Here is a 576,716-nt window from a genome sequence, read left to right on the forward strand (position 1 = left end):
TACAAGCGGCAGAAATGAGCTTCCTCCGAAGGGTGGCTGGCCTCTACCTTAGGGTGAGAAGTTCAGCCATCCAGGAGGGGCTCAGAGTAGAGCAGCTGCTGCTCCACATCGAAAGGAGCCAAATTCAAATTCAAATTCAAATTTTATTTGTCACGTACACAGTCATACACAGTACGATATGTAGTGAAATGCTTGGACAACTGCTCGTGACCTAAAGAGAACAAAAAAGGAAAAGGCTATGAATAAGATAGGAAATAAATATGAAAAATTAAAAAGGGTAAATTTAACTAGGAAGGAATAAAATATAAATTAAAGTTAAAAATGAAATAACTGTACAACACAAATTAGAATGAAGGGTAAATTTAACTGGGAAGAATAAGATAAAGATAAATATATAAATTAAAGTTGAAAATAAAATAACTGTACAACAAAATACACAATACACAATATAGAACTATATAAGAATGTATGAAGAAATCTAAATATAAATAAACAGCAGCTGTACAAGTATTAACCGGAAATGAAGAATATAGTGACCAGTGTTGTGCAAAACCAAAGTCCAGAAAGTCCAGTGTGTGTGTAAGAACCATATGTGTGGGTCAGTACTGTGTGGTGGTGTGATTGAGAGACCGTATCGCCTGCGGGAAGAAGCTCCTCCTCAGTCTCTCTGTGTTGGTCTTCAGGGAGCGGAATCGCTTTCCTGACCTCAACAGAGAGAACAGTCTGTTGTTGGGATGGCTGAGGTCCTTCACGATCTTCCTGGCCTTGGTCCTGTCATGGTCCTGGGCCATGTGGGCCCAGTATTCTTAGTTCCTTGTATTTTTGTATTTCGTTCCTTATTTAGACCATGTTTTCTGAGTTGCCCTGTTGTGTTGTTCCCTAAGTGTTTTCCCTTCATGGCTTTTACCCCCTGTGTGCCCCTCTGCGTATCTGTGAGCCCTCGTCTCTCCTTATGTTTTATTCCATGTTTCCCCTGCCCTTTATGTCTAAGTTCTCCCCGTGCTCTCTCTCCCCCCTGTGTGCCCTCTATGTATTTATGAGCCCTCGTCTCCCTTTGTGGTTGTTTCATGTTTCCCCAGCCTGTTATGTCTGTGTTTTCCCCGTGCTCTCTCTCCTCCTGTCTGAACCTCTGTGCCTGTACCCGTCAGTGTTATGTTCACCCCGCCCTGTCTCGTTATGGTTATCTGTGTCACCTGTGTTCCCCGTGTGTTCCCACTTTCCTCGTTAACCCTCTGTGTATTTCTGTCTGCGTCTTCCTCTGTTCGGCGTCGCGTTCTCCCTCATGCCGTGTGTGGTTCTCCCCGTGTCTTCCGGTATATGTTACTTTAGCTTTTCCCAGTTTAGTGTAGTTTTGTATTGCTTTTGTATCATCGTTATTGTTTATCACTTATCAGCAATAAAGCTGCATTTTGAGTTTATCCCCTGTGTCTGTGAGTTTGCAATTTGGGTCCTCATCCTGCCTGCCACACGGCCGAAACATGACAGAAGAACGCGACCACGATATGGACCCAGCAGTTCACAAACCCTCCGCGGACCTCCAGTACGATCTGACCATGTCAGACCCAGCGGACAGTCCGGACGAGATTGGGGAGGAGCTGCAACGGCTCTGCCGGCTCATGACGCGCATCTGTGGGTGCACGGACCCCAGAGTGGTGTCCACCGGGTTGGCGGCCATTGACGCAATCCTTCAGCAAGCGCCACAGCTCCGGCGGTTTCCCCAGCTTTTTGAGGCGTTCGACTCTCTGGCCCCCCTGAAGGAGGAGCTTCGCGCCCGCACGCTGGCCCAGAGGGTGTTAAACGCCGCCTCCGCACCTACGACTCCGACCCGCAAACGGTTGTCGTTGCCGCTGCCTCGCGAGCCGGAGGCAGTCAGAGTAGGGACTCTGAGGCTCACCGCTGCACCGCCATCAACTCACAGTTCGTCTCCGCCACTGTCAAGCTACATAGCCCAGCGCACCGAGATGGTGGAGGCCACAGATTTCGACGACGATGAGCGACAGCAGGTATTGCTAGCTTTACGGGAGGACGAGCTTCGTTGGAAGCCCTGGCTCATTTCAGAGGAGGAACTCACACCTGTTACACCGCCTCGGACCAGCCGCTCGCCCTCCCCACACTGCTCAGACTTTACTTCGCCTGCCTCTTTTCTGGCAAGGATGTGGGCGGACGACGAGGAGATCGCCGCCACATCACCCTCTGCTTCGGTGGCTCCAGCATCCATCGTACACACTTCCAGAAAGAACCGGCATCAGCGCCGCCGTCGCGCACTGCTACGTCCTGTCTCGCCCTCCACGAAGCGTCCCGCGGACGCTGTGGGGGTCCTGGACGTCGATCACGAGGGGCAGCAGCACGCCGCAGGCGCACAGCTAGTGGAAGAGTTCGGGAGGGAGCCGTGGCTCGCTCCTGATCATGACGAGCGCTCTTTTCGGGGGACTCGACTGGCTCTTGGGGGTCCCCGGAGTTGCCAGGGACTTCCACCGCTCACCCCGCCCGCTTCCACGGATAGAAAGAAGCGGCACTCTCGCCGCCGGCACCCTGAGCCTGCCATTTCTCGGACAGTTTTTTCTGAGCCTGCTCCTTTTCCTGCCCGTGTTTCTCCTCCCAGGCCAGTTCAGTTAGCTCCCTCGCAGCCACCCTCAGTTCAGTTAGCTCCCTCGCAGCCACCCTCAGTTCAGTCTCCAGGAGCTCCAGTGTCACCCCCAGTTCAGTCTCCAGGAGCTCCAGTGCCGCCTGTAGCGCAGGCCCCAGTAGCTCCAGTGCCGCCTGTAGCGCAGGCCCCAGTAGCTCCAGTGCCGCCTGTAGCGCAGGCCCCAGTAGCTCCAGTGCCGCCTGTAGCGCAGGCTCCAGTAGCTCCTGTAGCCCAGTCCCCGATAGCAGTACGGTCCGCTGGTCAGCTTAACATTCTGCCAGGGGTCTCAAATCTCTCTGGCTCTGCATCAGCTCCTGCTGGGAGCTCGGAGGAGCTCATCCAGGACTCCGCGGCTCCCACGCCGCCATCTACCTCGTCAGCTGGAGGGTCCGAGGGGCCCGTTCAGCCTCCTGTCTCCGCTGGAGGGTCCGAGGGGCCCGTTCAGCCTCCTGTCTCCGCTGGAGGGTCCGAGGGGCCCGTTCAGCCTCCTGTCTCCGCTGGAGGGCCCGAGGGGCCCGTTCAGCCTCCTGTCTCCGCTGGAGGGCCCGAGGGGCCCGTTCAGCCTCCTGTCTCCGCTGGAGGGCCCGAGGAGCCCGTCCAGCACCATGCCACATCAGCTGGAGGGCCCGAGGAGCCCATCCAGCCACCTTCTGCTACGCCTGGTCCAGCCTGTGCTTCGTCTGCTGCAGCCTCAGAGCCTTCGTCTGCTGCAGCCTCAGAGCCTTCGTCTGGCCCAGCCTCAGAGCCTTCGTCTGGCCCAGCCTCCGAGTCTTCAGCCTCGCCTGGCCCAGCCTCCGAGTCTTCAGCCTCGCCTGGTCCAGCCTCCGAGTCTTCAGCCTCGCCTGGTCCAGCCTCGGCCTGTGCCTTGTCTGCCGCAGCTCCGGCCTGTGCTTCGTCTGGTCCTGTGCCCACCGGGCCATGGCCAGCACGCCTGACACTGGAGAGCCGCCGCTGCCTTCCGCGCGGCCGGCCCCCCGAACTGCTCCGTCGTCTCCTCCGCCGCCGCCGCTGCCTTCCGCGCGGCCGGCCCCCTGAACTGCTCCGTCGTCTCCTTCGCCGCCGCCGCTGCCTTCCGCGCGGCCGGCCTCCGGACCAGCTCTGCCACCTGTGCCACCCGCCTGGTCGGCCCCCCGACCGTGTGACCCGTGAACTCTTGTGCCTGTGGGCTCTGGGTCGGCCCCCTGAACTTTATTTTGACTATGGTCATGTGCTCCTGTGTTTTCTGTTGTTTGTTTTGTTTCCCGTTCTGGTCCCTCCATCCTGGTCCCCCGCCTCCCGCCCTGGGTGGGTTGTTTTCTGTTTTTGTTTTTGTTTCTCGGGTTTGGGCTGTCGGGAGCCAGCCCTTTAGGGGGGGGTGGTGTCATGGTCCTGGGCCATGTGGGCCCAGTATTCTTAGTTCCTTGTATTTTTGTATTTCGTTCCTTATTTAGACCATGTTTTCTGAGTTGCCCTGTTGTGTTGTTCCCTAAGTGTTTTCCCTTCATGGCTTTTACCCCCTGTGTGCCCCTCTGCGTATCTGTGAGCCCTCGTCTCTCCTTATGTTTTATTCCATGTTTCCCCTGCCCTTTATGTCTAAGTTCTCCCCGTGCTCTCTCTCCCCCCTGTGTGCCCTCTATGTATTTATGAGCCCTCGTCTCCCTTTGTGGTTGTTTCATGTTTCCCCAGCCTGTTATGTCTGTGTTTTCCCCGTGCTCTCTCTCCTCCTGTCTGAACCTCTGTGTCTGTACCCGTCAGTGTTATGTTCACCCCGCCCTGTCTCGTTATGGTTATCTGTGTCACCTGTGTTCCCCGTGTGTTCCCACTTTCCTCGTTAACCCTCTGTGTATTTCTGTCTGCGTCTTCCTCTGTTCGGCGTCGCGTTCTCCCTCATGCCGTGTGTGGTTCTCCCCGTGTCTTCCGGTATATGTTACTTTAGCTTTTCCCAGTTTAGTGTAGTTTTGTATTGCTTTTGTATCATCGTTATTGTTTATCACTTATCAGCAATAAAGCTGCATTTTGAGTTTATCCCCCGTGTCTGTGAGTTTGCAATTTGGGTCCTCATCCTGCCTGCCACACGGCCGAAACATGACAGGTCCAGCACTGCCTGCTGTAGATTGAGTGCAGGTCAGGGAGCTCGGAGCGGATGGTGCGCTCAGCTGACCGCACAACCCTCTGTAGAGCTCGTCTGTCCTGCATGGTGCTGTTCCCGAACCAGGTTAAGATGTTTCCCGCCAGGATGCTCTCTATGGTGCACGAGTAAAAGTTCCTGAGCACCTTGGAGGGCAGTTGGAAGTCTCTCAAGCGTCTGAGGTGGTAGAGACGCTGTCGGGCCTTTTTCACCACGGTGTTGATGTGACAGGACCATGACAGGTCCTGCGTGATGTGAACTCCGAGGTATTTGAAGCTGTCCACTCTCTCCACTGGGCACTCGTTGATGACGGGGGTCTGGTAGTTCCTCTCCTGCTTAGTGCTGAAGTCCACTATCAGCTCCTTTGTCTTACTGACGTTTAGAAGGAGGTTGTTCCTCTGGCACCAGTTCTCCAGATTCCTAATCTCCTTCAGGTAGGCCGTCTCGTTGTTATCAGAGATCAGGCCCACCACGACGGTGTCGTCAGCAAACTTGATGATGGTGGTGGAGCTGGTAGTGGCCACACAGTCATATGTGTACAAAGAGTACAGCAGGGGGCTCAGAACACACCCCTGGGGGGCTCCAGTGCTGAGAGTGGTGGAGGCTGAGACATGTCCGCCCATCCTTACTGCCTGTGGTCTGCCAGTTAGGAAGTTGGAGATCCACTGACACATAGATGAGCTGAGTCCCAGATGCTCCAGCTTGGTGGTGAGTGTGGAGGGAATTATGGTGTTAAATGCAGAGCTGTAGTCTATGAAGAGCATTTTAACATAATTCCCCCTTCTAGTGTCCAAGTGAGTGAGTGATGTGTGGAGGAGATGAGAGATGGCATCGTCTGTGGAACAATTTGGATGGTAAGCGAACTGTAGTGGGTCCAGTGTGTCTGGTAGTGAAGAAATGATGAAGTCTCTGACCAGGCGTTCAAAGCACTTCATCACTACTGAGGTGAGGGCTACAGGGCGATAGTCATTGAGAGAAGCAGGGTGGGGTTTCTTCGGGACAGGAACAATGATGGACTCTTTGAAGCATGTGGGGATCACCGACTGAGATAAAGAGATGTTGAATATCTCAGTGAACACAGGAGCTAGCTGGTATGCGCAGTCTCTTAGGATACGACCTGGGATGCCGTCTGGTCCTGCTGCTTTCCTGGTGTTCACTCTCTTGAAGGCTCTCCTTACTTCATGCTCGGAGATGACGAGCACGTTTCCGGTGCTGGCAGTATCTTCCTGTCTGCAGCCGTTAGCGCCGCTAACACTAGCATTGTTGGAGACCTTAGCTGCAGCCTCGAAGCGAGCATAGAAAGTGTTCAGCTCGTCTGCCAGAGTCACGGCCGCGTTCGTCATACCGGTTGTTGGTGCTTTATAGTCCGTTATTGTCCTTAGTCCCCGCCACAGGCTCCTAGAGTCACTCTGTTGGAGTTGTGACTCTAGTTTCCTCCCGTAGCGCTGCTTCGCCTCTTTCACCGCCCTCCGCACGTTATATGACGCGGCTTTGTACGGGTCCATGTCCCCCGTCATGAGTCCTGTGTTGTAGGCAGCGGTGCGGGATCTCAGAGCGTCGCGGATGGTTTTATCCACCCACGGCTTCTGGTTGGGAAACGTTGTGATAGTCTTTGTCTCCACGGTATCATCCGCTAGTTTCCCGATGAATCCCACAACCGCTTCCATAAACACGTTGACGTCATCGTCGGAGCTGTTTCTGAACATGCCCCAGTCTGCGTCATCGAGTGCGTCCTGTAACGCGGCCACCGATTGATCTGTCCAGCGCGCGACCTTCCTCTGAACCGGAACTTCCTGTTTCAGCCTTTGTTTGTATTTTGGCATGAGGAAGATGGCGGCGTGATCAGATTTGCCAAACGGGGGGCAGGATTGTGCCTTGTAGCCGTCCTTGACCGTAGTGTAGCAGTGGTCCAGTGTCCTTTCACCCCTGGTGGGGCAGGTGATGTGTTGATAAAAGTTCGGCGCTGCGCGTTTGAGGTTGGCGCTATTAAAGTCCCCCGTCACAATAAGCGCAGCGTCCCGGTGTTGTGTCTGGTGCTGTGTGAGTGCCTCATGCAGCTCGCATAAGGCGGTGACCGTGTCCGCTTGTGGTGGAATATAAACGGCACTTACAATGACCGATGTAAATTCCCGAGGTAGATAAAAAGGACGACACATGATGGACAGTAGTTCCAGATTTGGTGTGCAGGAGCGTGTGAGAGGAACAACGTTCGCACTGTTGCACCAGTTGTTGTTCACCATTAAACACACGCCGCGCCAGCTGAGGTGGTTCGGGCATCTGACAAGGATGCCTCCTGGGCGCTTCCTGGGTGAGGTGTTCCAGGCATGTCCCACCGGGAGGAGGCCCCGGGGCAGACCCAGGACACGCTGGAGAGATTATATCGCTCGGCTGGCCTGGGAACGCCTTGGTATTCCCCCGGATAAGCTGGAGGAGGTGGCTCGGGAGAGGGAGGTCTGGGCCTCTTTGCTTAGGCTGCTGCCCCCGCGACCCGGCATCGGATCAAGCGGATGAAGATGGATGGATGGATGGATGGTTTAAATAGTAAACTATATATAATGTAAAATGTTGTCATGGTCCTGGGTCGGTCAGCCTCCGTGTCAGCATCCTCATCAGTTGCTTCGCCTGGTCCAGCCTCTGCTTCTGCTTCCGCCTCGTCTGGTCCAGCGTCCTCATCAGCTTCCGCCTCGTCTGGTCCAGCCTCCGCTTCGCCTGGGGCTGCAGGGGCCACGCAGCCTTCAGGTCCCCTACTACCACCTCCACATCGTCGGTCGTCTGCCAGGCCACTTGTTGGGCATCTCCGCCACCGTGGACGCCCTCCTGAACGCCGCCACTGCCTTCCGCGTGGCCGGCCTCCGGACTTGTTTCCACGCCGCTGTTGCCGTCCGCACGGTCGGCCCCCAGAACTGTTTCCACGCCGATGTTGCCGTCCGCACGGTCGGCCCCCAGAACTGTTTCCACTCCGCTGTTGCCGTCCGCACGGTCGGCCCACAGAACTGTTTCCACGCCGCTGTTGCCGTCCGCACGCTTCGGCCCCCAGAACTGTTTCCACGCCGCTGTTGCCGTCCGCACGGTCGGCCCCCAGAACTGTTTCCACGCCACTGCCTGCTGCGTGGCCGGCATCCGGACCTGCCCCGCTGCCATTCGCATGGTCGGCCTCCTGAACTTGACCATATGGGCCTTTTTGGACTCTGTCCCTCCGTCCTGGGCCCCCTCCGCCCGCCCTGGTCGGGTCCTTTTCTGTTTTGTTTTGGTCGGTTTTTTTGTTTCTGCTGGGCTGTCTGGAGCCAGCCCTTGAGGGGGGGTACTGTCATGGTCCTGGGTCGGTGACCCAGCGCTTTTAGTTCGTTATCATTTTCTAGATGATGATTGTTTAGGTTCTGTGTTATATTCGGTCTGCCTCTGAGTCTGCGTCTGTATCTGTCTGTCTATGGTGTCACCCCATCTGTTTGTGAATCTGTCTGTTTAGTTCAATGTCTTGTCTGGTTCCATGTGTCTGAGTTTCCTGTTTTATTGTGAAGGTCCGTGTCATATGTGAGTGTGATCAGTTTACGTTTCCCCTGTCCCGTCAGCCCAGATTCCTCCCAGCTGTGTTGCCCTCCTGTCTCTCATCCCCTGATTACTGGTGTGTGTATTTAAGCCCTGTGTGTTCTCCTGCCTGTTGCCGGTTCGTCTGTGTTCCTCCGTGTCAGTCTGTGTTACTCGGTGTCCTGCTCGTCTCTCTGCCTCTCATCCCTTTTTGTATCTTCTCAGGTTTGTCATTTAGCTTTCCCAGTTCAGGTCTTTAGTTTTGTCTTCCCTCTTGTCGGTTTTGCCTTCTCACCACTGTGTAAATAAATCATCACCAAGCGTTATCATCTACTGCCTGTGTTTTGGGTCCTTTTTCCCTTCAATACCACACGGCTCGTCTCAGCACCCGTGACAAATGTATTATATTTGTACTGTTACAATGAAATGAAACTAGTCTCATGAACTACTAGCTTACTAGCTAAAGGTAGGCTCATTTTTTGTTAAAGGCACTCAGTGTTCTCTCAGATATTCTCTTGATGTTCTCTTAGATACATCACATGTAGATGAAACAAAACAATTTTCCCAGAGAAAGTCAAAGAAATGACATAAAATTAAGATTTTCTGTATTTCTTTTGAACATGCACTACAGCTGTAGCTGCTGCCATCATGGTTGCTAGGCAACAGGGAATGTGCAATGTAGGCTAGCCCATCCAGTTTAACAAGCCTTGCACTTCCGGTCTTCCTGGACTTTGAAGGACCTGACATACGTAGACTGGGTAGGCTGGGTCCTTCGAAGGATGCAGCCCCTGAATGTGGACACAGCCTTGGAGAAGGGAAGACAGACGGACCCTGACAGTTCTTTACCCACGAGGAATTTCAACAGTGTTTGACATGACAACCACGTGTGACTTTCCTTGGCCTTCATGTCTCAATACTTCAATCAGGTCATATTAACTTACTCTGTGAGGTCTAAGTCGTCATTAAGATGGCCCAGACTCTATGTTAAGAAGAAAAGCAAAAAAGACACTTTGGAAAAACCTATTTTTAAAAATATATTTTCATAAAATTAAACATGGGACTATCATGGATGATGACTTAGAGCTCAGAGGGTTAATGAACACTGAAAACAGCCATTTTTTCAGTGTTCAAGAAATTTATTAAAGTGATCACAGCATCATCAACGCCCCTACAAGGCCTGTATGCAAATTGTAGTGGATCAGTCGTTGAGATTTGTTATAGCTGCACATGGCAGGTATAATTCCTTCCTAGGTAACATTTGATAACATCAGTGTCACTGCCCAAAAGTTGATTCTATTCATCTGGATGATTTCAGTGGGAGAAATGTTTCGTCATCATCCAAGTAACTTCTTCAGTCTCAGCTGACTGCAGGTTTACCCAATCACTGGCCTGTAGGTGTAAATAGACTGCAGAGTCCTGGCCTGACGAGGTGGCTCTTCTGTGCTGTGCCATCCGCTTCACCAGAGGTTGTTTGGTTTCCCCGATGTATAAATCCTGGCAATCCTCCTGCACTTAACAGCGTACACTATGTTACTCTGTTTGTGTCGGGGGACACGATCCTTTGTGGTGGACCAGTTTTTGGCGCAGCGTGTTTTGGGGTTTAAAAGCCACAGAGACCCGGTGTTTAGAAAAAATGTGTCTCAGCTGCTCCGATACTCCTGACACATATGGGATCACTGCAGGTTTTTGCTTAGGCAGCGGTTGTCCTTCTCTCCTGGATCGGCTGGAGCTTTCTTTAGGAGCCTTCCCAGCTTTGACAAAAGTCCAGCTGGGATAACCACATTTACTCAGAACCTTCTTGATGTTCTTCTACTTCTCTGGCTGCTGTGTCTGTGGGGATGATGTTCGCTCTGTGTTGCAGCGTCCTGATGACGCCCAGTTTGTGCTCCAGTGGATGATGAGAGTCAAACCTTAGATACTGATCCGTATGTGTAGGTTTACCGTACACGTCAGCTTTTAAATGTCCCCAATTACTGATGGAAATCTCACAGTCTAAGAAGGCTAACTATGGGCAGAACTTTGTGCCATCAGAAACTGAATTTGAATAACTTACATTTGAATTTGAATTGCTCAACTTGAATGACAGCTTCTAAAACTCAATTAGAATTAGCATAATTTGAAATCCAATGTATTGATTTGGAAATGATCATCTCTAAATTGAAACTGAATTTTATATTTTGAAAATTAATTAATTTGAAACTGTCCTTCTTTAATTTTAGCTATTGAATGCTTTCAGTTTCACTTCGCACCATTCAATTTCAGTGGTACAATTCAGTTTTTGGGGTCATACATCCGGGTCATTCGTGAAAGTAATCGAGTGCTGATTAACAGAACTATGTTGTGTGGAGGCAGAAGAGGACCCAAACGCAAAACTCATGGAGGCAGGAACTGAACTCAAAATCACTGCTTTTTTGCAGGTTTCACAAAGAAACAGAACTAAATTGGGAATGCTAACAGAAGACCGAGGGAACACAGAAAGACACACAGGTTCGGGGAGGAGACATTGACGACGCGACACTGACCTGAGGGAGACATGCACATAAATACACAGAGGGTTAACGAGGGAAGTGGGAGCACACGGGGAACACAGCTGACACAGATAATCATAACGAGACAGGGCAGGAGTGAACACAACATGACGCATACTGACGAGAGACTGTCAAAGTAAAACAGGAAGTACACGGAGGTTCAGACAGGAGGAGAGAGCACGGGGAGGACACAGGCATAACAGGCTGGGAAAACATGGAATAAAACACAAGGAGAGACGAGGGCTCACAGATACACAGGGGCACACAGGAGGTAACCAAATAAGGAACATCTTAACTAAATAACCTAGGAACCAAGGCATAAATAGGGGACAAAATACAAAAACACACAAAAACTAAGAATACTGGGCCAACATGGCCCAGGACCATGACATGTTGTACCTGCGGAGTGTCACTGAGTGGACCTACGGCATCTTGAGCTGAGGCGGGGTACAGATTAAGCATTCAGCAGTCATTCATCTTGTTATTATCTGTTATGCTTATTGTAGCTGTTACCTAAAAACACTAATTTAGCGTAGTTTGCCCTGGGTTCAGCTTTGACAAATGAATATGATCGACTGTTTCCAGCAGAATTCCACAGTTGTCATCGTGTACCCTCTCACAGCTCCGTATGCTTGCAGAGACCCCCACAGTAGGCAAATGTGAAAATGAATGCCCAAACCATTGTATTTTAGGGGTTTTTATGTCTTCCCAACTCTTTAGCTAACCTAATAACTTTAGCTAAAGTGAACAGTTAGTCTAATTCCTGAGTGCAGCATTACTGGATCACCTCTGTTAACAGACACTCAACCACACTTGTCATATTCCGTATGGTGTTCATGTAGTTTTCTACCCAACAGTTCAGCAAAAAACACATGATGATTTCAAGCATGTGATGACAAAGGCCTTCCATTATGGTCTTTGTCATCACAAGTCTGGCTGATCATGTTTAGATGACTGGCCTTTTGATGGCATTACACCCCTGACCCATCAAGACAAGTCTCCACTAGCTCCCTGAAGGTGTGCTGTGTCATCTGGCAATAAGATGTTAGTATGATGTGGTGTGAAATAGATTTGTTTGTCCTGAACATCCCACAGATGGTCAACTGGACAATTCTTCAAACTCTTTTTGAACATGTTTGGTTCATGGCAGGGTGCATTATCCTGATGAAGGAGGCCACAGCCATCAGGGAATGCCATTTCCAATAAAGGGTATTCATGGGTGTGTTTTCTTTTAAGGGGTGTACTGCAACAGTGCTAAGGTAAGTGGGATGTTTCAAAGTAGCACGCACAGGACCCAAGGTAGCAGAACATTGCCCAAAACTGCACACTACCTCAGCTGGTTTGCCTTCTTCCCATAGTTCCCTGTCACTGGTGCACCACTGCTCCTTCATTGAATCACTTTTGATTGATAGTAACCACTTCAGACCAGAAACACCCCACAAGAACTGCATTTTCCAGTTTTTCTTGATGATCAGTGTCATTCCTTTCACCTTTCAGTAGTCATAGTGTTAGCTAAGTGTATGTTGGCCCGGTGCAAGCAATCATTGAAATATGTTTGGAAACTCATGACAGTAAGAACTGAGGCTGATAAAAGGTGCTTGGCTTAGTGTTTATATAGTATTTATAATAAAGTGCTTGCTAAGATCTAAATGGCTTAGGATTTTAGAGTGATGAGTTAAAGTCTTTTCAGTCTTTTTCCAAAGCTGCACATAAAGCACCAGTAAAGTTGTAACTCCAAATAACGTAAACAGACAGCAAGAAATGCAAAATATTTCCTGTAGTCCCGGAAACAGTGTGATGTGAACTCTTCTGGCAGTGAACAAAAAGGAAAAAATGAATGTCTGTTATCTGACGACTACAGGAAAGAGCACAGCCCACAGAAACCAAAAGGTTCAAATGACAGTTTCTAATGCAGTCTCTGTACAAAAGGAGAATCTGGTGAGAATCAGCTTAGTGTTTTTTTACAACGGGGAGAAGACGATGATACTTTCCAGCTTCAAAAGCTTCTTTATTTATTATTATTTGAGCTCCTTATTCTACCCAAGCAATGGTAAGACTTTCAGTTTCACCTTCTAAACTGTAGCAGTTTAATTTTAGTAATTAATTTTTCAACTTTAGTGATTAATGAGAACTGCTGGTCCAGTGAGTTAAAAAATGGCCACAGTAGAACACAAATATGGACTTGCATTTCTCATGGTCAGTGTGTTATGTTATTGAAAGGTACAGTAAATAAAACATTTACCCTTAGATGTCTCTCCACATGGACTCTAATGACAGAAAGAAAAAACAGAAAGTTTTAACCTTGTTTCTGAATTTCTTTTTACCAGGTTTTGAGGTGATCCAGCCACAGAATAAGACTAATAACCCAGATACAGTTTTCATCAGCTGTAACTTTACAGCAAACACTGGGACAATTGTAGATGTTCGACTCAACAAGGTTTTACCAGAGAAGTATGTCGAAGCATGTCTCTTGGTTTTAGTGAATTTGTGTTGTTTTTGAGATGACAAAACCAAGCTTTTCTCTTTCACTGCAGGATGTTGAGAAATTCTCGTACTACTTGTATGAACTCATGTTTGCTGACTGAAGTTCTCTTTATGTTTTTGATCAAATGTTTGTATGACAAAAAGGTGTCTGTATAAAGTCTGTAGCAGTTCTATGTTCAAAAATCTGCAGGTTTTCTTTTCCCATTTTCAAGAATTCTGTCTGCTGCAATTTTAACATTATTTCAATTAAAATAATTAGACTGGGTCATGCTAGCTGCATATCTAATATTTCTTTGTTTCCTTTCAGAAAGATGCTCTGCCAGACTGAATCTGAAGCCTGTCATAACATTATCGTACTTAAAGACGCTCCATTCAAGTACATTTTCATCTTACTCAATGCTGGGCCAGAGGCATGGACCTCAAAGTATGAATGTGAGTGGTCAGCAACAAATAAGGATGGGACGGACAAAACCGTGACAAGTGCAGCAAACAAATTAATTAAACTGCAACTACAAGGTATGTATATACAAAAAGTGATAAAACCAGAAATTGCATTTTATTTATTTATTATTTTTTGTCTGCAGAAGTGAAAGACTGAAATGACAAATGATGCAACAGAACGTCCACATTTTAGAGCATCAAATACTGTGATTCTGTCAGATGCTGTTAGAATAGTTGAGATTACAGTCTCCCTCCAAAGAGCAGTTTTCAGTTTGGAACAAGTCACAGTTTAGCTCTGCAGACAGCTTGTTCTGTTTATCAGAGCTGTGTTTTGCACTTCATTGCATACTCATCTGCTGGCTAGTTTTTGTTATGGGGGAGGGAAAAGTTCGGTTTCAGCCTAATTGCTCACTGGTTGTGGTCTCTCTGTGCGTATTGGCCATCATTAAAAAAAACACAAAACACATTCTTTCACAAATTTTCACAAATATTAAAACAGTAAGATGAAGGAAACATGTTCGAACACGAAATCATTTTAACAAATAACCTTTTGGCAGGCTGCTGGGAACCACACGGGAAGAGTGACTTGAGCAGGTCCTAGACAACATATGCACAAGGGTGATGAGGGGAGACAGCTGTGAACGCAGCAGGGACACATAAACATAATGCACATAGACTATTAAAATAAGACAGGAAACGCGGCAAAAAGTATAAGCACAGTAAGTCCTGCTGTGCAATTCAAAGGTACAGACTAAAAGTTTTGATTTGGAGGTGGTAAAATTAGGAACTATGTGTTGTTAAAGTTGCAAATACAAACCCACGATCCTACTAAATCAAAGTTAAGACTTGAGACTTTTTTAGCAACAGAATCATAATGACTCAACCTCCCTTGTGTCCAAGTTGCAAAGTCCATGTGGTCTTTTAGCCCAAACCACACAAATTTTGCGATAAAAAGCCCAGGATATCCTCTTTACTGTGCAGTAGGACTCATAGATTGCATAGGTGGTGCTTGATGTAGACGTCTCACATTTACGTCCCCCACACAGGACAAAAATGCATTGCTGTGTCTTAGAAGGATATGCAGGTAAACTCTGTTAAGACTGTTAGCACTGTATCAACACAGACACCCAGAATCTTCAATCAGAATGATGAAAATGGTAAATCGACGGGTTCTTTTTCTGCTCTGAACACTCCGAGTGATTATACAGCATGCCTCATTCACTATTTCACACAAGCATTTTTTTCTAACATTTGCACATTTTGATGCATCTTGGGGTAAATGTCTTACCTGAGGATATTTGGCATACAGACTGCAGTAGCCAGGGTTGAACCATCAACATTCTCATTAGTAGATGGTCTGCAGTGCCTGTGTGGGTTAGGGGTGTGTGCCTCGCAATCACTGTAACACTTAAAAAAAACAACAACTTGTTAAACGTTTTTTTGTTCAACCATGTCCTGGCAATCAGGGCAAAATGTAACTCTGTTTGATATGCATTAAAAACCATTTCAGTTTAGCACATGGTTAAGGCTGTGATGAGTGTCATCGCTGAGGACAAATTAGACCTCAGAGGGTTAAATGTCCAAGAGATTGGAGATCTGATCAAACTACACCCACGCTACTGACGAAGCTGGTTGGATACTCTGTGCTGCTAAATGTGTAAAACAGTCTTTACAACAAAACCTAATAATGCATGTTTCTGAACGTGAAACTGGCTGCTGTTCATGTCGTTGTGTTTAGTGACGTCAGTCAAACCACTGAAGTACAAACAGGAAGTAACCACTGTTTTTATTAGGTCAACTGGGAACCACACCACAGTGTACTCCTCCCCCTTCACCTCCTCCCCCTCAGTCCCATCAGCTCATGTGGATTTTGATTGGTCTGCTGGCCCTGATGTTTGTGTACAGCTGTATCATCACCTCCTTCTACATGAGGCTTATGGTGACTATCTGTCAGAATTACTATTTTTCTGAGGCTGTAATTTACGATATATGTCTTTATATGTCTTAGTGTGTTTTTTATCAGATGTTTGTTATCATCTTGCCCGGACGCAACGTTAAAAGGTCCACAAAGCAGCTGAAAGCAGCTTTTATGATGGTCAGCCAGGTAATAGATGAAGGGAGATGTTTTGGTAGAGATTTTTACACAGCCGTAGTTCATTTTCTAAATGAGAAAGAATTCAGGTTTAAACTTTTATATAAGGTCTATGATATGACCACAGCTTTCACTGTTGTTGAGGGCTTCGGGAGCTTCTTTTGATCGTTGTTATTTTGAGACTTTCTTAGTCTGAAATCATATTTGTTTGTTTTTCCAATTACAATTTAAAAAGATTTTTGTTTCCAACTCAGTATAAGCTGTTTATAAGCTGCTTTGAAATTCTGCTTTTTTTACATTCACAACAGACGATACAAAGCCATAAAATAATTGTTCAGCTCATAACAACACACAGTGGATGTTCCGTGTCAACCTCAAGAGTTCTTTGAAATGAAACATCAAAGTAAAAGCTGTACTTACTGCTTTTCTTTGTTACATAAATTCCATCAATTTTGACAAGCGTCCCGACACCACTGTTGAAATGTGGCCCCAAACCATCACGCTGTGTTTTACAGTTGGCTGTATACACTCACTATTCCACCTCTTTCCTGACCTCCTCTCTATATCTTGATGCCAATGTGCCGCTGATTTTCACTCTACTTCTTGAAAAATTTGGCACACATCAGCCGTTTTCTCCCTGTTTTCTCTGATCCCAAAGAATCACTGTCCATGTTTGCAAATTTTGCTTCATCTGACCACAGAAGAGTTTTCCACTCGACGATGCCGACCGGAGGATTGTGACTTTGATCCTTTGTCCCTCGAGCATAAAGATTTCTCCTGATTCTTGGAAACTTTTACTGTTATGTACTGTAGAAAGTTATTCTATTTTACATTGAAGACCATTGTTCTGGAATTGTTTCACAATTTGTAGACAGTTTTTTCAAAGTGAGTTAGCAGACAGTTAATAAGATACTGAAAGACATCCATAAAAACTGTCCTGCCTTTGTGCCGTGCCTGAACACCCAGTTTTAACAGCAGTATTATTATTAAATACATTTAACAGAATAAAGCTATCAAAAGAATGAGGCAAATTGAAAACCGAAATGTCTGCATCTCCTCTGCACTTAATGTTACTAAACTAATTACTTGAAAAGAAATCCTGCTGTAGGTGATGTGTCACTTTTGTGTTTTTTTTTGTTTCAGAACAGCAGCAAAGATTGCGAAAACTCCACCTATGTTGAAATGAGGAACGTTCCAGTTCAGCTGCATCCTCACCACATTTACAATACTATGCAAAAGGCTTGAGCTGCCCCTCATTTCTTTATATCTTATTAGGAAAATGGGTAATAGGTTCAACAATGTCTTAAAACATGTAAAAATACATGGAAATACAGTATCTGCAGTAAATACAACTGTGTACACAAATGCATAAACAGAGTCTGCACAATTCTAAGGAACTTTAAATATTTCATATGACCAAACTTATTCTTCTACATAGCCTGAACTCTCATAGGCAAGATTGCTTATAATGTCTGTTAGTAGTTTTCAGGGCGGGGGGGTGGGGGGTGGGGGGGCTGGCTGCCTTTATTCCATTAAGCTGGTGTTGAGGCCCAGACCATGACTAACAGTTTTCTACCCAGATATGCTTTTTTTCTCAATCCATACGACCTGTTGACACTGACTGAATAGACTGTAAAGTAGGCATTGATTAAAGTATAACTTTGAAAGAGCTTTAGAAACCTTAGAGAACTGCTGATCATGACCAGTTTAAAATGTTACAAGAAAGTTTAGCTCCTTAGAAGCAAAATATAAAGAAATGAGGGTCGCTCAAGACTTTTGCACAGTACTGTAGCTCACTCATCTGTCTTCAGTATCTTCAAAAAGAAGACGTGAACAGCTCATATTGTGCTCTCAACATTTTGTTCTTCAGTATTTGACAGTTCATTAAGTTGTATTGTGCAATAGTAGAAAACCTGTGTAGTACTGAAGTAAAGAGGGGGGGTGAACTGACCTCTTAAAGGCACATGGTTTTATTGACCTATAATATTATCCATTAGTTTAATCTTTTTAAAGTCTTACTTTATTAAAAGAATGTCAGCTATTGACTTGATGTAATTCCTCAAAATAGTAAGTGTGGATTGTACATGTAGCATCGTGGTTGGATTTTGTCTCTGACATGTTGAAACCTCATGATTCTTCCCTGCTCTTAGGTCTTCAGGTCAGAGGTCACGGTTGGTCCTACGTACCAAACTCGTGGGGATCCAGCTTTTCACGCACCAAAGCTGTGGTATTCTCTTCCATTGTCTTTACGCCGTGCAGACCCCACTGACTCTTTCAAAAAGCAGCTGAAGACATTTCTATACAAACAAGTTTTTAATTAATTTTCTCATTGTTTTGTTTTATTTATATTTCTGGTTTTATTGTGAAGCACTTTGTGATTTTTATCAGTAAAAAGTGCTATAAATACATCTTACTTACTTACTTTTCTAAATCTTCAAGGAAACTTTGCCTTAATCTTGTATTCAAATTACAATATTTTATACTATGTTTTGTGTAGTTTCCACGTGCTTCAGTGTTTCTGCACACGCACACAACAATGGTACAATTTCTAATTATTGCGGTACTACATGCCTTATTGCTAATAATATTATATTTTTATAAATATACCTCAAGCTCCCCATTAGTGGCCAGTTTGGTTTCTGTCTCATCGCTTGTATCATTTTATGATACACATTGTTGAGGGTGGGGGATACCTACTTATCGTAGTTTACACATTTCAAGCTGGAGAAAACGGTGTGCCCATCAGCAGCCACAGAATCGGTTCAATATCCTTTATTAAGGATAAATGTAATTGTAACCTCTTAGTTAATCTGAACGATAAGCTGTTGTTTTGCTGGAGGGGAACAAAAAATCATTGTATTTGTCATCACATGTAGCAAATATCATACCTTGACTTTTGAATGGCCTGTTGTCTTTATGTGTCTTTTATTTCAAAATAGATTTGTATGGTTTCTTTTAACCAATAAAAATTAAATCCAAAAACCTCTGCAGAGTGATCCTTCCTAACCATCACTCCATCTATTTTCTTAGATATTTTTCCAGCTAAAGTTGAATGGGACATGCACCCATTTCAGCTGACCTTCTTTCCATTTTTCACTGAAAGCTCAAATGTCTCCCATAGATGTTCAGCTCAGTTTCATCTGAGGGCTGTAAAGGCCTTACTCATACACATTATTTTCACCTTCAGTAAAAATAGGATACATAAAATGTCATCCTAAAATAGGCCACTGGTATCAGGAGAGAAATGAGTGGTCCTTCCCTCTATAGAGTGAGGTGGATTCCCAGAATTTCGGGTACAAAGCATAATTTTTCAAAAGTAGTCATTTGATCCCCTATCTGCAAATCCATACTGAGAGAAAGAATGACACAAGAGGGACACTATTGCAGTCTCAAGTTCATTCATACTGATTCAAGGTCGCCACTGCCTGATCCTTTCTCACAATATGTTGGACTATTGGCAGACTTTGGCAAACTAACTATTTTATCCTACACCAGTGGTTCTCAAATTGTGGCTCCCTCTAGTCATTAAAGATGAAATAATTTGTGCTGTATTAACAGAATGCTAGCACTTTCTTTGCAAAGCATTACTACCCTTCCTGTCGTGTTTGTGCCAAAACTGAATTATGATATCCTCCACACTATGCACTCTAACATATAAAAGTGATGAGCACCTCTTGTTACATATGTGGTTTTCTTAGTCAAAATTGACCACCATAGGAAATGAATGGGAATCCCCCCCCCACACACACACACACACTGACTGAACAACCCCATGAATGACCCACTGAACTACAACAGAAAACTAAACAGCAGTGACGTTTGTATGGTAATGATGATGTGATGATAATGATGTGCTACGCGACACAGCTACGTTAGCATGAACACAGTGAAGCTGGAGGATGAACGCTAACTTTTTTCCACTCGATAAAAGCTAACGTGAAGGTTCCCGATGGTTAAGGACAAATGCAATCGCATGGCAGGATGCTGTAAATGGACCAAACTTCAGTCAGGAGAACAACTGAGATAATCCATCCACAATACGAGGTTAGTCATTCATATACTGCTGCATGGGCTGGGCTGTAGTTACATCGGAAGGGTTTAAAAACTGAGCTGACTCTGATCAGGCTGGGACATTATATTGATGGGAGCTCCCGAATTTTTGTTTACAAATGGAAGAGACCACTGGAAGCACTGGGAGTAACCTATAAACTGGATCCTAGAGGACAACAGTTATGGACATAATGTTGTAATATTCTAGTGCTGTGTAGTGTTATTATTTTGGATGTGAACCAGTCTTATATTTGTTGGGGAAAAAAAGTTAAATAAAAGTTTAAAAAAACAAAAAAAACAAAAAAAAACTGAGCTGTAAAATGAACAGTGGTGATAAAAACCGAGAGAGGCCGACAGTGATCACTGACTGTTTTTAGGGGCTTGTTCAGATTAAATAGAACAAGATACAAAACATTAAAACATGTTAAAAACACAAGAGCCTTATTAAAGCCTGTTCATACTTCATCACTTGAAGACCGGATATCCCACCTGCTGTGACTGTTTTAATGCAGCACAGCTGTTGTTATTATCAGTTGTCACATCCTGTTTATGACAGTTAAATAAATAACATTCATATAAGAAAGAAAATTGTCTCTTGTAAACTGTATGTGGTTTTAAAGAGGCCTATACTACTGTACTTTAATGGAGGTCATAAGGGTGGTACTTCAAGAGCCATTTATTTTATGAGGTGGTACTCATTGTGAAAAGTTTGAGAACCACTGGCCAACACAAAACGATACTATTTTTCATGCAACTTTTTCAATGACACAAAATTATTACTTCAGTTTGGCGAGACTTTTCATAAATATTCACCGTGTAATGGATCGTGTATAGATTCAATATCCAGTAAAAAAACTAAAAAATTAATAAAATGGTAAATGGTCTGTATTTGTATAGTGCTTCACTAGTCCCTATGGACCCCAAAGCACTTTACACTACATTCAGTCATCCACCCATTCACACACATTCACACACTGGTGATGGCAGCTACATGTAGCCACAGCCACCCTGGGGCGCACTGACAGAGGCGAGGCTGCCGGACACTGGCGCCACTGGGCCCTCTGACCACCACCAGGAGGCAACGGGTGAAGTGTCTTGCCCAAGGACACAACGACCCAGATTGTCCAAACTTCCGATTACAAGATGGACTGCCAACTCTTGAGCCACAATCCATAATATAAGCAAGTAAAATTTCTAGTTTATACATTTTCGTTTTTCTCTTGTGTTTCGTCATTCTTTCATTCTTGTAAATCTCTGGAAAGTGTTTTTTCTCTGTCTTTTCCATGGAAATACAGCAACTGTACATTTAGCTACCAAAGCATAATGTGTTACAAACTGCTTAGAAGAAAATAGACTTTATGTTTGGCAATATTTGTTTAGCTGATTGAATTTATGCACCTAAAATTACCTGCTACATAAGAAGAGATAATCTGTTTATGCTCACTCCTCCTCGGTAGCACTAGAGAGATACTTATGAACCACAAACCCAACTTCAAGATCCTCACCATGAACACATCACAGAAATGAGTACAAAAACAGGATGTGTTGAGGGTGTAAGTGGGGCTGTTGGATGTCATTGTTTTCTTATTACTGAGTATCTCCATGCTGTCACCTGGAAGCAATATTAGGCAGCATGTGTCCGCCTGCCTGTCAGATTGAATTTCTTAATTGGTTTAACCTCGGCTGAAGTGTTTTCAAAGTGGACTTTTTTACCTATTCACATAGTGCATGACAAAACTACACCTTATGTACAAATTAGTTGTCACAAGATATTCACACCTAGTGTCGGTCTGGTATATCGTTTGTGTTACTGAGGCAGCATGCTCATGTTTCAACCTTTAATTCTTTTGGTGTCATACACTTTGAACAGGGTGAAGTCATGTATTGAACTGACTTGTGGGTCCGTTATTCTATTTTGCTTTTGCTAAATAGTTGTGGAAAGTTAACGTTTCCATTGTCAGTCAGCTCCTGCTGTGCAGGTCAGTGTGGTGAAAGACTGTCTTATCACTTGTGAACAAAATTGTCACGACTGGGGGCAGCAGCCGTGTGACGTGTGGAAGGAGGACTCAAATGCAGCACTTATCAGGATGTGAGGGTGATTTATTAAGAATACCGAACATAAAGTGGGGATGGCAAAACAGAACTAAGGATGAACTAAACTGGGAGAAACTAAACCATAGAGCAGCAAACCTGAACATGAAGGGAGGACAGCAGGGGATTCACGAAGTGATGTAGAGTACGCAGGGTAACACAGAGGATGAACACAGACGACATGATGAGGAGCACAGGCAGACACCCAGTGTAAATCCACACACCAGGTAATTAGGAAATGGCAGACAGGTGGGGACACAGCTGGAACTAATGGACATAACGAGACAAACCTACAAAGTAAAACAGGAAACACACAGACTGTTTTACACTACCAACTGGGGACACGAACAGAACACAGAGGGGAGGCACAGGTAGGGATGATAGAAACACACAACTCAAACCCTAAGAACAAATACAAAATCAGAATAAACTAGAAAAATGATAATAATAAACTGAAAGTGCTGGGTCATCGACCCAGGACCATGACAAAAATTAGTAATAGCAGAGCGCTCTAGATTCATACCGGTTATTTTTTTATCCCATTTTTTGGAAATGATCTGTAATTAAGGTGGAGGCGGCACTCCTCTGAGACCGTCCCCAATGAACGGTAGTGATGGCCAAATGAAGCTTTCTGAAGCTTGTGTTGAAAAACGGTTCATTACTCGAAGCTTTTCAACACAGTCCTCTCTGGTGACATCTGGTGGCCAAAAATATGAAGAGCAGCTTGAATGCACAAAATAAAACCAACTGCTTCATTACGATTGCCCACTCTACAGCAGTGGCGTGTCCAGCGGGGTGGCCTGGGGGGGCACAGGCCACCCCCCCAACCAGACTGGCCACCCCAAAGGCAAAACAATAAAATTCAATCAAATATCAAATGTCCGATTATGTTTTCACGGTGAAGCTCAGATATCCGAGTGTAAGTGAATGCAGCATCGGCTTCTGCGCTATGTGCATCACGTTAGCAAAGGTAGGAGAGCCAAGCACGAAAGACGGCACTGCAGGAAACAATTTTTCGGTGAAAGAAAATGAGGACAGAATAAATGTCCCGGTAAGTAATATTAAGTTTGTTGAGTTTAGTAAACTTCGGTGAAATTAGAATACCAAGGAAAAAATAACACTTAAAGAATTATTGCAGCCGTTGAATATTTCAGACAGTAGGCTGCTGGGGGGAGCTAACATAAGAGTTATGAGTTATAAGATATCTAAGTCGTAACATTGCTGTATGGAGCTGCAGATTTGGTTGCAGGTTAACATAGCTGGACTGACCATCGGGCATACCGGGCATATGCCCTGCCCGGTGACTTATTTTTATTTTTTTTTTGTAATGGCATGAACAATGAGAGGTGGTGGATTGGCCAGATGCAGGTCGATGTGTAAAAATAACTCCGTTGTTTGGTGGTGGCTATGGCGGGGCTTCAACAGAGGCCAGCAGGTGGATGAGGGAAGGGGAGGCAGGAGGAGAGACCCGAGGCGGCCACCAGTCCGAGTGTCAGGTGAACTGAACTTCAGGTAAGAAGTTATGACCTGCAGTCTATCTGGGTCAGATATAAACCAAGTTTAGGTGGAGTTTATTTTCGTTGTGCTGACTTTTTACTGTCAGTTGCAATAACTCGTACTGCGTTCTAGCCAGCTTGATGGAGTTTTTAGGTGGGTGGGTTCTATGATGTTACTGATAGTGAACTTTATTTTATTCATAAGGTTAGTTAGTAGAGTTGCCAACGGCTCCTTAAAAAATGGAATGGTCCCTCATTCAGAGAAAATATTACACGTTTCGTATTGAGCTGAGAAGAGACTCAGTTTGTCCCGAACTTTAGCTAGAATGGAAAAAGACACAAACCTGGAGTTATTCTGTCTTTACGCTGCACAGCTGCTTCTTCTTCTCTCATTCTCTCCCCCTTCCTCTCCTGTTGCTACTTCAATCATGAAACTGATCAATGATCAGCTGATCGGCTTTTCTCTCTTGTTTATTTATCATCCACTTTGCGCCAAAAGAGGAAACCAGCAGATGTCGCGCTAAACAACAGCAGCACGTTTAAGCTTGATCAGCTGTTGTTAGAATTTATTTAATATTAATTTCTAGTATCAGCTGATGTTTGCTGGAGCCACAGCTGTAAAGCTGCTGGTCATGATGTCGGTTTGGATATGTGGTGAGAGGGAAACATGAAGATGAAACCAGGAGATGTCCTTACTGAATCATCAGAGCTGAACAGTGATGGAGAAACAGGTTTACCTTTTAGGTGACATGAATGAGTTGAAGGGAAGTTATGAACTGTTTCTGAGAGACAAATAACACCAGGATCCTTTTCTAAGTAGCTGAAAGCTGGTAACTGTGCAGGGGCGGGCCTAGGAAAGTTTTGCCAGGGAGCCAGGTAGGGCATTAACAGGGAAAGGCGGGGCACAAAGAAATACTTTTCTTTCTTATTCTCATTTAAAATATCTAGCTTTTATTAAATAATTATCTAAATCTTACAACCAAAGTTTTTATCTGACGTAAAATGTATAGAAATCATACATATACCAACAAGACAGTGTACATATGGAAAAGATATATATAAATCTTATAAAGTTTGTATCTGTCTTGTGTGAAACTTGTATGAAAAGCATACAAGAGTAAAAACAGATATAAGATCCCTTGAAAGATTATATAATGAATCTTGTATGTTTTGGATACTTACTAAAACAATATATGAAAGTAATGAGAAAGTGGCCACTTTCATGAGTAAATCATGTAAGTTTTTACTATTTCTTTTCCATATGGGACTGTCACAACAGAACAGCATTTGTTTTCATTCAAAGTCTTTATGGCTTTACTACCTGGTGGGGCGGTCTCTAGTCAAAATGCCCGATTTTCTGTCCCAGTCCAGTCTTGCAGGTTAATACTGGCAGTGTCACCATGCCAGCTGACTGTATTTCATCATCAGCCAGTGTTGTTCTTTATCAATATTAGCAAAGTTTACCATAAGGCAGCATAGAAAGTATTTACTTGCTTTCAGGTTTCATTCAAATGTTAGTCTTTTCAGTTGTTTCCCCACTTTTTTCCTGTTTCAAAATCAAACACCAGTTTGTGAGAAGATTATCTTCTTTTTTTAACAGGCAGATAAAGTTTTGCATTGGAACTGGCTAATTTGTCATTTGTTTGTTACAAATGTTCGTATTTTAATATTCAAAAATGTTTTTGCCCAAAACATATGTGCACTATATGTCAGTAAAAATACTATGCAAATACTGCTGTCCTTGAATGCTGAGTAAACACTGACAAAGCACTGATTGTATCTCTTGTACTTTATCAACGCAGTATCTAAAAACTTTGCACCGTAGTGGTTAAAATCTCATTCTAATAAGAGTTAAAAGCGCATTTGGTTATTAGGTTTACAGGGTTATTGAATTATGGTTAACGGTTGGTAGAATTTTATTTTAAACATTATCTGCCAATTACATCTGCCACCCTTCTCCAAATCTGTGCCCCTACCTGGCCCCCCCAACAAAAATTTTCTAGACACGCCACTGCTCTACAGAGTGGAGTTCTGTCTGATATTGGGCCGCTGTTGTGTTGCTTTGAACGTGTATTTTTTGGTGGTTGAAAAAATGTGTTTTATTTGTTTAATAAATAGTTTTGACCAGTAAACTCTCCTTGTTTAAACATGCACCATTGTGTGGTCTTTCTTTGCTTGTGACATCTTGATGTTGGTAAATACAATAATTGAAAAATACCACATTACATATAATATACATATAATAATGTACAACACATTATGGAGTATGCTTCTGCTGTGAGGTCCTGCCTCCATGCACTTATGCAATTAATCGCTAGACGGGTGTATTTATAAATATTATTATATTAGGGAAATTTTCCTAGACATATTTTTGACCTGGGGGTAGAACTGATTGTGAACTGGAAAGGGAAAATGCTTATGAACTTGCAAATGAAAAACATGATGCATTTAAAGTAACCCTTTTTCATTTGTATTTAAGAAGAGAATTTGTTCTAGTGTGTGATGGCCGAACCTGTTCCTTTTCGTGGAGATCATTTCTCCTGCCTTAAGGAACATCCCTTCACATGGCCCAGAGGAGGCTGGAGTGCAGAGAAACTGGTAGAGATGCAGGTATACAGTCTACCTGGGCCACACAAACTATCAGCTGAAGAGAATAAATAGATTAAATTGCTGCACATTTGGCAGACTAACATTTTCAGATTAATTAAACAATAAAATATATATTTTTACAACATTACATGTAAAGAGTCAAGCGGAAGTTTTTCTAAAGTTATTTAATGATATTTATATTATGGAAGCAGATGTTTGACATTTTACCTTTTTCCCGTTTTCAGATAAAATAAACGCGCACAAAACAAAAGCAAACGGCCAGAACACAAAGCTGGAAAACCCACCCGATCGACCAAAATCAACTCAAAATCCTCCCACACAACAGAACCTCCTCTATTCCTCGCTGGCTCCAAATCTCTCAGTGGAATGATCAGTGGTTCACTATCTGTCACCATCAAAACTCCAAAATCCCGCGAATGATTCGCTTCCTTATAAACCATTGAATCAGACACCGAAGCAGTTAGGTTCTAAATGAAGCTTCGAACGTCACTGATCACGTGACTCTGGCCAAACGAATCAAGCTTCGACACAGTGCTTCTGAAGCAGTGTGTTGATTTTTTTGACACACGCACCGGAGCTTCAGCTTCAAGCGAGCCATCACTAATGAACGGTAATAAACAGGCAACATTATCATTTACACCTACTTTAATTTACACCTAATGTTTTATTTAAGGATCACAAATAAAATGTATGTCTTATTTAAAATAAGTAAAACTTAAGTCTGTCCCTCCCTTGTTTTCACTTTAGTGTTCCCGGTCAAAATTAACCAGTCAGTTTTAACAGCTCTTAAATTTACATAAGAAACATTTTTCACCACCAAATTCAGTTCAGTGGGTTGGTCAATGGGTCATTCAGTGAGTCATTCAGGGGGTCAGAGGCCAAAGGGGTAGGCTATTGTGGTCACTTTTGACTGGGAACACCACAAATGTAACAAAGTTGATTAAAACTCTCAAAATTCAACGAAAGATGTGGTCATCACTTTTATATGTTCAAGTGCATAGTGTAGAGGATGTCATACGAGTTTTTTTAATTTGTAAATTAAAAAGATTTTGTCAGACCAGGACCCTGCTAGGGGACTGGCCACAGCTGAAGCCTGCTGCTGATCAGGGCTCGTCGGGGGAGCTACTTAGGAGAATCTTGGAGCTCCCACCGACGTGGGATCATTGTGTTAGACTCCCAAGTCAGTGTGTGGGGTTTAGTCTAGAAGGTGCAGATCGTGTGTGGCCGCAGGGGTCAGTGTCTAACAGCTGCTTCCATTGTTTCCCCACAATAGGAGCGTGGAGAGGAAGGACAGCACGCACAGGGTGTGCAGAGTCACGACAGCGGGGAGCACGAACACGGATGCCACTGGAAGACACACATGGGAGTCTTATGGAGCACGGGGATTAATTGTGCATCAGTATTTACCACACTGTAAATAAAGGCACTGTCTACACACAGAGCTCCGCGCCTGTGTCCTTCTTTGCCTCACATCCCCACGGCCTGCCAGCCAGACCATGACAGATTTGATGAACACGACAGGAAGGGTGGTAAAGCTTTGCAAAGAAAGTGCTAGCACTCTGTTAATACAGCGCAAATTATTCCAGTAAGGCTTTACACATCTTCAATGACACCAAAATGTTTACCCATAAAATGTATATTTGCGTGTTACAATTCCAAAGGCCTGCTTTGATTCTGACTCATACGTACACAAATCAGAGTTCTCCGCAATTAGAAATGACATTTTCGAGTCACGTGGGACCGCCGAAGAAGATGGCCGCACACTAGAGGCGCTCCTAAAGTCTGTTGATTAATGTTCTGATTCTGGAAACATACACTCCAGCTGTAGTCGTAAATTGGACACCCTTTGTGGACTTCGAAGCTTTTCAAGAATTACCGTCTTTGGAAAATGGCCGGTAACAACAAAGCAAACTTTTTTAAGGGAGTTACCACGAGGAAGAAGCAAGCTAGCATTAGCCTCGCTCCGGAACCACCCGAAAGTGCATCTGCATCTGAGGCCGCCTCTCCAGTAGTTGAGGAAGGTATAGGGAGCGAGAGCAAAAAAGACATTTTTGAAGAAATTAAGAAAATGAACGCTACTCTTCAGGTCGTAGCAAAAGATGTCACCACTATTAAAGAGGCCACTAAAGAACTGAAAGATTCGGTGGAAGCTATAAAAGTGAGGTTAGGGGAGGCGGAACAACATATATCAGACATGGAAGATGCCAGCGTGCTTACCGAGGCAAAAGTGGACAAATTCCAGAAGAGGATGGAGGCGTTGTGGTCGCGAGTGGAGGACCTTGAAAACCGTAGCAGGAGGAATAATGTACGGATCATTGGACTCAAAGAAGGTGTGGAGACACCCGGGAACGTGGACAAATATGTGACGGAGATACTGGCCGAAGCACTTGAGCTTTCTGGAAGTGAATTTGAAATTGAACGTGCGCATCGTTCCCCTGTACCAATGCCGGAACCTAACGAGCCTCCCAGGGTGATACATGTCCGCTTTCTACGTTCATCTGCTAGGGAGAAAGTGCTTCGGGTGGCCAGAGAGAGGCGTGGAGTCGATTGGCAAGGCGCCAAGCTTTCCTTTTTTGAAGATGTTACAAAGGAGCTGGCGGAGAAGAGGAAGGCATTCAACCCGGTGAAGAGGCGTCTCCGAGAGCTACAAGTAAAGCATAGGCTGATGTATCCTGCAACGCTCGTTTTCACGTGGAACGGACAAAAGAAAGCATTCAAAGACGGAAAAGAGGCCGAGAAATTTCTGCAGGAGTCGACTTAGAGGAATGCGGGACATGATGTAACAGATCGGAGTAGTGTATGTGAATTTTAAAATAAGGTAACAAACAAACAATGGGCTCAATGGGGCTGCGGTGGTGGTGCTGCTGTCGGATGATTAGCGTGTCTCACGGACCACGAGCAGTTTGGGGTCTCAAGCTAAAGTTAGTTAGGCTTGGGTAGGAGGGGAGGGAGGGGGCGCTTAGCAACGTTGTTCTGAGTTGCTATGCAAAGAAGGGGGTTGGTTTTGTTCAGGTTTGTTTGGTTTTTTTTTGTTTTTTTAATGACGGCTAGTTTGATAAGACCAGATGGGTTTTGTAATATTGAGTGCCTATGCATGTATTTGTGTTGTGTTGTAAAGCGCACAAGGTGTGCTTTACCCCATTTCTGTTAGAAAGTGATGAACAGGTATACTAAAATAATATCGTGGAACATAAACGGATGTGGGGACCCAATCAAGAGGAGGAAGGTTCTAACATACTTAAAATCTAAAAATGCAGATATAGTGTTTATTCAGGAATCCTACATTGCGGGGGAAGAAGAGGCAAAAAAGTTTAAACGAGACTGGGTGGGCTCCGTTTTTCATAGTTCATATTCGAGTAAATGGAATGGTGTGTTGATCCTTGTTAATAAGAAATTAAGCTTCGTGTTGCTGAAGAAGTATAATGATGACGAAGGACGCATTATATGCTTGGAGGCCTTAATTAATGGGGTTCGAACAGTTTTGTGCAATATTTATGCACCTAATAAGGAGGAGCCAGATTTTTTTCACAAAATTAACAAGATAATAGGGGATCATGTGGGGCAGGTGATATTGGCTGGGGATTTCAACCAGGTGATGGATGGGATAATTGATAAGAGTAACCCCAGGGGTACGTCTACACCCAGGGACAGAGAGGCTGTTCATTTACTGGCAGAGGATCTTTGCTTAACGGACATTTGGAGGTTAATCCCAGTTCAAGGGAATACACATTTTACTCCAACTGTCATAAAACATATTCGAGGATAGATTTCGCCTTAATATCAAAGTCTATGGTCGATTCAGTCGTAGACTGTGAGATTGGTGCCATTGCCATTAGTGATCATGCCACAGTAGAGTTGCAAATTGACTTGAACACAGATAGAACGAAGAGGGGTCGCTGGAGGCTTAACACGATGTTGTTGCAGAACAAAAGTTTTAGTGAGGAGTTAACAAAGGATCTCAAAATTTTTTTCGAAATCAATATGGGTTCCACAGACAAAGTAGCCACAGTTTGGGAAGCATCTAAAGCATATGTAAGAGGAAAGCTGATTGCATACGCATCAAAAGTTAAGAAAAGTGATCTAGAACGGGTAGAAACCTTGGATAAAGAAATACGGGAGTTGGAGAAGGACTTAGCGAGTCAATATTCAAATTATAAATATCAGACTATATGTAAATTAAAATACCAGTTGAATGACATTTATAACAAAAAGGCAGAATATGCCTTATTTAGGCTCAAAACAAAATTTTATGAAGGTGGCGAAAAGAGTGGAAGACTATTGGCAAGACAACTGAAGCAGCAAGATAATTTGAATAATATATCTATGATTAAGAACGACGGCCAAGTGATAACCTCATCGAAGGAAATAAATTCAATTTTCCAATCATTTTATCAAGATTTGTATACGTCTGCTGGTGCGCTTGATGAAGAGGAGGGGGAGACATTTTTTTCAGGTCTACAATTACCTACTCTCTCTGGGGAACAGAAAACGAGACTGGATGAGCCTATAACGGAAGAAGAGGTCAGGGCTGCGATCTTATTAATGAAGAATGGGAAATCGCCAGGCTTGGATGGCTTCCCGATTGAGTATTATAAGAAATATATCGATATTTTAGCCCCAGTCCTGCATAAAGTTTACCTTGAGGCATTGGAGATAGGTTCCTTGCCAAGTACGTTTAATGAAGCACTGATCTCCCTTATTCCTAAAAAGGATAGGGATCTGTCGGACCCAGCAAATTACCGGCCTGTAAGCCTTTTGGGCGTTAATTGCAAAATTTTGACGAAGGTTTTGGCCTCCCGCCTGGATCATATATTACCAGATATCATCAATGGTGACCAGGTTGGCTTTATTAAAAATAGGTCCTCCGGTGATAACATTAGAAGACTTCTTCATCTCATGCACAAAAGCGAATCTAACCTAACCCCAGTTGCGGCCTTCTCGCTGGATGCTGAGAAGGCCTTTGATCGGGTGGAATGGGGCTTCCTTATGACGACCCTCGCAAGGTTCGGGTTTGGGCCTGGGTTTTGTAATTGGGTCAAAACTGTATATGCAAGTCCAAGGGCAGCGGTTTTGACAAATGGGTTGGTGTCAGGGTTTTTTCATCTTACTCGCGGGACCCGACAGGGGTGCCCTTTGTCCCCGTTGCTTTTTACAATATTTCTGGAACCGCTGGCCTTGGCTATCCGAGCAAACAGGGGTGTCAGAGGTGTTCATGCAGGGGGTATGGAACACAAGTTGTTTCTATATGCTGATGACATCTTTATCAGTATTGACGGATCCCATGCAGTCTCTACCAGCACTACTCACGTGTGTTGAGTCATTTTCAGGGTTGTCAGGTTATAAGATAAACTGGGACAAGTCGGAGGGCATGCCATTGTCAGCATCATGTCATTCTGGATGCGTTACTCCATTCAATTTTAAGTACTCACCTTCAGGTATGAAGTATTTAGGAATATTATTAAAACCCGACTTGGAGGATATTATGCTTTCAAATGTGGAACCTCTCCTCCTAAAGATAAAAACAAATCTGGATAAATGGGGTAAATTGAATCTTACACTATGGGGTAAAATTAATGTGATTAAAATGATGGTGGTCCCACAGTTCAATTATGTTTCCATGATGTTACCTGTACAAATTCCTTTGCACATATTTAGTCAATTTGAGAAGTTAATCAAAGATTTTTTGTGGAATAACAAAAAGCCGAGAGTGAATATAAAGAAAATGTGGGCCTCTAAAGACATTGGGGGAATGGCCCTCCCAAATGTGAAGTTGTATAATTTAGCTTTTGGATTGTCAAGACTGGCCAAATACTGGACGGGATTGGGCTCTGAGCTGAGCTGGATGAAGATCGAACAGGAACTAGCGAGCCCTTTCACACCTTTGGATGTTTTCTCACAGGGCGCGGCAACTAATGGACAAGACTCTCATGATAACCCAGTGCTCAGGTATTCCAAAGCTGTCTGGGTAGAGGTGCACAAGTTGTGTGGAGCATCTCATCTAAGACAACCTTATGCCTCGCTATGGAACAATATTGCTGTACGGATTGGGCGGAAAACTGTGTTCTGGAAGGAATGGCTTGTCAAAGGCATACGCAGGATAAGTGATCTTTACTCAGGGGGAGTGTTTATGTCATTTGCTGAAATAACCCGAAAATACGGTTTGATAAGAGAAAATAATTTTTGGAAATATTTACAAATAAGGGATTGTGTTACCAAAGGAAAATTTGCTCAAAGCTCGAAAATGGTGGTGGAGTTTTTAGAATTCTCCAGTACAGCACATAGGGCGGCTGTTTTCTACAAACTATTTAACAATCCAAAAAAAGAGATATGTGAAAACTTGAGGATTATATGGCAGAGGGATCTGGGTTGTGCAATTTCTAAAGAAGACTGGCGCAGAATTTTGTCATTCTCTGATAAGTATATAAGGGAGGCCAGGGGTAAATTTACTCAGTATAAATTAATACACAGGTGGTACTTCACTCCATCCAAACTTTATAGAATGGGAATTAGTCCCAGTAATGTATGCTGGAAATGTAGTTCAGATCCAGGGACATTTATACATGCTATTTGGGAATGTGGGAAAGTTTATCCCTTTTGGCAAAAAGTGTTGGACAAAATAGGAAGGTGGATTGGTTTGATGATACCCCTGTCACCAAGACTGTGCTTATTAGGGGATCGGTCGGTGTTACCTGGGGTTTCAAAATATGACTTTGTGGTTATAAAGGTGGGGGTGATCACAGCGGCTCGAGTTATTCTGAGTGTATGGAAGGAACCATCTCCTCCAGAATATAATAGGTGGAAAGAAACTATGCTGAAAATGGTGTCGTATGAAAAACTCTTGGCTAGGATTAATGATGATAGGGAGGGTTTTGACAAATCGTGGGGACGTGTTTTTGGCTGAGATGGTTGGAACTTATTTGGTCAGGGCAATTATCTTTAGTTATGTTGTACGCTTGCTGCACTGTTTGTTTGTGTAGGCACTCAGTAAGGGAATGACTTAAAGATTTGAGTTAACTGTCCTTTTTTTTTTGTTTTTATTTTTTTACGGGTGTACTGTTAGTTAACAGGTATTGAAAATGGACCCGAAGTATAAAGGTGGATTAACTATGGGATTGAAAGCTGTCTTTTCTTTTCTTTATTGTTTTTTTTTCCTTCCTGTTGTTGTTTCGTTGGTTGTTTTGTTTGTTTTTTCATGTTGTGAAATGTTAAAAACAAATAAAGACTTCGATTACAAAAAAAGAAATGACATTTTCTAGCAATTAGCTTTACACTTGGTATCAGAAGCTCCAGCTCTCTTCCACAGTGTATATTTGTCTGTCTTCTTCCCCTGCCAACCAGTCATGGCACACTGCTCCCTTAGCCTGGTTCTAACAGAGGTTTCTTCCTGTTAAAAGGGAGTTTTTCCTTCCTGCTGTTTCCAAAGTCTTTTCTCATATGGATCATATGATTGTTTTCTCTATTTTCTCATCATAAATAATCACTAACTAATAGTTTCTCTATTACTATCAATAAAATGCCGGTCTCCATTTCTTCTTCTGTGAAAAGTTTGGGTGTCATCCTTGACAGTACTCTATCCTTTAACTCTCCCATCAATAATGTCACTCGCTCTGCTTATTTTCAGTTGGGTAACATTAACCGTCTCTGTCCCTTTCTCACCCCACATGCCATTCTTATTCAAAGCCTTGTTACGGATCGATTACTGTAATTCACTTTTTTCGGCCTCACTCAAAAATCCATCAATAAACTTCAACGTGTCCAGAACTCTGCTGCACCTATTATCACTTGGATTCCTTCTATTCACCACATCTCCCCGGTCCCGAAGCAGCTACACTGGCTTCTGGTCAAACATCGCATCAGTTTTAAAATACTTCTGTATACATTCAAGGCTATTCATGTCCTCCCCCCTCCATATCTCTATGTTTTGGTTCAGATCACAATCCCATCTCGGTGTCTTAGATCTTCTTCTACTCTTTCTCTCACCGTTTATTCCCCTTGTCTTGTCACTATGGGGGGCAGGGACTTCAGTTGCTCTGCTCCTCGACTTTGGAATTCCCTACTTCCTGATTTGAGAACTATCACCTCATTTTCTCGACTCAAAACTCACCCATTCAAAATAGCTTATTCCACATAACCTTTCCACTTTACTGCTTTTAATCTGTTCCTTCTATTATGTTTCTCATTATTGTGCATATTCCCTGCTTTTATGCCTACTTTTACTACTTTTCAGTGTCCTTGAGTGTTCTGAAAGGCGCTTTTAAATAAAATGTATTATTATTATTATTATTATTATTATTATTATTATAATTATTTGCATAGAGCCTTTTTAGAATAGAGCAGAATAACCCCTTTGTACATGTACAACAAAATTATGGGTGCTCCACACCAACTGTGCAGTGTTTGTTAACAGTACAAATGGCCCAGGAAAAGAAGCTTTTAGTGAGTCTGAAGGTGTGGGACCAGATTGACCTGAGGTGCCAACCAGAGGGCAGTGGGTCAAACAGGTGGTCGGAGGGGTGCAAGGGGTCACCTGTGATGGCTCTGGTTTTCCTGAGATAGAAGGATCTGCTGCTGAGCTGACAGTGCACTGACAACCACCTATACACTCATTCAGTTAATGCATTATAAATGCATTGTGTACTCAAAACACAGCCCAAAGCAAAACAAACAAACAAAAAAAAAAAAACCCACTGGATTTTTGCTTTGGGCTGTCTGCTTTGTGCTAAATCCTAAGAGCAAGATCTTAATTGTGTCCTCATTATGACAGGGATTTGTGTTGGTGTGAAGGAGTGTAATGTAGAGGTTTACATTGTTAACTGGTATGGTATGAGGCGATTATTTTCAGGTCATTTCAGGGAGACGTGAAAATAATGTATTGGTTCAAATTAGTGTAACAAAGTACTGTCTCCTGGGAGTAATTAAGTAACATGCTGAATTACATTTCAGAAAAGTGTTTGGATGCTAATACACCAGTTGTGATGAAAGTATTGGAGAAACTTGTGATATCAGAGATTTTATTTTATTTTTAATTTTTTTTAATTTTTTTTTATTAGTTTTTCTTTTTTCAAAAATTGTACATAATTACATAACATAATAAAGTGTACAATTCAGAACCAAAAATAAATAAATAAATAAAAAACAAACAAATAAACAAAAACAAATAAACAAAACAAAAACAAACAGACTGATAACTAAGCACAGAACACCAGGGCCCTGTGCTTCGTACGTCGCTTACTACATCCAAGATCAAATGAAACATTCAAGACCAAATCATCGCGCTAACTCTGAGCTCGCTATTCCGGTTCCCCGAACACACCTGGGCCCTGTTTCAGGAAGCCGGTTTAGTGGAAAAACTGAGTAAGTATACCCTGAGTTAACGAAAACTCTGGGTTTTCGGTTTCACAAAGCGAGTTCAGCTGAAGCCTGAGTGAGTCACTATGACGACACACGCCGTGAAGCTAACCTGCTCCCTAGCAGGTTTACTTCAACTAACCCTGACGTTCTCCGCCTCTGTGTCGGAAACCTGACTGTAGGAAGTGTCAGACATGGCGTGCTCCTTCCTTGAAGAGCCAGTAGATGTTGAAGCCCAAATTCTCTGCAGAGCTCTCCGCCGGGAGAGAGTGATCAGAGTGCGTTTGGACATTTTATCATTTCCTGATGAGTTTCTGCGCGAACGTTACCGTTTTTCAGCACAATCTATAATTTATTTGAATAACATCTTCAGGCCATATATTACGCATGTGACACATCGCGGACATTCTCTCAGTTCTGTACATTTTATTTGTATTGCACTTCGGTTTTTTGCAAACGGGAGCTTTCTGTATAATATTGGTGACGCTGAGCACGTTTCCAAGGCTACCGTCTGTCGGGCAGTCAGGAATGTTACAGTTGCACTGAAACGTCTCCTGTACTCGTGTGTGGTGTTCCCCGGTCATAGACCCACAAGATTCATCAAAGAGGGATGCCACAAAATTGCAGGTATCAAGGTGACCAAAACGTAATGTATGATGTGGTGATACTTGGACTACTACTTAAATTCTACATTTATTTTCAGGGTTCCCAGGCGTGTACAGATGGCACTCACATTCCAATCATTGCTCCTTCAGTAAATGAAGGAGACTATGTGAACAGGAAGTCTTTCCACAGCATTAATGTACAGGTACATAGTTCCCTGTAGCATTTCAAACTAACAAATTATTTCATTATAGTAATGGATGCTAATTTGTGTTCTCTGCACTGTGAAGATCATATGTGATGCTGCCAACATTATGACAAATGTGGAAGCCAAGCGGCCAGGCTCTGTCCATGACTCACAAATATTCCGTGAATGTACACTGAGCACAAAATTTGGACATGGTGAGTTGAGAATACTTTAAAATATATAAAGACCAATTGCTTCAGGGACATTTGAACTGAAGTGTATCCTTCTGTCTTAGGAGAGTTCACTGGCTACTTGCTTGGTGATAGGGGGTATCCATGTTTACCCTATTTGCTCACCCCTTACCCTGACCCTGAACCGGGCCCACAGCAGCGATATAACCTGGCTCATTGCAGGACAAGAGCCAGAATTGAAATGACTATCGGAATGCTTAAGGCCCGGTTCCAGTGCCTGCAAAGACTCAGGGTCACCCCAGAAAGGGCATGTGACATTATTGTGGCATGTGTGATTCTTCACAACATTGCCACAATTAGAGGAGAACACTGTCCTTCTGAACCAAACATCAGCAGTGATCCAAACCATGAACATCCTGACCCTCCCACGGACATACAAGATGGAAGCGCAGTCAGAGACACCATATGTCACAATCATTTCCTTTGACCCATCACCTCAACATGTTGAAAGAAGAATAAACAGGTTTTTTGTTCAACTGGCTTTATTGGTCACCTGTGTTTCCTGTACACAAAGTATTAAAAGATGTAAACCTCATAAAGTGTCTCTGTTGCTTCCTCCTCTGTAACAGCTGTCAATGTTTCTTCATTGTTTTCCTGTAGTAAAGAAATAGACAACATTGCTGTTCTACTGTGAACTCATATAATCTGTGGAGTATTACTCACAACTGCATGTTGGTCTGGCTCAACAGGAGGCTGCACCAGATGCAGTACACCACCACCATCAACTGATAGAATATGAGGTTTATACAGGTCACTTATAACTTACAAGGGACCAAATGGCAATTAACAAACATATAGCACTCAGCTTACACTTCATTGTCATTATGCTCTCAAAGACAACCAAGACTGAGGGAAGGCAAAATCAGTAGGAAAATAACTTCACTACAAAATAATCCATTATGGTAAAGAGTTTATCAAATGAATGAGTCGCACTGCAAAGGTGACTGTGAAGAAAGGATGTATGCACATCATGTATTATTTTGAATTTACCCCCTATGTAGGCACTTGTGTCTTGCGGGGTTATTGACTCAGAGGATGTCCCCGCAGAGATGCCTTCAGCCACAGGGCGCCCACTGTTTTGGCTGAGGGCCAACTGCTCAGCCTCTGTGAGTGGTGGTGGTGGAGGACCCCCACCTGTTTTTCGGGCCTCCGCTTTTTTTCTGTTGGCTATAACGGGCCACATTTGAGCATACAGAGTAAGCAAATATGTACTTGTAATGTGCTCAGATAATTTCAATAAGTGCTTACAGAAAGAAAATTAATGTAGCTTCTAACTGCAATTGATTTACATCGGACAAACAGACCAAGCACTATGGCTCATAATACAATTACACCTTACCTGTTTGGACTATATTTTTATATTTCATTTTTACTTGCTGCCAGGAACGTTTGGGGCCTGTTGGGTTGCACCTGCGCTCACATCACGTCACAAAATAAAATGTATAAAATAACAAATAAAATATAATAAAATAACGTGTTAAATGGGTGGAAATCCCTAGATCAATGTTTAAATTAACACTCACGCATTGACTCTGTCGGCTATGTTTTGCCATGCATGCTCCCTTTCTTTCGCAGCTGAGGCTGTGTTACTTTTTTCCGCGGAATTTGCATGTTATCGGCATATGCTGCCATCAGAATTTCGGCCTCAAGCGCTGTAAACTACATTTACCACGCCTTCTTTCCCTCCGTCTCCATGGTGACTCGCTTAATCTGTGCTCCGCTTATCAGGGCTTTATGTATCCTCGTGCGCGTGCTTAACTTGGGGTTAAAGCAACTCCGCGTTGATTGAACTAATTGTTATCAGCCTTTCTGAAACCGAATATTCCGAGTTGGACAGTTCGGGGTTACTCAACCCTGAGTATCGTTTTTCACTCTGAGTTTTCTAAACCGGCTTCCTGAAACAGGGCCCTGTTGTTGACGATTAGTATAGCTGGATGAAGTAATGTGAAATCACTGGGTGGCCCAACAGGGGCTATGCATCGATAGTAGAAACATTGATCGGCAACCCTTTGATTGGTCGGCGAAAATGTCGAAGGAGCGCGCTCGGTATTTTTCGGCAGCAGAGCAAGAACTCTTGAGTGAGGGATTTCAGGAGTTTCAGAGTTTAATTAAAACGCAAGGGAACACTGCAAAGGCTGCAAAAGCAAGGAGAGAGGGCTGGCAGAAAGTTGCTGACAAATCAAACTCGTAAGTAATTCAATAATAACAATAATAATGGAGTGGATTTATATAGCGCTTTTCAAGGCACCCAAAGCGCTTTACAATGCCACTATTCATTCACTCTCACATTCACACACTGGTGGAGGCAGCTACGGTTGTAGCCACAGCTGCCCTGGGGCAGACTGACAGAAGCCAGGCTGCCATATTGCGCCATCGGCCCCTCTGGCCAACACCAGTAGGCGGTAGGGTAGATTTATCATATCACACCATATTATCCAATATTATATTACATTATATTATATTATAATATGTTATATTATATCCCCTTTCACATTAGAGCCACAACAGGACCCACTAGAACATGGGAACAAGTAAAAGTGAAATATAAGAATATTCTACAGAATGGAGTTTTCAGAATTCAGCGTATATTGCGGGACAGACAGGATCCTTCAGCTCAGCGCGACAGTGTGCTCGTTGAGAGATATCGATATTCCCGTGAGGGTATTATTTACTTAACCAACTTGTTGACGAGGGGGTGCAGGACCACCACCTGTCTTTTTTTTGCTCTGCCCTTTTCTTGGTTGCTGTTATGAACAAACAAACAGATTATTCCAGGGTCTCTTTCCAAGAGACGAAAAGCAATATAAGTGATAAATATTACTATTCTGTAGAATATTCTTATATTTCACTTTTACTTGTTCCCATGTTCTAGTGGGTCCTGTTGTGGCTCTAATGTGAAAGAGGATATAATGTAATATAACATAATATAATATAATGTAATATAATATCGGATAATATAGTGTGATATGATAAATCTACCCTACCGCCTACTGGTGTTGGCCAGAGGGGCCGATGGCGCAATATGGCAGCCTGGCTTCTGTCAGTCTGCCCCAGGGCAGCTGTGGCTACACCTGTAGCTGCCTCCACCAGTGTGTGAATGTGAGAGTGAATGAATAGTGGCATTGTCATGCGCTTTGGGTGCCTTGAAAAGCGCTATATCAATCCACTCCATTATTATTGTTATTATTAAATTACTTACGAGTTTAATTTGTCAGCAACTTTCTGCCAGCCCTCTCTCCTTGCTTTTGCAGCCTTTGCAGTGTTCCCTTGCGTTCTGATTAAACTCTGAAACTCCTGAAATCCCTCACTCAAGGGTTCTTGCTCTGCTGCCGAAAAATACCGAGCGCGCTCCTTCGACATTTTCGCCGACCAATCAGAGGGTTGCCGATCAATGTTTCTACTATCGATGCGTAGCCCCTTTTACGACACCCAGTGATCTCACATTACTTCATCCAGCTGTACTAATAGTCAACAGCAGGTGTGTTCGGAGAACCGGATTAGCGATCTCACGGTTAGCGCGATGATTTGGTCCTGGATGTGTCATTTGATCTTGGATGTAGTAAGCGAGGTACGAAGAACGGGCCCCAGCTCATCTAAAAAATAAATAAATAAATAAATAAAGAGAGAATACAATACCTGTGGTCCCAGTATTACGTTGCAGTTTGAACACACACTTTGAATCCTTGTAACATAATATTAGAAACATCAGGTTCCACATAGTTCAAGTATGGTTCCCACACCTTAAAGAATTGATCTGTTTTTGCAACACGTTCTCACTCCCAACTCGTCAAACGTGTGACGCATGGTCAGGCTCCCTCTGCTGCACTTATGGACGCGCAGGTACCCCCCTCGCGTCGGGAATTGACGTGAAGGGTCCTCCGATTGAAGAGATTGCCGCGGAAGTGCCTGTTGTCGGTATATTTAGACATTTTCCAAATCACATTGTAGTGACATATACAGAACACAATAAATGATGGCGCCGAGGGGGACTATGGTGTGAAGACGTGTCTCCCGGAGCTCCGCAAAGCAATGACAAAAATATTGGTTTAAGACGCATCCGCACTTACTATATCAGCCCTGTAGGCTCTAAATAACCGTTCTTGCCGCCGAGCATCCGCTCGTTTATTTATTTTTTTATTTTTTCACTCTCTGAGGTCGGGAAACCTATTTTTGACAACTTCTGGGAAAGGCCGTAGGAGCTTCTTTCCTGGTTGGCTGTGGTGACCGTAGCAGTTGCGTCCGGGCAATCAAGTTCTCTCACTAAAAGCCTCACCATTTGCTTTTTATTTTTCTTTTGGTACAATGGCAGATAAGAGGGAGCACCGTCGAAAACGGGGTCAAGCCGGCGCGGGTGGTTCTCAGAGCCCGGAGCTGGGCCGCGAATCCCAACGTGACGCGGCTATCACAGAGAGCAGCTACGAGCAGGGTGCGGGCGCACCGCTCGGTGAAGTCACATTTACGAGAGCATTGGAGGCTCTGAAACGGGACATCTGCGACAAGCTTGAATGCAAGATTGATACGGTTACCCATACACTGCGGTCAGAAATATCATCTGTGAAGGCTGAGTTTAAAGCTGCTATAACCACCCTACAGGCCACCGTTAATGCTCAAGGGACTACCATTAAAGATTTGGAGCTTTCAGCTACAACCTGCAGTGACGACCTGACTTCTCTTCAATCTGCTGTAAAGGTCCTAACGGAGGAGGTCAGACATCTCCAAGCTAAATGTGAGGACCTAGAAGGAAGATCAAGGCGTAACAATATTCGCCTTGTTGGCATCCCCGAGGGTTTGGAGTCTTTCAACCCTAGGGAGTTTATTTCCCATCTCCTGCAAGATCTTCTGAAACTGAATGAAACACCTTTGTTAGATCGGGTTCACAGGTCCCTTGGGTCAAAGCCTAGACAGGGAGCGCCTCCTCGCCCACTTCTCATTAGAGTCCATTACTTCCATGTCAAGGAACAGCTGCTACGTCTTGCAGGGGCAAATTCTCCTCTACTTTACCAGGGCAGAAGGATTTCCATTTTTCCAGACTTCACACCTGCAGTGGCTAAAAAACGTTCACAGTTCACTGGTGTCAAGCGCCTTCTGCATTCCTGTCCTGGGATTAAGTTCGGCCTGTTCTATCCTGCGGAACTGAGGGTGACACTTCCAGATGGAGCTATACGTAAGTTTACTGATCCTGCGTCTGCCACAGACTTTGCCAATAAGATCCTGGGGGGCCCAGCCTCTCAGGGTACATAAGTGTCTTAGTCCATGGGCTGATATGTCCATTTTGCTTAATTTCTTTGAAATAATTTTTTTTTTTTTGTTTGTTTGTTTTTGATTTATAGGATGTGTCTCGTTCTAATATATTCTCATATAATCCTTGATTTGTCTTTGCCTTGTAATGCATGGAGCTTGAACTCAACTGGGACTTCGAATTGTTGGGAGGAAGTGCTCAGGGGTGTGTTTAGCGAGGGGTGCGCGCATCTTGTTAGGGAAGATGCTTCAGCATTTAGGGGGAAGTTTGGGTGTTTTTTGTTTTTTATGTTGTACTGCTCTGTACACTGATTTTGTTTTTTGCGTTTTTTTCATTGGTCAGCTTTGGCTTTTCTCAACCTATGTTTTAACATGGTATCGCAATTAAATATTAATACTCAACAAGCAGGTTACTCATTTAAGTTCTGTAGCTGGAATTGTAAAGGCTTGAACCAACCTATTAAAAGGAGCAAGGTCCTTCATCATTTGCAATTTTTGGGCGCCCAGGTTGTGTTCTTACAAGAAACACACCTAAAAATTTCAGATCATTTTAGACTTCGCAAGGGGTGGGTGGGTCAACTCTATCACTCTACATTTAATTCCAAAGTTCGTGGTGTTGCTATTTTAATACACAAATCAGTGCCATTTGTTTCTTCTAAGGTTAAGAATGGTAGATTTATTATTGTGAGTGGTAGTATTTGGAACACTAAATTAATTTTTGCCAATGTTTATGCTCCCAATTGGGACGATCCAAATTTTTTTAGTATTCTTTTCACTAAAATTTCTGATTTGTCTTCCCACTATTTGGTTCTTGGTGGCGATTTTAATTGCTGGCTCGGGCCGCTGGATCGATCCTCAAATAAGCCTGGTAGGCAATCCAACTCTTCCAAAATTATTAATACGTTCCTTAAAGAATTCTCTGTTATTGATGCCTGGCGTTTCCTCAACCCTACACGTAGAGAATACACCTTTTTCTCCCCTGTTCATCATACATACACTCGTATTGATTATTTCCTACTGGACAGTCGACTTACTTCACAGATTCGCTCTTGCTCTCATAGTGCTATTGTCATTTCAGATCATGCTCCGTTGACTTTAGATTTGGCAGTGGGCCAATGTTCTCCGCCAGCTCCATGGCGTTTGAATACACGCTTGCTGTCAGACGATAAGTTTACCACATTTCTGAATTCCAAGATAGACTTATTCATAGAGACAAATATTACACCCAGAATATCACCCTCTATTTTGTGGGAAACGTTTAAGGCTTTTATCAGGGGACATGTTATATCTTATGCTGGTTTTGAGGCAAACCAAAGGAAAGCAAAATTGTCCGAGCTCATAATACGCATATCGCAATTAGACGAGTTGTATGCTGTTTGCCCGGCACCAGAGGTCTATAATGATAGGCTGTCTTTGCAGACTGAGTTTGATCACCTGTCCTCTGCTCGGGCTGAAGAGATGTTGCTGAAATGTCAGTACTCCCAGTATGAATATGGGGATAAGGCCAGTAAACTGCTCTCTCATCAGCTCCGTAGTGCAGCAGCTGCACACTCCATTCCTCGGATTCAGACATTAAGTGGTGTCTCTACGGATCCTAGAATAATTAATGACCAATTTCGAGACTTTTATTCATCTCTCTATGCGTCTGAGTGTGCATTTAGTACGGAGGCTTTGGACTCATTTTTCAATCATCTTAAGCTCCCATCAATCGATCAGACACACAGCCTCCAGCTGGAGGGACCAGTAACTGTAGAAGAGATCATGCAAGCTATCAGCAAACTGCAGTGTTCTAAGTGCCCCAGACAGGACGGGTTTCCGGTTGAGTTCTATCGTAAATTTATGCCTAAACTGGCTCCGCTCATGATAAATATGTATAAGCACTCACTGGAAGTTGGATCCCTCCCACCCTCTCTACTGCAGGCATCTATATCCCTGATCTTAAAAAAGGATAAGGATCCACTACAATGTGGCTCATACCATCCCATTTCTTTGTTAAATGTGGATTATAAAATCCTTGCTAAACTTCTAGCGATGCGTGTAGAAGCAGTCTTACCATCTGTAATCAACCCGGACCAAACAGGCTTTATTAAAGGGAGATACGCCTTCTCTAACCTTAGACGTTTGTTTAATGTTCTTTACAATCCCTCAGACTCCAACAGCCCGGAGTTTGGGATCAGTCTAGATGCTGAGAAGGCTTTTGACAGGGTAGAGTGGGGATACCTCTTTTATGTCTTAGATAAATTCGGCTTTGGTAAAATATTCATCTCCTGGTTGAAACTTCTTTATACCTCCCCGCTTGCCGCTGTCAAAACAAATGGCACATGGTCTGACTTCTTTCCTCTGTTTAGGGGGACCAGGCAGGGCTGTCCTATGTCGCCGTTGCTATTTGCAATTGTAATTGAGCCCTTAGCCATATCGCTAAGATCAAACCCAGGTATCACCGGGGTTTCTAGAAATGGTATAGAACAAAGAGTCTCCTTATATGCAGATGACTTGCTTCTTTATATCTCAGAGCCAGCATCCTCATTCCCTTTGGTACTTTCAATACTTGAACAGTTTAGCCTTATTTCTGGCTATAAACTGAATCTTGCCAAGAGTGAACTGTTTCCCCTGAATGCTGCTGCACAGAAATATCAGTGCACAGCACTACCTTTTCGAGTTGTATCAGACAACTTCACATATTTAGGGGTTAAAATTACAAGTCATTTTCATGCTCTTTTCAAGCTTAATTTCGACCCACTTGTGGAGAAAGTTAGGCAGGATTTGGACAGATGGTCTCTACTCCATCTGTCTGTAGCAGGGCGCATAAATACAATTAAAATGAATATCCTCCCCAGATTTTCTTTTCTTTTTCAGTGTGTCCCTGTATTTATTCCAATTTCCTTTTTTGTTAAATTAGACAAGATTCTGTCTGGGTTTATCTGGAACAAAAAAACACCCAGAATACGCAAGACATATCTTCAAAGACCGAAAAAGATGGGGGGGATGGCTTTACCAAACTTTATGTTCTATTATTGGGCATGTAATATTCGTATTCTCAGGTATTGGCTACAGGGGGAAGACACGAATAATGCCCCGGCCTGGCTCAGTTTGGAGACTTCTTCCTGTGTCTCAGCCTCTTTACCAGCCCTGATTTATGCCCAAAAGCAGCCTTCGAGTACAGGCTCTTATAATAACTCTATTGTCAAAGTTACCTTGAAAATATGGTATCAATTTCGTCGTTATTTTAAGTTGACCTTTTTTCCCCTTCAATCACCCATCTTGAAAAATCCCTCTTTTCAGCCTTCGTTAGCTGATGGTGCTTTTTATTTGTGGGCCTCTTTGGGTATCAGGTCTTTTTCTGATCTGTACATTCAGAATACATTTGCCTCCTTTGAACAGCTCTCATTGAAATTTGGCCTTCCAAAAAGTCACTTTTTTCGCTATTTACAAATCCGGAGTTTTGTTAAGGAGAAATCCTCTCAGTTCCCATCTAGACCTTCTTATCATGACTTTGATAACCTTCTATTGCCTCCGCCCTCATTACAGGGCCTGATCTCCTGTTTGTATGGGAGAATATGTTCCTTTGGCAACTCTTCAATCTCGGCTATTAAATTGGCATGGGAGCAGGATCTGGGGTGTGTGATTCAGGATGACTCTTGGGATAAAATTCTTTACCGGGTCCATGGCTCCTCATTCTGTGCCAAACATGGGCTGATTCAATGTAAGATTCTGCACCGTGTACATTGGACTAAGGCCAGACTAGCTCAAATATACCCCAATCTTAGCCCTGACTGCGACCGTTGTCATCAAACACCTGCCTCTTTAATGCATATGTTTTGGTCATGTTCATCCCTCAAACAATACTGGATTAATATTTTCTTGATTTTATCTAAGATCATCCAGCTAACCCTCCAACCTGTGCCCTTAACTGCTTTGTTTGGGGTTCTTCCTGATTCAGTTGCCTTGCCGACGCCTCAAGCGGATCTGGTCGCATTTCTCACCTTATTGGCAAGACGCAGAATATTGCTATGTTGGAAGTCCCCTTCTGCCCCATCCTGGGAAATCTGGATCAGAGACGTTCTGCATTTTAGCAAACTCGAAATGATTAAATTCACCCTGCGCGGGTCTACGGCCAAATTTTTTAAGACCTGGCAACCCTTTTTTGATCATGTTCAGACTTTGCGGTCTCGCAATGCTCCCAATTAGCCAGCTCAGACTCTATCATATTTTATTTTTTCTTATCTTATGTTCAAGTAAGAGGCCTAAGTTTAAGTATATGGATTCTATTGTGCCTGCGTTCTATGATGGTATTTATTTAAGTACTTTATACATATTTCTTTTTTCTAACAGAATTGATTTATCCCTATAACTAAGTTGACCATTTATCATGTGTGGGTTTTTTTTTTTTTTTTTTTTTTTTGTGTGTTTTGGTTTTTATGTGTCTGTGTGGAGGTGGGGGTTTTGGATACTCTCCACATCTCCCTTGTACACTCAGGAACTGTTGTCTTGTACCCTAGGGTTTGTTACTAGTATTATTAGATTGGATTTTTTCCTTTTTCTGTTTGTACACCCACTGGTACTGCTATAATTATGAGGTGGGAGTGTATGTCTTATATTGCTTTATGTTCTTTAAAAAGAAAACGGCATATTGTTCAATTTGTCTTTTGTAAAAGTCGATGCAAAACTTTAATAAAAATATCAGGCGGTAAGAACACAATAAATTATATAATGTAAACAACTACCTGAAAAACAGGTAGAACGATACTTTTGTATCGTTTATTGCATTTATGGAGGGAGTGATGTATGCTGGGTAATGGCACAGCTAGCTACTGGGTGACTTTATTCACCCGCTTCGGCTGTTATCAGTCCATACAATGGGCGTTATTAGCACAAATCAGTCCCATAGATATGGGCCATCTCCTGCTAGATTGTTCAGAAGGTTGTTCTCATCCATCCAGATGGAGGATCACTAACAGGAGCGTGGAAGACTCCAGAATCCACTCTGGCTGCAATCCGGTGGATATGCAGTGTGTACAGGTAAGACCGTTTAAACAGACAGCATTTATAGAATGACTATTAAAAGTCAGCGAGTGTCAGTAATGTTAATGTGGTTATGTTAGTAATACACCGAGTACTAATATAACAGCTTTAAGATGCATTTGTAGATATTATTACGTGTTTTACCGTCTTTATGGTGCTAGCTTAAAGTTACGGTGTAAACGTTAGCTTATATTGGAGGAAAGCTGTTACTGGTTAAACGATGTTAGCACAGAAATATTAGCTTCTGTCATGACTGATGAAGTTACTAGTTAATAAAGTTTCCAGTAAAGTGTTTGATCACAGCCACAGACTGACAGCAAATATCTCGATTAGCTTCAGTGCATCTCTAATAATTATGTGCAAGTTTCAGTGCTTCGTTTAAACTGTATGATACTTATACTGACCCAGGGTCAGTGTAAAATACAATCCTAGCTGTGTGAACAAAGCCTGGCTCCTTTAATCCTGCATGACAAACCTCAGGATGCAGGTTATTATTACTCTTTCCTGCTGGCACACCTGTCACACCTGAGAGTCAGCTAGAAACTTACAGTGACGTGGGCACCATGCAAAGACTGCCAGACTCTGTAATACTGCAAATGATCAGTGACTCAGGTTAACACTAAACTTTAAATGGCACCTCTGTGTCTCTGTGTGCTGAACATCTAGGATTGAGTCAGGCTGCATCAGCTGAAGCTGTTATTTGTATATATCAGTATTTTTTATTCAGGTGTGGGGAAAATACGTAAGACTGCAGTGAAGCGATGCACCAGATGAATCCCTGGCCAAAGGTATCGTACTTAAATCAGACTACTGATCCAGCCACATCAGCCTTTTGTGAGGTCTGTTTAAAGTAGACTAAAAGTGAACTGCAGGTTCCTGAGAGGTGGACTGTGAGCACAGAAACACATGTTCATACATACAGCTGCAGCAAACTTACATTAATTTTAAATAGATTTGTTACTCTGATGTCTGTCTCTGTGTTAGTCCTCTGACAGACTGGTGACCTGTCCAGGTGTGCTCTACCTATGACTACTGGGACAGGCTCTGGCCTCTGTAATAGAAATTTTCTGTTATTCTCATTTAAAGTGCTTTTGCATATGCTTAGTTGTGACACTGTTACTGTTCAGTGAAAGTTTCTAAAACTAGATGAACTTACTTCAGCATCAGCAGTTTGAGAAAACAACTCCCTTTACAGGTGCTGATAAGGCCAAGGGCACAAAACAGCACAACCATTGATCCGTTAGGTTTCATAGCGAGACACGTGAAGTGTGGTAGGATCAGTTTAACTTCCTCCCTCTTCCTTGGAATGCATAAAGGAGCAGGAGCACAACTTCTGTGGCAGCGCTGACATGACTGAACTGTGATGTTTGATGTGTGTTGGCGCAGTAATAAATAGCTTGATCACAGCTCTTTCTGTGTTGCAGACTTTATTTAAAAAATTCCACTAACATTTATGTGAAACTAATTGTAATAAAAAAATGAACAGGTGGTTTATAGATGTAAAAGAAAGAATCTGAAAACAACACTTTTTTGGTCTAAGGGATCAAAGTAGAAAACAGAACTGATGTTCAAGAACAAACCGTAGCTGCACTAATATTACACATCTCCATTGTTGTGGTGAACAGACATGTTGCTTTTAAAACCACATGCAGTGTGTGACCGTGACTGTTCACTGAGACCATGAACGCCACTTTGCTGAAGCCTTCGCCTTCTTCTTCTTCTTCTAAATTGGAAGCAGAAGGAGCACGAGCTGCTTTGATCTACTGAAAGGAAAAAGCAGAACATCTGAGCTGAAACCATTAAGACAGGAACAATCATTCAATGCTGTGTCTCAGGTGGCTTAGCCTGTTACAACTGTTGATACAAGCTAAATACAGTTAACACACAGTGTCAGGGAGCTCCAGTGTGGGAACTAGTGGCTTTAGGTTTGTAGTCATTTAACTTTCATCCATCCATTCATTTAATTCAGGAGGAAGAAATGTCAGGTTGATGCAGGCTGGTTACATGCATTTGGTCCCATGCTGTCTTTAACTAAATGACTTGGTTCACTTTATGGCTGGGCTGTATGTGGGGTTATATCAGGTTATTTGGGCAGGAGTACCTGTCCCCTGTTAGACTTAGAAAGTTTCTCCATAAGTAGAGTTTCTAACTCTTCTAGCACATCTTCTAGCAAATAATGAATGTGTTACAGTTAAACTGACACTGGTCAGTGTAAATGGCTCATTGGGACACAGAAACCTTTAAATTAAACCCATCACCTGATATCGAGTGTCAAACAATATCAAAGCTGTAAAAGCTGTTTACAGTCACAATTTATAAAACTATGATTATAAATAAATTCAAACAAGTGAGCTTTTCTCTTTGTGCTGAATATCAACACTGTGATTTCTTAGACTGTAAGCTTTACTTTAGCGCAACCAGTTGTAGAAGCTGCCACTCCAAATGTCTTTTGATAACAAGAAAAAAATACCTTTTCATTCCACGGCCTGAAGTTCTTCTCTGACATCTTCTGCAATCGGCTTTGTCTGCTGGTTTGAAGACAATAAACCACAAAAAGATGATTTAGCCACTTTGTCTGCGTCATGCAGCTCGAATGTGTCGTGTAACGATGTTGAATAGCCGTCGTTATCCCTCTGCTGTGTCAGTAGGATTGTACTGTACAGCATCTCATTGATATGTGAGGAATGCTAATGTAACACGATAACAGACTTACATCATTAAAACATAAAAGACAGGAGATATTTAGATATTTTTATATTTATATTACATTTTATAGCTGACGGATATTACTAAATAGATAGAATTTACTAAATAGCTGGATGAACATGAAAAATATGTCTATAATAACAAATGACCATGAGAGCCAGTAGAATTAATTCAACTGGACACTCAAAAGACGTCCTTAAATGCTCTTTAAGTGGCAGAACAAACGAACAAACAGTTAATTGCTTACTTGAGATGAAATCTGCTCAGCTACTTTGAAAACAGCTTCTAACTGGTTCCTCCTGTAACAGGATGACTGCTCAGGGGTAAGGCCATCATGCAGTCCAGCAACCTTTATGGTTCTGCTTTGATTCACCAGGAACTATTAGGGAAACCTTCCAGCGCCTCCTGTGAAAGACACAGGCATAAACACAAACATTTATTAACATGTTCCACAGTCTTCCACTTTGATTTTCTCATCCTGTGGACAACAACGTACATGGATGCAGGTTTATTGTTAACTTTTGTAAGGTTTATTTAGTGAACATATCCAGTTGCAGCTCCACTGTGATCCTGAGCTGGATAAGCACTTAAGAAAATGTGTCAATAAATGGACAAACATCAACTTACTATATTTATCCAAACAGATGGGACCAATAATGCTTCACTGAGTTAGAGACTTTAACGTCTCTTCTATGTAAGAATGTCTCGTGCTGATATACCTGCAAACTTGACAACAAAGGTTTTTCAGACTGCATGTAGCTGTCCTCTATGTCAGCTCACACATTTACATTTATGTCACACTTATTTCTGCTTTCCCATTTTATAATTATTACTTGCATTTTGATTAGATACCTTGAGTTTGTAAATGATCAGATTACATAATTGGAATACAATGTATCCAATGTATCCAAAGTACAATGTACTTAACGGCTACCCTGAGGTACCCCTGAGCAAGGTACCGTCCCTACACACTGCTCCCCGGGCGCCTGCTTAGTGGGCTGCCCACTGCTTCACTGAGTGAATGGGTCAAATGCAGAGAAAAACAAGTAATTTCCCCATGGGGATCAATAAAGTATCCATTATTATTATTATTATTATTATTATTATTATTATTATCCAATTCAGGGTTGCGGGAGGATGAAGCCTATCCCAGCTGATACAGGACAAAGACAGGCTGCCAGTTTATTGCAGGGCTAACACGATATGTGTAACAGAAAATCCACTTAAATGTTTGATATTTCTTATAATAATCATAATTATGACTATTATTTAAAGGTTTCTTCATAAATACATTTTGATTTTTTATAACCTCTAAAATATAAACCTGAGCTGTTTCAGATTCTGACCTCTGACCTCACTGCAGCTCCCTCTTGGAAGTACGTCTGCTTCTTTTCTACCCCCAGTGTTGACCGCCTGCCCTTGATATCACGTACTGTACCTGAGGAACAAAAAAGGACAAACACTTGCCTTCATTTAAAAGTACATTCATACAGAGGTAATCTATGGAAACACACTAGTTCACCCTTTGGGAGGAATCAGTTCCTGTGAAACATTTCTGTAAATGAACATCATGTGGAGAATGAATGAAATGAGTTCTTCAGGTGACTCAGCAGTCCCACACTGACAAATGAAATCTAGTTAAACTATTAAGCATATTTGCTCTTCTGAAATCTGTGTTAAACAACAACAAACATAAATTAGTAACAAAAATACAGCTGAGTCGAGGCTTTACAAACCACCAGCAGCCATAATGCTAAATTTTAATCTTCAAATGTTTCTGAGCCGTCTTCAACCTGCTTTTAACACATTAAAGTCCCACAGTCAATGCAGCCTGACTTAATCCTAGATGTTCAGCACACAGAGACACAGAGGTGCCGTTTAAAGTTCAGTGATAACCTGAGTCACTGATCATTTGCAGTATTACAGAATCTGGCAGTCTTTGCATGATGTCCACGTCACTGTACGTTTCTAGCTGACTCTCAGGTGTGACAGGTGTGCCAGCAGGAAAGAGTAATAATAACCTGCATCCTGAGGTTTGTCATGCAGGATTAAAGGAGCCAGGCTTTGTTCACACAGCTAGGATTGTATTTTACACTGACCCTGGGTCAGTATAAGTATCATACAGTTTAAACGAAGCACTGAAACTTGCACATATTTATTACAGATGCACTGAAGCTAATCGAGATATTTGCTGTCAGTCTGTGGCTGTGATTAAACACTTTACTGAAAACTTTATTAACTAGTAACTTCATCAGTCATGACAGAAGCTAATATTTCTGTGCTAACATCGTTTAACCAGTAACAGCTTTACTCCAATATAAGCTAACGTTTACACCATAACTTTAAGCTAGCACCATAAAGACGGTAAAACACGTAATAATATCTACAAATGCATCTTAAAGCTGTTATATTAGCACTCAGTGTATTACTAACATAACCACATTAACATTACTGACACTCGCTGACTTTTAATAGTCATTCTATAAATGCTGTCCGTTTAAATGGTCTTACCTGTACACACTGCATATCCACCGGATTGCAGCCAGAGTGGATTCTGGAGTCTTCCACGCTCCTGTTAGATGTTAACTTCAACCTTCCCTCAATTCGACATACTGACCGCCAGGCCTTAAGTGTATAAAGTGTGACTGGATTATCACAGCTCAATCTAATATCTTTAAAGTTCTTAAAGAACAGTAAGTCCCTTAATGGATACTTTGAAAGAGAGGTTTCAATCCCCAACCAGATAGAGTGTGAATTATTTGTGACCCAGTCATGAATATAGCTCATGTGAGTACTCAATTGATATGTTCAAATATTTGGTAAATCTAGACCTCCTACTGAACCTGGGAGCTGCAGTGTAGCCATCTTAAGTTTTGGTCTGCGTTTGCTCCATATAAAAGAGCTTAGCCAGCCATTCAGATCCTTCATCACTTTATTTGAAAATATAACTGGAATCATTTGGACAGGATATAACAGTCGAGGCAAAATATTCATCTTAATCAAAGCTATACGTCCTTGCCAGGAAACGGGTAGGGAATTCCATCTCTCCAAATCCTGCTTTACCTTCTTGAACAGAGGCACAAAATTTGCTTTATACATTTCTTTAAATTCTGGAGTTATAAATATCCCTAAGTATACAAAACCTGTGGGGTTTGGCACTGAATTACTGATATCAGAGATTTTAAAGCAAACCCCACCTTGCTGAACACGATTGTTAAACAATGGAAGGAAAACGTTCTCATATTTGATTAAAGTTTGTTGAAGGTTTTTGTCATGGTCTTCACCTCTCTCTCTCTCACTGTCTGTGTTTGTGTGTGCAGTTACCACAACCTGTATTAAGGGTTAGAGGCGGGTCTTCCTCCAGCTCCCACCTATCAGCACCTGGGCTGTTTACATAACTGTGGTTGACTGTGTGATCACGTGTTCATTACTTAAGCTGGTGGCCATCCATTCGATGTTAGATTGTTAACAAAGAACGGTTAGTGGAAATTGCTGTCCAATAATTTTTTTAAAGTCTCCTTAGGAGAGAAACTCACACTAATCTTCGGCTCCATTCTGCATAAGCTATCTGAAATGAATTTAATTAGGTTTATCTCATTTATAAAGTGATATTTCAGTGTGAATTTATCGTTTTGTTTTATGCTAACACAATGCATAAGCCTTATAGAAAGACACTGATCTGAAACGGCAAATTGCATGTGTTTAAGAAGCAGGTTTTGTTGGGTTAGTTTTTTGTCATGAATCGCTGTGCGGCAGGCAGGAGTTGGACCCAAAAGGCAGGCACTCAGGCACGAAGTTTAAACACAAAGAACTCAGCTTTATTCGCTGGCAGGAGAAAGTCATACAAAGCAAACTAAACTGGAAACTCGCAAACTAAACCCACAGAGAGACACAGGGATATCCAGACAGCATGAGGGACGATGCGACACTGACTCAGAGAAACACAGGGTTTAAATACACTGGGAAGTAACGAGGGGAATGAGACACAGAAGGAGGGCACAGCTGGGAGAAATCAGGACTGACGAGACAAGCAAAGCAGGACACATTCACATAAGACACGGACCATCAAAGTAAAACAGGAAGGATCACACAGAGACGCGAACTTGACAGTGGAGACAGCAACTAAGAAACACAGAGACATAAACCAAAAGGCAGAGGACTCTAAGAACCGAGAGACACAGAGGGGAACCCAAACATGCAGACACAGACTTACACAGAACAGAGGGGACACAGAGAAACATGAAGGGCAAGGGATCGAAACTAGAAACCATAGAATAACTCACAAGTACAATAATACAAACATCACAAAGAACTAAAAACGCTGGGTCAGGAGACCCAGGACCGTGACAGTTTTTAACTCGTTGAGCCGAATTGGCGACTTTCCAACACGTGCTGCAGTGTCTTTGATGTACCATATTTTTAAGAACTTAAGGGGCACCGGATTATAAGGCGCACTGTAGCTCTCTTCGCGGAAACACAGACACAGGTCGGTTCTTTGAAACGGGCGTTTATTACTTGGGCTTTCTCTCCTCAGCTTCATCATCACCAGTACGCCCATGTGCCACTACGCCATGAGAACTGGTCACGAGTGAACATTACAACCCAATTAGCAACTTTACAGTACACATGTTAAGTCCAAACAAATAAAAACATTTCTCAAACGACAAATAGCTCGTTGACTGCTTGTCCTTGTGTTGCTTTTTCTTTTAGTAAACCTTTAGCGTAACATGCTTCATGAGAGACATCTGCTCCCTCGCAGTCCATGAAAAGTCTTGTGTACTCTCGTTAAGGGTATTCTCACGATACGCTAGCTCTTACACTTTACATATGTACATTTCAAATAAAGACATTTTAACCCAAACTATATATATATATTTATGAAATTATGTAACTTGTTATAAATCAGTCATACACATCATGAAAGCTCTGCCAATCAGTAATCTACATGCATGACGTCATTTCCTTGTTACTCGGAAGCTGAAGCCCTCAGCTACAAACGCTACAGATATGCTAACAGCATTACAGATACGGATCATGAATTCACAAATTGCTGAGTATTTTAAGCGTGGCTTCACAAATGAGGAGATTCTTAGCTGAATCACATGGCATTACTATCAGCGTCACTCTGAGACAGGATATTTCTAACTTTAGAGATGTTGCACAAATGGAAGAAAGCAGTCCTACATATTTGTTTAATATGTGCGTTGAAGGACATATCCTGGTCAAAAATGACTCCAAGGTTCCTCACAGCGTTACTGGAGGCCAAGGTAATGCCATCCAGAGGAAGAATCTGGTTCGATACCATATTTCTAAGCTTTTCAGGGCCGAGTACAATAACCTCAGTTTGATCTGAATTAAGAAGCAGAAAGTTAGCGGCCATCCAGGTCTTTATGTCTTTAAGACATTCCTGCAGTTTAACTCATTGGTGTGTGGTATCTGGCTTCATGGACAGATAGAGCTGGGTGTCATCTGCATAGCAGTGTAAATGTATGCTATGTCTTCTAATGATGCTGCCTAAGGGAAGCATGTATAATGTAAACAGACTTGGTCCTAGCACTGAACCCTGTGGAACTGGGAGCCTCGTCAGCCGGCGGGGAGGTTGCTACCATCCCTTGCAGGGGTTCTCTGCTCTCAAGGACCCCACTGAGGTGTGTGTGTGTGTGTGTGTGTGTGGGGGGGGGGTGATCTCAGCCTGGCTGTCTATTGTCTTTATTGTCTTATGTAGTCTGGAAGTTGACTGAATGTTAGGTTGCTTGTAGTTTTTCCACCTGCGGCAAATTCAGGTGGGTGTCCTGGGCTCTGTGGAGCTTTGTGGTGCTGCTGCTGGATGGGCTGGTCTGGATGGGCCTGGGCCCCCCTGCCCTTGATGGATTCCTTGGTGGAACTGGGGTACCAGTATGGACCAGTATGGAAGAGCTGATCCATTTGGGAAAGTAAATCTATTGGGAATTTTTCTTGGCTTTCAGACAATAATTCTGATTGCTACAGTGTCGGACAGCACACACTGACAGAAAAATATATCCATCCATCCATTCGCTTCTGCTTATCTTTTTTCAGGGTCGTGGAGGGTGCTGGAGCCTATCCCAGCTGTCACAGGGCGAGAGGCGGGGCGATCGTGGCTTCGGGACGATCGTGGCTCAAGAGGTGGGAGTGAATAAAACATTAGATGTAAATTAAAGTCGGTGTAAATGATAATGTTGCCTGTTTATTACCCTTCATTGGGTAGGGGCTCAGGGGAGTGCCGCCTCCACCTGAGTAACAGATCATTTTCAAAAAATGGGATAAAAAACAACCGGTATGTATCTAGAGCACTCTGCTATTACTAATTTTGTTCACAAGTGATAAGACAGTCTTTCACCACACTGACCTGCACAGCAGGAGCTGACTGACAATGGAAACGTTAACTTTCCACAACTATTTAGCAAAAGCAAAATAGAATAATGGACCCACAAGTCAGTTCAATACATGACTTCACCCTGTTCAAAGTGTATGACACCAAAAGAATTAAAGGTTGAAACTTGAGCATGCTGCCTCAGTAACACAAACGATATACCAGGCCAACACTAGGTGTGAATATCTTGTGACAACTAATTTGTACATAAGGTGTAGTTTTGTCATGCACTATGTGAATAGATAAAAAAGTCCACTTTGAAAACACTTCAGCCGAGGTTAAACCAATTAAGAAATTCAATCTGACAGGCAGGCGGACACATGCTGCCTAATATTGCTTCCAGGTGACAGCATAGAGATACTCAGTAATAAGAAAACAATGACATCCAACAGCCCCACTTACACCCTCAACACGTTCTGTTTTTGTACTCATTTCTGTGATGTGTTCATGGTGAGGATCTCGAAGTTGGGTTTGTGGTTCATAAGTATCTCTCTAGTGCTACCGAGGAGGAGTGAGCATAAACAGATTATCTCTTCTTATGTAGCAGGTAATTTTAGGTGCATAAATTCAATCAGCTAAACAAATATTGCCAAACATAAAGTCTATTTTCTTCTAAGCAGTTTGTAAATGTCACGGTCCTGGGCCTGTGGCCCAGTGTTTTGATTCTATATTATTGTTTATTGGTCTGTTTTCCTTTTTGTTCTTGGATTATGACTACAGGTGTTTGGTTTCTATTCTATATTTCTTAGCTTGTGTATTCCTTTGCCCATGATGTCACTCTGACCCCTGTACTGTGTTCTTCCTGTTCTTGGTCAGAGTTATCTGTGTTCAGTCTGTGGATTTCCTGTTTTATTTTGAAGGTTCATATCTTATGTCAGTGTTTCTAGTTTCGCTTCCTTTGTCTCGTTTAGTCTAATTTCTCCCGGCTGTGTTCCCACCTGTTCCTCGTTCCCTCATGTTCCTGCCCGGGTATTTCTAGTGTGTGTCCTCCAGTGTTCTGCGTCGCGTCGTTAACGTCAGTTCACCCTCAACTAGCTGTGTGTTTTGCCTCTGTGTTTCCAGTCTTTTGTCTCCGGGCTCCAAGTGTTTCTTAGTAGTTTTGGGTTCTCAGTTTAGGGTTGTGGTTTTGAGTTATGTTTGGAGTTTCTGCCACAGCGCAATAAAGCTGCGTTTTCTGTGTACCGAGTCCAGCATTTGGGTCCTCTTCTCCTGCCTTCACACAGCACACCATGACAGTAACACATATTTGCATTTTTCTGGAGAAAGTTTTAACCCAAATTCTTTCAAGCGATTCAACACTCTCAGCAAACGGTCTTCGTGCTCCTCAAGGGTGTTGGAGAACATCATCAAATCATCCAAAAACTCCAGGACCTCTTTCAAGTGCAAGTCTCCCATGCACTTCTCCATGAGTGTTTGGAACGTTGAAGGTGCATTAGTAACTCCTTGAGGCATTCGGTTGAACTCCCAAAACCCAATTGGCGTTACAAAAGCGGTTTTGGCTTTATCAGCTTCATCCATCTCTATCTGATAATTACCAGATTTGAGATCAAGCACAGAGAACCATTTCGATCCAGTGAGTGCTGTAAACGATTCCTCCAAGTTAGGCAATGCATTGCATTAGGCACTGCAATGACACTCAAAGCTGGTATGTAGATGTCTTGCTCTGTTCCGTTTGACACAACAACTGGAACCTGAGTGTGTGTACCAGCTTTAAGAGCGACTAGACAATTACTGACACACAAACCACCCGGTAGGCCTGAACCCGGGTGCTGAATGACAACACATTGACTAGATGGGCTGAGAAGCTTGGCAGAACCCTCGACCACAACTGTGCAGCCAGCTGAAATTAGCACAGGCGATTTACTAAGGGTGGTCACAACACCAAGATGATCATTACAATTCTGTTGGCACGTCACTTGGAGAGTTTGCAGAACTGCTCTGTACCCGTAAGAGGTAGGCTGGAATGATGAACAGTTACTAGAAGAGAATTGTTCATAAAGAATTTCAAGTGTATTCATGCCAATAAGTACTGAGGTTGGAAAATCAGGTCTCACATCAGGAACAACAAGTGCAAGCGTTTGAACTGGGAAGTCACTCCCAAGAAAGTCTTTTGGAAATGTCATGGGAACTTCAACATACCCAAGGTATGGAACACACTGACCAGCAGCCCCCTCCACATGAAGAAGCTCATTCAATGGGTGGACTGGCTGATCGGAGAGATGCTCATTATAAAATGAAACTGGAATTCTGGTAACCGGGGAACCAGTATCCAGTAGACACGGGCAGTTGCAACCTGCAATGTTGACTTCTGCTGTACATCTGGATCCAACTAATCCTGGTGGTAATCTAGTGTGGATCATTGTCTTTGTCTGCAATTTTGCACACTTGGCATGCTTTTTGTTCTCAGCGGGACAAGGTTGGTCCAGCTCAGCTCCTGTTTGCCCTTCCACAGGAACCGGAACTAGTTTAAATCCTCAGAAGCAGTGGACTTTTGCTTCTGCCACTTTTGTTTGTTCTCAAATTGTTTCCGCTTAGCACTTACCAATGCTGAATTTGGTGCATTTTCACATTGTGGCTTAATGTGACAATCTTCTCCACAGCGGAAGCAAAACCCTGGTTTAGGGCTGGAGATGCTAGGTTTTGGATTCTTACCAACCTTCTTCGGCCCATACGGCTTTGGAGCTGGGCAGGCAGCAACCGGTGGTTTGACATTACACTGCTGTGCTGTCAAAGCTGCAAGCTGCTGTTGTATAGCTGCCATCTGTTGTGAGAGCTGTTTAGTCAGAGTGGTTAGCGCAGTACAGAGGTTAGTTTCTTCTCCAGTGTTGGCAAACTGGGCATTAGTGGTGGCTTTCTGTTTTGTCAGTCCCAAATGCTTTTTCATCCTTAATGTCTTTGCTGCCTCTCTGTCCTCTTCAGTTCGAAGGAGTAATAGAAGTTCAGTAAATTTGGGGGGTTGTGTTTCTTTTGTTTAAGTTGGAGTTCCGATATTAAATTGTTATCCCAACATCCCCTGCAGAATTGATTCAACAGTCGGTTGTCCATGTCTTTCTGTAAAACACCTCCTCTTTTTGCTGCATGCTGTAATACCACCTGCAGACGTTGCAAATAGGCCGAAGGCTTTTCTCCACTGTCCAGGAAGGTGTCCATGAACTTGGCATATAACTCTTCTCCATCTTGCACAGTGCCATAGGCTGAGTCAAGTTGTTTCATATAGACTTCTGGTGGTGTGTCAAGGCTGAGATATTTTACCATATTACAGGCAGGAGGGAGTAGACTGTCACGAATCAGTCTGGTGCGCTGCAGATCAGATATAGATGGATCTTTCAGGGCTAATTCAACACCTGACTGCCATATATCATAATCTGTCTCTTGAATTGGCCTGGGCACTTTACCAGAAAACGCTCTCAGTCGATGGAATGCATGCAGCGAACTGTCCCCACTCCGAACAACGTGTTCCACAACATAGCGTTGTACTTCAGGAGGGTTGAGATCAGCCGCTGGAATGGAGGCAGAATGCCTCTCTCTGCCTTGTGCTTCAGCACCATTGGAAACAGAAGGGGACTTAGATGGAAGAGAGGCTGGTCGTGAAGGAGGAAAGACTGAATTGGGAGGTTTTGAATCTTCTGGTTCTGGTTTTGCAACCACTGGAGTCTCTGGGTTGAGCTCTGCAAGGGACCGGCGTATCTGGGTCATCCCCTCACTGAGGACTTCTGCATAATCCCTCCCAGATAATTTGGCTATTCTTTTTAAGTCTGCCAAGTAAGTATTTGTCTTGGAACCACTAACTTTTGATGCATAAATTTCAGATAGACTTTCAATGTGGAGTTTGTCACCTGAATCTGAAATAGATGTGTGCGGTAACAACTGAGACAAATGCGTTAAAGATAAACCCGAAGCGTACTCAGCGACAAGCATGTTATTAAATTCAGATTCTGGTGAATCTATAGTAACCTTGCGGCCTATGTCACCATACTGTTCAAGGAAATGTATAACTTCATCAACCGAGTGCTCAGTTACTCCGTCAATTAAAACTGCATTTGGGATCTTAATGGCAAGTGTCTCAAAAACTTCCATTATGGGGAAAAATAAATTGGTGAGTTTGAATATATATTAATTACTAACCAAATCAGCTCCTGGCTGGCTCGCCAAGAAATGTAACACTGATGAAGCGCTAATGAATTAATACAGACTAGGTATCCGGCTTCCTCCCACCGTCCAAAGACATGCAGCTTGTGGGGATAGGTTAATTGGATAATCCAAATTGTCACTAGGTGTGAATGTGCGAATGAATGTGAGTGCAAATGGTTGTTTGTCCCTGTGTGTTGGCCCTGCGACAGACTGGCGACCTGTCCAGGGTGTACCCTGCCTCTCGCCCTATGACAGCTGGGATAGGCTCCAGCGCCCCCTGCGACCCTGAAAAGGATAAGCGGAAGCGAATGGATGGATGGATGGAGGTATTGAGTGAAATATTATGGTTATTATTAATCAGAATATTTAGGAATGCTACTGGAGCTGATGGGCAGTAATTAATAAATACACACAACACAAAATGCTTTTGCAGATACCACGTATTTAACCAATGTCATGATTCGAGTTTTGAGGAGAAGACAAACGACTGCATGGTCTCAGTAGATGCCAGAATAGTGATCTTTATTACACACTTCTATAACAGAAGCATGGGAAGACAAGCGTACAGCAACAGATCTCCGCCGGGCGGCGGCTCTCCATATCTTTTATATTATTCATGATGACGTCACACAGACCTTACTGGAAATGATAACTTCCCCTCAGTCAGAAAGTTCTCCTTCTATGTCCTTCTATGGCTAAGAACAACAACATGTTCCAGATGTTTCTACTCCTCTGTATCTGGGAACATAACCAATAGTGTGTAGAATGTGTAGTTGTGTGAGAGTGTCAGTTTCCGGCCAACAAACGGTCAGTGTCCTTATCTGACTCTGTTTTGGGCCATCTGGATCCACAGCTAAGCTGGTGGAGAATTACCTTGTAGCCGATTTACTAAGAATGATATGATGAATGATACAATGATATATTGCTGATAAACTGATGCAGACTAATGAAGTAATAATGAACTAATAACAGTGCATGTAAATGATATCAGTGAGATTAAAATTACATACATTATCCTAACAACTCCTTTGAAACAATGTAAGACATTCAACATAATACAGGTCAATCCAACAGATCTAATGATTTTCACACTCTTCTAAGTCAGAGGTCTAAGGCAAACTAAAACTACATACCATATCATAATGCAACTACTTTGATCTCATATATAAGGTAACATATGATAACAAAATAATCTCACACCAAACCCCAGAGAAAAATAACAAGAAAAGAAAAGGAAAACTTAAATAATCACTCCTGCTGCAGCTATTCGATTTTTCAAAAACCCAGAGGGGGTGCACAAAGACAACTAAGCAAATTATTCTGGCTTATACCAAGCAATATACAGGGTGGGCCATTTATATGGATACACTGTAATAACATGGGAATGGTTGGTGATATTAAAGTCCTGTTTGTGGCACATTAGTATATGTGAGGGGGCAAACTCCTCAAGATGGGTGGTGACCATTGTGGCCATTTAGAAGTCGGCCATCTTGGATACAACTTTTGTTTTTTCAATAGGAAGAGGGCCATGTGACACATCAAGCTTATTGGTAATGTCACAAGAAAAACAATGGTGTGCTTGGTTTCAACGTAACTTTATTCTTTCATGGTCACCACCCATCTTGAGGAGTTTGCCCCCTCACATATACTAATGTGCCACAAACAGGACTTTAATATCACCAACCATTCCCATGTTATTACAGTGCATCCATATAAATGGCCCACCCTGTACATTTATGTCTAGACAAGAGAACATCTAATTTTATTTAAGGTTTCACAAATATAATATCAATAATATTACAGTTTATCTACACTCTTTTAAGGGCAAGTTTGCATGTTCTCCCATGGAAGTATAGATGACTAACCTGAAAACTTAAGCCTAATTCATGTAGACATACATTCCTCTGCACAATTAGCACTAATAATAAAAGTAATCCTAACTCAAGTAGAAGCAATGGCTGGAGTGAAGGGTGTGTGTTCTGTGTATCTGTAACTTCCAAACACAGTTCAGGCCATACAAACACACAGCAAGACAAGAAAACAAGATTTATTAATCCTGCTTTACATATGTCATTATACTGTATGTGAAGCAAATAGTATTTGTCAAATAGTTTACACACCCAGTAGAGCATGGCTTTTTACAGACTTTTACAATACTTATATATATTTTAAATATAATGATGCTTTATGTATAATGTATATCATTTCCAATTTTGTTGTACTATTGTACTAGATATGACTGTGCAATGACAATAAAGGGTGATCTTATCTTATGTACAATATGCAATTACATCTTTAAGATGAGCAAACATTGCTGTTAAAATCTGACGGTTGCTTTTCACTATCATTGGAACCACACTCTGAACTTTAGACTAATATGAAAAACATTGCAGGTTGCATCATGTTGTTTTTTTGTCTCCTTGTAGAGTATATCTCATGGGGTTTCATCTTGTATGCTTACTTTGGAACATTCATGTTTTTATCAACACCTTTGATGAGAATGACCCTCCTGAGATGGGAGTTTACAGCTATCTGGTGATAATGTGAGAAGGTGTGAATATGTGATGACAGTGATTCAGACCAATTAACTAGGCTATGTATGTGGATGCTTTGTTTTTGTGAAGCACTTGACATGAATCCATTTGTGTGTGTGTGTGTGTGTGTGTGTGTGTGTGTGTGTGTGTGTGTGTGTGTGTGTGTGTGTGTGTGTGTGTGCGTGTGTGTTGAAAGAGAAAGAAATAGACATGCACCTGCACATGAACTTTCTACTAACTCTAAGAGGTCAAGGATTCATGTCCTTATCGATCTACTTTTTGGTTTGTTCCATATACTTGTTTCCTGGAAAAGGTCAGTTTTTGTCAGTAAATTATAATAATTGTGATAATGTCTTTCCCTTTCTGACAGAGAAGTCTAAGAGAATATGCAGCTTTATACACAAAGCTCAGCAGAAGCAAAGATCAGTTAGGTTTATGCTCTGGCGTAATGCATAGGACTGATACCATCCTGGGCAGTGAAGGTGAGGCCTGAGGCCCTCCCACAAAACATTAATTTAAGCAGATCCTCATGTACTAAATAGAAGTGAAGAAGAATGGAGAAGAAGGAAGGAGGGAGGGTGGGGCACATAAACGAGAATGATCAGCTTGCAGAACTAGGGGAACCTATATAGGGCTTTGGAGCATGATGTCACGGGAGGGGGTGTGACCGCCGAGGCGCCATTTTAGCAGGCCAAACAAAGAGCTAAAGGAGCAAAAGCATCAGCAATGGTTCGGTCTTGCTGTGTTGCTGGTTGTAATGTTAGATTGCACAATTGGGAAGGGAATAAGCTGGAAAATGGGCTCTCTTTTTATCGTTTCCCCACCTGGAAGCAACGTGAGGGAGATTATGTATCAGATGTTACCAAAAGAAACATCTAGCCTGGATAGCAGCTGTGAGACAAGCTGACATCCAATTCTCCAGACATTTTCATTCAGGTAAGTTCTAAATAAGTTCATATTACTCTTTATAGTCTTTATTTCAAAACTTACATTTTAACTACTGAATTTATCTACTGTGTTTTTAATCAATTTTGAGTCATGCTTTTTATTTGTTTTTGTTTTTTTAATGTCTCTGTAAAGCACTTTGAATCACCTTGTTGTTGAATTGTGCTATATAAATAAACTTGCCTTGCCTATAGCCTATTAGTTTTATTTTCAATGCGCTCTGAGGTCATACCAAATTCGAACAAACATCCTAATGAGTGATTTTGTAGATATACTTTCTATTTATAGAGTTGCTAAGTGTTTTTCATTATCGCAGGCAAACCAGCCTATGAAATGAATGAAACAAATCCTGACTGGGTTCCAACGCTACACAAATCCCTGCTTCAAACTACATGCTACATGCCACTATGCCAATCAGATTACTTCTTCCATGTGAGGGTGAACATGTGCCCCAGAGTGGTAGTAAAACCAGGGAAAATGCTCTTGTTAAATACTCTTAAAAGTCTTGTGCTGTATATGTAGTGATACGTTTTCAAAAGAGACAGTAAATTACAGAATGCTAGTAGAGGGTGATATTATTTAAATCCTGTCATGTTTTTATGTGAACATTTTGTCATTTGTAAACTATAAACGACATGGATTGTACATTGTTACTGATGTTATGTTCTACAAAGCGGTTTTAATAAAAAAAGGCAAAAATTAGTTTCTTTCTTTATTCAACTTTTGAATAGTGTTACTTAGTTAGTACATATTCAGTAAATGCTAATTATTATCATGGCCATTCACTTCAGGCACTAATCTAGACCCCCTAAATAAAACATTATGGGTTATTCAGAACAGAACTATGCTTGGAGAAATATTTTCCCATCAGTTGATCCAACTCCTCCACAACAGCAGGTGGAATATTTCTTTTCTGAGGACGGCTTCTTTTACCTGTCACTACGGATGGTCTGTTTATGTTTTGATTACGAGCCTTTTTTGGGCAGCTGAAGAGGCGAAGTCTGTCTTATAAGATAAGATAAGAAGAACTTTATTTATCCTGAGGGAAATTCTTTTGTCATACACATGCTCAATGCAGCAGGAGAGACAGAGGAACAGAGTAATAAGATATACAATATGTACAATAGAATACAAGTATACAGTAATATAAAGTAGGATAGTGCAAAATATAATATTGAATAAATATATATATTCTTAGTGCTTATTGTCTGATTATATTGTTTTATGTATGCCTTTATAAACTAGGAAGACGAGAACTATGTTAAGGGTGACAGGTTGCCCTGGCAACAGACTTTAGAAAGAGGAAGTGCAAAGCTGCACCGGAAATTTGACACAAAGAAAAGAGGAACTAGTAACATATAAGGAGTTGTTTGTATTGAAACTGTATGTGACAAGTAAAGTACCAAAATAACACATATATGAGACACATTTTTAGCTTCTAATGTTAGGGATTCTGCAACTGGCTTTGGGCTGTGCAGGGCTCTCTCTTCCGGAAGATGATTGAATAAAGAATTATAAATGTTTTGACCACTCTGACTAGGTTTTCTCTGTTCTATCATGGGGATAAAAGAACCGGGTTTAATAGTAGCAAGTAACAGTATAACTATATCCTGAAAAATAAATAGCTTAGCTATCAGCGCATATCAGTGCAGGTGATTCTAAAAGTGACATAGTATTGTGCAAATGGATACAAGAGAAGCAGCATATGATGGGGAGATGAAACAAACATTCAATGAAAAAACTGTTGGGTGATATTGCACGGTCTGAATGGGAACAGAATAGCTTTGTTATTAATCCTCAGGAAAATCACCTACAGAGTGAGGAAGAGTGATACCGGCAGAAAGGATTTCCTGTGGCGGTCAGTTCTGCACTTCGGGACAATGAGTCTTTTGCCCGGTGTGCTCCGATGGTCCATCACGGAGGCGTGCATGAGGTGGGAGGGGTGGTCCATGATACAAAGAAGCTTTTTTAGCATTCTCCTCTCAGACACTTCCTCTAGGTTCTCCAGTCTGACACCCAGGACAGAACCAGCCTTTTTAATTGGTTTGTTCAGCCTGTTGGCATCGGCTGTCTTCACCCCACTGCCCCAACACACTGCTGCAGAGAACACAACACTCTCTACCACAGAGTGATAAACATGGTCAGCATTTTCCTACAAACATTAAAGGACCTGAGCCGCCTCAGTAGGAAAAGTCGACTCTGCCCTTTTTTAAAGACAGCATTGGTGTTCTTGGTCCAGTCCAGTTTACAGTCCAAGTCTACCCCCAGGTACCCTTAGTCTTCCACTATCTCTACATCAGCCCCTCTGATGGTGACAGGGGTAGGAGGAGAAGCCTGCTTCCTAAAGTCCATAATCAGTTTATTTGTCTTTGCGATATTAAGTTGTAGATAGTTAAGCTCACACCACTCAACAAAGCTGTCCACCACACTCCTGTACTTCTGCCCGTCCCTGATACAGCCCACAATGGCAGAGTCATCAGAGAATGTCATCATGAAAGTGACTTGTACCTAAAGTCAGACGTGTAGAGGGTGAAGAGGAAGGGTGATAGGACATGTGGTGCCCCCATGCTGCTCATGATGTTGTCCGAGTGGCAGCCCTTCAGCTGAACATGCTGTGGTCGACTTTTTAATAGTCCGTGATCCAAGCTACCAGTGGGGCGTCCACCTGCATTTCCGTGAGCTTATTCCCCAGCAGTGATGGTCTGATCGTGTTAAAAGCACTAGAGAAGTCAAAGAACATGACCCTCACAGTGCTCCCAACAATGTCCAGGTGAGAATAAGCCTGGTCCAGCAGGTAGATGATGGCATCCTCCACACCGATACGAGGTTGATAAGCAAACTGCAGGGGGTCCAGCCAAGGCTCCACCAGCAGACGCAGTTGTCTCAGGATGAGTCTCTCCAGCGTCTTCGTGACATGTGAAGTCAGAGCCACTGGCCTGTAGTCACTGGGGGTCAACGGGTTAATCTTTTTAGGGACAGGAACCAGGCAGGATGTCTTCCAGAGTGATGGGACCCTCTGCAGTTTCAGATTCATGTTGAAGATCCGATGTAGAACTCCAGCCAGCTGGGAAGCACAGCACCTGAGGGCCCTGGGACTGACACCATCAGGGGAAGCAGCTTTACTGGAGTGGAATCTGCCCAATTCCCTTTTGATGTTATCTCCTGATAGGGACAGGGTGAGACAGTCTGAGGGGACAGGAGAGGGGGAAGGAGAATGGAGTAGATGGATAAGATGAGAAGAGCTGGGTGTGGAGACAGGAGACGCAGGGCAGTCAAACCTATTGAAGTGTAGATTTAGGTTGTTTGCACTTTCAACGACCCCATCCATCCCAACACCTCTCTTTTGTTTCAGGCCAGTAATGGCCCGCATGCCATTCCACACCTCCCTGGTGTTGTTTTCCTGCAGTTTGTTTTCCAGCCTCCTCCTGTAAGACTCTTTTCCCTCTGCAATCATGGCTTAGTCAGTGGTTATAGCCAACCACCAACTGTATCTTGGTCATATTACCCAGCAAAACCCAGTATGCAGGTTCATTCGTAACAGTCCTTGTGCCACGGATCAACACTGTTGCTTCTACATTAAACAGAAGAGCAGCGACATGGCTGCAGGTCTCTGCGACTCCGGCCATACAGGTGCAGTGGGCGGTTTCAACCTTCCCTGTGATGCTCACAATGACCCATGGCTGCAATGCTGGTTCATTCAGTCTTTGAGAGTGCAGTACCTGAAACACACACAGACAAAGTTCATTTAAAGACAAGAACTTTAATGAGCCAAGGCCGACACAAATGTGTTTTATCTACTTTAAAATCTATTTATCATAAATGTAACAAAGTGTTTAGAAAGTTAGCACATACATGTAATTTTTTTTCTTTTTATGTATCTGTCACGGTCCTGGGTCGGCGACCCAGCGCTTTAAGTTTATTATTATCATTTTCCAATTTATTATCATGATTATTATTATTGTTTGAGTTCTATGTGTTACATCCGGTCTGCCTCTGAGTCTGCGTCTGTATCTCTGTCTGTCTACGGTGTCACCCCGTCTGTTTGTGAAGCTGTCTGTTTAGTTCAATGTCTCGTCTGGTTCCATGTGTCTGAGTTTCCTGTTTTATTGTGTAGGTCTGTATCGTATGTGAATGTGCTCAGTTTACGTCTCGTCAGCTGTGATTTCTCCCAGGTGTGTTCCCCTCCTGTCTCTCATCCCTTGATTACTGCCATCTGTGTATTTAAGCCCTGTGTTTCTCTGTGTCAGTGTCGCGTCGTACCCTCAGATTATGCCTGTGTGTTCATGGTCTCCGGTTTCAGTGGTCACTTCCAGTTAGTGTTTTCATGTTTGGTTTCCGTTTTGTTGTTGCCAGCAATAAACGCTGTGGTTTTCAGTTACGTTTCAGTCTCAGAGTCTCGCACTTGGATCCTCCTCTCTGCCTACCTGCATACAGAGCCCTGACAGTATCCATCTATAGAACGCTGCATGTTATATTCTGAATCTGCCTGTTTTTGTTTTTTGTTTTTTTAATCTGCTAGCAAAAAAGTGAACCTAAAGTATGTAATGCAAGGATGTAATCACTTTCAAGAGGGAGAAAGCATAAAGTTTGACTTTAAGTGACAATTATGAATCACTTAATGGTAAATGGCCTGCATTTGTATAGCGCTTTTCTAGTCCCTAAGGACCCCAAAGCGCTTCACACTACATTCAGTCATTCACCCATTCACACACTGGCGATGGCAAGCTACATTGTAGCCACAGCTGCCCTGGGGCGCACTGACAGAGGCGAGGCTGCCAGACACTGGCGCCACCGGGCCCTCTGACCACCACCAGTAGGTGGTGGTCAGGCAAACATGGGGTTAGTATCTTGCCCAATGATATTTGGCATGCAGCCAGGAGGCAGCCTGGGATCGAACCACCGACCTTCTGATTAGTGGCTGACCTGCTCTGCCACCTGAGCTACAGCCACCCCATGCCTCTCCTTAATATGTTAAGGAGATTCTGCAGGTCATTGATCAATGTAGAAAACTAAAATAGAATATATTTTTAGTGACACAGGACACAAACAATGAAGCAACATGTATAATTAGGATTATTTATAATAGATATGAATTAATTAGTGCAATTTCTTTAACCAGCACCCCCCCAGGGACTCTAAGAAGGCTGGGTACTCTGAACTGCCACTCGGCGCATAAGCGCAGATGACAGTCAGGACCCGTTCCCCGACCCTAAGGCGCAGGGAACAAACCCTCTCGTCCACCGGGAAAAACCCCAACGTACCGGCAGCAAGCCGAGGGGATATTAGAATACCCACCCCAGCCCGCCGCCTCTCACCAGGGGCAACTCCAGACTGAGACAGAGTCCAGCCCCTCTCCAGGAGACTGGTTCCAGAGCCCAAGCCATGTGTAGAGGTGAGCCCGACTATATCTAGCCGGTACCTCTCAACCTCACGCACTAACTCAGGCTCCTTCCCCACCAGAGAGGTGACATTCCATGTCCCTATTGCCAGTCTTGGCAGCCGGGGGTCAGTCCGCCAGGGCCTCCGCTCCTGGCCGCCACCCGGCACACAATGCACCCGACCCCTATGGCGCCTCCTGCGGGTGGTGGGCCTGCGGGAGGATGGGCCCATGTCTCCTCTTCGGGCTGTGCCCGGCCGGGCCCCATGGACTAAGGCCCGGCCACCAGACGCTCGCCCTCGGGCACCCTCCCCGGGCCTGGCTCCAGGGCGGGGCCCCGGTAACCCTATCCCGGGCAGGGTAAACTGTTCCCTCGGTGTCCTTTTCATAAGGGTCTTCTGAATCGCTCTTTGTCTGGTCCCTCACCCAGGGCCAATTTGCCATGGGAGACCCTACCAGGGGGCAAAAGCCCCCAGACAACATAGCCCCTGGGATCCCTGGGACACACAAACCCAGCCACCACGATAAGGTAGCGATTTCTTTAACTGTGCTCCACCTGGAGACTCTGTTGTCCTGCTGGGAGACTTCAATGCTCACGTGGGTAACGACAGCGAGACCTGGAGGGGCGTGATTGGGAGGAACGGCCTCCCTGATCTGAACCCGAGCGGTGCTTTGTTATTGGACTTCTGTGCTAATCACAGTTTGGCCATAACGAACACCCTGTTTGAACATAAGAGTGTCCATAAGTGCACGTGGCACCAGGACGCTCTAGGCCGTAGGTCGATGATCGATTTTGTAATCGTATCAGCAGACCTGCGACCATATGTTCTGGACACTCGGGTAAAGAGAGGGGCTGAGCTGTCAACTGATCACCACCTGGTGGTGAGTTGGATCAGGTGGCGGGGGAGGACGCTGGACAGACCTGGTGCACCTAAACGCGTAGTGAGGGTGTGCTGGGAACGTCTAGCAGAGGCCCCAGTCCGCGAGATCTTCAACGCACACCTCCGGCAGAGCTTCAACAGCATTCCGAGGGAGACTGGGGACATTGAGTCCGAATGGACCATGTTCAGCGTCTCCATTGCCGAAGCTGCTGCATTGAGCTGCGGCCGCAAGGTGGTTGGTGCCTGCCGCGGTGGTAATCCCCGAACCAAATGGTGGACACCAGAGGTGAAGGGAGCCACCAGGCTGAAGAAGGAGTCCTATCGGGCTTGGTTAGCCTGTGGGACTCCGGAGGCAGCCGACAGGTATCGACAGGCCAAGCGGAATGCAGCTCGGGCAGTGGCTGAAGCAAAAACTCGGGTGTGGGAGGAGTTCGGAGAGGCCATGGAAAAAGACTTTCGGACTGCCTCGAAAAGATTCTGGCAAACCGTCAGGCGTCTCAGGAGGGGAAAGCGGTGCTCTACCTGCACTGTGTATAGTGCTGGCGGAGCGCTACTGACGTCGACTGAGAAAATTGTCAGGCGGTGGAAGGAATACTTCGAGGACCTCCTTAATCCCACTGACACGTCTTCCGAGGAGGAAGCAGAGTCTGGGGATGAGGGGAATGACCCGCCAATTTCCGGGGGCGAGGTCACTGAGGCAGTTAAACAACTCCTTGGTGGCAGAGCCCCTGGTGTTGATGAGGTCCGCCCCGAGTTCCTGAAGGCTCTGGACGTTGTAGGGATGTCCTGGTTGACACGCCTCTGCAATGTTGCGTGGAGATCAGGGGCAGTACCTGTGGACTGGCAGACCGGGGTGGTGGTAGTGGGAGTTTGCCCAACCAGTCTACATGTGTTTTGTGGACTTGGAGAAGGCATTCGACCGTGTCCCTCGAGGTGTCCTGTGGGAGGTGTTAAGATTGGCTCGTTTTGGGTAAGAGAAGAAAGCAGGCCGAGTCCAAGTAGGTGGCAAAAACAGTGATCTTTTATTACACACTTTGTGCACTAAGTGTGGGAAGAAACTTGCAACAACAATCTCCGCCGGGCGGCGGCTCTCCCATATCTTTTATATTCTCCATGATGACATCACACAGACCTTACTGGAAATGATATCAGTTCACCACAATTTCAAAAGTCTTCCTTATATAGACATCGGATGATAACTTTTAGAGAAAAACAAGTGTGTTATGTGTATTATTGGTGTGTATCTTATGAGGCTGTATGTCCTTATGGAGAGGATGTCCTGAGACGACCTCCTTTTCTTAATATGTGTGTATGTGAACGTGCATGGGTTACATGACTCTCTGTGCGTGTTATTAAAGGCCTGAGTACGTGCAGAACTGAATGTAGATGGCCAAGGTCCAACAGGACCCACCTATGATATGGTGCAACAGCTTAAGCAGATAAAAACAATAATACAGAACAACCATAGACTGATTAAAGTAATGGGAATATGTGTACATTAATATTTTACTCAGATTAACATAGATCTAATTAAAAGGTTATTCTGTCAACAAATTCAACAATGATAAATGATTAATCAATGATAGCTATGATTATATAATGTCACCATAAGAATACAAATTAAAATATCTTTTCTCCACACTCCTCCTCTTTGGCCATCGGCCAACCTTTACCAAGATTTGTTTCACTCCTCCGTCCAGGCGGCCTCTCGCAACGGCATCATATACCCCGGACCAGCTGAAACAGCTGAACCAGAGTCTAGGGCCCTGCTTACCAGTTTTACCAACACACGCCTTACCAGAGGAATGAGACAACACCCGATCATCAATATACCTAGAAAAACTATAAGAGAAAACATGGCAGACATAAACACACCCTTCCATTGCCCAAAAACAGAAGTGATCCAGTCTCCCAGCCCCGTGTTTACGCCTGATTGCTCATGCATGGTCCTGGATAACGTTCTCAGATTCTCAAGCGCCCGAGTAACCGTTCCGTCCGGAGCAGTATTGTTGGGAATAAAGGTGCAACACATGTCAGCAAACATTGCGCACATGCCCCCTTTCTCAGCCAACAGCATGTCCAGAGCCATTCGATTTTGGACTCCCATTAACGATGTCGGACCTAATTGTTCCGCAAGGCCTTCCACTGCGTCCCTAGTGAGATTAGAAAGCCTCAACACATTATAATGGACATAGTTAATGCGATCAACATTTTTATTCGGAGTTATCCATAAAAACACACTTTCAAAGCCGGCCGCTATCTGATTAACTAACTTATATTCATCTGGAACTCCCCTGGGAACTCCTATTGAGTCAATCCAGGTGGGCGAGTCCCATCATGGATCATACCTGTGCGTACCCCTTGTGCTTCTCCTTCGTCTGGCTCTCGTCGACGCATTCGTGCCCTGCTGTGGAACTGTCTCTAGTCTACTCCCAATGAGCATCAACGGTGCACCTAAGCGCACCAGAGCACATGTTCCTACACTCCCCAAGGGAACCTGCACCAAAAGGGTGTACTGCCCACAATAATAATATAGCCCACCCCTTGCCCAGGTGCCTATAATTGTGTTTGCGTCACTTACATTATTGGTAGTCCTGCCTGGAATCGTCCTCTGACACCAGCTTGGATCAATCCTCCCTACCGTATATCTCACTCTGTCTGTAGAGAACTCAAAACATGTATAATTATCCCGTTTAGGTGTGAATGAACCTGGTTGTGTACGTTTATCAATTGGTGGATATAAACTTGACAAAGTAGTGCAATTACCTGTGTCCACTGCCTCTCTAGTTAATCTCAACATACAATCATATCCCCACTTATCCTCTGGATACAAAGGAGCGGGTTCAGTAAACAGACGAGGTCTAGCGGTAGCACAAGCAACACAATCAACCACTCCCTGCTCTTTAGCACTTTGAGCCACCCAATCTAACCAAAGATTCCTATCACCGAAACCCGTGGCGCGCTCTATTAACTCTTGAGGTTTTAATCTAGTGTAATCAGTGGCCACAAACCAGTTCTCTCCCGAGTCCTTGTAAGTAACTGTCTCTATGGGATTCATTTGCTCCGTGAGATTCATTACCGTGTCATTTCCTATCAGTTTAGATCCTGGATTAAATAAATTCACCCGAATTACCCCGAATGGATCTGTTCCTATTTTATCTATCCCTATGACTAGATAAAATGCACCCCCGTCATACCCCGCTTCAGGGAGTTTGCTCCATGGTCCTAGGGAAAGAGTGACAGGGTTATTTGTAACAGAATAATCTCTTTGAATAGCTATCCCTTCAAGGGCCTTTGGCACTGTTGGCTCCCATCCTATTCCTGTCCACGCCACCACATCCTGCCAAGAACACCACTGATCTGTTATATAAATGTAAACGTTTCCTTCCATGGATGGGCCCCACAACGGCTGAGGGTAGCACACCATTGGGTGATAACAAACCCACACAGCATATGTCCTCCAGCTGCTACTGTCTTCTGGGCATTTAATTACCTCACACAAATCGAATGTGAACGCCGTCGTGGACCCATTAACATACCCAAACTCGACACCGCCCCTGGCCTTGAGACAATCATCGTTCCCTCCTGAACCAACCTCCCGCTTGAATTTTCTTGACGACTTAATTGGTTTGGACTCTGGAGCGGATAGACCTCTGCGTCTGGGCAATTCACCTGTCTGCCAAAAAACAAACAAACACGTTATAACACTTATCAACCCCAATATCCCCATTATTTTCCAATTTTCCCACAGTTTCATGGTCACTGTTCCCAGGCTCTTTTACTTTTACTTTGTAATAAGAAGATAAGGTTACAAGAAGAAGAGTATAAAGTTATGAGTATAAAAATATGCGATTAACATACAAAACTATTACGATTCCTTTAAACTATCAAATACTTTAGACTAGAGCCCTAGCCTATTAGGAGCCTGGAATGGATTCCTTCTTGGCGTGTGACGCTCCTCTTCTTTCTTCGCCTCTACCCAGGTTAGACTACTGGGGAGGACCGTGGCACAGGGGGAGAGAGGATTATTCTGCCTCAATGTTCCCCCCCTGTGTCGATTGGGGTGGAGCTTAGCTCCAGCAAGCTCTCGTCCGCGACTGCACACTGAGACCAATGAAACCAGGTCTCCCCTTTCCCCTTCAGACGGACCGCACTGGTGGTTCGGGCAATTACTTCGAATGGTCCGGTCCACCTCGGATCTCGCCACTTCCGCTTAATGACCTTCAGCCACACCGCCTTGGCGTCGGGGACGGACCTGTCTTCCGCCTTCACCCCCTCTCCAACCTGTTGTGTGAAACTAGACACAAGAGCTTTTAATTCTTTCCAACATTCAGCATGTTTTCTATTAATTTTCATACTTTCTTCCGTCGGGACTGTTGTCCAAGGACCTGGAAACTGTCGTCCTGTCAACAGCTCATATGGTGTGAAACCTGTAGATTGATTAACACAACATCTTATTATCATCAATGCAATTGGCAAAGCTGCCACCCAATTTAGCCCCGTCTGAGCAGAAATTTTAGCAATTTTATTCTTCAGGTTTAGATTCATTCTTTCTACCTTCCCCTGAGACTGGGGATGATATACAGAGCCAAATCTGTGTTGCAACCCCAGCTTCTGTTCTACCTCTGCCAAATCTTTATTTTTGAAATGAGTCCCATTGTCTGACCTGATTCTTTTAGGAAAACCGTGGCGGGGGATGTAATGATTGATTAAACACTTAATCACACTTTTTGCATCCTCCCTCTTTGTTGGCCACGCTTCGGGCCATCCCGTCAGAGCATCCACACTTACCAGCAAATACCGGACTCCTCCTGGTCCCATGTCGATCATGTCAGTGAAATCAATGACAATCTCTTCACCTGGTCTTTCTGGAATGGGGAACTTACCTGCCTCTGGTTTAATCACTGGCTTTGGATTGTGCCTCCCACAAATCAGGCACGTCCTGGCTTTCTCCTTAATCATATCCTTCAAAAAGGGATGCCACCAATGGCACAGATGTCGCCCCATCTGGGCCACACCTACATGACCAAGCCCATGCGCTTCGGCAATCTTCTGTTTTGCCAGGTTGGCCGTCAACACTGGTCGTCCGTCAGGTCCTCGCCAGAGACCTCCTTCTTCCCAGGCTCCTCGACTCTTCCAGACCCCCTTCTCTTCCGGGGCCGCTTCCTCTTGGGACTTCCTGGCCTCCTCTAACATGTTGACTCCTTGTTCTTCCTCCACGGTTATTTGCACCATCTGTCGTAGTGCTTTATAGCCCGCTGCCTCTTTCGCAGCTCGATCGGCTTCCTGATTTCCTCTGGCCACCATGCCAGTCCCTGAGGAGTGACCTTTGCATTTTATGATACTCACCTCCTCTGGATCTCCCAATGCCTGCTCAAGTTCCTCCATTTCCTTCTTGTGGCAGATTGGTGCATTATCTGCTGTCCTGAATCCTGCTCTTCTCCATTGGGCCAGCTCCACATGAGCTGCTCCAAAGGCATAAGCTGAGTCCGTGTAGATGTTGACTCTCTTTCCTTTTGCAAGTCTTAGAGCTCGACTTAGAGCAATTACTTCTGCTCTTTGGGCTGACTGCTGCCCTTCAAGTCTTCCCGCCTCCTTCACTTCAAATTCAGCCTCTTTTCTGCAAACTACCGCGTAGCCTGCTTTCAATCCTTCCTCATCTCTGTAGCAGCATCCATCCGTGAACCAATCTTCAGCTCCTGTCAGAGGTTCTGCTTTCAAGTCTTCTCTTATCTTCTCGTCGACTTCAGCTCTCTTTGTGCAATCATGGGGTTCTCCTGCTCCCCCCATTAAATCTGCCATGTTAATTCCTTCATGTGTGAAGGTCAAGTTGGGAGCGTCTAAAACTTTAGACACTCTTTGTTGTGTGAGTGGTGTCATGGTGAAGGCTTGTGAATTAACATATGCCACCACACTATGAGTGGTCAGCACCTTCAACGGATGGTCCCTCACTATATGTGCTGCCTTTTGTATAATCTTTGACACCCCAATGGCATGCTGTGTGCATCTCGGGTGCCTTGTCTCTAATGGATTCAGTCTGACGCTGACGTACATAAGTACATCTCTCCCTCCCCCTTTTTTCTGAAACAACACCCCATTGACTATCCCGTGTGTTTCTGAAACATCAAGATAGAAAGGGTTATCATAATTAGGAATGGCAAGATCAGCTGATCTCGACAAATCCTGTTTCAATGCAATGAACGCCGACTCAGTGGCCGATGTCCATGGCAGTTCAGCCTTAAGGTTTCGGACACCTACCGTTTTTACCAAATCCCTCAAAAGGGCTGTTTTCCCTGCATAATTTGGAATGAAGTGACGGCTGTATCCTGTTAAACCTAAGAATGAGAGCAACTCCTTAACCGTACGCGGTTTTGGATGTGTCAAAATCTGATCGCGATGGGTGTTTAGCAAACCCACTGATTTGTGAGCAATGACACGGCCCAGAAATGTTACTTCTGGTCGGACCAACTGCAACTTTTCTTTACTGACTTCAAACCCGCTCTCAGCGAGTCTCTTCAGTATGGTAAGTGAGGCTGCCATACATGCCGAAGCAGACGGAGCCGCAATGAGCAAATCATCAACATACTGCACCAGTGAACATCCCTCTGGTAGGTGGCATGGCGATAGAGCTTCTTTCAACACTTGGTTGAAAATGCCAGGGGAGAGTGCAAACCCTTGTGGCAACCGTGTGTATCTGTACTGTTGCCCCCTATATGTAAATGAAAAAATGTCCCTCAGAGACTCATGTAACGGGAGACAGAAAAATGCATTCGCTAGATCAATACATGTAAACCACTTCTGTTCTGGTGTTAATGCCGTCAATGCTGTGTATGGATTTGGAACAGGCACCGTGTCAGTACGTAAAATGGCATTAATGGCTCTTAAGTCATGTGCCATCCTGTACTTTCCTGTCCCGTGCTTCTCTACTGGCAAAATAGGAGTGTTCCAGTAGGATTGAGAGGACTCAAGGACCCCTACTTTCAATAGGCCTTCAATGGTTTCTGCAATTCCCTCCTCAGCTTCTCTCTTTTGCCTATACTGCGGTTTCCAAATTGGCGTTTGCGACTTTAGCTGGAAGAAAACGGGCGAACAAGTTGCTAGGCCCACATCTGTAGGCCCTGATGACCATAAGGTGTCAGGAAGAGTCGCAAGTGCGGCAACAGCATCCGCATGGTCTATTCTTTCTCTCCCATGGATTCTTGAGATTTGTTCATGCTCCAACATCACTGTGTCCTCTGATAGACAAGTGATACGGTAAATTTTGCATTTTGGCGAGTACCAAACGTCTGGAATCTGAGTAGCTTGCCAGCTGGGTTCATCGAGGGCTCTCTTGACCATTGTTCCCAGCTCCTTCGCCTGATGACCCTCATGGACCGCCAATGTAATGTGGGGCACTGAATCAGGTCCCATTTTGAACCAAGGCCGTTGTTCTTCGAATAAATTTACTGCTGCAGCGACGCCTTCAGGACCGACATAGATGTTCTGAGAATGCACATTCCAAGTCCGACCTTCAAGGTCAGACTGGAACAGGTCCCTATAAATTTCATCATCATTCCGATCGTAATAGAGGGTAACGTGGTATGGATCCCGGGGGGAAGAATAGACCGCCAAGGCCATAATCCAAGGTTTCCACAACTGATACTGTCTTAGAATGCCTTCTTCCACCACACGACCCCAGTAAATGTCAGCTGTCGTTTGTCCACAGTCTTTCAGCAAGTACTGGTTCTTTGAAAAAGTCCCCAGGCATGGAAACTCTTTTCCTCCTGGAAGTGTAACTGTTAATCCATCAGCTGAACACATGATAGTGGCCCCCAGTTTAATGAGCAGATCCCTGCCCATCAAGTTCACAGGCACATGAGGAGACACCACATAACTGTGCTTCAATGTCTGTTTTCCCAGCACCGTCAGGGCTGGATTAGTTGTCGGCAGTGTCATCGGTACCCCAGAGAACCCTACAACGCTGACCACGTGATTGGAAAGCGTGGCACCACTTGGTTTTTGTCTCAGCGTTGAATAAGTAGCTCCAGTGTCTACAAGGAAGGTCATTTCAGCTCCTTCCACTCTCATTGACAACATAGGATCTGCCATGCCCATGTTGTCTTGTCTCTGTGGGTCCCGTCAGTACAGCTCCTCCTCTCCGCCCCAGTAGGCCAGGGGATACTGAGCCACTGGCGCCATACCTGGGTTTGGAGCTTGATGTCCCCTTGTCTGGACCACTCTGCCTCGAAAAGCTCCCTGTGCCTGGGGTGACGATGGATAACCAAGTTCTAGCTGTCGTGGTGTAGGACAATCACGAACCCAATTTCCTCGTCCTCCACACCTTCTGCATACATTCGGGTCCAGCATAGGTCCCCCCAGACCACGACCCCTTGGTCCGCCTCCCCTTTGGGATCCACCACGTCCCCTCAACGACCTATTAGCCCCCCAATTCCCCATGGGTCTGGCTTGCCTTGATCCATTGGCGGGCCATCGGTCATCAGGGTACAGAACCGGATCCAAATCTGGCCAATCAGGCCCCGGATTGCCCTGTGGCTGGGCCACCAGCATCTTTTTAGCTCCATCTTTGTTTTCCTTTCTCTTTTCGCTTAGTTTTTCTCTCGCCTCAACCAATTTCAATTTTACTAACTGCCCTTGCGCCTCCTCCAGCTCCCGTTTTTTCTTGTTCGCCTCGTCTCTTTCCAGCTCAAGTCGATGTATGATATGCCTCTCCCATTTTGCTGAATCCGCCACCGCAAAGTCTGGATTCTTCTGTAGATCTGTTCTCACTCGCTCTGGCAGACCTGCTAACACTGCACAGCGGAACCACGCCCTGGGTTCCCCATCTTGCCCAGGATGCTCTCCAGTTTGGAGAATCCACTGTTCTTTTGCGTGCTCTATAAATTCTCTAGGGGAATGTTCTGGGCTCCAAGCAATCCTAGGTGTAGTGCCCATATTATGGGTCGGATACTTCTCACGCACTGCATCAGAGAGAGCATTTCGCACCCTTGCATAGGGGACATCGTTTGGTTGGCAGGTAGTTCTTGCTATCTCTTCCACGTCTGCGAGGGCTCCGCCTCTAAAAGTCCTCCCACCGATAGCTCTAAAATCACCCAGGGCAAGTTCCTCTCCTTCTGTGAGAGATCCTAGTCTTCTCAACCAAGCCGCTCCTCCCTCTGTGATCGGGGGCAGCTGCTTCACCAGAGCCTCAAGATCTCTTATATTGTAGGGGTGGTAGACTGGTTCGCCCTGTAAACCCGTCAGTAAAGGCATAGTGAGGGGCAATCCCTCCTCTGTGTCACACTGCCCTTCTCCGGTTTGAAATGCAGCGTTCTGCCTCCGATTCTTTTCAAAGATCGACTGTCTTTTATCTCTTACTTCATCCAGAACCCTCCCAGAGCGAAGCGTCTTCGTTCCTGGGGGACCCGGAAACTTTGGGGCGAGTCCTCCCCTTTCCAGGTTTGACACTTCTCTAGATTTCCGTGCTTTATTTACTGAGGCCGCCAAGTCCTTTTCCAATGCCTCAAGCGTTTGTGCTACGCTACGTGGTGTTGCTACACCTTCTTCCTCCAGTCTTCTCATGACCCGTTCCAGTTTTATCATGACCTCCCGATTGTCAGATACATTTCCAAAGACATGGCCTTGCCACTGTTCTTTCTCCAGGTTATCAACCTCCGACCTCTGACTGGTTTTTTGGGTCGCCTTCGATGGCTGCTTCCGAAACTGCAGTGAGGGTGAATCCTCCTCTGAAGTCCAGACCTCCTGGGATGCATTTCCCTGGCCGGGCTGTTGCACTGTCACCTGACCCGTACTCGTGGAAGCCACAGGTTGAGCTTCTCCGGTCGCTCCATCTGGGCTGAAAATAGAGGGAGGGATCAAAATCACCTCCCGTGTGGTGATTCCTTGTGATGTCCCAGCAGCTGGGTGGGACTGACTTACCTCTGACGCAGCTGCCGCTGATTGGGCCTGCACCACTCTTGTGTCTGCCTCCTCTGTGCTCTGAGCAGATGTCGATGGTATAGGATTCTCCTGTACATCAACAACTCCACCTCTGACTGTACCTGTTTTTCCTCCCGGCCCCCGCAAGGTGCCGCCCTCTAAAGTCACCACTGGACAGATATAAGGAGGGGGTGGTGCACACAGGAAATCCTTCAAGCTGGGATATAATGTTCCCTCAGCCTCGGCTTCCTTTGTCAAGACTGGTTTGGTGTCGTTCACTTCCTCTTGCATCCAATGAGAAACGCCTTGGGAAACAATCATAAGCTTGCAATACTTACTTTGTTTTTCAATCATGAGCTTCTTTTCAGCCTTTACTTTCCTCCCCTGAAAACGTCCTAAGTGTTCCTCTTCAAGCTCTTTAATCCTCTTCTCACATTTCTCACCTTCCAATCGAAAGATGGAATGCAGAGGGGTTCTGTCCTCCAACGTCTTCTGTTGATTTTCACATAATTCCTTTACTTCTTTTTCCAGATCTTGACAGTGGCGGGCAATCTCCTTTGAAGTCCCTTCGGCAGTAAGCTTAATTGCTTTCTTCAATTGCTGAATTTGCTCCTTCAAGGGCTTATATCTCTTTCCCCCACCAGGGGTCGCCTTTTCCTCTTCAGCCATTTTGTTTTTCGACCTCACTTACCTTACCAAATTGGCCGCTCCTAGGCTCCTCCTTTTGGGGTTGCCTCACTGTACTTCCCCTTTCGGCAGTCAAAATCCCACCAGCTGGTCAAGCTCAACTTCCGCTAAGCTCCAGTTGGAGAGAAACCGCCCACAGACACACATACACACACGCACACACTCTCTACTTCTCCTATCACAACAAAAACTGCACAAAAGTCTACTGCAACAGTTTGAAGCACCCAAACCCAGCGAAAATTCACTCTCACATTCACTCCCCTAACAACCACAACGTTTACACACGTGAAAATAATCCAGTCACTCTACTTATGCACGCCGTTTCTCTCCTTATAGCGAGAGACTCAACCAATCTTTACAAACTTTATATACACAACATCAAGAATAACGCACACATCTCTGCCTTTCTCCAGGCCGAGGAGGAAATATAACCCAACCAGAACGTCTCCCAGCAATCACACAAAATACTCAATTTACGCCAATATCTGTCATGTTTCGGCCGTGTGGCAGGCAGGATGAGGACCCAAATTGCAAACTCACAGACACGGGGGATAAACTCAAAATGCAGCTTTATTGCTGACAGGTGATAAACAATAACGATGATACAAAAGCAATGCAAAACTACACTAAACTGGGAAAAGCTAAAGTAACATATACCGGAAGACACGGGGAGAACCACACACAGCATGAGGGAGAACGCGACGCCGAACAGAGGGAGACTCAGACAGAAATACACAGAGGGTAAACGAGGAAAGTGGGCACACACGGGGAACACAGGTGACACTGATAATCATAACGAGACAGGGCGGGGTGAACTGAACATGACATGTACGGGCGTGAGAGTCACAAAGTAAACAGGAAGTGCACAGAGGTTCAGACAGGAGGAGAGAGAGCACGGGGAAAACACAGACATAACGGGCTGGGGAAACATGAAACAACCACAAAGGGAGACGAGGGCTCACAGATACACAGAGGGGCACACAGGGGGTAAAAGCCATGAAGGGAAAACACTTAGGGAACAACACAACAGGGCAACTCAGAAAACATGGCCTAAATAAGGAACGAAATACAAAAATACAAGGAACTAAGAATACTGGGCCCACATGGCCCAGGACCATGACATCACCCCCCCCCCCCCCCCTAAAGGGCTGGCTCCCGACAGCCCAAACCCGAAAAACAAAACAAAAACAGAAAACAACCCACCCAGGGCGGGAGGCGGGGGACCAGGACGGAGGGACCAGAACGGGAAACAAAACAAACAACAGAAAACATAGGAGCACATGACCATAGTCCAGGGGGCCGACCCAGAGCCCACAGGCACAAGAGTTCACGGGTCACACGGTCGGGGGGCCGACCAGGCGGGTGGCACAGGTGACAGAGCTGGTCCGGAGGCCGGCCGTGCGGAAGGCAGCGGCGGCGGCGAAGGGGACGACTGAGCAGTTCAGGGGGCCGGCCGCGCGGAAGGCAGCGGCGGCTCTCCAGTGTCAGGCGCACTGGCCGAGGCCCGGTGGGCACAGGACCAGTCGAGGCAGGACCAGACGAGGCAGGACCTGATGGTGGTGATGCGGGGGCCGGACCAGGCATTGCTGCAGAGGCTGAGGCTGGACCAGGCGACGGCGAAGCAGGAGCTGAGGCCAGACTGGGCGAGGCAGAGGCCGAGGCCGGACTGGGCAAAGCAGAGGCCGACGCCGGACCGGGCGACGTTGAAGGCGATGACGGGGCCGGACCGGGCGACGTTGAAGGCGATGACGCACAGGCTGGAGCTCGACTAGGCGTGGCGGAGACGGAGGCTGGGCCAGACGAGGACGAAGACTCTGAGGCTGGGCCAGACGAGGACGAAGACTCTGAGGCTGGGCCAGACGAGGACGAAGACTCTGAGGCTGGGCCAGGCGTAGCAGAAGCACAGGCAGAGGCTTGCCCAGGCGTAGCAGAAGCACAGGCAGATGCAGCCGGACCAGGCGACGACGAGGCGGTCGCAGGTGGCGGCTGGACAGGCTCCTCGGGCCCTCCAGCGGAGACAGGAGGCTGAACGGGCCCCTCGGACCCTCCAGCGGAGACAGGAGGCTGAACGGGCCCCTCGGACCCTCCAGCTGACGAGGCGTGAGGCTGGACAGTGTGACCAGGAGATATTTTATTTTGTATTCTTATGATCACAGTTATAATCAGAAGTATCAATCATTAATCATTTACCATTGTTGAACCAGTTGACAGAATAATCTTTGAACCATATCTAGGTTAACATTAATCTACACAGATTATCAGTACTCTAATCAGTCTATTGTTGTTCTGTACTATTCATGTTATTTGCTTAAAGCTGTTTCACAGTTCTGTAATCACTCAGAAGCCTGTGGGGCCTGCTGGACCCTGCCTTGGTTCTATATTCAGTTCTGCACGTACACAGGCCTTGAAAGTACATGCACGCTCTTATACAACACATGAATGTGTACACACACCCTTAGTAAGAATAGGAGGGTTGTCTGAGGACAGTTTTCTGATAGATATACTTTCACAATAGACACGAATAGATATACACACAACACACACTGGTTTTCTCTGAGTGCTGGGCTGAGTGGAAACATCTGGAGGCCTTATAAGGAGAACTTGTGGAGTGAGGGGAACTTCCTGAGTTCTGAGAACTGACTGATACTTATCATGTGACTTGACGTCATCATTGTAATAAAAGCTTTGTGAGATGCTTGCTCGGGGGAGATCGGCTCTAAAAGGCTTGTGATGCTCATCTTCCCCATATGTACATATGTATAATAAAATCACTATTCTGACATCTACTGAGACCATGCAGTCGTTTGTCTTTTCCTCAAATTCGAACCTTAACAACAGGCCCCTCGGACCCTCCAGCGGAGACAGGAGGCTGAACGGGCCCCCCGGACCCTCCAGCTGACGAGGCATGAGGCTGGACGGGCCCCTCGGACCCTCCAGCTGACGAGGCATGAGGCTGGACAGGCCCCTCGGACCCTCCAGCGGAGACAGGAGGCTGAACGGGCCCCTCGGACCCTCCAGCTGACGAGGCATGAGGCTGAACGGGCCCCTCGGACCCTCCAGCTGACGAGGCATGAGGCTGGACGGGCCCCTCGGACCCTCCAGCTGACGAGGCATGAGGCTGGACGGGCCCCTCGGACCCTCCAGCTGACGTGGCAATAGGCCGGCTGCGTTCACATGACATCTTATAGGTATCGGTCCAGAAACAAACAGGTGTGAGATGTCTCGAGGCAGAGACCAGCCCAGTCACTGCAAGACTCATGTTAGTTGACATAATAGGTTCAAAAACAGAAAGCCCTGTGTCTACATTCCGCCCTTCAGACTCAATCAATGACATAACGTTGTGGCACAGGTAAGCAGGGTCAGCCACAGGGAAAACAAGGATTACTATATTACCCACAAAAACATGACTTAAACCTCCAGGGGGAAGTCCCTGGGTGAACATGAGATATTCAGATATGGATCTGGGTGATGAGAATTGACCAGTCTGATAGCGGTAAGTGGTACATTGACTTGGGACCACGCTAGAGGTGGACTGTAACTCAAGGGTGTTATGTAGAGTGTATGGTGAAATGGGTACGGATAATGCTGTGCTAGCAACCATAGCCGAGACGGGTGACATTTCCGGCTGTGTGCTGGTGTTAACATTAACCTTGGGACTCAAAACCCTGCCCGATAATGTGCTCACAGAAACCTCGGAGAACTGTGTCAAAGTAACTCCGTGAGGGGACGCTACATGGTCATTAATAGTGGAATTGTATCCCCTGGTCTCAGACTCAATCCTCTGAGTAGAGGCGGCAGGGATGGAGGTAAACAGTCCAAAAACACCCTGCTCACGACTGTGGGGAAAACAGAATTTAGGTGGGGACATTTTGCAGTTCGTGTTACCCTGATTAGAATCCCTGTTGTCACCTTTAAGTCCCAACATGAGGTCATGACCAGCATTCTTATTTTTAAGTTCATTGGACACAGGAGCAGCAGGCAAAACATGATCACACCTCGTCTCACCCTCCGTTCTTATATGCTCTGCGACATGACCCTCCTCTAAAAAGTCCTCACTCGCTGTGAAAGCACAAGTGTCTACTTTAAGCACCTCGTAGGTGAGCAGAGCAGACTCAGGAAGGGAGGCGTTAGCCACAGGCAACTCAGCTTTAGATGGAACCCCAGGCGAAGCAACGGACAACGGAGGAAATTCCTCCCCCCCTCTTGTCACACAATTAGCTTTCAGGTCTGTGGAGGTCTCCCTCCCTCTAAGTATTATACCAGAGGTCCCTGCCAAATCACTAGGTCTGTCTACGGGTGTCTTCGGGGCAAAATCTCTGGGCGGCGGCCCGGTTAGCGCTGTATTACTCAGTTCACAGTTAGCACTGGCTGTCTCTGAAATAATGTCATTGTTTTCGCTGCAAGAAAAACACGGAACAGGGGATTCCCCGGTCGGCTCAGAGGCTGGACCGTCAAACTCCTGTTCCGGTGGCGGTGACGAGAACACAGGCTGAGGTTCTCCAGTGCTGGGATTTACAGTCTGTGTGGGTCTTACTCCCTGTTCATGGAAGCCAGACGAACTGACCACATCAGTCACAGTACTGGAGTCCGCCGCCTCCACACTATGTGTCTCCTTTAATGGTGACCCTTGAATCTGTAAACTTGAATCTAGTTCCTCTTCTACGGCTTCAACGAAGGCTGGTGATGGGAGAGTGCGTTCACTCACCTCCGGTTGTCGCGCAGCGCGACGGGGACGCGAACGCCGTTTCTGCTTGACTGCAGCTCCCGATGAACCAGACAACGGCGCCTCATGCGCGCCGGGCAGCGTCGCAGAGGCTGGTGAACTGGGTGCTGATGGAGCGGTAGATGAGAGTTCCTGGAAGCTCAGGGGACCCCCGAGAGCCAGGCGGGTTCCCCGGAAGATCTCCTCATAGTCAGGAGCTAGCCACGGCTTCCACCGGAGCTCTTCATCCAATTGATCGCGTGCTGCACGCTGCCGCTCCTCCAGGTCGAAATCCATGACCTCCCCCGCATCCTCGTGTGGCTCGTTGGAGGGCGAAACATGCCGTAGCGCTGGGCGACGGCGACGCGAACGCCGCTTCCTCTTTGAGGTGGTCGTGGATGAAACTTCGATTTCTGTGGCGACCGGCTCCTCGTCTTCTGACCACATCCGTGCCAGATAGGAAGCGGAAGACGGGTAGGTCGGTCGAGGCGGTGAGGGTGAACGACTGAGCTGCGACAGCGAAGTGGAAACCGGCGAGTAGAGGGACGGCGCCAGCGTAGAGGAGTGTGGTGCCGTGGCGAACCTCAGCGTGCCGACTTGTATGCTCACAGCAGGCGGAGGGGAGGCTGCGCGGCCACGGGGCTGTGGTGACGCAGTCCGCATACCGGACCGCTGATGCTGCCGAGGGCAGGCTGGGAGGATGGTGCGGAGGAAGTCCGAGATCAGAGGGGGTAGCGCCTCCCATAACCAGGGAAAAACCGTGACGGTTGTCCCCAACGAGGAAAGTAACTCCTCCCTCTCCTCCTCACTAGAGCTTCGGCTCCACTGGTAGCATAACGACTCCACCGCTTGTATTAGGTCTCTGCCAGGAGTCGCTGGGTCCATATCGTGGTCGCGTTCTTCTGTCATGTTTCGGCCGTGTGGCAGGCAGGATGAGGACCCAAATTGCAAACTCACAGACACGGGGGATAAACTCAAAATGCAGCTTTATTGCTGACAGGTGATAAACAATAACGATGATACAAAAGCAATGCAAAACTACACTAAACTGGGAAAAGCTAAAGTAACATATACCGGAAGACACGGGGAGAACCACACACGGCATGAGGGAGAACGCGACGCCGAACAGAGGGAGACTCAGACAGAAATACACAGAGGGTAAACGAGGAAAGTGGGCACACACGGGGAACACAGGTGACACTGATAATCATAACGAGACAGGGCGGGGTGAACTGAACATGACATGTACGGGCGTGAGAGTCACAAAGTAAACAGGAAGTGCACAGAGGTTCAGACAGGAGGAGAGAGAGCACGGGGAAAACACAGACATAACGGGCTGGGGAAACATGAAACAACCACAAAGGGAGACGAGGGCTCACAGATACACAGAGGGGCACACAGGGGGTAAAAGCCATGAAGGGAAAACACTTAGGGAACAACACAACAGGGCAACTCAGAAAACATGGCCTAAATAAGGAACGAAATACAAAAATACAAGGAACTAAGAATACTGGGCCCACATGGCCCAGGACCATGACAATATCCTTAGCAGTCCTCCTATTTCACAGGAGTTTTACACGAGAGATCATTACACATTAGATCCTATCAAACCATACTCACTCTAGGGAACACACACTCACAAGATTACAAGGTTTACTTTATTTAATATACTCAAATCTTTTAACCACACTTCTGAAACATCCCTTCACCTAACCCAAACGAAACTAAGAAGCATAGAAATGGAGAAATAGGGAGACAAAACACAGCCAGCTGCCACACACACACACCGCCCCTCCTTCTCCTAAGAAGAAATACACACACACACAGCCTGAGCGCTCTGCTCGGCCCCCACCTTTTCTTTCTCTTCACAGAGGAGCGCGTGCCCGCGACTTCTCTTTTTTTAAACACTGCTCCTCTGCTAGAGAGAAAAGAAAAGAGTTTTGTTTTTTTTCCTGTTCTCACTTCTGGAAGCACACAGACAGTTTATGCAGTCTATATAAGTAATTTACACTTAGATTCACACACACACAGGTAATTTATATTCTATATACACACACGGGCCCGTATAGACATAAACGCACCGCATGCCAGAACCACTTATCTCGTTTATGTCTCTAGCGGTGTTCCTAAACTTTTGAGTAATTTAAAAGCCTCTAAGCCCAGGGCCGCGCCCTTGCTGATCAATGCACGCTTCGGGAACGCCCTCCCGAAGTTCCTAATTCCTAAGCTCTAATTAATTTATAACTGCTTCCTGTCAGGAGAGACTAGGACCTCCACCTGCGGCGTGAAACATCCCAGATCACGCTTTTGGCTTTACTTAAAGTTCACAAGTCCCCAACGTTGAATGGATAACAGCTGAGTCCGACTCTATCACTCAATCAATGCAGTAGAAGGCAATCCCCCATGGATTACCTAGCCTTTTTAGAGAGTCCCAAGTCCCCACGGAAGGCCAACTCCGGGCTTAACATACCCCCGCATCCGTTGGTATGTGGCGCTTGCCAAAACGCTGAACATACTGCATCTTAGGGGCCGCGCCCCAGTTCTAATTACGTTTACTTGTTTTAAAAGCCTCACTGTAGGCACCCTGCCCTCCAGTTCAATTACCTGAGGCCCAAGACCGCGTCTCTTCTTATCAATAAAATCAAATACCCTACACTACCTGCTGATCTGGCTGGCACCCAGTCAACTTTCCTTTAAACTCTTTAAACCGTATTAACTGAAACACATAACCTCTTAACTCAAACTTCACCCCCAAAATAAACAGCAATAAATTTAGTCAGGCCACTATTCCCTGCCTTTAACACTAATTAGCCCAAGATCACTATGGACCAACACCAGAAGCCTATACTGAGTGAATATTATTTAATAAATTTAGTTTTAACTTCCAATTTAGCGCCTTTTGGATAAACAACAGGTGGCACTACTCACCTTCTTATTTGCCTGGCATCTGTCACTCAGATAAGCTGCTGGCCTTCGTCTCCTTGTCACCTCCAAGAAGCAAACCTCTCACGCCGCACGCTCCTCTCCTCCCCAACCGGGTTTTCGGCACCAAGAATTGTTAAGATTGGCTTGTTTTGGGTAAGAGAAGAAAGCAGGCCGAGTCCAAGTAGGTGGCAAAAACAGTGATCTTTTATTACACACTTTGTGCACTAAGTGTGGGAAGAAACTTGCAACAACAATCTCCGCCGGGCGGCGGCTCTCCCATATCTTTTATATTCTCCATGATGACATCACACAGACCTTACTGGAAATGATATCAGTTCACCACAATTCCAAAAGTCTTCCTTATATAGACATCGGATGATAACTTCTAGAGAAAAACAAGTGTGTTATGTGTATTATTGGTGTGTATCTTGTGAGGCTGTATGTCCTTATGGAGAGGATGTCCTGAGACGACCTCCTTTTCTTAATATGTGTGTATGTGAACGTGCATGGGTTAAATGACTCTCTGTGCGTGTTATTAAAGGCCTGAGTACGTGCAGAACTGAATGTAGATGGCCAAGGTCCAACAGGACCCACCTATGATATGGTGCAACAGCTTAAGCAGATAAAAACAATAATACAGAACAACCATAGACTGATTAAAGTAATGGGAATATGTGTACATTAATATTTTACTCAGATTAACATAGATCTAATTAAAAGGTTATTCTGTCAACAAATTCAACAATGATAAATGATTAATCAATGATAGCTATGATTATATAATGTCACCATAAGAATACAAATTAAAATATCTTTTCTCCACAGAGGTGTTGCGGGAGTATGGGGTGTCTGGCCCATTGCTACGGGCCATTCGATCCCTATACAACCGTTGCAAGAGCTTGGTTCGCATTGCCGGCAATAAGTCGGACTCATTCCCGGTGGGTGATGGGCTCCGCCAGGGCTGCCCTTTGTCTCCGGTTCTGTTCATAATTTTTATGGACAGGATTTCTAGGCGCAGCCAAGTGGCGGAGGGCTTTCGCTTTGGTGGCCTCAGAATCTCATCTCTGATTTTTACAGATGATGTGGTTCTGTTGGCTTCATCGGGTGAGGGCCTCCAGCTTGCACTGGAACGGTTCGCAGCCGAGTGTGAAGCAGCGGGAATGAGGATCAGCACCTCCAAATCTGAGGCCATGGTTCTCAGCCGGAAAAGGGTGGAGTGCCCACTCCGGGTCGGGGATGAGTTCCTGCCCCAAGTGGAGGAGTTCAAGTATCTCGGGGTCTTGTTCGCGAGTGATGGGAGAAGGGAGCCGGAGATCGACAGACGGATTGGGGCTGCGGCTGCAGTAATGCAGACGCTGCACCGGTCCGTCGTGGTGAAGAGGGAGCTGAGTGTAAAAGCGAAGCTCTCAATTTACCGGTCGATCTACGTCCCTACCCTCACCTATGGCCACGAGCTGTGGGTAGTGACCAAAAGAACGAGATCGCGGATACAAGCGGCAGAAATGAGCTTCCTCCGAAGGGTGGCTGGCCTCTCCCTTAGAGATAGAGTGAGAAGTTCGGCCATCCAGGAGGGGCTCAGAGTAGAGCAGCTGCTGCTCCACATCGAAAGGAGCCAGCTGAGGTGGTTCGGGCATCTGACAAGGATGCCCCCTGGGCGCCTCCTGGGTGAGGTGTTCCAGGCATGTCCCACCGGGAGGAGGCCCCGGGGCAGACCCAGGACACGCTGGAGAGATTATATCTCTCGGCTGGCCTGGGAACGCCTTGGTATTCCCCCGGATAAGCTGGAGGAGGTGGCTGGGGAGAGGGAGGTCTGGGCCTCTTTGCTTAGGCTGCTGCCCCCGCGACCCGGCCCCGGATAAAGCGGATGAAGATGGATGGATGGATGGATGGATGGAATTTCTTTAACCATAGAGAATGACTAAATCCTTCAGGAGAATGTCACATCAATGCACTGAACTCACTATGTTATCCCTCTAACAGAGCCTCCACATGTTCTCACTGTAATTTCCCCCTCATGAATGAATTTATGCTTGCACAAATCTGAATGTTTGGGGGGAAATCAAAGACATTTTTCTCGCAGTATTCAAGCTGACTTACCTTTGTTTGAATGATGGCGAATTTACAATGTAAGAGGATTTTTATTAAATACAATATAATCAAGTATGCCTTACATTGATAATCAAATGTGCCTTATATTCAAGTGTTCATATATTTTCACATAACCAAGCCTATTGTTGAAGAATCACCTAACCAAGTCTATTGTTAAAGGAAAACATGATGCATTCCTTACCTCAGTGTCTGAGATGTTTGACAAGCATGATATAATGATGCATTCTTTACTTCAGTGTCTGTGATGTCAGATAAAGCATGATATACTTCTGTATTCTTACCCCAGTGTGTGAAAGATCAGATAAGCTGATCTAATGCCTAACCCCTCTTCGACTTCTCACAGAAAAGGAAGTACTATGTAACCTGCTTTGCCCTATAAATAAAGCCACCAAGCCTGCATTCGGTGTGTCTGTCTTCTCAGAGGCATTCACCCGTCTGCATGTATTGTAAAACTCTGAGTCGGTCTGCAGTGTCTCATTTCTCTTATTTGTGATAGAACAAATGTCTTCCCCTGACATACAACGTGAAGGCTTAAAAATAGCCAAATCTTATACCCAATCCTTGGTGAATTGGATGTCCATCTCCAGAGATTTACAATTGCGAAATTGGTTCGCCATGTATGCGCTGACTCCACAGACAATGTAGGAAAATATATCAGGCTATGTCAATAGCGGTTGGTCTTCAGGGTTTCTACTCCACTGCCGTTATTTCATACAGGTCCACATTTCCAATGCAGGCTATTTTTTGCAAGTACTGTCTCTTTGCATCACGACGCAATCTGTCTCTATAATGTCCATTTTCTTTTGAGCTGCTTTTAAGTATGGTTCGTAGCAATCCTCCTTCCAACACAGTGTGTTTGTTTTGATTCGTGGCCTGCTAAAATGGTACCGCGCTCCCACAATGCAATGCGGCGTGATGTCATCTCCAAACCCTATAGATGACAGCCAGAAGGAGCGTGTTTGGAGGCGTGGTCCTGCTCCTGAATTTCCGATACATAATCTCCAATTCACTAGCTGGGCCCATGTCCTCATTTTAAGTTTGACAGCGTTTTAGTAGGTAAAAGTGAATGCTTTAACATGAATTGAGCTGTGGTTTGGGGAAGGCCTCGAAGGGGACTGGCAACCTGGCAGATCCTCAAAGAAGGCATCCCCTGAAAATGGTAATAACTGTCGACGACCTCAGCCAGAATAATTCGATTTTCAATTCAACTTATTTATATGGCACCGAACCACGGTGACAGATGCCTCGAGACCATACGATGATGTCTAGAGGAAAAACCCAACAATCTTATGACCCCCTATGAGCAAGCACTTTGGTGACAGTGGGAAGGAAAAACTCCCTTTTAACAGGAAGAAACCTCCGACAGAACCAGGCTCAGGGAGGGACAGCCATCTGCTGTGATTGGTTGGGGTGAGAGAAGGAGAACAGGACAGAGACAAGCGTAGGGAGAGTGAATGCCGAGTGGCCTCGCCACCCAGAGAAGAGGAAAATGACTGGTGGCAGGCTAGCGAAGCTGAACAGCTCTCGATAAGGTAGTCGAGGATTCCATGGAGTGGAGTGGATCAGCTCGGACAATTAGGAAGGAATGGCAGGAGAAGAGGTCAAAGGAAATTGAGAACAATGGAAATCTTAATAGGTGAATGAGGGGAACTCTAGATCATGTAGCGACATGGCTCAACTTCTAACTGAAGCGCTGACAGAGAAGTATGATGGATTTTGAGATTTGAGGTGAGGTTCGTAAGGCTTGCGTGAGCTTGTCTTTGAGTAGAAGATGAAGAGCAGGTGCTTAGCTGGTTAATTACTTCAGATAAGGTAGTGATAACTACTGTGCTAATTTCTGAAATGAACAGAAGTGAAAGCAGCAGCTTGGGAAGGGTTGATAAATGGAAAAAGTGATTAGAGGAAAGTCGTCTTCTATAATAATAACCCCCAAAATCGTCAGAGAGCAGAGGGCATGTCCACAGAACTTTGTGGGAGATGATAAGCTGTTTAGATGTAGTCGGAACCGTGAGTCGGCTTTGACAGTGGTCTCGAATGATTGTGTCGATGGTGGATGCTAGATATTGCTCACAAAAGCACGGGAGAAGTGAACGGATGCCATGAAGAATTATGCACACGATGCAGTTTGAATGTCTTAAAAGGAGCGATAGAGGACAGAACCTGGCATTCCAGTGCCACAAAGGTTCGTCAGTGCTTTGCGAAGGCAGGAAAGATGGCAGAGAAACCGGTGTCTCGGTGCCGGAACAGATCGCTGCTACATCTTGTGGAAGACTGGACGAAATGGAGAAACTGGCATCCTGGTGAAAGTAATGTTTTTGGTTTTTTTGCGAGTGATTGATGGCGGAAGCTGCCAATCCAGTAACGGAAGGGTAAGCTGCTTAGGGAACGGTGTCACAAACAAGGATGCAGTGGACTCAAGAGCAGACTCAATTGCTCGAACTATGTACAATTTATTGAAAGGAAAAGGAACTTAAACAAGACTGGGTCTAACAGAAATCATTCGCAGGAACTGAGGGAGGCCCTGATGGCGGAGAAACAGACGTAGAACACAGGGAGAACACGGGCGGGAACTTCTGCAAACACAGGAGAAGGGTTTTACTGAATGGGAAACAATTAAAGGGCAGAGGTGAGTGGTACTAGTGGAGAGTCTTGGGCTTACTTGAAAACACCGGCTATTAGGCGGGGAAGGGGTTGCCGTGGGAGCGTTCCAGGGATGGTTGAGAGTGTGGGGAGGCTGGTCCAGGTTCCAAGGTGTCCAGGGAGGTTGAAGTACGGGCTGGAGGGCAGGCTGAGGAGAAGATGAGTGTGTGGTCCTCGGGTTCTGGGCAGACGGGAGAACGGGACGGAAACAGAACCAGCACTGCTGGTGTGTACGACGGGTGATGAATCTGGAGAATGCAGGAGACGGAGGACACATTAACCCACGATCCAGGCACACAGAGTCTGAGCACAGAGGAGGCCAAGTTTACCACGGGTGGTAGCAGGACGAACTGGCGAGGAGTAGCAGGCAGTGCTGGCTTAAAAACCCTCTAGATCGAGCCCTGGAAATTGGAAGCAGGTGATGAGCTAGCCAACTCCACCCCAGGGGACGGACAACAGGAACCTGGACCAGACACTCCCACAGCATATGACAGCACCCCCACCTCAAGGGTCGCCTCCCGGCAACCGCCCGGACTGGGCCCTGCGAAGGGAGGAGCGAAAGTCAGAGATCAGGGACGGGTCCAGGATGAGCGACCGGGGAACCCAAGAACGCTCCTTGGGGCCATAACCCTCCCAGTCCACCAGGTACTGGGCACCACGACTGCGGCGGCGCACGTCAACGATCCGCCGGACCGAATAGGCCGGGTGACCGTCCACGAGCCGGGCGGGGGGTGGGGGAACGGACGGCGGGCACAGAGGACTGGTACGGACCGGCTTGACCCGAGAGACGTGAAACGTAAGGGTGGACGCGCCAGGAAGCCAGGAGCCTGAGTTGGACTGCCGAGGGACTGACGACAGCAGCAATCTCGTAGGGGCCAATGTAACGGGGAGCCAACTTCCGAGAAAGCGACCGTAAGGGAATGTCCTTAGCACAGAGCCAAACCCGTTGTCCAGGGTGATAAGTTGGGGCAACAGAGCGGCGGCAATCCGCATAGTCCCGTCGAACCCTCTGCCACACCCGCCGGCAGCGTCGAAGGTGGTGCTGGACAGAAGGAACGGCCAGTTCCGTCTCATTCTCCGGGAACAACGGTGGCTGATAACCTAGTGAGGCTTCAAAGGGTGACAAGCCTGTCGCCGAGGACGTGAGAGAATTATGGGCGTATTCCACCCAAGGCAACTGAGATGACCAGGTAGCCGGGTTCTGTGACGTTACACAGCGAAGAGCGGATTCCAATTCCTGGTTCAGACGTTCAGTCTGACCATTGGATTGTGGATGAAAACTGGAACTCAAGTTAGCCTTGGCACCCAGGGCCGAACAAAAGGCTCTCCACACTTGGGAGACAAACTGGGCCCCCTGTCGGAAACAATTTCTAAGGGTATGCCATGAAGTCGGAACACATGGTCTGTAAGGATTTGGGTGGTCTCGGTAGCCGTTGGTAGCTTTTCTAGGGCTATGAAATGGGCCGCTTTGGAGAACCGGTCGACTATGGACAGGATCACCGTCTTCCCTGAGGAAGCTGGGAGGCCGGTAACAAAATCCAATGCAATATGAGACCAAGGCCTATGTGGGGTACTCAGTGGTTGGAGTAAGCCAGACGGGTGCCGATTGGAGGTCTTATTACGGGCACAAATGGAACAGGCTGCCACATAAGCCTTTACATCCTTGTCCATGGAATGCCACCAGAAATACCTCTTCAATAGCGCTGTGGTTCTACTCACTCCTGGGTGGCAAGTAAACCTTGCTGTGTGGATCCAGTGGATCACAGCCGACCGGGCGGCAGAGGGCACGAAACGCCGACCGGGTGGGCCAGTTCCCGGATCGGTTTCACCTCGTAGACCCTGGCGTATGGCCTCCTCCACATCCCAGGTGAGGGAGCCAATTCTGCAGGTGGAAGGGAGAATGAGCTCAGGGCCCTGGGCTCTGAGTCCGAGGAGTACTGGCGGGACAGAGCATCAGGTTTGAGATTCCTGGAACCTGGGCGATAGGAAATGTCAAAGTCCCGCCTGGCGGGAGTTCAGTCTTTTTGCTGATTTGAGATAAGTTAGATTCTTGTGATCTGTCCAAATAATAAACGGGTGTTCCGTTCCCTCCAGCCAGTGGCGCCACTCCTCCAAAGCTAATTTAATGGCTAGGAGCTCCCTATCCCCTACGTCATAATTTTGTTCGGCAGGAGAAAGGCGTCGAGAAAAATAGGCGCAGGGTTGGAGCTTGCCATGTGGACCAGACCGTTGTGACAGCACAGCCCCCACCCCCACACTTGAAGCGTCAACCTCCACTACGAACTGCTTACTCGTGTCACGATGGATCAGAATGGGAGCTGATGTAAAGAGCTGTTTGAGCGTGGTGAAGGCTGAGTGAGCCTCGGGGGACCAAACGAAGGGGACCTTTGAGGAAGTGAGGCGAGAGAGGGGTGCAGCCACCCGGCTGTAGTTCCTGACAAAGCGCCTGTAAAAATTTGCGAAACCAAGGAACTGTTGTAGCTGTCTGCGTGAATCAGGGACGGGCCACTCCACCACTGCCTTGATCTTTACAGGGTCCATCTTCACCTGCCCTCCCTCCAGTAGGTAGCCCAGAAATGAGACAGACGAAGCGTGGAAGTCACACTTCTCGGCCTTTACATAGAGACGGTTCTCCAATAGTCACTGCAGCACGCTCTGGACATGCACCTGATGTTCTTCGAGAGATCGTGAAAAAATCAAAATGTCATCCAGGTAAACAAACAGGAAAACATTCAGGAAATCCCTGAGCACGTCATTCACAAGCGCTTGGAAGACTGCAGGGGCATTGGTGAGGCCAAATGGCATCACCAGGTATTCAAAATGCCCCAGAGGAGTGTTGAAAGCAGTCTTCCATTCGTCGCCCTCCCTTATGCGGACGAGGTGGTATGCATTTCTCAAGTCCAGCTTGGAGAAGATAGTAGCACCGTGGAGGGGTTCGAAAGCTGAATTGATCAAAGGCAGGGGGTACTTGTTCTTAATCGTGATCGCATTAAGTCCTCTGTAATCGATGCACGGCCGGAACGACTTATCCTTCTTAGAAACAAAAAAGAAACCGGCGGCCACTGGCGAGGAGGAAGGACGAATGAGACCGGCTGCTAACGAGTCCTGGATGTACTTCTCCATAGACCCCCTCTCGGGACGGGACAGGTTATAAAGGCGGCTGGAGGGCATAGGAGCACCAGGAAGGAGATCAATGGCGCAATCATAAGGTTGATGAGAGGGCAGCGACTGAGCTCTGTCTTTACTAAACACCTCTTGTAGATCATGATATTCAGGAGGGACAGCGGTAAGGTCAGGGGGGGAAACAACCGATGGAGGAGAAACAGAAGCCTCCGAGGGCAAGGCTGATTTAAGGCAGTTGGCGAGACAAAACAGACTCCAACTTGCTACTCTTTTCCCTGTCCAGTCAATGTGTGGATTGTGCTTCTGCGACCACGGAAAACCAAGGATTACTGGCGCGTCAAGGGAAGAAGTGGTAAAGAGTGTTATATTTTCCTGATGATTGCCTGACTTGACTAATTTGACAGGCGCGGTCTGGTGAGTGATCATAGCGAATACCTCATTATTTAAAGCAGAGGCTGGGATCGGAGGCTCGAGCTGAGTGAGGGGCAAGTTCAAAGATTTAGCAACCGCAGTGTCTATTAAATTTTGCTCTGACCCAGAGTCAACGAGAGTGTGAAAAGAATGAGCCTTAGTACCAGTTATTAAAGAAACTGACAGCAAAAAACGGGGTTTATCTCCTTTGAAAACACTGCCCACCCGTAACCCCGGACTTACCGGTGGGCCACGCCTTTTGGCCGGACTGGGCAGTCAGCGAGGCGATGGCCGCTTCCTCCGCAGTAGAAGCACTCTCCGGCTCGGAAACGCCGTTCCCGCTCCTCAGGAGTGAGCCGAGAGCGGCCAATTTGCATAGGCTCTGGGGAAGGAGAGCGGGGACGGGCGGATGTTGTTACCAGAAGTGGCGGGGGTAACGCGGAAGCGGTCGCGGGCCAAAACAGAGACGGAGAGGGTTTTGAACGCCTCTCAGCGTCTCTTTCCCTCAGTCGATTATCAATCCTGAGAGCGAAAGAGGCGAGCGCTTCGAACGTGGCCGGCTCGTCGTGTACAGCTAGCTGATCTTTCATCTGTTCGGTAAGGGACGCTAGGAAAATACCCCGCAGCGTGGCGTCTGGCCAACCCGCTTCTACAGCAGCGGTGCGGAACTCGATCGAATATTCCGCAACGCTGCGTTTTCCCTGACGGAGTCCCAATAGCCTCTTAGCTGCAGTACCCTCAGAAATCGGGTGAGCAAATGTAACCTTGAATTCCTTGAGAAATTCCTCATAGGAGCATGAGGCAATCGGGTGAGAAGACAGAAACGCCTCAGCCCACGCGAGCGCCTTACCCCTAAGCAACCCTACAAAATGGGAAATCTTGGCAGCATCATTTGGGAAAGCGTGTGGCGTGCGATTGATGAAAAACGACCACTGAAAAAGGAAACCCCCACACTGCCCCAACTCTCCGTTGAAAGGCTCCTGTGGAGACGAGGAAATGCCCCGATAAGCCGATTCTATCGCGGGGTGCGCAACGGTTGGTGCAGGCGACGGTCCCAGCTGACTGGGTAAAACGGGCGGATTTGGCTCCCTGATTTCTGAAAACCTGGTGAGTAACTCCTCCTGCTTTTCACTAATAGCGTTACACTGGTCCATTAGGGATGTCAATGTCTGTTCAAGCCGTCCTAACCCTGTTTATTTATGGCAGCGCGAATTGGGTCCGCTGAGTCCATTATTGGCCAGTTTGTTCTGTCACAAACAAGGATGCAGTGGACTCAAGAGCAGACTCAATTGCTCGAACTATGTACAATTTATTGAAAGGAAAAGGAACTTAAACAAGACTGGGTCTAACCGAAATCATTCGCAGGAACTGAGGGAGGCCCGAGGGCGGAGAAACGGACGTAGAACACAGGGAGAACACGGGCGGGAACTTCTGCAAACACAGGAGAAGGGTTTTACTGAATGGGAAACAATTAAAGGGCAGAGGTGAGTGGTACTAGTGGAGAGTCTTGGGCTTACTTGAAAACACCGGCTATTAGGCGGGGAAGGGGTTGCCGTGGGAGCGTTCCAGGGATGGTTGAGAGTGTGGGGAGGCTGGTCCAGGTTCCAAGGTGTCCAGGGAGGTTGAAGTACGGGCTGGAGGGCAGGCTGAGGAGAAGATGAGTGTGTGGTCCTCGGGTTCTGGGCAGACGGGAGAACGGGACGGAAACAGAACCAGCACTGCTGGTGTGTACGACGGGTGATGAATCTGGAGAATACAGGAGACGGAGGACACATTAACCCACGATCCAGGCACACAGAGTCTGAGCACAGAGGAGGCCAAGTTTACCACGGGTGGTAGCAGGACGAACTGGCAAGGAGTAGCAGGCAGTGCTGGCTTAAAAACCCACTAGATGGAGCCCCGGAAATTGGAAGCAGGTGATGAGCTAGCCAACTCCACCCCAGGGGACGGACAACAGGAACCTGGACCACACCCAACCAGACACTCCCACAGCATATGACAAACGGAACCTGGCATCTCGGTGCAAAGAACGTTTTCTGCCTTTGCAAATAAGGAATAGAGACCGAGAACCTGGCGTTTTGGTGCTGAAAGGAACAGCTGCTGCATAGCATATGAGGGCTAGATGCGGAGGAGGTGGCGTTCCAGTGGTGGAAGGATTCACTGCTGTTTTTGCTTTGATAAATGCAGAGAAACTGGCAACTCTATATTAGAAAGCTCGCTGAGTATGCGAATGAGGGATAAAGAAGAACGAGGCAACTCACCATCCGCTTCGCCTGCAGCATTCTCATCATCCGCTTCACCTGCAGCCTCGTCTGGTCCAGCCTCCGCCTCGCCTGGTCACGCCGCCTTCAGGTCCCCAACTGCCGCCTCACCATTGTCGGTCATCCGCCAGGGCGCTTGTTGGGCGTTGTCGCCACTGTGGACGACCTCCTGTACGCCGCCGTTGCCGTTCACACGGTCAGTCCCCGGACCTGCTCTGTTGCCGCCATTGCCTTCCGTGTGGTCGGCATCCAGATCTGCTCTGTCGCCGCCACTGCCTTCCGCGTGGCCGGCCTCTGGATCTACTCTGTCGCCGCCACTGCCTTCTGCGTGGTCGGCCTCCGGAGAGGAACTGTTATGGACTCCTGTGTTGCCATCCTCCCGGTCGGCCTCCTGAACAGTGTTTGATCTGCTTCCTGTTCTCCACTGTTTCTGTTTTCAGACTCGGTGTGTTCAGTTTACGTTTTCCCTGTCCCGTCAGCTTTGATTTCCCCCAGGTGTGTTTCCCTCCTGTTGCTCATCCCTTGATTGCTGCTATGTGTATTTAAGCCCTGTGTGTTCTCCTGCCTGTTGCCGGTTCGTCTGTGTTCTACGGTATCCTGTCACTTGTCCGTGTCTCTCTGCCTCTCCCCCATTCTGGTACCCTCTCAGGTTTGTCATTTAGCTTTCCCAGTTTAGGTCTTTAGTTTTGTCTTCCCTCTTTGCCTGTTTTGCCATCTCACCACTGTGTAAATAAAACATCACTAGCGTTATCATCTACTGCCTGCGTTTTGGGTCCTTTCTCCCTTCTACACCACACGGCTCGCCTCGGCAGCCGTGACATAGGGAAGCTAGATGCTGCATTGCAAATGGGGGATGAAGGAAAACCTGGCAACCCGGTGCCATTAAATTAAATTAATTAATTTATTTATTTTGTCTATGCTGGGAACTGGCAACCCGATGGCAAAAAAGCTTGCTGTTGCTTTTGTGAATGAGGGATAAAGGAACCTGGCAACCCAGTGCCAAGGTTTGCTGTAGAATTTTGCGAAGGAAGGATGAGTGGCTGGAAACATGTCAACTCTGTGCCGAAGCTTGCTGCAGAGTTTAGCAGAGGAAGGATGAGAGGCTGGAGACCTGGCAACTCGGTGCTGGGGTTAACAGCAGAATTTGCGAAGGAGGGAAGAGGTTGGGAACGTGGCAACTATAGAACTGGCCACTCAGTGCCTTTTTTTTGTTTTTTGCATCTTCGCTGAGAAGCTGGGAGTTCGTTGGAAGTAAACTTGCTACTGCGTTTGCAAATGGTGGATAGGGAAGAACCAGGCATCCCAGTTCTGACTTGCTTGAGCATTTAATGGAAGGAGGGATAGAAAACATCAGGGCGATGGAGAAACAGTTGAGCATGGAATTAGTGACAGATTTCCAGCTTGCATTAAATGGTGTTAGGAGGAAGGAGCACAAAGCTGAGCTTGTCCCTGCTACCTGGCGCCGGCAGGTGGGTGGAGCTATGAAGTACACAGTAGCTTTTGCTGTTGGAGCTGCTATTTGCTTGGAAGTGTGGGAACGGCGTGGCTTCTGGCGCTGACGTCCGTCGACTTTCCGGCTAACTCGCCAAGCCTGTGGGCCTTTCACGTCGCTATTTTCAAAGTGACATGAAAGGAGCTGTGAGTTCGGCTGGTGGGCAGTTTTCGCTGAAGTGGCGGGCAACCGGAGTTACTTCATAGCTGAATTTAGCGGAGATAAGACGACTGGATGGATCAATGTTGCAGACCACATGTCGGGTGGCGAGAAAACTGCTAGAGGGTCGTCAGCAGTCAGTCTCTGTAAAGCGCCGCTGTGGCATTTGGTGTGTTTCTTGAATTACCGGAGGAAAAGCGATGGACGCAGCGCTTGAGTAGTTGTTCATTTGATGTGCTGACGGACGAGAGGATGATTGTAGCAAATGGAAGGGTGAGTAAAATTATGTTACTCCTGTGAGAAAGCTGTGTTTAAAGGTATCCGCCAAGAATGGACCCTGTTTCCACGTGTTATGGAAATTTTAACAACACACCCAGTGAGCTTGATTTGAAGTGGGTTTAATAAACGTATTGCAATGTGGAGAGAGCTCCCAGTGAAACCCCAGGATCGTCTCTGAATTGTGGCTTAATACAAAGAACATTCCTCAAACTCTTTCATGAAGGCCCCTCTCACAGGGGGCTATACCTCCTCCCGCATAGAGAGAATTATGACCTTGTTTTCTGCTTAGCCTCACTATCTGTTTAATGTCTCCCATTATAACTGCCTCACTGTGTTAACTTTCCACATGCATGTAAAGTAGTGGCAGGAGTGCTCTTACTATGGTAAAGTGAGAAAGTGATATTACTATAACTAATGTGATATAATTGAATATGTGATTAATACATGAGAAAAGAAATCTGCCACCACACACATAAACGAGAATGATCAACTTGCAGAACTAGGGGAACCTATATAGATGACAGCCAGAAGGAACGTGTTTGGAGGCGTGGTCCTGCTCCTGAAATTCCGATACATAATCTCCAATATACACATTATTTTTGACCAATGGCAACACTTGCACTCCAACGGATGCATCAAGGGCAACGCAGGGTTCAGTGTCTCGCACAAGGATACTCTGGGAACAAGTCAGAGATTGATTGACAGACCTGATCGGTATAGTAGATCACCTACTCTGCCACCTGAGTTACAGCCACCAAAATGCATTGCTCTCTGTGGGTTGTGAACAACTAAAAGCAACTCAGGGTCACATTATCAAGTGAAAGAAAAACAAAGCAGATGGCAAATAGACATATTTCTTTTGAGATTGTTATCATTGTGGCATTATCAAATCAAATCAAATCACTTTTACTGTCACATCACATGTGCAGGTACACTGGTACAGTATATGCAAGTGAAATTCTTGTGTGCGAGCAACAGAGGTGTGTAAAAATGCAATAACATAAGAACAAGCAAAATATAAGAATGTGTCACGGCCAGGCGGATCAGCTGCACGCTGATCAGCACTCTCTCTGTTTCTCTCTCTCTCTTCATCTTCTCTCTCGCCGGGGCGGAACTCACTGTGGGTTCACGCCCTCGGCCCACGCCCTCGGGATATGAGACACCTGGGTCTCATTAAGGGGAGCAGCATTTAAGCCAAGAGGTGACTGCTGGCTTACCCGTGTGGCAGTGTCGGAGTGTGAGCCTGTGATCGTGTGAGTGGATAATCTGAAGAACGCGTGTTTTCCCCTGGACTTCCCTGGAGACCCCTTCTCCCCCCACTCAGCTGTATATAGCACCCCCCGCACATTCTTGTATAAACACCTGGTGAATTGTAAATAAACCCTTCTTGTGAGCATCAGAACCGGAGTCCTGCGCTTGAGTCCTCCTCCAAACCGTAACAATAACGATCCAGCCATCATGGACTCAGCGGACTCAAATCCCACCCAGCAACCCGTCCTCACCCCGGAGGCAATTCTGGAACGCCACGAACACATGCTTCGGCACATAAATCAACAACTGGCTGCACTCACTCAAGCCCTCGCTCAACATCTACCGTCGGTAAGCCCACCCTCACCCCCTTCGTCTGTTTCTCCTCAGCTATCGGCCCCGAATCCATCTGCAGCCGCTCCACCTGTTTCCCCCACGCCGGCTTCCACTGAACCTCCGGAGCGATCGTTACCAGCGCCGGAGCGTTTCTCGGGTGAGTTCGATAAATGTGGTGGATTTTTGACTCAGATCACACTACAATTCCATCAGTTACGAAGAACGTATGAGACAGTTAGGGCCAAAATCGCCTTTATGGTTCAACTGTTACGTGGGCAGGCATTTAACTGGGTGCAAGCCGTTTTAAGAACAGCCCCTGACATGTCTTACGAAGACTTCCTCACCAAATTTAAAAGTGTTTTTTTTTCTTCTTTTTTTTTTTATTGCTGCTGAAAATTATTCCTTAAATTGTCTAGTTGTAAAAACGTGTAACCTATACCTGTATGTACCTAGGGTGCTACATATTTTATTTATTATGATTCATTTGCAAAAATACAGGTAGGACTGAAAGTATCTCTTTAGCTTTTAACATAAGCATAGACATACCAACACATATTTACTTCCTCTACTTCAGGTTCTGTTTTGCTGGTATAATAACAATGTATTTTTTTAAAGAGCAAGCTCTTTTTTTACTTCAATAATTGCATAAATGCAACAAAACGTGATATTACTTTATTTTTTTATTTTTTTTTATTTTTTTTGCCTGTCCCGTTTGGCTCTTTTGCCATCAGAATTGTTGTCTAAAGGCAAAGAAAGATGCCCAACGGATTTACTTTACCAAATTGACCATCCCAGCCTTGCCGTAATGGTCCATTTGATTCACCTTTTATTGTTTATTTTATTTTCACTTGCTGAATACGGGACAGACTTGACTGGGGGAAAGAAGGGGAGAAAGAAAGAGGGAAAGAGAAACAGCTGAGAAGAGGGACGGGGGAGAAGGGCAAAAAACAAAAACCAACAGAATGGGCAGAAAAAAAATGCATATATCGATCACCTGGATCACCTGTTGAGAAAGAAAAAGGAAAACAAGCAGAAGAGAACAAGAGTAATATAATAAACAACATCACAATGATATATGGGAATATGACAGTAAATACTAAATATTAAACATTATTGTGCAGCACATTATTGTGTAGTTTGTGGGTGTGATCACCCGTGTGTACACCTGTGAGCATGGACGCGCTTGTTTTTAAAAGGTTCCTTCATGTAATGATCTGCTAGAGGGTGTGGGGGGGCCACAGCCCCGTCCTCCAGGGCATGAAGCAGGTATGGAGGAGATCAAAACTCCAGACATCCAGAGGCCCCCAGAACACAAGAGACCAAGGAAGACCAACAGAGGGGCAGCCGCGCCACTGTCCCAGAAAGAGCTGAGGAGAGTCCCAGATGAGGGCTCACCCAGCAGCCATGGAGCAGAAGCCAGAGGGGGTTGCAGTGACGCGCCCGTGAGCTCCGCCGGCAGCCAGCTGTGCCTGAGTGACCGAGCCCCAGGCCGAGAGGTCGGGGGCACCCCACCTCCGAAGTGGCCCGAGCGAGCCCCAGGCTCCAGGCCCCGATAAGCGGCCGCCAAGGAGTGAGCCGGTGTGTACCTGGACGCTCATCCCCAGACACCAAGAACCACCAACGCACCGATGTCTGATGGAGTCCGCCACTGGCAGGGGAAGTGGTGGTGGGGGGGAGATAGGCCTCCAAACCTTGGAGGGCCTGAGATGTCCCCCAGAGAGGTGGTGTCTGATACCCAACCTGTTAAAAGTGTTTTTGAAAGAGGCACCGAAGCGGAGGCGGCCGCCCACAGACTGTTAAATTTGAAGCAGGGGAGGCGGAGTATGGCGGATTTTTCGGTCGAATTCTGGACCTTGGCTGAAGAAACTGGCTGGGGGCAGTCGGCATTGATAAGTACTCTCTTGAATAATATTTGTGATGAGTTAAAGAGAGAACTGATGATGAGAGATGTTCCTAAGACCCTGTCTGATGTGATTACACTATGTGTGAAGATGGATGAGCACCTACGGGTGCGGCGGGGAACCGGAAACTACATTTCCCAGAGGCCCCCGGGGCGCATGGAGACGTCAGGTGGAGGCGCGCCTAGCGGCAGTCACTCATCAGACAGCATGGAGTAAAGTGAACAGCCCATGCAACTGGGCCGCTCCAGACTGTCTCCCGAGGAGCGGTATCGTCGCTTGAGAGCCGGTGAGTGCTTTTATTGTGGCCGCAAGGGCCATATTGCCATGGATTGCCAGGCGCGGCCAAAAGACAGCACCCGCCAGTAGTGAGGAGTGTACGGGTGGGCGAGGTCACCTGTTCTCAGTCTCCTCCTCGTCTCATGATTGCAGCTAAGCTAACGGTTCGTCTCAAGACTCATTCTCTCGACGCTCTGATCGATTCCAGGGCAGAACAGAATTTTATTGATGCCTGGCTGGCGCTCAAATTAGGTTTTAGCACGGAGCCTCTGTCTCATTCACTCAAAGTCACAGCCTTTAGTGGCCAGCGTCTTCCAGACATTATTCATATCACAGAACCGATTTCCCTGACTATTTCTGGCAATCATGTTGAAACCATGCAGTTGTACGTCTTTAAAGCCCCACTCACACCACTAGTGTTGGGCTATCCCTGGCTATGTCAACATAACCCTGTGATTGATTGGAGGAAAGAAAGTATTTCGGGGTGGGGGGAGGAGTGTCACATGTCCTGTCTAAAAGCCGCCACCCCTGCCATGAGCCTACCACCCAATAAAACTATTTCAGAACCGCCTGATCTGTCCTCCATACCATCTGTTTATCACGACCGGGCGCAAGTGTTTTGTAAAGATAAGGCACGCTCCCTTCCCCCTCACCGGCCATATGATTGTGGGATTGACCTCCTCCCAGGCGCGCCGCTCCTGACCAGTAGGTTGTATAGCCTGTCTCGACCGGAGTGGGAAAGCATGGAAAAATACATCAATGAGTCACTTGCCGCTGGTCTCATTCGCCCCTCGTCCTCACCTGTTGCCGCTGGTTTCTTTTTTGTCACCAAAAAAGATAAGAGTTTACGGCCCTGTATTGACTATCGCGGCCTCAACGCCATCACAGTTAAAAACAAGTATCCCCTCCCTCTGCTGAGTTCCGCGTTCGAGCTTCTCCAGGGTGCCACCATCTTCACAAAGTTTGACCTGCGCAACGCCTACCATCTGGTGAGGATTAGGGAGGGAGACGAGTGGAAGACGGCTTTCAATACTCACCTGGGCCATTTCGAATATCTTGTAATGCCTTTCGATCTCACCAATGCTCCAGCTGTGTTTCAGGCTCTCGTGAACGACGTGCTCCGAGATTTCATCGACCATTTCGTTTTCGTCTACTTGGATGACATCCTCATCTTCTCCCGCTCCGTCGCCGACCACCAACGCCATGTCAGGCAAGTCCTTCAGCGTCTCCTCGAAAATCGTCTCTTTGTTAAAGGGGAGAAGTGTGAGTTTCATGTCTCAACTGTTTCCTTCCTGGGCCACGTCATCGATCGGGGTAACCTCAAGACTGATCCCGCCAAAGTTCAAGCCGTTGTTGACTGACCGACCCCTTCCAACCGTAGACAGCTTCAAAGCTTTCTGGGGTTCGCAAACTTTTATCGTCGCTTTGTTCGCGACTACAGTAAACTTGCCCTGCCTCTGACTCGTCTTACTTCTCCCAAAGTTCCCTTCTGCTGGGATGAGCTGGCTCAACGAGCATTTGCCCATCTGAAGGACCGCTTTGCCTCGGCGCCCATTCTCGTCCAACCCGATCTCAATCTGCAGTTCATTGTGGAGGTGGACGCCTCGGACGCTGGAGTGGGGGCGGTGCTTTCCCAGCAGCAAGGAGGTAAGCTGCATCCCTGTGCCTACTTTTCACGCCGTCTCACCTCCGCAGAGAGCAACTATGATGTGGGAGATTGAGAGCTACTAGCCATCAAGCTAGCCCTAGAGGAGTGGCGCCATTGGCTAGAGGGCGCTGCCCAGCCGTTTGTGGTCTGGACCGATCACAAGAACCTGGAGTACATTCGATTGGCAAAACGCCTCAACGCCAGGCAAGCCAGGTGGGCCCTGTTTTTTACTAGATTCCAGTTCACGACCACTTACAGACCCGGTTCCCTTAATGTCAAGCCAGACGCCCTCTCACGCCAATTCGCCGCCTCCGAAGACGCAACTCTCCCATTCTACCGACTCTCCCATTCTACCGCCCACCTGTGTAATCGGGGCCCTGACCTGGGAGATCGAGTCGGCTATTCGAGAGGCTCAGCAGACAGAACCAGACCCTGGAACGGGACCGCCAGGGTTGCTCTTCGTCCCCTCCTCAGTAAGGTCACGAGTGTTACATTGGGCTCATACTGCCAGATTCACCTGCCACCCGGGGGACCACCGTACTATTAGCTTCCTCCAACGTTTCGCCTGGTGGCCTTCCCTTGCCAAAGACGTCCGCGAGTATATTTCCGCATGCTCGACCTGCGCTCAAAACAAGAGCGTCCATCAACCACTCTCTGGCCTCCTCCAACCTCTGCTGACTCCGAGTCGCCCTTGGTCGCACATCGCTGTTGACTTCATCACTGGTCTGCCCGTCTTGTCAGGTAACTCTGTCATTCTTACCATTGTGGACCGTTTCTCCAAAGCTGCTCATTTTGTCGCCCTCCCTAAGCTCCCCACTGCTCTAGAGACCGCCCGGCTACTAACTAATCACGTTTTTCGCCTCCATGGAATCCCCACGGACATTGTGTCAGACAGAGGACCGCAGCTCACGTCACGTGTCTGGAAGGAGTTCTGCAGTGCCCTCGAAGCTAAGGTCAGTCTTTCCTCTGGTTTCCACCCACAGACCAATGGCCAAACGGAGCGTGCCAACCAGGAGCTCGAAGCGGCTCTCCGGTGCCTGGTATCGACCAACCAGTCAACCTGGAGCGAGCAACTGTCGTGGATTGAGTATGCTCATAACAGCCTTACCTCCTCTGCCATCGGTGTCTCTCCTTTCGAGGCGTCCTTGGGCTATCAACCGCCACTCTTCCCAGCCGTCGAAGGTGAGCACTTTGTTCCCTCTGTCCAACAGCATCTTCGGAGGTGTCGGCGCGCCTGGAGAGCGACTCAGGCCTCCCTTCTCCGCACAGTGGAACGCAATAAGCGCCGGGCGGATCGCCACCGGACCCCTGCTCCCACCTACACACCTGGACAAAAGGTTTGGCTGTCTACCAGATTAGTCCCACTCAGGTCTGAATCCAAGAAACTGTCTCCCACTTTCATTGGTCCCTTTGAAGTTGACTCTGTGATTAACCCTGTCTCTGTCCGTCTTAAACTGCCCTGGGACATGAAAATCCATAACACCTTTCACGTGTCGCAAGTGAAGCCGTGCCTCTCTAGTCCTCTGTGCCCTCCTTCCAGACCCCCTCCACCTGCCCGGGTCATTGATGGCCACCCGGCTTTCACCGTTTCGAGAATCATGGATGTCCGGCGCCGGGGGCGCGATCTGCAGTATCTCGTGGATGGGGTATGGTGTGGGCGTTCCATGCGGCTCACCCTGACAAGCCTGGGGGTCGCCGGGAGGCTCCCGTCGGGGGGGGGGGGATACTGTCACGGCCAGGCGGATCAGCTGCACGCTGATCAGCACTCTCTCTGTTTCTCTCTCTCTCTTCATCTTCTCTCTCGCCGGGGCGGAACTCACTGTGGGTTCATGCCCTCGGCCCACGCCCTCGGGAGATGAGACACCTGGGTCTCATTAAGGGGAGCAGCATTTAAGCCAGGAGGTGACTGCTGTTCGTCGCTGGATCGTTGTCTACCACGCGTTAGTGAAGTCAAGCTACTGCAAGTTTAGTTAAGAGTGTTTTTCTTTGTGCGTCGTACTTAACCCTGTCTCCCTGTCTACAGAGCTTCCTGGATTTTCCCCCGTGTGATTCCCTTGTGTCGGAGTGTGAGCCTGTGATCGTGTGAGTGGATAATCTGAAGAACGCGTGTTTTCCCCTGGACTTCCCTGGAGACCCCTTCTCCCCCCACACATTCTTGTATAAACACCTGGTGAATTGTAAATAAACCCTTCTTGTGAGCATCAGAACCGGAGTCCTGCGCTTGAGTCCTCCTCCAAACCGTAACAGAATTGGTAAATCTGAGAGTTATATGAATAAATACACTCAACAAAAATATAAACGCAACACCTTTGTTACTGCTCCCATTCCCCATGGGATGGACGTAGAGACCTAAAATTCATTCCAGATACACAATATAACCATCCTTCCCAAACAGTGGTCACAAATCAGTCCAAATGTGTGGTAGTGGGCACATCTTCTATATTGAGATAATCCATCCCACCTCACAGGTGTGCCACATCAGGATGCTGATCTGACATCCCATGGGGAATGGGAGCAGTAACAAAGGTGTTGCATTTATATTTTTGTTGAGTGTATATGTACAATATAAGAGTGTATGCGCATTACTGATTGTGTATATCTAGGTGTGTGTGTGTGTGTGTGTGTGTGTGTGTGTGTGTGTGTGTGTGTGTGTGTGTGTGTATTTATTATTATTATTATTAAATTTCGTTCTTTGAATTTTTTTGGTGGCAAAGAAAGACTGGACCCAGGGTGGTCAAAGCTCAAAAATGATCTTTATTTTACATTCCCAGAAAAGGAGACCTGAACACACAAAGAAACAAGCTCAGGTCTGAAAGCAGCAGCAGCCAACATGGTTATATATATACAGGGAGTGCAGAATTATTAGGCAAATGAGTATTTTGTCCACATCATCCTCTTCATGCATGTTGTCTTACTCCAAGCTGTATAGGCTCTAAAGCCTACTACCAATTAAGCATATTAGGTGATGTGCATCTCTGTAATGAGAAGGATTGTGGTCTAATGACATCAACACCCTATATCAGGTGTGCATAATTATTAGGCAACGTCCTTTCCTTTGGCAAAATGGGTCAAAAGAAGGACTTGACAGGCTCAGAAAAGTCAAAAATAGTGAGATATCTTGCAGAGGGATGCAGCAGTCTCAAAATTGCAAAGCTTCTGAAGCGTGATCATCGAACAATCAAGCGTTTCATTCAAAATAGTCAACAGGGTCGCAAGAAGCGTGTGGTAAAACCAAGGCGCAAAATAACTGCCCATGAACTGAGAAAAGTCAAGCGTGCAGCTGCCAAGATGCCACTTGCCACCAGTTTGGCCATATTTCAGAGCTGCAACATCACTGGAGTGCCCAAAAGCACAAGGTGTGCAATACTCAGAGACATGGCCAAGGTAAGAAAGGCTGAAAGACGACCACCACTGAACAAGACACACAAGCTGAAACGTCAAGACTGGGCCAAGAAATATCTCAAGACTGGTTTTTCTAAGGTTTTATGGACTGATGAAATGAGAGTGAGTCTTGATGGGCCAGATGGATGGGCCCGTGGCTGGATTGGTAAAGGCCAGAGAGCTCCAGTCCGACTCAGACGCCAGCAAGGTGGAGGTGGAGTACTGGTTTGGGCTGGTATCATCAAAGATGAGCTTGTGGGGCCTTTTCGGGTTGAGGATGGAGTCAAGCTCAACTCCCAGTCCTACTGCCAGTTTCTGGAAGACACCTTCTTCAAGCAGTGGTACAGGAAGAAGTCTGCATCCTTCAAGAAAAACACGATTTTCATGCATGACAATGCTCCGTCACACGTGTCCAAGTACTCCACAGCGTGGCTGGCAAGAAAGGCTATAAAAGAAGAAAAACTAATGACATGGCCACCTTGTTCACCTGATCTGAACCCCATTGAGAACCTGTGGTCCATCATCAAATGTGAGATTTACAAGGAGGGAAAACAGTACACCTCTCTGAACAGTGTCTGGGAGGCTGTGGTTGCTGCTGCACGCAATGTTGATGGTGAACAGATCAAAACATTGACAGAATCCATGGATGGCAGGCTTTTGAGTGTCCTTGCAAAGAAAGGTGGCTATATTGGTCGCTGATTTGTTTTTGTTTTGTTTTTGAATGTCAGAAATGTATATTTGTGAATGTGGAGATGTTATATTGGTTTCACTGGTAAAAATAAATCATTGAAATGGGTATATATTTGTTTTTTGTTAAGTTGCCTAATAATTCTGCACAGTAATAGTCACCTGCACACACAGATATCCCCCTAAAATAGCTAAAACTAAAAACAAACTAAAAACTACTTCCAAAAACATTCAGCTTTGATATTAATGAGTTTTTTGGGTTCATTGAGAACATGGTTGTTGTTCAATAATAACATTATTCCTCAAAAATACAACTTGCCTAATAATTCTGCACTCCCTGTATTTCCACAGCACGTCACACATGAAATGTTCAGCAGTCTGATGGCCTGATGGAAGAAGCTGTCTCTCAGTCTGCTGGTACGGGACCGGATACTGCAGAACATCCTTCCTGATGGAAGTAGTCTGAACAGTTCATGGCTGGGGTGACTGGAGTCCTTGATGATCCTCCCGGCTTTCCTCAGGCACCGCTTCCTGTAGATGTCCTGGAGGGAGGGAAGCTCACCTCCAATTTGCGGTTGTAAGCGGTGCTGTTGCCATACCCGGTGGTGATGCATCCAGTGAGGATGGTCTCAATGGTAGAAGGTCCTGAGGATGCGGGGCTCATGCCGAATATTTTCAGTCTCCTGAGAAAGAAGAGGTGCTGCTGCACCTTCTTCACTGTTTATGTGTCCTGACTACGTAAGATCCTCAGCCAGATGTACACCAAGGAACCGGAAGCTGCTCACTCTCTCCACAGCAGCGCCGTTGATGGTGATGGGGGTGTGTACTTCTCTGCACCTCCGGAAGTCCATGATCAACTCCCTTGTCTTTGCGACGTTGAGGGTAAAGTGGTACATTATGCTGTACCACTGAGCTGAAGAGGCGAACCTAATGTTTTCTGCTGAACCAGAAATTGTACATTGACTAATTACTTGATGAAAAAATGACTGATTGACTGGTACTGATATTTCCTGTTCCATAGGTGCAATGCCAGCAACAACAACAGAGGTGTGGAAGAAGGAGGGGAGGATGAATATAAAGACGACAGACACATTTTAGTTCAGTTTGCCGTTCTTCCAGCAGTGATGGAGGAAACTGAACTCTGCTTTCAACAACTCTTTAACACCTCCTGCATGAGGCCCAGGCGTCCACACTTTGAGATCATGCTGACTTATATTTTGCTGTCCTTCATTTCTCTGCTTACTGTGATTCTTAACCTGTTGGTCATCATCTCCGTCTCACATTTCAGGTAGAAAGATATCAAACTGAATTGATCTCAAGCAGTAAGAAAGACATTTCTTTTCACAGATAGTATTTCTTTTCTTTTTAAGCCTCTGCACTATCTTGCATAGATGGAGCGCTTTAGGTTGAAGTTGTAAAATGTTGTTTTTTTTTGTTTCTTTCTTTGTTTTTTGTTTTGCCTTGAGGCGACTTTTGTTGTGATTTGGCGCTATATAAATAAAATTGAATTGAATTGAATTGAATTGAATTGAATTGCACTATATACTTCAATTTGAATAACACTTGATAGAGAAAACTAAATATAAAATATTGTGTTTTCTCTCCCTATTCAGGCAGCTCCACAGCCCCACCAACCTCCTGCTCCTTTCTCTGGCTGTCGCTGATTTCTGTGTGGGCCTCCTCTTGTTCTTCCAAATTGTGCTGATAGATGGCTGCTGGTTCCTCGGTGACATCATGTGCACTCTGTATCAATACCTAGCATATGTCATCACCTCGGCCTCCATAGGAACCATGGTGATCATATCTGTTGATCGATATTTGGCTATTTGTTACCCTCTGCATTACTCCACCAAGATCACACAACAAAGAGTTAAAATTGTTGTCTGTTTGTGTTGGATCTGTTCTGTCATCTTTCAAAGTCTGATTCTGATGGATAACCTGGAGCAACCAGGCAGGTATAACTCTTGCATTGGAGAGTGTGTCTTTGTCATTAATTACATCGCAGGACTTGTTGATGTTACTTTTTCCTTTATTGTTCCCTTTACTGTGATTGTAGTTTTGTATCTGAGAGTGTTTGTGGTGGCTGTGTCTCAGGCTCGTGCCATGAGGTCTCAGCTTGCAGTCACTCACCAGCGATCAGTAACAGTAACTGCAAAGAAATCGGAGCTGAAAGCAGCCTGGACTCTTGGTATTGTTGTTGTTGTGTTTCTTATATGTATGTGTCCATATTACTGTGTGGCTCTCACAGGCCAAGATAACTTCCTAAATGCTTCATCTGCTGCCTTTGTAATTTGTTTGTTGTACTTTAACTCTTGCCTAAACCCTATCATTTATGTCTTTTTTTATCCCTGGTTCAGAAAGTCAATCAAACTTATTGCTACTCTTCAAATACTGCAGCCTGACTCCCGTGAGACTAACATGCATTAAGAACACTTTTTAAAACCGTAACCATAAACAGGACAATGTACTTAGTCACAATGAAGACTTGAAAGTTCAGATAGTGCTTCATCACTGACATTTGTTCTATGTTTGGTCTACTTTAACTCATGTCTGAACCCCATTATATATGTCTTTTTCTACCCCTGGTTCAGAAAATCCATAAAAGTCATTGTTACTCTTCAGATACTGCACTCTCTCTCTCTCTCTGTCTCTGAATGAACAAGTTGTATAAAGTGCTTTGAGTGCTCAGATAGAGTAGAAAAGCGCTATATTAAAACCAGTCCATTTACCATTTGCTTTATGACAAATTTATTTGAATTTACGTGTATTAGGAAAACTTCTCTTTGTTAGAACAGTACAATTTCTCACTTTGCCCAGATGTATCACAACATGACTTGAATTATGGAGACGGATATTTTTCCCTTGGTGTACCTAGTTACCACATAAAATGCTTGAAGGCCACACTAGTGAGGCACACAACCTTGCTTTGAAGCCATTTAATATTGATTGAAAACTAAAACTTTACAACTGTTTTTCTGTTGAAAAATTATTAAATAACCAATGAAAACGTGTGTGAAGTGAAAAGTGTAGTGCATATAGCTTAGGATAAGCTATATAAGCTATATGCATATACCTTAGGATAAACTATATGCACTACATGCAGTTTTATATGCGAGCTAAAGCTTATAGCTTAAGAATGAGGTAAGAATGCATAGAGATAGGTTCAGTTTCTCTTTTTTTGCTGCCTGTCCCATTTGGTTCTTTAGCCATCAGAATTATTGTCTGAAGGCCAAGTGGATCATTATGGTTTTGGTGTATTGATCCATTTGATTGACTTTTCTTATTTTAATGCATTTAGTTATTTGATTTGATTTTAAGTTATTACAGATAAGACAGACATGACTTGAGGTTAGGAAAGGGAGAGAGAAAGAAAGGGAGGGAAAGAAAAACAGGGGAAGAGGAACAGGGAGAGAAGACACTAAATAATTCAGCTGGATCACCTGTTGAAAGAGAAAAAAAAGAAACAAGCTCAAAGAGAGAAACACAATATGGAGATCACAGCAATAATGTAGATAAGTGTAAGCAACAGTAAATACTAAATATTGAATGTTTTTGTGCACCACACGAGACCAACAGCTCACAATGTGCTTTGAAGTAGCAACCAAGAAAGACATAGTTTGTGTCACTAAGCACCCGTGTGAACACCTGTGTGAAGACCTGTGTATACACCTGTGTGCGCACACCTGTGTGGATGGGCGTGCTTGTATTCAAAAGGCTTCTCCATATAATGATCTGATAGAGTTGGGGGAGAGAGAGCTATAGCCCAGTCCCCCAGGGCATGAAGCATGTGGCATGGAGGAGATCCAGGCCACAGACATTCAGAGTATGAGAGCCCAAGGGTGGACCATCGGAGGGGCTACCGTGCCACCCTCCTGGAGCTGAGGAGAGCACCAGATGAGGGGTCCCACGGAGTAGAAGCCAGAGGGAGCTGCAGTGGCATGCCCGCGAGCTCTGCCGGCAGCCTGCTGTCCAGAGTGAACAGGAGAGAAAGAAGAGAGGTTAGATTTAAAGGGAAGGAGTGCTCAGTGGGATTTGATAAAGTAGAAATTTAAAACTTTGTCAACATTAAAATGAATATATAAATCATCATCATCATTTCTGTGAATGATAAAAGCATTACTGCTTTATGATTACAGGACAGTTGAAACTGAGATGTAGTGCTGAAATCGCACTTCTTTTTCTTATATTGAGACATTTCAGAGGTAAATGTGCAGGTAAACTACTTTTCACTGACAGAAACCAGGAACTTGTCTGGCCCACTTAAGATCAAAGTGGCATGTATGAGGCCAGCGATGTAAGACACAAAAGGGGAGCACAGCTGGGAGAAATCAGACATGACGAGACCCAGGGGAAGTAAAACTGAATACACTGACATAAGACAAGGACCTTCACAATAAAACATTGTGAAAAACCCAACAATCATATGACCCCCTATGAGCAAGCACTTTGGCGACAGTGGGAAGGAAAAACTCCCTTTTAACAGGAAGAAACCTCCGGCAGAACCAGGCTCAGGGAGGGGCGGCCATCTGCTGCGACCGGTTGGGGTGAGAGAAGGAAGACAGGATAAAGACATGCTGTGGAAGAGAGACAGAGGTTAATAACAGATATGATTCAGTGCAGAGATGTCTATTAATACATAGTGAGTGAGAAAGGTGACTGGAAAGGAAAAACTCAATGCATCATGGGAATCCCCTGGCAGCCTATGTCTATTGCAGCATAACTAAGGGAGGATTCAGGGTCACCTGGTCCAGCCCTAACTATATGCTTTAGCAAAAAGGAAAGTTTGAAGCCTAGTCTTGAAAGTAGAGATAGTGTCTGTCTCCCGAATCCAAACTGGAAGCTGGTTCCACAGAAGAGGGGCCTGAAAACTGAAGGCTCTGCCTCCCATTCTACTTTTAAATACTCTAGGAACAACAAGTAGGCCTGCAGAGCGAGAGCGAAGTGCTCTAATAGGGTGATATGGTACTACGAGGTCCTTAAGATAAGATTGGGCCTGATTATTTAAGACCTTGTATGTGAGGAGCAGGATTTTGAATTCTGGATTCAACAGGAAGCCAATGAAGGGAAGCCAAAACAGGAGAAATCTGCTCTCTCTTTCTAGTCCCTGTCAGGACTCTTGCTGCAGCATTTTGGATTAGCTGAAGGCTTTTCAGGGAGTTTTTAGGACATCCTGATAATAATGAATTACAGTCGTCCAGCCTGGAAGTAATAAATGCATGAACTAGTTTTTCAGCGTCACTCTGAGACAGGATATTTCTAACTTTAGAGATGTTGCACAAATGGAAGAAAGCAGTCTTACATATTTGTTTAATATGTGCATTGAAGGACATGTCCTGGTCAAAAATGACTCCAAGGTTCCTCACAGCGTGGTGGCTGGTAACCTAAGGATGCTTCAAAAGGTGAAAGACCTGTGGCTGAGGTGGTGAATGTGGTATGGGCATATTCAACCCACGGTAAGAATGTGGACCAAGAGGCTGGATTATGAGCAGTAACGCAGCGAAGAGTGGTCTCTGAGCTCAAACAGGGCTTGGCCCCCAGGGCCGTACAAAAGGCTCTCCAGGCCTGAGAAGCAAACTGGGGACCCCTGTCAGACACTATTTCCATTGGTATCCCAATGGGTCTGAAAACATGTTCAACCAACAGTTTAGCTGTTTCTGAAGCAGTGGGCAGTTTATCTAGAGCTATGAAATGTGCTGCCTTGGAAAATCTGTGAACTATGGTAAGTATAGTAGTCTTTCCTGCTAAGTCTGGGAGTCCTGTAACAAAATCTAATGCAATATGTGACCATGGCCGGTGTGGGGTGGATAGCGGTTGAAGCAGTCCTGTAGGGCACTGATTTTTGGACTTATTACGAGCACAAACTGTGCATGCAGCTACGTATTCCCGTACATCTTTGTCCAACGTCTCCCACCAAAAGTGTCTCTTAAGCAGAGATGGGCAGTAACGCGTTACTTGTAACGCGTTACTGTAATCTGATTACTTTTTTCAAGTAACGAGTAAAGTAAGGGATTACTATTGCAAAATCAGTAATTAGATTACCGTTACTTTCCCGTAGGAACGCTGCCTTACTGCATTACTAAAACCGTGATTTTTTTGCGAGAATGTCTCACGACAGTGACGTAAGCGAGTGCGCCGTTGGTGACAACAGCTGTGTGCAGATCAACAATGGATCACATATCGATTGTGGGAGAGAGTATGAGCGTGCAACGTTTAAAGCGTGGAAGTACTGACCTTACTTTGAGTTTGATTCCATAAAAGTGACAAAAACATTAGCATCCATCGTGCGTGGGAAGAAAACTTCTTTTTACAGTGAAAAAACCCCTAAACTTCCAAGCAAGCACCGAGTGCGCAACGACGTAATGGGAAATTCACAGAGAAACTCGCGGATTCTTCAACTGACCGCGGCACACCTGCACCAGGGTAAACCTCCGCCTACGCCAGTCCTGCTTTACAGGTGAAAATAGAGCAACAGGACCGCTGAGTCTTTGACTTTATTTATTTTCTGCTGTGTTTTACTTGCATCTATTTGAAAGAGTGAGTGTAAACACAAAAAATATTTTATTATATGTGCTGGAATGTGCAGAAAATAGGTTTAAAGGTTAAACTAATTCATTCAAGTCAGAGAATGTTGCATATAATTAAATTTTTGCTTGATGCATAAAGTTAAAAGATTAAAACTGATAAAACAAGTTAAAAAAAGAGACTTTTCCATTTGATTACATTTTGTATGATGGATTATGTAGAAAAAGTAGAATTGGGCTGAAAGATCTATCGCTTTATCACCTATTCAGGTTGTAAATCGTGTTTTTAAAAAGTAACTAAGTAACTAAGTAATTAATTACTTTTGAAAATAAGTAATCAGTAAAGTAACGGGATTACTTTTTTGGGGAAGTAATCAATAATTAGTTACTGATTACTTTTTTCAAGTAACTTGACCAACACTGCTCTTAAGTAGCATAGCTGTCCTACCTCGGCCTGGGTGACCTGTGAACTTGGCCATGTGAACCCATTCCAAAACCTTGGAGTGGGCTGCTGTGGGTACATAGCGCTTGTTAGCTGGACCGGAGCCTGGATCAGGTTCTGCTAGTAAATGGTAAATGGTAAATGGACTTGTTCTTATATAGCGCTTTTCTACTCGGTCTGAGCACTCAAAGCGCTTTATACAACTAATTCATTCACCCAATCACACCCATTCACACAAGCACTTTTTTCTGACGTAAGTGCTACGTAGTCTACCATTCATACACATTCACACTCCGATGGATGCATCGGAGAGCAACATGGGGTTAGTATCTTGCCCAAGGATATTTGGCATGCAGACTGGAGCAGCCTATTCAATTCAATTCAATTTTATTTATATAGCGCCAAATCACAACAAAAGTCGCCTCAAGGCGCTTCATAGATACAGAGAAAAACCCAACAATCATATGACCCCCTATGAGCAAGCACTTTGGCGACAGTGGGAAGGAAAAACTCCCTTTTAACAGGAAGAAACCTCCGGCAGAACCAGGCTCAGGGAGGGGCGGCCATCTGCTGCGACCGGTTGGGGTGAGAGAAGGAAGACAGGATAAAGACATGCTGTGGAAGAGAGACAGAGGTTAATAACAGATATGATTCAATGCAGAGAGGTCTATTAATACATAGTGAGTGAGAAAGGTGACTGGAAAGGAAAAACTCAATGCATCATGGGAATCCCCCAGCAGCCTACATCTATTGCAGCATAACAAAGGGAGGATTCAGGGTCACCTGGTCCAGCCCTAACTATATGCTTTAGCAAAAAGGAAAGTTTTAAGCCTAATCTTAAAAGTAGAGATAGTGTCTGTCTCCCGAATCCAAACTGGAAGCTGGTTCCACAGAAGAGGGGCCTGAAAACTGAAGGCTCTGCCTCCCATTCTACTTTTAAATACTCTAGGAACAACAAGTAGGCCTGCAGAGCGAGAGCGGAGCGCTCTAATAGGGTGATATGGTACTACAAGGTCATTAAGATAAGATTGGGCCTGATTATTTAAGACCTTGTATGTGAGGAGCAGGATTTTGAATTCAATTCTGGATTTAACAGGAAGCCAATGAAGGGAAGCCAAAACAGGAGAAATATGCTCTCTCTTTCTAGTCCCTGTCAGGACTCTTGCTGCAGCATTTTGGATTAGCTGAAGGCTTTTCAGTGAGTTTTTTGGACATCCTGATAATAATGAATTACAGTAGTCCAGCCTGGAAGTAATAAATGCATGAACTAGTTTTTCAGCGTCACTCTGAGACAGGATATTTCTAATTTTAGAGATGTTGCGCAAATGGAAGAAAGCAGTCTTACATATTTGTTTAATATGTGCGTTGAAGGACATGTCCTGGTCAAAAATGACTCCAAGGTTCCTCACAGCGTTACTGGAGGCCAAGGTAATGCCATCCAGAGTAAGAATCTGATTAGATACCATATTTCTAAGATTTTCAGGGCCGAGTACAATAACCTCAGTTTTATCTGAATTAAGAAGCAGAAAGTTAGCGGCCATCCAGGTCTTTATGTCTTTAAGACATTCCTGCAGTTTAACTAATTGGTGTGTGTTATCTGGCTTCATGGACAGATAGAGCTGGGTGTCATCTGCATAGCAGTGAAAATGTATGCTATGTCTTCTAATGATACTGCCTAAGGGAAGCATGTATAATGTAAACAGAATTGGTCCTAGCACTGAACCCTGTGGAACTCCATAATTAACCTCAGTGTGTGAAGAGGACTCTCCATTTACATGCACGAATTGGAGTCTATTAGATAGATATGATACAAACCACTGCAGCGCAGTACTTGTAATACCTACAGCATGTTCTAATCGCTCTAATAGGATATTATGATCAACAGTATCGAACGCTGCACTGAGGTCTAGCAGGACAAGCACAGAGATGAGTCCACTGTCAGAGGCCATAAGAAGATCATTTGTAACCTTCACTAAAGCTGTTTCTGTGCTGTGCTGAGCTCTGAAACCTGACTGAAACTCTTCAAATAAACCATTCCTCTGCAGATGATCTGTTAGCTGTTTGACAACTACTCTTTCAAGGATTTTTGATATGAAAGGAAGGTTGGAGATTGGCCTATAATTAGCTAAGACTGCTGGGTCTAGAGATGGCTTTTTGAGTAAAGGTTTAACTACAGCCAGCTTGAAGGCCTGTGGTACATAGCCGATTATTAGAGATAGGTTGATCATATTTAAGATCGAAGAATTAATTAATGGCAGGACTTCTTTGAGCAGTTTTGTAGTAATGGGGTCTAAAAGACACGTTGATGGTTTGGAGGAAGTAATTATTGAAGTTAACTCAGAAAGATCAATTGGAGAAAAAGAGTCTAACTTAATATCAATGGTACTAAGAGTAGCTGTAGATAATATTACATCTGTGGGATGATTATTGGTAATTTTTTCTCTAATGATAAAAATTTTATTTGTGAAGAAGTTCATGAAGTCATTACTAGTTAACGTTAAAGGGATGGTTGGCTCAAAAGAGCTCTGACTTTTTGTCAGCCTGGCTACAGTGCTGAAGAGAAACCTAGGGTTGTTCTTATTTTCTTCAATCAGTGATGAATAGTAAGATGTTCTGGCTTTGCGGAGGGCTTTCTTATAAAGCAGCAAACTATTTCTCCAGGCTAAATGATGATCCTCTAGATTTGTGACACGCCATTTCCTCTCCAGATTACGAGTCATCTGCTTTAGGGTACGTGTTTCAGAATTATACCACGGAGTCAGGTACTTCTGATTTGAGGCCTTAGTTTTCACAGGAGCTACAGTATCCAGAGTCGTACGTAGTGAGGAGGGGAAATTATTAACAAGATAATCGACCTCTGTTGGGGTAGCGTTCAGATAGCTGCTTTGCTCTGTGTTGGTACAGGGCATTGGAGATGATAACAGTGGGTGGATTATATTCTTAAACTTAGTTACAGTGCTTTCAGAAAGACATCTACTTTGATAAAGTCTACTCTTCACCGCTGTGTAATCAATTATTGTAAAAGTAAATGTTATCAGGAAATGATCAGACAGGAGAGGGTTTTCAGGAAACACTGTTAAATGTTCAGGTTCGATGCCATATGTTAAAACAAGATCTAGAGTGTGATTAAAGTGGTGGGTGGGTTTTTACATTTTGAGAGAAACCAATTGAGTCTAATAACAGATTAAATGCCATGTTGAGGCTGTCATTTTTAGCATCTACATGGATGTTAAAATCACCCACAATAATTATTTTATCTGAGCTCAGAACTAAATCAGATAAAAACTCTGAGAAATCAGACAGAAACTCTGTGTAAGGCCCAGGTGGACGATAGATGATAACAAGTAAGACTGGTTTCTGAGTTTCACAGCTGGGGTGGACAATTTTAAGCATCAGGCTTTCAAATGAATTAAAAGTCTGTCTTGGTCTTTCATTAATTAATAGGCTGGTGTGAAAAATTGCTGCCACACCGCCCCCTCGGCCTGTGCTTCGAGATTTCTGGTAGTTAGAATGGCTCGGGGGTGTTGATTCATTTAAACTAACATAATCATCCTGCTGCAACCAGGTTTCTGTAAGGCAGAGTAAATCAATTTGTTGATCAATTATTAAGTCATGTACTAACAGAGACTTGGAGGAGAGAGACCTAATATTTAATAATCCACATTTCACTGTTTTACTCTTTGGTTCAGATGTGGATACTGTATTGTTCTTTCTTTGTGATTGTTTATGTTTAAGTTGTTTGTTGCTGGTTTTTAGTTTGTTTTTTGTCTTTTTGGAAGCTGACACAGTCTCTATGGAGATGGGTTTTTGGGGGGGTAGCAGGAGGAGAGAAGCTGCAGAGAAGCGTGTAAGACTGCAACTCTGCTTCCTGGTCCCAACTCTGGATAGTCATATTTTGGGGGGTTTAATAAATTTGTCCATATTTCTAGAAATGAGAGCTGCTCCATCCAAAGTGGGATGGATGCCGTCTCTCCTAACAAGACCAGGTTTCCTCCAGAAGGTTTGCCAATTATCTATGAAGCCCACATCGTTTCTGGGACACCACTCAGACAGCCAGCAATTTAAGGAGAACATGCGGCTAAACATGTCACTCCTGGTCTGATTGGGGAGGGGACCAGAGAAAACTACAGAGTCCGACATTGTTTTGGCAAAGTTGCACACCGATTCAATATTGATTTTAGTGACCTCCGATTGGCGTAACCGGGTGTCATTACTGCCGACGTGAATTATGATTTTACTGAATTTACGTTTACCCTTAGCCAGCAGTTTTAAATTTCCTTCAATGTCGCCTGCTCTGGCCCCTGGAAGACAATTGACTATGGTTGCCGGTGTCTCTAGCTTCACATGTCTGAGAACAGAATCGCCAATTACCAGAGTTTGACCCCCGGCGGGTGTGTCGCCGAGTGGGGAAAAACGGTTAGACACATGAACGGGTTGGTGGTGTACCTGGGGCTTCTGTTTAGGACTATGCTTCCTCCTCACCGTGACCCAGCCGCCCTGATTCCCCAGCTGCTTGGGACCTGCCGGGGAACAGCTAGCGGGGCCTACGCTATTTTCGGCTGCACCAGCTACAGGGGCCTGGCTAGCTGCGGGTGAATGAAGGGTGCGAAGCCGAGTCTCCAATTCAGTAATCCTGGCCTCCAGGGCTGCAAATATGCTACATTTGTTACAGATATCATTACTGCTAAAGGAGGCCGAGGAGTAACTAAACATCTGACACAATGAGCAAGAAAGTGCAGGAGGGACAGGTGAAGTAGCCATGGTGCTAATGAGTCGGCTACGAGCTAAGCTAGGCTAGCGAGACAGTACAGAGACAGTGAGTGAATACTTTGGCTATAAATTAGGTAGTGAGTACACAGAAAGTGTGCTTCGGAGGAAGCACGTGAAGATTATACTATGAAAGAAGAATGTATTTAAAAGTTGTTAATTAAATCGCTAAGCAAATAAGCTACTCAGAAACACCACTGTGTTTGAGCAGGAACAGGAAGTGATACTCTACCACAGAGCGAGCGAACGCCAAGTGACAGCGCCACTTGGTGTTCGCCTAGGATCGAACCACCGACCTTCTGGTTAGTGGCTGCCACCTGAGCTACAGCCAAAAAAATTATGTGTATGAAAGTATAAAAATCCTTCCTCTCTCCTACTTATAAGTTATTTAACATGTGGAGTCTCTGCCTGAAGGTGGAGCCCAGCAGAGCTCAGACAGTCTATCTCCCATGTGACAGCCCCTATACGACAGCTGGCAGGGAGTATGGAAGGTACTTCTGACTGCTCCGAGGCAGCTTCGAACTGGTGGGGGAGAGCATCTGGCTTAATATTCCGGGTACCTGGACGATATGAGATAGAAAAGTTGAAACGGGCAAAAAACAGTGACCAACGGGTTTGGCGTGCATTTAGTCTCTTTGCATTCCGTAGGTATGTTAAGTTTTTATGGTCTGTCCAGACTATGAATGGGTGACTATGAGGGCTCCTCAGGGACCGGGGGACATGCCGACATCAAACAGTTAGAATGGCAGAATACACTCCAGCTGATTATCTTTTGTCCAGACCAATCAATGTGTGGATTGTGTAGCTTTAACCAAGAGTAGCCAAATGTGAGGGGATTGTCAGGCGACGAGAGGGCGAAGAAAGTGAGGTCCGCCCTATGATTTCCTGAAGTGATTACAGTCACTGGCTCTGTGTGGTGAGGTATTTGTGCAAAAACCTGGTTATTCAGTGCTCTTGCTGAAATAGGTGGGTCTAAAGGCACAAGGTGCAATCCTAACTGTGTAGCGTGGTCAAAACTGATGACGTTTTGCTCTGAACCGGAGTCAACCAGGGCCTGAAGGGAGTGCGTGGCACGGTTGATAACTAAAATGACTGTGAGAAGCAAACAGGGTTTATCATCACTATGAGAACCGCCCACCCGTATCCCCGAATTTACTGGCGGGCTGACCCTTTTACTCTCTTAGGACATGCTGCGATTAAATGCTCCGTTGACCCACAATAAAAACACGCGCGTGAGTGAATGCTATATACAGAAATGTGAGGGACAGATTCCAGGGAAATCCAAGGGGGAGAATCGCTTGCTCTCCAGCTCTCCACATACACGACGGCAGTCCTCTTCTTTCACACTTGACGCACAGATTCACACGGGAAGGGTAATCCAGGGGGTCTGCAGATAACAAGACAGGAATGAGAACGATATTCATAGAAGACACTTGACTTATCTTGAGCTGAAGTTCGACTTTCACTGACGCGTGGAAGAAAACGATCCGGTGAAGACCAGCAGTCACCTTCTGGCTTAAATGCCGTTCACCTTGATGGGCATCAGGTCCGTGGGCGTGGGCCGAGGGCGTGAACCCACAATGAGTTCCGCCTCGGCGACAGAGAGGAGGAGAGAGAGAGAGAGCACAAGAGAGAAAAAGACAGAAAAGGCCGATCAGCGTCTCGCCGGTCCCTTAGGCCGTGACAGTACCCCCCCCCCCCCCCCCCAACGGGAGCCTCCCTGCGACCCCCAGGCTTGTCAGGATGGGCCTTGTGGAATGCCCGCACCGTGCCATGGTCCATGTGTTTGTTTTTCTTTCTTTTTTCTCCCCTTTCTCACCGTCTCTTCTCCCCTTTGGTTTTCTTTCTCTCCCTCTCTTTCTTTCATTCTTTCTCCCTGTCCTATCCCCCAGTCATGTCTGTCCCATTTGTAGCAACCGAAAATAAACTAAATACATAATTATAATAAAGGTCAATCAAATGGACCAATATGACAAGGCCATGATGATCCACTTGGTACAGTAAATCCGCTTGGCATCTTTCTTGGCCTTAAGACAAATTGCCAAAAAAGGCAATTTTTGCCTCATCAGTTTCATATGTCCTCCGCAACTGTCTGAACTGCATTGTTATTTGGGTCAGAAAACCGGCACACTTGTGAAACTCACCCGCAAAGGGCTCCGGTGTTGGCAAAGCTCGCTCCGGGGGCTCCGGGGGCTCCGAAGGAGTGGGATGAGGCTGAGCCGACAGCCCGGGTGTAGGAAGCTCAGAAGCCGGTAACTGTGAGGAGACAGAGGGAGGAGAGGCTGTTGGGCTTACCAGAGGTACGCGCTGAGCGAGGGCCTGCGTTAGAGCAGCCAACTGCTGATTGATGAGCTGCAGCATTTGCTCGTGGCATTCCAAAACTTCCCCGTCCGTGAGGACGTGCTGCTGGGCGGCAGAGTCCGCTGAGTCCATGTTCTGGCTGGATCGTTATGCTAAGGTTCAATGCAGGGGACTCAAACGCGGGACTCCTGAATCAGCTGAATTCAAGGGTTTATTAACAGAGTTCACCAAGGTGTATATACAGAGAGTGCGGGGTAGTGCTATATACAGAAATGTGAGTGACAGGTTCCAGAGAAATTCAAGGGAGGGGAATCGCTCGCTCTCCAGCTCTCCACATACACAACGGCAGTCCTCTTCTTTCACACTTGAGGCACAGATTCACACGGGAAGGGTAATCCAGGGGGTCTGCAGATAAGAAGACAGGAATGAGAACGATATTCATAGAAGACACTTGACTTATCTTGAGCTGAAGTTCGACTTTCACTGACGCGTGGCAGACAACGATCCAGCGAAGACCAGCAGTCACCTCCTGGCTTAAATGCCGTTCACCTTGTTGGGCATCAGGTGTGTTCTTTTCCGTGGGCGTGGGCGTGAACCCAAAATGAGTTCCGCCCCGGCGACAGAGAGGAGCAGGAAAGAGAGTGAGCACAAGAGAGAAAAAGACAGAAAAGGCTGATCAGCGTCTCGCCGATCCCTCAGGCCGTGACAGTTTCTGCTGCGGCAGTTCGGAAGTCTATGAGGTAATCAGCAACACTACGGCGACCCTGGCGCAACCATAACAACTTACGGGCCGAACTGCCCTCAGAGACAGGATGAACGAATGTCTATTTAAACTCACCTTGACAGGTTTGCCTCTGCCCATTTTAGAGCACTGTCCCGTAATTTCCCTATAAAATAAGAAACCAGAGTGGCGTCGTCAATGAAGGTCCGCGGTGAGCAGCCAAATACTAGATCGCACTGAAGTAGGAAACCCGTGCAGCTCCCTGGATACCCAGAAAAAGGTTCGGGCTCCGGGGATGATGCATCGCGAAAAATTGGCCCACTTTGGGGCGCGGAAGCCGAGGCGGGGGACAAAGTGGATGGCTGTGTGTCTTGTACGGGGGCCGCAGGTTCAGGTGCAGGACGTGGCGGCGGGGCGAGGTTAGTTTGTAGAGCCTCTAAGGCAGCAAAGATCTTAGCCTGTCCCTCACCAAGGTCTTTCTGTGAAGCTAAGAGATATTGAATGGATTGCTCGTGTTGACCTAGGATGGCACCTTGTCTTTGGATGGCTGTCCGCTCTGCGTCTGCTGAGTCCATATTGTGGCCATATCTAACTGTTACGGCCGAGAGGGCCAGGCTGTGGGTGTGGACTCAAATGCAGACACGGAGGGAGGCAAAACAGGCGTGAACACAGTGCTTTATTTACAGTGCCTTAAAGTTAAATGCCTTAATGTTAAATTACAAAGCAGGAAACTATGAATGCTATGAACTGAGGAAGCTATGAACTGAGAACTATGAGGCCAAACTATGAACATGAAACTCTGACTGAGTGCTATGACTAGGTGCAAGATTTCATGGACGGATCCTGGGAATGGAAAAAGGGGCAGCGGCTTGGGTGCAGGTACACAGTCACTATAATGACAAAATACAGGCAGTCAGTGGCAGTCTAGTGAATCATAGCCGAAGGATTAGACTGTGGTGGTTAGGGCTTACGCGTTGTAGGTGAAAGTGTCATGCGAGGAGGGGGTGTCCAAGGGGGTCCGTGTGAGGAGTGTCCAGAGACGGTCCAGAGACGGTCCAGAATATACTTGGAGCAAGGGACCTGGCAGGTAGGCAGGCAGGTGGAGTCTTATGATGATAAGGAAGCAACCAGATGACAGAGAACCAGCGTCCAGGCGGAGATGTGTGTAGTTCAGCTTGTGAAGCGTGACGGCCAGGTGGGTCCTATGACAAAGAAAACACAGTGAGGAGAAATGCAATTGTTAAGAGGCTCTCACAAGGGCTTGGTGGCCTAGCACTAACGTGAGTTAGCAGTAGATCTGGCAGAGGTCTGTTGTGAGCGCTGGTCTTATATACTGGTGACTTGATTGGAATCAGGTGTGAAAGCTGATTGGAGTCTCTGCCTGAAGGTGGAGCCCAGCAGAGTGGAAAAACCCCGCACTCACCCGGACCATGACAGGCCTGCCAGTACCAATCAGTTCCCTCTGAAGTCACTATTGTTAACCAGGTCTCCTGGTCCAGCTTTATGGCTCCCTTCACCGGTGATTAGCACCATGACAGACACCAACCACCATGTGCTCCTTGCAGCTGCAAGGAGCAAGGTGGATAGCATGGTCCATTTGGCATGGTCCATATCCCTTGCCTGTCTAAGAATGCTGATGATGTTGTGTCGTAGGTGTAAGTTGAAGATCTTCTGTACCTCTCAGTCTACCTCCACTATACATTTTTGTGTGCCAGATCTGTCTGGCATCCTCCCCCACCATCTAATCCGACAGTCTTGTGGAGGGTATACTGGAGCATTGATCTTTATTTCTTTTACTCAACTTTTTTGTTCTGTTTGTCTGAATCACTTTTTTCCAGCACCGCACATATTCTTTCTCTAGTTCCAAAATGACAGTACAATTCCTTCTGACCCTTTCTACACTTCTTCAACACATTCTCAAAGCAAACACTGCATCTGTAGTGCTCTTTATTAGAATGATTATGGTTATGTCTAATATGGAAAAGCACTAGTTTAATGTTAGTTAAAATTAGTACTTATTAAGTAATAAAAAAGGTTTAAGGGTTTTGTGTTTTGCTTAGCAATAGATAAATGAAAAGCTGGTCCAATCACAGCAATTTGGTGTGGGGTTTTAGGTTGTTTATTTTACTCTACTGTCCATGTCAGTATAGATGACTAATCTGAACTGACTTCATTTAGTCACATTCCTACTGTTAGCACTAACAATAAAAGTAATTCTAATTTAAGTAAGAGCAATGTGTGTTCTGAGTATGCTGTACTTGTTTCTCGCTGGTCAGGCGACACAATGTGAACACACTGTGAACAGTAAAAAAGAAAACAAACATTGCAAATAATATACAGTCCAATCCAGACGTGTTGATAAAGCACATTTAAAAACAACAAAGCTGATCGCGTTGCTGTACGTGATACTGCATGTATTTCTTGCTTCCTGCAGTATCATAACATTATACTGTTGTATAAGTTTAAGAATATAATCCACCCACTGTTATCATCTTCACTGGCCTGTAGCTGTAGCAGCTCTGCTCTGTACCAACATAGAGCAGAGCAGCTATCTGAACGCTACCCCAACCGAGGTCGATTATCTTGTTAATAATTTTTACCTCCTCACTACGTACGACTCTGGATACTGTAGCTCCTGTGAAAACTAAGGCCTCAAATCAGAAGTACCTGACTCCGTGGTATAATTCTCAAACACGTACCCTAAAGCAGATGACTTGTAATCTGGAGAGGAAATGGCGTGTCACAAATTTAGAGGATCATTATTTAGCCTGGAGAAATAGTTTGCTGCTTTATAAGAAAGCCCTCCGCAAAGCCAGAACATCTTACTAATCATCACTGATTGAAGAAAATAAGAACAACCCCAGGTTTCTCTTCAGCACTGTAGCCAGGCTGACAAAAAGTCAGAGCTCTTTTGAGCCAACCATCCCTTTAACGTTAACTAGTAATGACTTCATGAACTTCTTCACAAATAAAATCTTTATCATTAGAGAAAAAATTACCAATAATCATCCCACAGATGTAATATTATCTACAGCTACTCTTAGTACCATTGATGTTAAGTTAGACTCTTTTTCTCTAATTGATTTTTCTGAGTTAACTTCAATAATTACTTCCTCCAAACCATCAACGTGTCTTTTAGACCCCATTACTACAAAACTGCTCAAAGAAGTCCTGCCATTAATTAATTAATTAATTCTTCGATCTTAAATATGATCAACCTATCTCTAATAATCGGCTATGTACCACAGGCCTTCAAGCTAGCTGTAGTTAAACCTTTACTCAAAAAGCATCTCTAGACCCAGCAGTCTTAGCTAATTATAGGCCAATCTCCAACCTTCCTGTCATGTCAAACATCCTTGAAAGAGTAGTTGTCAAACAGCTAACAGATCATCTGCAGAGGAATGGTTTATTTGAAGAGTTTCAGTCAGGTTTCAGAGCTCATCACAGCACAGAAACAGCTTTAGTGAAGGTTACAAATGATCTTCTTATGGCCTCTGACAGTGGACTCATCTCTGTGCTTGTCCTGCTAGACCTCAGTGCAGCGTTCGATACTGTCGACCGTAATATCCTATTAGAGCGATTAGAACATGCTGTAGGTATTACAGGTACTGTGCTGCAGTGGTTTGTATCATATCTATCTAATAGACTCCAATTTGTGCATGTAAATGGAGAGTCCTCTTCACACACTGAGGTTAATTATGGAGTTCCACAGGGTTCAGTGCTAGGACCAATTCTGTTTACATTATACATGCTTCCCTTAGGCAGTATCATTAGAAGACATAGCATACATTTTCACTGCTATGCTGATGATACCCAGCTCTATCTGTCCATGAAGCCAGATAACACACACCAATTAGTTAAACTGCAGGAATGTCTTAAAGACATAAAGACCTGGATGGCCGCTAACTTTCTGCTTCTTAATTCAGATAAAACTGAGGTTATTGTACTCGGCCCTGAAAAGCTTAGAAATATGGTATCTAAGCAGATTCTTCCTCTGGATGACATTACCTTGGCCTCCAGTAACGCTGTGAGGAACCTTGGAGTCATTTTTGACCAGGACATGTCCTTCAATGCACATATTAAACAAATATGTAAGACTGCTTTCTTCCATTTGTGCAACATCTCTAAAGTTAGAAATATCCTGTCTCAGAGTGACGCTGAAAAACTAGTTCATGCATTTATTACTTCCAGGCTGGACGACTGTAATTCATTATTATCAGGATGTCCTAAAAACTCCCTGAAAAAGCCTTCAGTTAATCCAAAATGCTGCAGCAAGAGTCCTGACACGGACTAGAAAGAGAGAGCAGATTTCTCCTGTTTTGGCTTCCCTTCATTGGCTTCCTGTTGAATCCAGAATTCAAAATCCTGCTCCTCACATACAAGGTCTTAAATAATCAGGCCCCATCTTATCTTAATGACCTTGTAGTACCATATCACCCTTTTAGAGCACTTCGCTCTCGCTCTGCAGGCCTACTTGTTGTTCCTAGAGTATTTAAAAGTAGAATGGGAGGCAGAGCCTTCAGTTTTCAGGCCCCTCTTCTGTGGAACCAGCTTCCAGTTTGGATTCGGGAGACAGACACTATCTCTACTTTCAAGATTAGGCTTCAAACTTTCCTTTTTGCTAAAGCATATAGTTAGGGCTGGACCAGGTGACCCTGAATCCTCCCTTAGTTATGCTGCAATAGACATAGGCTGCCAGGGGATTCCCATGATGCATTGAGTTTTTCCTTTCCAGTCACCTTTCTCACTCACTATGTATTAATAGACCTCTTTGCATTGAATCATACTTATCATTAATCTCTGTCTCTCTTCCACAGCATGTCTTTATCCTGTCTTCCTTCTCTCACCCCAACCAATCACAGCAGATGGCCCCGCCCCTCCCTGAGCCTGGTTCTGCCAGAGGTTTCTTCCTGTTAAAAGGGAGTTTTTCCTTCCCACTGTCGCCAAAGTGCTTGCTCATAGGGGGTCATATGATTGTTGGGTTTTTCTCTGTATCAATGAAGCGCCTTGAGGGGACTTTTGTTGTGATTTGGCTCTATATAAATAAAATTGAATTGATTTGAATTGAATTGAATAACATTATACTGTGTGTGAAGGATGTGGCTGTTAGGTTTTGTGTAGTTGATTGTCATTTATGCTTAGAAACATTTAACCATATATGCTTAGAGGTGTATAATCAATTGTGTAGTGATAGGATGTGTGATCTTTAACAGGCTGCAAAGGCTTGGTGTGTATTCCACACTAGAATGCACACCCACATCCTGGGAGCATGAGAGAGGTCGTACCTTGTTTTATTGTTTTATGGTAGGATTAACGTAGCTACGTCTGTTCTAGTCTAAGTGCTTTTTGTTTAGATGAACTGCTGGACTTCCTCACAGTGTTATAGGGTGAAGCATCTAGGGTGAGGGGGAGACTACCCTCTTCCTGACCAAGGATGTTTGCTTTTGTGCTTTCATGTTATAGGACCCTTTGATCAGCAGTACGACACACACACACACACACACACACACACAGACAAGGTACTCTTTGTGTGTATGTAGACATCATATGTTAATGACCCTATGCATATTCATGTAACCACAATAAAAGGCGTGCTATGGGGAACCTGGCTGAGAGTCTGATGGAGGTCAAGTGGTGGAACAACACTTGGCTCCAGGCAGGTCTCCCTCATGCATGAGTAACAAGAAGAACTTTGCCTACTTCGTGTCTTGCTTGCTGTGTAATTATATTGTCCTCAACGTTCCAGCGAATAGGTTCAAGCTACAAACCTATCATTAATTGGTCCTTCGATGCCGGAGCCCTGGAGTCGGCATTCACCGAGGGGAGAAGAGACACGCTGAAAGACTAACGTCAGCCAGGAAGTTCCTGTGGATTAACTGTCTGTCTTTTCTCCTCGATGAATGACGATCGGCGGGATCCGAGGCTGATATTACACGCTAAGCAACACCAAGTAAGTTGGTTTGTTTTGTTGGGTTGAAAATAATTAAATAAACTTGTGATCATGCCTATGGATCACCATGGCACATATCACCAGCCATATGATTTATTTATGCAGATGAAAAAAGTGAGTGTGAATGTGTTTGACGTCATAGTGTCTTTGTGCACTGTGTAAAAGTAATTGCCTCCAATTGTGAGAGCGGTGATTCTGCAGGTCACCAGCTATTGTAAAAAAAAAAAAAAAAAAAAAAAAAAAGGGTGAAAAAGAGACAAAATTTACATTGTAGATGAAAATAATCATAGGAAAAAGGTTTTGTGTTGATCAGGCAAAAACAACTACAATCTCATTTTCTGCTTTTAAGAAAGGGCTGTTCACAAAAACAGAGAGAGAGAGATGTGTGTTGATTAAGCAGTGATGATAATAATGAAAATTTCTTAGTTTGTTACTTTCAGATGAAAAGCAGACCTGAATCAATTTTCCACATGCAGCGGTTGGAAGAAAGTTATAGTTTAACATCATTGGAAACAGTCAGGCCAAGTTTCTGGCTGACTTGTTTACAGCTCCATGTGTCTCTCAACCTCACAAGCGAGCTCTCACTCCTCCCTGAAGACAAGGAATGCAGCTCCAAAGAGCAATAACATGGCAGAAAAAGAGACAGCAGCAAAGTCCTGAGCAAAGAGTCCCAACAAGCAGCAGCAGTGTGGACGAACAGCATCAGAGAAGAAGAGCAAACCCATCATCCTGCCTGATTGGATGAATGGCACTGTTTCCAACAAGCTGCAACTTCACTGTGCATGTGAAGAAAACTTTTGAGGAGAACTGAGGAGACTGTTGGAGTTTGACATTTGCCACCTTTGGAATAAAATGGCAAAAAGAGACAGTGGAACACAGGACAAAGCTGAAGGAGAACTGCCGGCTATTGGACTGTTGAAGTGGGAGAGGACAACAGAGTGAGAGGACAACAGAGTGAGAGGAGTGGTGAGAACACATAGGAATTATTTAATGTGGGAAATCAAAATTTGGGTTAGTAAACCTGGGAAAAACAAAACTGACTGCTTAAGTTGGAAAATTGTGAAGGAGTCTGAAACACTGCAAAATAGAAACATATACAAAATCACACACACAAGCAGAATATGCATTAACCCTACTAACACAAACACAAGAGAGCTCATGAAGATTAGACACCATCTTAAGCATGTGAGTCTGTTTATCATCTTGTCCAAGTCACTTAGTGTGATGCAAAGACCAGTGGACTCATAGCACATTAGTTAAGCAATGATCAAATAATAGTAGAGAAGTGTGTAAGAAAGGCAGCTTTAAGAACATGCCCTGCTGGATATGCAGCTCCACAGACATGCATTAAACCTGCCTAATAACACAAACACACATGCAATGAAGATCAGTTTGTTATCTCTCATCAGTGTTAAAATAGTGTCAATTTAGCAGACACTTGTTATCAAAAACTGAATTTATCCAATGCTGACAATTAACTCTCTAGGTTGCAGGACAACAGTTTAACTTTGTGGGAAAAAAGATTCTGGTTTGACCAACCAGTGATCAGACAAATTTAGTTGTTAATATAGTAAATTGGGAGATGCTTCCTGCTTGATTGATGCAGCACAAGTAATTTACTGTATGAGGGAAATTGTCTTTTGTGATAACATTTTGAACATGCATTTCTGTTGTCCTGTCATCTTAGTGGGTTAATAGCTGATATGCAAATTAGTTGATCATCCTTAGATTAATGAAAGGTGATTGAATTCTAGCACGAGTGAATGAGATGTTTGGAGTTTGTTGTGTGTTGAGTGGAGACTCTAAAACACTGAGTTTCCTGTTTTGATGTGCGAGTGAATCCTATACCTAGATACACAACTCTGAATACGTCAGAACAAACTTCTTTTGTGAAGTGCATGACAACATGTCACATGTTTTATGATGAAGAGAAAAAGGAAAACTGAATAAAATGGGTGTGTGGCCTAAATGAGTGAAGAGCACAGTCCTGGGGATTAAACTCATAGCTAATAGGACATTAGGATTATGTTGTGTGTTGGTTGTGCAGCTGATGGTTGGTTTGGAGTGAATCTAGCTGATGATTTTTCTTTTGTTGTGAAGTTGAGCCTGCCAATTAGTATGATGGTATGATGAACCATGCTAATGGTATGATTTACCCTCCTGAGATGAGGAGCTTGTGTCATGACTTAACGAGGCCTTTTTATTTTGATACTTTAACAGTGCACTGAAAGTTTTGTTCGATAATCTCTGTCGTTTGAGCAGATCTGCACGATTAGAACAGAAAGCGCTGTACGACACGTCGTCGAGAAAACCGTTACAAGTGAGTTTCTCCACATTAAAATGGGCTCTGGAGAAAGTCACTTATTTGGGACAATTAGAAAATGACAGTCCCAGCCCAAAAAGGATTCAGCGATGTAATCCAAGCTAAAGTTCTTCTTTTTCTTTTGAAATAACATCATTTTGCTGAGAGTGGAAACTAAATGCGACGATAGGTTCCACTATCAGCAAAGAAAGAAAGAATGAATGTATGAATGAATGAGTGAAAGAAAAAAAAACTGACTGACTGGTAAAAGCTGACAAGACTTTACTGATGTAACACGACTGTGCGAAGTTAACCCCCACCTGACAAAGGTGCAGATGAATCTATGTGTGTTTCCTTTTACAGGAGCAGAAAGATAACAGCAACATTCGAGGTTGCATGATGATTTAACCTTTTAAATGCCACTTTCTGTGTCTGTGCATCTATCAGGGGTGTTATTCACTACCTTGTGTTGCTCACAGAGGAAACTGTGAGAAAGTGTGTACACCTGCGCAGCGCTAACATTTGCATTTTCTTTTCTACAGCATTACAGTTCTTCATGTGAATTGATGATGTGATTTCTAACAGAACAATTGGTGGATGTTTGTTTCTCTACTACAGGTTATAAGTTGGTGATGCTGTTACACTGTGTTTTTGGGAAAATGTGAAGGTTACTTTGATGATGTGAATAACATTCTGCCCACAGCTATGGATGGATGGACTTTATGGTGTTTTTATGGCACCTCTGGAACCTGTCGACTTGCGTCTGACCACCGTCTGACCACGGTCAATGTGTATTACTATTGTTTGTTTTTCTAAGAGTGCATATGGAGGATTCGGCAGAAGCGGACAAGTGACATGAGAAAACAAATAAGAGATGCAGTGTTTATGGAATAGTTTAATATGGTGCTCATTAGCTGGCCACTTTTTGAACCCATAGTAATATATGAGTTGAGTGACTTTGCTTAAGGGAAGTCACTGATTACATTAATGTTAACTGAGTACATGGGATGATCCATGTCTGAGGCGAATTGTGGTACTAATTGTAGTTTACTGATTTGAAAAAACCTGCACATGACACTTGTCTTGCTGATGCTGAATGCTTTATTACTCTTCTGATACAATTGTTTACAAGTGTGAAGTTTGATTTCACTTCCAGATCTTGTTTTCCAGGCCATGATGGTGTGTATGCAGGTTCCTGGCGGAGCCAGGTGTTAAGCAAACTTAATATGCAAAACATGCTAACATCTTTTATTGCAGGGTTACGGAGCTACTCCAGAGGCGACACCCTGATGTTGCCTGGGACATGATCTAGCTAACCATATTTCTTTAAAGACAGGAATCTAGGTTTGATGAGTTGACTCATGGGAGTGTCCATGCGTCAAGAAGAGGAGTCCAGGATTAACATGAAACAAAGTTTTTTATGATTGTTGCAGTGATTTGTGTTTGATTAACAGTTTATTTACAGGTATTAAACCTATGCAAGCAGTGCATCCATGTTCAGATGAGGCTTTGATGGCCTATAAGTGAAGTTCACTGAACACAAAATGTGGTTTGATGATTGTTGACATGCTCTCCAAATAGAAGTTTTTCCTCCTAGCAAGGAAATACAGGTGCAGCAGTCTGCTGAAAGGGATCTCCTGAGAAATCTTCAGAGGCCCAGTGAGAAGCAAGAACCATTCCAGGCATAGCTGACAGCCCAGGCAGTGGTTGAGGTCAAAGGTCGAGCTGGTTGGGGCCCATCATGAGATCAGACTTTGGAGCCACAGCAAGGACCATGAAACTGCGTGGGAATGAGAGCTGTGCCAAGGGGGATTTCCAGAGGCCAACAGAGGAGATTGTGGACAACAGATGGGCACCTGAAGGATGAGGGGAGCGTACCAAGCTCCATCGACAGCGCAGAGGGAGTCTAAGGATGACATCATGATTCTGTGAAAAGCACAGGAACCAGGAGCTATGGTGGTGATGACAGCAGTTTCCTATGAACATCACCTAATGCTGTGTCACTGTACTGTGCATACGATGACACTCTGAAGGCTGCTGGGATCATAACAGCAATAAGATAACTGAACCCAGCACCCTTTCCACAGAGGGGTTTTTCTGCAGAGCGTGGACAATGGAGGAGTCATAAATATCCCCCTCGCAGGACGAAGGCCTGAAGTGAGGTAATGGGGGTTGGTAGAGGCCATAAAACTAGAGTGCTGAAGAGATCTGCAGCTTTGGAGATAGCTGAGACCCATGTTGACAAACAATAAAACCAACTGGTATGTTTGAATGTTTATTCTACATACATTTGGACTCTGGTCCTATGGACAGTGATGGAAACAATTGGAAGAGACATTCATGACGCCCTGCAGAACTTAAACCACTCTGCAGAGAGACATGTGATTTGCACACCCGGAGGAAGCACCACCAAGCTGAGATGTTTTTGAAAATGTTACTTTTTTATTTTAACTATTAAATTAACAATTCATTTGTTTGCTTGTAGGATGCAGTTTGCCATTGGATGAGATCAATGAGGAATGGGATAACTGCTAATACATTTGTCAAACTGTGTACTTTTACAGTAATTTAGGGTGATTTGACATATGCTGAGTATAAAAATGTTTGCATTGAAACTGTCAGACATGAAGTGATCATAACTGGGAACTTTTCCAGCATAAAGGTCAAAAAGGGGGGCATGTTAGGTTTTGTATAGTTGATTGTCATTTATGCTTAGAAACATTTAACCATATATGCTTAGAGGTGTATAATCAATTGTGTAGTGATAGGATGTGTGATCTTTAACAGGCTGCAAAGGCTGCACTAGAATGCACACCCACATCCTGGGAGCATGAGAAGAGGTCGTACCTTGTTTTATTGTTTTATGGTAGGATTAACGTAGCTACGTCTGTTCTAGTCTAAGTGCTTTTTGTTTAGATGAACTGCTGGACTTCCTCACAGTGTTATAGGGTGAAGCATCTAGGGTGAGGGGGAGACTACCCTCTTCCTGACCAAGGATGTTTGCTTTTGTGCTTTCATGTTATAGGACCCTTTGATCAGCAGTACGACACACACACACACACACACAGGCAAGGTACTCTTTGTGTGTATGTAGACATCATATGTTAATGACCCTATGCATATTCATGTAACAACAATAAAAGGAGTGCTATGGGGAACCTGGCTGAGAGTCTGATGGAGGTCAAGTGGTGGAACGACACTTGGCTCCAGGCAGGTCTCCCTCATGCATGAGTAACAAGAAGAACTTTGCCTACTTCGTGTCTTGCTTGATGTGTAATTATATTGTCCTCAACGTTCCAGCGAATAGGTTCAAGCTACAAACCTATCAGTGGCATTCCTCATATAGTTAATAACAGCTTGGCCTTCTGAAAGATTTTTACAATATTATTACAAAAGTATGGTAAATGGACTGATTCTTATATAGCGCTTTTCTACTCTCCCGGAGTACTCAAAGTGCTCTATACAACATGCTGCATTCACCCATTCCTATAGTCCAGTGCAACTAATAAGCATTCACACTCCGATGAACGTATCAGAGGGCAATTTGGGGTTAATATCTTGCCCAATGAAATTTGGCATGCAGACTGGGGGAGCCAGGAATTGATCCACCAACCTTCCAATCAGTAGCTGATCTGCTCTACCACCTGAGCCACCCACGAGTATGAGCATGCATTATGTATTTGTAATATTCAGTTACAGTACTTTAAGGTGAACAGTGTCCTACTGAACAAGCATTGTCATTGAAATCGGACAATTGTTTTTCATTTCCAAGCGAACCACAAAGTTTAGACTGCTATGAAAGGTTGCATTATGTTGTTTTTTGTCTCCTTGTGAAGTTTCCTGTGTGATTTCACAATGTGTGTTTACTTTGGCACACACATGTTTTTGTTAACACCTTTGATTAGAACGACTCCCCTGAGATGGGAGTGTGTGGCCATCTGGAAATAATATAAGAAGGTGTGAATGTTCGATGACAGTGATTCAGACCAATTACATATAGCATGTTTGTTTCGTGCCTGTGTCAAGTTCTTGACATGAATCCATTTGCATGAACTGGGAGAATAATGTACCTGTGTGTGTGTGTGTGTGCATACACATACACTTACAGAGTGCATTGATATGAATGATGACATGAATCCTTGGCTACATAACAGATAACTAGGGATGACACCGGTTCTGACAGAAACGGTAGTAACCAGACCGAAAAGCAGCGCACATTTCGTTGCTTTATTTCGGTGCTTTATTTCGGTGCTTTTTTTTCCTGAGCTGTGATACACTTCTAGCCAATCATTTTACGTTTCCGAGGATAGTAGGCGGGCCCAGGTACATACGTTCTTTTAGAGCAGAGCTACAGATTAAAAATGACCAAGGCGAAGCGGTCAAAGTCTGGCTGTACTTCACAGCAAAATATGCAAACTCAGCAGCAACAAGTGCTTTAAGCTGATACTGTGATCCTGTCAAAGGAGGTAACACCTCAAATCCGATGAAACACCTGGCGACACATAGTGTTTTTTTTAAAAGCCCAGAAATGCGCCGTATTTGATAGCTTGCTGCGAGACCTCACACCGAGCACATCTACTGCGGGTGTGGTGCCTGTTATCGGACCCGGAGTTAGCAACATCCCCCAAAAACCCGAAGAGGAGAGTCCTGGCCCCTAGCCCTGTCAGTGTAGCAGAAATGATGACGGATGATGATGGCAGCAGCCGTTCTTCTCTGCGTGAGTAGCTTAATGTTGTTCGTGTGTAATTTACATTGAGTAGGCTAACCACGTTATTACATTAATGCATGTAAGGTGAACTAGCAAACACCATCATAGCTACATGTGGCTGTCCTCTTGTTTGATGGCAGATACTCCCTTCACCCTGGCCAAAAAGGCTAAAATGACCAAAGAAAAAGTGGAAAACAGTTAAACATGAGAGGTTTTGGACAAAGTTTGTGTTCTCCATTCTTTAAGCACCGGTTTGAGCACCGTTTGAGCACCGGCACCGTTTCAAAAGTACCGATTTGGCACCGGTATCGGATAAGACCTAAACGATACCCATCCCTACAGATAACATAATTTTTTTTCCTCTGTAAAAGCTACCAAATGACTTTAAAAATCTGATCTGCCACATTGTCTGTTCTGACACTTTTATAACAGTGCTTCTCAAACTATTTTCACTAGGACCACCTTTGTTTTACAAGAAAATCTACCTACCTTTATTAGGTAGAGGATCATCAGGGGGTTCTTTTGTCCCTCTTTGGGGGGATACTCCCACGGGGTTTAAATCTTGGACTCTCCACCATTTGACCTGTTGAGAATAGATTCCTTCATATAGATCAGAGCTAAAGAGAATATAGTTTGTAATTTCTTTCAACATTATAATATTGCGGTTAATGGGTGTAAGAATACAAAATAGAAAATAGGCCTGGGATGGGGACAAAGAACTGAGGTTCAGGGCAGGAGGACAATCAACCCCCACCCCCAGGGCATGAAGCAAGAGTTACTGAGGCTGAGGAGCAGACAGAGGGCAAATGGACACTACCTTAAAAGGAGATGGGGGTCAGAGTGTCAGTACCCTTGGCCACTGTACTAGTGTATTTCCATTGTGGGGGTGTTTACTGTAGGCGGGAGGAGACCAGAGGTTATAACTGTAACTGTTGTGTGGAGTTCTTTAGATCAGCCTTTAGCATAGGACTGCATAGGAATGCAGTGTGCCGATCTCCAGATGCATCTGTAAGAATAATGGGTAATAAAATGATTGTGTAAAACATGGAAACATCTCAGCGTGATCTCTACCAGGACCAAAAGAATTGCAGAGACCGGCGTTGTCTCAACAGACCCTAGAACTGAATAAGCTTCTCGGATGAGAGGTGAAACGTCTTCAAGCAACCTAAAGAAGTCCAGACGCTTTTCTTTCCAAGCTCCTTAGACTACTGAGAACCTTCACAGACATAAAGGATTTAGTCATTCTCTATGGTTAAAGAAATTTCACTAATGAATTCATATTTATTATAAATAATCCTAATTATACATCTTGCTTACGTGTTTGTGTCGTGTGTCGCTAAAAATACATTCTATTTTGGTTTTATACGTTGATCAATGACCTGCAGAATCTCCTTATCATATTAAGTGATCCATACAAGTCGAACTTTATGCTTTCTCCCTCTTGAAAGTGGTTACATCCTTGCATTACATACTTTAGGTTCATTTTTTTGCTGGCAGATTAAAAAAAACAACAAAAAAGAAAAGAGGCAGATTCAGAATATAACATGCAGCGTTCTATAGATGGATACATAAGAAGAAGAAAAATAACATGTATGTGCTAACTTTCTAAACACTTTATTTGTTACATTTATGATGAATGGATTTGAAAGTATGTCTGTGAAGGTTCTCAGTCATCCAGGTCATTGTAGTCAAAGGAGCTTGCAAAGAAAAGCGTCTGGACTTCTTTAAGTTGCTTGAAGACGTTTCACCTCTCATCTGAGAAGCTTCTTCAGTTCTAAGGTCAAATGGTGGAGAGTCCCAGATTTAAACTTAGTGGGAGTATCCCCCCATAGAGGGACAAAAGGACCCCTTCATGATCCTCTAATCGTCTGAGCCAAGGTGTGAAACTGGGTGGGGGTCCCAATCAGCCAGGGTTTCGGGGGAGCTCATTGTGAAACCTGGCCCCACCTTATCATGTGATTTCCTGAGGTCAGGATTTGAAAGTAGAGTAAACACATGTGTGTCAGCCTTGGCCCATTAAAGTTCTTGTCTTTACATGAACTTTGTCTGTGTGTGTTTCAGGTACTGCACTTGTTGTCGTAAATTTTGAAGCCATCCTGATAACCTTCTCCCACCAAGGATGTGGAGATCCAACCTCTTTAGATCCAATTAAAATCAAGACACTCAAAAAGATGCTCTGGAAAAGAGTAGAATTCTTGGAACAGAGTTTAATACACTGAATCATATGAACAGCAGGAAAAATACATACAGACATTTAGCAAGAGAATTACATAGCAGAAAGCAAGCAAAGCAAAATCCCGGGGTGTACAGCCTTAAGCACAGACAGCAGAGCAACAGCAGAGGGGAAACAAGTGCTGGGGGTGTCCTCTGGTCCCCTAATATATAGGGATCAAGCATAGTTCTGTTCTGAATAACCCATAATGTTTTATTTAGGGGGTCTATATTTATGCCTGAAGTGAATTGCCATGTAAATAATTTGCATTTACTGAATATGTACTTACTAAGTAACACTGTTCAAAAGTTGAATAAAGAAAGAAACTAATTTTTGCCTTTTTTTTTTTTATTAAAACCGCTTTGTAGAACATAACATCAGTAACAATGTACAATCCATGTCGTTTATAGTTTACAAGTGACAAAATGTTCACATAAAATCATGACAGCATTTAAATAATATCACCCTCTACTAGCATTCTGTAATTTACTGTCTCTTTTGAAAACGTATCACTACATATACAGCACAAGACTTTTAAGAGTATTTAACAAGAGCATTTTCCCTGGTTTTACTACCACTCTGGGGCACATGTTCACCCTCACATGGAAGAAGTAATCTGATTGGCATAGTGGCATGTAGCATGTAGTTTGAAGCAGGGATTTGTGTAGCGTTGGAACCCAGTCAGGATTTGTTTCATTCATTTCATAGGCTGGTTTGCTACAATAATGAAAAACAATTAGCAACTCTATAAATAGAACATAGTTCTACAAAATTACTCATTAGGATGTTTGTTCTAATTTGCTATGACCTCAGAGAGCATTGAAAAAAAAACCAAACTAATAGGCTATAAAGAGTAATATGAACCTATATAGATCAAGCAACATCAAAGTGCCTTTTTTCACGCTGTGCGCCACGTTATTGTTTACATGAGATGAATTTCTACAATGGCGAACAGAGACAAAATATTGCTACTGTTAATCTTACTATCTGCAGTTTTTACACGCTTACACACAGTTACTGTCCCTCCATTTAGAAAAGCAGAGGTATCAGAGTATTATTATTTAACATGTAGTTGTTTTTTCCTGTGTAATAATATTCAACATTGCTATCAATACTTCTTTCAACAAAAGCCTCTCTGTGCAAAATGGGTTCAAAAACATCAAATAACTGTGGGATACTGTTTGTCTGTGATTTGAACCGGGGGAACAAGTTGTGGCAGGATCACCCTGATATTATTTGTATCCCATGGTAACTTTATTGGATAAAGAGCAAATATCTCCAAAATTTCAGAAGTAGTTAGTCATTATAAGAAGTGTTTGTGAACTAAAAATCAAGAATGTGGAATACTGCTTGTCCATAATTTGGACAGCCTAGTGCGTGTTCCCAACGCAGGAAAATCCAATTCTGCAGGGAGACCTACCTCGGCACTTTTGCAGGTGAAGCCAAAAGCAAGATAGGCTTCACCATATTTTCTAGTATATATTCTTTCAAGAAAGAAAGAATGCATTTAGTAGAAGTCTTTCTGAAAGTGATATAACTAAGTTTCAGGATATAATTTGTCCACTGTTATCTTCTTCAGTGACATGTACTAACACAGTGCAGAACAGCTACCTAAACTCTACTCTCACAGAGGTTTATTATCTTATTAATAGTGTCACATCCTCACTCTGTATGACTCTTGATTCAGTGGCTCTTCTGAAAACCAATATTCATGAATATTGGTCCATAGCGCCAAATCACAATAACAGTCACCTCAAGGTGCTTTATAATGTACAGTAGATCATACAATGAAAAATACAGAGAAAAACCCAGGACTTCCTGATAATAATGAATTACAGTCGTCCAGCCTGGAAGTAATAAATGCATGAACTAGTTTTTCAGCGTCACTAAGAGACAGGATATTTCTAACTTTAGAGATGTTGCACAAATGGAAGAAAGCAGTCTTACATATTTGTTTAATATGTGCATTGAAGGACATGTCCTGGTCAAAAATGACTCCAAGGTTCCTCACAGTGTTACTGGAGGCCAAGGTAATGCCATCCAGAGTAAGAATCTGCTTAGATACCATATTTCTAAGCTTTTCAGGGCCGAGTACAATAACCTCAGTTTGATCTGAATTAAGAAGCAGAAAGTTAGCGGCCATCCAGGTCTTTATGTCTTTAAGACATTCCTGCAGTTTAACTCATTGGTGTGTGTTATCTGGCTTCATGGACAGATAGAGCTGGGTGTCATCTGCATAGCAGTGTAAATGTATGCTATGTCTTCTAATGATGCTGCCTAAGGGAAGCATGTATAATGTAAACAGAATTGGTCCTAGCACTGAACCCTGTGGAACTCCATAATTAACCTCCATTTACATGCACAAACTGGAGTCTATTAGATAGATATGATACTGCCCAATCAGAAGCTACGCTACAGGACGCACTCAACGACGTCGACTGGGACATGTTCAGAGCATGCGCAGTCGACATCAACGAGTTTACGGAAGTAGCAGTATGCTTCGTCAATATGCTAGCGGAGGAGATTATCCCCACTGCGAGAGTCACCACATTCCCAAACCAGAAACCGTGGATGGACAGATCGATCCGCACTGCAGTAAACGCCAGGACCGCCTCCTACAACGCGGGTCTCGCCACTGGCGATATGAGCGCCTACAAAGCGGCCTCATACGGCGTGCGGCGCGCAGTGAGAGATGCCAAACGCCGGTACCGGGAACGTGTGGAGTCCCGCTTCCACCAGGGCGACACACGGAGTATGTGGCACGGACTACGCACCATTACGGACTACAAAGCCAGGGACACTACGCCGATCAACGCCGACTCTGCATTCACCAACGAGCTGAATCAGTTCTACGCCCGTTTCGAGGTTAGCCAGGCGGCTAATGCTATCTACCGCCTGACTACCGAGGACAGTGACGTCATCAGCGAGAGACCGGTGACCAGCATCGCGGAGCATGACGTCCGAGCGGCACTGAGGAGAGTGAACACAAGGAAAGCGGCGGGGCCAGACGGCATCACCGGCCGTCTGCTGCGCTGCTGTGCTGACCAGCTAGCAGGTGTGTTCACTTACATCTTCAACGAGTCCCTGGCGAAGTCTGTGGTCCCCACATGCTTCAAAAGATCCACCATCATCCCTGTGCCCAAGAACAGCAAACCATCATCCCTGAACGATTACCGGCCAGTTGCACTGACCTCGGTAGTAATGAAGGTGTTTGAGAGGCTGCTGAAGAACATCATCTCCTCCTCCATCCCAGACACCACAGATCCGCTGCAGTTCACCTACAGATCCAACAGATCCACAGAGGATGCCATCGCTCACGTCCTACACACCACTCTCAGCCACGTGGACAAGAAACAGGGTAACTATGTGCGAATGCTGTTTGTTGATTACAGTTCAGCGTTTAACACAATAGTTCCCTGCAGACTGTTCACAAAGCTGAGGGATCTGGGACTTAACAGCCGTCTGTGTGCATGGGTGTTGGACTTCCTCACTGGCAGAACTCAGGTGGTGAGGGTGGGCAGGTGCTTCTCCAACAGCATCACCATCAACACAGGAGCACCTCAGGGATGTGTCCTCTCGCCACTGCTCTACTCCCTCTACACTTCAGACTGTGTGGCCACCCATGGCTCCAACACCATTGTGAAGTTTGCTGACGACACAGTGGTGTTGGGTGCCATCTCCAACAACGATGAGGCGGCCTACATGGATGAAGTGAAGAATCTGGCATCGTGGTGCCAGGACAACCACCTCCAGCTGAACGTCAGCAAGACCAAGGAGCTGGTGGTGGACTTCAGAAGGGGTCAGCACAGAGACTACAAGCCCATTATCATCAATGGAGCTCCAGTGGAGAGGGTGCAGTCCTTCAAGTATCTTGGTGTCCACATCTCCTCAGACCTGACATGGGCTGCCCACATTCAGATCCAGACCAAAAAGGTTAGGCAGCGCCTGTATCACCTACGACAACTGAGGAAGTTCAGGGTCTCTCCAAAGATCCTCAGGATTTTCTATACAGGCACTGTGGAGAGCATCCTCACACAGAACATGACATCGTGGTTCGGGAACAGCTGTGTGAAGGACCAAAAAGCTCTCCAGAGAGTGATCCGTACAGCAGAGCGCTGCTGCAGGATTGCTCTCCCCCCGCTTCAGGACACCTACACCAGGAGATGCCGGACTAGAGCAGCGCAGATACTGAAGGACCCGTCCCATCCTGGCAACAAACTGTTCCAACTTCTGCAATCTGGTAGAAGGTTCCGCATCATCCGGGCAAGGACAGAGAGACTCAAGAGGAGCTTCTATCCCCAAGCCATCCGTGCCCTAAACACACACACCCGCCCTCTCACATCATCTATAATTGACTGAGACAGGACTCTCTTCCAGACACTCTAAACCAAGGCACAATGTACATTTCAAATTCCTTTAATTTTAAATATGTTTATATTGTCTATCCTGTAAAATAGTCAGATGTCTATTCATATTAATGTACAGAATTCACCTGCTTGCTGCTACTACTGCACATTCACCCAGTGTATATACTATATGTGTATATATATAATGTTCTTCCTCTACACCCCCCCCCCCCCCCAATTTTTGCACATGTCGAGGAGCGTGTCAGGCTACATTTCACTGTGTGTTATACTTGTATAACTATTCATGTGACAAATAAAGAACCTTGAACCTTGAACCTTGATACAAACCACTGCAGCACAGTACCTGTAATACCTACAGCATGTTCTAATCGCTCTAATAGGATATTATGGTTGACAGTATCGAACGCTGCACTGAGGTCTAGCAGGACAAGCATAGAGATGAGTCAGAACTGAGGGGATTGTACTACCAGAAGGCAACATTGCAGACATAGAGGACAGTTAAAAGTACCTGGGGATCCCGCAGGCAAATGGGAACCATGAAGAGGCCGCTAGAAAGGCTGCAACCACCAAGTACCTGCAGAGGGTCAGGCAAGTCCTGAGGAGTCAGCTGAATGGTAAGAACAAGATCCGGGCCATCAACACGTATGCCCTGCCCGTGATCAGGTACCCTGCTGGGGTAATAGGCTGGCCAAAGGAGGAGATAGAAGCCACTGACATAAAGACAAGAAAGCTCCTTACCATGCATGGAGGGTTTCACCCCAAGTCCAGCACCCTGAGGCTGTACGCTAAGCGGAAGGAAGGGGGCCGGGGACTGGTGAGTGTCAGCACCACAGTCCAGGATGAGACAATGAACATCCAAGAATACATTGGGAAGATGGCCCCAACTGACCGAGTGCTCAGTGAATACCTCAGGCAGCAGAAACCCAAGAAAGAGGAGGGAGACGAGGAACCATCATGGAAGGACAGGCCCCTGCACGGTATGTACCACCGGCAGATAGAGGAGGTGGCTGATGTCCAGAAATCCTACCAGTGGCTGGACAAAGCTGGACTGAAAGACAGCACAGAGGCACTAATCATGGCAGCACAAGAACAAGCTCTGAGTACAAGATCCATAGAGGCTGGGGTCTATCACACCAGGCAAGACCCCAGGTGCAGGCTGTGTAAAGATGCCCCAGAGACAATCCAGCACATAACAGCAGGGTGCAAGATGCTAGCAGGCAAGGCATACATGGAACGCCATAACCAAGTGGCCGGCATAGTGTACAGGAACATCTGTGCCGAGTATCAGAATCAGAATCAGAATCAGAATACTTTATTGATCCCTGGGGGAAATTATTTTTTGTTACAGTGCTCCATTATAACCAACATTAAGACAAGACAGACAATACACTAACTAAGAATAGTACAATATATACATATATATACATACATACATAAGTCACTCATAAATAAATAGCTGGAAAAGAAACATGTGTAGTTGAAGCAGTAAATAGTGTGTTAAGTGGATGCGTTGTACAGGGAGATGGCCACAGGCAGGAAAGATTTCCTGTGTCGTTCAGTGGTGTTTTTGGGTAATCTCAGTCTCTCACTGAACGTGCTCCTGTGACTGACCAGCATGTCATGGAGTGGGTGGGAGGTGTTATCCAACATTGTCTTTATCTTGGACAGCATCCGCCTCTCCGACACCACCTTGAGGGAGTCCAGCTCCATCCCCACAACATTGCTGGCCTTACGGATCAGTTTATTGAGTCTGTTGGCATCTGCGACCCTCAGCCTGCTCCCCCAGCATGCAACAGCATAGAGGATCGCACTGGCCACAACAGACTCGTAAAAAATCCTCAGCATTTTCTGGCATATGTTGAAGGACCTCAGTCACCTCAAAAAATAGAGACGACTCTGGCCCTTCCTGTAAAGTGCTGTGGTGTTTTTAGCCCAGTCCAGTTTATTGTCAATGTGTACTCCAAGGTAAATGGCCTGTATTTGTATAGCGCTTTTCTAGTCCCTAAGGACCCCAAAGCGCTTTACACAACCTGTCATCCACCCATTCACACACACATTCACACACTGGTGATGGCAAGCTACATTGTAGCCACAGCCACCCTGCGGCGCACTGACAGAGGCGACTATAAAAGGTATTTATAGTCCTCCACAATGTCAACACTGACCCCCTGGATTGAAACAGGGGTCAAGTGTTTCCTGGTCTTCCTGAAGTCCACGATCAGTTCCTTGGTCTTTGCCACGTTGAGCTGCAGATGATTCTGCTCACACCACGTGACAAAGGAGTCGACCACAGCCCGGTACTCTGCCTCATCATCCCTGCTGATGCATCCAACCACCGCAGAGTCATCAGAAAACTTCTGAAGATGGCAGGTCTCTGTGCAGTGGCTGAAGTCTGTGGTGTAGAGGGTGAAGAGGAAGGGGGAGAGGACAGTCCCCTGTGGTGCCCCTGTGTTGCTGATCACCTTGTCAGACACACACTGTGGGAGACGTACATATTGTGGTCTTCCTGTCAGGTAATCAACAATCCAGGACACCAGAGAAGCATCCACCTGCATCGCTGCTAACTTATCACCCAGGAGGGTCGGCCTGATGGTGTTGAAAGCACTGGAAAAGTCAAAAAACATGACCCTCACAGTGCTCGCCGGCTGGTCCAGATGGGTGTAGACACGATTGAGCAGGTAGATGATGGCGTCCTCAGTTCCGAGACGAGGCTGATAAGCGAACTGAAGGGGATCCAGATGTGGTCTTACTATGGGTCGCAGCTGGTCCAGGATGAGCCTTTCCAGGGTCTTCATGATGTGGGAGGTCAGTGCCACGGGCCTGTAATCCTGGGGGCCACTGGGATGTGGCGTCTTTGGTACAGGGACGAGGCATGATGTCTTCCACATCACCGGGACCCTCTGGAAGTCCCGAGATCAAAATGGGAGATGCCCCCAAGGGTGGTGGAGAATGACCGAGCTAAGATCCTGTGGGACTTCCAGATACAGACGGACAAAATGGTGGTGGCTAACCAACCGGACATAGTGGTGGTAGACAAACAGAAGAAGACGGCCGTAGTGATCGATGTAGCGGTTCCGAATGACAGCAACATCAGGAAGAAGGAACACGAGAAGCTGGAGAAATACCAAGGGCTCAGAGAAGAGCTCGAGAGGATGTGGAGGGTGAAGGTAACGGTGGTCCCCGTGGTAATCGGAGCACTAGGTGCGGTGACTCCCAAGCTAGGCGAGTGGCTCCAGCAGATCCCGGGAACAACATCGGCGATCTCTGTCCAGAAGAGCGCAGTCCTGGGAACAGCTAAGATACTGCGCAGGACCCTCAAGCTCCCAGGCCTCTGGTAGAGGACCCGAGCTTGAAGGATAAACCGCCCGCAGGGGCGTGCTGGGTGTTTTTATATACACACACACATATACATATATCACTGACTTTCAGCTTGTTGTGTTTGTGGATATATGACTGACTTTAATTATTAAACATTCGCACATAAATAAGTGACGTCATATTCAGTACTTTTGACAGTTCACTCTTTGGCCGCTCCATCTTATTAGGGAAATTCCATATACATAAATGTAAATTTCAAAACTCAATCCCATCATTTAATTTGTTTTTGATTGAAATTGAATATTACTTAAACTCTCTTAAATTAACTTCCAATAAAAAAGGTTTATCATTGATTGAAATTCATTCAGAAATGTTTAACGAATGAGCTGTCACAACTTTCAAATACAAAGTTGTTATGAAGTCTGTCACATTCCCCCCCTTTTTTCTTTTTTTTCCCTTTATTTATTTATCCTTCTTATTTCATTGTACTGTATATTGTTACTCTTATTTGCCTTGTATGTCTACTGTACAAACTGAACTGGAATGACTGACTGTTCGCTTTATAATTTCAATAAAGTTTGAAAAAAAAAACCCTCTTCGGCCGCTCCCTTCTGCCGTATTTTGCGGCAAAATTCTCCACACCCACCGCCGCGCTATGAATTGTGGGATATATGGGACCACGAAGCGTGCACCGGACCACGCTTGATATTTGGGGAAATCAACGGCGCATTTGGAGTATGCATTTGAAGTACACTTCGAATTGGGACAGCCGTCGTCGCGTGGCGGTGACGTAACCGCACTTAAAATGCGTACTTCAAGCGTGCAGACTCTGAATTGGGACAGAGCCTTAGTTGCTGTCTCCACTGTGCCAAGTTCACGTCTCTGTGTCATACTTCCTGTTTTACTTTGAAGGTCCGTGTCTTATGTGAATGTGTCCTGCTTTGCTTCCTTGTCTCGTCAGTCCTGATTTCTCCCAGCTGTGTCCTCCTGTGTCTCATTCCCCTTGTTACTTCCCAGTGTATTTAAACCCTGTGTTTCTCTGAGTCACTGTTGCGTCGTCTCTCTTGCTGTGTGGATCTCCCTGTGAGTTTTAGTTCATTGTTTCCCCAGTTTAGCTTCGTTTACTTTGTCTGCTCGTTTTTTATGTGACCAGCAAATAAAGCTGTGATTTTGAGTTCATCCCCTGAGTCTGTGAGTCCTGCACTTTGAGTCCTCATCTCCTGCCTGCCACACAGCGTTTCATGACACCTACAATCCGTCCTGCTCTGTAGTAAATTCAGCGACATCTGACTGTCCTGTTGCTCCCATTGAAATGTATACAGCCTATTTAAAATCTAAAACTTATAATTGTCCATAGCCTACTGTTGGTTACCACTGTCCTGTTTGTAATGGATACTAACTAGCTAACTAACTGGATGCCCATTAACCTTATAACTCCTGTTGTGTGTGTGTGTGTGTACAGAGAGAAAGCCAGGTTCATAATGGATATAAGGAAGTTTTTTGAAAAAAAGGAGCCACATTCAGGTAAAAGTGTAAAATCAAATGATCTGTGAATCAAGAATAATATTGGATCAGTGTTTCAATGTTTATATCTTTTATTAGATGTTCATGTGGTTTGGTTATTTGCCTTTTGGTTGAAAGTACACTGAGAGAGGACTTTTTGTTAGTGATCTTAATATAATTTTTTTCATATTAATGTAATTTATCATCTAATTGAATACAATCTATTTGTGTATGATTGTCAGTCCAAAGAGGGAGAGAGGAAAGAGGGAACGTGAGGAGAAAGTACAAGGTCAGGAAGAAGCAGGTAACAGTGACAGGCACAACAAACTGTTAAACTGACAAAGAGAAAAAACCTGATTTTACTCACAATCTGGAAGTTGTGTCCTCCCTGTATTAAAGCTGCTGTACAGAGTCTGCTAAACAAACTGGGTTGAAACATTTTGACCGTCTTTAACAAAATTCCAACATAACATTATCATTGATCGGGGAGATTTTTATGTGGTTCAGCCACAACTCTACTGAAACCTCAGCCAGTAATAGGTCGGCCAACTTTTGGACCGTCCAGTTGTCTGTATGACTGCTGCAGTACGTACATCACATTTGCACACTATCAGTGCCAAACAGCCCTGGTGGAGTGAGGAGCTGTAAAGAGAAGCAGATGCTCTGTTTATATTCTAAACATGTTTTAAGCTTGTTTCAAAGATTCTGTACAGCAGCTTTAAATGTTTTCCAAAAGCACACACACACTTATCAGTGTTTCTCAAACTTTTTACAGTGTGGACCACCTGAGAAAATGTCAAGCTCTCCTAAGGACCACTATGAAAGCATGAAACTCATAAATCTAAAACACAAAATTATTATTTTTAAATTAGTAAAATTATTGTTTGCAGTAAAGATTTTTTCATAGATTGTATACATTCTACCACAGGCTGTCAGGGTTCCTGGGTCGGTGACCCAGTGTTTTCAGTTTTGTTCATGTTCAGTTTATTTTTCCACTTCCATGTGCTCACTTCCTGCTTTTCCTGTGTCAGCTCGTCTTGTGTCATTAGCCAGATTATGTTCAGCTGTGTACTCACCGGTCTCTCATTGTCATCCTCATCAGTCAGTGTATTTAAGCCCTCTGTTACCTACTCATTCACTGTCGTGTCATTGATGTTATGTTGTCGTTTCTGCCTGCGTTCAGTCAGCCAGCCATTCAGTCAGTCCTTTGTTCATTCAGTCAGCCGTCCAGCCAGCCATTTCCTACCTCTGTTCTGTTTGTTCTCTCCATCGGCAATAAACACCCACCTTCACCTACCTACCTGTGAGTCCAGCATTTGGGTCCTCCCTCTCTCATCCACGACACTACTCCTGACACAGGCAAAGTTGCCTCCATTTTTATATATATATTTTTAAATATTTTCTAATATATTTGTAATAATTTATTCTGTTTTGGAAGTGTTTTTTATGCATCTGTATTATATTATACATACACATTAAAAGTGAATCTCTTTCCAAAAAATGCAGTCAGTTTACTTTTTACTCACTATGAGCATCATTCATTAATCTCCCCAGTAATTAAGGTTAGGATATGTATTTTTTTATTCCAATCCATTCTTCGTTTGCAGCATTTAAATAACCTTTATCAGATTTGATGGTTTTTTTTACAGACTTTTCAAAAAAGTGTTTTGCTTTTCTTTCACAAATGTGGGATTAAATTGTGTTAAAATGTACAAAACAGTGATGTCATGTTTTGTGACGAGGACCCAGGCACAGAGAGACTTGATGAATTCAAGAATCTTATGATTTAGTAAAGAAATTTGCAGACTTGCACGGAGATGGTAAAATTATGATGACTGATAACAGAGACGAAGACAACAGACAATGAGGACAGGGAGGAACAGGGGTTTAAATGTACCAAAGAGACAGTCAGAGAGAACTCGGGACAACATTTAAGGATGCAGGGACTGACAGAGACAGGTTTATCTTGCCTGGCTGGGCAGCTCTCTGGGTGCTCAGCACCCCCAAAGCTCTGATCCTAGAATTGCCCCTGGGGCAAGATACTAACCCCCACTTGCTCTCCGATGCATCCATCTGAGTATGAGTGTATGTTAGTTAGAAAGCAGTGAGAACACAGAGACATCAGTGCTTGTGTGAATGCGGTGTGTTGTATAGAGCGCTTTGAGTACTCTAGGAGAGTAGAACAGTGCTATGTAAGAATCAGTCCATTTACCATAGGTCTAGTGATGGATTAGAGTTCTGGAATTTGGGTTGCTCTTTTAGTTGGTGCTTGGGAGGGTAGAATCAATAAATATCCAGTTCATGATCTTTATGACAATTACGGTACAATATAAGTTTAAAATGTAAATTAATTATCTGCATAAATTTTTCAAATTTTCACTTTCATCTACTAAACTAAGAAGATGGAAAGAAAAGTGACTCGCCACCATTTGGTTTAGAATTGAAGAAACATCTTGGATGAGAGGCGAAACATCTTCAAGAAACTTAAATCAAAAAAATTGTTATTACTGTTCAAAAATAGGTCAGCTGTTCAAGAGTCTGATGGCAGTGGGGAAGAAGGAGTTGTTGAGTCTGGATGTTCTGGATTTCACACTTCTGAATCTCTGTCCCGAGGGCAGAAGTGTGAACAGTGCAACACGTTCTCACTCCCAACTCGTCAAACATGTGACGCATGGTCAGGCTCCCTCTGCTGCACTTATGGACGCGCAGGTACCCCCCTCGCGTCGGGAATTGACGTGAAGGGTCCTCCGATTGAAGAGATTGCCGCGGAAGTGCCTGTTGTCGGTATATTTAGACATTTTCCAAATCACATTGTAGTGACGTATACAGAACACAATAAATTATATAATGTAAACAACTACCTGAAAAACAGGTAGAACGATGCTTTTGTATCGTTTGTTGCATTTATGGAGGGAGTGATGTATGCTGGGTAATGGCACAGCTAGCTACTGGGTGACTTTATTCACCCGCTTCGGCTGTTATCAGTCCATACAATGGGCGTTATTAGCACAAATCAGTCCCATAGATATGGGCCATCTCCTGCTAGATTGTTCAGAAGGTTGTTCTCATCCATCCAGATGGAGGATCACTAACAGGAGCGTGGAAGACTCCAGAATCCACTCTGGCTGCAATCCGGTGGATATGCAGTGTGTACAGGTAAGACCGTTTAAACAGACAGCATTTATAGAATGACTATTAAAAGTCAGCGAGTGTCAGTAATGTTAATGTGGTTATGTTAGTAATACACCGAGTGCTAATATAACAGCTTTAAGATGCATTTGTAGATATTATTACGTGTTTTACCGTCTTTATGGTGCTAGCTTAAAGTTACGGTGTAAACGTTAGCTTATATTGGAGGAAAGCTGTTACTGGTTAAACGATGTTAGCACAGAAATATTAGCTTCTGTCATGACTGATGAAGTTACTAGTTAATAAAGTTTCCAGTAAAATGTTTAATCGCAGCCACAGACTGACAGCAAATATCTCGATTAGCTTCAGTGCATCTATAATAAATATGTGCAAGTTTCAGTGCTTCGTTTAAACTGTATGATACTTATACCGACCCAGGGTCAGTGTAAAATACAATCCTAGCTGTGTGAACAAAGCCTGGCTCCTTTAATCCTGCATGACAAACCTCAGGATGCAGGTTATTATTACTCTTTCCTGCTGGCACACCTGTCACACCTGAGAGTCAGCTAGAAACTTACAGTGACGTGGACATCATGCAAAGACTTCCAGACTCTGTAATACTGCAAATGATCAGTGACTCAGGTTAACACTAAACTTTAAACGGCACCTCTGTGTCTCTGTGTGCTGAACATCTAGGATTGAGTCAGGCTGCATCAGCTGAAGCTGTTATTTGTATATATCAGTATTTTTTATTCAGGTGTGGGGAAAATACGTAAGACTGCAGTGAAGCGATGCACCAGATGAATCCCTGGCCAAAGGTATCGTACTTAAATCAGACTACTGATCCAGCCACATCAGCCTTTTGTGAGGTCTGTTTAAAGTAGACTAAAAATGAACTGCAGGTTCCTGAGAGGTGGACTGTGAGCACAGAAACACATGTTCATACATACAGCTGCAGCAAACTTACATTAATTTTAAATAGATTTGTTACTCTGATGAACCTTGAGGAACCTGTTCATATTTAATTGAAATATGATGTGAAGTATGCTCATATCTACTGTAACTGAACCAACCTGGTGCTCTTCATTGAGTCTGAATGTTGGATGTTGTGTATCTCGTGTTCTCTGGGCTTTGTTGTCCTCAGTCTTTTTGCAGGTTCAGAAAACAAAACCAGGAGGCGTGTAAATGTTTCTTCTCCATGATGTTTCTTCAAATGTTTCTTCTGGATGATGATAAGACTGTGACACGGGACGCCACCTTTGGTCTTGTGATGAAGCAAAGCTCAGGAAGAAGTGGGATTAAATGGTACTCGCATGTGTGCGGCTGAGAAGGATGTACAGGGGCACCTGCAGCCAAATCCAAGCCTCAGGTTAGTTGTAGTTGCAGAACGCTATAGACTGAGACAGCTGAGGCATCAAATGTTTGATTAAACGGATGAAAAAGAGAAGTTTCTTCCCTGTAATTATCACTTCTTAAAATCTGTAGCAACTTCAAGTCTGTCAGCGTGCTGAGCATGCTCAGAATGTGACAATATATTTTTGTTCAATATTTAATTTCTTTCAGTTGCAATTGTTAAATGAAAAAAAATATATATATATTCTTATAATTTAGCAAACTAATTTATCAAAAAAAAATATACATATACCTGTATTAGTTTTAATAAATTAATTTGACACCTGTATTGAAAATACCATATTGTATTCATACAGAATCAGTTTGGTATCATGTTTGTCTGCTCACTGATTGCTGAAACTAAGAGCTACTTTGATCTGTTTAGATCTAAAGTATCCAAAGTTGAGCTCTGATGTTTCTTCACCCCTGTGTGTGATATGTGATTCCTACATGCTGGCAGAGCAGCAGTTTGTGCTCACAGATGGTGACGGTGTGGAGAGACGGTGGTGTTTCCTCAGAAGAACCAGCAGAGTCACAAAGGACACCAGTCCATCTCACCACCTTGACTTGCGGACTGATGCTCGTCTCCACTGCACAGAGGAAATCAGCTGACCGAGGTTTGTCCAGTGACGTGTTATGAAATGTATATTTGTTTTATGCTTACAGTTATGTTTTTCTTGACAGAGGCTCTGCAGAGGTTAGACAAAGCAGAGAAAATATGTGCTTTACATTTTACTGTGATTTATTGAGATATTTCTTGCCTGATGTTCAGCAGGAATGGAGAAATAGAATCAAAGGGAGATGTTTTTGCTGTTTTTGTAATGTTTCAGCAACACGTGCCAGATGCTGTTCCTTCATGGTGACATCACCAGAGACAGCCCCGCCCACCTCAGGACCTCGCCATTGGTCATGATGATTATAATGATGACAGCGAGTGCAACTGAGACTGTAAAAATCCACGACCAGAATGTTTCTTTCTAATTATTAATGAATACTGAGAGCCTCTTTCTGTGTTTTGTCTGTTTTGTTTTTTTTACCTCATTTGTTACTAACAAAGTTCACAAACTCACACAGTTTACATGCTGTATGTTTCCATCTTTACCACTCTAACTGCATTTAAGAAAATGATCCTTAGAAATCATCGTTTTTCTCTTTTGTAATTGATGATAATTCAGTGAATATACTGCGCTGCTTCCTTTTATTGCGTCACACATTGCTTTAAGTTTTTCAGTGTCCGGTTATTTTTTACTGCTGTTTGAATTCTCTGTATGTTTGACCCTGTAGACTGTTTGATGGACTGCTTGTCTTCCTGTTTGTTACCGCCGCCTGTTTTTTAATAAAGATTTGGATTTCTGACTTCAACACAGCCTCTGCGTGTCCTCCCTTTGTGTCCTCTTCCTCTGTGAATGTGTTGCATGTGTCACAGATTCATTTTATTAACAGCTTTCCCACAGTGAGTTGCATCAGCATTCATTCACAGCACATTTCAGAAGGATTCAGATTAATACAGTGATCTTACAGTCAGAATGATCCTGACAGAGTGCCACTGTAAATGATCTTTCATCAGGTACATTTTAAAGTTCAGTATTTCAAAGCAGGAGTTATGAAGAATCATGCTGGCATTAGGACTAATAATATGTACTTACAAAGTCAAAGTTTTTTAATTATGCTAGAATATTGGAAGACAATCAACTTTTAGTGTATTCTGCTTATTAATTATTCTGAAATAGAGACGTGACCTTAACTGTACAGAAGCACTAAACAACTGACAATCAGTCAGCTCGGGCTGTGTTTAATCAAAGATTAAACACAGCCCGAGCTGTCATGCACAGTGAGTCTGATCCTTTGCTGTGAGAGTCTGACAAGCATGTTTCTGCTCAGTTTGGAAGAAATAATATCACAATGTTGATCTTTCTTTCCAATATTCCTTCTCTTTTACAACATAAACTGTGATCAAGGATGTTCACAGCATGTAATAATACTGACAGTCCAGGGCATTGTGGTCTGTTGAGCTAGGGTTAGGGTTAGCAATTCAGACATATGTAATCAATATTAAACGTCTCTGATGTGGGCCACTGTCCGCAGTGTTGGGAAGTCCATACCAGGCTGGAACGAGTCAAGGTAGGTGAGCATCCACGAGAAGACACAGCAGATACATCCTACTAATACTGACAGGACCAGGAGACTCCAGAAACCCAGCATCTTCTCTTCAGTGCCATCCTCGCCTGTCACCCTCTCTGCCCGCAGCTCTTTGAGTATGGGGTGGAGAAGGGCGCAGAGAAACCCTTATTACTAATTTGTATTATAATTCAATTTTCATGAAATATTCATATTCAGTATCGGTCCTTTTATATTAATAACCACGTATCCCCCCAGGCTCATGGTGGGGCAGGGCTCTGTCCTGGGATGCTTGAGTACAAGGTAATGTACACCTGACCAGGTACCCAGGCTGTCAGAATTGTTTTCAATATTTGGTTCAAAAACATGAGTGACAACAAAAATCCAACTAGGATTCTTGCATATGATGAATGAAGTCTGTCTTTGACTGTATTGTCCAGCTGATCCATCAAACCCCCAGCAGGTGAACCTTATTCATGACATAACACGGCAACAATGTAAAAAATGAAACAGCAACAGTCTAAATGTAAAGTGCATTCTAAACTCCTCTTCAATAAATCATATGCAAAGAGTCATTCAGGACTGTAAAACGTGAACTACAGAACCCAGAGTCTTCATCATTAAATCTCTGGTTGCTTCATTTTTCTATCCTCTATCAGATACTTTAAGGTTAGGTTAGGTAAACTTGCATTCTCATGGTGAGGCAAAGTGCTTTATGTGTGTGTGCGTGTCATGAACGGCTATAAAAGGCCTATAATTAAAGAACAAAGCGGGGTTTGAGTTAGAGTTGCGGCAGACTGTCACTACTTGTAAATGGAACGCAGCCTTCCTACGGCGGACAGCTAATAACAGGAATCGGACGCGGTCCACCCAAGTCCACAGCAACCACCATAGCAACCGCCTAGCATGACCTTAAAAACATATTCTGTCTTCATAACTATCAAACACGTGAAATGACTTGCAAAGTGTTTAAGTGTTACAGCTGCAGAGAGCTGTGGCGGTATCTTTGGAAGCTGTTTACATAGCTAATAATATACGATGTAACCATGGAGACAGTCAGTCACGTGAGCTAGCGGTGCACGTTTACTACAGTAAATAAGGTGATTGCGTGCACACGCTGCAGAGGGTAAAGACATTACTTCAATATTGTTTTATATTGATATATATTTGCCTTCTGTTGACCATCACCTCAGGTTCACCATCACAGTTTCAGCATACAGATGCACACTGTCTAAATATGAACACATTCAAAAACTTATGTCACAGAAATAAGCACAGCTGTTCATGTTTGTCATTAGAGTTTTATTTGTAAGAAAATTATGAGCTTCATATTGTGCATCAAATAAAAGAACATTTCACAACTCTGAGTCAACAGAAACAGGAAACAGAAATGTCTCTAATGTAGACATGTACAGTGTAGTGTAAGCATTAAAAGATCATAAAGGAAACACTAACATTTATGTGAAACTAATTGTAATAAAAAATGAGCAGGTGCTTTATAGATGTAAAAGAAAGAATCTGAAAACAACACTTTTGGTCTAAGTGATCAAAGTAGAAAACAGAACTGATGTTCAAGAACAAACCGTAGCTGCACTAATATTACACATCTCCAGTGTTGTGGTGAACAGACATGTTGCTTTTAAAACCACATGCAGTGTGTGACCGTGACTGTTCACTGAGACCATGAACGCCACTTCGCTGAAGCCTTCGCCTTCTTCTTCTTCTTCTTCTTCTTCTTCTAAATTGGAAGCAGAAGGAGCTGCTTTGATCTACTGAAAGGAAAAAGCAGAACATCTGAGCTGAAACCAGTCAGCTGAAACCATTAAGACAGGAACAATCATTCAATGCAGTGTCTCAGGTGGCTTAGCCTGTTACAACTGTTGATACAAGCTAAATACGGTTAACACACAGTGTCAGGGAGCTCCAGTGTGGGAACTAGTGGCTTTAGGTTTGTAGTCATTTAACTTTCATCCATCCATTCATTTAATTCAGAAGGAAGAAATGTCAGGTTGGTGCAGGCTGGTTACATGCATTTGGTCCCATGCTGTCTTTAACTAAATGACTTGGTTCACTTTATGGCTGGGCTGTATGTGGGGTTATATCATGTTATTTGGGCAGGAGTACCTGTCCCCTGTTAGACTTAGAAAGTTTCTCCATAAGTAGAGTTTCTAACTCTTCTAGCACATCTGTGGCTGACAGCTTTTTGGTGGCTCTTTTTACCCCACACTGGTTGTGAGTGTGTAAATAGCCCCACTAGTTCTTTTGGGTTGCAGTTAACTTGGGAGGAAGAGGTAGGTCTGCCATGACTAGATGAATAACAATTATCTGGGATACATAAATTTCATAATGCATGCATGTATCTCTATAAACCTGCCTGAGGGCTGCCATTTTTACATTCAGTTATTTCTTTGTTGAATCTAAATAATGAATGTGTTACAGTTAAACTGACACTGGTCAGTGTAAATGGCTCATTGGGACACAGAAACCTTTAAATTAAACCCATCACCTGATATCGAGTGTCAAACAATATCACAGCTGTAAAAGCTGTTTACAGTCACAATTTATAAAACTATGATTGTAAATAAATTCAAACAAGTGAGCTTTTCTCTTTGTGCTGAATATCAACACTGTGATTTCTTAGACTGTAAGCTTTACTTTAGCGCAACCAGTTGTAGAAGCTGCCTCTCCAAATGTCTTTTGATAACAAGAAAAAAATACCTTTTCAGTCCACGGCCAGAAGTTCTTCTCTGACATCTTCTGCAATCGGCTTTGTCTGCTGGTTTGAAGACAATAAACCACAAAAAGATGATTTAGCCACTTTGTCTGCGTCATGCAGCTCGAATGTGTCGTGTAACGATGTTGAATAGCCGTCGTTATCCCTCTGCTGTGTCAGTAGGATTGTACTGTACAGCATCTCATTGATATGTGAGGAATGCTAATGTAACACGATAACAGACTTACATCATTAAAACATAAAAGACAGGAGATATTTAGATATTTTTATATTTATATTACATTTTATAGCTGACGGATATTACTAAATAGATAGAATTTACTAAATAGCTGGATGAACATGAAAAATATGTCTATAATAACAAATGACCATGAGAGCCAGTAGAATGAATTCAACTGGACACTCAAAAGACGTCCTTAAACGCTCTTTAAGTGGCAGAACAGATGAACAAACAGTTAATTGCTTACTTGAGATGAAATCTGCTCAGCTACTTTGAAAACAGCTTCTAACTGGTTCCTCCTTTAACAGGATGACTGCTCAGGGGTAAGGCCATCATGCAGTCCAGCAACCTTTATGGTTCTGCTTTGATTCACCAGGAACTATTAGGGAAACCTTCCAGCGCCTCCTGTGAAAGACACAGGCATAAACACAAACATTTATTAACATGTTCCACATCCTGTGGACAACAACGTACATGGATGCAGGTTTATTGTTAACTTTTGTAAGGTTTATTTAGTGAACATATCCAGCTGCAGCTCCACTGTGATCCTGAGCTGGATAAGCACTTAAGAAAATGTGTCAATAAATGGACAAACATCAACTTACTATATTTATCCAAACAGACGGGACCAATAATGCTTCACTGAGTTAGAGACTTTAACGTCTCTTCTATGTAAGAATGTCTCGTGCTGATATACCTGCAAACTTGACAACAAAGGTTTTTCAGACTACATGTAGCTGTCCTCTATGTCAGCTCACACATTTACATTTATGACACACTTATTTCTGCTTTCCCATTTTATAATTATTACTTACATTTTGATTCGATACCTTGAGTTTGTAAATGATCAGATTACATAATTGGAATACAATGTATCCAATTCAGGGTTGCGGGAGGATGAAGCCTATCCCAGCTGATACAGGACAAAGACAGGCTGCCAGTTTATTGCAGGTCTAACACAATATGTGTAACAGAAAATCCACTTACATGTTTGATATTTCTTATAATAATCAGAATTATGACTATTATTTAAAGGTTTCTTCATAAATACATTTTGATTTTTTATAACCTCTAAAATATAAACCTGAGCTGTTTCAGATTCTGACCTCTGACCTCACTGCAGCTCCCTCTTGGAAGTACGTCTGCTTCTTTTCTACCCCCAGTGTTGACCGCCTGCCCTTGATATCACGTACTGTACCTGAGGAACAAAAAAGGACAAACACTTGCCTTCATTTAAAAGTACATTCATACAGGGGTAATCTATGGAAACACACTAGTTCACCCTTTGGGAGGAATCAGCTCCTGTGAAACATTTCTGTAAATGAACATCATGTGGAGAATGAATGAAATGAGTTCTTCAGGTGACTCAGCAGTCCCACACTGACAAATGAAATCTAGTTAAACTATTAAGCATCTTTGCTCTTCTGAAATCTGTGTTAAACAACAACAAACATGAATTAGTAACAAAAATACAGCTGAGTAGAGGCTTTACAAACCACCAGCAGCCATAATGCTGAATTTTAATCTTCAAATGTTTCTGAGCCGTCTTCAACCTGCTTTTAAAACATTAAACTCCCACAGTCAATGCAGCCTGACTCAATCCTAGATGTTCAGCACACAGAGACACAGAGGTGCCGTTTAAAGTTCAGTGATAACCTGAGTCACTGATCATTTGCAGTATTACAGAGTCTGGCAGTCTTTGCATGATGTCCACGTCACTGTACGTTTCTAGCTGACTCTCTGGTGTGACAGGTGTGCCAGCAGGAAAGAGTAATAATAACCTGCATCCTGAGGTTTGTCATGCAGGATTAAAGGAGCCAGGCTTTGTTCACACAGCTAGGATTGTATTTTACACTGACCCTGGGTCAGTATAAGTATCATACAGTTTAAACGAAGCACTGAAACTTGCACATATTTATTATAGATGCACTGAAGCTAATCGAGATATTTGCTGTCAGTCTGTGGCTGCGATTAAACACTTTACTGGAAACTTTATGAACTAGTAACTTCATCAGTCATGATAGAAGCTAATATTTCTGTGCTAACATCGTTTAACCAGTAACAGCTTTCCTCCAATATAAGCTAACGTTTACACCGTAACTTTAAGCTAGCACCATAAAGACGGTAAAACACGTAATAATATCTACAAATGCATCTTAAAGCTGTTATATTAGCACTCTGTGTATTACTAACATAACCACATTAACATTACTGACACTCGCTGACTTTTAATAGTCAGTCTATAAATGCTGTCCGTTTAAATGGTCTTACCTGTACACACTGCATATCCACCGGATTGCAGCCAGAGTGGATTCTGGAGTCTTCCACGCTCCTGTTAGTGATCCTCCATCTGGATGGATGAGAACAACCTTCTGAACAATCTAGCAGGAGATGGCCCATATCTATGGGACTGATTTGTGCTAATAACGCCCATTGTATGGACTGATAACAGCCGAAGCGGGTGAATAAAGTCACCCAGTAGCTAGCTGTGCCATTACCCAGCATACATCACTCCCTCCATAAATGCAACAAACGATACAAAAGTATCATTCTACCTGTTTTTCAGGTAGTTGTTTACATTATATAATTTATTGTGTTCTGTATACGTCACTACAATGTGATTTGGAAAATGTCTAAATATACCGACAACAGGCACTTCCGCGGCAATCTCTTCAATCGGAGGACCCTTCACGTCAATTCCCGACGCAAGGGGGGTACCTGCGCGTCCATAAGTGCAGCAGAGGGAGCCTGACCATGCGTCACACGTTTGACGAGTTGGGAGTGAGAACGTGTTGGAACAGTCCATGTTGGGGTGTGTGGGGTCTTTGAGGGTGGAGGCAGCTCTCCTCTGGACTCTGCAATGGTAGATGCTCTGGAGAGAGGGCAGCGTACTTCTGGTGATCTTCTCTGCAGTTGTTATCACTCTCTGCAGGCATTTGCGGTCAATGTCAGTAGTGCTGCTGTACCATGCAGTGATGCAGCTGGTCAGTGTGGGCTCCACAATACAGCTGTAGAACCTGCTGAGGATTTTGGCCGACATGCAGAATTTCCTCTGCCTCCTCACGTATTACAGCCGCTGCTGAGCCTTCTTGACTTTCAAGATAAAGACCCTATAACGATACACATAAGGCCCACCAATCACACAAACACCTATGTGCAAGCACGTGCCTACAATGGGAAGAAAAAACTCAATTTAATTCGAAAAAACCTCCAGTAGAACTAGGCTTGGGGAGGGGCAGCCGTATTGTAAACTCCCGAATCTCCTCTGAACCCTCACAAAGCAAACAGAGAGGCAGCACATTATAACTTCTTAGCCAGTTTTAGGGCTTTGTCACCCTGGTTGCAGTGACCTTCCAGCTCTCAGAGGACCTTCAGAGCAGGTCAAGGGAGCCGATTAGGTCCAACTGTCAATCCTTAACCACTCAGCCTTCCCTTTCAGGATAAATGACAGTTTGCCATCATCCACTCAATGGTACTCACCTAATATTCATATCACTGGACTATGGAAGTAAGTAAGAACACGTGGGGGGGAAAAGCACCACAGAAAAGCCCCAGTGGACCAGAAATTGAGAACTGTTTTACTATGAGGTGACAGTATGCTGTCACACAGTATATTACAGGAATAGAAAAACCACACCAGCAACAACAACAGAGGTGTGGAAGAAGGAGGGGAGGATGAATATAAAGACGACAGACACATTTTAGTTCAGTTTGCCGTTCTTCCAGCAGTGATGGAGGAAACTGAACTCTGCTTTCAACAACTCTTTAACACCTCCTGCATGAGGCCCAGGCGTCCACACTTTGAGATCATGCTGACTTATATTTTGCTGTCCTTCATTTCTCTGCTTACTGTGATTCTTAACCTGTTGGTCATCATCTCCGTCTCACATTTCAGGTAGAAAGGTATCAAACTGAATTGATCTCAAGCAGTAAGAAAGACATTTCTTTTCACAGATAGTATTTCTTTTCTTTTTAAGCCTCTGCACTATATACTTCAATTTGAATAACACTTGATAGAGAAAACTAAATATAAAATATTGTGTTTTCTCTCCCTATTCAGGCAGCTCCACAGCCCCACCAACCTCCTGCTCCTTTCTCTGGCTGTCGCTGATTTCTGTGTGGGCCTCCTCTTGTTCTTCCAAATTGTGCTGATAGATGGCTGCTGGTTCCTCGGTGACATCATGTGCACTCTGTATCAATACCTAGCATATGTCATCACCTCGGCCTCCATAGGAACCATGGTGATCATATCTGTTGATCGATATTTGGCTATTTGTTACCCTCTGCATTACTCCACCAAGATCACACAACAAAGAGTTAAAATTGTTGTCTGTTTGTGTTGGATCTGTTCTGTCATCTTTCAAAGTCTGATTCTGATGGATAACCTGGAGCAACCAGGCAGGTATAACTCTTGCATTGGAGAGTGTGTCTTTGTCATTAATTACATCGCAGGACTTGTTGATGTTACTTTTTCCTTTATTGTTCCCTTTACTGTGATTGTAGTTTTGTATCTGAGAGTGTTTGTGGTGGCTGTGTCTCAGGCTCGTGCCATGAGGTCTCAGCTTGCAGTCACTCACCAGCGATCAGTAACAGTAACTGCAAAGAAATCGGAGCTGAAAGCAGCCTGGACTCTTGGTATTGTTGTTGTTGTGTTTCTTATATGTATGTGTCCATATTACTGTGTGGCTCTCACAGGCCAAGACAGCTTGCCAAGTGCTTCATCACTGACATTTGTTCTATGCTTAGCCTACTTTAACTCATGTCTGAACCCCATTATATATGTCTTTTTCTACCCCTGGTTCAGAAAATCTATAAAAGTCATTGTTACTCTTCAGATACTGCAGCCTGACTCTTCTAAAGTCACCATGCGTTAGACCAAGATTTTGAAACTCTTCATCACACACAAACAAACACACACACACACACATGCGCACACACACACACACACACACACACATGCACGCGCGCGCACACACAAACACACACACAAATAAATAAACTACTCACAACTAATAAAGTACTCATTGGTTTTCTTATATGTTTTGAAAAGACCCAAAGCCGAAGTCCTTTACAATGACAGCTGCATTTTTTCTTGTTGATGATTCTTTAAATAATAGATGAAGTAATGTGAACAGAGTGGAAAAAAGCCTTTGTAGTGCATATGTAGTATGTCTTTACATTTTTATGTTAGGCTAACAAACATAGAGTACTGTTCATTTTCACTTGTTTGCCCAAAGCACAAAATGTTTAATTAATGTGTAGTTAACACATTTTTACTCTTTTACTGTGCACTATTTTTTGTAGTCACCGTAGAAAAAAATGTATGCACATATAAGTAGTGTGTTGCTGCGTTGTGTCTGACAGTGAAAAGCAAAAAGATAGACCTCCAAGCAAATAACTTGCCCACTCCAGCTCCCATAACGAAATATAAACAGGTGGGACAAGAGTTAGCTCAGCCCACTACAACTTCCAAGCTTGCAGGACTTATCTGTTCATGCTAACATTAGCAGTGCCTATACACATCCGTGGCAGACATTCAATTCAGTTTTATTTATATAGCACCAAATCACAACAGCAGTCGCCTCAAGACACTTTATATTGTACAGTAGACCCTACAATAATAGATACAGAGAAAAACCCAACAATCACATGACCCCCTATCAGAGATGGGCAGTAATGCGTTACTTGTAACGCGTTACTGTAATCTGATTACTTTTTTCAAGTAACGAGTAAAGTAAGGGATTACTATTGCAAAAACGGTAATTAGATTACCGTTACTTTCCCGTAGGAACGCTGCCTCACTGCATTACTAAAACCGTGATTTTTTGCGAGAATGTCTCACGACAATGACGTAAGCGAGTGCGCCGTTAGTGACAACAGCTGTGTGCAGATCAACAATGGATCACATATCGATTGTGGGAGAGAGTATGAGCGTGCAGCGTTTAAAGCGTGGAAGTACTGACCTTATTTTGAGTTTGATTCCATAAAAAGTGACAAAAACATTAGCGTCCAACGTGCATGAAAAACCCCCCTAAACTTCCAAGCAAGCACTGAGTGCGCAACGACATAATGGGAAATTCACAGAGAAACACGTGGATTCTTCAACTGACCGCGGCACACCTGCACAAGGGTAAACCTCCGCCTACGCCAGTCCTGCTTTACAGGTGAAAATAGAGCAACAGGACCGCTGAGTCTTTGACTTTATTTATTTTCTGCTGTGTTTTACTTGCATCTATTTGAAAGAGTGAGTGTAAACACAAAAAATATTTTATTTTATGTGCTGGAATGTGTAGAAAATAGGTTTAAATGTTAAACTAATTTATTCAAGTAAGAGAATGTTGCATATAATTAAATTTTTGCTTGATGCATAAAGTTAAAAGATTAAAACTGATAAAACAAGTTAAAAAAGAGACTTTTCCATTTGATTACATTTTGTATGATGGATTATGCAGAAAAAGTAGAATTGGGCTGAAAGATCTATCACTTTATCACCTCTTCAGGTTGTAAATCGTGTTTTTAAAAAGTAACTAAGTAACTAAGTAATTAATTACTTTTGAAAATAAGTAATCAGTAAAGTAACGGGATTACTTTTTTGGGGAGGTAATCAGTAATTAGTTACTGATTACTTTTTTCAAGTAACTTGACCAACACTGCCCCCTATGAGCAAGCACTTTGGCGACAGTTGGAAGGAAAAACTCCCTTTTAACAGTAAAAAACCTCCAGCAGAACCAGGCTCAGGGAGGGGCGGGGCCATCTGCTGTGATTGGTTGGGGTGAGAGAAGGAAGACAGGATAAAGACATGCTGTGGAAGAGAGACACAGATTAATAACAGGTATGATTCAATGCAAAGAGATCTATTAATACATAGTGAGTGAGAAAGGTGACTGGAAAGGAAAAACTCAATGCGTCATGGGAATCCCCGGCAGCCTACGTCTATTTAAATACTCTAGGAACAACAAGTAGGCCTGCAGAGCGAGAGCGAAGTGCTCTAATAAGGTGATATAGTACAATAAGGTCATTAAGATAAGATGGGGCCCGATTATGTAAGACCTTGTATGTGAGGAGCAGGATTTTGAATTAACTGAAGGCTTTTCAGTGAGTTTTTAGGACATCCTGATAATAATGAATTACAGTCGTCCAGCCTGGAAGTAATAAATGCATGAACTAGTTTTTCAGCGTCACTAAGAGACAGGATATTTTAGAGATGTTGCACAAATGGAAGAAAGCAGTCTTACATATTTGTTTAATATATGCGTTGAAGGACATGTCCTGGTCAAAAATGACTCCAAGGTTCCTCACAGTGTTACTGGAGGCCAAGGTAATGCCATCCAGAGTAAGAATCTGCTTAGATACCATATTTCTAAGCTTTTCAGGGCCGAGTACAATAACCTCAGTTTTATCTGAATTAAGAAGCAGAAAGTTAGCGGCCATCCAGGTCTTTATGTCTTTAAGACATTCCTGCAGTTTAACTCATTGGTGTGTGTTATCTGGCTTCATGGACAGATAGAGCTGGGTGTCATCTGCATAGCAGTGAAAATGTATGCTATGTCTTCTAATGATACTGCCTAAGGAAAGCATGTATAATGTAAACAGAATTGGTCCTAGCACTGAACCCTGTGGAACTCCATAATTAACCTCAGTGTGTGAAGAGGACTCTCCATTTACATGACAAACTGGAGTCTAATAGATAGATATGATACAAACCACTGCAGCACAGTACCTGTAATACCTACAGCATGTTCTAATCGCTCTAATAGGATATTATGGTCGACAGTATCGAACGCTGCACTGAGGTCTAGCAGGACAAGCACAGAGATGAGTCCACTGTCAGAGGCCATAAGAAGATCATTTGTAACCTTCACTAAAGCTGTTTCTGTGCTGTGATGAGCTCTGAAACCTGACTGAAACTCTTCAAATAAGCCATTCCTCTGCAGATGATCTGTTAGGTGTTTGACAACTACTCTTTCAAGGATGTTTGATATGAAAGGAAGGTTGGAGATTGGCCTATAATTAGCTAAGACTGCTGGGTCTAGAGATGCTTTTTGAGTAAAGGTTTAACTACAGCCAGCTTGAAGGCCTGTGGTACATAGCTGATTATTAGCGATAGATTGATCATATTTAAGGTCGAAGAATTAATTAATGGCAGGATTTCTTTGAGCAGTTTTGTAGGAATGGTGTAACCCATATCACCTACGCATTGTCACATGACCCACGTCAGCTGATTTGAGGCCCCTCTCCTGATTTGCTCCTTCCACGTCGTGGCAAGTATGAAAACTGGCTGTGGAGGGATACTTTCGGGTTCGACCTCTTCTGTGGCTGTAAGCTGATGGCGTTTAGAACGGCGTTGGAAAACAAAGCGTTTTCTCCCCTCCATTCGTCTATAAAATTGTATCACCTCAGCAGTAAGTGTCCTTAACATCTACCAAAAGCAACCTTTTAGTTGTCAGTAACGAGTCGATCGTTTCCGCGATTAAAAAATTACTTTGTTCGGCGGCGTTCTCACCGCAAGTAGAACTCCGGTTCGAAAACTGGTTTTTTTTTAACACTTTTATTTATTTAAGCACTTAAATGGGTTTTCTATGAAACAAATTGCAATTGACTGATTATTGTTATATGTTGCCTTGAATTCGGCTATGCTGTCTGTTAGACAGTTGTTTTTCTTTAATGTTGTTTCTGTATTTGTTTGTAGTGAACGCTACTGGAATGTATGGATTAAGTTACGTAGCCAAGATGATTAATAATTTAACTGTTGTACATTTGTGACTGATGATGATGATGATAATTCATGATTCGTATTGTTGCATAGACTTGCAGAAAAATGTATTTGTTTACCGGTAAACTGAATTGAACTTGATGTGCTAATGCAGTGGTCCCCTACCCCCGGGCCTCGAACCGGTACCGGTCCGTGAGTCGTTTGGTACCGGGCCGAGAGAGTTGAGGCTCATGTGTGAAATGTATAGTTTTCAGGGTTTTTATCGGTTTTCAGCGTTATTTTGTTATCGTTTTTATCGTTAACTCGGTTTTCCTGGGTTTTTTCACGTGTGTTATGAATAAATCTTCTTTTTTTCGGTACCGGTACTAGTTTTATTTTCCGCGACACCTTAAAGGCCGGTCCGTGAAAATATTGTCGGGCATAAACCGGTCCGTGGTGCAAAAAAGGTTGGAGACCGCTGTGCTAATGGACATTTTTCTGGCCTACAGGTCAGGGTTTTTTTTCCCACCTTGAATTGATCTTCTTCATATTGAAGTGGCGAGCCGGATGGGCCATTCTTTTTTCCCCTCTTTTCCCCCACTTTGCAGTCTTTGGATTACGGACATATTTCCCCATTACATGAAGCTGGACCCTAAGGAGGAATTCCTTAAAAGCAAACTTTAAAAAAGAAACTTTAACAAAGGACCAAAAGGACACTTAACAAAAGGACTCTTGCACAGAAAAAAATCACAGAATTAATTTATTAATTAATTGTGGGCATTTATTTATGTTGTGTGTTGTTTTAATTATTTTGTTCCATCTCCCCTTTCCCCCATTTATTCAATATATTTTTGGTTTTTCCTCAACAAGATATTGCAGTCTCTGGTCTCGTCATTCACACCATCTAGGCTGCATAAAGAACTATTTCTTCTGCGCGTCAGTCAGTAAACTCTCCCATTGCAATAAAACTAGCCCTTAAATAACTTTGCGTTACAATGGGGTCTAAAAGACACGTTGATGGTTTGGAGGAAGTAATTATTGAAGTTAACTCAGAAAGATCAATTGGAGAGAAAGAGTCTAACTTAACATCAATGGTACTAAGAGTAGCTGTAGATAATATTACATCTGTGGGATGATTATTGGTAAGTTTTTCTCTAATGATAAAAATGTTATTTGTGAAGAAGTTCATGAAGTCATTACTAGTTAACGTTAAAGGGATGGTTGGCTCAACAGAGCTCTGACTGTTTGTCAGCCTGGCTACAGAGCTGAAGAGAACCCTGGGGTTGTTCTTATTTTCTTCAATCAGTGATGAATAGTAAGATGTTCCGGCTTTGCGGAGGGCTTTCTTATAAAGCAACAAACTATTTCTCCAGGCTAAATGATGATCCTCTAAGTTTGTGACACGTCATTTCCTCTCCAGCTTACGAGTCATCTGCTTTAGGCTACGTGTTTGAGAATTATACCACGGAGTCAGGTACTTCTGATTTGAGGCCTTAGTTTTCACAGGAGCTACAGTATCCAGAGTCGTACGTAGTGAGGAGGTAAAAATTATTAACAAGATAATCGACCTCTGTTGGGGTAGCGTTCAGATAGCTGCTCTGCTCTGTGTTGGTACAGGGCATTGAAGATGATAACAGTGGGTGGATTATATTCTTAAACTTAGTTACAGCGCTTTCAGAAAGACATCTACTTTGATAAAGTCTACTCTCCACCGCTGTGTAATCAATTATTGTAAATGTAAATGTTATCAGGAAATGATCAGACAGGAGAGGGTTTTCAGGAAACACTGTTAAATGTTCAGTTTCTATGCCATATGTTAAAACAAGATCTAGAGTGTGATTAAAGTGGTGGGTGGGTTCTTTTACATTTTGAGAGAAGCCAATTGAGTCTAATAACAGATTAAATGCCATGTTGAGGCTGTCATTTTTAGCATCTACATGGATGTTAAAATCACCCACAATAATTATTTTATCTGAGCTCAGAACTAAATTAGATAAAAAGTCTGCGAAATCAGAGAGAAACTCTGTGTAAGGCCCAGGTGGACGATAGATGATAACAAGTAAGACTGGTTTCTGAGTTTTACAACTTGGGTGGACGAGGCATCAGGCTTTCAAATGAATTAAAAGTCTGTCTGGGTCTTTGGTTGATTAATAGGCTGGTGTGAAAAATTGCTGCCACACCGCCCCCTCGGCCAGTGCTTTGAGATTTCTGGTAGTTAGAATGACTCGGGGGTGTTGATTCATTTAAACTAACATAATCATCCTGCTGCAACCAGGTTTCTGTAAGGCAGAGTGAATCGATTTGTTGATCAATTATTAAGTCATGTACTGACAGAGACTTGGAGGAGAGAGACCTAATATTTAATAATCCACATTTCACTGTTTTACTCTTTGGTTAAGATGTGGATACTGTATTGTTCTTTCTTTGTGATTTTTTAAGTTTAAGTTGTTTATTGGTGGTTTTTATTTTGTCTTTTGTCTGTTTGGGAGCTGAAGAATTTAAGAAGATGGCGCCGGTGAGGTCGGCTGCCGTCACGACCGCTCCGACCACTTTTTCTTTGTCTTTGCTTTTTAAGTTAGTTTTCAGCATTTCTAAATCGGCAAAATCATCACCATTGGGTACATTAGGTATGACAGTGACACTCTTGTTTCTATTGGTATACAATGTACTCACAATTCGAAGTTTTTAACTCCGGATCCGAGCTGGCCGAGTGAGATCTTGAGGGAGAACAAAGGGAAGCAGCGGCGGCCTAGAGGGAAGCGAGCCGGCGTCAGGAACAGGAGAACAAGCTTGACGACCTCAGGGCCAGGATAAAGTTCCAGAGAGACATTCGGGACTGCAATCTCCTCTGCTTCACCAAGACATGGCTGAACCCAGCGGTGCCGGACCACGCCATCCAGCCGGCCGAGTTCTTCTCGGTTCACCGCATGGACAGGACACGGGACTCGGGGAAGTCAAGGGGAGGCGGCGCGTGTTTAATGGTGAACAACAACTGGTGCAACAGTGCGAACGTTGTTCCTCTCACACGCTCCTGCACACCAAATCTGGAACTACTGTCCATCATGTGTCGTCCCTTTTATCTACCTCGGGAATTTACATCGGTCATTATAAGTGCCGTTTATATTCCACCACAAGCGGACACGGTCACCGCCTTATGCGAGCTGCATGAGGCACTCACACAGCACCAGACACAACACCGGGACGCTGCGCTTATTGTGACGGGGGACTTTAATAGCGCCAACCTCAAACGCGCAGCGCCGAACTTTTATCAACACATCACCTGCCCCACCAGAGGTGAAAGGACACTGGACCACTGCTACACTACGGTCGAGGATGGCTACAAGGCACAATCCCGCCCTCCGTTTGGCAAATCTGATCACGCCGCCATCTTCCTCATGCCAAAATACAAACAAAGGCTGAAACAGGAAGTTCCGGTTCAGAGGAAGGTCGCGCGCTGGACGCATCAATCAGTGGCCGCGTTACAGGACGCACTCGATGACGCAGACTGGGGCATGTTCAGAAACAGCTCCGATGATGATGTCAACGTGTTTACGGAAGCGGTTGTGGGATTCATCGGGAAACTAGCGGATGATACCGTGGAGACAAAGACTATCACAACGTTTCCCAACCAGAAGCCGTGGGTGGATAAAACCATCCGCGACGCTCTGAGATCCCGCACCGCTGCCTACAACACGGGACTCACGACGGGGGACATGGACCCGTACAAAGCTGCGTCATATAACGTGCGGAGGGCGGTAAAAGAGGCAAAGCAGCGCTACGGGAGGAAACTAGAGTCACAACTCCAACAGAGTGACTCTAGGAGCCTGTGGCGGGGACTAAGGACAATAACGGACTATAAAGCACCAACAACCGGTATGACGAACGCGGCCGTGACTCTGGCAGACGAGCTGAACACTTTCTATGCTCGCTTCGAGGCTGCAGCTAAGGACTCCAACGATGCTAGTGCTAGCGGCGCTAACGGCTGCAGACAGGAAGATACTGCCAGCACCGGAAACGTGCTCGTCATCTCCGAGCATGAAGTAAGGAGAGCCTTCAAGAGAGTGAACACCAGGAAAGCAGCAGGACCAGACGGCATCCCAGGTCGTATCCTAAGAGACTGCGCATACCAGCTAGCTCCTGTGTTCACGGAGATATTCAACATCTCTTTATCTCAGTCGGTGATCCCCACATGCTTCAAAGAGTCCATCATTGTTCCTGTCCCGAAGAAACCCCACCCTGCTTCTCTCAATGACTATCGCCCTGTAGCCCTCACCTCAGTAGTGATGAAGTGTTTTGAACGCCTGGTCAGAGACTTCATCATTTCTTCACTACCAGACACACTGGACCCACTACAGTTCGCTTACCGTCCAAATCGTTCCACAGACGATGCCATCTCTCATCTCCTCCACACATCACTCACTCACTTGGACATTAGAAGGGGGAATTATGTTAAAATGCTCTTCATAGACTACAGCTCTGCATTTAACACCATAATTCCCTCCACACTCACCACCAAGCTGGAGCATCTGGGACTCAGCTCATCTATGTGTCAGTGGATCTCCAACTTCCTAACTGGCAGACCACAGGCAGTAAGGATGGGCGGACATGTCTCAGCCTCCACCACTCTCAGCACTGGAGCCCCCCAGGGGTGTGTTCTGAGCCCCCTGCTGTACTCTCTGTACACATATGACTGCGTGGCCACTACCAGCTCCACCACCATCATCAAGTTTGCTGACGACACCGTCGTGGTGGGCCTGATCTCTGATAACAACGAGACGGCCTACCTGAAGGAGATTAGGAATCTGGAGAACTGGTGCCAGAGGAACAACCTCCTTCTAAACGTCAGTAAGACAAAGGAGCTGATAGTGGACTTCAGCACTAAGCAGGAGAGGAACTACCAGACCCCCGTCATCAACGAGTGCCCAGTGGAGAGAGTGGACAGCTTCAAATACCTCGGAGTTCACATCACGCAGGACCTGTCATGGTCCTGTCACATCAACTCCGTGGTGAAAAAGGCTCTTCAGCGTCTCTACCACCTCAGACGCTTGAGAGACTTCCAACTGCCCTCCAAGGTGCTCAGGAACTTTTACTCGTGCACCATAGAGAGCATCCTGACGGGAAACATCTTAACCTGGTTCGGGAACAGCACCATGCAGGACAGACGAGCTCTACAGAGGGTTGTGCGATCAGCTGAGCGCACCATCCGCTCCGAGCTCCCTGACCTGCACTCAATCTACAGCAGGCGGTGCTGGACCAAGGCCAGGAAGATCGTGAAGGACCTCAGCCATCCCAACAACAGACTGTTCTCTCTGCTGAGGTCAGGAAAGCGATTCCGCTCCCTGAAGACCAACACAGAGAGACTGAGGAGGAGCTTCTTCCCGCAGGCGATACGGTCTCTCAGTCACAATCACACCACCACACAGTACTGACCCACACATATAGTTCTTACACACACACTGGACATTCTGGACATTGTTTTCACTTCATCACTTAAATCACTGCTGCTGTTATTGTGTATATATTTATTTATACTTCTTGTGTATTTTGTTCATACATTCTTATATAGTTCTATATTGTGTATTTTGTTGTACAGTTATTTTATTTTCAATTTAATTTATATATTTTATCTTATTCTTTCCCAGTGTGTTGTACAGTTATTTCATTTTTAACCTTAATTTATATTTTATTCTTTCCTAGTTAAATTTACCCTTTTTAATTTTTCATATTTATTTCCTATCTTATTCATAGCCTTTTCCTTTTTTGTTTTCTTTAGGTCACGAGCAGTTGTCCAAGTATTTCACTACATATCGTACTGTGTATGACTGTGTACGTGACAAATAAAAATTTGAATTTGAATTTGAATTTGAATTTGACACAGTCTCTATGGAGATGGGTTTTGGGGGGGGTAGCAGGAGGAGAGAAGCTGCAGAGAGGCGTGTAAGACTGCAACTCTGCTTCCTGGTCCCAAATAATAAATAAATTTTAATAAATTTGTCCATATTTCTAGAAATGAGAGCTGCTCCATCCAAAGTGGGATGGATGCCGTCTCTCCTAACAAGACCAGGTTTCCTCCAGAAGGTTTGCCAATTATCTATGAAGCCCACATCATTTCTGGGACACCACTCAGACAGCCAGCAATTTAAGGAGAACATGCGGCTAAACATGTCACTCCTGGTCTGATTGGGGAGGGGACCAGAGAAAACTACAGAGTCCCACATTGTTTTGGCAAAGTTACACACCGATTCAATATTGATTTTAGTAACCTCCGATTGGCGTAACCGGGTGTCATTAGTGCCGACGTGAATTATGATTTTACTGAATTTACTTTTACCCTTAGCCAGCAGTTTTAAATTTCCCTCAATGTCGCCTGCTCTGGCCCCTGGAAGACAATTGACTATGGTTGCCGGTAGGGATGGGTATTGATAAGATTTTCATGATTCCGATTTCATTTTCGATTCTGTTTAACGATTCGATTCTTTATCGATTCTCTTATCGTTTCTTTTTAAAAAAGGAGAACACTAAGGTTGATTAGCTTAGAACTTTGTTTTATATCTTCTCTTTGAACAAGATAGAAATTTAGGAGTAACATGGCCTTACAAACCCAGCAGTGAGATCTTAAGAGATCCAGCCTACGGCTCTTCAATGGGGTGTCACAGGGTCCCCAGGAAAAAAAACTTGTAAATGTAAAATAATAAAATAAATATTCTTCTGTAGCAATAACAAAGTATAACATAAATTATTCTGTAGCAATTACACAACTGTCATGGTCCTGAGTCTGAGGACTCAGTGTTTTGTGTTTCCTTATGCTTTTGTTCATTCCGAGTATGTATTCTGTTGTGATTTTGCCATTTGTTAGGTTTCTGTTCTTTGCCTGCCGGCTCCCACTTCTCTGTGTTCCCTCTGTCTGTCCATGGTGTTATTGTGTCTACTTATGAGTCCGCCTGTCAAGTTCAGTGTCCTGTCTGGTTCTCTGTCTGTTAGTTTCCTGCTTTATTGTGAAGGTCTCTGTCTGATGTGAGTGTGTTCAGTTTACGTTTCCCCTGTCCCGTCAGCTCTGATTCCTCCCAGCCGTGTTGCCCTCCTGTCTCTCATCCCCTGATTGCTGGTGTGTTTATTTAAGCCCTGTGTGTTCTCCTGCCTGTTGCCGGTTCGTCTGTGTTACTCCGTATCAGTCTGTGTTACCCTGTGTTCCACAGTGTCCTGTTCCTCATCTGCGTCTCTCTGCTTCTCATCCCTTTGTCGTATGCTCCCAGGTCTGTTATTTTTAGTTCTCCCAGTTTAGGTGTCTTCAGTTATTTGTCATGCCCCACTGCTTGTTTGCCACTAGACCTTGTAAATAAACTTCACTAGCATTTTCATCCACTGCCTGCATCTTGGGTCCTCCTTCCTCCACACCACACGGCTCGCCTTCCCAGCCGTGACAGTACGAACCGGCCACTATGGACCCAGCAGCATTCAACCCGCCCAAGGAGCTCCGGGAGGATATTGTTTACTCTGTGGACAAATTAATTAACGTTTGGCTGGAGCACGAGGGGAGAGAATTTCGCCAAGCCGTGGCTAATCGGCTACAGCGCTTGGTTTCTGGTCTCCCCTGGCTGCTCAGCTCACTTCACCCACTCGCACAGAATTTCATTCTGAACGAGCTCCGTCTTCACCCCCCGGCTGCTACCACCCACCCTGCAACTCATGCTTCACTGCCCGGTCCGACAGAGGATGTTCTGCCCGGCCCGTCGGTCCAGCCTTTAAGGGGGAAACGGCGCTCACGCTACCGACGCTCCTCGCCACAGTCGGACCTGGGGATTTCTGAGCGGCTGGCTGTGGTGAGTGGACAGGACAATATTATTGGTCTGAACTGTGGGACTGTTTACTCAGGGGTAATGTTATGTACGGCACAGGACAAAGACTGTTTATCGCCTCAAGCTCAGTTAGCCACCCGGCCAGAAGCCCAGTTAGCCGCCCGGCCAGAAGCCCAGTTGCCACCTTCACCACATTCAGCCTCACAATCCACAGCTCAATTACAGTCACAGCCAGACTTATTACAAACCATGTTACAATCCATAGCCCAGTCAGTAGCCCAGTTGGCAGAAGAATCATTAGCCTTATCCTCCGTTCAGTCTCCAACTTCCCCACCATTATTGTCTCAACCTTTACTTCAGTCACCCTCAGCACAGCCACCTGTTCAGCCATCATCTTCACCAACTCCTCCTGTACAACCAGCTAGGCCAGTTCAATCCGAAAGAAACTATTGTTCACCCATTCGTTCCAGGCAGAGATACAAACCAAACAATCTTGCAAACTTTCCTCAAGAGCGGGCTAGTTCTGAGACTGAGATGCACTCCAGGGCCTCCCCAGAGGCTGGGTTTAAGCCCCCAGCAGACTCTGGACCCCTGGAGGTCAAGAAGCCAGCTGAGGACTGCACCCGGCTGTCGCTGCCTGAGCAGCTGCAGTCTGCTATGTGTTTGCCAGAGGCCACCGTGCCTGCTGGTTCTGATCTGTACCTGCCAGAGGCCCGTGTGCCTGCTGGTTTTGTTCTGTCCCTGCCAGAGGCCCATGCTGGAGGGCCCGAGGAGCCCATCCAGCCTCCTTCCGTTTCCTCGTCAGCTGGAGGGCCCGAGGAGCCCGTCCAGCCTCCTTCCTCTTCCTCGTCAGCTGGAGGGCCCGAGGAGCCCGTCCAGCCTCCTTCCGCTTCCTCGTCAGCTGGAGGGCCCGAGGATCCGGTCCAGCCTCCATCCGCTTCCTCGTCAGCTGGAGGGCCCGAGGAGCCCGTCCAGCCTCCTTCTGCTTCCTCGTCAGCTGGAGGGCCCGAGGAGCACGTCAAGCCTCCTTCCGCTTCCTGGTCAGCTGGATGGCCCGAGGAGCCCGTCCAGCCTTCTTCCTCTTCCTCGTCAGCCGGAGGGCCCGAAGAGCCCGTCCAGCCACCAGCTGCTCCACCAGCAGCCTCATCCACGCTTGCAGCAGCAGTTTCATCCACGCCGCCGCCTGCTGCAGCGCCTCCGTCTCTAGCTTCCACACCGCCGCCAGCTGCAGCCTCCGTGTCTTCATCCTCGCCAGCTGCAGCCTCCGTGTCTTCATCCTCGCCAGCTGCAGCCTCCGTGTCTTCACCCACGCCGTCGCCTGGTCCAGCTCCAGCATCATCAGCTTCGCCTGGTCCAGCCTCTGCTTCACCCACGCCGTCGCCTGGTCCAGATTCAGCATCATCAGCGTCGCCTGGCCCAGCCTCTGCTTCAGCCTCGCCTGGCCCAGCCTCCGCTTCAGCCTCGTCTGGTCCAGCCTCCGTCTCACCTGGTGCTGCAGGGGCCACGCAGCCGTCAGGTCCCCAACTGCCGCCTCAACTTCGTCGGTCATCTGCCAGGCCGCATGTTGGGCGTCTTCGCCACCATGGCCGGCCTCCGGACTTGCATTGTCACCGCCGCTGTTGTGCGCACGGTCGGCCCCCAGAACTGTTTCCACGCCGCTGTTGCCATCCGCACGGTCGGCCCCCGGAACTGTTTCCACGCCGCTGTTGCCGTCCGCACGGTCGGCCCCCGGAACTGTTTCCACGCCACTGCCTACTGCGTGGCCGGCCTCTGGACCTGCCCCACTGCCGCTGCCTTTTACGCGGTCGGCCCCCGGAACTGTGCTGTTTTGGCCTCCGGCGCCGTCGGCCTCCGGGTCGGGCCCCCGAACTTGTCCGTCTGGGCCTTTTTGGACTCTGTCCCTGCCTACAATTAAACACATTCACCTACCAAAAATCGGGGCATCTGCTGTGGCAGCCTTTGACCACAAACTTAGTCACTGCTCGGTGACATTCGTCTATCCTGGCAAACGTGCAAACGTTAGCGCTACTGCTGGGTTGAGATTCACGAGTCCGGAGCGGAATGAAAAATACGACATTCATTTAAGGTTATCACGTGTTTTGTGAGCAAATGCTTTTGCATATTCGTAGTGTTTCCTCCCTTAAATGAAATATCTACTTTGCAAGTATTGCAAGTTGCCCTGTTGTCATCCGTTCTCGTAAAGTATAACCAAACTTTTGAGCATTTGAGCCGCTTAGGCGCCGTGTTTCCTGCCAGGTAAATGACGCTCCGCAACGTGGTCACGTCATTCCGGTCGACTGGAATCGATAAGGGAATCGTTTGCAAAAATGGCAAACAATTCTAAGGAATTGAAACAGTGGGAACCGGTTCTCAACAAGAACCGGGTTTCGATACCCATCCCTAGTTGCTGGTGTCTCTAGCTTCACATGTCCAATTCAGTAATCCTGACCTCCAGAGCTGCAAATATGCTACATTTGTTACAAGTATCGTTACTGCTAAAGGAGGCCGAGGAGTAACTAAACATCTGACACAATGAGGAAGAAAGTGCAGGAGGGACAGGTGAAGTAGCCATGCTGCTCACGAGTCGGCTACGAGCTAAGCTAAGCTAGTGAAACAGTACAGAGACAATGGAAATGGAAAATTGCACTTAGTAGTCAGTATAAGCTTTTAATGATATAAGTTTACATGTGATAGAATACTGCATGATGACCTTTTCCTTGCTTAGAACTGATTGCTCTTTTCATTGTTTAGAACTGATTGTTCTTTATAAAACGTGTTCTGATATTTTTATCTGAATCTTCCCACAGCGATAGTAAGAAGTTGAACAAGCAGTTCTGACCTCGCACACACACACACACACAATCACATATGCATATGCTCACGTATCAACATTCCACTGAACAAATGTTTTCATTTTTCTTGTGTATAAATAAAGACAAGTGCAAGAACAGAGCGCGCACTTCACAGGGCCTCCACTCTGATGTGAGCACTCTGTGACCGCCCTTGCAAGTAAAATCTGCAGCGTGTGTGTCTCCACTCTCTGACTTTCAGCTGAAGAAGTGTCTCTTGAAATAAATCTCATGACAGACAGTGAGTAAATACTTTGGCTATAAATTAGGTAGTGAGTACACGGAAAGTGTGCTTCGGATGAAGCACGTTAAGATTATATGAAAAAAGAATGTATTTAAAAGTTTTTTAATTAAATTGCTAAGCAGATAAGCTACTCAGAAACACCCACTGGCTGTATCCCAATTCAGGGTCTGCAGCCTTAAAGGCCGCATTTTAAGGCCAATTACTTCACAGCGACGCGACGAAGGCTGTCCCAATTCAAAGGCTGCTCGAAATGCGGCCCTCAAATGTGTCCTTCATTTCATTGAGTTGTAAGGATGTGGCGGTGTAGACTTCGTGGCCCAACATATCCCAGAATGCATAGTGCGGCAATGGGTGTGGATAATTTTGCCGGAAAAAAACAGCGGAAGAGGGGCGGCTGAAGAGTAAACTTTTAAAAGTAAGTACTGAATATTATGTTACTTATTTATGTGCGAATGTTTAATAACGAAGAACATTAAAACATTACTGTTGGCCACATGTCGGAAAAGTTATGTGACATTACCGATGTTTGTACTAACTTGGTTTTAAAGCCTTTAAAAAAAATAAGCGACGGCATTCTCTAAAATTTTTGATAAAAACGGAAGCTTCGAGATTGGCCTATAATTGGTAGGGTCTTTCTGATCAAAATTACTTTTTTTTAGAACGGGGTGCACTACCGCATGTTAAAAGGCAGTCGGGACACAGTCCACTAACAATGATAAATTCATTAAGAATAAGATGCAAGGCCCAATTTCCTCAAAACCTTCCTTGATAATTCGGGATGGAAGGATATCGTGCACAGAGTTTGAGTTTCTCAGTTGTTCAATTATTCCCGAGTGGGGAGTGATAACAGCTCAAAGTGAGAAAAGGTGGACATGCATCCTAAAACCAGAACAGGATTCAGCACAAGAGAGTGAGAGTGTGAAGCCTTCAGTAATAAAACCTTTCCACTAAAATGATTAAGAAATTGCTCACAGAGAGCCTGAGAGGCCGAACTCGAAGAGTCCGGACAGGGATTTATCACTGAATTAAAAATTGTGAATAACATTCGGGGATTGTGGCTATTAGTCTCAATAATGTTTGATAGGAAAGCTGCTTTAGCTGCCTTTACAGAGTTCTGGTAGAGAAAGCGGCTCCTACAAAGAATGTCATAGGATATCTGAAGCCTGTCTTTTTTCCACCTCCTTTCAGATTGACGGCAGGCACGACGTAAGGCTCGTATAGTGTCATTTAGCCATGGTTTATGAGAAGTTCTGGGACGTTTCATCTTTATAGGGGCCACAGTATCTAAGATGGAACAACAGGTGGATAGCATAGCATTGGCAAAATCATCAACCAATGGAGGTGTGTAACAGTTTGTATCAGTGAAGTCTGGATCAAAAAAGGCAAAGTTTAGAAAGGCCGTAATGAAGTTAGCCACTGTCTCAGAGTTAATGATACGTACAGGGCGATGACAGCCTTTAGAATTTAAATCAATTGCACATAGCTCAACATCAAACACAACCAACAAATGGTCAGAAATATCAGCATTATCAATGTCCATAGTACAAATATCCAAAGCATATGAGAGGACCAAATCCAAGGTATGACCTTTAAGATGAGTTGGTTCCCTGACCCACTGTGTAAGGTTAAAAGAGTCAATTAGGGCAAGAAAATCCTTGGCTAGGGGGTCATCAGCACAACAAATATGTATGTTAAAATCTCCAGTGATAAGAGCTTGATCATAACTTAATAAAAATGAACCTAAGAAGTCAGCAAATTCACAAATAAAATACCTATTATATTTAGGTGGTCAATAAATCACAGCACATAGAATCGTTGGGGGTCCGGCAAGCTCCAAAAGTTGAACCTCAAAACTAGAATAGGTAGGAGAAGGCAGTTGCCGAACTTTAAGTTTGTTTTTAAAAACAGAGGCCACGCCTCCACCTCTTCCCGAGGGCCTCGGTGAACTGAAGAATGCACAGTCCGGGGGTAGTAGCTCTGAAAAAGAAGAGGACTCACCAGGACGAATCCAAGTTTCAGTCAATAACAGAGCATCAAGCCAAGAGGTGAGGAAGAGGTCATTTAAGATGAAGGTTTTATTCACCAGCGATCTTGCGTTTAATAAAGCCATCCGAGAGATCGGCATCGTATCTCTGCTGGAAGCACGTCTTAGCTGGCTTAAATGCCTGAGCCGTACACCATCACTGGGTGACCCAATCCAAACACGAACAGGCAGAGAGACTACCGGAGAAACTGGACAGGCTTGTTTACCGACCGGACAGATCCAGCGATGGTTGAGCAGCCTGAAGGATGATGGATCCCGAGCAGATGGAAGTCGTATAATCCCCGCGGTGGTGAGGGAATTAGCTGCAGCTGATGCTTTAAGGTAAGCCTTTAAGCGAACCTGAAACCCACTCCGTTTGCCCCTCTTCCTATAGCGCTTCTTAGGCGGGTAGCAGAGAGGGGAACCGTATGAACCAGTAGAAGAAATGATACGTGGAAAGATACATCTCCAAAATTCCAGCCTTGATCCAACCCAGCATACGGGGGAAATGAAGATTTAACAAAGTATCCCGGTCATAGGTGATTAATGCATAACCTCTCAATTTTAAATACACGTAGACACTGAGGGCTATCAGGAGGGGCTATGTGCTTACCTGCTGCTCTCTGGCAGGTAGCTCCATGCCCTCCTGGGTTTGAAATGCACCTTAGAACACACATGCATCAACACTACATATGAGCGGGCGGAGGGAGGTTTGGAGTCTTCTCTCACCCCCGTTCTCTGTGACCTGCTGGAGCGGGGGGGCTAGGAGGAGGAGTTGGCCGTCCGACTGGGGTCTGGAGTGTGGGGCCTCCCTGCTGCTGCGGAGTCGGGGCGGTCTGCTTCTCCCCACCGCAGGGAAAAGGGTAACACTACCTGGGTTTGGGTGCAGTTTCCCCCTCCAGGGGCAAGGGTACCTAGACCCGGAGCTTAGAGTACGCTTGGGTACTGTGATTGTGTGTACAGTGTCTCTCTATGTCTGTCTCCACGTTGGTTGAGTGTGGAGTAAGTGCATATGAGAGCATGAGGGTGAGAATGGATGTCTGTATCTGTGTGTGCCTGTATGTCTGTGTCTATATGTCAGGTTGGGTACCAAACACCACCTCTCTGGGGACATCTCAGGCCCTCCAAGGTTTGGAGGCCTATCTCCCCCACCACTCCCCCTGCCAGTGGCAGACGCCCTCAGACATCGGTGCGTTGGTGGTTCTTTGTGTCTGGGGATGGGCGTCCAGGTACACACCGGCTCACTCCTGGTGGCTGCTTATCGGGGCCTGGAGCCTGGGGCTCGCTCGGGCCACTTCGGGGGTGGGGTGCCCTCAGCCTCTCGGCCTGGGGCTCGGTCACTCTGGCACAGCTGGCTGCCGGTGGAGCTCACGGGCACGTCACTGCAACCCCCCCTGGCTTCTGCTCCGCAGCTGCTGAGTGACCCCTCATCTGGGACTCTCCTCAGCTCTTTCTGGGATAGTGGCGCGGCTGCCCCTCTGTTGGTCTTCCTTGGTCTCTTGTGTTCTGGGGGCCTCTGCATGTCTGGAGTCTTGATCTCCTCCATACCTGCTTCATGCCCTGGAGGACGGGGCTGTGGCCCGTAATTATACATAATTATAATAAAGGTCAATCAAATGGACCAATATGGCAAGGCCATGATGATCCACTTGGTAAAATAAATCCGCTTGGCATCTTTTTTGGCCTTAAGACAACAATTCTGATGGCTAAAGATCCAAACGGGACAACAACAAAAAAAACAAAACAAAAAAAAAGATTCATCATCTGAATCTCAGAAGAGTTAGTTAATTATAGTTGAAAGAAGGGGTCTTCACAAGATGACAGAAAAAGGAGTTTCCAGCAATAACAGCCAGCCCACCTCCACGTCCAGAAAGTTGTGGTGTGGTCAGACAAATACAATCTGCAGGGCACAGTTGATTAAAATGAGCAAATTCCATACTTCGCTACCAGGTTTAAGTTAGGAACATAAAATCCAGGTTATTCCTAATAAAAAGATCATTAAGAACAAATGCCTTGTTTGAGATTGAACACTTTAATAGGGTCATCTTAATTGGCGAGGCTGAAACATCTCTGGTTGGGGCTCAGGGGCCTGGTGCAGGTTTGCCCTGCACACTCCCGAGGACTTGCCGTGGGACAGTAAGACGGTCACTAACATGGGCTGGGAAAACTGGTCTCAAACACGGCATCCTTATGAAACTCGTGAGGAGAAGCCATGCGTTCAGCTAGAAGTCTGTTTTAGCTAAAACATCCAATGTTGGGAGCCACAAGCAGGATGCTAAATCAGCGTTATTCCTAAATTTCCATAATCTCACTCAGATGCCCACTACCTTGCTTCCTCCAGTGACTTTTTGTCGGGGAATGGTGGCTTTGGTTTCTCACACACAGCTGATTGCCCAAGTGGTGGAGGGAAGCCTCCAAAGTGTTTCCCATATTTATCCATCGACTTTATTGCTGATTTGATCTGAAATAAGGTGTTTCGATCATAAACGTAGGTAGCTATAATGTCATCCACAGAGAGCAGAAGAATAGGTAATACAACACAAAACAGAAGAATAGAGACCCTGACAGCAGCATTGCCGAACAAGGGCGCCATCTTGTCTTGTATCTTGAGAAGACTTTTGAATTGATTGCACATCAGGGAGACAGGATCAAGGTTACCATGGTGTATTAGATGTGTGTTGGTGTATTAGATGTGTGTGAGTGTCTGTCTGCAGTCATCTGTAAAGTCTTTGTTGTGGAGTCTGACAGCAGTTGGAAGGAAAGACCTGTGTAATCTGTCTGTCCCACATCGTGGGTGCCGCAGCCTGCCACTGCAGGAGCAGCTCAGTGCTGTCAGAGTCTCCTGCATGGGGTGAGAGTTGTTGTTGTCCAACACGGATTACAGCTTAGCCACCATTCTCCTGTCACTCACCACCTCCACTGGGTCCAGAGGGCATCCTAGAACAGATCTGGCCCTCCGGATCAGCCTGTTAAGTCTCTTTCTGTCCCCAGCAGAGATGCTGCCGCCCCAGCAGACCACTTCACTCCAAAACACCTGAGTCTCTGCAGCAAGTAAAGCCTGCTCTGCCCTTTCCTGTAGTGGGCGTCCGAATTGTGAGTCCAGTCCAGTTTATTGTTCAGATGAACACCAAGGTACCTGTAGCTGTCCACAGTCTCAATGTCCATACCTTGAATGTTTAGTGGTTCCTTGGAGGATGTTTGTGCCTGTGGAAGTCTATCACCAGCTCCTTGGTTTTACTAGTGTTGATCTGCAGGTAGTTCAGCTGGCACCAGTCCACAAAGTCATGGGTCAGTTCTCTGTACTCCCGATCGTCCCCATCAATGATGAAGCCGACTATTGCAGAGTTGTAAGAGAACTTCTGCAGGAACCACTGGGTGGAGTTGTGGGAGAAGTCTGCAGTGTAGATGGTGAAGAGGAATGGAGCCAGAACCGTTCCCTGTGGGGCCCCCGTACTGCAGACGACCCTGTGCGACACACAGCCCTGAGTTCTCACATACTGTGGTTGGTTTTTGAGGTGTCCAGTATCCATGCTGTGAGGTGATGGTCCACTCCTGAGTTCTCCAGCTTGTCCTTCAGGACTGTGGGAAGAATGGTGTTAAAGGCACTGGAGAAATCAAAACACATGATTCTCACAGTGCTCCCGGCGGTCTCCAGGTGAGAGAGGGAACGATGCACGAGGTGAATGACGGCATTATCCACTCCAATTGCAGGCTGGTAGGAAGTGGGTCCAGTGATGAGCTCACCAGGGGCCAAAGCTGAACCAGGACCAACCGCTCCAGGGTCTTCATCAGGTGGGATGTAAGAGCCACCGTAGCTGCAGCAAAAAGAGTGCTGCAGTGGTTATTATTATATTTGCATGCTTCCAGCTCCCGTTTCAGCTCGGTGACAGCTCGTAATTTTCCACTCCCCTCTTTCTCGCTCACAGACACATAACGGGTATGTCAGTCCATTCTCCTTGCAGCACAGAATACACTGCCCATGAGGCTACATTCTTTACGGCTGTGCATGTAACACTCTGCCTGTTGCCTTCATATTAAATCATTTAAAAAAAAATATTATACACACATATATATATATATATATATATATATATATATATATATATATATATATATATATATATATATATATATGACTGATTGGCGTCAAGATGGCGGCGCACACAGTTGCAGCAGCTCGATGTACCACTGGTCGGTGTGGTGTTTGGTTATCTTTGTACGTTTTGTGTTTTGTTTTGTGTGCGATCAGTCAAGCGAATAGCATCTTCAGCAGACATGATCTTCTTAAGATCGGAGTGAGTTACCGTGTGAGCGTGACCATGGAATTTATCCACTCACACAAAATACCAGAGGAAGTAGCGAGGAGACCGGGTGCTCCTTGGATTACTATCCCGGCGGGAGGAAGACGCAGACGGCGACGAGAGAGAAGGAGGAAGCGAGGATGCCGGGCTGGCGTGCTAACCAGGCTAAGGAGGAAGCCTTTTAGACCACCACTCCCGAGTCTATATCTCTCGAATGTCAGATCCTTGGCGAACAAGATGGACGAACTAAGGTTACAAATAACAATGGACAATCACATCAAAAACTCATGTATTCTTCTGATCACTGAGTCCTGGCTGCATCAGTCCATTCCGGACTCTGCTATTGAGCTAGCAGGCTACACCGCACAGCGCCAGGACACAACAAACAATTCCGGTAAGAGAAAAGGAGGGGGAATCTGTATATACGTGAATAACAGCTGGTGTACTAATACAGTGATCATAGACCGTCACTGTTCTCCGGACATAGAATATCTGACTATCAAATGCAGGCCCATCTATCTTCCACGGGAGTTCACTGTTGTGGTAATAACAACTGTTTACATACCGCCAGATGCAAATACTAATGTGGCACTAGCGCTTTTGCACACGAACATCAACAATAGACTCAATAAATACCCTGACGCAGTGCACATTATAGCGGGTGATTTTAATCAGGTGGATTTAAAAACAGCTATCCCTAATTTTCACCAGCATGTGAAGTGTGCCACGAGAGGGGCTAACACCTTAGATAAAGTCTATTCCAACATCAAGAAGGGCTACAGGGCAAGACCCTTACCACATCTGGGCCAATCTGACCATTTATCCCTGCTCCTAATTCCTGCATATGCCCCAATCAGGAAAACTGCGTTGGCCATCACTAAAACTGTAACAACATGGCCAGAGGGCGCTCCTCAACAGCTACAGGACTGCTTTGACAGAACCAACTGGAATATCTTCCAACATCAAGACCTGGAAATGTTCACAAACAGTGTTCTCTGTTACATCAAACACTGTATAGATACTGTCACAGTGGACAAGCAGATCCGGGTTTACACCAACCAAAAGCCATGGATGACCCGGGAAGTCCAGCAGCTGTTAAAAGAGAGGAACAGCGCCTTCAGGTCCGGAAGCAGGGAGAGCTACAGCAGAGCTAGAGCCAACCTGAGAAAAGGCATTAAGAGTAAGAACAGCCGGCTGGTGTGACAGGGTGTTCAGCAGCTGACAAACTACAAGTCCAAATCAGGTATGGCTGAAGGTGACCCAGCGTTGGCGGAGGAGCTGAACATCTTCTTCACACGCTTTGAGGCCACTGCACCCTATGTCTCAGAGGAACAGCTGGATCATACAGCCCACAGCAGCAGTACCATCTTCACTCTGGAGGAGCATGAAGTGAGGCGCACCCTGGGGGCTGTTAACCCGAGGAAGGCAGCTGGCCCAGATGGTGTACCAGGACGTGTGCTGAGAGACTGCGCAGACCAGCTTGCCTATATTTTCACCAGGATTTTTAACCAATCCCTTGAACAGTCAAACGTCCCACCTTGCCTCAAGACCTCCACCATAATACCCTTGCCCAAGAAATCTCATATCTCTAGCCTAAATGACTATAGACCAGTGGCATTAACCCCGGTTGTGATGAAGTGCTTTGAGAAACTGGTGCGTTACCACATCACAGCAGCCCTACCCAGCAGCCTTGACCCACACCAGTTTGCCTACAGAGCAAATCGATCGACAGAGGACGCCATAGCAACAGCACTCAATGTAGCATTAACACATCTGGAGAGACAAGGAAGCTATGTGCGCATGCTCTTTGTGGATTATAGCTCGGTATTTAACACCATTCTTCCATACAAACTGGACGCCAAGCTAAAAGACCTGGGGCTTCCTCACAGCACTTGTAAGTGGATTAATAGCTTCCTCACCGACCGCAGACAGAGAGTGAGAGTGGGACGTTATACATCTCCAGCCCTAAATCTAAGCACTGGGTCGCCACAGGGCTGCGTGCTTAGTCCACTGCTCTACTCGCTTTATACACACGACTGCACCCCCGCCCACCAGAGCAACACCATTGTAAAGTTCGCAGATGACACTACTGTGGTGGGGCTCATATCTGGGGGTGATGAGTCTGCCTACAGAGATGAGGTGGAGAGGCTGTCTTCATGGTGCAAGGATAACAACCTTCTCCTAAACACGAAAAAGACTAAAGAACTCATAATTGACTACAGAAGACATAAGACAGAAATCCAACCACTAATCATCAGCGACGACTATGTGGAGAGGGTGGCGGACTTCCGCTTCTTGGGAGTCAGCATAGAGGGAAACCTATCCTGGAGTGTGAATACCTCTGAGCTACTGAAAAAGACACAACAGAGACTGTACTTTTTGAGAGTGCTTAGGAAGAACAACATCACACAGAGACTGATGGTGTCTTTCTATAGAGCCTCCATCGAAAGTATACTAACGTACTGCATAGGCATATGGTACGCTAGCTGCACAGTGGCTCAGAGGAAAGCACTCCAGGGGGTAATCAACGCTGCCCAAAGGACAATCGGTTGCCCTCTCCTCAAACTGAAAGACCTACACAGTTCCCGCTGCCTCAAAAGAGCCCATAACATCATAAAGGACACCACACACCCTGGACACTCCATGTTCGAACTGCTGCCTTCAGGTAAACGGTATAGAACAACATACACAAGGACTAACAGACTCAAACACAGTTTCTACCCAATTGCAATATCATGTCTCAATGCTACTAAAAGTAGATGACTTTCATTGCCCCTGCTGTCATTTGTGCCCTTGATGTTGGAATGTTTTCAAACATGTTTTGTTGGATGCCCTAACAGATTGACTGAGTGATTGATTGTCTGAGTGATACATCAACTAGGTTGTATGTTGAGTGTATGTATGGGGCCTGAGGCCTGGATTGCTTGGGTGTATTCATGAGAATACTGTATTTTTTTATATATACATATGTATTTTTATCTTTTATATCCTATCTATTATAGTTTTTAAGTATCTATCTTTCGTGATGTTGCATTGACCAGAGACATCTTTCAATTTCATTGTACTTGTGACAATGACAATAAAGAATATTCATTCATATATATATATATACACATAAAAAAAACCACCCAGCACGCCCCTGCGGGCGGTTTATCCTTCAAGCTCGGGTCCTCTACCAGAGGCCTGGGAGCTTGAGGGTCCTGCGCAGTATCTTAGCTGTTCCCAGGACTGCGCTCTTCTGGACAGAGATCTCCGATGTTATTCCCGGGATCTGCTGGAGCCACTCACCTAGCTTGGGAGTCACCGCACCTAGTGCTCCGATTACCATGGGGACCACCGTTACCTTCACCCTCCACATCCTCTCGAGCTCTTCTCTGAGCCCTTGGTATTTCTCCAGCTTCTCGTGTTCCTTCTTCCTGATATTGCTGTCATTCGGAACCGCTACATCGATCACTACGGCCGTCTTCTTCTGTTTGTCTACCACCACTATGTCCGGTTGGTTAGCCACCACCATTTTGTCCGTCTGTATCCGGAAGTCCCACAGGATCTTAGCTTGGTCATTCTCCATCACCCTTGGGGGCATCTCCCATTTTGACCTTGGGACTTCCAGGTTATACTCGGCACAGATGTTCCTGTACACTATGCCGGCCACGTGGTTATGGCGTTCCATGTATGCCTTGCCTGCTAGCATCTTGCACCCTGCTGTTATGTGTTGGATTGTCTCTGGGGCATCTTTACACAGCCTGCACCTGGGGTCTTGCCTGGTGTGATAGACCCCAGCCTCTATGGATCTTGTACTCAGAGCTTGTTCTTGTGCTGCCATGATTAGTGCCTCTGTGCTGTCTTTCAGTCCAGCTTTGTCCAGCCACTGGTAGGATTTCTGGATATCAGCCACCTCCTCTATCTGCCGGTGGTACATACCGTGCAGGGGCCTGTCCTTCCATGATGGTTCCTCGTCTCCCTCTTTCTTGGGTTTCTGCTGCCTGAGGTATTCACTGAGCACTCGGTCAGTTGGGGCCATCTTCCCAATGTATTCTTGGATGTTCGTTGTCTCATCCTGGACTGTGGTGCTGACACTCACCAGTCCCCGGCCCCCTTCCTTCCGCTTAGCGTACAGCCTCAGGGTGCTGGACTTGGGGTGAAACCCTCCATGCATGGTAAGGAGCTTTCTTGTCTTTATGTCAGTGGCTTCTATCTCCTCCTTTGGCCAGCCTATTACCCCAGCAGGGTACCTGATCACGGGCAGGGCGTACGTGTTGATGGCCCGGATCTTGTTCTTACCATTCAGCTGACTCCTCAGGACTTGCCTGACCCTCTGCAGGTACTTGGTGGTTGCAGCCTTTCTAGCGGCCTCTTCATGGTTCCCATTTGCCTGCGGGATCCACAGGTACTTGTAACTGTCCTCTATGTCTGCAATGTTGCCTTCTGGTAGTACAATCCCCTCAGTTCTGACTACCTTCCCTCTCTTTGTTACCATTCGACTACACTTCTCCAGTCCGAACGACATTCCAATGTCATTGCTGTATAGCCTGGTAGTGTGGATCAGTGAATCGATGTCTCGTTCACTCTTGGCATACAGCTTTATGTCATCCATGTACAGGAGGTGGCTGACAACTGCTCCATTCCGTAGTCGGTATCCGTAGCCAGTCTTGTTAATGATCTCACTGAGGGGGTTCAGGCCTATGCAGAACAGCAGTGGGGACAGAGCATCTCCTTGGTAGATCCCGCACTTGATGGTGACTTGTGCTATGGGCTTGGAGTTGGCCTCTAGTGTTGTACGCCACATCCCCATTGAGTTCCTGATGAAGGCTCTTAGGGTCCTGTTGATCTTGTACAACTCTTCATACTGGAGACCCTTTCTTGGATATCTGCCACTGTGATGGTTACTGGACCCTGTTCAGGGAGGTCGCTATGGTCTGCCCTCAGATCCACTAGCCACTGAGCATTGCCGTTATGGGTTGCGTCCTTCTCCCATATGCTCTTCCAGTATTGCTCCGTCTCCAGCCTTGGTGGTGCTCTTATTGTTCCCTTGCCACTGAGAGTACACCTTTGCTGGTTCTGTGGAGAACAGCTGGTTTATTCTCCTGCCTTCTATCTCTCTGGTGTACCTCCTCAAGCGGCTGGCCAAGGCTGTGAGTCTTTGCTTGGCAGTTTCCAAGGCCTCAGGTATGGACAGTTTGCTGTATTTCTTATGCACCTTCTTTGCCGCACCTTTCTGCAACTCCGTTAGTTGGCTAACCTCCCTCCGTGCTACTTTGATCTTCCCCTCTAGCCTCCTTCTCCATGGAGGGTACTGCCCCTTGTGGCTGTTCAACTTGTAGCCAAGCATCTCACAGATCACTGCTGCCGTAATGTAGATCAGCTTGAAAGAAGGGACTGCTTTTAAATCAAAGGAACTGTAAAAATTATGAAGTTAAAAGCACCAAAGATTCAGAAATAATGCAGATATATTCCTCTAGTGATAACCTGCGAACACTTTCACTGTCCCTCTGGAGGTGTGCAGGTTTGCGTTTAAATTAGCTCATGCATATTTGTGAGAAACTTTATAGTTATCTCAGTGAGTTTCTCCTAGACTCGAAATAGTCTACCTGTCTCTTTATTTACCTTTAATTTTTTTTTCATTTTGACTTGCCTGAATGTTTGAATCAGAGTTCAAATTTTTCTCTGCTTTCATCTTCCGAGAGTTTACCCCTCTGAGATCTGAACAGTCTCATTGCTGTTCTTCTTTTTGAGGCAAGCAATGATGTCAGTTACTGAAAGAGGATCAGATTTTATAGCTCTCATACTGCTTCATCAGTACCCAGCACATATTCTTCAATTGAAGAACAACATGGCACTCACTCCGCAGAGGCTCGTACATAATGAAAAATATGCAGCAGTTGAGCATCAAGGTCATTGTCGAATAGGATTTCTCAAGAGGGCTGAAAAGTCATCTACAGAGTGAGCAAATAAGGCCAGGTGGCTGATGAACTCCAGGAATAGTTTGACAAACCCTATCGCCAGTGACAAATTAAAGTGTCAGCGGCCGGCCTGTGTGGCATCACATTACCTGTGTTATTCTGTGATAAGTCTCATTGCCGAGCCAGCAGCACATGGTCGTCTGGAAAACAGCCTGAGACAGCTATGAAGACAGAGGTACAGTAACAGGAGACCTGGGCAGATGCTTGTCGCTGAGTATTGATTGGACCAGACGTCCAGACGACTTTAACAGCCACTGACGCAGGCTGTCGAGCTAGAGTGGAAGCTACCTCTTCTTAGCTCCCACGTCAAACTGAAAAGAAACTTGAATAAAATGTGCAGTTATGTATTGTTACATAGCATCAGCTAATATGCTAATGTTTCCTGGGGACATATAGCCTATTTACACATTCATTTTCAAAGGTACTGAGCAGCCATTATGTTAGTTTGTGACACAGGCAGCTTTTACAATACATTTTCATGTAGTACTATTGCACATACTGTGTTTTCTAGATAACAGCTAACTGCTATCATTATACCAAAGAAGCTGGAAGAGTTATTATCCTATGTGTACCACTTAAGGTTGTTTGGAAGTAACATTCACGATTACTCATAGGAAAAGTAGTTTATCATACACCGTGGTCTTTAAACACAGTTTAAAGTTTAACGAGTCAGCTGTTGTTACACTTGCTGTTGTAATAAGTTAACACGTAGCCTCAGATTTTGAGATGTTTGTGATTGGACTGATCCTGTGTCTTCATTTATGTTATAGGAGAATTGTGAGTAGGGCTGAGAATGCTCCCAGGGATGTTAGTGGTGTGATTGCATGGAAAATGTAAGACTGATGCAAATGTTGACATGGTACCTCAAACTACATTGATTTAAATTCTAATGTCTTGTTCTTTATCTCTGAAATGATATGGAGAGTCATCACACCACTTATCTCTATGGACCATGCCAGTGATTTTCTCTTTAGTCTTCATAAAACACCAGAAATGGTGAATGTAGCGTGTCTACTCTAAATCTAGTTCAAAAAAATTAAACGGGGAACATAGAAAATATTTTAAATCGCAAGCTTCTATTTCTGCTGTTTCTTTGCTGACTTGCATTATGAGACTTTGTAAAATTATAAGACACGAAAAGAAATTTGTATCACCTTTAACATAGTATTAAGGTGACACAAAATACAGGGAGTGCAGAATTATTAGGCAAGTTGTATTTTTGAGGAATAATTTTATTATTGAACAACAACCATGTTCTCAGTGAACCCAAAAAACTCATTAATATCAAAGCTGAATGTTCTTGGAAGTAGTTTTTAGTTTGTTTTTAGTTTTAGCTATTTTAGGGGGATATCTGTGTGTGCAGTTGACTATTACTTTGCATAATTATTAGGCAACTTAACAAAAAACAAATATATACCCATTTCAATTATTTAATTTTACCAGTGAAACCAATATAACATCTCCACATTCACAAATATACATTTCTGACATTAAAAAACAAAAAAACAAATCAGCGACCAATATAGCCACCTTTCTTTGCAAGGACACTCAAAAGCCTGCCATCCATGGATTCTGTCAGTTCCTTTGATTTAAAAGTTTGTACATTTTTAAGCTGTGACATATTAACAAACACAAGTGTTATAAATGCATTTTCATGATTTGCATGTAATTAGAGCAAAGTCCATCCAAAGTCCAACCGTTCCCTGAAACAGTGCAACAATTCCCTGAAAGTGACTTGAAAGTATAAAACAAAAGCCTGAGACAAATGCAAGCACTCTTGATGAACTCTTATGTGTATATGAGGAAGAACAGTTGTCATTTGTCTTTTTATGTTTGTTTATAAGTCTTTGACATAGATTCACAGTATGGACCCAAACCTATAAACACTCTCTACAATGTGAAAACTGTGAGAGTTTTTTTTTTGTACACTGAATTTTCAAACTTTGCCTGGCCTCCATCCAGTGTCCAGAGGTTTGCAAACAAAAACGTCTTTAAAGAAATTGCAAAAGAGGTCCATATTTACTTTCCCTAAAAGGATCCATTAGCCAACCTGAGAGTTGTAATACACACTTCCCTAAAGCTTAAACTTGGACCAGGGGTCAGTTGAGGGCCGTAGGCTGCAGGGCTCGAAGGTATACAAGAAAGAAACATGCCTGCTTCACCAAAGGGCATTCTGAAATTATTAAACTCTAACCTGTGTCAGGGTTCCTGGGTCGTTGACCCAGTGATTTCAGTTTGTTCATGTTCAGTTTAGTTCGCCACATTAATGTTCTCACTTCCTGTTTTTCCCCCGTGTCAGCTTGTCTCCCATGTCATTAGTCAGATTATGTTCAGCCCTGTACTCACCTGTTTCCAATCATTGTCATCATTCAACCTGTGTATTTAAGTTCCTCAGTTTCACCAGTTCTCTGTCGTGTCATTGATGTTATGTCGTCGTCTCCGTCTGTATGTTCAGCTAGTCAGCCAGCCATTCTTCCAGTTTTTCAGCCAGCCAGCCACTCCATCGTTCCTGCTTTATTCATTCACCCTCCAATAAATCTTCTTCATTTCTGCACCGTGAGTCCAGCGTTTGGGTCATCTCTTCCACGCCTCCACACACAACCTCTGACAACCTGAAGTCATCTAGCATAGCTTTAAATTCCAATTTAACATGTTCAGTCATTTTTTGATTGCAGTGCAGTGCTATGTGTTGCACCCCAATTGACAGCTAAAAGCCTATACACAAATGAGGACTTTCTGTAGCAGAGGAATGAGGAAGATTCACTTTAATCTCCATGACTGTACTTCCTTGCTTCTGTCCCAGGGATTTGGTACTACAGATCTCTGTTTTCTATACAAAAGAAAAAAAAAAAAAAGAAAGAAAGAAGGGACTGCTATCACAGCTAGAGATTGACGAGGTACACACACACACACACACACACACACACACACACACACACACACACACACACACATATATATATATATATATATATATATATATATATATATATATATATATATATATATATATATTCATGTCATTATGAGACATGAGATTGAGAACCAGTAGTGATGTGCGATACCACTGATTTCCTGATTCGATACCAAGTAATATTCAGGGTGGTATTGACGATACTGATCCGATACCAATACTTTGTACAAAAACCTTAATATTTCATTGTATTTCATATATAATTGCATTATGTAATTGTAATAATAATATAATAATATAGCTTTATAATGATTACAGGACATCAGACTACTTGTTCTTATTGCTTAATAATGCAGAATAATCATATAGAAATAAAAAACCTGAAGGTGTGCGCTATTTGAACACGTTTCCTGCCTGCAGCACTAAAGGACTCCGTGAGAGACGTCTGTCTCGCCGTAGCAGCACCTGTCCCTCTCCTCCTGTTCAGTTCACCTCAACATACGCTCATCATATTCTGTGATATAATTTACTCTGAGCACGCTAATGGCGCATGCGCACTCACAAAGGAACCTTCTGACCAACTTTACACAAACATCACATTGGGGAGACATGTCAGAAAGGTAGGCTGATAGGAAAAAAATGACGAAAATACATAACATGAGGTGAGAGGAGGAGAACAAAAACTCCACTCAGACTGAGCTCCTAGTGGGAGAACAGTTTGATAACAGAAAAAACACCTCAGCACAAAAAGCACATGACTATCAATACACCATAGAAACACAAGACAAGCAACAGGGGCGGGTAAAGGGTAAGATAGAGCCGGTGTAGACAGCGCATCCGGTCCTGCAGCATGTCTGCGCTGGTCCAGTCGACCGCCATCTTCCCCGGGAGGGGACAAGCATCGAAGGCGTTTGGAAAGGGAGGGGGGATGAGTGTGTGCATATCAGTGTATGTGTGTGTGTGTCCAGAGTGCAGCTGAGACAGTGTCCTTCGCCCTGCCAGGCTAGGTAAACACTCTGCCAGCCAACCCAGGTGGCCTTGCATGGAATGGGGGGAACAGTCTAAACACAGTCGTTATCAGGGTGTTGTTGTTCAGCTCCAGCCTTGAGGCCGCAGCTGGCGCCGAAGGGGTCTCCGCATGAAGTGATGATGGCTTTTACTTTAGTGCGAACAACTCATATGAATTTCAAAGCTGTTCTAACAGTCCAACACTGGTCTCTCAATCTCCCGTTGGAGAGCCGCCAGCTTTCTATGATGTTATCCAAACTTACGTTCTGTGATGTTGTCATTCTTTTTGCCCAAAGAGCAGGTTCTGAGAATTCACGACCGCAGTGCACTTCCCCAAGATGTGATCGAATTTGCACTCAAAGGTGTTGTTCCAGCGAGCCCCTCCAGATGTAATCCAGTTTTTCACTCAGAGGTCTTGTTCTGAGTATTCACGGCAACTGTGCGTTCTCCAAGATCTTCTCCGTGCTGCACGCCTCATCCCATCATTTCAATCCCAGCGGGCAGCCTTGTGGGGGGTTTGAACAGCCGGTTCCACTTGATTAATTCTTTGATAAGTCAGGGCCAAGCCAGCGCCGATCAGCAAGAACCCTGTTACCATGGTTCTGAATAGGTAGATATCTTCAGCGCTCAGGCTCACCCGAGCCCCGACTTCTCGTTGAGAAGGGGGTGTCAATTGCATTTAGGGACCAGTTGATCAAATCCATAATTCCTCTTTTAGGTTTTAGAGAACAGACTGTGAGAGAGTGTTCCAGGGAAAAGTAAGTACAAGTTAGCTTGGCGAAACTCCAAAAGCTGGCCACTGTCCTTGACCCATGCAGGTAAATAAAACTATTTTTTAACTTATTGTTACTGTTTCTTCAAAAAGCTCTATAGTTGACAATTATTGTGGAGATTAATATAGACTTTCCTGAACTGTCTACTACAGGTTTGTGACTGAGCTTCTTGGAGGTGAGACATACTTTTCATATTCAGTGGTCTTACCTGCTTTCTGCCACCTGCATCACACCTTGGAGTTGTCCCACCCCCCATGTCCATGTCTATTATTTGATTCTGTCACCCACTAAAATCCTTTTGAATAAAAAAAAAAAGGATTTGTGCTTTGAGGCAATTTTTTTTGAGCGATTAACTGCGATTAATCAAGATTAATTCATTACGAAGCCTGTAATTAATAAGATTGTTTTTTAATTGAGTCCCACCCCTGCTTTTTACATATTTCTATCACTTAGTACTATTTCTGCTTCTGAAGGTGTGGCATTTAATAAAAAGGGGAGGACAAAGATATATGCTGTATGACACAGAATATGATTAGCAGCTCGCCTCACTGTGATGATGGAGGAACCTGAACTCTGCTTTCCAAAACTCCTTAATATCTCCTGCAGGAGGCCAAAGCGTCCTCACTTTGAGATCATGCTAACTTACATTCTGCTCTCCTTCATTTCTTTGCTTACTGTGATTCTTAACCTGCTGGTCATTATCTCCATCTCACACTTCAGGTATGAAAATGTTTCATTATCTCCAAATATTGAATAATTATTTTAATAGTTTAGTTAATTGTGCTGTGTAGCAACATAGCAGTAATAGTAATTAAAACCATAATATGATCTGTATCTACAAGTAAGAGTAGACCTTTTTTTAATGAAGTGCATTTCTATTTCAGTTTTCCTTGTATGTGCATCCACATGCATTTTTTGATGCAGGAAACTAAATATGATGCTCCTTTTTCTCTCCAGGCAGCTCCACACCCCCACCAACTTCCTCCTTCTCTCTCTGGCTGTCGCTGATTTCTTTGTAGGTCTCCTTATGTTCTTTCAAATAGTGCTCATCGATGGATGCTGGTTCCTCGGTGACATCATGTGCACTCTGTATCAGTATCTAGCATTCATTATTACTTCAGCCTCAGTAGGAACCATGGTGATCATATCTGCTGATAGGTATTTGGCTATTTGTTACCCTCTGCATTACTCCACCCAAATCACGCAACAAAGAGTTAATATATGTATAAGTTTGTGTTGGTTTTTTTCTGTGATCTTTCAGAGTTTGATTGTGAAGGATAACTTGAAACAACCAGGAAGGTATAACTCCTGCATTGGAGAGTGTGTCTTTGTCGTTAACTACATTGCTGGGCTTTTTGATCTTTTGTTTTCCTTCATTGTTCCCATTACTGTGATTGTAGTTCTGTATCTGAGAGTGTTTGTGGTGGCTGTGTCTCAGGCTCGTGCCATGAGGTGTCAACTTGCAGTCACTCACCAGCGATCAGTTACAGTAACTGTTACGAAATCGGAGCTGAAAGCAGCCTGGACTCTTGGTGTTGTTGTAGTTGTGTTTCTTATATGCATGTGCCCATATTACTGCGTTGCTCTCACAGGCCAAGATAACTTCCTAAATGCTTCATCTGCTGCCTTTGTAATTTGTTTGGTGTACTTTAACTCTTGCCTAAACCCTATCATTTATGTCTTTTTTTATCCCTGGTTCAGAAAGTCAATCAAACTTATTTCTACTCTTCAAATACTGCAGCCTGACTCCCGTGAGACTAACATGCATTAAGAACACTTTTTAAAACCGTACCCATAAACAGGACAATGTACTTAGTCACAATGAAGACTTGAAAGTTCAGATAAAGCAATATGTTGGCAAACATATTTATATATGTATCTGCTTCCACATGAGTACTTGCAATTACAAAAAAACAGTTTCCTGGTACTTTGTACTCTAAATTAAGATAAAATACTTTCTCGAGCACTTTCTGTGACCGCAGACATTAGCATATACATTTTATTTTGTAATGTTTTCATAGGCTTGAAGGACAGCCATCAACAATATTAGGAAGTAATGTTTTAAAAAACAAGTAAAAAAAAAAACAGTTAAACAATGTTTTTTCTTGCATTTCTTGCATTTTAGATTCTTAAAAATAGCCACTTTTGCCTGCTCACTGCCGGTCAAAAGTTTTTGCACATAATTTTTCCTTTTTTGTTATTGAATATTATGCAGTTTAATGTCTCATTGCACTCTGAAATGAAAGCATGGTACAACTAAGTTATTGGGATTAAAAAAGAAATCATGGAATTAGTTTATAGACCAAAATGTATTCTAAACTTTTGACTCATTAAAGTACCCCCCTTTGGCAAATATAACAGCTGAACACACCCGTTGCTGTAGGATGAAACCCCGATTAACTAGGTGTATATTGCGGGTATTGCATGGCGCTGCAGAATGCTGTGGTAGCTGTTTTGGTTCAGGGTGCTTCTCACTCTGTAAATCACCAACCCTAGATGGAGCAAATAGCCCCAAACCATCCATTTGCAGCATTCCAACGGTGGTGTTTCATGGCTGAGACAAGCCTCTTTGTCTTATCCTGACATCATACCAGTGGTTTTCTTGCTGCAACTTGTCCTGTCAAATCTGCAGCTCAGTCTTCTCTTCACAGTTGAAACTGAGACTTGCTCATGTTGGGATTCAGAGATTCTTTTATTGCTACCATATAATTTGCCTTATGAAGAATGTATTAATAACATGTTTCACAGTATCATTTATCAGTAATATTTCCTACAGGGTTTATATTGCATTGAATATGTCTGTCATCACATTGACCTTTCTATTCTTACAGGTTGAGTTTATTTTATACACAATGCATAAATGTGCTTGGTTAGAGTTGATGTTCCATTCTAGAAGGTTTTAAGCTTCACTGGCATGACTGTCCAGATGATACATGTTGAGAGGAGATGAGAACATAGCAGGTTAATTGCATGCACGCTTACAATACACATATTAATCTAGTAGCAGGTCTGAGTTAAGGCCTAAGCGTCTTCTACTTCAGTTTGAGACTGGCTGCAAAGTACTCTACTTAGTGATTAATGACGAGGGTCCATTATTAGCTCTCAGAGATGCTAAGACCTGAAGTTATTACCTTAAAAGGCAAGCAATGTAGAAAAGAGAAGTTATATGTCGGTTTATGGTTATTAGAAGTGTACGTGATGTACCCTTGTCTGTACAAGTTGAACTTTTGCCCGTCTGTCACCATGTATTTTTGAACTGTATTGACGTAGGTGTGATATTTTATCCTATAAAACCAGAACCCATTGTATTCTTGTCAGAGCAACCCATTCCGTATGCTGATGGTTGGTTGTTCTCCTGTAATAATAAAACTCATCGTTTGATTGCACTTTTCCGGAGCCTCCGTCGTTTGTTGTCTGGTCTAAAGTTGATCGATTTCGCAGCACTCACTACGACCACTATTAAGCTGTGCTTGAAGCTGTTGTTCTGTGAGACGCCATCAAACAAGCTGTTAGCTCTCTGAAACTGTCCTCTGATTCAGTTGTGTCTTTGGGTCTGCAGACCTCTTCCTGTCAAAGTTTGTTTCTGAGACTTTGGATGGTGAAGGAAACTGTACTCACCAGCACCTTTATTTTCTTTGCAATTTCTCTGTAGGACAGACCTACATTTATAAGTGTTATGATGGTCCGTCTCTCTTCCCTTGTTAATTGGATTTTTCTTGCAAAACACTACTTTCTGCAGTACAATACTGTTCAACTGATGCTGACAAGGGTATGGTACCACAGTGTGTTCCAGCACTGCTTTTATGCAGACAGAGGGGGCTGTAAGTCATCCAGAAAAGTTGGAATACCTGTTGGAGTTAGTAGCAGCAGCTTTCAAGGCCTCATCAACCTCCATTGCACACACACACACACCCACACACACACACACATGCTCGCACATGTATACACACACACCACACGCAGTGCTTTTAACTGTTATGATACACACCATCTATGGTTTTGCAATGGGTGTTTGTGTAACTGTTTGTCACTGAATAAGAGGCAGCATGGGGACACTGGTAGTTGAAGTTGACTGGGATCAGGTGAGGAGCTTTCAGGTCCAAGAGCTGACCAGGCTTCCCTTGTGCAGCAAGTGTAAACTGACTGAGAAGAATTGTCTTGCTTTGTTCACGGTGATAAGTCTCTGAAACAGCGGGGCCTGCGAGTGCAGACCCAACATTTATTTGGTCCTTCAGAGCTGGATCCCAAGAACTGGCCTTCCACCGAGGAGGGGGGAGGACACACCAAAGTCTGTCGACAGCCAGGACACCCAGGGCGCCTGATGAAAGCCCCGGAATATGAATTTGTGGCCAGGATTGCACAGGACCAAGCTGAAGAGGAGAACTGCCACAAGACTGCTGCAAGGTGGAGAGGAAACCAGAGTGGAAGGAGCAGGTGAGGTTGTTTAGTGTGGGAAATCAAAATTGGGTTAGCAAACCTGGGAGAAAAACTGACTGCTGTAAGTGGGAAAATTGAGAAGGTGTCTGAAGCACTGCAAAGAGAAAGGTACAGAAAGTCACACACACAAACAGAAAATGCATTAATCCTACTAACACATACACACATACAATAAAGCTCATGAAGACCAGACAGCATCATAAGCATGTGTTTCTGTTTTATCATCTTGTCCGGTTCACGTAGTGAGATGAAAAGTGATATGTAGACTAGTGGACTAGTATTATATTAGTAAAAATGACTGAATTATAGTAGGGGTGAACAGAATGCTGGAGAGGGGTTCTGAATGAGTGAAACTAATAGATCATTGAGTTTCTTGTTTCTCATGTGTGGCGAAAGTTTTAACATAGCACGCATCTGGTAACATGGGAAGAAACTCATTGTGTCTCTGAAACTCACTGTTTCAGAGACTTTGAGACAGCTATCCATGCCTTCATTTTATCTCGCCTCAATTTTTGTAATAGTCTTTACTCAGGTGTCAGTCTGTCATCATAGTCAACTGTAACTGGTCCAAAATGCTGCAGCACGGTTACTAACTGGCACACACAAGTGACACCACATATCCCCCATACTGGCATCCTTACACTGGCTGCCAGTTAGTTTTCCAATTGATTTTAAGCTTTTGTTATTCATTTTTAAGGCATTGCGCAGGTTAGCACCCACATACCTTTCTGCTCTTTTGAATGGAAACACTCTTGCATGATCAATGAGGTCTGCAGATCAATTGCTCCTGGCTGTCCTGAGGTCCAGATTCAAGCACAGAGGAAATCGGACCTTTGCTGTGACTGCTCCTTCAAATCAGGACCACCCCAACATTAAACACTTTCACAACCTGTTTGAAAACCCACTTTAATTCCTTGGATTTTAAATCAGAATGAGTTTGTACTACATTTGTCTTTTTTATTACTCAGACTTTCTCATTTTATGCTTCTTTTCTTAAATTTTGTCATGTCTTCTTATGTTTTTTTCTCTTTTGATTGTTTTAAATGTACAGCACTTCAGTCAACAGTTGTTGTTTTAAATGTGCTGTATAAATAAATTTGACTTTAGCTTTATATAGCGCTTTTCTACTGTACTTGAGCTTTCGATTGGTTGTATACAACATGTCTTATTCACCCTTTCACAGCCAGTCGTAAAGGCATTTTTTAATGCTTTTCTACCTAAGTGCTTTCTATTTAAAATGAACTTGCATTCATAATCCAGTGAACACAAGAGAGCAACTTGGGGTTCAGTATCTTGTAGACTGTAGCAACTAAGGATCAAGCCACCAACTTTTCTATTAGTAGATGACCTGGTGACTGACCTACCTATCTACAGGCATCTCTGCAGAACCATCTTTAGCTGCAAGAACTTGAAGACTTCTTGCAGTAGTAGGTGCAGTTGTGAAGTAGGTACAGGTGGTAGTGCTAGGGAGGCGACAGGGCAGATTGGGCTGATTGGATAATCAGGCTTTCACCTATATCAAGAAGTGGCAGGGACCAGAGAAGAAAGCTGTGCTGGAAGCTAAACAGTTGAAAAGTTGCACAAAACAGACTAAAAACAACTGACTGCAAATAAAAAATCCCCAACCCTGCACCTGTGTATGTCACGATTCGGCTGTGTGGCAGGCAGGAGAGGACCCAAACGCACACTCACGGGGACACGGGGAATAAACTCAGAGAGCACAGCTTTATTGCTGGAAAGGCAGATCACGGGTAATACAAAACTAAACTGGGAAAAACTAAATATAAAGCTCACCAAGAAACACAGGGAGAATCACACACAGCATGAGGGAGAACGCGACACCGAACTGAGGGAGACACAGACAGAAATACACAGAGGGTTAACGAGGGAAGTGGGAACACACGGGGAACACAGCTGACACAGATAACCATAACGAGACAGGGCAGGAGTGAACACAACATGACGCATACTGACGAGAGACTGTCAAAGTAAAACAGTAAGTACACGGAGGTTCAGACAGGAGGAGAGAGAGCACGGGGAGAACACAGACATAACGGGCTGGGGAAAAAACGGAATAAAACACAAGGAGAGACGAGGGCTCACAGATACACAGGGGCACACAGGAGGTAACCAAATAAGGAACATCTTAACTAAATAACCTAGGAACCAAGGCATAAATAGGGAACAAAACACAAAACACACAAAAACTAAGAATACTGGGCCAACATGGCCCAGGACCATGACATCACCCCCCCCTCAAGGGCTGGCTCCCGACAGCCCAAACCCGAGAACCAAAACAAGACAAACAGAAAACAACCCACCCAGGGTGGGAGGCGGGGGACCCGGACGGAGGGAACGAAACCAAACAAAAGACGAGGAGCATGAACCGAAACTGAGTCCACAAAGACACAAAAACAGTTCAAAACAGGGAGATAAATGTCCAAAGAGGTCAGGTCGACCCGGAGAAGCGACAGCACAAAAGTTCACAGTTCGGCTGTTCCGGGGACCCTCCAGCGGAGACAGGTGGCTGAACGGGCTCGCCAGAACCCCCAGCGGAAGAGGCGTGAGGCTGAACGGGCTCCTCGGGCCCTCCAGTTGACGTGGCGTGAGGCTGAACGGGCCCCTCGGACCCTCCAGCGGAGACTGGTGGCTGAACGGGCCCCTCGGACCCTCCAGCGGAGACAGGTGGCTGAACGGGCCCCTCGGACCCTCCAGCGGAGACAGGTGGCTGAACGGGCTCGTCAGAACCCCCAGCGGAAGAGGCGTGAGGCTGAACGGGCTCCTCGGGCCCTCCAGTTGACGTGGCATGAGGCTGAACGGGCCCCTCGGACCCTCCAGCGGAGACAGGAGGCTGAACGGGCTCGCCAGAACCCCCAGCTGACGTGGCGTGAGGCTGGACGGGCTCCTCGGGCCCTCCAGCTGACGAGGCGTGAGGCTGGTGCGGTTCTCCTGAACCCCCAGCTGACGTGGCGTGAGGCTGGACGGGCTCCTCGGGCCCTCCAGCTGACGAGGCGTGAGGCTGGTGCGGTTCTCCTGAACCCCCAGCTGACGTGGCGTGAGGCTGGACGGGCTCCTCGGGCCCTCCAGCTGATGTGGCGTGAGGCTGAACGGGCTCCTCGGGCCCTCCAGCTGACGTGGCGTGAGGCTGGACGGGCTCCTCGGGCCCTCCAGCTGACGTGGCGTGAGGCTGGACGGGCTCCTCGGGCCCTCCAGCTGATGTGGCGTGAGGCTGAACGGGCTCCTCGGGCCCTCCAGCTGGAGCAGTGGCAGGACCAGTAGGTGCAGAGACTTCTGGCTGAGGGGACGCTAACTGTAGCTGCACAGGGCACGCAGTCGGCTTGGGATGCAACGGCTGGGGCTGTGCAGGGCAAACAGTCTTATGCTTAGCAGGCAAGAGCGAAGCGGAGTTTACACAGGCAGCGTCTGAGTTAGCTTTTTCGAGTTGTGGCACAGAAAAAACCACAGCCTGAGAAAGTGACGAAGCAACATTGGGAGTCACAGATACAGGGCTGGTGTAATGAGTAAACTGTTCATAGCAGAGGAATGGATAATGGTCTCTGTGTCGCCTGGCTCAGGCAGAACACTAGGAGTGGATGTTACATTGGCTTGCTCAGCAACACAGGTCTCGTTCTCAGTAACTATTTGAGAAGCTGAGAGAGCAATGGATGGTTGAGGAGTTGGCTGGGAAACATCAGAAATGTCTAAAGACAAAACAGGCTGGAACATGAAACAGTCACTAGAAGGAGCATCAGCTATGGAACACACAGTTTCAGGGGGTTTGTGCTCCTCAGCATGCACTCTTACATCCTGAGCTGATGATGGTGGTGTGTGGCTGAGCTCAGACTGAGAAACCTCAGAACCTACAGGCTGAGTAAAACGGTTCTGCGGTGCTGCAATGCTGGTAGCAGTATGTCGGTGAGTCTGGTGTAGAATAACAGTCTTTGGTTCCGCTAACTCTACGGGTGAAACATTCATACTGGCTAACTCAGAGGAAATGCTGCGAGCGTTACAAGAATCTGATTGCTCTGGAACACAAAGATCGCTAGGTAGGACGGTCGGTGAATAACTTGGCACCGAGGTGTCACTCGGAATAACGTCTTCAGAGTCCAAACACACAGTGGCGGAGTTATCCAAGTCAGGCAACACAATGGCAGGCAAAACAGAGTTACTCACAGTGGTGGAACAGTCATGGGGTCCGGGATCAGGCAACTTGGGCTGAGTGTGTGGCTCACAGTCACTCTCTCCCACGGGTGCAGCCAGCTCAGCTGTACTGCGGCGCTGAACCACTACAGGGGACTGCACTGAAGTCTGCACAGGGGGCTGCACTGAAGTCTGCACAGGGGGCTGCACTGATGGCTGTAGCAATGGTTGTGGTGAGAGTGGAGTAGGTGACTGCACAGGAGAATGAACTAGAGGTGACTGCGCAGGAAACCGAGCTAATGGTTCTGTTGCAAACGTAGCTGCTGCTGATGGAGCAAATGGCTGTGCTACAGGGAGCTGGGACACAGGAAACTGAGCTAGTGGTGGTGGTGGTGAGAGAGGAGACTGGGCTGACCGGACGGGAGGAGACTGGGCTATTGGCGACAGAGTGGCACACTGAACTGAGGGCGACGGAGCTACAGAGGACTGGAGAACAGGAGACTGAATCACAGGGGAGTGGAGGACTGGACTGCAAACTGAACAGTAGGAGAGTTAACTGACTGGGCTGGCGAAGCTAATGGCTGAGCAGGGGTTGGTGAGGCTAATGGCTGAGCTGAGGGCAGATTGTAATCCACAGAGGAAAATACGGCTTTACTCTCGATGGGTATGTTATCATGATGTCTGGGATCTGAACGCTCGAGCGGAACGAGAAAAAGACAGTCGCTCTCGCCAACGGATGAAAGCTGCTCCGCTGCTCGGGAACGCCGGCGACGTGAACGCCGTTTTCTCCGGGAAGGGGGAGGAGACGAGCCGGGCCGCGAATCCTCCAGCGGACCGGGCTGAACGCCCTCCGACTCTTCGTACTGGAGAGGCAGCTCCGGGCAGATGCGTACGGTGGAGACGAGGAAGTCCTGGATGTGGGGGTGTAGTGCACCGAATAGCCATGGGAGTCCGGACACCATCCTCTGTAGACGGATGGCTACGGTCTCCCGGTATTCTTCCCCTGGCAGCGCTACCCACTCCTGACAGTGATACTCCACTGTATAGATTAGATCCTCACGGAGCTCAGCGGAGGGGTTGTGAGCTGCTGGGTCCATGTCGTGGTCGCGTTCTTCTGTCATGATTCGGCTGTGTGGCAGGCAGGAGAGGACCCAAACGCACACTCACGGGGACACGGGGAATAAACTCAGAGAGCACAGCTTTATTGCTGGAAAGGCAGATCACGGGTAATACAAAACTAAACTGGGAAAAACTAAATATAAAGCTCACCAAGAAACACAGGGAGAATCACACACAGCATGAGGGAGAACGCGACACCGAACTGAGGGAGACGCAGACAGAAATACACAGAGGGTTAACGAGGGAAGTGGGAACACACGGGGAACACAGCTGACACAGATAACCATAACGAGACAGGGCAGGAGTGAACACAACATGACGCATACTGACGAGAGACTGTCAAAGTAAAACAGGAAGTACACGGAGGTTCAGACAGGAGGAGAGAGAGCACGGGGAGAACACAGACATAACGGGCTGGGGAAAAAACGGAATAAAACACAAGGAGAGACGAGGGCTCACAGATACACAGGGGCACACAGGAGGTAACCAAATAAGGAACATCTTAACTAAATAACCTAGGAACCAAGGCATAAATAGGGAACAAAATACAAAACACACAAAAACTAAGAATACTGGGCCAACATGGCCCAGGACCATGACAGTGTACAAATAAAGAACTGAAGTAGTGGCAGTCAGCTGGTTCAGGTGGAGCAAGAGGGGATGAGTGACAGAAAAACTCAGATTAATCATAGAATCATTGAGTTAAAGACATGACAGAATATGTAAATGGACTGATTCTTATTTAGCGATTTTCTACTCTTTTGGACCACTCAAAGCACTTTATACAAAATGCCATATTCACCCATTCATACAAGCACGTTTTTCTAAGCTTGTATGCTATCCTGTGCTTTCTATTGTTATGAAATATAATTGAAGAGCCTATTTGCTGAGTATATATTAAAGTATATATTAAAGTGTAATGTCTGTGAAGGTTCTCAGTATTCCAGGTCATTGCAATCCAAGGTGCTTGGAAAGAAAACCGTCTGGACTTCTTTAAGTTGCTTGAAGATGTTTCACCTCTCATCCGAGAAGCTTCTTCAAGTTTAGTGTAATATTAAAGAGTAATGTTAAAGGCCAGATTTGAGGGTTTATATTCTGTGCTCTAGGTCATTAGACTGCTTGGCAACATTAAACTGTGATAAACAGGATCTTTTAGTGCAGACTTCCCAGAGAGTGTTACCTATGTTTGTGCTGCTAGATGATAACAACAGGAGACAACCTTCGGGTGGTGGAAGCGAGACGTGAGGAGCGGGGGTGTAGGGTATATCACACACATCCTGTCGGTAATGCATTAGATTTGCAGGAGGCTTTGTGCGGTGCACATCTCCCTTCCATTGTGCACATTTGCAATCAGGTTTTGTTGAATAAAGCATATATTTTGAATACACTGAGTTTGCGTCTTCTCTGACAAGCCTGAGGAAAAAAGAATCGGGTCAATAATTGGTGCCGTGACCCGGATCCAAAACAGGGTGCAATTTGGATGAACTAACGATTATCTGTTGGCTAGTTGGCAAGTTAAATTACATTCGTGAAAAATTCTTCCAGTGTCTGGACTTTAGAGCAAGATACTTTATTTTTTGTTTTGGTTTGGTTTGGGGTTTTTTTGCAAGTTGATGTCTAACGTGTCGAGTTTGTCCTGGTTCCCCCCCCCCCCCCCCCCGGCGTCTGGATGCAGCGTTGGACCAGCGGCGTCTGGAGGTCTAGGTTTATAACCTGAGAACTGAGGACACCCAAACCATTCTAGAATAGTGCAGAGCAAGAGACGTTTGCTAAGAACTGCAGGTTGATGCTTGCTGGCCATAAAGTGTAAAACCCGTTTAAATTAAAAGGACTTTAGGAGTCCCATGTAATGTGACCCGTCCCACAGGCAAATTTTTACTTTGTAGTTTGAGTTGTTGCCTTCCGGCCGCCGTTTTAGAGTGCCTGTGAGGAAGACTAAAAGACTCCAGGTTTCTTTTCTCCATACTGCATTTTGTCTCCTTAATGGCAAATAACCGTTCTTGGACTTTGTATCACTATTATTGCCATTATTATTTTATATTATTGTTCTGTTTATTTTTATCCTGCTGCTAAACTAATTTCCCCTTGTGGGACAATAAATAAATTGAATTGAATTGAACTGAACTGAATTGAATTGAATGAAATTGATAATCATTAAGTAAAATCATTATGGTTGTGGAAGCCAGACGTGAGGAGTGGGGCTGTAGCGTATATCACACACATCCTGTCGGTAATGCATTGGATTTGCTGTATTTTGAATACACTGAGTTTGAGTCTTCTCTGACAAGCCTGAGGACAAAAGAATTGTGTCATTACTATCTAACATTCACACAAATTCATACTACCATAAAGTCAGCAACTGGGGGTTCAGTATATCTTGCCCAGTGATATTTGGCATGCAGTCTGGGGCAGCATGAGATCAAACATCGAACCTTCTGATGAGTAGACTATCTGTTCTACTTCCTGAGTTACAGCCACCTGATGTGGAGTGGAGAGATGTGTGGAGCGACATAGGCCAGAAGTAATTCCTAGTTAAAGGTTTGCACAGTACATCCTGAGGCTATGAAGATGACTTCATTTCTCTATGTTTTTATCCATTATTGTACCAGAAGTGTGAGAAGATTTAAAGATACACATTTCAGCTTAGTCTAATAATAACAATGATCACGTGTACATTCAGAAGTCACTGGGTATTGAATTCTTTTCTTTTCTTCTTTTTTTGTTTAGACATTTCCTATAAAAACCTAGAGACAGCTGTCTGGAAAAAATCCATGCAGACCACCAGCCTGTCTGGCACCTAAAACCAAATTCAGGGTAACACGTTTCCCCTTCCCCTTCTGGTGCTCAGTTTTAACTTTAGCAGGTCATCTTCACCATCTCCACATGCCCAAATGCACTGAGCTGATGCCATGTAGTTGGCTTATAAGATAGTTGCCTTAGTAAGCAGTGGAATATGTGTACATAACAAAATGGTATTTCTAATTTAAATTCTTGTTCTATGATTTGTGTTCCTGAATGTATAAGAAGAATGAACATACATGTGCAGTACATTTCTCCCCGATTTGTGTTTCATTTCTTTACTTGTAGGTGCCACTTTTTTCATTACATAGAGTGGGGCAAAAAAGTATTTAGTCAGCCACCGATTGTGCAAGTTCCCCCACTTAAAATGATGACAGAGGTCAGTAATTTGCACCAGAGGTACACTTCAACTGTGAGAGACAGAATGTGAAAAAAAAATCCATGAATTCACATGGTAGGATTTGTAAAGAATTTAACCGTAAATCAGGGTGGCAAATAAGTATTTGGTCACCTCAAACATGGAAAATCTCTGGCTCTCACAGACCTGTAACGTCTTCTGTAAGACGCTTTTCTGTCTCCCACTCGTTACCTGTATGAATGGCACCTGTTTGAACTCATCATCTGTATAAAAGACACCTGTCCACAGCCTCAAACAGTCAGACTCCAAACTCCGCCATGGCCAAGACCAAAGAGCTCTCGAAGGACACCAGGAAAAGTATTGTAGACCTGCACCAGACTGGGAAGAGTGAATCTACAATAGGCAAGCAGCTTGGTGTGAAAAAATCAACTGTGGGAGCAATCATCAGAAAATGGAAGACATACAAGACCACTGATAATCTCTCACGATCTGGGGCTCCACGCAAGATCTCATCCCGTGGGGTCAAAATGATCATGAGAACGGTGAGCAAAGATCCCAGAACCACACGGGGGGACCTGGTGAATGACCTGCAGAGAGCTGGGACCAAAGTAACAAAGGTCACCATCAGTAACACACTAAAACGGCAGGGAATCAAATCCCGCAGTGCCAGACGTGTTCCGCTGCTGAAGCCAGTGCATGTCCAGGCCCGTCTGAAGTTTGCCAGAGAGCACATGGATGATACAGCAGAGGATTGGGAGAATGTCATGTGGTCAGATGAAACCAAAGTAGAACTTTTTGGTATAAACTCAACTCGTCGTGTTTGGAGGACGAAGAATACCGAGTTGCATCCCAAGAACACCATACCTACTGTGAAGCATGGGGGTGGAAACATCATGCTATGGGGCTGTTTTTCTGCCAAGGGGACAGGACGACTGATCCGTGTTAAGGACAGAATGAATGGGGCCATGTATCGTGAGATTTTGAGCCAAAACCTCCTTCCATCAGTGAGAACTTTGAAGATGAAACGCGGCTGGGTCTTCCAACATGACAATGATCCAAAACACACTGCCCGGGCAACAAAGGAGTGGCTCCGTAAGAAGCATTTGAAAGTCCTGGAGTGGCCTAGCCAGTCTCCAGACCTCAACCCCATAGAAAATCTGTGGCGGGAGTTGATAGTCCATGTTGCTCGGCGACAGCCCCAAAACATCACTGCTCTCGAGAAGATCTGCATGGAGGAATGGGCCAAAATACCAGCTACTGTGTGTGCAAACCTGGTAAAGACCTATAGTAAACGTTTGACCTCTGTTATTGCCAACAAAGGTTATGTTACAAAGTATTGAGTTGTATTTTTGTTATTGACCAAATACTTATTTGCCACCCTAATTTACGAATAAATTCTTTACAAATCCTACCATGTGAATTCATGGATTTTTTCTTCACATTCTGTCTCTCACAGTTGAAGTGTACCTCTGGTGCAAATTACTGACCTCTGTCATCATTTTAAGTGGGGCAACTTGCACAATCGGTGGCTGACTAAATACTTTTTTGCCCCACTGTATTTCAGTTACACCAAGCGTATGTTTGAATTGACTGTCCCTTTTTTTAGTTGGTAAACATTTTGGTAGTGTGTCATTTCTTTCATTCTGTTTACATGATATTGGTGTCACAGGAGCCAGACTTCAATATTTTAAGTGTAACAATTTGTTTAACAGATTTTCTGAACCAGGGGTAAAATAAAGCATAGATTAGAGGGTTTAGACAGGAGTTTAAATAGAACAAACACATTACAAATGCAACAGATGAAGCACTGAGCATGGCATCTTGACCTGAGAGTGTGACACAGTAATATGGGCAGAGACATATTAGAAACACAATGATAACAACACTGATGGTCCTTACTGCTTTCATTTCAGACTTCTTAACATTTGTACTTACTGACCCCTCGTGTGTCAGAGCTGCAATATGTGACCGCAGGGCACGAGCTTGAGTCATAGCCACAACAAATATGTTTAGATAAAGAACTACAATCACAATGACAGGACCAATAAAGGACAACAATAGATCTGCAACTCCAAAAGCATGGCCAACAACAACCACACACTCCCCATAGCAGGAATTATACCTGCCAGGTTGCACCAGGTTTTCTTTTAGCACAAGACAGTGGAAGACTGAAGAACAAATCCAACACAGATAAACACATGCTTTTGTTCTTTTTGGGGTGACTTTGGTAGAGTAATGGAGAGGGTAACAAATAGCCACATAACGGTCAATTGATATGAGAACCATGGTTCCTACTGACGCAGAGGTAATAATGTAGTCCAAGAGAAAATACATACTACACATGAATTCACCAAGAAACCAGCAACCATCTATAATTATAATTTGAAATAAAATCAGGAGACCCACCAGGCAATCAGAGACAGCCAAAGAGAGGAGGAGGAGATTGGTGGGGGTGTGCAGCTTCCTGAAGACAAAAGACAGCGACACAGTTATTATTATTATTATTTGTAGCAACAAGTGCAATTTTATACAGATATATATATAAGAGAAAAACAGACATTACTACCGACACACATTTCACTTATACTCTAATATGTTATCTTCATTTTACTGATCCACAAAACCTGATAACCTTATCTATGACAAAATTATTACTTGAAATGTGAGATGGAGATGATGACCAGCAGATTAAGAGTCACAGTCAGTAAAGAGATGGAGGACAATGTAATATAAATGAGTATAGATACTGAGTGAGGTCGTATGGGCTTCCTGCAGGAGAAGTTAAGAAGCTGTGGAAAGCAGAGTTCAGTTTCTTCAAACATTTCCATCATTAGTAAAAAGGAAGCGATAGCTTGCTGTGGAGTTCCACCACCTTTCTGTCTGAAGCTCTTTGCCATATCCTGACTTATTTACTTTCCTGCTTCACATTGCTCCTCCTCCCTTACCTCTGGTGGTAGCTGTTGTTGGAGTGAATAGCTAAATGTTGTCATTGTTGTGTTTAAATTTGTACACCTTGTCTTAAACTGCATGTTTAAATGTTTTTCTGTATAGCTGATGCTATAGCTATAGCTATAGTGTTTAACTGCAGGCACATTCTAAGTAAGGTTCTGGTTTCCTTATTTAGTGAGGAATGTTTACTTCCTGCCCTTTATGGCCTCACCTGTGTTTGTATATGGTGGACCGTTAAAGGAGATGAGCCATATACAGGGGTGAGGGGAGATGACCCTTTTATGACCAGCAAGAAGTCACGTATACACACACATGCATACACACACACACACACACACACACACACACACACACCTATACACACACACACACACACACACACACACACACACGCACGCACACACGTATACACACGCACGCACCCACACACACACACACATGCTCGCACATGTATACACACACACCACACGCAGTGCTTTTAACTGTTATGATACACACCATCTATGGTTTTGCAATGGGTGTTTGTGTAACTGTTTGTCACTGAATAAGAGGCAGCATGGGGACACTGGTAGTTGAAGTTGACTGGGATCAGGTGAGGAGCTTTCAGGTCCAAGAGCTGACCAGGCTTCCCTTGTGCAGCAAGTGTAAACTGACTGAGAAGAATTGTCTTGCTTTGTTCACGGTGATAAGTCTCTGAAACAGCGGGGCCTGCGAGTGCAGACCCAACATTTATTTGGTCCTTCAGAGCTGGATCCCAAGAACTGGCCTTCCACCGAGGAGGGGGGAGGACACACCAAAGTCTGTCGACAGCCAGGACACCCAGGGCGCCTGATGAAAGCCCCGGAATATGAATTTGTGGCCAGGATTGCACAGGACCAAGCTGAAGAGGAGAACTGCCACAAGACTGCTGCAAGGGGGAGAGGAAACCAGAGTGGAAGGAGCAGGTGAGGTTGTTTAGTGTGGGAAATCAAAATTGGGTTAGCAAACCTGGGAGAAAAACTGACTGCTGTAAGTGGGAAAATTGAGAAGGTGTCTGAAGCACTGCAAAGAGAAAGGTACAGAAAGTCACACACACAAACAGAAAATGCATTAATCCTACTAACACATACACACATACAATAAAGCTCATGTAGACCAGACAGCATCATAAGCATGTGTTTCTGTTTTATCATCTTGTCCGGTTCACGTAGTGAGATGAAAAGTGATATGTAGACTAGTGGACTAGTATTATATTAGTAAAAATGACTGAATTATAGTAGGGGTGAACAGAATGCTGGAGAGGGGTTCTGAATGAGTGAAACTAATAGATCATTGAGTTTCTTGTTTCTCATGTGTGGCGAAAGTTTTAACATAGCACGCATCTGGTAACATGCGAAGAAACTCATTGTGTAAGAGAACAACAGGGTTGTGTGGTGTGTGTGGCTGATGGATGGATAAATGTTTTGGGGATTAATCTGGCTGATGCATTTTTCTTTTGTTGCAAAGTTGAACCTTTTTACTTTCATGTTACACTAAAAGTTTTCTTTGATGATCTCTGTTATTTAAGCAGATCTGCATGATTGGAACTGAAAGAGCTACACAACATGTTGTCGGAGGAATGGTCGCAAAGTAAGCTTCTCCACATTAACATGGGCTCTGGAGAAAGTCATTTATTTGGGACACAATCAGAAAGTGAGGCTGTCTCTCACCTTTTACCTTTCCCTGTTGCTTGTCATGTGTTTCAATGGTGTATTAAGAGTTTTTCACATGCTATGCGCAGAGGTGGGGTTTTTTCTGTTCTCAAACTGATCTCCCTGTTGGAGCTCAGTCTGGGGGGAGTTCTTTTTTTCCTTGTCTTTCCTGATGTTTATTTTCCGTTGTTCCGTTCCGGGTCGCTGCTCGTGCGGCTGACCGGCCAGCTACCCAGCCTGATCTGTCTCCCCAATGTGATGTTTGTGTATTGTATGTATGGTCGGCAAGGTCAGTCTCTCAATAGCCCCTCTGGTATGAATAAAGTCTTCTGAATCCGAATCTGAATCTGTACAATCCTTAATATATTTCGTGTGTGTGTGTGTGTGTGTGTGTGTGTGTGTGTGTGTGTGTGTGTGTGTGTGTGTTGGGGGGCAGAGGGAGTGTTTGCTCAGGGCACCAAAAGCCCTGGACCACTGGGGATTAGGCAGTGAGTCCAGGGGTTTTTCCACCGCTGTATGACAGAGGTGAATAACATAAACCTGACCTTGGAAGCGTGTGATTTGTTACTAGGCTGCAAAGGAAGGATGGGGCAGTGGGTAGCCCAGGGGTCCAAATGGTCATGGCTCATTTCATGGGGGAATTAAGCTAAGCCAAATGGCTCCCTAACCTAAGTTGGGCAATGGGTGTGGCTTGTGGCTCAGCTGCAGAGGAGAGATAGGACAGTGATTTCAGGGGACAGTGCCAGGAGAGGATGGTTGACAATTGGTGATTATTGTTTAATCATGCCCCTCATACTTAGAAAGTGCGCTGGGACTCAGAGGAAGGAGAATTGAAGAGGAGATGAGAGACAACTGTCTGCCTACAGTCTGCATGTAAACAGTTTGTGTGAAAGAACAGTGTGAAACAGCTGGCAAGAATGTCAAAAGTCAATAACACAAGTATGGAGGCCTTTCTTCCCTCACCACACTCCCTGCGGGTGGCTAATGCCCTCAGGCATCGATGCTTTGGTGGTTTTTGGTGTCCAGGGCTGGGCGCTCAGGTATGTACTGGCTCACTCCCAGTGGCTGCTTGGCTGGGCCTGGCATCCATGGCTCGGTCGAACCCCTTCGGGGGGTGGGGGGGCCCTCAGGCCTCTGGTCCTGGGGCTTAGTCCACTCCGGCGCAGCTGGGCTATGGCTCCCCACACCCTCTATGTGTTATAGTGGCGCCTAACTGTCTAGTAAAACATGCCAAACCCACAAAGCAAACAACCAGCGGAGGTACAGGCATAGATGGTGACGGAGCTAGCTGCGATGCAATGGGAACAGGGGGATGCCGAAGCTGTGGTGCTGAGCCCTCTGGTGGTAGCAAGGAGCCACTTCAGTGATGTTCGCCTGGTGATCATAGACTAGCTGGGGCTTGTGCGGGAGGACCACTGATGACACTTCCAGGGAGGTCAAATGGGGCTAGAGGATCGACCTTTCGCTTGTGCTAGGAGGCTGCATTACACAATGATAATGTGACTGCAGCCCAGCCCCAAAGAGGGAGAAGCTTGTTACTGAGCCTCGATGCTCGAGCAGTTCATGGAGGGGCAGGAACGGCGGAGGCGTGTCTTCTGCCACTAACCAGCGAGAGATATGTACAGTGTGCCGGCATGGTGCCAAGGGGGCATATGCAGGGCTATGATGGACTTGAGCTGTATGCCCGGGGGCATTGTTGGAAGCAGAGTGTGGAGGTTAGGTGTGTGCATAGAGCAATCTGCAACTATTCCACGTGAAGTCATTAATTCCAGTAATTCACTCCATGAAAGATTTTTTACTAGAGAAGATGTGACAACACTCTACGTTCGTCCTTTGACCAAGTGAATAAAAATAATGGTCAAATGGTGTGTCCTGACATAGCATCGATATTTTCACATTTTTTGATGATTAGGGAAATGTTATATCCAGTGAGTCACAACACACAGAAAGAGGACAACCAGCTGGCTTATTATACCTGATGGCTGGTCTCACGGGATATGATAAAACTCTAGACAGGCGGATGTGTGCTGGTGGTGTGCAAAAATGGTGGAAGAGAATTCCACAACCGTGGTGCCACTGCCTGAAAGGCAGGTTTTAAATCGAGTGTGTGGGGCCACCAGCAGTCTCTGAACTGATGACCTTAGAGTTTGGAAAAATGAATGCGGTTTCAGCAGGTCAGATAAATATTGGGGAGCTTGACTATGTAGGGCCCTAAAGGTTAGAACTAAAATTTTAAAATGAAACCTAAAACTTACAGGCAACTGTCCTTATTCTTTACTTGAGGATGAGAACAAACAAACACTGGTCTTGATGAGTTCAGTCAAACAATGATTTTATTGAACACACACGTGGGGAGATGTATACAGTAGCATCATCAGCATAGATCCTTGCTAGAAAGCACACTTCAAAATGGTTTTGATATGTCAGGGTTCAGCCGCTTGTGTCAGCAAATAATATAACATGCATTAGTTACAGTTAGTGACAGTTAAACAAGTTTTCGTTATCAGCAACATTTTTACCATACATGGCGTTTTCAACCGTCTTACCCTCCAGATGTTTCCTGTTGATTTGCACTTCTTATGCTTATCTTTAGCAAATCCTGTACCAACTGTTGCTATGCAGGCACAAATGCAGTTACAAGCAAAAATATATCTCACCTCTGAACTAAAACTCATCAACTGTTATTTGTGTCTGTAAGCGTGTTTGGATTGAACTTTCTGCACTCTGAGTCACCTTACACCTTATGACCTTAAAAGGACTGAGCGCCAACTCTTAATGAGAACATTTGCAATGTGTGTATAAAAATAACTACAACTACACATTTAATAAAAGTTTTAATAAAATGCCACTAATAAAAGCCATGTTAGCAATTATGTATTTTCTTTTATTTCCACATTCCCTCTCTTGACCTTTGGAAAAAAGGTCACCACACTTTCCATTGTGTAACTCCTCAATCCATTTGGCCGCTTCCAAGCATTGCAGACATAAAAAAACCCTTCCATTGCCCAAAGAGAGAAGTCATCCAGCTCTCCAGCGGGTTGTCAATTCTTGAATGTTCGTGCATGGTTATAGATAAAGTTTTCAGCCCCGTCAGAGCTCGATTTACGGAGCCATCTGGAGCGGTGTTGTTGGGGATAAAGATACAACACAAGTCTCCAAACATGGCAGACACACCCCCTTTCTCCGCCAACAACATGTCCAGAGCCATTTGATTTTGCACTCCCATCAACGAGGTTGGCCCCAGCTGCTCTGCGAACCGCTCCATGACGTCGCTGGTTAAGTTTGAGAGTCTCAGCACATTGTAATGGACATCATTTATGCAGTCAACATTTTTATTTGGAGTTATCCATATGAATATACTTTCAAACCCTGCAGCTATTTGATCCACTAGTTTATACTCGTTCGGAACTCCCCTTGGCACTCCTATTGAGTCGATCTAGATAGGCGAGTCGGTTCTAGGGTCATAAGCATGTGTTCCTTGTTAGTCCCCGTAGGGAAATTACTCCTCTGCATTTAACCAGTGAAGCAGTGGGTAGCCACCAATGCAGCGCCCGGGGAGCAGTGTGTAGGGACAGTACCTTGCTCAGGGGTACCTCAGGGTAGGCGTTCAGTGGAGTCAAACCCCCGACCATCCAATCATGGGGCAATCCTTCTACATACTGAGCTATCCCTGCCCCTAAATCCCTTGTGGTATGGCTTTTACATTTTGTCCCCAGTTAGCATGTATGTATGCTGTACAGTGCAGCTAGGAATGCCCAGACCTCTACATTGGAGAGACCAAACAACCACTTCACAAGCGCATGGCACAACATAGAAGAGCCACCTCCACAGGACAAGACTCAGCAGTCCATCTGCATCTTAAGGATAAAGGACACTCTTTCGAGGATGCCAATGTTCACATTTTGGACAGAGAGGACAGATGGTTTGAAAGAGGAGTGAAAGAAGCCATCTATGTCCACTGTGAGCGACCATCTTTGAACAGAGGCGGTGGTTTACGGCACCAACTGTCTGCCATCTACAGTGGGGCAAAAAAGTATTTAGTCAGCCACCGATTGTGCAAGTTCCCCCACTTAAAATGATGACAGAAGTCAGTAATTTGCACCAGAGGTACACTTCAACTGTGAGAGACAGAATGTGAAAAAAAAATCCATGAATTCACATGGTAGGATTTGTAAAGAATTTAACCGTAAATCAGGGTGGCAAATAAGTATTTGGTCACCTCAAACATGGAAAATCTCTGGCTCTCACAGACCTGTAACGTCTTCTGTAAGACGCTTTTCTGTCCCCCACTCGTTACCTGTATGAATGGCACCTGTTTGAACTCATCATCTGTATAAAAGACACCTGTCCACAGCCTCAAACAGTCAGACTCCAAACTCCGCCATGGCCAAGACCAAAGAGCTCTCGAAGGACACCAGGAAAAGTATTGCAGACCTGCACCAGACTGGGAAGAGTGAATCTACAATAGGCAAGCAGCTTGGTGTGAAAAAATCAACTGTGGGAGCAACCATCAGAAAATGGAAGACATACAAGACCACTGATAATCTCCCACGATCTGGGGCTCCACGCAAGATCTCATCCCGTGGGGTCAAAATGATCATGAGAACGGTGAGCAAAGATCCCAGAACCACACGGGGGGACCTGGTGAATGACCTGCAGAGAGCTGGGACCAAAGTAACAAAGGTCACCATCAGTAACACACTAAAACGGCAGGGAATCAAATCCCGCAGTGCCAGACGTGTTCCGCTGCTGAAGCCAGTGCATGTCCAGGCCCGTCTGAAGTTTGCCAGAGAGCACATGGATGATACAGCAGAGGATTGGGAGAATGTCATGTGGTCAGATGAAACCAAAGTAGAACTTTTTGGTATAAACTCAACTCGTCGTGTTTGGAGGACGAAGAATACCGAGTTGCATCCCAAGAACACCATACCTACTGTGAAGCATGGGGGTGGAAACATCATGCTATGGGGCTGTTTTTCTGCCAAGGGGACAGGACGACTGATCCGTGTTAAGGACAGAATGAATGGGGCCATGTATCGTGAGATTTTGAGCCAAAACCTCCTTCCATCAGTGAGAACTTTGAAGATGAAACGCGGCTGGGTCTTCCAACATGACAATGATCCAAAACACACCGCCCGGGCAACAAAGGAGTGGCTCCGTAAGAAGCATTTGAAAGTCCTGGAGTGGCCTAGCCAGTCTCCAGACCTCAACCCCATAGAAAATCTGTGGCGGGAGTTGAAAGTCCGTGTTGCTCAGCGACAGCCCCAAAACATCACTGCTCTCGAGAAGATCTGCATGGAGGAATGGGCCAAAATACCAGCTACTGTGTGTGCAAACCTGGTAAAGACCTATAGTAAACGTTTGACCTCTGTTATTGCCAACAAAGGTTATGTTACAAAGTATTGAGTTGTATTTTTGTTATTGACCACATACTTATTTGCCACCGTGATTTACGAATAAATTCTTTACAAATCCTACCATGTGAATTCATGGATTTTTTCTTCACATTCTGTCTCTCACAGTTGACGTGTACCTCTGGTGCAAATTACTGACCTCTGTCATCATTTTAAGTGGGGGAACTTGCACAATCGGTGGCTGACTAAATACTTTTTTGCCCCACTGTATAATCCAGTTTTGAGTTCCCTCCCCAGACGCCTTAACGCCCACTCACATCCTGGGCCATCTGACCTCAGGAATTCGCATGATAAGGTGGGGCCAGGTTTCACAATGAGCTCACCCGAAACCCTGGTTGATTGGGACCCAGTTTCACACCCTGGCTCAGGCGATTAGAGGATCACCAGGCGGTCCTTTTGTCCCTCTGTGGGGGGATACTCCCACTAGGTTTAAATCTGGGACTCTCCCCCATTTGACCTTAGAACTGAAGAAGCTTCTCGGATGAGAGGTGAAACGTCTTCAAGTAACTTAAAGAAGTCCAGACGCTTTTCTTTGCAAGCTCCTTTGACTACGATGACCTGGATGACTGAGAACCTTCACAGACACGGTGACAGAGCGTCTTTCACCACTTGGTTAAAAATGCCAGGAGACAGAGCAAAGCCTTACGGTAGGCGCGTGTACCTGAGTTACTGGCCTTATACGTAAATGAAAAGATGTCCCTCAGGGACTCGTGTAAAGCGAGACAGAAAAACACGTTAGCAAGCTCGATGCACGTGAACCACTTCTGGTCCGTTGTTATTGCCGTCAGCGCTGTATAGGGATTTGGAACAGGTACAGTGTCAGTACGGAGAATGGCGTTAATGGCCCTGAGGTCATACACCATCTGCACTTCCCTTTCCGATGCTTCTCCACTAGCAAAAAGGGTGTGTTCCAAAATGATTGTGAGGGCTCAAGCACTCGTACTTTCAGTAGCCCTTCAATGGTTTCTGCAATCCCCTCTGCTTCTGGCTTGTGTCTGTACTGTGGTCTCCAGATTGGTGCCTCAGACTTCAGCTGGAACAGCACGCGCAAACAGGTCGCCAGGCCCACGTGAGTGGGCTCCGCGGACCACAGAGTGTCAGGGAGTGTTGAGAGTGCGGCCACTGCATCAGGATGATCAGTTCTCTCCCTGCCATGTGTTCTTAAAATTTGCTGATGTTCTAGTACCACTGTTTGAAAGATAGGTGATACAATATATTTTACATGTAGGTACGTACCAAACATTTGGAATCTGTGTGGCCTGCCACCAAGCACTGTCCAATGCTCACTTGACCATTGACCCCATCTCCTTCGCCTGATGACCTTCATGGACCGCCAATGTGATATGGGGTGCAGAATCAGACCCCATTTTGTAAAAATAAACCTGGTTGACCTCCAGGTTGGATTATTGTAACTCTTTGTACTATGGTCTTCCCTCTTCTCTTCTTCTTAGACTGCAAACAGTCCAAAATGCAGCAGCCCGCCTTCTGACTGGTACCAGGAAATTTTGCCATATTTCTCCTGTCCTAGCTAGCCTGCATTGGCTGCCCATAAAGTACCGTATTCAATTTAAAATATTACTCCTTACTTTCAAAACTATTAATAAATTAGCGCCAAGTTATCTTATTGAACTTCTCAAACCACATACTCCTGCTAGAACACTCAGATCTGCTACTCAACTACTTCTGACCCAACCCATATCTCGACTGAAGTCCCGGGTGACCGTGCGTTTGCTCTGGCTGCCCCTGTACTGTGGAATACCCTTCCTCTCGACCTCCGCGCATCTGATTCCATTGCACTTTTCAAATCACGATTAAAAACCCACTTATTCAATCTTGCCTTTCCCTCTAGTTAATATTTCTTTTATGATTTTATATCATGCACTTTTATGCTCATTTAAATTCTTGTTTGCTCTGTACCTGTTGCTTTCCTATGTATCAGTGACAGTTATCTGCTTGCATACTTAGTACTTGCTTTGGTCCTATTTCTATTATCCTCCTCCTATACTCTATCTTACTTGTTAAGCACCTTGGCATACCCTTGGTTTTTAAGTGTGCTTTATAAATAAAGTTTATTATTATTATTATTTTGTACCAAGGCAGTTGTTCGTCCGTAAATTTTACTGCTACCGCGACCACCTCTGGGCCTACATAGATGTTGTGTGAACATACATTCCAGGTCTGACTTTCAAGAACAGACGAGAATTGTTCTCGGTAGATGTCATCATCTATGGAACGCCAGGACTGCCATAATGAATTAATTAAATACACCATTAAATAATTAATTAAATGTGGCAATAATTAATTAAAATTGGAATTAATTAATTAAATAAATAGTTATGACACATGTAATTAATTAATTATTGACACATTTAATTAATTGTTTATGTATTTCACATTTTAATTAATTATTGACACATTTAATTAATTAATTATTGACACATTTAATTAATTATTTATGTATTTCACATTTTAATTAATTATTGACACATTTCATTAATTATTGACACATTTAATTAATTATTTAATGATATATTTATTTATTTCATTTTGGCAGTCCTGACGCCTGGCTCTCATCATGAAATAATTTTATCTGTCAGCCTCACCCATCAAACTCAGGGGGCGGGGTTAACGCTGATCGAGTCAAAACTATTGCTTTGGCCTGGTGGCCATTGTTTCTAGCACACAACAACCAGCATGTGGAAGCTAACAGAACTGAGCTTTGAAAAACCCTGTTTGTGTGTTACCAAATACCGTTTTAATATTTTTTTAGCCGAGAATGTAGTGGTTTAATCTTCATGTGTCTGGTCGGTTTGTCAAGATACAGCCTCTTTGCAAAAGTGTTTCGATGATTTCGGAGATGTCTGCCCAGTCTCACGGCAAAGCGTGGGATAGACCCGCTCGCCTCGCAAGCAATCGCACCGACAAAGCGCAGGCCCCGGTACACAGCTGTAGTAACCCCCGCTGACTTCTTTTACTGAGGTTATATTTATCGATGTTTTATTTCCTGATGTTCTTATGTGTCCTACGTGTTTCAGTCGCCAATTCTGAATTATAACTAACATTAAAAACATGTTTACATGTTTTGTACAACGCATCCACTTAACACACTGTTTGCTGCTACAACTACACATGTTTCTTTTCCAAATATTTATTTATAAGTGACTTATGTATGTATGTATGTATATATATGTATATATTGTACTATTCTTAGTTAGCGTATTGTCTGTCTTGTCTTAATGTTGGTTTAAAATGGAGCACTGTAACAAAAAATAATTTCCCCCAGGGATCAATAAAGTATTCTGATTCTGATTCTGATTCTGATGTTTAAGGAGGAGAGAGAGCAAATAAATCTGTTTAACATCTGATCTTTGGGTTTTTGTTCAGTAATCAGCGTGACCTGTGTATAAACACATAAAAGAGATAACGTTGGTGTTTCCGTCATGTAGTAACTGCTGGCTTTAACTGTACAAAGGTTGTTCGACACTATGAAACACATACAGACTTCATGATGTTCGGCTAATATTTTTATTGTGAATATTAATCATGCTGACCTCGCTCTGTACACCACGCAGCGAGGTCAGCATATCCACGATATCCTCAGCTCCATGAGTTAACACAAAGTTTCCCAGCTGACTATCTAACTGCCAACTATTCCAGAGACGTGAAAATATACAGCATAAAGAAAAGTGTAAGAGACTCAGCAGCAGATTAGAATAACAGTTATACATTTAATAAATCACCAAATGAATCCAAGAAACGAGCAAACCTGTTCCGACAATTTGAATTTGTATTCCCTCAGCTGCAGACTCGCTGCTGTTTAAATGTTTGAAAAGGAAGATTAGATATAAAAAACGTCAAACATAGACTCAGTCTGCCTTCACATTTGATATGAGGCCAGCACGTATAGTGGCCTCAGCAGGCTATTACTGAAATACACGTGCTATATCATAAACTATGATATAAACAGGGAGGTCCTATTAACATGTTTAGTTTTAAAGGACACCTTCCTGCCCTTAGTCTCATTCATGAGCAGTATTAGTTTTCTTCTAACATCCAGAAGTCTGCACAATGTGTTTCATAGTTTGTAACAAGCCTTTGACAGGTAAACATAACATGACCGAAAAAGCAAAAAAAAAGCAAAAAAAAAGAGAGAGAGTGTTGACATAAGAAGAGAAAATTCTCTCAATTATGGAGACAGACAAATGGTTCATTTATGTTTGATGTGTGTTTATTCCTCCCTAAATATTGTCGGTGAAGTTCGCCATGCATGTCAGATTTTCCTGCGCATTTTTATACCTCTGCCAACAGAGAGAGAAAAAAAATCACATTCTAACAGACAGCTGGTGCTTAGAATACAGTTGAATAACTATTAAAAAACAGATGATATTTAGATGATAGTTCAGTCTAACACATGTGCCAGTGAACCATTAAACGTCTGTGAAACTATGCAGTTATGAAACGTAACTTTAACCTCAGCCAAACCGATTTGCTCAGTTGTAAATAAAACAGCGAAGTAAACGTGACCCGACAGACAGAACCTGAGTGAATGAAGTCCAGCGTTTAACCACTGAGAGCTAAAACTCAGCTGAGGTTTGAAAGCTGTGTGCCGGTGATTGGACATCAGCCGCTGATAAAGCTGTTCGCCTATAAAGTGCTCTGTAAGGAAACGAGCTCCAGCAGCTCTGCGCTCGGGGAAAACACTATATTTACTTATCTTGTGCAGAAAAATGCGCTGACATTGCGTTATATCGAGCACCGGCTGCCCAGTTAAACTGTGACTATCACCAGGTAACTAGGCGTGTTTCTTGAATTAGCAGCAGGTGTTAAACAGCTGACAGATGAGGAGGAGGATGCATGCAGGTAAACTGAGGGTCTGTTGAGCTGATCGCTGGTTTCGTGAGAAAAATGTCAGCTCGTTCTTTATGTTACAGAAGCACAGAGACACAAGACCAGGCGGAAAGAGACGATCGTTCGGTGAAAATGAGAATCTGCGAATGCAACATGTGGAACACGGAGAGTGGAATATGTAAACAAACCGGTTAACGTAACCCCCTCGGTGCACTCTGCATGCTAATTGTTAGCAGAGCTAGTGAAATCTCTGAAAACATCTGAGCACTTTTGCAAACATGTTCTATGTTGACAACCTGACCAGACATACGTCGCGACATTCGCGGCTAAAACACTGTTAAAAGTGTAGCTGGTGACAGAAAAACGGGGTATTTTAAAACTACACCACCACCATTGCTGCTTGTGATTTGATCTGCATTCTGGGATAACTGGCTGCCCCAAGTCTACACAAGCAATCGATTTTCTAGGATCGACCTGTTTTGACTTACTTTGCACGGCAACCAATCAAATGTTAGAGAAGCTGCATGGGCAGCGTTAACCCCGCCCCCTGAGTTTGATGGGTGAGGCTGACAGATAAAATTATTTCATGACGAGAGCCAGGCGTCAGGACTGCCAAAATGAAATAAATAAATATATCATTAAATAATTAATTAAATGTGTCAATAATTAATTAAATGTGTCAATAATTAATTAATTACATGTGTCAATAATTAATTAAAATGTGAAATACATAAATAATTAATTAAATGTGTCAATAATTAATTAATTACATGTGTCATAACTATTTATTTAATTAATTAATTCCAATTTTAATTAATTATTGCCACATTTAATTAATTATTTAATGGTGTATTTAATTAATTCATTATGGCAGTCCTGGCGTTCCATAATCATCGTCCCTATCGTAAAAGAGAGCAAAATCGCGGGGTGGGGAGTAGATGGCCAGACTCTTGATCCAAGGCCTCCACAGCTGGTATTGTCTCAAAATGCCTTCCTCCACCAGCTGTCCCCAGTATATATCGGCTGTAGGTTGTGCACAGTCTTGTACCAGGTATTGGTTTTTTGAGTACATCCCCAAGCACAGGAACTGTGTTCCTCTTGGAAGGGTAACAGTTAGTCCATCTGCAGAGCACATGATAGTAGCTCCCAGCTTAATGAGCAGATCCCTGCCCATCAGATTTACAGGCACTTGAGGAGACACCACATATCTGTGTTTCAAAGTCTGTTTCCCCAGCTTGATCAGAGCTGGATCGGTTACTGGCAGTCATTGGAACCCCAGAGAAACCCACCACACACACTGTGTGGGCTGCTTGGTGTAGCTTTCAGCATTGAGTAAGTCGCTCCAGTGTCAGAATCATCAGAATCAGAATACTTTATTAATCCACCAGGAAGGTCATCTCTGTGCCTTCCACTGTCATGGATAACAGAGGATCTGCCATTCCTATGTTGTCTTGTCTCTCTGGGTCCCTTCAGTACTACTCCTCCCCCAGCCCCAGTCAACCACTAGTTACTGAGTGAAGGGCGCTGCACCTGGATTTGGGGCCTGGTGTCTGCCCCTGTAGACTCCTCTGCCTCTGAAACCTCCACGTGCCTGGGGTCCATAGTCTTGTTCTTGTGGTCCCTGGCCGACTCAGTGCAGTGCCGAGCCCAGTGTTCTTCACCTCCACATCTTAAACAGGCATTTCAAAACATAGTTCTGGGAGTCCCCGAACCGCAAGCCCTTGGCCCTCCCCTTCTGTATCCACCACGCCCTCTCTGCGATATGCTGGCCCCCCAATTCCCCACGGGTCACCTCTGCCTTGGGCCACTAGCGGGCCACCGGTCATCAGGGTACAGGTTCGGATCGAGATCCGGCCAATCAGGCATCAGATCAGCTTGGGACCTCATCACCATCATTTTCTTGGTCCCCTCCTTAGCCTTGTTCATCTCCTTTTTCTTGTCATTTAGTTTATTTCGGGCCTCGGTCAGCTGTGTTAAGATTCGTTCGATTTGGGTAAGAGAGGAAAGCAGGCCGAGTCCAGGTAGGTGGCAAAAAATAGTGATCTTTTATTACACACTTTGTGCACTAAGTGTGGGAAGAAACTTGCAACAATCATCTCCGCCGGGCGGCGGCTCTCCCATATCTTTTATATTATCCATGATGACATCACACAGACCTTACTGGAAATGATATCAGTTCACCACAATTCCAAAAGTCTTCCTTATATAGACATCGGATGATAACTTTTAGAGAAAAACAAGTGTGTTATGTGTATTATTGGTGTGTATCTTGTGAGGCTGTGTGTCCTTATAGAGAGGATGTCCTGAGACGACCTCCTTTTCTTAATATGTGTGTATGTGACCGTGCGTGGGTTACATGACTCTCTGTGCGTGTTATTAAAGGCCTGAGTACGTGCAGAGCTGAATGTAGACGGCCAAGGTCCAACAGGACCCACCTATTCGAGTGGAGTGAACACACTGATGTGGTGCAACAGCTTAAGCAGAACAACCATAGACTGATTAAAGTAATGGGAATATGTGTACATTAATATTTTACTCAGATTAACATAGATCTAATTAAAAGGTTATTCTGTCAACAAATTCAACAATGATAAATGATTAATCAATGATAGTTATGATTATATAATGTCACCATAAGAATACAAATTAAAATATCTTTTCTCCACACTCCTCCTCTTTGGCCATCGGCCAACCTTTACCAAGATTTGTTTCACTCCTCCGTCCAGGCGGCCTCTCGCAACGGCATCATATACCCCGGACCAGCTGAAGCAGCTGAACCAGAGTCTAGGGCCCTGCTTACCAGTTTTACCAACACACGCCTTACCAGAGGAATGAGACAACATCCGATCATCAATATACCTAGAAAAACTATAAGAGAAAACATGGCAGACATAAACACACCCTTCCATTGCCCAAAGACAGACGTGATCCAGTCTCCCAGCCCCGTGTTCACGCCTGATTGCTCATGCATGGTCCTGGATAATGTTCTCAGATTCTCAAGCGCCCGAGTGACCGTTCCGTCCGGAGCAGTATTGTTGGGAATAAAGGTGCAACACATGTCAGCAAACATTGCGCATACGCCCCCTTTCTCAGCCAACAACATGTCCAGAGCCATTCGATTTTGGACTCCCATTAACGATGTCGGACCTAATTGTTCCGCAAGGCCTTCCACTGTGTCCCTAGTGAGATTAGAAAGCCTCAACACATTATAATGGACATAGTTAATGCGATCAACATTTTTATTCGGAGTTATCCATAAAAACACACTTTCAAAGCCGGCCGCTATCTGATTAACTAACTTATATTCATCTGGAACTCCCCTGGGAACTCCTATTGAGTCAATCCAGGTGGGCGAGTCCCATCTTGGATCATACCTGTGCATACCCCTTGTACTTCTCCTTCGTCTGGGCGTCGACACATTCGTGCCCTGCTGTGGAAGGGTTCCTAGTCTACTCCCAATAAGCATCAATGGTGCACCTAAGCGCACCAAAGCACAGGTCCCCACACTCCCCAGGGGAACCTGCACCAAAAGGGTATACTGCCCACAATAATAATATAGCCCACCCCTTGCCCAGGTGCCTATACTTGTGTTTGCGTCACTTACATTATTGGTAGTCCTGCCTGGAATCGTCCTCTGACACCAGCTTGGATCAATCCTCCCTACCGTATATCTCACTCTGTCTGTAGAGAACTCAAAACATGTATAATTATCCCGTTTAGGTGTGAATGAACCTGGTTGTGTACGTTTATCAATTGGCGGATATAAACTTGACAAAGTAGTGCAATTACCTGTGTTCGCCGCCTCTCTAGTTAATCTCAACATACAATCATATCCCCACTTATCCTCTGGATACAAAGGAGCGGGTTCAGTAAACAGACGAGGTCTAGCGGTAGCACAAGCAACACAATCAACCACTTCCTGCTCTTTAGCACTTTGAGCCACCCAATCTAACCAAAGATTCCTATTACCGAAACCCGTGGCGCGCTCTATTAACTCTTGAGGTTTTAATCTAGTGTAATCAGTGGCCACAAACCAGTTCTCTCCCGAGTCCTTGTAAGTAACTGTCTCTATGGGATCCATTTGCTCCGTGAGATTCATTACCGTGTCGTTTCCTATCCGTTTAGATCCTGGATTAAATAAATTCACCCGAATTACCCCGAATGGATCTGTTCCTATTTTATCTATCCCTATGACTAGATAAAATACACCCCCGTCATACCCCGCTTCAGGGAGTTTGATCCATGGTCCTAGGGAAAGAGTGACAGGGTTATTCGTAACAGAATAATCTCTTTGAATAGCTATCCCTTCAAGGGCCTTTGGCACTGTTGGCTCCCATCCTATTCCTGTCCACGCAACCACATCCTGCCAAGCACACCACTGATCTGTTATATAAATGTAAACGTTTCCTTCCATGGATGGGCCCCACAACGGCTGAGGGTAGCACACCATTGGGTGATAACAAACCCACACAGCATATGTCCTCCAGCTGCTACCGTCTTCTGGGCATTTAATTACCTCACACAAATCGAATGTGAACGCCGTCGTGGACCCATTAACATACCCAAACTCGACACCGCCCCTGGCCTTGAGACAGTCATCGTTCCCACCTGAACCAACCTCCCGCTTGAATTTTCTTGACGACTTAATTGGTTTGGACTCTGGAGCGGATAGACCTCTGCCTCTGGGCAATTCACCTGTCTGCCAATAAACAAACAAACACGTTATAACACATATTAACCCCAATATCCCCGTTATTTTCCAATTTTCCCACAGTTTCATGGTCACTGTTCCCAGGCTCTTTTACTTTTACTTTGTAATAAGAAGATAAGGTTACAAGAAGAAGAGTATAAAGTTATGAGTATAAAAATATGCGATTAACATACAAAACTATTACGATTCCTTTACACTATCAAATACTTTAGACTAGAGCCCTAGCCTATTAAGAGCCTGGAATGGATTACTTCTTGGCGTGTGATGCTCCTCTTCTTTCTTCGCCTCCACCAGGTTAGACTACTGGTGAGGACCGGTGCAGCGGAGTAGAGGATTATTCTGCCTCTATATTTCCTCCGTGTTACTTTGGGTGGAGCTCATCTCAAGTAAGCTCTCATCGGCCACGGCACATTGAGAATCAGAATCAGAATCAGAATCAGAAAGGGGTTTATTGCCAAATGTTGAGCAGGTTTACAACATTAGGAAATTGCTGCGGTGCTTCAGTGCAAACATAGTGTCATAAATAGCACTTAAATAGACATGAAAAAATAAAAGTAGGAATAAGAATTAAAAGTGCTACGTAGAAAGATATGTGCATGAGATATACATGAGATATATACATGAGAATAAGAATAAGAGTGCTACGTGGAAAGATATATACATGAGTGCAGGTGGTGATCAGTGCCAAACATGGAATGGTGCAGTGACACAGCGTAGGGTCATGTGTTAGTGGAGGGGACAGTCATATGGTTATTGTTCATGTGTCCAACAGCAGAGGGGAAGAAACTGTTCTTATGGCGAGAGGTTCTGGTGCGAATGGACCGGAGCCTCCTGCCTGAGGGGAGCAGGTCAAACAGACTGTGTCCAGGGTGAGAAGGGTCAGCTGAGATCCGAGCTGCACGCCCCAGTGTCCTGGAGGTGTACAGGTCCTGCAGAGATGGGAGTCTGCAGCCAATCACCTTCTCAGCAGAACGCACAACACGCTGCAGTCTCTGTTTGTCCCTGATAGTGGCTCCAGCGTACCACACGGTGATGAAGGAGGTGAGGATGGACTCGATGATTGCAGTGTAGAACTGCATCATCGTCCGTGTTGGCAGGTTGAATTTCTTCAGCTGCCTCAGGAAGTACATCCTCTGCTGGGCTTTCTTGATGACGGAGGTGATGGTAGGCTCCCACTTCAGGTCCTGGGTGATGGTGGTACCCAGGAAGCGGAATGAGTCCACAGAGGTGATGGGGGTGTCAGTCAGGATGATGGGGGGGAGTGGGGCTGTGTGCTTCCTGAAGTCCACAATAATCTCCACTGTCTTCTGGGCATTCAGCACCAGGTTGTTGTGGCTGCACCAGGACACCAGACGTTCAACCTCCCTCCTGTAGGCAGACTCATCCCCGTCCGCGATGAGCCCAATAACGGTGGTGTCATCTGCAAACTTGATTAGCTTGACAGACTGGTGGGTGGAGGTGCAGCAGTTGGTGTACAGGGAGAAGAGCAGGGGAGAAAGAACACAGCCCTGAGGGGAGCCGGGAGACCAATGAAACCAGGTCTCCCCTTTCCCCTTCAGACGGACCACACTGGTGGTTCGGGCCGTTACTTCGAATGGTCCGGTCCACCTTGGATCTCTCCACTTCCGCTTGATGACCTTCAGCCACACCGCCTTAGCGTCGAGGACGGACCGGTCCTCCGCATTCACCCCCTCTCCAACCTGTTGTGTGAAACTAGTGTTAAATATTTAGCTGATTTAGAGTTTAGAAATGTGTTAACATAGAATGTAGAGACACTGCCCTCAATATAATAAAGGCCTAACTGTGTCGAGGAGTAGATTCTAGGAGACCCCTCCCCCACTTGAACTGTGAAAGTAAAACAAAGAGTAGGACCTCTCCCCCACTGAGTGGAAATTCCCCAGAGGAAGCTTTAGGGTGGAGGTCACAACATTTATGATACCCGTAACTGTGGTCTAGAAGGGAGAGGGGTTTATGACCTCTAGGGAGTCATCTACCCCCACCGTGTTTTAACTGTCACGCACACACATCCACACGCACACTCACTCATGAGCACTCACACATACACACAGGTATGCGCACACAGTCACACACGAGCACTCACATAGACACAAGGGAGCGCGCACAGGTAGGCATTCATGTGCTCGTGCACATAGACACGGACAAAGAGTTTGCAGCACACCGTAGCGGGGGTTTTATGATAGGGGACTCTATAAAGCTAGCTGCAACGAACAAAGGGTTGAAGATTTTAGGAGAGGGACACCGGCCTCGTCTTCCCTTCTAGAAGTGCATGCTTAAATGAAGATGAATAAAGTTTTGTGAAAATGACTACTGAGTTCCGGTGCCATCTCTGGAAGTTTCGACGAAGAAAAGAGCCGGGGAGAAACTGGCTAAAGTGACACTAGACACAAGAGCTTTTAATTCTTTCCAACATTCAGCATGTTTTCTATTAGTTTTCATACTTTCTTCCGTCGGGACTGTTGTCCAAGGACCTGGAAACTGTCGTCCAACAGCTCATATGGTGTGAAACCTGTAGATTGATTAACACAACATCTTATTATCATCAATGCAATTGGCAAAGCTGCCACCCAATTTAGCCCCGTCTGAGCAGAAATTTTAGCAATTTTATTCTTCAGGTTTAGATTCATTCTTTCTACCTTCCCCTGAGACTGGGGATGATATACAGAGCCAAATCTGTGTTGCAATCCCAGCTTCTGTTCTACCTCTGCCAAATCTTTATTTTTGAAATGAGTCCCATTGTCTGACCTAATTCTTTTAGGAAAACCGTGGCGGGGGATGTAATGATTGATTAAACACTTAATCACACTTTTTGCATCCTCCCTCTTTGTTGGCCACGCTTCGGGCCATCCCGTCAGAGCATCCACACTTACCAGCAAATACCGGACTTCTCCTGGTCCCACGTCGATCATGTCAGTGAAATCAATGACAATCTCTTCACCTGGTCTTTCTGGAATGGGGAACTTACCTGCCTCTGGTTTAATCACTGGCTTTGGATTGTGCCTCCCACAAATCAGGCACGTCCTGGCTTTCTCCTTAATCATATCCTTCAAAAAGGGATGCCACCAATGGCACAGATGTCGCCCCATCTGGGCCACACCTACATGACCAAGCCCATGCGCTTCGGCAATCTTCTGTTTTGCCAGGTTGGCCGTCAACACTGGTCGTCCGTCAGGTCCTCGCCAGAGACCTCCTTCTTCCCAGGCTCCTCGACTCTTCCAGACCCCCTTCTCTTCCGGGGCCGCTTCCTCTTGGGACTTCCTGGCCTCCTCTAACATGTTGACTCCTTGTTCTTCCTCCACGGTTATTTGCACCATCTGTCGTAGTGCTTTATAGCCCGCTGCCTCTTTCGCAGCTCGATCGGCTTCCTGATTTCCTCTGGCCACCATGCCAGTCCCTGAGGAGTGACCTTTGCATTTTATGATACTCACCTCCTCTGGATCTCCCAATGCCTGCTCAAGTTCCTCCATTTCCTTCTTGTGGCAGATTGGTGCATTATCTGCTGTCCTGAATCCAGCTCTTCTCCATTGGGCCAGCTCCACATGAGCTGCTCCAAAGGCATAAGCTGAGTCCGTGTAGATGTTGACCCTTTTTCCTTTTGCAAGTCTTAGAGCTCGACTTAGAGCAATTACTTCTTCTCTTTGGGCTGACTGCTGCCCTTCAAGTCTTCCCGCCTCCTTCACTTCAAATTCAGCCTCTTTTCTGCAAACCACCGCGTAGCCTGCTTTCAATCCTTCCTCATCTCTGTAGCAGCATCCATCCGTGAACCAATCTTCAGCTCCTGTCAGAGGTTCTGCTTTCAAGTCTTCTCTTATCTTCTCGTCGACTTCAGCTCTCTTTGTGCAATCATGGGGTTCTCCTGCTCCCATTAAATCTGCCATGTTAATTCCTTCATGTGTGAAGGTCAAGTTGGGAGCGTCTAAAACTTTAGACACTCTCTGTTGTGTGAGTGGTGTCATGGTGAAGGCTTGTGAATTAACATATGCCACCACACTGTGGGTGGTCAGCACCTTCAACGGATGGTCCCTCACTATATGTGCTGCCTTTTGTATAATCTTTGACACCCCAATGGCATGCTGTGTGCATCTCGGGTGCCTTGTCTCTAATGGATTCAGTCTGACGCTGACGTACATAAGTACATCTCTCCCTCCCCCTTTTTTCTGAAACAACACCCCATTGACTATCCCGTGTGTTTCTGAAACATCAAGATAGAAAGGGTTATCATAATTAGGAATGGCAAGATCAGCCGATCTCGACAAATCCTGTTTCAATGCAATGAACGCCGACTCAGTGGCCGATGTCCATGGCAGTTCAGCCTTAAGGTTTCGGACACCTACCGTTTTTACCAAATCCCTCAAAAGGGCTGTTTTCCCTGCATAATTTGGAATGAAGTGACGGCTGTATCCTGTTAAACCTAAGAATGAGAGCAACTCCTTAACCGTATGCGGTTTTGGATGTGTCAAAATCTGATCGCGATGGGTGTTTAGCAAACCCACTGATTTGTGAGCAATGACACGGCCCAGAAATGTTACTTCTGGTCGGACCAACTGCAACTTTTCTTTACTGACTTTAAACCCGCACTCAGCGAGTCTCTTCAGTATGGTAAGTGAGGCTGCCGTACATGCCGAAGCAGACGGAGCCGCAATGAGCAAATCATCAACATATTGCACCAGTGAACACCCCTCTGGTAGGTGGCATGACGATAAAGCTTCTTTCAACACTTGGTTGAAAATGCCAGGGGAGAGTGCAAACCCTTGTGGCAACCGTGTGTATCTGTACTGTTGCCCCCTATATGTGAATGAAAAAATGTCCCTCAGAGACTCATGCAACGGGAGACAGAAAAATGCATTCGCTAGATCAATACATGTAAACCACTTCTGTTCTGGTGTTAATGCCGTCAATGCTGTGTATGGATTTGGAACAGGCACCGTGTCAGTACGTAAAATGGCATTAATGGCTCTTAAGTCATGTGCCATCCTGTACTTTCCTGTCCCGTGCTTCTCTACTGGCAAAATAGGAGTGTTCCAGTAGGATTGAGAGGACTCAAGGACCCCTACTTTCAATAGGCCTTCAATGGTTTCTGCAATTCCCTCCTCAGCTTCTCTCTTTTGCCTATACTGCGGTTTCCAAATTGGCGTCTCCGACTTCAGCTGGAACAGAACCGGCGAACAAGTTGCCTGGCCCACATCCGTAGGCCCTGATGACCATAAGGTGTCAGGAAGAGTTGCAAGTGCGGCAACTGCATCTGCATGGTCTATTCTTTCTCTCCCATGGATTCTTGAGATTTGTTCATGCTCCAACATCACTGTGTCCTCTGATAGACAAGTGATACGGTAAATTTTGCATTTTGGCGAGTACCAAACGTCTGGAATCTGAGTAGCTTGCCAGCCTGGTTCATCGAGGGCTCTCTTGACCATTGTTCCCAGCTCCTTCGCCTGGTGACCATCATGGACCGCCAATGTAATGTGGGGCACTGAATCAGGTCCCATTTTGAACCAAGGCCGTTGTTCTTCGGATAAATTTACTGCTGCAGCGACGCCTTCAGGACCGACATAGATGTTCTGAGAACGCACATTCCAAGTCTGACCTTCAAGGTCAGACTGGAACAGGTCCCTATAAATTTCATTATCATTCCGATCATAATAGAGGGTAACATGGTATGGATCCCGGGGGGAAGAATAGACCGCCAAGGCCATAATCCAAGGTTTCCACAGCTGATACTGTCTTAGAATGCCTTCTTCCACCACACGACCCCAGTAAATGTCAGCTGTCGTTTGTCCACAGTCTTTCAGCAAGTACTGGTTCTTTGAAAAAGTCCCCAGGCACGGAAACTCTTTTCCTCCTGGAAGTGTAACTGTTAATCCATCAGCTGAACACATGATAGTGGCCCCCAGTTTAATGAGCAGATCCCTGCCCATCAAGTTCACAGGCACATGGGGAGACACCACATAACTGTGCTTCAATGTCTGTTTTCCCAGCACCGTCAGGGCTGGATTGGTTGTCGGCAGCTTGGTCCGCCTCCCCTTTGGGCTCCACCACGTCCCCTCAACGACCTATTAGCCCCCCAATTCCCCGCGGGTCTGGCTTGCCTTGATCCATTGGCGGGCCATCGGTCATCAGGGTACAGAACCGGATCCAAATCTGGCCAATCAGGCCCCGGATTGCCCTGTGGCTGGGCCACCAGCATCTTTTTAGCTCCATCTTTGTTTTCCTTTCTCTTTTCGCTTAGTTTTTCTCTCGCCTCAACCAATTTCAATTTTACTAACTGCCCTTGCGCCTCCTCCAGCTCCTGTTTTTTCTTGTTCGCCTCGTCTCTTTCCAGCTCAAGTCGATGTATGACATGCCTCTCCCATTTTACTGAATCCGCCACCGCAAAGTCTGGATTCTTCTGTAGATCTGTTCTCACTCGTTCTGGCAGACCTGCTAACACTGCACAGCGGAACCACGCCCTGGGTTCCCCATCTTGCCCAGGATGCTCTCCAGTTTGGAGAATCCACTGTTCTTTTGCGTGCTCTATAAATTCTCTAGGGGAATGTTCTGGGCTCCAAGCAATCCTAGGTGTAGTGCCCATATTATGGGTCGGATACTTCTCACGCACTGCATCAGAGAGAGCATTTCGCACCCTTGCATAGGGGACATCATTTGGTTGGCAGGTGGTTCTTGCTATCTCTTCCACATCTGCGAGGCCCCCACCTCTGAAAGTCCTCCCACCGATAGCTCTAAAATCACCCAGGGCAAGTTCCTCTCCTTCTGTGAGAGATCCTAGTCTTCTCAACCAAGCCGCTCCTCCCTCTGTGATCGGGGGCAGCTGCTTCACCAGAGCCTCAAGATCTCTTATATTATAGGGGTGGTAGACTGGTTCGCCCTGTAAACCCGTCAGTAAAGGCATAGTGAGGGGCAATTCCTCCTCTGTGTCACACTGCCCTTCTCCGGTTTGCAATGCAGCGTTCTGCCTCCGATTCTTTTCAAAGATCGACTGTCTTTTATCTCTTACTTCATCCAGAACCCTCCCAGATCGAAGCGTCTTCGCTCCTGGGGGACCCGGAAACTTTGGGGCGAGTCCTCCCCTTTCCAGGTTTGACACTTCTCTAGATTTTCGTGCTTTATTTACTGAGGCCGCCAAGTCCTTTTCCAATGCCTCCAGCGTTTGTGCTACGCTACGTGGTGTTGCTACACCTTCTTCCTCCAGTCTTCTCATGACCCGTTCCAGTTTTATCACGACCTCCCGATTGTCAGATACATTTCCAAAGACATGGCCTTGCCACTGTTCTTTCTCCAGGTTATCAACCTCCGACCTCTGACCGGTTTTTTGGGTCGCCTTCGATGGCTGCTTCCGAAACTGCAGTGAGGGTGAATCTTCCTCTGAAGTCCAGACCTCCTGGGATGCATTTCCCTGGCCGGGCTGTTGCCTGACCCGTACTCGTGGAAGCCACAGGTTGAGCTTCTCCGGTCGCTCCATCTGGGCTGAAAATAGAGGGAGGGATCAAGATCACCCCCCGTGTGGTGATTCCTTGTGATGTCCCAGCAGCTGGGTGGGACTGACTTACCTCTAACGCAGCTGCCGCTGATTGGGCCTGCACCACTCTTGTGTCTGCCTCCTCTGTGCTCTGAGCAGATGTCGATGGTATAGGATTCTCCTGTACATCGACAATTCCACCTCTGACTGTACCTGTTTTTCCTCCCAGCCCCCGCAAGGTGCCACCCTCTAAAGTCACCACTGGACAGATATAAGGAGGGGGTGGGGCACACAGGAAATCCTTCAGGCTGGGATATAATGTTCCCTCAGCCTCGGCTTCCTTTGTCAAGACTGGTTTGGTGTCGTTCACTTCCTCTTGCATCCAATGAGAAACGCCTTGGGAGACAATCATAAGCTTGCAATACTTACTTTGTTTTTCAATCATGAGCTTCTTTTCAGCCTTTACTTTCCTCCCCTGAAAACGTCCTAAGTGTTCCTCTTCAAGCTCTTTAATCCTCTTCTCACATTTCTCACCCTCAACTTGGAAGATGGAATGAAGAGGGGTTCTGTCCTCAAACGTCTTCTGTTGATTTTCACATAATTCCTTTACTTCTTTTTCCAGATCTTGGCACTGGCGGGCAATTTCCTTTGAAGTCCCTTCAGCAGTAATTTTAATTGCTTTCTTCAATTGCTGTATTTGCTCCTTCAATGGCTTATATCTCTTTCCCCCACCAGGGGTCGCCTTTTCCTCTTCAGCCATTTTGTTTTTCGACCTCACTTACCTTACCAAAATGGCCGCTCCTAGGCTCCTCCTTTTGGGGTTGGCCCACTGTACTTCCCCTTTTGGCAGTCAAAATCCCACCAGCTGGTCAAGCTTAACTTCCGCTAAGCTCCAGTTGGAGAGAAACCGCCCACAGACACACATACACACACGCACACACTCTCTACTTCTCCTTTCACAACAAAAACTGCACAAAAGTCTACTGCAACAGTTTTAAGCACCCAAACCCAGCGAAAATTCACTCTCACATTCACTTCCCTAACAACTACAACGTTTACACACGTGAAAATAATCCAGTCACTCTACTTATGCACGCCGTTTCTCTCCTTATAGCGAGAGACTCAACCAATCTTTACAAACTTTATATACACAACATCAAGAATAACGCACACATCTCTGCCTTTCTCCAGGCCGAGGAGGAAATATAACCCAACCAGAACGTCTCCCAGCAATCACACAAAATACTCAATTTTCGCCAATATCCTTAGCAGTCCTCCTGTTTCACAGGAGTTTTACACGAGAGATCATTACACATTAGATCCTATCAAACCATACTCACTTTAGGGAACACACACTCACAAGATTACAAGGTTTAATTTATTTAATATACTGAAATCTTTTAACCACACTTCTGAAACATCCCTTCACCTAACCCAAACGAAACTAAGAAGCATAGAAATGGATAAATAGGGAGACGAAACACAGCCAGCTGCCACACACACACACCGCCCCTCCTTCTCCTAAGAAGAAATACACACACACACAGCCTGAGCACTTGGCTCGGCCCCCACCTTTTCTTTCTCTTCACAGAGGAGCGCGTGCCCGCGACTTCTCTTTTTTTTAAATATAACCACACTGCTCCTCTGCTAGAGAGAAAAGAAAGGAGTTTTTCCTGTTGTCACTCTGGAAGCACACAGACAGTTTATGCAGTCTATATAAGTAATTTACACTTAGATTCACACACACACAGGTAATTTATATTCTATTTACATACACGGGCCCGTATAGACATAAACACACCGCATGCCAGAACCACTTATCTCGTTTATGTCTCTAGCGGTGTTCCTAAACTTTTGAGTAATTTAAAAGCCTCTAAGCCCAGGGCTGCGCCCTTTCTGATCAATACACGCTTCGGGAACGCCCTCCCGAAGTTCCTAATTCCTAAGCTCTAATTAATTTATAACTGCTTCCCGTCAGGAGACTAGGACCTCCACCTGCGGCGTGAAATATCCCAGATCACGCTTTTGGCTTTACTTAAAGTTCACAAGTCCCCAACGTTGGATGGTCACAGTCGAGTCCCCGACTCTGTCGATCAATCAATGCAGTAGAAGGCAATCCCCCATGGATTACCTAGCCTGTTACCTGGGCGTCCCAAGTCCCCAACGGAAGGCCAATCCGGGCTAAAACCTAACCACGCGTCCGCGATTAGGGGTCAGTGCCACCTGCTGAACAATTGCATTCTTAGGGGCCGCGCCCCCGTTCTAATTACGTTTACTTGTTTTAAAAGCCTCACTGTGGGCACCCTGCCCCCCAGTTTAATTACCTGAGGCCCGAGACCGCGTCTCTGCTTATCAATAAAATCAAATACCCTACACTACCTGCTGATCTGGCTGGCACCCAGTCAACTTTCCTTTAAACTCTTTAAACCGTATTAACTTAAACACATAACCTCTTAACTCAAAATTCACCCCCAAAATAAACAGCAATAAATTTAGTCAGGCCACTATTCCCTGCCTTTAACACTAATTACCCCAAAATCACTATGGACAAACACCAGAAGCCTATACTGAGTGAATATTATTTAATAAATTTAGTTTTAACTTCCAATTTAGCGCCTTTTGGATAAACAACAGATGGCACTCACCTTCTTATTTGCCTGGCATCTGTCACTCAGATAAAGCTGCTGGCCTTCGTCTTTTTGTCACCTCCAAGAAGCAAACCTCTCACGCCGCACGCTCCTCTCCTCCCCAACCGGGTTTTCGGCACCAAGAATTGTTAAGATTCGTTCGATTTGGGTAAGAGAAGAAAGCAGGCCGAGTCCAGGTAGGTGGCAAAAAATAGTGATCTTTTATTACACACTTTGTGCACTAAGTGTGGGAAGAAACTTGCAACAATCATCTCCGCCGGGAGGCGGCTCTCCCATATCTTTTATATTATCCATGATGACATCACACAGACCTTACTGGAAATGATATCAGTTCACCACAATTCCAAAAGTCTTCCTTATATAGACATCGGATGATAACTTTTAGAGAAAAACAAGTGTGTTATGTGTATTATTGGTGTGTATCTTGTGAGGCTGTGTGTCCTTATAGAGAGGATGTCCTGAGACGACCTCCTTTTCTTAATATGTGTGTATGTGACCGTGCGTGGGTTACATGACTCTCTGTGCGTGTTATTAAAGGCCTGAGTACGTGCAAAGCTGAATGTAGACGGCCAAGGTCCAACAGGACCCACCTATTCGAGTAGAGTGAACACACTGATGTGGTGCAACAGCTTAAGCAGAACAACCATAGACTGATTAAAGTAATGGGAATATGTGTACATTAATATTTTACTCAGATTAACATAGATCTAAATAAAAGGTTATTCTGTCAACAAATTCAACAATGATAAATGATTAATCAATGATAGTTATGATTATATAATGTCACCATAAGAATACAAATTAAAATATCTTTTCTCCACAGCTGTAACTTCAACAGCTGCGCCTGCGCTTCCTCAAGCTTCTTTTTCTGCTTGTTCGCCTCGTCCAGCTCTAGCTGGAGCCGATGCACAACGTGTCTCTCCCATTGAGTAGAGTCAGCGACCGCAAAATCTGGATTCTTTTCTAGGTCGGTTCTCACTCGCTCTGGTAGACCTACCAACACCGCTGCGCGGAACCATGCCCTGTCCTCACCTCCCTGGCCTGGGTGTATACCTGTCTGTGACATCCACTGCTCTTTAGCTCTTTCTAAAAATTCCCTGGGAGTGTGTTTAGGCTCCCAGGTAATTTTTGGTATGGAACCAGCATTTGGGGTCGGGTACTTCTCACGTACTGCGCTAGATAGCACATTTTCCACATCCGAGTATGGGGTGTCATTGGTGTCACTGGTGGTGTTAGTGATTTGCTCCATGTCACCCTAGACCTCCACCCAACATACATTTGGCTCCTATCGCTCAAAAATCTCCTATGGCCAGTTCCTCTCCCTCCGTCAGGGTTCTCAGTTTCCTTAGCCAAGCCACTCCTCCCTCTGTGATAGGTGGGAGTTGCTTGACTAACGCTTCCAAATCTCTGATCGTGACAATACACTGGTTGACACTCCGGACCCATCATCAACGGCAGACAGAGCTGCTGGTCGTTTCCTGAGTCCAAGACCACCCCTTTATTTTGTGTCCCTGCAGTGCTCAGCAAAGAGGGAAGGCGTCTCAGCTTTTAGTTCTTTCGGAAAACTGACTGTCTTTTCCCTCTGTCATCAGCCAACATCTTCCCCGACCGTAACCTGAGACCTGGTTTTGCACCTACTGTCTTTGTCTTCCCTTTCCTAGGTTCCAGCGCCAGCACCTCTCTTTCCATCTCTTCCTCCAGCAGTCCCTGCTCCACTGCCTTCAACCTATCTCTGACGTGGCGTCTCGGTCCTCATGAGACTTTCCAATGACTTTCCCTACCCATTGGTCTCCCATAGGCTTACTGTCTATCCATATCTCTGGATTCCTCTCCCTCATGGGAGTGGGCAGACCCTGGAACTGCGGTCCGGGGTCATCATCCTCCGATTCCTCGTCAGTCCACTGGGTCTCCTCTTCCTCCTCTTCCTCCTCTATGTGTTGTTTTGCATCCGAGTCTGAGCTCCTAGGGGCCTCAGTTTGAGCTGTTTTCACACCTCTGTCTGGGCTCACTTGTGACCTCCTAGGGGGTACAGGGGAAAGAGGGGGAAATGAAATCGAGCCCTCAGCAATTATGGGGCCTTGTGATGTCTCTGCTGCTCATGAGAACCCAGCCAGCGGGCCCGAGGTGCCCGTCCAGCCTCAAGCCAAGTTAGCTGGAGGTTCTGAGGAGCACGTCCAGCCTCAAGCCACATTAGCTGGGGGTTCAGGAGAACCCAGCTAGCTTCACGCCTCATCAGCTGGGGGGTCCAGGCCTCTAGTTGGGCATCATGGGCATCGAGGTCGGCCTCCTGAACGAGGTCGTCACCGCCGCTGGCCTCGCGGCCGGCCTCCGGACCTGCTCTGTCGCCGCCACTGCCTTCCGCATGGCCGGCCTCCTGATTTGGCTCGTCTGTGTCACTGCCGCCATTGCTGTCCGCACGGTCAGCCACCTGAACTGTGTCCGCGCCGCTACTGCCTTCAGGCAACCGGCCCAGAACTGGGTCTTTGGATTTTTGAGCCGTTGCCTCCCTGAACTTTTGATTTGTGGACTCGTGATGCATCTAGTTTTGTGTTGAACTGTATTTGTGTGTTTTCGGATTGATTTGGAACCATGCTCCAAACAATGTTTGGAAAAGTTTGGAAAAATGAATGCGGTTTCAGCAGGTCAGATAAATATTGGGGAGCTTGGCTATGTAGGGCCCTAAAGGTTAGAACTAAAATTTTAAAATGAAACCTAAAACTTACAGGCAACTGTCCTTATTCTTTACGCCTCTTAGCGCCTCTTCTTTCTCAGGAGACTGAAAAGATTCGGCATGAGCCCCCGCATCCTCAGGACCTTCTATCACTGTGCCATTGAGAGCATCCTCACTGGATGCATCACCACCTGGTATGGCAACAGCACCGCCTACAACTGCAAAGCTCTCCAGCGAGTAGTGCGGTGCTCTGAACGGATAATTGGAGGTGAGCTTCCCTCCCTCCAAGACATCTACAGGAAGCGCTGCCTGAGGAAAGCGGGGAGGATCATCAAGGACTCCAGTCACCCCAGCCATAAACTGTTCAGACTGCTTCCATCAGGAAGGAGGTTCTGCAGCATCCGGTCCCGTACCAGCAGACTGAGAGACAGCTTTTTCCATCAGGCCATCAGACTGCTGAACACTTCATAGACACCTCAGCTTCACTACTGGAACTTCAACATTATGCACTCCACACTGTATATAAATGCCACTTGTTTTGCACATATTCAACTCTGTATATTTTATATATTTTATTATTATTATTTTTTTACTATTTAATTTGTAAAAATGTGTATACACACACACACACACACACACACACACACACACACACACACGTAGGAAAATATTTAGTATACACATCCAGAAATGCATACACTATTATATATTGTACATATATTTATTAGTTTCAGGTTGGCCATTCTTGTATTTTGCTCGTTTGTGTTGTTGTGTTTGCACATCTCTGTTGCTTGTGGGGCTCGCACACAAGAATTTCACTCGCATGTGCTGTGCCAGTGTGCCTGCACATGTGATGTGACAATAAAAGTGATTTGATTTGATTTGATTTGATTTGATACTTGAGGATGAGAACAAACAAACACTGGTCTTGATGAGTTCAGTCAAACAATGATTTTATTGAACACACGCGTGGGGAGATGTATACAGTAGCATCATTAGCATAGATCCTTGCTAGAAAGCACACTTCAAAATGGTTTTGATATGTTAGGGTTCAGCCCCTTGCGTCAGCAAATAATATAACATGCATTAGTTACAGTGAGTGACAGTTAAACATGTTTCCATTATCAGCAACATTTTTACCATACATGGCGTTTTCAACCATCTTACCCTACAGATGTTTCCTGTTGATTTGCACTTCTTATGCTTATCTTTAGCAGATTCTGTACCAACTGTTGCTATGCAGGCACAAATGCAGTTACAAGCAAAAATATATCTCACCTCTGACCTAAAACTCATCTACTGTTATTTGTGTCTGTAAGCGTGTTTGCATTGACCTTTCTGCGCTCTGAGTCACCTTACACCTTATGACCTTAAAAGGACTGAGCGCCAACTCTTAATGAGCACATTTGCAATGTGTGTATAAAAATAACTACAACTACACATTTAATAAAAGTTTTAATAAAATGCCACTAATAAAAGCAATGTTAGCAATTATGTATTTTCTTTTATTTCCACACAACCAGTGAAGGTAGGCCAAAACTGGAGTAATAATAATAATAATAATTGTTACGGCCCTAGCAGGGCCTCCTGAAACTACTCTTGTATGGGTGTGGTGTTCGCTCTCCGCCTTCTCCTGTCTTGCTCTACCCCTCTGTCTCTCTTGCTCTTCTCTCTCCCCAGGACACAGCTGCTATTCATTGGCCTCATTTACCACCTGGGCCCAGTCAGCAATCACCTCTCTGAGGTCATATAAGCTGGGGATGAACTGGATGAGGGAAGGTGATTTCTCTGGTGTTTCTTTATTGTGTTTTAGGTGTTGAAAGAGGTCCTATTGTGTGATTGTCCTGCCTGTGGTGTGGAGTTGTCGGAGCAGTGGGGAGAGTAGCTGGTTCATGTGAGTAGTGTGGGCTTGTGGGTCTCAACAGCAGCAGCAGTGGGACTTGCTGCTGCTATTGACAGGGTGGGCTTGTGTGCCCCTGGAAGTGCCTCCTCGTGGTGTGGAGTTTTTTGTTAGGTTGTTGTGTTCTTTGTTGTTGCAACCTTTTTCTTTTTCTAGTGTTATTGGTAAAACAGCGTTGCCGGCTCTTTATGTTAAGATTATCTATAATAAAAAATATTTGCTAAACACCTGTCTGTTTTCCTTTTATTCCGTTCTAGACCCATTTGTTACTGGTCCTCACACTCACACTCCTAGACCTTCTTCGTGGGGACGTAATAATAATAATAATAATACTAATAATAATACATTTTATTTGTAGGCACCTTTAATACCCTTGAAGTCACTTTACAATAGTACAGAACAGTAGCAACAATACAATATAATAAAACATGGCAAAATGAAATTTCAACATAAGGGAAATATGAAACAAAACAAGCATGAAAGTATGAAAGCTGAGCAAGGTAAAAATGGACTAAGACGGAATCAGGTGTATGCAATTCTGAATAGATGGGTTTTGAGACGTGGGCCCTGTTTCAGGAAGCCGGTTTGGAAAACTCAGAGTGAAAAACGACACTCACGGTTGAGTAACCCCGAACTGTCCAACTCGGAATATTCCGTTTCAGAAAGGCTGATAACAATTAGTTCAGTCAACGCGGAGTTGCTTTAACCCCAAGTGAAGCGCGCGGACGAGGATACATAAAGCCCTGATAAGCGGAGCACAGATTAAGCGAGTCACCATGGAGACGGAGGGAAAGAAGGTGCGGTCAATGTATTTCACAGCGCTTGAGGCCGAAATTCTGATGGCAGCATATGCCGATAACATGCAAATTCCGCGGAAAAAAGTAACACAGCCACAGCTGCAAAAGCATGCATGGCAAAACATAGCCGACAGAGTCAATGCGTGAGTGTTAATTTAAACATTGATCGAGGGATTTCCACCCATTTAACACGTTATTTTATCATATGTTATTTTATTTGTTATTTTATACATTTTATTTTGTGATGTGATGTGAGCGCAGGTGCAACCCAACAGGCCCCAAACGTGCCTGGCAGCAAGTAAAAATGAAATATAAAAATATAGTCCAAACAGGTAAGGTGTAATTGTATTATGAGCCATAGTGCTTGGTCTGTTTGTCCCATGTAAATCAATTGCAGTTAGAGGCTACATTAATTTTCTTTCTGTAAGCACTTATTGAAATTATCTGAGCACATTACAAGTACATATTTGCTTACTCTGTATGCTCAAATGTGGCCCGTTATAGCCAACAGAAAAAAAACGGAGGCCCAAAAAACAGGTGGGGGTCCTCCACCACCACCACTCACAGAGGCTGAGCAGTTGGCCCTCAGCCAAAACAGTGGGCGCCCTGTGGCCAAAGGCATCTCTGCGGGGACATCCTCTGAGGCAATAACCCCGCAAGACACAAGTGCCTACATAAGGGGTAAATTCAAAATAATACATGATGTGCATACATCCTTTCTTCACAGTCACCTTTGCAGTGCGACACATTCATTTGATAAACTCTTTACCATAATGAATTATTTTGTAGTGAAGTTATTTTCCGACTGATTTTGCCTTCCCTCAGCCTTGGTTGTCTTTGAGAGCATAATGACAATGAAGTGTAAGGTGATTGGTATATGTTTGTTAATTGCCATTTGGTCCCTTGTAAGTTATAAGTGACCTGTATAAACCTCATATTCTATCAGTTGATGGTGATGGTGTACTGCATCTGGTGCAGCCTCCTGTTGAGCCAGACCAACATGCAGTTGTGAGTAATACTCCACAGATTATATGAGTTTACAGTAGAACAGCAATGTTGTCTATTTCTTTACTACAGGAAAATAATGAAGAAACATTGACAGCTGTTACAGAGGAGGAAGCAACAGAGACACTTTATGAGGTTTACATCTTTTAATACTTTGTGTACAGGAAATACAGGCGACCAATAAAGCCAGTTGAACAAAAAATCTGTTTATTCTTCTTTCAACATGTTGAGGTGATGGGTCAAAAGAAATGATTGTGACATATGGTGTCTCTGACTGCTCTTCCATCTTGTATGTCCGTGGGAGGGTCAGGATGTTCATGGTTTGGATCACTGCTGATGTTTGGTTCAGAAGGACAGTGTTCTCCTCTAATTGTGGCAATGTTGTGAAGAATCACACATGCCACAATAATGTCACATGCCCTTTCTGGGGTGACCCTGAGTCTTTGCAGGCACTGGAACCGGGCCTTAAGCATTCCGATAGTCATTTCAATTCTGGCTCTTGTCCTGCAATTAGCCAGATTATATCGCTGCTGTGGGCCCGGTTCAGGGTCAGGGTAAGGGGTAAGCAAATAGGGTAAACATGGATACCCCCTATCACCAAGCAAGTAGCCAGTGAACTCTCCTAAGACAGAAGGGTACACTTCAGTTCAAATGTCCCTGAAGCAATTGGTCTTTATATATTTTAAAGTATTCTCAACTCACCATGTCCAAATTTTGTGCTCAGTGTACATTCACGGAATATTTGTGAGTCATGGACAGAGCCTGGCCACTTGGCTTCCACATTTGTGATAATGTTGGCAGCATCACATATGATCTTCACAGTGCAGAGAACACAAATTAGCATCCATTACTATAATGAAATAATTTGTTAGTTTGACATGCTACAGGGAACTATGTACCTGTACATTAATGCTGTGGAAAGACTTCCTGTTCACATAGTCTCCTTCATTTATTGAAGGAGCAATGATTGGAATGTGAGTGCCATCTGTACAGCCAATCACGCCTGGGAACCCTGAAAATAAATGTGCAATTTAAGTAGTAGTCCAAGTATCACCACATCATACATTAAGTTTTGGTCATCCTGATACCTGCAATTTTGTGGCATCCCTCTTTGATAAATCTTGTGGGTCTGTGACCGGGGAACACCACAGACGAGTACAGGAGACGTTTCAGTGCAACTGTAACATTCCTGACTGCCCGACAGACGGTAGCCTTGGAAACGTGCTCAGCGTCACCAATATTATACAGAAAGCTCCCGTTTGCAAGAAACCGAAGTGCAATACAAATAATATGCAATGAACTGAGAGCATGTCCGCGATGTGTCACATGCGTAATATATGGCCTGAGGATGTTATCCAAATAAATTATAGATTGTGCTGAGAAACGGTAACGTTCGCACAGAAAATCATCAGGAAATGATAAAATGTCCAAACGCGCTCTGATCACTCTCTCCCGGCGGAGAGCTCTGCGGAGAATTTGGGCTTCACGATCTACTGGCTCTTCAAGGAAGTGGCACGCCATGTCCGACACTTCCTACTGTCAGGTTTCCGACAAAGGGGCGGAGACAGTCAGGGTTAGTTGTAGTAAACCTGCTAGGGGGCAGGTTAGCTTCACGGAGTGTGTCGTCATAGTGACTCACTCAGGCTGCAGCTGAACTCGCTTTGTGAAACCGAAAACCCAGAGTTTTCGTTAACTCAGGGTATACTTACTCAGTTTTTCCACTAAACCGGCTTCCTAAAACAGGGCCGTGATTTAATACTTTAGTATTTCATTATTATTGTTGTTATTTTGTTTTCTTAATATACCTGTATGCTTTCTATATGTTCATGTAAAGTGGAGGAACACGAGCCTAAGAATTTCATCACAGGTAAATGTTGCTACATTGTTTATCTGTATATGACAATAAATGTCACGGTCCTGGGTCTTATGACCCAGTGTTTTGAGTTTTAGTTCATTTTGATGTTTTAGTTTATGTAGCCCTTCAGGTTCCTAAGTTCATTTGTTATCATGCTTAAGTGTTTCTAGTTCTTATTATTTCCCCCTCGTGTTTCCAACTATGGTAAATCTCCCCTGCTTTTCATGTGTTTCATGTCTGTGTCTTACATTGTGAAGTTTGGGTTGTCATGTCTACGTCTCATTATGTTTCCTGTTTTATTGTGAAGAGGTCTGGTGTTTCTGTGTTCAGTTTTACTCTTCCCCTGTGGCGTTGTTATGTTCATGTTGATCTACTGTGCCTTTCTGTTCCATGTTTCAGATCCCTATGTTCTGTCTCCCCCAGTCTGTTAAGTCCACATGTCTTGAGTTCCGTCAGTGTGTTTCCTGTTTTACTTTCACAGTCTGTTCTATGTTAATGTTTCTAGTTTTGCTTCCCTTGCCTCGTCCTGCTCAATTACTCTCAGCTGTGTTCGCCTCCTGTGGCTCATTCCCCCTCGTTATCCCTCAGTGTATTTAAGCCCCATGTTTCTCTTTGTCAGTGTTGCGTCCCCCATCATAGCTGTGTGATTTTTTCCCTGTGGTTCTTTGTGCTTTAGTTTTCCCAGTTTAGTTTATTTTGTATTGTTTTTTCGTGTCCCACTTCACGCCAGCAATAAAGCTGTGTTTTTTGAGTTTACCTTTTGTCTCTGTGAGTTTGCGTTTGGGTCCTCTCCTGCCTGCCACACAGCCGAACTGTGACAGAAGGACGCAACCAGACAATGGACCCAGCAACTCATAATCCCTCCGCTGAGCTCCGGGAGGACATGATCTATGCGGTGGAGTTTCTATGCCAGGAATGGTTTGCGCTGCCCTTTGAAGAGTACCAGGAGGAGTTAGCCATCCGTCTGCAGAGGATGGTTTCTGGACTTCCCTGGCTATTTGGCACGCTAAACCCTCTCATCCAGGACTTCCTCATTTCCACCGTACACATCCGCCCGGATCGGCCTCTCCACTATGAAGACTCGGAGGAGGTTCAGCCCGGTCCGCTGGAGGATTCGCGGGCTGGCACGTCTCCTCCCCCTCCTTCCCGGAGAAAACGGCGTTCACGCCGTCAGCGATCCCGAGCAGCGGAGCAGTTTTCTTCCACTGCTGGCGGGCCCGAGGAGCCCGTCCAGCTTCATGCCACGTCAGCTGGAGGGCCCGAGGAGCCCGTCCAGCCTCAAGTCACGTCAGCTGGAGGGCCCGGGGAGCCCATCCAGCCTCATGCCTCATCAGCTGGAGGGCCCGAGGAGCCCATCCAGCCTCATGCCACGTCAGCTGGGGGTTCAGGAGAACCGCACCAGCCTCATGCCACGTCTGCTGGGGGGCTCGAGGAGCCCTTCCGGCCTCATGCCACGTCTGCTGGGGGGCTCGAGGAGCCCTTCCGGCCTCATGCCACGTCTGCTGGGGGGCTCGAGGAGCCCTTCCGGCCTCATGCCACGTCTGCTGGGGGGCTCGAGGAGCCCTTCCGGCCTCATGCCACGTCTGCTGGGGGGCCCGGGGAGCCCGTCCGGCCTCATGTTTCGTCTGCTGGAGGTTCAGGAGAACCCAGCCAGCTTCATGCTTTATTTGCTGGAGGTTCAGGAGAACCCAGCCAGCTTCATGTTCTGTCTGCTGGAGGTTCAGGAGAACCCAGCCAGCCTCATGTTTCGTCTGCTGGAGGTTCAGGAGAACCCAGCCAGCTTCATGCTTCATCTGCTGGAGGTTCAGGAGAACCCAGCCAGCTTCATGTCTCGTCTGCTGGAGGTTCGGGAGAACCCAGCCAGCTTCATGTTTCGTCTGCTGGAGGTTCAGGAGAACCCAGCCAGCTTCATGCTTCATCTGCTGGAGGTTCAGGAGAACCCAGCCAGCCTCATGTTTCGTTTGCTGGAGGTTCAGGAGAACCCAGCCAGCTTCATGTCTCGTCTGCTGGAGGTTCGGGAGAACCCAGCCAGCTTCATGTTTCGTCTGCTGAAGGTTCAGGAGAACCACATCAGCCTCGCCACGTCCAGCCTCACGCCACGTCAGCTGGGGGGCCCGAGGAGCCCGTCCAGCACCACGCCACGTCAGCTGGGGGGCCCGAGGAGCCCATTCAGCCTCATGCTTCGTCAGCTGGAGGGCCTGAGGAGCCCGTCTGGCCACCTTCTGCTTCACCACCTGTGGCTGCAGCGCCACCTCCTGCGGCTCCCGTGCCGCCGCCTGCAGGACCACCACCTGCTGCGCTACTGCTTGCTGCTTCTACGCCTCAGCCTGAGGACGACGCCTCACCTGGTTCTGCCACACCTCAGTCTGAGAACTCACACAAACTCATTTCACCCACTATAGACTGTGTGTTGCTGCAACTTGAAAAGCAACCTGCCTCGTCAGCTGGAGGGCCCGAGGAGCCCGTCCAGCCTCACGCCTCGTCATCGTCTGGTCCAGCTTCGTCAGAGTCTTCGTCCTCGTCTGGTCCGGCTTCGTCAGAGTCTTCAGCCTCGTCGGGTCCGGCCTCGTCAGAGTCTTCAGCCTCGTCAGAGTCTTCAGCCTCGTCGGGTCCGGCCTCTGCCTGTGCTTCTGCTACGCCTGGTCCGGCCTCTGCCTGTGCTTCTGCTACGCCTGGTCCGGCCTCTGCCTGTGCTTCAGCGTCACCTGGTCCTGTTGCGCCAGCTGGAGGTTCAGCCAAGCCAGTCCAGCATCCCTCCACGCCATCGCCTGCAGCGCCATTATCTGGTCCAGCCACGCCTGTGCTCGTCTCGCCTGCCACGACCCAGCCAGTGGTCGACGCCACGACCCAGCCAGTGGTCGACGCCACGACCCAGCCTGTGGTCGACGCCACGCCTGTGCTCGTCTCGCCTGCCACGACCCAGCCTGTGGTCGACGCCACGCCTCTGCTCGTCCCGCCAGCCAAGCCACCCGACAGGTCACGTCAACGTCCACACTACCGCCGGCCGCCAGCCAAGCCACCCGACGGGTCACGTCCACACTACCGCCGGCCGCCAGCCAAGCCACCCGAGGGGTCACGTCCACGTCCACGCTACCGCCGGCCGCCAGCCAAGCCACCCGACAGGTCTTGTCCACATCCACGCTGCCGCCGGCCGCCAGCCAAGCCACCCGAGTGTGGCCAGCCATGCTTGCTTCGCCACTGCCTTCCGCATTGCCGGCCTCCAGAACTGCGTTCGCGCCGCCGTTGCCGTGTGCACGGTCGGCCTCCTGAACTGTTTGCCCGTCGCCGCCGTTGCCGTGTGCACGGTCGGCCTCCTGAACTGTTTGCCCGTCGAGGTCGGCCACCTGAACTGTTTTCTACGCCGTTGCCGTCCGCATGGACGGCCCCCGGAACTGTTCGACCATGGACTTCTGTGCCGTCGGCCTCCGGGCCGGCCCCCTGATCACACGAACTATGATTTTCTGGACCGTCACCCTCCGGGTCGGCCCCCTGAGGAGTCATGAACTGTTCCCTGTGCTCCTGTGATTTTGATGGACGTTTTGTTTTTGTGGCTTTGTTCCGGGCCCTCCGTCCTGGACCCCCGCCGCCCGCCCTTGGTGGGTTGTTTTTGTTTTTGTTTTTCATGGTTTCGGGCGTCTGGAATCCGCCCTTGAAGGGGGGGCTCTGTCACGGTCCTGGGTCTTATGACCCAGTGTTTTGAGTTTTAGTTCATTTTGATGTTTTAGTTTATGTAGCCCTTCAGGTTCCTAAGTTCATTTGTTATCATGCTTAAGTGTTTCTAGTTCTTATTATTTCCCCCTCGTGTTTCCAACTATGGTAAATCTCCCCTGCTTTTCATGTGTTTCATGTCTGTGTCTTACATTGTGAAGTTTGGGTTGTCATGTCTACGTCTCATTATGTTTCCTGTTTTATTGTGAAGAGGTCTGGTGTTTCTGTGTTCAGTTTTACTCTTCCCCTGTGGCGTTGTTATGTTCATGTTGATCTACTGTGCCTTTCTGTTCCATGTTTCAGATCCCTATGTTCTGTCTCCCCCAGTCTGTTAAGTCCACATGTCTTGAGTTCCGTCAGTGTGTTTCCTGTTTTACTTTCACAGTCTGTTCTATGTTAATGTTTCTAGTTTTGCTTCCCTTGCCTCGTCCTGCTCAATTACTCTCAGCTGTGCTCTCCTCCTGTGGCTCATTCCCCCTCGTTATCCCTCAGTGTATTTAAGCCCCATGTTTCTCTTTGTCAGTGTTGCGTCCCCCATCATAGCTGTGTGATTTTTTTTTTCCCTGTGGTTCTTTGTGCTTTAGTTTTCCCAGTTTAGTTTATTTTGTATTGTTTTTTCGTGTCCCACTTCACGCCAGCAATAAAGCTGTGTTTTTTGAGTTTACCTTTTGTCTCTGTGAGTTTGCGTTTGGGTCCTCTCCTGCCTGCCACACAGCCGAACTGTGACAATAAAACTCAAAACCTGAACCAAGGGAAGGTACTGAAGAACCTTGGCAAACAGTTGAAAAACACTGGATGCTCACCCGGACCATGACACTTCCATATTTAAAGAAATTATTGTCCATTAGCTTTTTCACTTAAAAGTAGACTGCAAAATTACCAGTGTTAAACTACACTAGAAAAGCGTCTATGTGTGTCCACTCTTTTGAGTATTAAATTAACTCATTCACTGCCATTGACGTCTATAGACGTCAATTGCAGTGGGGAGTTACCTGATTTGAAAATGGCTGGCAGTGAATGAGTTAATACTAAGCAGTGTCAAAAGTACTAGGTAACTTTAAAAAACAGCTACTGGGTGCTTTTTAAAAACGTTTAAACGGTTTACAGCGATTTAAACTTTAACTCCCTAAAGGTTTAACATAAAACTAGGTTACTATTAAAAAAACACATCAAAATGATTAATTTAACATTTAAAAGAAGTTCACTTGTATTGAATTGGTTTTCTTGTACTTTATATTATTAACATCACATTTTGACTTATTCGCAGAGGGAAAAAATATCAGAGAATGAGTTACGTCAGAAGGCAATTGTGGGAGGAAGGGTGGTGATACAAAAAAGGGGCTCAGTCACAAAGCTGTTTGTGCTGAACAGCCACTGCTGTCTTTCTCTAACAATGGAAGAAACTGAACTCTGCTTTCCACAACTATTCAACTCCTCTTGTGTGCGGCAAAAGCATTCACAAATTGAGGCTGTGTTTATTTACACTCCACTGTCTTCCATCTCTGTGCTTACTACAATTCTGAACCTGCTTGTGATCATCTCCATCGCTCACTTCAAGTACTGACATATTTGAATACTTAACAAATTATAGAAAAATTATGTTTTTTGTGAATTTAATTAGAAAATGTGTTGCTTTGTTCTATATGTTACAGTGGAGTTGCAATTACTGCTGTAGAACAACCTTTGATGCTCCTATTTTAATCCAGGCAGCTGCACACCCCAACCAACCTCCTCCTCCTCTCTCTGGCCATCTCAGATTTCTTCGTGGGCCTCATCATGGCTTGTCAGATTAGCCTCCTAGATGGCTGCTGGTTTCTTGGTGACCACATGTGTGCTCTGTATAGCAGTTTAGATTACATTGCTACTTCTGCTTCAGTAGGAACTATGGTACTCATATCAGCTGACCGCTATGTAGCCATTTGTGACCCTCTGCATTATCCCACCAAAATCACTATAAAAAGAGTCTCAGTCTCTATTTGTACTTGCTGGGCTTGTTCAATTCTGTATAACAGTCTTATCATGAAGGATAATTTGAAGCAGCCAGGGAGGTATAATTCTTGTTCTGGTGATTGTGTAGTTGTCATTGATTACTTTGTGGGAATTTTTGACTTTGTTTTGACCTTTGTCGGCCCTGTGATTGTCATCATAGTTCTGTATCTAAGAGTATTTGCGGTGGCTGTGTCTCAGGCTCGGGCAATGCGCTCTCATATCACTGCTCTCAGACTCCAGGGGTCAGAGACGGTGCATGCTAAGAAATCTGAGCTGAAAGCTGCCAGGACTCTCGGTGTACTTGTTATTGCCTTTCTGATATGTCTTTTCCCATTTTTCTGTTCCTCAATGGTAGGCCAGAATAGTTTCTTTGATATTAGATCTGTACCTTTTGAGCGCTTGCTGTTCTATTTTAACTCTTGTCTGAACCCATTAATCTACACTTTTTGCTACCCCTGGTTTCTGAAATCTATCAAGCTCATTGTGACATTTAAGATATTTAGGCATGGCTCCAGTGAGGCCAGTATACTATAGGGAAAAGTGATTTTAGTAATGAGCAAGCCATACAGTCTTTGACACTGAAAAACTGATAAATTATTATTTATTTCAAGTGTGATGAAACAAATATCTGCTAGAGGTTGCTTTACATTTCGATTTTCAGGGCTAGTATTCTAATCCTCTGTTACACCATGACAAAATCAGGTGTTCGTTTCTCTAATTTAAATGAATGTGAATCCATCACAAATTCTGAAAACCATCACTAACTAAACTAAACTAAATGAAGATGTGTAATATGCTAGTTTTACATGGGAGCCTAATTTACATCTACAGCCTACAGCTGTAAAAAATGCTTGTCTTATAAGATAATGTATAGATGTGTTAATAAATTAACAACCATTCTTACTGAAACACTGAAATTTACACAGAATAGAATAGAATACATCTTTATTGTCACTGTTACAACAACAATGAAATGCAGTTTGGCATTTCTCTGTTAGCAGCATGTAGATTTTTACATTAAAATCCTTTTAGAATAACAAGAAAAAAGAAAAAAGAGCGAGTTAAAGAGGTACCTGCACAGGGAATATATATAATAACGTAAGTATCTACATATTTAATTGTTTAAATTAATATCTCCACAACATAAGAACAGAATAAAAACACAAACATTCCCCACCGGTGGACAATGTCACTCCACTCCTTACAGTGTTTCCCAGAGAATTAGAGTCTATCTCTTCTAGTTTGTTGTTGAGGAAGTTACCAAATCATTGATGATGTTACAGACTGGCCTGAACAGTGGAATAGGAATAAGCTCTTTCTTTATTCTAATGCACAAAATGATCTGATCACAGTCAGAAAGTGCTTTCTGCAGTGTGCTTTACTGAACCTTTAACTAAAATGAGTTTTAATCTTAATCTTAATAGATTGCATGTCATTTTAAATCTTTTTTCAAGCTGACTTAAAACAGGTTTGTGCTTCATATTTAATCGATGTCTAATATTTCATATACAGAAATTTGTTAGTAAACATCCTATATTAAAAATAAATTATTCAATTTTTCTAATGAACAAAGTGAACTGGTTTCAGTCACAAAGAGTTTTACTTAGGTGCTTTTCGCTTTATTTTTAACATATTGCTTGACATTTGAAAACCCTTATTTCAACTAATTTAAACATTAAATACACACAGAGAAACACAGGGAGATTACACACAGGTGGTGGACACAGCTGGGAGCAATTAACGAGACGAGACAAGAGGTAAAATTGAACACATTCACAAGAGACGCAGACCTTCGCAATAAAACAGGAAACAAGACCTCACTACACAAAGACGCAGACTTGACACTGAGAGACAGACTGAATATAACACATGGAACCTAAATGCTAAACATGAGACAAAAATCCTGAAACACACATAAACAGAAACATGGAACTCTAATAATAATCTATCATCATCATAATCATCACCACCACCACCAGTATACAGGAATAATCCATTATTCAAAGCCAAAACATAACAACTCCAAAATGCTGAGTCGAACCAACCCAGAACCGTGACAGCTACTAATACTAACAGATGGGAAGCACTAATTAAACCAGGAGTATAGGCTAAATAAAATAGATGTCAGGCCACGGGTAAGAGAGAGAGACAATTCATAAATATAAAATAATATCTACAAAAATCAGCAATAATGCAGTAAAAAGTCAAAATGTAGTAAGAAGGTTCAAATGTAAAAAGGTTCAAATAGATGAAATAAGGGCACTAGTTAGTGGGATATTAAAGAAATTAAATAAGTATGTTTTCAACCGTGTTATGAAAGATTGAATAGAGTCCGAGGCACGAATAGTAACAGGAAGACTATTCCAGAGGTTCAGTGCAGCTGAGACAACAGCACAATCCCCCTTGGTCTTCAGGTGGGACCTAGGTTGGACCAAAAGTAATTGACCAGATGATCTTAACCCTCTGGGGTCCAGGGTATAATTGGCCGTTTTTCACTACTTTTGATTTTGCCTCTATATTACACCTTTAAAAACCGCTTATCTCGCCTTGTTTGGTATCATTATTTTCAGCATAACCTCAAATATCTGAAATTTGAGTTATTTTTTCATTTTGCCATACTATATTAGCACAATTGATCTAAATCGAGACAAAAAATTCAAAAAAACATGTTTAACGAATCATTTTCATAACTTGAAATGCAAATAGAAATTGTACATTTCTAAAAATTATACACAAGTTTTGCGAACAACAAAGTTATATGGTACTATTTACCTAAAAATACAGCCAAGCCCTCAGGCGTTTTTTATATAACAATTTAAAACTATTTACTGAACAATCAGGTGTGCTGCATCAAATAAGAAGGCACAAAAATTATTTGTGCCAGTCCAAAAAAATAGTTTGTGTCCAATATAATACAGAGGAGAACAGCACAGTCCTAAACCCTGCAGGTCTGACAACAAGAGGTGTGTCAGTCCAGTTTTCCATGTGGGGACAGCGTTTACACTGGAATTTGCCTTTGATGGCTTTTTTGGAGCAATTCAGCAGTATAACTGACTGTGGTGGGGCGTGGTCTGCGGTGCCGTGCAGGGAGGGCGGACGTACCTGCACAGCATCCTTAATCACGCCCGCCTAGTTAAAAACACGGGGACTCAGGGGTTTGTGGGTGTTGTGGTGAGATGTCAATAAAGATGGCCTGTAAATGGCCTGTATTTATATAGCGCTTTACTAGTCCCTAAGGACCCCAAAGCGCTTTACATATCCAGTCATCCACCCATTCACACACACAGGTGATGGCAGCTACATTGTAGCCACAGCCACCCTGGGGCGCACTGACAGAGGTGAGGCTGCTGAACACTGGCGCCACCGGGCCCTCTGACCACCACCAGTAGGCAACGGGTGAAGTGTCTTGCCCAAGGACACAACAACCGAGACTGTCCAAGCCGGGGCTCGAACCGGCCACCTTCCTATTACAAGGCGAACTCCCAACTCTTGAGCCACGATCGCCCACAAAGATGGCTCTGAATGATACTCCGTGGTCCCGCCGTGCCTTATTCTCACCACATTGGCCCCTCTGTCACCTCGCACAGCTGCTCCACCACCGCCTCCGCCACTCCCGTTTGGAGCTGCTCCCCGCGCTGCGCCTCCGCCTCCAGCAGGTACAGCCCCCTCTTGGTGATTAAGGATGCCGTGCAGGGAGGGCAGACGCACCTGCACAGCATCCGCAGACCACGCCCCACCAAATACCCCCATCGCCCGATTGAGGCCGGGGAGCCATCCGGCCAAACCTACTCCCCCACCGCCAGTGGGAGAGGGAATCAGCCCGGACAGCGGATAGGTTCATCAAAGGTAGAATATAAGGCCAATTACATCAAAACCATCCTTAATAATGGGAGAAATGTCACGTCCAGAATTCGAACTTCTCACCTGTCCAATAATCTCTTGAGGGTGGAGAATGAACTACTTCCTACTTCCTACCTCTTCCTACTTTAGCATGGAGAGGATTCACCACAGAGGGGTGTAAAAATGAAGGCTTAAGAGATAGAATTCTTCTTGTAAAATGATTTAAAAATTGCTCACAGAGAGCTGAGGAAGCCAAATCTGACCTACCAGGACAAGGATTGATCACGGAGTAAAAGACTTAGTGTCCGTGCTATCAGGATCAAAAAAGGCACAGTCTCAGAATTAAATATACATACAGGGCGACGAGGGCCCGCAGAAGTCAGTTCTATTGCATTTTACTCAGCATCGACCATAAACACAAAATGGTCAGAGATGCCAACATTATCATTGCTCTTAATACAGATATCCTGAGCATATGAAATGACCAAGTCCAACGAGTGGCCCTTTAAATGTGTCGCTTCACTCACCCACTGTGTAAGAATGCTGCGAATCCAAGTTTCCATCAGGAACAAAGAATCCAACCACAAGGTGAGAAAAAGATCGTTTAGGGAGTCCCAATCCATGTCCGAGCAGGCAAACAAACCACTGGGCGAGCTGGGTAAGATTGTCGTCCTACTGGACAAATCCAACGGTGGCTAATCAGTCTGAAGGACAACTGGTCCTGAATGGAGAAAGGAGGTTGCAAAATATCCAAAGTGGAATAGGAGTTAGCCGCAGCATGTGCCTTACCTTAAAGCGAACATGGAACCCACTCAGTTTGCCCCGCTTCCTATAGCGCCTCTTAGGCAGGGAAGGTAGAGGCAGAGGATGTGCACCAGTGGAAGGGTAAATAAATGACAAAGTAGCATCTCCTAAGTTCCAGCAAGGGTACGGCTGATAGCAATGGGTCGAAGACTTCGGGGTTTTGAGGTCGAAGAACAGGGTTGGCCGATTGTAGGTAATGCATGCAATCTATCAAGTACATGAACTTCACTGGAAAAAGTTTAAAAACCTCAATACACAATGAAACTATGCAGGATTTGACATAGTTGTAAACATACTGAAAGAAAACTGCCACCAGTGGGAAAGAGGGAGGAGCAATGTGAGCAAAGAAAATAAATCAGGTACAGAACAAAGAGCTTCAGGCAGAAAGCTGGAACCTCCTTTTTCTAATGATGAAAACCTTTGAAGAAACTGAACTCTGCTTTCCACAACTCCTCAACTCCTCCTGCAGGAAGACCATGCGTCCTTATACATTTTCTATCCTTATTTATATTACCCTGTCCTCCATTTCTTTGCTCACTGTGACTCTTAATCTGCTGGTCATCATCTCCATCTCACATTTCAAGTAATAATTTTGTTAGACATATGCAGACAGTAAGATTTTATGGCTAAAAGATGAAAATGATATGATATCCTATCTGAGTGAGTCTGAGCTAAATGCTTTTTCCTTTTATCTGTATAAAATTGCACTTGTTGCTACAAATAATAATAATAATAACTGTGTCGCTGTCTTTTGTCTTCAGGAAGCTGCACACCCCCACCAATCTCCTCCTCCTCTCTTTGGCTGTCTCTGATTGCCTGGTGGGTCTCCTGATTTTATTTCAAATTATGATTATAGATGGTTGCTGGTTTCTTGGTGAATTCATGTGTAGTATGTATTTTCTCTTGGACTACATTATTACCTCTGCGTCAATAGGAACCATGGTTCTCATATCAATTGACCGTTATGTGGCTATTTGTTACCCTCTCCATTACTCTACCAAAGTCACCCCAAAAAGAACAAAAGCATGTGTTTATCTGTGTTGGATTTGTTCTTCAGTCTTTCAATGTCTCCTGCTAAAAGACAACCTGGTGCAACCTGGCAGGTATAATTCCTGCTATGGGGAGTGTGTGGTTGTTGTTGGCCATGCTTTTGGAGTTGCAGATCTATTGCTGTCCTTTATTGGTCCTGTCATTGTGATTGTAGTTCTTTATCTAAATGTATTTGTTGTGGCTATGACTCAAGCTCGTGCCCTGCGGTCACATATTGCAGCTCTGACACACGAGGGGTCAGTAAGTACAAATGTTAAGAAATCTGAAATGAAAGCAGTAAGGACCATCAGTGTTCTTATCATTGTGTTTCTAATATGTCTCTGCCCATACTTTGGTGTCACACTCTCAGGTCAAGATGCCATGCTCAGTGCTTCATCTGTTGCATTTGTAATGTGTTTGTTCTATTTAAACTCCTGTCTAAACCCTCTAATCTATGCTTTATTTTACCCCTGGTTCAGAAAATCTGTTAAACAAATTGTTACACTTAAAATATTGAAGTCTGGCTCTTGTGACACCAATATCATGTAAACAGAATGAAAGACTGAGAATGAAAGCCCCATTGTTTTTTTGTTGTTGTTTTATGTTTTCTATTACAAAAAAGTTACTAACAGAGAAGTAACACCCATAAGTAAAGAACAGAAACCCGTGTGGTTTAGAGATGGGGAAGAAAAGACTGTAATAACTCTACTGACGGACTTCATTTCTGAAATATTTTGACTGATACAAATATTATTCATGTCATTGGCAACCAACATTAGTATATGTATTAGACTGCTAGTAGCATTATAGGAACTATATTTTAGTTTCAGAGTTTCTCCTTTATCTTCAGTATGTTACTCAATTTCATACAAAGGAGACATGTCAATGGAAACAGCACTCTTGTCACGCATGTACATAAATAGACAGCGTGTACACATTGCTCCTCCCCATCCTTGTCTGTTGTGTTCTTTCATGTGTCTCCGCAGAGAGCAGGGATGTAAGCTGCAGTTTCTGAGAAACAGCAGCATTCAGTATGAATATAGCTTTATAGCTGGAAATAAAGACAAAAAAGTAATGTGCCTACATTAAAAAAACTCTAATGTGATAAGATAATCAGTTTATACAAAAGTCTGCAGCAAAAGAAGTGAAGAGGAGGAGGAGGAAAATTATAATTACCAGTTAATAATATAAACCTGACGTTCCTAAACACCCAGATGACTCCCTGCCTTAATGAAGACAGACATAAAATCTTTCTTTTAACTTTTAACATATGAACACAAAACCAGCAAGATGAAGCAAAGATGAAAACCAGCCTAGAGAAGCTGCAAAGTGATCACCACAATGGTTCTACTCTAAAAAACAGAAGCTTGAAGAAGCCTCAAGCTTGACTGCACATCACTGTCTTTGTTACCTGTTCAGGGTCTGGCTGCTGGGCAGGGGTCTGCATTGACTCACTGCACTGACTGTTTTTTGGCTAGATTTGCATTAGTATACTGTCTCTGTAGATGGTTCAAGGTTCAAGGTCCTTTATTTGTCACATGCATAGTTATACAAGTGAAGTTCTATCAGCAGGATAATGTAGTTGTTTCTGTCCTATACAGAGTTTGCATCATGCACTTGTTTTTTTTTTTTTGTTCATTAAAAGCAAAAGTAAGGTCCATATTGGCACTCATCAGCAGTTATAGACAAGTGCACTATTTTACTCGACACACACACACACTGAAATCAGTGGATTGGAGCACAACTGCGCCGAAATACAACGGCATGTTTGTTTGATTTCTTTTTCTTTTTATTAGGCCAGTGTACAGACAACTAAAGAACCTTTGGAATGTGAGTAATGACATAATTGTCATTTTAATGGAATTACGCACAGTAATGTGTTACATTACTACATTACTAAAAAATGCAATGTGATTACATTAACAATACTTTGTAACATGTTACACCCAACACTGGTTATGGCTAAGATCTTTAGCATTAGTTAATGTAAATTGTGTTATTATTCAGTATAGTCCAAGGAGCTTGCAAAGAAAAGCATCTGGACTTCTTTAAGTTACTTGAAGACGTTTCACCTCTCATCCGAGAAGCTTCTTCAGTTCTAGGGTCAAACAGGAAGTACACAGAGCAGTAGTGGTTTTTGATATAGGCGACACGGGCAGTTGCCCAGGGTGGCATCGTGGTAGGGGGCGGCATCACGGGCATCAGCAAAAAAAAAAGTTGCTCGTACTCATGCTGCCTCGACATCACACCAGTGCATTTTGGGGATGGCATAGGCACCGATTGGTGTTCTTATAGCCTTTTGCGAGGTGCAACTTCTGCTTGTGGCACAGGGAGGAAAGGATGGGGTGGCAGGGGATTCTCTGGCTGGCCGGAGCGGCATCTGATAGCCAACTCGCAAAATAAAACAAAATAAAAACATAATAAAAACAAACCAATAAACATGAAAACACCAGATATTATGATAAAGAATTTATCACCATTGTTTTTTCGAAATTCTATAGGCAAAAAGTGAGCGCGTGCTCGCTGCTGTGCTGAAGTCAAAGTAAACTTTATCATCTCCGCTATATACAGTACAGTATATAGAGAGACAAGACGACAAGACTCCATTTACAGCAGTGCAAGTAAACAAACAATAAATATATGAAGAGTAAGAAAATAAATATACAGTGGGGCAAAAAAGTATTTAGTCAGCCACCGATTGTGCAAGTTCCCCCACCTAAAATGATGACAGAGGTCAGTAATTTGCACCAGAGGTACACTTCAACTGTGAGAGACAGAATGTGAAAAAAAAATCCATGAATCCACATGGTAGGATTTGTAAAGAATTTATTCGTAAATCAGGGTGGTAAATAAGTATTTGGTCAATAACAAAAATACAACTCAATACTTTGTAACATAACCTTTGTTGGCAATAACAGAGGTCAAACGTTTACTATAGGTCTTTACCAGGTTTGCACACACAGTAGCTGGTATTTTGGCCCATTCCTCCATGCAGATCTTCTCGAGAGCAGTGATGTTTTGGGGCTGTCGCCGAGCAACACGGACTTTCAACTCCCGCCACAGATTTTCTATGGGGTTGAGGTCTGGAGACTGGCTAGGCCACTCCAGGACTTTCAAATGCTTCTTACGGAGCCACTCCTTTGTTGCCCGGGCGGTGTGTTTTGGATCATTGTCATGTTGGAAGACCCAGCCGCGTTTCATCTTCAAAGTTCTCACTGATGGAAGGAGGTTTTGGCTCAAAATCTCACGATACATGGCCCCATTCATTCTGTCCTTAACACGGATCAGTCGTCCTGTCCCCTTGGCAGAAAAACAGCCCCATAGCATGATGTTTCCACCCCCATGCTTCACAGTAGGTATGGTGTTCTTGGGATGCAACTCAGTATTCTTCGTCCTCCAAACACGAGTTGAGTTTATACCAAAAAGTTCTACTTTGGTTTCATCTGACCACATGACATTCTCCCAATCCTCTGCTGTATCATCCATGTGCTGTCTGGCAAACTTCAGACGGGCCTGGACATGCACTGGCTTCAGCAGCGGAACACGTCTGGCACTGCGGGATTTGATTCCCTGCCGTTGTAGTGTGTTACTGATGGTGACCTTTGTTACTTTGGTCCCAGCTCTCTGCAGGTCATTCACCAGGTCCCCCCGTGTGGTTCTGGGATCTTTGCTCACCGTTCTCATGATCATTTTGACCCCACGGGATGAGATCTTGCGTGGAGCCCCAGATCGTGGGAGATTATCAGTGGTCTTGTATGTCTTCCATTTTCTGATGATTGCTCCCACAGTTGATTTTTTCACACCAAGCTGCTTGCCTATTGTAGATTCACTCTTCCCAGTCTGGTGCAGGTCTACAATCCTGTTCCTGGTGTCCTTCGAGAGCTCTTTGGTCTTGGCCGTGGCGGAGTTTGGAGTCTGTTTGAGGCTGTGGACAGGTGTCTTTTATACAGATGATGAGTTCAAACAGGTGCCATTCATACAGGTAATGAGTGGGGGACAGAAAAGCGTCTTACAGAAGACGTTACAGGTCTGTGAGAGCCAGAGATTTTCCGTGTTTGAGGTGACCAAATACTTATTTGCCACCCTGATTTACGGATAAATTCTTTACAAATCCTACCATGTGAATTCATGGATTTTTTTCTTCACACTCTGTCTCTCACAGTTGAAGTGTACCTCTGGTGCAAATTACTGACCTCTGTCATCATTTTGGGGGGGGGAACTTGCACAATCTGTGGCTGACTAAATACTTTTTTGCCCCACTGTACATTTTAGTACTAGGGGTAAAGGGATCAATAACAATTTAAAATTTATAATTACAGTTTGATGATTTAAAGTCTCACACACAACCTGTCGAAAAGGGAGGGGGGGGGGGGGGGCTGCTTCCAAATATAGCACTGTGACAAAGTGGGTGAAAGGACCATTTGTCTATATTCTTAGTTAACATTCTTGTTTTGATTTAACCATATTTCACATGTAATCTGCAATAGGCAAACATCTACTATCCCGGGTTTGTTTATGTTTTGCACTTTTACAGATTATATAATATAACATCTTGGTTCAAATCAATTCCTACAAGTTTGTTAAGTTAACATGTTCTTTATTTCAACTGTTAATTTGTATTGTTTAGAACTTACCTTACCTACCTGTCTTGCAGAAACAAAAGGAGGAAATGTAGTTTTACTTCCTGCTTTATACCTTCTGGGTTCATCTGAGGTCACAGGAAGAGACCAAGTGCAGAAGGGGAAGAACTCTTATAATTTAATAAAGTTGATTTTAGAGGGTTTATAAAGAAATAGATTTATTGTTGTGATATGTATTGATTACACCACAGAGTTTGTTGCCAGTAAAGAGGAGTAGTAGAGGTTTGACTATAATCATGTTCATCTTACCTACCTACTGAATGGAATAGTCCAGAGGAGAAATTGTTTGATTAAGTGGACTATTTAAGCAGAAGAACTCAGGTGTTTCAAGAGAAAGGTTCAGGTCAGTGTAGCTGTGTGCAGTTTGACCTTAATTTCTGTTGATTTAAGTTCAGTTATGTTTATTTGAACTGAGTTAATTATAGAGTTGAGTTTCTTATTTGTTTCTTTGTAAATATTATTTGGGTCACAAAATGGTGAATAAATCACTTGCTACACTGGACAGCATCAGTCTCCTGCACTTCTTTGACCGCTTAAGTCAAGTCCTACCACAAGCACATTTAATTTCTAATGTTGTAAATCCAATTCCATTATGTATTCATGATTTGAATTCTGGGTTGTGTGAAATCCCAGAAATAAACCCTAGACAAAGCATATCTGTGAACTAAGGTGTAGAATCAGAATACTTTATTAATCCCTAAGGAAATTATGTGGGTCACAGTTGCTCCAAGAAGAAATGGTAAAAATAGTAACAGTAACAGACTAAACACCAAACAATACTGTGGCGGAGGCGTGGCCCCGGGCGCAGCTGCAGGGGAGGAGTGGAGCGGAAGGCTCATCAGGGCGGCGCTGCGAGGCCGGTAAGAACAGCTGATGTTGTTTATGGACTGATGATGGTCTCCCTCCGCTGTGTTTATAGTGAGACGAGGAGGAGCGGCCGGGAGAGAGATCAGCTGGGCTCGTGAGCTGTCAGACTGTGTGACTGAGTCAGCTGTCAAAACAACAAACACTTGAATAAATGTGGAAGGTGGCTGTACCTACCTGTGTGTGCGTGTGTCTGTGCCTGGTGTATTCCACAAGTGGTGCCGAAACCCAGGAAAGTGCCGGTGGGGAAATGTCCGACCCACAGGCCGCGCCACCCGCCCAGCCTCTGCAATTCTTGGCGCAGATGCTGGCGGAGATGGCGACGATGAGCCGGGATCAGGCGGCCGACCAGCGTGCCCACCTGGCCGCGCTGCGGGAGCAGACGGACCGGCAGACGCAAGTTCTGGAGCGCCTGGTCGGGGCCGCTGCCACGCCGAAGCCCTCGCCACTGTCGGTGGCGGTGCCCCGGATGGGGGACGGGGACGACCCACAGGTTTTTTTGGAGACCTTCCGTGCCACGGCGGAGGCTTGCCAATGGCCGCGGGAGGAGTGGGCTCCGCGGCTGCTCCCCCTGCTGTCCGGGGAGGCACAAACAGCGGCCCTGAGTCTGCCTCCGGCGTCGAGGAGCAGCTTCGCGGACGTGAGCCGGGCGGTGGTGGACAGGCTAGGGCTCACCGCCGAAGACCACCGCCGGCGGTTCCGGGCCTGTCGGCTGGCTACAACGGACCGACCATTCGCCTGGGCCCGGCAGCTGCGCGACGCGGCGGTACGCTGGCTGCAACTGGGAACATCGGAGGGGGAGACGAAGCTGGTGGACAAGGTGGTGCTGGAGCAGTTCACGGAGGGATTGCCAGCGGAGACGGCGAGATGGGTCCGGTGCCACCGGCCCGCAAGCTTGGAGGTAGCGGTGACGCTGGCGGAGGACCACCTTGCCGCTGGAGCAGGGGAACCCGGGGACGCCGGACGGAGGCCGAACAAACAGGCCCCGGTGCCGGCCCCGAGGTGCCGTATGCCGGCACCGGGGCAGGCAGAGCGGCTGCCGGCGCTGAGCCCCACTAACCCTTTCGCGGCGTTGGTGCCGTCCAGGGCAGCCGAGCCAAGTGGAGCCGCCCCCGAGCCACGGAGAGCAGCACAGACGCCGGGGCCGGAGTGTTGGAAGTGCGGGCAGCCGGGGCACCTGAGGAGGGATTGTCCGCTTATGGAAGTGGGGCAGGTGTTTCGTGTTGCTGGTGCCCCAGCACCCTCCCCCGGTCCAGGAGGGACATACAGTATTCCGGTAAGGACTCGAGGGGGTATACGCCAGGCGTTGGTGGACACGGGCTGCACGCAGACCCTCGTACACCAAAGCTTGGTTCGCCCCGGGGCATTGCTGGAGGCAGAATGGGTGGAGGTGAGGTGTGTGCATGGTGACGTTCACAGGTATCCCATAGTGCCGCTGTTATTAAAGTATAAGGGCAAAACGCATAGAGTAACGGCGGCGGTTAGCCCGCGCCTGTCGCACCCCCTGATTCTGGGTACCAATTGGCCGGGGTTTCATCAGCTACTGGGACAGTATGCGGGGGTGCAATCACGACCGGAAGCGGGGTGTAGCGTGTGCGCGGCGTTCAGCAGTGACGCGGGGTCGTCCGACACTGACTCCGGGGGGGAGGAGCCGGCGGGTCCCTCACGGGACGTCCCGCCGGCCCCGGAAGTGTCCCCCATGGGTGATTTCCCACTGGAGCAGTCTCGTGACGGCACCCTACGCTCAGCCTTTGACCAAGTGATGGCTATTGATGGTCACGTGGTGCGCCCTGAGGCCGCGCAGACCTACCCGCGTTTCGTCTTATTAAACGACCGATTATATCGAGTGAGTCGTGACACTCAGACAGAGGAAACACACACCCAGTTGTTGGTGCCGCAGGGCCACCGCTTTTCCAGGCGGCCCACTATAACCCCATGGCAGGGCATATGGGCTATGAGAAAACTCTGGAGCGAATAACGGCCCGATTTTATTGGCCGGGCATCCGAGCGGATGTGCGCCGCTGGTGCGCGTCCTGCCCGGACTGCCAACTTGTTAACCAGCCGGCCATACCGAAGGCGCCGCTGCGCCCTCTCCCCCTCATTGAGGTCCCGTTTGAGCGCATCGGCATGGACCTCATCGGGCCGTTTCACCGGAGTGCACGCGGCTACCGCTTTGTGTTAGTCCTGGTGGATTACGCAACGCGGTACCCGGAAGCAGTTCCGCTGCGCACCATCTCTGCAAAGAGTGTGGCGCAGGCACTGTTTCAGGTCATCTCCCGAGTCGGAATCCCGAAAGAGATACTGACTGACCAGGGCACGTCGTTTATGTCTCGTACACTGCGGGAACTGTACGAATTACTGGGCATTAAATCTATTCGGACCAGCGTCTACCACCCTCAGACTGACGGGCTGGTGGAGCGGCTGAATAAGACTTTAAAGTCCATGATTCGGAAGTTCATTAACGAGGATGAACGCAATTGGGATCACTGGCTAGACCCTCTGTTATTCGCAGTGCGGGAGGTGCCCCAGGCCTCCACGGGATTTTCTCCCTTTGAACTGCTGTTCGGCAGGAGGCCACGTGGGGTGCTCGACCTGATTAAAGAAAGCTGGGAGGACGGTCCGAGCCCCGCCAAAAATGAGATTCAGTACGTGTTGGACCTGAGAGCAAAACTCCACACTTTGGGGAGGTTGTCACGGGAGAATTTGCTCCAGGCTCAGCAGCGTCAGCAACGCCTGTATGACAGAGGGGCTAGGCTCAGGCAATTTTCACCGGGAGATAAAGTGCTTGTGTTACTCCCTACTTCCAGCTCGAAGTTGCTCGCCAAGTGGCAAGGACCCTTTGTGGTCACACGGCGAGTCGGGGACGTGGACTATGAGGTCGCTCGGTCGGACAGGGGAGGAGCCACGCAGATTTATCACCTCAATCTCCTCAAACTGTGGCGAGAGGTTGAAACCACTTTTCTGGTGAGCTTGGTGAAGGAGAGAGATGAGTTGGGGCCTGAGGTGCCAAATTCTATCATTCCCGCCTCCCTCCCTTGTGATGACCATCTCACACAGGCCCAGAGAGCGGATGTTGTCGCGTTGCAACAGCGTTTTGCGGACGTGTTCTCCCCCCTGCCCGGCCGGACGTCCCTCATCGAGCACCATTTCGTGACGCAGCCTGGCGTGACGGTGCGTTCACGGCCCTACAGGCTCCCGGAGCACAAGCGAAAAATCGTGCAGAGGGAATTGGCGGAAATGCTGAGGATGGGAGTAATAGAAGAGTCGCACAGCGCCTGGTGTAGCCCCATCGTTCTGGTGGCGAAGAAGGATGGGTCTATACGGTTCTGTGTCGACTATCGCAGGGTGAACGAAGTGTCACGCTTTGATGCCTACCCCATGCCTCGGGTCGACGAGCTCCTGGACCGGTTAGGCACGGCCCGATTTTTCACGACACTGGACTTAACCAAGGGCTATTGGCAGATTCCCTTGTCTGCCGAGGCCAGGGAGAAAACGGCCTTCTCCACTCCGTACGGTTTGTACCAGTTCGTGACACTTCCGTTTGGCCTGTTCGGGGCCCCGGCCACTTTCCAGCGTCTCATGGACCGGGTACTGCGTCCGCACGCAGCGTATGCTGCCGCCTACCTGGATGACGTGATCATCCACAGCGACACCTGGGCGGAGCATGTGCTGCGGGTGGCCGCGGTCCTGGAGTCCCTGAGGGGGGCGGGGCTCACGGCCAATCCGAAGAAGTGCGCGGTTGGACGGAGGGAGGTGCAGTATCTGGGGTACCACCTGGGGGGCGGGCAGGTGCGTCCACAGGTGGAGAAGACGGCGGCTATCGCATCCTGCCCGCGCCCCAGGACGAAAAAGGAGGTGAGACGGTTCTTGGGGTTGGCGGGTTACTATCGTCGCTTTGTGCCGGGGTTTGCGCAGCTAACCAGCCCCCTGACCGATCTCACTCGAAAGGGTGCCCCGGATCTGGTCCAGTGGACGGGGCCGTGCCAGGCGGCGTTTGTGCAGGTGAAAAAGGCTCTCTGTGGGGAGCCGCTGCTTCACACTCCTAACTTTTCCCTCCCTTTTGTTCTGCAGACTGACGCCTCGGACAGAGGGCTGGGAGCCGTTTTGTCCCAGCAGGTAAGGGGGGCCGACCGCCCTGTCCTATACATCAGCCGGAAGCTAGCAGAGCGCGAGCGCCGGTACAGCACCGTGGAGAAGGAGTGCCTGGCCATCCGGTGGGCGGTCGGCTCCCTGCGCTATTACCTCCTGGGACGCTCATTCACCCTCTGTTCGGACCATGCCCCGCTGCAGTGGCTCCACCGCATGAAGGATGCCAACGCCCGGATCACCCGGTGGTATCTGGCGTTGCAGCCCTTTAAGTTCAAGGTGATCCATAGGCCGGGGGCGCAGATGGCAGTGGCCGATTTCCTCTCTCGCTCGCGGGGGGAGGAGTTGGCTCGGCCGGACGGCTCCCCGGCCTCGAACGGGCGGTGGGGGAGTGTGGCGGAGGCGTGGCCCCGGGCGCAGCTGCAGGGGAGGAGTGGAGCGGAAGGCTCATCAGGGCGGCGCTGCGAGGCCGGTAAGAACAGCTGATGTTGTTTATGGACTGATGATGGTCTCCCTCCGCTGTGTTTATAGTGAGACGAGGAGGAGCGGCCGGGAGAGAGATCAGCTGGGCTCGTGAGCTGTCAGACTGTGTGACTGAGTCAGCTGTCAAAACAACAAACACTTGAATAAATGTGGAAGGTGGCTGTACCTACCTGTGTGTGCGTGTGTCTGTGCCTGGTGTATTCCACAAATACATTATGTTACAGATTTTACACATTTAAGAAATAGCACTAATATATACAGATCACTCAATTATAAATATCAAGGATGAACAGAAAGGATTTTAAATAAATGTCAAGAAAATTGACAAGAATATTACTGAGTAGAAAAGAGTGTGTGCAAAAAGGGTGTAACTATTGCAGTTTTTACAGTGTATTAGATCGAGGAGTTGTACAGGGAGATGACCACGGGCAGGAATGATTTCCTGCGTTGTTCAGTAGCGCTTTTTGGTAATCTCAGTCTCTCACTGAACGTGCTTCTGTGACGCCAGAGAGAGAGAGTTCGCTCAGGGCGCCAAACAGGCTAGGACCGCCACTGGCAAAGATACACAGACCAGAGGAAAAGAGAGAACACGTGGAGAGCACAGACATAACGGGCTGGGGAAAATATGAAATAAAACACAAGGAGGAAAAAGGAGGCATGGGAACTCACAGATACACGGAGGGGGACACAGGGTGTAAAGACACGATGGGAAATCTAAAAAACTAAACTGAACTACCTAGGGACCATGGGATAAATAATGAACAAAATTTAAAAAAAAAAAAAAAAACTAAGAACGCTGGTTCAAAATGACTGGTTCAGGTATACAAAAACATTTTCCTTTAATATTTAGTATATTTCCGTCATTCCATCATATTTTTTTGATGCTCGGTAATCCAGGTAATTAAACTCCAGAAGGCTGACTTTATTTCGAAGCAGCAATTTAACCCTTTAAAGCCGGTTGGAGTGGGCACGCTCTGTTTTGTGTAACTATTTTTAAATCCCGGTAGTACTGCAACCACATAAGCTAGCACAATAATTTTTTTTGCATATGAAACCGGAGTTGTACTTACATCTTATGCCATCAGCTTGTCCTCGGTCACAGTTTCCTTCCACATACAGCTTTGCAAAAACTGAATAAAAAGCACTTGCAGCAACAAAAACATAATATTCTAGAAACACGCTTTGCCGATCCGATCAGCTGTTTGTAACACTTCCTACGTCCATCAGCGTGAACTATCGCATGTCCGCCATGTCCTGCCTGAAACCGGAAGTGACGCCATTTTGCAGAAATGTAGTTTTTTACCATCAGGGCCTTATGAGCCTATAGTGGTGTTTTTAAAAGTTATGTTTGATTTAGAAAAAAAAAAAAAAAAAAAGTTATGTTTGACTTTATGACTTTCTGTGTCGTTTCTGGGATGCTTAGGACTCATATTGCACTGCTGGAAATAGTTTATTTTGATGCATATGCTGGTTTTTTTGCAAATTTACATTATAATATTTATTTTCGTTTTTCCTGCAGTATATAAAAATTGGTGTATCTCAAAAATAAAACTATGAAGACACTCAAAATAAATTTCCTGTGGTGGGAAACTATTTTGTGCAACTTTTTTGTAGTTACAGTTTTGAGGGATAAGCCTCTTAAATTTCTCTAACTAGAAATATATGTTAAAAAAACAAAAAGTATTTTAAATTTTTTTGCAATTTATGTAATTACTATGCACCTAATGCAGACATATTATTAAAATTTGGGCTATAATGGTTGTTGATGTATATCAACTTGAAATGCTCCCAAAAATGGCTCCACAGCATGTAAAAATATAATATAAGCTCTGGTGGACTTGGTTCTATGGTAGGTCCTAAAGGGTTAACAAAACTGTTCTACTACCTTTGTCTGCTGGAAGGTAAGGATGTTGTCCTTAACATGTGTATAACACGTGCCTTTGTACCTAGGGCCATGGAGTCAGCTACTAAGTGAATCGGTGAGAAAACCTTATTTTATTATTAATATGTTCCAATCCAAAGAGGAGCAGACCTGAACACATCACGTCTCATACCAAAATCTCAAAATACCATAATACCCATATTTTAACAAATTTTGTCATATTTAGATTTGATTTATGCAGTGCTTGCTGTGTTGGTTGTTTTTTTTTATTATCATTTTTTGAGCTCCTTCTTTAATAAATATAACCATTTTGTTCTTTGATATTGTATTAATTTTTTTACTCAATGTTTTTTTTTATCATTTGCTTTTTTTGTGATAAAAAAACTGAAGAGAGTGGTAACATCGTACAAGACAATTGTTTTATCTGCCTTCGTAATGACATCTCTCTGTTATGGTCCTGGGTCATTTTGAACCAGCGTTCTTTTTTGCACATGTCGAGGAGCGTGTCAGGTTACATTTCACTGTGTGTTATACTTGTATAACTATGCATGTGACAAATAAAGAACCTTGAACTTTGAACCATCTACAGAGACAGTATACTAATGCAAATCTAGCCAAAAATCAGTCAGTGCAGTGAGTCAATGCAGACCCCTGCCCAGCAGCCAGACCCTGAACAGGTAACAAAGACAGTGATGTGCAGTCAAGCTTGAGGCTTCTTCAAGCTTCTGTTTTTTAGAGTAGAACCATTGTGGTGATCGCTTTGCAGCTTCTCTAGGCTGGTTTTCATCTTTGCTTCATCTTGCTGGTTTTGTGTTCATATGTTAAAAGTTGGAGGGGTGGAGGGGTTTGTGTGTCCCAGGGATCCCAGGGGCTATGTTGTCTGGGGGCTTTTGCCCCCTGGTAGGGTCTCCCATGGCAAATTGGTCCTGGGTGAGGGACGAGACAAAGAGCGATTTAGAAGATCCTTATGAAAAGAACATCGAGGGAACAGTTTACCCTGCCCGGGATAGGGTTACCGGGGCCCCGCCCTGGAGCCAGGCCCGGGGAGGGTGCCCGAGGGCGAGCGTCTGGTGGCCGGGCCTTAGTCCATGGGGCCCGGCCGGGCACAGCCCGAAGAGGAGACATGGGCCCATCCTCCCGCAGGCCCACCACCCGCAGGAGGCGCCATAGGGGTCGGGTGCATTGTGTGCCGGGTGGCGGCCAGGAGCGGAGACCCTGGCAGACTGACCCCCGGCTGCCAAGACTGGCAATAGGGACATGGAATGTCACCTCTGTGGTGGGGAAGGAGCCTGACTTAGTGAGTGAGGTTGAGAGGTACCGGCTAGATATAGTCGGGCTCACCTCTACGCATGGCTTGGGCTCTGGAACCAGTCTCCTGGAGAGGGGCTGGACTCTGTCTCAGTCTGGAGTTGCCCCTGGTGAGAGGCAGCGGGCTGGGGTGGGTATTCTAATAACCTCTCAGCTTGCTGCCGGTACGTTGGGGTTTTTCCCGGTGGATGAGAGGGTTTGTTCCCTGCGCCTTAGGGTCGGGGAACTGGTCCTGACTGTCATCTGCGCTTGTGCGCTGAGTGGCAGTTCGGAGTACACAGCCTTCTTAGAGTCCCTGGGCTAGGGGGTGCTGGAAGGTGCTCCACCTGGAGACTCTGTTGTCCTGCTGGGAGACTTCAGTGCTTATGTGGGTAATGACAGCGAGGCCTGGAGGGGCATGATTGGGAGGAACGGCCTCCCTGATCTGAACCTGAGCGGTGCTTTGTTATTGGACTTCTGTGCTAATCACAGTTTGGCCATAACGAACACCCTGTTCGAACATAAGAGTGTCCATAAGTGCACGTGGCACCAGGACGCTCTAGGCCGTAGGTCAATGATCGATTTTGTAATCGTATTACCAGACCTGCGACCATATGTTCTGGACACTCAGGTAAAGAGAGGGGCTGAGCTGTCAACTGATCACCACCTGGTGGTGAGTTGGATCAGGTGGCGGGGGAGGATGCTGGACAGACCTGGTGCACCTAAACGCGTAGTGAGGGTGTGCTGGGAACATCTAGCAGAGGCCCCAGTCCGCGAGATCTTCAACGCACACCTCCGGCAGAGCTTCAACAGCATTCCGAGGGAGACTGGGGACATTGAGTCCGAATGGACCATGTTCAACGTCTCCATTGCCGAAGCTGCTGCATTGAGCTGCGGCCGTAAGGTGGTTGGTGCCTGCCGTGGTGGTAATCCCCGAACTAAATGGTGGACACCAGAGGTGAAGGGAGCCACCAGGCTGAAGAAGGAGTCCTATCGGGCTTGGTTAGCCTGTGGGACTTCGGAGGCAGCCGACAGGTATCGACAGGCCAAGCGGAATGCGGCTCGGGCAGTGGCTGAAGCAAAAACTCGGGTGTGGGAGGAGTTCGGAGAGGCCATGGAAAAAGACTTTCGGACTGCCTCGAAGAGATTCTGGCAAACCGTCAGGCGTCTCAGGAGGGGAAAGCAGTGCTCTACCTGCACTGTGTATAGTGCTGGCGGAGCGCTGCTGACGTTGACTGAGAAAATTGTCAGGCGGTGGAAGGAATACTTCGAGGACCTCCTTAATCCCACTGACACGTCTTCCGAGGAGGAAGCAGAGTCTGGGGATGAGGGGAATGACCCGCCAATTTCCGGGGGCGAGGTCACTGAGGTAGTTAAACAACTCCTTGGTGGCAGAGCCCCTGGTGTTGATGAGGTCCGCCCCGAGTTCCTGAAGGCACTGGACATTGTAGGGCTGTCCTGGTTGACACGCCTCTGCAATGTTGCATGGAGATCAGGGGCAGTACCCGTGGACTGGCAGACAGGGGTGGTGGTCCCCATCTTTAAGAAGGGGGACCGGAGGGTGTGTTCCAACTACAGAGGGATCACACTCCTCAGCCTCCCTGGGAAAGTCTATGCCAGGGTGCTGGAAAGGAGAGTTCGTCCGCTAGTCGAACCTCGGATACAGGAGGAACAATGCGGTTTTCGTCCTGGTCGCGGAACACTGGACCAGCTCTTTATCCTCTCGAGGATACTTGAGGGTGCATGGGAGTTTGCCCAACCAGTCTACATGTGTTTTGTGGACGTGGAGAAGGCATTCGACCGTGTCCCCCGGGGTGTCCTGTGGGAGGTGTTGCGGGAGTATGGGGTGTCTGGCCCATTGCTACGGGCCATTCGATCCCTATACAACCGTTGCAAGAGCTTGGCTCGCATTGCCGGCAATAAGTCGGACTCGTTTCCAGTGGGTGATGGGCTCCGCCAGGGCTGCCCTTTGTCTCCGGTTCTGTTCATAATTTTTATGGACAGGATTTCTAGGCGCAGCCAAGTGGCGGAGGGCTTTCGCTTTGGTGGCCTCAGAATCTCATCTCTGATTTTTGCGGATGATGTGGTTCTGTTGGCTCCATCGGGTGAGGGCCTCCAGCTCGCACTGGAGAGGTTCGCAGCCGAGTGTGAAGCAGCGGGAATGAGGATCAGCACCTCCAAATCTGAGGCCATGGTTCTCAGCCGGAAAAGGGTGGAGTGCCCACTCCGGGTCGGGGATGAGTTCCTGCCCCAAGTGTGTCTGTGTGTCCACCGTGTCTCACCCGTGTGTTCTCCCTGCTGTCCATCGTCATTCTCCTCTGCTCGTTCTCATTCTCGTTCAGGTTCGTGCTCTGTAGTTTAGTTGTGTCCAGTATAGTTTAGTTTATCTTCGTTTGCCATTTTTTCCCTGTGATGTGTATTAAATAAACCACCGTCACACCTTTACAAGTGCCTGCAAATGGATCCTCCTTTATCATCTCCACAGTAGTAGTGTTTGCTTTTTGTACTTTGTTAATGTTTTATAACAATGTCTTGTTGGATTATTGTGAAACACTTGGGTATGCCTTTGGTTTTAAATGTGCCATATAAATAAAATTGTATTGTATAAAAGTAACTTTTATGTTAACAACAAAAAAGCATCTGATGTCCCAGGACCAAAGCTCAGTAAAAAAATTGGACCAGAATTAAATTCAAAATCCTGCTCCTCACATACAAGGTCTTAAATAATCAGGCCCCATCTTATCTTAATGACCTTGTAGTACCATATCACCCTATTAGAGCACTTCGTGTCACGGCTGCCGGGGCGAGCCGTGTGGAGTTGGACACATAGTCCAAAAAGGCCCAGACGGACAAGTTCAGGGGGCCGACCCGGAGGCCGACAGCACCGGAGGGCAAAACAGTTCAGTTCCGGGGGCCGACCGTGTAAAAGGCAGCGGCAGTGGGGCAGGTCCGGGGGCCGGCCACGCAGTAGGCAGTGGCGTGGAAACAGTTCTGGGGGCCGACCGTGCGGACGGCAACAGCGGCATGAAAGCAGTTCTGGGGGCCGACCGTGCGGACGGCAACAGCGGCGTGAAAGCAGTTCTCGGGGCTGACCGTGCGGACGGCAACAGCGGCGTGAAAGCAGTTCTCGGGGCCGACCGTGCTCATGACAGCGGTGGCGACAATGCAAGTCCAGAGGCCGGCCACGGTGGCGAAGATGCCCAACATGCGGCCTGGCAGATGATCGACGATGTTGAGGCAGCAGCTGGGGACCAGAAGGCTGCGTGGCCCCCGCAGTACCAGGTGAGAAGGAGGCTGGACCAGGCGAGGCAGAAGCAGAGGCTGGACCAGGCGAGGCAGACGCAGAGGCTGGACCAGACGAGGCAGACGCAGAGGCTGGACCAGGCGACGTTGAAGCTGAAGCTGGACCAGGCAAGGGTGAAGCTGAAGCTGGACCAGGCGAGGGTAAAGCTGAAGCTGGACCAGGTGAAGCTGATGAAGCTGATGAGGAGGCTGGACCAGGCGAAGCTGATGAAGCTGATGAGGAGGCTGCTGCGGGCGAGGATGATGAGACTGCAGCTGGCGAGGATGATGAGACTGCAGCTGGCGAGGATGATGAGACTGCAGCTGGCGAGGATGATTAGTCTTGGGGCTGGACGGGCTCCTCGGGCCCTCCAGCTGACGAGGCAAGAAGCTGGCTAGGTTCTCCTGAACCTCCAGCTGACGAGTCTTGGGGCTGGACGGGCTCCTTGGGCCCACCAGCTGACGAGGCAGGAAGCTGGCTAGGTTCTCCTGAACCTCCAGCTGACGAGTCTTGGGGCTGGACGGGCCCCTCGGGCCCTCCAGCTGACGAGGCAGGAAGCTGGCTAGGTTCTCCTGAACCTCCAGCTGACGAGTCTTGAGGCTGGATGGGCCCCTTGGGCCCTCCAGCTGACGAGGCAGGAAGCTGGCTAGGTTCTCCTGAACCTCCAGCTGACGAGTCTTGAGGCTGGACGGGCTCCTCGGGCCCTCCAGCTGACGAGACAGGAAGCTGGGCGGGCTCCTCGGGCCCTCCAGCTGACGAGGCAGGAAGCTGGACGGGCTCCTCGGGCCCCCCAGCGAAGACAGTCTCAGAACCAGCAGGTGCGGGGACCTCTGGCAGAGACAGAACAGAACCAGCAGGTGCGAAGACCTCTGGCAGAGACGGAACAGAACCAGCAGGCGCGGGGACCTCTGGCAGAGACGGAACAGAACCAGCAGGCGCGGGGACCTCTGGCAGGGGCAGAACAGGACCAGCAGGTGCGGAGACCTCTGGCAGTGACAGAACAGAGCCAGCAGGCACAGTGGCCCCTGGCAAACACATAGCAGACTTAAGCTGCCCTGAGCATTGACTCTGCTCAGGCAGTGACAGCCGGGTGCAGTCCTCAGCTGGGTTCCTAGCCTCCAGGGGTCCAGAGTGGGCTGAGGGCTGAAACTCAGCCTCTGGGGAGGCCCTGGAGCGCGTCACAGTCTCTGAACTGGCCAGCTTTTTAGGAATGATTACATTATCATTAGGTTTGTCTCTCTGCTTAGAACAAACTGATGAAACACAGTTCCTTTTAGATTGATTTGACTGAGCTTGTTGTACCGGAGTAGCAAGTGACACAGGATGCAGGGCTAGTGGCTGCTGAACAGGAGGCTGAACTGAGGGTGACTGAAACAATGGTTGGGATGACGACGGTGGTGGAATTGGAGACTGAGCTGGAGGCCGGGCGGCTACCTGAGCTTGAGGCCGGGCGGCTACCTGAGCTTCAGGTTGCAGTTCAAAAGAATAAACAGTCCTGGTATTATCAGAGCTGGTGTTAATTGTCTCTGGGATATATGCCACAGTTTTAGCAGACCCTGGGTTAGCTGACATGGGTTTAACAGGTTCAGAAGAAACAGAAGAACAACAGCCCTTTGCTTTCACTGAAGTCTTAAAAATGCCAACCTGGGAGAGATCGGTTACCACGAAGGTAGGTAAGCTTTGCGAATTAGCTCCCACTGACACACCCCGAACAACCCCAGAAGAAAAAGTCTCAACAGACAACAGGCAACAGGCAGGAGAACACACAAAGCTTAAATACACACACCAGTAATCAGGGGAATGGGCCACAGGAGGGAGACACAGCTGGGAGCAATTAGGCTAACGAGACAGGGGAGAGGTAAAACTGAACACACTGACATGAGACATGAACTTCCAGAATAAAACAGGAAACTAACAGACACAGAGAACCAGACAGGACACTGAACTTGACAGGCAGACTGATGAGCAGACACAATAACACCATGGACAGACAGAGGGAACACAGAGAAGTGGGAGCAGGCAGGCAAAGAACAGAAACCTAACAAATGGCAAAATCACAAAAGAATACACACTCGGAATGAACAAAAGCACAAGGAAACACAAAACACTGAGTCCTCAGACTCAGGACCATGACACTTCGCTCTCACACTGCAGGCCTACTTGTTGTTCCTAGAGTATTTAAAAGTAGAATGGGAGGCAGAGCCTTCAGTTTTCAGGCCCCTCTTCTGTGGAACCAGCTTCCAGTTTGGATTCAGGAGACAGACACTATCTCTACTTTTAAGATTAGGCTTCAAACTTTCCGTTTTGGTAAAGCATATAGTTAGGGCTGGACCAGGTGACCCTGAATCCTCCCTTAGTTGTGCTGCAATAGGTGTAGACTGCTGGGGGATTCCCATGATGCATTGAGTATTTCTTCTTTACTCACTTTGTGTTAGGGCAGGGATAGCTCAGTAGGTAGAGTGGTTGCCCCATGATCGGAAGGTCGGGGGTTCGATTCCCCTTAACAGCTACCCTGAGGTACCCCTGAGCAAGGTACCGTCCCTACACACTGCTCCCCGGGCGCCCAATGGCTGCCCACTGCTTCACTGAGTGAATGGGTTAAATGCAGAGAGCAATTTCCCCACGGGGCTCAATAAAGTACAATAAAGTACACACTTTCTTCTTCTTTCTTCTTAATAGACCTCTCTGCACTGAATCACACTTATCATTAATCTCTGTCTCTCTTCCACAGCATGTCTTTATCCTGTTTTCCTTCTCTCACCCCAACCGGTCACAGCAGATGGCCCCGCCCCTCCCTGAGCCTGGTTCTGCCAGAGGTTTCTTCCTGTTAAAAGGGAGTTTTTCCTTCCCACTGTCACCAAAGTGCTTGCTCATAGGGGGTCATATGATCATTGGGTTTTTCTCTCTATGTATGATTGTAGGGTCTACCTTAAAATATAAAGCACCTTAAGGTGATTGCTGCTGTGAGTTTGCAATATACAAATAAAATTAAATTGAACTGACTCAAGTGCAGGAACCCAGAGCAGTGACAGCGAAATGTTTTACATTGTTTATTTTTTAAACTCAAAACTTCAAAGTGTGACAGGGACAAAGGCAACAAAACACAGAACATGACGTTGCAGGCCTAGTTTACAGGCTAGGTAGACATGGATTTAAAAGGGGGAATTGGGCCAGAGATGCAGACTGGACCGTGGCAGTTAAGCAGTCACACTGAGGAGAGAGGACAGTGGAGTTAGCTACGTAGTGAATAGAACAGAACAGAATAGAATAGCTTTTATTGTCAGTGTTACAAGAACAATGAAAGCCTATTTGGCATTTCTCCATGTGTGTGAAGTACACAATAGCTTAAGTATTTACACAATAACAAACAAATTTACATTTACTGAATAAATATATGTACAAGTTATACATACACCTGCAAATCCTGGGTCTTTTGACCCAGCGTTTTAAGTTTGAGTTTATTTTGTTCATTAGGTTATCTAAGTTCATTTGTTTATTAGATTCCCCTTGTGTTTCCAACCCCTGTTAAGTCTCCCTTGTCTTTCATGTGCTTCATGTCTGTGTTTCTTATGTTGTCATATTTGCGTTTCATTATGTTTCCCATTTTATTTTGAAAGAGGTCCTGTGTTCCTGCATTTTGTTTTACTCTTCCCCTGTGGCATTGTTATGTTCATGTTGTGTCTACTGTGCCTTTCTGCCCCATGTTTCAGGTCCCTATGTTCTGTCTCCCCAGTCTGTTAAGTTTACATGTCTTGAGTCCCGTCAGTGTGTTTCCTGTTTTACTTTCACAGTCTGTCCTATGTTAATGTTTCTAGTTTTGCTTCCCTTGTCTCGTCCTGCCTGATTACTCCCAGCTGTGCTCTCCTCCTGTGGCTCATTCCCTCTCGTTATCCCTCAGTGTATTTAAGCCCCATGTTTCTCTTTGTCAGTGTTGCGTCCTCCCTCATAGCTGTGTGATTTTTCCCTGTGGCTCCTTGTGCTTTAGTTTTCGCAGTTTAGTTTTGTATTGTTTTTCGTGTCCCACTCCACGCCAGCAATAAAGCTGTGTTTTTTGAGTTTACTTTTCGTCTCTGTGAGTTTGCATTTGGGTCCTACTCTTGCCTGCACACAGCCGTATTGTGACATCCACATAAACACTTACATATACACATACACATACATGCCATCTGAGGAGCAGGTGCATTGAGAGGTGCAGTGTGATCAGTGATATTGCACATTGAGTGTCTGGGGGGAATGATATTGCACATTGGGTGGGGGGAGGGGGGCTGTTGCAACTATACTAAATAAGGTTATAATAAATACAGTTTAAAGAGGTAGGGATGTTGGTTGCATTGAAGTATAAATAGAAATACGATTTATAAATAAGGTGTAATGTCCATGAGTGTTGGCAGTGCAGTTATCCTCCAATCAGGGTGGAGGTAGGGCATGTTTGACAGCCTGTGGGTAAAAACTGCTGTTGAGTCTGTTTGTCTTCAACCTGATGGAGCGTTTACCAGAGGGAAGGGGGGGGGGGAAGTGAGTGTCCAGGGTGCGAGGGGTCTTTGATGATGATACTGGCTTTCTGCTGAAGTCTGCCAGTATAGATGTCTCTGAGGGGGGTTGGTGAAGTGCAGATTGCCCGCTCCGCTGCCCTCACCACCCACTGCAGTTTCCTCTCATCCTCCACTGCGCACTTAGGAGCCTGATAGAAAATTCCAGCCGCACACCCTGACTAATTATCATGAAGGTCCTCCAAAGTAGCTGTGATCTGACATTCAGTGACATGTGACCATTGGGATTCATGTGGTGTCTAGCACCAGGATATTGATAGCAGATCTATCCTGTTCTATTTGCTGAAGTGTGGTGCTTTTCTGAGGAATGTTCCAGCGTAAGACCTTGGGCTCTTTTTGTGTTTCTCAAGGTTTTCCTGGACAGGTAAGGCTTATGAATCGATTAAAATGCCATTTTTGATCCAGTTTAAAACTAAGCAGTTCCATGTTATGCAATCACGACATCCAAAAATGAATGAGGTCAGATGGGAAAAATAGGAGGACGGACATTAGTGTGATGCACAGGAGAAAAAAGGGGCTCGGTCACGAAGCTGTTTGTGCTCAAGAGCCTCACTTGTCTTGGTTTTCTTGTACTTTATATTATTAACATCACATTTTGACTTATTCGCAGAGGGAAAAAATATCAGCGAATGAGTTGCGTCAGAAGGCAAATGTGGGAGGAAGGGTGGTGATACAAAAAAGGGGCTCAGTCACAAAGCTGTTTGTGCTGAACAGCTGTCTTTCTCTAACAATGGAAGAAACTGAACTCTGCTTTCCACAACTCCTCAACTCCTCTTGTGTGCGACAAAAGCGCCCACAAATTGAGGCTGTGTGTATTTACACCCTGCTATCATCTATCTCTCTGCTTACTGCAGTACTGAACCTACTTGTCATCATCTCCATCGCCCACTTCAAGTACTGACCTATTTAAATTAGTGACTTTTTTTTAGTGATAAAAAAATCATTTTTGCTTGTGAAGTTTCTTTTTATATGATGCTTTTGTCTTTTCCTCATAGTTCTAATGTTTTAACTGTTATACTAGACATGCTATTACCAATGTAATGCTTTATTTTAATCCAGGCAGCTGCACACCCCAACCAACCTCCTCCTCCTCTCTCTGGCCGTCTCAGATTTCTTCGTGGGCCTCATCATGGCTTTTGAGATTAGCCTCCTAGATGGCTGCTGGTTTCTTGGTGACCACATGTGTGCTCTGTATAGCAGTTTAGATTACATTGCTACTTCTGCTTCAGTAGGAACTATGGTACTCATATCAGCTGACCGCTATGTAGCCATTTGTGACCCTCTGCATTATCCCACCAAAATCACTATAAAAAGAGTCTCAGTCTCTATTTGTACTTGCTGGGCTTGTTCAATTCTGTATAACAGTCTTATCATGAAGGATAATTTGAAGCAGCCAGGGAGGTATAATTCTTGTTCTGGTGATTGTGTAGTTGTCATTGACTACTTCGTGGGAATTGTTGACTTTGTTTTGACCTTTGTTGGCCCTGTGATTGTCATCATAGTTCTGTATCTAAGAGTATTTGCGGTGGCTGTCTCTCAGGCTCGGGCAATGCGCTCTCATATCACTGCTCTCAGACTCCAGGGGTCAGAGACGGTGCATGCTAAGAAATCTGAGCTGAAAGCTGCCAGGACTCTCGGTGTACTTGTTATTGCCTTTCTGATATGTCTTTTCCCATTTTTCTGTTCCTCAATGGTAGGCCAGAATAGTTTCTTTGATATTAGATCTGTACCTTTTGAGCTCTTGCTGTTCTATTTTAACTCTTGTCTGAACCCATTAATCTACACTTTTTGCTACCCCTGGTTTCTGAAATCTATCAAGCTCATTGTGACATTTAAGATATTTAGGCATGGCTCCAGTGAGGCCAGTATACTATAGGAAAAATTGATGTTATCACTGACACGGTGAAAAAAGATCAATTGTGATTAATTTACACTAAGTACAATTCCAGAAGTCTGATAAAATGAATTTGTTTACATTGTTTCCATTATTAATGTACTAGTCCTCTGGTCCACAATGACAAAATTCTGTGTTTTGTCCATAATTTAAATGATTGTAAATCCATCAAAATTAAATTGGAATGCACAAACAATTTCTGAGAATTGTACATGGTACTCTAATTTATCTGCAGCCTACAGATGAGACAAAAAATGTTGGTCTTAGTAAATAAATACATATATTCAATTCAATTCAATTCAATTCAATTTTATTTATATAGCGCCAAATCACAACAAAAGTCGCCTCAAGGCGCTTCATAGATATATGAATAGTCATTCTTATTCTACCAGTGAAATTCACACATGCGAATTGTTGACCTTAATATCAGTTTCCATAACATAAGAACATAAAAAACAAACATTCCCTGGAGCTCAACAGCATCCCTCCATCTCTCACTGTGTTTCCTCGGGGAAATTAAGTCACTTTGTAGTATTTTAAGGTTAAAATGTGGCTTCTACATCAGTCTGTGCTCACTATCAATTTTACACACATATGAACTTGAGTGACAGCTTTTTCTTAATCCATAAGGTTAAATATGTTGTTGGTCCAGGTATATAAACTTCACCGCTATGGGAAGGCTTTCCACAAGGTTTAGGAGTGTGTATATGGGAGTTTTTGACTATTATTACACATCAAACCTTGTCTTTATCAGACTTACCTTTTGTATTGATGCCCATGTTGGTGAGACACAGCAACAATCTAAATGACTGTGGCTAATATGATGTGATGATATGATGCTGGCTATGGATAATAAACAGATAGTGACCACTTACTAGACATGCAACTGCAGCATCCTCTAAAATGTGTTAACATCTGTTTTAGCTCTGTTGCCTCAAGGACTGTTTTTTTAATCTTTATAATCTCATACCACAAAACCTACATTCAGTCTGGATTTATTGAGCTTCTGTATTGTAATTTTTAGCTTTCAAAGCTATTTATGTGATACTGTTAATATCTTATCTTGTAAAGACATGATTATACCCCGTAAGCTTATTAAAGTGTACCCTAACAATAAGCCGTGGGTCATCAAAAGCGTCAAATCCTGTTTACGGAAAAAGAGAAAGGCTTTTAAAGAGGGGGCTGTTACTGACTTTCAGACAGCCACCAAAGACCTGAAAGTCGAGATCTTGAAAGCAAAACAGAGCTACAAAAACTGTAATATATGTTTGCACTGATTGCCGATCATGCTTCAACTGAGTCGTCCTTGGTCAGAAGGAATGGTACTCCACAGTGATGTAGTTCAAATAACTTTAATAAGGAGGTGGCAGATGACATCAACAGGATGTACAGCGTTGGTAGGGAGGCGATTGCATTACAGTATTCACATGCAGGTAAAGGGAGTGTGAGTGTGTATATGGGTGTGTGTGGTCATCTGTAAACAGAAAGAACAAACATTTGTATTAACCACTATGGATAGCAGTGTACCCCTTATACAGTACTGTGGGTTTCCGGCGTAATGTTATACTATCTGCCATGACCTCATGGCCACTAGATGGCAACCTAAGACCACAAATGAATTTCTGGCTCGTATTTACATTGGCAAACCAGATTTCTGCAGATTACAACGATTCAGAGAATAAACATAGTAAATAGTTACATCCACCTACAACCACGATGCTTGACAGTAAGTCGTATATGAAATGAAATATGGGCTGAACACAAGGCTGCCTGTAGTAGGCCAAAAAAACGCATCTTAGCGATAGCAACGGGACTAGCTTCTCACGTAGCAAATTACACAGATAAAGTCAAACGAGCATCACTCTCATCTTACAATACTCACATGGTAAGCACGCACACAGTATTAACTCACACAGGAATGCAAGTAAATACAGTGGGGCAAAAAAGTATTTAGTCAGCCACCGATTGTGCAAGTTCCCCCACTTAAAATGATGACAGAGGTCAGTAATTTGCACCAGAGGTACACGTCAACTGTGAGGGACAGAATGTGAAGAAAAAATCCATGAATTCACATGGTAGGATTTGTAAAGAATTTATTCGTAAATCAGGGTGGCAAATAAGTATTTGGTCAATAACAAAAATACAACTCAATACTTTGTACTTTGTTCACAGCCGAGTGTGAAGCAGCGGGAATGAGGATCAGCACCTCCAAATCTGAGGCCATGGTTCTCAGCCGGAAAAGGGTGGAGTGCCCACTCCGGGTCGGGGATGAGTTCCTGCCCCAAGTGGAGGAGTTCAAGTATCTCGGAGTCTTGTTCGCGAGTGATGGGAGAAGGGAGCCGGAGATCGACAGACGGATTGGGGCTGCGGCTGCAGTAATGCGGACGCTGCACCGGTCCGTCGTGGTGAAGAGGGAGCTGAGTGTAAAAGCGAAGCTCTCAATTTACCGGTCGATCTACGTCCCTACCCTCACCTATGGCCACGAGCTGTGGGCAGTGACCGAAAGAACGAGATCGCGGATACAAGCGGCGGAAATGAGCTTCCTCCGAAGGGTGGCTGGCCTCTCCCTTAGAGATAGGGTGAGAAGTTCGGCCATCCGGGAGGGGCTCAGAGTAGAGCAGCTGCTGCTCCACATCGAAAGGAGCCAGCTGAGGTGGTTCGGGCATCTGACAAGGATGCCCCCTGGGCGCCTCCTGGGTGAGGTGTTCCAGGCATGTCCCACCGGGAGGAGGCCCCGGGGCAGACCCAGGACACGCTGGAGAGATTATATCTCTCGGCTGGCCTGGGAACGCCTTGGTGTTCCCCCGGATGAGCTGGAGGAGGTGGCTGGGGAGAGGGAGGTCTGGGCTTCTTTGCTTAGGCTGCTGCCCCCGCGACCCGGCTCCGGATAAAGCGGATGAAGATGGATGGATGGAATTGTTAATGTCAGTCAAAGCAAGGTGGAATATCAAAGGATGATGCAACTCTTGCTAAGTTGTCCAATGAAGTTAAGATTATTTAAGTTTTAAGTTTTTTGTTTGTTTGTTTGTTTGTTTGTTTGTTTGTTTGTTTGTTTGTTTGTTTGTTTGTTTGTTTGTTTGTTTGTTTGTTTGTTTGTTTGTTTGGGTGTTTTTGTGTCTGTGACCCAGCATTTGTGTTGGAATTTTTCAAATTTTGTTAATTCTTGACTGTTTTGGTTTTTTGAGAAATGGTTAATTAGTTCCCTTGAGTGTTGCCTTCCTGTTGCCCAAGTTTTTTCTCTGGTTTTCCTAGTGTCTTCTATGTTCTCTAAGTCACATCTTTATGTGTGTTTAGTTTTCTTTATTTGTAAAGTTCATCTGTTTGAGTCCTTTTTTTTGGTGTCCCCTTTGGAATCCTGACCGATTCTCAGGCTGATGGGTGGCCATAACGATATCCTCTGCCCTTGATGTGGATGATGCAACCATGAGTAATAACTCCCCGAAGCGGCATTAAGGAAAAACAGTGGTAATGTCTCGTTTATCCTCCAGGGGAACCAGTGTGGAGGAGCATTCATTTACACGCTTGCTACACTATATATTTATACCTTTTAAATTTGTTCAGGAATTGTATAATTATGATACAATCAGCATTTCTATTAAATATTGATATAGATACAGTGGGGCAAAAAAGTATTTAGTCAGCCACCGATTGTGCAAGTTCCCCCACCTAAAATGATGACAGAGGTCAGTAATTTGCACCACAGGTACACTTCAACTGTGAGAGACATAGGATTTGTAAAGAATTTATTCGTAAATCAGGGTGGCAAATAAGTATTTGGTCAATAACAAAAATACAACTCAATACTTTGCAACATAACCTTTGTTGGCAATAACAGAGGTCAAACGTTTACTATAGGTCTTTACCAGGTTTGCACACACAGTAGCTGGTATTTTGGCCCATTCCTCCATGCAGATCTTCTCGAGAGCAGTGATGTTTTGGGGCTGTCGCCGAGCAACACGGACTTTCAACTCCCGCCACAGATTTTCTATGGGGTTGAGGTCTGGAGACTGGCTAGGCCACTCCAGGACTTTCAAATGCTTCTTACGGAGCCACTCCTTTGTTGCCCGGGCGGTGTGTTTTGGATCATTGTCATGTTGGAAGACCCAGCCGCGTTTCATCTTCAAAGTTCTCACTGATGGAAGGAGGTTTTGGCTCAAAATCTCACGATACATGGCCCCATTCATTCTGTCCTTAACACGGATCAGTCGTCCTGTCCCCTTGGCAGAAAAACAGCCCCACAGCATGATGTTTCCACCCCCATGCTTCACAGTAGGTATGGTGTTCTTGGGATGCAACTCAGTATTCTTCGTCCTCCAAACACGACGAGTTGAGTTTATACCAAAAAGTTCTACTTTGGTTTCATCTGACCACATGACATTCTCCCAATCCTCTGCTGTATCATCCATGTGCTCTCTGGCAAACTTCAGACGGGCCTGGACATGCACTGGCTTCAGCAGCGGAACACGTCTGGCACTGCGGGATTTGATTCCCTGCCGTTTTAGTGTGTTACTGATGGTGACCTTTGTTACTTTGGTCCCAGCTCTCTGCAGGTCATTCACCAGGTCCCCCCGTGTGGTTCTGGGATCTTTGCTCACCGTTCTCATGATCATTTTGACCCCACGGGATGAGATCTTGCGTGGAGCCCCAGATCGTGGGAGATTATCAGTGGTCTTGTATGTCTTCCATTTTCTGATGATTGCTCCCACAGTTGATTTGTTCACACCAAGGATTTTTTTTTCTTCACATTCTGTCTCTCACAGTTGAAGTGTACCTCTGGTGCAAATTACTGACCTCTGTCATCATTTTAAGTGGGGGAAATTGCACAATCGGTGGCTGACTAAATACTTTTTTGCCCCACTGTACGTTACTCCTCCGACACACCTCATCTGTGCAGAACTGCTCTGAACACGTTCCCAACCGGAAGTACAGATACCAAGGTGCATCATGGGTAACGTAGTCTAAAACAGTTACAGTAAACACGTGGACTTTTAACAAAAACCTTCTAGAAAGCAAATTTGCTGCAAAAAATTTGTGGTCTGCCTGGACTTGTATGAAAACCACAGCAGGGTTTCAAAATCCCCAGAGCAGCAGTCAGATCATTTTAGATGGCTTTAATTCAGACACAGATTTTGCACTTTGAATATGTTTTATAGTCATTTTAGTTCCTCTGATTTTAGCAAGGATATTTTGGAACTGAAACAGAAACTGAGAGATACTCAGCACTTTATCATTGAACTCATGTCCTTTCATATATTTAATGTGAACAAAAGCCAGGGTCCTGATTACATTAGTGGCTGCCTAATTAAATCTTGTGCTAAAGAACTCAGTCCTATATTTCAGGTTATTTTTTATAAATCCTTGCAAACACAACATGTGCCCTCTCTTTGGAAAGAAGCAGTTGTGGTTCCTGTCCCTAAATCTAGTCGTCCAAAAGTTCTAAGTGACTTCAGGCCTGTTGCCCTCACCTCAGTTGTGATGAAAGTCTTCAGAAAATCACCAGAAGTTTGATTATGGAAGAGATTGAACATCAGCTAGATCCAATGCAATTTGCATATAGACCCAATAGAGGAGTGGAGGAGGCGCTTTTGACTCTACTAAATTTGATTTAATAACGCTCTATATTAACAGTTACACACTATATAAAACAACTTTATAGAATTATATTTGTTTGCAGATGTTGGCAGCTATCAGCGAATAGTTATCAGCTATGTTGAAACAAAAAAATACTTTTTTTGTCTCAGTGGAGACGTTGCCGCTTTGTCTCTGGCTCTCGCCCAGCGGACCCCGTTGACCGACTCTCCGCCCCCACCAGCCTCTCCGGCAGACGAACCCATCCCGGGCGCGAGCGCGTCTCAGCCCGCAAGTGCGGCCCAAACTACGCCTGTGGTCGTCGGGCATCAGCCTCCCTCTCACTTATTTTTTTCGTGAGCAAATTCACTTGTACCCTGGTGATGGAGATAAGATTTCATTCTTTGTGCAACTGTTACGTGATCGCGCACTACAGTGGCCCCAGGCAGTGCTGCGATACCACCCCGAAATCTCCTACCCCGATTTTCTGTCTAAGTTTAAGAGCGTTTTTGACAAAGGATCCGAGGCTGCTGCTGCCGCTCAACGCCTGTTAATTCTCAAACAAGGTAGACGTAGGATGTCGGATTATTCTGTCGATTTCTGGGTTTTGGCTGAGCAAGCGGGGTGGGGGCAGGAAGTGCTGAAGAGTGCCTTGCTGAATAACATCTGTGACGAATTGAAAGGCGAACTGATAATGCATGACCTGCCTGCCTCTCTTGACTCTCTAATGACTCTGTGCATTAAATTAGATGACCGCCTTCGGGCTCGCAGAGACCTCCGGGGGCGGGCCTTTCAGGAGCCGTGGGCGTTCATGGACCCACCAGCGGGGGAGTGGAGGGCTAAACCCAGTGCTGCCCACAGTGGCGAGCTAAGCGAAGAAGGCGAGCAGCCCATGCAGCTGGGTCGCTCACGGCTAACACCCGCGGAACGTCAGCGTCGCATGGTGTCTGGTGAGTGCCTGTATTGCGGCCGTAAAGGCCACTTCATTGCCACCTGTCCATCTCGACCAAAAGGGGGCGCCCACCCGTAGTTAAGGGAGTACTGGTGGGCGACCTGTCTAGTAAAAGCTCCCTTCCGCGCTTAATGTTACCAGCCAAGTTAACAGTCCGCACAAAGACCCATTCTGTGATGGCGTTAATTGACTCCGGCGCGGAACAGAACTTTATCGATTCAGCCCTCGCGGAAGAATTAGGTGTGGGTTCTGACCATCTACCTCATTGTTTACATGTCACCGCCTTATCTGGACAGCGGCTGCCTGATATAACCCATGTCTCAGAGCCCGTGTCACTCACGCTCTCCGGCAACCACACCGAGGTTCTAAGCCTATTCGTGTTTAAAGCTCCTCAAACACCGCTTGTTTTAGGTCATCCCTGGTTGCGACAGCATAACCCTCATATCGACTGGACATCTGAATGCGTGGTGGGCTGGGGAGTGGATTGTCACATGAATTGCCTCCGGGCTGCTACTCCGCCCTCCGCGTCTCCTCCAAATAACCTGTCTGAGCCTCCGGATCTCACCTCTGTTCCACCCGTGTATCACGACTTGGCTGAAGTTTTTCGTAAAGATCGTGCACAATCGTTACCACCTCATCGGCCGTATGACTGCGCCATTGATCTTCTTCCAGGCGCCACACTTCCCACCTGTCGCCTTTATAGTCTCTCCCAACCTGAGAGAGCATCTATGGAGAAATACATCACGGACTCACTGGCAGCAGGCGTAATCCGGCTGTCCTCTTCCCCTGTGGCAACCGGCTTCTTCTTTGTAGAAAAGAAGGACAAGTCCCTCCGGCCTTGCATTGATTACCGCGGCCTTAATAACATTACGGTTAAGAACAAATACCCCCTACCGCTCCTTTCCTCGGCTTTTGAACTTCTGCACCAGACAACGATCTTCAGTAAATTAGACCTCCGCAATGCCTACCATCTAGTTCGGATCAGAGAAGGCGACGAGTGGAAAACAGCTTTCAACACCCATCTGGGGCAGTTTGAGTACCTGGTGATGCCCTTTGGGCTGACTAACGCCCCAGCAGTTTTCCAGGCCCTCGTAAACGACGTCCTCCGGGACTTTATCAATCGGTGCGCGTTTGTCTACTTGGATGATATCCTTATCTTCTCTAAAACAGTGGCGGAGCACGAGACATACGTCAGGCAGATCCTACAGCGTTTACTAGAAAACAGACTGTTTGTGAAAAGCGAAAAATGTGACTTTCATGTGGACTCCGTGGCCTTCCTCGGATACATAATAGAGCGGGGTGATCTAAAACCAGACCCAGCGAAAGTCCAAACAGTGCTTACCTGGCCCGAACCCCCAAACCGTCGACAGCTCCAGCGCTTTTTAGGCTTTGCCAACTTCTACCGCCGCTTCATTCGAGATTTCAGTAAACTCGCTCTGCCTTTAACCAGACTCACTTCTCCTAAAGTGTCTTTTCAGTGGGACCAATCTGCGCAGGAGGCCTTCCTACATCTCAAAGAACGGTTTGCTACAGCACCTATCCTCTGCCAACCCGACCTCGACCAACAGTTCGTCGTTGAGGTGGACGCGTCAGCTTCCGGGGTCGGCGCGGTGTTGTCCCAACGGAAGGAGGGTAAGCTCCACCCGTGCGCCTTTTTCTCTCACCGTCTCTCCCCAGCAGAGCGTAATTATGATGTTGGAGACCGGGAACTTCTGGCTATCAAGTTAGCACTGGAGGAATGGAGACATTGGCTAGAGGGAGCCACTCAACCATTCATCGTGTGGACAGACCACAGAAACCTGGAGTATCTCCGAGCCGCAAAGCGACTCAATCCTGGTGTGTGGTATCCACAAATCAAACGACCTGGAGTGAACATCTGCCATGGATCGAGTACGCCCACAATTGCCTGACTTCCTCGGCCACTGGAGTTTCACCTTTCGAGGCGTCATTAGGATTCCAGCCTCCGCTCTTTCCAGCCATTGAGGGTGACCTCTCTGTGCCATCCGTCCAACACCACCTGCGTAGATGTCGCCGGGTGTGGAGAGCCACCCGAGCTGCCCTCCTCCGGACAAAGGCACGTAACAAACAGCTCGCGGACCGCCATCGGACACCGGCTCCTGAGTATGCAGTCGGACAAAAGGTATGGCTGTCCACCCGCTATGTGCCTCTCCGGGCGGAGTCTAAGAAACTGTCTCCGGCTTTTATTGGGCCATTCGAAATCGATGCGCTTGTGAACCCTGTGTCTGTTCAGTTGAACCTTCCACGCAACATGCGTGTCCACGACGTTTTCCATGTCTCCCAGATTAAGCCCGTGCTCTCCAGTCCTTTGTGCCCTCCTTCCGGGCCCCCGCCTCCCGCCCGGATCGTTGATGGGCTGCCGGTGTTTGGCGTCTCCCGCCTTATGGACTCCCGGCGCCGGGGGCGGGGGGTCCAGTATTTGGTCGATTGGGAGGGCTACGGGCTGGAGGAGCACTCCTGGGTGCCTCGCTCGGCTGTTTTGTGTGGGCTCCTGCTCCGTGACTTCCATCGCCGGCACCCTGGTAAGCCCGGTGGGTCGCCGGGAGGCTCCCATTGAGGGGGGGGGTACTGTCAGGGTCCCTGTGCCTACCCGGTCGGCTCAGTATGGCTGTGTGTGTGTGTGACTATCGGCGTCTTTACCGTTCGTGTGTGGACCCCCGGAGCCCGGCTTTCCCCTCACTTTTGTAAATAATCACCTGGTGTATCGTAATAAAGACTCTTGTGCTTTCAAGACCTAGAGCCTGCGCGTGAGTCCGTTCAGTTGCGGTGTGACATTTTGCAAGACTTCTTTTCATCAATTTTTCTTCTGCTTTTAATGCAATACAGCCCCATATTTTAATTAAAATACTTTTAGAACAGTTTGAAATCAAGAAAAACCTGGTGGGCTGGATTCTAGATTAAATGGGGTTCTGTCTGACCCAGTGTTCTCCTCCACAGGTTCTCCTCAAGGGTGTGTCTTATTACCCTTATTATTCATTCTTTATCCAGTCTTTAAGTGATGACGTGATAAATCCTGCTTCCGGGCCCAAAGTAGTCAGCATAGGCTGTTGTATGTGTTTTTAACATGTTTTAATGCTTTGTATCTTGTTCTATTTAATTTCAACAAGCCCCTAAAAACAGTCAGTGATCACTGTCGGCTTCTCTTGGTTTTCATTACCTCTAATCATTTTAAAGCTCAGTTTTTAAACCCCTACAGCCCATTCAGCAGTATATTAATGACTAACCTCATATGGTGGATGGATTTTCTCGGTTGTTCTCCTGACTGACGTTTGGTCCATTTACAGCATCCTGCCATGAGATTCCATTTGCCCCTATCCATTGAAAACTCTCACATTAACTTTTATTGAGTGGAAAAAAGTCCTCCACCAGCCTGTCCAAAAATTCACATCCCAGGGCTTTTTTCTGGCATCCCAGACGTTCAGGCTGTCGACAGACTTCGGTGTGTCCTGCCTCTCCTCAGTGAGCGGTGATATTTTTGGATCCGGCTCGAAGGACCAAATTGATGTTAGGTCTAAACTCACAGACCTTGCTGTCTCAGAGACCTGTCACTGTGAACCAAGCAAGACACTCAGAGCTCGATCAGTTTTACTTGCCGGCAAGGGAAGTTGGGCCGGGGTCTCAAAGTTGTAAGGCCTTGATGAAATGCAGTCATACATTCAGTTAACCACGTGACAGTTAAGGCGAGCATACCTGAGCAAGCAAGAGTGTGTGTGTGATTTCCTGACACCATTTATGGCGTGATCCTTCAACAACATCTCAAGTCACTCCATTTTAGGGCATGACCTTTTAACAAACCAACATGTACAAAAGCAGAAGTGAGCAGTCCTGCTAAACTTATTAAAACAGGAACTTGTGGTTTCTTGTGTGCAATGGAAAAATTACAGCAACGAGACTGCTCATTACATGCAAAGGCTACATCCTAATATGAAAAATTATTTTAATCAGCGCACATACAAGCAATAGCCATGTGACTTTGCACAAATTACAGTTTTCAAAGAATCAACTCTGACAGAAACATCAGGACTCTTCGTAGTGTGACAGGTGAGACCTGAGTCTGGGAACCGGCCCTGGTATATAGGGCTGGGTTTTCCCCTTTCATATGCACAGGTGCAGGTAATTAGTTGATCTTTTGTGTGAATCTGGAGCTGTGTGAATGCCTGGTCTAAGCCGTACGATTTGGCCTTTTAACTTTTCTAACACAGCTTGATGTGGATGGCATAGCCTTCTATTGGAGATGTAGGTCACAGAAAACGTTCTGCTCAAGTTTTGGTAAAGTTTTCTTTGCAAGCTCCCTTGACGTCAATGTTTAAAGTTATTTTTACCCCTTTAGGAAAAAAGACTGTTTCATGCCTGTAGGGAAACTTGTAGTGGACTCTGCCCACTCTTGCCAATACTTATTAAAATGTGACCCTAACCTAGAGACAGATGGCCAAGCTGCTACTTTGCTGGGGTGGATTTCTGACTGCTGGGCTGAGGTCCTTATACGCCTATGGCCATTGTACCGTATTTTCACGACCATAAGACGCACCGTACTAAAAGGCGCAGTCTCAGTTATGTGTGCCATTACTGTATTTGACACACACATAAGGCGCACCTGATTATAGGGCGCATACAAGTATGCGTGTTTAAAACTAAAGCGGGAGCAAAACTGAGTTTGGTACTCACATTTTTATTACCGGTAATCGTCATCATCATCAGCATACAAGTGTGCGTATTTAAAAATGAAGCGGGAGCAAAACTGAGTTAGGTACTCACATTTTTATGCAGACGTGTTAGCCCAAGCATCTACAATCCATTCGCAAATTGTGGCGTAACTCGCCCGGCGCTGCCTTCCACTCTTAGTGAAACTGTGGTCTCCATCGGTCATCCATCGCTCCCACGCCACTCGCAGCCTTACTTTGAACGGCCGGTTCACACCGATGTCCTTTGTCAGGCCTCCCGGAATGACAGTAAGCTCACAGTTCATTTGTTTCACTTGTTTTTTCACATCGGCTGTGAGATGGGCACGCATAGAGTCACAGATCAACAGCGATGGTGATGCGTGGAAAAAACCACCTGGTCTCCTTACATACACCTCCCTCAGCCAGTCTTTCATCATTTCCTCATCCATCCAGCCCTTTTCATTTGCCTTAATGATGATTCCTGCTGGAAACTTCTCTTTAGGCAAAGTCTTTCTCTTAAAAATCACCATAGGCGGCAGTTTCTGTCCATTAGCATGGCAGCCAAGCACAACAGTAAAAGAAGACTTTTCGTGCCCCGTTGTGCGTATCGCTACCGTGCTGGTCCCCTTCTTCTCCACAGTGTGACTCACCGGGATGTCGAAAGTGAGCGGCACCTCGTCCATGTTAGTGATGTGGCTGGGCTGGATGTGTTTGTTGGCGATGTGTTTGCTGCAGTTTTAGTCAGGGAGGGGACCAGAGTAATGTCTCGGAACTAAAGAAATACCAAGTGGAAATGGACACAGGCAAAAGGAGAGCATGCAAACTCTCTCAGAGGACCTGTATTTAAGTGTCATTGAAGAGATACGAACCAGGAACACTGTTGCTGTGAAGCAGCGTGCCAGGGTTCCTGGGTGTTCACCCACTGTTTTCAGTTGTTTCATGTTCCTCAAAAGAGGAGGGACTTTAATCATCAAGTAAGAAAGAATCTTAGAAGAGGGACAAAGTTATAACATTTGAGTTTGTTAGAAAGGTGTCAGGGGCTCATAAGCACTTCTAACTGATGATGGCAGAAACTGAACTCTGCTTTCCAAATCTCAACTCCTCCTGCAGTAGAGTAAAGCGTTCTCCCTCAGACTCAGTGCTTATTTATGTAATTCTAACCATCATTTCTCTTCTTACTGTGGCTCTAAACCTGCTGGTCATCATCTCCATCTCCCACTTCAAGTAGATACTTAATACATTTATAAGTCTAGCAGTTGTACAGGAGAAAATGACTGACATAAAATAAGTTAAACAGAACAACTTTTTGACAATGTTTTGATGTGGATGATCGGCTGGAATAATTGATGCTACAAATCTCTTCTATCTCTTATCTCTCCAGGCAGCTCCACACTCCTACAAACCACCTCCTCCTCTCCCTGGCAGTCTCTGATTTCTTTGTGGGTCTCAATATGTGCTTTCAAAGTATGCTCATAGATGGTTGTTGGTATCTTGGTGACCTCATGTGTGTCTTGTATTATGTTTTCGACATAGTTGTTACTTCTGCCTCAGTAGGAACCATGGTGCTCATTTCAGTTGACCGTTATGTGGCCATTTGTGATCCTCTTCATTATCCCACCAAAGTCACTCCAAAAAGAGTTCAGACCTGTGTCTTAATGTGTTGGATTTGCTCGCTCCTAGTAGTCGGTGTGCTCTTGAAGGATAACCTGGATAAACCAGGTAGATTTAATTCCTGCTTTGGAGAGTGTGTTATTTATGTTGACTTTGCAATACAAGTTACCGATCTTATTTTGACAATCCTCCTTCCCATTACTGTCATCGTAATTTTGTATGTAAGAGTATTTGCCGTGGCCGTGTTTCAGATTCGGGCCATGCAACCTCATGTTGCAGCTGTCACACAGAGGGGGAAAGTAAATCCAAAAAAATCTGAACTGAAAGCAGCTAGGACTCTTGGCATTGTTATTGTTGCATTTCTGATATGCCTATTCCCATATTACAGTGTAATACTCTCAGGCCAGGACACACTGCTTGATATTTCATCCGTTACCTTTTTTTTATGTTTGTTTTATTTTAATTCCTGTCTCAACCCTATCATCTATGCCTTTTTCTACCCATGGTTTAGAAAATCTGTTAAACTTATTGTTACATTTCAAATAGTCAAGTCTGGCTCCAGTGATGCCAGCATGCTGTGACTGAAATAAGCCCTTCAAGTCAAGCCAAATAAATAAAATAATATTTCCATATTTCAAATTGCAAATATATATTATATTATATATAAACTGCAAAAGAAAAGAAGAAGATTACTTCTTCTTTTCTATTGTTGGCAGCCAGTTAGCCTGTGGCCTCAAATACATCAAAATATTTGTTTTGGTTCCTTATAGCCTCTAAAATCTTAAAATTGCAAAATAAGTTAAAAGCAAAAGCAAGTGCCCCAGATCCAATTATAGATAGATAGATAGATAGATAGATAGATAGATAGATAGATAGATAGATAGATAGATAGATAGATAGATAGATAGATAGATAGATAGATAAAATCTACAGAAAAATAATTACATCAATTATATATTGCATATACTTATTGGAGGTACTTGAGCAGCTTGACAACATTTTAAAATTTTACGCGGCGCAGTACTTTTTTGTTGCAGGTACTATTGTATAATATCAGAATGCCATGATGTCAGTTTCTGCTGTATATCCAGCCTCTCTCAGTATTTAATCTCTTATAATCTTTGATTAATCATCCCGGGTCCTGTGGGAGCCATACGATGTTTCTTTCTGTACTATATTCTTGATATCAATATTTGTGAATCCATTGTAATGCACTTGCAATTATTTGTGACATGCTCTGAAAGTCTTCTCTAAATAAATAAAATTGCTGCATTGTTCTTGAAAGAAAAAAAATAGCATAGGTTTATAAGGAAACACAACGGGCTACCGCGATATCTTTATTTACATAATAATTGTGATAGTGAGCAATAGAATGCATACTGTCATCAAGTGTTGACATATTCAACTAATTTATTTGTTTGTATGATATGGATTTGACTATTTAGAGATAAAAAATGATTGGTTATTATAAATATATTATGCTTATGTAAGGCTCTAGACTAACTTTTTGCCACGGTTACACTGGTGCGCCTTTTTTTTTTAGGCGCACCAGCACAAAATTTAGGCGCACCCAAATTTTCAACCACAACGCTCAACACCGCAGTTTTACATGTGCACTTTTTGGGGGGAAAATTGCGGTCTATATAGACAATATTCATTTGTAAACAATTAATTAACAAACTTGTCAACAACGTTATTTATTTGGAGCACATTTCTACAAAAAAGATAAGTTACTGTAAAAGTGCTTGTGCTTAAAGTGCTTTGGCACTCTTTGGCAACATTGTAGACAATGTTAAACTTAATCATCACATTGGCCTCCTTCGCTGAAAGGCAGTGGCGAGAGGGTACTCTTGGGCAGTGGATTTATCACAGCATATAATGTGTTTTCTGGATACACTGTGATTTTTCAGTGTTCAGAGCACTGTCTACGGATCAGGCCTTAACAAAAATTGTATCAATAGTTCTTTTGATCTTTTCTTTTTACCCACAGCTGCATCCACTCTGTCGGGCCTAGCTGCTCACTAGGGCTGGGTATCATCACTGATTTCTATAATCCATTCGATTCCAATTCACAAGGTTCCAATTCGATTCAATTTTGCCTGAGATAGTCAGAAATGTATATTTCTGATCATTTATCAGTACTGATACTATGAGACTTTATCATAGGTGTAACATCACAACAGATGCCTTTGTGTCAAAGTAACTGAGAATAAAACACAGAAAAACATGAAGGCGCTTTTCCTGGTCTGGCTTTTTAAAGCAGATAACCTTAAAAATATTCTGCAATTTTGCATAATCTTAAAAAGTTTAAATTTCTTCAGTATTGAACAGCAGAAATTAGGCTTTCTTGTCCAAGGACATTTAAGTAAGAAAAAAAACCACAGTGGCCGACAGCGCTGTAAACAACGGTAGACTGGTGGGTAATAATGAGTGAATGAATAATGCAGAAAACAGAGATTTGAGATGGGAAACTGTTCTTGAAGTACACACAGTGAGCTGTGCATGAAGTTTGATTTTTATCGTGGTGGAAGCAAAACAGCAAACGTCAGAGGGAATTAATGACCGCGGTCAAGTGAGCCGTCATTTGTGAGCCATGGTCAAGCAAGCCACTTCTTATCCACCGCATGAATTTTCTTGCGCTTCTACACCAATATTTACGGTAGCGCCTTTTCTCGTTATTTCCCGATCGAAAGCCTAGACCCACGCACACATGCGCGCATGCGAACAATCACACACGCACACGCCCACACAAATTGCAATGGGATAGCCCAATACAGCCATCGGGACAGTCTGGTTGCATATTGAAAAATTCATTAAAAATCATTCTTGATAGTTGATGTCCAGATTTCAACACAATCCTCCTCTGGAACACCTACTGTACCTCTGGGCCAGGTTTCATCCAGATCTACTGTAATATTCTTCAAAAATTAAAGAACATTTATAATCAATTCAATACAGTATAATTATGTCATTTTCAAAATTTCATTTAAAATCATCCTTAATAGTGGTGGCGCTGTCACTTGGTGTTCGCTCGCTCTGTGGTAGAGTATCACTTCCTGTTCCTGCTCAAACACAGTGGTGTTTCTGAGTAGCTTATTTGCTTAGCGATTTAATTAACAACTTTTAAATACATTCTTCTTTCATAGTATAATCTTCACGTGCTTCCTCCGAAGCACACTTTCTGTGTACTCACTACCTAATTTATAGCCAAAGTATTCACTCACTGTCTCTGTACTGTCTCGCTAGCCTAGCTTAGCTCGTAGCCGACTCATTAGCACCATGGCTACTTCACCTGTCCCTCCTGCACTTTCTTGCTCATTGTGTCAGATGTTTAGTTACTCCTCGGCCTCCTTTAGCAGTAATGATATCTGTAACAAATGTAGCATATTTGCAGCGCTGGAGGCCAGGATTACTGAATTGGAGACTCGGCTTCGCACCCTTCATTCACCCGCAGCTAGCCAGGCCCCTGTAGCTGGTGCAGCCGAAAATAGCGTAGGCCCCGCTAGCTGTTCCCCGGCAGGTCCCAAGCAGCTGGGGAATCAGGGCGGCTGGGTCACGGTGAGGAGGAAGCATAGTCCTAAACAGAAGCCCCAGGTACACCACCAACCCGTTCATGTGTCTAACCGTTTTTCCCCACTCGGCGACACACCCGCCGGGGGTCAAACTCTGGTAATTGGCGATTCTGTTCTCAGACATGTGAAGCTAGAGACACCGGCAACCATAGTCAATTGTCTTCCAGGGGCCAGAGCAGGCGACATTGAAGGAAATTTAAAACTGCTGGCTAAGGGTAAACGTAAATTCAGTAAAATCATAATTCACGTCGGCAGTAATGACACCCGGTTACGCCAATCGGAGGTCACTAAAATCAATATTGAATCGGTGTGCAACTTTGCCAAAACAATGTCGGACTCTGTAGTTTTCTCTGGTCCCCTCCCCAATCAGACCAGGAGTGACATGTTTAGCCGCATGTTCTCCTTAAATTGCTGGCTGTCTGAGTGGTGTCCCAGAAACGATGTGGGCTTCATAGATAATTGGCAAACCTTCTGGAGGAAACCTGGTCTTGTTAGGAGAGACGGCATCCATCCCACTTTGGATGGAGCAGCTCTCATTTCTAGAAATATGGACAAATTTATTAAACCCCCCAAAATATGACTATCCAGAGTTGGGACCAGGAAGCAGAGTTGCAGTCTTACACGCTTCTCTGCAGCTTCTCTCCTCCTGCTACCCCCCCAAAAACCCATCTCCATAGAGACTGTGTCAGCTCCCAAACAGACAAAAAACAAACTAAAAACCAGCAACAAACAACTTAAACATAAACAATCACAAAGAAAGAACAATAAAGTATCCACATCTGAACCAAAGAGTAAAACAGTGAAATGTGGATTATTAAATATTAGGTCTCTCTCCTCCAAGTCTCTGTTAGTACATGACTTAATAATTGATCAACAAATTGATTTACTCTGCCTTACAGAAACCTGGTTGCAGCAGGATGATTATGTTAGTCTAAATGAATCAACACCCCCGAGCCATTCTAACTACCAGAAATCTCGAAGCACAGGCCGAGGGGGCGGTGTGGCAGCAATTTTTCACACCAGCCTATTAATTAATGAAAGACCAAGACAGACTTTTAATTCATTTGAAAGCCTGATGCTTAACATTGTCCACCCCAGCAGTGAAACTCAGAAACCAGTCTTACTTGTTATCATCTATCGTCCACCTGGGCCTTACACAGAGTTTCTGTCTGATTTCTCAGACCTTTTATCTGATTTAGTTCTGAGCTCAGATAAAATAATTATTGTGGGTGATTTTAACATCCATGTAGATGCTAAAAATGACAGCCTCAACATGGCATTTAATCTGTTATTAGACTCAATTGGTTTCTCTCAAAATGTAAAAGAACCCACCCACCACTTTAATCACACTCTAGATCTTGTTTTAACATATGGCATCGAACCTGAACATTTAACAGTGTTTCCTGAAAACCCTCTCCTGTCTGATCATTTCCTGATAACATTTACTTTTACAATAATTGATTACACAGCGGTGAAGAGTAGACTTTATCAAAGTAGATGTCTTTCTGAAAGCACTGTAACTAAGTTTAAGAATATAATCCACCCACTGTTATCATCTCCAATGCCCTGTACCAACACAGAGCAAAGCAGCTATCTGAACGCTACCCCAACAGAGGTCGATTATCTTGTTAATAATTTCACCTCCTCACTACGTACGACTCTGGATACTGTAGCTCCTGTGAAAACTAAGGCCTCAAATCAGAAGTACCTGACTCCGTGGTATAATTCTGAAACACGTACCCTAAAGCAGATGACTCGTAATCTGGAGAGGAAATGGCGTGTCACAAATCTAGAGGATCATCATTTAGCCTGGAGAAATAGTTTGCTGCTTTATAAGAAAGCCCTCCGCAAAGCCAGAACATCTTACTATTCATCACTGATTGAAGAAAATAAGAACAACCCTAGGTTTCTCTTCAGCACTGTAGCCAGGCTGACAAAAAGTCAGAGCTCTGTTGAGCCAACCATCCCTTTAACGTTAACTAGTAATGACTTCATGAACTTCTTCACAAATAAAATTTTTATCATTAGAGAAAAAATTACCAATAATCATCCCAGATGTAATATTATCTACAGCTACTCTTAGTACCATTGATATTAAGTTAGACTCTTTTTCTCCAATTGATCTTTCTGAGTTAACTTCAATAATTACTTCCTCCAAACCATCAACGTGTCTTTTAGACCCCATTCCTACAAAACTGCTCAAAGAAGTCCTGCCATTAATTAATTCTTCGATCTTAAATATGATCAACCTATCTCTAATAATCGGCTATGTACCACAGGCCTTCAAGCTGGCTGTAGTTAAACCTTTACTCAAAAAGCCATCTCTAGACCCAGCAGTCTTAGCTAATTATAGGCCAATCTCCAACCTTCCTTTCATATCAAAAATCCTTGAAAGAGTAGTTGTCAAACAGCTAACAGATCATCTGCAGAGGAATGGTTTATTTGAAGAGTTTCAGTCAGGTTTCAGAGCTCAGCACAGCACAGAAACAGCTTTAGTGAAGGTTACAAATGATCTTCTTATGGCCTCTGACAGTGGACTCATCTCTGTGCTTGTCCTGCTAGACCTCAGTGCAGCGTTCGATACTGTTGATCATAATATCCTATTAGAGCGATTAGAACATGCTGTAGGTATTACAAGTACTGCGCTGCAGTGGTTTGTATCATATCTATCTAATAGACTCCAATTCGTGCATGTAAATGGAGAGTCCTCTTCACACACTGAGGTTAATTATGGAGTTCCACAGGGTTCAGTGCTAGGACCAATTCTGTTTACATTATACATGCTTCCCTTAGGCAGTATCATTAGAAGACATAGCATACATTTTCACTGCTATGCAGATGACACCCAGCTCTATCTGTCCATGAAGCCAGATAACACACACCAATTAGTTAAACTGCAGGAATGTCTTAAAGACATAAAGACCTGGATGGCCGCTAACTTTCTGCTTCTTAATTCAGATAAAACTGAGGTTATTGTACTCGGCCCTGAAAATCTTAGAAATATGGTATCTAATCAGATTCTTACTCTGGATGGCATTACCTTGGCCTCCAGTAACGCGGTGAGGAACCTTGGAGTCATTTTTGACCAGGACATGTCCTTCAACGCACATATTAAACAAATATGTAAGACTGCTTTCTTCCATTTGCGCAACATCTCTAAAATTAGAAATATCCTGTCTCAGAGTGACGCGGAAAAACTAGTTCATGCATTTATTACTTCCAGGCTGGACTACTGTAATTCATTATTATCAGGATGTCCAAAAAACTCACTGAAAAGCCTTCAGCTAATCCAAAATGCTGCAGCAAGAGTCCTGACAGGGACTAGAAAGAGAGAGCATATTTCTCCTGTTTTGGCTTCCCTTCATTGGCTTCCTGTTAAATCCAGAATTGAATTCAAAATCCTGCTCCTCACATACAAGGTCTTAAATAATCAGGCCCCATCTTATCTTAATGACCTTGTAGTACCATATCACCCTATTAGAGCGCTCCGCTCTCGCTCTGCAGGCCTACTTGTTGTTCCTAGAGTATTTAAAAGTAGAATGGGAGGGAGAGCCTTCAGTTTTCAGGCCCCTCTTCTGTGGAACCAGCTTCCAGTTTGGATTCGGGAGACAGACACTATCTCTACTTTTAAGATTAGGCTTAAAACTTTCCTTTTTTCTAAAGCATATAGTTAGGGCTGGACCAGGTGACCCTGAATCCTCCCTTTGTTATGCTGCAATAGATGTAGGCTGCCAGTGGGATTCCCATGATGCATTGAGTTTTTCCTTTCCAGTCACCTTTCTCACTCACTATGTATTAATAGACCTCTCTGCATTGAATCATATCTGTTATTAACCTCTGTCTCTCTTCCACAGCATGTCTTTATCCTGTCTTCCTTCTCTCACCCCAACCGGTCGCAGCAGATGGCCGCCCCTCCCTGAGCCTGGTTCTGCCGGAGGTTTCTTCCTGTTAAAAGGGAGTTTTTCCTTCCCACTGTCGCCAAAGTGCTTGCTCATAGGGGGTCATATGATTGTTGGGTTTTTCTCTGTATCTATGAAGCGCCTTGAGGCGACTTTTGTTGTGATTTGGCGCTATATAAATAAAATTGAATTGAATTGAATTGAGTTGAGGCCCAACTTTCAACACATTCCCCCTCTGGAACACCTACTGTACCTCTGGGCCACGTTTCATGCAGATCTACTGTAATATTCCTCAGAAATTAAAGGGCATTTATATTCAATGCAATACAGTCAATACACTTTAATTATGTCAATTTAAAAACAAACATTAAAAATCTTCCTTAATAGTTGAGGTCCATCTTCCAAAAGAGACTTACTCTTGGACACCTACTGTACCTCTGTGCCAAGTTTCATCCAGATTTACTGTAATATTCCTCAGAAATTAAAGGACATTTATATTCAATGCAATACAGTCAATACACTTTTATTGTATTTTTTGTATTTTCAAAAAAATCATTAAAAATCATTAAAAATCTTCCTTAATAGTTGACACCTACTGTACCTCTGGACCAGGTTTCATCCAGATCTACTGTAATATTTCTCAGAAATTAAAGGAAACATGTATTCAATGCAATACAGTCAACACAATAGAATTGTGTCAATTTCAAAAATTCATTAAAAATCTTCCTCAATAGTTGATGTCCAACTTTCAACACATTCTTCTTCTGGGACTCCTACTGTACCTCTGGACTAAGTTTCATCCAGATCTACTGTAATATTCCTCAGAAATTAAAGGAAACTTGTATTTAATGGCATATTTAATTAATGTATTTTATCGCGCCTGGCCCTCCTATATGTACTATGAGTCTTACCCAGTAGATAATGTACAGTTCAGATGGAGCTGACGGGACTTGCTCAGTCCTACATACCTCAAAACTTTCCAGGTGTCTTCCCTGCTAACACTGATAAAATAAGCAAACCTGAGAAGCACTGCAGGTCAAATCCTATCAGTCCCACGTGTTAACAGTAGCTCCCCTATTGAACTCTCTAATCCTAAGTGAAAACAAAACACAAATTATTGTTTTTGATAGTCACATTCCCCTGAACCAGCTAACTGATACACTGGGGTCCTATGTAGGCCATCTCTCTTATACCGTTAGAAATCTTGGAGTGGTCCTGGATAGCTCCCTCAAGCAAGTCTCCACAGTTGTGAAAATGAGTTTTTACCAGCTATGCCAAATTTCCAAGGCAAAGCCCTATATTCCACATAAAGACCTTAAAAAGCTTATCCTCACTTTCATTACTACTAATAATAATGGATTGCATTTATATAGCGCTTTACAAGTCACATTCACACACTGGTGGAGGCAGCTACAGTTGTAGCCACAGCTGCCCTGGGGCAGACTGACAGAAGCGACGCTGCCATATTGCGCCATCACTGTAGTAGGGTAGTAGGGTAGGGTAAAGTGTCTTGCCCAAGGACACAATTAGTTCAAATTGCCGCAGCACGTCTCTTAACTGGCTCCAGAAGGCATAATCACTTCACCCCTGCCCTAGCCAATCTACACTGGCTCCCCATCAAATACTGTATCATTTTTAAAATCCTTTTGTATACTTTTAAAATTTTAAATAACTTGGTGCTATTAAATCCCATTCTTTGTATTCTTCAACGGCCAAGAGAGACATGGCTCAAAGTGGTCTAACTCAAAAGATCTTTAATTTTACATTCCGGAAAATGGAGACTTAGCTCACCCAGTGTAAATTCACTCAGTAGAAAAAAAGGCGGCTACCGTCCGTCCCAATGCGTTAAAGCAAGAGACTTTTGCTAAGAACTCAGGTTGATGTTTAGCGTCCCGTAAGAACATCTCAGTGCGTTAAAGCAGGAGACGTTTGTTACGGATTAATAGAATCGGTGTTTCATCCGCGGCGGTGTGTGATCCGTCTTAGTTATTAGGAAAAAAGTGGCGGTGTTGTGAACCGTGCCCGTGCGTTAAAGCAGGAAACGTGTGTTACTATTAGTTAGAAAACGGGGTTTAAGGCCTTGTCGCCAGCTGAGGGCCGTGGGTGTGTTGAGAGTTTGGCAACTCAACCCATCTTCGGACGCGTCGTTGGGACCTGTGGGACAGGAGCCAGGTTGGTAACCTGGGCACCGGGGGCGCCCTAAATAACTAAAGCTAGGTGTTGGATCGTAGTCGTGGTTGGTAACCTGCATGAGAGTGGGGGCAAGTTGCTTCGTAGAGTACGACTGCTTGGCTCGTCCCACTGACTGCAGTGTGTGTAGATTGCGTGTGTGTGTGAAAGCGCCGTTAGAGTCTGTGTCTCGTCTGAAGTACAGGAGTCAATTAAAGTAACAAAAAGAATTTGTGTCTAAAAGTGTGTGTTTGTGGTGTGTAGAAATCGCGGCAGGAGGCCGTGTCACGAGTTGTTGCAAACTGTGAAGTCAATTGGGGGGTTGAATTTGGTTTTATATTTTTTAGGGGAAGAGAAACCGCGGTATCGAGTCCGTGGCACAGTTTGAATAATTTGTGAGGTGCACAAGAGCGGACGGCACCTGCTCTGTGTGCCGCTTAGGGAGTTGTCCGGAATAAGCAGAGGAGGAAGTGTCCTGCAGTGAGTTGCGAACTGGACTGCGAGAAGTAGGTGTGTGAGTGCCAGCCTTAAGGGGTGGGCTCATAGGTGAAACGAAGGAGGAGTAATAAGGAGGAGCTCGGAGGGTCCCGACGAAAACAAACGACGACATCTGGTGGTAAGTAACGGAATTCCAGGTGGGTTAAAAATAATGGCTGAACAAGAGGAGATTATTAGAGAAGGAGTGAGGAGTCCAACAGAGGGAGAAATGCAATGGAAAACTGTTGATAAGCAAAAAGCGAAATTAGGGGAAGCATTGAAGATCACCATGACCGGACATCTGACAGGTAAGAATGATAAAATACTGGAAATGGGGAAGGAAATAATGAGTGTATGTGATCAAGCTGGAATAAAAGGTGATATGCAATGTTCTCTCGCAAAGGTTTTATTGGAAGCGGCCAAGGCATCCGAGGAGAAGGAGGAGAAACTCAGGAGAGAGTTGGATGGAGCACATACTTTGGAGAAGAGGGGAGTTAGGAAACAAATAAAAGAGGAGGAGGAGAAACGAGCCAGGCTGGCTGTATGGGGAATCAGCTACCAAGGACTGGAGCACTGGATGAGGGAACCTGTGGAAGAGGAAGGTAAGTTGAGACCTGGTGGTCTTTCACACCCTCACCCCACAGCCCCTCCTTTTTCAGCACGTCCTCCACCATATTGTGGTAATTATCCAACATTGAGTATTGAGGATGGCAGGATGGAGAATGAAGAGGGAACGGTGCTGCGCCTAACTGGAGGGCAGGCGGAGTGTGACTATGAGGACCAGCACCGCCCTAAGCCGCAGCAACAAAACATAGCAATAGGACCTACAAAGACAGCGCTACCTGCTGGTCATACTCAGACCAACTTGGAACAAAAAGATGGTGAGGACGAGGAAGGAGAGGAAGAACAGTCTGGTGCAGCCGGAGCAACAGCTAGGACTCCTCTGGAATTATTACCCGAAGAGGTAGAGAAACTGGTGGACGTGGTGAGGAAACGGTTCAATGAAGAACAATTTTGGGAAAAATTTAAGAAGCAAAAGGTAAAAGCTAAAGGGAGTGGAGTCTTAGGTCCAGATGTGAGGAAGAAGGTGCATCTTAAGGTGCAAATACCTAAGGTAAGAGGTGTTGACTCCTGGGATGGTTGGATACAGGGCACTCTGGAAGAGGATATAGATGAGTGTAGTGTGATTCAAAGTGCAGGAGGGGATGAAGATGACTCAAGAGGATGGCCCGCATTTGGATCTCGAAGACAGAAAGAGGAGATGGAGGAGCAATGGCTTCGCAGTGGAGGAGAGCTTGGAGGTCATCCGATGTGGAGAAGAAGTCAAATGAAAGTGGCAGAAAAACCCCAGGGGGAAGTCCTGCGACACCCCAGTTCTGCATTAGGAATGCCCCTAGTGGTTGCAGCAGGAGGTGAGAGAATAGATCAATCAATCAATCAATCAATCAATCAATCAATCAATCAATCAATCAATCAATCAAAGCTTTATCTGTCACAAGCAGGTTGCCCTGCAGTGAAATGGGACCCCCCCCCCCCCCCCCCCCGACCTTACACACATAACACAGACATCACATGGGGTTACAAGTCGGAGATCGGTAGCGTTACAGAAAAACACTGAAATGTACACAACAACGGGAAGGTACAAGAGGAAAAAAAGAGACCTCCACTCATGCTGTGCTTCCATGGTAGGACAGCACGAAAACAGGAAACAAAAAAAAAAAAAAAAACTCCTCTGCACAAAAAAGCAAATGAATGTCCACAGCACAACATTGTGAAAGACATGACAAGCCACAGGGTTGGGAAGGGGATGAGGAGTAATCCCAGGCAACACAGCAGCCATCCTGCAACGGCGCCATCTCCAGCGCGGGCCCGGACCCGCCTCGTGTTCCCAGTGGGCAACAAGCATCGAAGCCGTTGGAAAGGGAGGGGGGATGAGTGAGTGCTTATCAGTGTAAGTGTATGTGTGTGCGTGTCCAGAGTTCAGCTGAGACAGTGTCCTTCGCCCTATCAGGCTAAGTAAACAGTCCTCCAGCCAACCCAGGTGGGCTTGCATGGGATGGGAAGAATAGTCATCACACAGTCGTTATCAAATTCTCTTTTAGGTTTTAGAGAACGACAGTGAGAGACTGTTCCAGGGAAAGTAATGCACATGAGACAAGACAAGGACACAGAGGCTAAGCAGGGAAGATAAGGGAAAGGAGGAGAGGAGAAAAAGTGCGACCGCCTTCGCTGAGAGCCAAACGAGAAAAAAAAAAAAAGCTGGCCGGTGTATGACAGTTACTGCACTGGAGCAGCTGTCACCACTAGACCAGACTCTACACCCTTTTTTAGAGTGCGGGAGCAGATTGGGAATGCTGTGCGCCAACAATATCCAACCCCGAATGTGTCTGCCATTATTAAGTTAGAGTGGAACCTTGATCAAAATTCTAGAGATTATGTAGAACAGATGAAAGAGAAGTGGTTGCAGAACACGGGTTATAACCCTTCCACACGTGGCCTTCATCAGGTTTGGTTTAGACAGGCAGTGCTAGAGGGAGTACCAGAACAGGTAAGAGAAAAATTTTTAGATGACCCTGATTTAGAAGGGGCAGACGCACATCGCTGGGAGAGACACTTGGTGCATCATTTGGATAAATATAAGCAAATCAAGGATAAAAAGAAAGGGGAGTTGGAGGAGCTTCAAGAACAATTGCTTAAACTTAACTTGGGAGAAGCGAAACACAAGGTAAGTGAAAAAAAAAGAGAATAAATTAACACCCAAGGTGATGGTAGCTCAAGACTGCCCTCCTGAGCCAAAAATACTTGAATTTAACCCAAATATTTATCCAATGAATCCCTGGACACATTATGATGGTTTGCAGAGCGCACCCATGGCCAGTTGGGGAGGTAATGTGTGGGCCGGTAGAGGAAGGGCAAGAGGTCGTGGTGGCTCGGTGGGTGTGAGAGGCACCCTGGGGTATGGAAGGGGTGCGCCTGGAGCGGGTCATGGGCCTAGAGGTGTATGCTCCACCCATTGACCCATACCACGTGACACTCTTTTATGATCGCGAAAATACTGAGTGGTATGAAGACCTGTTCCATGAATTCCTGGAGGGGAAAGCATGGCAGGTCTCTACCAGGGATATTTATGTTGGACCGCAGGGCGTAGCAGCCCTGGTCCACTTGGCGGAGGAACAAAAGAGCTGGTTAAAGGTGGGGGGTTTGGAGCCTTCCACGTCTCAATGGAACACGCCCATTTTGCCAGTGGAAAAGCATGGCACAGGTAAATACCGTACGGCTCATGATTTGCGGGCTATTAGTGCAATTTTGAAAACTAAAATTGTGCTGGTTCCTAATCCATTTACTGCGTTGACTAATCTCTCCCCAGAGCAGCGTTGGTTTACATGCATTGACCTGGCAAATGCCTTCTTTTGTTTACCTTCGCACCACTCTCTGCGTGATGTGTTTTCTTTCTCTTACAGGGGTCAACAGTTAAGGTATACTCGGTTGCCACAGGGATTTGCTCTGTCACTGGGGATTTTTAACCAAGTGTTGAAGCAGATGTTGTAACCATGTGTGATGCCGGCTAGCTGCACTCTGGTTCAAATATGGACAACCTCCTGATTGCCGCTCCCACGGCAGACGCTTGCTTTCAGGCCACCATGACCGTGCTCAGGAGACTGGCGGAGGCGGGCTTTAAAGTGAGTAAAGAAAAATTACAGTTGGTGAGACCACAGGTGACTTTTTTAGGGAGAGAGGTGAAACAGCATATGGTGGGGATGGTGGCTGCTCATAGAAGTGCCATTCTCCCCGGAGACTGTGACAGTACATTCCAGACTATGTGGGCCGCACTAAGCCTTTGCGTGATTTGGTGAAGCAGCATGGAATGAGAGACCTGACTGCTAAGTCTAACTGGACTACTGACGCTGAACAATGTTTCATTTCTTTGAAACAGGACCTTTCTCATGCAGTAGATTTAGCTGTGCCAGATTACAACAGGGACTTCTTGGATGTTTCTGAAACAAAAGGGGTGGTGAATGGCGTTTTGTTTCCGAAAAAAGGGGGAGGCAGACAGGTTTTAATGTACATCAGTGTATGTTTAGACAACATGGAGAAAAGGCACCCTACATGCACTCAGCATGTAGCTGGAGTGGCAAAGGCCATCCAGAAAGTAGCACATATAGTCAGAGGACACTCACTGAGAGTTTTAACAACACACAGTGTGGTGGCTTATGTTAACACTCAGGCCTTCACCATGACCCCACTTAGACAACAGAGGCTCAGCAAAGTGCTGGAGGCTCCAAATTTGACTTTCACACATGAAGGGATAAACATGGCAGACCAAATGGGGTCAGGGGAACCGCACGACTGTGCCCAGGCGGTCTGGAGAGAAGAGAAAACAAGACCAGATCTCAAAGCGGAAGCCATGGAAGGAGCAGAGGATCTCTTCACAGATGGCTGCTGCTTTAGGGATGAGAAGGAGGGGCTCAAGGCAGGCTATGCAGTGGTAAGTAAGAGAGGGGAGCAGCTGGAGGTGATCAAAGCAGTAAAGTTGGAAGGGCAGCAGTCAGCGCAGAGAGCAGAGGTGGTTGCACTGATTGAAGCTCTCAAGGAAAAAAGATAAACATTTACACTGATTCAGCCTATGCCTTTGGAGCTGCACATGTGGAGCTGAGTCAGTGGAAGAGAGCTGGATTTCTCACTACCAATCAACAACCAATCAAACATGAGATGGAGATGAAGGCCCTGGAAGAAGCGCTGGAAGGACCCCTGGAGGTAGCAATAATAAAGTGCAAGGGGCACGATGATTCAGCCACTTGGGTTGCTCGAGGTAATCGAGCAACGGATGAAGCAGCCAAAAAGGTGGTTGGCTACACGGGGATCAGACAAATGGTAAGTGTGGGAATGGATTGGGAAGAAAATCCAGGGCTGGAACGCGAAGAGATCATAAAAGAACAAGAGAAGGCCTCTCCAGAAGAAAAGTCACTCTGGAAGGAGAGAGGAGCCATAAAGGTAAGCAACATTTGGAGGGGGCCAGATGGAAGACCAGTGTTGACTGCAGATTTGGCAGAGAAAAAGATCAGAGAAGCTCATGGCCTTGGGCATGTGGGTGTGGCCCAGATGGAGAGGAATCTCTGTCATTGGTGGCACCCATTCCTGAAGGACATGTTGAGGGAATATGTGCGAACCTGCCTTATCTGTGGCCATCACAATCCTAAACCTACAGTGAAACCAGAGATGGTCAGTTTCCCCTGACACAGAGGCCGGGCCAGGAAATAGTGATTGACTACACAGACATGGTGACACCAGTGAGGGGTTTTAGATACCTGCTGGTATGTGTGGATAGTTTGACAGGGTGGCCAGAGGCGTGCCAGCCCGGAGAGAAGACAGCACCACAGTCATTAAGTGTTTGGTAAATCATTATATTCCCTGGCATGGATTCCCAGAGAGAATTAGATCAGATAATGGGACACATTTTAAGAATAAACATTTGCAGGAAGTGGAATCCATGTTAGGGTTGCAACACAGGTTCGAGACAGTTTATCATCCACAGTCTCAAGGTAAGGTTGAGCGAATGAATCAAAACTAAACTAAAATGGATTGGGTTGATGCGTTACCAATAGCACTCATGAGCATTAGATGCTCAGTAAATCAGTCCACCGGGTTTACTCCTTATGAGTTGTTCACTGGGAGACAATTTCCTGGCCCCACTGCAGGGGTGCCAGCTTTAAGACAAGAAATGCCTACATTTGAACATTTAAAGCAATTTAAAACACTGAAAGCTCTTGTCTTAAGTTTTACATCACAGGTGACTGCAGGCCAAGGACAGGAGCAGACGGTGCCAGAGGCAAAGTGGGTGTGGCTGAAGGTCTACAAACGAAAGTGGAATGAGCCCAGGTGGACAGGTCCATTCGAGGTGGAGACCAGGACCTCACATGCGGTCCGACTGAAAGGGTAACGCGAAACCTGGTACCACTGGAGCCAGTGTGCTGTGGCGGAAGAGCCTAAGAGGTCGGAAAGGCTCTCTGCAAAGGAAAAGAGGGGGAACTCGGCTGAGACCCCCACATGGATCCCAGCCCAGGGACAGAATAAATCCCTGATCCATGCAACGACTGAAGGGTAGTCCACCCCGGAAGTTGAAGAAAGAAGAGCAACAGAGAATCACCTGACTCAGAAGATAAAGTTTTTTTTTAAAAAAACAACAACAACAAACAAAACAAAACAAACAAAGAGCAAGTGAAATTACATTGGACAGAAAAGGGATGAGAGAAATAACCAAAATGGGGTTATGGGGAAATTGGAGAGCAATGGTAGTGTTAGGAGTGATAACTGTCGTAATTGTAACTCGAATTTTTCTTGAAAGTGAATTGCCCAGAGACAGATCTGAGTCCACTCTGGGGATACCACCTTCACAGGCCACGGCGGAGCGAACCAAACGCAGCAAAACAGGTAAATCTGATGAGTGTTTGGATTACTATGGCGGTATAGAGCTGGACTACGTTAAAGGGTCCACTACTTCGTATGCATTCGATCTTTGTGCTGTCATTAAATGTAAAGGCTTAAATAGTTCATGGCGGAGATATGATGTTTGGGTAGGTTACAATCCAATGGTAGATATAGAGTGTAATAATCAGAAGCTTGGCTACCCCTAACACACTTATTGGAAGGGCCCTTGTGATTACTGGTCTACCATAGTGGAGTATTCTGGCATGTGGCGCCCCTACAAGGACACCACGTGGCAGAAGCTTGGGTTTCAGCGGGACTTCTCAACTGGGCAGAACCCGTTGACTCTCTCACTGAATCGTTGGTATGACACTGTGTGGCCTGCCCGATCTGTGGTGTATTTATTTATAGGAGCAGATGTCTCAGGGAAGGATCCATATGGTCTGGTTAAAATTAATTTTAAAGATTCTGCACCTGATGTGGCTGAAATAATTGTCTCAACATCTCCCTCACCATTGTCACTTTCTGAATCGGGCCCACAAATACTTGAAGTAGATTATACAAGACTCAAACCTAAACAGCTCATTTCAATGGCCACTGGCTATCATGACAGCAATCTGTGGCTAGACTGGCTCATCCAAAATGCTAGAGAACAAAATGTTTGAGATTGTGTGGGGTGCGCAGCTGCTCGCCCACATCTTTTCACAGAACCAGCTCCCCTATATCCAGAAGACCAGTGGGGATTTGAGTGCATGCTCAGACTCACGAGAGAAGCGGTTTCTGAAGGTAATTGTACTACGTTAGCTAGTTTGTTTCCACCAATAGGTAATGACACTGTACTTGGTGCTTTCACACCAAGAAAAGCCAACTATACGTGTTTTAACTTTACTGTGTCTTTCCCTGACAGACATGAGCATGAGGCCGGGGAGATTAACGCCGATTGGTGCACTGTGACGTACCTGGCCAGAGGAAAGCTATCAAGAGACACTGGCACCGAAATAGGCCTGTGGGCACGTGCTGGTTTGTATTATTATTGTGGTGGGTACAGATTATATGTTAGAATTCCTAGTGGGACTTCTGGTCTCTGTGCTATGGTACGTTTAGGTGCACCTCTCGTTTTAGTAGGTGAAAAGGGGGTGCGGCTGGGTAAGCCCGGCACCGCTCAATTGACAGCCAGACGGAGACGCCATGTGTTGGCCAAGCGGTCACCAGGATCGTTTGACCTTACATTAAGATCACCAACATATATAGATGCCATTGGAGTCCCTAGGGGTGTGCCTAATGAATTTAAGTTAGCTGACCAAATTGCTGGAGGATTTGAAAATCTTCCCATAATTTCTGCATTTTTTCCAGTAACTCCAAATAAGAATGTGGATCGTATTAATTATGTGCACTATAATGTCCTGAGATTGGCGAACCTGACCAGGGACGCGGTTGAAGGGCTTGCTGAGCAGTTGGGTCCAACATCTTTAATGGCAGTACAAAATCGGATGGCATTAGATACAGTGGGGCAAAAAAGTATTTAGTCAGAAATCAGAAATCAGAAAGGGGTTTATTGCCAAATGTTGAGCAGGTTTAAAACATTAGGAAATTGCTGCAGTCATTCAGTCAGCCACCGATTGTGCAAGTTCCCCCACCTAAAATGATGACAGAGGTCAGTAATTTGCACCAGAGGTACACGTTAACTGTGAGAGACAGAATGTGAAAAAAAAATCCATGAATCCACATGGTAGGATTTGTAAAGAATTTATTGGTAAATCAGGGTGGAAAATAAGTATTTGGTCAATAACAAAAATACAACTCAATACTTTGTAACATAACCTTTGTTGGCAATAACAGAGGGCAAACGTTTACTATAGGTCTTTACCAGGTTTGCACACACAGTAGCTGGTATTTTGGCCCATTCCTCCATGCAGATCTTCTCGAGAGCAGTGATGTTTTGGGGCTGTCGCCGAGCAACACGGACTTTCAACTCCCGCCACAGATTTTCTATGGGGTTGAGGTCTGGAGACTGGCTAGGCCACTCCAGGACTTTCAAATGCTTCTTACGGAGCCACTCCTTTGTTGCCCGGGCGGTGTGTTTTGGATCATTGTCATGTTGGAAGACCCAGCCTCGTTTCATCTTCAAAGTTCTCACTGATGGAAGGAGGTTTTGGCTCAAAATCTCACGATACATGGCCCCATTCATTCTGTCCTTAACACGGATCAGTCGTCCTGTCCCCTTGGCAGAAAAACAGCCCCATAGCATGATGTTTCCACCCCCATGCTTCACAGTAGGTATGGTGTTCTTGGGATGCAACTCGGTATTCTTCGTCCTCCAAACACGACGAGTTGAGTTTATACCAAAAAGTTCTACTTTGGTTTCATCTGACCACATGACATTCTCCCAATCCTCTGCTGTATCATCCATGTGCTCTCTGGCAAACTTCAGACGGGCCTGGACATGCACTGGCTTCAGCAGCGGAACACGTCTGGCACTGCGGGATTTGATTCCCTGCCGTTGTAGTGTGTTACTGATGGTGACCTTTGTTACTTTGGTCCCAGCTCTCTGCAGGTCATTCACCAGGTCCCCCCGTGTGGTTCTGGGATCTTTGCTCACCGTTCTCATGATCATTTTGACCCCACGGGATGAGATCTTGCGTGGAGCCCCAGATCGTGGGAGATTATCAGTGGTCTTGTATGCCTTCCATTTTCTGATGATTGCTCCCACAGTTGATTTTTTCACACCAAGCTGCTTGCCAATTGTAGATTCACTCTTCCCAGTCTGGTGCAGGTCTACAATCCTGTTCCTGGTGTCCTTCGAAAGCTCTTTGGTCTTGGCCATGGCGGAGTTTGGAGTCTGACTGTTTGAGGCTGTGGACAGGTGTCTTTTATACAGATGATGAGTTCAAACAGGTGCCATTCATACAGGTAACGAGTGGGGGACAGAAAAGCGTCTTACAGAAGACGTTACACAGTAACGCTATACAGTAGTGCAGTTAAGATAAGTGAGGGTGTAGATAGTTTCTACAGAGGCTATATAAAGTGCTAGTGGTTGTGAGTGGTGGTTCACTCCATGTTATTATTGTGTGTTTGAGGGTACAGTTGTCCATTGTGGGGGTGTGTATGTTCAGTCCATGAGTTTAACGTGGGTCAGATGTCAGGAGGCAGAGTTCAGGAGTCTGACAGCTGTGGGGAAGAAGCTGTTCCGGTACCTGGTGGTCTTAGTCCGGAGGCTCCTGTGGCGCCTCCCAGAGGGCAGGAGGGTGAAGAGTCCATGTGATGGGTGACTGGGGTCTTTGATGATTTTCCCAGCCCTTTTCAGACACCGCTTCCTGTAGATGTCTTTTATGGCAGGAAGTGGTGCTCCTGCGATGCGCTGGGCAGTTTTCACGACCCTCTGCAACGCCTTCCGGTCCGAGGCAGAGCAGTTCCCGTACCAGACTGTTATACAGTTGGTCAGGATGCTCTCGATGGTGCAACGATAGAAGTTCACCAGGATGTCTGAGGACAGGTGGTTCTTCCTCAGAGTCCTCAAGAAGAAGAGGCACTGGTGAGCCTTCTTGACCAGCTTGGAGCAGTTGGTCGTCCAGGTGAGATCCTCGGAGATGTGGACTCCCAGGAACTTGAAGCTGCTCACACGCTCCACAGCCATCCCCTTAATGTGGATGGGTGGATGTGGGTCAGCATTCCTCCTGTAGTCCACGATGAGCTCCTTGGTCTTCTCGGTGTTAAGCAGCAGGTTGTTTGTGTCGCACCACTCAGCCAGACGATCCACCTCCTCCCTGTAGGCGGCCTCATCGTTGTCACTGATGAGGCCAATCACCGTGGTGTCATCTGCAAACTTAATGATGGTGTTGGAACCATCAGCAGGTCTGCAGTCGTGGGTGAAGAGGGAGTAGAGGAAAGGGCTCATCACACAGCCTTGTGGTACACCGGTGTTCATTGTGATGGTAGATGAGCAGTGGTTATCCAGCCGGACATGTTGGGGGCGGTTGGTCAGGAAGTCCAGTAACCATTTGCAGATGAGGGAACTGATGCCCAGGTCTGTCAGTTTCCTGATGAGTTGTGAGGGGTGGATTGTATTGAACGCTGAACTGAAGTCTATAAACAGCATTCTGGCGTAGGTGTTGTTGTTGTCCAGGTGTGAGAGGACAGAGTGCAGTGCGATGGAGACTGCATCCTCTGTGCTCCTGTTCTGGCGGTATGCGAATTGGTGGGGGTCCAGGGTGGGGGGGAGACAGGATTTGAAGTGTGCTAGGACCAGCTGCTCTAAGCACTTAGTGATGATGGGGGTGAGTGCTACTGGGCGGTAGTCATTGAGGCAAGATGGGTTGGAGTTTTTGGGTATCGGGACGATGGAGGTGGATTTGAAGCAGGCCGGTACCACAGCGTGGGCCAAGGACAGATTGAATATGTCTGTGAGCACTCCTGCAAGCTCCCCAGAACACGCTCTGAGAACACGCCCGGGGATGCCATCGGGACCTGCAGCCTTGTGGACATTGATCCTGCTCAGCACCGCTCCTACATCGGTGGGGGAGAGAGTCAGAGGTTGGTGGTCTGGCGTCATGTCTGCTTTGGTTGTGGTTGTGGGGTTCCCTCGCTCAAAACGAGCATAAAAGTTGTTGAGCTCATTGAGGAAGGAGACATCAGAGGATGCGGGGGAGGGTTTGGTGGTCCTGTAGTCTGTAATGGTCTGGAGTCCTTGCCACATGCGTCGGGGGTTGGAGTTGGAGAAGTGTTCTTCTACCTTCTTTTTGTAATGGTGTTTGGCTTTTTTGATGCCCTTCTTTAGATTAGCCCTGGCTGTGCTGTAGGCGTGTGCATCTCCTGACCTAAAGGCGGTGTTGCGGGCCTTCAGGAGGAGACGAACATCCCGGTTCATCCAAGGCTTCTGGTTGGGGTACATGGTGATCCGTTTCTGGGTGGTGACACTGTCTGTGGTTTCAGAGATGTAATCCAGTACAGATGAGGCGTACTGGTCCAGGTCTGTGTGGGTGAACATATTCCAGTCTGTGTTTTTAAATCTGTCCTGGAGCACTGCGTCTGTCCCCTCTGGCCACACTTTAATTGTCCTCACAGCAGGTTTCACACGTTGGATGAGTGGTGAATACCTAGGTGTGAGGAACAGGGAGAGATGGTCCGATTGTCCAATGTGGGGGAGGGGTGTGGCTTTGTAGGCTCCAGCCAGGTTGGAATACACATGGTCTAAAGTCTTGTCTCCTCTGGTGTGGCAGGAGACATGTTGGTGGAATCTGGGGAGGACTGTCTTTAAGTTGGTGTGGTTGAAGTCGCCAGCAACAATAAAAGCAGCCTCGGGGTGTTTATTCTGGTGTTTGTTAATGGCTGCAGAAAGTTCTTTCATGGCCAACCTAGCATTAGCGTCGGGGGGGATATACACGGCAGTGAGTATGATCGAAGTGAGTTCTCTGGGGAGATAATAAGGTCTGCATTTGACCATTAAAAACTCCGCATTAGGTGAGCAGTGACTCTCAGTAGTAGTGGAGTTCATGCACCAAGCATTGTTAATATAAATGCACAAACCTCCACCTCTGGTCTTGCCGGAGTCATCTGCTAGCCTGTCGGCTTGGTGTGTGTGGCGTCCTGCTAACTCGATAGCATTGTCCGGGCAGCTGTTGTTCAACCATGTTTCGGTGAAAAACATGACATTTGAGTCCATAATCCGTCTGTTGTTAGTGATGGAGAGCCGTATCTCATCCATTTTGTTTGCCAGAGAACGGACATTGGCGAGGAAAATACTGGGTAAAGGCAGCCGGTGTGGTGTTAGCTTTAGCTTAGCCCGTAGCCCGTAGCCCTCCGCGCCTACCTCGCCTTTGTTTACGATCTCGGCGCCGTCTGCGTGCACTTCCGCCCGGCCGGGGAGAGTGGGCAGCCTCTGGTGTTCTGGAGATCTCTGGGATGAGTCAGAGATCGGCGATAAAACTGTTGGAGTTGTGAGTCCAGATGTCCAGAAGCTCTTGTCTGCTGTAGGTCAGCAACGCACAGCAATTCTGGACGAATAATCCGGTTAAAAGTAGATAAAAAACCGCTAAATAGCAGATTCTGGAGAGACACTGAGCCTCGCGTTGTTCACGCGCCGCCATCTTGGATGCAGTATTATTGCAGTATTAGTGACATGTGGGTGTTGTTGTGTGCCTTGTATCAGAGCTTTGCTTGTAAGACTCATCAATCGTGCTGTGGGAGAATCTGATACAAAGGCCGACACCATGATGCCACTTTTGGGAAATGGGGAGTCACAGTATGAAAACATTATGGTGAGGGATTTAGTTTAGTTTTATCTGCCTTAGGGCAGATAAAAAAGGGAGACTTGTAGAAATGTTTAGCTGATTTAGAGTTTAGAAATGTGTTAACATAGAATCTAGAATTATTATAGAGACACTGACACTGCCCTCAATGTAATAAAGGCCTGATTGTGTCATGAACTTAGGAGTAGAGTATAGGAGACCCTCCCCAATTGAACTGTGAAAGTAAAACAGAGAGGAGTTAATGCTGAGTGGAAATTCCCCAGAGAATGTTTGGGTGGGGGTCTCAACATTTGACCTGGATAACTGTGGTCTGGAAGGGAGATGGGTTTTTTATGACCTCTAGGGAGTCACCTACACCCACAGTGTTTTAACTGTCACGCACACACATCCACACGCACACTCACTCATGTGCGCTCTCATAGGCATTCATGTGCTCGTGCACATAGACACAGACAGAGTTTGCAGCACACTGTGGGGGGGTTTTATGATAGGGTCGCCCCTACAAAACTGTGTTTCACAGACAAAGGAGTGAAGATTTTGCAAAGGGGCACCGGCCTGGCAAGTCTTCCCTTCTAGAAGATTGTTACAGTATTTTTATCTTTTATGAATATATGCCTTCAGCGAAATAAATATGAGTGTATTATGTTTAAATTTCCCTTATGCTTGTAGCAGTCAGAGGAACGTGCAAAACTTAATTATCATGAGAGCACACTCCCTGACTGCCGGCACATATATAGCAGTTGTTTTTTCTGTCAGTTTCTTTAAGCATATTCTAGTTATCAGCACATAGCAACTAGAGATGGACCGATCCGATATTACGTATCGGTATCGGTCCGATACTGACCTAAATTACTGGATCGGATATCGGAGAAAAATAAAAAATGTAATCCGATCCATTAAATATCACGAAAGCACCTCACAAAACTTGCAACACGCCGTAACTCACCTCAGAACGTTAGCACTCGGAGCAGTATGCATCACGTGATAGAGCGGCTGTGGCATGCGGGACCTGTCGGTGGTCTGGATAGCATGTGGAGCTTCGCTAGCAACCCAGCATTTCATCTCCGACAAAGTTATCCCGAGAGAAGTAAAGCAAGTGTGTAAGTCCATCTCTGAATGTTTGTAAAGCATTCCTGCGTTAAGCTTAACAAGCGACTGCCTCTTCTTGCTGCTACTTCAATCATGAAACTGCTTAATGATCAGCTGATCGGCTTTTCTGTCGCGAGTCCGTCTCTCTTGTTTGTTTTTGGCCCACTTTGCACCAGAAAGAGGAAACCAGCGGCTGAACAACAGCAGCACGTTTAAGCTTGATCAGCTGTTGTTAGAATTTATTTAATATTACTTTCTACACCAGGATCTTTTTCTACAGCTGACGGCTGTAACTGTGCAGGGGCGGATCTAGCAAAGTTTAGCCAGGGGGGCCGATAGGGCATTAACAGGGAAAAGGGGGCACAAAGACATACTTTTCTTTCTTATTCTCATTTAAAATGTCGAGCTTTTAATAAATAATTATCCGAATCTTACACCCAAAGTTTTAATCTGATGTAAAATGTATAGAAGTCAATTACTGTATATAGTAACTGTTAAGTCTAATATACCCTAGTAAGCTATAGTACATTTTCCTTTGGGAAGGTGCCATCTGTGCAGTCTGCAATTTTGTTGAAGAAAGATGTTGAATCTATTTAATATTTCTTGAAAAATAATTGATTTCTGTGCATTTTTTTTTCACACTGCATCAAATTAAGATTGATTACGTCGATTAAGCATCATGAGGTGGCGCGTGAGGGGGGGTTCCCTATTTTTTATTTATTTATTTTTGTTGTTGCTGGGAGTTGGAACCCTATTAGTTAGGTTGCTTAATATTTACGCTAAGTACTCTTTAAAATACCAGAATAGGGAGGATGGTGTAGGTTTAAGTTTATTAGATTGATCAGTATTGCTGAACTATGAAATATTTTTTTTTTGCATACAGGTATAACAGAATAGCTTTAGTGTAGTTGTTGTTTTAAACTTGAGTATGAACTTATACAAAATGCAGCAAGATATTTAAAAAAACAGTTTTGTTGATTTAAAAAACACTATATCGGATTCATATCGGTATCGGCAGATATCCAAATTTATGATATCGGTATCGGTATCGGACATAAAAAAGTGGTATCGTGCCATCTCTAATAGCAACAGAAGGTTTGCCATAGATAGCGTACAAAGCATTAACCACAATGAGTTGTGAAAACCAGCTGTTATTGTTAGATTAAGTTCCAGGAACTGCATGTTCTCCACTCACGAGTGAAGGGCGTGCAGCTAAGTTCCTGTTTTATCTGTGTTTCACCATGTACAATGAGTATAAATAAAGATGTAAGATCTGTGTGGGACGTGAGTCTCTCTGAGTTCACCCGTGCACGTTAACTGTCAAAGTGTCTGAGTGTCATTTCTTCACCTGAGTGTTTGATAATTGTTTATTCCCTGACAAAGATGCATGCTTAAATGAGGATAAATGAAGATGCGTAAAGATGAGTAAAAGATGAGTAAAGATGAATAAAGTTTTGTGAAAATGACTACTGAGTCCGGTGCCATCTCTGGATGCTCGAGGAATAAAAAGAACCGGGGTAAAACTGATTTCTTAACAGTTTTGGTGCCGTGAAACCCGGGATTCGCTCGAGGCACAGAGAGGATGAATTGGCAGAGCTGAGATCGTGAAACGAGGCGAACAGAGAGCTAGCTCACATGATTAAAAGGTAAGCACGACCTGTTTATTTTCGAACTGTGCATATTGTTTAAAGCCTAAATTATCTGTTCGCTAAGTTGAACGTATCCCAGTGTAAATTCACTCAGTAGAAAAAAAGGCGGCTAGCGTCCGTCTCAGTGCGTTAAAGCAAGAGACTTTTGTAAGAACTCCAAGTTGATGTTTAGCGTACTGTGAGCGACTAAAGCAAGAGACTTTTGCTAAGAACTCAGGTTGATGTTTAGCGCCTCGTAAGAACATCTCGGTGCGTTAAAGCAGGAGACGTTTGTTACGGATTAATAGAATCGGTGTTTCATCCGCGGCGGTGTGTGATCCGTCTTAGTTATTAGGAAAAAAGTGGCGGTGTTGTGAACCGTCCCCGTGCATTAAAGCAGGAAACGTGTGTTACTATTAGTTAGAAAGCGGGGTTTAAGGCCTTGTCGCCGGCTGAGGGCCGTGTGTGCTCCGAGTTTGGCAACTCCACCCTTGGTCGGACGCGTCCTTGGGATTTGCCAGGTTGGTAACCTGGGCACTGAGGGCGCCCTAAATAACTAAAGCTAGGTGTTGGATCCTAGTCGCGGTTGATAACATGCATGAGAGTGGGGGCAAGTTCGTTCGTAGTGAGAGTACGACTGCTTGGCTCAGCCCACTGACTGCAGTGTGTGTAGATTGCGTGTGTGTGTGTGTGTGAAAGCGCCGTTAGAGTCGGCGTCTAGTCGGAAGTACGGGAGTCAATTAAAGTAACAAAAAGAATTCGTGTCTAAAAGTGTGTGTTTGTGGTGTGCAGAAATCGCGGCAGAAGGCCGTGTCACGAGTCGTTGGAAGCTGTGAAGTCAATTGGGGGGTTGAATTTGGTTTTATATTTTTTAGGGGAAGAGAAACCGCGGTATCGAGTCCGTGGTGCAGTTTGAATAATTTGTGAGGTGCACAAGAGCGGACGGCACCCGCTCTGTGTGCCGCTTAGGGCGTTGTCCGGAATAAGCAGAAGTGTCTCGCAGAAAGTTTGAATGGGACTGCGAGAAGCACGAAGTGTGTGTGAGCCAGCCTCGAGGGGGCGGGTTCACAGGTGGAACGAATGAAGAGTAAAATGTGCGTGTGTGTGAGAGAAAGAAAAGGTGGGGGCGAGTGACCAGCCTGTGAGTGTGTGTGCATTCCTTGATGGCTGTAGCTCAGGTGGCAGAGCAGGTCAGCCACTAATCAGAAGGTCGGTGGTTCGATCCCAGGCTGCCTCCTGGCTGCCTGCAAAATATCCTTGGGCAAGATACTAACCCCATGTTTGCCTACTGGTGGTGGTCAGAGGGCCCGGTGGCGCCTGTGTCTGGCAGCCTCGCCTCTGTCAGTGCGCCCCAGGGCAGCTGTGGCTACAATGTAGCTGCCATCACCAGTGTGTGAATGGGTGAATGACTGAATGTAGTGTAAAGCGCTTTGGGGTCCTTAGGGACTAGAAAAGCGCTATACAAAAGCAGGCCATTTACCATTTACAAAGAGTAAATAATGAAAGTCTCTCAGTCTGTCGTTTACAGGTGGGGAACGGACCTGGATCAATTCTCCACGGGCAGCAGTCGGAAGAAAATTATAGGTTGAAATCATTAGAAAAAATAGAAACACCCAGCCAGAATTTTTGGCTGAATTGTTTTGCAGCTTCCCGTCCTCATCCTGAGCAAGCAAGCTCCAAGGAAGCTAATCTCTCCCTGAAGACGCCGAGTGCAGTTTCAGAAGCACGAGCAGGAACATCAACAGTGGACAGAAGTCCAAGAGACAATACCAGAGTTCTGAGCAGAGAGGTCCAGCAGCGCTGTGGGCAAACGGCATCAGAAAGAGAAGAACCACCATCTAGATTGGATGGATGGAGATGCGTTTCCAGCAAGCTGCAAAGTGTGAAGGACTTTTGAGAAGACTGTCTGAGTTTGACATTTGCCATGTTTGGAGTGAGATGGCAATGAAAGAGACAGTGGGACAAAGAGAGACACGGGACAAAGCTGAAGAAAACTGACTGCCATTGGACTGAAAAGTGGGAGAGAAGAAAAGGAGCAGAAGAGGGCTGAGGCTGCTGTTTTAGTGTGGGGAATCAAATTGGGTTAAGGAATCCAGGGAGACAAGCGACTGCCTGGAAGTGGAGGATTGACACAGTGTCCAGACCACCACAAAAAGGGGAGGAAGACAAGCACTGAGGTATGCAAGTGTACTGTTAGAAAAATGGAAAGGTGACAACACACATGTAGATAATATGCACCAGAGATAAAAAAAAAAAAAAAAATCATACACAAAGTGTTACATATTAAAAGAGGGTATTTGTAGAAGGGGTTAACAACACACAGTGTGGTTGCCTATGGTAACCTGCAAGCATTTGGGGTTTAGCTGTGCCTGACTATGACAGAGTTCTTCATTTGGATGTTTCTGAAACAAAATTTGGAGTGAGCGGAGTTTTGTTTCAGAAAAAAGGGGGAAGGTACATGAAAGGATACATAAAAACAGAAAATGTATTAACCCGACTAACACACACACACACACACGTAATGAAGATCAAACACAATTTTAAGTAGGCAATACTGTTACCATCATCCTGTCTGGTTTATTGAGTGGGTTGAGAACTGATACATAGACGACTGAATTAGTATTATTTTGGGGAACATGACAGCAGGGTGAACAGAATCCTGCTATCATGTTCCACAGAGTTTAAATGAGTGAAACTGGCAGATTTTTTGTTTTGTTTTGTTTTTGTTTCTGAAGTATGGGGAAAGTTTTACCATGGCACCAAGTTTTAGATTTGGTGTTTTCTCACGTATAAGAGAAAGAATATACTGCAACAAGTCCTAAGACCGGGCTTCTGTATTTTTATTTACTTTTGTTTTACAGTTTTATCTTTTATTTTTCATTTTATTTTTATTTTTGAACAGTGCACTGATTTCTGTTTGTGAATTTCTTTTCTTTAAGCAGATCTGCACGTCGGGAATTAAAGCGCTACACGTCGTCGAGAAAATTGTTGCAAGTGAGTTTCTCCACATTAAAATGGGCTCAGGAGAAAGCCACTTATCTGGGACAATTAGAAAATGAGAGTCCCTGCCTAAAAAGGATTCAGCGAAGTAATCCAATCTAAAGTTCTCCTTTTTCTTTTGAAATGACGTCATTTTGCTGAAAGTGGAAACTAAATGCGACGATAGGTTTCCACTATCAGCAAAGAAAGAGAGAATGAATGTATGAATGAATGAGTGAAAGAGGAAAAACCGACTGGTAAAAGCTGATAAGACTTGACCACGACTCAAGGTTAACCTCCACCTAGACAGAACGAAAGGATGGATGAATTTATGTGTTTCTTTTTACAGGAGCAGTAACTAGTTAATGTTTTTCTACTACAGAATTTCTGGGTTTATGTGTGAAGAAAACTGTGTTTACAGGTTTTGAGTTGGTGATGCTGTTATACTGTGTTGAAACCAGTGTCATTCCTTTTACAGCAGGCTTAATTTTATGGCCTTTTACGGCACCTCTGGAATGTGGATGGCCGACACCTGCCCACCAGGACGATCCATGTGTGTTCCTAATGTTTGTTTTTTCTAAGAGTGCATGTAGAGGATTCAGCAGAAAACAGACAAGTGACATGAGGAAACAAATAAGAGATGCAGTGTTTATGAAATAGTTGAATATGGGCTCATTAGCTGGCCACTATTGAGCTCATAGTGATGAAATGGGTGGAGTGACATTGTTTAAGGAAAGTCACAGATTAAATTGTGGAATAAATTGGGATGATTCATGATTTGGGACAAATTATGGCAATAATAGTGATTTAATGATTGGAGAAAACCTGCACATGATACTTGTCTGTTATGCTGAATACTTTATTACCCTTATGATCTATAGTTGGTTGCAAATGTGAAGTTTGATTTAACAGATTTGTTTTCCAGTTTACAGGCTCCAGGTGGAGCTGGGAGTTAAACAAGTTTAACATGTGACTGCTGATTAATGTTTTTACACAGAGTTACAGGTTGGAGTATGGCTGCTCCAAGTGGGAAACCCTGGAGATTGTTTTAGGGAGACTGTGCAACATTCTTGTGCATGTCTCATTGGGGAGTTGACACATGGTGAAAGCCGTGTGGCAAGAGGAGTGTTATTTTTAATCTGTAGATGTCGTGAGGTGCCATGACGAGAAGGAGTGGCTGAGATCGTCCACAAGATGGGAGCTGAGGCCAGGAGAGAGTCTTCAGGAGGATCAGAGATCATCTTCAGCACAGCAGACATCACACAGAGAGCTGTGCTACTGAGCTTCCAGGAGATCAAGACTCACACAACCGCAGTGCTGGGTTACATCAAACACTGCATGGACACTGTCACCACGGAAAAGCGGGTCCGGTTCTACCCCAACCGTAAACCCTGGATGACAAGCAAGGTTCAGGCACTGTTAAAGGCACGCAACTCTGCATACAGGGGGGACCAGGACATGTACAGCAGAGCAAGAGCAGACCTTAAAAAAGGCATCAGAGCAGCAAAAACTGGACTATTCAAACAAGCTCTCAGATCACCTCTCTGATAACAACTCCAGGAAGGTATGGGAGGGCCTGAAACACATCACCAATTACAAAGCCAATGGGACAAATATAGATAATATGGACATCTCGTTAGCGGAGGAACTTAACCACTTTTTTTGCCCGCTTCGAGAAAACTGCAGTCACCCCCACCATGCACACCACCCTGCCCACAGTGTCCTCTGAGCACAGCCCCCACACATTTAGCCTCCAACAACATCAGGTCCGCAATGTGTTCAGAGCAGTAAATCAGAGGAAAGCTGCTGGAATACCTGGTAGAGGGCTCAAAGCCTGTGCCGACCAGCTGGCTCCTGTGTTCACCAGACTATTCAACCTCTCCCTGACACATGCCTCTGTCCCTCACTGCCTGAAATCATCAACAATAGTCCCAGTCCCCAAGTCCACCACCATCAGTAGCCTCAGTGACTACAGACCCATCGCACTGACTCCAGCGGTTGTAAAGTGCTTTGAGAAGCTGGTCCTAAAACACATAAAGGACAGCCTCCCACCCAGCTTCGACCCCCACCAGTTTGCCTACAAGGCAAATAGGTCCACAGAGGATGCAATTTCCACTGCTGTCCACTCCGCTCTTCATCACCTGGAGAATCCTGGGACATCAGTGTTACACAGTGAGGGGCGGTGAGGGAAACATCAGACTTCACTCTATCTTAATTAAAGTAATTGTTTTATTATCTCTTGCCAACATCATACACATGCAGACAGCAACTTTTCAAAATGGCCCCTCATCCATTTCCTACTCCCTTTAAATACTCTAAAGACACACCTTCTTAATACAGACTGGCCTATAAAAGAGCTGCAATTGAGGCAGGCTTCCTCTTTACTGGGAAAACAAGATGGCCACCACAAAGGTAACCTGCAACACTTTGTTACTTAAATGCTTCCCAACAATCAGTAAGGATGCTCTTTGTTGATTTCAGCTCGGCCTTCAATACTATCATCCCAGACATTCTTATAGACAAGCTGGTAAACTTGGACTTCCCCCCCTCCACATGTGCATGGATCAAAAACTTCCTCACAGACCGTTCACAATCAGTCAAGGTTGGCAACCAGCGATCATCCACCCTGTCACTCAGTACTGGCTTACCACAGGGATGTGTGCTGAGTCCACTATTATACACTATCTACACCAGTGACTGCACCCCTACGCACCCCTGCAACATGATCATCAAGTTTGCAGACGACACCACTCTGATGGGGCTCATCACCAACAATGATGACACCGCCTACAGGGATGAGGTCCAGCAACTGTCAGAATGGTGTAACTACAATAACCTCACCCTAAACACCAAGAAAACCAAGGAAGAGTCTGGTTCAGATGCTGGCAGTTCTCGCTGCAGTCTAGCGGTAGCGTCTCCTTTCAGACCAGGATAAACGAATGTCACCGAGCAGTGACTAACTTTGTGGTCAAAGGCTTGCACCCATTTGCCACAGCAGATGATTTTCGGTAAGTGAATGTGTTTAATTGTAGGCAGGGACATTACTGGATATTCTTGTGTAATTGCTACAGAATAATTTATGTTATACTTTGTTATTGCTACAGAAGAATATTTATTTTACATTTACAATTTTTTTCCCCGGGGACCCTGTGACACCCCATTGAAGAGCCGTAGGCTGTGGATCACTTAAGATCTCAGTGTTGGGTTTGTAAGGCCATGTTACTCCTAAATTTCTATCTTGTTCAAAGAGAAGATATAAAACAAAGTTATTATTATTAATAATAATAATAATAATAATAATAATAATAATAATAATAATAATAATAATAAATTTTATTTATGAGCGCCTTTCATGTCACCCAAGGACACTTTACAATAGGATAAAACACTTAGTAAAACAATGGCAGAATAAGAACAATAAAATAAAAGCACAAGATAAAATGAACAAACAGTGGATTCACAGTGAATATGCAGATTTGAACAGATGAGTTTTGAGTTGGGATTTAAACTGGGGGAGAGAACCAATATTTCTTATTTCAGGGGGCAGGGAATTCCACAGCCTGGGAGCAGAGCAGCTGAAAGCTCTGCTTCCCATGGTGGTGAGGCGGAAGGAGGGTACAGTAAGCTGGACAGAAGAAGAGGAACGAAGTGAACGGGCAGAACAAGTGGTGGTTAACAGGTCAGAAAGGTAAGAAGGAGCGAGGTTATGAATGGCCTTGAAGGTGAGCAGAGAAAGTTTGAAAATTATCCGGAATTTCACAGGGAGCCAGTGAAGTTCCTGAAGAACAGGGGTTCTGGTGATAATGCGAGCAGCAGAGTTCTGAACCAGTTGAAGCTTATGGAGGGATTTTTGGGGGAGACCATGCAGAAGAGAATTGCAGTAGTCAATACGGGAGGTAACAAGACTATGTACAAGAATGGACGTAGACTGGGTGGAAAGAGAAGGAAGCAATCTGTTAATGTTACGTAGATGGAAGTAGGCAGAACGGGTGAGGTTATTGATGTGAGATTTATAGGAAAGTGAACTGTCTAGGATGACACCAAGGCTCTTTACCTGAGGAGAAGGGAAAACTGTGGAGTTATCGATAGTGAGTGAGAAATGGTTTGCCTTCAAAAGTTCTAAGCTAATCGACCTTAGTGTTCTCCTTTCTTAAAAAGAATCGATAAAGAATGGAATCGTTAAACAGAATCGAAAATGGAATCAGAATCTTGAAAATCTTATCAATACCCATCCCTAGTCACGTATAATGATGGTTTTGTAGCTGAGTTCTTATCTTCTCGCATTTCTGCAGTCACCCACTAATCTACCGAAGTTGAAACTGGATCATGTATAAGCACAGAAAACATTTTTACTACTGAAACTAATTTTTAACATATTGTTCAAACTAATATTTTCATTTACCTTGGCTATGGAATAATACTTTAATTCTTAATTATTTGAAAATAGGAAAAGCTTTGTTTTAGCACTCTGACCATAAAGCTAGATGGTTTCACAACTTCACAACTGAAAGTTTACTCACTTGCAATTGTGATGACAAGACTTCTGCTTCTCTCTACCTCACATCACCTGACAAGGTAGTGTATAGAAACACAGATAGTGTATGAAATATGCTTAGTGGGTGATGGGAATCCCCCACCCAGCAGCCTAAAGGATATTTCCAGACTGCCTAATCCAGACCTCTTTTGTTTTGGTTATTCTTTGTATTTTGGTCTTGTGATGGTGTCACAAATTCAGAAATAACCCACTTTGAACTTCTGTTTCCTCTGTTCATACATCATAGTTTGCATTAAAATAGATGTTTTTATAATATTAAAAACATTTGAAAGAGCCTTACTTTATATATTACCTGACTGCTAATTTTCACTACAAGTACTACAATACTACAGTGATTCAAAATGATGCCTATTGCTTTGGATCTGCAGAAAGTTAGGCCTAACTCACACAGTTATGAACATTAAACTCAATGAATGAAATTTGTTCAGTATTTCTTTGGTTTGGTTTTACAGAAAAAAAGAATTTAAAAAAAGTAATGTAAAGTGAATTCAAGGAAACAGTGAAGGCTGTAATAATTAAGAATTTCTGTTTGAACACATTATCTACTGTTCCCTGATTCAAAGCACAAGGGGTTGATTTCAGGGTAGTGATGAGGGCAATAGTAAAGAGGCATTTATGGGCAAACACATTTTTACTTTATTTTGTTTCTTGGTTTAGTTACGACACGGATATGTGAGCAATGTTGCAATCTGAAAATATAACACTGCTTGTTTGGGCTGACTTACTCGTAAACTGCTGCTAAAACAGTAGAGACCTCGTTTTAGTCACTATTCTGTCACTTTGACTATGTTGGCATTCCTGGAGCCAGACTTCAGTATTTGAAATGTAACAATAAGCTTAATAGATTTTCTAAACCAGGGGTAGAATAAGGCATAGACGATAGGGTTGAGGCACGAATTAAAATAGAAAAGACATAAAACAAATGCAGAAGATGATCCGTTGAGGAAGGCATTCTGGCCTGTGAGTGTGACACAATAAAATGGTAAGGCGCATGACAAGAATGCAATTACAACAATACCAAGAGTCCTGGCTGCTTTCATCTCTGATTTCTTTGGATTTCCCTTCCTTGAACACTGGTATGTGACACCTGCAGTATGAGTCCGCATGGCCCGAACCTGAGACACAACCACTACAAATATTCTCAAATACAGAACTATAATGACAGTAATAGGAAGTAGGAAGTTCAAAGCAAGATCTGCAACATATTCAATAAAGTTAATATGGACAACACACTCTCCCACACAAGAATTAAACCTGCTTTGCTGTTTCAAGTTGTCCTTTAAGAGGAAACTACCAGCAAGGGCAGAAAAGCTCCAACACAGTGAAACACAGATCTGAACTCTTTTTGCAGTGACTTTGGTGGGATAATGCAGAGGATCACAAATGGCCACATAACGGTCAACTGATATCAGTACCATGGTTCCTATTGAGGAAGAGGTGTTAATTGTGCCAATAACATAATACAGAATACACATGAAGTCACCAAAATACCAGCAGCCGTCTATAAACATTATGTAAAAGAGTAAATAGAGACCCACAAAGAAATCGGAGACAGCCAGAGAGAGGAGGAGGAAGTTGGTGGGATTATGGAGCTGCCTAGAGAAAAAAAGAACTTGTTACTTGCAGCATAAATTCATAGTTGTTATTTTTTTTTTTTAAGTTTTTCCTTAAAATAAGCTATTAATCTTTTAACTTTACAAAATATGTGGCTACTTGAAGTGGGAGATGGAGATGATGACCAGCAGGTTAAGAGTTGCAGTGAGCACAGAGATAGAAGATATTATCATGTAAATGAGCGTGGAAACTGAGACAGGATGCAGAGCCTTTCTGCAAGAGGAGTTGAGCAGATGTGGAAAGCAGAATTCAACTCCCTCCATCATCATCACAGGAGGTGAGCTGATTAGGTTTATCTTGTTCTTTTACTCCTCCCATGTTCTCTTCATTAAAAAAGGTCCCTCCTTCCACATATTTCCCATGTTGCTGTCTGTGTTTATTGTGCTATGGTGTGTTGATATCTGTGCATTCCTGTATTATCCTTCTGTGTTACACATTTCCATGTTTTTTTTCCTCGCTACCTGGCCTGACCTGTCTCCCCAGTGTGATGTTTGTGTATTGTATGTACGGTCGGCAAGGTCTGTCATCTTGGTTGTGGGAAAAAGACCTGCAACTGACAAATAAAGGCTATCTCATCTCATCTCATATTGAGCCCTATGTACATTTGCTCCATAAGGGTTCACAGACCAATTTTAGTATCTGTAATGGACAAAGGTGTTAAAAAATTGTTTGCCTCCTTCCTGAATTCCTTTTTTTTTTTGGTATATTTGTCACACCCAAATGTTTCAGATCATCAAACAAATTAAAATATAAGACAAAGATTACACAAGAAAACAAAATGAAGTTTCATAATGAAGGGCTTTATTATTAGGGGGCAAAAAATCAAATTCCAATCAAGCGTGTTGGAGGAATTTTGGCCCACCCATCTTTGCAGAATTGTTGTAATTCAGCCACATTGGAGGGTTTTAAGAGGTTCAAGGTTCAAGGTTCTTTATTTGTCACATGCATAGTTATACAAGTATAACACACAGTGAAATGTAGCCTGACACGCTCCTCGACATGTGCAAAAATATATATATATATATATATATATATATATATATATATATATATATATATATATATATATATATATACATATAGTATATACACTGGGTGAATGTGCAGTAGTAGCAGCAAGCAGGTGAATTCTGTACATTAATATGAATAGACATCTGACTATTTTACAGGATAGACAATATAAACATATTTAAATTTAAAGGAATTTGAAATGTACATTGTGTCTGGGTTTAGAGTGTCTGGAAGAGTCCTGTCTCAGTCAATTATAGATGATGTGAGAGGGCGGGTGTGTGTGTTTAGGGCACAGATGGCTTGGGGATAGAAGCTCCTCTTGAGTCTCTCTGTCCTTGCCCGGAAGATGTGGAACCTTCTACCAGATTGCAGAAGTTGGAACAGTTTGTTGCCAGGATGGGACGGGTCCTTCAGTATCTGCGCTGCTCTAGTCCGGCATCTCCTGGTGTAGGTGTCCTGAAGCGGGGGGAGAGCAATCCTGCAGCAGCGCTCTGCTGTACGGATCACTCTCTGGAGAGCTTTTTGGTCCTTCACACAGCTGTTCCCAAACCACGATGTCATGTTCTGTGTGAGGATGCTCTCCACAGCGCCTGTATAGAAAATCCTGAGGATCTTTGGAGAGACCCTGAACTTCCTCAGTTGTCGTAGGTGATACAGGCGCTGCCTAGCCTTTTTGGTCTGGACCAGAATGTGGGCAGCCCATGTCAGGTCTGAGGAGATGTGGACACCAAGATATTTGAAGGACTGCACCCTCTCCACTGGAGCTCCATTGATGATAATGGGCTTGTAGTCTCTGTGCTGACCCCTTCTGAAGTCCACCACCAGCTCCTTGGTCTTGCTGACGTTCAGCTGGAGGTGGTTGTCCTGGCACCACGATGCCAGATTCTTCACTTCATCCATGTAGGCCGCCTCATCGTTGTTGGAGATGGCACCCAACACCACTGTGTCGTCAGCAAACTTCACAATGGTGCTGGAGCCATGGGTGGCCACACAGTCTGAAGTGTAGAGGGAGTAGAGCAGTGGCGAGAGGACACATCCCTGAGGTGCTCCTGTGTTGATGGTGATGCTGTTGGAGAAGCACCTGCCCACCCTCACCACCTGAGTTCTGCCAGTGAGGAAGTCCAACACCCATGCACACAGACGGCTGTTAAGTCCCAGATCCCTCAGCTTTGTGAACAGTCTGCAGGGCACTATTGTGTTAAACGCTGAACTGTAATCAACAAACAGCATTCGCACATAGTTACCCTGTTTCTTGTCCACGTGGCTGAGAGTGGTGTGTAGGACGTGGGCGATGGCATCCTCTGTGGATCTGTTTGAGAAGAGAAGATACAATAAGGTAAAATAAGATAAGATAAGATAAGATAACCTTTATTAGTCCCACACGTGGGAATTTTGTTTTGTCACAGCAGAAAATGGACAGTGCAAAGTTATATAGCAAAAATTAGAGAACACTGGAATACAATAAGAATATAAAGAAAGATACTGTACACAACTTGCAGAATAGAATAGAATAAAATAAAATACTGTATGCAATAGAATCAAATCAAATCAAATAATATATACAATAGGATAAAAATAGAATACAAATCCTATATACAACTGAGTTAAAATACAACTTTGTCATAAAAAGAGTATTGCACTTAGTCTTATTGCACATGTGTGGGTTTGTGTGTGTTTTATCAGCTGCAAAAGTCTTTGTTGTGGAGTCTGACACCATGGGGGGAACCTGTGAAATCTCTCCGTCCCACACCGTGGGTGCCGCAGCCTGCCACTGAAGGAGTTGCTCAGTGCTGTCAGAGTCTCCTGCATGGGGTGGGAGATGTCGTCCAACACGGATGACGCCATTCTCCTGTCACTCACTACCTCCAATGGGTCCAGAGGGCATCCTAGAACAGAGCTGGCCCTGTGGATCAGCCTGTTCAGTCTCTTCCTGTCCCTGGCAGAGATGTTGCTGCCCCAGCAGACTACACCATAAAACATGGCTGAGGCCACCACAGAGTTATAGAAGGTGTGTTGCCCTTAAGGCATTTCTCTGAATAAATAGGTTCATAAGTTTGAAATAAATAATTCTAAAAAGATTTGCCATTAAAAAATTAATATGTGTTGTTAAAATGAATAATTCATGCTTTACATACGTTTTGTTTAAAAGGAAAATATCGCTAAAATGTATTTCCTGTTCTGGCGGGGCACTTCCGGTTCCGGTCAAGCACTTCCGGTTTTGGTCAAGCACTCAGTTTTGCTGAGAAACAGGCTCCTCATGCTAAAGGCAGTATGGAGATGTAATCAAATGCCATCTACTCCGAATTATCAGGCTGGAACGCCGTAAGTTACTTTATATGACAGTTCATATAGATAGCTTTGGATATTAATGTATATTTTGCTAACATGAATGTTTTAGTGAGAGTAATGCACTTTATTGATGTAAACGTGCTTCTGCCTCTTGAGATGGAGTTTATTTTCTGTCATTTCAGTTTTCACCACATGTTCATGGAGACAATTAAACAAGCTGTAACTAAACTCCAGGGTCTTCATTTGTGGTTTAACTCGGTGTCACCAACATCCTCGTTGAAAACACTACAGAAGGTCTTCAGGAGTGAGCCCTTCACTCCAAAAGACCTGAGTCTCTGCAGCAGGCACAGCCTGCTCTGCCCTTTGCTGTAGAGGGCGTCTGAGTTATGAGTCCAGTCCAGTTTATTGTTTAGATAAACACCAAGGTATCTGTAGCTGTCCACAGCCACCTTGGATGTTCAGTGTTTGCAGTGGAGGATGCTTGTGCCTGCGGAAGTCTAACACCAGCTCCTTGGTTTTATTAGTGCCACTCCAAAGTCTTCAGTTTGTTTTCTCAAGGCATTAAGAGATGGTGTTTTTTGGATCATTGTCCTGCTGCAGAACCCAAGTGCACTTCAGCTTGAGGTCACAAACAGATGGCTGGACATTGGAACATGGGTTGTACTCAGTAGGTGTACTGCAAAAGTACAGCACCTGCACCCTAAGCACTGGCATCCAGCTCTAACTTGAACACGCGAGTAAAATCAGGGGCACCTAAAACTGGGGGACAGCACAACAGGGCTTTGGCTGAGTCAAATGCTTCCTGACAGTCAGAGTTCCACAAAAGGAGGTGTGACGGACTTGTCAACGCAGTCAAGGGAGTAACCGCTGTGGCAAAACCCACGGTAGTAGCCACACATACCCAGAAAACGGCGAAGTTGACGCCGTGTTGTTGGTACTGGGAAATCCAAAATGGCCTGGACTTTGGCCGTGAGAGGGCGTACCTGCCCCTGTCCCACCTGTTTCCCCAGATAGGTAACCACAGCTTTGCCGAACTCGCACTTGGCAAGATTCACTGTCAAACAGGCATCCTTCAACCGGGCAAAAACTTCCCGCACCATGTCCATGTGCTCTGGCCATGGACATGGTGAATAAACGACAATATCATCTTAGTAAACCTCACAGCCATGGACACCCAATAGCACCATATTCATCGGTCTTTGGAACGTGGCCGGAGCATTTCTTAACCCAAACGGCATCACAGTATATTGCAGGAAGTGGTCTGGTGTCACAAAAGCAGAGATCTCAGCCGCCCGTGGTGAAAGGGGCACCTGCCAATAACCTTTCAAAAGATCCAACTTTGTGACAAATCTGGCTGAACCCACCCTATCTACGCAATCATCCATGCGTGGGAGCGGAAAAGAGTCTGGTTTAGTGACGGCATTTACTTTGCGGTAGTCATTACAGAAGCGTGGAGTTTGGTCAGATTTAGGCACCAAAAGGGTAGGTGAACTCCAGGGGCTTAAGCTAGGGACTGCAAAACCATTCTTCAGCAAGTATTCCACCTCCTTCTTCATAACAGCCCGCTTTACTGGGTTGACCCGGTAGGCATGCTGCTTAATGGGCCTGTGGTCACCAACATCTTTATCATGCTCAAGCACGGTGGTTTGAGTCTCTTTTTGTCACTAAAAAGCATGGCATGGCCACAAATCAGACTATATATGTCCTGCTTGAGGGGCTCATCCAAGTAAAACAAATGAGCCTCAAGATCCTCCAGGATTTTTGAATTCTCTAAGCGTCCCCCAGAACTTGGTCCCTGGTGCTCATGCAACCCATCCACCTCAGGTTGGTAGGAGGGTGATCCCACCGTCACAACAGGGGAGCCCATGTTGGTGCGCTTGGGGGTTTTCCTATCATACCTCTCCTTCATATTGCTCTGGGCATTAGAAAGCGAGCTACGTGCCAACTCACACGCAGCGTGCAACCTCTCCCTAAACGAACTCACATAATCAAGTATATTGTGCGCGGGTCTCGGCTGGTCTGCAAGCCACCTCTCCTGGAGCAGACGTAAGGGTCCATGCACAGTGTGTCCAAAAACCAACTCCGCCGGGCTAAAACCCAGGGACTCTTGTGTGGCTTCTCGAATGGCAAACAGCAACAATGGCAGGCCCACATCCCATTCTGAATCAGTTTCAACACAGTACTTCCGCAACATGGCCTTTAGAGTCTGGTGGAATCGCTCCAATGCCCCCTGAGTTTCTGGGTGATAAGCACTAGTCACCCGGTGCTTAACAGACAGTTCAAACATAACTTGAGCAAAAACCCTAAACAGGAAATTAGATCCCTGGTCGGTTTGAATGTATTTTGGTAACCCAAATGTAGAAAAAAACTGAACTAGTGCTTTCACAACGGCCTTTGCCCTGAGCGATCGCAGTAGAATATCTTCTGGAAACCGTGTGGTCGCACACATTATGGTAAGTACATACTGGTAACCTGCCTTGGTCTTCGGCAAGGGCCCTACACAGACCGCTATGACATGTTCGAAGGGCTCACCTATTGCAGGGATAGGATGTAAAGGGGCAGGAGGGATGACCTGATTGGGCTTGCCAGACACCTGACAAACATGACAGGACCGACAATAAAGAGCCACATCAGATTTAAGCCCTGGCCAAAAAAAATAGCGGAGCACTCTGTCATACATTTTTCTAATCCCTAAGTGGCCCGACAGATGATGCTCATGGGCAAGACTCAAAACCTGGGATCGGTACTCCGTCGGCACCACAATCTGAGTGACCACATCACCCTCTAACCCAGACACCGGAGTCCACTTGTGCAACAGAACCCCGCGGTCAAATTGGTAGGATGCAGGACCAGGTACAGCCACCTGCTGCTGGGCAGCAGATCGGCAGGCAGACAAAGTATCATCAGACTGTTGAGCCTCAACAAGCTGCTCCCTGTTCACTGCCAAACACAAGTCCTCTGATACTACACTAAAAACTTTAGATTTGTCACCGTCTACCTCCGGGGAAGGGCTATTATGTGACTCAGAACCATCCAAGAACGTCTCAGATATGAGAGATGAGATTTCTCTCAACTCAGGATGCCACCAATGACACAAGTTTCTCTCCATCTGTGCTACCCCCACGTGGGCAAGCCCGTGGGCCTCATTCACCTTCTGTTTCGCCATTTTGGCTGTTAACACGGGGATGCCTCCTCCTGAGCCTGTTTGACTTCCTCAGTCATGTTAGTGGACACTTCCTCTTCTGCAGTTACCTGTATCATTTGTCTCCGTCCTTTGTAGCCTGCCGCCTCCTTTGCGGCTTCATCTGCTTTCTGGCTTCCTTTTGCCACCATGCTGGTTCCTTGTGAGTGCGCTTTGCATTTTATGATACTCACCTCATCTGGGTCAGCCAAGGCCTTCTCCAGTTCCCAGTTTCGGTGTCAGGTGTCCAAGGCAACTCAGCTTTGAGATTTCGAACGCCAACTTGCTTCATTAGGCCCCTTAAAGGGGCAGTTTTACCTGCATAATCCGGAATGAACTGTCTGCTGTAACCTGTCAAACCAAGAAAAGAAAGCATTTCTCTCACAGTTCGCGGTTTTGGATGTGTCAGAATTTGGTCTGTGTGTGTGTTCATCAAACCCGCTGATTTGTGTGCGATTACCTGGCCAAAAATGTTACCTCAGGTCGAACTAACTGCAACTTTTCTTTACTCACTTTGAAGCCACCCTCTGCCAATCTATTCAACACAACGAGCGAGGCTGCTGCAAAATCCGCTGCTGACGGAGCTGCAATGAGAAGATCATCAACATACTGTATTAACCCTCCTGCCTTCTTGGGACCTTTTTGTGCCACTGCTATGTGTTAAATGGCTGCCATTTCCACTGTGTTCAGTGGAATATAACCAAACTTGCCACAGGATAGTTTTTACCTGTCAATGTTAATATTCCAGTGTGAATTCCTTAAATCAGCCTAAAATGGCTGAGCAGCAGAAATCCCCACACCCATCACCCTGGGGACCATTTTCTGCCCATTGACTTCCATTATAAACGCTATTTTTCAACCCCAAATTATCATCATATGATTTTATTTTTTCTTCTTTTCTTGGATGTCAATGAAGACTCAGGGCCTTGAAGTTTTAATTTTTAAATTGCAAAAAAAATGCAAAAAAAATAATGGCAGGTCAAAATGTATGTTGGTGCCAATCTTTGGTCCATCTAAAGGCCTACTTATAATGACAATCACATATTACTTCAACTGGTTTTTTGTGGAAATATTTAGTTTCGTTTTTTGGTTTTTGGGGCTTATAACACAGGGCGCTCATGTAATAACACTGGGATTTGAAGGGTTAAAACAACGAAAATATAATTAAAACTTTACATGAATATTTCAGGGAGAAGTAGTTTTACAAGGTTGGCTAATTTAAAGTGGAATAAAATATGGATATATGGTCTTTTTATGGCGTGGCTGAGAATGGTCCCTAGGGTGATGGGTGTGAGTTTTTTAAAGGATGGCAGGAGGGTTAATGTACATCCATCAGGCAAATTACATGTTGACAGGGCCTCTTTGAGCACCTGATTGAAAATGCCTGGAGAAAGTGCAAAGCCTTGTGGCAAACGTGTGTATCTGAATTGCTGACCTCTGTATGTGAATGAGAAAATGTCCCTGAGTGACTCATGCAGTGGAAGACAAAAGAATGCATTTGCCAGGTCAATACACATGAACCACTTTTGGTCACACGTGATAGCTGATAATGCTGTGTATGGGTTTGGTACAGGCGCAGTGTTAGTAAGTAGTATGGTACCACCACATCACCAAGGAGACGAGCCCAAGCACGTGTAACCACACATGCCGGGAAAACTGTGGAGTCGCCAAGTCCAGGAGAGGTATGACAAAAAATATCCAGAGTAGGACATTCAGTGACTTCAGGAGTGGCCGGAAACACCTTTCCCCCAGCCAAGTCGTTTCCCAGACTAAGATCAATGCCTTCAATTGGCAGCTGATCTTGCACCTCCACCCGCACTGCGCCCGATACAAAGGGCGAGGTCAAGGTAATAGTATGAAGCGGCATGCGCAAAATACTCATCTTAATCCCCCACACCAACAAATCAGAGCCACAATACGACTGCTGAGAGAAAGGCACAATTCCACGCCGCGCTACAGAATGCTTTGGCCCCCGTATCCCTTAATATGGTGTCGTGGTTCGATTTTGAGGAAGAGACATACGACTGAAAAGTCCATAGTGGGTCAACACAGATTATTTTATTAAAACACACAGTACAGTGTGGGAGGAGCCGGACTTCTTCTCCGTCTGCACAAAGACAGAAAGCTTTATAGTCATTATGACGTCAATAGAATTCCCCCAGAACTCATCAGATAACAACCCTTTCCCGGACTTGTACTCCAGATGTTTTCACTCAACCTATCTGAGACAAAAACAAGTGTGTATCGTGTGTAGTAATGTGAAATTGTGGGTCCAAGTGTCCTGAGATGACTTGGACCTGTTGGGCCTCAGGCTATGCTGGTGCTGTATTACATGGTACATGATACATGATAAACTGATGCAGACTAATGAAGTAATAATGGAATACTGACAGTGTGGGTGAATAATAACACAGTGAGATTAAAATAACATTCCTGGTCAATGGTGATTGGAACCTGGTCCGCTGCATCACCAGACAGTGACAAAAGGTCTGAACACCTCATCTATCGCCACCGGAAAAACCCCATCTGGCACTGGCCCAGGGCGGTCCACAGTAGAACAACACTGTACTGGATGTGGTTTTAGTCTGCGATCCTTTGTCCATCGCACTGGACAAAATGTAATGAGGTGACCGAGTTCATGACAATAGAAACATCTGCGGTCCCCACTCGCCACTGTAGGGCTACGCCTTGAAAGCGGGGGAGATTGTTTCTGACGGTACGCTTCAGGCACCAACTCAAAAGCACGCAACACAGCAGCCTTAACAACATCATAATCTAAACTTTCAGTTGCCAAGAGACTAGCACAAACCTCCTGAGCCCTACCCACCAGCCAACATTGCAGCAGCAAGGCCCAGACCTCCTCCGGCCATTTCAACGCAGTAGCAACACGCTCAAAAGCAGCAAAGAACGAATCCACCTCAGACTTACTAAAGGGTGGCACCAATTTAATGTGCTTACCCACATCAGAATCTTGATGGGGAGCTTGGGTGAGACCAGGTGTGGGTGGCGCAGGCGTAGGGCTACATGGCGGAGGCTGGCGTTCTAGCTCTAGCGCTCTCACCCGAAGGTGCATCGCCTCCACCTCCAACTTGTGATTACTCAATTCCACCTCCTTAATGCGGAGCATCAGCTGGAGCTCCTCAGCTGACGTCCCCACCGTAGGAATAGGAGGAGCTACAGCAGAAGAGGTTACAGGAGGAGTAGTGGAAAAAACAGGTAAATGAGCTAGCGGCTCCACAGCAGCCTCGCCCGCCTCACTGGCAACCGCCACACCCGCCAACAGGCCCCGCTCACCCAAGGCCACAGCCGCCGCAATTCATCCTTCTTCACCACCACTGGAGCATGCACATCAAAACGGCCGGCAATAAGCAGCAAATCCTCCTTTCTACACCTGTTCAACTGCTGCAAGGTAGGAGTCTTAGCGAACTTATCCAAATCAAACTCCATTTGCGGCCAACAACACACACCAGCCACCAAACAATAGACACACAAAGCAACAAACACCACACGCCTACACGGGGTGGCTGTGGCTCAGGTGGTAGAGCAGATCAACTACTGATCGGAAGGTTGATGGTTTGATCCTTGGTATCCCCAGTCTGCATGGCAAATATCCTAGGGCAAGATACTAACCCCAAGTTGCCCTTCGATGCTTCATCGGAGTATGAATGCAGTTTAGGTTTCACTTGAGTTTAGAAATGGGTGTGAATGAGTGAATGAGGCATGTTGTATAGAGCGCTTTGAGTACTCCGGGAGAGTAGAAAAGCACTATATAAGAATCAGTCCATTTACCATTTACACGAACCCCACAAAACACAAACGGGCAAGGACGAGCCCCCAATTATGTTACACACTGGCCTTGGGGGGCTGGAGTGCAACACAAGAAAAATAATAAAAATAAGTAAATCACACAGCCACAGCTTTGCAATGACTAGTCGTTTTATTAACTTGACAGGTAGTGAGCGTCAGGGTGGGCATGGCCAAAACAACAAACAAAACACACTGGAAATGAATCAGAACTAACTTAACTATAGTGAGTCAACCCCAAAAGAAAATACAAACCTCTAACCTGTCTCCCTACCCAAAACAGGAGAAAAAGGTTGTAAAAGAAACAACTTCCCACCCCTACAGCTACTATGTCCAGATAAACGACTCTCTAAACTGTTTTTACTGCAGCCTAGCTCTGTCACACGGCACGAAGGGCCCCAAACGCGCAGCTCACTGGAAACAGGAAGTAGGAGGAGGGGCTGCCGGCTCAGTCAGGTCCCAATTTGTAGCTGGCCTCATTCCCTCTTCCACCAATGGTCAGCCTCCACCTGGAAACTTACATAACACAGACATCACAGAGTACAAACAATGCCCCCACATGGTGTGGCGAGTAACAGCACCACACGGCAACAATAACCTGGGTCAAAACAACCCCAACAGTCAGGAGCACACTAAAATAAATCTGAGGTTTAAATAGGCAAGGCTCCTTTAAAATGCTGAGTAACGATGTACTAATGATGTGCACCTGACATGAAACACCTGTGTGATTTTAATCATTTTAAGAGGGATAATTCCGTGTTCTCCAGCACACAGCTGCAGTTTTTCAGGGTCCCCCCCCACACAAAAAAACCCCAACAACAACAACCTAAGGTTCCTGGCACACTCTTTTATGCAGGGGAGGTGTGTTGAGCTGTTGTTGCTCCGGTGTGTCTCAGCTTCCCCTGCCGCAGATCCCTCCAGTATGCAGACCTCCGGCTCGGCATGAGCAGGTCCAGACAGTGCGCAGATCTCTGACTTGGCCAGGGTCGGTTCCTCTGGCGTGCTGATCTCCAGAATAGCATAAGAGTTGCCTCCCTCCCCTATGTAGCTAAGGGATGCTGGTGGGGCCGGCGGCGGTGTCGGCCAGGAAACTGTCCCAAGCTGCCAGAGTCCCTATCAGCTGCATCCGGTCCTGCAGCTGTTCCACCTGATGGCAAAACACTGCTCCCTCTGTGTGGCCATGAGCTCGGCAACCATTTGGGCCAGCACTTGGGTCCGGCGACTGGCTGGTCCGGTCCTGGTTCCGCCATCCCAGCACCTGGGTTTCGGCACCTTGCGGGTGAGGCTTGATGAGCTGATGGAGCTCCGGTGTGTCTCAGCAGCCACCACACCTAAGACACACCCCGCCGCAGTAAGTTGTCCAGAAAAGTTGGAGCAACTGTTTTCAAGGCTTCCATTGCTGTAGAACAGCTTTAAATTGTTATTATATACTGTATACACACACATACAAAAAAATCACCTCTTGCCTCTGTGGGTGGTCAGTCCTTTAAACTCCAGTCCTCTACCAGAGGCCTGGGAGCTTGAGTGTCCTGCACAGTATCTTAGCTGTTCCTAAGACTGTGCTCTTTTGGACAGAGATCTCCAGTATTGGTCCTGGGATCTGCTGGAGCTTCTTGCTTAGCTCGGAGTCACTGCACCTAGGTCTCCAATTACCACTGGGACCACTTTTACCTTCACCCTCCACATCTTCTCGAGTCCTTGTTATTTCCCAACCTTCTTGTGTTCCATCTTCCTATGGCCATCTTCTTCTGCTTGTCCACCACGACAATGTCTGGTTGGTTAGCCACCATGATTTTCTTCGTCTGTATCTGGAAGTCCCACAGGCTCTTAGCTCAGTCATTCTCCACCAGCTGAGGGGGTATCTCCCATTTGGAATTTGGAATTCCAGGCCATACAGAGCACAGATGTTTCTGTGCTCAGTAATTCACATTTGTTGCTTAAATACTCTGCTTACCAATGATTTTTTAAACCTTATAGACTCATTTAATCTTGTTCAATCAGTCAAAGGCCCAACTCACGAATGCTGTCATACCCTGGATTTTGTACTTTTTTACAGCCTGTCACTCTTTGACACTGAAATCTGTAACATACTGTAAATTTTTCGGAACACATGCCTGTCCTATTTGAGGTTCCCTTTTCAGGGTAGCCTGGTAGATCTACTGTGCCCAAACTCCGATCTTGTACAATCAATTCAAATACAGCAGATCCCTTCGCCTGCTCTTATAAAAATCTAAATCAGGCATTACCTGTTAACAGGTCCACTCAGCTGTTTTAATATTATTAGACCTCAGTGCTGCTTTTGACACAGTAGATCACAGGATTCTTATCACTCGAATGGAACAATGTGCTGGAATTAAAGGGCTTGCTTTGGAATGGTTTAAATCCTACTTATCTAATCGAACTTTCTCTCTTAGATTCAGAGACACATTGTCTCCAAGGACCACACCTTTTTGGGGTGTCCTCCAGGGCTCTATCCTTGGTCCAGTCCTATTTTCAATTTATATGCTTCCGTTGGGATTAATTATTAAAAAATATGGTATTTCATTTGATTGCTACGCAGATGACTCTCAGATTTACCTACCACTGAAACGAAAATCGGTGAATCCTCTGAAGGGACTGTTTGATTGTCTAGAAGATATCAAGCCACGGATGGCTCTAAATTTTCTAAATCTAAATGAACAGAAAACTCAGGTCATTGTCTTTGCTCCTTCTGACCATTATGACCTTGGCCCCTTAGAAAACTACACTGTAAAAAAAAAAATCCTAAAAAAGCAGTAATATTCCGGCAGCTGGGGCTCCAAAATATGGTAAATGGCCTGCATTTGTATAGCGCTTTTCTAGTCCATAGGACCCCAAAGCGCTTTACACTACATTCAGTCATCCACCCATTCACGCACACATTCACACACTGGCGATAGCAAGCTACATTGTAGCCACAGCTGCCCTGGGGTGCACTGACAGAGGCGAGGCTGCCGGACACAGGCGCCACCGGGCCCTCTGACCACCACCAGTAGGCAAACACGGGGTTAGTATCTTGCCCAAGGATATTTGGCATGGGATCGAACCACCAACCTTCTGATTAGTGGCTGACCTGCTCTGCCACCTGAGCTACAGCCACCCCCAGAAAATAACAGAAAATAACTTTCTCATAAAAATATTTAATAAATAAATACTATTAAATATTTAAATAAATACTAATAAATACTAATAAAATAAATACTTATTTTCCACCCTGATTTACGAATAAATTCTTTACAAATCCTACCATGTGAATTCATGGATTTTTTTTTCACATTCTGTCTCTCACAGTTGAAGTGTACCTCTGGTGCAAATTACTGACCTCTGTCATCATTTTAGGTGGGGGAACTTGCACAAACGGTGGCTGACTAAATACTTTTTTGCCCCACTGTATCTCCTATACTTGCATCACTACACTGGCTGCCAGTCAGCTTTTGAATTGACTTTAAGATCTTAACACTTGTTTTTAAGACGTTGCATAAACTAGCCCCTACATATCTTGCTGACCTCCTAACCTGGTATTCTCCCCCAAGATCCTTGAGGTCTGCAGACCAAATGCTTTTGGTTGTCCATAGGTCCAGATTAAAACATAGAGGCGATCGGGAATTTGCTGTGACTGCCCCCAAACTGTGAAATACATTGCCTTTGCATATCAGGTCCTCCCCAACACTGGATACTTTTAAAATCTGTCTGAAGACTGGTTTGTATTCTATGGCTTTTGATTCATCATGAGTTTTTTACTATTATTCTTTTTATGATTTTATTCTCTTCTAAAACACTATTCTATTTTTCTTTGTTTATGTCTTCTGCTTTGTCCATGTTATTGTACAGTACTTTGTTCAACACTTTTTAAAAAGTGCTATATAAATAAATCTGAACTTGAACTGTTTATGTATGTTAGTATTTGAGTATAGCAATCTACATCTAATACTACTTTACATTACTTTACTGTATACAATAAAGTATAAAACACAAATATGTGGTGCTAATTATGAGATATTAGCCATAACAAATCCCAATGCAATCCAGCTGCTAAACAGCTACAATCTTATATCAGACAAGAACAAGACAAAATTCATCTTCAAAAAGTCCAGTAACTGGTCTCTGGAGTTCTCAGATGTTTACAGACTGTTGTTAAAAGAAGAGGAAATGCTACACTGTGGTAAACATAGCCTGACCTTTTACATTTTACACAGCATGTCATGTTTTTTGGATTTGGTTTTCAATCTTATTTTCCATAATCAGAAGCTATAAAACTGTTTTTAAATGACCTGACTAAGAATTAAACACTAGCAAATGTGTGATGGGATGTGGGCTAGATTGTCAGTGCAAAATCGCAAAACTAAATGACAATCATAATATTGATACAATGGAAAATGTAATTGTACAGAACTTGTCTCCAAACACATATCTGTTTGTTTCACTTTCAACTTCAACTTTTTCCCACTATTAATAACCACTGAGTTTTACATAACACACAGAGACATGCACACCTACATGCACGCATGCACACACACATTATTATTAAGAGTCTCACCAGGCTCTCAACAGCTTGTGTGTTGCCCTTTAATTGCTGCTAATGACTGTTTGACTCTGTAGGTAATGACTGTTTTCCCACATGCTCTCATTAGTGATCAAATGATGACAGTGCTCAAATTAGAGGTGTTAATTGTTAATGTCAGTCAAAGCAAGGTGGAATATCAAAGGATGATGCAACTCTTGCTAAGTTGTCCAATGAAGTTAAGATTATTTAAGTTTGTTTGTTTGTTTGTTTGTTTGTTTGTTTGTTTGTTTGTTTGTTTGTTTGGGTGTTTGTTTGGGTGTTTTTGTGTCTGTGACCCAGCATTTGTGTTGGAATTTTTCAAATTTTGTTAATTCTTGACTGTTTTGGTTTTTTGAGAAATGGTTAATTAGTTCCCTTGAGTGTTGCCTTCCTGTTGCCCAGGAAGGCAACACTTGTCTCTGGTTTTCCTAGTGTCTTCTATGTTCTCTAAGTCACATCTTTATGTGTGTTTAGTTTTCTTTATTTGTAAAGTTCATCTGTTTGAGTCCTTTTTTTAGTGTCCCCTTTGGAATCCTGACCGATTCTCAGGCTGATGGGTGGCCATAACGATATCCTCTGCCCTTGATGTGGATGATGCAACCATGAGTAATAACTCCCCGAAGCGGCATTAAGGAAAAACAGTGGTAATGTCTCGTTTATCCTCCAGGGGAAGCAGTGTGGAGGAGCATTCATTTACACGCTTGCTACACTATATATTTATACCTTTTAAATTTGTTCAGGAATTGTATAATTATGATACAATCAGCATTTCTATTAAATATTGATATAGATATATGTTTGCAGCAAATAAAATATTCTGCATTCTGTGGTTATTGCTGACTTGTGTTCCTGAACATAAAAGCATAAAATGATTATTTCATTGCACTGCTAATGTAAAATGCAAAATCCATATTTAAACACATTCCCATTGCGCATTAACACGAACGTGCATGTATTCCTTCCTTTTTTTGCCTGTCCCGTTTGGCTCTTTTGCCATCAGAATTATTGTCTAAAGGCGAAGAAGGATGCCCAACAGATTTACTTTACCAAATTGACCAGTTAACTGTCAAACGCTTTTTCTGCATCTAAAGAAAATATGGTAGTTTCAAGGTTTTTACTGTATGAGTAGTCTATCAAATTAAGTAATCTACGTGTATTTGTTGATGAGTGCCTACCTTTTATGAAACCAGTTTGGTCAGGATGAATTAAGAGGGGGGTTATTTTCTCCAGTCTCTTTGAGAGAGCTTTGCAGATTATTTTAAGGTCTACATTTATAAGGGATTTTGGACGATAGCTTGAGGGATATACAGGGTCTTTGCCTGGTTTTAGCAGGAGATTAATGTTTGCAGAATTCATATTTGATGGAAGTCTGCCCTTTTCTTTGATTTCCAACAACGTTCTATAGAAAACTGGTGCTAGAATCGTCCAGAATTCTTTGTAGAATTCTGCAGGAAAGCCGTCTGGACCTGGAGCCTTATTACTGGGCATACTTATCAGGGCTTCCTGGAGTTCACCTGGTGTCAGTGGTGAATCCAGTGCCATTGCTTGAGTGTCTAATAATTTTGGAAGAGTTATGTTGTCCAAAAACTGATCAATTTCCTTTTTAGACGGGTTTATTTGTGGTGAATACGTTTTATAGAAATCCCTGAAAATGTTGTTTATTTGTTTCGGGTCATATACTTCCCAGATGAATCTTGAACAGCACCTATAGTTGTTTTTTCTTTATTTATTTTTAGCTGGTTTGCTAGAAATTGACCGGATTTATTACCATGTTCATAATTTTGTAAGCGTAGTCTTTGTGGTAAGAATTTTGTTTTTTTTTATCAATTATCTCATTTAATTCTAGTTTTGTTTTGCGTATTTTGTTCAATGTTTCCTGATCTTGGTCGCACGCGTAGGCTTCTTCTAGGGATTTGATGGTTTTTTTCTAATTCCTTAATATTTTTGTTTTCTTCTTTCTTTTTGTGTGATGAGAAAGAAATTATTTTACCTCTCAACACAGCTTTCCCTGCTTCCCATCAGTGTTGGTCAAGTTACTTGAAAAAAGTAATCAGTAACTAATTACAGATTACTTCCCCAAAAATGTTCAATTTCAATTCAATTCAATTTTATTTATATAGCGCCAAATCACAACAAAAGGCGCCTCAAGGCGCTTCATAGATACAGAGAAAAACCCAACAATCATATGACCCCCTATGAGCAGCACTTTGGCGACAGTGGGAAGGAAAAACTCCCTTTTAACAGGAAGAAACCTCCGGCAGAACCAGGCTCAGGGAGGGGCGGGGCCATCTGCTGCGACCGGTTGGGGTGAGAGAAGGAAGACAGGATAAAGACATGCTGTGGAAGAGAGACAGAGGTTAATAACAGATATGATTCAATGCAGAGAGGTCTATTAATACGTAGTGAGTGAGAAAGGTGACTGGAAAGGAAAAACTCAATGCATCATGGGAATCCCCCGGCAGCCTACGTCTATTGCAGCATACCTAAGGGAGGATTCAGGGTCACCTGGTCCAGCCCTAACTATATGCTTTAGCAAAAAGGAAAGTTTTAAGCCTAATCTTAAAAGTAGAGATAGTGTCTGTCTCCCGAATCCAAACTGGAAGCTGGTTCCACAGAAGAGGGGCCTGAAAACTGAAGGCTCTGCCTCCCATTCTACTTTTAAATACTCTAGGAACAACAAGTAGGCCTGCAGAGCGAGAGCGAAGTGCTCTAATAGGGTGATATGGTACTACAAGGTCATTAAGATAAGATGGGGCCTGATTATTTAAGACCTTGTATGTGAGGAGCAGGATTTTGAATCCTGGATTTAACAGGAAGCCAATGAAGGGAAGCCAAAACAGGAGAAATCTGTTCTCTCTTTCTAGTCCCTGTCAGGACTCTTGCTGCAGCATTTTGGATTAGCTGAAGGCTTTTCAGGGAGTTTTTAGTAATCCCGTTACTTTACTGATTACTTATTTTCAAAAGTAATTAATTACTTAGTTACTTTTTAAAAACACGATTTACAACCTGAATAGGTGATAAAGCGATAGATCTTTCAGCCCAATTCTACTTTTTCTGCATAATCCATCATACAAAATGTAATCAAATGGAAAAGTATCTTTTTTTAACTTGTTTTATCAGTTTTAATCTTTTAACTTTATGCATCAAGCAAAAATAAAATTATATGCAACATTCTCTGACTTGAATAAATTAGTTTAACATTTAAACCTATTTTCTGCACATTGCAGCACATAAAATAAATTTTTTTTGGTGTGTTTACACTCAGTCTTTCAAATAGATGCAAGTAAAACACAGCAGAAAATAAATAAAGTCAAAGACTCAGCGGTCCTGTTGCTCTATTTTCACCTGTAAAGCAGGAGTGGGGTAGGCGGAGGTTTACCCTGGTGCAGGTGTGCAGCAGTCAGTTGAAGAATCCGTGAGTTTCTCTGTGAGTTTCCCATTACGTCGTAGCTACTCGGTGCTTGCTTGGAAGTTTAGGGTTTTTTTCGCTGTAAAAAGAAGTTTTCTTCCCACGCACAGTGGACACGAATGTTTTTGTCACTTTTTATGGAATCAAACTCAAAGTAAGGTCAGTACTTCCACGCTTTAAACGCTGCACGCTCATACTCTCTCCCCTCGATATATGATCCATTGTTGTTATTAACGGCGCACTCGCTTACGTCACTGTCGTGAGACATTCTCGCAAAAAAAATCACGGTTTTAGTAACGCAGTAACGCAGCGTTCCTACGGGAAAGTAACGGTAATCTAATTACCGTTTTTGCAATAGTAATCCCTTACTTTACTCGTTACTTGAAAAAAGTAATCAGATTACGGTAACGCTTTACCGGTTACTGCCCATCTCTGCTTCCCATAGAACAGAAGCTGATGTTCCGGGAGTGTCATTATAGTCTAAATATGAAGTCCACTCTTTTTTTAAATATTTAATAAAGTCTTCATCTTTAAGTAGTGATGTATTAAATCTCCAGTTTTTTCTTGGCGTAGTATTATTCTTGTGCATTAGTGTTAAAGATACAGGACCATGATCGCTGACAGCTATAGGGTGAATCTCAGTGTCTGAAATGTCGCTCAGCAGTGAGCTGCTGACCAAAAAATAATCCAGACGAGAGTAAGAGTGATGAACATGTGAGAAAAAAGTATATTCCTTACTGGTGGGGTGAAGGGAGCGCCATGCATCGCAAAGACCAAAGTCGCTCATATACTGTTTGATTATATTTGTGGACTGCCAATTACGCTGAGTTCCCGCTGTATTGAGCCTATCCATGTCTTCATTTAGTCCAAGGTTGAGGTCGCCTCCAAGAACAAGTGTGCCATCTAAGTGTTCAGAGAGTGCACTGAAAAAACCGTGAAAGAATGAGGGATCATCAACATTTGGACCATATACACTTGCAATACATAGCTTTTTATCAAGTATACCCATATGGAAAAGATATATATAAATCTTATAAAGTTTGTATCTGTCTTTTGTGAAACTTGTATGAAAAGCATACAAGAGTGAAAACAGATATAAGATCCCTTGAAAAATTATATAATGAAACTTGTATGTTTTGGATACTTACTAAAACAATGTATGAAAGTAATGCGAAAGTGGCCACTTTCATGAGTAAATCATGTATCCTTATATGATTTACTCATGAAAGTGGCCACATCTGCCTCCAGTTTTTTGAGTTGGTTAAATATTTTTAACCTCTTTTCTCTGGAGCCAGCTCCATTTATATTCCATGTAATGAACCTCAGTGCACCCATAGATGTTTGTGTATAACTAGGGATGTATGCTGTGTGCGTTGCTTAGACAGGTGGAGAGAATACGTCACTTGTTCATAAATAAAGAGAAGGAGAGAGAGAAAAAATGTGTGGCGAGATGCTCCCTGAGTCTGACTATGTGTTTGCATAGTTACTAATATGAGTAGGCTTGGCTTAAGTGTGTGTGTATCTTATATGACTGTGTGCGCTGTCTGACTGATGTAAATGTGCTGCCGTTGAGCGCATGATTGTGCGTGATCGTGTTGTGCGTATAATGTCGAAATAAAGGATGTTGTTTGTGGATGAGTCTGGAAGCAGGTGATCGAAGCAGTGAAAGAAAATAAAAAAGAAAGAAACCAAGGACAGGGGTGAGCAGCATAAAACCAAGAGGGGGAAAAGAGAGAGAGAAAAAAAACGAGAAGAAAAAAAACCAAAACGTAAACATTCCAATTAAATCACTGACGGAGAGTGACGGTTTTAATTCTGCTATGAAATCACACTTTAAGATGCGATTTGATACTGGTAAGTTAAACAGATGTTAATGCAAGTTAGTGTGAGTGGATAGGGAAAGGGTGCAGCTGATTCTTATCTGGTGTGAGGTTAATACAGCCACGGAGTGATGTTGGGGTCGCGGTGGAGCTGTCCGTCCACGTACAGCCGGTCCACAGCGATGACAGCGCGGGAGCCCTTCTGGATGAAGCCGCGTCGGATTGGGAAGAGGACCCTGCGTCGTTCCAAGATCTCTTTGGGGAACTGGTCGTTCACGCTGAAGTCCGTTCCTTCTAATTCCCTTCCGCGGCTTTTCACATGTTGCTTTTGTTTGAAGTGGCCGAATTTGACCACGATAGGACGTGGTCTCCCGGCCGTAGCCTGAATGGGGCCGAGGCGATGTACCCGATCGAAGACGATGTTCTTCACAGTGTCCTCCGGCAGCTTCAGGTGGGTTTTGATGACGCTTTTTACCGTGGTCTCCGCGTCCTCTCCATCGGCTTCTGGAATACCAGAAAATACAAGATTATCACGCATGCTACGAGCTTGTAGATCAATAACTGCTTCTTTTATTTTTTTATTTTCTCTATTGAGCTGGGTAACATTATCTGTGAGACATTTCACCGACTCCCTTAGCGTGGCATTTTCAGCAGCAAGCGTTTCCACCTGCTGCTGGCTGAACTCCAGGGATTCTCGCAAGCATTTAAATTCCCGGTGAAGAATCTCCACCAAGGACAGCCTTGCGTCGAAACTGGACAATCGTTGGTCGATTGACTCCAGTATGTCGGCAATATCTTTGCCGGCTGGCATCACGAGATCCTGGAAGCACTGATCAATGTAATCTTGGAGAGCCTCTAAACTCTCCCCGTTGTTCTCCAGGGTGTTGGAGATGATTTAGACAAATATTGTTAGTTATAAGACAATTGATAAGTGTATTTGGTAATGCTGAAGCTTAAATGAATTTGTTCAAATCTAAACTACCATTTGTTTTAATTTTCCACCAAAATCTCCAGGGTCTGACGTCAGTTACAACATGAGTCGCTTACCTTGTCCGTCACTTACCTCCATGTCTGACGAACACTACTGCTCCGTCTTGACCAGTAACAACTCCCTTCCACTTGGGGCAGTCCACTCGCTTGTAATACACCTTGTCTGTGGCAAGAATGATGGACCCAACCACATTCTGGCACTTTCAACACTTGATTACAAATCCTCCCCAACATCAGACACTTTCAAAACCTGTTTGAAAACCCATTTTTATTCCTGGGCTTTTAAATCAGAATGAGTTTGTATTACTTTTATTTGTCCTGTTACGAGTTCAAATATTGAGGGTGAGCACAAAAACAACAATGGTCCAGGAGAGTTAAGTCAAACGATGATTTAATGAACACACGCGTGGGGAGATGAACACTGCACACCGACAGCATCGATCGCCGCCCAATGATACACAAGCAGTTGTTTTTATACCATCAGGGTTTACTTTTATGACGCCCCCTCATGCGTCAAAGCAGATACATTACATGCATAAGTTTCAAAAGCACAGATGTTCTGTTGACAACTTTTGACACATTTAAAAGGACATCTTCTCCGTCTCGAGGCCAGGTGCTTCCTATTAATCTTCCAACTCTCGCTTATCTCCTGGAGCAAACTGTCCCTTATGCAGACATCATTTTGCAGCTACAAGCTTTTGCAAACTATTATTTGAACTCTTACCTAAACATGAGTCTAACTACTGTTTGCGTCTCGTGTGTCTCGACCTCAAAATGCACTCGGCCTCACCCCGCCCGTTGACGCTTCTGACCTTTTACCAGACAGAAGCTCTCTGTCTCCTCTATTATCAGAAAACAAGGTCCTGACTCTCTGAAAACAGTATTTCTTATAACTCAGCAGTATAATGCATCATAAACAATATCATTCATTCACAATAAATCAGCAGTCTAATGTAATACAAATCAGTTTAACAAATGTAATAGTTATCACCTTCTTCTAATTCAGGAGAATAATGCAAACTAAAACTACATAATAATTTCACAATCATTAATCAGGGGTATAACATGGCATTGTCATGATTCGGCCGTGTGGCAGGCAGGATGAGGACCCAAATTGCAAACTCACAGACACAGGGGATAAACTCAAAATGCAGCTTTATTGCTGACAGGTGATAAACAATAACGATGATACAAAAGCAATGCAAAACTACACTAAACTGGGAAAAGCTAAAGTAACATATACCGGAAGACACGGGGAGAACCACACACGGCATGAGGGAGAACGCGACGCCGAACAGAGGGAGACTCAGACAGAAATACACAGAGGGTAAACGAGGAAAGTGGGCACACACGGGGAACACAGGTGATACTGATAATCATAACGAGACAGGGCGGGGTGAACTGAACATGACATGTACAGGCACAGAGGTTCAGACAGGAGGAGAGAGAGCACGGGGAAAACACAGACATAACGGGCTGGGGAAACATGAAACAACCACAAAGGGAGACGAGGGCTCATAAATACATAGAGGGCACACAGGGGGGAGAGAGAGCACGGGGAGAACTTAGACATAAAGGGCAGGGGAAACATGGAATAAAACATAAGGAGAGACGAGGGCTCACAGATACACAGAGGGGCACACAGGGGGTAAAAGCCATGAAGGGAAAACACTTAGGGAACAACACAACAGGGCAACTCAGAAAACATGGCCTAAATAAGGAACGAAATACAAAAATACAAGGAACTAAGAATACTGGGCCCACATGGCCCAGGACCATGACAGGCATTAGATAATATCACAATCTCACAATCCTTAGACTACAATGACCTGGATGACTGAGAACCTTCACAGACATTTCATTTGTCTCATTTCTTACTCAAATCTTCTCATTTCATGCTTCTTTTGTTTAATTTTTTATCATGTCTTCCTATGTTTTTCTCTCTTTTGATTATCTTAAATGTACAGCACCTTTGTCAACATTTGTTTTTTTAAATGTGCTATATAAATAAATTTGACTTTGACTTTATTACGGTTGCTGTTCTCACACTCGGCTGCAGCTCTCCAGCTGTCAGCCACACATACGTAACAACAACAGCTCAGGACTGAGTTCATTCTTTTTAAGCAGATGAGGCATGATTGCTGATGTGCTCCAGTGTGTCGGTTTCCCCTGCAGCTGCACCACAAACCACGCCTGCCACATACCCACATTGCCCAACTGAGACCCGCAAGCAGGAGAGGGAATCAGCCACCACCGTCGGCATCCCCAGGTCATGGACCATTAGCAGGGATGAATGGGATCTGGGGGCCGCCCATGGAGCTGGACCGGAGGCCACCGCGTGGCAGAGACAGGGTTCACAGGCTGCAAGGGGTTAGAGGGGTTAGCGCGGGGCAACACAGGGCACTGATCTCTGGCAGAACTGTGGGAGGTCCAGATGGCGTGCTGGCCTCTGGTGAGGATGGCACAGCGACCTCCGACTCAGGCAGAGCAGGTCCTCCTCTTCATGTGCTGACCACAGGCCCAGCCTGGACAGGTCCCTCCGGAAAGATGCGGGGGTCTCCTCCCTCCCCCATGTGGTTAAAAGACGCTGGTGGGGCCGGCAGGAGTGTTGGCAAGGAACAGAACCGACCAAGCCAAACTCGCTATCAGCTGCTTGGACCGGTCCTGCAGCTGTTCCGCCTGTCAGCGAGAGACCGCCGCCTACTCCCCCCATGTGGGTGCTAGCTCAGCTACCATTCAGGCTAACACCTCCGCTGGCTGGCCCGGTCGTGGTTCCGCCATGCTGCCTCCTGGGTTTCAGTACCAATGACGGACCCAACCACATTCTAGCTCTTTTGACACTTTATTACAGTTGCTGTTCTCACACATGCTGTATCTCATACCTTAAGGCTCATCAGTCACTGCTGTTAAAAACAAGCAAACAAACAAACAAAAACACTCTGCACTCAGAAAAATAAAGGTGCCAACTGGAACCAAAAGTGGTTCTTTAGACTGATGCCATAGAAGAACCTTTTTTGGTGCCACAAAGAACCTTTCAAACAATGGTTCTTTGAAGAACCTTTAAAGGTGCCCCAAAGAGCCATCAAGAAGTGGTTCTTTGGGGCACCTTTAATGTTTTTTCAAAGAACCTTTTTTAAAATGGTTCTTTATGAGCTGTGCTCGTAAAATAAATACGAGCACAGCATAGACATATATTAATGGTTTATTGCCATTTCGTAGTTACCAAAAGACAAAAAGGCATTTTAACCCTCAGCACAACATCACTACTAATACATGTCACATATTAGTCATTTAAACAGTAATAATTCAATATTTTTACTATATTATAAATAAATATATATAAATACTATATCTATAGATAACGCAACAATTAATACATGTATTGTTTAATTAATAAAACATCAGAAAGTGATAAAACACATTAGAAATAGCAATAGCTTCATAACAGACCATTAAATCAACACATTTTCATCAGCAGATGCTTGTATGTTCAGTAAAAATATTTCAACAAGTTTTTGATTAAAATTATCAATGAACTTCAGCATTATGTAAGGTAAGTTTCATGTCCTTTGTTAGACCAGTTTAGGATAATGTCTCTGACGTATGTATCATATCAAATATATCTCATATCAAAACAAGCCCACACCTGCAGTTGTTTCGGTTTTTCACTGGTGTTTCCTGTCAGCTGGTCAACCTCACTCAGGCGGACATCCATATCAGCCAACCAAACGACAAGTTCCTCCCTTTGTGCTTCAAATCCCTCCCACTCTGAGACAAGGAGCTGAGAGAGAGAGAAAAAGAGTCAATTATAAAGAAGAGAGAAAAGTGAAACCCTCCTCAGAAGGTCTGACTCGCATACCTGCAGTTGACCTGTGATGGACTCCAGTTTGGCGTTCACGTCATCCCTCGTTGTCGCCAGCAGCCAAGTCTGCAGGGTGCCCTGGAAGAGCTGAGTTAATGTTCGACTCCTCCTGGTCAGGCTCTCCAGCTGGATGTGCCGAGGTCTCCCCTCTCGCCGCCGCCTCTGAACACACAAACACAAATTGCATGTGAAGCAGGAGGTGCAGATTTTTTGCTATTCTTTTCTAAATCCAGGCTTGATCACGTGGAGGTATTTGGAAAACTTTTTTGGCCAGCGGACAACTGTTGTCTTGCAGAAAGTCAAATCAAACATATGCGATACACAATCAATTCACAAGAACACATTATAAAAAATAAGTCCAGTTCTTGCCTGATTTCAAGTGAATTCTGCATCAAAACAGGGTAAATCGAGTGTTTGCAGCAAATGTGAGCACAAAGCCTCACTTTGTACAAGCCTGCTATTAAAGTTCTCCTCTGTGCAGACGACTTTCCTGTTTTCAAGGCACAACTTGGATCTGCTGTATAAATCTTATGGATACACAATAAATGAAACAATAGTGTGCACGACTCCAGATTCTGATCCCTCATCCTAATGTGGTCCCAAAAGGCTCACAAAAAAACAACATAGCGATAAAGCAAATGTTGAGGCTTCAAAATACAAAGTCCATAAACCAATGGCTGACATGGGTTTTATCATAAGGGTGATAGATATATATATATATATTAATTTGTGCAAACAAGAAAAATCTACAGCTTTTCGGTCAGAGGTGCTCTTGTGATTTAAGCCGGGTAGATTTATGTGTTGATGCTTCAGCTCTACGACTGGCTGCTGAGTGATATTTACACCCCGGCTGGATTACAAACTTTAACCACGTGCTGAACTTTGGTCCGGCTTTTATACCTCCTGCTAGTATAATGACCTCTTCTTGGCTTAATGCAGTGGTTGCCAGACTTTTTACAGGAAAAATGTTGCCCCCCCACCCCCGGCGTGCACGCACACGCACAAACACATCCTCCAACCACACGCCCATATTTTGCTCGTTTGCGGTTTATTTCTCACCTCAAACATTTAGTAAACAATTAAGCAAATACAAGTAATCTGCAAAAAATTACAGGTAGTAATAAAATAAACTACTAACTCTTTTACGCTGCGTCCGCACCTACACGGGTATTTTTGAACGCGCAGCTGTTTCGTCCACGTAAACGGCGTTTCGAATCACCGAAAACAGAGATTTTTTAAAACTCCTTTTTTACGTTTACGTGTGGACGAGGAATACAGAGTTCATCACGCAGCGTCACAGGTATGTGCCTTTTTTCACGTCAGCTGTGCGCCACGTTATTGTTTACATGAGATGAATTGCAGAATGGTAGATAGAGACAAAATACTGTTAATCTGACTGTCTGCAGTTTCTACCTCAGAATTAGGGAGACATTCAAAAGGGCTGTTGGGGGGGATAAATATATTTTACAGGGTTTATTTATCGGATAAAATACGTTAAATGTCACCGTTATTATTGGCCAGCCCGGAAACAGCGGGGGTGTCCAAGTTCAGAGGCCGCTTCCACCTGAGGACCGGCCTTCGTGGTCTAAAGAAAGTCGGGTAGTACGTCACGAGCTCCCTCGGTGGAGTGAAACTGCCGTCTGCTCCTTGCTATCTCAAATATAACCGGGCGCTGGCGTAAACTCTCGACCATCTCACACTTTCTTTAATCAGTTTTCTGTTTAACGTTTACTCAGCTGTGTGAAAACCCCAGCGGACCCCTCCCAATGGGTTAATAAAATTAAATTTAATCTAATCTAATAACTTGGGAGAAATTCGGGATTCTCCCGGAAAAATCGGGAGGGTTGGCATGTATGGTTGTGGCAACATTAACCTCGTCAAACACCTCAGAGTAAATCATATCACAGAATATAACGAGCGTATGTTGAGACGAACTGAAGAGGAGGACAGGGACAGGTGCTGCTACGGCGAGACAGACGTCTCTCATGGAGTCCTTTAGTGCTGCAGGCAGGCAACGTGTTCAAATAGCAAATAGTCCAAATAACAACTTCAGTTTTTTATTTCTATATGATGAACTCTGCATCATTAAGTGATAAGAACAAGTAATCTGATGTCCTGTAATCATTATGATGGTATAGTTTGAGATACAATAAATAAAATAAGTTTTTGTACAAAGTATCGGATCAGTATCGTCGATACCACCCTGGATATTACTTGGTATCGGATCGGAAAGGAAATCAGTGGTATCACACATCACTAGTGTTCGCACGATCTGCCTGCGCATCCCAACGACTGACCCCCTCCGTCCCTCCCGGGAGGTTGCCATAGTACGACGTGTTCTGACGTCTCTCTCTCTCCCTGTCATTTGGGTTAAAAACACATATTAACAAATTGCTCAGTGATGAACAAGTGCTCAGATCCTTTACCTAAGCAGTGCGCTTTGTCATAACTCATTGACATTCTGTTGTGCAATTGTTATTTACTTGTATTTTATAATTTGACTTTACATACTGCTGGGTGGTTTGTAAAGTTTACAATAACTAGTATTATCATTATGCTATATTTTCTAAGATATATAATAATCTCAAAAGTAATGCCTTGAAGCAGAAAATAGTAATACTTTATTAAAACTTAAAACTAAAGTACAGTGTTTGAATGTGTGTATTGTTTCTACTGTTTGTTAACTCACCATATTCATAAACATCTTTATAATAAATTTCATATTCTATTACCACATTATTTGTGATCAATGGGTTTGCTGGGTTAGGTGTGTGTGTGTGTGTGTGGGGGGGGGTCTTCAGGCTTTGGCCTCCACCCCTGCCACCAATATATTTTTAAGCAAGTATTTCTAACTTTATTTGAATATTCAGTTTCCTACCATCTGCTCTTAAAGGGTAATCACCAGGTAACCCGCCCTCCCCCCTCGCACACACATGCACACAAACAAAACACACAGTAGAATTCACAGCCTCGTTATAGTGAGTAAATATTTATGCCATTTACACCACCAACTTAGACAGCTAAGGATGAAGAACCTTTTGTTCTTTAAAGAACCATTTGTAATAGCTAAGGAACCATCTACAAAATAAAAAGGTTCTTTGACGAGAGTGGAGTGAATGAAGATGAGACACAAGTCTTCATAGTGACTCTGGAGTATGCATGTGCATTTTTCATGAAGAAGTTAAAGGATCTTGATCAATTCTTGATTAATATTGTTTATTACAGCTGGTAATAATCAATATTGATACATTATTACAAATAATTGATGCAATTTTTCATTAACAGCTGAAGAAGATGTCAGATATCAACTTATTTTTTCACATTTTGACCTTTACAGTGTATTTGACTAACTGAGGAGTGATAGGATTTTAATTCTACAGTATGTTGGCATCACAAGAGTCAGGCTGCAAAATCTGCAATGTAACTATCAGTTTAACAGTCTTCCTAAACCAGGGATAGAAAAACGCATAGATAAGTGGATTTAGACAGGAATTACAATAAAGTAACTAGACCCCAAAAACTGAAAATTCCACACTGGTTGATGTGTCCTGCCCTGCGAGAGAGGGATAAAAGTAAGGACAGAAACACATCAGAAACACAGCCACAACAACACCAATAGTTGTAGCTGCTTTTCTCTCAGACTTCTTAATGGCAACGTGAACTGAACCCTTTGAAGTAACAAAGGCAACATGAGATCTCATAGCCTGAGCCTGAGACACAGCCACCAGAAATACTCTCATGTACAGAAATATGATCACAGCAGTGGGGCCGATGAAGGTAGCTACGACATCAAAAGCACCAGTTATGAAATTAATTACAACTATGCATTCCCCGTCACAAGAATTATACCTGTCTGGCTGCTTCAGAAAGTTGTTTAGTATTGTGCCGTTATACAGCAGTGAACAGGCCCAACACAGACAGACACTGATTTGGACTTTTCTCTCAGTAACTGTGGTGGGGTAGGACAAGGGGTCACAAATAGCTACATACCGGTCAAATGAAATAAGCACCATGTTTCCTACTGAGGCAGATGTGAGAACAAAAGAGGCATAGTAAAACAGTCCACACATGAAGGTGCCCAAAAACCAGCAGCCCCCTAAAAGGAGGATTCGAGGCGGCATCAGCAGGAGGCCAACAAGGAGGTCTGAGACAGCGAGAGAGAGGAGGAAGAGGTTGGTTTGGTTGTGAAGCTGCCTGAGAAGAAAAAAACAGAAAGAAAGATGTAAAGTAAGTAAAGTAAAGTAAAAGTAAAATTTATTTATATAGCACATTTCACAGATAAAAATCACAAAGTGCTTTACAGTAAGATCAGACATACAAGTTAAAATTAATTAAAAGCCCGTTTGTATAAAAATGTCTTCAGCTGCTTTTTAAAGGAGTCAGTAGAGTCTAGACAGCGTAAAGACAACGGCAGAGAGTTCCACAGCCTAGGTGCCAGTGCCTGAAAAGCCCGATCCCCACGTGTTTTAAATCTAGTACGTGGGACCACCAGTAGCCTCTGACCTGAAGACCTAAGTGCTCGGGATGAAGCATGAGGTTTCAACAGGTCAGAGATATACTGGGGAGCTTCACCATGCAGAGCTCTAAAAGTTACAACTAAAATTTTAAAATGAACCCTAAAATTTACAGGCAACCAATGAAGAGAAGCCAAAACTGGAGTAATGTGTGACCTCTTGTTTGTACCAGTTAAAAGTCTTGCCGCTGCATTCTGTACAGACTGAAGGCGATCCAGAGCTGATTTGTTAAGACACGTAAAAAGACCTTTACAATAATCCAAACGAGAAGAGATAAAAGCATGAATAATCATCTCAAGTTCTGCCTTTGACACCAGTAGCCTGAGTTTAGAAATGTTTCTTAGATGATAAAAACAGTTCCGGACAAGTTGTTTAGAGTGTTTCTCAAGAGACATCGAACTGTCAAATATAACACCTAAGTTTCTGTAACATAATATTAATAAACCTGCAGCAGGTGGAAGGCTACAGTAATGCACCAGTTCTGAAAGTAAAACAACATACAATAAACAATCCAGTGCAACAAAGTAGGGCAAACCTCTCGTTTCCACATCATTCTGAGAGGAGGAGGTCAGAATATAAAATCATTTCAGTTAAATAGTACAAACATTTATCACATCAGCTGTTCCTTTCTAAAAGAGAGCTATTACAGTTTAGTAAAGGCCAAATGTGAAGAGTACTCTGTAGCTAATCCAAGTATGCTGAAGTCAAACACAATATATCACAGTAAAGTTTACTTTAACACCTGAAGTGGTAGATAGAGATGATGACCAGGACGTTGAGAGTCACTGTGAGCAGAGAGATGCAGCAAAGCAGAATGTAGAGAAAAATGGTCTGATTGTGATGTTGCAGCGGCTTCCTACAGGAGGTGTTGAGGAGCTGTGGAAAGCAGAATTGTTGTCCATACACGTTCTCCATGAGCAGAAAGGGAAAAGAAAATGAAAGCTGCTGAACACTGGCACCTTTCTGACTAAAGCTATCCGTGTAATGTGACTTACCTTACTCCTCCTACTCCTTTTCTCCATCCACCACAGAAAATCTCTTGTGTGATATTCTCTAACGCTTTCACTGGAAATGCACGTCCTGAGATTTACTTATGTTTCACAGCTTGACAAAAATAAAAACACACCCATTCCACCGATACATCATTTCATTTCCTGCTGTTTCTCCTGGATTTCAGGCGCACGAGTCTAAGAAGGGATGCCTATGCCTCCTGTCCAGCCACCTATGCTTCTTTTTCTGGGCTCCAAAGACATAATGTCACCAGCATGTCATGATGACATGTTTATCACAACATGACATGTTTATCACAAGACCCTGCAGGGTCTTGTGATAAACATTCCCCAAACACCTCATCCAGGTGTCCAAGAAGCATCATATCCAGATGTCTGACCCATTTCACCGGCTTCCTTTTGATGTGAAGGAGTAACAGTTCTCTTCTCAATCAGAATCAAAATCAGAAAACTTTATTAATCCCGAAGTAAATAATGTTGTTACAGTTGCTCCAAGAGAAAAAGAACAGTAACAGACTGAACTAATTAAATAATACAATATATTACAAAGTTACAAAATAAAAGAAATAGGTCTAATATAGCTCAATTACAAATATAAATACCAAAAGTACTGCACAAAGTTCTTCTTTTTTAGTGTCTTTTCACTAGAAAACTAAAATGTCTTTGATATCAGCAGTAGCTCCCACTCGATCCTTGCAAAACCGCACAAGGACACCCAGAAAGCTGTTGTTGATATGCCTTGCATAAACTATTGTCTCATCCCAGGTCAATTCTTCAGCATTCGACTGAGTGAAGCAAGAGGGTGGCTGGCTTGCTGTCTGTTGTTGGGGAGTCGTGGTCTTGGAGAATGAAAAGGTGGTGGCGCTACCCAACTATTTGTTTCATCCTGGTAGAAATGCTTTTCAGCTATATGGAGTAAAAACCTTTTTCATCTGTTTGTGTCTCCCACTTTATCAAACAACCTATTATATGTTTCAGACTTGGAAGAGTTTGTCACTGAGCAACCTTGAGAGCTGAAGCTTTCCTTTACTGGGATGCTGTTTTGACATGGTAAGAAATACAGTGGGGCAAAAAAGTATTTAGTCAGCCACCGATTGTGCAAGTTCCCCCACTTAAAATGATGACAGAGGTCAGTAATTCGCACCAGAGGTACACTTCAACTGTGAGAGACAGAATGTGAAAAAAAAATCCATGAATTCACATGGTAGGATTTGTAAAGAATTTATTCGTAAATCAGGGTGGAAAATAAGTATTTGGTCACCTCAAACAAGGAAAATCTCTGGCTCTCACAGACCTGTAACGTCTTCTGTAAGAAGCTTTTCTGTCCCCCACTCGTTACCTGTATGAATGGCACCTGTTTGAACTCATCATCTGTATAAAAGACACCTGTCCACAACCTCAAACAGTCAGACTCCAAACTCCGCCATGGCCAAGACCAAAGAGCTTTCGAAGGACACCAGGAAAAGAATTGTAGACCTGCACCAGACTGGGAAGAGTGAATCTACAATAGGCAAGCAGCTTGGTGTGAAAAAATCAACTGTGGGAGCAATCATCAGAAAATGGAAGACATACAAGACCACTGATAATCTCCCTCGATCTGGGGCTCCACGCAAGATCTCATCCCGTGGGGTCAAAATGATCATGAGAACGGTGAGCAAAGATCCCAGAACCACACGGGGGGACCTGGTGAATGACCTGCAGAGAGCTGGGACCAAAGTAACAAAGGTCACCATCAGTAACACACTACAACGGCAGGGAATCAAATCCCGCAGTGCCAGACGTGTTCCGCTGCTGAAGCCAGTGCATGTCCAGGCCCGTCTGAAGTTTGCCAGAGAGCACATGGATGATACAGCAGAGGACTGGGAGAATGTCATGTGGTCAGATGAAACCAAAGTAGAACTTTTTGGTATAAACTCAACTCGTCGTGTTTGGAGGAAGAAGAATACTGAGTTGCATCCCAAGAACACCATACCTACTGTGAAGCATGGGGGTGGAAACATCATGCTATGGGGCTGTTTTTCTGCCAAGGGGACAGGACGACTGATCCGTGTTAAGGACAGAATGAATGGGGCCATGTATCGTGAGATTTTGAGCCAAAACCTCCTTCCATCAGTGAGAACTTTGAAGATGAAACGAGGCTGGGTCTTCCAACATGACAATGATCCAAAACACACCGCCCGGGCAACAAAGGAGTGGCTCCGTAAGAAGCATTTGAAAGTCCTGGAGTGGCCTAGCCAGTCTCCAGACCTCAACCCCATAGAAAATCTGTGGCGGGAGTTGAAAGTCCGTGTTGCTCGGCGACAGCCCCAAAACATCACTGCTCTCGAGAAGATCTGCATGGAGGAATGGGCCAAAATACCAGCTACTGTGTGTGCAAACCTGGTAAAGACCTATAGTAAACGTTTGACCTCTGTTATTGCCAACAAAGGTTATGTTACAAAGTATTGAGTTGTATTTTTGTTATTGACCAAATACTTATTTTCCACCCTGATTTACCAATAAATTCTTTACAAATCCTACCATGTGGATTCATGGATTTTTTTTTCACATTCTGTCTCTCACAGTTGAAGTGTACCTCTGGTGCAAATTACTGACCTCTGTCATCATTTTAGGTGGGGGAACTTGCACAATCGGTGGCTGACTAAATACTTTTTTGCCCCACTGTAGCTCGATTTGCTGTTTCTTTTGAAAACAAAAATACTGGACAACTGGACCCTCTGTGTTGGATTTGTGGGCTCCCATCTGGAACACTTGCCTTGGGGGTGTCAAGGCTCGGTAGCCAGCAGTGAGAAATGAAACCAAAAGCAGAGCTTAGTGATTAGAATATTTTATTTACAGAAACAAAGTACAACACAATGACCAAGAACTAAGGCTATGAAACCGGATTCGAGCAAATGAACTATGAATGTGCAAGTGTGGGGATTATATCATTTTATATCAGGTTGATTCTTTTACATCTTTTTATTTAGCTTTGAGCAGTGTCATTTATTCCATTTATTAAACATAGTTTCAATCAGGTTATTACGCACATTGCATTTGTGCTCATGATAGAGTTGAGCATACAGTCTAAGGAAGGCTCAGCGCCATGTCTGAACTGATATGTTGATGCAATGACCTGCATGCTGTGAATGAAGGCCTAACACGCTTACATACACGTATGAAGTATCATTTCTAGGGTAAAGGTGAAAGACTTTGTCTCTGCTTAGCAACTAGTGATCCGGGGTCCACAGGAAACATCTGGGGGGGCCAGACAACCAAATAAGGAGGAAATGCTGTTGAACACGGAAACTCGTTGAACTGTCGTTAATTATAACCTGTACATGTGATGTTTTTTCTGATGCAAGAAGGGGCGTTAACCCTGACATAATAAAACCACGCTGAAAGTATGTTTTGACGGAAGATCTGCATTGACAATATAGAGCTGTATCTTTCCACACACGTGTTTAATAAAATCATTGTTTTGACGCACTTGGACCAGTGGTCGTTTGTCTCACACCTCAATCACGGATCGGGACACAAGCTAGAGTATTAAACACATCTAACATGGACTATGAAACTCCAGACCAGGCAGACATGAGCTTAAACTGGCCAGCAGGAAAACTGTGGTTCAAGAATCAGCGGTCTAGGGCACTGAAACACAGGGAAAGGAGAGTCAGGGTGGTTGTGGGAAGTGGTGAGCAAAGTTCAGCTGAAAACGTCTAAGCCTTAGTTGCCTCAGAAAATGGATATGACTCTGGCCCTTCCTGTAAAGTGCAGTGGTGTTTTTAACCAGTCCAGTTTACTATCAGTGTGTACTCCGAGGTATTTATAGCCCTCCACAATGTCCACATCGACCCGCTGGATTGAAACAGGGGTCACAGTTTTCCTGGTCTTCCTGAAGTCCACTATCAATTCTTTGGTCTTTGCCACGTTGAGCTGCAGCTGATTCTGATCGCACCACCTGACAAAGGAGTCGACCACAGCCCGGTACTGTGACTCATCACTCTCAGTGATGCATCCAACCACCGCAGAGTCATCACAAAACCTCTGAAGGTGGCAGGACTCTGTGCAGTGTAGATGGTGAAGAGGAAGGGGTGCCCTTGTGTTGTTGGTCACCTTATCAGACACACAATAAAGAAGACGCACATACTGTGACTTTCCTGTCACATACTCAACAATCCAGGACAAGACAAGCATCCACATTCATTGCTGTTAGCTTATCACCCAGGAGAGTTGGCACAGTGCTCGCCTTCTGGTCCAGTCTTCATGAGCCTGGACATGAGTGAAAGTGACAGGTGGGGGGAGGGGTGTCAGGACTCACAGGAGGCTGTGGCCATGTCCACACTAATACGTTTTCATTTGAAAACACATCTTTTTGTCTCCGTTTTGGCCTTCACTCCACACTGAGACGGGGTTTTCGGTCAAGGAAAACGGAGCTTTTTGAAAAAGCAGAAACAATTGAAAACGCTGTTTTCACGTGGCCGCAGACTTTTGGAAAGATGACGCATTTTAGTTATATGATGCAGTCATGTGACCAATTAAACTGAGACAGCGGAGCAGCAGTTGTTCTGTTAGCTCTCAGGTTTGACAGCCCTGTTAAAGATTAATATCAGTCTGCACATGCTCCAGAGAGCTTTTCTTCAAATGCTTTAATTCTCACTCGCTTTTGCAATTTGTGCTTTTGTGTTCCTCGCAGCAACAACTCCACCTCATTGTTAGTCCATTTAAAAAACTCGGTGCTTTTCCTCCACATTTGGCCAATTTTCAAAGAGCCGGAAAGAAAATAAACGGCAGACAGAAATGAGGCGGGTCGAATCTTCTTACTTTACATGCATGCGCAGGACTGGAATGTAAGCATTTTAGGTCGTTTCAGTGTGGATGCACAACTCTTTGAAAATGATAGTGTGGACGCGGAGTGTTTCAGATTTAGCCTGAGGTGCAAAGTGGAGAGAGAGTGGCATGGACTGAAGGATGACTACAGGTAAATCAGGAGGGAGGTGAGCATTTCAATCTGTTGAAAAACACATTCAACTCATTGCCTCTGTTCTCAGCACAGATGGGACGGCCTGACCATAGTGATGGTTTTCATGCCAGTCAACACCTCTCTCACCTAAATGACTGAGCTCCTTACTATGACCATCTTGGTGTCAGCCGGATGTGATAGCTTGGTGAACCTAAGAAAACCACTTCATCTTCAAAAAGCAGTGATAAGATCCCGAGACCCTCAAACCTGGTACCCTTTGCATGTATTCAATTTCTTCAGCCTCCCTCAGCAACTTAACACGGCAGCAGCTGTAAAAGGCAGCAAGGTAAAGCACCGGCACAAACAGGTCACAGTAGCAATTTATTAACAACAACCCTTGTTACATGTAAATAAGTATCAAGTCACTGACTGTGTTACAATGTGCATCAAACACAAAGGACACAAACCTGGCTGATGCCCGTAACCAGGGGAGACTCCTACATTCTGCTACCCAATCACTGGAGAGTCAACATCGGTCCTCCAGCATCAGAGGTATTTACCCTCCACCATTATCCCACTGCACAAACAACAACTGCTGCCACCAACAGCTATGAAGTGTTTTAAAAAACCGATACTGTGCTATGCAATAAAAAAAATAACAACTTGTGTCTCAAATTAAGTACATTTTACCACCTGACCTGGATCAAACACCAGTTTGCTTTTCGGGCAAACTTCACAGATGACAAAACAACTGCTCTATGTGCAGTAAATGCTCCGTGTAAATGACCTGTATTTGTAACATTTGAGAAATTAGATTACAGCAGATTTGAGATTATCCATACATGTATAAACACACAGAGTACACAATTCTTAAAAGGAAAAGGAATACATGCATATTCATCTACAAGCATATCTAAAGCTACTGCAATCCCCTCTGAAAGGCTACGCGGTGTCCACAGCATCTTCTCACTGGACCAGTACTCGGGCCGTTGTCCTCTGTAGATCAAGACCACAGAGAGGCGAGAAGGGAGGGAGGCTTTCATAACCCAGTAGCTGACGGGTGGCGGACTCCCAGCTCAAACCAAACTCTAGCCGACAATAGACACAGGGGTACTGTCGGTCAGCCCAGCAAACCCAGTCCACCGCCTTCTTCACCTGCTCCCATCGTTCAGGCCTGAATGAAAAAGACAGTCACAGTAGTGAACAACCTTGTTAAAACCATCGTGGTGCAAATATTTCCAGACCTGCATTTCTAAAGTCATGCAAGGCATAGTGAAATAAGCTTCATTAATACATCAAATCACATTTTGTACAAAATGTTTTTCAAGCTTAATTTCAGCTGATTTGTAACAACTGCAGAGAAATTTTACTCTAAGCTGTTGTGCATCCTGTGTTGGACAGACCTGGACTGAGAAGCTTCTTCCAGACAGAACAGGGTGCGGAGCAGTTTGCCTTCTTCCAGTTTGTCCACTTTCATCAGCTGCAGAACCAGAAGAGTCGCCACCAGCCTCAGGATATCTTTGTGGGCTGTCACGCCTTCAAACACACATGCAAAAAAGATCCCAAAGTAAATCACAAAATGGTCCTTTTATAACCGAAGTGTTCCAGACGCAACGTCCAGACGAACAGAATCAACATAATGAATCAATCTCAAACAACAGCTGCCCATTTAAACATCGCGCTGGGGAATAATCTACAGGTTTAACATGTGCCTGATTTTTTTAAAGAAATAATGAAAAATAAGGTTAATTAACATCTGAGCTCCTAGAAAACAGCATATAACGGGTTATGGATGAAATCCAATAGAATGACGCTTCTGCCATGTATTCCAGCCCTAACCTGATCCCAAACCATAACCAGCACTTCAATGATGTTGGATCGTGTTTTCCAAAGCGAGTAAAACAAACGTGTAGATACATTCCAAATGGTTTCCTCATTTTTCCGATCTCGTAATATAGGGACGTGTTGAGTGATCGGAAGCGTAATATATCGATGATTTGTCACTTAGCGCAGAATGTTGCGCTTTGTGAGTGAGAACGTGTTGGTATAAAATGGTTATTGCAAAATTTTTCTTACAGACATCGAGGTAAAGTGTTAAGTGTGAGCTCATAATAATTATAAAACTAAGTAAATTTATGTTTTTAGTAAACTTACAATAACTTGAAAAACAAGAAGCACTCAGAGCACAAATCTGTGCACCCATCAGTCTCTGGGCTTTATTTAAAGGACCAGCATCGGCTTTTGTTGGGAACCACTTTGTTTTCTGCTCTTTGTAAACTTTAAGAAGTGCCATGAAAACAAATGCAAAGAATTAGGTTTTATTTATGTGGATATGTGTCATTTCTTTTTACTGTTTAGTACTACTTAGGTCAGACCTCAAATGTAACCTGATGCTGTAAATCTTTATATGGCACTTTATGTACTTTAACAAAACACACATGTAAGAACTGCAGTTTCTAAGTTATTCGAGGCTTTTTGTCAATTTTCCACCAATAAATCTTAAGTTGACCTTAAAGACCTTGGTGGATGTGAGTCACATTTTATATGCATTGTTAACATGATCCCAAGTAAGCATACATACTTGTTAACTTTCATAAAACTTGAAAGTACAAAGCTAGTTTTTCCACCTCCAGATCAGAATTGAACGAGCTCTCACCGAGAGAATGGATGCCTTTGTTCTTCAGGAACACGTTGGCAAACAGGTCCACGTTGACATTAAGTAGTTCCCCCAGCTCTGTGGTTAGTTCCCAGTACCCTTCCTACAACACGCATAAAAATAACGCCATTATATCAAAGTGACATTTACATTTTTTCCAGTTGCATGCACTCAGAGTACAAAGGTGTGTGTTACAGTTTTGTCCTTGGTCATTTTAATAATTCTGTCCAGCTTTTTTGAGCCTTGCTAACTCTACCAAAGCACAGGAGCTAACCACATGAAACGTTCACTACGATAAAACACTTTTAACTCTATGACCAACTTTGAGCATCACTGTCATGACATATATTACCAGTTTAATATCTGTGATGTAGATTGACAGAAACGTGGCTGTTTTATCTGTTTTCTGATAATTAACTGGATACCATTTGAAAAACTGCATTCTGGGTAAACGTGATAGCAAGGTCTTGTTTATATCCCCATTATGATCCCACACTCATCATTAGCTGCGATTCTTTCTGCGTCAAAATGATTTTCACCCCTCGGCTGTAAAAGTGTGATGGGGTACCGTCTCCACCCTGCTGGGCAGGTGGGCAGCATGGGCACTTGAGCTTGTGAATGCAGTAACTCAAAAACAGGTGCAGCCACTACAAACCTCAGACCAGTTTGAATACCAGTGGCCTTTAGTATAAGGTAAAGGTTGGAGGTCAAGTTTTCTGGAAATCTTGTGAATGTGACGAGTTGAGAACGAGGTGAGGTAGAATTTTCAAATTGATACGACAGGTGTGTCTACAAGGAGGCAGAGGGGCATCACTGGAAGCTTTCTTTACATATTCCTATCATAAAACTCTGAAATGTAGCTTAAAGTTTCAAAACAACGGATGTTTGCATGCTCTGTTAATATCACACAGACTAAAACCCTAGTCTGAGCCTAACCTGACAGTTATGTTTAACCTCGTAAGACCTGAACTCTTACACGGCATTTTTTATTTCTCTTCTCGTTATTTGGGCTGATTGAACCTGATGAATGTAAAAACAAATAATTATGTGATTCTTTGTTTTTACCAAAATTTTGTATTTTGGTCTAGACAACCCAGAATATGATGTCCACATGTGGACGCCAGGTCCTAGGAGGTTAAATTCTCTGTGTTAGCCTTGCAATACACTAGCAGTCTCTCCAGGGTCTACTCCGCCTTTCGCCCCATGACAGCTGGAATAGGCTCCACCCACCCATGACCCTAACAATGACAAGTCCCATAGAAATAAAACAGATGTTAACAAGTGATTCAGTAAAAAAATTAAGCTTCCTTCGCAGTTTTAACCTGTCAGAGAGCCAAAGGAAGCTGTTGCTTTGTCCGAGTGATAAACAGCTATGTTTGCTTAAGTGAACCCAAGACTATAAAACCACAAAAAGCTCACTGAATGTTGCATCTGGAAGATCTTCATCCATTTGAGCTTCAGCGCTTCAGGAGATTCTGCTGCATTCGGTCTAGTTAACATACAGTCATTTCCATCTGTTAGACAAACACTTCTCATAGTTAACAAACAGAATGTGTGTAGAAATGTTCAGAGACTCACGCAGCTGACTGATGACGCAGGACAGGGTTAGTCGGGAGATCCTGATGGCCAGCGACGAAAGCTATGACGCGCGTTCTTTGTCGAACATTGCTCTGAGCTTCAAGTTCATGGTGAGGTTGTGATGCACTCTTAACTTTGGATAAACTATAAGAGGGAGCCCTTCCTCTGCGATGAAGCTGAGCGGCCTTCTCAGGAGCCCTTGCAGGGCTTACAGGAACATCTTTGTCGGAACAGGTGGGAGATAAAGAGGACGCAAGATAAGAAGTTGTTCTCCCGCAGGGTCTTCCCCTTATCCGCCTTAATGATCGTAAGCACAAGTCCGGTTTTGGTTGGTGCTCTAAATCTGATGGAGCTGACGTCACAGGAACCACTGTATATCCCGGAGCACCATCATAGGTGGAGCTTGAGCTACCTAACTGAGAGTGAAAGCCACTGGAAGTAAACTTAGCTGACCCAAAATACGGCCCTCTGTCTCTGGCAGTCTGTGCAACAAACAGAGGAGCCGTTTCATCAGATTCAACAACCATCTGAGACGGTACTGCTGCAGGAGCAGTGTCAGGAAGACTCCCATTTGTGCTGAGGCCGCACAATTCGGGAGACAAATAGGACTTCTCAGGAAAGACTTTACTCTTAAACTCGGGTCTTTTCCCTGCCTGACCATATATTTGGAGGTGAGGTTTTGCTTGGTGCTCTAAATCCACTGGAGCTGACGTCTCAGGAAGTTGTTCTCTGACTTCAAAGAAAGAACTACAAGAAAGACGGCTGAAAGACGGACGCCTGGCTGCTCCGTCTTTGTATTTTTTAGGCTTTTTACAGGCCCTGTAAGAAACGCCTTCAACAGATGAACTCTGTTCTTCCTCATCAGACACAGAATCAAGTGCACTCAGTACCCGATTACTCATCGCTGAAGTGTAACCTTGAGTGTGGAGTGATGACCTGCTAATCTGAGTGCTACAGCTCTGAATTGGAATATCGATGTCCTTCACTGCCTGACTGTCTGATGATGATGAAATGCCAAATGAAAATGAATCCATGGATTGACTACGAGGATAGTAACCACAAAATGAAGAAGGGATGGACAGTCCTTGTGGAATAAGTCTTGAAACACCCTCTGAAGCACGCTTCATAAAAGAAGGAGGCGGAGGTCTAGAAAAAGAAAGGAGGGGAACATCGTCTGAAGCACCCCCCTTAAAAGAAGGAGGCGGAGGGGGAGCCGAGTGTCCAAGAAAAGAAAGGTGGGGAACATCGTCTGAAGCACGCTTCATAAAAGAAGGAGGCGGAGGGGGAGCCGGGTGTCCAGAAAAAGAATACATTGAAGCACCCTCCTTAAAAGAAGGAGGCGGAGGGGGAGCCGGATGTCCAAGAAAAGAAAGGTGGGGAACATCGTCTGAAGCAAGCTCCTTAAAAGAAGAAGGAGGTGGAGCTGGAGGAGAGGAGTCGGGACTCTATGAAAGGAGAGAAATAAGCAGAAATTTAAACTCCGACTCTACAAACCTCTAAATGTGTTGAGATGAATTCTATCAGAAATACTGTTGGTAATGTATTTTGACAGGTTTCACAATATAAGAAAAGTTCTACATCAACATTAACTCAACAAAAGAATCACATAGTTTGTTTGCCTGCAGGACATCTGCTACATGCCATTTAGATATTTCTGAAATTGAACTGAATTGATTATTGTTCCATATATTTGTTAAATTTCTTGAATTTGTTTTACTGAATGTGCAGCATCAGCGTCTTAGTGTAAGGGGACTAACCGTGAGTGAACCACAAATCTCAAACAAATCAAAGCCGCAATCTTCCTCCTGCAGCAGCAAGACAAAAGCATGAAATCATAAACGTCAGCATTTGTGAAGATTGCAGCAGCAACACAGTCAGTACGATCAATGACATGATGATCACATGTTTAGTAAAGGACAGGAACACAGATGTGTTGCTCCCTCGGCCGCTGAAACAAAATCTTTGGCAAAACTACAGCTCCAGTTTATGCGCATGAGGACTAGTCATGTATGAACAACAGTTTAAAAAATTCATACCAAAGAGTATGCCTCTATTAGGTCTTCATCATCCTCGGGAGAAATCCAGTTAATGTAGGGAAGGAAGTCCACATCTTCCTCTGCAATCAGCTTGGGGATGTCTGTAAAACCAGGCTGTGGTTGCTCTGAGTCCTAAAAATAAGATCAGTTAAATAAATATTTGATAAAAAAGCTAAAAGAATGGAAAACAAACTGTAAATGTGAAAAAGGCTGATTTGACAAACCCGTTCCTCAATGGCCACGAAGCTGGTAAACTGAGACAGGATGGAAAACTCTTTGCTTAACTCGATGATGAAGGACTTCAACTCTGCTTTCTTACCCTGTAAAAGTAAAAAAGTCAGTTTCCAGAGTTTCTCCCTCACAGCCCACCCAGGTATGCTAACAATCAGCCTGTCGTCACCTCTGAAGATATCCATGAGGAATGTATTGTTAAACAATCCCAGCACTGTTAACTAGAGAGCCTAAGCCAACTTCTGTCAGTTTGGACAGCAGTGGGAACGAATGGGATCATTGTCCTGCTGCTTGACATCATTTAGGCCAGAGATAAGCTGTTGTACAGATACAGCCACTTATACAGGCTGCCTTATTCCTGACAGGCCCATGACAGGCACCTGGTGGGTCCCTGGCCAAGTACCGGCTGATCCGTCATGTAATAATATCCCCCTAAGGTGGGAAGTAAGTAAGAAGTAAGTACAAATACTTTGTTACTGTAATGAAGTACGATTTTTAGGTATCAGTACTAGTAGGGCTGGGCCGTATCATACCGTTCACGGTAACACCGGTGTAATGTTGGGCAATGATAAGAAAATTAAATATCGTGATAGAATATGGGTGAAACGCGCTTGCGCAGTGCCTTTGTTTTCATACGCACATGGTGGAAGAAGCACGGCGGCAACAGAGAACGAGAAGGGCGAAAGCGGATCGTTGAATGAAACTGATGAACCTGAACTGGTTTGTAAAAATGCTGCAGCTTCACTGGTGTGGAACTGGTTTGGCTTTCGTCCCTCAGATACACAACAAAGCACTATTTTTGGTAGCGCATGCTAGCGGGCCGTCGTTATTACCGTGTTGTTTGGAAAATACGGCGCACTTAAAATCAATCCTTTGATTTTTCTGAAAGTCGACAGAGCCCCTTATAATCCCGTGTGCCTTATGTATGAACTCTGGTTGTGTTTACTGACCTCGGAACGATTTTATGTGCACGGCGCTCGAAAATCTGTCAGATGTTTCAGTACGACTTTGCTAAGCTACGAAGCCGCACCGCTTGATGGATTATTGGAGCCAGTGTTGCCAACTCCTCAGTAAGGAAAATCGTTATTGGCTGTCCTAAAAGTCGCTAGAAGTTGCCAAATGACGTCATCACTTAATTTGCATAATGCTAATGTAATTGTAACCTACAGTGTTGGAGAGAAAAATAACATCGTGGACATAAAGTGAGTAAAAAATTTATTTAGAACTACAAATTAAATTTCTTTTAGCAATTATTGTTTTTTTTAATGTCACAATTCCAACCCTGCTCCTTTACCCGGGCTTGGACCGGCAAAAGTGACCCAAGATAGGCACTCTGGTGGAGTTACAGTGTGTGTGTGTGTGTGTGTGTGTGTGTGTGTGTGTGTGTGTGTGTTTAAGTAGTTTTAAACCTGATCCACAAAACAGCATAACAATAAAAGAAGAACTGACTGCGTTACAGTCAGTGCGGGAGCAGCGGCTTCGCTCATGCGCGATTCATTTGCAGTTTGGACGCACAGGTGTGAACGTCTCCCGCCCTGATAGCAGCGGGGGGAGCACTATCCTCCGCCCGTGAGCGCTTTGGCATGGGCGAGGTGCCCACGGCAGCACCGCTGCTTGTTGAGAAGAGCGATACGTGCTTTCACGTCAAAAAGTGTTCATTAGTGATGTGCGATACCACTGATTGCCTTTCTGATCCGATACCAAGTAATATTCAGGGTGGTATCGACGATACTGATCCGATGCTTTGTACAAAAACTTATTTTATTTATTGTATCTCAAATTATAGCGTCATAATGATTACAGGACATCAGATTACTTGTTCTTATCACTTAATAATGCAGAGTTCATCATATAGAAATAAAAAACTGAAGTTGTGCTATTTGAACACGTTGCCTGCCTGCAGCACTAAAGGACTCCGTGAGAGACGTCTGTCTCGCCCTACCAGCACCTGTCCCTGTCCTCCTCTTCAGTTCACCTCAACATGCGCTCATCATATTCTGTGATGTGATTTACTCTGAGGTGTTTGACGAGGTTAATGTTGCCACAACACTTCACTTTCTTGCCACATGTATCGCAAACCGCGTCTTGGCTGCCTGTGGAGGTAAAATACGTCCACACGACTCCAATTACACTCAGCCATTGTTGTGAGTGCGCACGCCAGAGGCTGCCACACATTTATACAGCCGTGTTTCACACATGACTATGAAAGGCGGAAGGGAAAATAGTTCCTTCCAAACATAGACAATCCAAATGTTATCGTTTCTTTCCAATGTGTTCCTGTTCATGATAAACTACAAATTTACTATAAAGTACTAAAATATCGATATTTTAATGTGAGAATCGATTCTAGAACATAAACGATTGGTATCGGAGGAATCGATATTTCAGGATCGATCTGCACATCATCTGTCGTCATAAATAAGTCTCCAATAACAACAGAAAAAGTCACCAGATTTGTCGCTAGTCACTTTTTAGAAAAAAAAGTCGCTAAGGGGTCTGAAAACTCGCTAAGTATAGTGACAAAGTCGCTAAGTTGGCAACACTGGTCGGAGCATTACGGCTATCGTAGGCGGAGCCTCGCGGAGTGATGTGTACTGTGCTTCAACATAATGTTACCGTATTGTGTGTGTATGACCTCTTTTTAAGTTCAGTGGATGTTATACATGGTTACGCTGAGGATGTGTCGTTCAGTTTCCACCGGAAATGCCTTTTGGTTAAACTGTCAGCGAGGAATTTGCACTGTTACATTTTTATATAACTTTAATGCAGATAAAAACAGCTGCTTGTTTAAGTGAAAATACATTGATGGGTTTTTTTTGCACTAATAAAGTTGTGGAGTTTTAAAGTGTTTCGTCTCGTGTCAGTTATATCGTCAGTTATATCGTTATTGCAAATTTTCAAATGTATATGGTGATAAATATTTTTGGTCATATCGCCCTGCTCTAAGTACTAGTTTATCAGTAGTTTATTTTCTGACTGCTTTTTACTTTAACTCTCTACATTTCTAAACAAATATATGTACGTTCTACTAGGGACCAATCCAATATACAGTATCGGTCCGATCCTGACCTAAATTACTGAATCGGATATCATTTCCAGTTTCTGGCAGGCTGGAGCTTTGTTGGGTTGTTCCTGAACATCCTTACAAACTTCCTCTCATCTGAGGGGTTGTGTCTTCTTCCAGACCTTGGCAGAGTGGTGACACATCTGAATAATAATGTTCACCTGAACTGATGGTGCTGGAATCTGTAGTTGTTTAGAAATGGCTGCAAGAGACCTTCCCAATGTGTCCAAATCTACAATTCTTCTTCACTGAGTTCTTTTCTGTTCTTCTACTGGTCAATCTAATCAGTGCTATCAAACACAACTTTATAGGCTGGTAAAGATAAGCATAACATCATTTTACAGCATCACTAAAATATGCTATAAGAAATGATTAACAGTTCACAATGTAGTACGAAATAGTACGAACATATGTCCATGATGAGTAAACCTTTGACCACAGCTGTATTTATTGTAATAAGGATTTTGAAACTAAACTGAACTGGAAGAAAAATTTGAAGAACAACAAAATATATATATATCAGTAAAACAACAACAACTACTGTAAATTTCAATCTTTGGTCTCACTTATCTGCAAAGTACCTCGTGTTCAGCTTCACTGGTGTCCAGGTTCCCGTCTTCATAATCCCTGATGACGGCCCTCGCGGTGAGCTTGTGAAGAAACTAAACACATGACATAACAATTACCTCACTGTCCTGTGATGGCAGTCAGCCTGCGTGAGGATTCCAGGCTTAACAAGTGAGATGTATGCTCATACAGCAGCTACTGTTGAGTGTCAGTGTGCGTTCTTACTGTGCCCTTTGTTTTCTGCAGCTCGCTGGTTGACACCATTGTTTTGAGCTCCTGACCACTCAGATTTCCCAGTAGAGTCGCCTGTGTTAAAACAACGGCATTATCATTATTGTCTAACGGTGTTGTGCTGTAACTCTTTAATCAGGTCAAAAAGCCAGAGACTGCAAATTAAAATAAAGTTCAAATATTTTGCTCTTCACAGTTTCTAAGTCAGCAGTCACACTGATGCAGATTAGTGTTAACTCATTTGTTGCTCCCCTCAGGCCACTCGCAGTTACTGTTCAGCTGGTAGAAATATAACTATGCCTGAAGTTTCAACCAAAGCATTACTAACCAAAGAATAGTCCATCCATCCATCCATCCATCCATTCGCTTCCGCTTATCCTTTTCAGGGTCGCGGGGGGCGCTGGAGCCTATCCCAGCTGTCATAGGGCGAAAGGCGGGGTACACCCTGGACAGGTCGCCAGTCTGTCGCAGGGCCAACACACAGGGACAGACAACCATTCACACCTAGTGGCAATTTGGATTATCCATAGAATAGTGACAGAGTGAAATTAGGTACTGGGAATAAGTTAAAGATCCACTTCCAATGTCTGTGAAGGTTCTCAGTCATCCAGGTCATCGTAGTCAAAGGAGCTTGCAAAGAAAAGCGTCTGGACTACTTTAAGTTACTTGAAGACGTTTCACCTCTCATCCGAGAAGCTTCTTCAGTTCTAAGGTCAAATGGTGGAGAGTCCCAGATATAAACCTAGTGGGAGTTTCCCCCCACAGAGGGACAAAAGGACCCCTGATGATCCTCTAATCACATGAGCCAAGGTGTGAAAGCAGGTGTGGGTCACAATCAGCCAGAGTTTCGGGTGAGCTCATTGTGAAACCTGGCCCCACCCTATCATGTGATTTCCTGAGGTCAGATGGCCCAGGATGTGAGTGGGCGTTAAGGCGTCTGGGAAGGATCTCAAACTGGATTATAGATGGCAGACAGTTGGTTTCATAAGCCCCGCCCTCTGTTCAAAGCTGGTCGCTCACAGTGGATGTAAATAGCTTCTTTCACTCCTCTTTCAAACCATCTGTCTTCTCTGTCCAAAACGTGAACACTGGCATCCTCAAAGAGTGACCTTTGACCTTTAGATGCAGATGGACCGCCGAGTCTTGTCCCGTGGCGGTGGCTCTTCTGTGTTGTAGCGTGCGTTATGAAGTTGCTGTTTGGTCTCTCCAATGCAGAGGTCTGAGCATTCCTCGATACCCTGTACAGCAAACACTACAGTGTTAAGCCATTGTTGGAAACTTGAATTGGCTGGGCGGCGCTATGAATTCTGGGATATGGCAGGCCACGAAGGATACACCGACCCATTCTTGAAATCTGGGGAAAAGGAGGACGCATTTGTCGGCCAGATTCAGAGGGGTCTACGAATTCGGACAGCCTTTGCTGCGTCGCTGTGATGTTAAAAGGTCTACAAATGCAGCCTCAGGAGGATGCAGCCTACGTTTTGGGACACAGCTTATGCCACTTATTTATGTGCGAATGTTTAATAATGAAGAACATTAAAACATTACTGTTGGTCACATGTCGGGAAAGTTGTGTGATATTAGCGACGTTTGTACTAACTTGGTTTTAAAACCTTTACTTTAAAATATACGCCGTTCAATAGTCGACCTTAATCCTACAGAGAATGTGATGATTTTGTGGATAATTAAAGTCAGTCATATATCCACAAACACAACAAGCTGAAAGTCAGTGATGCTGCTCGGTTTGCAGTCCTGAACATCACGGCACAAGCAGGATTCACTGCACTGTTAATGTTAGCTGTGTTATATTGCTGCCTCTGTTCGGTGGTGTCGAGCCAAACGCACTTTAACGTGTGTTTGAACGAGCTGACGGTTCACTCATTAAGCTGAAAGAAAGATGCTTTAATCACAGCAGTCACACATGTGTCCACTGCACCATCTGGAACTCTTCTTGTTTACACTCGTAATAACACAAACACTAAATCCTGCTTCTCTGGTGCTGTTGTGTAGCAGTGTGTACACCTGAGACTGTCACCTGTCTGTCTGTCCTGCACTCTCTCTCTGTTTCTTTCTCTCTGATTGTGGAATAAAAGTATGAACATGTGTTTATAAGTTACACTTGTGTTTGAATCCTGCAGCTTATCACACATTTGATGTCCATGTGTGACGACTGCAAGTGTCCAGAGTGAGGACAGACTGAGGGACCCACTGCTGCACATCATCTGTGAGGCTTTGCACCCCTGATGATCCACCAGGACAAACTCAGCAGTGTGTGAGGAAGAGGAGGAGGAAGAGCCAGCAGCAGCTGACAGATGGAGAGAATAGACAGACTGTTCCCTGTTTGTGAAGGACTGCTAGGAAAGTTTAACATAACTGTCTGTGCTGAATCAGTCTTATTAGGTAATGTTCAAATAATGTGATCATCCCAGTGTTTCCAGTGTGGGAGAAAGTACTCAGAGTACTCAGGGCCTTCAAGTTACACACTATGAAAGGCAGCAACAAGTTTAATGTTCAGAAACCTAAAGTCTGTATCAGCAGCAGAATGGAGCTAAAATAAATGTTGGTTTCAGTTCTATGAAGCTTTGAGTATTTTGGATCAGTAGCTGCTGTGTTTGTTGCATCATATTGCTGTAACTGTTTATATGCTTTATATATTCTGAGCTAAGTTGATCTATAGTGTTACATCATATTCTATAAGGATGTTATGTGTTTGTAGACTTTCTGCCCAGTTTGACCCATTTAGCAGACGTCAGCCTGTTTAAGGCTCTGATGTCTATTCTGTGTGACTTACAGCAGTTATGACATGGTCTGATTTTCTCACCCAATAAAGGAATATTTCATATATCAGTCTACTCTTCATTCTATCAGACACAGTTATCACAGCTCGTACATTTGCTTTTTACACATATATGTAAGCATTGAGCCAAATTTAGTAATGCCAACATATTAAACGAACAATATTTGTCTCTTATATATAATACATCTGTATACACACTGTCACAGATACTTACTTGTCTTTGAGTGAAGATTTAAGGAGACAGGAAATATAAATAACTGCAACTTGAATCTTTACTGAGGCTCAGCGTTTGGCACAGTTCAAGCTCACTGCTGTAATAACTAATAATGGTGAAAATGATAACTTTAATATATTCACCATATTATATTTATATTACCAAGGTGAGATGAGTCTCATGAACAACATTAGCTAGTAAACAGCTAATCTTAGAACTACAGTTGGATACAGAAATGAAGCCCAGCAATCATGTTTTACAGCATCGGGGTCTCAGCCTCAGATACTTATCAAATCAAAACATCTCATAAAAACAAACAAACCAACAAAAAAGTCTCCTTGTTAAGCTTGTGTGTCCTGAGTCTGAGTTTCGCTCTGTGTGTTTCCTGTTTTATTTTGATAGTCCTTGTCCGACGTCAGTGTTTCCACTTTAGCCAAGATAAAGCTGCCTCTTTCAGTTCACCCTGGTGTCTGTGAGTTCTGCGTTTGGGTCCAATCCTGTCTGCCACACAGCAAATCACAACACTGCCGATCATATTCTCACTTGTTACATGGACATTTTTAGCAGCAGCAAAACGTACTTTGTACATTTCTAAATGTAAGATGGCGTCACATGAACAACACGAGGCTCAGTGTCCCTCCAGAATCTGCCTTTTAGCGGGTTGTTTTAATCCATTTTTGACCGGATTCTTCATCCAGAATTGCTGTGCGTTGCTGACCTACAGCAGACAAGACCTTCTGGACATTTGGACTCATAACTCCAACAGTTTTATCGCCGATCTCCGACTCATCCCAGAGATCTCCAGAACACCGGAGGTTGGCTGAACAACAGCTGCCCGGACAATATGCTACTGAGTTAGCAGGACGCTACACACATCGAGCCGACAGGTTAGCAGATGACTCCGGCAAGACCAGAGGTGGAGGTTTGTGCACTTAAGAAAAAAAAAGAGCCGTCAGGTGCTAAAAAATAAACTTTGGACTCAAACTTTGAAAGAAAATGGTGTCCGTTACAACTTATGTCTAAAGGCTGGAGCCGAACAAAAACTCCCTGATAACGACTGTTTTGACTGTTCTTCCCACTCTATGCAAGGAACCTGGGTTGGCTGGGTTTACTTAGCCTGATAGGGCGAAGGACACTGTCTCAGCTGAACTATGGACACGCACACACATACACTTACACTGATAAGCACTCACACATCCCCCTCCCCTTCCAACGCCTTCGATGCTTGTTGCCTCCTGGGAACACGAGGCGGGTCTGGGCCCGCGCTGGAGAGTCGGCGCAGTGGCAGGATGGCTGCTGTGTTGCCTGGGTGAACTCCTTATCCCCTACCCAACCCTGTTGCTGGTCACGTGCTCCATAATGTTGTACTGTGGACATTTATGTGCTTTCTGTGCAGAGGAGTTTTTGTTTCCTGTTCTCATGCTGTCCTCCTGTAGCCCAGCATGAGCAGAGGTCTCTTTTTTTCCTCTTGTACTTTCCCATTGTAGTGTACATTTCAGTGTTTTCCTGTAATGCAACCGTTCTCCGACTTGTATCCCCATGTGATGTCTGTGTAGTGTGTGTAAGGTCGGGGGCGGGTTCATTCCACTGCAGGGCGACCTGTATAGTTTCATGCATCGGTTAAAACACTGGAGTCCAAGTAAAGGACGCCCAGCTGGAAAAGCTTCACACAAGTAAAGTTGTTCGAGATTCACAGAATTTACAGAAAATATTAAATTTTTGTGATTTATACCGTTGTCAGGACGATAAATGTCTTATAACGGGATATTAGATTTTTGTCATGTCGCACAGCCCTACTACAGCCTGTATATACTTATAGTTATTGCATATTCATAACATACCTTCATACCGTGTACACTGTAACACACCCATAATAGACCCATTTTTGTAATATATCTTTATTATTGCTGATATATATTTTGTAATATACCTATATCATGGCTAAAGCACTTCTGCATGGATGCAAACTGCATTTCATGATATGTGCAATGACAATAAAGTTGAATTCTATTCTTTTCTATTCTAAAAGACAGAAAAGAAGGAAAAGGCAGGGCTGTGTTCAGAGAGTAGAGAAGCAGCTTACCTGAGTACAGTGTGGCACAAAGCCATAAACCAGAGTGTGACAGTCATTGAACAGAGCATGCAGCTGCTTGGGAGCCTGCAGAGGTGGACTTGTTGGGCTGAACTGCTGCCACTTGACAGACACTGAACTGCAGCCAGGAGATGCCATACGCTTCAGCTGACAGGCCACCTGTAAACAAAACAGACAGAGAAAATTTTGGATGTTATTTACGATCTTCTTATAACGAGTCAACAACTGAATAACAACAATTAACAGCTGCTTATGTATGACATGAGCGCTCACCTTCTCTGTCCAGTTGTGTTTGGTTTTTGTGTCGAAGAACTCATAGGCTCCGCCCCCTGCTTGAGCCAGGGCTCTCAGCATGTGTTGGTTGGCCATTGTGCTAAAATCATCAGACACATAGATATACTTTATACATATTTAAAAGATCAAATGGATCAAATCAAGAAGAAGCTCAGTGTGCAGAGCATCACAGCATCCATTACAATGATCCGTGTTGTTAATGTTGTTATTCAGGCCTTGTGCTTTGTAAATTCACGTCTCTTACTGGTGACTGTACCGTTTAAACAGCAGGACACACTTTAATGCGACAGTATACAGCTGTGGGCAAACGTTTACAAACTGTGTACCCACTTCTTGTTTTTTAAGCTCATTAAAGATGTAAACTGTATAATAATCTTGGAAAAAGAGCAGTTCAGAGAAATCATGAAAGCCTACTGTTACCATGACGATCATGTTCATGATAAATGGATGTAAACTTGTGACCACAGCTGTAGGACGACACAGCTGTGTAACACTTAAAAAAACAACAACTCTCAAATGACATCCTGTACTTGTGTACAACTTAGCTTAGAGAATAACTTCACAGGGCAACTATTTAAACACAAGGCTGCTACACAGTGTATAGATGTGTATAGATGATGCCCTGGGGGCATCTGTGGCTACAACCGTAGCTTGCCTCCACCAGTGTGTGAATGTGAGAGTGAATGAATAGTGGCATTGTAAAGCGCTTTGGGTGCCTTGAAAAGCGCTGTATAAATCCACTCCATTATTATTATTATTATTTTCCCACTCAGAACCCTTTTCAGACCTGAGGCCACAGGTGAAGAGGCGACTGTGCTGAGCATCGTCTCTGAGCAGCTTCAAGGTGAGCTCGGTGTTCTGGATGTGGCCGTCCGACAGCAGCAGCAGGTTCCTGATGCCGCGCGATGGAGGCAGCAGGCTGAGCGCTCGCAGGGGGCGCCACAGCTCAGTGCCTCCCCCTAATGGAGCGGAGTGCTAATAGGAAAGAGAAGAATCGAGCTTGTTCAAAACTCTCTGTTGAGTTTGGCTTTAAACACAACATTACCAGTGCCATTAACATCAAAATATATTCACTAATACAACACAGTCACATTATAATAGAAGCTATACATAGAAAATCTGTGGAGGGAGCCGAAGGTTTTAGTTCATCAGCCACAAAACATTTCTGACTTGGAGAGGATCTGCAAACATGAGCGGGACAAACTGAGATGTGTGCAAAACCTGCAACTGCACGACACGCCTGACCTCTGTGATCACCAGAGGATCAAATACTTTTTCCTTCATGAAAATGAATGTGTAACGTTTTTCAAATGCATTTTTCTAGATGCTTTTCCTCATTGCTGTCTTTCACTGTTCACATGAACCCACCATAGAAACTGATCATTTCTTTGTCTGTGGGCAAGTTGCAAAATCTTTTGACGTGTTACTGGAGTCATAAAAGCAAAAACATGGAACAAACTGTAATAAAGGCCAATGTCCACCATTAGTTTCAGAGCTCATCACAGCACAGAAACAGCTTTAGTGGAGGTTACTGTCATGGCCTGGGTCTAAGTAAGCTAATGCATTTTTTGTATGTTTATTTTATATGTTGTGTTTTTGGTGGTTTTCCTCCTCCTCCCTGTGTGTGTGGTCATACGCGCTCCGGGGTACTTTGGGCCACTGAAGGGACTGCGACACCTGCCGCTCGTTAGCAGCTGCAGCTGATGGCCTCATCAAGAGAGTCCTTTTTAAGAAGGGGGCGGAGCTCCAGTCTATTCCAAACCTGTAAAGTACCTCCGTTGATGAGCGTTTATGTGAACGACATCACTACTGTGGGTTTCCTGCTGAGCTGTGTGTGTTTTGTGCCACCAGGAGTCGGTAGTGTCGTCTCGAGGGGAAACCACGGAGCGCAATCGGGTTTTGGAGTTGTCACCTCTTCACTGTTTATGGACACGTGTGTCGGACTCGCAGAGGAATCGCCACGGGAGCCACAGTGCTGCATTTGTACATGTTTTTTTCCACTCACTATAAATAAATCCCGTCCTTCACGTCACACACGGGTAGTGTGTAGTGAGCTTTTTGGACATTAAGAAAATAATTCGAATTGTAACCGTGCTGAGGGCAAGTTCCAGCTTTGAGCAGTTTGGTTTGGGGGGTCCGGGCGAGGAGGATGCGGCTGCCTCCCTGGGAGCTCTTGTTGCCTGGTTTTTCTTCATAGGCGGACAGTTTCCCCACCGTCGTTTGCTGCTCACTTGTTGGACCCTCCACTTCAGGGAAGAAGGCTTCCTCGCCATCGGCACCCTACCCCATCTTTTCTAACTCCTTCAACGTCTGCTGAGTCAGCAGACAAAGTAACTCAGACTCCACCATAGTTGTAACACCACTTGCTATTAACAAGATGAAGGCCGTTTCTTCCCCACTCACTAGCAATGCTAAGCCAGCTGAAAGTAGAGAGAAAGGTTTTGTCTAACCCGTCCACTGTGGGTTTCTCTGGGCCAGTGGGCCTGGAGACTGTTAGTTCACTGTCAGCCGTCCCTGTAGTTACTAATTGTGAAGCTGTTGTGAGTAACCGAGGCATTTTGTCACTACCTGCTGAAACAGTGACTGTTCATTCTGGGCAGGAGTGTTCAGGGAGTGATGGAAACTATTTTTCTTGTGCTCATTCTGACTGGAGTGTTTAAACTAGAGCCCATTAACAGGCTGTGCATTCTCAGACTGTTTGTGTGGCTGTTAACCTGCTGCCTTAAAGTTAGTAACTGAGGCAGAACATGGTTCTGGAACAACCGCCTTCGACCTTGGCGAGGGGATCAAGTGAGCTAATTCAGCGGACTGTGTAGCTTTTTTAGTGGACTTTGAAATCGCACGTGCTGAATTAGAGCACTCAGGGAACGCTGAGTTGTGGCCAGAGCACTCAGAGCTGCCAGCTCAGCATGAAACTCAGCAATTAGCTCAGTCAGCTGCTCAACTTCACCCATAAACGTCACTACAGTCAGTAGCTCAGTTTCCAAGAGCTCAGTCCCTAGTGCGGTCTTTTGCTCCTTACATCAAGATTCAAGGCTCTTTATTTGTTATATGCAGAGTCATACGAGTGCAACACAGTGAAATGTGTCCTGAACTCTCCTTTGACTGTGCAAAAAGACAATATATACAATAAATAAATTAAATAGATTCAAAATCTGAAAATGTACATTGTGTGAATACAATGTTAAAGTGTCTTGTGCCATATTAGCACCCCAATGTATTGTCACAGCAGTGCAAGTAAACAACTGACCAGAGTAGTGTAAATGTACAAAGTAATATGTGCAGTAGTGCTACTCACAAATGGCACCATTACAAACTCCAGCTGCTGCAGCATCTCAGCGAGGATGACCCCGATCGGTGCACAGAATTTGCAGAATAATAACAAACAAAACCACCGCTATTGGTCTGACACTAACCCACACTGGATGGATGCCTCCAAGACTGTTGGAACAACAAAAGTGATGGTTTGGTGTGGTATATGGGGCACAACGATAGTGGGTCCATTCTTCATCAATGGAAACCTCAAGGCCACTGGATATTTGAAATTGCTACATGATGATGTGTTTCCCTCTTTATGCACTGAAGCTGGCACGTTCCCTCAGTTTTTCCAGCAGGATGGTGCACCACCACATTATGGGTGCAGGTCCGAGCATTCCTAGATGAACAGTTTCCTGGAAAGTGGATTGGTCGTCGTGGGCCAGTTGAATGGCCACCAAGGTCTCCCTATCTGACCCCCTTAGACTTTTATCTTTGGGGTCATCTGAAGGCAATTGTCTATGATGTGAAGATACGAGATGTGCAGCACCTGGAACTACGGATACTGGATGCCTGTGCTGGCATTTCTCCTGTGGTGTTATTATCAGTGTGTGAAGAGTGGGAGAAGAGGGTTGCATTGACAATCCAACCCAATGGGCAGCACATTGAACACATTTTATAAATGGTCAGAAACTTGTAAATAACTCATGAAAGAATAAAGTTACGTTGAAACCAAGCACACCATTGTTGTTCTTGTGACATTACCAATAAGTCTGATGTGTCACAAGTTAAGTTTCCAGTCACCTTTCTCACTCACTGTGTGTTAACAGACCTCTCTGCATTGAATCATATCTGTTATTAACCTCCGTCTCTCTTCCACAGCATGTCTTTATCCTGTCTTCCTTCTCTCACCCCAACCAGTCACAGCAGATGGCCCCGCCCCTCCCTGAGCCTGGTTCTGCCGGAGGTTTCTTCCTGTTAAAAGGGAGTTTTTCCTTCCCACTGTCGCCAAAGTGCTTGCTCATAGGGGGTCATATGATTGTTGGGTTTTTCTCTGTATCTACTGTACAACATAAAGCGCCTTAAGGGACTTTTGTTGTGATTTGGTGCTATATAAATAAAAATGAATTGAAGCTTTTCAGAACAGTTGACCTCTGACCTTGAGATCATGGTCACTAAGATTCAAACATGTCTGACACTGTTGGTAGATACACCTATAGTAAGAATTTGAAAATCCTACATGGCTTCGTTCTCAAGTTATCACATTCACAAACTTGGGTGGTGACAAAACCCCATCAGCCTTTTAGGGCTGAGGTGAAAGAAGGGCTTTTTCTGGATCATGTTAGCTAGTGTTAGCGTACCTGCTAAGATAAGAATAGAACAAATAGAGCAGCATGCAGCCATGCTACTCAGTACCCGGAGCTATAAGAGCACAGCAGATTTATAACTGACCTTGATGAATCTCTGGGCTTCTTCATAAACTTCACCAAGTGGCGTCACTGTTAGGAAAGCTTCTGTGTGATCTGAAAGGCAAACACAGTAAAAGTTAAGAAAGCTACCACTGGCTACAGCAAGCATTTGCAGGGTTTCCTCAGTAATATGTGATTAACAGCTTCATCCAAGTATTGTGTGGGAAAAATGCAAATATGACAAACTGTAAATGAAACTCTTGTGAGTGACACAGGTTTGCTCACAGAAAGACGTGCTGCTCTTGTTATTCACATCCTTCAGGATGACTTGAGCTAACACTTTTTAAATGTTAGCCTAAAAGCTGCCTCAGGCTGCAAGTACAAACCGACCTGTTCCAAACAAAACCACATTGAGTCTCAGGCTGCGATCCAGGCTTTTGAGAATCTGCAGGGCGATTCTGCGGGCCGAGCGGAGAGACTCTCCCTTCATGGACTCGGACGTGTCCAACAGCAGGATGACTTCATCTGCGTCTGAACTGGAGCTGACCTCAAAGTCTGGATAGAAAACCAACATGCAGGCCTAAAGGGACGGAAACAAGATGGCTGAACAAAAAAGCAGCATTTTTAGAGTGACAGGAGGAGAAGACAAAGAGAGCGACAGACAAACCTGGCTGTCCTTGTCAGGGTGTTTCTCCACCCACATCCTGGGCAGGTGGACGTCAGACAGCATGATGGACAGCTGGAATCCATCTGGACCCATGATCTGTCCTGGCAGCACGCTCACCACTGCCTTACAGTCGGTTTTCTACATGACCACAAACATTAAAGAGCAAAAAATGATTGGTTTGCATGCAATAAATCCATATTTGTAAACAGCAGTTTGGTTTAAACTTTGAGGTAAAACAATTAGTGGTATGGTCCACCCAGCTTTCCTCTGACTGGACACAGACAACAGGTCAAATAGAAATGATTTCCAACTAAAATAGAGTCACAGTAAACAAATATTAACAATCGAAATCTTTAAATAGAATGAATGACGGTGTTTTGGAAAGCTGTAAATGAAGAACAAACGGCAACAAGTATAATAATGATTGTAATTATTGTTATTACTAGTAGCAGAATTCATTTTAACGACTTCTGATTCAATTCCAAATGCAGCCAGGTTGTCATTTGTTCACATGCTCGATCAGAGGGACTTAAATCCCAAAAGATTTGGATGATACGTAACTAATAATAATCTGCATGAACAGTTGCAGTCTGGTCTTCGCCGCCCCACAGCACTGAAACTGTGCTGATAAAAGTAACCAATGATCTTCTCATGGCAGCCGACTCTGGTTTACTCTCCATTCTTATTCTTCTCGATCTGACTGCTGCTTTTGATACCATTTCTCACTCAATTCTCCTCAGTAGGCTCGCCTCCTTCGGTCTCTCCCATATCCCACTAGCCAGGTTTAAATCACTCAGTTTATTCGACTTAAATCCTTCACTTCTCAGCCCTTTCCTCTGGTTGCAGGCGTGCAGGGATCTGTCCTGGGGCCTCTTCTTTTCATTATCTACCATCTTCCACTTGGACACATTTTTTGTAAATAAAATATTCAGTTTCACTGCTTAAATGTAAAATAAAAAGCCAAATGACCTTCATCTTGACTTGGTGAGTGATACATTGCAGGCTGGAGATCTCATAGGGCATTTCAGCTGACAGGTCCAAGGTGAACTCTCTGAGAGCAAAGGAACAGTGATTGAACAACCCCAAACCAAAAACATGAGGATACACGAAATAATGAAGCTGTAAATACTGCAAAGCTGTTGTTCAGTTCTTAACAGTTTGGAGGTGGATATGAGCAGACGAGGTTCAGACTGGTTAACAGAAATGCTTCATTTCGCTCACCTCACACTCGCAGCTTCATCAGTTACACACACCTTCTCCACACTGACCTGTGGAGTGACGTTTAAAGTCATATTTGTCATCAAAGCAAACTCTGATTCAATCATGAGCCGGACAGGATCTCTGTTACCTGTGTGGTCTGGTTGAGGGATGCACTCTCCTGCCACGGAGCCACGCTGCCGGGCAGGGAGAAGAGAATTGTGCCGTCCCTGACGATCAGCTCGGAGACAAAGGTCACTTTGATGAGGACAGTTGCACCAGGGGGCAGGTTACCCACACTGATGGTGAACACATCCTGCAGTGAGGATACAGACCATGTCACAACCAGCGGCGGCTAAAAGGGCCTACATAACACCAGGAGACGCTAAACAGCTCTGGACCCGCATGATGAGTGTGTGTGTGTGTGTGTGTGTGTGTGTGTGTGTGTGTGTGCGTGTGTGCGTGCTTAGACGTACAGGTGCATCCTGGTCCATGAGATAAGCTCCATGTCCTTTCTCAATAGCCTGTTTGTACTCCTTGCGAGCTTTTTCTTTCTCCTTCACCTGAGAAACAAACATCCATTGGTTTGCTCACGTTGTGTTGAACAGCACAGGCTTTATATACACGATAGACGTAGTGCCTCAAACTGAGCAGCTTTACTATTCATCGTTCATCTTTTGAATCCAAATGTCACGAGCACAGGGCTGTGAAATGAGAGAACCCACGTGCTTATTGGTCAACAAATTGTGACTCACAAATCATTAGCCAATGAGCTCATGAGAACTTCAATGTCCAAAATAAACCTAAATGTTGCATTTGATAGATCAAACTAGCAAAAGAGCGAGTGAGCTGAAGGGTGATGTAGTCACAGCCTGAAGTCTTTTACAAACCCGGCTGCTTCAAGGCTCGTTGATGTTGGCAGAACTTTGTGGAAAACACTAAAGAATGCTTTTCTACTCCCTCCAGCGTCAGAGTACTGGGTATTATCAACAGACTGCTGGGCTTTGACAACAACAACAGGAATAATAAAAGATCCTGTTATGCTTTGGTCACATTTTCATGAATAAAAAAAATAAAATAAAATAAATATATATATATATATATATATATATATATATATATATATATATATATATATATATATATATTTTAGGGGTGCAACGATACTTGTATAGATATTGAACCGTTCGATACAGTGCTTTCGGTTCGGTACGCATATGCATCGAACAATACAACATTTTTAATTTATTTTATCAACTTTCCTTCTGACGATGCTGTCTGTGTTGAGCGCTCAGTGGATCTGCGTTCGACTACTCCGCCTAGGGTGCACTGTCGAGCGCAGATCCACTGAGCGCTCAACACAGACAGCATCGTCAGAAGGAAGAGCGCAGGGCAAGCTAGCGAGACAGAAGTTAAGCTCTCCTTGCAACATGGCAAATTGAACCTCCCCCACCCTCATTCAGATCTGGCGTTTGGAATTATTTTGGTTTTCATGTGACGTATGACCCTGAAGGTAAGCGAGTCATGGACTAAAGTAAAACCCGACGTCCCGGAGCTAGCGATTTTGCCAGTCAGGCTACCAAAATCTATCTCTTCCCTGCCCGTCGGGCTATTGTAGGAAGGAAAAATATATGTCAATGCTTTTGCATTCTTTCAGAAATGTAGCTGGGTAATTATGTCATTGGCATCGGTGAGCCACTGTCAATATGTGACATATTGAAATCGTGTTTGAATTTGCGCTTGTTTTTTTGCTTTCACTTTGCAATCGCGCGAACTGTGTATAGAGAGCGACAGCACTGATCTGTGAGTGATGATAATTTGCACACCAATTCCTCTGACATCGTCTTATCAATCGTTAGCTTACTATGCAAACATGACAAGTGAAATCTCCCGCAGCTTAAACATGTGAGAGGTTGATCGCGCAGAGAATCGCTGAGCTTATGTGAGTGTGTGTAAAAGCAGCAGGATTTATATTTGACTACGATGACCTGGATGATTGAGAACCTTCACAGACAGATATATATTTTAGTTCTGCTGAGCCAAATAAGACAGGTCAGGGTGAAGAAGTGACAGCCAAAGAAAAGCTTACCACAAAACGGAGAAGTTATGACAAATCAGACTATAAGGCAAAAAGAAAGTGCAGCTTTATGGTTTCATGGACAAAAGAATTTCTGTGGCTGCAACATGACGAGCTAAATAACCAGGGCTGCACATAAGTGGTCCGCAGGTGCGCATTCGCTGTCAAAACAAAAGACGCGCACAAGATAAGAAGTTGCAACGCGTGTTTGTGTACATAAGATTTTCAGGAGGAGGACAGACATTTGTTTAGAACTCTTAAAGATGTCGAAGAAGCTCCTTTAAGCAATTACTGTGATGTTCCTCCACCTCCAAACAAATGTCAGAAGGAGTCCGAACCACAAAAGAAGCACGTATTCTCGGAAAAGTGTTTGCAGGAGGTGAGCTGGCTTCAAACAAATGATGAACGCACAGAGATGTGGTGCAGAATGTGCCGTGAAAATTTAATAAATGACAAATTAAAAAGGCATGAACATTTTTTTTGTATTGAAAAAATATTGAACCGTGACACCAAAGTATCGAACCGAACCGTGAATTTTGTGTATCGTTGCACCCCTAATATATATATAAATAGAGAGAGTTTGACAGGTGTTTATATTGTAATTCACAGAAACAGGAAATGAAAACGTTCAGACGGTGAACTAGTATTTGAATAACGCTCCGTTACCTGTCCCACGACATGCTTCCCGTTGATGAAAGCTTCAAACCCACACACTGCAGCTGAATCATCTAGAGGGAAAACATACTTTGCCTCAATGGGCACTGAGCTCAGATTTGTGTATTTCTGGAAGATGATGACCTAAGAAGGACACAGACGATCACATCAAATGTCAAATCGTATGTCAGCAAGCTAACAATGAAAAACACTGAAACGACTCGATGTGCCACCGTTACCTGCGAAAGCAGATCCATCAGTTTACACTTCACATGAACGGCCTGCAGAGGGAGCTGCTGACCAGCGCTGTCCAACAGTCCGGCGGTCACCTCTTCCAAGGGGTTTTTACTGCTTTCAAACATATCATCGCCTAAACTGAGCTCTACACACAGAAACAAGAGACGAAACAGTGCAGAATGACGTGGTTAGCTTCATTTCTATCTTTCAGCTTCATAATTATAATTCGCACATAGCAGACCGTGCTGACAAAGGATTTCCACTAATCTCATAGCTGTTCAGAGACTGTCAGTCCCATCCTGACCAATAAACACAGTCCTCTCACATAGACGAAGCCACCGGAGCAGGATCTCGACACTTCTTTAGACTCGGCCTGCATGGCAACAAACCTGTAGCTGAGGGCCCAACCAACATCCTGCACGTGCAAACAAACACTTTGAAGAGCTTGACAAAAAACTGTTGTTGTGTCGTTTCACCAACTCTACATGCAAAGGTTTTGTGTCTTTCTACGATAAACTAAAAAGTGCTTTGAGTAAAGAAGTCCATCTGTAAATTATAAGCTGCATCTAATGAATGACATCACTGTTTACCTTTAAAGACAGCTGTGCAGCAGTGACATGTTATATCTGGTGGTGTTACTGGTTAACCCCACTGGGATCAGTCTGGGCTTAATGTGAGTAGATGCAAGTCTGGAGTAAGTGTCATAATCCTGGGTGGCTTCCTTTTGGAGTTTTCAGACCTATGAACTTGATCTTGAGGTCAAGGGTCACTGATGATTTTTAGCACTTGAGGTTCAAATTTCATTCTCAGCTTACTGGAATTATAAACGTGGTGACGATGCTACCACATGAGCCTTTTACAGCTGAGGGGTAAAAACGTATGAAAGCTCAAGTTCAACCACTAAGCTGAGCGCACTGTACTCTCACGTTCATCGCCATAAATAAGAGCCGATCAAAGGCGCAGCTGTCCAGTGCTCACCTTCAGCAGAACAAGGAAGACAGAGCTCAGGTGACATGTCCACGGCAGGAGTGAAGGCCTTTAGCTGGTCTCCTTGGATGCTGAACTGAACCACATACTTGAGTTTCACCTGATCAGGACTGTATACCACATACTCATCATCCTGGAGGACACAAGAGTGGATGTATGTTTGTGTGCATTAGTGAAGTGAACCTAGTGTGACAACAGTTAAATATTCAGCAAAGAACAATAATTCAGCTTATGGGCAGTAAGTGTTTTCTTCTGTCTGTTTATCCATGTGCATGTAAACGCTCACACAGTCCTACTGTACCTCAAACTCAGAGGGAGTGTTTGGAGCGCGGCGGACTCCGCGCACGCTGTCGTATCCGTCGGGAGCCTGCTTCAGCAGGACGTCCGTCCTGTAGACCTGCCTGCAACGTCCCAACGCAACGTCACACACCAACAACAACCGGGAGCCATCCGTCACGCCGGGCTTGGAGTATTTCAGACTGGTGCTGTGGATGGAAAACGTGACTGTGTTGCTGCCATCTTGGTTCAGAGATATCAAAACTCCAATAATAACAAGTGAAAGCTTTTATTACTGCAGGTCAGTGTTTGCTTTACATTCAGAGGAAACTCTACAACCAGAGGACTGAAAACACTCCACAGCGTATGAACCTCACAGCCCTTCTTAGGGAACCAAGGAGAAGATGCTGAGGCGTGCAGATTACACAAGATCACGTTAAAACAAGTGGCAACAAGTCTCATGATCTTATTCAAAGCGTTATTGGTTCAAAGCGTTGCCGATGCGCACGTAGTCGGGGGAGAGGTGCAAGACTGAGTTCAGTGGTGTTGGGAATCAAAATCAATGGAACCATCAGATTTGTGTCCAGATTGTAACACGTCTCTCGTCCTTGAACTAGTTCTTCATACTTGCCTTATGTGTCGTATTACACTTTTCACTCAATGGCAAACTGTCAATGAATGAGGGGCGGCTCAAGACTTTTGCACAGCAGCGTATGTGTCAGACACACAAAGAAACTGGTCAAATTGGGATTTTCGACTAACCTCAGGGAATCACTAAAGTAGATCCCACCGCCCAGTTTGCCGACGTCGGTTCTTTCTATGCCGTGGTGCTCGACTCCCACACGGGGCAGCAGCAGGCCACTGAAGAGGAGGACACAAACACAGCTGCTGTTTCACTACACACATTAAAGACACACAATTCATATGAAAGTAAAGATATCGTTATGTAAAGGAGGTCTGCTCAAATCGAGCTAAATGATTGGACGGCGTTTCCTAATACAGATGGACACAAGACGTACAGCCGGAGCCAAGTCAGCTGATCTTAACCCAGCTGAGCGTTTCATTGGCTGAAGACTTTGGCTCACAAACAAACAGCGATTGAAAGCTGCTGCAGTGAAGGCACAGCATGACAAAGGAGGAGGCTCGCGTCTGGTGATGTCCATGAATTCAACACTTCAGGCTGTCAGTGCCAGAAAAGGCGTTTCAACAATTACTTTCACTTGTTTCGTTTGTCCAATGACGTCTGAGCCCCTGAAATGATGAGATTGTGTTCCTCACATCTTTTTGTTCCACCCTCTGAATGAAAGCTGAAAGTCTGAACTTCATTACAAATTCATTGTGATAAAAAACCAAACCTGTCTCTGTCCAAATATTTATGGACATAATGTTTATCTAAAGTGAAAGAATAAGAGAGAGGACAGGTGAAAAAACGACATGTTTCAAAGTGATGTGATAAACACATCGTGCGTGTCTGTATACACGATAAATGTGAAACCACTAACAACATTTTCAGGTGACTGTTGTTGTGATTTGGGGCTGTAGAAATAAAGCACTAAACATCCAGAGACACGGTGTCCGGCTGAAATCCACCTGGCCAGTCAGTGTCCTTAACCCTTTAGGACCTACCATAGAACCAAGTCCACCAGAGCTTATAGTATATTTTTACATGCTGTGGAGCCATTTTTGGGAGCATTTCAAGTTGATATACATCAATACAACCATTATAGCCCAGATTTTAATAATATGTCTGCATTAAGTGCACAGTAATTACATAAATTGCAAAAAAGTGCAATAAACTACAAAAAAACTGAAAATCGCTTTTGTTTTTTTAACATATATTTCTAGTTAGAGAAATTTAAGAGGCTTATCCCTCAAAACTGTAAATACAAAAAAGTTGCACAAAATAGTTTCCCCACCACAGGAAATTTATTTTGAGTGTCTTCATAGTTTTGTTTTTGAAATACACCAATTTTTATATACTGCAGGAAAAACGAAAATAAATATTATAGTGCAAATTTGCAAAAAGCAGCATATGCATCAAAATAAACTATTTCCAGCAGTGCAATATGAGTCCTCAGCATCCCAGAAACGACACAGAAAGTCATAAAGTCAAAGATAACTTTTAAAAACACCAGTATAGGCTCATGAGGCCCTGATGGTAAAAACTACATTTCCGCGAAAAATGACGTCACTTCCGGTTTCGGGCAGGACATGCGGTCATGTGATAGTTCACGCTGATGGACGTAGGAAGTGTTACAAACAGCTGATCGGATCGGCAAAGCGTGTTTCTGGAATATTATGTTTTTGTTGCTGCAAGCGCTTTTTATGCAGTTTTTGCAAAGCTATATGTGGAAGGAAACTGTGACCGAGGACAAGCTGATGGCATAAGATGTAAGTACAACTCCTCCGGTTTCATATGCAAAAAAAATTATTGCGCTAGCTCACGTGGTTGCAGAGCTACCGGGATTTAAAAATAGTTACACAAAACAGAGCGTGCCCGCTCCGACCGGCTCTAAAGGGTTAAAGACAAATCACAGTTTCCTGTAACTGGTTAAAAAGCGAGACATGTCTCACAACAGACAACAAACCTTTGGTGTGACCCAAAGTGTCACAGTCCTGGGTCGTGTGTTTTGATTTTGGTATAATTATTGAGCTTTCATCGTGGTTTATCATTACCAGTCTTTTGGTTTAAGGTTCTGTATTTCGAGCTCTAGTAGTTCTTTGTTCTGTAATTTCTAGTCCTTAAGTTTTGTTTCTGTGTTTCCTGTTTTATTTTGATAGTCCCTGTCCTGTGTGCAGCGTGTTGGTTTTGCTTCTGTTGTCTAGTTAGGTCTGATTTGTCCCAGCTGTGTTTCCCTCTCCCATTCCCCGATTGCTCCGGTGTTTATTCGAGCCCTGTGTTTTTGTTGCTCTGTGTCGTGTTGTATCCTCATGTGAGTTCTGTCTGCCTGTTTATCTTCCCCAGTCTAGTTAGTTTTCTCTTCGTTTCCTGTCCAGCAAATAAAGTTGAGTTTTGTCACCTTGAGTCCTGCTGCACGCACACCATGACAGCAAGCTGTTGTTGCTCTTCTTAGAATCCAAGCACACGGGATTCTGTCCCATTAAGTTTCCATTCATTATTCCCACACAGCATCACAGATCTGCACTCGCAGCAGAACACAGGCAGAGATGTCCTGGTAGCTTATCAGTTAGATTACATGTAAATACCAAGCACAGAGTATTTATTGAAACACAATAAATACAGAAAACCTTTGTTTTTTCCTTCAGTCTTTGATCTGATTGGTTGACATATTAAATCAAACGTGTTCATGCAAACGGACTAAGACGTCCACACGGTTGTGTTTTATCCCCAAAAGTTGAATAAAATTAAATACTGACGGCCACAAGTCGCCCCCTCCCCAAAGACGCATCTATGGCATAAATGTTCCTCATTAACTCTCAGTTGACCTCTGACCTTCAGGTCAAGGTCACTACTACATGCAGCTATGGTATCAATTAAAGTTATCATGAAGTTTCCAGACAACTTTGACCTCGAGGTCAACGTCACTGAGATCCAGACTCATCGAGATATTTGGTAGCTGCAGCTAAAGTGTTTAAATTCCCCACAGCGCCACGTTCTTGACTTGTTGTTCACGCCACCCGCCTGCCTGCCCACGGCGGGTGACTACAACACCCTGACGACATTCAGACTTTGTTTCAGTGTATATGAGAGTGTCAACCACAGCTCGATGCGACGAGCTAAGTCTCTGAATGGACGGCTTTACAGAAGAGTTTTGTCGATGTGGGTTCAGCTTGAAGTCCGTTTTCTTACAGTGAATCAGGTATGAGACAAACGACAGGATCAGTTGTTCTCACCGAGACAGGATTCCCACAAAGTTGTTGGGACTGGAGGAATGGAGGAGTGGCTTAACATTCCCCAGCTCGCTCTTAAAGGTCTGAAGCTCCACCCCTCGGCCGACACGCACAATCTGCTGGATCTGCACCCTGCTGCGAAACACAGATTAAAGCGAGGGAACATCTGTGAAAGAGATCTTTGTGTCGTTGCATACAGAAGACATGCGCCAGAAAACTGAAGACAGATCATTGTGAACACGTTGGCTCGTTTACCTCTGCAACGACCGGCTTCTGACAGCAGGGATAATAATACATTTGATTTAAAAGCGCCTGTCAAAACACCCAAGGACGCTGTACAGCAAATAAACAGGCATAAAAACATGAAATATACACAATAATAAGAGCAGCAGACAGAAAGTTTAAGTTCATGGATGAGTTATATGGAGTAGGCAATTTTCAACAGGTGGGTTTTAAGGTTGGACTTAAAAAGAGGGAATAAAGTGTTTCTGAGGTCGGGGGAACTCCAAAGTGAAGGGGCAGAGCACCTAAAAGCACTCCTCTCCCTTATCTTCCCTGCTTTGCTTCTTATGTCCTTGTCTTGTCTCGTGCTTTTTTCACTTCCCTGGAACACTCTCACAGTCTGTGTCTAAAACCTAAAAGAGAATTATGGCTTTGATCAACTGGTCTCTGGATGCTATTGACACCCTTTAACGAGAAGTCTGGGCTCGGGAGAGCCCGAGTGCCCTGGAGGGACTTTCCCTGCCGGATACACGATGGATGGGTGGCAGAGGATCGTGTGCTTGGCGGGACTGTCGATCGAGGACGCTGAAGATATCTACCTATTCAGAACCATGATAACAGGGTTCTTGCTGATCAGAGCTGGCTTGGCCCTGGCTTATCGGAGAATTAAGAGAGCGGAACCGGCTGTTCAAACCCCCACAAGGATGCCCGCTGGGATTGGAACGACAGGTGCGACTTCTCAGAAAGGGCTCACTGAAGGCAGCATGGTTACGAGCTTGGAGGCGCTTACGGCTGCAGTGAATGCTCAGAATAACACCTCTGAGCGTATGTTGGATTACATCAGGGAAGAATCCACTCGGAACAACACCTCTGGGTGGAAGCTGGATTACATCGCAGATCAGTTGGCTGCGGTTGTGAGGTCTCAGAATCTGCTATGTGAGCAAAAGACTGAAAAGATCACGGAACTGAAGGTAAATAACATCATGGAGAAACTCGCAGCTATTAACGGGAGATTGAGACCAGTGTCGGTGTCGGAGTGTTAAAAACGGCTTGAAATTCTCATGAGTTGTTTGTAAAAGAAAAACCACCATTATAATGCGGAGACCCCTTCAGCGCCAGCTGTGGGCTCAAGGCCGGAGCCGAACAACACCCTGATAACGACTGTGTTGAGTCTGTTCCTTCCCATTCCCTGCAAGGCCACCTGGGTTGGCTGGAAGACTGTTTACTTAGCCTGGCAGGGCGAAGGACACTGTCTCCGCTGAACTCTGGACACGCACACACATACACTTACACTGATAAGCACACACTCATCCCCCTCCCTTTCCAAACGCCTTGGATGCTTGTTTCCTGCGGGGGAACACGGCGGGTCGGTGTGCCGCGCTGGAATGGTAGCACTGTGCAGGGCGGCTGCTGTGTTCGCTTCGGATTACTCCTCACCCCCCACCCAATCCTGTGGCTTGTCATGTCTTTCACAAAGTTGTGCTGTGGACATTTATGTGCTCTCTGTGCAGAGGAGTTTCTTTGTTTCCTGTTCTCGTGCTGTCCTGCCATGGAAGCACAGCATGAGCAGAGGTCTCTTTTTTTCCTCTTGTACTTTCCCATTGTAGTGTACATTTCAGTGTTTTTCTGTAACGCTACCGATCTCCGACTTGTCTCCCCATGTGATGTCTGTGTTGTGTGTGTAAGGTCGGGGGGGGGGGGTCCCATTTCACTGCAGGGCAACCTGCATGTGGCGAATAAAGCTTTGATCGATTGGTATATATAGTGACAGCGGAGATGGAGGAGGGTGTGTGGAATGCAGCAGCTATTCCTGAGTGACCACGAAACGTCAAAACAACATGAAATCCTGTGTGTTGGGTCCTTATCACAATATGTCACCATGAATTTGAATGTGTCGCTGTTACTTAATCCTCGTTTGGAAAGTGGACATGAAACTACCTGTCCTGCAGGAGATCGGTCACAGCCTGAAACTCGGAGCTACTGGGGGGAACCGTCTCAACGCTGCACCTCAGAGCTCGATACTTCCCCACAGTGGAAGGGGCGGGGCTCCTCAGAGTCATCTCACTTGCATTCAGAACATCTCGGATTAACTGGAGGAAATCAAATCGTTGTTTTGTGTTAGTCTAAAGATACAAAGAGAACACAGAGGCTGAGCTGATCGATATCATGGACTTGTGCACTGGAGTGGGGGGATTTGTGATGTTGTCCAATCATCATCCTCCTCTGGCCCTTCAAACACACTTTTAACCTTTGAAGTCGTCGTGTATTTTTTTTCTTTAATGTTTTCTACAAATGTGTGATGATATCTGAGACACAGGACAGAGCCAGGAAGCACTCAGCTTACACCAGTGCTGCGGCGCTAGCTTGGTTAGCATTTTACTGTGTTAATATGTTTTAGTAGCAAAACCTGAAAAGTTCTTAAGAGGAACAGTGAACCGGAATAGCTGAAGCCCAAACATCTCTGGATAAATGAAGAAATGCATGCTGGGATTGTTTTGGTCGTCTGTAGTGTATGTCGCAGTGCACAGGACGGTCAGGTTGACTAACGTTTATCCACCTGTTCGACATTTTCTAAACCAATTTTTTATATTTCAGCGTAAAAGCGATCAAAAAATTGTGAAAGGTTTTTGTGAAAAAGCTCCATCTCCTGGTGGAGTTAAAGGGTCGTAGTTCATAGTGCAACGTTCCTCCTTCAGAAACACTCCCAGCAGCTGGGAGAGGCCTTATGTGTACTTTACATCACGTGCCTCACATTGACCTTTAAGATTTTATGGAACTGTTTCTTACATGGTGCCAAAGCGGTGGAACCAGTCGGTGCTCTCGTGTTTTTGCAAGTTGTATTGTGATAGTTTTGTTGGCTTTTCTGTCCTGGCTCAGTCACACTGCATCTCTGACAGAAATCATTCTGCAGGATATTTTTCTCAGTACGTGTGACGTCAGTGGGCGTGTCTCAGAGCCGTGTGCGTGGTACCTGACAGAGGTCCAGTTTCTGAGAGATGAGCTTGGTGCTGGGAAATATGGAGAGTTGTCTGTGTGGCAGCAGAGTGTAGACGTCCTCCAGGAGACTCATCAGCTCAGTGTGGTTTCCCTCTGTCAGCTTCTTCTGAGCCTGAAGCAACAAGCCCTCTGCCCTGCTCACCTGCACACACACACACACACACACACACACGCACGCACGCACGCGCATGCACACACACACACACACACACACACACACACACACACGCACGCACGCACGCGCATGCACACACACACACACACACACACACACACACAGTCCTATCAGGTCAGGCTGATGGGAAAGCTGCAGTTTCTCTCAGTGGTCACCGTCAGCAGCTCCACGTTTTACAAACAGAGAAACTCTTACATCATTCAGGCTGAGCTTGTCCACTGAAACTCTGAGGATGTTGTCGAGGCAGCCCAGCGCCTCGGTCCACAGCAGCTCCACAAACACACCCACTTCCTGTGATAAGCTTCCTGTGTTGAGCTTCTCTTCCAGGAGCAGCTGTCAATCAAACAGAGCATGTATCATCCAACTGCTGAGCAGCACAGATGGAGGTCTCAGATGTCAAACGTGCTACTAAGAAACAGGATTTCCCACATGTTCTCTCGTCCAGAAACATGAATTCAGTCCTTTTAGTTTAAAGCAGATTTGGACACACGTCCAAAACGCTCGTGTTTTCCTTCTATGTTACTTTTAGGAAACTTTAATCTGAGCACAAATATAAAATGTGACACGAACACATAAAGCAGAGCATCTGATGTGACGGTGACATTCTTAATTAATCTGTACTGAACTGTTATTATTCATGGTGTGAGACCCGATCCACCCACAGCTTTGTACTGTAAACTGCTGCAATACAGTTTAACAGAGAGAAAGATCGCTGTAGTAAAGGTTGATGCTTCAGGCCACAGTGGTTGGTGGGAGTGTACTTTGTAATATTGTGTCCTCTTAATATGTCAAAAATTATAACCAGTGTTTTGGTCAGTGTTGATATTCAACAATATTCCTCATTGGAAAAACTGAAGATTCATTAAACCTCAGAAAGAAAGTGGAAAACATTTTGTATTGAAGAAAATGTCTTTAAACTTTAATTCTTCAAATAAAAAACGAGTGAAGTAAATAAAGGTGAGTCTAAAAGCTGAGAGCAAAGAGCAAAGATGTGATGCAATATTCATCAGTGAGTGTGTCAGACCTGCTGCAGGGGCGCAGAGCCCATCTCACAGGCAGAAGGAGGAAACCTGCTCTGCCTCCGCAGACCTGAAGCCTCCAGGCTGTCTCTCAGGGCCTGGAACACCTCCAGAGCTTCCTCTGAGGTGGACAAAAACACCAGCTTGTCCCTCACGGCCTTCTTCTGTGAAACACAAGTATGTGTGCAAAAAAAGACACAAAATCAAAGGTCTATGCAAGCAGTGACATGTGATTGTGCTGACAGTGCACTGTGGAACACGTCTTCCTGTTTTGCAGACAGTCCCTGCTTACTTGTCTCAGACCCGGCTGCACAGAGAACAGCAACACTGCCGTTAGTGCAGCTCGGAGGACGTCTCAAAGCTGCTCTCCATCTGAAGGACCCAGACTACGATAGTCGTCCTGACCCTCCTGCTGAGCTTATCAGTCTGTCAGCTGTTTGAGGTCACACTGAATAAAAAGTCTATTTTGAAAATATTTGAAACATCTTTTATACTGTCTATGCACACAATCCTTCAGGTATGAGCAGTGACAGATGGGCTGCTGTTGTACGGAGAAACAGGAAGTCACCAGGAGTTGGTCGTAACCCTTCTAGGTTTGGCACAGGACTCGTTTAAGCACTGCTGATGATTTCGAGCTCACCGAGCTCACCTGGGGCGCACTGACAGAGTGTGCACATGACACACAGTATTTCACCAGCACTGCGTGACACTGACGCTACATTTGTGACTGATTGGTTTTTTCTGTCAGGAGATTTCATCGCACTAATATTTGTTGGACCTGAAGACGAGCAGCTAAAGAAGCAACACTACGCTCTCTGCAGGGATCCAGCTCAGCTCTCATTTCAAAAGACAAATGTACATTTATAGAGTTTCACATCAGGACACAGAAAACATGAACCAGAGTGGAGTCGCGTCAGTCTCACACATGTATACACACTTCTTACCTCACAGAGTATATCATCCTTCCAGTATCTGACCACACGGTACTGCCGCCCCTCCTCCCCTTTGAAGCTCTGCAGCTCCAGCACACACCAACTGTTGCTGTTTACCTACAGCGCATATGTTTCATACCAGTAAGAGTCATTACAGTAATTATTGCTGTGGGAACGTCATTAGTGGTAAGCTACAAAAATGTTCTTTTACCTTTTCAAAGATCGAATACTTTGCCACTTGAAAGTCACTTTGGTCTGATGGAAGATCCGAATCAGTGTCTCTATAAATTCTGTCAAGATGAACATTTCAAACATCAGCTTTCTTCTGAGGCGCCATGACTGGAGGAAGCTTATCAGAGCAGTTATCTGCACTATTAAACCAATCTAATAACTACAGCAGCTTAGAGAACAAACAGTTCAGGTTTTTAACCAGGCCAATGTTTCCAGATCTGAAGCCAACGTGGGCGGGGCTTACAGAGAAAGCTGTCTGTGCTGCAGTTCAATGCAGTACCAGCAGATGGAGACACCTGATTTCAAGCCAACATGACAATAATCACAGTCACAATCTTTGTATTACTGTAGGCTCTACCTCACAATATAAAGACACCACTGTTGTTGTCATGTGGTGCTGTATAAACATGTAATTACATATTAGCAGCCCAGCTTTATCCTTTCTGGCACAGAAGGACGCTGGGATGTACTTCGTGCCTTTACTAGTGATTCTTGACTTTAAATATATTGTCTCCTCCTGCTGGTAAAGCAACTTCTGCTTGTGTGTCCACTTCACACTCGGCAGAGGCAAAGTGTGAAACGCACACGGTGCACCTATTACACGCCTATTACACGCCTATTACACGCCTATTACACGCGTAATCGCTCACATGAACCCAGTTTGTGTGTAAATCAGAGCAGAATGAACTTGGCTGTTAACCATGTACCACATCCAGGTTCTTGAACCAGAATCAGACACATCTGATCCAAAATATTAGATCAGTGCATCCCTGGTACTTTGTCCTGTACCGTGACAGGTCAGAGGTGTCTTCATAACTCAGGGCGTCGACATTAACAGACAGATGGTCCTAATGTAACTCACTAATAGACAGATGGCGTCTCTCACCTGAACCTGTCCAGCACATTCCCACTCCTCTCAGGACTCTCTGCCCTCTGAGTCCCACTGACACACTCCACAGGTTGGGCCCGGCCTTTTGACCCTGCAGTATGGACACACACACAGTTTAATAATTAACTCCATATCATATCACCTTGTGCACAGATCTTTGCACACACCGAGTAGCAAACAGGTTCTTATCAATTTGCACAACAGTGCTGCATCAGCTTTAAACACAATGTGAATGTGTAACACTGCACACAGCTGCACACAGCTGCACACAGCTGCACACACCCATGTTCATCTGACCTAATAAAACTAGTTCAACCTGCTGGCTGAGTCTGCTGAACATTTTTAATGTGAATGTATTTCAATCAGCGTGGGGGGACGATGTTACTGAACAGTAAAGGAAATATCAGTCATTGTGCTGCATGTGGGTAGAATTAGCAGCTTGTCTGTGTCTGTAACGCAAATTAATGGAAAAAAAATACAGAAATAAATGAAACTGTAAAGATCTGCTTAGTGGTGCTTTCTATACAGACCTATCTGCTGAGGTGCGAGCGAAGCCAGTGGAGCCGCCTTGAAGGAGGAGCGATGAAGAGGAGCTGATAAGGCAGAGGACGTGTCCAGCTTGTATTCATCCACCTGCAGGAGAACTCCTCTCTCCACACACCTGTACACGTAATCCACCCCGACCACAGGTGTGTGGTGTTTCTGAATGCTACGCAGCCTGTTGGAGCTTAGGTTGGATACATCGGTTGTCACTACCAAAGAGCACTGTGGGAAATGTAGGAAGAAATGAGAGAGAAGTCTAAGATTTTTAAATGTATTTATTGGTTTTTGGTCTCTGAACATAAAGCTGCAGAATGCACACACTGCAGCTTTGTAGCTGAAAGCACAACACAATCCAAAAGGCGTTTTGCACTGCTGGCCTGTGTTGGTCAGTCAGTGTGCAAATATATACTTTTACAAAAATAATGAATTGCTGAAGCTTCCCATCAGAAGAGAACCTAGCTCTATTAGGTCAGACTTCAGCATCTGCACCATCGTCACTAACACAGGGACGTCCTTCTGCAGAGCGAGCACTTTTGCTCACTTGTGTGCTTCTGTTGGTACCAGACAGTCGTGTGAGGCTCCATGGAAGTGCAGCCGATTCATAACCAACTATTAACTACATGTTTCTATAGATGTGGGAGAATGACTTCGATCATTCGTGGTGCAGCTCTGGCATGTTGTGAACATTATACTGAAATAGTCACGTGCTGCAGCAGGTACCAAAGAAAAAAGCTCTTTTTAAGTAAAGTTGTTTAGTAAAGTTTCATTTGAGCACTCAGCCGTGAGGAGTGCCCCCTCCCCCCGCGCTGACAGCTCACTGACCTGTTTGTTGACCACAAACGAAAGGTTGCCTCCGTGACCTGTGACTGCTGATTTCACCGTCTTCTTCTCCTTGAACGACAAACCTCTGAGCTCGAACAGCACCGAGCAGTTGTCGAACACCGCCATGTCTGGAGACGAGTCTCGCACAGCTGCGCTGAGAAAACCCTGCTGGCGCTTCCACCAACTCCTGTTAAAATGCGGAAGTAACTCTCAGCAAAAAGTATCCAACGTAACAGATCAGTTAGAGAACAGCCACGCGGGACTCGTGCTCGTTAGTAAACGACGAATACAACAAAGCATCGACACGATCAGAAACAGCAAAGTAAAGGTACTGACGAAACACCCGAAGCACGCACTCGTCCAGTGACTAACTTAAAGCGAGCAGCAACATTTAACTTCCTGTCTGGTTTGGTTTTCAAAATAAAGGTCGTGACGTTAACAGAGGCGTTTCCGTTTCCGTCCTCGAACACCTCCACGACAAATCAGTGTCGAATCAGACTGAAATGTCACATATTCAGACCTTAACACAGTGGTTCCCAAAGTTTTTTGCTGGGCCCCCTTTGTTTTACAAGAAAAATGTTCGCCCCCCGCGTGCACGCGCGCACACACACATCCTCCAACCACACGCGCCCATATTTTGCTCCACTGCGGTTTATTTCACACCTCAAACATTTAGTAAACAATTAAGCAAATACCAGTAATCTGCAATAAATTACAGGTAGTAATAAAATAAACTACTAACTCTTTTACGCTGCGTCCGCACCTACACGGGTATTTTTGAAAACGCAGCTGTTTTTCTAGTCTTTGGCTTGAAATGAAGTTGGTTTGGAAACATATTCAGCGATGCTTCATCTCCTGCTTTGCCTTTCTGTAGGCGCCCAGTGCTAGCAGTGTCCAAGCATTTTGTTTCCCCCCCCCCCTTTTCATACCGCGCCCCCCCCTAGGGCACGGGCCCCACACTTTGGGAAGGTCTGCATTAACACATGTCACCAGATATGACAGAAACAACCTGTTTTCAACTTGATCATGTGGAGCCATCCATGTGCTAATAATGAATGTGTCAAATATCCGTATTCTGCACTAATCTGTTGCACTGTGAACTGTGATAACCTGTTTCTATGTCACATCTCTGTCCTTCAGTTTTAAGCATGTACAGAGTTTCTGACTGTTGTCTACAGTTGCTTTATTATACAATGAACTGGCTTATACTGAGCTTGCTTCCTCTCATATTGCTGTTTAAAAAAATGTAAACAGATTTTTGTAAATTTTAACAGGAACAGGCAAGGCCCCATATAAACATGAAAACTCTTTTTGATGGCTTTCTACAATAGACATCAAATATTCTCCCACATCTGTAGCAGAAGTTCCCACGAATGTGGACCTCGTAGGCTGCTTTGCTTTCCCTCTTCTGTCCAGTTCAAACCAGCTCGATGGGGTTTCAGTCTGGAGGCTGTACTGGACACTCCGTGTTTCAAGCTCACCATCTTGTTCTTCTTCCTGAGGTAGTTGTGGCACAGCTTGGACCTCTTTTTGGTGTCATTATCCTGCTGTAGGATGAAGCCCTGACAGACTAGGTGCATACCAGAGGGTGCTGCATGGCGCTGCAGAATGCGGCCATTTTGGCTCAGGGAGCCTCTCACTCTGTACAAGTCACCGAAAACAGCCCCAGACCATCACACTCCCTCCTCCACTTACTACGGCCACCATTAATCTGTGCTTGAAGCTGTTGTCCTGTGAGCCACTTATCACGCAAGCTGCTAACTACAGTGTGTCCATCACTGCAGAGGGGGTTGGAACAGCTGTAGGAGTTAGTAGCAGCAGCTTTCAAGGCCTCATCCGCCCCCATTACTGCAGAACAGCTTTAAACTGTTAACCAACATTGTGTTCCCTGAAAAGGCATTTTTGTATAATTCTGAAATGTACATTATTTTACAGTTTTGGGTAACCTTACCCTTTTTTAACCTAGTTCACCACATTTGTACCATTTCAAACTATTCATTGGAAAATATAACTTGGAGAATTGGGCAGTTCTGAAAGTTTTGACCGGTTGTGTATATTCTTTAAAGTTTTCATACAAAAAATCAGGATGGATGACTTTTGCTCCTAAAGTATTTCTTGATGATAATAATAATGATGATTTTTATAAGTATTGTAACGATTGTTGAGGTTATTTTACTTTGACAGGTTCACTGTCTGTGCACTGTTACTGTTTCTTTAAGAGAAGTGTTTGGGTTGCAGGAAAAGAGGAGTGTGTGCGGGAAGGGGAGGGGGCTCTTGTTGTTGTTGGGTAGCGGGGGAGTGAGTTGATTGGTGGTGGTCAGAGGGCCCGGTGGGCCAGTGTCCGGCAGCCTCGCCTCTGTAAGTGCGCCCCAGGGTGGCTGTGGCTACAATGTAGCTGCCATCACCAGTGTGTGAATGTGTGTGTGAATGGGTGGATGACTGGATGTGTAAAGCGCTTTGGGGTCCTTAGGGACTAGTGAAGCGCTGTACAAATACAGGCCATTTGACTCTCCTCGGGATTTTCCTGTGCCCTCTTTCCTGTACCTCCCCAATAAACCGTGTTGCGAACAAAACTCTGGTGCTTGAGAGCAAATGTTACAAAAGATTAAGAAAAAAGAAATCTTTTTAATCCTATTGGGCCAACAAAATCGTTTTTAAATGGCAAATGAGGGATTATCACTGTTGACATTGGAAATACAGGTACTGGGGTCCGTTCTTCGTACCTCGCTAAGTAGGTTAGCCGGATTTGATTGTTGACGATTTCGCGTGATCTTGGATCGTTCGGTTCTCCGAAGCTCATCCGGGACTTGCTGTCATAGCAACAGATCCGTAAGCGTAAACCTGCTCGGGAGCAGGTTTACTTTATGTAAACAGGATTAGATCGCGGCCACGCAGGTATGTCCGCTTCATTTATACGAAAGCAACAGCGATATTCCACCACTGTTTCACCATAAATAAATAACATCAATGTAACTAAAGATAATGCAGCACTTGATCCTTTTATTGATGTCACACAGATACATACAGGTCATTTCCTAAAAAAGGGAAATGTACTATTAACATTCTATTACATGTATGTGATTATTACAGATGTAATTCATATTTCAGAGTAGTAATTGTAAATTACTTCGTGTAATCAAGATGAGAGACCACGGCTATAAAAGCGAAGGTGGATTTGGGAAGTCTGTCGCAGCCATGTCCTGTCCGTATACGCGAGCCACCCATTGCGGAAGGTGCAAGATTGATAAGGAGAGTTTTCAGAATCCAGCGTATATTGCGGGACAGACAGGATCCTTTAGCTCAGCGCGACAGTGTGCTCATAGAGAGATATCGATTTTCCCGTGAGGGTATTATTTACTTAACCAACTTGTTGATGAGGGGGTGCAGGACCACCACCTGTCTTTTTTTGCTCTGCCCTTTTCTTGGTTGCTGTTATAAACAAACAAACAGATTATTTCAGGGTCTCTTTTCAAGAGACTAAAAGCAACATAAGTGATAAATATTACCATTCTGTAGAATATTCTTATATTTCACTTTTACTTGTTCCCATGTTCTAGTGGGTCCTGTCGTGGCTCTAATGTGAAAGAGGATATAATGTAATATAATATAATATGATATAATATAATATAATATAATATAGTGTAATATAATAAATTTACCCTACCGCCTACTGGTGTTGGCCAGAGGGGCTGATGGCGCGATATGGCAGCCTGGCTTCTGTCAGTCTGTCCCAGGGCAGCTGTGGCTACAACCGTAGCTGCTTCCACCAGTGTATGAATGTGAGAGTGAATGAATAGTGGAATTGTAAAGCGCTTTGGGTGCCTTGAAAAGCGCTATATAAATCCAATCCATTATTATTATTATTATTAAATTACTTACGAGTTTAATTTGTCAGCAACTTTCTGCCAGCCCTCTCTCCTTGCTTTTGCAGCCTTTGCAGTGTTCCCTTGCGTTTTAATTAAACTCTGAAACTCCTGAAATCCCTCAATCAAGAGTTCTTGCTCTGCTGCCGAAAAAAAGTACGAAGAATGGACCCCTGGACTGAGTCTGTGAGCCTGATCCACAGCTGTCAGCTGGCTTTCTGCTTGTAAATGAAAACAGTGTCTGGACTGCTTCGTTACACAGAGTCATGCTGCCCTCCTCTGGATGAAGAGATGTAGTACAAAAAATGTTCACTTTGCATTGTTGTGTTTGCTCAATAGGCCCCAGTTTGACACATCTCCAATTAAATCAAAGACATCTTTTTCTACACTCAAAAAAGGAAATTGGGTGGTTGTTACATTTACAAAAGTCTAACTTGTAATTTGAACAAAATAATTTCATGTTTCTATGGTGAACATAATTAAATCACGTAGGCTCTGCATGAAATTCAGCAACTTAATTCGTTTTTGTTGAGATGACGTGATACAGTCTAGTTCAGGGGTCACAACCTTTAAGACCCAAAGAGCCATTTGGACACAGTTTCCACGCAAAAGAAAACTCTGGGAGCCACAAATACTTGTTGACATCTAAAATGAAGATAACACCGTACATATTGTTTTTTACCTTTATGCTTTGTGTGAACAACTAAGGTGTGTTGCTTATGAAATCCATGACAGAGAAAATTACATTTTATTTATGTAATTAACACATTTTGAACTCTTAAAGAAATATAACAAAAGGAAAGACGCTGAACTAAAATGATCCAGCAAAGAAAAACTGTTGTGAGCCACCCTTATATCTCCTTTGGGCTTTTGGAGCCTTGACCTGACTTTTAAAAAAATAATTGGAAAAAAGCTCGATGCTGCTAAAAAAAAAAGTAGATATTTGCAAAATTCTGCCTAAATATGTATTTAACCTGGTTAATGTGTGCGGCGGGGTGTGGTCTGCAGCGCCGCTGCAGGGGGGGCGGACTCATCTGAGCGGCACCCGCAATCACGCATCGCCGCCTTAACGTCTGTGCTCTCTCTACTGTTGTGTTGGTGTGTTGGTGTGTGTCGGGCTGTGAGCTGCAAAGCTACAGCCGGCTGTGTGCGTACAGCAACCGTGTGTGAAAAGCGTGTTCATGCAAACATCGTCGGGTCTGCCGTGATATGTTTACAACGGGACTTCTGCTCCTGAACCTCTGCGCACAGCGTCTGCAGGTCAGGGATGTACGAAGTCAGAGGCGGAGCCAGACATTTGAAACACCCGGGGCTTAGCCCAAAAGGGTAGTATGCATGTGGGATTTGTTTTTTGTTTTTTTTGGGGGGGGTAGAAATGACTGAAAGATTGTTAGGAGGTGGTGGGTAGGTGTATTGTTGTTGTTTGGGTTTTGTTTTCCTTTTTGTTATAGGTAGGCGAGGCGGGGCTTGATGGCATTCCAACACACCTGCGACGCATCGGACGTCATCAGTGAGCGCTTTTAGGGAGCAGAGTCACGGACGTCTGGTGTCGGAGTATTGTCGCTGTCACAAGTGCCTGTTCCATTGCCTGTCCGTCTACCTAGGATTTTGTGTTGGCTATTGTGGATCCGCGACGGAGTGCTACGTTCCATCAGGCTGCGGTCACTGCAGCAGCTGTGGTTTGTGTGTCAAGTAAGCTCTCCAACTCTCTCCGTCCACTTGTGTTTAACGTTCGGCTATCAACGGTATGCCGTAAACTCTGTTTTGTTCCTTGTTGTCAGGTAGCTCCGGTGCGTCATCTGCCTACCTGCATACCTCGGCTCCGTCTCATCTCCTCGGTGTTAATCTCCTGGCACATTTTTATCTGTCACTGTATATAGCCCCTTCCCTTGTAAATATCCCCTACTCGTGTATATAAACTTGCATCACAAACTATTTTGTGTCCGTGTGTGTTTCTGCCACGTAATCCATCCGTGTCAGTCTACCTAACAGAATACTCCGACCACTTTGATGGATTCGGCAGAACACACAGGTCCCGCTTCCGGCGATTTACTCCAGAAACACGAGGAGTCTTTGTCAAGCTTGTCTCGGCAGTTGGCGGCGTCCGAGCAATGGGCGGGCCGGGTTAATGAGACCCTGTCAGCCATTCAAAAGACTTTGGCTCGGTTAGTTCCTCCTACTGTTCCTGCTGTTTCTGCCCCCCCGCCTGTACCGTCTGCCTCACGGGGTTCGGGCTCTGTTCGTGACCCCGCTCCCTCGGCTCTGGTGCCTTTTACGGGAGAGTTGGGCCGTTGCGGGGGTTTTTTGATTCAGGTTTCCCTGCTTTTTCAGCGGTTTCCCCAAGCGTTTTCCGATGATGCTTCTAAGATTTCTCATGTTATCGGTGCCCTTCGTGATCGTGCTTTGGACTGGGCCGAGTCTTATCTCGCTCTGCATCCCTTGGAGACTGTCACGTATGAGCAGTTTGTTCGGGATTTTAAGGCTGTTTTTCATCATCCCCTGCGCTCGGATGAGGCCGCGCGGCAACTGCACGGGCTCCGCCAAGGGGGCCAGTCAGTGGCGGAGTTTTCTATTGATTTCCGGGTTAAGGCCGCGGAGACGGGGTGGGGTGATGACGCGTTGCGCGGGGCTTTCGTCATCGGGTTGAACGATCGCATGAAAGATGAGCTCTAGTTAATCTGGCTATTCGTATCGATAATCGCCTTCGCGAGCGTGAGAGGGAGAGGGGTGGCCGGTTCCGTGCTGGGAGTGGAGAGCGCACTGCTGTGCGCACAGTATCCCGTCCCCCTCCTCCCGGTCCGGCCCACGCACGGTCTCCTCCGGCGGCCGCCGCTGAAGAGCCTATGCAGTTGGGTCGTACGCGGCTGACGCTGGAGGAGCATCAGAGGCGGTTTGAGGGACGGTTGTGTTTGTATTGTGGCCAGTCGGGCCATTTTGTGTCCACCTGCCCGTTGCGGTCAAAAGGCGGTGCCCACCAGTAACTGTGGGAGTACTGGTGGGTGGCACTTCCTCTCTTTCCCAAGTTCCCCGCATGCAGCTTCCTGCTATCGTGAACGCCGCTTCTGGCACTTTCTCCACTAACGCACTTTTGGATTCTGGCGCTGAGCAGAATTTTATTGACAGCGGTCTCACGCGGCGTCTCGGTATTGAGACGAAACCCCTGCAGGTTCCCGTCTCCGTTGTGGCTCTCACCGGTCAGTTACTGCCCTCCGTCACTCACGAGACTGAACCGGTTTCGTTGATTCTTTCTGGTAGTCATCGTGAGCTTCTTCGTTTCTTTGTTTTTTCCTCCCCGGAGTCTCCCATCGTTTTAGGTTACCCGTGGTTCGAGCGTCATAATCTTCATATCAATTGGTCCTCCCGTTGCATTGAGAGTTGGAGTAGCCACTGCTTGTCTCACTGTTTACAGTCTGCTCTTCCGCCTTCGCCTGTCTGCTCGTCTAAGCTGGCGCCCGAGGAGGTGGATCTTTCGTCTGTACCTGAACAATATCATGATCTAGGGGCGGTTTTCAGTAAACGCTGTGCGCTCTCGCTTCCCCCCCATCGTCCTTATGATTGTGGCATTGAACTGTTACCTGGAGCTCCGTTGCCCACCAGCCGGCTGTATAACCTCTCTGGTCCGGAGAAGGCGGCCATGGAGAGGTATATCACGGAGTCACTGGAGGCGGGCTTGATTCGTCCGTCGTCTTCGCCGTTGGCGGCGGGTTTTTTCTTTGTGGATAAGAAAGATGGATCTCTCCGACCCTGCATTGATTTTCGGGGTCTTAATGACATTACTGTGAAGAACAAATACCCTCTTCCCCTGATCTCTTCTGCTTTTGAACCTTTACGAAGCTGGACCTTCGCAATGCGTACCATCTGGTGTGCATGCGCCAGGGAGATGAGTGGAAAACGGCCTTTAACACTCACCGTGGACATTACGAATATCTGGTAATGCCTTTTGGGCTGACGAATGCGCCGGCGGTGTTTCAAGCATTGATTAATGATGTGCTTCGGGACTTTTTGAATCGGTGTGTGTTCGTTTATTTGGATGACATCCTTGTTTTTTCGCGGTCTTTTGAGGACCATGTTCAGCAGGTGCGCAGCGTTTTGCAGCAGCTTCTGGAAAACAAACTTTTCGTGAAAGCGGAGAAGTGTGAGTTTCATGCTCGTTCTGTGTCGTTCCTGGGCTATGTCCTTGCTGAGGGGCGGGTGGGGCCCGATCCTGGTAAAATCAGAGCGATCGCTGATTGGCCGACTCCTTCCTCGCGCAAACACCTGCAGAGGTTTTTGGGGTTTGCTAATTTTTATCGCAGATTTATTAAGAACTTCAGTCAGATCACCCTTCCGCTCACCCGGCTTACGTCCCCGGCTCGAGTTTTCAGTTGGTCTCCTGAGGCCAAGCAGGCGTTTGCTCGGTTGAAGGAGTTGTTTTGTTCCGCGCCCGTTCTCGCCCACCCAGATGGTGCCAGACAGTTTGTTGTGGAGGTGGATGCTTCTGATGTGGGTGCGGGGGCGGTGTTGTCGCAGCGCTCGCCCGATGATGGCCGTCTCCATCCGTGCGCGTTTTTTTCGCGGCGGTTTTCTCCGGCTGAGCGGAACTATGACGTGGGTAATCGTGAGCTGCTGGCGGTTAAGCTGGCTTTGGAAGAGTGGCGTCACTGGTTGGAGGGGGCGGAACAGCCGTTTGTGGTTTGGACGGACCATAAGAATCTCTCTTACATTCGGAGTGCGAAGCGGCTTAACTCCAGGCAGGCCAGGTGGCAGCTGTTTTTTTGCCGGTTCCATTTTACTATCTCGTTTCGCCCGGATTCTCGCAATGTTAAGCCGGACGCCTTGTCCCGTCAATTTTCCCCCGCGTCTGAGTCTACGGGGGTGGTTCCGATCATTCCCTCGTCTTGCGTGGTGGGGGCCGTGACATGGGAGATCGAGAGCCTGGTGCGTCAGGCGCAGCGGCAGGATCCGGACCCGGGTTCGGGCCCGCTGGGTAAACTGTTTGTTCTGGCGGCCGTGCGTGCGCGTGTCTTGCACTGGGTGCACGCGTCTCGTTTTGCTTGTCATCCTGGCGTGCGTCGTACGGTTTCCCTGTTACGGCGCTTCTTTTGGTGGCCCGCTTTGGTGAGTGATGCCCGCGAGTATGTGCTGGCCTGTGACACCTGTGCGCGCAATAAGAGCCGTCATCTGGCCCCTCCCGGGCTGCTGCATCCCCTGCCTGTCCCTGGTCGACCTTGGTCGCATATTGCAGTTGACTTTGTTACCGGGTTGCCGCGTTCCGCTGGTCACTCGGTGATCCTCACCATTGTGGACAGGTTCTCCAAGGCGGCGCATTTTGTTCCTTTGTCTAAGCTCCCTTCTGCCCTGGAAACTGCTCACTTGCTTGTGGATCACGTTTTTCGGTTACATGGGATTCCTTTGGACATTGTGTCTGACAGGGGGCCTCAGTTTGTTTCTCGGGTGTGGAAGGCTTTTTGTACTGCATTGGGGGTGGGGGTGAGCCTTTCCTCGGGCTATCACCCACAGTCTAATGGACAGACTGAAAGGGCCAATCAGCAGCTGGAGTCCGCCTTGCACTGTGTGGCCTCCTCTGACCCCCGCTTCCTGGAGTGGTCATCTTGCTTGGATTGAGTATGCTTATAACTCTCTCACCTCGGCAGCTACTGGTTTTTCTCCGTTTGAGGTCTGTCTGGGATATCAGCCGCCGTTGTTTCCTTCTCAGGAGGCGGAGATTGCGGTTCCGGCCGTGCAGGATCATTTACGTCGCAGTCGGAGGATTTGGCGCCGGACTAAGGCAGCGCTGCTCCGGACCGTGTCTCAGACTCGCCGGGCTGCTGATCGGAGGAGAACGCCTGCGCCTCAATACGCCGTGGGCCAACAGGTTTGGCTGTCCTCTGCAAATGTTCCTTTGAAGTGCGTGTCCAGGAAGCTTGCCCCTCGCTTCCTGGGTCCTTTCACCATCCAACGCATCATCAATCCTGTTTCCGTGAGGCTGCAACTGCCGGCCTCCATGAGGGTTCATCCTACGTTCCACGTTTCTCAACTGCAGCCAGTCTCTCGCAGTCCGCTGTGCCCACCCGTGGAACCTCCTCCGCCTGCCCGGGTGGTGGACGGCGGTCCTGTCTATTCGGTCCGGCGGCTGCTGGATGTGCGCCGTCGTGGCTCCCAGTTTCTGGTGGACTGGGAGGGGTATGGCCCGGAGGAGCACTCCTGGGTCTCTAGGGCCTTTATTGTGGACCCGGCGCTTATTGTGGATTTTTACAGGAGGCATCCTGACAAGCCTGGAGGACCGCCGGGTGGCGTTCCTTGAGGGGGGGATACTGTTAGGAGGTGGTGGGTAGGTGTATTGTTGTTGTTTGGGTTTTGTTTTCCTTTTTGTTATAGGTAGGCGAGGCGGGGCTTGATGGCATTCCAACACACCTGCGACGCATCGGACGTCATCAGTGAGCGCTTTTAGGGAGCAGAGTCACGGACGTCTGGTGTCGGAGTATTGTCGCTGTCACAAGTGCCTGTTCCATTGCCTGTCCGTCTACCTAGGATTTTGTGTTGGCTATTGTGGATCCGCGACGGAGTGCTACGTTCCATCAGGCTGCGGTCACTGCAGCAGCTGTGGTTTGTGTGTCAAGTAAGCTCTCCAACTCTCTCCGTCCACTTGTGTTTAACGTTTGGCTATCAACGGTATGCCGTAAACTCTGTTTTGTTCCTTGTTGTCAGGTAGCTCCGGTGCGTCATCTGCCTACCTGCATACCTCGGCTCCGTCTCATCTCCTCGGTGTTAATCTCCTGGCACATTTTTATCTGTCACTGTATATAGCCCCTTCCCTTGTAAATATCCCCTACTCGTGTATATAAACTTGCATCACAAACTATTTTGTGTCCGTGTGTGTTTCTGCCACGTAATCCATCCGTGTCAGTCTACCTAACAAAGATTAATTGGCTCTGTTTTGAGTTTTGTTCAAAAAAGAATGACTTCATATAGGGAAAAATATATATCACATGTGCAGGACACCTTAAACTAGTATTTTAATTAAGCAGCAAGGCAGAACAAAGTCAGGGCTGTATCAAGACACGAGGACTAAACCCCAATTCAACCAGACCCAGAACTGATCCAGAATTAAAACAGGACTACAACAGTTCAAAATCAGGACTACTTGGGACTTAACCAAGACAGAACCACAATCAGAACTAGATGATAGTAGCACTAAAAATCATCATATACCTGCACTACACTTATTTTTTAATTCTACCAAAGTACAATATTTAGATTGAGAAAAGTTTATATAATTATTTAGCCTTGTTGTGCAAACAAGCCTGCAGAACTTAATAAATATAGAATTTGAAAAATAACAAACCTAAAAAGAAACACTAGGTACGAGATATGTCTGTGAAGGTTCTCAGTCATCCAGGTCATCGTAGTCAAAGGAGCTTGCAAAGAAAAGCGTCTGGACTTCTTTAAGTTACTTGAAGATGTTTCACTTCTCATCCGAGAAGCTTCTTCAGTTCTAAGGTCAAATGGTGGAGAGTCCCAGATATAAACCTAGTAGGAGTAACCCCCCACAGAGGGACAAAAGGACCCCCTGATGATCCTCTAATCGCCTGAGCCAAGGTGTGAAACTGGGTGTGGGTCAGCCAGAGTTTCGGGTTCACTCTACTAACCTATCAGAAGCTTCTTCAGCTCAGAATGGAATCGTCTGGAGTTTCTTATTAATTAACAATAAACTTAGTGTACATGTACTCCTAAATTTGATGAAAGTGATAAAAAACAGACAGCTCTGTCTCTCTTTATTCTGACATTTAACTAATTCAAAATATATTTCAATATTTATCTAAAACAAAAGTTTACTCTAAATTGATGTTGTAAAGTAAAAATGTTTTATGTTTTCTACCTAAAGTGTATGTAAATATCTGGTTACAAATGTGAATATCCTGCTGTGTACTGAAATCCCTCTTGGGCTACGTCCACACGTACACGGGTATTTTTGAAAACAGAGATTTTCCATTTTCGTTTTAAAAAATAATCCCGTCCACACGTAAAGGCAGAAATGAAGGAAAACGCTGCTAGGAACATGCCAAAGCAGCAGGTGACGCTATATTCCTAACCGTGTAGAAATGTTGGCCAATCAGAAGTCTAGAAGCCTCGGCGGGAAAAAGTAAACAAAGCTGGGGCATAGAAGCAGAACCGAGTCGTATGTGTGGAGGGACAGTAACTGTGTGTATATGTAAGCATTTAAACACTGCAGAGAGTAAAATTAACAGTAACAGTATTGTAGAAATTCATTTCACCGAAACAATAACGTGGCGCACACTGTGACGTCAAAAAAGGCGCACATCTTTGACGCTGCGTTTTCTCCGTTTTTTTCATCCACACGTAAATGCAAAAACTGAGTTTTAGAAAATATCCACCCTGCACAGAGTTTTTAAAAATCTCCATTTTCAGTGACTAAAAACGCCGTTTACGTGTGGACGAAAGGCGCAAACGTGTAGAAAAATCTGCGTTTTCAAAAATACCCGGGTACGTGTGGACATAGCCTTGTTTTGCATAGAAATATACTGAACAACATACAAAGCATAATATATAAAATAACATTTACCTGAGTTTTTTCTTTGAAAGAAGCCTCTAATGTCCATTCTTATATTTCAGTACATAACTGAAACCGATTTAGTCGGGGAGGGTAAGAACTGAAAATGTGAAATAAACACACGTAAGCTAAGACTCTAAAAAAAATAGCATTTGTTCGGCTTTTCATTTCGCCATTTGTTGAGTCACTTGAAGAGCAAGTAACGTAATATTGGTCAAGTGATCAGTTTGATATCAATCTTTCGTGATACACCGTCATAGTTACATTATTTGTACAGTACGAATGATTTGCTTTGGTACCTGCTCAAACTTAAGCTCTCCTTAGTATGGCTGGCTCCGTTTCTCCAACAGTGCACTCACAGGCAGCAGCTGCCCCGCCCCCTCGCGCTTAGTGTCTGAGCTCGGATCATACCAATATCAGGGGGGATTCACGCACAGTCGTAAATTCCCACAGTGTGCACTATGTGCTTCGAACATTGTGTGTACTTTTTGTTTTATACAGTTGTCAGCCAGGCATCTAACTATGAAAAAATTACACTCCAAAAGAGCTTCTGACAAAACAACCTGGGCTTAAGCCCAGTAAGCCACCCCCACGCTCCGCCCCTGTACGAAGTCACTTTCATCTCTACAGGACTGTAAGCTGTCATCTGTGAGGCGTGAGCGCTGTTTGTTTTAACATAGTTCACGGTGGAGCTGCTGACATAATGTGGATCCGAAGATCCATAATTGGCCTACGTGGGGTTGAAAGTCTCGATAAATGCACGCCGTTTCGGCGGGTATACCGGCTTCCGCCAGTGTGACGCTTATTATGAGCAATGAAAAAATAATAGAATATAATTTAATTTTTATATTTCGATATCACAATAATCTTCCAATTTAGAACTACAAGGTAAAAAATAACTAACATAAATAAAATACACTTCAGCTAAATACTTCTAATTTATTTTCCCAAACCACATCCCAACTGTTACTGTGTTACAATATTGTTATAAATTCATACAGAACATGACTTTTTCTTATAGATCTGCCGGATGTAAAACAGTACAGTACCTTTGTCAGGGACAAAGGTACCATATTGACATATAAGCAGTTTCATGGATAGGTGAATTCAGTTAAAGATATGGACTTGATTTCAAGTGTTGAAATCGCATTTGGTAGCTTTTCAATGGACCTGTTAATATAAAGTCCAAAGAGATATTGCAGGTAAAGGATAAAGCATAATAATAAAGGGTAAAGGAGGCTGAAAGCTTTGTGTTTGTTCTGTATAAAAGAACGAGCGTATTCACTAGCTGGGGAAAAAAGAACCAAATGATCATGTAGTATAACAAACTCCAGTCAAGAGATGCCTTCATTAATGTTAATACAGAATGTTTATAACAAGGTGGTTATACATTAGTGATGGGATTTCCGGCTCTTTTTAGAGAACTGGCTCTTTCGGCTCCGAACCGGCTCTTCAGGTTGTTTTGTTGCTTTAATTTATTTATTATTAACAATAATATAAAATTATGCACAAAATGAATTACTAATGTTAAAAAAAGAAGTGGTTTTATTTATATATGTTTATATATAAATATATGCGGTGGCCCCTAGAGACAAAACATGTACAAACTCCAAAGCACATTTCTAGCATGAACTGAACTTCGAAACAGAGCTACTAGATCACTTAAATCACACAATTGAAAGCATGTGTGTATTGTTTGTGTATTTATACACAAGCACTTATATATATTCAAATAATTTTAAAAAAAAGTTCATGTACCCTTTTACTACCACACACCAAATCTGGTCGTTGGTACTTGCTGGCTTGTGTAGCCACAAGATAACAAAAGCTCAACACTGTCCCCTAGCATCCTGGAGCACTTCTGTTGTGTTTTTTTACGTGCTTCTGAGTTATTACGTTAAATATAAATTAAAATATGAAAACAAAAAGAAGATGCATATTCTCTGTCATATGGACCTACATGAATAAACCTTCTGAATCCTTTATCATCTGCAACTGAAAATAGTTGTGGATGATTACTATACCTTTCTAATGTGACGTTGTTGTCCCTGGCTCTCTTTCTCTCTCTCTCCCTCCCGCTCTGTTCCTGTGCTACTGAGTGTAACTACCGCCCCCCCTCTCTTCCCAGCATAAAGCACAAGGCTGGCGTGCGGAGTGACGCGGAAAAAAAGTGCGAGAGAGAGAGGGAGGGTGAGAGAAAAAAAAAAAACCCACGGCTCGCGTCGTTCACGTCAAAGATCCGGCTCTAAGAGCCATTTCGTTCGCGACCGACACATCACTATTATACAGGAGACACAAATTAGCCTGAAAACAGAGACTGTCCAATTTTAAAGGCTTTAACTGGGCAGTAAGAATAGAAGTGCTATGTGATGCAGTCCCAAAAGTACTGAACAGCCACTGAAAATGTGCAATCTAACCTTTTTTGTGTCCGCCTACTGGTGTTGGCCAGAGGGGCCGATGGCGTGATATGGCAGCCTTGCTTCTGTCAGTCTGCCCCAGGGCAGCTGTGGCTACAACTGTGGTTTGCCTGCACCAGTGTGTGAATGTGAGAGTGAGTGAATAGTGGAACTGTAAAGCGCTTTGGGTACCTAGAAAAGCGCTATATAAATGCAATCCATTATAACCTTTCTCACAATTTTAAAGGAACTGATTCAAAGACAGATCACAATCGAACCATTCTTTGGTTTGCTCATGCTCAACGTCTCATCTAAGTTTAATAAACTGTGTAGCTTCATAAAGCAACTTTGAATATTTTTTAATATTTAAAAAAGTAATAAATGTAAACACTGTCATTTACAGCCACCAGGGAACCATGTGGCCTCATGGCCTGAGTCTGTACAGCCATTCATATTCTTCTCTTTGGGGTGAAATAACTACATAATCAAAGCTTCTGCTGCTTTTTCAACTGTGATAATGTAGTAATGAACCAAATCACACTCTCTGCAGTCTTTCTATGCATGTACGATATTCTGGACTGTTGTTGCTATGGCTACGTATTCCCATTGCTTTGGTATACTATTTTAAACAAACAGCTGTCAGTTGTTTATAACAGAGAAAAACATGTGCATCAAAGAAAAAAGAAAAATAGTTATTTTTTATATATTGTTATAAGAAAAAATGAAAACAAAAAATGTGATGGTAAAATTTCTAAATGTTTGATGTTTCAAACACGATCATTCCTTGTTGAGTCGTACAGAGATTTCGTCTGTTTCGTCTTTGTGAATGTGCCACTGAGTCAAATCAACAAAACTACAAAGTCAGAAAGCTGAATGTGGAACATTTCACACTAGGTCGCAGTGTTGGGTAAGCAGAAAGCCAATGTGTCGCCAACGAGACATTTTCAGACAGCGACAGAAGAGTCGCTGGACATGTGTCCGTCACCACGTGTCCGTCACCACGTGTCCATCATCACGCCTCCATCATCATGCCTCCATCATCCTGCGTCACATCATTCTGCGTCCATCACCATGTGTCCGTCATTACACATCCATCACCACGCGTCCATCATCACGTGTCCATCATCACGCCTCCATCATCATGCCTCCATCATCATGCGTCACATCATTGTGCGTCTATCACCATGTGTCCGTCATAACACGTCCATCATTGTGCGTCCATCATCATGCGTCCATCACCACGCGTCACATCATTCTGCGTCCATCACCATGTGTCCATCATCACGCGTCCATCATCAGGCGTCCATCATTACGCATCTATCATCACGTGGCCATCATTGTGCGTCCATCACCATGCGTCCATCATCATGCGTCACATCATTCTGCGTCCATCACCATGTGTCCATCATCACGCGTCCATCATCAGGCATCCATCACCATGCGTCCATCATTGTGCGTCCATTACCATGTGTCCGTCACCACGCCTCCATCATCACGCCTCCATCATTGTGCGTCCATCATCACGCGTCACATCATTCTGCGTCTATCACGACGCGTCCATCATCACGCGTCACATCATTCTGCGTCTATCACGACGCGTCCATCATCACGCGTCACATCATTCTGCGTCTATCACGACGCGTCCATCCTTACGCATCTATCATCACGTGTCCATCATTGTGCGTCCATCACCGTGCGTCCGTCATTCTGCGTCACATCATTCTGAGTCCATCACCACGCCTCCATCATCATGCATCACATCATTCTGCGTCCATCACCATGTGTCCGTCATCACGTGTCCATCACCATGCGTCCATCATTGTGCGTCCATCACCATGTGTCCGTCATCACGCGTCCATCATCACGGGTCCATCACCATGCGTCCATCACCGTGCGTCTATCATTGTGCGTCCATCACCACAGGTCCATCATTGTGCGTCCATCACCGTACGTCCATCACCGTGCGTCCATCATCACGCGTCCATTACTATGCGTCCATCACCATGCGTCCATCATTGTGTGTCCATCACCACGGGTCCATCATTGTGCGTCCATCACCGTACGTCCATCACCGTGCGTCCATCATCACGCGTCCATTACTATGCGTCCATCACCATGCGTCCATCATTGTGTGTCCATCACCACGGGTCCATCATTGTGCGTCCATCACCATGTGTCCGTCACCACGCGTCCATCATTACGCATCTATCATCATGCGTCCATCACCACGGGTCCATCATCACGCGTCCATCATAATGCGTCTATCACCACGGGCCCATCATCATGCGTCACATCATTGTTCCTCCATCATTGTGCCTCCATCATTGTGCATCCATCACCACGGGTCCATCATCACGCGTCCATCATCACGCATCTATCACCACTGGTCCATCATCATGCGTCACATCATTGTTCCTCCATCATTGTGCCTCCATCATTGTGCGTCCATCACCGTACGTCCATCACCGTGCGTCCATCATCACGCGTCCATTACTATGCGTCCATCACCATGCGTCCATCATTGTGTGTCCATCACCACGGGTCCATCATTGTGCGTCCATCACCATGTGTCCGTCACCACGCGTCCATCATTACGCATCTATCATCATGCGTCCATCACCACGGGTCCATCATCACGCGTCCATCATAATGCGTCTATCACCACGGGCCCATCATCATGCGTCACATCATTGTTCCTCCATCATTGTGCCTCCATCATTGTGCATCCATCACCACGGGTCCATCATCACGCGTCCATCATCACGCATCTATCACCACTGGTCCATCATCATGCGTCACATCATTGTTCCTCCATCATTGTGCCTCCATCATTGTGCATCCATCACCACGGGTCCATCATCACGCGTCCATCATCACGCATCTATCACCACTGGTCCATCATCATGCGTCACATCATTGTTCCTCCATCATTGTGCCTCCATCATTGTGCATCCATCACCACGGGTCCATCATCACGCGTCCATCATCACGCATCTATCACCACTGGTCCATCATCATGCGTCACATCATTGTTCCTCCATCATTGTGCCTCCATCATTGTGCGTCCATCACCACGGGTCCATCATCATGCGTCCATCACCACGGGTCCATCATCATGCGTCACATCATTGTTCCTCCATCATTGTGCATCCATCACCACAGGTCCATCATCACGCGTCCATCATCACGCGTCCATCACCACTGGTCCATCATCATGCGTCACATCATTGTTCCTCCATCATTGTGCCTCCATCATTGTGCCTCCATCACCACGGGTCCATCATCATGCGTCACATCATTTTGCTTCCATCATTGTGCCTCCATCATTGTTCGTCCATCACCACGGGTCCATCATCACGCGTCCATCATCACGCGTCCATCACCACGGGTCCATCATCATGCGTCACATCATTGTTCCTCCATCATTGTGCCTCCATCATTGTGCGTCCATCACCACGGGTCCATCACCACGCGTCCATCATCACGCGTCCATCACCACGGGTCCATCATCATGCGTCACATCATTGTTCCTCCATCATTGTGCCTCCATCATTATGCGTCCATCACCACGGGTCCATCACCACGCGTCCATCATCACGCGTCCATCACCACGGGTCCATCATCATGCGTCACATCATTTTGCTTCCATCATTGTGCCTCCATCATTGTTCGTCCATCACCACGGGTCCATCATCACGCGTCCATCATCACGCGTCCATCACCACGGGTCCATCATCATGCGTCACATCATTGTTCCTCCATCATTGTGCCTCCATCATTGTGCGTCCATCACCACGGGTCCATCACCACGCGTCCATCATCACGCGTCCATCACCACGGGTCCATCATCATGCGTCACATCATTGTTCCTCCATCATTGTGCCTCCATCATTATGCGTCCATCACCACGGGTCCATCACCACGCGTCCATCATCACGCGTCCATCACCACGGGTCCATCATCATGCGTCACATCATTTTGCTTACATCATTGTGCCTCCATCATTGTGCGTCCATCACCACGGGTCCATCATCACGCGTCCATCACCACGGGTCCATCATCATGCGTCACATCATTGTTCCTCCATCATTGTGCCTCCATCATTGTGCGTCCATCACCACGGGTCCATCACCACGCGTCCATCATTGTGCGTCCATCACCACGGGTCCATCATCATGCGTCACATCATTTTGCTTCCATCATTGTGCCTCCATCATTGTTCGTCCATCACCACGGGTCCATCATCACGCGTCCATCATCACGCGTCCATCACCACGGGTCCATCATCATGCGTCACATCATTGTTCCTCCATCATTGTGCCTCCATCATTATGCGTCCATCACCACGGGTCCATCACCACGCGTCCATCATCACGCGTCCATCACCACGGGTCCATCATCATGCGTCACATCATTTTGCTTCCATCATTGTGCCTCCATCATTATGCGTCCATCACCACGGGTCCATCACCACGCGTCCATCATCACGCGTCCATCACCACGGGTCCATCATCATGCGTCACATCATTGTTCCTCCATCATTGTGCCTCCATCATTGTGCGTCCATCACCACGGGTCCATCATCACGCGTCCATCACCACGGGTCCATCATCATGCGTCACATCATTGTTCCTCCATCATTGTGCCTCCATCATTATGCGTCCATCACCACGGGTCCATCACCACGCGTCCATCATTGTGCGTCCATCACCACGGGTCCATCATCATGCGTCACATCATTTTGCTTCCATCATTGTGCCTCCATCATTGTTCGTCCATCACCACGCGTCCATCACCACGGGTCCATCATCACGCGTCCATCACCACGGGTCCATCATCACGCGTCCATCATCACGGGTCCATCACCATGCGTCCATCATTGTGCCTCCATCATTGTGCGTCCATCACCACGGGTCCATCATCACGCGTCAAATCACATGGGCTAAATTGTAGCAGAACTGAGTTATATGTAAAGGCTGAAGATGTTGCCTGTGTTTTCACGTGATAATCACAGTTAAACCTTGCATCCCTTCCAGTAAGCGTGCCACTCACTGTGTTTAATTTGAGACAACAGTGGTAGTGTCCAGAAGCAGGACACACTGTGTCCCTAACATGCTGATGTGTGCATCATTGCCAACATGACACAGTAAGACTGGAGGACAATATTTGGCTGAGGAATTTTAAACAACCAGCTTGGAAACTGATGCTGTGAGTAAGAATGAGCATGTGAAGATGTACGGGTTGCTGTGCCCAAGAACATTTTTGGATGACAAATTGGATGATATGCATCCTGCTGGAAAGGAAAATCAGCAATGGACTGACAGAGAGAACGGCAGGAGGCAGCTCTCCCACACACTCTTTCCTGAACATAATCATTTTTCCATCGCTTCAGAAGACATTACATCACTTATTTCCTGAATGTAACCCTTAGCAAAGCCAATCCCTAAATGAAATTATCCCTGAAATGTTTCCATTAAAATATTAGTAGTAGTTTAATATTTCATAATATGTTATTGGGCTTTTCTTGTCTCCAGCACAGAGGTGAAGTCGCACTTACCAGCAGCCTTATGTTGCAATTATCTGATCAGCCCATCATGAGAGCAGCAATGAAATGCATCAACTTTTGCAGATGCAGGTCAGAACCTGCAGTTCCAAATCAAACAGCACAGTGGGAGAAACGTGGTGTTAGAGAGATTAGCTGTGCTTTAACTTGCATACCTCCATGTTAAATGAGCTATTTCTAATGCTTAATCTGTGATGAATCTTAATCTATGAAGTGCATTACAAGTACCCACACAGTGTACTCACAGGAGTAAAAAGATGAGCACACTGCACACTCAGGGATTGTCCTGGCTACATAGCAGAAAGTAGGAGGCCACAAAATACTTTCCTTCTTCTCACATTTTGTGGCACATGTATGATACCAGCTAACAACAGCAGAGAGGCTCATTGTCTAGTTTCAACATTATGTTAATTTAGTCACCAGAGCAGATGGATCCAGATATTTAATTTCCACAGATTTTTACACTAGATTCCCTTCCTGATCACCTTCACACTGGCTATCTTTCATGTGTTAGAGATTTATAACCAGAACACTCTGAAGCCAATCAGACTGAGAGAGACAATCTGCAGAAATGATGCCATGAGTCATGCCAACACCAAGCACAGCTTTATGGGGTCTATGACATGTCCTCGCAATATAGGAAATGGAACACGCACACACGCACACACACACACACACACACACACACCTCCCAGTGGGGATTCTTACAGCTGCCGTTCCTGCCTGCCAGGACTTGCATCATCAGACACCAGAATCCTCCAAAGCTTAGAAAAAAGCTTGTGAGATGAGAGCGTGTCGAAATGTGCAAAAAGTGTGAAATCATTGTATTCTCAGTATTGTATCATTCTTAGAGATGTCTTTATAAACCAAAGGAAATTTATTTTCCTAAGACAACCAGTGGGTATTTTCACACATGTTAAAGTCCATTTAACCATTTTCATACATTATGGCAACCAGACTTGTACTATTCCATTAAAAGAAGAGTGTATTTTACTATTTAAAACATTACTTTTATTGTTATGCCATTAATAATACAAAAAAGCAGGTAGTGACTGAAAAAACAGGACTGCAGATACAAGCTTCCTCTGAAATGTGCCCGAGCTCACCGTTAGATAGTGTGAGGAGCTCGGTAATCCCAAAGGGGCTCAGAGTAGAGCTGCTGCTGCTCCAGCACACCGAAAGAAGCTCCTGATGTGCTTCTGTCATTTGATTAGGCTGCCTTCTGACACGTCTTCTTTAAGGTTTCTGGGCATGTGAATGCAGTTACATTTTATTTTAACAGCTCCAGTTGACCATAACAGTCATCTTAAGGTACTTTATACTGTAAGCTAAAGAGCCTGCAATATTAAAGAGAGAATCCCAATGATCTCATGATCCCATGAGCAAACACGGAGCAGAACTGGGCTCACGGAGAGGCAGACATCTACCCAATCATCATCATCAGTTTATTTGTATAGCACTTGAAGAACACACCAGGCAGACCAAAGTGCTGAACAACACAGATCAAAAACTAGCAAAATTAAAAATAAAATAAAATTAATAAGAAAGGTGTCAGTTTCCTACAGAGTTAGGAAAAGACACTAATCACAAGATGGCATCAGACTTTTTAGAATTATTATTTGGAAATGGATTATACCCTCCGATTTCAAAGCCGAGTAGAATAACGGATACATCAGCAACATTAATTGATCATTTATTAACCCTCTCGAGGCAGGCGTTGCAGATTTGCAACAAGTAAAAGCTCACAACCTGATTACCCCACATACATATTTTATGAGGTTTTTTTTACTCAGAAGTACCACTGCAGGTATTCTTTTGTGCATTAGCACAGTTTAGTTTATTGAATAATATTAACAGTGGCTTCATCATAAATGATATAAGTGATCATTTGCCTATTTGTTTGTTTTTTTTTACCTCAGATACACTGAAAAAATGGGAATTGGCAGGCTTTTGAATTTGCACAAATGAATTTAGTTAATGCTACACAAGCCTTTCATGTTTCTCTTAATTACATGATTAAATAAAGTACCATTTACTTGATTATAAACAATACTGAGACTACTCATTTTTCTTGCATTGATTTAAAGTGACTAAATTAGAATACTAAAACCATTGTAATCATGTTTGACCACAACCGGAAATGATGCAATATATTCAAAGACAACAACTAAATATGATTGGATAATAAGACCTACCTTATCCAATAAGACAACAACATAATTTAAGGAGAGCGCAATTGACCGCCAGATTCTGGAAGACTGTTCAGCCACATGCAACCTTTGGCACCGAGTCAGTCATAGTGAGAAGGTAAGTAATTTAAATACATTTGTTTTAGTTGGGTACGTTTTCACAGAATTGTTGTAGTGCATGCTATATGAAACGTAATCTGTAATGTTGTTTTTACAGTGCTAGCTAAAGTTGGTATTAGCTTTGTGGCTAAAGCTGAAAAATATTAACAAATTGCACATAGTCGGGAGAAAGCAGCTGTTGTCGGTCAGATATGGAATTTATCCATGTGACAGAGAACTGACGTTTTTGATGGCTTAGCAAGTTAAAACGTCACTGAGAGAGCAATAGTGTTTGTGTTACTCGTGCTAGCTATGGCTACATTGGCTAATTAGTGTGGCTGTAACCGTCAGAGTTTAAGAAGCTGGGAGGGCCACAGTGCCATACCTTAATTCTTGCTGATGACACGCACTCAAGTTATAATAAGGATCCTGCCACCTTAGACGTGGGTTTGAGAACCTGTGTCCATAAATGCCAAATCATTTTTCCATTTAGTCATTGTTTTAGGTGAAGTGTCACTTACTTGACTATTCTATTGGTCACGCCCAAATAATACAGCAGGGCCCTGTGCTTCGTACGTCGCTTACTACATCCAAGATCAAATGAAACATCCAAGACCAAATCATCGCGCTAACTCTGAGCTCGCTATTCCGGTTCCCCGAACACACCTGTTGTTGACGATTAGTATAGCTGGATGAAGTAATGTGAGATCACTGGGTGGCCCAACAGGGGCTACGCATCGATAGTAGAAACATTGATCGGCAACCCTTTGATTGGTCGGCGAAAATGTCGAAGGAGCGCGCTCGGTATTTTTCGGCAGCAGAGCAAGAACTCTTGAGTGAGGGATGTCAGGAGTTTCAGAGTTTAATTAAAACGCAAGGGAACACTGCAAAGGCTGCAAAAGCAAGGAGAGAGGGCTGGCAGAAAGTTGCTGACAAATCAAACTCGTAAGTAATTCAATAATAACAATAATAATGGAGTGGATTTATATAGCGCTTTTCAAGGCACCCAAAGCGCTTTACAATGCCACTATTCATTCACTCTCACATTCACACACTGGTGGAGGCAGCTACGGTTGTAGCCACAGCTGCCCTGGGGCAGACTGACAGAAGCCAGGCTGCCATATTGCGCCATCGGCCCCTCTGGCCAACACCAGTAGGCGGTAGGGTAGATTTATTATATTACACTATATTATCCAATATTATATTACATTATATTATATTATAATATGTTATATTATATCCCCTTTCACATTAGAGCCACAACAGGACCCACTAGAACATGGGAACAAGTAAAAGTGAAATATAAGAATATTCTACAGAATGGTAATATTTATCACTTATATTGCTTGTCGTCTCTTGGAAAGAGACCCTGGAATAATCTGTTTGTTTGTTCATAACAGCAACCAAGAAAAGGGCAGAGCAAAAAAAAAGACAGGTGGTGGTCCTGCACCCCCTCGTCAACAAGTTGGTTATGTAAATAATACCCTCACGGGAATATCGATATCTCTCAATGAGCACACTGTCGCGCTGAGGTAAAGGATCCTGTCTGTCCCGCAATATACGCTGAATTCTGGAAACTCTCCTTATCAATCTTGCACCTTCCACAATGGGTGGCTCGCGTATACGGACAGGACATGGCTGCGACAGGCTTCCCAAATCCACCTTCGCTTTTATAGCCGTGGTCTCTCATCTTGATTACACGAAGTAATTTACAATTACTACTCTGAAATATGAATTACATCTGTAATAATCACATACATGTAATAGAATGTTAATAGTACATTTCCCTTTTTTAGGAAATGACCTGTATGTATCTGTGTGACATCAATAAAAGGATCAAGTGCTGCATTATCTTTAGTTACATTGATGTTATTTATTTATGGTGAAACAGTGGTGGAATATCGCTGTTGCTTTCGTATAAATGACGCGGACATACCTGCGTGGCCGCGATCTAATCCTGTTTACATAAAGTAAACCTGCTCCCCAGCAGGTTTACGCTTACGGCTCTGTTGCTATGACAGCAAGTCCCGGATGGGCTTCGGGGAACCGAACGATCCAGGATCACGCGAAATCGTCAACAATCTCATCCAGCTAACTCACTTAGCGCGGTACGAAGAACAGGCCCCAGATATCTACAAGGAGATAAGTTTGTTCAGAGTATGTCTTATTAAGTGATGTATTGTGAATTTTCCAACATCGGCCCAAAACAAATTAGGACCCTCCCCCCCCTTTTTTTTTTTCTACTTTGTGTAGAACATATGTGAGCTGCTTCTCAAAACATTATGTATAAATGAGGGAAAGATTGGTACTTTAAAGAAACCATTGATGCTCTTCTGGACTGGAATACCTTTTTTCAATTAAAATTAATGTTTTTTGTGATGGTGGAATCTTTTACCTTTATGATTAGAGAAGTCAAAACATCAGATGATGATAGCTTAACATCTAAACTCCCCATCTCTTGGCAAGTCTGAATTAGAGGTCTCAGCTGTATCGGCCTTTCTAGTGGATTTGCTTAAAAAGGAGATAGCTTAAGTCATTAGGTACATATTCCCTGACATTCTAGAGGTCAACCTTGCACAGTGTGTGACATTAAAGGGCATAACTTATAGAAATGGAATGGCACTGGCCCAAAGGGCAGCAGGTGGATTGCCAGAATACTGAAAACCCATATCTGCATTGTACCACAGCATATTCTACATTGTCAGAGAGCTTGGTGGCTGGTACAGAGAGCACGACAGAGCTTTTGAGCTCAGCCCAGTATCCACAAGAATATTCACTCTCGTTTCACTCTGTGAACTCCTTAATACTTATCCATTGGTTGACTATGAGATTGGATCAGTCCACATTGTGACTTTAAAAAGGCATATAGAATTAAAAGGTGTTCATATAAGTGTAATAGCTTCAGTAGCATGTATTTCATTAAATAAATTCTTCTTTTTTATGTCTGATCTTTATAACTTTGAGTATTTGGTATGGATAGCTTTATGAAAACTAAACTGAAACGATTCTTTCTGAATGTCTGATATTTAATTCTTTTTTGCCTACAGAGTCCTATGGTCCTAAAGACTGTTTTGGCTGACGGAACCTGTCGAAGGCTCACTCTCTAATGGAGCGCCTGAATCAACTGAGGATCTCATCATTGAAGTCAAGAGACAGTGTTGTCTTCAGGGCAGTTTCAGACTTCAGTTTATGGATTCCTTGTTTGGGAATGAGTTTCTTAACCTTACCTCAGTTTCAGAAGTAGCAGACAAGGGGACTCTTAAAGCTATTGACATGTCAAAGCCCACCACATGGACATAAAAAAATAGTAACAGAGTTGGTGAAACTAAAGATGGAAAAGACTTTTTCATACAGAAGACGTGAAGTTGTTCGTGATGCACCAATGGTGGAGGCTTTCATGGCAAGATGGCCTGCTCTATTTGATTTCCATGAGGTAAGGTTTGCCTCATACACGGTGTTCTTGTGGTATTAGCCTAAAATGGTTAAGGCACAGTTGTTATTTGACAGCCCATTTCTTCAGCATGAGTGATTGCGGCCTTCTTCCAGGTATTAAACCTTTTGAAGCTCATTCCTCTGTGCTCATGTTTTCAGATCAACGCTGAGTTTAAGAGAATTGCCACCATCCCCCCTCAAACAAAGTTCCTGGCTCAGCTGGATTTCCACTTGGACAACCTGGTGAAGTTGGTCAACAGAAGAGGAGAGCGTGGACTAATACTGAAAAGAATTGTGGCATAAATGGATAATGTAAGTGATTAAGCCTCAACATTCACTTAACATGATCCTCTTTGGATGAAACTTTATAATTGTGGAAGATTTCAAATGTTTCCCCATGATAAATTCTCTCATTTTGTATTTTTACATCTGCTTGTTTTTTTTTAACCTTCACTTTGTCAACTTATTATTAATTGCCAGTAAACCTATTATTAAGTTGTGCGCCTTTACTTTAAAAACATTCATGTAAAGTACACTATTAAAACTTAAATGAAGGACAAGGGCTGAATGAAGATGCTAATTACATACATTTCATTTCAGTGTGAAGATGTTGATGCTGCGTCTGTCAAGGGAGTGTGTATCTACATGAAAAACCATCTGTTTCATTGAGAAGTCAAAGACTGCACTTCTGCAATTCTTTGCAGTTTTTCATTTTGTGTTCAGTAACGTTATACTGCTTATGTTTTTATTGTTTTCCCCTCATGTGACTGCAATGCAGGATAATTTTTCCTTTTGGTATCATGTTGTAAGAAATTTTTACTGACAATTTTTAGCAATATGTTCTAAGTCAACCTTAATGTCCTGCTTACATGTTTAAAATGAAGATTAAAATTCATGTAGGTGTTTGGTATTATGTAACAATGTCATTTAAGGCTCAACTTAGTTGAAATCTTGTACAGGTAAATGCATGTACAGAAGCTGAAACTGTTGTCAGATAACGCACAAGTTATATTTGTGTAAATCTGTTTATTCATAAAAGTGTGTTTGTGTGTGGGGTTTTTTTTTTTTTTTTTTTTTTTCCCCCCCCAGGTTGTCTTAATTTAGTTTACATTTTCAATTGTGTAATTAATACAAATCTTATATGTAAGAGATGACGGGATCATCTATAAGCACTTTCTTTTATTTGCTGCTGAGGTCAGTTTTTTGTGAAATATTTGCAAATATATTCTCAAACTAACTTTTTCTTTGTTATTTCTGCAGGCTATCTTTAAAAATGTGTTAAGTTTATATGGATGTGATTTTAGACTTGTTCATGGCAGAATTGCTGCTTTCACTGATGTTACAGTTTAATAAAGGGGAATTGTTCAGTAGCACTCACAATCTTTGCCTTTTTTGTCAGTAATCAGTTAATATTTCAATTGAAAAAATTAAGTAGGATTTAAAGCCATAATTTGTGTTGCAAGAACATAATTGCAATGTGTTTACATTACATAATATCATTGCGTACCACTGGCAAATAAAAATAAGTTGGTGTTAAACATTAAAATATATTGATATTATGCAATGCATTGATATTATGATAATAGATGATCAAACATGATTTTTTTTTTAAAGTAATCTGATGTAAATAAAATACTTTGATCTGACAAGCATTAATTACTTGAGGGAAAGTGGAAAATTAAGTCAGTCATACTTATTCATATTATGTGGGACCGATGTACACAATAAAATCAAGTAAATTGAAAGAACTTTTTTTTTCAGTGTACCTTATATCGTAAGGAGGAGGAGGAAGAGCAATTGGACAGATGTATAAGGATAAGAAATATAAAGTCTATAAAATAGGCTAGTATTAATATTAAGGAAGGCCAAGAAAGAATATTATAACAAATTATTTCAAGAAAGAAAAATAATATAAAGGGTATTTGGAATATTTTCAGAGAGATATTAGGCAATAGGAACGTTTCCTTAGATTTGCCTAATTATTTTTATAAGGAAAATAAGATTATAAAGGACATGAATGAAGTGGTAAATGAATTCAATTCCTTTTTTGTAAATATTAGACCTAAGTTGGCGAATCTAATTAGAAAACATGATAAGCTAGAACAAAAGGATGATTGGAAAGGTGGAAGCAGAGTGGTTAAGTCTATTCTTAGCTGATATCGCTGAAAAAGAAATTGCAGCAATTCTAAAAAAGACTAAAAATAAGACATCTACTGATTGCCATGGTTTAGATATGGTTATGGTTAAAAAGACATTGGATTGTATAATTACTCCTCCTTGTTATATTTTCAATCTTGCATTCCATGCTGGTGTATTTCCTGACAGAATGAAAGTGGCAAAAGCGATACCTCTGTATAAAAAGGGAGAGAAACATAGTTTTAATAACTATAGGCCAGTGTCACTTCTGTCACAGTTTTCTAAAGTACTTGAAAAACTGTTTGTGGAAAGACTTGATAGCTTTATTGAAAAACATCAATTACTAAGTGAAAATCAATATGGATTTCGGAAAAATAGATCAACGGCATTAGCATTGATGACTACTACTGACGATATTTCATGTGCAACAGACAATAATAAATATACAATAGGAGTATTTATTGACTTAAAAAAAGCTTTTGATTCGCTGCAACATTCTGTTTTGATTTCTACGCTTAATACTTATGGGGTGAGAGGAATTGCATTACAGTGGTTAAGTACTTATCTAGAAAATAGGTCCCAGTATGTGCATTATTTAGACAATTCCTCTGAAAGACTGAAAATTGAATGTGGGGTTCCTCAAGGTTCTGTTTTGGGGCCAAAACTTTTTAATTTATACATAAATGATATTTGCGATGTGTCCAAAATGTTAAATTTCGTTTTGTTTACAGATGATACAAATTTTTATTGTGCTGGGGATAAATTGAAAGAATTGGCTGAATTCTGAAATGAAAAAACTAAAAAAAATGGTTTCAGGTAAACAAATTATCTTTGAACTTGACAAAAATGAAATTTATGATTTTGGAAAGGTAAAAGAGGATGAAGTAACTCTGTCCATTGATAGAGTTCTGATTGACAGAGTTACTGAACTCCGTTTTTTGGGGAGTACCATTGGATGATAAATTAAAATGGAAATCTCATATTGAACATGTTAGAAAAAAGATGGTTAAAAATATTTATATTTTGAGTAATGTCAGAGATATACTTGATTATAAGGCGATGCGTATTTTATATTTCTCACTAATTTTCCCCTATCTCAGTTATTGTGCTGAAGTGTGGAGGAATACATATGCGACTAATATAAAGCCTCTATACTTGCTACAGAAGAAACTGGTACGAATGGTTCATAATGTTAAATATAGAGAACATACAAATAATCTGTTTATAAAATCGAAATTGTTGAAATTTGAAGACTTAGTGAAATTACAGACATTATTATTTATGTTCAAGGCAAGAAATAGTACATTACCTCTTAAGTTACAAAGTTTGTTTGTATTGTGTTCAGGAAGTGGTGCCAGCAGAAGGAAGTTTGACTTTAAGCACCAGTTTGCTAAGACCACACAAAGGCCAATGTGTCCGACAGTCAAAGGTATAAGAATGTGGAATTCTCTTCAAGATAATCTCAAGAGTTGTACAAACATGCACCGTTTTAAAATGTGTTACATACTTAAAAGGATAAATCAATATGAAGAACATGAAAGTAATTTGGGCTAAATGTGGAAGGAAATTTTTTCATTGCCATTTAGTAGTGCTGCATGGTTTTTTGGGTTGTTGGCGCCCTCTTGTAAGAATAATTAGATTGCAGATAGGGGGCAGGTGCTAATAAGAATTTATTCTTCTTCCAGCTCCTTTTCACCCATGGGTGCAGTGTTATATTAATGGGAAGGAGGATTTGTATGAAGGAAATGAAACACTGTTGAACCATGTGTGAAATAAATAAAGAAATAAAATGAAATGAAATGAGTTAAAAGCCAGGGATTAAAAATAGGTTTTCAATCTGGACTTAAAGACCTGCACTGATGACGCTTGTCTAATATGGAGGGGAGGGTTATTCTAAAGCTTCGGAGCCGCAATTGAAAATGCTCGGTCTCCTCTGCATTTCAGCCGCGACTTAGGAACCGACAGCAACAGCTGCTCAGCTGAACGGAGCCAGCGAGGAGGAACATGTGACTTCAGCAAATCAGATAAGTAGACAGGAGCCAGACTGTTTAAGGATTTAAAAACCAGTCAAAGAACTTTACAACGAATCCTAAATTCAATGGGAAGCCAATGCAAAGAAGCCGGAACCGGAGTGATGCGATCGAATTTCCTACTATCGGTTAAAAATCGTGGCACCGCATTTTGCACTAATTGCTGGCGTGACAAAGTGCCAGACCCAAACCCAATTAAAAGGGAATTACAATATTCCAGACATGAAGTGATAAAAGCATGAATACGAGTTTCCAAGTTGCGTTTGGTAAGGAAAGGCTTAACTTCCGATTTACATGACCATCAAAGGTAAGTGTGCAATCAAATTTAACACCAAGATTTGTGATCAAACTTTTCAGATGGGAGGTCGAATCACCAAAATCAACATCTGGAGAATCAGTAGAGCGATGTGGGCCAAATAAAATTGTTTCCCTTTTGTGATCATTAACATTTAGAAAGTTATTTGCCATCCATGATTTGACATCGCTAAGACAGTCAAGCAGAGATTGACATGGGGAAGTATCCAAATGACTAAAGGGTAAGTAAAGATGACAGTCATCGGCATACAAATGAAATGACACTCGGTGTTTACGAAAAATCGCACCAAGACAGAGTGAATACAGTGAGAAAAATAATGGCCCGAGGATAGATCCCTGGGGGACACCCCAAAGCAGAGGGGCCACAGAGGACGCGGTCAACCGCAGCTTAACACAAAAACTCCTTTCGGAAAGATTTGATTTTATCCACGACAATGCCAAATCAGAAATTCCCACACAGTGGTGTAAGCGGGAGATCAGCAGGTCGTGGTCCACTGTGTCAAATGCAGCTGTCATGTCCAATAAGACAAGCACAGCATATTTACCACGATCAGTCGCAACAAGAATGTCATTCATAGCTTTAACAAGAGCTGCGAAAGGGCTTAAAACCGGATTGGAAGATTTCAGACAGCTGCGAGTCATTCAAGTAGTCTAACAGCTGGGTACGTACAATCCCAGGTATGTTAACTTGGCCTTGATGGGTTAAGAAACCTGGCTTAACTTTTACTTTTAGTCAAATAAAATTTACAAACATAAAGAAAATAAACAGGACAAAAAAAAACAGAAAGGAAAAGCAAGGAGACAACAGTTAGCTAAAATCAATACTCCCATTTAAATGCACGGTTGTCCCCCAGCAGCTGAGCCTATAGCTGTTTAAATGAAGGGACTGATCTGGTCCTAACCAGTTTGTATGTCTTCAGCCTGGAGGAGAACCAGGACCAAGATTACATCTCTCAGCTGGAGCTTGAGACTCAGGAGCTGGCCAGAGGGAATGAGGTCTGGGCTTCTCTGTTTAGACAGCTGGAGCTGGACAAGTGGAAGAAAATGGATGGATTGGTAACATGTATGGCTCTTAATCATGGAAAATAGGACACTCTTTTGTACTGCATAGTGCAATAACAGACAAAGACGTGATTCCTTTGACACAAACAAAGTAATACCACACCAAAGCTCTTAGTATTATGATGCATTGCAATTATCTCCTTGCATAAAACAGATTTTTTCCTGATCTCTAAAGTCTCTTTATCAGTAAAAGACCTTCCTGAGGTGCTTGACATAGCTGATGTTACATCAGCCGTCCTGGATGTCGTCATCATTTTTGCTCTTAAACACTGGCTTGTAACGAGGTGACTGCCTGATGTTACGAGGTGCTGTCTATTCAAGTGGCTGATGCGTAGCTACACTTGTTTTTCCGCTTCTCTTCCTTCTTTTTCTTTTAATTTTCTCAGGTGTAGTTGTTGGTCTGGTAGGTCTCTGGGGTGTTTTGTCGTGGGCCAACCTATCTTCAGCTGTCGGTAGTTCATTTACCAGACTTCAGGTATATGCAGGACAGGCGGTGCTATGATTCCCTACCAGGCCATCCGTATCGATATGGTGACTCTATGGTCCGATTTCAGCGTAAATCACTGGTTGGTTTGCTGTTCGAAGTCTCGTTTGTCCCTTTTCTTCCTGTGTTCCTCCTGGCTGTCCACTTGAGTTTCCCATTTGAACCCTGCCGGCTCAAGAATCAACTCACCTATGATCTGATAACCTTGAACACTGTTTCTCCTCCTCACCACCATCTGAACCTCCAGATGCCATGACCCACGGTCAGTCTGCCTCCTCCTCTCCACCTGTTTTCTGAGGAAACTCACCTGCCAACCCAGTACTCCCCCATACTTACCACCTCAGAAGCTCAAGTAAGATTAGCTCTGGTTCAGTTCACACGTAACCTGTAATATTCTCTTCCATTAACTCTCATTCTCTCCTCCTCAGAACTCTCCCTCCTCAGCCACAGTCCTTTCCTCACTCTCCTCCATTATCACTGCATTCACTTAAGTAAACATTTCTGTTTGCCGACTCTGCTTTTTGGGTCCAGCCTGCCTGACATTATGACAGGTGGCACAATGAGTGAGCTGAAGGCTTATTCACAGCTGAGTGGTAGTAGTTATGGATTGCAGGTTTTGGTGTATTTAAATAATAAGTAATTGCACTCAGTCTAAAATAACTGATGGTTATATTATTAGTGATTAAATTATTGAAATAACTTTAATTAACATAGAAAAATATGGAAACTGTTTGACGATCAAGTTCAGGTAATGTTGCCAGAATTTAACATTTTGGAGGAACTCCTGCTCGTATAATAAACCATACAGAGAAGTTCTGAGGTTAGAGGGGCTGACTCTTCAGTTGCTTGTATCTGAAGTAAAATGTGCATATGCAATAGCTCGACTAAACTAACCAATCTGAAAATAAAGTTCACATGAATCCAAAAGGTCTCACTACAAACTACATGTTACCCTCTAGTTTAAATAAAATAAAAATAAAAATTGAAAAATAAAACCATGCACCAAATAAAGTGCTTATTTTCATGTTGTTAGGCTTCTCATTCAATGTAGTCCTTCCATGAAAGTATCATATACACAACATTTCCACAAGATAAAAAGCATCTAAATGAAATCTTGATACACCCACACAGCAGCAGGTTTCTCTTAATGTCCTGCAGCTTGTCAGAGAAAATGTAAATCAAATCAAATCTTTATGGAAATAACAACTTCTAGTCCAGCGATGTCTGTACAGGAGATTCTTTAATCATGGTTCCTGTAATCTTTCATCATAGTGCAAGTTTATCTTTATCATATGAACTAAAGTGTGTTTCCACAGAGCTGATTACCCGCTCCGGTTCAGAGGCTGCCTCTGAGTACTAACGGTCTCTTAGATTCGAGTGTTGCAAATGTGTATGATTGGCTCAGTACTGGGATGTGTTAACATTAATGAAAGAGGAAATAATCTCCTCCAAACTGTACGTTGTATTTTTGCACATTTGGTGAAATAGGCTCCCCGCAGGACTTCTCTTACAAGTTGTTCTAAATTCATGATGAAAGCGTTTGATGGAGCAAATTTCAGTTTTCACGCTGCGAGACATTAGAACAGCTTGAGAAGCTGAAAGCTTGGTTGGATTCTTTATGGATTTTATATTTCTTTTCTTGTTAAAGGTGATAATTATTTTTTTAATTCCTCTAAAACACTGAGTAGGTTTTTCCCATAAGTTCAGTATTTTTTTCAGCAGCTCACCTTGAGGAGCTGCAGGCCTAAAATAAGGTTTAAAAAGTTTTATATAACACATTTTAGATTCTGTCTCTCACTTTATGCCAGTTTGATTGTCTGCCCCGTGTTGGACAGCAGAGCTGGGCTGGCTGTTTAGAGCAAAATGAATACTGGAAAGATTTTGGCACATAGAGATGAATTGTTCATCAATCACTAATCTAAATAGTGCATTAATGTTTGAACATCAACCACTGAACGGTTCTAAAGAAAGTGAGAGAACAGCATCTTTACTCCGTTTGTCCTGCTGCATGTTATCGACGTATTCGTCTCAAAGAAACTTCCTTGACTCATGAGACCGCGGGAGGAGTGGGAGGAAACAGAAGCAGGCATGGGGAGAATATGCAAATCTGCACATCTTCAGTATGTTCATTGCACATGCTATGCTTACTTGTGATACAGTCTTCAATATTTTACAGTCTGTGTGTTTTATAGGTATAATGTTTTAGCCCTTTTCTCTTCACCAGAGAGATGAAGAAAGCCTTCTAACTATGCTTTGTGGCTGAAATGTGAGTGCCTTGTTAGTCCCATCCACAATCATGTTTCTTTGCTTCTGTTCCTATTTTGAATTCCTTGCCCTGACCACTGCAGTACTCAAAGATGTCCATTAGGAGGAGCTCTGACTCTAGTGGTCCATACCAACATGGCTTGAGCAGCGACACGGTAAAGGGTTGTTGATGTGAGGACCCCTCACAGTAAAATTTCCCTTAATACGAGATATCACCTCAAATGCTAGATTTGTGTCTGGATTGGCTCAATTCTCAAAAAACTACCCCCCCCCCCACACACACACACACACCTCCAGTAAATTTAAACTCATCCTTCCTCAGCATTTCTTTTATCTCTCTGTCAGCCTTTTATACATATTGTACTGTAGCCCATGTCACATCAGCTGTCACATGTATTCCTTCATTCTCATTGTGAATCTCAGCCTCACATGAGGAGAGAGAGGCTGTTGGTATAGCAGCAGTATGAGGTTATTTTCATACAGAGTTTCTGGATGACAGCAGCTGCCTTAATGCAACACAAACAGAAATATGTTTAGCATGCAAGGGATAAGATTTGTACTTGGTTTGAGGGTGTCAGATGAAAAAAATTGAATAGAAAATGATGCAATTTCCCTGAAAGTGTACAAGTTGCCTCTGTTTTCAGACATTAACAAACATAACAGGTGGAAACATGATGTTGAGGGTCTTGAGGATTGGTTTAATGTGGTGTTCGAAATATTTAAAATGGAAAAACTGACATTCCTTTTAAAAATTCGAAAAGACAAATTCTACAGAATATGGAATAAATGGATTAGCTTTGTGTCCCCCATCCGCCCTGAATTTAGGTAAGACCAGCCCTGAATTGGTGTATCTCCCATGTATCGTACAATGTCAGGTTGACCCTCAACTTCATAATATGTACCTAATGTAGTCTTTGTAGTTAAGTTAAACATGCTGCATTATGTAACACGCTGTTAAGCCAACGAGTTTATTTATTTTTTTGCTATCAGAATGTAAAACAAAAGGACGAAGAAAAAGGGTTTTTTTCCTTTTTGACTAAGTAATGTCAATGCACTTTATTGTAACAAGTCCTTTCTTTTTTCTTCAATAAAAATATAATAAAAAAAATAGAAACATGTTGTTGTGTGTTAATGATGTCCAAAGTTGACCTATAATATGAACATTAACATGCAGACATGCCATAACTGAACAACCCTGTGGAGCTACAGTGTTTTGTAGTCTCACCTCAGATGATTAGTGTTCATCAGATGACATGTTTTTTAACATAAATGCTGAAAATCTGTGGGATGCTTACAGCTTTCGGCCAATTGTAATGGCATGAATCTCACCCTTGCAGCCAAGGGACATCGGCATTCATTCATCTTCCTGCATTGTGTTTGGGCTGCTAGTCTATTCTTTACATCGTTTCGGCTTTCCCACATTGTCACATTTCATTCTGTTATCATCATTTTCCTCTGCCCAATTTCTACGATCCAATCAGCTTCTGTCCTGTGTGCTTTAAATCTCAGCGCTCGTCTGTCATTTTGTCTTTCGGGCTCTTATTCATGCAATCATGTTAATCATGTTTATGCTTATTAGTTGTATTTTCAGTCACATTGAATACTGGCAGCAGCATCTTCAGCCTCATCATGATTCCTGATAAAGTGAATCCAAAGTCCTAATGCCTCTCCGTGCAGGGGAGCGAGCTTACACATTGTATTGTGTCAGGTCCATGACCAATCCTCCTCACTGCAAATTCTCCCTGTCAACAAAGTCATCCAATCTTAGTGCTGTGCAATTGCAAGAGCTCACCTAAGTCACTGTGCTCTGCTAGGCTTTGACACCTGTCTGCAAGCTCTGCAGAGCACAATCAGAACACTCCTGTACAAACTCCCCTGTTCAGCCAGAAGTCATCCCTGGCTTCAGCTTCCATATCCTCGCCCGTGGTTTTTTGACCCAGTCAAAGTTTGGACGTCTTTGGTATGAACATTCATGCTCAAAACTTAAATTCATCCCTGTAGATAGATTTAAAACAATTATGCAGAGAACAATGGACCAAAATTCCTTAAGAGTTATGCATAAGACTCATTGGTAGTTATTGTAAATACTTGAAAGCAGTTCTGCAGCCAAGGGTGGCAGGTATTAGGTTTTGTCTGCAACTACTTTTTCATAGGATAGCTTTATTCCATTAATAAATCAAATCATCATTTAAAAAGTGCATTTTGTATTAACTCTATTGACTTGCAGCTGGGTGAAGTACTGATACTGTGATGGGCATCAAATACCTTTTTTTACATACACTGTTAAAAAAACATCCTAAAAAAACTGTAATATTCCAGCAGCTGGGGCGCCAAATAATACCGTAAAATAACAGAAAATAACTGTCCCTTAAAAATACAGTTATTTTCAGTAATGAAAATACAGTTCGTTGCCCTAATTTTACATGGGATTTTGCCTTTTACAAATGCTTTTAAACATTAAATTAGGAACATTTTACTGTGATCATCACATAAAAATTTAGTTTCTAAGTGTAATTAACAGATTTCATCAATATGTACTGGACTGCATTTGAATTAAGTGTGCTCCCTGTAAGATTGTTGGTTTTATCTGTAACAAAACATCCAAAAAACCCTTATTAAACAAAACCTCTGATTACAATTACATCAAGATTATGTTATTTCTTGATCATATGTTGTGTATGAGCAGTTTTAACATGTTTATTTTACTTATAAGACATGAAACATGGTTTCAATCATTAACATGGATTTTATTGACAAAAAGACAACCCTTCCTGGAACAATCCAAGAACAACTAACACTTATGCATGAACAAAGGCACATAGAAAAAAAATCCAATTCAAATGCATGTTTGAGCACAAAAGAAGGGGAAACTGCCGCCTCGAATGTTCATCTGCCTCTCCACATCTGGAACAAGGAAAAGGGGAACATTTGAGGCACATAACCTGCAGGTTTCGAAGCAGCTCTAGCTTTCTGAAAGTCTCACATTTAGGGCTGCTGCTGGCCATTTGCGTTCCCTTGGAGAAATTTGCAATGTGATTATATACTTAACTGACTGTTGTGGTCCTGGGTCGGTGACCCAGTGTTTTTGGTTTTTGTACTTTTACTTTTGATTTCATAATGGTTTGTGACTGTTTGTGTTTTGTGTTTTCTGTCCTAGCTCCCTAGTTTCGTGGTGCATCCTGAGTTCTGATTTTTAGGTTTTGTTATTTGACCTCCCAGAGTTAATTCTGTGGTCCCTTTGTTCTGTGTCATCTGGTGTACCCCCTCTAGTGTAGTCAGGTCTCCGTGTAAAGCCCGCGTCTCCGAGTCGGTGTCTTCACGTGTGTTTTGAGTTTCCTGCTTTATTGTGAAAGTCTGTGTCTTATGCCAGTGTATTCAATTTGCGTTTCCCCTGTCTTGTCTTGTCAATCGCAATCAGTTGTGCCTCCCTCCTGTGTGTAGTTTCCTTGTTCCCTTCTGTGTATTTATAGTAGAGATGGACCGATCCGATATTACGTATTGGTATCAGTCTAATACTGACCTAAATTACTGGATCGGATATTGGAGAGAAATAAAAAATGTAATCCGATCCATTAAATATCAAAAAAGCACCTCACAAAACTTGCCACACGGTGTAACTCGGCTCATAACCGTAGCACGTCGCAGCAGTATGCATCACCTGATAGAGCGGCTGTGTGTATTTGTAGCCTCGCTACCAAACCAGCATTTCATCTCCAAGGAAGTTTTCCCAGAGAGAAGTAAAGCAAGTGTGCAAGTTCATCTCTGAATGTTTGTAAAGCATTCCTGCGTTAAGCTTAACAACCGATATGGAGCGACTGCCTCTCTCTCCCTCCCTCTCCTGCTGCTACTTCAATCATGAAACTGATCAATGATCAGCTGATCGGCTTTTCTGTCCCGAGTCCGTCTCTCGTTTGTTTTTGGCCCACTTTGCACCAGAAAGAGGAAACCAGCAGCTGAACAACAGCAGCACATTTAAGCTTGATCAGCTGTTGTTAGAATTTATTTAATATTACTTTCTACTCCAGGATCTTTTTCTACGTAGCTGACGCTGGTAACTGTGCAGGGGCGGATCTAGCAAAGTTTAGTCAGGGGGGCCGATAGGGCATGAACAGGGAAAAGGGGGCACAAAGACAGACTTTTGTTTCTTATTCTCATTTAAAATGTCGAGCTTTTAATAAATAATTATCCGAATCTTACACCCAAAGTTTTAATTTGATGTAAAATGAATAGAAGTCCATTACTGTATATAGTGACTATTAAGTCTAATATATATACCCTAGTAAGCTATAGTACTTTTTCCTTTGGGAAGGTACCATCTGTGCAGTCTGCAATTTTGTTGAAGAAAGATGTTGAATCTATTTAATATTTCTTGAAAAATAATTGATTTCTGTGCATTTTTTTTTCACACTGCATCAAATTAAAGTTGATTACATTGATTAAGCATCATGAGGTGGAGCGTGGGGGGTGGTTCCCTATTTTTTTTATTTTTTTGTTGTTGCTGGGAGTTGGAACCCTATTAGTTAGGTTGCTTAATATTTACGCTAAATACTCCTTAAAATACCAGAATAGGGAGGATGGTGTAGGTTTAAGTTTGTTAGATTGATCAGTATTGCTGAACTATGAAATATTTTTTGCATACAGGTATAACAGAATAGCTTTAGTGTAGTTGTTGTTTTAAACTTGAGTATGAACTTATACAAAATGCAGCAAGATATTTAAAAAAAACAGTTTTGTTGATTAAAAAACACTATATCGGATTCATATCGGTATCGGCAGATATCCAAATTTATGATATCGGTATCGGACATAAAAAAGTGGTATCGTGCCATCTCTAATTTATAGAGTTCACTCATGTTAGTTGCTAGTCCGTCTGTGTTTCTTCCCCACCTGTTTCTCCCAGAGTCATCCATTCAGGTTTGTTTTGGTAGTCAGTCCCAGTTTAGGTCACCTTGAGGTTTTGCTTTGCTCGCCGTATTTCTGTTTGTGCCACCTGTGATAATAAAAGCTCGCTCACCTCCAAGCCAGTGCCTGCGTCTGGATCCTGTCTCTCACTCTTCACACGTCTGCCCCCCGCAGCCGTGACACTGACAAGTTAAGGCAGTCTATTACAATGAACTGAGATGAAGATATTACTTAAGACAATGCTACACCTATCGCAGGACAGAGTGACAGAGAAGCCTGTCAGCAGACAGTAACATACTAACTGGCTAGCACTAACGCTAGCTAAATGTGAATAGGATTTGCAGCCTATATTTAACTTTTCCCCTATCAAGCGGGCCACCCGTGCTGTTGACACTTACCATGAACCAGAGACCAGTGCTAATGAACAGCAGATTATGTTATCCTAGATAAAAATAAGAACTTCTTGTGCTTGCCACTCGTAGTCCACAATTTTGGTGATCAATGTCAGAACCTTTGGATTGACTGCAAGGTTTTTCTTAGACGTGTTCCGCTCCACTTTGGGTTTATCCTAAGGCACCTGTCGAATGAAACACAACAACTTCATTAAGAAACTGTCAGGGTCCTGGGTCTCCTGACCCAGCGTTTTAGTTCTTTGTGATTTTTGTATTATTGTACTTGTGTGTGATTTATTCTATGGTTTCTAGTTTTGATCCCTTGCCCTTCATGTCTCTCTGTGTCCCCTCTGTTCTGTGTAAGTCTGTGACTGCATATTTGAGTTTCCCTCTGTGTCTTTTGGTTCATCGAGTCCTCTGCCTTACTGGTTATGTCTCTGTGTTTCTTAGTTGCTGTCTCCACCGTGTCAAGTTCGCGTCTGTGTCATACTTCCTGTTTTACTTCGAAGGTCAGTGTCTTATGTGAATGTGTTCAGTTTACGCTTCCTTGTCTCGTCAGTTCTGATTTCCCCCAGCTGTGCTCTCCTTCTGTGTCTCATTCTCCTCGTTACTTCCCAGTGTATTTAGTCCCTGTGTTTCTCTGAGTCAGTGTTGCGTCGTACCCTCAACAAGCTGTGTGTGTTTTGCCTCTGTGTTGCCAGTGTTTTGTCTCCAGTTCAGTATTTCTGCTAAAGTGTTTTAGTCCACCAGCGTTTTTGTTTGTCTTTTGGTGAGTTTAGTTTAGTAAGAGGTTTTCCAGCAATAAAGGTGTGCTTTAAGTTGTACTTCTGTGTCTGAGTCCTGCATTTTGGATCCACCACTCCTGCTTGCCTGCCTGCCACACAGCCAACCATGACAGAAACTGAGGACTGGACTGTATGTTTTTTACATCTGCAATAAATCTAAATGTAGATTGAGCTTGCTTTTGAGTGTGTGTTTGGACATACAGGTCATTGTGGAACAGAGAGGTGATGCAAAGATGTTTGGTTAACCTGTGAGTCTTGCAAATACTGTTTCAGGGTAGTGAAACGTCTGTGAACATCTACTACTCCAAGGTCTCTTTCTATAACTTGACATGAGCATGAATCAAGGATATTTCAGAGACAGCCATCTGAAATGCAAATATGAATTATTTGTTGATTTATCAATCTACAAATCATCGCAACACTCAAGCATTGCTCAGTCTTATGCGTTTTAGCTGCAAATGAAAGGAGATCTGATGATTTGATTTGGATTGCATGACTTTAGATTTCACTGTCTCATCATTCTTATGTTTCAATCCATAAAATTGGCTGGTGCCGCCTTACCGTTGCAAGAATTCCAAGGTTGCTGCCTAGCCTACTGGATAAGAAATGTTCATGCAGAAGAGCCAAGCATCAGGATAAGTGCGTCGCTGAAATAGTGATATGGCCATTCACAATGGCCTGATCCACAGATAACATGAAGTGCTCGGCTGCCAAAGCTGAGTTTCCTGTTGTGTACATGAACAAGAGACAAGGGGACAAAAAAACAAGTCCACACATGACTCACACAACTAACTGCAATGTTACAACTAACGTATATCAATTACATACACTGGCATGCAGTTTGGGCCCCCCAGTCAACTGCAAGGTGTCCAAACTTTTGCTGTGGGCCTTTTCTGTTTTTTTAAAAAAAAAAAAAATATGAAAATGATTTTATTTAAAATTAAATGTCATCTGTAACTTTATGACATTTGGAGATTATTTCATCTTCCACTTGCTTAACAGTTCATATGAACTAAAATTTTGACCATGGGTGCCCAAACATTTACATTAAAGCACCACAACTGCGACAGGTGTAATCTTTTGACATCCGTAAATGCAGCACAATACTCACCTTTACACCTTACTGAATAAATTTGAGAACTCACGCCACTAATCTGCAGAGGAAGAAAAAAAACCTTATAAATCATGAAACCTGCCAAAATCCAAATACATGTCTGCAATGTACGTTTATATGTAGTCAAATAATTCGCCTCAGCTGCTTTAGTCTACTTCCTCTCCACAAAATAGAATAAAATACTTGTCTTATCCTTTACATGTCCATTACATTTTACAGGGCAAAGCTAGCACAGTGGGCTACTTCTATTTCCCTCACTTTATCACGCAGCTCATCTTGGTGCGCACGAGCTAGAGTGGAACAGCTCGCCTATTAGCTCTTAAGTTGCATACTTAATTTCACATTAAGTCAAATGCATCAGTGGCCGCTGTGGTTGCGGCCCCCCTAACGGGTATTAGCGCTCTAGAAACTATCCGCGTTGCAACTGCTGTGTTTACACGGTTACAGAAAGCTGGCAGCTAACAAATTAGCAAACAACAACTCTGCTAGCCAGCAAGCTAGCGGCTGGTCTAACTAAACCTTACACTGACAGACGACGTGCTTTGCCTTCATAGCTAGGGGTTCCATGCCTTTTACCGTCTCAGTAGACTACGAGCCATAGTGGCCAAGTTAATTCTACTAAGCTGAGTTTGATACACTTGTCTTGCAGCACTGCATGGATGATCTTTCACCAACCTCTCTCTTCCACCGCGCTTTCCACAGCCACACATGCAACCTTGTGGTTGTTAGTTCAAATTCCTCATGTCGTTATGTGTCCCAACATCCAATGGCATGTCACATTGTTTTCATGACCACGCCCTCACCCCAGGTGCAGAGGCCTATTTCTGTTCAGGAATGTTGTGAATACTTTGGGATTTATTGCAATTCCTACCTCTACATTTATTTTTTTTAAATACATAATTAGCACAGTGTGGCCGTGCAATGTTTTATATGGGTTTTTTTTTCGTTTTTATTCCTATTAATTATATTTTCACTTTTTACCTCTGAATTATTGAAACAGAGCTAGATGACATTTTCAGCAAAATTATAATTCAAATACTCCTTTAATTATTAATTGTTCTCATTAATTTTTAGATCATTTTATATATTTTTCCATAGTTTTCCATTTGAATTTAACAGTTCAATCTTTCAAATAACGGACAAATATTTATGAAAGAATGATACATTTGTGAATGTATTTTAACAATCTAAATATGCATATGTACAGAAAAATATATTTAAAAAAGAAGAGAATTATGTTTTATTACATTTACAGTGATTTTATGTTATTTTACATTTGACATGTAAAATCACAGTCTATTTATATAAATGTAATGATATTGTAGAAAAACAGTACAAAACTGTAAAATACACAGTAAAATACTTTGATATTACATTTTTTTACAGTGTAAAGTAAAATAAGATATTACTTTTAATGTTTAATAATACCAACATTATTCATCTGTATTTCTCAGGCTATTATATATAACTACAATTCATCTTTATTCATTCTGTTACTGTAACAGACTTTGCTAATATGACTGGCTACGGGTGCTAGCTTGTCAGCTGCACTTGAATGTACAGGTAGATGTATCAGAGGCTGAACACCACAGTGCCAAATTGGTGAGATAAGCCATTAGTCAGTGTTGCGTTGACGTCTGGTTTTAAGGCCAAATTACCACTTTGTTTATGTTTATTTTTATTGAGCTTAAATGAGGCATAATTAATGCAAAACACTATGCTTGATGATTATTCATCACAAATGATTGTTATGGCATATGTTTGGTCTGTGACATATCAGAGTTACCATACTGCAGTCTGCTGTGCTACTTTACTGTGCTAAGCACACACTGTACAGAGTGCAACTCTACCACCTGCTGCAAATCTTAGTCCTGGAGTCCAGAACAGATTTATTTTGCCATCATCCAAACAGATAAACAGAAGATAAACAGTCCCTTTGTTTATATTTACTTCCTGCAGTCCTGTTGTAAAATGCAATGATTCTAATGTTGCCATATGGTGCAGACGCTTTGTGGCAGAATTTAATTTAAAAAAAAAAATCAGGTAGAGTATGAAGTCAATGGAAATCAACTGCAGTAACCAAAGCTTTTAAGCGGAAAGCAAATAAAGCACAGCTGACAGTGAAAATGTGGGGATGACGTGACTCTATACACAAATAAGGATGGTTGGGAGTGAAGGTGCGGTTCTTGGGGCCGGCTTGGATACCAACGACTAAGATGGAAGAGTTCTGAGGGCTGCCTGTAGTGAAGGACGATTCCAGACACAGGATCCCTCTGGAGGCTTGGGAAGAGGCCCACGATGACGAGTGGAAGCAGAAACTGTCCGGAGGCTTGGCAGGAGGCCGGCAACAAAGGTGGGGCAAAAGCATGGCAAAAAGGGAATAACAAAATAGCTTTGGAGCACTAATGATCTGACAACAAGTGTGAAAAACTAGGCAAAGCTGAACTAATCAAAAAGCATGGGGAAGGAATGTAAGCATGGCACGAGAGACAAATGACTCTCAACAAGAAACAGAAAGTACCATGGCAAACAGATACGAGAGACATCATGAAGGCCATCATGAACCTAGTACAGGGGTGGGCAATTCTGGGCCTCGAGGGCCGTGTCCTGCAGGTTTTATATCTTACCTTGGGTCAACACACCTGAATCACATGATTAGTTCGTTACCAGGCCTCTGGAGAACTTCAGGACACGTTGAGGGGCTAATTTAGCCATTTAAATCAGCTGTGTTGGTTCAAAGACACATCTAAAACCTGCAGGGACACCGGCCCTCGAGGCCTGGAATTGCCCACCCCTGACCTAGTATGAATAACTAAACCAACAGAAACCAGAATGTAATGGAGCAATAACCAAAGAATAAACCTGAGACAACATAAAGATGCAGAATACCCCAAAACTGTAAAACTAAGTAACAGGAAATAAAGAGAGTAAACAGCAGAAAGAATAAACATATGTTTGGTTTTTAGGTTCATATGGAGACTGACAGCTACAAATGTAAAGTTGCCAAACATTTTAGATTTTGAAACGGGGCACCGTCGTTGCACCAGTCCTGCAGGTTCAGGTCGAAATCCTTGCTGACATCTCATTTTCGTTTTACAACACAAGATTTCTGTCTAAATAAATAAATTAATCTGAGTAAATTCCCAGATGATTAAACATGCAACTATTTTGCTGGTAATACTTGAAATGAGTAAAGAAAATCAACAGTCTATTTATACAAGATAATTCATAATTTTATTGGAGGTTTATATAGGCTGGGTCTGATTATTGGGGGGGGGATTACACCCCTAACCCCCCTGGAAATTACGCCCCTGATATGAACATCAGACAGAACTGCAGAACAGACATAGTGCAGCCAAGTGCAGTATGAATGTGTGTGTGGTAGATGAATGAGACTTGTAATCAAAGACTTTGAGTGCTCAACTTCAGTAGAATGGGGCCATATTAGTACCAGTCCATTTACCATCGTTTTAAAGGGACAAATCGGCTCCATGCATGTGTGTAAAAGTTTCAGATGGTTTCAAAAAGAATATTGTGCATTTGCACATCATTTTATATTATATAAAAAAGAGTGTGTATACTTGTGTCTCTGCGAACTCAGTTTTGTGCATCTGGCCACAAATCTCTCAGAGCTGAACTACAAAATGACTGTTCACCATAAATAACAAAACGGAGCATCAGAACTGCATTTCATGAAACGTTTTTATTTAAATGACCTTCTTCCACCTTCAGCTCATAATGTAATGAAAAGAATGTTCACTGGATGTGAGTACCGAGCTAAAATCAAGGTCGGGCTTGGAAACAGAACATGCTAGGAGACAATAAGCTTGCTTGTCAGAGGAAAGAAAATTATCCAACCCAGTTGGCAGTTCTGCATCATGAAGCACTAATAGAAGCTCTGCAGATAAAGTTCAGGCACAGGTGCTAACACTTCCAGAGAATAAGGTGGAATAGATTTATTTTGGAGATTCCCAGTCAGACAAACTGCAGCTACAAGTGAAATGTGACGCCTGCTGGATACGGCATTAAATTAGCCCATTTTGTTTTTGCTCTTGCTCGCTTGCCAGGTTTCTGATAACATATCCAATATAGAGCTGGCAGCAAATTAATGGCTCCTGACATAATAAACAGAACTTGATACTGTTTGTTTAGCTTGTGGGTGTGAAAGCTATTCACTTCATAGATGTTGGCAACAGGCTTGAATTAATTTATGGACCATCGATATCTGCAGTAAACAGCAAAGACAACTGCAGTAAATATTTACACATTTCTAATGTTTGACCATAAATATTATCATTTGAAACAGATGAACAATTACAATTTGCTCTAGCATGTACACTTAATTAGTATGCTTGTACGCTGAATATTAAATAGATTAAATACTGTTGTCTGCCTGATCCTGGGTTTTACTTTGTGGGATGTGATTCTGTTTTATTGATTTGACTTTTTGATTGTAATCTGAGTTTTCTTTGTTTTTATTATCTTTAATTTATGTTTAGGATAAAAGTCCTTATTGTTTTGTCACTTCCTGTTTTATTTTGTTTTGTTTTACTTCCCTCATCTCTCTTGCTTCTGACCAGCTGTTTTCTGCCTGCTTCCTATCCTCTCCTTATCTTGTTTGTATATATTGTCTGCATTTCCCTCAGTTCTGCGTCACATTCTCCCTTTTCTCTCACTGCTGCGTTTTTCCTAATGTTTCAGTCTGTTTTGCTCCTGCCTTGCTTGATACTGTCTTGTTTAATCCATGAGCTGGCAGCAAATGAAACTAACTTTGTTACTAAGTTTCTTCTGCCTCCCGAGTCCTGCTTGTGGGTAGTGACAGCCACATGAAGCCGCGTGAAGCCTTGAAGCTTTCCATCCAAATACAATTGGTTCAAAAAAGGTTCATTTGTCATAGATTTATGTGCACACAAACCCCCCTACCGTTCAAAACCTTTATTGTCATTTCAACTGCTTAGTGATAATCTTTTGGCTGTCTTGCAACAGTGTCAGCATGGAATAAGTCACTGCCAGAAAAGAAATAAATAGTTCATCCGTGAATTTAAGTTACCCGTAGCAAATCTGTAGAGTTTTGTATATATATATATATATATATATATATATATATATATATATATGCCTAGATCAGGTGCTGTTGTACCAGTTGCTTGGCACACAACAAACACAGACATGAGTACTATGGCAGAAAGACATTTCATTATTTACAGGCTTATTATGTGTAAAACTTCATTTGGAGAGAACAGCTAAAAATGTTTCCATACAGAAGGAAATCCTTCTCCTTTTAGCAGACCCTGTGAAAACAAGCTCTGGACACCTCTGTGTCCAGGCAGTTAATGCGAGACAAATCCAGCTGCTTATTAAAGCTTTCTGGTTTGATCAGAAAAGAAAACATTGGTCCAAACACCTGAAAGTCCTGAAATCACATTGTGAATTCTTTCTTGAGTCTACGGATGTATCCGTGTATTTCCACAATGCTGATGCTGTGCTGAGCGGACAGCTGAAGCATTTGAAGTGTTGGAATGTGGAAATTTCAACATCGCTTGAAAAAACTGCCAGCTAGCAACGTCCCTCTCACCGGTAGGTTAAATGATTTTTAGCCAATTACAAGTTGAATCTGATAGTTGGGGTTGTTAGCTAACATACCGCCATTAAGAAGCAGCACAACTAATGTGTCTATGCGAGCTAATTTGCAATGTGCACTGGTGGCCTAGCCATTTATTTTGAAAGGCACCCTCTCAGATTAAATCACTTCGTGTTGTGCCATCAGTTAACCCTTCGCGTGCCAGCTGTGGCACGAGTGCCCAGGGCTGCCGACCCCTGCGCTAGCAGCATGGCCTTTTCACCTGTCTGTCCTCCACGTTCCTGCTCATTGCATCAGATGTTTAGTTACTCCTCTGCCTCCTTTTTCAGTAGTGAAAAAGTAGTGCACAATAGGGTTTCTTATGAGAGAGAAGACAAATACTATTTTCCCCACTCGGTGACACACCCGCCAAGGCTCAAAATCTGGTAATTGGTGATTCTGTTCTCAGACATAGACTAGAGACACCGGCAACCATAGTCAATTGTCTTCCAGGGGCCAGAGCAGGCGACATTGAAGGAAATTTAAAACTGCTGGCTAAGGGTAAACGTAAATTTAGTAAAATCATAATTCACGTCGGCAGTAATGACACCCGGTTACGCCAATCGGAGGTCACTATTTCAATATTGAATCGGTGTGCAACAAAACAATGTGGGACTCTGTAGTTTTCTCTGGTCCCCTCCTCAATCAGACCAGGAGTGACATGTTTAGCCGCATGTTCTCCTTAAATTGCTGGCTGTCTGAGTGGTGTCCCAGAAACGATGTGGGCTTCAGGCTCCCAAACAGACAAAAACAAACTAAAAACCAGCAAAAAATGATTTAAACATAAAAAATCACAAAGAAAGAACAATACAGTATCCACGCTAACAAACAGTAAAACATTAGTGATTAGAACATGCTGTAGGTATTACAGGTACTGTGCTGCAGTGGTTTGTATCATATCTATCTAATAGACTCCAGTTTGTGCATGTAAATGGAGAGTCCTCTTCACACACTGAGGTTAATTATGGAGTTCCACAGGGTTCAGTGCTAGGACCAATTCTGTTTACATTATACATGCTTCCCTTAGGCAGCATCATTAGAAGACATAGCATACATTTACACTGCTATGCAGATGACACCCAGCTCTATCTGTGCAGGAATGTCTTAAAGACATAAAGACCTGGATGGCCGCTAACTTTCTGCTTCTGAAAATCTTAGAAATATGGTATCTAAGCAGATTCTTACTCTGGATGCCATTACCTTGGCCTCCAGTAACACTGTGAGGAACCTTGCAGTCATTTTTGACCAGGGCATGTCCTTCAATGCACATATTAAACAAATATGTAAGACTGCGTTCTTCCATTTGTGCAACATCTCTAAAGTTAGAAATATCCTGTCTCAGAGTGACGCTGAAAAACTAGTTCATGCATTTATTACTTCCAGGTTGGACGACTGTAATTCATTATTATCAGGAAGTCCTAAAAACTCCCTGAAAGCCTTCAGCTAATCCAAAATGCTGCAGCAAGAGTCCTGACAGGGACTAGAAAGAGAGAGCAGATTTCTCCTGTTTTGGCTTCCTGTTAAATCCAGGATTCAAAATCCTGCTCCTCACATACAAGGTCTTAAATAATCAGGCCCCATCTTATCTTAATGACCTTGTAGTACCATATCACCCTATTAGAGCACTTCGCTCTCGCTCTGCAGGCCTACTTGTTGTTCCTAGAGTATTTAAAAGTAGAATGGGAGGCAGAGCCTTCAGTTTTCAGGCCCCTCTTCTGTGGAACCAGCTTCCAGTTTGGATTCAGGAGACAGACACTATCTCTACTTTCAAGATTAGGCTTCAAACTTTCCTTTTTGCTAAAGCATATAGTTAGGGCTGGACCAGGTGACCCTGAATCCTCCCTTAGTTATGCTGCAATAGACGTAGGCTGCCGGGGATTCCCATGATGCACTGGGTGTTTCTACACCTCTCTGCATTGAATCATATCTGTTATTAACCTCTGTCTCTCTTCCACAGCATGTCTTTATCCTGTCTTCCTTCTCTCACCCCAACCAATCACAGCAGATGGCCCCGCCCCTCCCTGAGCCTGGTTCTGCCGGAGGTTTCTTCCTGTTAAAAGGGAGTTTTTCCTTCCCACTGTCCCCAAAGTGCTGCTCATAGGGGGTCATATGATTGTTGGGTTTTTCTCTGTATGTATTATTGTAGGGTCTACTTTACAATATAAATATAAATATAAAGTGTATACTCAATATAAAGCACCTTGAGGTGACTGTTGATGTGATTTATAAAAAAAATTGAATTGAACTGAATTGAATATATGTTTATAAATCACAACAGCACTCAAATAATTTCCTGAACCAGCAGCCAGGAAAATGAGAAAAAGCCTCACAGTACAGGCAGAAGTGCTGGACAGTTTGTATAGTGTGCAACAGTGTTGTATTAATATTTATGTTTTCAGGTCTTTGGGAAGACTGGAAATGTATTACATGAATACAGTCCATTTCAAATTACGAGGTAAGGCTGGCAACAGTATTTATTATATATTTTAATACATTTATCAATGTAACAGCTCTATTATTTAAACACGGAAGATCTGAGTATAATTGCAATTGCATATTTGTCTATTGGTTAATTTGGTTAAAGTATTCCTTAAGTGTATTCTGATGACATTTAAGATAATGACAGCTTTATCCTCGTAGCTGCAATCTCTCAAAGTATAGAACAAAGATAAAAACAGAGTACAAGAGAGTTGTTGTGGCTGACTTGCTTAAGCAGGTGACCCATATCCTTAAATACTACAGGGGCCTTGGTTCGACTCTGTCCTGGACCATTTCATGTGTGTCATTATTCCTTCTTCTCTTTCTACCATCCTGGCTGATATAAAAATTCAAACCAGTAAGTAGGCTGCCTTTAATTTTTTTTTTTTTTAAATAAGGTCAAGTACAAATCTGATGTTGTTTCAGTTAGACTGCTTTATAAAGGCATATAGAACAATACAGAAATATACAAAACAATAATTTGTTCTTTATTTATTATTATTTCTTTGTAGATAACAAGAATAAAATTAGCTAATTAAGTTACTTTCACAATATTCTTATTGATGCTAGTCAAACGAGAGGCCTACAGGAGGAAACATCTATGTTCAATGTCTGGGTAACAAATCTGAGCTTTGATTGTTATGTAAGCAGGGTTACACCACCGCATGTTAACAAGAATGGCAAGCCCCACGCCATTCTGTTTACCACTCCCAGCTCTGTCCGTGTCACGCGAACAGTGTGGAAGACTTCCATGCCTTGCATCCATGATTTGGAGCATATCAAGCTACACTACCGATGTTCCCTTTGACTCCATGCTAGCGCTGTTAGCTCATCGATTTTGTTTGCTAGCGACCGAACACTCCTCACTATAATAGACAGCAGATACAGCTTATACCACCTTCTCTCGTTAAGCTGTCTCAGCGTCTTCCTTCTGTAGTGAAGTAGATTCTGGCGTAGGATCTTACGTGATGTCCACGAATGCACCACTGACATCCACACCTTCCCAGCCGACAATTAGCAGGCTTATAAGAAACAGCTGCGCTTCACTACCAGAAGGAGGCATTTGGCAGTCTTGTCCATCCAAGGTGGCTGAGAGCATCAGGCAGCTAAGCGCTGCAGACCTCTCCAGGAAAGCTACTCAGTTTAGTATTGCCTAGTGATGGCCAAATGAAGCTTTCTGAAGCTTGTGTTGAAAAACGGTTCATTACTCGAAGACATCTGGTGGCCAAAAATATGAAGAGCAGCTTGAATCCACAAAATAAAACCAACTGCTTCATAATGACTGCCCACTCTACAGAGTGGAGTTCTGTCTGATATTGGACCGCCGTTGTGTTGCTTTGAACATATATTTTTTGGTGGTTAAAAAAATGTGCTGTATTTGGTTAATAAATAATTTTGACCAGTAAACTCTCCTTGTTTAAACATGCACCATGGTGTGGTCTTCCTTTGCTTGTGACTTCTTGATGTTGGTAAATACAATAATTGAAAAATACCACATTACATATATATACATATAATAATGTACAACACATTATGGAGTATGCTTCTGCTGTGAGGTCCTGCCTCCATGCAGGTATGCAGTTAATCACTAGACAGGTGTATTTATAAATAATATTATATTAGGGAAATTTTCCCAGACATATTTTTGACCTGGGGGTAGAATTGATTGTGAAATGGAAAAGGAAAATGCTTATGAACTTGCAAATGAAAAACATGATGCATTTAAGGTAACCCTTTTTCATTTTTATTTAAGAAGAGAATTTGTTCCACTGTGCGATGGCCGAACCTGTTCCTTTTCGTGGAGATCATTTCTCCTGCATTAAGGAAAATCCCTTCACATGGCACAGAGGAGGCTGCAGTGCAGCGAGACTGGTAGAGATGCAGTTATACAGTCTACCTGGGCCCCACAAACTATCAGCTAAAGAGAATAAATACATTCAATTGCTGCACATTTGGCAGACTAACATTTTAGGATTAATTAAACAATAAAATATATATTTTTACAACATTACATGTAAAGAGTCAAGTGGAAGTTTTTCTAAAGTTATTTAATGATATTTATATTATGGAAGCAGATTTTTGACATTTTACTTTTTTCCCGTTTTCAGATATAATAAACACGCACAAAACAAAAGCAAACGGCCAGAACACAAAGCTGGAAAACCCACCCGATTGACCAAAATCAACTCAAAATTCTCCCACACAACAGAACCTCCTCTATTCCTCGCTGGCTCCAAATCTCTCAGTGGAATGATCAGTGGTTCGCTATCTGTCACCATCAAAACACTCCACAAATCCCGCGAATGATTCACTTCCTTATAAACCATTGAATCAGACACCGAAGCAGTTAGGCTCTAAATGAAGCTTCGGACGTCACTGATCACGTGACTCTGGCCAAACGAATCAAGCTTCGACACAGAGCTTCTGAAGCAGTGTGTTGATTTTTTTGACACACGCACCGGAGCTTCAGCTTCAAGCGGGCCATCACTAGTATTGCCCTTTAGAGCAGGGCCGGCCCGTGGCATAGGCCGTATAGGCAAATGCTAAGGGCGCCGTCCATCAGGGGGCGCCACGCCAGTGCCACAAATGTTGAAAAAAAAAAAAAGTTGGTACTATTATTTCTAAATACAAAAAATAATCCCACGTTAATTAAAATGCAAAGTAACGCTTATTTAATAGAAATATTATTTGTTACAACATTACGCCCCCCCTCCCCGCACGATGCGCCCCCTCCCTTCCCGTATCATGGTTGCTTTTGGACGTCACCACATCAAAAAATCAACACAAGATGTCAAAACGGCCAAAACTGTCAGGTGGCCAGGGAAGAAAAAAGAGAAAAGAAGAGGAGGAGAAACGAGAAAAAGACAGAGGTAGGTAACGTTAGCCTACATGAAATTATTTGAATGTGATAGTAACCTAAATTTTTAGCATTAAGCTAATGTTACATGATTCGCTAATTGCTAATCAATAAATAGCTAGTTAACTGTTTTAACGTCAGTTAATATTGTGGAGGGGGCTAAATTGTTATGGAAAATAATAATGTAACGTTAGGTAATTACAGTACTCCCACCTTTCCCACCATTCCTCATTTGTATTCATCTTTTAAGCAGGTGTTTTTTGTTTACATTGTTATTGCCTTCTGGTTAGCTAACGTTTACCCTGCAGGTAATAGTCACTTTTCCACCCCTGTATATATTATAGTTGTAAGCCTAGTTGTTAAAGTGCACATCATTAATGTTAATTAAGCAATATCACATGAGAGGGAATGCTGTTTTTTAATATGAGCACTGCTGTGATTCGGTCAAAGATAATCATAACATAACATTCTCATATGATATTATACTGTTACTTTGCATTCTGCTATTCAGCATTTCACTGTAATGATGACAATAAATTGAATCTAATCTAATTTGCATATCAGTTAACATCATACATATATCTCTTTGGTTTTTCATTTATATTGCGATGCTTTCATAACGAACAGTACTTTGGGGTGTATTTGTTTTATGTAGGTCTTTTACTAATTTAACGTTTTATGCTTTCTTTTATTGTTTTAGTGGAGGTGCGGCCGCTTGCTGAGGGGCTAGGCACATGAGGTGGAATCCCCTCCCCGATGCATGCGAGTGTACACACCGGGCATAGATCGCACCATTTAGAGTTTAGTGTGAGTGAGGTCTGCAGTGAACTCACACGGGTGAGTAATTGGTGGCACCCTTGGGCACTCCTCCCTGTAGGTTGCCTCCTTAAGTGGCCGGTCTCCACCATTTTGTTTAGTTATTCTTTTAACATGTTGTGATTGTTTTAGGGTAGCATCGTGGTAGGGAGTCTGGTCGTTTTGTTAATAAAGTGTTTTATCTAATTTGCCGTCACAACCCAGCTACCTTAGGTGCCTTTTTGATTTTATAATTCTGTGTTTAGTAGTTCTTAAACTTTGATTTGTAAACTTCCTTTGTCTCACCTCTGCCGTTAATAACGAGTCTGTGGGCTTTGGTAGCCAGTGCAACACTTACATTAGAAGTCTTTCCTGGGGTGTAACGCCCTCCCCCAGGTGGCGTTGTCAACATCTTAGTTACCGTCCCCGGTTATTCCTCATCGCGACACCACACTTCTTCTCCTCTTTTGTCCTCCACTTATGCATCTGGTGTGTTTCTTCAGCTTTCAGCCAGTACGTCCGTGAGTCCGCTTTTATTACGAGAGACGGTAACACAAATGTTCACATTGGATTTAACAAGAAAACTTTAAAACTAGAAAGTGAGACCAGTGTAGTCGATGGAAAAATGTTTCCATCGACTACACTGGTCTCTCTTCTAGGAATCAGTTCCAAGTCTACACTTAAGATTGGGCTTAAAACTTCACTTTTTGATAAAGCTTATAGATCATGCTGGATCAGATGACCCTAAACAAACGTTCAGAGATTAACAACCGATATGGAGTGACTGCCTCTTCTCTCTTCCTCTCCTGTTGCTACTTGAAATCATGAAACTGATCAGCTGATCGACTTTTCTAGTGCGAGTCCCATATCTCTTGTTTGTTTATCGCCCACTTTATGCCAGAAAGAGGAAACCAGCGGATAAACAACAGCAGGATTTAGGATGTTAGCGGGCAGTCCATACGTGGAATATCACATACAGAAGATACAGAAAATATGGATCAGAATCAGCATACTTTATTAATCTCTAAGGAAATTATGTGGGTTACAGTTGCTCCAGTACAGAAACAGACTAGACTATTTAACAATACAATATGTTACAGATTTAAGAAATAGCACAATATACACAAATCACTCAATAATAAATATCAAGGATTGACAGAGGTGATTACAAGTAAATAGAGGATAGCACTGGCCACAGCAGACTCGTAGAAAATCCTGAGCATTGTCCGACAGATGTTGAAGGACCTCAGCCGCTTCAGAAAATGGAGACGACTCTGGCCCTTCCTGTAGAGTGCAGTGGTGTTTTGGGTGAGATGGGTTGCAAATAATATGTAAGTTATAGACCGTTGTAGCAATCGATCATAAACGTCTTACAGTGTAACAGATGTCAAGCTAAAGAGAGAATTCACAAGTTTAAGGGTTTGTAAAGATGAATTGCCACCAAGCGCTGCTAAATTCGTGGGCCCGTAGTCCGTGTCAATCGTCGTAATGAACCAGAGAATTGTTTCATGTCTTTGTGGTTTAGAAGGATTTAAGCTAACTACTGAGAGATGCACATGAGATCAGCGAAAGCATGAGGTTGTGGTGTAAACCTTTGCTGAACAGAGTCAGTGTGTCATGTCATGAGATGCTTGGGTAAATGAAAATGCTAAACTAAATGTAGAGTCAGGCTAAGCTACCTGCGCTAATCCACTTATTAGTCTGTACAGGTATTTTTGGGCTAAAGCCGCACTGTATATTTCCTGGATAATTAGAGGAAGTGTAAATTGCTTGTTCATTCTAATAAGAGCGAATACAGTAGTAATATATTAAAAGGCATTTATTTGAAATGAATCTAGTTTGATAAGAACAGTTAATAAAACTGACAAATAGAAAAAACAGTAGTTGAAAACAGAGTTCATTGTGGTATTCGTCCATACAGTAAAAATGCATTTTTGTGATTTATTCAGTTCATGAAAGTGATGTATGTGGATATAACATTGTATAAATACAGAGAAAGTAATGTCATTGGTTATAATCAGTGTTAGGAAGGTTACTTTTAAAATGTATTCCATTACAGATTACATGCCCCAAAATGTATTCTGTAACGTATTACGTTACTCGATGAGAGTAACGTATTCTGAATACTTTGGATTACTTAATATATTATCATGCTTTTTACGACTACGTGAATGTACTATTGCTATGATTTATTAATGTTACTGAAGGTCTGCGGCTCCGAACCGTAGTAAAGGGACCTCTGGCTGATACGTCGGGTTCGTGTCGGCTCGCAGCTGAAAAATAGCTTTACTTTGTTGTCTGGGTCGACTTTGCTAGCGAGAGACAGAGAGAGGCGTTGAAAGGCTGCTGCAACAGAGCTTATTGTTTTCGGAGGAAAACACGAACACAGTGTACAGTCGAGTCTTAACAGCTTACTCACAGCTGGGCTCGTCAGGCTCTCTTCTTGGCTGCAGTGGTTATTATTATATTTACATGCTTCCAGCTCCTGTTTTTCCTCGGTGACAGCTCGTACTTTTCCTTTTTCTCCCTCCTCGCTCACAGACACATAACAGGTATGGCAGTCCATTCTCCCTGCAACACGGACTACACTGCCTATGATGCTACATTCTTTAGAACTATACCTGTAGCATTCTGCCTGTTAGCTTAGCACAACAACAACAAAAAGGTGCTCTCTCACCTGAGAGCGCGTCACCCTGTAACCATGGCAACCGTAACGCTGCTGCCTGGAACAACAGAATATGTCAAATAAACCCAAACAGTCCTGACCGGCCACAATGTGAAACAGGAAAGTACCGCAGTGTAATCCATTTATTTCAACAATGTAACTGTATTCTGAATACCACCTTTTTAAACGGTAACTGTAACGGAATACAGTTACTTATATTTTGTATTTTAAATACGTAACGGCGGTACATGTACTCCATTACTCCCCAACACTGGTTATAATAGGAACCGTTTCAGCACTACTGGGGGCGATCGTGGCTCAAGAGGTGGGTGTTCGTCTTCACCTACCGCCTACTGATGATGGTCAGAGGGGCCGATGGAGCAATATGGCAGCCTCGCTCCTGTCAGTCTGCCCCAGAGCAGCTGTGGCTACAACTGAAGCTGCCTCCACCAGTGTGTGAATGAATAGTGGAATTGTAAAGCGCTTTGAGGGGTCCTGAAAAGCGCTATATAAATGCAATCCATTATTATTATTATTATTATTATTACTACTACTACTACTGTGGTTTACAGTGCCGTCAGTACGTGATGAGGTAGTGTACAGACCGTGCACGCAGTAGCTCCTGGTAACCTGCCATTTCTCTGTTTTTGCAGTTTCTGCAAAAATACATGTGCTGCACAGGAGATGAGTCAGCCCATCATTTTCTACAGTGTAACATATAGTTTCCAAATATTTTGAAACTACTCAACTCAATTATAGAATATTTTCCAAACATTTTTAAGAACTGTAACTAGTCTTAGTTATTATTAGGGTTATATTTTAGATTCATGGAAGTACAGTTCCTGCAAATCTCAAGAGTCAACATCTCACACAATAAAATGAGATAAAAGCTTTAATAAGATGTTCATGGTAAATCTTCGTCCTCCTGTCAATTATTCTGACTGAACTCAGTCACTTTCACCGGTGCTGCTTCCCTGAAATTTAATTTCATGCAGCTCTCACCATGCACTATCCTTTGGTTACGCTACTGCTATTAGATTTACATTGTTACAGCTTAAATTTGAAATGATTCAAATCTAATAACTCAACTCACATCCTTATAATATTAATGTGACGGGCCTTTCGGGCTTGATCGCATACCACTGCACTGCACAAATTAGACATTGTCTTAACAGACAGCATGCATGTATCATCTTTAGACAGAATGTGAGGTAAATTTTGGAGGTGGGGTGATTCACACAGGCACACTCCCACACAGAGCAGATTTAGAACTAGCTCATGCCTGTAGAGCTCGGACAGACACTGAACAGTCATCAGACTGAATTTTTCACAGTGTGTTTTATGTTGGACTGAATCAGTAATAACTGAGTAGGAGGCTGACAATGCTGTAACTACATGCAAATATGAACACATACCACCTCCTAATCCTGGACGAATTCAACTGGCTCCCATTTGCACATTGCAAATTGTATTAAGATCGTACCTGGACATAAAAACACACAGTGGAACACTATCAGTCATGGACTGGCCTCCCTAGAATCCAGACCCCAACATTAATGGAGCCTTTTATTTCTTTATCTTGGCAGATAAAAAATAAATAAAAAGCAGTCAACATCCAAAAAAGAGCTTTGAAATGTCCTTCAAGAAGCTTGTAGAAAAATTCATGAAGACCACTGGAAGAAATAACAAGTGTGCTACAGACTAGTGATGGGAATTCTGGTTCTTTTTAGAGAGCTGGCTCTTTCGGCTCTTCAGGTTGTTTTGTTGCTTTAATTAATTTATTATTAACAACAATATAAAAATTACGCACGAAAGGAATTACTAATGTAGAAAAAAGTGGTTTTATTTATGTTTATATATAAATATATACGGTGGCCCCTAGAGACAAAGCACGCACACACAGGTGCTCTCTATTTAGTCATTAGCACTCATCAGGCAACGTCTATGTGCAACTGACTGCACTCATACCAAAGGGGGCTGAATAATTACGCACACCCCACTTTGCAGTTATTTATTTGTAAAAAATGTTTGGAATCGTGTTTGATTTTCGTTCCACTTCTCACGTGTGCACCACTTTGTGTTGGTCCTTCACCTGGAATTCCAATAACATTGATTCATGTTTGTGGCTGTAATGTGACAAAATGTGGGAAAGTTCAAGGGGGCCGAATACTTTTGCAAGCCACTGTAGATCACTTAAATTACACAATGGGAAGCATATGTGTATTATGTATTCAAATAATTAAAAAAATGTTCATGTACCTGTTACTACCACACACCAAATCCAGTGTTTTCCTGGCTTGTGTAGCCACGAGGGAACAAAAGCTCAACACTGCGCCCTAGCATCCTGGAGCACTCCTGTTGTGTTTTGTACGTGTTTTGGAGTTTTTACGTGTTTTGAAGTTTGTATGTGCTTTGTCTCTAGGGGCCACCGTAAATATACTTTTATTTATTCACTCCACATAAAATGTAATAAATAAATCATATAATACAAAAATCAACTATTCACATCTCTACTTTTAACTATTTAAATTTTCAGCTTTTTCCTTTTACAAATTTAAAGTGAAACAACACAAAACACTGCAAACCACAACACAATTAAATATAAATTAAAATATGAAAACAAAAAGAAGTTGCATATTCTCTGTCATATGGACCTGCATGAATAAACTTTCTGAATCCTTTATCATCTGCAACTGAAAATAGTTGTGGATGATTACTATACCTTCCTAATGTGACGATGTTGTCCCTGGCTCTCTCTCTCCCTCCCGCTCTGTTCCTGTGCTACTGAGTGTAACTATCGCCCCTCCCCCCTCTGCCCAGCACAAGGCTGGCATGCTGAGTGAAGCGGGAAAAAAGTGCGAGAGAGAGGGTGAGAGAAAGGGGGGGAAAAAACCCCAAAAACCCTCGGCTTCCAATAAGGAGCCGGCTCGCGTCGTTCACGTCAAAGAGCCGTTTTGTTCACGACCGACACATCACTACTACAGACACAAACACTTCTTTAACCTTTGCTTTGACATCTAAGGTCATGAAAGGTCACAAAGATCAACTTTAAAAAATCATGTAGGTGTTACATCAGTGTCCATTCTTCCTACAGGCGCACTGTGTTTAACCATTAGTCCTTCCTATTTAACAACGCGCGAGCATATATAGTGTATGCAGTCTGTGCATCTGATAAAAAGAAGCCAAAAACTTTAAGCACCATGTCTGAAATAGCAGATGCAACATGATGTGTTCCCTCTCGCTGATCAATGACAAACCTGTAAAGACCTAACAAAAAGAGTGGAACAGTATCTCTGCTGTATCAAGCTTCCACCGCCTGAGTCACCCGAGGACTCGTATGGAAGCAGTCGAAGATGGTGCCATCAAGAATGCTACAGGGGAACTTACTTAACTCTGTCATCCAATTCCAGCAAACACATGTGACGACTCTCAGAGGACGGGTTTCATTAGCTGTCGCAGTCACAGTCAGGATAGAAGCAGCCATTAAACTCAAAACTAGTCTGCTGTTTGTTTCTCCAATGACAACAGAAACATCCAGAAAATATGGACCCATTTGCTGCCCTGCAGGACTGAAAGGATGTCAAATAAAAATGTTTCAGTTCTGAGGTATCCATTGTAGCCACTGCATGGGTGTGTTTGAATATGGTTTTTGTTGACATCTATAGTTGTTGGTCCAAAATACTGCTATGCTTTTGGGCTGGATGAAACATGCTCATGTAGCAGCAAAAGAAAAATGCTGCTTTTGCAGCGCTTTTCTTTTTGCAGCATTTTTCTTTTTGCAAGTGTTTTCTGAAGTTGCAATCCGTTTGGCCTCTCAGGGCCACTGTAGAAAGAGGCTATAAAACTTTGTGAAATAAAGCCAGTCGATGTGTTGAGTCAGGGAAGCTCACTTCTGTCCAGTGACAGTAAACCTAGGGTGCGTTGTTTAGGGTATACTGAACCAGTGTTATTGACCTCAGAGTCTGGGGGCCACAGTTACGAACGCTCTATCGCTTTTTCGTTTTCAGGCTCGTATGTTGGACGACCAGCAAGCCCTGATCACATGACCTCAGGGACCTGCTGGGGATGTACGGATGTAAAAGATCTCTGATATAGGTTGGTGCTTGTCCATGTAGAGCCCTGAATGTCAAAGTCAAAATCTTGAAGTGGATTCTGAATTTTATGGGGAGCCAGTGCAACTGGATCAGCAGAGTTATAACGTGAGAGTATTTACAAGACTTCGTCAGAAGCTTTGCGGCAGCATTCTGAACAATGCTGACCTCTACATCGGAGAGACCAAACAGCCACTTCACAAGCGCATCGCACAACATAGAAGAGCCACCTCCACAGGACAAGACTCAGCAGTCCATCAGCATCTAAGGTCAAAGGTCACTCTTTCGAGGATGCCATTGTTCACATTTTGGACAGAGAGGACAGAGGGTTTGAAAGAGGAGTGAAAGAAGCATCTATGTCCACTGTGAGCGACCATCTTTGAACAGAGGCGGGGTTTACGACACCAACTGTCTGCCATCTATAATCCAGTTTTGAGATCCTTCCCAGACGCCTTAACGCCCACTCACATCCTGGGCCATCTGACCTCAGGAATTCGCATGATAAGGTGGGGCCAGGTTTCACAATGAACACACCCGAAACTCTGGCTGATTGGGACCCACGCCCAGTTTCACACCTTGGCTCAGGCGATTAGAGGATCATCAGGGGTCCTTTTGTCCCTCTGTGGGGGGAAACTCCCACTAGGTTTATATCTGGGACTCTCCACCATTTGACCTTAGAACTGAAGAAGCTTCTCGGATGAGAGGTGAAACGTCTTCAAGCAACTTAAAGAAGTCCAGACGCTTTTCTTTCCAAGCTCCTCAGACTACGATGACCTGGATGACTGAGAACCTTCACAGAAATTCTGAACAATGTCATTGAAACTTTCTTTGAATTAACTCTACCATGGATGGCTCATGCACTGAGTGAAACAACACATACAATGTGAGAATGTAATCAAAATGTTCCTTGTAATTAAAGGGAAAGTGTGATTTTTAGGACACACTCAAGCATAACATTAGCTGGAATAATGTTCAATTATTACCAGCTGTTGTTCTTTAGCTGGCTCGCTGTCACCGGTCTGAAGACAGGAGTCGCATGTCTGGTCCGCTGTCGGTGAGTAAGCATGTTTATGCACATTTTGTGTGTTAGAGCCCTCAGTTTATTTCAGGAGATGCACCACGAGGTGAGGAGGAAGAAGATGAGAAGGAATGAATACATAATGAGAAAAAGATGATGAAAATATATACGTACAATCACAATGGTCACATTTGAAATAACTATTTTTGATCTTTAAATTAAAAATGATTTATAAAGCATGCTACATGACCAGCAGTGTTGGCTTTAGAGATGGCATGACACCACTTGTTTATGTCCAATACCAATATCAATATCATAAATTTGGATATCTGCTGATACCGATATGAATATGCAGGCAGAAATCAGCAAACTGCCGCATTTGATTCCCAAAGAGCTATGAGCTGAAAATGTGACATGTCTTAGCATGGTGTGCCGTGTATCCTTTAAAAAAAAAGACAACATGGGTCCAAAGACCAAAGACTCCGTCTCAAGATTAACCGGACATGAAAGTCTTGTTATTAAGAAAGACAAAGTAATATAGCAAAAACCGGACATAGGAAATGTGAAACGCACTCAGCACATCAATTGATCCCTTTATTTGTCACTTTAGGCTCATGAAACTGCAATAAACGGTAAAACTTACCAAATATGCATCTGCACAGCGCTGTGTCTTTAAATACCCTTTTTTGCTTTGTCTGGTCCTTGCCCCCCCACGTGTCTCATGTCTTAAATGTGTATGCAAGTGCTTGTGTGTTTACTTCATGCAATTGATGATAGAAACATGTCATTTAGTTTTCCCTAAAGCCTGATTTTCAAGTCATACAAAGAATACACCAAAGTATTTGCAGTACAAAGTATTTCTATTCCCTTTTGTTGGATATTCATTTGTTAGTTCTTGTAACTGCTAAAAGTGTTTACTAGTTTTTGCCTGTCAGATATATTTGTTATACCATGTAAACTGTGTAATTCCAAGATTTTCAAACTTGCCTTGTAATAGTGGCCTCACAGAGTCTCTGGAATCTACAGAAAAATCGCAACAAGATGACATTCAGGAGTATAAACTGGTGTTTTGAAGATAAGAGTACAAGAGAGGCATTGTGATTCAGCGTTAAAACTATTTTAAAAGCATACCATCTATAGGGAAGACATCGACATCAGACTCTGCATGCTGGGGAGATCGCAAAGCTGTGTCGGTTTGTGTGTTGTGCCGGAGTGGCGAAAGCTGGGCGGGGCATTATGGTGCCTGCTGTCAGTGGGCTGGGGGGCAGACTGTGGAGTGGTGAGGGCTGTTTAGAAAAAGATAATTTATTGAAAGAATACAGACTAGTGATGGTAAATTTGATTCTTTTTACCGAATCGAGTGTTAATGAGTCACTCACCAAAGTGAATCGGATTTTTTGAGTCATTTGATTCACTGAGTCAGTCGACCAGAGAGTGCAAAAATTTTACATTTTCACTCAAACTTAATTTGTTTCCCTTTTCATGTAAATCCCACTGCTAAGATGAATGATTAAAAACAACAACAAACTATTTTATAGAGAAAAAAGAGCAAAAACATTTCTAAAATTAAGCAACTTCCTATCAAAATTGCTTAATAAACATTTATTTTGTTTATTTGTATTTTATTAGTATTTTCCTTAAGTGTGTCAAATATATATTTTCTCATCTAATTATATGTCCACTGCGCTGTGAGCCAGGGGGCGGTAATGCGCCTTAACATTGGTGGCCAACCAAGAAGAAGAAGAAGCTGTGAGCCAGGAGGGAGTGAGTGAGTGATGTTAGCATGTTAGCAGCGCGATGCTACTCTGAACCGAGGAGCTATTTTCTTGATGTGAGCTTCTACTCAGGGTTTTTTCTTCCAGTTCAGAGCAGAAATGCTTTTGTTACGAAACTGGTTGTTGTTTTCCCCCCACAATATTAATTATAAGCTAGATATATTTCTACTAATGGAATTAGTTTGCTAACAGCAACAGGGATGAGTCAGTGAGTCAGTTGGGCTTGTGAATCATTATTCACGAGTCAGTAAAGTGATTCTCGAGTATTGAACGATTCGTTCACGAATCGAACATCACTAATACAGACAACTTGTCAAAAAAGTTTCCTTGTGTCAGACACAGATATGTACAAAGACACTGGACAGTATTTTATTACCTGGTATTTTCACTCGAGGGGCCTTTTTTGTAGGCTGCTCATCCTCGGAGTCCATATATGTGTACAGGGGATTTGGCCTAAAGAAAAGAAATTAAAAACGGTCTTAAGTAATTGTAAATGTGCTTTTGGCATATTTTTTCCTAAAGTCTGCAAAGCAACTGGGCTCTCAATATCCTGTTTAAATGTCTCTCCTTAACAATGGTTCGTTGCAGTGCCAGGTTTTTCAAAATGCATTTGTAGCTCATTCCCAGCCTAAAATTGTCAGGGATCTGGGTCTGAGTGACCTAGAGTCCCTGAACAGTTGTGGACTTATTATATTATATGTGTGTGTTCTGCACTGCTGCTGTTCCTGCGTTCCATGTTTGTGTATTGGCAGGTGTGTGTGTGTGTGTGTGTGTGTGTGTGGACGCGGTCGTGAGGCACCTTCAGGCCTGGTGGGTGTGGCCCTGCCAGCTGACCGGTCACACCCAAGGATCCTCACACACACCTGGCGCCGATCAAGCCTCGTCGGAGGAGCTACAAAGCAGTGTGGCTGAGAGCTCCTCGACGCTGGATCGTTGAGCGAGTACCCGTCAGTGTTCCCAGCAAAATCAGTGAGTGCGAGTCTGTCGCTTTGTAGTTGTGTGTTAACGGCTTCCTCTGTGGATTTTCCAGCAGGAGTGCGGGAACGGAAGAGCAGCGAGCACAACTTTCACGGGAGCGGAGACACAGCACGGGAGTTGGAAACTCACGGGGATTTATTGTGTATTGTTTACTTCACTGTAAATAAACGCACTGCATTAATCGCACAGAGTTCTGCATTTTGGGTCCTCCTTCCCCACACGCCCACGGTCTGCCGACCATGACAAAAATAAAACTCAATCATACTGGCTCTGTCCACGGTGTATTGGTTTAGCCTACTCTTATGCTTATGTCTCTACGCAGCTGTCCAGGAATTGTATCAACATGATGTGCGCACGTTATCTATTTCGTTGCCACAAATGCCTTATTTGTTACCACATTATACCCAATTCGTGCCCACAAATTAGCATTGCGTGCGCACGTTATACCTATTTCGTGCCCTCGAAATAGTATTTCGTGGCCACAATTTATTTATTTTTTGGACCATGTCATCAGAGGGGCTCCGTAAATGTCAGCTAGACCGATATTAAAATTTATGATATTGTAAAAGTAACTAAAATGGCGCCTGAAGCCTGTTGTGGCGTGAGCTCTGTGTCTGCTCTAGAAACTCAGAAATTCAGTAGATCTGAGCCGTACATTAAATACTCACATCAGCCTGTACTTTGAATTCTGTAAGAGCTGTATAAAACACAGCCATGCATAAGTGTTTTGAATGAATAGAAATGTGACACATGAGAAAGTGTGTCTGTGACTGTTCCTGTGTAACTTATTTTCGGACTAGTTAACAACTAGTTAACGGTCATTTGATGTTACCAAGATAATGTCCTTTTGTAATATAGTTACATTTTCTTTGTATATTTCATTTATCCACCATCATACATTAAGCCAAGAAGAGGTCGTTATAATAACAGGAGGTATAAAAGCCGGGCCAAAGTTCAGCACGTGGTTAAAGTTTGTAATCCAGCCGGGGTGTAAATATCACTCAGCAGCCAGTCGTAGAGCTGAAGCATCAACACATAAATCTACCCGGCTTAAATCACAAGAGCACCTCTGACCGAAAAGCTGTAGATTTTTCTTGTTTGCACAAATTAATTCAGATTCACATTAATTGTGTTCACAGCTCCAACAAAATGAGGAAGAGGAGGGAGAAACACAATTAGATTGAATCACAATTGGATGGAAGGCGAGGACAAGGAGAAGGAAGCTTAGGATGAGGAGGAAGAGAAGCAGCAGGAGCATCTTTAGGGATCTCTGTGATGTCATTGAGGTTTGTTTCATTAATATGGTCCTCTCACAAAGAAACATGACTTGTTTTAGTTCACTTACTTTCTGTATTAAATAGTGATGTGCAAAATGTTGTGGAAAACCACAGAGCAGACACGTATACGGCATCTGCAGGTAAATGAACATCAAATCTCTCAGACTGAAATCTGTATTATACTTTTAGTCTTAAGAACATATGTTGTATATCTATCACCCTTATGATAAAACCAATGTCAGCCATTGGTTTATGGACTTTGTATTTTGAAGCCTCAACATTTGCTTTATTGCTATGTTGGTTTTTGTGAGCCTTTTGGGACCATATTAGGACGAGGGATCAGAATCTGGAGTCGTGCACACTACTGTTTCATTTAGTGTGTATCCATAAGATTCGTACAGCAGATCCAAGTTGTGCCTTGAAAACAGGAACGTTGTCTGCATAGAGGAGAACTGTAATAGCAGTAGAGCTGGGCGATAGAACGATAACGATATGTATCGCGATATAACTTTTACTCGATAGAGAAATTAAGCTATCGCGATAGACCTCGCCGCTCTTGTCCTCTTAAAAAAAAAAAAAAAAGGTCAGCCAATCCAAATTAAGCAGCGCAGAGCCAAACCAATCACAGCCGCAGCGTCACGTCGCGTGACTTGTTACGTACAGCACAAGTGCCAAGCCGCACGTGTGTTTGTTTGGGAAGCAGCCAGCGGGTAATGGAGGAAATGAGTGTGCCGACTAGAAAAATCAACCGAGCGTGACCGAAGAGAAAACAGATGATGGTTCCAACGCCGGAGAGATTGTCGAACGGAAGAGCCATAGAAGTTCCGTAGTGTGAAGGTATTTCGGCTATTTCAAGTAGAGATGGCACGATACCACTTTTTTATGTCCGATACCGATACCGATATCATAAATTTGGATATCTGCCGATACCGATATGAATCCGATATAGTGTTTTTTAATCAACAAAACTGTTTTTTTAAATATCTTGCTGCATTTTGCAAGTCTGCAAGTTCATACTCAAGTTTAAAACAACAACTACACTAAAGCTATTCTGTTATACCTGTATACAAAAAAAATATTTCATAGTTCAGCAATACTGATCAATCTAATAAACTTAGACCTACACCATCCTCCCTATTCTGGTATTTTAAAGAGTACTTAGCAGAAATATTAAGCAACCTAACTAATAGGGTTCCAACTCCCAGCAACAACAAAAATAAATAAATAAAAAATAGGGAACCACCCCTCACGCGCCACCTCATGATGCTTAATCGACGTAATCAACCTTAATTTGATGCAGTGTGAAAAAAAATGCACAGAAATCAATTATTTTTCAAGAAATATTAAATAGATTCAACATCTTTCTTCAACAAAATTGCAGACTGCACAGATGGTACCTTCCCAAAGGAAAAAGTACTATAGCTTACTAGGGTATATATATTAGACTTAATAGTCACTATATACAGTAATTGACTTCTATTCATTTTACATCAAATTAAAACTTTGTGTGTCAGATAATTATTTATTAAAAGCTAGACATTTTAAATGAGAATAAGAAAGAAAAGTATGTCTTTGTGCCCCCTTTTCCCAGTTAATGCCCTATCGGCCCCCCTGGCTAAACTTTGCTAGATCCGCCCCTGCACAGTTACCAGCGTCAGCTACGTAGAAAAAGATCCTGGTGTAGAAAGTAATATTAAATAAATTCTAACAACAGCTGATCAAGCTTAAACGTGCTGCTGTTGTTCAGCCGCTGGTTTCCTCTTTCTGGTGCAAAGTGGGCCAAAAACAAACCAGAGAGACGGACTCGCGACAGAAAAGCCGATCAGCTGATCGTTAAGCAGTTTCATGATTGAAGTAGCAGCCGGAGAGCAAGAGGCAGTCGCTTGTTAAGCTTAACGCAGGAATGCTTTACAAACATTCAGAGATGGACTTACACACTTGCTTTACTTCTCTCGGGGATAACTTTGTCGGAGATGAAATGCCAGGTTGCTAGCGAAGCTCCAAATGCTATCCAGACCACAGGTCCCGCATGCCACAGCCGCTCTATCACGTGATGCATACTGCTCCGACATGCTAACGTTCTGAGGTGAGTTACGGCGTGTTGCAAGTTTTGTGAGGTGCTTTCGTGATATTTAATGGATCGGATTACATTTTTTATTTTTCTCCGATATCCGATCCAGTCATTTAGGTCAGTATCGGACCGATACCGATACGTAATATCGGATCGGTCCATCTCTAATTTCAAGTCTGACAAAAACAGAGTAGCGTGCACTGTAAATTGTGCCGAAAGCAAGTCTGGAAATACAATAAACTGGTGCATGCGTCACACTGTGCGCCACGTTATTATTTCGGTGAAATGAATTTCTACAATACTGTTAATTCTACTCTCTGCAGTGTTTAAATGCTTACATATACACACAGTTACTGTCCCTCCACACATACGACTCGGTTCTGCTTCTATGCCCCAGCTTTGTTTACTTTTTCCACCGAGGCTTCTAGACTTCTGATTGGCCAACATTTCTGCACGGTTAGGAATCTAGCGCCACCTGCTGCTTTGGCATGTTCATAGCAGCGTTTTCCTTCATTTCTGCCTTTATGTGTGGACGGGATTATTTTTAAAACGAAAACGGAAAATCTCCGTTTTCAAAAATACCCGTGTACGTGTGGACGTAGCCTCAGTCTCTGACTGGAAGCGCTAATTCGTCATTCGGCTTTTGTCAGACTAAAGTAACTGTTAAAACTGTTTGAAAAGCTCAGCTATACAACAAGGAGAGATTGAGAATTTCCTTTTAGTTCTCAGTTTATTTGATATTGACAAAAGTTAGTCAGTTTTGTCTGTTCTTCTGTAAAACAAACTAAGATTTATTTTTAGAATTAATACTTTGTTTCTAAGTGGAATTGACAGTTTAGTCAATTGACTCCCTTTCATACTCCCGCACCAGTTGAAGGGTGTTCCTCCCAAAATGTACGGCAATATGTCTGTGAAGGTTCTCAGTCATCCAGGTCATCGTTGTCTAAGGAGCTTGGAAAGAAAAGCGTCTGGACTTCTTTAAGTTACTTGAAGACGTTTCACCTCTCATCCAAGAAGCTTCTTCAGTTCTAAGGTCAAATGGTGGAGAGTCCCAGATATAAACCTAGTGGGAGTTTCCCCCCACAGAGGGACAAAAGGACCCCCTGATGATCCTCTAATCGCCTGAGCCAAGGTGGGAAACTGGGGGTGGGTCCCAATCAGCCAGAGTTTCGGGTGTGTTCATTGTGAAACCTGGCCCCACCTTATCATGTGAATTCCTGAGGTCAGATGGCCCAGGATGTGAGTGGGCGTTAAGGCGTCTGGGGAGGGAACTCAAAACTGGATTATACACTCTAAGAAATAAAATGTTGCATTTACTCCACCCAGTTATGTCAACCGGTTCCACATAACTGGGTTAGTGAAATATAAAATGTATGATACACTTAATTTGAACAACAAATTTTAAGTACATCTGTCAAGCTTTGGCTAATTAAATGCAAATCACAAGAATGGTGTTGTATTAACTAAATATCATAATGTTGATCTAACTAACATGTTGACTTAAATTGACAACACTAAATAAAATCTACTCAACCAAAACAAGCCCTACTTACTCTATAAAATAAGATGTTGCATTTACTCCACCCAGTTATGTCAACCGGTTCCACACAACTGGGTTAGTGAAATCTAAAATGTATGACACATTTAATTTGAACAACAAATTTTAAGTACATCTGATAAATTGACTAACCCTAAACGAGCTCTACTGAAACTATAGGATTAAATTACTTACTCTATTTAAAGTAAATTGAATAAATCAAACACAATTTTATTCAGTTAACCCAACTTTAATAACACTTGGTGTAAAATGTGCTGAAGCAAACTTTGAGCTGTTCAAAATTCTAGATCAATGCCTTTTTCCTAAACAAAAATATCTTCACATATATGCAAGTGCATATTAAGTACAGGAAGACATAATGCAGAATGTTAAAATCAAGTTATTAAAACTGGAAAGTGTTGTGATTCCAACATTTTTAACATTAACATGACTTAATTTAAACTTGCTTCAGGTACAATGGAAAACTCACAATACAGTCCTATAAACAACAAGTAGAAATGACTTTAGTGGCATTTTTGTCCATATTTAAAAAACCTTTTTTTTCCCCAAAACTTAAAATGAAGTCCAAACTTAGGAGCAGTCTTGTTCAATGTAGCTGGATGGTGGTAAAAGTTCAACATGAACAAAGCATGCCAAAAAGTATGAGGCCTTGCAGAAGTTCTTGCGGAATTCAAACTGAACAGTTTATAAAGTGCAAGGAGATGGGTTTGAGAATCTTGTAACCAGTTCAGTGTCCTCTATAGTTCAGTGCAGGCTGTTTCACTCAAGCAGTTTGTTTTTCAGAACTTGCACATTCATGGATAGGTTGTTCCCATCCAACTCCATCAGCACCTTCTGAAGAAATTCAAATATGTATTTCAGGTGCTTTGGGTACCTCAGATTTAGACTGTAGATTAGTCCAAGCAGGAGGGCACACCCCTTTGCCACATCACTAAGAGCTTTCAGCACAGTGTATCCTTCTATGATGACACCAATGTCCTCAGGTGTATCTGCAGAGTCTGCTCCTTCATGTCTGACAACACAGACTCCTAAAGTCAGCTGCTCCGTTTCTCTTCTTGCACTAAGATCCACATCCTTAAAATGAAAACAAAGGGGGGAAAAAGTTACTTGCATATAGATACATATGAACAAATGAACCCACCTTCAATTTACTAACCCAAATTAAAAAAACCAAACAAACAAACTGATCTTTCCCCTTTTCTAACTTACCAAGAATTCCTTGAACAGGTCATCTGGCTTTTTATTTAAGTAGACACAGATAGTTTTTAGGACGCATTCCCGTCGAACATCAATGCTGATATTCTGGTGGAGATAAGAACTCAATGTGAGACAAGATTTTGGTTCTTTTCCACCTCTTCCCAAACCAAAGTCAAAAATATTAACAGATGAGTGATTAGCGATGAGTAATTAAACAATGTTTGACAACTCACATTAGTGACATTCAGTGAGGTTAATGATTGGTTAGGCACTGATTCTTCTGAGTCAGATCAACAAATATATGAACACAAAACTAGAAGCTTTTCATTTTTGACAATACATGAAAGCTTTCACTTTTGCTTTAATCAATTCTAGACTGTTCAACAATATAATTATTAATTGTACCCCTAAAAATGTTAAAATGAAATAGAAGATTAGAACTCGGCAATATGGATTCAAAATCCTATCACAATATTTTCTGGTATTTATTACGATAACAAGAGTTACAATAAAAGATAACAGTAACCACAATCACATCTGAGCCACTTTTGTTGCATCTACTGACAGACAGAACTAGCTGACCAACATAAAATGAAGGGGGAACACACAAATTGTCACTTTGATAATCAATGAAACTGATACAAGGAGTTAAATGCATTACATATAGCTGTATTACACATAATGCTGCATTTTAATGACACAAGATAAATGCATGTCTTACACTTTAATCACTGATATTAACACTAAACCAGATATCAACACGGGGTAGAATTCCTTCAAACAATGTAGCAACTTATTTGATGCATGTTTCTAAAATACACTATACATATATTTCATTCTTCAAACGGATCGGATCGCTGGCGCTCCTGGTGCTCATTACTGACACCAGGGAGCATGCGCGGTAGATGTTGGGAGTAATTTTAAAGCTGCAGTTCTTAGTAGGCAAGTTGCAGCTTAACATGAATCGTAAAACATTTTGGGAAATTACACCGAAGTGGGCCCAATAATATTTGTTAAATGCCTGACTAATAACACCTGTGAGAGGCATACAAGCTAGAATGCTAAAAAAAAAAAATTACCAGACATCATTTGTTTTAAAATAAAACATACAGAAGTACTCCCGAAAATGTCGGATGTTTATCATTTAGTACACATTAACCAAATATGTCATCCTTAAATGGTTGTACTTACCAAATAATCCTCAAATGGCAATGGATTTTATCCAGGCTTCTGAGCATGATGCAAGTTTCGTTTGAAAATGGCAGTTGTTCAAACTTCCACACTGCACATGTGCAAACTGAGAAGTACGGAGAGCCTGTTAGGACAATCCTCTTCAAATTAAAGTGCTGTTCATTTTAAATGAACTTTTTACGTTGAATTTAATGTACTGCATTTTGTTGTATTGAAATATTGTGTTATTAATTAAAATCAAAACAATATCCTTGTGTTTAGAGTTAAAAATCAATTGTGACATTAATTTTAACATAAAACGTTTACATAATGCTAGCAACATCAATGTATCATTTCTTAGAGTGTAGATGGCAGAGAGTTGGTGTCGTAAACCCCGCCTCTGTTCAAAGATGGTCGCTCACAGTGGACATAGATGCTTCTTTCACTCCTCTTTCAAACCATCTGTCCTCTCTGTCCAAAATGTGAACATTGGCATCCTCGAAAGAGTGACCTTTGACCTTTAGATGCAGATGGACTGCTGAGTCTTGTCCTGTGGAGGTGGCTCTTCTGTGTTGTGCCATGCGCTTGTGAAGTGGCTGTTTGGTCTCTCCAATGTAGAGGTCTGAGCATTCCTCGCTGCACTGTACAGCATACACCACATTGTTATGTCTGTGTTTTGGCGTTTTGTCTTTCGGGTGAACCAGTTTCTGTCTGAGCGTGTTGCTGGGTCTGAAATACACTGGGATGTCATGCTTGGAGAAAACTCTCCTGAGTTTCTCTGATACGCCGGCTACATAGGGGATGACAATGTTGTTGCGTCTGTCCTTCTTATCCTCCCTCGCTGGTGTCTGGTCTTCTTTTCTGTGCCTCTTTGCTGACTTTAAGAACGCCCATTTAGGATAGCCGCACGTTATGAGTGCTTCCTTTACATGTGTGTGTTCCTTCTTTTTCCCTTCAGGCTTAGAGGGAACATGTTCTGCCCGGTGGTGTAGGGTCCTGATTACTCCAAGTTTGTGTTCCAGAGGGTGATGGGAGTCAAAGAGGAGGTACTGGTCCGTGTGTGTGGGCTTCCGGTAAACTTCGATGTTGAGGTTGCCGTTCTCTTCAATGTGCACAGCGCAGTCCAGGAAAGGCAGACAGTTGTCCTTTGTGTCTTCCCTGGTGAACTTGATGTTCTTATCCACAGCGTTGATGTGCGCAGTGAAGGATTCCACTTGTTGTGTCTTGATTTTGACCCAGGTGTCGTCCACATATCTGTACCAGTGGCTGGGTACTCTTCCTTTGAAAGAGCCAAGAGCCTTCCTTTCCACTTCCTCCATGTAAAGGTTGCTACAATAGGTGACACGGGGGAGCCCATGGCACAGCCATGTTTTTGTCTGTAAAAGCCTTCGTTGTACTTGAAATATGTAGTGGTGAGGCAGAGGTCTAACAGTGTGCAGGTCTGATCGGGTGTGAAGTTGGTCCTGTCCTCCAAGGAGCTGTCTTCTTGTAGTCGTTTTCTGACAGTCTCCACGGCCTCCGTGGTGGGTATGCAAGTGAAGAGAGAGACTACATCAAAGGACACCATGGTTTCATCTGGATCCAGGGTAAGTTTCTGGACCTTGTCGGTGAAGTCGGTGGAGTTCTTGATGTGGTGTGGGGTGTTCCCCACGAGAGGAGCAAGGATGGTAGCAAGGTGTTTAGCAATGTTATAAGTGGCTGAGTTTATGCTACTGACTATGGGTCTGAGTGGGACAGCTTCCTTGTGGATCTTAGGAAGTCCACAGATGCAGGGTATGGCATCCCCTGGGTAAAGGCGGTGATATGTAAGGCGGTCAATGATTTTGTCCTTTTCAAAGTCTTGAAGGCAAGCTATAACTTTCTTTTTGTAGCTGCTTGTGGGGTCTCGCTTTAGGGCTTCGTAGGTATTGTTGTCACTGAGGAGAGTAGTGATCTTTGTATGGTAATCTGTAGTGTTTAGGACCACGGTGCATCTTCCCTTATCAGCTGGTAAAACAGTGATGTTGCGGTCTTTGCTCAAGGAAGCGACGGCCTTCTTTTCTTGTATTGTGAGGTTGGATGGAGGGAAAAGCGTCTGGACTTAAAGAAGTCCAGACCCTTTTCTTTGCAAGCTCCTTTGACTCTCATGTTCCTTAAGTACATCTACCCTGTTGAACTTATTATGGGAAATAAATATTTAGATAAAAACAAGCTGCTGATTATTTCACATTTTACTTGTGAGCAACGGCACATTTAAATCTTACAAATATAGTTATTTGGCTTATATCGTGATAGATATCGTTATCGCCTGAAATGAAAAAAACATATCGTGATATGAAAAAATCTCATATCGCCCAGCTCTAAATAGCAGGCTTGTATATAGTGAGGCTTTGTGCTCACATTTGCTGCAAACACTCGTTTTAATTCTGTCACCCTGTTTTGATGCAGAATTCACTTGAAATCAAGAACTGGACTTGTTTTTTATGTGTTCTTGTGAATTGATTGTGTGTCGCATAATTTGATTTGACTTTCTGCGAGGCAACAGTCGTCCGCCGGCCAAAGAATCTGCACCTCCTGGTTCACATGCAATTTGTGTTTGTGTGTTCAGAGGCGGCGGCGAGTGGGGAGACCTCGGCTCATCCAGCTGGAGAGCCTGACCAGGAGGAGTCGAACTTTAACTCGGCTCTTCCAGGGCACCCTGCAGACTCGGCTGCTGGCATCGACGAGGGAGTGCGGCCGCCGCTGGGATGACGTGAATGCTAAACTGGAGTCCATCACAGGTCGACTGCAGGTATGCGAGTCAGACCTTCTGAGGAGGGTTTCTCTTTTCTCTCTCTCTCAGCTCCTTGTCTCAGAGTGGGAGGGATTTGAAGCACAAAGGGAGGAGCTTGTCGTTTGGTTGGCTGATATGGATGTTCGCCTGAGTGAGGTAGAGTTGGATGTCTCGAGACCAAAAACTACACACAATATTCGGAGCGCATAGCGCACAGTCATAAATTCCCCCTAATTTTGGTATGATCCGAGCTCAGGCACTGGGCGACTGAGCACAGCACTTACGCATGTGAGCGAGGGGGGAGAAGCTGCTGCCTGCGAGTTTGCTGTAGGAGAAGCGCAGCCAGGCAGAGGAGAGCTTAAGTTCGACCAGGTACCAAAGCAAATCATTCGTACTGTACAAATAATGTAAATATGACGGTGCATCACAAAAGATTGATATCAAACTGATCATTTGACCCATATTACGTTACTTGCTCTTCCAGATGGCGAAATGAAAAGCCGAACAACAACACTGCTGTTTCTTTAAAGAGTCTTTGCTCACATGTGTGTTTATTTCATATTTTCAGTTGTTTCCTTCCACGGCTAAATAAACTCTCTAAACTGGTTTCAGTTATGTCACGACTGGGGCAGCAGCCGTGTGATGAATAAATGAGGACCCAAGATGCAGACGGTGATGGAGATGCGAGTGGAGGTTTATTTACAGTGAAAATAACAGAAGTGAGGACAGGACTGAACATAAACCTAAACTGCGTGAAACTAACAAACAAACCTGGAACATAAGGTCAGCGGGAGAAACTCAGAGATGGCAGATGAGGACGGCAGAACAGGGAGACGTAGAGAAACATAGGGAATGAACACAGACGACGCGACGAGGTGCACAGGCAGACACGCAGTGTAAATACACACACCAGGTAATTAGGAAATGGCAGACAGGCGGGGACACAGCTGGAACTAATGGACATAATGAGACAAACCTACAAAGTAAAACAGGAAACACACAGACTGTTTTACACAACCAACTGGGGGCACGAACAGAACACAGAGGGGAGGCACAGGCAGGGATGATAGAAACACACAACTCAAACCCTAAGAACAAATACAAAATCAGAATAAACTAGAAAAATTATAATAATAAACTTAAAGCGCTGGGTCACCGACCCAGGACCATGACAAGTTATGTACAGATGAACACAGCAATGGACATAAGGAGCTTGTTTCAAAGAAAAAACTCTGGTAGATGTTATTTTATATATTATGCTTTGTATGTTGTTCAGTATGCAAAACAAGATGAATTTCTATACACAGCAGTATATTCACAGCTGAAACCAGATATTTACACTTTAGGGAGAAAACATAAAAACATTTTTTTTTACTGTACAACATCAATTTAGAGTAAACTTGTTTTGTTTTGGATAAATAAATATTGAAATATCTTTTGACTTAGTTAAATGTCAGAATAAAGAGAGACAGAGCTTCTATTTTTATCACTTTCATCAAATGTTTTAAGTTTATTGTTAATTAATAAGAAAACTCCAGATGATTCCATTCTGAGCTGAAGAAGCTTCTGATTGGTTAGTAGAGTCCATGTGAGTAAATTGGTGGCACACCAGTGGATGCATATAAGGCAAAACACAGAGCCTGTTTCTTTAACATGGTCCCATGTTAAAGAATGGGACCATCAAGAGATGTCAACCAAAACACCAGGAGAAGAACTGTGGAGCTCCATAAGTGTGGCTCAGTTTGAACACAATTTGGTGCCATTTACAATTAAGAAATACAGACAGTTTCTCTCTTTACTCTTAAAGTTAACAAATATGTTTTTATATTTATCAACCTAAAAAATAAACATTTAGTCTGATTTGATGTTACAGAGAGGGAGAGAGACCTTTGACCTTTGACACACCTTTATTATATCAATGCCTCAACTTACAACCATAACCAAAAATGAATGCCAAATCAACATATGAACGACCCTCCCCTCCCACACCAACCCCACCCAAATACAATAAACACACGAAAAAAGAAAACAAAACCAGAAGACAAAAATTAAAAAATTAATCAAGCCAACCTTCCTACGCTGCGCTGCAGAGTACCTCGGACCCAGGATAAAGAGACCCTCCTCCAAAACAAGGCCAGCAAGCCACTGCTGCAGCAATGAAAAAAGGCCAGCTAGCCTGGAACAGCCTAGCCACAGGTGCTGCAGTGTGTCCTCAGTCAGACAGAAAGGACAGTGGTTCCCTGTTCATGGATCCATATGTGCCACGTGTGTGTTCGTAGCCATGCACTATTCTCCACTGGAGATCCGCACTGCGTTTCTCTATGGGAGGTTTGTACAGGGACCTCCAGCTGCCCCTTGGAGATGACCCTGGAGCCAACACACCTGACCACTCCGACTCCAGAACACCAGCCAACAATCCCCTGTTCAGCACCTTTACAGCCACCTCATATATAGCCTTCTTAGAGATCTTTGACAGGTCACCCAGAACAGGTGTTCGGAAGGAAAGAAGAGAGCCTCCCTCCACATCCTGCTCCCCAACTGCAGCACAAACAGACAACGAAGGAAAGTCAGCTAAACTTGGTTGACCACCTGCAGAGCGAGTTCCCAGCGCAGCCCTTACGAGTCCAGGAAGACCACCCATGACTTCTTCCACCAGCTTCTCCAGAAAGCGCAGAGACCTGACCCCAGTCTCCTGAGCCAGCTTGGCAGCCGTTTTCCATTGCCCCGCCGTCCTCAGGCCCGCCAGCTTGGTAAGACCAGCATTGACGAGGAACCTCTGCACACTAACAGTGCTGAGCATCCTGCCTGACACCAAGGGATTGTAAAAAAGAGGCTCCTCACCAACATCACCATAAAATTGAGAACAGTCTCTCAAGGTCCTTTATTCTGTGAAGTAGCGTAGTTGCTGTCTTGAACCAGGGTGGTTGTTGTCTTTGATAAAGATAACGCTGTGCTGTCTGAAGACAGAACGCTGTGATACGGCTGCGAAGGTCAATCAAACTCTGACCCCCCTCTGACACAGGTAGAGACAGCACAGCAGACCTAATCCAATGAAACCCTCCTCCAAAGAAATTAACCAGTCTTTGTTGTATCTCCTTGATAAGAGAGGCTGGAGCTTCAACAACAGTGGCACGGTGCCAGAGTACAGAAGCGGCCAGGTTGTTAACAACTAGAGATGGACCGATCCGATATTACGTATCGGTATCGGTCCGATACTGACCTAAATTACTGGATCGGATATCGGAGAAAAATAAAAAATGTAATCCGATCCATTAAATATCACGAAAGCACCTCACAAAACTTGCAACACGCCGTAACTCACCTCAGAACGTTAGCATGTCGGAGCAGTATGCATCACGTGATAGAGCGGCTGTGGCATGCGGGACCTGTCGGTGGTCTGGATAGCATTTGGAGCTTCGCTAGCAACCCGGCATTTCATCTCCGACAAAGTTATCCCGAGAGAAGTAAAGCAATTGTGTAAGTCCATCTCTGAATGTTTGTAAAGCATTCCTGCGTTAAGCTTAACAAGCGATATATGGAGCGACTGCCTCTTCTTGCTGCTACTTCAATCATGAAACTGCTTAACGATCAGCTGATCGGCTTTTCTGTCGCGAGTCCGTGTCTCTAGTTTGCTTTTGGCCCACTTTGCACCAGAAAGAGGAAACCAGCGGCTGAACAACAGCAGCACGTTTAAGCTTGATCAGCTGTTGTTAGAATGTATTTAATATTACTTTCTACACCAGGATCTTTTTCTACGTAGCTGACGGCTGGTAACTGTGCAGGGGCGGATCTAGCAAAGTTTAGCCAGGGGGGCCGATAGGGCATGAACAGGGAAAAGGGGGCACAAAGACAGACTTTTCTTTCTTATTCTCATTTAAAATGTCTAGCTTTTAATAAATAATTATCTGACACCCAAAGTTTTAATTTGATGCAAAATGAATAGAAGTCCATTACTGTATATAGTAACTATTAAGTCTAATATATATACCCTAGTAAGCTATAGTACTTTTTCCTTTGGGAAGGTACCATCTGTGCAGTCTGCAATTTTGTTGAAGAAAGATGTTGAATCTATTTAATATTTCTTGAAAAATAATTGATTTCTGTGCATTTTTTTTTTCACACTGCATCAAATTAAGGTTGATTACGTCGATTAAGCATCATGAGGTGGAGCGTGAGGGGTGGTTCCCTATTTTTTATTTATTTATTTTTGTTGTTGCTGGGAGTTGGAACCCTATTAGTTAGGTTGCTTAATATTTACGCTAAGTACTCTTTAAAATACCAGAATAGGGAGGATGGTGTAGGTCTAAGTTTATTAGATTGATCAGTATTGCTGAACTATGAAATATTTTTTTTGCATACAGGTATAACAGAATAGCTTTAGTGTAGTTGTTGTTTTAAACGTGAGTATGAACTTATACAAAATGCAGCAAGATATTTAAAAAAACAGTTTTGTTGATTAAAAAACACTATATCGGATTCATATCGGTATCGGCAGATATCCAAATTTATGATATCGGTATCGGTATCGGACATAAAAAAGTGGTATCGTGCCATCTCTATTAACAACCAGAGTCCTTCCCCTGTAAGACAACTGTAGCAGGACCCAAGTCCATCGAGACAACCGGGCAGCAATGTTTTCAATAACACCCTCCCAGTTCTTCCCCTGAAAGGATCAGTTCCCAAAAACACTCCCAAACACTTCAGTCCCTCCCTGTTCCACTGTAATTCTGCCGGTAACACTGGCTCCTCTTCATCAACCCACCCTCCCAAAATGAAACCTTCACACTTTGACCAGTTAACCTTCGCGGAGGATGCTCGCTCATACAAATCCAGTGTCTGTCTGAGTGTGGTAATATCACATATTGACTGGTTATAAAAACCGTAACATCATCAGCATAAGCTGACAATTTTACTGGACTTCCTGCTTCATCAAAGGTAAAACCTGAGAGTCCCTGTCTAAGATGGTGTGCTGATGGCCTGCTGTGTTAAAGGAAGAAGGGCAAAACCCTGCTGCTGTGGAGCAACAAACGGTGGAAAATTTAAGCACTAATGGCACACCTTCTTTTGCTACTCCATCTTCTCCTCGTTCAAGACAAGGTACGTTTGGCTAAATTACAATTGGAGGCTCAGGATAAAGCCCAAGCTTGTCAGGCAGAGTTGGAACTTCGCAGGTTGGAAGCAGAGACAGAGAAGGTGTTAAAGCTGAAAAGGTTGGAGCTGGAGTTGCAGATTGAAAGGGAGGCCAGACTGCGTCAGTTGGAGTTACAGGCACAGACTTCAAGAAGCACTACTACTCAACCTAGTTCTGCAAATTCATCTATTGGTGAAACAACCTCCTCCCATGTAAACCCAGGTGGTTTTAATGTGAGTAAAAACATTGTGTTGGTACCTCCATTTCGTGAATCAGAAGTTGATACATATTTCAATGTGTTTGAACGTGTTGCTGCATCATTGCAGTGGCCGAGAGAAGTTTGGCCATTGCTTCTTCAGTGCAAATTGGTAGGCAAAGCACAAGAAGTCTGTTCTGCTTTGTCTTTGGAAGAAAGTTTGAAATATGATTTAGTGAAGTCTGCTATCCTTGCTGCTTATGAACTTGTTCCCGAAGCGTATAGGCAACGCTTTCGCAATCACAAAAGAACAGCAAATCAGACTTTTGTAGAGTTTGCTCGTGAAAAAGCTACTCCTTTTGATAGATGGATAACAGCAAGTAAAGTTCCCGACTACAACTCCTTACGTGAACTAACCCCCTAACCCTAACCCCGACCTTCATTTAAAACTCTTTGGGGACATGCCTTCCCGTACTACTGTAATAGAGCACGGCATTGATGTTGGGAATGCAGTGCCTATTAAGCAGCATTCCCACTGCCCCGTATTGAGGACTGTATTGACAGCGTCGGATCTGCTGCTTATGTGAGTAAGCTTGACCTTCTTAAAGGTTATTGGCAAGTACCTCTGACAGAAAGAGCATCAGAAATCTCAGCTTTCGTAACACCTGATCACTTTTTACAATATACAGTCATGGCATTTGGAATGAGAAATGCTCCTGCTACCTTCCAGAGGTTAATGTTAACTGTATTATCTGGTGTGGCAAACTGTAGTGTTTATCTTGATGATGTGGTCATCTATTCTTCCAACTGGTCAGAGCATGTCGACACTTTAACCACTGTGTTCAAGCGTTTAGCTGATGCTTCCTTGACCCTCGACTTGGCTAAATGCGAGTTTGGTAAGGCTACAGTGACCTACCTTGGAAAGGAAGTAGGGCAGGGCAAGGTTCACCCTATCAGTGCAAAGGTTACTGCCATCCTCAACTTTCCTGTGCCAACAACACGCCGTGAGCTGCGCAGATTTCTGGGGATGGTTGGTTACTACAGGTGTTTCTGTAGGAATTTTTCTGAAGTCGTAACACCACTGACAAACCTGTGCAGCCCGAAGGTACCATTCATTTGGAGTCCTGAGTGTCAACATGCTTTTGAATGTGCAAAAGGTCTTCTGTCGAGTTCACCTGTTCTTGTTGCTCCAGACTTTTCTAAACCTTTCAAGCTTGAAGTGGATGCCAGTGAGGTGGGGGCTGGAGCTGTTCTTCTTCAGGATGATGGACAAGGAGTGAGTCATCCTGTCTGTTTCTTTGGAAAGAAGTTCGATGCTCATCAAAGACGGTACTCGACAATTGAAAAGGAGACTCTGGCCATGCTTCTGGCTCTTCAACATTTTGATGTGTATGTGGGATCTACTTCCCAACCTGTAGAGGTCTTCATTGATCACAATCCTCTCGTATGTATAACAACAATCAACGTGCAGCGTTCGATACTGTTGATCATAATATCCTATTAGAGCGATTAGAACATGCTGTAGGTATTACAAGTACTGCGCTGCAGTGGTTTGTATCATATCTATCTAATAGACTCCAATTCGTGCATGTAAATGGAGAGTCCTCTTCACACACTGAGGTTAATTATGGAGTTCCACAGGGTTCAGTGCTAGGACCAATTCTGTTTACATTATACATGCTTCCCTTAGGCAGTATCATTAGAAGACATAGCATACATTTTCACTGCTATGCAGATGACACCCAGCTCTATCTGTCCATGAAGCCAGATAACACACACCAATTAGTTAAACTGCAGGAATGTCTTAAAGACATAAAGACCTGGATGGCCGCTAACTTTCTGCTTCTTAATTCAGATCAAACTGAGGTTATTGTACTCGGCCCTGAAAATCTTAGAAATATGGTATCTAATCAGATTCTTACTCTGGATGGCATTACCTTGGCCTCCAGTAACGCGGTGAGGAACCTTGGAGTCATTTTTGACCAGGACATGTCCTTCAACGCACATATTAAACAAATATGTAAGACTGCTTTCTTCCATTTGCGCAACATCTCTAAAATTAGAAATATCCTGTCTCAGAGTGACGCTGAAAAACTAGTTCATGCATTTATTACTTCCAGGCTGGACTACTGTAATTCATTATTATCAGGATGTCCAAAAAACTCACTGAAAAGCCTTCAGCTAATCCAAAATGCTGCAGCAAGAGTCCTGACAGGGACTAGAAAGAGAGAGCATATTTCTCCTGTTTTGGCTTCCCTTCATTGGCTTCCTGTTAAATCCAGAATTGAATTCAAAATCCTGCTCCTCACATACAAGGTCTTAAATAATCAGGCCCCATCTTATCTTAATGACCTTGTAGTACCATATCACCCTATTAGAGCGCTCCGCTCTCGCTCTGCAGGCCTACTTGTTGTTCCTAGAGTATTTAAAAGTAGAATGGGAGGGAGAGCCTTCAGTTTTCAGGCCCCTCTTCTGTGGAACCAGCTTCCAGTTTGGATTCGGGAGACAGACACTATCTCTACTTTTAAGATTAGGCTTAAAACTTTCCTTTTTTCTAAAGCATATAGTTAGGGCTGGACCAGGTGACCCTGAATCCTCCCTTTGTTATGCTGCAATAGATGTAGGCTGCCGGGGGATTCCCATGATGCATTGAGTTTTTCCTTTCCAGTCACCTTTCTCACTCACTATGTATTAATAGACCTCTCTGCATTGAATCATATCTGTTATTAACCTCTGTCTCTCTTCCACAGCATGTCTTTATCCTGTCTTCCTTCTCTCACCCCAACCGGTCGCAGCAGATGGCCGCCCCTCCCTGAGCCTGGTTCTGCCGGAGGTTTCTTCCTGTTAAAAGGGAGTTTTTCCTTCCCACTGTCGCCAAAGTGCTTGCTCATAGGGGGTCATATGATTGTTGGGTTTTTCTCTGTATCTATGAAGCGCCTTGAGGCGACTTTTGTTGTGATTTGGCGCTATATAAATAAAATTGAATTGAATTGAATTGAATGAGGTGGGCTTTAATTTCACAAAACTACAACATTGAAATAAAGCATAGGAGAGGATGTGAAAATATTGTGGCCGATGCCCTCTCAAGAATGTGATGGTGTAAGGTTAACAAACTTATACGTTTGTTTTTCTGGGTGGGGATGTTACATCCCCCAGGAGGATGTCTCTTCTCCCTACTAACTCTTTGTTTTGTCCAGGCTCCACCTCCTCTGTCCTGATTGGATGCTGCGCAGAGTCGGGCTAATTGGTAACCAGCAGAGCACTACTTAAGGCCTGTGGAGCTGTGCTTCTGTGCCCTCTGGCTATTTTGGTTGCCATACCTGTACAGGCTTTGTAACTTGTATGAGCCTGAACCCACATCCCATCACCGGGAGATGTAACAAGGACACACATACATGAGCATAACACAACACAACACAACACACAACACAAATCTAAGATGAAAAACAACCAAAAGAGACTTTAAAGTGGTCGCCATGATGATTCTACTTTAGAAACACGAGCAGGTAGAAATGGAGGCATCAGTGTGACTGCTCATCACTGCCTTTGTTACCTGTTGAAGACCGGGTCTGGCTGCTGGGCTGGCATCAACATGCACTCACATTTAAAATAAGCATACTGTCTGTGCTGTCCGTGTGTGTTAGCAATATCATTTGGTTGTTTCTGTCCTGAATGCATTTGACTCTTCACCGTTGCACTCTTGTCCTTTTTCTACAATAAACGTAAAAGAAATGTTTCTCCCAGTGATGCATTCTGCCATTATTAGTTGATTTGGGTTCAAGGGGTCACCGTTCTCCTAAGGTGGATTTAATGACTGAATTACTAACTGCACCGTCGTGATGATAGCTTTGATTGACAGCTGTGGTAACAGAAACTCCTTATCTCTGTTTGGAAATTGCAGATAGTGTAGGAATGCTGAGAGTAGATCCAGCATTTACTACTTCCCATACTGTACCCACGACTGCCTGCTTCTAACTGACAACATGAGGTGTTCTTCAGTAAACTGGACTAAACAACATTAGGACCTGAGGTATTGTGCACTTTTTCAGAAATCACACTTTTAACTTAAAAAGCTAAACGTGTAGTTTTTAAGCTCATGAGTAAATCAACGCCATTAGCTAAGATGAGCACTCAGCTATTAAGGGGAAAAGCTGGTATTGGATCCGTTTACATAAAAGAATTTACCCAGACTAAAAAAATCACGCTGTGCTGTGCTTGAATGTTAATTAAAAGTCAATGCTGTACTTCAAACATTGGCTCTGCTGCTCAGAGTGTGTTGAAGTGAAGGATGTTAAGACCTGCAGTAGCTGTATGTATGGACAGCAACAGCAAGTTTTAAAAAGCGTGCCTTTCGACAATCCCTTAATAACATGGGATTTTACACAATATTAACCTAAGATGAATTACTGAGACGCCTGAAAATGCTCTCACAGTATTTATCTTTTGTGGCTGATAGAAACACACTGCCTGTAATATTTTAGTTTCTACTGTTAGCTGATTGGACCATGCTCTTCTGGGCAGAGACCTCGGATGTTGTATCTGGAATCTGCTGGAGCTACCCAGTTTGATGGGTCACTGCCCTGAGTGTTCTGATTAACAGTTGCTGTCATCTTCAACATCTTCTCTAGCTTTATATATATGTATTTATATAATAATATTAGAGCCCTAACCCTGTTTCAGGTGTAGCAGTGCAGTGTGGGGAACAGGATCACTCGTATATGTCTCTTTTCTTTTCTGCGCACGCTGTGATCAGCTGATCTGTGCTGCTGCTTCAATATTTTCTGCTCATTGTGATTTTAACCAAATTGTCTCAACTATATTTTATTTTATATATTTTATTTATTGTTTACTCTATTTAATTTGTAAAATATGTGTACACACACACACACACACACACACACACACACACACACACACACACACACACACACGTAGAAAAATATTTAGTATACACATCCAGAAATGCATATACTATTATATATTGTACATATATTTATTAGTTTCAGATGTAGCCATTCTTGTATTTTGCTTGTTTACATTATTGTATTTGCACAACTCTGTTGCTTGTGAAGCTCGCACACAAGAATTTCACTCACATGTGCTGTACCAATGTACCTGCACATGTGATGTGACAATAAAAGTGATTTGATTTGATTTGAATTGAAAAAGATTTGAGCATTTGTTACATGAATGACATGGCTGATTTTCCAACCCTTAGATGCTATAAAGCTAATATAAAAGGTAAGTGAATCTAACCGACATCATTATAAACAAATGCCTTGATGGATGCATAGATGACTCCAGTCCAGCACAATGCATCGATTTATCAAAAAAAAAAAAGCAAACTAAATAGCTTATCCTTCGCCAAACTGCCTGGTACATGTAACATGTGAATAACACAACATTTCTATACTTTAGTTTGTTTTAGATTTCACAAAAATAAGCAAGAAAAACAAGATTCACAGATCCAAAAAACTGATTTTAAATTTCTGAAATGAATTAGACATTACATCTGATCTTTAAGTTTACTTCAGACCCAGCAACACACTCAGACACAAACTGGTTCATCCCAAACACAAAACTCTTAAACACAAACTTAACAACGTAGTGCATGCTGTACCGTGTAGCCAGGAATGCCCAGGCCGCTACATTGGAGAGACCAAACAGCCACTTCACAAACGCATGGCACAACATCAGCTGCGTCCCAATCCAGCGACCTCACGCTTCGGAGTACGCGCACTTTGCGGACTATGTACGGCGGGTACTACGAAGTACGAGAAGTGTGGAAGTGAGAGGCTTGTGAAATGGGACGGTCTGGTCTTCGTCGCGCTGCTCAGGTTGCCTAGCAACCATGATACTAACCGTGAGAAACATTTCATACAGCATGAAGGAGAAAAAATGTTTTTTTGTCCGTTTGTTTTTATTATGACATCACTTTGATTAGTTGAGTATCTGAGGCTGAGACCACGGGACTGTAAAACATGATTGTTGGGCTTCATTTCTGTGCTGAACAGTCATTTAAGATTAGTTAGTAAATAACAATTAGTTAATGTTGGTCATGATACTAAAATCATCTCACTGTGGTAATGTAAATATAATATGGACAATATTATAGTTATTATTATATTAATTATGATTTATTACAGCAGTGAGCTTGAACTGTGTCAAATACTGAGCTTCAGTAAAGATTCAACTTGCAGTTATTTGTATTTCCTATCACCTTAAATCTTCATTTAAAGACAAGTATCTTTGACAGTGTATATACAGATGTATTATATATACGGTGTGACAGCACAAACATCTCCCCACTCACACGCTCTTGCTCGCCCAATCTGGAGCTTTTGATCGTTAAGTGTCGCCCTTTCTATCTCCCTCGGGAATTCACTGCGGTCATTGCCTTCACTGTTTACATTCCGCCTCACGCGGACTCGGACACTGCCTTATGTGAGCTACATGAGGCTCTCACACATCAACAAACACTTCACCGAGATGCCGCACTCATTGTTATGGGAGATTTTAACAGAGTGAATCTCAAACGGACATTTCACAACCTTCACCAGCACATCAACTGCCCCACGAGGACATTAGACCACTGCTACACCCCGTTCAAGAACTGTTACAAGGCTCAGCCCCTGCCGGCATTTGGAAAATCGGACCATTCCGCCATCTTCCTCATGCCTGCCTACAAACAAAGGCTAAAGCAGCAACCACCAATCAGGAGGGAGGTCGCTCGCTGGACGGACCAATCGGTGGCCGCGCTGCAGGACGCACTGGATGACGCAGACTGGGACATGTTTCGGCGCAGCTCTGATGACATCAACATGTTTACGGAAGCGGTTGTGGGATTTATCGGGAAACTAGCGGACGACACAGCAGAAAGAACTATCATCCGAACGTTTCCCAACCAGAAGCCGTGGGTGGATAAAAACATCCGCGATGCTCTGAGATCACGCACCGCTGCCTACAATGAAGGGCTTGTCTCCGGTAATATGGACCTATACAAGGCTGCGTCCTACAACGTGCGCAGCGCGGTCCGAAAGGCAAAGCGGACCTACGGGGAAAAACTAGAGTCACAGCTACGACAGTGCGACTCTAGGAGCCTGTGGAAAGGACTGCGGACTATAACGGACTATAAACGACCAGCTTCTTCAATGATGAATGCAGATGCTTCACTGGCTGATGAGCTGAACACGTTTTATGCTCGCTTCGACGCCGCAGCAATTAAAACAACAAACGGCTGCGCGCGCTCGGAGTGCATCAGTGAAGAAAATGCATTCGTCATCACAGAGCATGCCGTGAGGAACACCTTCAGGAGGGTGAACACCAGGAAGGCAGCAGGACCAGATGCAATCCCTGGCCGGGTCCTTAGAGCCTGCGCTGATCAACTAGCACCGGTGTTCACGGAGATCTTCAACCTCTCCCTGGCCCAAGCTGTGGTTCCCACGTGCTTCAAACAGTCCATTATTGTTCCTGTTCCAAAGAAACAACAGCCCGCTTGCCACAATGACTACCGTCCAGTAGCACTGACTTCAATTGTGATGAAGTGTTTTGAAAGACTGATGAGAGATCACATCACTTCTTCACTTCCTGCCACCATCGACTCACTTCAGTTTGCTTACCGGACTAATCGTTCCACAGACGATGCCATAGCTCACCTGCTCCACACATCCCTGAGTCACCTGGACACTGGCAGAGGGAATTATGTTAGGATGCTGTTCGTGGACTACAGTTCAGCATTCAACACAATAATTCCCTCTAAGCTTTTCACCAAGTTGACGGATCTAGGACTGAGCTCATCACTGTGTCAGTGGATCCTCAACTTCCTCACAGACAGACCCCAATCAGTGAGGGTAGGAAAACAAGTCTCCCCCTCCATCTCACTCAGCACTGGAGTGCCTCAGGGCTGTGTTTTAAGCCCCCTGCTGTACTCACTGTACACTTATGACTGTGTAGCCACATCAGACACCACCTCCAGTGTCAAGTTTGCTGACGACACTGCTGTTGTGGGCCTGATCTCCGACAACATCGAGACGGCCTACCTGGAGGAGATTAGGAACCTTGAGACCTGGTGCCAGGAGAATAACCTCCTCCTAAACGTCAGCAAGACTAAGGAGCTGATCGTGGACTTCACTACAAAGCAGGCGAGGAATTACAAACCCCTCATCATCAGTGGCACGCCAGTGGAGAGAGTGGACAGTTTCCGATACCTGGGTGTCCACATCACTCAGGACCTGTCATGGTCCTACATGGTCTGTCACACAGAATAGACATCAGAGCCTTAAACAGGCTGACTTCTGCTAAATGGGTCAAACTGGGCAGAAAGTCTACAAACACATAACATCCTTATAGAATATGATGTAACACTATAGATCAACTTAGCTCAGAATATATAAAGCATATAAACAGTTACAGCAATATGATGCAACAAACACAGCAGTGCTACTGATCCAAAATACTCAAAGCTTCAAAGAACTGAAACCAACATTTATTTTAGCTCCATTCTGCTGCTGATGCATACTTTAGGTTTCTGAACATTAAACTTGTTGCTGCCTTTCATAGTGTGTAACTTGAAGGCCCTGAGTACTCTGAGTACTTTCTCCCACACTGGAAACACTGGGATGATAAAATTATTTGAACATTACCTAATAAGACTGATTCAGCACAGACAGTTATGTTAAACTTTCCTAGCAGTCCTTCACAAACAGGGAACAGTCTGTCTCTTCTCTCCATCTGTCAGCTGCTGCTGGCTCTTCCTCCTCCTCTTCCTCACACACTGCTGAGTTTGTCCTGGTGGATCATCAGGGGTGCAAAGCCTCACAGATGATGTGCAGCAGTGGGTCCCTCAGTCTGTCCTCACTCTGGACACTTGCAGTCGTCACACATGGAAATCAAATGTGTGATAAGCTGCAGGATTCAGACACAAGTGTAACTTATAAACACATGTTCATACTTTTATTCCACAATCAGAGAGAAAGAAACAGAGAGAGAGTGCAGGACAGACAGACAGGTGACAGTCTCAGGTGTATACACTGCTACACAACAGCACAGAGAAGCAGGATTTAGTGTTTGTGTTATTACGAGTGTAAACAAGAAGAGTTCCAGATGGTGCAGTGGACACATGTGTGACTGCTGTGATTAAAGCATCTTTCTTTCAGCTTAATGAGTGAACCGTCAGCTCGTTCAAACACACGTTAAAGTGCGTTTGGCTCGACACCACCGAACAGAGGCAGCAATATAACACAGCTAACATTAACAGTGCAGTGAATCCTGCTTGTGCCGTGATGTTCAGGACTGCAAACCGAGCAGCATCACTGACTTTCAGCTTGTTGTGTTTGTGGATATATGACTGACTTTAATCATCCACAAAATCATCACATTCTCTGTAAGATTAAGGTCAATTATCGAACAGCGTATAAAGTAAAGGCTTTAAAACCAAGTTAGTACAAACATCACTAATGTCACATAACTTTGCTGACATGTGGCCAACAGTAATGTTTTAATGTTATTAAACATTCACACATAAATAAGTGACATAATATTCAGTACTTACTTTTGAAAGTTTACTCTTTGGCCGCCCCGCTTCAGCCATCCGCCGCTTTTTTCCGAAAGAAATATCCACACCCACCGCTGCGCTAGGAATCCTGGGATTTATGGGGCCACGAAGTCTACACGGTCGCTAAATTGGGACACAGCTATAGAAGAGCCACCTCCATGGGACAAGACTCGGCGGTCCATCTGCATCTAAATGGTAAATCTAAAGGTCAAAGGTCACTCTTTGAGGATGCCAATGTTCACATTTTGGACAGAGAGGACAGATGGTTTGAGAGAGTGAAAGAAGCCATTTGATATACCTTTATAAGTCCTACAGGGGAAATTTCATAAGGCTGCTGACCTATTGCACGCAATGGCGGCGCCATCTTACCCTCCAACCATACATACATTACACAAAACATCACATGGGGAAGACGGGTCAGAGGTATAACAATGGAAAATGCACCACATGAGGAAAGATAAGGAGAAAAAAATAACTCCCCCCAGACTGAGCTCCAACAGAAAAAAACACCTCTGCACATGAAAAAACTCTTAATACACCAAAGAAACACATGACAAGCTACAGGGCGGGTAAAGGTGAGAGACCGCCGACTTAGACAGTACATCCGGGCCTGCGTGCGCTGGTCTCCTTGATCCCTGTCAGCATCGGAAGGGAATAAGCGTCGAAGGCATTTGGAAAGGGAGGGGGGATGAGTGTGTGCATATCAGTGTATATGTGTGTGTGTGTGTGTCCATAGTTCAGCTGAGACAGTGTCCTTCACCCTGCCAGGCTAAGTAAACAGTCTTCCAGCCAACCCAGGTGGCCTTGTAGGGAATGGGGGGAACAGACTAAACACAGTCGTTATCAGGGTGTTGTTGTTCAGCTCCAGCCTTGAGACCGCAGCTGGCGCCGAGAGGGTCTCCGCATGAAGTGATGGTGCTTTTTACTTTAGTGCGAACAGCTCATATGAATTTCAAAGTAGTTCTACAGTCCAACACTGGTCTCTCAATCTCCCGTTGGAGAGCCGCGAGCTTCGCCATACTTGCGTTCTGTGATGCTGTCATTTCTTGTGCTCAAGGAGCCGATTCTGAGAACTCACGGCAGTGTGCCTCCCCGAGATGTCATCCAATTTGCGCCCAGAGATTTTATTCCGAGCGAGCCCTTCTGAGATGTATCCAGTCTGAAGTCAGAGATCTTATTCTGAGTATTCACAGCAGCCGTAGCCTCTCCAAGATCTTATCCGTGCTGACTCAATGAGCCCATTTTGAGAAACTCACGCCTCTCCCATCGTTCCAATCCCAGCGGGCAGCCTTGTGGGGGTTTGAACAGCTGGTTTCACTTTCTTAATTCTTTGATAAGTCAGGGCCAAGCCAGCTCCGATCAGCCAGAACCCTGTTATCATGGTTCCGAATAGGTAGATATCTTCAGCACTCAGGCTCACCCGAGCCCAGACTTCTCGTTGAGAAGGGGGTGTCAATTGCATTTAGGGACCAGTTGATCAAATCCATAATTCCTCTTTTAGGTTTTAGAGAACAGACTGTGAGAGAGTGTTCCAGGGAAAAGTAATACAAAAAACACGAAAGTAGACAAGGACATAAGAGGCTAAGCAGGGAAGCTAAGGGAGAGGAGGAGGAGGAGGAGAAAAGTGCGACCGCCTTCGTCAAGAGCAAGAACAGAAACCCTTATGTCCACTGTGAACACCTATCTTTGAACAGAGGGCGAGGCTTATGAAACCAACTGTCTGCCATCTGTACTCCAGTTTGAGATCCTTCCCAGATGCCTGAACAGCCACTCACATCCTCACATTCATATGTAGCTAAATAAGTAATCATTTGAGGCTCACTGTTATGTGTGGGGAGTCTCTTCTTTGTGCAACCTCAGCAGCGTTCTAACTCCTTGGAGGTGCATGGCAGAAAAGTCAGCCAGCTAATCCAACTTAGCTGCTCTTGCAGCTGTCTATCAACTATGTATGCTACTAATAGGGCTTTGGAGTGTGATGTCACAGGAGGCGGGCCACGCCCCCCGCCGCCATGACAGTAGGCCAGACAAAGGATACAGCTTCAGCTATGTTGTGTAGTCGGTTGCAACGTTAGATCTCACGATCGTGAAGGCAAGAAAGTGGATAATGGGCTATTTTTTCATCGTTTTCCATCCTGGCGGCAACGTGAGGGATCCCATGTATCCGATATCACCAAACAAAGACGCCAGGCATGGATTGCAGCGGTGAGACGAGCGGATATCGAGTTCTGTGCAATCGCCAGCTTTTTGTTGGTTTGCTCGCGGCATTTTCTCTCCGGTGAGTTCTAAATTAATTTATATCACTATTAAAAGGCTTTTAGTGTTTTTTTTTCAATGCGCTGCGGTCATAGATAATGAGATAAAACATGCTAATGTGTGATGCTGCACAACCATGTCGACTAAGTAGCTTTTGATTTGGCATTATTGCAGGCAAACCAGCATATGAAATGGAACAAATCCAGACTGGGCACCAACACTGCACATGGGGCACGACGACAAACCTGTGTCAGACCTGTGTCGCAAGGCGTACACAACGGAAGCGAAAAAGAGCACCCATTGCAGGTAAACACACCCCCCCCCCCCCCCTCTAAAAACATACTAAATTGCTCTTATGGTACACTAATCCGCACATAACTTAAAGATGAATCACACACCTGTCATTGGAATATTGGTGTACATTAACCTTATGTCTATGCACTATTTTTATCTTACAGGCTTGATGATCAATGAAGGTCTGACAGAAGAACAACAACAAAATAACCATGACATGGAGGCAGTGGACAGCAGTTGTGTTGGAGAAGTGGAGGTTGACGTACCAGCTGCAAATGTGGACAGTGGTGATGGGAGTGACAGCGTCACGGAAGCTGAAGGGCAGACGAAGGATTGTGTGTGCAATGAACAGGGCAGAGCAGAAATAAACCGGCTGCTGGAGGAGAACAGACTGCTTCGAGCACAGTTGCAAAAGACAGAGCTGAATGAAACTTTCTTAAAGGACGATACCGAAAAAGTAAGATATTACTGGACTACATTGTTATGCTGTCTTAATGTCCCTCTTCAACACTGTCAAAGATTTCCTGCCAATATTGAAGAAACTGACAGGTTTCCAAATGCTCTTACTCACACTGATGTGTCTGAGACTTGATCTTCCAGTCCAGCATCTTTGTCATCTATTCGATGTGTCCCACAAAACACTGTCTTCTGTCTTCACCGATACCATTGATGTTTTGTATGCCCGCTTAGGAGCACTGGTGCACTGGCCTGAGAGGCACTGTCTGCAGGCCACAATGCCTCCACAGTTTACTGAAACTTTGGAAAACGAGTAGCCATCATTGTTGACTGTTTTGAGATTCGAACAGAAAGACCATCTAATTTAAAGGCACGTGCACAAACATACTCTCATTACAAGGGTACACACACCATAAATACCTCATCGGGATTACACCCCATGGAGCTATTTCTTTCATTTCCAGGGGATGGGGGGGCGTGCATCAGATAAACACATCACAGAGAGATGTGGCATTCTTCAAAAGCTGTTACCAGGGGACGTAGTGTTGGCTGACAGAGGCTTTGACATCAGAGATGCTGCAGGAATGATGTGTGCACAGGTCAAGATTCCAGCTTTCACAAAAGGCTACTGTCAACTTGATGCAAGGGAAGTTGAACAAACGAGAGCAACTGCCCACCTGAGAATTCATGTTGAGCGAGTAATAGGTAGTTAGCGCAACAAGTTCAAAATGTTACACACTACAATGCCAATCCGATTACTCTTATCATGTGAGGCTGAAGACAACACTTCTTGTTTTGTTAATATGTACCCCAGTGTGGTTGTCAAACCAGGGCCAAATGACACTTGCTCCTGTTGAGTATTCTTAAAGCTGGATGTACAGTACATTGTAAATAGTTGTACTTTGTGTGAAGTTGTTTTAATAAAACAAAAAAGAATAGTGTATTTGTTTGTTTTTCTTTATTATAGATCTATTCACATGTACACAGCAATCACATAAAAATGAAATGCAAACTATTTACATCGCACCACACAGCTGTCATCAATCTTTAACCACAACATGAAACATTACAGGCTATTTAGAGCAGCACGTTGTTTCCAGAAGTATTTCCCAACAAGTTCAGGAAGGCACGCTTTACGAAAGAAGTCTTGTGCTTGCTTTAAGCGCGGTTTCCAGAAATCCACAGCAGGGAAGACGCGAATAACAGCAAGGTCTCTCTGTGTCCACAGAACGAGGTCACAGTGGTTGGCGCCCGTAACAAAGATGCACGCAATTTTTTCAAAGTACCGTCTCTTGGCGTCTGGGCACAATCGGTCGCGATACAGCCCTTTGTCTTTTGCGCTGATTTTGAGCATGGTTCTGGCAGTCCCGAATCCAACACTCCAACACTGTGCGCTTGTTTTGCTTTCTGGCCTACTGACATGGCGCCGCGATCCCACAATGCACTGCAGCGTGACTCAAAAGCCCTATAAGCTAGTTAAGAGGGAACTTAACCGTGATCAGTTTCAAGTAGTAAAAAGAAATAGGAGTTCTCAAAGGTGAGAACTCAAAACATCCATTACAAAATTGTTCAGTTAAGATGGGCAGCTAGTAGCTTCTTGGGATCCAAATGATATGTAAATTACACAATTCATCCTTTGGCAGTCAATCATTAGCTTTCTCAAGATCCACAACGACACATCATCAGCTCTGCACATCACGCTTGTTCATGAAAATCAGCACTAGTGCCTCTCCAAAAGTATGTGAAACGGTCTTGTCAAAAAGTCCACTGTTCATGTATTTCATCTAGATCAGCTGCCTTTACTCTTCATTCCCTTCATAGCTGACCTCACTTCCTCCTCTGCACCTCCTGATTAACTGACTTTTCTTCATCCATCCTTCTCGCCCTCTTTCTTACCACGCGTAGGCTCAATTCCTTCCTGAACTCTGTGGAGAAGTCTTCCTTCTTCAGCTTTCACTTATTGTCTCTAAAGTGATCCTACAGATGACCATCTGATGCTGCCTCGCTACATGTTTCCCTGACACCACCTGCAGTTTCCTGTTTGTTTCAGATTGTACCTTCTGTATATGATGTAGTTCGCGCCTTCTTCCTCTCTTATACTTGACCCTTTGTTCTTCCTTCTTCTTGAAGTACATGGTCACCATCCTTTTTGTAAATCCACATCCTTCTGCATTTGTCCTTCACAGCATACCTATTCAGCAGCTCCTCACCTGTGTTCCCTTCACTTACATGTTTATTAAAGTCTTCACCAATCACCACACTCTCTGCCACTTCATCCAACGTGCTCCAGAATTGCTGTCTGACATCCAGCCCATGGGGGTTGTTTCCAGCTTCATGGTCTGTTATCCTCGTCAGTTTTTTAAACACTATTCACATTCTTTATGTCTGTATGTGTGGATAAATGCATGCCACTAAATACATAAATTACACATTGCGTTTACACTCCATGAAGGTCTGGTGAAAAATTGTAGTTTAAAAAGTCTCACACTGTGAGACAGTGTTACATTCAATTGTTATATGGCTGTGCTAAAGTATACAGTGTCTTTACATGAAGCCCTTTCATTTGTGTTTCATGTCTCTTTACAGTGAAGGATGCAAGGCCAAATCCCTCAACATAGTTTGTCTTCGTCTAGTATTATCAAAGTGTTACAGATTGATTTGGGAGCAGTGGCTCCCCAAGGTCTATTATGCCTGTAACTTTGATTTTACTACAGCAGATATTACCTACAAATCACACTACACAGGACTCTCTTGACTCAGTTCCTTTTAATTCTTTTACAAAGGTTTGAGGCAAATTGTATAAAGTGTGACTTAAAGCCTGCACTTTCCTGTGGGACTCCACATCCAACACTTCTTTTCAGCAGAAGCATGAAATGTCAGATGCAGTTTGATATTGTTCCTCCAGGTTTATGAAGAAGGAACACAGTAAAACTTTTAACACTGGTTCAGATTTGAGACTAAGCTCCCTTGTTGCCCTACAAACAAGAGTGAAGTCTTTTTCTTACTCAGACAGTAAAGTGCAAAAAAGAGACTGCCTCTGACTCATGGCGCTTCACTTGCTTGTTTGCCTGCTCATGCTTTTTTTTGGTTTGACTGGTCTTGCATTAGATGTCTTTCTTTTGTTAACTTTGACCCATGTATCTCACTGTTTTCTTTTTGTTTATTTGCAAGATTAACACCCAAAGAATGTTCAAACCTCCTGGTTATCTGGGGTATTTCTGTGTGAAGTTTGCGGGTTCTCGGAGTACTTCATCCACTATCCAAACAGATTATATATCTGACACACATGACATGATGTTCAGGAACATGTGTAAAAGCTTCTGATATGTCCAGAAAGAGGATCGTTGTGGAAAATTTCCAAATGCTGCACCCAGAAGCAGTCAGCTTGATAAGATGCAAGTGGTGTTATAGTTCTCTGTTTCTATGACTTTTTGATATGTGGTCGGGCATTCTGCATTGCCATGCTGTGCACACTGCCTAAATAATAATGGGAAGTTTGTTTGAGGGTATAAATGATGCAGACATGCCGATAAGACATACTGCCATGAGGCTTGGTCTTCTGGGAACGATCGTCTGAAAGAAAATTCTATTTGCCTTTCCTGTATTTTGCAGTGAGTGTAAATGATTCTGTCTGGGGTTGTGCATGTTGGTTTTGAGTATCCATGGGAGATTACCATTCCAGTTTAGTTGCTGAAGAATTCTTCCCAAATGGACCTCAGCACTGGTTAGAAAAAGATGAGTTCCTCATCGCCATGGTCTGTCTTTTGGACCAAGCCTGCTCCAAGACAACTCGCACTGGTGTCTGTATCTCCCATTGCTGATACCACATGGGCCAAGAATTTAAGAGATGTCCTGAGCAGTTTGCTCTTCTTCATATTCACAGTTTGGCCAGGCTCTCTGAACTCGTCCAGCGCAGCTTGAACATCAATCAAGTTGTTGTTTCCAGCAGCTGGAGAAAATAATGAGGCAAAGCAGATGCCGCCCTCCAGTTCCTACAGAATTCTTTCTGGAAAGTTGCGGGTGTGTTTTTCGTCCAAAAAGCATAAAATTGAACTGGAAAAGAGCCAGAATGCAGACAAATGTAGTAATTTCATATACCTCAGGAACCATGTTCACTGCCAATACCCCCTGTTCACGTTTAGAGTAGAAAGCAGCTCTTGGATTCTTTGATTTCTTGGATTTTGGGAATAGGGTGGGCATCTCTCACAGTATCTATGCATGCAGGCTCTTTTTTGGCAAGTCAGGCAACATGTTATAGAAATTGCCTGATGGAAGGGCAGCAGGGTGTTTAACACCTTTGCAAAAGCAAGTGTGTGGCCATCATCTGCTTTGGAGTCTGCATTTCCTGGACTCTGTCCAGGTAATCTGACTTCCTCCCACAATCCAACGATGTGCAGGTAGTGGGATGAAGTTAATTTCTAAACAAAAACCAATATATGTCAGTCCCACTCATATTTTATATTAACCTTCCTCTCATGTTAGCTTTCTGTTATCATCTCTTATGTTAGCAGGTCGGTTTTGACCCGTGAATTAAATCAGCTATAAAATATACTAAAAACAATAAGTTATCATCCAATTTGTTTCTCATCTCTTGGTTACCTTGTTAGGCTTCCTTATCCATGAAAATGTTGGTTTTAATACTTTTGGTGTGGGCCTCTGGGTCTTTTTTTGTCACTATACCTGTCACGACCTGCAGAGTCGGCAAGGCACTGATCAGCAATCTCTCTCCCCCTCCCCTGTTTTGCCGGGGCGGAACTCATGGCGGGTTCACGCCCTCAGCCCACGCCCTCCCGGGTCATGCACACCTGGGCCTCATCAGACCAGCTGGTATATCAGAAGGAGGAGATCAGCTGTTCAACGCTGGATTGTTGTGAAGACTCCTGTCAGTACACGTCGAGCCCTAGTTTCCCACACTTCCGCCTCAGAAAGTAACATTTGTCTCTCTGTTCTAGATTCCCCGGACCCGTCCCCGTGTTTCCCCGTGTGGAACGTGTAAGAGGTGGCTGGTCACTAGCGGAGAGAGGTTGGCGTGAGCGTGTGTGTGATCCCCTTGTTTTCCCTGGAGCCCTGGAACCCGTCCTCGCACATCTTGTATATAGCACTGTCCTCGCACTGCCTGTAAATACACTTGGTGAAGATTTTTGTGAATAAACTGTCTCTGTTACAACACACTCCGGAGTCCTGCGAGTGGATCCTCAGAGCAACCCGTGACAGTAACAATCCAGCCATACTATGGATCCAGCGGACTCAGCTCTACAACCCACCCCTCCTCCAGAAGCCGTGTTGGAGCGACACGAGCAGATGCTACAATACATTAACCAACAGCTGATCGCACTCACTCAGGCTCTCGCTCAGCACGTTCCGCTGCCAGGTCCCGCTATGCCCCCCCGGCTGCTCCCGCACAGCCGCCAGCCCCGGAACACTCCACGCCACCAGCCCCCGCTTCCGTGGAACCCCTGGAACGAGCTCTACCGTCACCGGAGCCATTTGCTGGTGAGTTCCACAAGTGTGCTGGTTTCCTAACGCAGATTACGTTGCAGTTTAGGCAGCTGCGGCGAACGTATGAAAGTGATGGAGCTAAGATAGCCTTTTTCGTTCAGTTACTCCGCGGTCAAGCCTTGAACTGGGCCCAAGCAGTGTTACGGACTAGCCCGGAGATTACCTATGCTGATTTTCTCTCAAAGTTCAAAAGTGTGTCCGAAAGGGGCACCGGAGCTGAGGCAGCGGGCCACCGTTTGCTGAACTTAAAACAAGGAAGACGGAGTATGGCGGACTTCTCTGTGGAGTTCTGGACACTGGCTGAGGAGACTGGATGGGGGCAGCCTGCGCTGATAAGTACCTTATTGAACAATGTTTGTGATGTCCTTAAGGGCAAACTGTTAATGAGGGAGCTGCCCAAGACTCTATCGGAGGTGATCGCCTTATGTGTTAAGGTTGATGAACATTTGAGGGCGCGTCACCGCGCCAGCAACTACAGTTCCCAGAGGCCTGTGGGGCGAGCGGAGTCAGCTTCCGGTGGAAGCGGAAGTAGCGATCGGGAAGTGGACCGCGGCGACGAGCAGGAGCAACCCATGCAGATCGGACGCTCCCAACTCTCCCCGGAGGAGAGGGCACACAGATTGGCCATCTCGCCAAGGTCTGTCCTGCTCGGCCAAAAGACCCCGCCCGCCGGTAGAAAGGAGGATACGGGTGGGCGAGGTCTCCTTTTCACATTCTCCTTCACGCTTCATGCTAGCCGCTAAAGTGACTGTCCACTCTGCCTCTCACTCTCTTCAGGCGCTGATTGACTCTGGGGCAGAGCAGAGCTTCATAGATGCTTCCCTGGCTCTCAAACTTAAGATTTCCACACGGGCATTACCCCACTTGTTGCAGGTCACCGCTTTAAACGGTCAACGTCTTCCCGATATAACTCATGTTACAGAACCCGTGTCCCTAACGCTGTCTGGGAATCACACTGAACTGCTGCAGTTTTATGTCTTTGAAGCCCCTCTCACGCCCCTGGTGCTAGGATTTTCATGGTTACGCCAGCATAACCCGTGCTCGACTGGAGGGAGGAGAGGGTTCTGGGGTGGGGGGAGGAGTGTCACATGACCTGTTTGACAGCAGCTACTCCCGTTAAAGCAGCTAAACCACTACCACACGAGCCCCCTGACCTTTCAGCCATCCCGTCAGAGTATCATGATCTCAAGCAAGTGTTTTGTAAGGACCGCGCCCGCTCTCTTCCCCCTCATCGCCCGTACGACTGCAGTATTGATTTGCTCCCAGGTGCACCCCTTCCCACTAGTCGCTTATACAGTCTCTCTCAACCTGAACGTGAATGCATGGAGAAGTATATTAATGAATCCTTGGCTGATGGACTGATTCGCCACTCTTCATCCCCTGTGGCTGCCGGGTTCTTTTTCGTCACTAAGAAGGATAAAAGCCTTCGGCCATGTATTGATTTCCGGGGTCTCAATACCATTACTGTTAAGAATAAATACCCTCTGCCGCTTTTATCCTCCGCCTTCGAACTCCTACAGGAGGCTTTTTCCCGGCTAAAGAAACGTTTCGCGTCGGCGCCCATCCTCCGGCAACCGGATCTCAAGCGGCAGTTCATCGTGGAGGTGGACGCCTCGGATGTAGGGGTCGGAGCAGTTCTCTCCCAGCAACTAGACGGTAAGCTCCACCCTTGTGCTTACTTCTCTCGTCGTCTCTCTCCTGCAGAGCAGAATTACGACATCGGGGACAGGGAGCTGTTGGCAATCAAACTCGCCCTGGAGGAGTGGCGCCACTGGCTAGATTAGATTAGATTAGATTAGATTAGATAGAACTTTATTAATCCCTCGGGTGGGTTCCTCTGGGAAATTCGATTTCCAAAAAAGCACAGCACCGACAGAAGTTACAGAGTTACAGAATATTATATATATATATATATATATTCACACACACACACACACACACACACACACACACACACACACACACACATATATATATAAATACAGAGACAATATAAATAAAATATACAAAGGGGATAAATAGAATAAATAGGAATAAAAAATAAAAATACAAGTGAATTGCACATTTCAAGTATTGAGGTCTATTGCACTGTTGACTATTTACAAAAGTATTGCACAAAAGGTATTGCACAGTGAGGTGAAGAGGCACTACAGCCTAGTTGTTCCCCCCTCCTTTGTCCTCCTGTTTCCCCTCCCTCTCCCCTCCAGAGAGGAGTTAAACAGTCTGATGGCGTGTGGGACAAAGGAGTTTTTAAGTCTGTTAGTTCTTGTCTTTGGGAGAAGCAACCTGTCACTGAACAGACTCTTCTGGTTGTTAATGGCCGTGTGCAGAGGATGCCTGGCATTGTCCATAATGTCCATCAGTTTCTTTAATGTCCTTTTCTCTGCCACTGTCACCAGAGTGTCCAGCTTCATGCCGACCACAGAGCTAGCCCTCCTGATCAGTTTCTCCAGCCTGGATGAGTCCTTCTTTGCTGTGCTGCTCCCCCAGCACACCACAGCATAGAAAAGTACTCCAGCAACCACCGACTGGTAAAACATCCTCAGGAGCTTCCTGCAGATGTTAAAAGACCTCAGCCTCCTGAGGAAGTACAGTCGGCTTTGGGCTTTTTTATACAGGTGCTCTGTGTTGCATGACCAGTCCAGTTTATTGTCCACCCACAGCCCGAGGTACTTGTACTTGTTGACCACCTCCACCTCCTCCCCCTCTATCTGAACCGGCAGTGGACCTGCTCTAGACCTCCCGAAGTCCACAACCAGTTCCTTAGTCTTTGAGGTGTTGAGTTGCAGGTGGTTTGTGTGACTCCATGCGACAAAGTTCCTCACCAGACTTCTGTACTCCTCTTCCTGATCATCCCAGATACACCCCATGATGGCTGTGTCGTCTGCAAACTTCTGAATGTGGCATAATTCAGAGTTGTAGCAGAAGTCAGAGGTGTACAGGGTGAAGAGAAGAGGGGACAGCACAGTTCCCTGTGGTGCTCCTGTGCTGCTGACCACAGTGTCAGACGTGATGTCCTTCAGCCTGACGTACTGTGGATTCCCGGGATTCCCGGCCGCGTCCTCAGGTCATGCGCGGCTCAGCTGGCTGGAGTGTTCACGCACATCTTCAACCTTTCCCTCTCTCTGTCTGTAGTCCCAGCCTGCTTCAAAATGGCCACCATCGTCCCTGTACCCAAATCCTCCACCATCTCCTCATTGAACGACTGGCGACCTGTAGCCCTGACCCCCATCGTAAGCAAATGCTTCGAGAAGCTGGTCAGGGACTTCATCTGCTCTGCACTACCCGACTCACTGGACCCTCTACAGTTTGCATACCGCCACAACAGGTCCACTGATGATGCCATAGCCCTGACACTACACACTGCCCTGTCACACCTGGAGAAGAGAGACACGTATGTGAGGATGCTGTTTGTAGATTACAGCTCAGCATTCAATACCATCGTTCCCTCGAAGCTGGACAGGAAACTGCAGGATCTAGGACTGAGCAGCTCCCTCTGCAGCTGGATCCTTAACTTCCTGTCTGACAGACGCCAAGTGGTCAGACTGGGCAGCATCACCTCATCCCCCATCACACTGAACACTGGTGCTCCACAGGGGTGTGTACTGAGCCCTCTCCTGTACTCACTCTACAACTACGACTGCACAGCCACTAACAGCTCCAACATCATTGTGAAGTTTGCGGACGACACTACAGTGGTGGGTCTTATCACCAACGGTGATGAGACGGCTTACAGGGAGGAGGTCAGCGCCCTGACCCACTGGTGTCAAGACAACCATCTCACCCTCAACGTCGCAAAGACAAAGGAGTTGATAGTGGACTTCCGGAGGTGCAGAGAAGTACACACCCCCATCACCATCAACGGCGTTGCTGTGGAGAGAGTGAGCAGCTTCCGGTTCCTTGGAGTACATCTGGCTGAGGATCTTACGTGGTCAGTACACACAAACAAAACAGTGAAGAAGGCGCAGCAGCGCCTCTTCTTTCTCAGGAGACTGAAAAGATTCGGCATGAGCCCCCGCATCCTCAGGACCTTCTATCGCTGTGCCATTGAGAGCATCCTCACTGGATGCATCACCACCTGGTATGGCAACAGCACCGCCTACAACTGCAAAGCTCTCCAGCGAGTAGTGCGGTGCTCTGAACGGCTAATTGGAGGTGAGCTTCCCTCCCTCCAAGACATCTACAGGAAGCGGTGCCTGAGGAAAGCGGGGAGGATCATCAAGGACTCCAGTCACCCCAGCCATAAACTGTTCAGACTGCTTCCATCAGGAAGGAGGTTCTGCAGCATCCGGTCCCGTACCAGCAGACTGAGAGACAGCTTTTTCCATCAGGCCATCAGACTGCTGAACACTTCATAGACACCTCAGCTTCACTACTGGAACTTTAACATTATGCACTCCACACTGTATATAAATGCCACTTGTTTTGCACATATTCAACTCTGTATATTTTATATATTTTATTATTATTATTATTATTTTATTTTATTTTTTTACTATTTAATTTGTAAAAATGTGTATACACACACACACACACACACGTAGGAAAATATTTAGTATACACATCCAGAAATGCATACACTATTATATATTGTACATATATTTATTAGTTTCAGGTTGGCCATTCTTGTATTTTGCTCGTTTGTGTTGTTGTGTTTGCACATCTCTGTTGCTTGTGGGGCTCGCACACAAGAATTTCACTCGCATGTGCTGTGCCAGTGTGCCTGCACATGTGATGTGACAATAAAAGTGATTTGATTTGATTTGATTTGATTTGGTCTGTCGGTGAGGTAGTCGGAGATCCAAGCCACCAGGCAGGGGTCCACCTCCATCCTGTTCAGTTTTTCCTGAAGCATACAGGGCCGGATGGTATTAAAGGCACTGGAAAAGTCAAGAAACAGGATCCTGACCGTGCCTTTTCCCCCATCCAGGTGTGAGTGGGCTCTGTGTAGGAGGTACAGGATGGCATCCTCCACTCCGACACCCGCCTTGTATGCAAACTGTAGTGGGTCCTGGGCATGTTGTACCTGTGGTCGGAGGAGGTTGAGGAAGAGCCGCTCTAGGGTCTTCATAAGATGTGACGTCAGTGCCACCGGTCGGAAGTCATTCAGCTCATTGGGCTGGTTCTTTTTGGGGACCGGGACGATGCAGGATGTCTTCCATAGGGCGGGCACTCTCCCCAGTCGCAGACTGAGGTTGAAGACTCGTTGTAGCGGCTCCCCAAGTTCAGCAGCACACGCCTTTAGCATCCTAGGACACACCTTGTCTGGGCCTGCTGCCTTTCTGGGGCGAAGCTTCCTCAGTTGTCTCCTGACCTGATCCACTGTGACACTGGGAGATGTTTGGGAGGAGGGGAGGGGGGGAGATGTCTTGCTGCTGAGAGAGGGATTGGAGGAGGGGGGTGTCAAGGTGTCAGGAAGGGGGGGAAGCGAGGGAGGTAGGAGAGTGGGGAGAGGACTCTGTAGTGAAGGTGAGGGTGGGGGGGTTGTGGGCTGGTCAAACCTGTTGAAGAAGTTGTTGAGTTCGTTTGCCTTCTCCACAGTCCCCCCCACTGTGCTTTTCTTGGTGTTGTGGCCTGTGATGGTTTTCACACCATTCCAGACCTCCCTCATATTGTTCCTCTCCAACTTCTGCTCCACCTTCCTCCTGTAGGTGTCCTTTGCTTCCCTCAGGCAGCGTTTCACCTCCCGCTGTGCTGCTTTCATCTCCTCCTTCACTTTGCTCCTGGGCGCAACTGGCTAGAGGGCGCAACAGAACCCTTTGTGGTATGGACTGACCACAGGAACCTCGAATACATCCGGTCGGCTAAACGACTAAATGCTCGACAAGCCAGGTGGGCTCTGTTCTTTACCAGATTCTGCTTCACCATCACCTACAGGCCCGGCTCCCGGAACGTGAAACCCGATGCCCTTTCCCGCCAATTCACCACCTCAGAGGACCCCACCCGTGAGGCTCCCATTCTCCCTCCCACGTGCGTTATCGGAGCCCTGTCATGGGAGATCGAGTCCGCCATACGGGAGGCCCAGCGGGCGGAACCGGATCCAGGTACTGGTCCCCCGGGATTGCTCTTTGTTCCCACGTTGGTTCGCTCACAAGTGCTACAATGGGCCCACGGCGGAAAACTCACTTGTCATCCGGGCGTTCATCGCACCGTCACCTTCATCAAGCGGTTCGCCTGGTGGCCTACACTGGCCAAGGACGTCCAAGACTTCATCGCTGCCTGTCCAACCTGTGCCCAGAATAAGCCGGTCAACCAGCCTGCTGCCGGCCTACTTCATCCCTTGCCTACGCCAAGCCGCCCCTGGTCCCACATTGCGGTTGACTTTGTCACTGGTCTTCCGCCGTCATCAGGTAACACAGTCATCCTCACCGTTGTCGACCGTTTCTCTAAAGCTGCCCACTTTGTCGCTCTCCCCAAGCTCCCCACTGCCCTGGAGACCGCCCGGCTTCTGTCAACTCATGTGTTTCGCCTCCACGGGATCCCTGCTGAAGTGGTCTCGGACCGAGGCCCACAGTTCACGTCACGTGTTTGGAGGGAGTTCTGTGCCTCCTTGGGGGCCCAGGTTAGTCTCTCGTCAGGTTTTCATCCACAGACCAACGGTCAAGCGGAACGGGCCAACCAAGAACTCAAAACGGCTCTCCGTTGCTTGACGTCCACTAATCAGACCACCTGGAGTGAGCAACTGACGTGGGTGGAGTACGCTCAAAATAGCCTTACCTCGTCGGCCACAGGCGTCTCCCCGTTCGAGGCCTCCCTGGGGTACCAACCTCCCCTGTTCCCTGCCATCGAAGGTGAGCACTTTGTGCCCTCTGTTCAGCAGCACCTGCGGCGGTGTCGGCACGCGTGGCGGGCCACTAGAGCTGCCCTTCTTCGCACGGCGGACCGGAACAAACGGCAGGCGGATCGCCGCAGGTCCCTGGCCCCGGCCTACTCACCTGGACAGAAGGTTTGGCTCTCGACCCGGTATGTGCCTCTCAGGACGGAGTCGCAAAAGCTCTCCCCCTCCTTCATTGGCCCGTTCGAAGTGGACTCCATTGTTAACCCTGTTTCTGTGCGTCTCAAGCTCCCCAGGACCATGCGTATCCACAACGTGTTTCATGTCTCGCAGATCAAACCTCACTGTTCCAGTCCTCTGTGCCCTCCTTCCGGACCCCCTCCGCCCGCCCGGGTCGTCGCTGGCCGTCCGGCCTTCTCCGTGTCTCGGATTATGGACGTCAGGCGCCGGGGCCGTGGCCTGCAGTATCTTGTGGACTGGGAGGGCTATGGCATTGAGGAGCGTTCCTGGGTCCCGCGGGCGGCTCTGCTGGACCGGGCCATGGTTCGGCGGTTCCATGAGGCTCACCCTGGGAAGCCTGGGGGTCGCCAGGAGGCTCCCGTTGGCGGGGGGGTACTGTCACGACCTGCGGGGTCGGCAAGGCACTGATCAGCAATCTCTCTCCCCCTCCCCTGTTTTGCCGGGGCGGAACTCATGGCGGGTTCACGCCCTCGGCCCACGCCCTCCCGGATCATGCACACCTGGGCCTCATCAGACCAGCTGGTATATCAGAAGGAGGAGATCAGCTGTTCAACGCTGGATTGTTGTGAAGACTCCTGTCAGTACACGTCGAGCCCTAGTTTCCCACACTTCCGCCTCAGAAAGTAACATTTGTCTCTCTGTTCTAGATTCCCCGGACCCGTCCCCGTGTTTCCCCGTGTGGAGCGTGTAAGAGGTGGCTGATCACTAGCGGAGAGAGGTTGGCGTGAGCGTGTGTGTGATCCCCTTGTTTTCCCTGGAGCCCTGGAACCCGTCCTCGCACATCTTGTATATAGCACTGTCCTCGCACTGCCTGTAAATACACTTGGTGAAGATTTTTGTGAATAAACGGTCTCTGTTACAATACCCCTCGATTTCAATTAAAAAAAAATGTAAAATTAACCTCAAGAGAATCATATTAATAAATAAAAGGTTTCTGTGTTACCTGAGTATTACTGAGGGGTAAAGGACACATCTCTTAAATAAATCTGTTTTATTGATTTTTTTTATTTTAAGATTAATAACTAAAATGACATCTATGGTGTTACGGGTCAATTTCGACCCATATACATTTACATCAAGAAAAGACAAAAAAGTTTGTTTTTTTCAGCAGTAGACCTTTAATATAAACTGAAAAAAAGAAAAAGTCCACTCCTCCTTTGTTTTGGTTATAGCCGTGGGTAATTGTGGGCTTTTTATCACTTCCCAATGATACAGCTTCACCTCAGTTTCCTTTGTGAAGTTCTTGTCCGAGGTCATATCTGGTAAAAAATAAAATAAAATATCACAGCTGATATTGTGATCCTGCAGTCCAGTGGTCATATGGAGGACCACACATTTTCATTGTTTCTTCTCAGGGATGCCACTCACAGCTTTGACTGTGATAATCTGTACATTCCAGGCATAGTTGGTTTTTGCATCACAGGCTTCCCAGATTTTTCTGCCGTTTTTCCCTTGCTTACTGGGTATATATTGCCGGAAGGGGCATTTTCCTCAAAAAGTGGACAAGACGTTCATCCACGGTCACTGGCCCTGGGATGAACATCAGTGGAAGAAGCTGCACCCATCTCTCCCAGACATCCCTGATGGAAGTAAGCTTGTCAGACCTCGGTCTGGTCTCTCTGTTGTCAAATCTGAGGACTCTTGAATCAAAATGATATCAAATGTGTGAAGTGACATCGTTGCCCAGAAAATGTTTATGCCTGTCGATGCATCCCATAGACGATCAGTGGCATCATTGCAGCATCTGTACACTCCAGCAAGAAGAACACCAATGAAAGCATCCAGGTATTCCTCATCATGTCGCCATGGACTTTTTTTTCCTTCAAGGTTTATCATAGTAATGATGATTCTTTCTAGTGACAATGGCATAAATATCTCAAAACATCTCTTAGTGTCACTGACTGTGGTCAGAGCAAACCTTGTGATTCCAGGGGTCATTTTGATGACATTTGCAGCAGCTGCCCTGCCATGTACATCATGAGGTACTGAGCTCCAAAAAATCTTACCATTTTTGGACTTGAATCTTTCAGCCGGAGTAGCTTCAGCACCAGCGACCTCCACCTCTGATCAGATGTGTCTGTGTGTTCTGGATGATAGTCCACATTGTCTTCCTCCTTAGAAACCTGTCCATCTGAATCGCTGTGCTGCTCTGTGTCCTCTCCTTCATTTTCACCAAAAATATGATCCTGAACTTAGCTCACTGTGAATCTTCTTCTCATTTTTTGTATGCTGCAAATTGTAAATGTGCACTCTGGAAGTCAAATGGCCACTCAAATAGTGAATTCACCTCACATGCCCGTGTTTATTTTGTTTTGTTTTTGTGCAGGTATACTGCAAAAAACATGCAAAATAAGAATCCCCTAAAGCTCATATGATTAGGAGAGGCGCTTGCTGTAAGTGTTTTAGCTGACAGTGCACTTATGATTTCAGTTTTGGCTTTAATTATTGCTTTATACTCATAATATTATACCTGGGTCGAAACCGACCCTAACAACACAAAGGTCATAATTTCAACTAGGGCATTTTATAATTTAGTGAAAATATTTTTTTTGTTTTATTTTGTAGAAATAGAGGTTCCTGACAAAGTCAAAACGCCTTGATACAATAAACAAATGTATGTGATTTTTTTATGCATTTGAAATTTAAAATGGGTCGGTGCCGACCCTAACACGAGAGGAGGGTTAAGTGCAACAGTCTTGAGATCGATGCTCTAGCACCAGCCATCACAGAAATCCCTCTTTGCACTGGGTGTGTTTCACCAAGAAAGGCCTTCTTACTACATACAACTCCAGTTCAAGTGCCAGCCTCTTTGGCAACTGTCTGGCTTCTCTATCGTGTTGCTCTGCTGAAGCTTCATGCCTGTGTCACTTCTGCACATGCTCCGTGACTGCTCTCGCGAGTGCCCTCACCTCACATCTTTTATGCAGTGTGAGCAGGTGTGGAGAACTGCTTTGATCAGGGTGTAGGAACTATAAAACAATTAAAAATAAAAGCATGCTAAATATATAGAATCATGCATACAACCATACTACAAAACCAAACCAATAAAAGATAGAATAAAGCATTAAAATGCTACTGCTCATGTCCTGAAAATCTGATATTGCATCAGTTTTAATGAATGCATAGTCCTACAAAATTAACAGTGGCCTAAGGTGGACTCTAATTTCCAGCCTGAATTATTGCTTAAACTGGCCTCTGAAAGCCAAAGTGCAGAGTTCCTGCACTATCCAAAGGTTATGACACTAACCGCCAGAGGCTGTAAGAACATGATGTTTAGTTTCTTTTTCTTCTTTTCTTGGGGACACTTAGTTTTGCCCTGCTTGTAGGTCTTGTTTGATTTCAATAGACTCCAGAGAAACATACCTGCTCTAGTTGTTAATTTTGTCCCTTAGCAGTTTGGCGCTTAGCTGACATGATACAGTTTTAGAGCTTTATCTTGTTTTTTTGATTTTTCTTGGGGTTTTTTTGCAGTATATGCAAATGTTGATGATTACTAAAAATAAATCGGCTTTCTATAAACAACAGCTTGCTGTCTTTAAAGTCAGATCAGGACCCCTTACCTTTGTTTATGGTTAAGTGTCTTTATTTTACAAAAACCCTGTGCACAAGTAGCTGAATTTCTCCATTATTTGTTTCCTCCACAATAATGATGTTATTATTAGAAAAAAAAAACATTGAACGTGTCCTTTTGCCTTCAATGACAGCACTATATGAGAGTGTTATTCTGTGAAAATTAAGCTATATTCTAGCTGACATTGTCTATAATGAAGGATTAAGTGAAACAGTCTACATGATGACTTGCTTTTTATAATTAATTTGGAAGAATTATATATGATTATGGCTCTCTTCTTATCTCTTTGTTTTTACGTAATAGATCTGATTTGATTTGTTTACATGTTCTTGCACTTTTGTAATCCTGCTTGAATCTGAAATCCATAAAGTTTCTTTGCTGAAACAAAGAAACTCTGTCAGCTCAACAGGGCTTTATCACTGCAGACGGAAAAAGAAGTCTTTAGATGTAGATGTCTGGAGATTCAAAACAAGCCTGTCAGTGAATTGTGAAGTAATTGTCTTTCTTGGGGTGAGGTGGCTGTAGCTCAGGTGGTAGAGCAAGTCAGCCACTAACCAGAAGGTCGGGCAAGATACTAACCCCATCTTACTCTCTGCTGCATCCATCGGAGTGGGAATATGTATAGAGCACTTAAGAGCTTAGAAGAAGTGCTTGTGTGAATGGGTGTGACTGGATGAATGAATTAGTTGTATGAAGCGCTTTTAGTGCTCAGACAGAGTAGAAAAGCGCTATATAAGAACCAGTCCATTCACCATTCTTTCCATGATAAGTTACAGTTATCAAAAGCAGTGAATACAAATAAAAAGGGGAATCTCATAGCACACCTAATGAGAGTTCAATATCAAATGTGAAGGATTGTAACCAGCAATTCAGCACTGCTGCATGTAGATGACAGCTCAAGTGACACGAGTAACAGCTTTGTTGAGGGTTCAAAGACAATCTCAATTACTGGATTGGCCACAAAAATCTCAAGGCGCTTTATATTGTAAAGTCAAGATTCTGCAGCATTAGAGACTCTAACCATTCAGCCATCGGTTAGCTGTATGTGCGTGGTGACAGTGGGGAGAAAAAACCTTTTAAACAAATTAAATGTAATAAACATTTTCTAAATTGAACAGATTTACAAGTAGGTGACAGTGTATTACCAAAAAGTGTTTAGTGTTGTTGGCTCTCCTGTAAGGCCTCAGTAACACTAGAGAAAAAAAGAACAGCATTCTACACAAGAATATGAATGTCAAGACTGATAGACTTCAAATATTTTAGAGAAACAAAGGTTTTTGTTTTTTTTACAACAAGTGATATATACAAAAAGTGCAAGGGGACGGGGCTCCAGGAAATCCAGGGAAACGGGGTAGCTCACGATCACTCCTCATGACATCATCCCACCCCATCCCACCACCACCACCAATGAGAGCCTCCCCGCAACCCACCAGGCTTATCTGGGTGAAGACGACGGAACTCCCGCAACATGTCCAACGTGGCCAACACAGTGGCCCAGGGAACCCAGGACCCCTAGCCCTCCAAGTCTACCAGATATCGAAGCCCCCATCCCCGGCACCTCACATCCATAATCTGAATGATAGAGAAGGTTGGGTGGCCAGGCGGGCAGAGAGGGCCTGGAAGGTGGGCACAAAGGAGAGACAGGGTTTGCAGATGACAGCACTCTGATGGGGCTCATCACCAATGATGACGACACCGCCTACAGAGATGAGGTCCAGCGTCTGACAGAATGGTGTGACCACAATAACCTCACCCTAAACACTAGGAAAACCAAGGAAGTGGTCATGCACTTCTGTAAGACAAAAACTGACCCCCTCTCCATAAAAGGTGACTACGTGGGGAGGGTGTCCTCCTTTAAGTTCCGTGGCACCCACATATCTGAGGATCTATCTTGGTCAACAAACACGTCAGCCTTAGTGAAGAAAGCCCAGCAGAGCCTCCATTTCCTGAGGATTCTGAGGTGGAACAGGCTGCAGATTGACCTACTAGTGTCCTTCGATCGAGCCACAATCGAGAGTGTGCTGGTGCCCGCCATCTCCGTGTGGTACGCTGGTTGCACAACAGCCGATAAGAAGAGACTCCAGAGAGTCATCAGAACTGCAGAGAAGGTGATCGGCTGTCCAACCTCCTCCCTGGACTCCATTGCCAGCTCTAGATGTCTCTCCAGAGCCAGGGTGATTATTAAAGACCACCTCCATCTCAACCACCACCTCTTCAACATCCTGCCCTCTGAAAAAAGTTCAGATCTATCAGGCCCAAAACCAACAGACTAAAGAACAGCTTCTTCTCGTGGACTGTCAGAACTATTAATGCAAATTAAGAGTGTGAGCAGACCTCTCCCATACAATCATTCTGTTGCTGTGATTCCCTGTGCAATATTTCAGCAAATGTGGAATTTCCATCTCTATTTTTAACGACCATAGCCCTTCCACCCTTATTTATTATTGATTATATTTTATTACGATGCCCTTGTACACACCCCCATAGTGCTTCCTGTAACTAAAACATCGTGTATAGTGTTTTTATATTGTTTTTCTTTACTTTTGTTGTCTTGCTTCCCAATTTCGCTGTGCAAGCAACTGTACAATGACAATAAAAGTTCTAAGTTTCTACGTTTTTTTTTTTTTTTGGGGGGGGGGGGGGGGGGTTGTGTCCTGTCTGGCACTGTAGCAATCAGAATTACTGCCTGAAGGCCAAGAAAAATGCCCAACAGATTTACTTTCCCAAGTGGGCCTTTTGCTATACTGGTCCACTTGATTGTCATAGTTTATTTGATCTTTATTAGTTATTTTTATTCTAAGTTATTGTAATCAGGCCAGACTGGACTCAGGGACGAGAAAGAAAAACAAGAAGAAAAGTTCAGAAGAAAGTTAACAGAAGGAGAGGGAAAGAAAAAGGAGAAAAGAGATAGAGAGAAAAGACAATGAAAATCTGCTTCATCACCTTTTTTTTTTCCTGGATCACCTGTTGAGAAAGAGTTTCTACGTTCTAAGGTAGGATAGGTGAGTTGTAAGCCATGGTCCCAAATTGTTGAGAGAGTGCATCTGGATTTATGTTGCAAGATCTGGGCCTGTAGGTGATTGAAAAAGGGAATCGGGTGAACAACAGGGCCACCTGGCATGTCGGGCGTTATGCCGTTTGGCAGATTGGAAATATGCCAGGTTCTTATGATTTGTCCAGACAATGAATGGCAGAACCTTGCCCTCGAGCCAGTGTCTCCACTCCTCCAGTGCGGGCTTGATGCAGAGGTGTTCGTGGTTTCCCACATCATAGTTCTGTTCTGCAGGGGTGAGACAACGAAAGAAATAGGCACAGGGATGGAGCTTACCATCCTTTTGTTGGGAGAGCATGGTCCCCAACCCCAAATCGCAGGCTTCCACCTCCACGATGAACTGGAGACCTAGTCCATTTGCAAAAAGATAGGTGTTGAAGCAAAGTGTTCCTTGAGGTGAGTGAATGCATTCTGGGCAGACAGAACCTTGGGGGAGGTGAGAGGGGTTAGAGGCAAAGCAATTCTACTAAAATCCCAGATGAAACGGTGGTAGACATTTGCAAAGCCTAGGAAATGCTGAAGCTTCTTATGATCTGGAGGAACATGCCAGTTGACTACAGCTTGAACCTTGACTGGGTCAGCTGAGATTTCCCTATTCAATGATGTAGCCAAAGAATGACAATGTTTTGACATGGAATTCACATTTCTCCCCCTTTAAAAATAACCGGTTTTCTAGGAGGCGCTGGAAAACTTGTCTGGCATGGCATTCGTGTTCAGCCAGCAGTGCACGGGCAGGAATTCACTGCTGGCTGGAAATTCCGACACCACTTCACATTTAAAGAAGAAAGGGATGAAATCTGACTGTGCAATTCAAACTCTGGAAGTCATTTTTTTTTTTTAAATAACTAACGTTAGCCTGCTGCAACTACCGTGTTCTAGTTGTGGTACCTACTAGTGATGGGATTTCCGGCTCTTTTTAGAGAACCGGCTCTTTCGGCTCCGAACCGGCTCTTCAGGTTGTTTTGTTGCTTTAATTAATTTATTATTAACAATAATATAAAATTATGCACAAAAGGAATTACTAATGTAAAAAAAGTGGTTTTATTTATATATGTTTATATATTTGATTTGATATACCTTTATAAGTCCTACAGGGGAAATTTCATAAGGCTGCTGACCTATTGCACGCAATGGCGGCGCCATCTTACCCTCCGACCATACATACATTACACAAAACATCACATGGGGAAGACAGGTCAGAGAGGTATAACAATGGAAAATGCACCACATGAGGAAAGATAAGGAGAAAAAATAACTCCCCCCAGACTGAGAAGAAAAAAACACCTCTGCACATGAAAAAACTCTTAATACACCAAAGAAACACATGACAAGCAACAGGGGGGGTAAAGGGTGAGAGACCGCCGACTTAGACAGTACATCCGGGCCTGCGTGCGCTGGTCTCCTTGATCCCTGTCAGCATCGGAAGGGAATAAGCGTCGAAGGCATTTGGAAAGGGAGGGGGGATGAGTGTGTGCATATCAGTGTATATGTGTGTGTGTGTGTGTCCATAGTTCAGCTGAGACAGTGTCCTTCACCCTGCCAGGCTAAGTAAACAGTCTTCCAGCCAACCCAGGTGGCCTTGTAGGGAATGGGGGGAGCAGTCTAAACACAGTCGTTATCAGGGTGTTGTTGTTCAGCTCCAACCTTGAGACCGCAGCTGGCGCCGAGAGGGTCTCCGCATGAAGTGATGGTGCTTTTTACTTTAGTGCGAACAGCTCATATGAATTTCAAAGCAGTTCTACAGTCCAACACTGGTCTCTCAATCTCCCGTTGGAGAGCCGTGAGCTTCGTCGTTCTATGATGTTGTCATTTCTTGTGCTCAAGGAGCCGATTCTGAGAACTCACGGCAGTGTGCCTCCCCGAGATGTCATCCAATTTGCGCCCAGAGATGTTATTCCGAGCTAGCCCTTTTGAGATGTATCCAGTCTGCTGTCAGAGATCTTATTCTGAGTTTTCACAGCAGCCGTAGCCTCTCCAAGATCTTATCCGTGCTGACTCAATGAGCCCATTTTGAGAAACTCATGCCTCTCCCATCATTCCAATCCCAGCGGGCAGCCTTGTGGGGGTTTGAACAGCCGGTTCCACTTTCTTAATTCTTTGATAAGTCAGGGCCAAGCCAGCTCCGATCAGCAAGAACCCTGTTATCATGGTTCCGAATAGGTAGATATCTTCAGCACTCAGGCTCACCCGAGCCCAAACTTCTCGTTGAGAAGGGGGTGTCAATTGCATTTAGGGACCAGTTGATCAAATCCATAATTCCTCTTTTAGGTTTTAGAGAACAGACTGTGAGAGAGTGTTCCAGGGAAAAGTAATACAAAAAACACGAAAGTAGACAAGGACACAAGAGGCTAAGCAGGGAAGCTAAGGGAGAGGAGGAGGAGGAGGAGAAAAGTGCGACCGCCTTCGTCAAGAGCAAGAGCAGGAATGTAAATCTTGTGTAAGTACACAATTAATATAAATACATACGGTGGCCCCAAGAGACAAAGCACGTACAAACTCCAAAACACACTCCTATAGTTAACTGAACTTCCAAAACAGAGCTACTAGATCACTTAAATTACACAACTGAAACCATGAAAGCATATGTGTATTGTTTGTGTATTTATACACAAGCACTCATATATATTCAAATAATTTAAAAAAGTTCATGTAGCTGTTACTACCACACACCAAATCCGGTCGTTGGTACTTGCTGGCTTGTGTAGCCACAAGATAACAAAAGCTCAACACTGCCCCCTAGCATCCTGGAGCACTTCTGTTGTGTTTTGTTGAGTTTGTATGTGCTTTGTCTGTAAATATACTTTTATTCATTCACTCCACATAAAATGTAATAAATAAATCATATAATACGAAAACCAACTATTCACATTTCAACTTTTAACTATTTAAATTTTCAGTTTTTTCCTTTTAAACAAATTTAAAGTGAAACAACACAAAACTCTGCAAACCACAACACAATTAAATATAAATTAAAATATGAAAACAAAAAGAAGTTGCATATTCTCTGTCATATGGACCTGCATGAATAAACTTTCTGAATCCTTTATCATCTGCAACTGAAAATAGTTGTGGATGATTACTATACCTTTCTAATGTGACATTGTTGTCCCTGGCTCTCTCTCTCCCTCCCGCTCTGTTCCTGTGCTACTGAGTGCAACTACCGCCCCTCCCCCCTCTGCCCAGCACAAAGCACAAGGCTCGCATGAAGCAGAAAAAAAGTACAAGAGAGAGAGAGGGTGAGAGAAAGAAAAAACAACCCACGGCTCGCGTCGTTCACGTCAAAGATCCGGCTCCAAGAGCCGTTTCGTTCGCAACCGACCCATCACTACTGCCTGCCTGGGTTATGTGACACTTCAGTATCTTCGATGTACTATTGCTGTGTGATTTATTACTATTACTGAAGGCTACTTGCCACCAAGCTAACATCTTATCTTATGTTAACATAAGTCTTTGCTCCTCTACAGTAAACATATTGTCTGTTCAGGGAGATTTGGGCTTAACAGCCAATTGGTAGAGAAAATCCAACAAGAATTTACAGGATGTGATTCAGAATACGTTACTCTCATTGAGTAACTTAACGGAATACTTTACAAACTACATTGTAGGGCATGTATTCTGTAATCTGAATACTTTTTTAAAAGTAACCTTCCCAATACTGTGTACCAGTCCACATCTAAACTATTCTACAATGCTTAACTGTGTGCAATAAAGCATAAAACACACATCTGATGCTCTCCTTCATATATAACTAAGTGATACAAAGTATTGTTAGAACATGTAATCAATATACATGTAAAAGAAATTTCAGTCAGAGTGGGCACTGAGGAGAGGTCAGGTGGGTCGGTCAGCTGATAGAAGTAGGGGCGTATTTTAAACAGTTCATTTCAATTTCAATTTTATTTCTATAGCACATTTAAAAGTCACAGGTACAACAAAGTGCTTCACAGACGAGCCATACTTGCAGGTTTACAGCAAAAGAAAACAATCAACAACAAAAATACAGTTATAGGATGGTACTATTGCAACAAGCATGAACCGGGAAGAAATTAAGCTAAGTAGTTTGAAAGGCGAGCTTAAACAAATGGGTTTTTAATCGTGATTTGAAAGATTGAATAGTTTCCGACGCACGGACATCAACCGGCAGGCTGTTCCACAGTTTTGGTGCAGCAAAAGCAAAGGCACGATCCCCCTTCGTCTTTAGTCGAGACATTGGTTGCATTAGGAGCCCCTGATTAGAGGATCTGAGTGCCCTTGTAGGGATATATAAATTAAGAAGGTCAATCAAATAACTGGGTGCCAAGTTATTTAAGATTTTAAAAGTGTATAGAAGAATTTTAAAAACAATACGGTACTTGACAGGAAGCCAATGGAGGTTAGCTAGAATAGGAGTGATATGATCCTGTCTTCTAGTGCCGCTTAAATGGCGTGCTGCGGCATTCTGGACTAATTGTAGGCGTTGGATGAGGGAGAGTTGGAGGCCTAAGTAAAGAGAATTACAATAGTCCAGTCTAGAGGTTATGAAAGCATGAATGAGCCTTTCAAGGTCCTTGTGTCGTAGGTAAGGCATTGCCTTCGAAATTTGGCGTAGTTGGTAGAAGCTGGTTTTTACCACTGCAGCCACTTGCTTATCTAATTTGAGGGAACTGTCCAGCACTACTCCCAGATTTCTGACAGTAGACGATAGGTGACTGGCATAAGAACCTAAGGTCCCCGATAGCTGTTTCAACGGCATATGGCTACCAAAGACGATAATTTCTGTTTTGTTTTCATTGAGGGTTCATGTAGCAATCTTCACCCCACCCCAAAACGCTCTCTTTTTACCAGTCTAGCAGTGGATTGTTTGTTGTAGCCCAGGGAAACCAAAACAAGAGGTGCATTAAAAAAAAATTATGAATTAAGTATGGTTGCCAGACAGGGCTAGCAATACTGGCTTGGTAATGTGAGTGATGTCAGGGAGGCGCTGGCCCCTAAACTATACCCCTGCAACTGCTGCCTCTCTGATAACTCCACCTGGGTAACCCATTCACCTACCTGCCCACTCTCGGTAACCGTCTCACACGCCAGTTTGCCTGCCTCAGTAACCCGTCTTCCATCTCTCATACAACAGTGTGATAAGTCAGTTACTGGTTTTCTTTAGTTTCAGCTGTTTCGTATTACTACGTAATTCTGATTCTTCCAAGAAAAAAACTTGCTCTGGTCAAGTCGAGCTATGTTTATGTTTATGTTTATGTTAATAAATGATAAATGTAAATAAATCCTGAACCACTCTAAGTATGAGTATACGCCTTATGTTCACCTTTTGGCTCATTCTGATAGTGCCTTTTAATTTCCATCAAACGAATGTGGCACTTTTTGTTTTTAATACCTTATACACACACACACACACACACACACACACACACACACACACACACACACACACACACACACACATAATTATATTATAATGAGGTGGGATTATGATATGCATTTTTAATCCTCATTAATAATAATCTCCATTTCTGCTATTAATTATTGACTGCATGCATTTTAATCTTATCCGCTAGCATTTTAATTCATACATTTTTTCTGTTTCTTGCATGACAGAAGAAACATTTTCTCATCTGACACAACACAGTTTGTCTACTTGCTGGTTGGATTCAGTTAAGCATTAAACCACTTGTGTTTTTCTTAGAAAAAGTGAGAATTGCCAGTTTGAGGATGGTTTGCAATGGAAAAAAAACCAATGTTGAAACTTAAACAAACAGAGGTTTGTTGACACAACTATCCACCCAGATCACGCAGATATGAACTGGAAAGCAGGCTCAGGATTGATGTTTGCTCTTTGGAATGAAAATGAAAAGTACCATCGACTGCAATGTAAGTTTTGTCCCAATAGCCCCCGACACACCTGGTCTTTATTAACGGGCTTACTTCATGGAAATAAAAATGGCTTATTCATTTTTATTCAGTTTCACCAATATCAGCAGTACAACAACTAACACCACTTTTTGTTTTTTACTTCTTGATGTCTTAGTGCTTCAACAAATATGTCTTTTATGATGAAATTGATTTTTTACACTCCAGTGGATTGTTCATCCACCTCTCTTAACCCTTGTATGGTGTTCGGGTCCGCGAGACCCGTTTTCAGTTTTTCTCAAGAGAAAAATTAAACAATTAATTCTATTTTCAACCTGAAATTCATTGGCTTTGGCTTATTTTCTGTGAAGAACATAAATCCGAACTAATTTTCAATGACCGAATGCTGTACCTCCCCCCACGCATTTACATTACATACAAGGTGTTCGGGTCCACTGGACCCAGGTCTAATAAAAGTGTTGAAAGTGCAGGTCCTGTGTTCCCACACTCTGTCTTCCTCCTTTCTGGTGCTGCTGATAGTGTTTTCTTCCCCTCCTGCTCCGCACAAAGTTGCAACATTGTTGAAAATTCAACTATCAACACCGTCTGCTCTGACATTCCCACACATTTTACCCTCTTTCTTGAGGGATCCAAGTTTTATTTTCTCATACCCTGTCCCACCTGCAAATTAGGGGCATAATACTATAAATAAGACTTTGCCAGTGTGGTTCTTTATCACAACTGATCAAGATGGCAAAAGATTATCTGCTGCGAGGGCCATCCAATTGATTTTGGAAGAGAGAGGGGCTTCAGATGATGATGTTGACAAAGAGGTTTCAGAATATTTCACATTTCTGAAAATTCAGAGTCTGACAGTGACTTTGAAGAAGAGGATGAGGTTGAGCACCATTTAGTAACAAAACGAAGACGAGTACCCCATCTGCTGCCAGCTCCAGGACCAGAACAAGCCAGACAGCAAGTGAAGAAATATGGATGTCAATAACTGGTGAAATTGAATGGTCTTCTTGCCCAAGAAATGAGCCACCCTGCAGAGCTGTTACTGTGATAAGCCAGGGCCAACACGGCTGGCAGTTACTCATGTGCAGGACATCAAGTCTTCATTTGAGCTTTTCATCCCAGATTCCATCCAGAAAATTATTCTGGATTGCAGTAATCTAGAAGGAAGGTGTGTTTTTGGAGAGAGGTGGAAGTAGATGGACCAAATTCATCTAAGAACCCCAAAGGCCTACTTTGGGGTTTTTATCCTTGCAGGAGTTTTCAGGTCCGAAGGGGAATCCACAGAATCCTGTGGGATGCAGAAACCGGCAAGAACCTTTCCGTGCATCAATGTCTCTGGAAAACTTCCACAAAATTTCCAGGATTATCCGTTTTGATAACCGAGACGACAGACCAGCTCGACGGCAGAGAGACGAGCTAGCTGCCATCAGGACAGTGTGGAATAAGTGTGTGCACCACCTCCCCCTGTTTTACATCCCTGGGCCTAATGTCACCATTGATGAGCAGCTGATCCCATTTAGTTGTGAAACATATTGCTTCACGTGTAAATATGTTGTGTCTTTCCACTCACTCCACTTGATTATAACTGATTTATTTTTTTATAACATTTTATAAAAAACCTAAAAAAAAACGAGAAGCACATTCATTCATAAATGTGATCTAACAAAGGTAAAGGGAAAAAAATTAATCATGTTTGCTGTTCATATGGCTTGTAATTGGGATGAAGTAAACATCTGTTGAGTAATTTAACATAAAATTGTTTGATAGTGTTAATTTGGAAGGCCAAAACTCTAGCGGGTCCACCAGACCCATGAACACTGGCTGAGTAACAAAAATACGAACACCACACAAGGGTTAATCAGAATCAGAATCAGAATACTTTATTGATCCCTGGGGGAAATGTGTATCATTGAGCTATAGTAACGTCTGACAATCTGAATTACTACAACCAACAACTCTTGCAGTCTCACTTGACTGCCACAGTGACACTTCCAAGCATAGCTGAATAATATAAGTGAACCAAACTAGCTGGATTTACCTTGACACAAGAACTAGGAGGAGGATTTTCTCGTCCACTGTCTCTGTGGGGAATATTAGTCGGTCTCATACACCAATCCCCCTCCATGAAATCTGTGGCAGCTGGCCACTAATCCTGAAAGAATTCCTTGCCTCCAAAGCATGTTTTTCTGTATCTTCTCCCACGTAACACCCAGTTCCTTTGCTCCAAGACTGAAGGACAGAGAGCAGACTTTCACTGTGTGCACACTTTATATAGGTGTTACACCCTGGCCTAGGCAACCGGCGTGCAACTTCCACAAAAATAATCCCAAAACGAGATTTAAAGCAAGATACGACATTTATTTACATCACCAAACACAAGGCGCCAAACTATTTACAACGGGGGGGGGGGGGGGGGGGGGGGGGAGATCGCGACCATGACATACAGAAACACAGGGCTTAAATACATAAAAGGAGCAATTAGGGAATGGACCACAGGAGGGATACACAGCTGGGGCAAATAAGACCTGACGAGACAAGGAAACGTAAACTGAACACTAAGATAACACAGACTTTCAAAGTAAAGCAGGAAACACAACAGTCACGCCAAAACAAAACGCCTAAAACAATACACTGCCAACGCCGAACCGTAACATAGGAAATAAACTAATGTAAGCATATATTACTAAATATAGTACAGAAAACAAAAAAATGCAATATATCCACTGTAAATTCATTCTTTAAAAATATACAAGTAATTTGGTCAAACTGTAGCCTGAATGGCTGATCAGTCAATCCACACTTCCTCTTGAAGGTTACTTAGCTATATAAAGAGAAAGACTACGGACTGGATTAAAACTGGATTATGTTGCATTTAGCCACACACTGACAACTGTACTTTCAAGTTGAAGATATTACTTTCGAATCGTATCTCTTACAATCTATTAGTAAAAGTATTTGCTTATGGGAATTTTGGACCCATAAACACACACTGCACACACTAAACAGTGAAGAAGCAGATTTGAGAGGTCAGTCACTGATGTTGGAGAAGAAGGGCTGGACTCTGCACTCTGTTGTAGTTTATTACGTGTTGTTTATTACAGATGTGCTCTGTCAGGTTTAGGTCAGGGCTCTACGCAGGCCTGTCAAGTTCTTACACAACAAACTTGCTCATCCATGTTTTTATGGACCTTGCTTTGTACACTGGTTCACAGTCTTGTTCGAATAAAAACTTAATCCCCAAAGTCTTCCTACAAAGTTAGGAGCATGAAATAGTTCCAACGAAAGGAACTCTGCATGCTTTGAACTTGGCAAAATGCAGTCAGACAACCGCCTGGCAACTGCCAAACCCATAGTTGTCCATCAGATTGCTACATGGATTAGTCCCTCCGGAGAACTCATCTCCACTGCTCTATAGTCCAGTGGCGGGCTACGTAACACCATTACATCTGATGCTTTGCATTGTGCTTGGTGATGTAAGCTTTGGATGCAGCTGCTTGGCTATGAAAACTTATTGCACAAAGTTTTCTACAAACTGTTCTTGAGGTAATTTGAAGACCACATGAAGCACTGCAAAAAATTGCAACTCTCTGTGCTTTATGTCCCTCAGCATCTGCTGACGCCTTGCCATGGTTACAGGGCGACGCGCGCTCTCTGCGACTGTGTGTTTCCTGGGTGAGAGAGCGCCTTTTTGTTGTTGTTGTTGTGCTAAGCTATGCCGAGCAGTTTGGTTAGCAGCGGTGTGTTTCTGTCGGAAAATAAACGGCTGTGCTCCCTGGAAACTCGGGGAAGCGAGACCAAACGACACCTCTGTCTCCTCCTTGTCTGAGCTCGCCACAATATGTTGTGCTCAAAGCACCCCCAAAGATTTCTTACTTTTTTTTAAAAACTTTTTTCGACAATATTTACTGTTTGTGTGACACACTACTGAAAATATAAAAAGCATACAGTACTTGTTTGAGACGTAACATTTTAACAACAAAAGTATAGATACTCCTCCCTCCCAAAATGGTTTGTTCCAGCTCTCCCCTGCTCTGGCTCTGGCGCTCTTGCTGCCGCGATGGCGGCTGAGACGCAGCGGAGCGGAGGTGGAAGTGCCTGGCTTTAAACAGGACATATTAGCTGCATTTAACCTTCAGTTACTCTTTATATAGTTGGTAGGAGTCAGACCATGTTTCTTTTTAGCTGAAAAACATTACACCAGGTAACCTGCAGGGTTGAAAACGTGTTTCCCGACGATGTTTGCTGCCCTACAATCCGTCCTGTAGTAAATTCAGCGACATTTCACTGTCCTGTTGCTCCCATTGAAATGTATACAGCCTATTTAAAATCTAAAACTTTAAATTCTCTGTAGCCTAAAGTTGTTACCACTGTCCTGTTTGTAATGAATACTAACTAGCTAACTAACTGGATGCCCATTAACCTTATAACTCCTGTTTTGTGTGTGTGTGTGTGTGTACAGAGACAGCCAGGTTCATAATGGATATAAGGAAGTTTTTTCCAAAAAAAGGAGCCACATTCAGGTAAAAGTGTAAGATCAAATGATCTGTGAACCAAGAATAATGTTGGATCAGTGTTTCAATGTTTATCTTTTATTAGATGTTCGTGTGGTTTGGTTATTTGCCTTTTGGTTGAAAGTACACTGAGAGGACTTTTTGTTAGTGACCTTAATAGAATTTTTTTCATATTAATGTAATTTTTCATCTAATTGAATCTATTTGTGTATGATTGTCAGTCCAAGGAGGGAGAGAGGAAAGAGGGAACGTGAGGAGAAAGTACGAGGTGAGGAAGAACCAGGTAAGCAAACAGACAGGGAGCAGTGACGGGCACAACAGAAACTGTTAAACTGACAAAGAGAAAAACCTGATTTTACTCACAGTCTGGAAGTTGTGTCCTCCCTGTATTAAAGCTGCTAAACAGAATCTGCTAAACAAACTGGGCTGAAACATTTTGACCCTCTTTAACAACATTCCAACATAACATTATCATTGATCGGGAGATTAAAATTAATGATATATTTTTATGTGGTTCAGCCACAACTCTACTGAAACCTCAGCCAGTAATAGGTCGGCCAACGTTTGGGCCGTCCAGTTGTCTGTATGACTGCCGCAGTACGTACATCACATTTGCTCACTATCAGAAAGAGCCAAACAGCCCTGGTGGAGCGAGCAGCTGTAAAGAGAAGCAGATGCTCTGTTTCTACAAATGTTTAAGCTTGTTTCAAAGATTCTGTACTGCAGCTTTAAATGTTTTCCAAAAGCACACAGACACTTATCAGTGTTTCTCAAACTTGTTACAGTGTGGACCACCTGAGAAAATGTCAAGCTCTCCTAAGGACCACTATGAAAGCATGAAACCCATAAATCTTACAACACAAAATTATTACTTTTAAATTAGTAAAATTAGTGTCTGCATACATTGTATACATTCTACCACAGGCAAAGTTGCCTCCATTTTTATATTTTTTATTAATATTATGTAATAATTTATTTGTAACAATTTATTCTGTTTTGGGAGTGTTTTTTATGTATCTGTATTATATTAAACACACACATTAAAAGTGAATCTCTGTCCAAAAAATGCACTCAGTTTACTTTTTACTCACTGTGAGCATCATTCAATATTCTCCCCCAGTAATTAAGGTTAGGATATGTATTTTTTTTATTCCAATCCATTCTTCTTTTGCAGCATTTAAATAACCTTTATCAGATTTGATGGTTTTGTTACAGACTTTTCAAAAAAGTGTTTTGCTTTTCTTTCACAAATGTGGGATTAAATTGTTAAAATGTACAAAGCAGTGATGTCATGTTTTGTGACTCGGACCCAGGCACAGAGAGACTTGATGAATTTAAGAATCTTATGATTTAATAAAGAAATTTGCAGACTTGCACAGAGATGGTAAAATTATGATGACTGATAATGGAGATGAAGACAGCAGATGATGAGGACAGGGAGGAACAGGAGTTTAAATGCACCAAGGAGACATTCAGAGACAACTCGGGACAACTGGAGACATTTAAGGATGCAGGGACTGACAGAGACGGGGAAGACGTCTCATCGTGACGTGTAAAGTTTATCTTGCCTGGCTGGGCAGCTCTCTGGGTGCTCAGCACCCCCAAAGCTCTGATCCTAGAATCGCCCCTGATTTAATATGAAGGCAATAGGCAGAATGCTACAGGGCTTTGGAGCGTGATGCCATGCCCCCTCCCGCCATGACAGTAGGCCAAACGAAGCACACGGAAGCGTCAGCTATGGTTCGTACGTACTGTGTTGTTGGTTGCAACGTTAGATCACACGATAGGGACGGCAAGAAGCTGGAAAATGGGCTCTCTTTTCATCGTTTCCCCTCCTGGAGGGAACGGGAGGGATCTCATGTTCCGATATTACTAAACGAAGACGTTAGGCTTGGATTGCAGCGGTCAGACTCGGACCGGCACACAAGGCGAGTGCAAAGAAAGCGAAAAAGAGAACCCATCGGAGGTAACCCCCGCCCCAAAACATACAAAATTGCACTCATTGTACGCTAATCTGCACATAACTCTCAGATGAATCACGCACCTGGATTACTGGTGTACATTTACCTTATGTGTATGCACTAATTTTATTTGACATGCTTTCATTATGCAGCTGCAGAGTATGAAGGTGTGCGCCGTGCAGAAGTAATAGATGAAGATCTGACAGAAGACCAACAACAAAATCAAAACAAAGTGAACATGTGCCCCAGTGTGGTTGTCAAACCAGGGCCAACGAAACTTGCTCTGGTTGAATATTCATAAAACTGCTGTGTTGCATGTTCAGTTCATTGTAAATAATTGTCCATCCATCCATCCATTCACTTCCGCTTATCCTTTTCAGGGTCGCGGGGGCGCTGGAGCCCGGAGAGAACCCACGCAAACACGGGGAGAACATGCAAACTCCACACAGAAAGACCCCGGCCTGATGGTGGAATTGAACTCAGGACCTTCTTGCTGTGCGGCATCAGTGCTAACCACTGTGCCACCGAATAATAAATAATTGTACTTTCTGTAAAGTGGTTTCAATACAACAGAAATGAAAAGTATGTTTATTTTTTTTTTATTCAAGATCTGTTCACATGTACTTAGCAAATACATACACATGAAATGCAAACTATTTACATGGCAACGCACAGCTGGCATCAATCGTGAATCGTTCATCTAGAGCAATTTTGGGGGCAGCTGCTGAGGAGAAGTCAATGTTATGTGCAACCTCTGGCTGTTTCTTGGTCGTATGTTCAACCTACTGCACCGTGTATGCGCTGACTCCACAGACGAGGCACGCGAAAATATCGGGATAGGCCAACGGCAGTAGGCTGTCTGGGATTCCAGTCCACTGCCTTTTTTCATACGGGTCCACATTACCGATGCACGCTATTTTTTCCAAGTACCGTCTCTTGGCGTCCGGCCGCAATCGGTCGCGATACGGCCCTTTGTCTTTTGCACTGATTTTAAGCATGGTTCTGACACAGTGTGTTTGTTTTGATTTGTGGCCTTCTGTCATGGCGCTGCGATCCCACAATGCACTGCGGCGTGACGTCAACTCCAAAGCCCTACAGGCATAGCGCTAAAGAAAGCAGCCTCATGGGCAGTGTTGCTGCAGGGAGGATGGACTGTCATACCCGTTATGTGTCTGTGAGCGAGGGAGGGAGAAAAAGGAAAAGTACGAGCTGTCACGGAGCAGAAACGGGAGCTGGAAGCATGTAAATATAATAATAACCACTGCAGCTGTAACAGGGTCATAAATCACATCTTGTTATAATTACACAAAATCTAAACCCCCAAACCGTTCCTTTTGTACCTGACTTTCAGGACCTCCTAGCCTGTAGTTATGTTCATTATCAGTTAGAGCCCCTCCTCATTCTTTCCTTCTTCTTCTTTGGTGCGACCCTATAAATACAGTGTACCCCTTTTGCCTCTCCCCTTTTCTACAATTCCCCTGTGGGAGAGGAGCTGGAGTGGGCAAATTATTTACTTGGAGGCCTTTCTTTCTTTTACCTTTTTTATCAGACACAACGCAGAATCACACCAGTTACACAGCCAAACAGAGAGCCTGACGAGCCCAGCTGTAAGTAAGCTATTAAGACTCGACTGTGCACTGTGTTCGTGTTTCCTCTGAAACAATAAGCTCTGTTGCAGCAGCCTTTCAACGCCTCTCTCTGTCTCTCGCTAGCAAAGTGACCCAGACAACAAAGTAAAGCTAGTTTTCAGCTACGAGCCGACACGAACCCGACGTATCAGCCAGAGGTCCCTTTACTACGGTTCGGAGCCGCAGACCTGTTATATATACGCAGCCTTGCCTAATGTCCACCTACTGTTACTCATTTATATTAAGATTTAAAAATCTAATTGGTATTAGTATGGCGAGTAGCCTTCAGTAATAGTAATAAATCACACAGCAATAGGACATTCATATAGTTGTAAACAGCATGATAATATATTAAGTAATCCAAAGTATTCAGAATACGTTACTCTCACTGAGTAATGTAACGGAATACGTTACAAAATACATTTTGGGGCATGTAATCTGTAATCTGTAGTGGAATACATTTTAAAAGTAACCTTCCCAACATTGACAGTCAATCACATACACATTATATATACATATATATAAATTCCCCTCTCACCCCTGTGGTCCTCATCCTGTCCTCGGGTCCTCTACCAGAGTCCTGGGAGCTTGAGAACCCACCAAAGCCCACCACTCATTCTGACATAACTTTTTGAATATAGCTAAGTAAATATCCCACCAACTTGTGTGTTGTATGTTTGGGATAACCACTGTCATTGAACACAATAGCAGACCTTTGAAACAGTTTGGTGCGAGTTTACGTCTTCCATGGCAGAAGTCAGACTGAAGAAGAAATGTGGTGTGAGTCTCAGCTACTGTATATTTTGTCTCATCAGTGTTTAATATCTATGTGATTAATGAAACGTGACTTAAATGTCATGGCACTTTCGAAAGTCGTGTCCCAGAAGGTTGTAATTGTGAGTTTCGCTGACTGCATACTGTGATGTCTGCTGTGTTTTGTTTTGTGTTGGATTCAGCCTGCCTTCCACCAGCTGTCGTCCCACATTCACACTAATTTCAGGAATGCACACATACACCTTTGAATACTGACATCTAACATATGGTGGAGTGTAGTGTCTTTAATAAGTTAAGCTGTATATCAGCTAATGAGTATGGTGTTACTGTGTCACAAAAGCAAAGCGCAGGGAACAGCTTTTAGATGGAGCTTTGAGGTTTGAATGTGGTGTCTCTGTTCCTTCCAGCACTGGCAAAACCAAAGTGTTTGAGAAGCCCTAATGTGTTTACCTTTGTGTCTTATCCCTTTAGCTAATGGAGCCTCTGATCCCAAAGGAGGGGTGTCAGGGGCGGGGTAGTGAACATGCTTTCATTGATGAGGTAAATGACATAATGAATTAGCATTTTCAAATAATCTGCTACAGACTATTCCTGCATAACTCCTCGGATCTAAAATCCAAGGAGTCTTCTATCTGCCTTCAGCTGATCCAAAATGCTGCAGCAAGAGTCCTGACAGGGACTAGAAAGAGAGAGCAGATTTCTCCTGTTTTGGCTTCCTGTTAAATCCAGAATTCAAAATCCTGCTCCTCACATACAAGGTCTTAAATAATCAGGCCCCATCTTATCTTAATGACCTTGTAGTACCATATCACCCTATTAGAGCACTTCGCTCTCGCTCTGCAGGCCTACTTGTTGTTCCTAGAGTATTTAAAAGTAGAATGGGAGGCAGAGCCTTCAGTTTTCAGGCCCCTCTTCTGTGGAACCAGCTTCCAGTTTGGGTTCAGGAGACAGACACTATCTCTACTTTCAGGATTAGGCTTCAAACTTTCCTTTTTGCTAAAGCATATAGTTAGGGCTGGACCAGGTGACCCTGGATCCTCCCTTAGTGATGCTGAAGCAGGCCTAGTCTTCTGGGAGCTTCCCATGTGTGTTTCTTTTTCACCAAACTTTTTAATGTTTTTATACACCACTCTGCATTTAATCATTAGTTATTATTAATCTCTGCCTCTCTTCAGCAGTGTGGCTTTTTTCCTGTCCCGCTCTCCTCACTGTCAACCAGTGATGGCTGTCCCTCCCTGGGCCTGGTTGTGCAGGAGGTATCTTCCTGTTGAAATCGAGTTTTTCCTTCTCACTGTCACTACTGTAACTGTTGAGTAATTTCTGCAAAGCCCATTGAGGTGACTGAGTTGTGATTTGGTACTGATTAAAATGAACAGAATAATTTATTCTGCCACAAAGCAAATAAATTAATGAGTTTTAATGTGTTGAATTGGCCTCTAAATTCTCTGGATCTCAATCCTGTTTAGCATCTGTAGGATGTGCTGGACAAAGAAGTGCAAAATGGTTGTACTGCATCCAGTGTGCAAACTTAGGACTGTTCCTTTATTTGTCAAAGCAACAGTACAAACTCTTCAGATGAAGTGGAATTTATGACTTAACAGAAGTAAAAAGGTAAATGGCCTGTATTTATATAGCGCTTTACTAGTCCCTAAGGACCCCAAAGCGCTTTACATATCCAGTCATCCACCCATTCACACACACATTCACACACTGGTGATGGCAGCTACATTGTAGCCACAGCCACCCTGGGGCGCACTGACAGAGGCGAGGCTGCCGGACACTGGCGCCACCGGGCCCTCTGAACATCCACCAGTAGGCAACGGGTGAAGTGTCTTGCCCAAGGACACAACGACCGAGACTGTCCGAGCCGGGGCTCGAACCGGCAACCTTCCGATTACAAGACGAACTCCCAACTCTTGAGCCACGATTGTCCCGCTTGCTGTTCACTCCTCATTTTCCGTCTGCCTGCTGTGAGCTCTGTTGTCAGATAAAGGGAGTGTACAAAGTATGTGATACAAACAGTACGTGTGCCAGTCTTGCCTTGTGTTGTCGGTTTGTTAGCCAGCCATTGTTTAGGTTTGTAGTTGGTTAGCTGCCTGAGCAGGGTCATTAGCTGAAATAACTCTGCAGAGTCTGTAGTTTCTTTCAGTTCAGATGTTTCTCTCACCGCTTTGCTAAACCTGTATTTCCATGTATTGAAACTGTCTGTGTCTCCACTCCTTTCCAACCTCAGGTGTGAACCAGGGTTTGCGATTATTATACCTAACCCCGGTGCTTGATGGTAAGCACCCGTCGTCACAGAAGCTGATGTAGGACATCACAGCATCTGTATAATTCGTCAAAATGTTGGTACCAGTCCTGAAAACACCCCAGTAAGTTTAGTCCAGACAAACCTGCAGATTCTCTACAGCATTAGTCAATTAGTTCAGTGCAGGTTTAGTTTGTTTCTGCATGTCTGCAGGAATCAAGCCATAAAACCAGGTTAATATAACGCCAGATGGACACAACCCATGACATTTTAAACCACGCCGTTATTTATTTATTCAGCAACAGCCAAGCCAAAATGCAGAAGTGTGTGAAAAACTAAGTGCACCTAATGTCTCAATCCGGTCTTTAAGTCTGACGTCATTAGCTGTCAGAAGTGAGAGAGTAACGTACACTAACATCATCCATCTGTTCTTTTTAGGTTAAAATAGAATCTGTTGGCACTCATAAAGGAACTGTCTGATGCAACTTTAAACAAATCTTACTTCATTCAGTCTGGCCTTGTCTAGTCTTACAGTAATCATCTGTTACCAAAGTTCACAAAGCCTTTACAGTTTGTCTTTTAGATAACCGGAGAGGTTGCAGAGCATAACTTTGAAGTGCTAATTCATGCTATACATGTTATATCGGTGAATCGTAAACTCTATTTATTGCAGCCTCACTATGCTGCAGATTGAACACAGCCCATGTTTTCATATTAACTTTACTTAATCTGTAACTTTACAGTAGTGTAAGAAAGCCTGCAAAGGCTCACCTGTCACTACACCAGGCGAAGAAAGCTCAGGGGTTGAAAGGCAATTTCAAGGGTGAGTCTTTCTCATTTAAGTGATGACTTCTTTATGGAGTTTGTTCTTAATAACAGATAAACTGTTCTTTTTAAGAAACCTGTGAAAAGAGTCATTTAACCCTGAAAATATCAATTCTTTTGAACTGGTCAGCTACTAGATTACTATGTTCAGCTGATTAGAGTAGATCGTGTCATACTAGGTTAAGCTACCAAATCACAGTCTTTACTATTTGGTAGAAAAAATGATAGGGCATTTTTTTTTTCAAAGAAAGTGATGGAGGAGGAAAAGCCATGGGCACTAATTTTAAAGGTTGGGGGTCCACATGGCTACTGTACCTTGAAGAGCTAGCTGACATAGTGAAACAACACTTCCAGATCGTCTGCTACAAAGACTTTCTGCAGAACCCTGTGCTCCATAATCCAAAATACAGGCTCTGCTAAATTGGAAGTACTGCCCTGCAGCCAAGCCTTGGTTGCTCAGGTTGCTTCCCTGCCTTAAAGTTGTAGCCAGTGGAGGAGTGGGAATCGATCATCTGGATGTGCTATTCATCAACAGTCTTGGTGCCAAAGTGGCCAACACACCTGGTGTGGTCAGTGCACTGCAGATTTAGCCATGGGGCTACTTCTGGCTTCAGCTCGCAACATTCATGAGGGTGAGATTACAGGTTAACCAAAGTGGCCCAATGTTCAAGCAATTCTATAACCAAGACCTAATGCCTAATCACTCTTAACTCTTCAACAGATAAGCAGAATAATACTTCCTTCTTTTAGACGTAGGAGTAAATTGCATCATTTACCATGTTAACATGATCTAAAATGTATCATCTGTGAATCCAGCCAAAAGATTTTTTTCATCATAGGTCACCAGATAGCTACAGACCCAAAGACTGTCCATATACCTCAAAATCTGATGGGAGTTGAAGTCACACGGGCGACCCTTGGAATCACTGGAATGGGAGAGGTTGGTTACAAGATTGCTCAAAGAAGCAAAGGATTTGAAATGAAGGTTATGTATCACAAGAGGACCAGAAGGTAAATAAAAGAACACAAGTATACAGCGGAACCCCGACTTACGAAATTAATTCGTTCCTAAGGGTCTTTCGTAAGTCGAAGCACCCATCGCGCCTTTTGAGTGAACGATAGGCTATAGGCTAACTGCTAACTGCAACAACAATACGTTGTTCAAGTGGAACAGCGAAGCACAAGTACGAAAGCCAAGGGGGTTGTCACATGATTCGGAAGGCATTGTGGGCATTGTAGGCATTCTGGGCTCAGCCAATCAGAGCCAGCGAATTTCATTATGCGGGCATTTTGCCGTAACACGGGAAAAAATATTGCCGTTAAGTGCCTTCGTAACTTGAATTTTTCGTTAAATGCGGTATTCGTAAGTCGGGGTTCCACTGTATATATATATATATATGTTTTGTAGTGATGATTTCATTAGTGTGCAAAAAGCCCTCAAGGATGATTAGTCAGTACTGCTGTAGTGGTTGGGCTTTTCTACCCTTCCACATTTTGCTCTTGTTTCTGTATATATAGAACACCAGAGGCAGGTCGAAGCAGCATCAAGACTTCAGAACAAAACAGACACAATACCAATGACAATAAATATGATTTAGTCAGACACTATATGACAGGAGTAGTTGGCATGGAGGTGGGCTTGCTTAAAACAGCTTAAATTAGTCACCCTCAGTTTCTATACCGTCTCCCTCAAATACTCTTCATGCTGTTCAGAGCACCGAAGACGAGCAAGCAGTTGGAGCAAGTTATTGTGAGAACTTGGATGACCTGCTCAGGTGCTCAGACTTTGTCATGATAGCTGTAAATCTGACCTCAGAGACATCAGGCTCATTGGCCACAGGGAGTTGTCCCTCATGAAGCCTACAGTGACACTGATCAACATCAGCAGAGGTGGGAATAATGTGTTTCCTGTACTATAGTGTTTAGTGATCACTGGTTCAGTGTAATAACAATTCTTTATAAACCTCAGGTCTGGTTGTGAACCAGGACGCCTTACTTGCAGCTCTCAATTCGTGCAGCGGCCTTAGATGTGACTCATCCTGAACCTTTACCAAGGTGCTATGTCTGTGCGTACAAAGTAACACAACAGAATCACGCGTTCAAGCAGACTCATGCAGTGCTATTGTCATGGTCTGGGTGGGCACCTGCAGGTCTCCGACAGCGGCCCCTCCTCCTTTGGGCGGAGTTCGGTTGCTCCTCCCTGGCTGACCACCTGTGAGCAATCATGCCAGCAGTATATCAGACCTGCGCTCTCAACCATTCATCACCTGAGTATCTGCTATCCCCATGTCAGTCGAGTGAAGCATCATAACTCTGTCAGACGCTGTGTGATGTCTTACTTGTTTTTCTTGTCCTCAGAGGTAGCACCTGGAGTGGAGATCTTGTCTCCCTCACTCCCGCCTTCCTGGACCTGGGCCGCCTGCTGCTAACACGACGTGGCCTGCCGGCCCACCACTCACTTGCCTGCCTCCCCACGCCTCGACCGCTTCCGGGCTTCCGCCCCACCTGTCTCCTCCACCTGAAACCAAGTAAGGCAACTCAATTCAACTGTGGAGGATTGTTGATTGTCTGCTGGATCCCACTGACCGTGATCTCCTCTTATTCCAGTGCCCCGGCCCCTGCCTAATCCTGTTTCTACCTCCCCGCTGCCTCTGCTGTTCAGCCGTCTCCTAGAGGTGTCTAGGTCACCCTCATTATCGTAGATAATCCTACGCGCCACGAGTGTGGTGGCGCCGCTTTGCTTTTGCTTTTGTTTGCCTGTGGGCGGAAATAAATCATTTGTTCCCTACCGTCTCGCTTCCGGGTTGGTTTCTGCACCTGTGTCCATCTTTGTTCCCTCGTGCCGCTGGGCCGTGACAGCTATCTCTGATTTTTCTTGTGTAGGGATCATCCATTGCTTGAGCTTCCTAATATACTCATCACTCCCCACATTGGCATCTCAACCATTACCACAGCACGTGTGATGGTGAAGAAGATGGTCGAAAACGCCCCGGCTGGAGTGAAAGGGTTACCTGTTCCAAATGAAGTTCATCTACACCGTCAAACTGTTAAATCTGACTTTATTTTTAGAATTAAGATCTCTAAAAAAGTAAGATTTGAACACAGTAAGTTGCAGGATAGTTTCAATGTAGGATCATATCACATGATGTTTGATAGATACAGGTTGAAAAATGTCTTTGAAGCAAAGTTAATTATTTTATTAACTTTATATACAGTGAGGTCCCACCGGTGCTACCAGTGTTTTCATGCCTGTGGTGTAAAGGTCAGCCATTAATCAGTGCTTGAACAAAATGTGGTATGTATTAATGAAAAAGTCTTTGAAGTAGAAAAGGAAATGCAACACTTTTGGACACACAAATGAAAACCTTAAGAGCCTTTTGGTTTGATAATTAATCTAGAAGAACAAACAAGCTAAATAATCTTCTAATAAGCTTCCAGTGAACACTTAAATAGAAACACAATGTCACGGTCCAGTGTTTTTGTTTCTGTGTTACTATTGAACTTTGATTTTGTTATTGTTTATCTTTTCTAGTCTTTTGGTTTCTGTGCTCCATGGTTGCTGTCTCACCTAGTCACGTCCGCATCTGTTATGTTTCCTGTCTTACTTTGAAAGTCTGTGTCCTATGTCATTGTATTGACTTTTTCTTCCCCTTGGTCTTGTCATGTCGGATTACTCCCAGCTGTGTTCCCCTTCTGTGTCTCATTCCCTCGCTATCCCATGTGTATCTAAGCCCTGCGTTTCCGTCTGTTAGTTGCTGGTTCGTCTGCGTGTCTACCCGTATTTCTGCTGTGTGTTTCTCCATGTTCCAGGTTTCCCGTTCCAGGTTTCTCATTGCAGGTTTTTGTTCCTTTCATTATTATTTTGTAGCTGTTCCCAGTTTAGGTTTTTGTTAGCGTAGTTCCCTGCAATGCTCTGCTTTGGTTTATATTTTGCCTTTCATTGTTAATAAACTTTCTCACAGCTACGCTGTCGTCCGTGCTTGCATTTGAGTCCAAATCCTCGTCCTCCAGACGGTCTGCCGCACACACAAAGAAGATTCTCTCTTATCTGAATGAAGCCCTGCTGCATCCAGGTACCCCCGTCCTCAGTAAACGACATTTCTATCCTACAGAATATGTTTTAGTGTTGCCTGGATTGTATTCCTCAACATGAGTCCCAAATTCCCAAATTAATTTGTCAACTGGAAAACAACTTGGTGTGCTGTTTACTGTCATGGAAATACTGTTGTAATAATCAGTGCTAATATTAAACAGAGTTAATATTTCAAATAAGGAGGCCTTCAGCCAAAATCAGAAGTCCTGTTTCATTTTTTTTCTGCTTTTGGCTCTTCCCTAAAATCATCCCTCAGGCATAGTTCCTAGCTTTGAGCACTGAGCAGAAAAACTCTAAGTTTAATAATAACATCATTTCCAGGTTCTCCTTCCTCAGGACATGGAGAAAGTTTAGCCGCTGCTGGGCCTTCTTTACCAGGGTGATGGTGTTGTGGGTCCAAGTAAGATCAGTGGAGATGTGGATGCTTAGAAACCTGAAGGTAGAGACAGATTCCACCCGTTCTCCATTTATAATCAGAGGGGAGTGGAACTGTCTGTGTCTCCTGAAGTCCATTACGAGTTCTTTTGTTTTTGGACGACCAGCTTCAAGTTCTCTACCTCCGCCCTGTACGCTGTCTCATCTCCATCAATGAGCTCAGCCATGGTGGTATCATTGGCATATTTCAAGTCAGGTTAAGTGGCTTTATTGTCATTTCAGCCATGTGCAGTGGTACAGTACACAGGGAAATAAGACAACGTTCCTCCAAGACCATGGTGCTTCCTATAACATATAACAGACAATCAACGCAGTACTACATAAAGTGCAAGTATGCAAACATTGCAAAAAAACCCAAATCAAAAGCAGTGCAACACCAGCCAGCACAGAACGATACAGACACAACAGTGTATAATATAAAAGTGCAACAATGAGAGCGTGTCGTGCAAAAAGACTGAGCATTGTGCAAATTTTAAGGTGAAGTATGAAGGTGTGTGTGTGTTCGTCCAGTCACTGAGTGTTCAGGAGTCTGACGGCCAAGGGGAAGAAGCTGTTCCACAGTCTGGCAGTAAGGGCCTCGGTACCTCTTGCCAAAAGGCAGCAGAGTGATATGAGGGGTGTGTGGGGTCCTCCACAATGCTAGTGGGTTTGCTGTTGCAGGTGTCCGTGATGGAGGGAAGAGAGGCTCCAGTGATCTTCTCAGCTGCTCTCGCTATCCATTGTAGGGTATTATGATCCAATACAATGCAGTTACCATACCACACAGTGATGCAGCTGCTCAGGACGCTCTCGATAGTCCCCCTGTAGAAGGTGGTGAGAATGGATGGTGGGAGATGGGCTTTTCTCAGCTTACGCAGGAAGTAGAGACACTGTTGGGCCTTCTTAGTTATGGAGCTGGTGTTGAGGGACCAGGAGAGGTTCTCCACCAGGTGAAATGAAGGAATTTGGTGCAGATCGAAGGAGGAGGAAAGACAGTCTTGTACTTAGACACAAGACACTGCTCGAAGCACTTCATGACTACAGATGTGGGGGCTACAGGTATGTAGTCAGTGAGGCTGTCTATACCAGCCTCACTGGGGATAGAAATGATAGTGGAGGCCTTCGGACAGGTGGGAACCGCTGTGGGATGAGTCAGGGAGAGGTTGAACAGCCTGGCAGGGATTCCTTCCAGTTGGTCTGAGCTCTTCTGCAAGTTTGAGGCTGCTGTTGGGGCTTGGGGGGCTCTGTCCTTTGTAGTTAGTGAGTTTGGATACCACACCTGGTGTGGGATGATGTCAGTGAGGAGGACCTCTATCCCTCTCCTGTACGTCTCCTTGGCTGAGTTACAAGTCCACATTTACTACACAGTACTTGTGTAGAAAAGGACAGACTTGAAGGTCTCTGGGTCCTGCTCTTCAAACATGGACCAGTCTGTCAGATCAAAACAGTCCTCTACTTGGAGGAGAACATCATCTGGCCATGCTTTAATGACCCAGGGGCTTGGAGGGGTCTGTTTCCTGGGGGCGATGTAGGCAGGGAGGAGGAGCAGAGGCCGGTGATAATTCTGTCCCAGGTGGGGGAGTGGTGATGCTCTGTAGACATGCTTGATGTTACTGTACATATGGTCCAGTGTCCTGTCCCCAATGGTAGGACACTTAACACGTTGGTGGAATTTGGGGAGTACAGATTTCAAACATGCCTTATTAGTCCCCACAAACGATATGAACACCCTTGATGTCCTCTCTGCTGTTTGATGATGATAAGTTGGAGGGGATTGAGTGCTGAGCTAAAGTTTGCATTGCGGGGATGTAAACAATGGTAATCATGGTTAATGTCTATAATTCTGCTGTTATGGCACCAGTGTTGAAGCACATCAGCGCAGATCCCAGCACGCCTTCCCCCACCAGAGTCTTTGTGGCGGTCCTAGCGGTGTAATGTCTGGCCCGGTAACTCCACTAAGACACTGCGGATGTTTGGATGGAGCTAAGATTGAGTTACAATCAGTAGACAACACTTACGGAAAAAGCGGTATTAGTAAAATCTCTGATTGTACCTCCTTAGTGTTGTTTGCGAGGGATCTGGCTTTGGTGAGTAAGATGGATGGAAACGGGAGTTTGTGTTGTTGTTTTGATAGCTGGATGTGCCAACTCTGCATCCCCACTTTGATTTCTCTCCCTGCTCCATCTGCGTCACTTGCTGTTTCTGACAATAACCCATGGAGCTCCCGTGTTGTTCTGCAATCTCAGTTGGGATACTGTCGGTTCAATCTGAATTAAAGTCTGGGTTCTGGATAAGGCCAATATCCTTTAGTTCCTGATGACTGAAACTGATCAGTGCATTGCAGAAACACTCATCCAGTGATGGGAATAACAGCGCTACAAACGGCGTTACTTTTTTCAGTAACGAGTAATCTAACGAATTACTATTTCTATTGTTACAACGCCGTTACAGTTACTAACAAGAAAATGCGGTGCGTTACTATTTTTCAACAGACGGTTGAAGCTGTGTTCAGCTTACGGCATCTTATATCAGCTGCAGGAAGTAGCTGTAAGTAATCTGGACGCTACAGCTTTAAGCAGCTGCGCGCTCCCGCGGACGGCGATCACGAGCACTGTCTGGCAAAACACCTGGAGAAAAAAAATAAACAAACAAAACAAAAAACAGCCCATTCGTGTTGGTGGAAAAATGCACCAATCAAAAAATGATATGGCAACATGACATTTGGTTGTTTAGGAAGAGGGGGAAGTTTCAGGAGTGACGGCGAGAGAGAGAGAGCAGAAAAAGAGAGAGAGAGAGAGTTTTGAGATGTGACGTTTAGCGTGTTTGGAGTGTGTAGTTAATGTGTTGTCTTGTGTAGTTAGTGTGTAGTGTTGTGGATAGCTTTGTGTTGTGTGTCAGAACAATGAGGCCACTGCTGTCTCCACACTGTAAAATCTAATTTGTTCCCAGAACTCAAAAAAATTGTATCAAGTTTACTTAAGATGACCAAGTTAGGGCAACTTGCTCATTTTGAGTACACTGTACGGCCTTGTTAGTTCCCAGAACTCAAAAAAAATTAAAGAAACTCGTTGCCTCAAAAAAAACTAAGTAAAGCTTACTTAAGATGACTGTTAGGACAACTTATACATTGCAAGTCTGCAGTATTAAGAATAACTTGATATTTCTGACTGTACAATACTAATTGTTTACTTACTGACAAACATTTCAAGTTCAACTAAATGAAAAAACAATGTGTGGTAACCTGAATATGATTAAAAATAAGTGCAGTCTCTGATTTAAACAACACATTTGTTTTTCATTCCAACTCAGGAGCTGGAATGTTGTAATGTTTTCAGGATGCTTGTTTCCAGTCCAGGCATTACTGCCTGAATTACTGTCATGGATCGAGGTGATACAAATGTAGGTGCAGAAGAAAGTCTTTAACTTCCCTGAAGTACAGTGGCAGTGGATGTGGGTTGGAGATGCAATGAGCTTGAACCTGCAGGCGACCATCTTCACTGACACACCTTCTGTGACGGAGGACTCATGAACTTAATTGCTTCCTTAAAACATTTTTTTTTCTGCATTTGGTATAAAACAGACTCCAATTTACACAATCTCAGGCTCCCTCCCCACCGGAGAGGTGACATTCAATGTCCCACTGTCAGTCTGGATAGCCGTGACCCCCACCCAACACACAATAATGTCATGAAAGCATCATTTTAAAAAGGGCTATGCAAACATGGCCAATAACTTTCAACAAATCTAGCTGTTAGAAAACTTGCAGACTTCACTATATACAGTGTAGACCCTCTAAACTAAGTTTGGGGGATGTGATCTTTCAAGAAATGCAGACAAACTGTTGTTGTTGGTTTACTTACACAGCATGTCTTATAGTCACCAGCAACAGCACAGTGCAGTCATATCTCAAGTCTAATAACAGAAGACAGGAAAAGATCAGTGAAGAAACAACTTCCCCAAACCAAAGCACAAATAAAACAATAAGTAAAACAGGCTGATCTAAAGTATGATTAAAGTTCAGCCTCATTAATATAAATGTCACTGACAGTTGCTAATATATTGGAAAATCAAAATACTGACTGATGTCTTTCTGTCCAACAGCAGGAGTGCTGGTGATGAGATGAGAGATGATGAGATAGCCTTTATGTGTCAGTTGCAGGTCTTTTGTCCACAACCGAGATGACAGACCTTGCCGACCGTACATACAATACAAACATCACATTGGGGAGACAGGTCAGGCCAGGTAGCGAGGAAAAAAAAACATTGAAATGTGCAACACAAAAGGATAATACAGGAATGCACAGGTATCAACACACCATAACACAATAAACACAGACAGCAACATGGGAAAGAGTTCTAGTGTGTACATCTGATCTGGGACCGCTGCAATCTTTCGACTGCGCCTCCAACTGACCCGATGTCCACATCATGGGGGAGGTAAGCGTTGGAGGTGGCGTTGGATCCGGGGTAGGGAGGGTGATGGGTCGGTGAGTGCTTATCAGTATCAGTATATGTATGTGTGTGCGTGTCCATAGTTCAGCTGAGACAGTGTCCTTTGCCCTGCCAGGCTAAGTAAACAGTCTTCCAGCCAACCCAGGTGGCCTTGCAGGGAATGGGAAGGAACAGACTAAACACAGTCGTTATCAGGGTGTTGTTGTTCAGCTCCAGCCTTGAGACCGCAGCTGGCGCCAAAGGGGTCTCCGCATGAAGTGATGGTGGTTTTTACTTTAGTGCGAACAGCTCATATGAATTTCAAAGCAGTTCTACAGTCCAACACTGGTCTCTCAATCTCCCGTTGGAGAGCCGCGATCTTCGCCATACTTGTGTTCTGTGATGTTGTCATTTCTTGTGCTCAAGGAGCCGATTCTGAGAACTCACGGCAGTGTGCCTCCCCGAGATGTCATCCAATTTGCACCCAGAGATGTTATTGCGAGCAAGCCCTTCTGAGATGTATCCAGTCTGCAGTCAGAGATCTTATTCTGAGTATTCACAGCAGCCGTAGCCTCTCCAAGATCTTATCCATGCTGCACTCAATGAGCCCATTTTGAGAAACTCACGCCTCTCCCATCGTTCCAATCCCAGCGGGCAGCCTTGTGGGGCCTCAAAGACAGTAAGAAGCAAGCAGAGGGAGAAAAAGCATAACATTTTTCAGAAACTGATTTGATCCTTAATGGCTGTGCAATCATTGTAACATAGAGATTGCTTATGTTGTTAAATAAAGGCTAGATTTGGCATTAATAGATGCCACAGATGTTCAAAAGCTGCCACAAAGCATAAAAGAAAATGGACGTGTCTGAAAACTTCGTCGCATTTTTGCAAATATGTGATGTCTTGATAAATCGAACAGATATTTGAATTTTACACAGCTACATTCTCGCCTGAAAATATCTTAAAAGTTTATTTTGTGACCCAGAAAAAGTAATACGTTTTTTAGCCGCGCTCCTCCGCCATTGCCGTGCTTACAAGTATGCACAGGCTCCGACAAATGCAATCCTCCTTTTCCCCAGATTACCCTTTCTGGGTCACAAAATAACCTTTTAAGATATTTTCAGGCAAGAATGTAGCTGTGTAATGCTCAAATATCTACTTAATTTATAATAATATCACATATTTTCAAAAGTGCTTCAGAGTGGAGAGCTCTGTTATCCACCAGCGCAATAGCAATAGCTGACCAGGAGGTCAAGGCTTGATAGAGTCCGCGAGCACAGCTAACTCCTGGCTTACTGTTTTCAACCCCCCCTGCAGTCTTTTGCTACTCAGGTTAAACATGATATATATCATTAGTTAGTTAGTTAGTTATTTAGTTAGTTAGTTAGTTAGTTATGGCTATGGATTGAAAATACCCCCCACACCCCACCCACCCCTAACGGCTGCACCTCCCGAAGAATTTTGTCTGGGCTCTTATCTCACTTTTTTATTTCAAACAATCAACAGAAAATTTCACAGACATAGTTTTATAAGGTTTTTAAGGCTGTGGTGTTAATTTTTAAGAAACATGATCCCAGCGGCAGCAGCAACGCTAGGCTAACACTAACTAGCTAGCAAGATTATAAACCTGGTGCTAAACTAAGAGAAGCCACAAAATCAGTTTGAATAAGAGTAAACATTTACTCACCAAGTCAGTTTATCAGGTAAAGATCCACGGCAATGACAATAATAATATGTTGAGCTGACGCTTCTCCAGGTTTGCTCAACATATTCCATAACAAATGCGCCCTGAACATGCGGACTGATCCGCAGGGAGGAGGATGGTAGTGACGTGGCATTTTCAAAACACATCTTTCATCCTTCCGCACTGAAAAACAAAACTTCCAGCTTACTTAGTTTTTCTAAGTTAAGACAACTCAAATAAATTGAGTTTATCAGCGTTTTTGCATAAAAAGTACTGGTAACTTATTTAAATCGAGTTCTAATAACAAATTGATAAAAACTGAGTTCAGCCTATTTAATATTTTTAATTGAACACAATATTACATTTTACAGTGCAGGTAGAAACAGGAGTGATACACCTGCTGCTGTCAGACCTGCAGGTATCAGGCTGTGATGTTCTCCTTTATAGTGGACAGAAATATTTGCAGTGGCAGAAATAATTTGTGTGGCATCTTATTGAATGCAGAACAGCTGATTGTTCTGTAAATAGTTTGAAATGGTTATTAAAATTTTTTTGTTTTTTATGTTTGTTGTCTGATTAACACAATTGATCTGACAGATCAATTGTGTTAATACTGTAGTCAAAATGAAAACGCGACTTTAGATTCAGACACGTGAGGTTGTGCTGAAAAGGATGAGACCAAACAAGGCAAAGTAAATCGTTTTTAAAGGTGAAATGTGGAGGAAACATCAAAAGTGGTTAAAAAATGGCCAATTATACCCTGGACCCCGGAGGGTTAAACATTTTTTTTAAGTAGCGCAATAGTTACTTTTCAAGTAATTAATTACTTTTAGTAACTGAGTTACAAGATTCTAACTCAGTTACTTTTTTGAAAAAGTAACTAGTTACTGTAATGAATTACTTTTTCAAAGTAACTTGCCCAACACTGGACTCAGCTAAAAGGCATGAAAAGCACAAAAACACAAAAAGGTGAGGCGCCTAGAACTTCTAGAGAGTCTGGACAGGTTCCTCAACACCTCCTTTGTAAAGCAATGACTGTCTCAAGCCTGCTGCAACAGTCAAGCTGCCTCATTAAGGAGTCCTGGGCATCCTGCCAGAGTTGGGACTGAGACAACTCTAGATGGTGCCACACTACCCAGAAGTAAGCCAAGGCACTGCCAGTAGCAAAAGCCTGCTCCTCCTGCATGAGAGCAGAAAGGTGAGTGTAACAGGCCAGAACCTTGCCCACACAACTGGAGCCCCCAGATTTGATTGCACCTGGTGAGACAGGTGATGCATATAAAGGGATATAATGTTTCCAATATTAGCAAGACACACCTGGTTAGCCATTGCCCTGTGTAGCCTAGTTAGCAAGGCAACCATGACCCTACAGTTGCTGCTAGAGCATGCGGCCATGCCGAAAGGGGAGCTAGAGGGTTAGACTAACAGAGCAAGAGCCTGATCTGCCAGGCGGAGAGGGGCACAGGCAATTTTTTCCTTTGACATAAATATTAGAAAACCTCCTACAGGTAACGGACCACTTGTGCAACTCTGCAGAAGAGCCAAACTACTAGCTTATCAGGTCCTTAAAGTCGGGTAGCAGGGGCACCTACATCTGGGAAGGTTGCAACTGCTCAAACCTAGATGCGGGCATCACAGAATCATCAACGAGGGAAATATCAAGAGAGGAGGATGCCTTGATAATCATATCAGAGAAGTGACTGGCCCAACTCTGCTCCTAGGAAACTAGCTGGCTGCTAACCGCAGGACAGGTTGTACTCCTCAAAGATGACGTTCTCTTCATCAACATCTCCTTCCTGATAGCTTTCCACATCTGGCTCCCAACCAGGAGCTGGGGTCAGAGAGGGGCCACTAAAAGACTGAGCTTCAGCAGGTCTTGCAGAAGGGGGAGGCAGAGATACCTGCCAAGGGCCTGAACACTCCCTCTTGGCCTGTGAGGCATCCACTTACCCAACTTTGGCAAAACAGAATGTGGGAAGCCACATTCTGTGAGTGTTTAAGTCACTTCAGTTTCATCTTCACTTAGATATTCACATCATCCACAAGATCCAACTGTGACACATTTTTCTGTCAGTGTGACTGATTATAAAAAGACAAATGATTGAACAGTGTGCAACAGCTGCAGTAGTAAATGTTTGCAGTGTAGGTAAACTGACAGTCTGATAGCATCACTGTCCACAGAGTCACAGAGACAGAAAGATGGAGACTATAGACTTCATTCTGAGTTGATAATGAATCTGGTGTAATCGTTATCTCTGTCTTTATATATTGACGACTGAATTACTTTTGACGTTAAGTAAAAAAAAAGGCAAAATACAATGAATCTGGGATTTCAGTGTTTGTGAAAATGGCAACCTCTGCAAATTTGTTGTTTCTATTCGCTTTGAAAGGAACTTTATGAATTAGGAAATGAATTGGAGTGTCAATCAAATGATTAAAGTGCAGCTGAAGGACGGCATCAGAGCGAAATTCAGAGTTTGTTAAAGAAAACCCGTCAGCGAGCGGGTTAGGTTCATTGAGTCTGTTACCCCGGTAACTGACTCGGAGTTGAAGTCAACCCTGAAGGCTTCAGGGTTTCCAAATCCACACAATACCACAGAATCTTTCCCAAGAACACAAAACAGTGCACCGCTTTCCAGCAAGGATTTTGCCAACAGGGCCCTATTTCAGGAAGCCGGTTTAGAAAACTCAGAGTGAAAAACGATACTCAGGGTTGAGTAACCCCGAACTGTCCAACTCGGAATATTCGGTTTCAGAAAGGCTGATAACAATTAGTTCAGTCAACACGGAGTTGCTTTAACCCCAAGTGAAGCGCGCGGACGAGGATACATAAAGCCCTGATTAGTGGAGCACAGATTAAGCGAGTCACCATGGAGACGGAGGGAAAGAAGGCGCGGTCAATGTATTTTACAGCGCTTGAGGCCGAAATTCTGATGGCAGCATATGCCGATAACATGCAAATTCCGCGGAAAAAAAATAACACAGCCTCAGCTGCAAAAGAAAGGGAGCATGCATGGCAAAACATAGCCGACAGAGTCAATGCGTGAGTGTTCATTTAAACGTTGATCTAGGGATTTCCACCCATTTAACACATTATCTTATTATATTTCATTATATTTTATTTTATTTTTTATTTCATACATTTTATTTTGTGATGTGATGTGAGCGCAGGTGCAACCCAACAGGCCCCAAACGTGCCTGGCAGCAAGTAAAAATGAAATATAAAAATATAGTCCAAACAGGTGAGGTGTAATTGTATTATGAGCCATAGTGCTTGGTCTGTTTGTCCGATGTAAATCAATTGCAGTTAGAGGCTACATTAATTTTCTGTCTGTAAGCACTTATTGAAATTATCTGAGCACATTACAAGTACATATTTGCTTACTCTGTATGATCAAATGTGACCCGTTATAGCCAACAGAAAAAAAGCGGAGGCCCGAAAAACAGGTGGGGGTCCTCCACCACCACCACTCACAGAGGCTGAGCAGTTGGCTTCCACATTTGTGATAATGTTGGCAGCATCACATATGATCTTCACAGTGCAGAGAACACAAATTAGCATCCATTACTATAATGAAATAATTTGTTAGTTTGACATGCTACAGGGAACTATGTACCTGTACATTAATGCTGTGGAAAGACTCCCTGTTCACATAGTCTCCTTCATTTACTGAAGGAGCAATGATTGGAATGTGAGTGCCATCTATACAGCCAATCACGCCTGGGAACCGTGAGAATAAATGTAAAATTTAAGTAGTAGTTCAAGTATCACCACATCATGAATTAAGTTTCGTTCATCCTGATACCTGCAATTTTGTGGCATCCCTCTTTGATAAATCTTGTGGGTCTATGACCGGGGAACACCACACACGAGTACAGGAGACGTTTCAGTGCAACTGTAACATTCCTGACTGCCCGACAGACGGTAGCCTTGGAAACGTGCTCAGCGTCACCAATATTATACAGAAAGCTCCCGTTTGCAAAAAACCGAAGTGCAATACAAATAATATGTACAGAACTGAGAGCATGTCCGCGATGTGTCACATGAGCAATATATGGCCTGAGGATGTTATTCAAATAAATTATAGATTGTGCTGAAAAACGGTAACGTTCGCACAGAAAATCATCAGGAAATGATAAAATGTCCGAACGCGCTCTAATCACTCTCTCCCGGCGGAGAGCTCTGCGGAGAATTTGGGCTTCAACATCTACTGGCTCTTCAAGGAAGGAGCACGCCATGTCTGACACTTCCTACAGTCAGGTTTCTGACAAAGAGGCGGAGAAGGTCAGGGTTAGTTGAAGTAAACCTGCTAGGGGGCAGGTTAGCTTCACGGAGTGTGTCGTCATAGTAACTCACTCAGAATTAATCTAAACTCGCTTTGTGAAACCGAAAACCCAGAGTTTTCGTTAACTCAGGGTATACTTACTCAGAGTTTGCACTAAACCGGCTTCCTGAAACAGGGCCCAGGTTCTCCGTGCAAGGAAAAAGGTTAGCTAAGGTCATCAGCCAGCTTCACTAACTGTTAGCAATGCAGTGGTCCACTAAAGCCTGAGGCTACCTCAGGTAGTGCCCACAAATAAGGACATTAGGTATATGGAGGCGGATGGCAGGAACCAAAGGAGAGTCCCAACAAAGAAACAACAAAGCACCTTCATTTACTAATAGTACCTGTAAGCACACTGAGCTCAAGTGCTTGCACTTAAACTTTATGGCGACCTTTATTTTGATGATCCGTATGATACAGTTATGATACAGATCACCTGACAATAAAAAAGTATATGCATAGTTGAGAGGAGGTCTGATTGCAGCAGGGTGTTGAAGGTCATGTTTTGACCATGAGGCTATAGCTATAGCTACCCAAATGAGGCCCTTGAGGCAGTGTATGTGAATGAATTGGGATAGACAGCGGTAAGGCAGCCGCTCACTCTCTATCTATGATTGTATTTTAAAAAGGGCACGCTGTCTAGAAATGAAGGGCACCCTTTCAGCAGGCAGCTTACACAGGCCTCCCTGAAGCCCACAGACCGGCTGACTCCGGCTGGCCTTTTCCCTGAAGGCTGCTCCTATAAACTGTGAAGGTGTCCCATATGGTGAGGGATACATTAGCCCATCACCGATGTGACCTCACTGAAAACTAGGAATGTCCTTGAGGTCTTTTCAATGTTCTAGAGTTTTCTTTTACTCAGCAGTCTATTTCTTCACTAAAAACCTTTTTTTAAACATAAAACATAACCCAGAAAGACTTTACAAAACAGCACATTTTCACATTTTCCCTTTTGAATTTTCACCTGTTTTGCAAATGGAAATATTATCATAAAGTGGAAACAGATGATTTAAAAAGTAACATCTTGTACTTGTGAAATTATGGAAAACACACAAACAAAAATAATAATAAATGCAACCCTAAATTTAACCCTAAGCAGTTCCTGAGTCATTGGGAGGGGCAGCGGGTCATTTACCATTTGGAAGGTTGATGGATTGTTCCCCTGCTTCTCCTGTCCATGCCTCAGAGTGTGTGTGTGTGTGTGTGTGTGTGTACAGAAAAGGTAAAGGTACAACACTGCATGAATGAGAGAGAGAAAGCACACTGATGCTCAAAACAGAGTAAAGGCATTTCTACGGTCTACTTACCATTTAATGCTGTAATATACATAACAGTGTTCCTAATAGTGATACAGTGTTGCTGTTAATGCACGATGGGTGGATAGAAAAAAAGACGTTTCCTAATCCCTTATGCTACAGTCAGCTGATTTCAGTTTGTATGCAGAGAGGAGGAAAAAGTCAAAGTTGTCCATGGCCTTTGAGAACTTGAAATATTGACATTTTATTGAGTTTTACTGCACAAAACACCATGACAGTGAGGTGCATATTGTTCATAGACCAAACAAAATGCATATAAAACATTGACTCTTTATTTATCATTAATCAGTCTGGATGAAACATAGTAAAGCTGCATAGGGATTTGGGAATTCTAATTATTAAGAATTATTATTACGTGTGTGTAATATGCCGACATTACATCTACTTTACGTGTATGCTTGGATGCAGCTACTCAGCCATGGAAATCTGTTCCACAGAAAGTTCTCTGCACACTGTTCTTGAGCTAATTGAAGGTCACAAGTTTGGAGGTTTGTAGCTACTGAAAATTTGGCAACTTCTGCGCTATTGTTTGCAGTTCGTTCTACAGGGTGGCCATTTATATGGATACACCGTAATAACATGAGAATGGTTGGTGATATTAAAGTCCTGTTTGTGGCACATTAGTATATGTGAGTGGTGACCATGGTGGCCATTTAGAAGTCGGCCATCTTGAATGCAACGTTTGTTTTTTCAATAAGAAGAGGGTCATGTGACACATCAAACTTATTGGTAATGTCACAAGAAAAACAATGGTGTGCTTGGTTTCAACGTAACTTTATTCTTTCATGAGTTTCAAGAGGGAAACACGTCATCATGTAGCAATTTCAAATATGCAGTGGCCTTGAGGTTTCCATTGATGAAGAATGGACCCACTATTGTTTTACCCCATATACCACACCAAACCGTCACTTTTGTTGTTCCAACAGTCTTGGAGGGATCCATCCAATGTGGGTTGGTGTCAGACCAATAGCGGTGGTTTTGTTTGTTAACTTCACCATTCACATAAAAGTTTGCCTCATCACTGAACAAAATCTTCTGCATGAACTGAGTTTCCTGTTCCAGTTTTTGTTTTGCCCATTCTGCAAATTCTGTGGCCGATCTGGGTCATCCTCGCTGAGATGCTGCAGTAGCTGGAGTTTGTAAGGGTGCCATTTGTGAGTAGCTAACATCCGCCGAGGGATGTTCGACTAATGCCACTCTCCAGTGACATGCGGCGAGTGCTACGCTGTGAGCTCTTGCTGAATGAAGCTAGGACAGCCACTGATGTTTCTTCATTAGTGACAGTTTTCTTGCGTCCACATTTTGGCAAATCCAACACTGAACCAGTTTCACGAAACTTAGCAAGCAGTTTGCTGACTGTAGCATGGGAGATGGGTGGTCTCGTAGGGTGTCTTGCATTGAAATCTGCTGCAATGACCCGGTTACTGCGTTCACCAGATATCAACACAATTTCCATCCGCTCCTCACGTGTTAACCTCTTCGATATGTCAATGGCTGTAAACAAAGAGAAACTTGTAAATAACTCATGAAAGAATAAAGTTACGTTGAAACCAAGCACACCATTGTTTTCTTGTGACATTACCAACAAGATGGCCGACTTCTTCATGGCCACCATGGTCACCACCCATCTTGAGGAGTTTGCCCCCTCACATATACTAATGTGCCACAAACAGGACTTTAATATCCCCAACCATTCCCATGTTGTTACGCTGTATCCATATAAATGGCCCACCCTGTATTACCTTTAACAGCTGACTGTAGAGCATTTCATCCCTGACTTTTAATGATGTACCTGTAACTTTTACACAGGCAGTGGAACCCCCCGAGGTCCGAATGCCTCTTTGCTGTAAAATTTCAGACCTTTTTCAAAGCTTCCCCAGATCCTGTTTAAACCACGTGCTTCCGATCGTGGGGTGAAAGTTGAAACAGTTCTTAAAATGAACAAGCGAATAACAGTGAGAAAAGGGGGCTTTCTAAATGCAAGCATTTTAACTTTAGTTAATTTAGTTTTACATGCATTTGTGACAACTTGCCTTCATCACTGCAATATACTTTATGTTGGCGTTGATCAGGCCTCACGATCACATTTACAAATGGTTCAGAAAGCTGCTGCTGCTCATTTGCTAACAGAGACACTCACATGTGAGCACATGACCCCTGTCTTCAGTCTTTACACAGGTTTGCTTTTAAGTGGTCTGTCTCCAACTTAAATCAGCTGACCAGCTGTTTGTTGCTCCCATGTCATGATGGAAACACCTGGGGGACTGAGCTTTTGTTCTTGTGGCCTCCAAATAATGGAATAAGCTCCTCCCCCATATTAGGGTGGATTTGATTTTAAACAGAATCAAATTTGAAAACACATTTTCTAAAAGGCATTTTAGCAGTATTAACAGAGTTAGCTTCTAGTCAGTTTTAAGTTTCTTTAAAAACGATATATAATCAGTTTAGTGCTACATGCCCCAAAATAAGCGCTAGGGAATGACAGGAGTACCAATGGTATGACACGGAAACGAAAAAGCCAAAGGTTTGTTTTTTTAAAGAGCTCAAAGAGGTGGGAACACTGCTAATTAAACCAAACAAACGAAGACTTTAGTCAAATTAAAGCTACACTTAGAAATCAGCAGCTCCTCCCAAGCAGCCCAAAGAAAACACAAATCCCAGTTAATACACACAGAATCCACCACTGCTGCTCACCACCCGGGACTGACCTACTTACTGAGTGAGCAGCGCTTCAGTAACATACTGCTGGGTGGCTGATCACTGAGTAACGTCAGCTGGGAGCTGCCACCTCAGGAGAAATGGGTGGCAGCTCAGCTCCTGGATAAGACACACCCACACATCACGGGGACCTACGAGAGCTGAAACTGTTTTATTTATAGTACACTTTGTTCTCTATTTTTTTATTTATACCTTTATTTATTTATTATTGTTATTTATTTTCCCCCCTTTGATTAATCTGTGGTTTTGTGACTTTTAATGTGTTGTTTTGGGTTTTTCGTGTGCTCTATAAATAAACATGGACTGGATACTGATTATTTTTGTCTTATACAATGAATACGTAGATAAATATATGTATTCATTTTTCCTTTGTTTGCTGTTTTTGCCATCTCACTATATACAGTGATATTAACATGATAAACTAACATACATGTCTCTGATTTCACACGAGAGAAGCAAACACGCGTGGTATCCTTAGTGTCAAGCAGCCAGAACGTGAGAGCAGAAGCCATGGTGAGTCTGGCTCGTTGCATTTTATTCTTCTGTGATCTGTGAAGTGCACTCTGGATTTTAGATTTGTTAATCGGGTTCATGGCCCCACAGATGTAGCCACCCATGTAGATGGGAACTGTAGGGATTTTCAGCCACCTCGGATGTGTTGTTGGAAGTGGATGATTTAAGTGTTTGCCAAAAGTTCATTTCCAAAGTTTGTCAAGATTCAACCAGAACTCAGAAGTTTCACTTCAGCAATCAGTATAACTTCACTTTCAGCACAGCTGGCTGATGGTCCACAGACTGCTTGAACCTCATATTCTGGAAACAGCTCTGTGGAGGCAGTAGGGCCAACAGTGGCAGACAGTGAATGTGCTACCTCTGCTGGACCATAATAACATTAATAATGATAACGATTAATAATTAAAAGAAAGATTATGTGTGTGCCCTTATTAGGATAGAGATGGAATAACTGCACAGCACGCGTGTTTAAGGACTTCAAAAGTGCCATATTTGAATTTATTTGGAATTTCGTGAACCACACAAACCCGTTTCATTCCAGCAGGTCAGAGAACTCGTCAGCCAAAAATAACCATGTTATTGATACTAACAGTCTGTAAACGTAACATTTTACTTTTAAATTGTGCTTCAATTCAAAACACTTGAAAACAGCATCTTGAAACTCGAAAGCACTTGAGTGCATCACTTAAAGTAAGTGAAAAAGTAAGAAAACCTGTCTGTCAAGGTTGCACAGCTTCATCTTAATTCCGGTGGCGGTGGCTCGAGAGTTAGCGCGGGTCATCTGCTAATCAGAAGGTTGGTGGTTTGATCCCCGGCTGCTCCACTGTGCATGCCAAAGTGTTCTTGGGCAAGATGCTGAACTCTTCCAACGTGTTTGCTAGAGTGATGGTGTGTGTGAACGTGGGATAGAAAGCACTTCACTGTCAGTAGAAATGTGCCACATGAGAACCAGTGTTACAGGTTATTGAGTTATTGAGAATGACTTTCAGCAGCTAATGAACAATGAGCCTTGCAACAGATTAACAGACAGTTTCCCGTCCCTGCCCACAGTAACCATCCCTTTTTACATCAGAGTAATTTCAGCATCGGCTTGTATCCAAAATAATAAACGGAGCAGATTATTTCTCCTCCTTTTTGTGTAAATTGGCTGAAAAATATTCGCTGGTATGTTCACTGTGTGTCTGTGTATGAGTATCGGGTGGGTGGTTGGATGAGTGGGAGGAAAAGCCTAATGAACCGTGCTTCAAGAGTGATTTGAGAATGATTCGATGTGCAGTGACCTTCCCACATAAAATTACCATAATTTTTACTTTTATCCTTGGAAAAAAAGGGTAAAAATAAAAATACCCAACAGATCAGAAGTCTTGAAGTCTGGTGGGAGCTGCAGCTCTCTCAGTGATCCTGGTGAGTCACAGATAGGAAGTGCTCAAAACAGAAACAGACATCAATTCCTCCCTTTCGGCTTCCTCTCAGGCTCCACTGGATGCTTTTATTTGTTTGTGGCTTTGTCAGTGGCCCATCCTCATGTTCCATTTCTATTTTTGCATGTTCATCTACAGTAGATGAAAGCAGACTTTCCCCTCAAAGCCCAAGTTCTTCTAAAAGAGTCGTTTTTATGAGAACAGCCAGCGCCGTATCATTATCCAAATGAGGAGAAGAAATCCTCCGTTCTTAATTAAAGCACAAACTACACTTAGAAGATGATAGACCTGCTTTTTATTTTTGCATTAAAAACAAAAGCAGATAAAAAAAATCTGTCATATGTTGTCCTCATTTTTCCTAAGCTTACAGTGCATCTATATTATTATTATTATTATTATTATTATTATTAATAATAATGTTGTTGTTGTTGTTATTAATAAACAATAGCACAGGTCACTTAATGTTGACATCAGGTTATGGGGTAGGGTTTGAGTGACTTTGCTGAAACCTTTGCTGGTGGGCTAGTTTGAGTTTACAGATTATGCTGCTGTCTGGCATCATCACCACAACACTCAGAGGAGACCAGGGGCCAGTTTAAGAAGCCAAAACAAAAGACTCGTCAGTGAGGAGAGCCTGTGTAGTGGGGAAACTATTTTACTGCAAACGATAGATGGAGCTAAACATGTTCTAAAAACGTATTTCTTAAATTTCTTAAAAACTCTTATTTCTGAAGTCTTCAGTCGATGAAGATGGACCTAGGTTTTTGAGAGCAGGGCTCCACAGCATGCATTAGCCTTTGTACATGTAGTGTTTTATGTTCACTGTAGAAAGAGATAAAACACTTGGATCAGTCAACAGTCTGTCATTAGCTCCACATTCATTCCAACAGAGGGAATCCGACTCCTTCATTCCTGTGAAATCCCCACTCGTCAATGACACATAACATTAATAGAGCTCATTAGCCATCTGCTGATCATCTGTAGTAATGAAATGTTTTTTAACTAGGTTCATGTTTGTTTTGTACCAACCTTACTTCAGAGTGAAGTAAGTTTTATTTCTCTTTCGCTCTCTCCCAGGAACTCAAGATAAATCTTGAGATAATCTCAGGCTCATCAAACATGACAGTTGAACACAGAGAAACACAGACATGCCTGAGAAATCTGCATTTCTGCTGAGGCTTTAAAATCAACAGTATTGTACCACAGTACAACAACCCACACTGCCTTGTGTTGACGATCCGTTATACTGCTGGGATTATAAAAGTTTGGACAATTTTCAATTCAATTCAATTCAATTGTATTTATATCAGATGATGATATGAAAAATCGTTTGTTTCATGGTGTAAAAATATGTTATATGGTTGTGATGCTCACTGTAGTGTCTGTATTAAATTCAATTCAATTTTATTTATATAGCGCCAAATCACAACAAAAGTCGCCTCAAGGCGCTTCATAGATACAGAGAAAAACCCAACAATCATATGACCCCCTATGAACAAGCACTTTGGCGACAGTGGGAAGGAAAAACTCCCTTTTAACAGGAAGAAACCTCCGGCAGAACCAGGCTCAGGAAGGGGCGGGGCCATCTGCTGTGATTGGTTGGGGTGAGAGAAGGAAGACAGGATAAAGACATGCTGTGGAAGAGAGACAGAGGTTAATAACAGATATGATTCAATGCAGAGAGGTCTGTTAATACATAGTGAGTGAGAAAGGTGACTGGAAAGGAAAAACTCAATGCATCATGGGAATCCCCCGGCAGCCTACGTCTATTGCAGCATAACTAAGGGAGGATTCAGGGTCACCTGGTCCAGCCCTAACTATATGCTTTAGCAAAAAGGAAAGTTTGAAGCCTAATCTTGAAAGTAGAGATAGTGTCTGTCTCCTGAATCCAAACTGGAAGCTGGTTCCACAGAAGAGGGGCCTGAAAACTGAAGGCTCTGTCTCCAATTCTACTTTTAAATACTCTAGGAACAACAAGTAGGCCTGCAGAGCGAGAGCGAAGTGCTCTAATAGGGTGATATGGTACTACAAGGTCATTAAGATAAGATGGGGCCTGATTATTTAAGACCTTGTATGTGAGGAGCAGGATTTTGAATTCTGGATTTAACAGGAAGCCAAAACAGGAGAAATCTGCTCTCTCTTTCTAGTCCCTGTCAGGACTCTTGCTGCAGCATTTTGGATTAGCTGAAGGCTTTTCAGTGAGTTTTTAGGACTTCCTGATAATAATGAATTACAGTCGTCCAGCCTGGAAGTAATAAATGCATGAACTAGTTTTTCAGCGTCACTTTGAGACAGGATATTTCTAACTTTAGAGATGTTGCACAAATGGAAGAACGCAGTCTTACATATTTGTTTAATATGTGCATTGAAGGACATGTCCTGGTCAAAAATGACTCCAAGGTTCCTCACAGCGTTACTGGAGGCCAAGGTAATGCCATCCAGAGTAAGAATCTGATTAGATACCATATTTCTAAGATTTTCAGGGCCGAGTACAATAACCTCAGTTTGATCTGAATTAAGAAGCAGAAAGTTAGCGGCCATCCAGGTCTTTATGTCTTTAAGACATTCCTGCAGTTTAACTCATTGGTGTGTGTTATCTGGCTTCATGGACAGATAGAGCTGGGTGTCATCGGCATAGCAGTGTAAATGTATGCTATGTCTTCTAATGATGCTGCCTAAGGGAAGCATGTATAATGTAAACAGAATTGGTCCTAGCACTGAACCCTGTGGAACTCCATAATTAACCTCAGTGTGTGAAGAGGACTCTCCATTTACATGCACGAATTGGAGTCTATTAGATAGATATGATACAAACCACTGCAGCACAGTACTTGTAATACCTACAGCATGTTCTAATCACTCTAATAGGATATTATGATCAACAGTATCGAACGCTGCACTGAGGTCTAGCAGGACAAGCACAGAGATGAGTCCACTGTCAGAGGCCATAAGAAGATCATTTGTAACCTTCACTAAAGCTGTTTCTGTGCTGTGATGAGCTCTGAAACCTGACTGAAACTCTTCAAATAAACCTCTGCAGATGATCTGTTAGCTGTTTGACAACTACTCTTTCAAGGATGTTTGATATAAAGGAAGGTTGGAGATTGGCCTATAATTAGCTAAGACTGCTGGGTCTAGAGATGCTTTTTGAGTAAAGGTTTAACTACAGCCAGCTTGAAGGCCTGTGGTACATAGCCGATTATTAGAGATAGGTTGATCATATTTAAGATCGAAGCATTAATTAATGGCGGGACTTCTTTGAGCAGTTTTGTAGGAATGGGGTCTAAAAGACACGTTGATGGTTTGGAGGAAGTAATTATTGAAGTTAACTCAGAAAGATCAATTGGAGAAAAAGAGTCTAACTTAACATCAATGGTACTAAGAGTAGCTGTAGATAATATTACATCTGTGGGATGATTACTGGTAATTTTTTCTCTAATGATAAAAATGTTATTTGTGAAGAAGTTCATGAAGTCATTACTAGTTAACGTTAAAGGGATGGTTGGCTCAACAGAGCTCTGACTGTTTGTCAGCCTGGCTACAGAGCTGAAGAGAAACCTAGGGTTGTTCTTATTTTCTTCAATCAGTGATGAATAGTAAGATGTTCTGGCTTTGCGGAGGGCTTTCTTATAAAGCAGCAAACTATTTCTCCAGGCTAAATGATGATCCTCTAAATTTGTGACACGTCATTTCCTCTCCAGCTTACGAGTCATCTGCTTTAGGCTACGTGTTTGAGAATTATACCACAGAGTCAGGTACTTCTGATTAGAGACCTTAGTTTTCACAGGAGCTACAGTATCCAGAGTCGTACGTAGTGAGGAGGTAAAATTATTAACAAGATGATCGACCTCTGTCGGGGTAGCGTTCAGATAGCTGCTCTGCTCTGTGTTGGTACAGGGCATTGAAGATGATAACAGTGGGTGGATTATATTCTTAAACTTAGTTACAGCGCTTTCAGAAATTTTCTTGGCGGACTGCTTTAACACCAATCACACGTGATCTAAATAACAAAGTTTGTGTTGTTTTTGACTGCAGAAATCACTTCATGGTTACAGTTCACGGTTTTGTAGTGGCTACTTCAAACATGATAGTGTACCATGTCAAAGCAAAGGTTGTCTCATGCTGTCAAACTGGGTATGATCACCGCAGTGACTTCATCAGTCACCAGGTCTGAGTTCAGGAGAATCTCTTTGGGGAATCTGTTTGGGACTTTCACCGCTCTCTCCCTTTTTGCTCTCCTCTTTGTTTGTTGTGTTTCAGAGGGATCTGGAGGACATATTTTAAGTTCCCACGCTGCTGGAAGCAATGAGCTTACCTGTTCCTGATCATCTCATCTGCTGCGTCTACACAAGGTGGTGGTTTGCCTTTCCCTGCAGATGTTAGTTACCCTGTTATCTTCTGCGCAGACTGTCTGGAGGACTGGTGAGGAACTTGTGTCTGGTGAGAGATCTGAGGAGAGAAGGAACTGTGGATTCATGTGTTTTTCCTGAAACCCTGTGTGTAGCCAGAACCCTCCACACTTGCTAATCTCATTAACTACACAGCTTCAGTCTACGATAGCCTCCCTGTACCTAAGAACACTCTTGAGGGTGTCTTTGTAGTAACTTCCCATATGGCCTTTGTTCATCCAGACAGCAAACATGACCCATCAAGCGAAGGCGATTTTAAACCGTTTCCCTCTAAGGCAGCCTTTTCTAAGATGTCCTCATTTGAAACAAAGTGACTCACAGTTGTTGCGAAATCAGTTTCACCCCGGTTCTTTTTATTCCTCCTCATCCAGAGACGGCACCGACTCAGTCATTTAAGAAGGGCAGACGTGTCCCTCTGCAGATCTTCACTGCTTTGTCTGTGAAACACAGTTTTGTAGAAGCGACCCCATCATAAAACCCCCACGGTGTGCTGGAAGCTCTGTGCCTGTGTTTATGCACGAGCACGTGTGCGCGTGCCTGTGTGTCTATGTGAGTGCACGTGAGTGAGTGAGTGAGTGAGTGAGTGAGTGAGTGTGCATGTAGGTGTGGGTGTGTCGTAACAGTCAAAGCACTGTGTGTGTCTCTGCATACGTGACTTCCTGGGGGTCATAAAAGTAATCTCCTCACCCAAGCTACACCAAATTCCTCTACACAACATAGAAAACAGAGTTAACATATTACAAACACTGAGACCCCCACTCTGCATCCACTGGGTCGTTGGCCTCTTGTTGTCTTACATTTACAGATAAGCATGTGGAGAGTCTCCTGCAAACCTAATTCTAAGTTTATAACAATTATGAGTTTTTATTAAAGGTACAAGCATCAGCATCAGCAACCCCCAACTGTAGCTTCCTGTCTCCTGGCAGGCAGGCAGACCCCCAGTGTCCATAAATTCCTTTCTCTCTAAACAATTACACTCTCAGGCTACAGCTAAGCCAAACTGAAACACAGACCAATCCCTCCTTATTCCTCTGATCTAAACAAATTTAACACATCATATTATAATAATTATTTCCTTGTACTCACACAGTGTAGACCTCAGATGATGTTGAATGGTTCAATGTATTGTTGTCGTACAGAACAACTTTAATTTTCACTCTCCAAAAGTTGTTTCTGTTCATCTGGACGTAGCGTTTTGCGGGAGAAACGTTTCGTCATCATCAGGTGACGTCTTCAGTCTCAGCTGCAGGTTGCAATCTTATAAACAGAACATCTGCATAACGACTGAAACCAGCCCACTGAAGCAACAATGGGCCGGGAGGTCAGTTCCTTAATCGTAATTATGCAAATTCTCATGACCATTGATCAACAACCACTGATCAATGGCCATGAGTCCCATTCACAGAGAGTTGGGGAATGGCTGCAGTCACAGCATTGTAAGATGGTGACAGATGTACCCTTAGGCCCCCTCCTCGATTCCGAGATGGTCTTTCCCTTTTCATGTAAATGGCTGCATTCAAACCAGCGTTCCTCCCTGTCCAGGATGTTACATCCTCATCCTTGAAAGAGTGTCCACTGACCTGTAGGTGTGAATAGACTGCAGAGTCCTGGCCTGACGAGGTGGCTCTTCTGTGTTGTGCCATCCTCTTAGTCAGAGGTTGTTTGGTTTCCCCGATGTATAAATCCTGGCAATCCTCCTGCACTTAACAGCGTACACTATGTTACTCTGTTTGTGTCGGGGGACCCGATCCTGGTGGTGGATCAGTTTTTGGCGCAGCGTGTTTTGGGGTTTAAAAGCCACAGAGACCTGGTGTTTAGAAAAAATGTGTCTCAGCTGCTCCGATACTCCTGACACGTACGGGATCACTGCAGGTTTTCACTTAGGCAGCGGTTGTCCTTCTCTCCTGGATCGGCTGGAGCTTTCTTTAGGTGCTTTTCCAGCTCTGACAAAAGTCCAGCTGGGATAACCACATTTACTCAGAGCCTTCTTGATGTTCTTCTGCCTCCCTGGCTGCTGTGTCTGTGGGGATGATGTTCGCTCTGTGTTATAGCGTCCTGATGACGCCCAGTTTGTGCTCCAGTGGATGATGAGAGTCAAACCTTAGATACTGATCCGTATGTGTAGGTTTCCGGTACACGTCAGCTTTTAGATGTCCTCCATTACTGATGGAAATCTCACAGTCTAAGAAGGCTAACCTGCCACTGTTCATATCCTCCCTGGTGAATTTGATGTGTTGGTCCACCGAGTTAATGTGATCTATGAATTGTGGTACGTCCTGAGATTTGATTTTCACCCAGGTGTCATCCACATATCAGAATCAGAATCAGAATCAGAATCAGAATACTTTATTGATCCCTGGGGGAAATTATTTTTTGTTACAGTGCTCCATTTTAAACCAACATTAAGACAAGACAGACAATACGCTAACTAAGAATAGTACAATATATACATATATATACATACATACATACATAAGTCACTCATAAATAAATAGTTGGAAAAGAAACATGTGTAGCTGTAGCAGCAAACAGTGTGTTAAGTGGATGCGTTGTACATCTGAACCCATGCCTTGGTGGTGTTCCAGGATAGGAGAGCAAAGCCCTCTTTTCCACTTCTTCCATGTACAAATTGGCCATGATGGGTGAAACTGGGGAGCCCATGGCACACCCATGTTTCTGCCTGTAGAACTGACCCTTGTATGTGAAGTAGGTGGAATCAAGACACAGTTCAAACACACGTGGTCGGTGCTGAGAGTGGTCCTGTAATCTCTTACACACTACCTCCAACGCTTCTGTGACTGGGATGCAAGTGAAGAGAGATGTAACGTCGTACGAGACCATGGTTTCATCTGCCTCCATAATGACATCTCTCACCTTCTCAACAAAATCCAGGGTGTTCTGGATGTGGTGTTCAGAGCTGCCCACCAGCGGGTTGAAGATCAAAGCCAGAAGCTTGGAGATGTTATAGGTGACCGAGTTGATCGTGCAGACAATCTGTCTTAAAGGTGCACCCTGTTTATGTATCTTTGGTAAACCATACAGACTTGGTGTAGACTCCCCTGGGTACAGCCTGTGGTATGAGGTCCGGTCAATAGCCTTGTCTTGGTTTAACTGCTTCAGACAGTCTATCACCCTCTTCCTGTAACCACTTCCTGGGCCTCGTTTCAGGGGCTCATAAGTATTTTCATCACTGAGTAGTGACAAAATCTTCTCATGATAGTCTTTCTGGTTTAGCAATACTGTGCATCTACCCTTGTCTGCCAGCAGGATGATAATGTTGTTGTCATCACTAAGTGATGTGAGTGCCTTCCTCTCCTCCGTGGTGATGTTGGATGCTGGGGGCTTTGCATTGCTGAGACAGGCTGAAACTTTTGTCCGTAGTTGCTCTGCTTCCACTTCTGCAATATTGTTGTTTGGAATTGCTGTTTCTGTGGCTGTGATCAGCTCCACTAGCGGGATTTGTCTCGGTGTGACAGCAAAATTCAACCCTTTAGCAAGGATGTTTTTCTCTGTTTGGGTAAGCTGTCTGTCAGACAAATTCTTCACCCACTTGTCCACATCCTCCGTGTCGCCTCCTTGTCGTTTTTTTTTTGCCTGTCCCGTTTGGCTCTTTTGCATCAGAATTGTTGTCTAAAGGCAAAGAAAGATGCCCAACGGATTTACTTTACCAAACTGACCATCCCAGCCTTGCCGTAATGGTCCATTTGATTCACCTTTTATTGTTTATTTTATTTTCACTTACTGAATACGGGACAGACTTGACTGGGGGAAAGAAGGGGAGAAAGAAAGAGGGAAAGAGAAACAGCTGAGAAGAGGGACGGGGGAGAAGGGCAAAAGACAAAAACCAACAGAACGGGCAGAGAAAAAAAATGCATATATCAATCACCTGGGTCACCTGCTGAGAAAGAAAAAAGAAAACAAGCAGAAGAGAACAAGAGTAATAGAATAAACAACATCACAATGATATATGGGAATATGACAGTAAATACTAAATGTTAAACATTATTGTGCAGCACATAAGATCAACAGAACACAGTGTGCTTTGAGGTAGGAGCCAAAAAGGGTGTAGTTTGTGGGTGTGATCACCCGTGTGTACACCTGTGAGCATGGACGCGCTTGTTTTTTGTTTTTTAAAAGGTTCCTTCATGTAATGATCTGCTAGAGGGTGTGGGGGGGCCACAGCCCCGTCCTCCAGGGCGTGAAGCAGGTATGGAGGAGATCAAAACTCCAGACATCCAGAGGCCCCCAGAACACAAGAGACCAAGGAAGACCACCAGAGGGGCAGTCGCGCCACTGTCCCAGAAAGAGCTGAGGAGAGTCCCAGATGAGGGCTCACTCAGCAGCCATGGAGCAGAAGCCAGGGGGAGTTGCAGTGACGCGCCCGTGAGCTCCGCCGGCAGCCAGCCGTGCCTGAGTGACCGAGCCCCAGGCCGAGAGGCCGGGGGCACCCCACCTCAGAAGTGGCCCGAGCGAGCCCCAGGCTCCAGGCCCCGATAAGCGGCCGCCAAGGAGTGAGCCGGTGTGTACCTGGACGCCCACCCCCGGACACAAAGAACCACCAACGCACCGATGTCTGAGGGAGTCCGCCACTGGCAGGGGAAGTGGTGGTAGGGGGAGATAGGCCTCCAAACCTTGGAGGGCCTGAGATGTCCCCAGAGAGGTGGCGTCTGATACCCAACCTGACATATAGACACAGACATACAGGCACACACAGATACAAACATCCATTCCCACCCTCATGCTCTCATATGCACTTACTCCACACTCAACCAACGTGGAGACAGACATAAAGAGACGCTGTACACACAATCACACTCCCCAAGCGTACTCTACGAACCGGGTCTAGGTACCCTTGCCCCTGGAGGGGGGAACTGCACCCAGACCCAGGTGGTGTTACCCTTTTCCCTGCGGTGGGGGGAGGCAGACCGCCCCGACTCCGCAGCAGCAGGGAGGCCCCACACTCCAGACCGCAGTCGGACAGCCAACTCCAGGATGATAATGTTGTTGTCATCACTAAGTGATGTGAGTGCCTTCCTCTCCTCCGTGGTGATGTTGGATGCTGGGGGCTTTGCATTGCTGAGACAGGCTGAAACTTTCGTCCGTAGTTGCTCTGCTTCCACTTCTGCAATATTGTTGTTTGGAATTGCTGTTTCTGTGGCTGTGATCAGCTCCACTAGCGGGATTTGTCTCGGTGTGACAGCAAAATTCAACCCTTTAGCAAGGATGTTTTTCTCTGTTTGGGTAAGCTGTCTGTCAGACAAATTCTTCACCCACTTGTCCACATCCTCCGTGTCGCATCCTTGTCTCTTCTGGCCGCTGAGGACACTCTCTGTATATTGCTGTGGTTTCCGACGTACAACAAGTAAGTCAAACTTCCTTTGTTGCCTGGTCTTAGACTTCTTGTGCTGTGCTAGACGAGTCTAATAAGTAAAGTCAAACACCTTTTTAAGAGTACTCTCATCTAAAAGCATTGTCAGTCTCTGTCTCCTCTTGAGATTTTACCATGTCGATGGTAAAATCTGTTTGCCTCACCCGTTAAGCAACTGATGCTGTGCGTTCTGGAGGATTTTTGTTGCCTGGAAGCCTTTAACTGAAGAGCTCATTTGCAGACTTTTAGGAGTAATCCTGTTTTGTCGGCATCTGAGGCTGAATCTCAGGTGGTTCCTGTAGTCCGCCATCTTACCTTCAATCTTATAAACAGGACATTTGCATAATGACTGAAACCAGCCCACTGAAGGAACAATGGGCCGGGAGGTCAGTTCCTTCATCTTAATTATGCAAATTCTCATGACCATTGATCAACAACCACTGATCAATATCCATGAGTCCCATTCACAGAGAGTTGGGGAATGGCTGCAATCACATTGTAAGATGGCAAATTTTCACTGCTTGTGATTGTTGGGGGGGGGATGTAACACGACAAGGGCAATAGCACAAGCTGTACACAAGCTGACACTACAAAGAATAAATTGTACATCAAATATTTATTTTATAAACTTTACACACTATTTAAAATGACCTTACAGCGTTAACTTAAGTAGGAGGGAAACAGTAAACAAATCCATCTTCTGGGTCTCCAAAGCCAAACCAGTAAACCCCACTATTCCACTCTTCCTGGAAAGAAAAGTAAACACTGTAAAGTGAAACCAAAGGAAAGGTACAATGCCTCAGCTCCCTTGCTCTGCAAAAAACAGGAGAAGAGGTTTACATTAAAAAAGAAATGGCACAGAAGCCCCCACCAAACGTCTGCCAAGCACCGTGAGTAGCAAACAGGACACAAGCTAGGCCACGTTTGGCTTCCAACAGTAACTAAAGCAAAACACCACTAATAGCAGGCACACACTTCTCAGTGCTCGTAGCCAAAAGAGAGAGGAAAGCCTTTGCTGGAGCTATATATGCTGTTCCACAAAGGGTCATGATGCTGCTCAGCTGTGGCAATCAGGTGTGGTCACCTGGAACAGAGAGGGAGGGAAAGAGAGCAACTCTGTTCCAGGAAGAGGCCAGAAGGTCAGAGGACGTAACAGCACTGAGCAGCTCCTTCAGTGGGAGACTGCGGCACCCACGGTGTGGGACGGAGAGATTTCGCAGGTCTTTCCTCCCCACTGCTGTCAGACTCCATAATAAAGACTTTAACTGATCAAGCACACACATCCATACATATGCAATAATACTAAGTGCAATAATCCTTTCTGTCATCGTTGTATTTTTACTCAGTTGTATATAGTATTTGTATTTGTATTCTATTTTTATCTTATTGTATATTTATTTTATTTTATTCTATTCTGTACAGCTGTGTACTGTATTTATTCTTATTGTATTCTAATTTTTGCCTCATAACTTTTGCACTGTCCACTTCCTGCTGTGACAAAACAAATTTCCCACTTGTGGGACTAATAAAGGTTATCTTATCTTATCTTATCTTATCTTATCTTATCTTATCTTAGTAACCATGATTAGAGAGTCCTAAATCCAGTAGAAAACATCTGTAAGATTTTCTTGTTGTTTGTTTAGAGGCAAGCCTACCCTGTGCATCCATGCACTTACTCATGAAGAGACAACAGGCACATACAGACATCTATCCATCTCTGCCAGGCTATCCATTTGTTGTGTGTTTCTACTCTGTGTTGCACCATCTGATGGATTGCTGTAGGCAGGGTTGCTGCTCTCAGCCTGTTTGTTCTACACTGTGTGTGTGTGTAATATCTTTGTCTTTTTATATTATCTGCTCTTGACTGTGAGAGCAAGACATGAAGTGGATGTTATGTGTGTATCATGTCTTTGAGCAGCTGAATAGCTGCCTGTTCCCTCCTTTGAAGAGCCAGGAGTTGCAGTAGTGTGGCGCTGCTTCTGGTGATCATCCTGAGGGCCCTTTTTTGAACACTTTCCAGCAAATTTAGCTTTCACTGCATCACTTCCAAAGAAGACAAGGCCTTGGCAGTATAGATAGCTGCAAGTATCTGGCTTAAGCACGGGCAGAGGCGGAGCTCTTTAAGGGTTCTTAAAGCTGCTTCTTCAATGTGAACGTCTCTGCTGAGGTCAAGCAAGAGCAAACCCACACAAGCACAGGGCGAGCATGCAAACGCTACACAGAAAGGCAAAGGTGAAGGCCTTACCATCAAAACACAGAGAATTATGTGAACAAGAACGAGTGTTCACATGTCGGGGTCATGTTGTGTAATAACAGTGAATTGCTGGCTAACTGTAACATCTACCTTTGTCTGTAAATATGTTTTCCATCAATGTCTTTGCCATGTTATCATTAGACCCCTTTCTTCCACATGATAATAAAATGAATAAATGATACTGAAGTTTTAGCAGTCTGCTTGTTAGGGGCTCCTTCAGCTTTCATATATGCGTCTGTTTGTTAAGATGTGGTGTGTAAAAAGAAGCTCGTTGTTTTTCACCTGCACACCGAGGCATGTTCTGTGGGGAGCCAAAAGTCTCCAGGCAGGTGACATTACTCACCCTCCTCTCCTCTCACCAGCCTGCCTCATGTTTCTGTCAGCTCACATTGTGTAGGAGCCCATCAGTGTTGTGGCTGAGAGGAGAGTCCAAGGAGTCAGACACCTTTTATTATCTTGGGGACTGAACTTGTGTGTAGTGGCTGTCAGAGCTCGACACAGAGGGCAGTCTGAGTAGGAACAGGCTGTGGGTTTCTTTTGTCTAATTCACACATGAGTGGCAGAGCAACACTACCTGTCCGTTTATTGTCTTATTAATATTGTTATTATCATCATCACTGTCATCAGCCCAGCTCCAAGTGCCAGTCCCTCAGACACTGAAAACTCTCTGATTCCTGTAGAGACCAATTAAGGGCGCCCAGTCTACACAGAAACAGTGTCTGGCATTTTCACCTTGACAGATTTAATGAATACGGGAAAGACATGCTTGAAACTTAAAACTGCTGTACAATCAGCCCATTGGCATGGAAAGTTGAGCCATGTGGCCAAGACAAAATGACTGTGGGCCTCCGAGGGCTGACGTTCATCCTGCACAGCCTTGTGTCATGTTAATCTTCCCCCTGTTAGTCCTAAAATGCAACCGGTGTCATGTGTTGGGAGATCTCTTTTATCAGCAGCTATACTGTGGGGTTGGCAAGGAGGGCATGCAGCCCAATGCTCTGGCAGGTCATCAAGAATGAGATTTTCACACCAGATTGTTCAGGGCCTTGGTTAATAATGACCATTTCCATTGCTGGTGGCCAACAGGGTGTGAGTAAAACTGTGTATCTGTCAGCCAAAGACAATATAAGAAGAAAAGAGGAAGGCACCAGGAGAGAGGGAAAGGCAGGAGTGTGAACGAACTATGACTGGTAACAGGAGAGAGCTGCCGATGTGCTTTAGTAAAGGGAGGGAGATGTAAATGGCCTGTATTTATATAGCGCTTTACTTGGTCCTAAGGACCCCAAAGCACTTTACACATCCACCCATCCACACACTGGTGATGGCAGCTACGTTGTAGCCACAGCCGCCCTGGGGCGCACTGACAGAGGCGAGGCTGCCGGACACTGGCACCACCGGGCCCTCTGACCACCACCACCAGTAGGCAACGGGTGAAGTCCAAGGACACAACGACCGAGACAGAGGACACACCCAAAGCAATGGACAGCGCACAAGAGAGATGAAGAAAGGACTGCAGCAAGAGTGGAGTGGGTGAGACGGGTGTGAGGGGTGATTTTTACAGGAGAATAACTGCAAGAGCGAAAAGGGAAGGTTTTCAACGTAGTAGGGACACCGGCTAGGTTCTCATTAGGGGTGACCCAAAATGAAGAGAGGGAGCGCTCGGTTTGAGAGGTCTGCGGACGGCGTTAGAGAGACGAGGCTTAGATAGTTTGGACGTGTCCAGAGGAATACTAGACAAAGGATGTTGAATGTGGAGCTTCCAGCCAGGAGGACAATAGGAATACCACAAAGAAGACACATGGATGTAGTGAAGGAGAACATCCTGGTTTTATATTTTAGTAGCTAAAAAACTGATTTGACCTGGAGGCCGATGCAGTATCCTCATTTTTCTGTCATTACTTTTTCTCTGTGGACTTTTGATGATGAGCAGCAGCAAAGAGACATTCAATTTGTATTTTCTTTCTTTAAACTAGAAAAACATGCATCCATACCAACAAAGGGCAACAAAGGAACAGAATCAAAGTCTCTGAGTGTAGCGTGCACATCAGAGGCCTTCCATCGGGACAGAAACCAGTGCTGGCAGTGTCAAGTCTAGAAGTCACCACAGCCCACTGCGTTAGACTGGTTTCAGTCGTGAAGCTATAAATGATCACATAGTAACTAATACATTTTTGAGCTGAAAATGAGGATAACATGGACATGACAACAGTTGCTGTTCACTTCAGCCTGGCTCTAAAAGCTTTACAGCATCAACAGGTGTAGGCAGTGTTTGTCCTTCGTAGCAGTGGAGAGGCGTTTATTTTTGATGTCATCCATTTTCATACTCGTTGGACTTACAGACATTGATTGTCATGCAAAGCTGTACCAAAGCAGCAGACATCTGCTACGTGTCATGGTGTTAATCTGAGTCACTGAACCTGCTGCTGCTCCCTCAAACTCTTTAAACTGACTTCATATGTGATGGAGGGTTTTAGTTTTAAAGAATGATTTGCTTACCTAGCATTAGCAGTTTATGGCTGCAGCTCGCTAACCAAGCTCGCCATTGTTAGTCAATAACGTCGTTTTCCACCCTCTACTCCAAGTTAGTCTTGGCTTCAAGACCTGATGCGGCAGCAGCCAAAATCCAAGTGATCATCTCTGTGGGTCTGTCCGTGGTTTATGGGCAGGCTTTCAGCACCACTGTTTAGATTAAGAACAACACATAAAGAAAATGGGAGCATTTGAATTATTTCATGTTTCTGTAAGTGTGTAGCTCCTGGTATTTTTTTTAATATCGTAGCACATGAATCACATTTACCGATCAGAATGCAGTTAAAGCAAGCGGTAACAGTATGAAATCAACAGCTCTCTGCACATAGCCAGAGAAGTTTTTCATTGTTGATTCTCATGCTGCATTTTTATCTTGTTTCCTCCAAACCGCGAGAGCTTAGAGACCTGTGTGTCCTGGGAGGATAACACTAAGTCAACAGGAGCTGTTGTAGCTTGTGAGGGAGGTTTGGGAACAAAGATAAGGACCCTCTTAGCGAGCTGCATTCTCCAGCAAAGGCTCAGGTGTCAATGAGATTTCAAGCCAATACTCTGGATTTAGTTGCAGTTTCAAAGACTGAGTCACTGAGCTAGTGAGTGCAGTTAAAATAGAAGGAGGAACATAATGCTACTTAAAAAATCTTTGGAACAGAAGATTAATACTTATATATGTTCACATGTTTACTCCACGGTCTGTTCCAAGTGCTGCAGTTTTAGGAGCAGCTCTGCATATTTAGTGACGCCACTGAATCACAAAAACAACCATTATTAGAAAAAGCAGAAAAAACAACCGAACGCAGACGCTAGCAAACACACGTGCACGTGATTTCTGCTCAGCTGTAGTCTTTCTGTCACGGTCTCCGCGCCGGCCCGGCCGGCCCCACGAGGCTGCATGTGCTGCTTGGTTTTCTCTCTCTCTGCCTGGGCGGAGCTCACTGTGGGCTCCGCCCTTGGCCCACACACCTGTCAACAATCAGCGGTCAACACCTGGAGCACTATTTGAGGCTGGAACACAGATCTCTCGTCGCTGGATGATTGTACTACAGACGTTAGTGTTTCTCCCAGCTCTTGTGAACCTGTGATTCGTGATTCCTCCCCGTACCTGTGACCCCCCCAGTCGTGTGAACGTGTGTGAGTTTGGGCAAGAAGACGTGAGCGAGTGTGAGAGAGCTTCCCCGTGATTCCCTGGAGTTTGGATTCCCCTTCACTGTATATATCGTGCACTGGTGCTGTGAATAAACTGTTTTTTGGAGACGCCTACGGCTCTGCGCTTGAGTTCCTACTACCAGGTTGTGACACTTTCTGCAGATACAAGTATGGACTGAACTGCAGTACCATTAAAATCTGCCACAGTTATTTGATACTAATCATATAATTAAAGACAAAATGGACATGAGGACATGAGGACATGATGGCTGACACTGCAACCCAAACAGGGTTCAGTTTAGTGGTTGGGGGCTGCGCAGGAGCACGTCTGCACTGTTTGTAGGGAAACACACAAACTGCACAGTGCCTGTTCTAAGCACTTTGTGGTAAAATTGTAAATGCAGGCCATGGTTGTGGAAATGTATTGTTTTATATTTGGCATTGTCAAAATAACCTTTTTTTCAGTTATTGTCCTGATTTTGTCATAACCTGTGTAGGAACTGATATACTATGGACTCAGTTTAACAGAGTTTATTGCCAAACACCTTGTAGTGCGACGCCCGGGTTCCTGGCTCAGTGTCTGTCAGAGAGGACAAGTTAGGAGTCCACACTTCATCAAAACGTGAAAGTGGCAGCAGGGAGGCTAGATCAGTGTTTTACAGGTGATGGTGGGAGTGGACAGGTACGTGAGTCTTGGAAGGTGAGTGAATCCAAATACTTTTCTTGAAGCTGGCAATTTTCTGTCAGCACTGAACACAAGAGGAAGTCTTCAGGTAAAAATGCAGGCGACTGAGAGGCAGAGAGAAAAGGAAGGTTGCTCGGGGAGGCATCACAAGAATGGAGCCTGATTACCGCACTGTTTGTGACAGCGTAGCGGAGAATGGCAGCTTGAGCTGATCCTTAAGAACCGACCAGGAATGAGCCAATCAGGAACAGGTGTGTTGGCTGAAAGGAAGCTGAGAGGTCCCGGAGCAGGACCTGCTGACGTCGCCTCAGAGAGACAAAGGAAAATAAAACCAGATACATGTTTTCACTGTTGTGCTTTCTTTGTACACGTTAACGGGCCACTGAGACTCTCTGAATATCTCCTGGTCGGTTTCATGTTCAGTGTAATTGTTCAGATGTTCATCAAATAAAAAAGTAGATCCTTGACCCTTAACAGTTAATGTAAATTATTTTTACCTGCAGAAATAACCAAAGAACGAAAATCAGACCATTTATTTCCTGACTGTGGTTATTAGTGTAAAAGTGCAAAATGCTTTTACTTTGTTAAATTACAGTTTATTAACTATGATGGGAGAAAATGTATATAAAGGTTCACTTTGCATATTCAAATTACAAACACCCAAAACTACAGTAGCCAAATATTTTTACTTTCATCAGCCCAACTTCTTCAGCCGTTAACTACACAACACTGTCACCCTGCACAGGTGAGGTGTGCAGCTAACCTGCGCTGATCCAGTTAAATACAGCAATAATAGATTGTTTTAATCATTGAACATGTGATCATATTTACACTAGCATTTTCTTTGTTGAAAACAGTCACAGTAGCGTATTATTACATGTTTAAATTCATGTACACCCTCTCTGTGCCCGGGCATTGTGCTGTGAGTGGTAAAGGGGGGCTGCTATATGCTTCTTTGCCTCGTGGCTTCGGTATTGTGCAGATTGTTGAGCAGTGGAGCGGCACAGGAGGAGGATGATCAGCTGTGTCCTGCCCAGGAGGAGCTGCTGACCCCAGAGTCAACCTCATCAGTTTCCCCCTGTGGACTAACTGCACAGGGGCTCAGAGCAGGCTGCTCACAAGCCGCTGTTCATGTATAACCAGCAAACTCTGCTCACACAGGCCTACAGTGCTCTATACATCACACTGTAAAGAAGACTGGGGCAGCAGCTACGGTGTCATGTACACCTGTAAGAGAGGCTAAAGGAAAGAAACCTGAGCTGATAACAAACGAATGAAAAAAACCTCCAAAGTTGTAGTTAAAGTGGAGCCGGATTTTATCCAACTTTTGACACCACACAAATTAAGTTCTTGTATGTGCAGAATAGAGAGTAAGACCACAGGTTTCCATTTCTCAAGCAAACTAACCAGCTGGCATGTGAAAAATGAGACTCCCCAAATAATATTTTCCCAAGAAAAAGGAATTTAAGGCTGATATTTTCCATGATGAATTTGAGAGGCTGCATTACTCGTAACATAGAGCGTTTCAAATGATGAACTCTCGTGAAATACTGTTTTTAATGCTCTCATCCTCAGTAGATTAAACTGACAGGACAGAATGAAAAGGACAATGTGTCTGTTTTGGTAAATGTCCTGTGGCTGTTTGCCAAGGTCTAATGTGATCCTTTAAAGTTCATGCAAGAGCCTGCTCGGCTCCTCGCCATTCCTCTTTGCCCGCAATGACACAGAAAGACGAGCTCAGCAGAGCACAGCAGAATAAAGGAAGAAGAGGAAGGGGTGGGGGTGAGGGTGGAGAACTCATTAACAGAATTGATGCGGGCTGCCTCCACCCAGCACTAATGCCAATACTCTTCTGAGGCTGATTTCTTTGTTAACACCAAACCAAGTAATCAGCGACCCTACTGCACACACTATAGAGTTTTACGACAGCCCACTAATGAGTTTGTTTACAGACACAGAAGAATAATAATTATCACAAGTGGCAATGCATTTATTCACAAAGGGAAGAAAAGTCTTTTGACTCGCTAATTTACTTGGGAGGAAAAAAATGAAGCCAATTAAAGGATAACTCTGGTTTATTTCACTGTGGTATATTTACCGGGCTCTAGAAAAGACACGGAGGAAGTTGCCATGACTCATTAATACTTGTACAATAATTATACTAAAAAAAGAAGAAGGAAAAGGCGCGTGTATATATCAGCTGAGTTCTGTCAAGACAAGCAAGGAAAGCATGTTTTGGCTTGTGAAATCCAAAAATAGACATCAAGTAAAACTAAAGCAGCCCTTCTCCTCTCAGCATGTTGGGAATCAACCCAGTATCATGACAGAGCATGCAACAGACAAGCTGGTCCAACTTATAGTACCAGAAGGAGCAGATAATATATGTAAAGACTACAAACTGATGCTGACTAAGGAAGATGTGAAGTCCATTCTTGGCTCCTTAAGATTAAGCTAGGTAGCTCATGAGTACTTACATGTAAATGTGGAAGTAATGTCTCTTTAAATGTTTGTTTTTATGTTGGCTTGAACTAAAATGTCGCCCACTGCTGGTGCTGCAGCTTACTGCAACTTGTGCATGCGAGTCCATGTCATGCACAAGTTGCAGTCGCTTGTTTAGCGTGCTAGCGTGACATGCTAGCACGCTAAACAAGCTAGCACTGTCTCTTCTTTCACTGACATGAGCTCATCTCATTTATCACTGCAACAGACAATCATGACCAACATGTTTGATGTAGAGGAGCGGAGTGAAGAGGTTTTTTTGATTAACTCGTGATAAAGTCGTGATGATGGGGAGTAACGCAGGCTCAGCTGGTACTCACATTAGCATTGCTGAGAAATCACTTGGCTGCATAAATATATAAAGTTTTACCAGCTGGTTTGCTAATACCCCACCTTGATTTTTCGTTAGTATTCTGTAATCTGTCAGTACATGTGGTTAACACTGACACGTGGTGTTCAAGCCTTTTATTTCAGCTGTGAATGTATTTTTTTCAGAATAATTAACACACGTTTGAAATAATAGTAATAGTTTTTTCCCCCAGAGATATAAAGAACAGCAACACTACAAACACATTATTTTAAAGAATATAATCCATTACCAGCAGTTAAACAGACTACAAAATATTTAGCTCAGCCTTAAACATCTGCAGGAGTGATGAGGAACATGTTAATGTAGAATACAACTTTTACTCTTGTATACTTTAAGTACAATTAATACAGTTTGTTTAGTGAAGTGTTTAGTGTTGCTTAAAGAAATGGCTCTAAAACAAACAAACTCAATGTAATTAGTTAGTAATATAGTAAAATATTTATTTAACTATAAAAGTAAATAGTGCAGAAAACTGAAGACAGCTAGTAAGAGCGCAGAAAGCTGCAGGAGGCTGCCAGCATATATAAAAACATAAAAGAGAGGCAGCAGAAAATGGTGTTAATCAGGTGTGATTTGTCGTGATTAACACTTGAAGGAGTGTGTGTGTGTGTGTGTGTGTGAGGGGGGTCTTCATCATCTCTGCCTGCTTTCTGTAAAAATCACTGCAACCCACTGGTATATACAAGATGCAATATGAAGTATGGCATCCTCTGGATGTGATGTGCATGCACGAGCGATCTCTTGTTGAAAAATTGCATTGTGGCTGACTGCAGCCTGCAGCGGTCATTGGTTGTGGCTGCCTCTGATGAACATGTCGACTCAGCATGTCCCAGGCATATTCAATGGCAGACGTATACGTGTCTGCATGCTTCTGAGCCACAAATGCCTGTGTTACTCTGCCTCTGTGGGGTGGGCATTGTCCTGTGTGGGCACACCTGATTTCGGCTCACATAGAATAAGTGAGGGTTTGGCTTGACTGCACAGCCCACAACAGTCAACAAACAAACACCCACTGTGGGTCTATGTGGGCATCTGATGGCATTTTATCACATTTTTATGGTTGAATAAAACACATTTTTATACACATTGTTCGCTAAAAATGTGAAATTGAAGTCACTTTATAAAGAAAAAAAAAACAGCGGAGAAACCTTAAACCTGACATATTCTCAACCAAACACCTCAGAAATTATTCTATTACAGGTGTTATTGACCATAAATTCAGTACAGGTTTCTGGTCGTCAGAATCAGAAGGAATCAGAAAGACTTTAATTAACATACAACAGAGCAGCATGACGTTGAAGATTAGGACAGGGCATAAACAGGCAATACGACTGACATAATAAATACACAGAATATACAGTATATACACAGTTTTCAAATTAAAGTGACTGAAAGGTGAATAAATAACTGTGAGTGAGTAAAGTGTCGGCAGTATAAAAGAGTGTGTAGTAGTTTATGTTCATGGGTGTGGGGATGGGCTTATCTGCTGGAGTTAAAAAGCAGGGAGGCTCTCCTCCTCTCAGTCCTGCAGGAAACGTCTGTACTGATGTTGCTGCTGATCATCTATTAGTAACAGTCTTCCATCCTTTTTACCCATCCAGCTCCTTTGCAACAAAAAGCACCAACAATGACTCAGTGTTTACAACAACATGCTGAATTTTATATGGCGCTGTGACTCACATACCAGAAGGGTGGAAAGTAAGGTCGCTGATTTGAATAACACCTGTTAACATAGAGTCCCCGAGTCTCAGCTGTGAAACAAACTGTGACTGCATGCTTTGTCCCTTCGTGTGCTAGCCAACACAATCCATCCATAAGTGTGAAGGCTTTATGAAGCGCAAGTTATGACAGTAACTTCTGCCCTGATGCTTGTGAAGGTAACAGCAGAACTGCTGAGAAAAAACAAAAACAAAAACAGATGAGCCCAGTGCAACTTTTTCAAAGGGTGGTCCATGCTTCGTATGTGCCAATTGTGAGAAAACTGCCCACAGAAAAATGTAAGTATGCAGTCATGTACATGTGGACTGGTAGTCTTTGTTCTTTTAATGGAGCTCCTGTGTTTGTCTCCTGTGTCTTTCTTTATATTTCACCAATGTATTTTTGATTACATGAATACAGAATCATATACATCACTTTTTCTGTTTTACAGGTGATGAAGCCTTTGATGTAAACAATGTTTCCATTAATTGTTAAGACTTTATTTTTGGTTTACTGACAGTTTATGCAGATGCCACAGTTGACTTTGGTTTAACCCATAAGAGCCCAGACCCACTGTGACTGTCAGGAAAACTGTGGGAGAGTCAACTTTGAAACTTTAACAGAAACTTTCCTCAGTGTGTAAAAGTGTCACTTTTATGGGCTCTTATGGGTTAAAGTGGTGATGAAGAGGTCCACTACAGATGTGCCTACACTGCCTACGCTGCCCACGCCATTCTCACCGGCTGACAGCTGAGTCTGCATCGGCCTCCAGCAAAGCCACTCGAGAGACACCTTCAGTTGGTGATAGGAAACTGGCCTCGGCCCTTAGACCTTCATTCATTTCATTTCATTTTACTTTTAAGTGTTACTATAGTGGAACTTTGAAACAGCACTCCGAATTCATCCTCTTCCTGTTTAAGTACTAAACAAAGCTAGATTTGGCATTAGTCACATCCTGATTGGTCTTATATCACCTGACTCTTCCCCATGCTTGGTGGTGTAGATGGTTAAATGGATGTAGCCACTTATATGTTGATGGAGAAGACCCTCGCTCTTCTCCCTGCAACTTGGAAATAAGTGAATTTGTTTTTCAGCAATTTGATCTATCTGTAGAAAGGCCCTTTCACCTTTGGCTCGGGTCTCTCGTGCTGTCACAAGTTGACAATTAAGATGAGACATACTTTATTTATCACAAACACTGGAATATGATTTTTATCATAGCAGCTCTAAAAACACAATCATACTTATTAAAATAACCAGTGGAGCGAAATAAAAGAGAAAACAGAAAATAACGAATGGCTCGATAGCTACAGTCACAGTCACTGATAGTCTCTTTCTCACCTGATCAGGAAATCCAAACATGGATGTGGGTTACTTCCAGGTGAATTTAAATAGAAGAAAAAGCAAAACAGCAATGATTAAAGACAGTTCCCTTCTGTGAGTAATGTGGATGTATACAGCTAACAGTGCAATATTTAAACCACCGAAAACATCCCTTTGCAGATAATGGCACCTTTCACAGATGATGCCGTCTCCCCATGTAAATGGACTGATTCTTATATAGCGCCTTCTACTCTCCCAGAGCACTTAAAGCACTCTTTACAACATGTATAATGTTGGTTCGCCCGCTAACCTGCCAATAGATGACCTGATCTACCTCCCGAACTACAGCCAGCCTGTGTGGCATTAGGGTGTGGTTTCTGGTTCCGCTGTGGGAGGGAGTGATGGGCAGAGTGGTTTAAGGAACAGGCCCAGCTGAGGAGAGCCACACCTGGCATCCATCTGCTGGTTACACTCTGTACTCACATAGCAGGTGTGGGGCTGTGGAGATGAATACACATGAAGCATAAAGGCTTTGAAACCAATCTCTGAAAAACGTATGGTATAAGTGGACATTAACTACTAGTGGACCAAAACAAACCCCAATAGCATGTATATACCCAATCAGGTGGCTGGCCTGCCACCTGATTACTAAACCCAGAGCAGCCAGGCGTGTGCTACACCCCACATTTCCTGTACTGCTTAGATTAACCTCTGTCTGCCTGAGAACAAAGAAAGTCCCGAACTAAGTACAGTCACTCGCTCCAGGCCTTAATAAGTTTACCAAGCTTGTCTATCTTACTGTCCAAGGACATTCCCTGTGATGCTGAAACATACATTCATACTTTTTTCATTTAGATCCAGCTCTGAAACCCATCCTCTGCAGCTCCTTCAGTATTACAGACCAGCAGCAGAACTCCAAGCATGATGTAGTAGTAAAGATTTTCTGGACTTTACAAAAAACAATACTAGTTCATCTGACATAAAACACAAGTTGTCTGAGTCCGGATACAGCATAGTGGAAAAGGAGTGTTTGGCAATCCAGTTTGCGGTTGACTCTCTATGTCAGCGGTCCCAGTCCGTGAGTCGTTTGGTACCGGGCCGCGAGAGTTGAGGCTCGGGTGTGAAATGTTTGGTTTTCAGGGTTTTCGGTTTTCAGCGTTATTTTGTTATCGTTTTTATTGTTAACTCGCTTTTCCTGGGTCTTTTCACGTGTGTTATGAATAAATCTTTTTTTCGGCACTAGTTTCATTTTGTTGTATTTTTCCGCGACATCTTAAAGGCCGGTCCGCGAAACTATTGTCGGGCATAAACCGATCCGTGGCGCAAAAAATTTTGGAGACCGCTGGTTTATGTTATTACCTCCTAGCACACTGATCCACCCTCTGTTCAGACCATGCTCTGCTGCAATGGTTCTGCAATGGTTCCACCACATGAAGGAAGCCAATGTCTGCATCACACGTGTGGTTTCTGGCTCTCCAGCCATTTAAATTCAAGTTGGTCCAATGGTTCACGCGTTAGTGCCAGGGATGATGGCCGAGCAGCTGGGAGCAACGTAATAATCAAGTCTTCCTTATTTTGATAGGCCACGGGGACCAGAGACAAGCTGCAAATGGTGCAAGAGTGCAAATCATTATTGAAAATAAAGGATCACTTGCCTGCAACGCTATCTGTGTGTGTCATGCTGGGGTCCCAGAACTTGTGTGTGTGTGTCACAAAATTGTAATAAATAAACTTTAAGAATAAAAGGAAATCAAAACAGCATTCAGGAACCTAAAATAGTAGAATGATAAAACCAAAACGCCACCATCTTCAACAAGACTCCCAAACTCACACATGAAAAAAGAAAGAAAAAACGTCTGACAGCATTTCTTCTATGCCTCCATATTTTTTGAAATGCTATATTTAAATGAATGCTTGCATGAGATTCATCCTTCATTGGATCCATCAGCAATTTAAAGATAAACACGTGAATCCAGTTGGATTGTCTACACGTAAATAGTTTGAAGCCTGGTGGTAAATATGGATCCCAGTGATGTTCAAATCACAAAAACAGCACAACAATGAAAGAACGATAGCCCATAAAGTTAGTTACTGTTCAAAAGGATGGACGAACATGAGAAATGATCAAAGTGGAGAGAAGAAACACATGCATTGGGGAGGAGAGGCTGCAGGGACTTGTTATTGGTTGCAGAGTAACGGATGAAAATGCCTCTGTGGTTTGAGGCATCTTCTAGCAGCCAAAGCAGTGTCACATTACTTCTGTGCTCTTCCAGCCGCTGCAGGGAGAATGTAGCTGAGTTTGTCAGCAGCAGCCTCAGCAGTCAATCTGTTTCCAAAGCCCTGAAGCTCAGACAAAGAAAAGGCTCTGGAGAGTACAAGGCTGAGTGTATACCAGCTTCATCAGTCTGGTTTGCTGTTGATATGTTCAGATGTCAAGGTTACTACACAACTACGAAGTCAAGGCCAAATGTACTTAAGCTTATATTTGGGTACATATTTAACACCTTCTGTTCGGGACGTTTGATACCAATGACCATGTACTATGGTGCCTAACAAGAAATTAGCACCCATTATACCAGCACTGTAAGACAAAATAAATAACAAACCATTTCAGACTTTTGTTCCTAACATGAAGCTCGTACTTTACGCTGGATTTAGGTGTTTATTACATTTACAATAATTGTAATTTGAACAAAACGATTTTCTGTTTCTATGGTGAGTCTAATTACATTATCACAATCTGCATGAAATTTAACAACAAGAGTGGTTAGACAACGAGAGATTTCAAACCACAGGAACGTTATACAAGGCAGAAACGTGTACACACAGCACGTGTACACTGCTGGTATTTATTGTGGTTTAACCCGTCAAGGACAAAAATGTAAAGGAAATTCTGTATCACACCATAGCTTTCATACTTTTTTGTAAGTGAGAGCTCTACACTTAAAGGTAACGAGCCAGCATGACTCACACTGCAGCCCCATTATTTTAGGCTAATGTTAACTTGTGTTACGTTCCAGCCATACTAGCTAGCCATTGTTTTGAGTAAGTTAATGTGCTCTTCACATATAAAGTTTACAGCAGCTAACCCTAACCCAGCCTTGAGCCCTGCTACAGTTACAGTTTTTTCTGATTGCTTAAGCACATTTTTTGTAACTATTGGCTAATTTTGCAAAACTCTTCACACAAATAAGAAAACCTGTCACCCAATAATCAAAACATTGTAGTTCTCTTGCAAAAGCAAACACAGCTAGATTAACTCTACACACCTTCGTAAAAATGGTGTTTCCGTATCAAACAGTACACACAAGCCATCATCTACTAAGCACACAATGCGCCAACTGCACACTGATGGTATGAATACAAAACACATCTGGCTTTTGCTTTCTCTGTGCACAAGGTAGGCTATGTCAGTTTGAGCTCATACTTCTGTCATAGATCCATAAGCATAGAGGGATCCAAACTTCAAGTACTGGTGTTTATTCAAACACATCAAAACAAACACAAGTGTTTATTTCCAAGTATAGGA

General features: G+C 44.2%; 11 protein-coding genes, 7 long non-coding RNA genes and 1 pseudogene across 23 annotated transcripts; 11 read left to right on the plus strand and 8 right to left on the minus strand.

The window, feature by feature from the left end:
* Positions 1–12,687: 12,687 nt before the first annotated feature.
* Positions 12,688–17,291, plus strand: LOC113007974 (uncharacterized). Its single transcript, XM_026145066.2, has 5 exons — positions 12,688–12,836; positions 13,114–13,237; positions 13,578–13,786; positions 15,505–15,650; positions 16,947–17,291. Exons 1-5 carry the CDS (start codon positions 12,767–12,769, stop codon positions 17,046–17,048), a joined length of 651 nt encoding a protein of 216 aa, XP_026000851.1. The 5' UTR covers positions 12,688–12,766; the 3' UTR covers positions 17,049–17,291.
* Positions 17,292–22,792: 5,501 nt separating this feature from the next.
* LOC145421025 (uncharacterized) lies at positions 22,793–376,298 on the plus strand. The gene is made up of 2 exons (XR_013902289.1): positions 22,793–22,995; positions 375,595–376,298. It is a non-coding gene; the product is annotated as an uncharacterized LOC145421025 (long non-coding RNA).
* On the minus strand, positions 48,950–51,163 carry LOC145420958 (uncharacterized). The gene is made up of 3 exons (XR_013902202.1): positions 50,752–51,163; positions 49,653–49,810; positions 48,950–49,227 (listed from the first exon to the last, which is right to left on the minus strand). It is a non-coding gene; the product is annotated as an uncharacterized LOC145420958 (long non-coding RNA).
* LOC113008021 (trace amine-associated receptor 13c-like) lies at positions 110,963–112,271 on the plus strand. The gene is made up of 2 exons (XM_026145127.2): positions 110,963–111,132; positions 111,458–112,271. The coding sequence occupies exons 1-2, from the start codon at positions 110,969–110,971 to the stop codon at positions 112,269–112,271; spliced, it is 978 nt and encodes a 325-aa protein (XP_026000912.2). The 5' UTR covers positions 110,963–110,968.
* On the minus strand, positions 156,877–261,161 carry LOC145421022 (uncharacterized). Of its 4 annotated transcripts, XR_013902283.1 has the most exons (5): positions 161,193–161,261; positions 160,821–160,899; positions 159,656–159,747; positions 158,797–158,954; positions 156,877–158,371 (listed from the first exon to the last, which is right to left on the minus strand). It is a non-coding gene; the product is annotated as an uncharacterized LOC145421022 (long non-coding RNA). The 4 variants fall into 4 exon arrangements; XR_013902284.1 differs by lacking the exons at positions 160,821–160,899; positions 161,193–161,261 and adding an exon at positions 260,947–261,161; XR_013902285.1 differs by lacking the exon at positions 161,193–161,261 and having other exon boundaries at positions 156,877–158,368; positions 160,821–161,065.
* Positions 162,281–163,423, plus strand: LOC113008488 (trace amine-associated receptor 4-like). The gene is made up of 2 exons (XM_026145936.2): positions 162,281–162,444; positions 162,610–163,423. The coding sequence occupies exons 1-2, from the start codon at positions 162,281–162,283 to the stop codon at positions 163,421–163,423; spliced, it is 978 nt and encodes a 325-aa protein (XP_026001721.2).
* Positions 195,663–196,880, plus strand: LOC145421155 (trace amine-associated receptor 13c-like). Its single transcript, XM_080291008.1, has 2 exons — positions 195,663–195,829; positions 196,067–196,880. Exons 1-2 carry the CDS (start codon positions 195,663–195,665, stop codon positions 196,878–196,880), a joined length of 981 nt encoding a protein of 326 aa, XP_080147134.1.
* Positions 209,610–210,793, minus strand: LOC113008146 (trace amine-associated receptor 13c-like). The gene is made up of 2 exons (XM_026145341.1): positions 210,618–210,793; positions 209,610–210,426 (listed from the first exon to the last, which is right to left on the minus strand). Exons 1-2 carry the CDS (start codon positions 210,791–210,793, stop codon positions 209,610–209,612), a joined length of 993 nt encoding a protein of 330 aa, XP_026001126.1.
* LOC145421024 (uncharacterized) lies at positions 244,174–245,775 on the minus strand. The gene is made up of 2 exons (XR_013902288.1): positions 244,749–245,775; positions 244,174–244,668 (listed from the first exon to the last, which is right to left on the minus strand). It is a non-coding gene; the product is annotated as an uncharacterized LOC145421024 (long non-coding RNA).
* LOC113008495 (trace amine-associated receptor 13c-like) lies at positions 250,963–252,132 on the plus strand. Its single transcript, XM_026145948.2, has 2 exons — positions 250,963–251,166; positions 251,316–252,132. Exons 1-2 carry the CDS (start codon positions 251,003–251,005, stop codon positions 252,130–252,132), a joined length of 981 nt encoding a protein of 326 aa, XP_026001733.1. The 5' UTR covers positions 250,963–251,002.
* On the plus strand, positions 256,635–258,211 carry LOC113008493 (trace amine-associated receptor 13c-like). The gene is made up of 2 exons (XM_026145945.2): positions 256,635–256,825; positions 257,004–258,211. Exons 1-2 carry the CDS (start codon positions 256,650–256,652, stop codon positions 257,818–257,820), a joined length of 993 nt encoding a protein of 330 aa, XP_026001730.2. The 5' UTR covers positions 256,635–256,649; the 3' UTR covers positions 257,821–258,211.
* Positions 279,071–280,222, plus strand: LOC145420978 (trace amine-associated receptor 13c-like). The gene is made up of 2 exons (XM_080290562.1): positions 279,071–279,240; positions 279,406–280,222. Exons 1-2 carry the CDS (start codon positions 279,077–279,079, stop codon positions 280,220–280,222), a joined length of 981 nt encoding a protein of 326 aa, XP_080146688.1. The 5' UTR covers positions 279,071–279,076.
* LOC113008480 (trace amine-associated receptor 13c-like) lies at positions 292,503–293,660 on the plus strand. The gene is made up of 2 exons (XM_080291009.1): positions 292,503–292,663; positions 292,821–293,660. Exons 1-2 carry the CDS (start codon positions 292,503–292,505, stop codon positions 293,629–293,631), a joined length of 972 nt encoding a protein of 323 aa, XP_080147135.1. The 3' UTR covers positions 293,632–293,660.
* LOC113008506 (trace amine-associated receptor 13c-like) lies at positions 326,854–327,969 on the minus strand. Its single transcript, XM_080291010.1, has 2 exons — positions 327,800–327,969; positions 326,854–327,682 (listed from the first exon to the last, which is right to left on the minus strand). Exons 1-2 carry the CDS (start codon positions 327,967–327,969, stop codon positions 326,854–326,856), a joined length of 999 nt encoding a protein of 332 aa, XP_080147136.1.
* On the minus strand, positions 355,933–358,056 carry LOC113008028 (trace amine-associated receptor 13c-like; annotated as a pseudogene).
* parp4 (poly (ADP-ribose) polymerase family, member 4) lies at positions 363,462–401,691 on the minus strand. 3 transcript variants are annotated; one of them, XM_080290734.1, is made up of 36 exons: positions 401,295–401,690; positions 400,460–400,694; positions 399,927–400,020; positions 399,021–399,099; positions 398,822–398,926; positions 397,883–398,041; positions 397,054–397,191; positions 396,658–396,825; positions 395,625–395,776; positions 393,468–393,599; positions 390,375–390,473; positions 389,638–389,821; positions 389,328–389,469; positions 388,352–388,494; positions 388,125–388,256; positions 385,858–385,944; positions 385,533–385,697; positions 385,406–385,452; positions 385,154–385,235; positions 384,185–384,322; positions 383,908–384,097; positions 383,561–383,631; positions 379,641–379,828; positions 378,833–378,932; positions 378,551–378,718; positions 373,451–373,531; positions 373,240–373,320; positions 369,588–369,683; positions 369,364–369,495; positions 369,085–369,132; positions 368,610–368,772; positions 367,328–368,471; positions 367,169–367,238; positions 365,750–365,852; positions 364,497–364,629; positions 363,462–364,267 (listed from the first exon to the last, which is right to left on the minus strand). In XM_080290734.1, exons 1-36 carry the CDS (start codon positions 401,418–401,420, stop codon positions 364,060–364,062), a joined length of 5,583 nt encoding a protein of 1,860 aa, XP_080146860.1. In that variant the 5' UTR covers positions 401,421–401,690; the 3' UTR covers positions 363,462–364,059. The 3 variants fall into 3 exon arrangements, with proteins under 3 accessions (XP_080146860.1, XP_025999767.1, XP_080146859.1); XM_026143982.2 differs by having other exon boundaries at positions 367,328–368,772; positions 393,468–393,596; positions 401,295–401,691; XM_080290733.1 differs by having other exon boundaries at positions 367,328–368,772.
* A 4,982-nt stretch (positions 401,692–406,673) lies between these two features.
* On the plus strand, positions 406,674–407,092 carry LOC145421065 (uncharacterized). The gene is made up of 2 exons (XR_013902336.1): positions 406,674–406,849; positions 406,939–407,092. It is a non-coding gene; the product is annotated as an uncharacterized LOC145421065 (long non-coding RNA).
* A 4,487-nt stretch (positions 407,093–411,579) lies between these two features.
* On the plus strand, positions 411,580–411,998 carry LOC145421066 (uncharacterized). The gene is made up of 2 exons (XR_013902337.1): positions 411,580–411,755; positions 411,845–411,998. It is a non-coding gene; the product is annotated as an uncharacterized LOC145421066 (long non-coding RNA).
* Positions 411,999–470,971: 58,973 nt separating this feature from the next.
* LOC113007326 (uncharacterized) lies at positions 470,972–472,531 on the minus strand. Its single transcript, XR_003269903.2, has 3 exons — positions 472,444–472,531; positions 471,265–471,357; positions 470,972–471,129 (listed from the first exon to the last, which is right to left on the minus strand). It is a non-coding gene; the product is annotated as an uncharacterized LOC113007326 (long non-coding RNA).
* Positions 472,532–576,716: the final 104,185 nt, after the last annotated feature.

The sequence above is a fragment of the Astatotilapia calliptera genome, chromosome 16 (assembly GCF_964374335.1).
Source record: "Astatotilapia calliptera chromosome 16, fAstCal68.1, whole genome shotgun sequence".
In the NCBI taxonomy this organism is placed as follows: Eukaryota; Metazoa; Chordata; class Actinopteri; order Cichliformes; family Cichlidae; genus Astatotilapia; species Astatotilapia calliptera.

What these genes read in the sequence shown, in the direction of transcription:
- LOC113007974 (XM_026145066.2), top strand. Translation starts at nt 12,767, where the DNA reads ATGATACTTTCCAGCTTCAAAAGCTTCTTTATTTATTATTATTTGAGC. An exon ending in AATTAAACTGCAACTACAAG is followed by an intron (nt 13,787 to 15,504) that starts GTATGTATATAC and finishes TGTTTTTATTAG; the next exon opens with GTCAACTGGGAACCACACCA. An exon ending in CCTTCTACATGAGGCTTATG is followed by an intron (nt 15,651 to 16,946) that starts GTGACTATCTGT and finishes TTTTTGTTTCAG; the next exon opens with AACAGCAGCAAAGATTGCGA.
- LOC113008021 (XM_026145127.2), top strand. Translation starts at nt 110,969, where the DNA reads ATGGAGGAAACTGAACTCTGCTTTCAACAACTCTTTAACACCTCCTGC. An exon ending in ATCTCCGTCTCACATTTCAG is followed by an intron (nt 111,133 to 111,457) that starts GTAGAAAGATAT and finishes CTCCCTATTCAG; the next exon opens with GCAGCTCCACAGCCCCACCA.
- LOC113008488 (XM_026145936.2), top strand. Translation starts at nt 162,281, where the DNA reads ATGGAGGAAACTGAACTCTGCTTTCAACAACTCTTTAACACCTCCTGC. An exon ending in ATCTCCGTCTCACATTTCAG is followed by an intron (nt 162,445 to 162,609) that starts GTAGAAAGGTAT and finishes CTCCCTATTCAG; the next exon opens with GCAGCTCCACAGCCCCACCA.
- LOC145421155 (XM_080291008.1), top strand. Translation starts at nt 195,663, where the DNA reads ATGATGGAGGAACCTGAACTCTGCTTTCCAAAACTCCTTAATATCTCC. An exon ending in ATCTCCATCTCACACTTCAG is followed by an intron (nt 195,830 to 196,066) that starts GTATGAAAATGT and finishes TTTTCTCTCCAG; the next exon opens with GCAGCTCCACACCCCCACCA.
- LOC113008146 (XM_026145341.1), bottom strand. Translation starts at nt 210,793, where the DNA reads ATGATGGAAATGTTTGAAGAAACTGAACTCTGCTTTCCACAGCTTCTT. An exon ending in ATCTCCATCTCACATTTCAA is followed by an intron (nt 210,427 to 210,617) that starts GTAATAATTTTG and finishes TTTTGTCTTCAG; the next exon opens with GAAGCTGCACACCCCCACCA.
- LOC113008495 (XM_026145948.2), top strand. Translation starts at nt 251,003, where the DNA reads ATGGAAGAAACTGAACTCTGCTTTCCACAACTATTCAACTCCTCTTGT. An exon ending in ATCTCCATCGCTCACTTCAA is followed by an intron (nt 251,167 to 251,315) that starts GTACTGACATAT and finishes ATTTTAATCCAG; the next exon opens with GCAGCTGCACACCCCAACCA.
- LOC113008493 (XM_026145945.2), top strand. Translation starts at nt 256,650, where the DNA reads ATGATGAAAACCTTTGAAGAAACTGAACTCTGCTTTCCACAACTCCTC. An exon ending in ATCTCCATCTCACATTTCAA is followed by an intron (nt 256,826 to 257,003) that starts GTAATAATTTTG and finishes TTTTGTCTTCAG; the next exon opens with GAAGCTGCACACCCCCACCA.
- LOC145420978 (XM_080290562.1), top strand. Translation starts at nt 279,077, where the DNA reads ATGGAAGAAACTGAACTCTGCTTTCCACAACTCCTCAACTCCTCTTGT. An exon ending in ATCTCCATCGCCCACTTCAA is followed by an intron (nt 279,241 to 279,405) that starts GTACTGACCTAT and finishes ATTTTAATCCAG; the next exon opens with GCAGCTGCACACCCCAACCA.
- LOC113008480 (XM_080291009.1), top strand. Translation starts at nt 292,503, where the DNA reads ATGGCAGAAACTGAACTCTGCTTTCCAAATCTCAACTCCTCCTGCAGT. An exon ending in ATCTCCATCTCCCACTTCAA is followed by an intron (nt 292,664 to 292,820) that starts GTAGATACTTAA and finishes TTATCTCTCCAG; the next exon opens with GCAGCTCCACACTCCTACAA.
- LOC113008506 (XM_080291010.1), bottom strand. Translation starts at nt 327,969, where the DNA reads ATGATGATGGAGGGAGTTGAATTCTGCTTTCCACATCTGCTCAACTCC. An exon ending in ATCTCCATCTCCCACTTCAA is followed by an intron (nt 327,683 to 327,799) that starts GTAGCCACATAT and finishes TTTTTTCTCTAG; the next exon opens with GCAGCTCCATAATCCCACCA.
- parp4 (XM_080290733.1), bottom strand. Translation starts at nt 401,420, where the DNA reads ATGGCGGTGTTCGACAACTGCTCGGTGCTGTTCGAGCTCAGAGGTTTG. An exon ending in TTTGTGGGAATCCTGTCTCG is followed by an intron (nt 390,474 to 393,467) that starts GTGAGAACAACT and finishes CCTCCTCTTCAG; the next exon opens with TGGCCTGCTGCTGCCCCGTG. An exon ending in AAGCCCAGAGATTCATCAAG is followed by an intron (nt 379,829 to 383,560) that starts GTCAGTTATAAA and finishes CTTTCCTATTAG; the next exon opens with CACTCCGCTCCATTAGGGGG.